The sequence below is a fragment of the Pristiophorus japonicus genome, chromosome 6, assembly GCF_044704955.1.
Source record: "Pristiophorus japonicus isolate sPriJap1 chromosome 6, sPriJap1.hap1, whole genome shotgun sequence".
Lineage (NCBI taxonomy): Eukaryota > Metazoa > Chordata > Chondrichthyes > Pristiophoridae > Pristiophorus > Pristiophorus japonicus.
In genome coordinates, this window is record NC_091982.1 from 863,242 (window position 1) to 1,439,957 (window position 576,716).

General features: G+C 45.3%; 1 protein-coding gene, 1 long non-coding RNA gene and 1 pseudogene across 10 annotated transcripts; 1 reads left to right on the forward strand and 2 right to left on the reverse strand.

The window, feature by feature from the left end:
- Positions 1-90,132: 90,132 nt before the first annotated feature.
- On the reverse strand, positions 90,133-433,068 carry LOC139265520 (BCL-6 corepressor-like protein 1). 9 transcript variants are annotated; one of them, XM_070882537.1, is made up of 17 exons: positions 432,872-433,068; positions 432,464-432,653; positions 424,489-424,731; positions 395,489-395,561; positions 224,939-225,072; positions 186,452-186,539; positions 177,980-180,664; positions 173,117-173,279; positions 158,316-158,396; positions 136,906-137,322; positions 134,538-134,821; positions 132,819-133,094; positions 125,915-126,081; positions 122,417-122,562; positions 111,131-111,208; positions 96,405-96,552; positions 90,133-95,732 (listed from the first exon to the last, which is right to left on the reverse strand). In XM_070882537.1, the coding sequence occupies exons 5-17, from the start codon at positions 225,022-225,024 to the stop codon at positions 95,438-95,440; spliced, it is 4,914 nt and encodes a 1,637-aa protein (XP_070738638.1). In that variant the 5' UTR covers positions 225,025-225,072; positions 395,489-395,561; positions 424,489-424,731; positions 432,464-432,653; positions 432,872-433,068; the 3' UTR covers positions 90,133-95,437. The 9 variants fall into 9 exon arrangements, with proteins under 9 accessions (XP_070738638.1, XP_070738639.1, XP_070738643.1 ...); XM_070882538.1 differs by lacking the exons at positions 424,489-424,731; positions 432,464-432,653; positions 432,872-433,068 and adding an exon at positions 417,905-418,149; XM_070882542.1 differs by lacking the exons at positions 395,489-395,561; positions 424,489-424,731; positions 432,464-432,653; positions 432,872-433,068 and adding an exon at positions 320,277-320,311.
- On the forward strand, positions 246,728-256,241 carry LOC139265522 (uncharacterized). Its single transcript, XR_011593564.1, has 2 exons — positions 246,728-248,102; positions 255,981-256,241. It is a non-coding gene; the product is annotated as an uncharacterized lncRNA (long non-coding RNA).
- A 67,016-nt stretch (positions 433,069-500,084) lies between the features above and the next one.
- LOC139266515 (U2 spliceosomal RNA) lies at positions 500,085-500,263 on the reverse strand (annotated as a pseudogene).
- Between the last annotated feature and the right edge of the window lie 76,453 nt (positions 500,264-576,716).

Here is a 576,716-nt window from a genome sequence, read left to right on the forward strand (position 1 = left end):
TTATTTGGTACTTTATCAAATGCCTTTGGAAAGTCCATATACACAACATCAACCGCACTACCTTCATCAACTCTCTCATTACTTCATCAAAGAACTCAATCAAGTTAGTCAAACACAATTTGCCTTTAAAAAATCTGAGCTGGCTTTCATTTATTAACCCACATTTTTCCAAAGTGACAATTGATTTTGTCTCAGATTATTGTCTCTGAAAGTTTCCCCATCACCGACGTTAGGCTGACTGGTCAGGTTTATCCCTCTCCCCTTTTTTGAACAGGGGTGTAACATTTGCAATCCTCCAGTCCGCTGGCATCAATTCCAGATTATGGCCAGAGTCTCTCCTGTCTCCATCCTTACTTCCCTCAGCAACCTAGGATGTATCCTATCCGGACCAGGTGACTTTTCCACTTTGGGCGCTCCCAACCTGTTAAATACCTCTTCTTTATCTATTTTTATCCTATCCAATTTCTCTACTAGCTTCTCCTTTAATGTGACATTGGCAGCAGCCTTTCCTCTCATGAAGACAGATGCAAAGTATTAATTTAGTACCTTAGCCATTCCCTCTACCGCTACAAGATAATCTCCTTTTTGGTCCCTAATTGACCCCATGCTTTCTATGTCTATCCTTTTACTATTTTATGTTTATAACAAACTTTTGGATTCAGTTTTATGTTACCCACTAATCTATTCTCATATACCCTCTTTGCCCCTCTCCCCTGTACTTTCTGTATTGGCTCTTTCACTTTAGTTTATAATAAGTTTGTTGCATGTCTTAGAATTTTTTTTATTATGACCACTTAAGCATCATCCATGCCTAAGTGGCAGCAAGGCACGACAGCAAGCCAGAGAGGAAGACTGCACAACTTCACTCATTCAGACACCAAACCCTTGAAAGAAAGTCAAACAGACACCTAGGTGTGGGTGCCACCAAGTGACCCAGAATAATCAGTCATGCCATGTGGCAGAAGGTGGCACTGCCCAGTGCCAACCCCCTCACTACTAGGACTACAGAACAATGCTGCAAAAAGTTTCACATCCTCAGCAGGGCAGGCAAGGTGATGCACTGCACCCCTCTCCCTTTTATTGTTTGCCCACCCTGGGTAGCAGCACACTTCCCAGCTTCTTAAAGCAATACAACAACAACAACAAGTATTTATATAGCATCTTTAATGCAGTAAAATGTCCCAAGGTGCTTCACAGGAGTGTTATAAGACAGAAATGTTACATCGAGCCACATAAGAAGAAATTACGGCAGATGACCAAAAGCTTGGTCAATGAGGTAGGTTTTAAGGAGTGGCTTAAAGGAGGAATGAGAGGTAGAGAGGTTTAGAGAGGGGGTTCCACAGCTTCGGGCCTAAACAGCTGAGCTGGAGGTACGGCCACCGATGGTTGAGCAATTATAATCAGGGATGCTCAAGAGGGCAGAATTTGAGGAGCACAGATATCTCGGGGGGGTGGGACTGAAGGAGATTACAGAGATAGGGAGGGGCGAGGCCATGGAGGGATTTGTAAACAAGGATGAGAATTTTGAAATCAAGGCGTTGCTTAACCAGGAGCCAATGTAGGTCAGCGAGCAAAGGGGGTGATGGGTGAACGGGACTTGGTGTGAGTTAGGACACGGACTGCAGAGTTTTGGATGACCTCAAGTACTTCCACAACTAACCCTTCACAATGATTTCCAGTTAAATAGGACTCCTCCTCTCACGGTAATAGCTTGCATGCACCACCCTAAAACCCCTTTCTCCACTTTGATATCTCTTACTTCACCTGTCCCGTACCAATTGGCACACATTCCTCAGCTGCTAGCCTTACCCTTATTCATTCTATTGACTTGCAGGACATAGTGGCACACAGTGCCTCCTCAACTCCAACTTTAAGTAGCTCACCCTCATCAAGGTAAAGGCCATACAGCTTGTGGAGAGGCACCTCAATTCTTGCCATGGGAGAGGCCGAGGTCAGCAACAAGTCACCATCTCAGAATCGGTTTCCCTAGCATCCCCATGAAGCACCACACAGCCACAACCTTCCACTTCCTTCTCTGACTCTTTAATCCCAAAGAGATGATGGTCTCCTATTTTTAACTTCTGCCCTCCTTCCCTGCAATGGTTCGCACAGGAAGAGGAAAATGATGGTGAAGAAAATGACAAGGACCAAGCTGTAGGATACTGTCATCTCTTCGGACAGCAGCACACGCCAGGCCTCCAGCCGTCCCCCTCATAGCATTATGCCAGTGGAAAGTGGGAGGTGACATCAAGTTGCCAGGGAACAAGCTTCCATCAGGCTGCAAAGATTTTTGTCTCCTTATTCTGTAATTTACTTTTAATTTGCATCCCTTTAAATTTCACTGCACCATGATTTGCATCAGTTCATGAACATTTAAACTGACTTACCCATAAAAAAATATTGTCTCAATGCTCCCAGAGTTATTTCAAGAGAAACTATTTAAACCTTAGAAATACTGTAAAAAAAATATGCTTTGGACAATATATTAAGTTATTGTCACAGTCTTCACTTTCAGTAGAGGAGAGGAGATAAATGGGTGGTCTATCTTAGAGATAGCAGAAGGATAACAGGTGTGGGAAATGGTTTCACAATTTATTTGACCCATACAGCAATTTATTTATGATAAAACATTACTGCTTGCAGTATATTTTATTTACATTTGTGAATATTTATACATATATGTGTATTTCCAAATGTACAGTGTGTGCATACAAATTATTTCACCTATAATTTCATGTGTAGGTACAGTATGTTTGTGTGTAAAAGCAAACATGTTCTCCCTCTTTAAAGTGACTGCAATAAGCCAGTACTTTGGCAGTTATTCAAACAGTTCTGGGTTGCTATGCCAGTCCTGGTGCTTGTAAGCATTAATTCCTGTTGGCACAAAGTGATTTATTTTATTATAGGCCAGTTGCTTAGAGTTCACTTACTGATGTTTGAGGCATGTTCCTATGACAATATTTGATTTGCTTGCAATGCAAAAGCTGTGTGCAAAGTGCAGGGCTCGGTACCAATATAAAACACTATTGTACAATTAGGATTGCCACCTGTCTAGCTTTGCTTTGGCCAGCCCAGTTTTTTAGTTTAGAAATTTATACCTTGGTGAACCAAACACCACAGTTCAATAGCAAACTCATGAACTGATTCTGTATAAACATTTTTATGATTTTACTGAAAACAGATGGAATCTTGCCTCATTTCTATTCCACCCGATCACAGACCTTCCCTTTTGTTCTTTCCTCCCCTCCCTCCAAACTTGTTTAAAACCAGTTATATGTCTAATTTTTTCCAGTTCGAACAGAATGTCATCAACCTGAAACTTTGGCCAGAATTTTGCCTACTTAGACATTCCGATGACCGCCCTATTTATCTTTTCCACTAGTATCCTGGTCCCAGACCGGTTCAGGTGGAGCCTGTCCTTACAGTTCATTCCCGTCCCAATATGGTACCAGTGCCCTATGAAATGGAACCCCTCTTTCCCTCACCATTCCTTTAGCCACATGTTCACTTCCACCACGTTGATTTGAGATAGTGACTGTAATCTTGCTGTAATTTGAAAATCAGTCAGGAATATTCCGACAGGATGAAGCAGTTTCAAAAGTAACACCCAGGTAGCCAAGGGAAAAGTCAATTTTTATAGTACATGTACTTCAGTTCTGAGAATCCTATAGCTGTACTTGTTCTGAGAATGCTATGGCTGTACTTGTTCTGAGAATCCTATGGCTGTACTTGTTCTGAGAATGCTATGGCTGCAATTCTGCACTGTATATTTCTGTATTCTTGTCTAACAATCAGCCTTTAGAAATTTAAAGAAAATTGGCTATCCAGATATCTATGAAGAAAAATAATTAACATTTAGAAAGAATGAAAAGTATAAAATATGTGCCACTGTTAATGATTACGAGGTTCAAAGTGCTCAATCCTGTATATTAAATTTGTGATAAGTAGAATGATATAAAAAGTCATAAAAGATTGCAACTGTCAGATAAAATGTAGAATTGGGGCTATTCACAGGTGCAAATATTCTAATATCAAAACTTGTGTTATGTAATAAAAACAGACTGGTAATCAAAACTTTGTTATTTACATGAATCAATTTGGAATAAGGCTGTGTTTTTACCCACTGAGAGATCGGAGGGGAGTAAGATGAGATTTTTTTTATTATGTTCATAATGAATTGGACCATCACAGACAGACAGACTTGCATTTATATAGCGTCTTTCACAACCTCAGGACATCCCAAAGTGCTTTACAATCTTTTGAAGTGTAATCACTGTTGGAATATAGGTGTGGTCCTCCATGGCTGGGTCTCTACATTTTATACAGAGTCTATTTTTTCTACAAGATCCATGAATCTCACCAAAGTTGAGGGTATCCGACATATTTCATATACATTTCCTACATTTTTGTTGAATCCTCTATAAAATAATCTGGTCCCCCAACTTTATGGAACTCCATGGTAAAGTGCACTTTTCTAAATGTACCGTCTTAATCAAAGCAATAGGGAAGGGTTCTTTCAGTTTCAATCAGATTTTAATCTCAGCTGGGCTGCAATGAAAAGTTCCAAAACTTGGCACTTACTGAGAGGTGAAAAGTTTTGAGTCAGTTGTTTTTGGGCCAATTTTGCATTCCTCCAAGAGGCCAGCTCACTGCACCATGAGTGGAGTTCTGGGATCAGGTTACCGACATTCTTTTCTGTAAGTGGTACGTGCTGCCCTATGATCAAATTGTTGATATTGTGATCATTATAAATGTATTTCCATCTCCTGAGTTCAGGTGTGACAAGGGTTATTCACTATTCTTAGAAACATAAAAAACAAGAGTAGGTCATTAGGTCCTTGAGCCTGATCTGTATCTTAACTCAATTTTTCTGCCTTGGTTCCATAACCCTTAATACACTTGCCCAACAAAAAATGATCAATCTCAGTTTTGACATTTTAAGTTGACTTGGCCTCAGCAGCTTTTTGGGGACAGAGTTCCAGATTTCCATTATTCTTTATGTAATGAACTGCTTTTTGACATAAGGCTAGATTTTACACTTTTGTGCAGATCACCCAAAAATGGGCATTATTTCCAGCATGGGCAGTAAAAATGGGTTTTCAGATCGCCGGCTTGTCGCCCATTTTCCAAGCCCCTAGTCTCCATTTTAAAAATTGAGCATTATCGCGAGCGTTATGAAATAGGCGTTAGCGTTAAATCTCTCTGACCTTCCGCCGTAAAGTGTCGCCTTCCTTAGCAACGACATAGCATCGCACGATTCCCGCGATTCACGAGGTCAAGGATCATAATGTCATGCGCAGAAGAGGAGACAGTGAGAGAGGGAGCTGAGAGGGAGTGAAGGCATGTTTGGGTGTGGTGTGGCTGCTTTGGGAGGAAGGAATGTTTCAAGCTTTATAGCAAATTGGGAAAAAACAATTAGCTGTTACCAGCCAGATATTTTCGCGAATTTGGTGCCTATAATGGAGGAAGGGGAGGTGGTGACACAGCACGCTGTGGAGACTGACACTGGTGAGAGCAGTGAGCTGGGAGAGGAGCACATTGGAGGGCGCAAAATAGCGAGGAGGATCTCGGACGATGCAAATGCCTCCCTCCTGCAGGAGGTCGAGTCACACTGGGGTGATTTGACACAGGGAAGGTGTGGGAAACCCACCCCAAAGGCCTACCAGAAGATATGGGCTGAGATAGCAGAGGTGGTGTAGAATTTACCAATATTTTGCAAAGATTCCTTGTACCTTTCCCCTGCAGAGGAGAAGAATCCATTTTTGGACTTTTAAAATGGAAGGATAAACTTCGGGACACAAATGAGTTTAAAGGGCAGACGAGGCCTGCAGGGGATAAAAGGGGGTGCATTCATGGAGACCACCCCCAATGTTTGGACTCATAGGAAATGGAATTTAATTTGGAACTCGATGAACATTTTGGTATCCTAGGAAAAACTCTGAGGAAGATACCTAAGAGCTTTACAAGTTTAAGATCTCTAAAGGAACAGGTTGGAACAGACTGCCAGAACAGAGGGTGGGACTTCACTCAGGAATTGGGTATTGGAGCTAATTCAATTTGTCTGGGAGAATGAGTCAATCGATAACTAACAAGAACTGTGAGACATAAAAATGCGCTCCCTAGGACATAAACGCATCAAGAGCGATCAGGCTAATCACCGGAGACCATTATTGGCATGCATGTGCAAATAGACCGATTGAAATCATGGGCCCAGCCAAACGGCCCAAGAGTTTAAACACTGCTTCAACAATGCCAACCGGTGATTTTCCACATTACCACATCATAATCAAATTACTGCTGAACGAGCCCGCCAAATTCTGTCAAAGAAGAGAGCTCAAAACAAATGAGCAGCTCCCTTGAAACAAAGAGCTGGGCCAGATTTGGCAGGATATAAGGGTATATCTATTCCCAGTTTTAAAGGGGGAAAAAAAGCAGCAGAAGGTGGGGAGTGAAGAAATGGAGTAGTGGAGAAAACTACAAGAAACCATCAAGGACTGACCGAGCACGCCAACAGCAAGAGGCCCACGAAACAGAAGGTTGTCAGCAACCAAATTGACAACCCGGGCCACTACAACCAGCGAAACGACCAACCGAAAACATCTCAGCAAAACCCGAAGAATCGACATTTATTTCCACTCTACAATCTACTTCTGAACGACCAACGGGTGAGACATTACCTAAAAGGACTAACTAAAACTATTCCTAACCAAAGAAAGTGGGTACTTAGCTCATACATCCAAAACGCGACTTACTGCATCAGCGGACTCACCCCAACTGAAGACTACGAGTCCGAAGTCCTCTCCTCCGTCCGGGATACAGCTCGCCTAGAAGGCAAAGTGCAGCGAACCCCGAAACCGTGATTCACCGGCAACTGTCAAAATGGATTGGTGAGCATAGCTCCTGAACCCCCAGAGCTATAACTTAGTTAGTTAGGGGAATTTGGAGCGGGAGGCTGGGATAACTTGTGTAAATGTTTCTGCATTCTCCTCTTTACCCCATTTAGAGTTTAAGCTGTATTCTTTTCCCCACAGACTGTATTTTGACAATTTATTCAATGTGTTGTACCCCTCAGTGTGTATTGGTCTGTGTGTGTTATTAAAGATGTGCCTTTTACTTCTTTTTAAACACAATAAAGCCATACCTGCTTCCTACCTTGAAACCGATTGTCTGTCCAAGTCTGTCACAGTTCCTTCATAATTCCAGAGTCTAGAACCAAGGGTGTGGGAGCGATTCGGAACCGCTCATATAAGGTCAGAAGGGAAAGCTGACCCCCTGAAAACCACCCCTTACAGATAATGGCGACCACGAAGGGACTCTGGGGCAAGGAACGTGATAAGAGAGAGACTGGTTTCAGGAAAAGAAGCAAAATGGAAGAGGGGATTTCCTCGTATGTGTTTAAGAGGGTAAATGTGGCTAAGGAGTGGGTACTCGATCTATTGTATGCTGAGTGTCCAGAAGATGCTGCAGCTCAATGGACCGAGAGCAAGGACCATAAAACATTGATAAAGAAGGCCATTTGGCTAATTTGCCTTCAGCAACAGATGAGGAGAATGAGAAATTAAAGGGAGTATTGAGGCAGGCAGAAGAGAGGTCCAGCGCAAGGGCCACAGTCGGGGAAAGGCTGTGGACAGAGGTGGGACAGTTAAAGGAAAGTAGAGAGCTCACTAAAGAAAGGCACAAAACCCAACTGGACCTTTTACAGTGTCAGATTATTGAAGCTAAGAATAGCGAACGGGCATTGCGGGAAGAGAATTCCTGCCTCGTCAAGCAAGTTAAAGAGTACGGGGAGAGGGTGAGAGACATTCAGGTAGCCTATAAGGTAGCCAGTACCAGGGAATTTGAGGCAGGAGACCACGGCCCCTGTCAGCATCATATCCAAAGCTTGAACCTTGCTCTATCCCAGGCTAAAGGCATGGGGTGCCTGTTAAACCCGGGTTTAGCCCAGGAACACCTGGTTGGGCAAGGAGAAACCCCTCAGTCACCGCCTGCAGCTCCCAGGAATGGCCCGGGGCAGCAGGGGTGTCAGCCAGAGTGCGGGGCAGGCAAGGATTGCGAACTACCAACACCGGCAGCCCCGAGTTTTAACTCGGCTTGGCAGCAGGGGGAAGCGGGCGAACCAATACAAGAAGGGCCGGAACCAGGGCCAATGCACCTGGTCCGGCAGCAGAAGTTTGGCCCGCCTGGCGCTGATGGGGCAGCAGGACCCCTAGAAAGCAACTTCGTTGTCCCCCACGACCCCCAAAAACTGAGGGCTATGATAGGACACCTAAGTAAGCTCACCCAACAGGGGGATCCCTCGGTACACTTCCTGGAAGTGGAACACACAGGGGATACATAAGAACATAAGAATTAGGAACAGGAGTAGGCCATCTAGCCCCTCGAGCCTGCTCCGCCATTCAATAAGATCATGGCTGATCTGGCCGTGGACTCAGCTCCACTTACCCGCCCGCTCCCCATAACCCTTAATTCCCTTATTGGTTAAAAATCTATCTATCTGTGATTTGAATACATTCACTGAGCTAGCCTCAACTGCTTCCTTGGGCAGAGAATTCCACAGATTCACAACCCTCTGGGAGAAGAAATTCCTTCTCAACTCGGTTTTAAATTGGCTCCCCCATATTTTGAGGCTGTGCCCCCTAGTTCTAGTCTCCCCGACCAGTGGAAACAACCTCTCTGCCTCTATCTTGTCTATCCCTTTCATTATTTTAAATGTTTCTATAAGATCTCCCCTCATCCTTCTGAACTCCAACGAGTAAAGACCCAGTCTACTCAATCTAGCATCGTGAGGTAACCCCCTTATCTCCGGAATCAGCCGAGTGAATCGTCTCTGTACCCCCTCCAAAGCTAGTATATCCTTCCTTAAGTAAGGTGACCAAAACTGCACGCATTACTCCAGGTGCGGCCTCACCAATAGTCTGTACAGCTGCAGCAAGACCTCCCTGCTTTTATACTCCATCCCTCTCGCAATGAAGGCCAACATTCCATTCGCCTTCCTGATTACCTGCTGCACCTGCAAACTAACTTTTTGGGATTCATGCACAAGGACCCCCAGGTCCCTCTGCACCGCAGCATGTTGTAATTTCTCCCCATTCAAATAATATTCCCTTTTACTGTTTTTTTCCCCAAGGTGGATGACCTCACATTTTCCGACATTGTATTCCATCTGCCAAACCTTAGCCCATTCGCTTAACCTATCTAAATCTCTTTGCAGACTCTCTGTATCCTCTACACAACCCGCTTTCCCACTAATCTTTGTGTCATCTGCAAATTTTGTTACACGACACTCTGTCCCCTCTTCCAGGTCATCTATGTATATTGTAAACAGTTGTGGTCCCAGCACCGATCCCTGTGGCACACCAGTAACCACCGATTTCCAACCCGAAAAGGACCCATTTATCCCGACTCTCTGCTTTCTGTTAGCCAGCCAATTCTCTAGCCATGCTAATACATTTCCTCTGACTCCGCGTACCTTTATCTTCTGCAATAACCTTTTGTGTGGCACCTTATCGAATGCCTTTTGGAAATCTAAATACACCATATCCATCGGTACACCTCTATCCACCATGCTTGTTATATCCTCAAAGAATTCCAGTAAATTAGTTAAACATGATTTCTCCTTCATGAATCCATGTTGCGTCTGCTTGATTGCACTATTTCTATCTAGATGTCCCGCTATTTCTTCCTTAATGATAGCTTCAAGCATTTTCCCCACTACAGATGTTAAACTAACCGGCCTATAATTACCTGCCTTTTGTCTGCCCCCTTTTTTAAACAGAGGCGTTACATTAGCTGCTTTCCAATCCGCTGGTACCTCCCCAGAGTCCAGAGAATTTTGGTAGATTATAACGAATGCATCTGCTATAACTTCTGCCATCTCTTTTAATACCCTGGGATGCATTTCATCAGGACCAGGGGACTTGTCTACCTTGAATCCCATTAGCCTGTTCAGCACTACCCCCCTATTGACGGGTGCGATGATTCGGAGCAGGCTACGCTGTTGCTCTTCTCACTAGACACCAAGCTATGCCATTCCCTCTCTGCAGACAGCAGAAAGGGGCGAAACACGTACGCTACGGTTAAGGAGGAGGTTCTAGAGGCCATGGGTATGAACGACGGGAGTCCTTTCTCCCGAGTGGAGAAGACAGTGCAGCTCGATGGGGAGACTCCACAGGCTTTCGCCGACAGGTTGTGGCCGGTCTAGAAAGGGCCTGTAGTGGGGTTCTTGACCGGGCCCACCTGACCCCTAACGAGCTGGCTCACTGGCTCCGCAGCCTGGTGACAAACAGCTTACCTGGAGTAAAGGCAAAAGCCCAGGTCTGGTTCGATCCAAGAGATCCCAGAACCACCGAGGAGACAGTGGTCAGACAGTTGACACTGGCTTACCGGAACAGTAGAGGGACAGAGGAGCCCTCCTCTAAAGGGAGGGTCCATGAGATTAAACCCAGCCAAGGCAAGAGAGAGTGGCATCAGGAAGGTGGAAACCCTCCCCACAAAGGGGGCAAGTGTTTTGGGTGTGAGGGAAGTGGGCACTGGAGGAAGGACTGTAGGAACCCCTGGGAAGAGACTAAGGGAAAGGCCACTCCAGCCCCAGCCCGTAAGGCCGGGGCAGGAACACCCGACTCATATGAGACACTCGTAGTCGCCCTACAGACATTCATAAACGGACAGGGAGCAGTAGCTATCACAACCGGTGCAGTAGCCGGTACGGTAAAACCCTCTGCTCCAACCCACCCAGATGCATGACTAGAGCCAGTGCAGCCTGTGTACCTGTGTTCCCTAGAGTACGATGTCTGGAAGAGACCGTGCATTACGATGGAGGTGGAGAAAGTGAAAGGGACCTACATGCTAGATACTGGTGCTTCCAGCACCCTTGTATATGCAGATAACCCGGCTACCTCACCTCTATCGAACGGGGTCCCGTACAGTCTAGTGGGGTTCACAGGCAATGAGCAAACTGGTTCATTTTCCATCCCGCTCACCATTCAGTTAGGGACACTCAAAACCAAATGGAAGTGTGTCCTGATGAAATGGGAGCAGAAGGGAAAAGGGATCCTGGGGGCTGATTTTATCATTGGCCACCAGATCCTAGTGGATCTCAGGAACCACTGTGTATGGGGAGCCATAGTGACTGACAGGGAAGGTGAGGTGGCGGTGATCCCAGAAAAAGGGGCCAAGGGAACATTGTGTACCGTGAAGCCAAAGGAGGGTTACGACTTGGAATTACTGGTCAGTAACACCCCAGTGGAGTACCAGACATATGTACGGGCACACCTTGCAGCATTCGCCATCCACAAACATGACTGTGGCAGGGTAACGGGGGTGGAAGTTAGTATAGTAGGGGACCCCATGACCCGACCACAAAAGCAATATAACTTCCCCAGGGAGGCAGAGGCAGACCTGACAACGGCGCTGGGATCACTGATAGAGCAAGGGGTGTTAAGGCAGATAGCTACCCATGTGAACTCTCCACTGTGGCCGGTGGGCCACCGTGGACTATCGAGTACTAAATAAGAATATCCCTGCCTGTGCACCCACTGTAGCAGCCGTAGCGGATCTCATCGGGAATATTCCAGCATCTGCGACCACTTTCACGGTGCTGGATATTTCAAATGGGTTCTGGTCCATTCCTTTAAAACGGGAGAACCAGTACAAGTTCGCCTTTACCTTTAAGGGCCAACTATACACGTGGAACTGTCTTCCCCAAGGCTTCCACAATCGTCCCAGCATTTTTCACCAATGCATGGCGAACTGTTTAAAGGCCTTTAGCAGACCCCAGCAGTTGGTGCAGTATGTGGATGACCTGCTCCTGTTCACCGATCAGGGGGAGGAACATGGCCCACTGCTGGCTGAGCTGCTGGAGCTGCTGAAAGAAGAAGAGTTTAAAGTAAACCCCAAGAAGGCACAGATCGGCCAGAAGGAAGTCAAATTCCTGGGGCTGACTGTGCGCGCTGGGGAAAGGGCCATAGACAAGGCTAGAAGGGAGGCAGTACAGGAGTTACCAGCTCTCAACACAGTGACAGGGGTAAGGTCCTTTCTAGGGGTCACCGGGTACTGCAGAGGCTTCATTGAGGATTATGCAGCCACCGCAGCCCCTCTGCTCAGGCTCCTACACAAGGGGGTAGAGTGGGACTGGGATGAGGGTTGCGAGGCAGCATTTAATCAGCTCAAGAAAGATTTGCAGACCGCGCCAGCCTTAGGAGTGATAGATGCAGGAAAGGAGTTTTTCCTGGAGGTGGCAGCCAGCGGGGACAGTTTGAGCTCAGTGCTGCTTCAAGAGCGGCACGGTCAGCTGAGACCGGTGGTTTACTCCTCCAGGATCCTCACAGATGTGGAGAAGGGGTACTCCAACTGTGAGAGACACCTCCTAGCCACACATTGGGCAGTGAAAAGATCCTTTATCTTCACGGGAGGGTCTCCTCTAACACTCCTAACCCACCACACACCTACTCAGATGCTCCTAGATGGGAGGATTAGGGATGGGACGGTGAGCAGTGCCCGCATTGCTTGCTGGACCCTGCTCCTCTCCCAGATGGACCTCAGAGTAGAAGGTCCCCGCGAGCCAAGGCTCGCAGCCAACCTAATCTAACCAGGGAAAGCCCACAGGTGCTCCATAGAAGGGGTATGGGAGGTAAACATTGGCCTTCGGGCGGGGTTACACCCTACAGGCCGGGACATCTACGTGGACGGGTCCAGCACGGTATCTGCTGGCGAGCGACTCACTGGGTGCGGAGTCTATGACCCAAGGGCAGGTATTGCCCTGGCAATCAAGCTCCCCAGCACCATGAGGGCCCAGCATGCTGAACTGTCCGCTGGAATGTACGTGGTGACCCACCCCGAGGAATTCCCTACCCCGTACACGATTTGCTCGGACAGTATGTTCACCTGGCTATCTGGTCCCGTCGCGGATACACGTCCGCTGACGGGAGACCCCTGGCAATCAAGCCCCTGCTGGAGAAAATCATGACAGCAGTGGGGGAAGAAGGAAAGGTCCACATACATAAGGTGAAGGCCCATTCAAAAACCGAGCCCAGTGCAGAGGGAAACCAACAGGCTGACAAACTGGCCAAAGAAGGTGCCCGCACGGGAAAGTTCTGGGACCCCTATGACACCGGCCGCATAGTAGCGGTCAAGAATAAGAACAGGGCAGCAGAGAGTACAGGGATAGCTTTGGCCCCGGACTTAAAAACAGTTCAGGCACAGGACCCGGTCCTGAAAGCTGTCCTGAACGCGCTAGCTAGAGGAGAGAGTGTAGAAGGTCCGTACGGCACAGCAGCCATTACCGTTAAGGAAGGCCTGCTGTTTAAAGAGGGACAATGGGTCGTGCCACAGCAGCACCAGAGGGAATTCCTAAAACTGGCCCATGAGGGTCCAGGAGCGGGACACCCCGGGCCTGAGGCCACCTGGCAACGGGTGGAACAGGCAGGATGGTGGCCGGGACTCAGGGAGGACGTCCGCGAGATCTGTGCGAACTGCCTGGTGTGTGCGGCAAACAACCCTGACCCCCAGAAAAGGAAGGTGTCCCTAGGACACGTCAGGAGGGTAGAGGGACCATGGCAGTCAATCCAAATTGACTACATCGGGCCCCTACCCACCACCCAGGGAGGCTACAAATACTGCCTAGTCCTGGTGGACGTGTTCTCAAAATGGGTTGAAGCCTTCCCCTGCCGAACAGCCACCACACTAGGGACAGCTAAGATTCTAGTGAGGGAAGTGTTCTCCCGGTGGGGACTCCCACAGTATGTGGAGTCGGACCAGGGGAGCCATTTCACCGGGCAGGTAATGCAGGCAACCCTTAAGGTGCTCGGCATTGAGGGGAAATGGCACGTTGCCCACAACCCACAGTCATCGGGTAATGTGGAGCGTTTAAACTACACCATTAAAGAAAGGCTGCGGAAGGAAACGGGAGACTCACCCCAAAAGTGGGTGGTGGTCTTACCGTTGGTCCTAATGGGGATCCGAGCCAGCCAGTCAAAGAGCACGGGGTATTCCCCATATGAGCTCATGACTGGCCGGATCATGCGGACCCCCATCCATGTCCTAGCCCCGGTGCTCACAGAAGGTCAGCTCAGAGAGGTGAACCAGGACCGGTTTGTCAGGAACCTGTTTGAACACCTAAAACAGATTCACTGGCAGGCTGCTCGTAACATGGGCAGACAGCATCAGGGGAACCGATTGCTGCTGGAACACCAGCAAACACCACGAATGGGAGATAGGGGACCAGGTCATGGTGAGGAACTATGCTCGGGTCGGGGTTTGTGAAGCATTATATATGGGGCCATACAGCATTGTCGACAAGGCAAGCCCGATGGTCTATGCCATAAAGCTGCCCCGCCGTACTTAGTGGTTCCACATCAACCAGTGCAAGCTGCACAACCCAGGGTCAGCCAAGCACAGAGGGCAGCCGGGAGGGGTGAACCGTCCTCAGGACAGGGACCCTCCGTTGGCCGCCCCCGACGGTGGAGGGCCCACAGGGAATGTGGCAGGCTCAGAAACCGTGCCTATAGGGGCAGTGAATTGCAGTACTGGAGGGGCTATCTCACCCATCGTTTGGGATTCGGACGCACCCCCAGTAACCCAAGCCCTGAGAAGGACCCTCCGTACACCACGGCCAAAGATACCGTGGTCACCGGCATCTGAGCCTCAGCGATTCTACCCTAGGGGAAGGGCAGCCTGACAGGAAAGGCCGAAGGTCAGAAGTACAGAGGCCGCTCAGAGTAGGGACCACCAGCCAGCCGCCTCCAGCGGTGAGGGACTCTCTGGGACAGCTCGTTGCTACTGCTCCTGGGACAAGGGTCTCCAGCTCACCGGCTGTGGGGAAACCCGAGCATCCAGGCGGCTATCGGGCCGCACAAGTCATGGGCCTGACAGGGATTAACCAGGCCACCCGGAGATAGGTGGCAGTTGTACCTAGCTCTAATTTTTAGTTTAAGGCAGCTGACTGCACTGTTTTACATTTTAAGTTTAGTTTAGAATGAAGGTTAATGTTGCAGTCATGTTTAGGTGATTGTTTTGAGTTTGTCTTGTGTGTCAGCCAGCCTGAGAGCAGTTCTCAAGGGCAGGGCGGTGTGTTCTGTGTGTTTTACAGGAGTGGAAAGGAGGGAAGGAACCAAGATGAGAAGGATCCTGTGTCTGCTTGCCCTGGCAGGGGTAAGCATCGGGGACCGAGGTGACGTGGAGGAATCCCGCATTTATGGGTGCTCAGGGGGGAGAGCACCAATGGTGATTACCGGAGGTGGCACACGGCGGGTAGAGGAGATTTCTGTTTATTCCCACGAGGGACGGTGGCCAGGGTCTAACTCCACTCGATACTCCAGCCAGGACGGGTTCACCCACAGGGAGGCTTCCATCCCATGCCCCAGGGTACAGGTCGTTGCGGCGTAGGTTAGTGTGACCGAGGGAAGGGTATGCCTTACCTGTAAAGGGCAGATTCCTCTGGATAGGTGGTGGTGGCTCAGAAAACTGCGCAGTGACATGGGAGTCTTCACAGCCGATTGGGAACGGCTGGGGAACGATACCTACCGGACTATCACGGGGACACAGCGGAGGGTGAGCGTGTGTTGGAATAAGTGGTGGGAATCGGAACAAGGGATCTATGTCTGCATGTGGGGGTCAGGGAGGGTCTGTCCCACAGGCATGTCGGTCGCCTTTGCCAGAAGATGGCAAGATAATGGGGAAGGAATGGAATGGGACGCAAGTCTGCTTGGATGTGAGGTCCTATATGCCCCGGTCCCAGTTAATGCCACTGAACTGCTAGCACGCCCCAAAAAGCCCCTGCCTACAATCCCGACTGGACGTACAGTAACTGATAGGTGTCCTACCACCACCGAGGGACCAGGGAATGGGCTGGTCCTCATACCAACCGACAAGGTTCTCTACCAGGGGGTACACTACGCCATAGCTCCAGTCATCCTAAACCTAACTGAGGTGCACTTACCTGGATGGTGCCCCAAGGAAACAGAACTATTATACCAAGCATTGCTACGAGACATGTTTAAAAAATTTACGAGTTAGACTTTGGTAACGTAGACAAAGCAGACTTTTATACATTCTACGCCAAAACCGACAAGGGTACCGGGAGACACAGGAGGGGAACCTGGAATGACATTTTCACAGCATATAACAGGGGTCCTCTGTGGTGGAACTACAACTACAAATAAAGAACCAGCTACGTAAAATCCTAAAAGTGGAAAACACAGTGGTGGGCTCGGAACTACATGAGGATCAGGCCATGACAGTTCATTTAAAAGAAATCATAGAAGAATTAGAAAGACATGCTAAAACGGTAAATGCACTGATACGGGAGGACAGGAATGCTTCAGATCAGGCTGCACAGAACGAGGTGTGCGTGCTGTACGGGGCATGGTTGCTGGGCGAGAGTCGCAGCAACCTGGAGGATTTAAAACAAGGTTCAGTCCCCTCCTGGATCAGCAGCAAGCACCTCGCAGCCCTCCACCCGTTTAGTAATTCGCTAAGTCCGTTTCAACTCCGTCTAGTTTCGGAAGCCCAGTGGACTGTGGGCGTTCCAATCACACCATTATGGGGATAGTAGTGAGGATGCTGGTCATGGGTGGGACAGCCCGACCCGCACCGGTATACAGGGTGGAGAATATTGGGGTGATTCAAGGGGGTGCACACGTCCGTTACACAGCGGGCCCACCTTATGTCATAAAGTGGGAGCACGCTATGACAGTACTGACCTTTCTGGATGCCGGAGCCGGTCACACACATAGTGCCGTGTCCCCAGCACTTGAACGCCTACCTGAGACCACAGTGTGGGTTTAAAGCTGCTGGCGCACAGCCTATTAACTGTACCATGGAGGTGACACAAGACCATGTTCCCCCACAGGTAACATACATAGGGGGTGGGACATATTGTGTCACCACCAGTGCGCCCCACTACCAATATGGACAACACATATGGTGTCCGGTGAGTGACAGCAGTTTTTGCTTTAAACCCGAGGCAGAAGCTCGAGGGGCCCAAGAACAGATTGTCCCCATTCCTGAACCCTCCACTATTCACCTCACTGTAACAGAAAACTTTACCAACTTACAAAACTATGTCACACATTTCGGTTATGCAATTCCTCCTCTACCCGAACATCTTACCTCTTTGTTGAAATCTGTGGAAGTATCGCAAAAACATTTCTACACACTAGAGCAAAAGGCAACCGTAATAGAGAGCGAGATTTCAGACATCACAGTTCCACCCTGGTGGGACATTCTCAACAATACAGAAGTCCCTCCTTGGATTAGGATAGTCTCCCATCTTTTAGTGGTTTGCCAGCTTGGAATGATTCTGTATTTATGGTGTTCTAAGTGTAAGGGGAGAAAACAAAAGCGCCGATCCAGACATTACCGGGTGATGGACAAACCTCAGGAGACCAATTGATGTTGTTTAATTTTAATCTATGTTCTTCCTTCTGCAATATGGTTGTACGTTGCCTACATGCTGGTGAATATAATGTAATTGAAATGAAATGTAACTGTGCTGAAATGCAATTGTAGTGATTGAACCCCCTCCAAGCTGGGAGGGTATAAATGTAAAAGGTTTGTACCTGTAAAGAGAAAAGTGTGTATCTATGGTGATGTTGCATAAGTGTAATGCAATTTGGGTATTAGTTTAGTTAATTTACGGGGAAGGTTATCTCTTGGGAGTCAGGAATTTTGCTCGCCTGGAAGATGATACCATAATGGTATAGTACCACAGGGGGACTGTAGAATTTACCAATATTTTGCAAAGATTCCTTGTACCTTTCCCCTGCAGAGGAGAAGAATCCTTTTTTGGACTTTTAAAATGGAAGGATAAACTTTGGGACACAAATGAGTTAAAAGGGCAGACGAGGCCTGCAGGGGATAAAAGGGGATGCATTCATGGAGACCCCCCCCAATGTTTGGACTCATAGGAAAGGGAATTTAATTTGGAACTCGATGACCATTTTGGTATTCTAGGAAAAACTCTGAGGAAGATACCTAAGAGCTTTACAAGTTTAAGATCTCTGAAGGAACATGTTAGAACAGACTGCCAGAACAGAGGGTGGGACTTCACTCAGGAATTGGGTATTGGAGCTAATTCAATTTGTCTGGGAGAATGAGTCAATCGATAACTAACAAGAACTGTGAGGCATAAAAATTATCTCCCGAGGACATAAACGCATCAAGAGCTTTCAGGCTAATCACCGGAGACCATTATTGGCATGCATGTGCAAATAGGCCTATAGAAATCACGGGCCCAGCCAAACGGCCCAAGAGTTTAAACACTGCTTCAACAATGCCAACCGGTGATTTTCCACATTACCACATCATAATCAAATTACTGCTGAACGAGCCTGCCAAATTCTGACAAAGAGAGCTCAAAACTAATGAGCAGCTCCCTTGAAACAAAGAGCTGGGCCAGATTTGGCAGGATATAAGGAAGCCTTTTTGGGGTATATCTATTCCCAGTTTTACAAGGGGAAAAAAAAGCAGCAGTAGGTGGGAAGTGAAGAAATGGAGTAGTGGAGAAAACTGCAAGAAACCATCAAGGATCGACCGAGCACGCCAACAGCAAGAGGCCCACAAAACGGAAGGTTGTCAGCAACCAAATTGACAACCCGGGCCACCACAACCAGCGAAACGATCAATCGAAACCAACTCAGCAAAAACTGAAGAATCGACATTTATTTCCACTCTACAATCTACTTCTGAATGATCAACGGGTGAGACATTACCTAAAAAGACTAACTATAACTATTCCTAACCAAAGAAAGTGGGTACTTACCTCATACATCCAAAACGCAACTTACCGCATCAGCGGACTCACCCCAACTGAAGACTACGCTGTCCGAAGTCCTCTCCTCCGTCTGGGGTATGACTCGCCTAGAAGGCAAAGTGCAGCGAACCCCGAAACCGTGATTCACCGGCAACTGTCGAAAGGGATTGGAGAGCATAGACCCTGAACCCCCAGAGCTATAACTTAGTTAGTTAGGGGAATTGGGAGGGGGAGGCTGGGATAACTTGTGTAAATGTATCTGCATTCTCCTCTTTACCCCATTTAGAGTTTAAGCTGTATTCTTTTCCCCACAGGCTGTAATTTGACAATTTATTCAATGTGTTGTACCCCTCAGTGTGTATTGGTATCAATATTCTGTGTGTGTTATTAAAGGTGTGCCTTTTACTTCTTTTTAAACACAATAAAGCCATACCTGCTTCCTACCTTGAAACCAATTGTCTGTCCAAGTCTGTCACAGTCCCTTCATAATTTCAGAGTCTAGAACCAAGAGTGTGGGAGCGATTCGGAACCGCTCATATAAGGTCAGAAGGGAAAGCTGACCCCCTGAAAACCACCCCTTACAGTGGTCTCATCGGCAACCAACGAGGTGCATGAGGGCAACCAATGCTGCAAGCGATGGAACGACCTTGTCAGATCCGCAAGAGTAAATATTACATTTAGTTACATGTACTTTTATATTTATATAATTTGATTTGTAAGAGTCATGAGTGACTATCATCAGATGTGAGGTCTTTCACTTTTACCGGGAATGTTGTACTCAAAGCCTGCGGTCACGATGTACGTCTTTAGATAAAGAATGATCATTCTCATAATAATCATGATTACATCTGTCGGTTATGCATTGTATCAGTCTCTGTGACAGTACCTAGCAATGATATCATGCCATGTCATCCTGTTACCTATTACAGAAGAAGCTATCGAAGATTAGGTCTGAGCGGAGGCGAACAAGTGGGGGGCCACCAGTCACCAGTGATATCATTGAGATGGAGGAGCGGGTGCTCACACTCATGGGGAGGCAACCTCGGACAGCCACGGACACATCTGCAGACCCTGAAGTGATGCCACGTGAGTAAAGTGTACACCATTGCATGATCTAAAGTCAATTGTTGCCACACCCACTCATAATCCAAACAATAATATATGATAGATGGTTTCTAAAATTCTCATAGAAATAATGCTGGTCCAATGAAAATAACTGCAATGCACAATGTGTTGATGGTCATTAAATGTGTTGTCTGTGATGATTTTGATAGCGGTGGTGCTTTTGTCGTGCATATGCTGTGTGTAGCGCTGGACTCACCTTGTGATCCTAGCACCCTCTTCTCCTCTAATAACCTCATTTGTGTTTTGCAGCTCAGCCAGCAGCGCGTCCCAAGGCAAGGCCACAGAGACCAGAAGGTGGGGGCGCGGGGCCGGACTCTGCGAACGATCCTACAGCTGCTGCTGAGGAGGTACTGGCCCCAAGCACCTCGCCACAGAGCACCCCATTTGTACCCAGGACGGCGCTGACCCCGCGGAGGTTTCGTGGACACGACAGGTCTGGTCCACGAGCGCCAGATGAGAGCGGAGAGATGGTAAAATTGTCCAGGAGAACTGTAGACATAGGTGACCAGATCCAAAATGCATTGGGGGGCATATCCCGATAGCTGGCCAGCATCTCCGGCATCATGACGGAGTACGTTCCGCGGATGACGGAGGCCCTGGAGGCGATAGCCAGGAACACTGCTGGCACAGGCCTCCCAGTGGTCCCGGAGCGCAGCACTCCACCCCTAGGTTCCGCACCACCACTGCGATTGACAGATGAGAGGCAGGACCAAGATCCTGTTTCTGGATCCGAGAATGTTCCCACCTCGGTACCCCCCGCTCCCATACCCGTGCAACCACCGCCTCTGCCTTCATCCCCCCCAGTGAGACACCACCTGAGGAACTCCTCGACCAGGCTGTGTGGAGCAAGGAGGGGAAGGGGTAAAGGGGGGAAGGAAGGTGAGGTGCATGTCTACAGGTGATGGCTGTGTTATATCTCCATCTGGGTGAATGCAATTTGTTGCAATGTATGGGGGAGGGGTCACCCTACTGATTTGCATTTGTGTTTTGTGTTGCTGGACATGTTGACCATTTGGTTGATGGCAATGGTCGAAAAAGTGGTGTGGGGTTGGGGTGTTTCTGTCCGTGATACTTATAATTTCAGACCAATGGTCGTATTAACGGTTTTTTTTATTCAACATAACCTTGTTGCCTATTGTCTCAGATACCTGGACCGTTATACACTGGTGATTCCTTAACATGAAAGGGTATAATTAAACTTAACTTGAATCAACTTAAACTTTAACTGGCACCAAGGTGATTCCCACCATTGATGTTTGAGCTGCACACACACAGCAGTGTGTCAGCTTTGTCAATTACAGTAACGTTCTTTCAGGCAAATCGCTCATTTATGAGCTCCTGACATAAGAGTCTTGCAGCTGTGTAGCCACCACGGGCCCTTTCCTGTGGTCTGGAGGGGACGTGGGTATGGTTGCATAGCCAGCCTGATTGTCTGGCCCTAGGTCAGCATCCAGCCCCTAGTCCTCCTTTTCCTCTCTCTCCCGAGGTGGACCATCTGGCAATTTTTGTCCCCTCCTGATAGCCAGGTTGTACAGCATGGAGCACATGACCATGAATTTAGCGACTTGCTCAGGGTTGTATTGTAGCTCCCCTCCTGAGTGGTCCAGGCATCTGAAGCGCTGCTTAAGCACAGTTATTGTTTTCTGGACCACATTGCGTGTGTCTCTGTGGCTCTGGTTGTATCGCTTCTCAGTCTCAGTGTGGGTGTCACACAGGGGGGGTCATCAGTCAGGTGGCGAGGCCATATCGGTTGTCACCAAACATCCAGCATTGTCCTTGTGGCTGACTCTTATTAAACATATCAGAGACAGCGCTTTCACGCAGGATGTGCGCTTCATCGAAGCTGCCCGGACATTTGGCATTCACTGCCATTATTACCTGGTTGTGGTCGATAACTAGTTGGACCTTCAGGGATGAAGTCCTTTTCTGTTACGAAAAAGCTCCGGATCCTGGGAAGGTGCCCGCATGCAATGTGGGTGCACTGTATAGCTCCCTGCAGCCTGGAGAACTTAGCAATGTGGTAGAATGCTCCAGCCCTGTCAGTCTGAGCCTCCGTGGTCATGGGGAAGCTGAGAAAATCCATCCTATACGTGTACAGGGCCTCCGTGACCTGTCTAATGCTACGATGTGTGGCATGGTGAGACAGAGGGGAAATGTCGACCGTGGAGACCCGAAAGGAACCGGACGCGTAGAACAACAGTGCCGCGGTGATCTTAACCTCGACAGATAGTGATGTCCTGAAGGTGATGGCAGGCTGCAGATCTGCCCAGATGAGCTGGCATATTTCAGTGATCGCCACTTTGTGGAAGCGCAGTCTCTGAAGGCAGGTGTTCTCGGATACGTCGAGGTAAGACCTCTTCTCCCTGTAAGTGTGGGGTGTGTATGGTCTGGACCTCCTCCTCAGTCTGGCATGTCTTAGATTGGGCACATGATGCTGTGCATTGGACGTTGTGTCATTTGCACTCTGCAGCATCTGCATAGTAACCGATGCAGGCTGAGAGATGACTGGCCCCATTGCAATAAAAGTATAATGCCGATTATTCAGTAGCAATAATTTCCACACTAAAATACACCTACAGTAAAATCCAATCATCCACAGTCTGAAAATATGTCTGTTGAGATGGTCACTTCACCCGAGTAGAACTCCAGAGTCAATACAAACTCTCCCGAAGTTGACGCAGCCTTTTCAATGAAGCGACCTGCGATTTGAAAAATGGCTTCCACACCGCTGTGATTAGTGCAGAACAGCTCCACTTTTTCAGAGCGTTATTTTGGGCAAGCAATATTGTGGGCGATATGTGTGCGAGGTGGTGAAAGTGACGCTGGGCGATATACTCGCCGTTAGTTTCGGCAAATGTGATCTTTACAATAAAAAAAAGTGGACAGTCGGTATTATTGAATCTCGGCATTAAGTACGTACCGAAAGTAACGCTGGCTGATATTATGGGCATTGGTTTCACCCATTCTAATGATTCCGCCCAAAAAAAGTGGGCAGGCGGTATTATTTTTTTCCGGCGTTATATACATGCCGAAAGTAACGCTCGGCAATAAGTGTCCGAAAAATGGGCGTCAATTTCCATTTAGTGGCTAAATGGGCAATATATGGGCGTTGTACCTCATTTCAGCATTGAAATGAATATTAAGTGGGCGTTATGCATGCCAAAATAATGGAAAAGCAAGCCCATGGGCTAGAAATTCCCCAGCCTGTCATTATTTGCTAAATAACGACAAAATAGTGAATAAATAAGAATAAAAGTTTTACCATTTTATAAGGGGGTACATTTGGCCACAAAATACACCTGTTGGTAAAAAACGGCATTCCAGGATGATTTGTGTTAAAAACCGTGATGTCGCCAACTTTAGCCCGAGGCCTATCAACGTGAAAAATACAGTCTGGGAGGGGAGAAAACACAAAAAAAAATTTCAAAATACAAAAAATCAACGATCACAAAACATTTACAAGACCCTTAACTAAGTAATTGCTGCAAAAGAATTAAAAAAATAAAAACTTCAACTCAGCTTTTTTGCAGCTCTTGCTACTTACAGACGTTTCTGAGGCTGCAACACCTGCTTTTCTTGTGTGTTTTTTTCTTCTATAAACGGGTTCGCCGAATGGCCAAACTTAAGTGGTGCAGTTTTTTTTTGCATTGCACAAGGGTGATTCGCTTTTTGGTGATATTTTGAAAACGCCGTTCTTAAGGTTTGGGGAATTTTTAGTACTTTATTTTTTGAATAAAAAAGCACTTTTAATGCAAATAAATCGCATTAAAACATGTGTTAGGCTGGGGAAAATCTAACCCTACAAGTCTAGTCTATGCAACCTGGCCTCATAATTTTAACCCTATATGCCCCGGTATCATTCTGGTAAATCTACACTGCACCACCTCCAAGGCCAACATATCTTTCCTGGGCCCAGAACTGAAAGCAATATTCTAAATGAGTTCTAACCAGAGCTTTATATAACATAACTTCCACCCCTTTATATTCCAGCACCCTTGAGATAAAGGCCAACATTTTATTAATCTTTTAAATTATTTTTTGTATCTGTCCACTAGCTTTTGTGATTTCTGTACTTCAACCCATAAATCTCTCTGCTCATCCACAGTTCCTAGCTTCTCACCATTTAGAAAATACTCTATCTTTCGTAGGTCCAAAGTGGACTCCATCTGCCAACTCACTTAACCTATCAATGTACCTTTGCAACTTTCTTCTCCCATCCACATTAGTTACTGTGCAACCTAACTTGGTTGTTGTCAGCAAATTTGGATATATGGCTCTCTATTCGTTCAGCCAAGTGATTTATAAACATAACAAAAAGCTGAATGCCCAGTACAGATCCTTGGGGGTCACCAGCAGTCACATACCTAATATTACTACACTCTGTCTCCTACCTCCGAACCAATTTGCTACCCATGTCAATACATTACTTCCAATTCCGTGTGCTTTCATTTTTGTTAGAAATCTCTTATGTGGAATCTTATCGAATACCTTCTGGAAGTCCATATAAATAACATACATAGAACCTCCAATTATCACCTAAAAATGGGCATTATTTCCAGCGTGGGCAGTAAAAAAGGGTTTTCAGATCGCCGGCTTCTCGCCCATTCTCAAAATATCTAGTTTACAGTTTTCAAAATGGACGTTACCACGAGCGATATCAAATGGATGTAACGTTAAATTTTTTTGACCATTGACTCCATCCCTCTCCCTATCAGCAATCTGAGGGTGAACAAGACTGTTTGCAACCTAGGTGTCATGTTTGACCCTGGAATGAGTTTCCAGCCACATATCCGCGGCATAACTAAAACCGTCTTATTCCACCTCCGTAACATTGCCCGCCTCCGCCCCTGCCTCAGCTCTTCTGCTGCTGAAACCCTCATTCATGCCTTTGTTACCTCTAGACTTGACGACTCCAACTCACTCCTGGCCGGCCTCCCATATTCTACCCTACGTAAACTTGAGGTCATCCAAAACTCAGCAGCCCGGGTACTAACTCGCACCAAGTCAAGATCACCCATCAGCCCTGTGCTTTCTGACCTACACTGGCTCCCGGTTAAACAATGCCTTGATTTCAAAATTCTCATCCTTGTTTACAAATCACTTCATGGCCTTGCCCCTCCCTATCTCTGTAATCTTTTTCAGTCTCACAACCCCACAAGATGTTTGCGCTCCTCAAATTCTGGCCTCTTGAACATCCCTCATTATAACTGCTCAACCATCAGTGGCCGAGCCTTCAGTTGTTTGGGCCCTAAGCTCTGGAACTCCCTCCCTAAACCTTTCTGCCTCTCTTTCCTCCTTTAAGATGCTCCATAAAACCTCTCTCTTTAAACAAGCTTTTGATCTTCTGCCTTAATTTCTTCTTTCATGGCTCGATGTCAAATTTATCTGTTTTGTCTTGTAACAGTGTTGTGAAATGCCTTGGAACATTTGACTACATTAAAGACGCTTTATAAATAAAAGTTATTATTATTTATTATTAGTAACTAAATCTGGCTCATTACTCATTACTAAATCTAGTTGGGCCTGTCCTGTTGTTGGTTCTGGAACATATTGCTCCAGAAAACTATCTTGAATGCACTCAAGAAATTCACTGCTGTAATATAAAACTCCACCGAGTGGACTAGTGCTCCACCTAATGGACTACTGTGGTAATACAACTGCTGATGAATAATAGTAAAAGGGTCATGTGACCAGGTCACCTGACAAGTTTTCGGTGGAGCCATCTTGTAGTCTGTATGTTTATGATGTCGTAAAGAATATCTCACATTGATGATGTAGGATAGGATAATCGGATTCCCTAGCTGAAATCTTTGTTGGTAGATGATCCAGCCAAGCAACAGAGCGACTTGGAGAGGCTCTTTGTTTTGCAGAACAGCTAAAAATCCAAGGTAAATTTCAAGCACACTGCTGACATTGCCAGAGTCCAGATGGTCGTGCCTATGGGAATAATAGGGCGCTTGGGTGAGTTCCATTGTGACCGAGAGACTTTCGGATCATATGTGGAGTGTCTAGAAATGTTTTTCACCACAAATAGTATCGTCAAAGACCCCAATGATGAAAACCATAACTGGGTGGTTTTGGAAAGAAAACCGGGCTATTTTCTTGACTGAAGCAGGCCCTGAGGTGTATGAAACCTGGAAAAATGTGCTTGTTCCCGTCAAGCCGAAGGACAGGCCACTGACGGAGAACAGCACTACAGTCCTGAGCCCCTGGAAATTGCTGAAAGTTATCGTTTTGGAAAATGAGATTAATTAACTGACGAGGGTATCAGTGAGTACATTGTAGCCTTAAAAAAGCTATCCATTCACTGTCATTTTGGAAACTTTCACGACCGAGCATTGCGTGATCGCTTTGTTTGTGGGATGAAAAATGAACACATCAGAAGAAAATTGTTGACAACACCTAACTTGACTTTTGATTTAGCTTGTCAGACTGCTATGTTGATGGATATGGCCGACCAATACTCCCTTGAATTTCACGCTATTTCTAGTCATCAGACAACCGAGGTGAATCTCCTTCAGGTTAAAAGTAGAAGGCAGTTGGGCCCCAAGGCCTCAGCATCTGGCCACGGTAACAGTAAATTGAAATCGTGCCATCGGTGTCTGGGACAACACATTGCTCAAAGCTGTCCATATGTGAAGGCAGAGTGTTTCTTCTGCAAGAAAACTGGGCATCTTGCGAAGACATGCCGATGGAAGACCAAACCGACTTTCGAGGCTATAAGTAGAAATCACCAGAGACTACATAGCATTGAAGAGAAGCAATAGGACAAAGAGGTTCTGGAGATGCCGTCAGCAGGAGCACGAAGGTATCTCACAGCGATACATCATCCAAGTAGATGTTGCAGGAACCAAGATACCCATCGACATTGGTGCATCCACGAGCGTATTACCAGAATGGCTATATCTCGACAGGTTGAGTGATTTTCCACTGGAAAAGTCGAAGATAGAGCTGCGATGCTACTCAGGAGAGCAAATCCCTGTTGTAGGACATATTACCATACCAGTGAAATACAAGGATCAGTTTCAGAGCTTGCCTCTCTTGGTAGTGGCAGGGGACAAGCCGGCCTTAATAGGTAGAAACTGGTTGGAATCACTGAAGCTGGATTGCAAAGAGATTTTTTGTGTTGAATCGAAATTTGCATTGAGGGATGATGTCATCAAGCAATATCCAAAGGTGATCCGCAAAATAGGAAGTCCGATTCAAGGTTTCAAGGCGAGTATCAGAGTGCAGAAGGACGCTAGACCAGTTTACTGCAAGCCATGTCCCATACCATACGCACTCAAGGAAAAACTCGAGCAAAAACTCAAAAGACTAGAAACTGAGAACATTATCTGTCAGGTAGATCTAAGTAATTGGGCTACACCAATTGCTGTTTTACCTAAGTCAGATGGTAAAGCTGGTGTTATGTCCAGGTTGCCATCCCTATCACAAGTTACACCCAATAGGGAAGAAGTGTTCTATTTTTGATACATTGATGAGCTGCCAGTCACAGCTGAAGAGTTTGGTAGAGCAACTAAACGTGACCCAGTTATGTCAAAGATGTATGATTACATAGCAAATGCCTGGGCAACCCAAGTATCAGAGAAAGATATTCATCCATACTTCATTCATAGGAATGAATTATCAGTGGATAAAGATGTATCACGTGTCGTGCAAGAGTGGTTGTTCCAAACAAATTAAGGTCTCAATTGTTAGGATATCTTCATGACCAGCACCTGGGAATGTGCTTGACCAAGAGTATTGCACGCAGTTACTTATGTTGGCCAGGTCTAGATAAAGATATGGGGCTAGAAGCTCCACTTTTGTGCTTATCGTCCAAAAATGGGCGATATTTCCGGCATGGGCGGTAAAAAAGTTTTCACATCGCCGGCTTCGCGCCCATTCTCAAAGCACCTAGTCTCCATTTTTGAAAATGAGCATTACCTTGAGCGATATGAAATGGGCGGTAGCGTTACATTTTTTTTACCTTAAATTTTTTTGACCATAAAGTGTGGCCGTCCTTAACAGCGGCATGGCAATGCTCAATTCCCGCGATTCAGGAGGTCAAGGGTCATCATGATATGTGCAGAAGAGGAGACAGAGAGAAAGGGAGCTCAGAGGCACTGAAAGCGTGTGTGGCTGTGGGGTATGCTTGTCTGGGTGTTGTGGGAGGCACGACGGAGATTCACCAGCAGCAAAAAGCCCACTAAGCACCAAGAACATAGTTGGCACCGAGTTTTTGTCCAACAAATAAGATATAATATGGAAGGGATGGAGGAGGCCCTGGAGCTGGTAGCCAGGAACACTGGTGGCAGAGGGATCCCAGTGGTCCCCGAGCGCGGCACTGGTTCCGCACCATCACTGCGAATGACAGATGAGAGCAAGGTCCAAGATCCTGCTTCTGCATCAGAGAATGTTGCCCCATCGGCACCCTCTGCTCCCGTACCCGTGCAACCACCGCATCTGCCTTCATCCCACACAATGAGGCACCGCCTGAGGAGCTCCTCGGCCAGGTGCCGTGGAGCGAGGAGGGGAAGGGGTAGAGGTGGGGAGAAGGAGAGGGGGGAAGGAAAGTGAGGTGCATGTGCACAGGTGATGGCTGTGTTATATCTCCATCTGGGTGTATGCAATTTGTTGCAATATATGGGCGCTGGGGACCATGCTCCTGTTTTGCCTTTGTATTCTGTGTTGGCAGACATGTCACCATGTCAATGGTGGAAAAAGTGGGGTGTGGGCGGGGGTTAGGTGTTATTGCCTGATACTTATGATTTCAAACCAATGTTGGTATTAAACTTTTGTTATTGAACATAACCTTGTTGCGTATTGTCTCAGATAGCTAGACCGTTTCCAACATTCCATTGACTCTGGATCAGTTCCTATGGAGTGGAGGGTAGCCAATGTAACCCCACTTTTTAAAAAAGGAGGGAGAGAGAAAACAGGGAATTATAGACCGGTCAGCCTGACCTCAGTAGTGGGTAAAATGATGGAATCAATTATTAAGGATGTCATAGCAGTGCATCTGGAAAATGGTGACATGATAGGTCCAAGTCAGCATGGATTTGTGAAAGGGAAATCATGCTTGACAAATCTTCTGGAATTTTTTGAGGATGTTTCCAGTAAAGTGGACAAAGGAGAACCAGTTGATGTGGTATATTTGGACTTTCAGAAGGCTTTCGACAAGGTCCCACACAAGAGATTAATGTGCAAAGTTAAAGCACATGGGATTGGGGGTAGTGTGCTGACGTGGATTGAGAACTGGTTGTCAGACAGGAAGCAAAGAGTAGGAGTAAACGGGTACTTTTCAGAATGGCAGGCAGTGACTAGTGGAGTGCCGCAAGGTTCTGTGCTGGGGCCCCAGCTGTTTACATTGTACATTAATGATTTAGACGAGGGGATTAAATGCAGTATCTCCAAATTTGCGGATGATACTAAGTTGGGTGGCAGTGTGAGCTGCGAGGAGGATGCTATTAGGCTGCAGAGTGACTTGGATAGGTTAGGTGAGTGGGCAAATGCATGGCAGATGAAGTATAATGTGGATAAATGTGAGGTTATCCACTTTGGTGGTAAAAACAGAGAGACAGACTATTATCTGAATGGTGACAGATTAGGAAAAGGGAAGGTGCAACGAGACCTGGGTGTCATGGTACATCAGTCATTGAAGGTTGGCATGCAGGTACAGCAGGCGGTTAAGAAAGCAAATGGCATGTTGGCCTTCATAGCGAGGGGATTTGAATACAGGGGCAGGGAGGTGTTGCTACAGTTGTACAGGGCCTTGGTGAGGCCACACCTGGAGTATTGTGTACAGTTTTGGTCTCCTAACTTGAGGAAGGACATTCTTGCTATTGAGGGAGTGCAGCGAAGGTTCACCAGACTGATTCCCGGGATGGCGGGACTGACCTATCAAGAAAGATTGGATCAATTGGGCTTGTATTCACTGGAGTTCAGAAGAATGAGAGGGGACCTCATAGAAACGTTTAAAATTCTGACGGGTTTAGACAGGTTAGATGCAGAAAGAATGTTCCCAATGTTGGGGAAGTCCAGAACCAGGGGTCACAGTCTGAGGATAAGGGGTAAGCCATTTAGGACCGAGATGAGGAGAAACTTCTTCACCCAGAGAGTGGTGAACCTGTGGAATTCTCTACCACAGAAAGTAGTTGAGGCCAATTCACTAAATATATTCAAAAGGGAGTTAGATGAAGTCCTTACTACTCGGGGGATCAAGGGTTATGGCGAGAAAGCAGGAAGGGGGTACTGAAGTTTCATGTTCAGCCATGAACTCATTGAATGGCGGTGCAGGCTAGAAGGGCTGAATGGCCTGCTCCTGCACCTATTTTCTATGTTTCTATGTTTCTATGTTACACACTGGTGATTCCTTACCATGAAAGAGTTAAATACAACTTAACATCAATCAACGTAAACTTTAACTGGCACCAAGATGATGGGCACCATTGATGTCTGAGCTGCACACACACAGCAGTGTGTCAGCGGTGTCACTCATATCAACGCTCTTTCAGGCAAATCTTTTCGATATCAGCTCCTCACGTAAGAGTGAGATTTAACAAATGCCAGCCACACCACTGGTGTTCATTCTGGTTAGTTCCACTTTTTGTGGGCAGTTTTTTGAGCGAGCGATATTGTGGGCGACATGCGTGCAAGGTGGTGAAATTAATGATGGGCGATCTCCATGGCCGCTAGTTTGGAGAAATATGCCCTTTATGACAAAAACCAGTGGCCGAGCATTCATATTGAATCTCAGCGTTAATTCCGTGCGGAAAGTAACGCTGGCCGATATTATGGCCGTTGATTTCACTCATTCTGCTGATTCCGCCCCCAGAAAATGGGCAGGCGTTAATATTTTTTCCCAGCGTTAAGCCCATTGGGAAAATAACACTCAGCAATAATTCTCCTAAAAAATCCGTCAGTTTCCTTTTTGTGCCAACATGGGCGATATATGGAGTTATACGTCATTTCAGTAGGTAAAATGGGTGTTAAGTGGGAATTAAGCATGCAAAAAAAGTGGAGGTTCTAGCCGATAGACATTCTCTGTGATCTACCATAGAAATATAGAAAATAGGTGCAGGAGTCGGCCATTCGAGCCTGCACCACCATTCAATATGATCATGGTTGATCATGCAACTTCAGTACCCCATTCCTGCCTTCTTTCCATACCCCCTGATCCCTTTATCCATAAGGGCCACATCTAACTCCCTTTTGAATATATCCAACGAACTGGACTCAAGAACTTCCTGTGGTAGAGAATTCCACAGGTTCACAATTCTCTGGGTGAAAATGTTTCTCCTTATCTCGGTCCTATATGGCTTACCCCTTATCCTTAGACAATGACCCCTGGTTCTGGATTTCCCCAACGTCGGGAACATTCTTCCTGCATCTAACCTGTCCAATCCTGTCAGAATTTTACCATGTTAGTTACCTCCTCAAAAAATTCAACTAGGTTTCTTAGACATGGCTTACCTTTTACAAATCCTTATTGTATTACTAGCAGAGACTGGCAAAACATTTGTGGTCAAAAAAGATTACTGTAAAACTGATAGAATAAAATGTTTCTTCATTACAAGTAAAAAAGATTAAGAGGTACATAATTCAGATCTTCAAAGTATTAAAATGATTCAATATTTTGGATGAAGCATATTATTTAGTTTAAGCTGTGAGTGCAGAGCAAAAGATAGATTCATATGAAGAAGATCCTTCAGCCTATTTGATTTCAACCTTTCACAATAAATAATCCTCCAACATCTAATTGTTTCTTAAATTAGACCAATGTCCTGGTCTTGTCATTAGTATCAAATAGGTAAGCCTAAAGGAAAAACAAAAACTAGAGCCCAAACTTGAACTCAAGATTGGGAATCGGGGCTGCGGGGTCCGAAGTGGACAGCAATCAGTCCAGTCCCCCAGAGTGAGAAATAACAAGAATGCATTTATTTGTACTGTAAAAATGGCCGCCCTTGTCTCTGATTGGTGCCCTTGGAGGGTAAGCCACACCCTGAAGTTTCTCTGGAATGTGTAACTGGAACCGGCCAGCCCAAGTTCTCACTGACTTCGCAAATTGTAACTCCATCCACTTTGACTTAAAAAACCTACAGATGATAGATCTCCCCAGATGTCACCAAGTGCCAGAAGTCCCTTAACCCAGCGCAAGAGTCTGTCCACTCTCCCCCCGCCAGAGATGGGGCACTGTGTGGGAATTTTAACAGGTTTATTGGGTATGAAGTGAATAGTGACAGTGTCGTGACTTCTGGATTGGAAGAATCTCTCCCCCTCCGATCCCCCCATGTCTCTCACTTACCCCCACCCCATCTCTCTCTATCCTCACCCCCGCTGAGTCTCTCTCTAACCCTCCCCCCCAGGCTCTCTCTCCCCTGCAGTCTCCCTCGCTCCCCTCCGCCCCAAACTCTCTCTCTCTTCGCCCCCCCACCCCCAGGCTCTCTCTGATGCCCCCAAGTTCTCTCTCTCCCCCCCAGTCTCTCCTCTCCCCCCAGGCTCTCTCTCCCCCCCCCCCAAGGCTCTCTCTTTCCCTTCCCCCCCCCAGGCTCTCTCTCCCCCCCACCCCCCCCAGGCTCTCTCTCTCCCCCCCCCCCCCCAGGCTCTCTCTTTCCCCCCCCAGGCTCTCTCCCCCCCCAGGCTTTCTCTTCCCCCCCCCCAGTCTCTCTCTCTCTCCCAGTCTCTCTCTCTCTCTCTCTCTCCCCCAGTCTCTCTCTCTCTCTCTCCCCCAGTCTCTCTCTCTCTCTCTCTCTCCCCCAGTCTCTCTCTCTCTCCCCCAGTCTCTCTCTCTCTCTCTCCCCCAGTCTCTCTCTCTCTCTCTCCCCCAGTCTCTCTCTCTCTCTCTCTCTCTCTCCCCCAGTCTCTCTCTCTCTCTCTCCCCAGTCTCTCTCTCTCTCTCTCCCCAGTCTCTCTCTCTCTCTCTCTCCCCCAGTCTCTCTCTCTCTCTCTCTCCCCCAGTCTCTCTCTCCCCCAGTCTCTCTCTCTCTCTCTCTCTCCCCCAGTCTCTCTCTCTCTCTCCCCCAGTCTCTCTCTCTCTCTCTCTCTCTCCCCCAGTCTCTCTCTCTCTCTCCCCCCCCAGTCTCTCTCTCTCCCCCCCCCCCCAGGCTCTCTCTCCCCCAGACTCTCCCCCAGCCCCTCTCTCCCCTTACCACTCAGAAGGTAAGAAGGTCTGGTCAGTGGAACGTGGTCAGAATGATTGCATGGTCCTATTTTCGGTTCCGGCAGCACTTCCCGGGGGCGGAGCCTGGACAGGGCGCATGTGCAGAAGGACAGGACCAGTGCGGTGCAAATAGACAATCACTATTGTTAACATTTTCTGTAATTTGGAAGAAGACAAGCGATAAATAGCAGGGAGCCTGGGAACCCCAATATCAACAACAGGATCCTGAACTTATTGCTCAGTGTTGTCGGGCACCTTTCAGCCTTCATAAATGTAATGCAAAAATTATGAAATAAATTGGATTATTTCGCTATTTAGCAGCAGCTCCATTTTATAAATACCGAAAATATCAAACCAGACAGGTGCACACTCGTGTCCTCATCATCCATGTGGTTCATGCCCCCAGCCGAACACTTGTGGCTTTTCCTCACCTGCTGCATAAACTCAATGTTATTAATCACTTAAATTAAAGTCTGGTCAGTAAGATAATGCTGAAGACACACTCAGTCAGCGGTGTAATCATTTGCAATTTTTACATGAATTTTGGATGCTATAATTTTATTTTTGTGCAAATGTTTTCTATTTTTCCCCTTCCCTCCCAAAAGGCATATTCCTTGCTATGTAGGAATCCAAAACCTCATCCAAATGGCAATTCCTCACACATGAGCCTGGCCAGCGATAGTCTGACAGCGGGGCTCAATCCCCTTCACACATACATGTATTTTCAGCAGGTGTCGCCAGAAAACAACTCGAGGCAGGGCTGATTTGTGCCTCTCTAATGCCAGGCTAAATACTTGCCCCACTGTCCTGGCTGGATCAGGACTGAACTCGAGACCTTCGTAGTCTGTGTGGCTCAACTATTCAATCCATAAACTCACTGAACCACCGAAGTTCCATTTCACAGACATCTATTCCAACCACAGGTGGGAAAACGGGAATTAATCTGCTGAAAGAAAAGGAATTCAAAGGAAATATTCATCGGAATGGAATGAACTGTTTTGCGCAAACGCGGATGATTTCGCTAACAGAAAGCGATGTGCTGCATTATTTCTGTATAAGGTTGCATGCTCGGTAGATTGAAGGCTGTAAAATCATCAGAGCTCCAGTTCTCTAATCTTTATACGATTGATTTCACAGATGCTGGCTGGATTCCCGGGCCTCCAAAGGGAATAAAAATGAAACGTGGCTACCGACACTCAGATTACGTGACAAGGTTTTATTTTCAGCCTCCCTCATATTGCAGAAAGGTGGTTTATAGTATCCTCACAAAACCCCAAACACTTCCTTATCGGGTTAGTGAAATGTCCTCGTTTGACACTTCGCTTTCACAAGCCTCGATTTTAATCTAACTCGCCCGGCAGGCACATGGATGAGGCATTACATCGGGCAGGGTGTAAACCAGGCATCCGACCTGAACCTGCCCCATTCCCACAAAATCGGGGCTAGTTTTAATTCTCAAATTGAATAATCTCACGAAAAATGTGTATTTTTTAAGCTCTGTGATCTGTGCAAAGGATCACTCCTGGAACTTTAACAGAAGGCAAAGTTTCAGCCGGTAGTTCAGTGTATTTTACACTGCCACCTTTGAACTGATTTTTAATATTTTTTAAAGAAATGATTATAATTAACTCATCAGTGCTCTTTTTTATCTTAAATCCCCGTCTAATTTTCTCCCCTCGTTACCCAAAGCCGCTGTTGTATGCTGGAGTACAGCTTCATGGCAGCTCTCCCGTAGATCACTCAAGTGTCCAAACCTCAAGTGTGAAACTCGTCACAGGCAGCAAGCTATTCCACACATGGTGCATCACAGCCCAACCGATCCTGTCCACACAAACACATATCCACTATACAGTAATCACTGGGCAATTATCACCAGCCGCAAAGCTCGTGATTTGTTGTCCTTTCTTGGCTCTAATGGAACACAGAGAAAGTTTGGAGGCCAATGTACCAAATCAAATTAGATTTACTGATACCCAGGCGGTGTAAATGGGCCCCACTGCCCATCCAGACCAGAGAAGTGGCTTTAACCCCAATGATGAAGACAGTTAATAAAAATAATTAGTATTGGTCCCTTTGGAGCAGCGCAAAAATTAAGTTAAACAAACACTTTGGTTCTGTCTTCACGAAGGAAGACACAAATAACCTTCCAGAAATACTAGGGGACAGAGGGTCTAGTGAGAAGGAGGAACTGAAGGAAATCCTTATTAGATGGAAAATTCTGTTAGGGAAATTGATGGGATTGAAGGCCGATAAATCCATGGGGCCTGATAGTCTGAATCCCAAAGTATTTAAGGAAGTAGCCCTAGAAATAGTGGATGCATTGGTGATCATTTTCCAAAGGTCTATCGACTTTGGATCAGTTCCTATGGACTGGAGGGTAGCTAATGTAACATCACTTTTTAATAAAGAAGGGCGAGGGTTAGCCTGACATCAGTGGTGGGGAAAATGTTGGAATCAATTATTGAAAATGAAATAGCAGCGCATTTGGAAAGCAGTGACGGGATTGGTCCAAGTCAGCATGGATTTATGAAAGGGAAATCCTGCTTGACAAATCTTCTAGAATTTTTTGAGGATGTAACTGGTAGAGTGGACAAGGGAGAACCAGTGGATGTGGTGTATTTGAACTTTCAAAAGGCTTTTGACAAGGTCCCACACAAGAGATTGGTGTACAAAATTAAAGCACATTTTATTGGGGGTAATGTATTGACGTGGATAGAGAACTAATTGGCAGACAGGAAGCAGAGAGTCGGGATAAATGAGTCCTTTTCAGAATGGCAGGCAATGACTGGTGGAGTGCCGCAGGGCTCAGTGCTGGGACCCAGCTATTTACAATATACATTAATGATTTAGATAAAGGAAATTGAGTGTAATATCTCTAAGTTTGCAGATGACACTAAGCTGGGTGGCGGTGTGAGCTGTGAGGAGGATGCTAAGAGGCTGCAGGGTGACTTGGACAGGTTAGGTGAGTGGGCAAACGCATGGCAGATGCAGTATAATGTGGATAAATGTGAGGTTATCCACTTTGGTGGCAAAAAAACGAAGGCAGAATATTATCTTAATGGCGGCAGATTAGGAAAAGGGAAGGTGCAACGAGATCTGGGTGTCATGGTACGTCAGTCATTGAAAGTTGGCATGCAGGTTCAGCAGGCGATGAAGAAGGCAAATGGCATGTTGGCTTTCATAGCTAGGGGATTTGAGTATAGGAGTAGGAAGGTCTTACTGCAGTTGTACAGGGCCTTAGTGAGGCCTCACCTGGAATAGTGTGTTCAGTTTTGGTCTCTTAAACTGAGGAAGGGCCTTCTTGCTATTGAAGGAGTGCAGCGAAGGTTCACCAGACTGATTCCCGGGATGGCAGGACTGACATATGAGGAGAGACTGGATCGAATAGGCCTGTATTCACTGGAGTTTAGAAGGATGAGAGGGGATCTCATAGAAACATATAAAATTCTGACGGGACTGGACAGGTTAGATGCAGGAAGAATGTTCCCGATGTTGGGGAAGTCCAGAACCAGGGGACATAGGCTAAGGATAAGGGGTAAGCCATTTAGGACTGAGATGAGGAGAAACTTCTTCACTCAGAGAGTTGTTAACCTGTGGAATTCCCTACCGCAGAGAGTTGTTGATGCCAGTTCATTGGATATATTCAAGAGGGAGTTAGATATGGCCCTTATGGCTAAAGGGATCAAGGGGTATGGAGAGAAAGCAGGAAAGGGGTACTGAGGTGAATGATCAGCCATGATCTTATTGAATGGTGGTTAAGGCTCGAAGGGCCGAATGGCCTACTCCTGAACCTATTTTTATGTTTCTAAGTTTCTATGTTTCTCCAGAGGAGAGATTAGACATCCTCCTCCTGATGGCAGCCAGGTATAGAGTTTCCAGCAGCATAGGGCTGTTGGGTACCCATAGTCGCACAGGCACCTACTAACTCCAAGCCTTTCACCGACCTACAAAATCTGGTGAAGCCAGTTCTGGAAGGCACTGGAAGATGTGATCACACCATAACTGCTGGATGGGCGGCCTCCGGGAGGAGCTATGGGACGCAAAATAGATTTTGCCCGGGCGCAGCGCAGAAATCGCCCCCGCGGAATTGGTTGGGGGTTTTGCGGATGCGCTACAACCCGCTCCTGCCATGAGTGCCCCGTTTGGCTGCGTGCGGAGATGATGATGTCATCACCGTGTGCATTGCCCACTTACCACACCAGAAGTTAAATTGCCCCACGCAACCTACCTTAGCGCCTGGTGATGACAATGACAGCTTGAGCTGTCGAGTTGCAGTCGGGAACCAGATGGAGCAGCACTATTTAAAGGTGCCATCTTGGAAAGTATTTTCTGTCAGCCATTATTTTTTTCTGCTGTCCAACAGTTAGGCAGAGTGGCTGGTGGGCCGATAACAGTGATTTCTAGCTCAAACTTTTCCCCAGTATAACTCACAGAACTTTCAACTATTTCTGTCACTTCATGGGGGCTGTGCTGGCACTCGACCCCTACTCCGACATCACCGTCAGAGGATGCTTCGACAAAGACAAAGGTGGCGCCAATTACAGAGGGAAAGGCATCGAGAGGGAGAGAGAAAGGCTACGACAAAGAGAAGGAACACCACAGGGAGAGGCACAGGGACAAACACAGGCAGCACAGGGACAAACACAGGCAGCACAGGGACAAACACAGGCAGCAGCACAGGGACAAACACAGGCAGCACAGGGACAAACACAGGCAGCAGCACAGGGACAAACACAGGCAGCACAGGGACAAACACAGGCAGCAGCACAGGGACAAACACAGGCAGCACAGGGACAAACACAGGCAGCAGCACAGGGACAAACACGCAGCACAGGGACAAACACAGGCAGCACAGGGACAAACACAGGCAGCAGCACAGGGACAAACACAGGCAGCAGCACAGGGACAAACACACGCAGCACAGGGACAAACACAGGCAGCACAGGGACAAACACAGGCAGCAGCACAGGGACAAACACAGGCAACATAGGGACACACACAGGCAGCAGCACAGGGACAAACACAGGCAGCACAGGGACAAACACAGGCAGCACAGGGACAAACACAGGCAGCAGCACAGGGACAAACACAGGCAGCAGCACAGGGACAAACACAGGCAGCACAGGGACAAACACAGGCAGCAGCACAGGGACAAACACAGGCAGCACAGGGACAAACACAGGCAGCACAGGGACAAACACAGGCAGCAGCACAGGGACAAACACAGGCAGCACAGGGACAAACACAGGCAGCAGCACAGGGACAAACACAGGCAGCACAGGGACAAACACAGGCAGCACAGGGACAAACACAGACAGCACAGGGACAAACACAGGCAGCACAGGGACAAACACAGGCAGCAGCACAGGGACAAACACATCAACATGTTGCCAAAGGAAGAAGGTGTCACAGGGCTGGCAGCAAAATCCGGCAGCAGCTCTCTTACATCAATCTCACTGAGGAGCAGTGTGTGTGAAAGCTGCTTTCAGGAAGGACGTGGTTACAGAGCTTTTCCATCTGTTGCAACCAGACTTTGAGCCTCAGACCAGGGTGAGGACGGCTCTCTCAGTCGCAGTCAAGGTCACCATCGCTCCCAATTTCTACACCAATGGTTCTTTTCAGGGAGCAACAGGAGACATCGCCAACATTTCCCAATTTGTCGTCTATTTCTCCATCCGCGAGATCACAGATGCTCTGTAAAGAAGGAGGAGGGACTACATCTCCTTCCCCATGAGCAGAGAGACGCAGCATGAGTGTGTATGTGGCTTTGCCAGGATAGCAGGCTTTCCCATGGTGCAGGGTGCCATTGATTGCACCTATGTCGCTTTGAGGGCACCGCATCACAATCCAGAAATCTTCCGTAACCGCAAAGGCTACCACTTACTGAATGTCCAGTTGGTGTGTGACACACAGAATAATGTCCGAGAATGCCCACTATCCTGGCAACTGTAACGATGCCTTCATCCTGTGTCTGACCAGTGTGCCAGCACTGTTCCAGCCCCCAAATTAAACTCGCAGCTAGCTGCTCGGAGACAAGGTCTAGCCGCTATCCACCTGGTCCATGACTCTCCTCCGCAACCCCACCGCTCCTGCCCAGCACTCGTACAATGAGAGCCATGCTGTCACCAGGAACATCATTGAGCAGACCATCAGAGTGCTCAAGGAATGGTTCTGCTGCCTTGAACACTCAGTAAGAGTCTTCCAGTACTCGGTTGAGCGGGTGTCCCTATTCATTGTCATCTGCTACATGCTGCACAACCTGGCCATCATGAGGGCTCAGCCATTTCCACCAGGCAAAGCCACACCACCTCAGGAGGAGGAGGAGGAAGACTAGGAGGAGGAGCAACAGCAGCAGGATGAGGAGGAGCAGGAGCAGCAACAACCGCGATGGAAGAGGCAACGACTCCATCACGGTCCGCAAGGGAGGTCCGTGATCGTCTTTTCAGAGCTCGTTTCCACTGATTTCCATCCCACTTCCCAGTTCCTGTGGACTTCACCATCACCACATCAATTTGCCCTTCTATACCAAAGCCCCAATGCTGAAATGATAAACAACAGCAAACATTAAACATTCCAATCACCATTTATAAAACAACAATAACATCTATAACTGTGTATTTATTCATCACTATTGTGCATTTCCTTATAACTCCTTTTTCATTCACCCATTCTAATACTCCTCTGCAGTGTGTCCCCTGCACCTGTAGCATGGTTAGTGGAAGGCTGCTGTGTGTCAGGGACAGATGGATGGATAGAGGATTGGCTAACAGAAAACAGTTGGGATAAATGGGTCATTTTCTGGTTGGCAAACAATAACTAGTGGGGTGCCACTGGGATCGGTGCTGGGACCTCAACTATTTACAATCTATATTAATGACTTTGATGAAGGGACCGAGTGTAATGTAGCCAAGTTTGCTGATGATACAAAGATGGGCGGGAAAGCAAATTGTGAGGAGGACACAAAAAATCTGCAATGGGATATAGACAGGCTAAGTGAGTGGGCAAAAATTTGGCAGATGGAGTATAATGTGGGAAAATGTGAGGCTATCCACTTTGGCAGAAAAAGTAGAAAAGCAAATTATTATTTAAAGGGAGAAAAATTATAACGTGCTGCAGTACAGAGGGACCTGGGGGTCCTTGTGCATGAAACACAAAAAGTGAGTATGCAGGTACAGCAAGTAATCAGGAATGCATTTATTGCAAGGGGGATAAAGTACAAAAATTGGGAAGTCCTGCAACAACAGGGTATTGGTGAGGCCACACCTGGAGTATTGTGTACAGTTATGGTCTCCATATTTAAGGAAGGATATACTTGCATTGGAGGCAGCTCAGAGAAGGTTCACTAGGTTGATTCCAGAGATGACTTATGGATAGGTTGAGTAGGTTGGGCCTGTATTCATTGGAGTTCAGAAGGATGAGAGGTAATCCTATCGAAACAAGTTAGATAAGTCTCGACAAGGAAGATGCAGAGAGGATATTTCCACTCATAGGGGAAACTAGAACTAGGGGACATAGTCTCAGAATAAGGGGCTGCCCATTTAAAACTGAGTTGAAGAGGAATTTCTTCTCTCAGAGGGTTGTAAATCTGTGGAATTCTCTGCCCCAGAGAGCTGTGGAGGCTGGGTCATTGAATATATTTAAGGCGTAGATAGACAGATTTTTGACCAATAAGGGAATAAAGGGTTATGGGGAGCGGGCAGGGAAGTGGAGCTGAGTCCATGATCAGATCAGCCATGATCTTATTAAATGGTGGAGCAGGCTCGAGGGGCAAATGGCCTAATCCTGCTCCTATTTCTTATGTTCTTCTGAGCCCAATGATGTTGAGGCTTATGAAAGAAGGGTGGAGGCCAAGCACTCCCAGATGTTGGGGGCAACGGCAATGGTGCCCGAGAGCCTGTCGCGAGTGGTCAGGAGCGTGGAGGAGTCCACCTCCCGCATTGTGGACAGCTCTGTGCACCATGGGGCCCATCATTGCCAGTGTGCAGACGATGGTGGACTCCCAGAGAGACCGTGCGGATCCAGCTGTGATGCTGCATCTCGTGGGCGATGTGGCAGCTGCCATTACAGCACAGGTGTAAGGGAACGAAAGTCTGAGTGCTGCTTTGGAGAGGATGGCCGCTGCCCTGGAAGCTCAGAATGCTCTTATGCACTCTGGGCAACAGGCCACGGAGCATCTTACTGCTATCGTCTCTGGTGGCTTTGAGACTGTGTCTGCTCTCATGCAGTCTCAGCTGGATGCCATGCGAGAACTGACTGTTGCAATCGCGGCTGGATCCACCACGGTCCACGGGGGACCTTCTGGTGTTGCCCCACACCACTGACCTGTGCTCCCTCAGATTGGTGGCAATGGTGATGTGCTGCCCCCGGGGAGTGGCACAGGCTCCTCTGATCAGGATGATTATGTGCTCCCTCAGCAATCCTGATCTCAAACCTCTCACTCCGCCATTGCCGACAAACATGGATTCGCCCGAGCCAAGGCTGACTGAACGCACCGAGGAGGTTGCGGCCCAGTCTGCAGCGGGCCCTTCCAGGGCCAGAGCTGGTCGAGGATATCTAGAAGGACATTTGTAGTTTCAACACCTGAAACACAGCAGCCTTCCCAGACCCATGATGCAACCACAGAGGAGACACTGCAGCATAGTTCAAGAATAGGCTTACATCAGATGGGTGATAAATGATTGTGTATGTGTTTTGCCCCTTTCGTTCTTGTGTAAAAAGTCTTTGTTTTGCATTCCCATATCTGTGTAGGTCTCTCATTTCATTGTGGGCAATGTGTGAAAGGGCTCATTGGGATGGCCATTGAGATGCAAAGGTGAAAGGTGAAGTGGGCATGAACTCATCGGAAACGAGCAGCAATGAGACGGGTCTGCACTTCCCTTGCAGGGTTTGGTTGGCGACGCCTCCTGCTTGGTCGGCGACCCTGGTCCTCCTCTGGCTCCTCCTCCTGGTCCTCCTCAGGTGGTACTGGCTCATTTTCCAATGGCTGTGCCTCATGATTGGCAGGTTGTGAAGCATGTAGCAGATGACCACGAATGGGGCGACCCACTTTGGCGAGTACTGCAACACCCCACCAGAGCGATCCAGGCAATGGAACCTTTGTTTAAGGGTCCCGATGCACTGCTCACTTAAGCACCTGGTAGCTGAATGAGAGTCATTGTAAGTTTTCTGCGCAGCAGTCCAGGGTTTGCAAAGGGGAGTCAGCAACCAAGTGCACAATGGGTAGCCCTTGTCTCCAAGGAGCCAGCTGCAATCTTGGTTTGGGCCAGCAAACACAGCTGGCATTTGTTGATAGGATGAAAGCATCGTGGCTGCTGCCAGGATACCAGGCATCAACAGCCATGATTTTGCGGTGATGGTCGCACATCAGCTGCACGTTGAGGGAGTGGAATCCCTTGCAGTTTCTGAACATCTCAGGATTGTTTTGTGGCACCCTCAATGCGACGTGGGTGCAGTTTATGGTGCCCTGATCTCTGGGGAAGCCCGCAATTCACACGAATCCGGTCTGCCGCTCCAACTGCTTTTCCCTGCTTATCGGGAAGATAATGTAGTCGGTCCTTCTCTTATAGAGAGCATCTGTCACTTGATGGATGGAGCAATGCATGGCAAACTGAGAAATGTTTGATATGTGTGCTGTAGCAGCTTGGAAAGAGTCAGTGGCATAGAAATTGAGTGCTATGGTCACTTTGGTTGCGACGGTCAGAGTTGTCCTCAGCCTAGTCTGAGGCTGGAAGTCTGGCTGCAGTAGATTGCACAGCTCCCTGATGATGTCCTTCCGGAATCAAAGACTATGGAGACATTGGTCATCCGCCAAGTCCATGGGCAGGGCTGTAGTAATACCTGCCCTCCTGTATGGCTCAGAGACGTAGACCATATACAGTAGACACCTCAAATCGTTGTGGAGAAATACCACCGATGCCTGCGGAAGATCCTGCAAATCCCCTGGGAGGACAGACGCACCAACGTCAGCGTCCTCGATCAGGCCAACATCCCCAGCATTGAAGCACTGACCACACTCGACCAGCTCCGTTGGGCGGGCCACATTGTCTGCATGCTGGACACAAGACTCCCAAAGCAAGCGCTCTACTCGGAACTCCTACATGGCAAGCGAGTCCCAGATGGGCAGAGGAAACATTTCAAGGACACCCTCAAAGCCTCCTTGATAAAGTGCAGCATCCCCACCGCCATCTGGGAGTCCCTGGCCAAAGACCGCCCTAAATGGAGGAAGAGCATCCGGGAGGGCGCTGAGCACCTCGAGTCTCGTCGCCGAGAGCATGCAGAACACAAACACAGGCAGCGGAAAGAGTGTGTAGCAAACCACACTCCCCACCCACTCTTTCCTTCAATGACTGTCTGTCCCACCTACGACAGACACTGTCATTCCCGTATTGGACTGTTCAGTCACCTGAGAACTCATCTTTGGAGTGGAAGCAAGTCTTCCTCGATTTCAAAGGAGTGCCTATGATGATGATGAATGAAAACTGCTGCCTGTAGACCCTTGCACAATAGGGCCTTCTCCCCCCACATCTATGCTCGCGTCTTCTTATGGCAGCTGCCTCATTGCTTCTCCCTCATTCTCTTGCTGCTCCTCACTCTCTGTAGCCTGCTGCTGGCAAACATCTGCCTCCTGTGCATTCTGCCTTCTTTCGATTTTGCCCACTATCTGGTGCGGGTGGTGGGGGTAGCGTACCTGACCTTCCTCCTGATGGCAGGTCTTTCCTGGTCCACCTCGCTGGGTTGAGGATGTCGCCATTTCCATGGCCTTCTGCATGTTCGGCAGCCAAGTGAGCTGCATCCCTTGCCCGCTGTCTCTGGAGCCATTGGAGCTGGCTCTGCCTTCTCCTGCGTGCCTCCCTGCCACGCACAATGGGCAGGAGGCGTTCTGCTGCCAGCCCTGAGCCCATTGCCTCCACAAGCACAACCTCCATGTTGTGGCCTCTGTGTTGTCGAGGTTGAGGACCTTAGCCCACTAGAACTCAATGCCGCTCTGAACAAGGCAACTGACAAACTTGTGAGAAGTCCGAAAAATTCTCAGCAAAAAAAATGGAGATACTCCAACATGCCTTTAAAGTCCGCTGGCGGTCTTGAGCCAGCAGTGTGTACCGATCCAAAACATTGTGAGGGGCACCGACAGGCGCCAGAAGACTTTTTCACCTGAATTTACCTTCTGGGGCAGAGCCGCTGTGGTGCGCCATCATTGAGGATACATCTCCAGGAGCGGGGCAGAAGTGGGGGAGCAGGGCGGATCTGCGAACGTCAGACAGTCCACCGCAAGTTGACGGCCATTCCGCGCCACCCCATGGCCGCCGCTTATCGGGAGGGGCAATTTCGGCCCCACATGTCTGTGCAAGCAGAATGGTAAATAAGAAATGTTGCAAATAAATGGGCCTGAAATTCGGGTCGGAGACTTCCTTCTGACGAACGCCTCCAACCCAAGAATTTTTAAGGAAATGACCTTTGGTCACAGAGGCCTGCGATCCCCGTGCTCCAGGTTCGGTGACTGCACAACCGATCAGGTCCAGTATTCTCAGTAATGGCAATGGGAACTCCGTCTCTACCAGTTTATTGCTATTAATGAGAAAAAAACACACTAAACATAAAAAATAAAAAACACACCTCACATAATTAAAATGAATTGAAATTAAAATTTATTAAATGCTTTAGAAAAAATATTTTTTGGATTTTAAATTTTTTAATAGGGTTTAAAATTAACTTACTTTAGTGAACAGGGTTTTTAACATAAAAATGTGTTTAATTTTTATTTTTGTGTTTTAAAACTCTTACGCTGGCAATAGTAGGCTTTGTGCCTGCTTTTACCAGGCACAAGAGTTTTCAGGACATTTGCTGGGCTAAAGTTGGGCAAATAGCTGACTCTCTCCCGCGCACATGTCCTGCCTGCGGCGATGCGGAGGATCTCGACAGATCGGAATAGCTGGTTTTTAAGCGTATGCTCACTGCGCACCGAAAACCGGCTTTTGCAGGGCCTCGCCGGGTTCGTGCGTATTCTGTCCGGACCCGGCAAGGCCGGAATTTTAGCCCCAATATTTCCCAGCTGCAGAAATCACTAGCGAGACACTCATCAGGCCCAGAAACGTTTCACTTGTGCTCAGCGATGCCGGACAGTCCTCAGTCTCCGTCTACTTTGCCCCGAGTGTAAAAGCAGGAAACTGTGAGCTGTAACGCCAATGGCCCTTATTATAATGGCCAAGAAATTGCTGTCAGCGGCGTAGCTATGGAGTACGCCGCCGATCTCAGAAAGGAATTCCTTGGTGCGAGACCCCACACGTAAACTTGCTGTCAGATGCTGCAGAGTTGTGCGCAGTGTGTGTGGGGCGGTATCAGCAAACAAATCTCCCACCAGCATTCATAAAATGTTTAGTCACACTCGCTAATTATAGTTACATTAATAAAGAAATCACCCCAGTAAATTAATAAATAAATTCATTACTAAATCTGTCTCTCATTCTTGGTAGAGCTGTGTAGGGATCAGGAGATAGGTGGATATAAATGTATTTTGGAGAGTTTTTTAAGATAGCCAGCAATAAGGATTTCACAGGCGGAGCAGATGATCGCAACTTGACAGATCGCAAATTGGGGATTTAGCGCATGCACAAGAACAAGCGAAAATCCCGAACTTGCTGCCCATTTCAAAGCCGTCATACCGACCGCAAATTTTGCCCCAATATATGTAAGTAAGGACACTAAGGACTCGGCAGGCGGATCACAGGAATGGCAAAAAAGCATGGTGAATTTGAGGGAAGCGATTGGGTGGCAGAGAACTCGCGGGAACAGCTTTGCCCGATTTCCCTCCACAAAAGGTGGAGTAATTTGCAGCTCAAATACACTGCAGTGTGCAATTGTAGGCCATCATCAGTAAGCTGTGGTTGGCTAGTCACCGAAGGACATTTTGATGCATTTCTTACCATCCAATTATGCAAAAACCTTGATTGAAACCTCGAGCATACACCAATCTTTGACTGAGCTTTGGAGGGGTATGGTTTAATTGTTGAAATAGTTGCATCTTCCCCCATTTTAAATGCCGATTCTCGTTTATTTAACAAATGATCAATGATCAATTTCCAATGACGCCACTATAAATCAACTCAGTACTTCCAAAGTGCCAGCAATATTAGTATTGAAAGGATTGGTGCGGTTACATTTGTAATCTTTATTTTAGAGATAGAAACAGCAGAAGTATTCATCAAATGCATGGAGCTTCCTCGCGTAGGAGATTGGGAGAGCCCTTGGAGAAAACAGTGTAAATGGCTCACAATGGTCGTTAATGCCCTATCTCCAGGAGTGATAGAATCACAGAATCATAGAAATTTACAGCACCGGCCAACAAAGAGCTATCCAGCCTAATCCCACTTTTCAGCTCTTGGTCCGTAGCATACGGCAATTCAAGTGCACATCCAAGTACTTTTTAAATGTGCTACAGTAATAGTTATATGTAAGGAATAGAAATTGGGCTTGCTAACAGATGTAACACTCACCAAATTCACGTGCTCTGTGGAGATATCAGGGTCAAATTGGATAAGCCCCGAAAATGGTTGAGAAAGCGCAGTCTGCGATTAACCCGTTCATTAGGCTGCAGTCAGGATGTTAAATTTATTCTGCCTGCAGATTTCCATCATTGTTACATGAAGCCAGCACTACCCGCTTTTCATTGGCTGCATGCAGCAACAAGGGGCCCGAAATCGCAAGCGGCTAGCGCTATTTCAAGGCAGCCTGCATCTCTTGAAGGGAGGTGCCGGCTGGATGTGGTGAATTGATTTTCAAGAATTTAGTCGAATTGCCTCAACCAAGGTTTTCTGGTATTGCACTTGAGGATAGAGAGAAGGAGAGCCATCTTGTACCACAGAAGGGCAGCAGGCCCTGAGTGACATGACCAGGAACCAGTGGGGAGTGGGGAGTTGGGGGGGGGGGGGGGGGGGAATAGTGGCGCAGGTTAACGCCAGGAGTTGGCTCCAAAACATGGATGCAGTGAAAGAAGAAGTTTAACGATCTGACACGAAATGTCAAGTTGAGCGAGTTCAATCTTCAAAAGGCATATCCTACCAACTACATAAGAGCTTAAGAACATCAGAAATAGGAGTGGGAGTAGGCCATTTGGCCCCTCGAGCCTGCTCCGCCATTCAATAAGATCATGGCTGATCTGATCATGGACTCAGCTCCAGTTCCCTGCCCGCTCCCCATAACCCTTTACTCCCTTATCGCTCAAAAATCTGTCAATCTCCACCTTAAATATATTCAATGACCCAGCCTCCACAACTCTCTGGGGCGGAGAATTCCACAGATTTACAACCCTTTGAGAGAAGAAATTTCTCCTCATTTCAGTTTTAAATGGGCGGCACCTTATTCTAAGATTATGTCCCCTAGTTTTAGTTTCCCCTATGAGTGGAAATATCCTCTCTGCATACATCTTGTTGAGGCCCCTCATTATCTTATGTTTCAATAAGATCACCTCTCATTCTTCTGAACTCCAAAGTGTATAGGTCCAACCTACTCAACCCATCCTCATAAGTCAACCCCCTCATCTCTGGAATCAACCTAGTGAACCTTCTCTGAACAGCCTCCAATGCAAGTATATCCGTCCTTAAATAGAGACCAAAACTGTTATTTATGCAACCTTATGTAACCAGTATTATACTGCCACCAGAGGGCATACCTGTTGGAGTCCCAAGGGATCCCAGCATCCCTTGAGAGTACTGTATATAAGCAGGCCCCCCCATGCTCTACCAACACTCTGGAGTTGGAATAAAGGAACTAAGGTCATACTTACTCATGTCTACAGTACTCAGTTACATTACTTTATTTGAGACATAACAACTGGCGATGAGATAACGAACCACCATGCAAAAATGCAGAGAACTGTCGGCATCCAGGAGAAATTCTCAGAAGGGGATGATTAGGAGGCCTTCGAGGAGCGACTCGACCAATACTTCGTGGCCAACGAGCTGGAAGGGTGCGTGAACGCTGCCAAATGAAGGGCGATCCTCCTCACCATCTGCGGAGCAACAACCTATGGCCTCATGAAGAATCTTCTTGCTCTGGTGAAACCAACAACCAAATAGTGTGAAGAACTGTGTACGCTGGTCCGGGAGCACCTAAATTGGAAGCAGAGCGTTCTGATGGCAAGGTATCGATTTTACACATGTCAATGGTCTGAAGGCCAGGAAGTGGCGAGCTACGTCGCTGAACTAAGGCACCTTGCAGGACATTGCGAATTCGATGGATTCCTGGAGCAAATGCTAAGAAACTTTTTCATGCATGGCACTGGCCATGAGGTTATCCTTTGCAAACTATTGACTGTTGAAACACCGAACCTGAGCAAAGCCATAACGATAGCCCAGGCATTTATGTCCACCAGCGATAACACCAAACAAATTTCGCAGCATAAAGAGGTTTCACCTGGTACTGTACACAAAATAACGTTGTTTTCAGGCAGGAATGCATATGGCAGAACATACACGCCTGCAGCTGCACGACCTCAGATGACTCAGAGTCTGCCATCAAGTGTTAATGCGAGGCAGTTAACACCTTGTTGGCGCTGCGGAGGTGATCATCGAGCCCATCAATGTCGCTTCAAACACTATGTGTGCAAAGGCTGTGGAACAATGGGACACCTCCAGCGAATGTGCAGACGAGCTGCAAACCCTGCAAACCACCACGTTGCAGAGAAAGACCGATCCATGGTGGATCAAACTGAACTAGAGACTCAAACCAAGGAGGCAGAAGTGTACGGGGTACACACCTTCCCATGAAATGTCCATCGATCATGTTAAAAGTCGAACTGAACTGAATTCCAGTATCCATGGAACTGGAACCAGGTGCGAGTCAGTCTATTATGAGCAAAAAGGCCTTCGACAGGCTGTGGTACAACAAGGCACACAGGCCCAAGTAGAGCCCCATTCATACCAAGCTGAGAACTTACACTAAAGAGCTGTAGTTGGCAGCGCAGCAGTAAAAGTCTCCTATGATGGAGCAGTGCATGAACTACCACTATGGATTGTACCAGGAGTTGGCCCCACACTGTTCGGCAGAAGCTGGCTGGGAAAAATCCGCTGGAACTGGGACGACATCCGAGTGCTTTTGTCCGTCGACGACGCCTCATGTGCCCAGGTTCTGAGCAAGTTTCCGTCGTTATTTGAGCCAGGCATCGGAAGTTTCTCGGGGGCGAAGGTGCAGATCCACTTGGTTCCCGGTACACGGCCCATCCACCACAAGGCACGGACAGTGCCATATATGATGTGAGAGAAAGTGGAGATGAAACTGGACAGGCTGCGATGAGAGGGCATCATTGCGCTGGTGGAGTTCAACGAGTGGGCCAGTCCGATTGTTCCGGTTCTCAAGGGCGATGGCACGATCAGAATTTGTGGGGACTATAAAGTAACGATTAACCGTTTTTCGCTACAGGACCAGTACCCACTACCCAAGGCTTTCGACCTATTTGTGACCCTGGCTGGAGGAAAGACGTTCACCAAGTTGGACCTGACCTCGGCCTACATGATGCAGGAGCTGGTGGAACCTTAGAAAGGCCTCACCTGTATCAACACGCACAAAGTTCTGTTTATCTACAATAGATGCCCGTTTGGGATTCGATCGGCTACGGCTATTTTTCAAAGGAGCATGGAGAGCCTGCTAAAGTCGGTTCCGCGCACTGTGGTTTTCCAGGACGACATATTGATCACAGGTCGGGACACCATCGAACACTTTAAGAACCTGGAAGAGGTTCTAAATCGGCCAGATCATGTGGGACTCAGGTTGAAACGCTCAAAGTGTGTTTTCCTGGCACCAGAGGTCGAGTTCTTAGGGAGAAGAATCGGGGCAGACGGCATCACCACCGACGCCAAGACAGAGGCCATCAAGAACCCGCCGAGACCACAGAACGTGACGGAGCTGCAGTCGTTCCTGGGACTCCTCAATTATTTTGGTAATTTCCTACCCGGATTAAGCACCTTGCTAGAACCTCTACACGTGTTGCTACGCAAGGGAGATGACTGGGTATGGGGGAAATCACAAAAGGCTGCTTTTGAGAAAGCCAAAAATCTGTTATGTTCCAACAAACTGCTTGTTCAGTATAACCCAAGTAAACGTTTAGTGCTAGCTTGCGATGTGTCTTTGTACAGGGTCGCGTGTGTTACAACAAGCAAACGAATCGGGAACATTGCAACCGGTCCCCTGTGCGTCCAGGAGCTTGTCCAAGGCCGAAAGGACCTACAGCATGATTGGAAAAGGTCTGGCATGCATTTACAGGTAAAAAACAATGCACCAGTATCTGTTTGGTCTTAAGTTTGATTTAGAAACTGACCATAAGCCACTCATATCGCTATTGTCAGAGAGCAAAGGGATTAATATCAATGCCTCTGCTCGCATCCAAAGATGGGCGCTCACGCTGTCTGCATATAACTATGTAATCCGCCACAGACCAGGCACAGAGAACTGCGCTGATGCTCTCAGTCGCTACCATTGTCCACCACCGGGGTGGAAATGGCACAGCCTGCAGACTTGCTCTTGGTGATGAATGCATTTGAAAATGAAAAGTCACCCGTTACAGCCCACCAGATCAGGACCTGGACCAGCCAGGATCCTTTACTGACCCTTGCAAAAAAAACTGTGTCCTCCATGGGAGCTGGTCCAGCATACCAGCGGCGATGCATGAAGAGATCAAGCCGTTCCAGTGGCGCAAAGACGAAATGTCCATACAGGTGGGCTGTCTTTTGTGGGATAATCGCGTGGTTTGCCTAAGAAAGGCCAGGGAAATGTTCATACACATAGAAAACATAGAAACATAGAAAATAGGTGCAGGAGCAGGCCATTCAGCCCTTCTAGCCTGCACCGCCATTCAATGAGTTCATGGCTGAACATGAAACTTCAGTACCCCCTTCCTGCTTTCTCGCCATAACCCTTGATCCCCCGAGTAGTAAGGACTTCATCTAACTCCCTTTTGAATATATTTAGTGAATTGGCCTCAACTACTTTCTGTGGTAGAGAATTCCACAGGTTCACCACTCTCTGGGTGAAGAAGTTTCTCCTCATCTCGGTCCTAAATGGCTTACCCCTTATCCTCAGACTGTGACCCCTGGTTCTGGACTTCCCCAACATTGGGAACATTCTTTCTGCATCTAACCTGTCTAAACCCGTCAGAATTTTAAACGTTTCTATGAGGTCCCCTCTCATTCTTCTGAACTCCAGTGAATACAAGCCCAGTTGATCCAATCTTTCTTGATAGGTCAGTCCCGCCATCCCGGGAATCAGTCTGGTGAACCTTCGCTGCACTCCCTCAATAGCAAGAATGTCCTTCCTCAAGTTAGGAGACCAAAACTGTACACAATACTCCAGGTGTGGCCTCACCAAGGCCCTGTACAACTGTAGCAACACCTCCCTGCCCCTGTATTCAAATCCCCTCGCTATGAAGGCCAACATGCCATTTGCTTTCTTAACCGCCTGCTGTACCTGCATGCTAACCTTCAATGACTGATGTACCATGACACCCAGGTCTCGTTGCACCTTCCCTTTTCCTAATCTGTCACCATTCAGATAATAGTCTGTCTCTCTGTTTTTACCACCAAAGTGGATAACCTCACATTTATCCACATTATACTTCATTTGCCATGCATTTGCCCACTCACCTAACCTATCCAAGTCACTCTGCAGCCTAATAGCATCCTCCTCGCAGCTCACACTGCCACCCAACTTAGTATCATCCGCAAATTTGGAGATACTGCATTTAATCCCCTCGTCTAAATCATTAATGTACAATGTAAACAGCTGGGGCCCCAGCACAGAACCTTGCGGCACTCCACTAGTCACTGCCTGCCATTCTGAAAAGTACCCGTTTACTCCTACTCTTTGCTTCCTGTCTGACAACCAGTTCTCAATCCACGTCAGCACACTACCCCCAATCCCATGTGCTTTAACTTTGCACATTAATCTCTTGTGTGGGACCTTATCGAAAGCCTTCTGAAAGTCCAAATATACCACATCAACTGGTTCTCCTTTGTCCACTTTACTGGAAACATCCTCAAAAAATTCCAGAAGATTTGTCAAGCATGATCTCCCTTTCACAAATCCATGCTGACTTGGACCTATCATGTCACCATTTTCCAGATGCACTGCTATGAAATCCTTAATAATTGATTCCATCATTTTACCCACTACTGAGGTCAGGCTGACCGGTCTATAATTCCCTGTTTTCTCTCTCCCTCCTTTTGTAAAAAGTGGGGTTACATTGGCTACCCTCCACTCCATAGGAACTGATCCAGAGTCAATGGAATGTTGGAAAATGACTGTCAATGCATCCGCTATTTCCAAGGCCACCTCCTTAAGTACTCTAGGATGCAGTCCATCAGGCCCTGGGGATTTATCGGCCTTCAATCCCATCAATTTCCCCAACACAATTTCCCGACTAATAAAGATTTCCCTCAGTTCCCCCTCCTTACTAGACCCTCTGACCCCTTTTATATCCGGAAGGTTGTTTGTATCCTCCTTAGTGAATACCGAACCAAAGTACTTGTTCAATTGGTCTGCCATTTCTTTGTTCCCCGTTATGACTTCCCCTGATTCTGACTGCAGGGGACCTACGTTTGTCTTCACCAACCTTTTTCTCTTTACATACCTATAGAAACTTTTGCAATCCGCCTTAATGTTCCCTGCAAGCTTCTTCTCGTACTCCATTTTCCCTGTCCTAATCAAACCCTTTGTCCTCCTCTGCTGAGTTCTAAATTTCTCCCAGTCCCCAGGTTCGCTGCTATTTCTGACCAATTTGTATGCCACTTCCTTGGCTTTAATACTATCCCTGATTTCCCTAGATAGCCACGGTTGAGCCACCTTCCCCTTTTTATTTTTACGCCAGACAGGAATGTACAATTGTTGTAATTCATCCATGCGGTCTCTAAATGTCTGCCATTGCCCATCCACAGTCAACCCCCTAAGTATCCTTCGCCAATCTATCCTAGCCAATTCACGCCTCATACCTTCAAAGTTACCCTTCTTTAAGCTCTGGACCATGGTCTCTGAAATTACTGTTTCATTCTCCATCCTAATGCAGAATTCCACCATATTATGGTCACTCTTCCCCAAGGGGCCTCGCACAATGAGATTGCTAATTAATCCTCTCTCATTACACAACACCCAGTATAAGATGGCCTCCCCCCTAGTTGGTTCCTCAACATATTGGTCTAGAAAACCATCCCTTATGCACTCCAGGAAATCCTCCTCCACCGTATTGCTTCCAGTTTGGCTAGCCCAATCTATGTGCATATTAAAGTCACCCATTATAACTGCTACACCTTTATTGCATGCACCCCTAATTTCCTGTTTGATGCCCTCCCCAACATCCCTATTACTGTTTGGAGGTTTGTACACAACTCCTACTAACGTTTTTTGCCCTTTGGTGTTCTGCAGCTCAACCCATATAGATTCCACATCATCCAAGCTAATGTCTTTCCTAACTATTGCATTAATCTCCTCTTTAACCAGCAATGCTACCCCACCTCCTTTTCCTTTTATTCTATCCTTCCTGAATGTTGAATACCCCTGAATGTTGAGTTCCCAGCCCTGATCATCCTGGAGCCACGTCTCCGTAATCCCAATCACATCATATTTGTTAACATCTATTTGCACAATTAATTCATCCACCTTATTGCGGATACTCCTTGCATTAAGACACAAAGCCTTCAGGCTTGTTTTATTAACACCCTTTGTCCTTTTAGAATTTTGCTGTACAGTGGCCCTTTTTGTTCTTTGCCTTGGGTTTCTCTGCCCTCCACTTTTCCTCATCTCCTTTCTGTCTTTTGCTTTTGTCTCCTTTTTGTTTCCCTCTGTCTCCCTGCATTGGTTCCCATTCCCCTGCCATATTAGTTTAAATCCTCCCCAACAGCACTAGCAAACACTCCCCCTAGGACATTGGTTCCAGTCCTGCCCAGGTGCAGACCGTCCGGTTTGTACTGGTCCCACCTCCCCCACGACCTACATAGTACCCACACAGGCATTGTAATGATGAAAGCTATAGCCAGATCCCATGTGTGGTGGCCTGGCATCAACTCAGATTTAGAGCCATGCATGCGCCAATGCAACACTTGCTCTCAACTGAGCAATGCACCCAGGGAGGCACCGCTAAGTTTGTGGTCATGGCCCTCCAAACCGTGGTCTAGAATCCACGTTGACTTCGCTGGCCCATTTCTAGGCAAAATGTTTTTGGTTGTTGTGAATGCTGATTCAAAATGGATTGAGTGTGTAATAATGTCCGTAAGCATGTCCACTGCCACCATCGAAGCCTACGATCCATGTTTGCCACACACGGCCTGCCTGATGTCCTTGTCAGCAACAATGGGCCGTGCTTCACCAGTGCTGAATTCAAGGAATTCATGACCCGCAATGGGATCAAGCACGTCACATCTGCCCCGTTCAAGCCTGCATCCAACGGCCAGGCAGAACGGACTGTTCAGACCATCAAGCAAAGCTTGAAACGCATGTCGGAAGGCTCCCTGCAGACCCGTCTGTCCCGGGTCCTGCTCAGCTACCGCACCAGACCCCACTCATTCACCAGGGTTCCCCCTGCTGAGCTGCTCATGAAAAGGGTGCTCAAAACAAGGCTCTCTCATGTCCATCCTGATCTCCATGATCATATCGAGGACAGGCGGCATCAACAAAGCATGTACCATGATCACGTAAATTTGTCACACGATATTGAAGTCAATGACCCTGTATTTATACTCAACTATGGACATGGTCGCAAATGGCTTGCTGGCACTGTGATAGCCAAAGAAGGGAGTAGGGTGTTTCAGGTCAAACTCGCAAATGGACTAACTTGCAGAAAACATTTGGACCAAACCAAACTGCAATTCAGACAGCCACGAACAACCCGAAGAGGGCGCCACCAACTTCAACCCCCCGACACACACACACGTGGCAACCGATATCACCGTTGACCATGAAGCTGAACTCACCATCCCCAGCAGCCCAGCAAGGCCAGCAGCCCAGCAGCCCAGCGAAGAACCAACCAACTCACCTACACCTGCTTTTGAACTGAGATGATTGAGTAGGGAACAAAAGGCCCCAGATCATCTCACCATGTAAATAAGTGACTTTGGGAGGGAGTGATGTTATGTATGCAACTCTATGTAACCAGTATTATACCGCCACCAGAGGGCGTACCTGTTGGAGTCCCAAGGGATCCCAGCATACTTGGGAGCACTGTATATAAGCAGGCCTACCATGCTGTACCAGCACTCTGGAGTTGGAATAAAGAAACTAAGGTTACTCACTTCTATAGTACTCAGTTACATTACTTTATTTGAGACATAATAAAAAACTGCACGCAGTACTCCAGGTGTGGCCTCACCAATACCCTGTACAGTTGTAGCAGGATTTCTCTGCTTTTATACTCTATCCCCCTTGCAATAAAGGTCAACTACACCTCTAGCCTCATTCACTGCTCAATTCATTACACCTCATATGGTTTACCTCACCCTCACACACTTAGCATTGTTAAAAGCCTCACACCCACAACTCACACACACTGGCAGATATTCCACCGAGACAGCCTCATCACCCAAACATATTGCAGAACACTCACCAACACACTTCCCTCTTCCAGGAGAAGGCGGCGCATAACTGGAGGCAATAACAAAAAACTGGAGAAGGACAAGCACGCTGCACAGTTTAACCCTCATGGGGGAGACTGTGTTCACCATCATAGGAAGGGACATTACTGACGCTGTGGCCACTAGCAGCACTGAGGGTTCGATGATGAGGGTCTCTGCATGTTTAATTCTCCTTCTCTCTTCCTACTTCTCCCTCATCCCACAATCTCTTCTGTCTCACAAACTGCAGATGGTCTAATCACGCACTTCTTCTCTCTCCTCACCACAATCCGACAGTTTCAGTTCAAATACCCAGAACTGGAACCTTCCCAGTCAGGGGAGGAAGAGGGATGATGAACAGACACTGTCACTCGATCTTACACTCAGAGCCACCAGCTCAGAGACTGACACTGTGCCTGGTTTGGAGGCAAGGATAGAGGAGGGATCTGTACATGGTGAGACACTGGGGACAAGTGTAAAGGAGCCAGAAATAAAAACAGTAATGCTGGAAATCTCAGCAAGTCAGGCAGCATCTGTGGAAAGAAACAGTTAATGTTTCAGGTCGATGACCCTTCATCAGAACTCAGTGCCTCTTCTGACAGCACATATTTGTTATCCCTCAGTTCAGCGCAGAAATAAAAAGCAACAAATGCAAATTCAAATCCAAATTTAGCATTTCACTCCTTAAATAATGCATATAAGCTGAAACTAATCACCCTTGTGCATTCCCTTGGTGCCTGTATTCCATGTGTCTTTACCTCTCTTAGTCCTCCTACGAAGTGTACCCCTATGGCTGCCGTATGGGAGGTGGAAGGCTGCTGACTTTCAATTGAAGAGACTGCAGATGACCATGGAGGATGACCTTGAACAGCTCTGGGTCATAGTGCCCGGCTTCAAACTGTACGGCAGCAGTCTGGGCTGGCTGACTGACAAACAACAGCAAGGGCACTGTCGGGGTGGGAGTAGGAATACTGTCCTGCTGAGCGAGAACAGCAGGTTCATGCTCCAAAGAGCTACAGCCATTCTCCCCAGGGCAGGGCCTCAGCAATCCGAGTAAACTGTCATAAGACATTAATGAAATGTTGATAGTCCTCAAACCTTCATAAGTCACTGACACTTGCTGGTTTGAAAATTAAACTGAAAATAAGCTTGTTTAAGTGATGTGGCTGGAATTTATCCTACCTGGCTGGGTTCGGTAAGGATAGTGGCCACGGCAGGTCACAACACTGTTGCTGGCTCCATTCCACTCCTCAGAACAGCTTTACGTTAATAGGGCCTATTAAGCCTGCTCTGTGCAATACTGTGCCCAATGAAATGGTGCAGGTCTGGTGATGTCATTCATGACACATTTTCAGCTGGGATCATTAAAGAGGCCATGGCTACATTACATTTGAAGGTTAAGGTAACATAATGCTGTCAATGCACTACAGCACTGGAGTGCTTCAAACACTTTGACAATGACTGCTCAGAGGCAGACAACTGCACCCAGATTCTCCGGTGACTCCCTCCATATACATATGGAGGAGTCAGAGCACGTAGGGAGGTCCTCTTCCCTTCCAATGGGCAGAACAGACCTCCGCAGGAGACCAAAAGAGCCTGGCTGGAGATTGCAGAGGAGGTCACCAGCAGGGATGTGAGGAGGACTTGGGTACCGCAAACATTTCAATGTTCTCATTATATCAGGAAATCTGAGCGCAAAACCACACTCAACTTTATCTTGTTGTGCCACTCATCACATCCCCATCACTCTGCCTTCCCTACCCTACTCCTGCACATCTTTACTCACATCAACTTACCTTGCACATCCACCCATCCCTCTCTATCTGCATTATCACATCCCCATCTCACTAGCCATCCCAACACTCACCCTCATCCGAGTGCAATCATACCAACTAACAACACACAAGGAGGCCTCTTGGCTTTGGCACCCCACTTCCTCACAGTCTCACTCTACAGATATACCCATCCATTCCTTATACTCATTCCATCACTCTCACTCAACGTTTTCTTCTTTCCCTCCTTGCAGGAAATATCCCAAAATAAGAGGGGGAGGGAGAATTGGCAGTGGCTCTCCATCATTTGCAAACCTTATAACAGCAGCAGAGGCTGCTTTAGAAATATCTGGAGTCGCCGAGCAGTTGGAGGTGTCCAGGAGGAAGAGGAAGACGACTCCTCAGAGGAGCCTCCAGCCTCTGAGAGCACACCGTCACCAGATATAAGCCCACCCAGCACGAGCGCAGATACACACACCTGGGTGGGTCCCACATGAGATAGAATAGTGTTATCACTTAGTGTCTCACAATTCACAAGTGAGCAAGAGCAAATGTTGGAGACAGAGACAGCAGTAGAGAGTCTTCACCAGAGGGGGCAGAATGCTCATAGCTCTGCTCAGATGCATGCAAACACTGAGCCTTGGAGACCATCCAGAAAGAGGGCGATCCTGGAGGTGCAGGATGAAGTGCAGGAGGCTCTGACAGATTTTGCGAGCGGGATGTCTGCAAATGATCAGAGAATGGAGGATCCATCTCCAAAATTAAAACCACCGTGTTGCAGCCGATGGTGACTGTAGGCTCCTCCATGGATAGGATGGCCACCTATATGGAGCAGCTAATGCGTCACTTACAGGAGCAAATGGTCTTCATGGAGAATATATAGGATTACATAGGATATACGGCACAGAAACAGGCCATTTGGCCCAAGCAGTCAATGCCATTTATGCTCAACTCGAACCTCCTCCCATCTTTCCTCTTATAAAAATATCAGCATAACCCTCTATTACCTTCTCCCTCATATGCTTGTCCAACCTCCCCTTAAATATATCTATACTATTCGCTTCAACCACTCCCTGTGGTAGCGAAATCCACATTCTCACCATTCTTTGGGTAAAGAAGTTTTTTCTGAATTCCCTACTGAATTTCATGGTGACGATCTTATATTGATGGCCTCTAGTTATGCTCTTCCCAATAAGTGGAAACATTCTCTCTGTATCCACTATCAAAACCTTTCCTAATTTCTCTATTGAGCACCAGTGGTGCCTCTGGGAGTGCAGCCGGAGCCAAGTCCAAGGCACCACGCGTGGCTCAGCTGCACAGGGGGGAGGGACAAAGAATAAAAGAGCTATAGTAGTAGCGGATTCAATAGTTGAGGGAATAGAGAGGCGTTTCTGCGGCCGTAGACGTGACTCCAGGATGGTATGGTGCCTCCCTGGTGCCAGGGTCAAGGATGTCACAGAGCGGACGCAGGGCATTCTGCGGGGAGAGAGTGAATAGCTAGAGGTCGTGGTCTATATCGGGACCAATGACATAGGTAGAAAGAGGGATGAGGTCCTGCAGGCAGAATTTAGGGAGCTAGGAGAATAATTAAAGGGTTGGACGTCAGAGGTAGTAATCTCCGGGTTACTACCGGTGCCACGTGCTAATGAGTATAAGAATAGAAGGATAGAGAGGATGAACACATGGCTGGAAAGTTGGTGTAGGAGGGAGGGCTTTAAATTCCTGAGACATTGGAACCATTTCTGGGGGAGATGGGACCTGTACAAACCGGGCGGGTTGCACCTCAACAGCACCGGGACCAATATCCTCGTGGGGAGTTTTGCTAGTGCTGTTGGGGAGAGTTTAAACTAGCTTGGCAGGGGGATGGGAAGCTGAGAACAAATTCAATAGGAAAGGAAGTAAAGCTAAAATTGCAAAGCAAGAATGTAGAAAGTGAATTTGTAAAACAGAGGAAACAAGGGTTAGTAAGTAGTAAGCAAGGAGGTCTTCTTGTGCTAAATAGTATATACTTTAATGCAAGGAGTATAGCGAATAAGGTGGATGAGCTGAGAGCACAGGTAGACACTTGGGAGTATGACATTATACCTATTACAGAGACATAGCTGAAAGAGGGGCAGGTGTGGCAGCTAAATATTCCTGGTTACAGGATTTTTAGACAGGACAGAGAGGGGGCTTCGCAGTATTGATTAAAGAAACTATTACAGCGGTGAGGGGGGGATGATATGTTGGAGGGATCATCAAATGAGGCCATATGGGTCGAATTGAAAAATAAAAAAGGGGCGATCACACTGCTGGCCGTGTATTATAGACCCCCAAACAGTGGGAGGGAGATAGAGGAGCAAATACGTCGGCGAATTTCTGTGAAGTCCAAAAACCATAGGGTAGTAATAGTAGGGGATTTCAACTATCCTAATATTGATTGGGACAAATATAGTGTAAAGGGTATAGAGGGTGTAGAATTCCTAAAATGCATTCAAGAGAACTTTTTTAGTCCGTATATAACAAGTCCAACACGGGAGGGGGCGGTTCTGGATTTAGTTTTGGGGAATGAAGCTGGGCAGGTGGAAGGGGTATCAGTGGGAGAACACTTGGGTGCCAGTTACCATAATTCAGTCAGATTCAAGGTAGTTAAGGATAAGGACAAGGATAGACCAGGCATAAAAGTCCTAAATTGGGGAAAAGCTAACTTTGCTAAGTTGAGAAGTGATTTGGCCACAGTGGACTTGAAACAGCTACTTGAAGGTAAATCAGTGTCGGAACAGTGGGAGGCATTCAAGGAGGACATCCGGAGGGCTCAGGCTAAACATGTGCCCTTAAATAAAAAGGGTGGGAATAACAATTCTAGAACCCCCTGAGGTCTAGGGACTTACAGGAGAGGATAAAGATAAAAAAGGAAGCTTATGTCATATCATCATCATCATAGGCAGTCCCTCAGAATCGAGGAGGACTTGCTTCCAATCCCAAAGTAAGTTCTTTGATGGCTGAACAGTCCGATACTAGAGCTACAGGCCCTGTTACAGGTGGGACAGACATTCTTCGAGGGAAGGGGTCGGTGGGGCTGGTTTGCCGTGTGCTCCTTCCGCTGCCTGCGCCTGGCCTCTTCATGCTTTTTGCGTTGAGACTCGAAGAGCTTAACGTCCTCCCGGATGAACTTTCTCCACCTTGGGCGGTCTTCGGCCAGGGTCTCCCAGGTGTCAGTGGTGATGTACCAGGGAGGCTTTGAGGGTGTCCTTATAATGTTACCATGCAGGAGCTCCGCATAAAGCATTTGCTTAGGGAGTCTCGAATCTGGATGTGAACTATGTGGCCTGCCCAGCGAAGCTGATCGAGTGTGGTCAGTGCTTCAATACTGGGGATGTTGGCCTGGTCGAGGACACTGATGTTGGTGCGCCTGTCCTCCCAGGGGATTTGCAGGATCTTGTTGAGACATCGTTGGTGATATATCTCCAGCGACTTGAGGTGCCTTCTATACATCGTCCATGCCTCAGATTCATACAGGAGGGCGGGCATTACTACAGCCCTGTAGACCATGAGCTTGGTGGTAGATTTGAGGCCTGGTCTTCAAACACTCTTTTCCTCAGACGGCCGAAGGCTGCACTGGCGCACTGGAGGCGATGCTGAATCTCCGCATCAATGTCTGCCTTTGTTGATAAGAGGCTCCCGAGATATGGGAAATGGTCCACGTTGTCCAGGGCTGCGCCGTGGATCTTGATGATTGGAGGGCAGTGCTGTGCGGTGAGGACAGGCTGGTGGAGGACCTATGTCTTACGGATGTTAAGCGTACGGCCCATGCTTTCATATGCCTCAGTGAATACATTGACTATATCCTGGAGTTCAGCCTCTGAATGTGCGCAGATGCAGGAGTCGTCCACATACTGCAGATCAACTGTCATATACCGACAGCTAAATAGTGTAGAATCTCTGGAGGAATATAGGAAGTTTAGAGGTGAAATTAAAAAGGATATTAGGAATGCTAAGAGAGAGCACGAAACATTCATGGCAAGTAAAATCAAGGAAAACCCAAAGATGTTCTATAAATATATTAAGAGCAAGAGGATAACTAAAGAAAGGGTAGGGCCTATTAGAGACCATGAGGGTAATCTCTTTGTGGAGGTGGAAGATGTGGGTATGGTTCTTAATGAATACTTTGCGTCTGTTTTCACAAAAGAAAGGGGCAATGTAGATACTGCAATCGAGGAGGAGTGTGAAATTCTGGACAAAATAAACATAGTGCGAGAGGAGGTATTGGAGGATTTGGCAGCTTTGAAAGTGGATAAGTCCTTAGGCCCAGATGAAATGCATCCCAGGCTGTTCAACAAAGCAAGAGAGGAAATAGAGGCTTTGACCATGATTTTCCAGTCTTCTTTGGATCCAGGCATGGTCCCGGAGGACTGCTAATATTTAAGAAGGAAGAAAGGGATAAGCTGAGTAATTACAGGCCTGTCAGCCTAACCTCAGTGGTGGGAAAATTATTGGAAAAAATCCTGAAAGACAGGATAAATCTACATTTAGAAAGGCAAGGATTAATCAGGGACAGTCAACACAGATTTGTTAAGGGAAGTTCGTGTTTGATTAACTTGATTGAATTTTTTGAGGTGGCAACCAGGAGGGTCGATGAGGGTAGTGCGTACAATGCAGTGTATATGGACTTCAGCAAAGCTTTTGATAAGGTCCCACATGGCAGTCTGGTCACGAAGATAAAAGCCCATGGGATCCAGGGCAAAGTGGCAAGTTGGATCCAAAATTGGCTTAGAGGTAGGAAGCAAAGGGTAATGGTTAATGGATGTTTTTGTGACTGGCAGGATGTTTCCAGTGGGGTTCCGCAGGGCTCAGTACTGGATCCCTTGCTTTTTGTGGTATACATCAATGATCTAGATTTGAATATAGAGAGTATGATTAAAAAGTTTGCAGATGACACTAAAATTGGCTGTGTGGTTGATAATGAAGAGGAAAGTCATGGACTGCAGGAGGATATCAATCTACTGGTCAGGTGGGCAGAGCAATGGCAAATTGAATTTAATTTGGAGAAGTGTGAGGTAATAAAGAACGGGTACACACATTAAATGGTCGGCCACTTAAAAGTGTAGATGAACAAAGAGACCTTGGAGTGCTTGTCCACAGATCCCTGAAAGTAGCAAGCCAGGTGGATAAGGTGGCTAAGAAGGCATACGGAATGCTTGCCTTTATTGGCCGAGGCATAGAATACAAGAGCAAGAAGGTTATGCTTAAATTGTATAATACACTGGTTAGGCCACAGCTGGAATACTGCATGCAGTTCTGGTCGCCGTATTATAGGAAGGACATGATTGCACTGGAGAGAGTACAGAGGAGATTTACTAGGATGCTGCCTGGAATGGAGAATCTTAGCTATGAGGATAGGCTGGGTTTGTTCTTCTTGGAACAGAGAAGGTTGAGGGGAGACCTCATTGAGCTGTATAAAATTTTTGAGGGGCCAGTATATAGTGGATAGAAAGGGCCTATTTCCCTTGGTGGAGGGGTCTATTACGAGGGAGCATAGTTTTAAGGTGGTTGGTGGAAGGTTCAGAGGGGATTTGAGGGGAAGCTTCTTAACGCAGAGGGTAGTGGGGATCTGGAACTCGCTGCCTGGTAGGGTGGTGGAGGCAGAAACCCTCACCACATTTAAAAGGTGCTTGGATGTGCACTTGAAGTGGCATAACCTGCAGGGATACGGACCTAGAGCTGGTAAGTGGGATTAGACTGGATCACCTCTTGTTGGCTGGCGCAGACACGATGGTAAGTACATCATGGAATCTAATACGGCCAGAGTGATCTCCTGGACTAGTTTCGATTGCCTGGATGGAGTGTAGAATTTACCAATATTTCGCAAAGATTCCTGGTACCTTTCGCCTGCAGAGCAGAAGAATCCCTTTCTGGACTTTTAAAATGAGTTTAAAGGGCAGACAACGCCTGCAGGGGATAAAAGGGGATGCATTCATGGAGATAATGAAGCCTTTTTTTGGGAATATATCTATCTCCCAGTTTTACAAGGAGAAACTAACAGAACATAGACTGGAACTCGCACAGACTCGAACAGAACACAGACTGGAACTCGCACAGATTCGAACAAGGACACAGATGGGAACACAGACACAGACACAAGCAGCCTGCTTCCTCTACAGTGAAGAAATGGAATAGTGAAGAAACTACCAGAACTCATCAAGAACTGACCGATCACGAGGCCCACGAAACGGAAGGCTGTCAGCAACCAAATTGACAACCACTCTACAATCTACTTCTGAATGACCCAACGGGGGAGAAATTACCAAAAAGAACTAACTAAAACTATTCCTTACCAAAGAAAGTGGGTACTTACCCCATACATCCAAAACGCAACTTACTGCATCAACGGATGAACCCCAACCGAAGACTACGCAGTCCGAAGTCCTCTCCTCCGTCCGGGGTACGGCTTACCTAGAAGGCCAAGTGCAGCGAACCCCGAAACCGTGATTCACCGGCAACTGTCTAAAGGGATTGGTGAGCATAGCCCCTGAACCCTCAGAGCTATAACTTAGTTAGTTAGGGAATTGGAGGAGGGAGGCTGGGATAACTTGTGTAAATGTATCTGCATTCTCCTCTTTACCCCATTTAGAGTTTAAGCTGTATTTTTTTCCCCACAGGCTGTAATTTGACAATTTATTCAATGTGTTGCACCCCTCTGTGTATTGGTATCAATATTGTGTGTGCCTTTTACTTCTTTTTAAACACAATAAAGCCATACCTGCTTCCTACCTTGAAACCGATTGTCTGTCCAAGTCTGTCACAGTCCCTTCATAATTCCAGAGTCTAGAACCAAGAGTGTGGGATCGATTCAAAACCGCTCATATAAGGTCAGAAGGGAAAGCTGACCCCTTGCAAACCATCCCTTACAGATGGGTCGGAGAGGAATTTTCCCAGATTTTTTCCCCCAATTGGCCTGGGTTTTAACAGTTTTTTTGCCTCTCCCAGGAGATCGCACGGCTCTGGGTGGACTGGAGTGTGAAATGTTGTGATGCAGGGGGTATCGCAGTTGTGTGAGGCGGACTGGTTGGGCCGGATGCTCTTTACCTGCCCGCCATTGTTCATTGTTCACAGGTTTATATGTAACCTTCAGGGCTGCTGACTGAGGGCCGTGTGGCTCTTTTTCGGCCGGCGCAGACATGATGGGACAAAATGGCCTCCTTGCTGTAAATTTCTCTGTTTCTAATTTTAAAACCTCAGGTCTTCCCTCAGCCTTCATTTTTCAAGAGTAAAGAGACCCAGCCTGTTCATCCTTTCCTGATATCTATACTCTGGTATCATCTTTGTAAATCCTCTCTGCACCCTCTCCAGTGCCTCTATATCATTTTAGAAACATAGAAACATAGAAAATAGGTGCAGGAGTAGGCCATTCAGCCCTTCTAGCCTGCACCGCCATTCAATTAATTCATGGTTGAACATGCAACTTCAGTACCCCATTCCTGCTTTCTCGCCATACCCCTTGATCCCCCTAGTAGTAAGGACTTCATCTAACTCCTTTTTGAATATATTTAGTGAATTGGCCTCAACAACTTTCTGTGGTAGAGAATTCCACAGGTTCACCACTCTCTGGGTGAAGAAGTTTCTCCTCATCTCAGTCCTAAATGGCTTACCCCTTATCCTTAGACTGTGACCCTGATTCTGGACTTCCCCAACATTGGGAACATTCTTCCTGCATCGAACCTGTCTGAACCCATCAGAATTTTAAACGTTTCTATGAGGTCCCCTCTCATTCTTCTGAACTCCAGTGAATACAAGCCCAGTTGATCCAGTCTTTCTTGATAGGTCAGTCCTGCCATCCCGGGAATCAGTCTGGTGAACCTTCGCTGCACTCCCTCAATAGCAAGAATGTCCTTCCTCAAGTTAGGAGACCAAAACTGTACACAATACTCCAGGTGTGGCCTCACCAAGACCCTGTACAACTGTAGCAACACCTCCCTGCCCCTGTACTCAAATTCCCTCGCTATGAAGGCCAACATGCCATTTGCTTTCTTAACCGCCTGCTGTACCTGCATGCCAACCTTCAATGACTGATGTACTATGACACCCAGGTCTCGTTGCACCTCCCCTTTTCCTAATCTGTCACTATTCAGATAATAGTCTGTCTTTCTGTTTTTACCACCAAAGTGGATAACCTTACATTTATCCACATTATACTTCATCTGCCATGCATTTGCCCACTCACCTAACCTATCCAAGTCGCTCTGCAGCCTCATAGCATCCTCCTCGCAGCTCACACTGCCACCCAACTGAGTGTCATCCGCAAATTTGGAGATATTACATTTAATCCCCTCGTCTAAATCATTAATGTACAGTGTAAACAGCTGGGGCCCCAGCACAGAACCTTGCGGTACCCCACTAGTCACTGTCTGCCATTCTGAAAAGTACCCATTTACTCCTACTCTTTGCTTCCTGTCTGACAACCAGTTCTCAATCCATGTCAGCACACTACCCCCAATCCCATGTGCTTTAACTTTGTACATTAATCTCTTGTGTGGGACCTTGTCGAAAGCCTTCTGAAAGTCCAAATATACCACATCAACTGGTTCTCCCTTGTCCACTCTACTGGAAACATCCTCAAAAAATTCCAGAAGATTTGTCAAGCATGATTTCCTTTTCACAAATCCATGCTGACTTGGACCTATCATGTCACCTCTTTCCAAATGCGCTGCTATGACATCCTTAATAATTGATTCCATCATTTTACCCACTACCGATGTCAGGCTGACCGGTCTATAATTCCCTGATTTCTCTCTCCCTCCTTTTTTAAAAAGTCGGGTTACATTGGCTACCCTCCTAGGAACTGATAGGAACTGATCCAGAGTTAATGGAATGTTGGAAAATGACTGTCAATGCATCCGCTATTTCCAAGGCCACCTCCTTAAGTACTCTGGGATGCAGTCCATCAGGCCCTGCGGATTTATCGGCCTTCAATCCCATCAATTTCCCCAACACAATTTCCCGACTAATAAGGATTTCCCTCAGTTCCTCCTCCTTACTAGACCCTCTGATCCCTTTATATCCGGAAGGTTGTTTGTGTCCTCCTCAGTGAATACCGAACCAAAGTACTTGTTCAATTGGTCTGCCATTTCTTTGTTCCCCGTTATGACTTCCCCTGATTCTGACTGCAGGGGACCTACGTTTGTCTTTACTAACCTTTTTCTCTTTACATATCTATAGAAACTTTTGCAATCCGTCTTAATGTTCCCTGTAAGCTTCTTCCCGTACTCCATTTTCCCTGCCCTAATCAAACCCTTTGTCCTCCTCTGCTGAGTTCTAAATTTCTCCCAGTCCCCAGGTTTGCTGCTATTTCTGGCCAATTTCTATGCCACTTCCTTGGCTTTAATACTATCCCTGATTTCCCTTGATAGCCTCAGTTGAGCCACCTTCCCTTTTTTATTTTTACGCCAGACAGGAATGTACAATTGTTGTAGTTCATCCATGCGGTCTCTAAATGTCTGCCATTGCCCATCCACAGTCAACCCCTTAAGTATCATTCGCCAATCTATCCTAGCCAATTCACGCCTCATACCTTCAAAGTTACCCTTCTTTAAGTTCTGGACCATGGTCTCTGAATTAACCATTTCATTCTCCATCCTAATGCAGAATTCCACCATATTATGGTCACTCTTCCCCAAGGGGCCTCGCACAATGAGATTGCTAATTAATCCTCTCTCATTACACAACACCCAGTATAAGATGGCCTCCCCCCTAGTTGGTTCCTCAACATATTGGTCTAGAAAACCATCCCTTATGCACTCCAGGAAATCCTCCTCCACCGTATTGCTTCCAGTTTAGCTAGCCCAATCTATGTGCATATTAAAGTCACCCATTATAACTGCTGCACCTTTATTGCATGCACTCCTAATTTCCTGTTTGATGCCGTCCCCAACATCACTACTACTGTTTGGAGGTCTGTACACAACTCCCACTAACGTTTTTGCCCTTTGGTGTTCTGCAGCTCTACCCATATAGATTCCACATCATCCAAAGTAATGTCCTTCCTAACTATTGCATTAATCTCCTCTTTAACCAGCAATGCTACCCCACCTCCTTTTCGTTTTATTCTATCCTTCCTGAATGTTGAATACCCCTGGATGTTGAGTTCCCAGCCCTGATCATCCTGGAGCCACGTCTCTGTAATCCCAATCACATCATCTTTGTTAACATCTATTTGCACAGTTAATTCATCCACCTTATTATGGATACTCCTTGCATTAAGACACAAAGCCTTCAGGCTTGTTTTTTTAACACCCTTTGTCCTTTTAGAATTTTGCTGTACAGTGGCCCTTTTTGTTCTTTGCCTTGGGTTTCTCTGCCCTCCACTTTTCCTCATCTCCTTTCTGTCTTTTGCTTTTGTCTCCTTTTTGTTTCCCTCTGTCTCCCTGCATTGGTTCCTATCCCCCTGCCATATTAGTTTAACTCCTCCCCAACAGCACTAGCAAACACTCCCCCTAGGACATTGGTTCTGGTCCTGCCCAGGTGCAGATCGTCCGGTTTGTACTGGTCCCACCTCCCCCAGAACCGGTTCCAATGCCCCAGGAATTTGAATCCCTCCCTGCTGCACCACTGCTCAAGCCACGTATTAATCTGTGCTACCCTGCGATTCCTACTCTGACTAGCACGTGGCACTGGTAGCAATCCCGAGATTACTACTTTTGAGGTCCTACTTTTAAATTTAGCTTCTAGCTCCTTAAAGTCGTTTCGTAGGACCTCATCTCTTTTTTTACCTATGTCGTTGGTACCAATGCGCACCACGACAACTGGCTGTTCTCCCTCCCTTTTTAGAATGTCCTGCACCCGCTCCGAGACATCCTTGACCCTTGCACCAGGAAGGCAACATACCATCCTGGAGTCTCAGTTGCGGCCGCAGAAACGCCTATCTATTCCCCTTACAATTGAATCCCCTATCACTATCGCTCTCCCACTCTTTTTCCTGCCCTCCTGTGCAATTTTTATAATAAGGCGACGAATACTCTTAACCTTATGCTACAGGTTTAGCATAACTTCCCTACTTTTCAATTCTATACTCTAGAAATAAACCCCAGTGCATGATTTGCTTTTTTTAATGGCCTTGCTAACCTGTGTCGCAACTTTTAGCGATGTGTGTATTTGTATCCGAGATCCCTTTGTTCCTCTACCCCACCTAGATTCGCACCCTCCCAGTAATAAGTGACCTCCCTATTCTTGCTACCAAAATGTAACACCTCACATTTATCTGTGTTGAATTTCACCTGACAATTATATGCCCATTCTGCAAGTTTATTAATGACCTCCTGTACATTGTTGCAGTCCTTCTCATCATTGACTATCCCCTGAATTTGGTGTCATCCGCAAATTTCGAAATTGTGTTTTTGATTCCAAAGTCTAAATTGTTAATGTAAATTGTGAACAGCAGTAGACCCAGCACTGATCCTTGTGCGACACTCCTACCCACCTTCAGCCATTGTGAATAGCTGCCCTTTACTCCTACTCTCTGCTTTCTGTCTTGAAGCCAGCTTGCAACCCATCAGTTCTGATGATCATTGATCTGAAATATTAACTCTGTTTCTCTCTCCACAGATGCTGCCTGACCTATTGAGTATTTCCAGCATTTTCTGTTTTTAATCCAGTCTGCTACTTGTCCTCTGACTCCACATTCTCTGACCTTGTTCATCAGTCTATCATGGGGTACCTTTTCGAATGCCTTTTGAAAATCAAGATAAATTACATCTATTGCATTACATTTTTCTACTCTCTCTGTTACCTCTTCAAAAAATTCAGTAAGGTTAGTCAAGCAAGACTTTCCCTTTAGATGTTCTATTTTACCCTTTAGTAGGGATTACATTATTTTTCTACCACCGATGTTAAGCTGACTGGTCTATAATTCCCTGGACATGTTCTATCTCCCTTCTTAAATATAGGTATTAAGTTAGCTATCTACCAGTTCTCCGGCACTATACCTTTTTCTAACAAATTATTAAAATATGTGGATGCAATCCATCCAGTCCAGGGGTTTTATCCTCTTTGAGTTTGATTAGTTTATTTAATATATCCTCTTTCTTAACTTTAAATGCACTTTTCTCATCATCCAGTGTCATGTCCATCTGTTCTATCTCCCTGATAAATACTGAAACAAAATAATTATTTAATATTTCTGCAATTTCTCTCTCGTTACCTGTGGTACTATCCTGTCCATCCCTTAATGACCCTATTCCCATCCCAACCTTTTTTTTATTGCTGTGGACGTAAAATATTTAACTATTTTGTTTTATGTTCCTTGATAATTTAATTTCATAGTTCCTCTTTGCCTTCCTAATTGTTTTTTTGACTTCTCTCCTAATCTCTTTGTATTCTCCATTATCATGCATTCCCCTGCTGTCTATGTATTTAATGTGTGCCTCTTTCCTTACCCTCAATTGTTCCCTTATGGCTTTATTCATCCATGAAGTCTCATTAGTATTTAGTTTGTTCTTTCCTGTTAGCAGAATATATTCTTCCTGCACTCTGTTGAACACCGTTTTAAATGTTTCCCATTGCTGTTCTCCATCGTTGTTTGCCAATATTGTTGCCCATTTCATTTTCCCAAGTTCTAGTCTCAGCCCCTCAAGATCACTTTTTCTCCAATCTATTAACCTGGCTTATGCCATACTTATGTCCTTCTCAATTATCATCTTAAAGCCTATTATTTTATGATCACTATTGCCTAGATGTTCCCCTACTTTTACTTCTCTTATCTGCTCTGGTTCATTTTCCATTACTAGATCCAAAAGTGAATCCTCCCTTGTTGGGCTTTTTGGGTTAGAAAGGAATCCTGTACACATTCCCTTATTACCTGTACCTACCTCTTCAGTCCAATTAATATCGGGGTAGTTGAAAACCCCTATGATTATTATTCTATATTTTTTTTACTAATTTCATTATTTGTCTGCATATTTCTTCCTCCACCTCCCTTCCACTATTAGGTGGTCTGTAGACTACACCTATTAGTGATTGATCCTTTATCTTTTATCTCTATCCACATGGATCCTATTTTTGTCTTGCTGATAGCTGCATCACTTTTCTCTACTGCCATTACATCATCCCTAATAAGTACAACTACTCCACCTCCCCCTTTTCCCTCTCTATCTTTTCTAAATATGCAATACCCTGCAATGTTTAATGCCCAGTCCATAGATGGATATGAATGGAAAATAGATGGCAGAGACTCCCACACCTCTCTGGGAGGGATGTTTGCATAGACATGTGTCCTCATGGCCCCACTGATACATAGCAAGGTGCTCTCCAGTTCCTTGACAGCAGGGAAGTGAGCAGGCTGGCTCTATCTCTGCTGAAGCCAAAGGGTAGCACCTGGTAGAAGCACACAGAAGAGAAAGATGACACACAAGTAGATTCACAAGCTTAGCTGTGTGGGTGTTTTATTCAATGTGAATGGCATGTTTACGTTAATGTTCTGTCAAACATTAAAAAATATTATCTTCACCACTTTCCAGTCTTGGACAGATTTGTATGCACCTTTGGACGTGGTTTAGTGAGTTGCAGTGAATGGTGAGATGTAATGGTACCTCCAACAAAGGTGATGAATGTGAAAGGAATGGCTTAGTCATTGCAGGGATGCTTTATGGTGTTTGTATGGGGTGGTGTCAACATGGCACATCATGTGGCAGCCATATGGGTGAGCAGCATCAAATTAAGTAAATCTGGCCATGATGAGGCCATCCCTGGCCTCCCGGCCAGCAATGTGCTCAGCTGCTGATGTCCTCTGTCCTGTGCAGCATCAGGTGATTGCGGAGAAGATTGGTGGTGTTGTTGTTGGTGTTGCTGGTGTTGGGGCACATCGTGGTCAAATTCGGAGTACGAAGGAGAAACAGTATACATGCCACCCATGCTGATGGCAGGTGAAGTTGAGATGATAGAAACAATTTGTCAATGGTGAGAAGTTATTCAAACTAGGGGGCACTGGATGGAGACTTTGCTCACTGCATTCCCAGAATCTGTGCTGGGAATGCAGTGAGTAACAGCTTCTGCCTTTGGAAAGTGATCAGCTGACAGGTGGGAAATTTTATAGTACATTTCATGCTGTCAACTCATCAGCTGGAGCAACGGCCACTGAACTCCCGCCTCAGGTTGACAAACAAGGTTCCTGAGCAGCATGGTTCCCATAGTCATCCACATAAATTTAACATGTAGGGGGAAAGGGCTCTTAAAATGTCTGTTGCCTGCCTCTGCCAGTCGGGTCATTGCCCAACCGGCAAACGTGCCTGAGGGAACGACATGTGGGGCGGGATGATGGCGGCTTTCCGACACGCTTCCACTTTTTTCAAATTTCCTACTGACCGTGCCTGCACGGGCCATTGTGTGGAACAGACTCACAGCTACTTCTGTCCTCAAGGAATGTATAAAAATTTCAAATAGAGGCAAAATTGGCTTATTGGCTACAATGCAACTAACTGAAGATATGATTTTAAGAAGGTAAATCTTATTTTACTTTTTTTCTGTTATACGAGTACATATCATTCTGTGGATAGAGTGTGACAACCATGAGTATAACTATTTAAAATATCCAAAGCTGTTTCCAAAGCAATTTAATTGCCTTGATTAACATAAAAGATGATGTCAGCAATCTACGACAGCAATATTAATCAAGAAAGACTTGAATTTATATAGCGCCTTTCACGACTGCCGAACGTCTTGAAGCGCTTTACAGCCAATGAAGTACTTTTGGAGTGTAATCACTGTTGTAATGTAGAAAACTTGACAGCCAATTTGCGCACAGCAAGCTCCCACAAACAGCAATGTGAAAATGAGATCATCTGTTTTTTGTGATGTTGATTGAGGGATAAATATTGGCCAGGACAATATATTGTAAACTCATAAGGTGTCAAAGAACCTTTGTAGAAGCAAAATTGATCAGAATTATGTTAAGAAATAAAATAAAAGAGGATAAAAGGACAATCTTAAAGGGTCAGTATTCATATAAATCTTAAAGATTACATTTTTAAAACATTCCACAAGAATATTAATTGAGATAGTCACAGATAGGTGCACATTTCCCATACTATTTTTGATCTTCAATCGACCTGTGTTGGTAATCTGGAATTTCCACCACACAAATTTAAATACCTGGCCTTTAGTTATAAGCTGTATAATCCCTTTTGGGAATTCAATGTTCATTATTTTATAGAGCAAGCCAACATGGGTTTGTAAAGGGTAGGTCATGCCTAACAAACCTATTGGATTTTTTGAGAAAGTAACTAAGGTAGTAGACAGGGAAATGTCTATAGATGTAGTTTATATGGACTTACATTTGATAAGGTTCCACATGAGAGACTGTTAGCTAAAATTAAAGGAATTGTAGGCAAATTATTGACCTGATTAGGAGATTGGTTAGCCAATAGAAGGCAGAGAGTATGGGATAATGTGTAAGTGCTCGAATTGGAAGGAGATGACTAGTGGTGTCCCACAAGGATCTGTGCTGGGGCCTTAACTATTCATTATATTTATTAATGACTTAGATAAAAGAAGAGAGACCCATATATCCAAGTTTGCCAATGACACAATGATTGGTGGTATCATAAATAGTAAGGAACATAAAAGTACAAAAAGACATTAGGTTAGGTGAGTGGGCAAAACTATAGCCGATGGATTTCAATGCCGCTTAGTGTGAGGTCATCCATTTTGGACCAAAAAGGATAGATCTGAATATTACTTAAATGATGAAAAGCTAGGAACAGTGTATGTTTAAAGAGATTTAGGGGTCTATGTACACAGATCACTAAATTGTAGGAGTCAAGTACAAAAAAATAATCAAAGGCTTTGTAACTAGAGGGCTAGAATATAAAGGGGAAGTTTTGCACAGCTATACAAAGCCTTGGTTGGACCACATCTGGAGATGTGTACAATCCTGGGTACTGCACCTTCGAAAGAATATATTGGCCTTAGAAAGAGGGCAGTGCAGATTCACCAAAATATTACCAGGGCTCCAAGGATTATGAGGAGAGATTACATAAACTAGACTTGTATTTCCTGGAATACGGAAGGTTAAGGGGTGATTTAATTGTGATTTTTAGGATTTTGAAAGCAATTGATAAGGTAGAGAAAGAAATGTTTTCCATTGGTGGGGAGTCTAGGGCAAGTTGGCATAACCTTAAAATCAGAGCCAGGCCATTCAGGAGTGAAGTTAGGAAACACTTCTTCATGCAAAGGGTGGTAGAAGTGTGAAACACTCTCCCACAAAAAGCAGTAGACACTAGTTCAGTTAATAATTTGAAGTCTGAGATTGGTAGATTTTTACTAGACAAGGGTATAAAAGGATATGGAGCAAAGACAGGTGGATGCAGTTAAGATCTGCCATGATCTCATTGAATGATGGAACAGGCTTGAGGGTCTGAATGGCCGACTCTTGTTCCTATGTTCTTCTGTTCGTCCCCACCCCCCTTCAAAAAGCAAATAGAGAAGCACTCCTAGTAGGAATCCTAGTGGTCTGTAGAATGATGGGGCAAAAATGGAAGCTCCACAGGCAAAAGTACAAAGGTAGCTGTAAATCTGTAGCCAGTAGCAGAATAAAATACCAAAATTTAGAAAATAGTTTTAAACTAAAGATTTCACAGGACTTTCACAATGATGTGCTGTGGCCCTTTAAAAGCAGTACAGGTAATTCCTTGTCAGTAGTGACTAGCAATGTTTTATACCCGTTTTACACTGTTGTTATTTACATGCATTAGAACTGAGGAAAGGTAGAAAATGAAATGTTTCACAAGCAACATGTCATTATTGCCTCATTAAAATATTCATTTCTACCAGAAAGTACAACTGTTATAAAAATGAGCAGGAATCCACCAAAAGGAATTTTCTGTCCACATCTGCCAGAAAACCATCAGAGAACGAGGGAATTCCTGCCGAAAGAGTTCAACAACAATTGCAGTTAGAATCATGTCCCTAGCTTAACTTGACACAAATGTTGCAAAGATTTGATGGATTTCACCAAAACTGAAGGGAAAGCCAGGCAACATCCAAATCCATAAGGTTGTTTTGCTCGGTTATGTGTTAGTCTCAGTAACTGTTTGGGGATATTGAGTAAGTGGTAGTTAGTTCAAGTCGCGAGAGAGATAGGTTAGGCTGATTTAGCTTCTGCAGTTAAAAAGGCTACAAGAAGTAAAAGTACGACATCTTTTGAAGCTAAAACCAAAATAATTGCCGGAATTTTCCAGTGCGTGCGGGTTTGAAGGCGGGTCAGCTGAAAAAATAGCGGAAACAGACTTGTCGGGAACCCACTGACATTCCACCTCCTCATACCTTTAACTCGGGCGCATTTGCCGATCGGCAGAGGCCGAATTCAACTCAACTCATTAATTGTTTGTTTTCAGACCGTTAGGTGGGTTTTAACGGCATGAAGACGGGAAGTATGCAGCCCAGGAAGCTCCCGTGAAGGGGAAGCGGAAACTCCGTGCCCATTGTGCCAGTGCATTAATTGACAGCTGGGAATACCACATAAATACACACAGCTTACAGCTCCCCACTTGCCGAAGGGAAATGCTGTTGTTGACTCCATTTTGTGTATATATTTAGGTTCCTGGAGTTTGCAGGTCATTTCTGCAACCTCAGAAGCCACGCCAGCACATTGCTAGTCAGTAAAACATTGAGGGATTGGCCCTCTGATCACTACTTGACCTGCCATCTACAACATCATGGGTGCTGCATATACTGTCTCACCTTGGTACTCAGAATCGGACCAAGATAAGAACCACCACCAAAAACACCAGCCACACTCTCATGTATCTTACATTATTATATATAACTGTATCCTAACATGCTATACATGACTGTAATAAAGATATGACCTGTAACCACCAGGGTACCTTACCACCAGGGGTGCACTTGCAAGAGACAGGTATATAAGGACAGGTCTCAGGCAAGTGCAGCATTCCAGAGCTGTGAAATAAAGGTGCAGGTCCAGAGTGACCGTGACTTCACCACATGCCTCGTGTGAATCTGTACTGAGGGGACAGGACTTTACAATGGCGACGAGTTACGGGATTACAGAATCCACAGAATGGCGAACAACGGATCAGATGAAAAGTACAATGCAGGAGACAATTGGGAGGACTTTATAGAAAGGCTCCAGCAAAGCTTTGTAACCAAAGACTGGTTAGGCGACGATAAGGCAGACAAGAGAAGAGCCCATCTCTTGACCAGCTGTGGCTCGAAAACATACGCTTTAATGAAGGATCTGTTGGCACCTGAGAAACCAGCAAGCAAGTTGTTTGAAGAATTGAGCACACTGGTAAGAGACCACCTGAAGCCAGCGAGCAGCCTACACATGGTCAGACACAGGTTCTACAACTACAGACGCTGTGTGGGCCAGAGCATACCCGACTTCGTGGCGGAACTTCGGAGGTTGGCTAGTTTATGTGAGTTCTCCGATGAACTGAGGAGAGAAATGCTGAGAGACTTTTTCATTTAAGGAATAGGCCACGCAGGCATATTCCGAAAGCTCATAGAGACCAAGAACCTGACCTTAGAGGCAGCAGCACTGGTTGCACAGACATTCTTCGTAGGGGAAGAAGAAACGAGGTTGATTTACAATGCAGGTACGACAACTAACGAAATAATGGAAGAAGGAGTTCACAGCATTAGACAAGCTGCTACCCCCACACACAGACAAAACTAGGAGAACAGGCTCTCGACAGCAGGCAGAAGCCATCAAGCTGCTACCCCCACACAGACAAAAGCGGGAGAACAGGCTCTCGACAGCAGACAGAAGCCATCAAGGGCCACAGGAACAGCCGTTCACACCTCATCAACCCACAATGCGAGCAATCAACTACAAACTGAGAGAAGCTCAAGAGAGATCAGCCAGACGCAGCTCATTCTTTGGGAACTCTTTGAACAATAGAACAGGTCTGTACTGGAGGTGTGGGGGTGGGCACTCGGCAAGGGGATGTCAATTTCAGCAGGCTGTTTGCAGAAATTGTGAATATACAGGGCATTTGGCCCGCATGTGCAAAAAAAATGGCAGCTCGGCTGGTATACGAATCGGATGGGTCGGAAAGCGGACCAGAAGATGGTGGGGACACTATCCGGGATACCGGTGTACAGCAGGTCAACACGATCAATGGCCGCTGCTCCTACAACAGGACGCCTCCTATAATGATGAGGGTCCTACTCAACGGGATATCTGTCAACATGGAGCTGGATACGGGAGCGAGTCAATCTCTCATGGGCGCTCAACAATTTGAACAACTGTGGGCGCATAAAAGAGACAGACCAAAACTCACAAGGGTCGACACCACACTAAGGATCTATACCAAAGAAATCGTACCAGTCCTCGGCAGCGCCATGCTCTCTGTCACACACAAAGGGACAGTGAACCGACTTCCCCTGTGGATTGTCCCCGGAGACCCCCCAGCACTGCTGGGGAGAAGCTGGCTGGCAAAACTAAACTGGAAATGGGATGATGTCCATGCCATGTCATTAGAGGAATGGACCTCCTGCTCAAAAGTTATAAAGCGATTTGAACATCTCTTTCAGCCAGGTGTGGGCACTTTCAAAGGGGCCAAAATCAAATTCTACATCACACGGGATGCTAGACTGGTCCATCACAAGGCCAGAGCTGTACCCTATGTGATGAGGGAAAAGATTGAACACGAACTAGACAGGCTTCTGCGGGAAGGCATTATATCACCTGTGGAATTTAGCGACTGGGCAAGTCCCATCGTCCCGGGCATGAAGCCTGATGGATCCGTACGAATCTGTGGGAACTACAAATTTACCATAAATAGAGTCTCCTGACAGGACCAGTACCCGCTGCCCAGAGCGGAGGATTGATTTGCCACACTGGCTGGAGGTAAACTTTTCTCGAAATTAGACCTCACATCTGCGTATATGACGCAAGAATTGACCAAGGAATCCAAGCTACTCACCACCATCAACACACATCGAGGCCTTTTCATGTACAATCGATGCCCATTCGACATCAGGTCGGCAGCTGCCATATTCCAGCGCAACATGGAGAATCTGCTCAAGTCCATCCCGGGGACAGTTGTATTTCAAGATGACATACTTATCACGGGCAGGGACACCGACTCCCATCTCCGTAATTTGGAGGAAGTACTAAAGCGGTTGGATCGGGTAGGCCTACGAGTCAAGAAATCCAAGTGCCTGTTTCTCGCACCCGAGGTTGAATTTTTGGGCAGAAGGATTGCCGCTGATGGAATCCGCCCAACAGAGTCCAAAACAGAAGCAATTCGCCTGGCACCCAGGCCCCGGAATGTCTCAGAACTGCACGCCTTTCTCGGGCTACTCAATTACTTTGGGAACTTTATGCAGAACTTAAGCACGTTGCTGGAGCCTCTCCATGTGCTACTCAGGAAGGGGTGCGATTGGTTTTGGGGGACGCCCAGGAACGCGCCTTCAATAAGGCACGCAACCTTCTGTATTCCAACAGTGTTTTGACTATCTTTGACGCAGGTAAAAAGCTAGTTCTCACATGCGATGCGTCAGCGTATGGGGTCGGGTGCGTTTTGCAACATGCCAATAGTGCGGACAAATTACAACCCATAGCTTATGCCTCCAGGTCACTTTCGCGGGCGGAGCGCGGGTACGGAATGGTAGAGAAGGAGGCGCTCGCGTGCGTGTACGGTGTCAAAAAGATGCACCAATACCTTTTCGGCGCCAAGTTCGCGTTAGAAACCGACCACAAGCCCCTCACGTCCCTCCTATCCGAGAGCAAGGCAATAAACGGCAACGCCTCGGCGCGAATTCAACGGTGGGCACTCATGCTGGCGTCCTACGACTATACCATAAGGCACAGACCAGGCACAGACAACTGTGCCGACGCGCTCAGCAGGCTACCCCTGGCGACCACGGAAGGGTCTGACGAACAGGACTGTGAGATAGTCATGGCAATCAATGCCTTTGAGTCCACAGGTTCGCCCATGACGGCTCGCCAAATCAGAGCCTGGACGGCCAGCGACCCCACATTATCCTTAGTAAAAAGATGTGTCCTAACCGGTGACTGGGCAGAGGCTCGCGATGCCTGCCCCGAGGAATTAAAACCCTTTCACAGGCGCATGCATGAGCTATCACTACAAGCAGACTGCCTGATGTGGGGCAGCCAAGTAGTCATGCCTCTGCGAGGCAGAGAGGCATTTGTCCGGGAGCTCCATCGCAAGCACCCGGGGATCGTTCTCATGAAGGCCATAGCCAGATCCCACGTCTGGTGGCCTGGTATTGACGCGGACTTGAAGCTCTGCGTCCGAAGGTGCACCATTTGTGCCCAACTCAACAATGCCCCCAGGGAGGCTCCACTTAGCCCCTGGCCCTAGCCTACCAAACCGTGGTCGCGGGTGCACGTAGACTATGCGGGCCCATTCATGGGCAAAATGTTCCTCGTAGTTGTAGATGCATTTTCAAAGTGGATCGAAAGCACCATTTTAAACTCGAGCACAACCTCCACCACTGTGGAGAGCCTCGCAACCATGCTTGCAATGCACGGAATCCCTGACATATTGGTCAGTGACAATGGTCCGTGCTTCACCAGCGCAGAGTTCCAAGACTTTATAAGTGACCACGGCATAAATTACGTCAAGACGGCACCGTTCAAGCCGGCCTCCAATGGCCAGGCGGAGGGAGCAGTGCAAATCATTAAACAAGGCATGCTTAAAATCCAAGGTCCCATGCTGCAGGGTCGCCTGTCGCGACTGCTGTTGGCATACAGATCTCGTCCGCACTCACTGACTGGGATCCCCCCGCGCAACTGTTGATGAAAAGGACTTTAAAAACAAGGCTCTCATTAATTCTCACAGACATGCACGAAATCGTTGAGGCAAAGCGCCGTAAGCTGACTGAGTACCATGACAGAAATTCGAGGGGGAGATGGCATGAGATAGGGGACAAAGTGTTTGTACTAAACTATGGCAGGGGTCCCAAATGGCTTGCAGGGACAGTAACAGGCAAGGAAGGAAACAGGCTACTGGTAGTACAAATGGACAATGGCAAAACCTGCCGGAGTTATGTAGACCAAGTCAAAAGCCGATTTACCAACAACACTGCGGAACCAGAGGCAGACTACAATGTGGAACTCGCACCACACCTGGTGGACAGACAGAGGGAACAACCTGAGGAAAGGGCAATCCCAACAGACAGCCCAGGCGAGTCAACAACAATCACACCAATCGAAACAGACAGCCCAGGCGAGATACCAGCAACCACACCCAAAGAAAAACAGACACCAAGGCAAACAACTGAACCACAACTCAGACGCTCCACGCGAGAGCATAGACCACCTGAGAGACTGAACTTATAAAGACAATAAGACCTTGGGGGAAAGTGATGTCATGTATCTTACATTATTATATATAACTGTATCCCAAGATGCTATACATGACTGTAATAAGATATGACCTGTAATCACCAGCATACCTTACCACCAGGGGTGCACTTGCAAGAGACAGGTATATAAGGACAGGTCTCAGGCAAGTGCAGCATTCCAGAGCTGTGAAATAAAGGTGCAGGTCCAGAGTGACCTTGACTTCACTACATGCCTCGTGTGAATCTGTACTGAGGGGACAGGACTTTACACACACCAGCAGCCTTCTCCTCAACGACTTGATGCTCCACAGGAGGGGGCCAGCATAGACTGCACCATGCCAATTCAGGGTATACAGGCAGAGGATGAGCTTCCTCAATATGCCTGAGCAGCAGTGCTTTAGGAGACTCAGGCTATTGCAGACATTCGTAGCTTGCTGGAACAAGACCTGGTGTCCAGAGGTCCTGGTGGACACTTCTTACCAGCGGCTGTCAAAGTCACCGCTCCCCTCAACTTCTTCACCTCAGGTTCCTTCCAGGAATCTAGAAAAAATAAACATCAGCGTCTCCCTGACAACGGAGGCAGAATGAGCCTGGAGCAGCTGGAGGGAGATTTAAACATCAGTGTCTCCCTGACAACGGAGGCAGCACGAGCCTGGAACTATTACAGGTCTTACCAAGAGAACAAAATGAGAAATAAAATGTAATAAAATTATGACACAACAAGGATGGAGGACAGTGATTGGTTCTTCCAGATTAATTGAATCACTGGACAGAGAAAGAATCTTAACGAAAGCTAATAACTGATTTAATTTGATTCAATTGCTGATTTTCTAATTTTAACTTAATTTATAATTATGGTATATATTATTTAATTCTGCTTAAGTATAATTAATCTTTATTATACTGATTTTACTATTGTATACTCCTTATTGTATTATTTACAATGTAATTTGAATGTCTTTGTTTTTTTGTTTTTTTTCACCAGTGTCTGTGTGCACATTTTGGCTGCCACTTCAGGCCCGAGCCTTTAACCTCCTTTTATACTTCCTTCTAATGCTTTTTCTCTTTCCTTCAATGGTCAATATCTAATGTTGTAAAATTGTTGTGAAGCACCTTGGGACATTTTACTATGTTAAAGGCGCTATATAAATAAAAGTTCTTATTATTGCAGCAGAATCGTCAGCATACATGTGGAAACTGACGGCATGTTTTTGGATAATGTCACCAAGGGGCAGCATATAGCTGAGAAATAGGAGGGACAAAGATAGATCCTTGGGGGACACAAGAGGTAACAGTGTGGTAGTGGGAAGAGAAGCGTTTCAGGAGATTCTCTGGCTACGATTAGGTAGATAAGAATGGAACCAGGCGAGTGCAGTCCCATCCAAATAGTGGAGATGCGTTGGAGGAGGATGGAGTGGTGAACAGTGTCAAAGGCTGCAGACAGGTTGAGAAGGACGAAGAGTGAGTTTACCTTTGTCAGTCACAAAGTATGACGTTTGTGACTTTGATGAGAGCCATTTTGGTACTGTGGCAGGGGCGGAAACCAGATTGAAGGGATTCAAACATGGAGTTCCGGGAAAGATGGGCACGGATTTGGGAGGTAGCAAATGGTTCAACAGACTTACCAGCTGGCTACTTGGAGATAAGGGCTATCCACTGAAGACATGGCTCATGACACCCGAGGATGCTTAGTACCGAGGCCGAGGAGCTTTATAATGAGAGCCGCATCTTCACCAGATGTGTCATAGAACAAACAATAGGCATGCTAAAGATGCACTTCAGATGTCTTAACAGATCTGGAGAAGCCCTTCAGCATGCTCCAGAGGCTCCAGAATCATCGTTGTCTGCTACACACTTCGCAACATAGCGCGGCAGTGAAGATTGAAGCAGCAGGAGGAGCATGGCGCTCAACACACAGCCTCTTCAGACCAGGAAGACGAGCAGGTGGATGAGGAGGAGGAGGAACCTGAGATGCAGATGGCACTGCAGCGGCACACATTGCTGCCCGGGATGGCCTCATCGTGGCTAGATTTACTTAACTTGCTCTAATACAGCCACATGCTTTACTAAGTCTCCCCCACCCACTCAACCACCTCCCCCCACCAACAACACCATAAAGCATCCCTACAATGATACAATTCCTCTTATCCAAAGCCCCAATATTCTAGTTTAAATAATGTGTCACCATTCACTCCAAGTGACAAAGCCACTTCCAAGGTTTGAGGCAAAAATGGACAAGACTGGAAAGTGGTGCAAAGAAAAACATTTGTGTGTGCAATCAAAACAACTGAAAGTTATTCCCATTATTTTTTTAATACACCCACGTGCATCTACTTTTGTGTAATTTTTTTTCGCAAGTGTTTCTATGACGTACAACCGCTGTGGCTTCAGCAGAGGTAATTGCAGGCTGCGACTGTGTAGACACTTTTGGCGGACATCCTGTGTGTTTTGGAGCCTGTGATGGCCCTGCCAAAGTCTGTATTTCCTGCAACAGTGCAGGGCCATGCTCGGTCATCGGGATCCGAGGAAGCATGTGGGGTTCTGACTGAGGGGAAGACAATGGGAGAGAGGCAATGGGAGAGAAGTGGGAGTGCTTTGAGAAGATCCCCACTTCCATGTCCCCTCTCACCATCATCCCTCTTATTGGCCATCCGAACTTCTCTGCTAGCTAGGAGCTGGCGAGCACCTTCTTGCACAGCAGTGGGGCCATGAACACCCAAGTCAACATTTACATCCTTCCTTGAAAGGTCTATGAGTGCCTGCCATCTGTTGTTCACAGCTAGCATGTGCTCATGTGAGTGGTGCATTTGTTGCTCCATGCAGGTGGCCATCCTTTTCATGAAAGAGCAAATCGTCACCATCGCCTGTGACATGGTGGTCTCATGTTGGAGATGGACTTCGCAGCTGCAAAGATACCAGAGTCTCATGCAATTGTTGCTGCCCCTCCAAGATCACCCCTACCCTTAAATGGAGACTCCCACCTGGCTATACCTTCCACCACTTGCCCTGTTCACACCGCCATGGTAGCGATGTGGCTGTCATTGGCAAATCACATCTTGGTCTGTCACCGTACTCCTCCGCTGCTTTCTCCTCCTGTGAGCATCTCACCCTATTCCATCCCGCTCACCTCTCATTTAAAATTCTCGTTCTCTACCGCCCACTCAAGTACCATAAAAATACTTTCCTCCCTCTGCAACGAACAAGTTCTCATCCTCGGTGATTTCAACTTCCATCTCAATTCATCATGCCCTCCCTCCTCTGAGGTCACGAGCCTTCTATCCTCCCTTAAACTCTCACTCCATTAAACTCCACAACCCATATTCATGTCCAGCCCCTCCATCTTGCCATCTCGCGTGGCCTTGCTACTCCCATCGTGTCAATCGCAGATAAGGTCATCTCTGCCCACTTCCTCGTATCGCTCCTCCTACATCCCCCTTTCACCCCCAGCCTACCTCCTTTTGTGTCCTCCCCTGGAAAAAACTCTCGACTCTTTTACAACTGCACTTATGAATTTCCAACTGTCCAGCCTTTGATCCTCTCTTCACCAGGATATCCCATCGATCTGCTCAATCACACCCTCACCACCTTTGATGCCCTAGTCCCTGTTAAAAGGGGCCAAAATTGCCCCTTTCCTTCAGGCCTGTTACCACCGCAAATCGGCGGCCATGCTGCAGAGTGGAGTTGCCACCAACTTTTCGTGGAATGGCCGCTTTTAGACCAATTGCCCTCTCGCGGTTTCTCGACCCACCCCACCCCCACCGCTCCGCTGCTGCCAATCCGTGGCAAGCACGCCATCACCATGCGCACCGCCGATGGTGACATTTCCCTTGGAAAATCTTCGGCCTGCCCGGCGCTGCCAAAACAACCTTTGCCCCAGCATTCCAGTGGGGCTGTGGCCTTCTGCAGCAGTGGAGTGGCTTCCCTGAAAGGTGAGGGCACACTGCCGCTGGCCCAGCCGAAACCCTCCCTAGTGGCCCGAAGTTTAAAAATTGTGAAGGCTCTCCCCTTTAAGTGAAGGGGAGAACTGTGGTGAGGCGGCGCTGCGATGACATCATCGCGATGGTGAATACACACCGCCCCCAACTTGCGCCCCTCAGTTGCTGTCACCGGCGTGTTTTTGCCCCTCAGGTGTAGTCATCACCCCCCATTATTGACCGACTTCTGGATCAAAACAAAAAAAACCCAAAGAGCAGAATTTCCTGAGTCAACATGAACTGCAGCTGCAGTAAAAAAAAACATCAAAACAGGGTGCGTGTCCCCCGTTTCGGGCAGGGGGCAATTTCCCCCCTTATACTCTCTCACCCTGGCCATTCCCCGGTACAGCCCTGATCTTCGCTCCCTTAAGTCCAAGAACAGCAGACTTGAATGGATATGGCGACAACTGGTTTAACCATTCACCACCAGCTCTGGCTGGATCACAAATCATTATCGGGTCCTGCCCTCGTCTGCCCAAATCGCTCACTATTCCAGAATCATTCTGGAATGTAAAGATAAACCCCGACTTCTATTCTCCATTGCTAGCCGTCTTTTTAAACCCCTTTCCTCAGTCTCCACCCTCACCTCTGACAATAAGTGTGAGGAACTCATGGACTTCTTCGTCTCCAAGAGTGAGACCATCCGTTCGGCTGCCTCTGCCCTTCCTTCCCCTAGCCCACCGGACCAAACTTCCTCTAAGGGTCCTCCCTACCCTAGCCCTGACCTCACATCTTTCTCCAGTTTCTCTCCGATCTCCCCTCATTACCTTTCCGAGCTCATCCTGTCCATGAGACCGACTTCCTGCTCCCTTGACCTTATTCCCACCACCTGCTGACCAGCCAACTTTCTTTTCTGGCTCCCATGTTAGCTGACATTGTTAATGCTTCTGTCTCCTCAGGTACTGTCCCCCTCTCCCTCAAATCTTCCGTCATCACCTCTCAAAAAACCAACCCTCAACGCATCCGTCCTTGCAACCTACCACAGTATCTCCAACCACCCTGTCCTCTCCAAAGTCCTTGAACGTGTTATCGCCTCCCAAATCCATGCCCATCTTTCCCACAATTCCATGTTTGAATTCCTCCAATCAGGTTTCTGCGCCTGCCACAGTACCGAAACGGCTCTCATCAAAGTCACAACTGACATCCTTTGTGACTGCGACAAAGGCAAACTATCCCTTCTTGACTTGTCTGCAGCCTTTGACACGGTTGACCATTCTATCCTACTCCAATGCCTCTCCACCATCATCCAGCTGGGTAGGACCGCACTTCATTCTTATCTATCTAATCCTAGCCAGAGAATCACCTGCAATAGCTTCTCTTCACGCCCCCGCATCGTTACCTTTAGTGTCCCCCAAGGATCTATCCTTGGCCCCCTCCTATTTCTCATCGGCATGTTGTCTCTTATTGACATCATCCTAAAACACAGTGTCAGTTTCCACATGTATGCTGATGACACCCAGCTCAACCTCACGTCTTCTCTGACCGCTCCACGGTCTCGAAATTGACAATCTGCTTGTCCGACATCCAGTTCTGGATGAGCACAAATTTTCTCCAAATGAATATTGGGAAGACCGAAGCCATTGTTTGCAGTCTCTGCCACAAACTCCATTCCTTAGCAACTGACTTCATCCCTCTCCCCAATATCTGTCTGAGGCTGAACCCCTCCCAACATCGGCCATCTCCACCCTTGCCTCAGCTCAAGTGCTGTTGAAACTGTCATCCATACGTTTGTTTCATCTAGACTTAACTATTCCAATGCACTCCTGGCTGGCCTCCTACATTCTACCCTATGTAAACTAGAGGTGATCCAAAAGTTGGCTGTCTGTGTCCTAACTCCTGCTCACCCATCACCCCCTGTGCTCGCTGACCTACATTGGCTTCCGGTTAAGCAACGCCTCGATTTCAAAATTCTCATGCTTATTTTCAAATCCCTCCATGGCCTCGCCCCTCCCTATCTCTGTAATCTCCTCCAGCATCACAACAACCCCCCCCACCCCCCGAGATGTCTGCACTCCTCTAATTCTGCCCTCTTGGGCATCCCTGATTATAATCGCTCAACCATCGGTGGCCGTGCCTTGTGTTGCCTAGGCCCCAAGCTCTGGAACTCCCTGCCTAAAGCTCTCCACATCTCTTCTCCTTCAAGATGCTCCTTAAAACCTACCTCTTTGACCAAGCTTTTGATCACCTGCGCTAATTTCTACTTATGCGGCTCGGTGTCAAATTTTTTATCTCATAATACTCCTGTGAAGCGCCTTGGGACATTTCACTTATAGCGTTAAAGGCGCTATATAAATACAAGTTGTTGTGCCCCGAGGCTCAGCATCTACATGCAGCTCAGCAGAGCTCCGGCAAGGAGTCTCCCCGTCAACACCATCTGCTCTTACCCACTTTTGAATTGTGTGACACTAGGTGATAATTCTACTCTATGGCGCAAAGGACCCACCAAGGTGTGAGTATCTGCGCTGGTGCTGGCTACTTTTGGGTCTGCTGACCATGCACCCTTAGAGGCTGGAGGTTTCTCGAACAAGTTGTCTTCCTCGTCTGGCTGGACAGTGGGGTGGGGGGGTGGTAATTGATGGACCTGTGGGAGAGTAAAGAGATTAATTAGAACAAGAAGTTGTATTTATATAGCACCTTTAACATAGTGGAATGTCCCAATGCATTTCACAGGAGTATTAGGAGACAAAAAAAATTTCTCACCGAGCCACGTAAGGAGAAATTAGAACAGGTGACCAAAAGCTTTGTCAATGAGGTATATTTTAAGGAGCGTTTTGAAGAAGGAAAAAGTTTGAGAGGCAGAGAGGTTTAGGCAAGGAATTCTACAGCTTAGAGCCCAGGCATATCCACCAATGGTTGCGCAATTATAATCAGGGATGCTCAAGAGGGCAGAATTAGAGGAGCAGACATCTCGCAGGGTTGTGGGGCTGAAGGAGATTACAGAGATAGGGAGGGGCGAGGCCATGGAGGGATTTGAAAATTGTTGACAATTTTGAAATTGAGGCGTTGCTTAACCGGGAGCCAATGTGTTTTCGGATGTCGCCAAGAGGCAACATGTAGATGAGAAATAGGAGAAATAGGACAGATCCTTGGGGGATACCAGAGGTAACGATGTGATGAAGTGTTATAAGAATGGGTCAAGTTACCATAATACAGATGATGTCATTTCATTGGCTGCTGCCATCAGTCACCATATGGGTAACTGTTGTATGCCATGTGGCTTTACGAGATGTGATTCTGTCACCAGGTTGCTGGGATGTCCCCCTTTCTTCGCCTCCCACTGCCAGCGTCTTTCAAGCTCGTGAGGTTTCCAGAAATGCCTCCTCTACTGCTGTGAGGTGTGCAATTACTGGAGGGCCACCTCCGGTTCTCTCCCTCTCCCTGTTGTTGTGGACTCTTCTTCTGCAAGGAGAGAAAGAAGAGAAATTTGAGTGAGTGATGGAATGAGTGGAGGGAATGGATGGGTTACATCTTTAGAGAGTAACTATAAAGGAGTGGGGTGCCAATGCCAAATGGTGTCCTTCTGCGGTGTTACTTGTTATGATTGCATTAGGATGAGGGTGAGTGTGAGGAGTGGTTAGTCAGATGAGGATGTATTTACATCGAGAGAGAGAGGGATGAGTGGACGTGCCAGGTATGCTGGTGTGAGCAGTAATATGCAGGAATACAGTTGGGAAGACAGTGATGGGCAGGTGTTGACAGGCACTTCAGAATGAGGGTGAGTGTGGCATCGCACTCACCTTTCCTGACCTCATGAGAGCATTGAAACACTTCAAGCACTATATCCAGGTCCTCCTCACCACATCCCTACTGCTGACCTCCTCAGCCATATCCACAGCCAGGCTCTTTTTGTTTCTTGTGGACGTCTCCTTCACCTATCAGCAGGGAAATGGACCTCCCCGCGTGCTCGGACAGCCTCCACCAGAGTTTGCAGCGATGAATCAGAGAAATGTGGAGGAGCCCTCTGCGTTTGCCTATCCATCCTTCCAAAGTTCTATCACTACTGTGGCCTTTCTTTGTCACCTTCCACCCTCCTCTGGCAACCTTCAAGTGAGTTGACTGCTTTAAATATGAATGCTGGAAACAAGTCATCGATGACGCCATCAGACCCGCGCCATTTAATAGGGCCAGGAAACGCACATGACTCTTTCAATTGGGGCATTAAGTAAAAGTTTCTCTGAGCAACCCAACTCGACGCAAAGATGAAAGTTCAAGCCAATAGCTTACTACATCGATTCTGACCATTTAATGTTTTTATTCGAGGACTGGTTAGCAGAAAACCTACTATAAATGTTGGTTATATTATTATATATTCACTTGTTCATCTTTTATTCACTAAATTTGCTTGTTTTTTAAGTCTACGATGCGGTCTGCTGTGATGCATTGCTGTTGTTCAAAGATGGCAAAACATTTCTGTGAAACACAGGATCGAGCCAATATCTGAAACAATTCACAAAAAGATGTCCATTTGTTTTCCTAAAATACAGAAGCCGAAGTATCTAGGCTAAGGCAGAAAAAGACAAAAATATTAACATTAATCTTAAAGTCATTTTGGTGAGTAGCAGTGTCCCCAAAGTGCATTGAGCAGTATTGATTTTTTCTGTCCCTGACGGGGCTTCGCACCAGCAAAAGGGGAGGTAAATTTGACGGCTGTTGCATTTCTACTCAGCACCTTCAGGGTGCTACAGCTAATGCTAGAGACAGTACCAGCCAGAAGACCCCAAGACCAGAGAGGTAGCTGGGTAAGAAAAAAATACTTTACTTCTGGGCTTCTCTTCAGCTTGTTGCCAAGTCTCTCTGACTGCAGGGCCTAAGGATTCCTGGCAGAGGCCTAACTGCCTCATCTGCATTGGTCTGATGGGCTCGGGCCTTATGTCGGTGCAGGCCCCAGTCCACAGGAAAGCTCTAGAAATCTTGGGCCACCATAAGATGGGTGGAAACCCAGCATAATGGGCCTCCATCACTCTTTCCCGTGCTATGCATTGGGGAAATGGATACTCCTTGAGGGGGTGGGGGGAAACTCATGAAAATTAGCCCCATGATTGTTGTTTTCATTCATAGGGTAACATCCAATTCAGAATTAGCCCTGTTGTACCATTATTCAAAACATGGCGCAATTATATTTTATTGTTCTAACTGAGATACCAAGGTGAAGGACAAGTGTCATAGTTTAAAATTAAAAATAAAAATGAGGTACCTCAGGTTATAACAATTAAGCGATACCAATCTTGGGGTTTGATAGGCTGAAAACTGTATGTGGAAGGGAAAATTCAAGGTGATAAGAAGATTCAGATTTGAGGGCCTGGGAAAAATAACATTGGATGATAGACTGTGATAAATCTAGATTTCAACAGTAAGGGTGTATGGAAGGGAACGTGTAAGGAGAGCACTAATCAGAATCCTGCTGCTGACTTGAAGTGATTTGATTTTTAACCTTTGTTTGTTAAATATGAGTCTTAAATTGTAACAGCTTAAAATAACTAATTGATTCTGCAATTGTACAGCTACACAGCAATTCTAAGATGGTGACCACTGAACCTTTGAACTGGATTGACCCTTGCAGCATCGGCAGTTTTAATATGCTTGTGTGAAGTAGTCACCTAATAGAGAATGTATCTTTAATGGGATGAGGACGTGCCTGTGCGAACTGATTACCAAGCTTTAGGCAACTGTACTCACTGATGCAGTTGCAAGGACACCAGTTAGGCCTGCAGAAGAAAAACATCTGTTAAAACATTATATTTTTAATTAAAATTTATATAGGATAGGAGGACCAGGTTGGTGCTGAGGAGATACAGAATCAAAGACAAGAACAGATTTACATGGTCAAACAACAATTAAATATAACAGGAAATAAATGTGTGATAACAACAATAAAGAGATATACTCATCTCGTTGGCTCAATGGCAAAGGAGCTTGTTTGTGACAGGTTCAGCGCAGGTAATTTGAACCTAACCTGTCCAACAGTCGGATGCCCGTTTTACACCCACCCGATTTTGTGCTCCACTGAAATCAATCTCTGCAGATTAGGTTAAAATGACCCCATCTTGTTGACTGAACTATTGATGAAGTCTAGGTTTTGTCTTAGTTTCACCTTATATGAAGTTGTTTTTTTAACTTTTGGCATAACCATGTGATGTCGAGACATGCTGATAGTCACCGAGCAGGGATAAGAGAATGATACAAAAAGTAGCTAATTGTAATAAGAATTTGGATTCAACGGTTCAACCTGAACACTGAGCTTCGAACACATGAAAGTCCCCAATCATCAGCACCCGATGTGGTTGTAAGTGTGTGTTTAAGTACTATTGCATCTACTGTAGACTTACTAAATCTATGATCTATGAAGGTGCTTGACCTGAACATTTCAAGAACCTTATTGATTATGAAGAATAAATATAACATGCAATCATAAACAAATGCATCCTCGAACAGAAGAGTGCAGAAGTTAGTGTATTTGCAGTAAATGGAACTCTGAACCAAAAGGTAAGAATCCAAGTAAGTTTAATGGGAGTTGATTTCAGATAACTGTATAAATGTGATGTGTGATTCATTCTAGAATCCAACTTAGTTCTTGTAAACAAAACAGCGAGGTCTTCTCTCTATGTGCTCCTTAGAAATAAATCTGAAAATGTCCAATCTACAGACTTTCACCTATGTTCCTCATTGCTTATATTACCAACACAATACATTTGTTAAATCTTCAAAATGAAATATGCTGGCAACTAAATAATTTACTTTTTCAACAAAAAAAACTCTGGTGTATATAAACAACAAATGTATAAACATGAAGAATTCAAAAAACCCATCAATGGCTGGTTTAGTTTTCCAGCAAAACAATGCAGACATCTTTATATAAACTAAGAGTTAACCAACAGGGTTCCAACTCCTTTTAGCAATATCAAACACTGTACAAAATATACATAGAACAGTCTTATAAACTTCCAAGAAGGATTTGTACATGAAGGTGTAGCCTCATCTGGTTTGTTAGAAGTTTATTTTGGGTAACTGCAGCAGTTTTCAACAGGTAAATACTTTTATCTATACATTGCAACAGATTCATTGCAGAGTTGCAGCACCAAAATTCAGCTACCTCACTGGAGATTTTGCAATATAAACATGCCCAGTTAACTCGCAGAATTTGATCTCTACATGGTTGAGTTACTTGCTTTACTGAACAGAAGTGCCATTTCTTTTAAGGAATGCTGGGATATAAACAGAGATTGCAGCAGACCTTGAGCACCCAGATGGCAACAAACACTTGGTCAAATTACAATAAAACTGAGTAACCATACAGATTTATAATCAACCTATATCAGCACTAGTGGTGAGGAGAGGGCATCTCCTTAATTCAAAATGATCAACTGATTGCCGATAGTAGAAATAAAAAGGAATTTGCCAATGCTGAACACAGAAAATTGCCGGAATTGTGCAGCAACTTGATCAGAAACGGAGAGAGAAAAGGATCTGTTAAAGGTTAATGTTTTAGGTGTGACCTTTCATCCCTGAAACATTAACCCAGTGTTTTCTCTTTCAGGTGCTGATTGGTGGACTGAGCCTTCACAACATTTTCTATTTGCCAAGTGATCTTTATAAACAGTTTGTAATAGATTGAAAAAAGGCATCATCTTGGCTGCTGTATTGTGTTGACCAATGTAATTGTTTTTCAATTTAGATAAGCCTGCTGATTTTGGGTAACTGATTAACTCTGATAATTACCCTCGATATATGAATTTCAAATTTAGGTTTATACCCAATAAAGTCTGGAAATGTCAATTTCTGCACACAGCAGTTCTGGTGTGCTGCACACAATCCTTTTTCTTGTTTGGTGTAATATTAATGCAGGGTGCATTTTCAGTTTCCTGCATCATGTATTGAATTAAGTTCTATGGATAACAGACTGGGGATGGGAAAATAGACACTGAGAGTGCAGCTAATGGTGTATCTCAACTCCATTTAACATTATACTTTGTAACTGCATATGTGTTTATTACTTACTGACAGTATTGTATGTTACTTCCAAAGTTGCTTGGCTGATTAAACTAACATTTACTGATATGAACATTTTGTTAAAATTTTGATCTGAAAAAGCAAGGATTTTTTTGTAGCTGATTTCATTCGATTTTATGATCAGAATTCATTGACCAGAATAAACCTGAACATCAAAGGGCTTAAGTACAGAAGAACAAATATCATCCTTTTAATGTCCCAAAGCATTTCAAAGTCGATCAATTATTTTTTAAATGTAGTCACTGTTGTTATGAAAATATAGCAAGGTCCCACAAACAGCAATTGAGACAAATGACGAGTTAATCTGTTTTAGGGATGTTGATTGAGGAATAAATATTGGCCAGGACACCTGCAAAACTCTCCTACTCTTTGCCAAATAGTGCCGTGGTATCTTCGACATCCACCTCAAAAGGCAGATGGAGCCTCAGTTTAATATCTCATCTGAAAGGCAGCAGTACTCAGTACTTCCCAGTACTGCACTGAAATGTCAGTCTAGATTATGTGGTCATATCTTAGAGTGGGACTTGAACCCACATTTTCTAACTTAAAAGTGAGCCAAGCTGATGTTTAAATTATTTTCACTGTTGGTAGAAACCTAATAAACTGGGCAATATTAAACAAAGGACTGCAATTATTTACTGCTAGCGCAAACCAGGACCATTTTGGCAGCTGCTGAAGCTGACAGCTGAACAGAAGAGCTTAAGTTTTAAGATTATTGCCATTAGATTTTAGGCTTCTGTGTTAATTTAATATCTTTTGATTTTTTTTCCTACTACATAATCCGTGCTTGCTACAACTGCATCTCGACACTAAACGGTAAAAATATTCTCAGCTAAATTAAACCCAGCACAGGCGCCTGCCATTCTTTGAGCATATCGCAATCTAAAATCATCTGATTTACAAGAAAACTGATTTGTAGAATAGATTGTTTTTATTTTTCCAATGACAGGCTTCATTCTTCACTTAGTAATGATAACAGAAAGACCAATGTGTTCTTTTGTGTTTATTCGAAAGCTCATGGATGAATTGGACTCAAAATAAATGCTCAAATAAAAATTAAACTTCCAATTTTTCTCATTCCTATATTTTTTTAATAGAAAAATTGGCCTTAATCCCTCTTAAATAATTATCCTTTGTAACTAGATATTCATATTAAGTCCAGCTTTAATTGAAGATTAGATAAAGCGTTATATGGGTGAATGGCACTACCAAGCTGAGAGTGGAAGAGTTAAGCACTCAACTTACATTTGCCTAGGATTCAGGCACAGGAACTTCACTGCAAATAGTTGTGCTGTTGTGTAACATTAGCTGAGGACTACTGTACATAATGAGTCATATAACAAGTCTCACAGCACCACTTGCAGTATGAATGGCATGTTGCAGCCACTCGCCATTTTTAATATATGACAGATAACATTCAGTTATGCCCAGCTATACCTCACCTAGGATGGAGTTTTCAAACTGCGATGTCAGTAAGCAACCAGTTACATTGCTTGGTCACATACCTATTGAGTGAGTGAGAGAAGGTAGAGTTTGGCGCAACTGTACTTAACACAAAAACTTAACATTTTAAAAAAGTGGTCTGTGGACCAGTTGTATGGTGCCAGCAATGCAAGACCACATATTTTTAGATAAGCCTGCTACCAACAGCAAGCTACAAAATCAGCAGCCTTACAATGCATCCATGGTATTTTTCTGTTGTCAATTAACTGTGCTAAACCACTGCCAAATGCTGCAGAACTACACATTCAACTTCTGAGCGTTTAAAGCTGACAAAATGAATAGCCATTACTTAAGATGTCATTGTACCCACTGAATATGAAGCTCCGTGGCAAAGGAACACTAGCCAGCATGTATGAACAGAGCCATGCTGGCTAAAATTTGCTTTTGGGAACGTACAGGCAGAAGAATCCAGTGGGCAGCCTGATAATTGTTTTATCTGGTTTTGTTCCGAGTTGGAGTTGCACTATATCTGATGTGAAGCCCAAGCAGTGCGAGACTACCTCACTGTTTGGTTGTGCTGGGGAGTCAGATCACCAACCTGACTCCTGAGTTATACTGCTGCTTTTGCAGCATTGCATATCCCAAGTGCTTCACATCAACATGAAAACAGTATAGTGACTCCTTTGGACTTAGATTATTTATTTCTGCTGTACAATAAAATCTAACGTTATTTAAATCTGGGGGGTTCGGCTGATGGGCTTATTTTATAATAAAGGTTTATTGGGTTCTGGTTCAAAATTTTGGTTTAAATGGCAAAAATGGAATGTGGTTTTTGCAGTACTGCTGAATAGTGAATACCGATTTCAGTAGTTTTGGATCCACCTTGGAGTTCATTGGAGATAGCTTGCTTGTCTGTACTATCTTATTAAACATAAGTGCTTTTATGTTCATGCCATTAGGTCCCCTACCTTGGTGTGGCTTTGACTTTAATTCATGTACCTGCAGCAGTACATAAAGCCAGTGATAGGTGCAACTCAACAAGCATTCAAAGTAAAGTGCATTATCACAGAAAGTAGTATAATGTGTAATGTGAGCTCAAATTTATCTGTAACTAACAAACCTCCAGTGGGCTTTTCAATTTTACTTCAATCAACAGCAGGCATCCCGGTATTCAGTTTTCATTTTGATCAATCTAACTTAGATTTAAATTGGTTTTAAATTGGAAAATAAAATTTGCTCATGAAAATATAAACACCCACAAAACTTACAACTGTGGCAAAAAAATGAGAATCCCTGCTTACAGGGTACAAATATCCAATTTCTAGATATTGCTTGAGATAAAGAAACTGTTTACTTTGTGATTGATTCTATTAAAATATCCTTTGTCATATTTAGAAACGATTGCGTGCCCAATTGCTACAAACTGAACTGTTTCAATTTAGGTATTGGACACGTGTCGTTCAGGCACTGGTAATAGTTCTTCAGATTATCTTATGGTGGATTCTTGCTTCCTGATCTAAAAAAAGTTATCCAATTCATATTTAGCAAAAACAAAGATTCTTATTGTGTGCAGCAAGTCAGATACAATTGAATTTTTAAAAAGTTACACATCCACAGCTGTGTTTCTTGAACACAGACTAGCGCATCATGTTACAAGGTTTGGGCACAAGTTTAATCTATACACTCTGCTGAATGTCTGATCTCAGCTTCACTAATGTGCAGAGCTGTCAGTTAGAGTCAAGGCACCTGCTCAACAGTGCATGAGGAAGAATGGGAGAAAATATCAGAAGTACGCATTCTTGCCAGCTCTTTACAGCTGGCTGAGAGAGCAGTTCTCAAAAGTCTGTGAATAGACTATCACCCTGTTCTCTCAACGAAAACTGCTGTGTGATGCAGGACAGTGGGTGAACTGGACAGAAAATAATTATTTGGAGAGAGAATAAAGGGTGAGTGATGAGCAATATGTGGTAAAAGAAATAAATATTGATTATTTTACAAGAATCAATTAATCCATTGGCATTACTGATTATTTTTCATGGTTGATGAATCACAAACTTAGGTGCACTTCAACATAATTAGTTGAGTAGAAAATATTTTTAATGAACCTAGTTAAAATATTTTAACACTTCCTTTAAACATCCCAGCAATCCTTATGCTGTTGCACTACAAGGTCACAACTGACCTGTTTTTCTTCCTTTCTGTTAGGGTGGCTGCTCCATGCCTGATTTGAGAAAACAGAAGTATTGTCTGGCATACTGTACACACCTGCTAGTACCCATTCAACTCATTCCCTATTTATTTGAGATGGGAATAGTTTATCGATCAGTCATGATTTTGGTTCACCTTGTGAATGTAATAACTTTCTCACAGTCTTCAGTTAATAATTCCACTGTAGAACCAATAAGGTCCAACAAATCAGGCACGCACCGTACCAGTTCCAGAGACATCCTGCCATCCATGGAGCAGAACTGGAGGTTCCCGAGCTGAAAATGTACCTGGCTTGTAGACACCTGCTTGTAAAATTCTGCCTCAGTAATGGTAGCTATTTCAAAGTGAGGGAAGCGAGATTGGAAAATCCTGACTGACATTTTCAATCTTCGGAGAACTTCTGATAACACCAGCCAATTGCAAGGGCTGTACAAACAAGAAAACATACAGGGTAGTAAGTATAATTCTAATACTATGCAGGATAACCACATTACATAATCTGAAAATTCACATCTTTAGGGTGTAGAATGATCACAAAATTATACATAAAATAATTTAACATTCATCTGTCTTGAAATTTGCAAATCAACATCAAAATCAGTCTTTTGTAGTCCCTCTTAATTGTCATGTTACATTATATTCAGCAATGTAATGGACTAAAGCAATGGATTGTAATGAATTGAGGCAAATGAAAGCCATCTACCCTAGAGGAGTGAGGTCTAATTTAAATGGCAAAGTCGGGTCCCAATGACATCATTGCGACATGCACACTACTTTAAATGTGGTCCCAATTAAACTCCACAGTATCAAACCCCTAACTAAAACTGGCAGTGGAATGGATCCTGGCCACAGGATGTCAAAGAAAGCTCTATTTTTTAAAAACTTTTTAAAGGTTCCTTGTAGTTCATGAGGAGTACAAGGATATCGTGGCTCTTACCTGTTCCAGGCTGCCCCCCACCACACCCCCTCCCCCAACCCAAGTTCCAGTGATCAAAGACCAACATTTAATCCAAAGCACCATCAAATCTGACATGCCAAATGGGTTTAAATTCTTGCTATTATCTTATGAATTATGTTGACTAAGAATTCAACTCTTACCCATGAGAAAGGGAAGCTTGTATATTGTAACATGTAAGAGGAGGTTTGTCTGAAAACTCAAAAACAAAGTAATTGGTATCTTCATCTTCCTCTTCATCAAGGCCAGGGGGGTTTGCCAAAATGTTACAAACAGTCTCCTTGTCCTGCTCTGAAAAGTTCAGATAGAATCATTATGTCCAATTATATGCAACCGGTTTTACAAATAATGTAATAAAATATAAATATCATGACTATTTAAGTAGCCTAATATTATTTTCACAGTAACAAGAAAAAAACTGAGCAATTCCTATCAGTTCAAAATATGGTGATAGCTAATACATCTCCTGAAGTGCAATCCTTTCCTCATGTCACTGCCCTTATGCAGGACTATTGGTGGTCACTTCTATCCTCACATGTAAATACTGATGTCAAAACTCATCGAAAACTGAAGCAACTGGAAATTTAAGGGGCAAATAAAAGAACAAAAATGGTAATGAAATCTGAATAATGGAAAGTGCAAGAATGACACATCATGATTGTTCTGATGAAGCTTTTAAACCTGAATGTGATTTAAAAGCAAATTCAGGAGATAACACTTTTAGGTCCAGCTCCCATGACATGGTCTATAATGTTTAAATTGGCTCTTCATAATCCTTTTCACAAAATCCTGCTTGAAAGATTTCTAATTAAGTTAAAAGCAACTGGAATCCTATATAGAACAATGGGATTGGATAGGAAGTTTGCTAAAAATGAAGCAGCGAGTAGCTACTGGAAGGATAATGCCAAAATGGAGATTAGTGCTAAGTAGAGTTCCTCAGGGATCAGCACTTACAACCTCTGTTTCTAACTGGATCAACTACCTTGATATAAAAAAATAAAGAGTAGCTGTGAGAGCATTCACGTCAGAGTGGTGCAAGGGGGTGTAGCGTGGAGTTTTGCAGGGATACATTCATTATCTGAATATCACAATCAAATATAAGCTTGGCAAATTTGCAGAAAATACCAAAAGAAGAAAAACAGTAGAGACACAGGATGCAACGAAAGATTTATGGAAGAATTTAGATTGCAATTTAACAAAGCATATTGTTAGTCCTATGGTATGATAACTCTTTTCACTCCAAATATGAGTTTTCTATTTTATTTTTATCATAGAAGCCTGAGCCTTTCTATGGAAACAGTCTTGTTACTACTGTATAACCATGTTAGAGTGTTGGGGAAACCCAAACTGCAACATGGACAACATAAGGGAGATGCAGGATAAGTACATACCCAAGTACAGCAAAGGCAAAGTTAATTTAAAAAATACTCTGAATCAGGAGGAGAATTAAAGAAAAGATTAGGAAAATGTTTCTGCAAAACTTTGAGAGATGGGGAAAAAGTTACCACTGGGCCGAGTAAAAGATCACAACTTCTTGGGAGATTTTTACCCGAGAGAATACTAGTAATATACCACCCAATATCAAAAATGCTGTGCATGCTCTGGGACTTCTGGCATTAGCGAAACAAAGGTTCTTGTTGCATTTGGGGCTTTAAAAAAAAAACTTTTCCCATGTAAACAGTTTAAATACAGATTCCATAATTAGACTGAGTCACCTACACATATAAAACGAATGGTGCACTGCATTAATGTTGCCCAGCCGAACAATTAACTCTAAATATGGTAGTCTGCTTACTACACCTTCTGTCAACTTGGAAGATGGTAAAAACCACAATGTTAGACAATTCTGTAAAGGTTACACAAATTACTGGGCAAATGTATGAGAAATTACATTTTGGTCTGACGAATACGGTATTCACAAGTTTTTTAACCATGCTGCTCCCATTGCAATGTATGCAACCTGTGAGTATCAGGTTTGTCGAGCTGTTGAGTGACCAATGCTATCGAGTCGCTAAAAACAGCACTGGGCCCTGACTCCGTTAGGTGTGTCGAGAATGCTCAAGCACGTGGGGCGATCCCATCCAAACTGACCCCCGTCCGGACGGAATTCCTCATCGGCGCCAAGTCCCGAAACCTCCCTTGGGATCCGGTGCCTCACAACTTGAACCTCCTCCGGGAAATCCCCTCTATGCCTTTCAGTTCTGCGCGGAGGGAATTCCTGTACGGGCTGCTCTTGCGCATTCTTCACTTTGCCATCCTCGTCTGCCGTCCGGACACGCCATGGCGCACCATTTTGCTGTCCAGAGGAGGCGGAGGTCCCCAATGGAGTGCTCTCTACGCGGGAGTCCTCCCTTTATTTATTGGGGAATTGGCCTGGATGGTGTTGTACGGAGCAGTCCCGTGCAATAGGTTTTTAAGTCGGTTCACGGACTCCCAGGCCACCTGCAATTTCTGCGGTCTGGAGGAGTCCGTGTTCCATGTATATATTAAATGTGTGAGGCTGCAGCCCCTCTTCCAATATTTGAAGGGGCTGCTCCTCAAATTCTGGTTGCACTTCAATCCCACGCTCCTGATCTTTGGGCACCCTGTGCAGAAGGGAGCAGGCAGGTCGGAAGGTCTCCTTGTAGGACTGCTCCTGGGCACGGCCAAGGTGGTCATTAACCGGGCCAGGTAGCGGGCGGTCGAGGAGGTCGTTCAGCCCGACTGCCTGCCTCACTTCCGCGGTTACATCCGAGCCAGGGTGTCCCTGCAGATGGAGCACGCGGTGTCCAACGGTACACTCGCGGCCTTCGGCGAAAGGTGGATGCCACAAGCACTGGAGTGCATCATCACTCCTGGCAACCAAATTTTAATTTGAACCATTATTGTTAAAAGTACATTTGTTTAATTTGTCGGTTTTAGTGCCCCTTTAATAAGGGGGCACTTATTCTTTTGTTTTACAAAATAGTTGTAGAACTGTTGCAGTGTGAGTGGCTTAGCCAGTCACGTGACGCTCGCAAGACTCAGTAAAACCCCAGCTAGTTGGGTTCAGGGGATCCACGATAAGGCATGTGGTTGTGAGCCTGGTGGATGAACTGGTAATGTGTATTGCGACAGTCAAACCATTGCTAATAAACCAACTCGTTCTTTATAGCAATGTGTTGCTATGAATTCTTGCAAAGAACCCATGAAGCAAATACATTACAAAATGGCGATGAGGATAGGCGTTTCCTCATGAAGAAATTTCTGGTGGAGTTTCCTTTTATGAGAAGGCAAAGGCAAGTGGAGCACTGCAAGGAGATATACCGGCAGTGTGATTCTGGTAGTACCATTTTGTTTTGAGTACTGAACAGCGTTGAACTGACAAAAAGAGCTTGTGGAAAGCCACTTAGAGTCACTGAAAAGCAATGAAAGATTATTGAGTGATTAACGGCTATTAAGTGAAGAAGGCACTATGGATGTGATGAGTTATATCAGTAATTTGGGAGCCTTTGACAAGAATAAGGAATTGTTTAGATCCTCAGTGAACGATTGCAAATGTTTTTTAGAGCTAATGATATCAATGAAGCAGGTGTGGCAAATTGATAAATAAGGAATCAAGCAGTGCTCGAGAAAATGAAAACGATTCTATCAGTCATGATTGGTGCAGACAATTATGGCATGTTAGTGAATTTGTTAACCCCGAGAAAGATGAAGGATGCTTCATTCTCAGATACACTACAGATATTGGAGAAAAGTGGAGTAATTAGTGACGATTGATAGGCGTGACTGGGCCACCCCGTTAGTTGGTAGTTTCGAAGGCAGACAAAACGGTATAGCTCTGTGGAGATTATAAAATTACCCTGAATCGAGCAGTTGATGATGAACAGTACCCTTTACAGACATCACAGGACCTGTATGCAGAACTGGCAGGAGCCAAAGTCTTCACAAAACTGGATCTATCCCATGCCTATGCTCAACTCAATGCTGACAAGGAAAGTCAGCAGTATCTGACAGTCAACACACAAAGGTTTATATTCATACACTAAGTTGGCCTATGGTATTAAATCCTCACCAAAAATATTTCAGGTTACCATGGATCATATCTTGCAGGGAATGAATCACTGTTTGTGCAATCAAGATGATGCATTAATAGCCACTGGCACAGAGAAGGAAAACCCGGAAATCTTAGAATCTTCAGAAGGTTCAATTACCATAATCTGAAGCTGAAAAGGAGTAAATGTGCATTCATAAAGCATTAGGTGGTTTATCTAGGATTGCGGGTTGATGAAAATGGTCTCCAACCACTTACGGAGAAAATTTAAGCCATCATAATGGCTCCAGAACTGAAACAAATATTACTGAATTACGATCCTTTTTAGACACATGCAAGCAACACTTGAGCAGTAGCGCTCCTCTTGTCCATTATAATCCGACTCGTGAACTAAAACAAGCATGTGATGCCTCTGGGTATGGTGTGGGAGCAGTGATCAGCAATGTTATGTACGCTCAACAAAAGCGAACAAAATGATGCTCAGACTGAGAACGAGGCTTTGGCAATTCTATTTGGTATTTTAACGGTTTCACCAGTTTCTTTTGGGATGTAAATTCAGGCTAGTAACCGATCACAAACCGTTACTAGCTATCCTACACCCAAAGGCGGCAATTCCATCTATGGTGGCTTCCAGGATGCAAAGATGGGCTATTTTATTGTCTCCGTACGATTACAAAATTGAGTATCGTATGTCGAAGCAGAATGCAGTGGTGGATGCCCTTTCAAGGTTGCCTCATGAAGATTCTGAAATTGGCCACAGACAGTCAATCTTCACTTGATGTCGTTGATGAGGACTTTCCGGTCACTGCCTCTGTTATTACAAAGCGCAAACAGAAAAATTCCACGTAACAGCGGGCTCATGAGCGCACCCTGCAAGGATGGTCCGAAGATCAGACACATTTAGATGAGGGGATAAAGCCTTTTTTTCATCATGAGCATGAATTATCATGTGAGCAGTGATGTCTAAAATGGGGCCCCGAGTGTAATCATTCCCAGTGCACTACGGGCCAAAGTCTTGACGGAACTTCACAGTGAGCATACTGGCATCGTAGGCATGAAAGCGGTGGCCCGGTTTTGTTTATTTGCCTGGGTTGGATAAAGACTTAGAAGTATTAGTAAGTGTACTATCTGTCAAGACCGCCAGCTAAAACGCTGCTGCAAACATGAACTTGGCCAACGAGACCGTTCCAAAGAATACATATTGATTTTTGCAAGAGGGGCAGCGATAATTTTCTGGTTCTAATCAACGGCTATTCAAAATGGATGGAGGTACGGCATATGGGGTCTCTATGACTACAAAGCGTACATTGGATGAATTCTGGGACATTTTTGCATGCCATGGTCTGCCCGAAGAAATGGTGTCAGATAATGGGCCACAATTTCAGTTGGTGCAATTTGCAAATTTTGCCAGACAACGGTATCAAACAAGGGTATTCAGCATTTAGGAAGGATAGACAGAAAGGAAAAGGAGGCAGGGTGGCGTTGCTGGTTAAAGAGGAAATTAATGCAATTGTAACGAAGGACATTAGCCTGGATGATGTGGAATCGGTATGGGTGGAGCTGCGGAATTCCAAAGGGCAGAAAACGCTAGTGGGAGTTGTGTCTAGACCACCAAATAGTAGTAGTGAGGTTGGTGACAGCATCAAACAAGAAATAAGGGATGTGTGCAATAAAGGTACAGCAGTAATCATGGGCAACTTTAATCTACATATAGATTGGGCTAACCTAACTGGTAGCAATGCGGTGGAGGAGGATTTCCTGGAGTGTATTAGGGATGGTTTTCTCGACCAATATGTCGAGGAACCAACCAGGGAGCTGGCCATCCTAGACTGGGTGATGTACAATGAGAAGGGACTAATTAGCAATCTTGTTGTGTGAGGCCCTTTGGGGAAAAGTGACCATAATATGGTAGAATTCCTTATTAAGATGGAGAGTGACAAAGTTAATTCGGAAACTAGGGTCCTGAACTTAAGGAAAGGTAACTTCGACGGTATGAGGTGTGAATTGGCTAGAATAGACTGGCAGAGGATACTTAAGGGGTTCACGGTGGATAAGCAATGGCAAACATTTAAAGATCACATGGATGAACTTCAGCAATTGTACATCCCTGTCTGGAGTAAAAATAAAACTGGGAAGGTGGCTCAACCATGGCTAACAAGGGAAATTAAGGATAGTGTTAAAACATAAGAACATAAGAATTAGGAACAGGAGTAGGCCACCTAGCCCCTCGAGCATGCTCCGCCATTCAACAAGATCATGGCTGATCTGGCCGTGGACTCAGCTCCACTTACCCACCCGCTCCCCATAACCCTTAATTCCCTTATTGGTTAAAAATCTATCTATCTGTGACTTGAATACATTCAATGAGCTAGCTTCAACTGCTTCCTTGGGCAGAGAATTCCACAGATTCACAACCCTCTGGGAGAAGAAATTCCTTCTCAACTCGGTTTTAAATTGGCTCCCCCGTATTTTGAGGCTGTGCCCCCTAGTTCTAGTCTCCCCTACCAGTGGAAACAACCTCTCTGCCTCTATCTTGTCTATCCCTTTCATTATTTTAAATGTTTCTATAAGATCCCCCCTCATCCTTCTGAACTCTGAGTAAAGACCCAGCCTACTCAATCTATCATCATAAGGTAACCCCCTCATCTCCGGAATCAGCCGAGTGAATCATCTCTGTACCCCCTCCAAAGCCAGTATATCCTTCCTTTAGGCACGCAGTACTCCAGGTGCGGCCTTACCAATACCCTATACAGTTCCAGCAGGACCTCCTTGCTTTTGTACTCCATCCCTCTCACAATGAAGGCCAACATTCCATTCGCCTTCCTGATTACCTGCTGCACCTGCAAACTAGACTTTCCCGGCCTCGGGTGGCCTCCACCCGGCCTCAGCCATCAGCCCTGCCTGCCTCCAGCCCCCTTCTGCTCAAATCTAAAAGAGTTTCATGCACAAGGACCCCCAGGTCCCTTTGCACCTCAGCATGTTGTAATTTCTCCCCATTCAAATAATATTCTCTTTTACTGTTTTTTTTCCCCAAGGTGGATGACCTCACACTTTCCGACATTGTATTCCATCTGCCAAACCTTAGCCCATTCGCTTAACCTATCCAAATCTCTTTGCAGCCTTTCTGTGTCCTCTACACAACCCACTTTCCCACTAATCTTTGTCATCTGCAAATTTTGTTACACTACACTCTGTCCCCTCTTCCAGGTCATCTATGTATATTGTAAACAGTTGTGGTCCCAGCACCGATCCCTGTGGTACACCACTAACCACCGATTTCCAACCCGAAAAGGACCCATTTATCCCGACTCTCTGCTTTCTGTTCGCCAGCCAATTCTCTATCCATGCTAATACATTTCCTCTGACTCCGCGTACCTCTATCTTCTGCAGTAACCTTTTGTGTGGCACCTTATCGAATGCCTTTTGGAAATCTAAATACACCACATCCATCGGTACACCCCTATCCACCATGCTCGTTATATCCTTAAAGAATTCCAGTAAATTAGTTAAACATGATTTCTCCTTCATGAATCCATGTTGCGTCTGCTTGATTGCACTATTCCTATCTAGATGTCCCGCTATTTCTTCCTTAATGATAGCTTCAAGCATTTTCCCCACGACAGATGTTAAACTAACCGGCCTATAGTTACCTGCTTTTTGTCTGCCCCCTTTTTTAAACAGAGGCATTACACTAGCTGCTTTCCAATCCGTTGGTACCTCCCCAGAGTCCAGAGAATTTTGGTAGATTATAACGAATGCATCTGCTATAACTTCCGCCATCTCTTTTAATACCCTGGGATGCATTTCATCAGGACCAGGGGACTTGTCTACCTTGAGTCCCATTAGCCTGTCCAGCACTACTCCCCTAGTGATAGTGATTGTCTCAAGGTCCTCCCTTCCCACATTCCCGTGACCAACAATTTCTGGCATGGTTTTTGTGTCTTCCTCTGTGAAGACCGAAGCAAAATAATTGTTTACGGTCTCAGCCATTTCCACATTTCCCATTATTAAATCCCCCTTCTCATCTTCTAAGGGACCAACATTTACTTTCGTCACTCTTTTCCATTTTATATATCTGTAAAAGCTTTTACTATCTGTTTTTATGTTTTGCGCAAGTTTACCCTCGTAATCTATCTTTCCTTTCTTTATTGCTTTTTTAGTCATTCTTTGCTGTTGTTTAAAATTTTCCCAATCTTCTAGTTTCCCACTAACCTTGGCCACCTTATACGCATTGGTCTTTAATTTGATACTCTCCTTTATTTCCTTGGTTACCCACGGCTGGTTATCCCTTCTCTTACCGCCCTTCTTTTTCACTGGAATATATTTTTGTTGCACTCTTTGAAAGAGCTCCTTAAAAGTCCTCCACTGTGCCACCGTTTAGTCTGTGTTTCCAGTCTACTTTAGCCAACTCTGCCCTCATTCCACTGTAGTCCCCTTTGTTTAAGCATAGTACGCTCGTTTCTGACACAACTTCCTCACCCTCAATCTGTATTACAAATTCAACCATACTGTGATCACTCATTCCGAGAGGATCTTTTACTAGGAGATCGTTTATTTTTCCTGTCTCATTACACAGGACCAGATCTAAGATAGCTTGCTCCCTTGTAGGTTCTGTAACATACTGTTCTAAGAAACAATCCCATATGCATTCTATGAATTCCTCCTCCAGGCTACCCCGTGCGATTTGATTTGACCAATCGATATGTAGGTTAAAATCCCCCATGATTACTGCCGTTCCTTTTTCACATGCCTCCATTATTCCCTTGATTATTGCCCGCCCCACCGTGAAGTTATTATTTGGGGGCCTATAAACTACGCCCACCAGTGACTTTTTCCCCTTACTATCTCTAATCTCCACCCACAATGATTCAACATTTTGTTCATTAGAGCCAATATCGTCTCTCACAACTGCCCTGATATCATCCTTTATTAACAGAGCTACCCCATCTCCTTTCCCTTCTTGTCTATCTTTCCGAATCGTCAGATACCCCTGTATGTTTAATTCCCAGTCTTGGCCACCCTGCAACCATGTTTCTGTAATGGCCACCAAATCATACCCATTTGTAATGATTTGTGCCAAGGAGGAGGCATATAAATTGGCTAGAAAAAGCAACAAACCTGAGGACTGGGAGAAATTTAGAATTCAACAGAGGAGGACTAAGGGTTTAATTAAGAAGGGGAAAATAGAGTACGAGAGGAAGCTTGCAGGGAACATAAAAACTGACTGCAAAAGCTTCAATAAATATGTGAAGAGAAAAAGATTAGTAAAGACAAATGTCGGTCCCTTGCAGTTGGATTCAGGTGAATGGGGAACAAAGAAATGGCAGACCAATTGAACCAATACTTCGGTTCTGTCTTCACAAAGGAAGATACAAATAACATTCCAAATGTACTAAAGAACAGTGGGTCTCGTGAGAATGAGGAACTGAAAGATGTTCTTATTTGGCGGGAAATTGTGTTAGGGAAATTGATGGGATTAAAGGTCGATAAATCCCAGGGTCCTGATAGTCTGCATCCCAGAGTACTTAAGGAAGTAGCCCTAGAAATAGTGGATGCATTGGTGATGATTTTCCAACAATCTATCGACTCTGAATCAGTTCCTACCGACTGGAGGGTAGCTAATGTAACGCCACTTTTTAAAAATGGAGGGAGAGAGAAAACATGTAATTATAGACCGGTTAGCCTGACATCAGTAGTGGGGAAAATGTTGGAATCTATCATTAAGGATGAAATAGCAGCCCATTTGGAAAGCAGTGACAGGATCGGACCGAGTCAGCATGGATTTATGAAAGGGAAATCATGCTTGACGAATCTTCTGGAATTTTTTGAGGATGTAACTAGTAGAATGGACAAGGGAGAACCAGTGGATGTGGTGCATTTGGACTTTCAGCAGGCTTTTGACAAGGTCCCGCACAAGAGATTGGTGTACAAAATCAAAGCGCGTGGTATTGGGGGTAATGTACTGACGTGGATAGAGAACTGGTTAGCAGACAGGAAGCAGAGAGTCAGGATAAACGGGTCCTTTTCAGAATGGCAGGCAGTGACTAGTGGAGTGCCGCAGGGCTCAGTGCTGGGACCCCAGCTCTTTACAATATACATTAACGATTTGGATGAAGGAATAGAGTGTAGTATCTCCAAGTTTGCGGATGACACTAAACTGGGTGGCAGTGTGAGCTGTGAGGAGGATGCTAAGAGGCTGCAGGGTGATTTGGACAGATTAGGTGAGTGGGCAAATACATGGCAGATGCAGTATAATGTGGATAAATGTGAGGTTATCCATTTTGGGGGCAAAAACACGAAGGCAGAATATTATCTGAATGGCGGCAGACTCGAAAAAGGGGAGGTGCAACGAGACCTGGGTGTCATGGTTCATCAGTCACTGAAAGTGGGCACGCAGGTACAGCAGGCGGTAAAGAAGGCAAATGGTATGTTGGCTTTCATAGCTAGGGGGTTTGAATATAGGAGCAAGGCCCTGCAGTTGTACAGGGCCTTAGTGAGGCCTCACGTGGAATATCGTGTTGAGTTTTGGTCTCCTCGTCTGAGGAAGGACGTTCTTGCTATTGAGGGAGTGCAGCGAAGGTTCACCAGACTGATTCCCGGGATGGTTGAGCTGTCATATGAGGAGAGACTGGATCAACTTGGCCTTTATTCACTGGCGTTAAGAAGGATGAGAAGGGATTTCATAGAAACATATAAGATTCTGACGGGACTGGACAGGTTAGATGTGGGAAGAATGTTCTCGATGTTGGAGAAGTCCAGAACCAGGGGACATTGTCTTAGGATAAGGGGTAGGCCATTTAGGACTGAGATGAGGAGAAACTTCTTCACTCTGAGTCGTTGACCTGTGGAATTCCCTGCCACAGAGGATTGTTGATGCCAGTTCATTGCATATATTCAAGAGGGAGTTAGATATGGCCCTTACAGTTAAGGGGATCAAGGGGTATGGAGAGAAAGCAGGAAAGGGGTACTGAAGGAATGATCAGCCAAGATCTTATTGAATGGCGGTGCAGGCTCGAAGGGCCGAATGGCCTACTCCTGCACCATTTTCTATGTTTCTAAACACACGTTGGTATCATCCTACTTCAAATGGTGCAGCTGAAAGATCGGTCAGGATTGTCAAGGAGGCTTTGCGGAAACAAGTTCTACAGACTGGATCCTCAGTGAGCATGAAGCACAAGTTAGCAAATTTTCTTTTCAAATGCAGAACTACGTTTCATTTAACAACAGGGTACACACCCGCTGAATTATTGATGAAGCGTAGGCTGAGCACGCGTCTCAGTTTCTTGCAACCGATCTTGCCGGATAAGGTAGAGAAGGCACAATTGGTGCAGAAACATCATTATCATTCCGGTCCTAAAGAGCGGTGCTTTCAGAAGGGTGATCAGGTCTTCGTCTGTCAAAGGGCAAGTCCACGCAAATGGGACATTGGTACAATTATTCGGGTATGTCGCACCAAGCAGTACTGAGTCAAAATTGGCGAAAACAGCAGGAAGATTCAGGTGGATCAAATGTTTCTAGCGAGTGATGCACACGAGTAGATAATTATGAGCCTGACTTGGACGATCAGTGTGAGTTGGCAGATCCATGTACTTCAACGGACACAACGTCCGTATCCCCACCAACTCAGATGCAGCCGATTGAAGGCGGTTCTGTGGGTATGGGACAGTCTCGCGGCAACTCTATTGCTGGGGGTGGGGGAAGAGAAAGAGGTGGAGTTGGGGTTCAGCTGAGAAGATCAACGAGGAAACGCAAACCAACTAGACAGGATATTGATAACTGGGAATATCAAGATCTTCTAACACTATGTAAGGGTTCCAAGGTCGAGGTCAGGAATCCTGGGCTACCCGCCCTGAAAACAGAAATTCCCTAAAACAGTCTCCGGAGTCAAATAAGACTATAGAAAATGGGCATGGTCAGCCAACTGCAAAGAAATGGAGGTCGGAGCAGGAGGAAGCTAAAAGCTTACAACAAAATACTCCGGCTCAGCAGTCGAATTTGTAAAATTGTAATCATGATAAGTAATCTTTTGAAATATTGTATAAATACCTTGTATCTAAAAAGGGAGAACAGGTTTGTTGAGTTGTGAGTGGCTTAGCCAGTCCGTGATGTTCACAAGACTCCATAAAACCCCAGCCAGCTAGGCTCTGGGGATCTACGTTGAGGCTGGTGAGCCTGGTGGATGAACTGGTAATGTGTAGTGTGATTGTTAAACCTTTGCTAATAAACCAACTAGTTCTGAACAGCAATGTGTTGCTGTGAATTCTTAAGCGAAGAATCCATGAAGCAAATACATTACATCCATGAAAGGAAACATTTTATTAGCTAATAATTCATCAACACATTGCCAGAGAGGGTGATCAAGTCTTGGGGACTGACAGCTTTAAGAAATAGCTAGACACTGTAATGGGAACGTATTCGGTTTGGTATTTTGAATAGAATGAGGAAATGGAATGAAGGCCTTTCTACCGTATGATTTTGAGGCTATGATATGGCTTTACATTTCACTAGCCGTATCACATTGAAAATATTGTGTTCAATTCTACTTACTATACCACAAATAATATAGACATTTGCAAGGACTCTGAGCAGAGTAATCTAACAGGAGAACTGAAGATGGGCAGCAATGGTCAAACGTTATTTTCTTGTCCTTCATTTTCTTATGTTTCATATGAAACACAGATCTGATCCAGTATGATACTCTACAGAATGCATTAGTCCTAGCCATTCCTTTACTAAGTGAGTTTTTGCATGAATCAGACTTTTGTTGGTGCATTGAAGTTGATCTGTGATTATTATTCCTATCCTCTGCTTCTGCCTTAAAGTGAAGTTCTTCTGGAAAATAAAAAAAATTCTAAAAAAGGTACAAGTACCATGCAAACTCAAACGTTATTTCCTTGCAATGTTTGAGTCTCATCCACAAATGGACTAGTATAAATTACACTTTTTTAATAATTGCCAAATGAGTTATTGTTTGACACAGGAAGTCCCAGATCCCTTCAGGTACAGGTGGAGTGATCGAAATCCGGAGTTTCAGAATGTTCCGGAATCTGGACAGCGGGTCGATCCGTGGCAGGGGTCGACCGGAATCCGGAAAATGTTCTGAAATCCGGACCCGCTGCCGCAGGACCTCGGCCGCCTGACCACCCCCCACGCCCCCCAACCTCCCCCAGCCTCCTGACCTCTCTCTTTCCTCCGCGCCCCCTCCCCTCCCCTCCCTACCTCAGCCCTGGCATTTCCAGATTCAGGACGTCGGAACAACAATCCAGAGATACCCAAACCTCGACCCAGGGGTTTCCGGATTCGGGACATCAGGAAGATGTTCCGAAATCTGGAATGGCTTCGGTCCCGAGGTTTCTGGATTTCGGACGCTCTACCTGTACAATTCCTCAAGTTCATACACTCCTAGGTAATAAATTCCACATACTTGTAAGGAGTAAACTACAATATGAACCTCCCTAACATTCAAGCTTGGGCCACTTGAAAGCAAACAGGTTACCATAAGATTTCAATATTGGTTCAGGACATTAAAAAATTTGATCAAAGCAGTTTTTATTTTTCCCCAGAACATTTTGTTGAAAGTATTTTCCAAATCAGAAAAAAGATATACAAAACTAGTCCTGCCAGTGGAAAAACAGGATCTTGGCAGTGCAAAGCAGAGGTTAATGCTAGTTATAAACAAAATGCATTGTTCAGTCGATCTCTACTACATTCAAAAATCTCCGAATCAGATCATACTTCAAATATGATTTTGAATGAGTTAAGTACTTTAAAAACATATTGCGTAGCTGTTAGTTTTGACTTCACAAAATCATCATTAAGTAGTAACACAATGATTTCTACTTTACATGTTATAAATAAATCTGTAAAACAGATATAAGCTGGGTGCTTATTGTGGAATTATGCATCCAGACCAAATTAGTCCAGTATATCCAACTTGTTCTGTGATCAAGTCTGCTCCTCAGCGCTAATCATTGTGGCAGCTTTTCCCTGTGCTGAAATGCTCTCCTTGACTCAGCATTAATAACTGAATACTGTACATTGGAGAAATAATATCGGTGTTCATGTACCAATTGTTAATATTGATATATCAATTGGGGAAAATACAAAAAAGAGACGATTTAATGTACAAAACTATCAAAGTAGAGGGGATCTCCAATGCCATTGCTCATGGTGAATAAGAAGTTATGATGTTTTAAGGAGTGAATTGCCTGAATAGGGGAGAGGTGTACAGCAGCTGGAAAGAAATTAATGAGAGATGTATTCAGCGACAGTGATGTTGATGTTTTTTGATTGGTTCTTGAGATTTTTTGTGTGATGCTGTCCAGTCAAACAATGAGATATGTATTACTTTTAATGTATATTGGTTTGGGTGGACACAGTTTGTCCAGTTTACTCGACTGCTCAAATAAACTGCATCAACTGTAAGTATATTTAATTTTTTTGAATATTATCTCGAATATGCAGTAATAGATTTTCAATATTTTTGTAATAACCATAATTCACCAGGAGTTAGTTTTAGATGCAACCAAGTTGAATAAAATGACAGACATCAGCCTAGATTTTCCAATCAGGGTCATTTTAATTCCCATGTTATACATTTATTTTAAACGGGTCAACACCAAATGGAAAATATAGTTCATAGTTATGTTAGACTACAACAAATGTGTATCTACTGTGCATTCAACTGGATTTTAACAAGCTAACTTTGTTGACGACAAAAATACTCAATTATTTGGAATGAGTAGGATCCACAACAGGACACATGATTAATAGAGGATAGGCTTGATGAGCTAATTCGACTTCTCGTGTTAATTACTTATAAAGAAAACGTAAGGATCAAAATATTTCAGTACTCACCACATGCAGAGCTGCCATAAAATTCCCAGCGAAGGGCTGGATCATCCTCACTACGGCCCCTCAGATCAGTAAAGTATTCTACAAAAACACAATTGAAAATAAATAATTTATGCATTTTTATTAAGAAGGCACTCCTGTGCCTAATAAATGACCAAGATCAGGAATTCACCATGTCAACAACATTAGGTCCCATGGGGGTGAAATTCTACGGTAACATATCAGCTGCCCATTATACATTCCCCCCCCCCCCGCCCCCACACCAGTTTTCCTTTCCACTTCTCCAATGCCAACGCTTGAAATAAAGAACTTGCATTTATATAGCACCATTCACAGCCTTCTAATGTGCTTCACTTTAAGTACTTTTGAAGTGTAACCACTGTTATGTAGGCAAACATGGCTGCCAATTTTCACACAGCAATGTCCCACAAACAGCACTGACATAAATGACCAGATAATCTGTTTACATGATGTTGGTTGAGGAATAAATGATGACCGAGAGAACGGAAAAACTCTCCCCCTCTTTTACAATTAGTGCTATAACATCATTTACTGCCACCCGAGGGCCTCAGTTTACTGTCTCCTCTGTTAGACAGCACCTCTGACAGTGCAGCACTTACTCATTATTGCAGTGAAGTGTCAGCCTAGATTAGGCATTCAAATCCCTGAAATGGGGCTTGAACCCACAATTTTCATCTTGGAAGCGAGAGTGCTACCAGTGTGCCGGACTAATATCTTGCATTAAAGTGACCCGTGAAACACGATTCTTTTACTTCTGACATGACTACACACTTCCAGAGGCTCGGATTAGGCCTGTATCTCTGCTGGCTTCAAATGAACTGTGGTCTTCATGCAATACTGTGCAAGGCACAGTTCCAATTTATTTCAAGATATCCCATAACTACATTTCTCTTAACTGCATAGGATTTACAACTGTTTGACCACACAAATGTAGCTGCCGAATAAACAATGAAACAATTCCACTGAATGCTTACAGTTGAACATATTAGTTCCAAACACCTGTAATCAACTGAGACAGGACTCCACCCAAGGACAACGGCAGCAAATGATCCACGCAAGTTACTGGTTTGGCGTACCAAACTGCAACGTATATTCTCTGGAAACTGCAGAAATAGTAAGCAGTAACCAATTTTAATTTTGTGAATGGCATGAATGAGAGAAACAATCCAATAAATAATCTGTCATACAGAAAAATAGTTAATATTTGCCACACAGCCCTACAGCTGACTGAGACCAGCTAACTCAGCACAGACGAGGATTCAAATCTGAGAACTTGTCTGTATGGCTCAGTACCTTTATTGGAATAGTGTTGGGAAATCTATGAAGGTTTTATGTTTACATTTTTTAGAATCAAAGTATGAGCTAAATTCTAGAGTCTCATAATTTCTTCTTTGCGCTGCTATTGTCAGCAACTCAAGCATGACACCTGTTAGGCTGAAATAACACTAGTCATTGAACTAGACAAGTAAACTCATGGCCAAAGGGAATTCTGCCACCTACTCAAGCTAAAAAGAAAAAAAACTATAAATGCTAGAAATTGGAAATAAAACAGTAAATAAACAGCAAATCCATTAGTAACTGAAAAGAGAAAAGATGGGTTAACATTTAGGTTGGAGACTCTTGTGTACAAATTGGACCTCCCTTTACGGGTATAAAACAGGCACATCGAGGCCCAATTTCGGGTACCATCGCCCTGCGCCACAGGACACCTGAAAAACATCTGACCCAAAATTCCTGGCGGGGATATGCAAAGGAGAGGCCCTCAGATATTAGGATATCTCGCAAAACTTTGATTGCTATGAGTGAGACATTTGTCTGGCCTGCCCCACTCAGGTGCCTTATGCAGCCGCTGCAGTGGCCATCAACTAAAAGATAAGGTTAAGAGAAATTATTATTTTTCTTAAAACCTTCCTGTGGTGCCAGGAGCAGGAGACCTCCCCTAACAACACAGTAATTGCAATCACCCTCTCTCACCTCCCTCCCCCAGTATTAGCTACAGTCGGACATTCATACTCAAATGCACAAACTGCCTGTGGAGGCGCAACAGGCATCAGCAGCTCGCACATAACATTTCAGGCTGGCCTCAGGCCTTTTAGTTGGGGTGCAGTCTGGGCTCACAGGTCCAGATGAATTTCTATCCCCCTTTGTCTGAAGCAGTTGACCTATCCTCTTGATAGATGCTGATAAACCTACTGTATATTTCCAATATTTTCCGTCCTTCATCTCTAAGATTGAAGATGAACATAAACTTACTCAGTCATGTGAAGGAGAGAAGAGGGAAAGATGGAAAAAAATGTATTGCATGATTCTAGCTACTGTGACATTAACATAGAAACATAGAAAATAGGTGCAGGAGTAGGCCATTTGGCCCTTCGAGCCTGCACCGCCATTCAATCAGATCATGGCTGATCATTCACCTCAGTACCCCTTTCCTGCTTTCTCTCCATACCCCTTGATCCCCTTAGCCATAAGGGCCATATCTAACTCCCTCTTGAATATATCCAATGAACTGACATCAACAACTCTCTGCGGCAGGGAATTCCACAGGTTAACAACTCTCTGAGTAAAGAAGTTTCTCATCTCAGTCCTAAATGGCCTACCCCTTACCCTAAGACTATATCCCCTGGTTCTGGACTTCCCCCAACATCAGGAACATTCTTCCCGCATCTAACTTGTCCAGTCCCGTCAGAATCTTATACGTTTCTATGAGATCCCCTCTCATCCTTCTAAACTCCAATGAATAAAGGCCCAGTTGATCCAGTCTCTCCTCATATGTCAGTCCAGCCATCCCTGGAATCAGTCTGGTGAATCTTTGCTGCACTCCCTCAATAGCAAGAACGTGCTTCCTCAGATTAGGAGATCAAAACTGAACACAATATTCCAGGTGAGGCCTCACCAAGGCCCTGTACAACTGCAGTAAGACCTCCCTGCTCCTATACTCAAATCTCCTAGCTTTGAAGGTCAACATACCATTTGCCTTCTTCACCGCCTGCCGTACCTGCATGCCAACTTTCAATGACTGATGAACCATGACACCCAGGTCTCGTTGCACCTCCCTTTTCCTAATCTGCCGCCATTCAGATAATATTCTGCCTTCGTGTTTTTGCCCCCAAAATGGATAACCTCACAATTATCCACATTATACTGCATCTGCCATGCATTTGCCCACTCACCTAACCTGTCCAAGTCACCCTACAGCCTCTTAGCGTCCCCCTCACATCTCACACCGCCACCCAGTTTAGTGTCATCTGCAAACTTGGAGATATTACACTCAATTCCTTCATCTAAATCATGAATGTATATTGTGAAGAGCTGGGGTCCCAGCACCGAGCTCTGCGGCATTCCACTAGTCACTGCCTACTATTGTGAAAAGGACCCGTTTATTCCGACTCTCTGTTTCCTGTCTGCCAACCAGCTCTCTATCCACGTCAGTACATTACCCCCAATACCATGCACTTTGATTTTGCACAGCAATCTCTTGTGCGGGACCTTGTCAAAAGCCTTTTGAAAGTCCAAATACACCACATCCACTGGTTCTCCTTTGTCCATTCTGCTAGTTACATCCTCAAAAAATTCCAGAAGATTCGTCAAGCATGATTTCCCTTTCATAAATCCATGCTGACTTGGTCCGATCCTGTCACTGCTTTCCAAATGCGCTGCTATTTCATCCTTAATGATTGATTCCAACATTTTCCCCATTACTGATGTCAGGCTAACCGGTCTATAATTACCCGTTTTCTCTCTCCCTCCTTTTTAAAAAAGTGGTGTTATATTAGCTACCCCCCAGTCCATAGGAACTGATCCAGAGTCGATAGACTGTTGGAAAATGATCACCAGTGCATCCTTTATTTCTAGGGCCACTTCCTTAAGTACTCTGGGATGCAGACTATCAGGCCTCAGGGATTTATCGGCCTTCAATCCCATCAATTTCCCGAACACAATTTCCCGCCCAATAAGGATATCGTTCAGTTCCTCCTTCTAACTAGACCCACTGTCCCCTAGTACATTCGGAAGGTTATTTGTATCTTCCTTCATGAAGACAGAACCGAAGTATTTGTTCAATTGGTCTGCTATTTCTTTGTTCCGCATTATAAATTCACCTGAATCCGACTGCAAGGAACCTACATTTGTCTTCACATATTTATAGAAGCTTTTGCAGTCAGTTTTTATGTTCCCTGCAAGCTTCCTCTCGTACTCTATTTTCCTCCTCTTAATTAAACCGTTAGTCCTCCTCTGTTGAATTCTAAATTTCTCCCAGTCCTCAGATTTGTTACTTTTTCTAGCCAATTTATATGCCTCTTCCTTGATTTTAACACTATCCTTAATTTCCCTTGTTAGCCACGGTTGAGCCACCTTCCCTGTTTTATTTTTACTCCAGACAGGGATGTACAATTGCTGAAGTTCATCCATGTGATCTTTAAATGTTTGCCATTGCTTATCCATCATCAACCGTTTAAGTATCCTTTGCCAGTCTATTCTAGCCAATTCATGCCTCATACTGTCGAAGTTACCTTTCCTTAAGTTCAGGACCCTAGTTTCCAAATTAACTGTCATTCTCCACTTTTTAAAGAATTCTACCATATTATGGTCACTCTTCCCCAAGGGGCCTCGCACAACAAGATTGTTAATTAGTCCCTTCTCATTACACATCACCCAGTCTAGGACGGCCAGCTCTCTAGTTGGTTCCTCAACATATTGGTCTAGAAAACCATCTCTAATACACTCCAGGAAATCCTCCTCAACCGCATTGCTACCAGTTTGGCTAGCCAAAGCAATATGTAGATTAAAGTCGCCCATGATAACAGCTGTACCGTTATTGCATGCATCCCTTATCTCTTGTTTGATGCTGTCCCCAACCTCACTACTACTGTTTGGTGATCTGTACACAACTCCCACTAGTGTTTTCTGCCCTTTGGTATTCCGCAGCTCCACCCATACCGATACCACATCATCCAGGCTAATGTCTTTCCTTATAATTGCATTAATTTCCTGTTTAACCAGCAACGCCACTCGCCTCCTTTTCCTCTCTGTCTATCCTTCCTAAATGTTGAATACCCCTGGATGTTGAGTTCCCAGCCTTGGTCACCCTGGAGCCATGTCTCCGTGATGCCAATTACATCATATCCGTTAACTGCTGTTTGCGCAGTTAATTCGTCCACCTTATTCCGGATAATCCTCGCATTGAGGCACAGAGCCTTCAGACCTGTCTTTTTAACACACTTTGCCCCTTTAGAATTTTGCTGTAATGTGGCCCTTTTTGTTTTTTGCCTTGGGTTTCTCTGCCCTCCACTTTTACTATTCTCCTTTCTATCTTTTGCTTCTGCCTCCATTTTATTTCCCTCTGTCTCCCTGCATAGGTTCCCATCCCCCTGCCATGTTAGTTTAACTCCTCCCCAACAGCACGAGCAAACACCCCCCCTAGGACACTAAAGCCTGGGTCAGTGCATTGCTCATGTTTCTACTGCAGACATTTACACCAAATATACCAATAAACAGTGAATTGTTGCCAATATCCAGGTGATATATTTTGAATTGGGGAAGTTGTGTAACTTCCACAAAATGGTTAGCATATACTAAATATTCAAGTGTATACAGATGAAAGAAAAAAAAACACATCTATCTTCTGCTACAGCATCTATGAAACTATTTTCATATCATAAATGATCTGAGATACTCTTCTATTGTTCATTTAGCATAAAGTCCTAAAAGCCCTTGCAAAACTAAAACCAATGGAGTTATATCTAACACAAAGGACAATGGCTGTTGGAGACCAATCATCATAGCCCCAAGATATTAATGCAAGGGAGTTCCTTGGAACCAACCACCTTTAACACCTTCACCAATAACCTTCCCTATGTTGTAAGGGCAAGAGTAGGGCTGGTCACTGATGATTCCTCAGTGTTCAGCTCCATTCACAACTCCTCCAATAATGAAGCACCCCATGCCAGCCTGTAGCAGGAGCTAGATAACACTCAGGCTTGGGTTTTTCCTGCTTGAAGCAGACACATGCAGGATGTTTCTTCCAATCAACATGGCATACAAGCCACCTTTTGCTTTTCTGTTTGTAGTTTTATATTTGATTGACAGTTCTATAGTCCGAAACTGATAGAATCTGGAGAGAAACCTGGAAAGTAAGCTTTCCTTAATTCTAAAGATCAGTTCAGTTCCTGTAGTTCTATCAAATGTACAGGTCACTGCAAGCTCTTAAGTAAAAGCACGTCGACAAATCTTTATTTTGCTTTGGAAAAAAAAACTTTTAAAGTAATGAGGACAGTTAAAGACTGTGCTATTATTTTTTAAATTAGCTTTTGTATGATTTGTAACCAGATTTGTAGTTTTTAGCCTGAGCTAAATGGTCTAGCTGAATTATTTTTTCCATCAGTTTAGAGACGTTCGGAGCACATAGTGAGTAGGTCATATTATTTGCAGGGCATACCTTTACCTGCTAGTGCCGCAAAAGTGCCACAGTTACGTTAATTGCATTTTCTTTGAATTAATCTCAATTATTAACTATTACAGTATATAAAAAGATCATTGTTGATTTTACATGAAGAAAAGAAAAAGAATAAACTTGCATTTTCATTACACCCTACACATCCTCAGGACATCAAAATGCTTCAATCAAGTACTTTTAAAGTGTAGTCACTGTTAAGTTGCAGCAGCTAATTTGTGCACAGCAAAGTCCCATAAACAACAATGAAATAAATGGTTAGTTAACCTATTTTGATGGTGTTATTTGAGGGATAAATGCTAGCCAGGATACCATGGAGAAGTTCCCTGTTCTTCCTTGAATACTGCCATGGGATCTTTTACATTATTGGGACAAGATAAATCTTCATTTAGAAAGACAGATTAATCAAGGAGAGTCAGCATTGATATGTTAAAGGAAGGTCGTGTCTCATTAACTTGATCGAATTTTTAAGATGAGGTAACAAGGAGGGTCGATGAGGGCAAAGCTTCGATGTAGAGTTTATGGATTTTAGCAAGGCTTTTGATAAGGTCCCACATGGCAGACTGGTCATGAAAATAAAATTTGATTGGCATCCAAGGCAAAGCATCAAGTTGGATCCAAAATTGGCTTAGAGGCAGGAAGCAAAGGTTAGCGGTTGATGGGTGCTTTTGTGACTGGATGGCTGTGGGGTTCCGCAGGGCTCAGTGATGGGTCCCTTACTTTTGTGGTATATATTAATGACTTGGACTTAAATGTTGGGGCTATGATTAAGAAGTTTGCAGATGAAACTAAAATAGGCTGTGTAGTTGATAATGAAGAAGAAAGCTGAAGACTGCAGGAAGATATCAAGGTACTGGTCAGGTGGGCAGAACAGTGGCAAATGGAATTCAATCCAACTAAGTGTGAGGTAATGCATCTGGGGAGGTCTAACAAGGCAAGGGAATACACATTAAATGGTACGACACTGAAAAGTGTAGAGGAACAAAGGTACCTTGGAGTGCATGTCTACAGATCCCTGAAGATAGCAGGCCAGGTAGATAAGGTGGTTAAGAAGGCATATGGAATACTTGCCTTTATTAGTCGAGGCATGGAATACAAGAGCAAGGAAGTTATGCTTGAACTGTATAAAACACAGGTTAAGCCACAGCTGGAGTACTGCGTGCAGTTCTGGTCATCACATTACAGGAAAGATGTGATTGCACTGGAAAGGATGCAAAGAAGATTTACAAGAATGTTGCCTGGACTGGAGAATTTTGGCTATGTGGAAAGACTGGAGATGCTGGGTCTGTTTTCTTTGGAACAGAGGAGGCTAAAAGGAGACCTGATTGAGGTGTATAAAATTATGAGGAAGTCTGGATAGAGTGGAAAGGAAGAACCTTGGCAGAGGGGTCAACAACCAGCGGGCATAGACTTAAAGTAATTGGGGGGAGGTTTACAGGGGATATGAGGGGAAATTTCTTCACCCAGAGGATGGTGGAGGTCTGGAAGGATGGTAGAGGCAGAAACCCTCACCATATTTAAAAAATACTTGGATGTTCACTTGAAATGCCGTAACTTACAGGGCTACGGACCAAGAGCTGGAAAGTGGGATTAGGCTGGGTAGCTCTTTGTCGGTCGGCGCAGACACAATGGGCCAAAATGGCCTCCTTCCGTGCTGTAAATTTCTTTGATTCTATGATCCACTTGAACAAGCAGATGGGACCTCAGTTTAATGTCTCATCTGAAAGACAGCATCTCTGACAATGTAGCACTTTCTCCATACTGTACTGAAGGCAGGAATTTTGCCAACTTGGGTGGGTCCGGTGCAGGTGGTCGGCATGGGGTGACAAGACTCCGCTGCTGAAAATTACTTTCCCTTAATAGGGCCTATTACACCCACCCTGCACGTTTCCTGGCCCAATTAAATGATACGGGTCTGGTGATGTTCTCCACGACGGGTATTTAGCTGGGATCTTTAAAGGGGCCATGGCCACATTGGATTTAAATGTCAATGTAACATAGCATTGGAGTGCTGCAAACACTGACAATGACCGCACAGAGGCAGAGGGCTGCACCCAGGTTCTCCCAAGACTCCCTCTTTATACTTATGGAGGGAGTCAGAGCACGCAGAGAGGTCCTCTTCACTTCCAATGGGCAGAGGAGATCTCCTCAGGATACCAAACAGCCTGGTTGGAGATTGAAGAGGTAACTAGCAGAGATGTGGTCAGGAGAACCTGGGTGCAGTGCCACAAACATTTCAATGATCTCATTAGATCAGGAAACGGGAGTACAAAGCCACACTCAACCTCATCCTGCTGTGCCCCTCATCATATCCCCAACACTCTGCCTTCACGACACTACCACATCCTTACTCACACCAACATATCTTGCACGTCCACCCATCCCCCCCTCTCTCTAAATTATCACATCCCTATCTCACTAGCCACCCCTCACACTCACCCTCATCCTAGTGCAATTATACCAACTAACAACACACAAGGCCACTTGGGTGTTTAATCCAATGTTAAGTAAAGTTTCCGTTAATGTGTTGTCAAATATAAAACCTTTATTTTCAACACTTTCCAGTCTGATTTTTGGTGCACCTTTGGAAGTGGCTTAGTGAGTTGCAGTGAATGGTGAGACATAATGGTACCTCCAGCAATGGTGGTGAGTGTGAAAGGAATGGCTTGGTCATTGTAGGGATGCTTTATGGTATTGCTGTGGGGTGGTGCCAACCTGGTGCATCATGTGGCAGACATATAGGTGTACAGTGTCAAGTGAAGTAAATGATGAGGCCATCCCTAACCTCCCGGGCGGCAAGGTGCTCAGGTGCTGATGCCCTCTGTCCTGTGCAGCATCAAGTGGTTGCAGAGAAGGTTGGTGGTGTTCTTGTCAGGGAAAGTCATGTTTAACAAATTTGCTGGAATTCTTTAAGGATGTAATAAACAAGGTGAATAAAGGAGAACCAGTGGATGTGGTATATTTGGATTTCCAGAAAGTATTTGGCAAGGTGCCACATAAAAGGTTACTGCACAAGATAAAGATTCACAGAGTTGGGGGTAATATATTCGCATGGATAGAGGATTGGCTAACTGAAAACAGAGTCGGAATAAATGGTTCATTCTCGGGTTGGCAATCAGTAACTAGTGGAGTGCCACAGGGATCAGTGCTGGGACCCCAACTATTTACAATCTATAATAACAACTTGGATGAAGGGACTGAGTGTAACGTAGCCAAGTTTGCTGACGATACAAAGATGGGAGGAAAAGCAATGTGTGAGGAGGACACAAAAAACCTGCAAAAGGACATAGACAGGCAAAAATTTGGCAGATAGAGTATAATGTTGGAAAGTGTGAGATTATGCACTTTGGCAGAAAAAGAAATTGAAGAGCAAGTTATTATTTAAATGGAGAAAAATTGCAAAGTGCCGCAGTACAGGGGGACCTGGTGCATGAAACACACAAGGTTAGTACGCAGGTACAGCAAGTGATCAGGAAGGCCAATGGTATCTTGGCCTTTATTGCAAAGGGGATGGAGTATAAAAGCAGTTATATAGGATACTGGTGAGGCCATACCTGGAACACTGCGTGCAGTTTTGGTTTCCATATTTAAGAAAGGATATACTTGCTTTGGAGGCAGTTCAGAGAAGGTTCACTCGGTTGATTCCGGAGATGAGGGGGTTGACTTATGAGGAAAGGTTGAGGAGGATGGGCCTCTACTCATTGGAATTCAGAAGAATGAGAGCTGATCTTATCGAAACGTATTAAGCTTATGAGGGGGCTTGACAAGGTGGATGCAGAGAGGATGTTTCCACTGATAGGGGAGACTAGAACTAGGGGGCATAATAAGGGGCTGCCCATTTAAAACTGAGGAGGAGAAATTTCTTCTGAGGGTTGTAAATCTATGGAATTCGCTGCCTCAGAGAGCTGTGGAAGCTGGGTCATTGAATAAATTTAAGACCGAGATAGAGACAGTTTCTTAATCGTATTAAATGGCGGAGCAGGCTCGAGGGGCCGTATGGCCTACTCCTGCTCCTATTTCATATGTTCTTGCTGGTGCACCTTTTGCTGCTGGTGATGGGGCTCATTGTGGTCAGATTTTGAGGACCAAGGTGAGACAGTATAAACAGCCTCCATGCTGATGGAATCGATGGCAGGTGAAGTAGAGATGACAGAAGCAATCTGTCAATGGTGAGGGAGGTTCTTCCAATGAGGTGACACCGGATGGAGACTTTGCTGGAAAGGCCTGCAGAATCTGTGCTGGGAATGCAGTGAGCAACAGCTTCTGATGAGGGAAGTGATCATCTGTCAGGTGGAAGCTTTTCTAGTACATTTGATGCTTTCAACTAATCAGCTGGAGCAGTAGCCACTGAACTTCCGCCTCAGGTTGACAGATACAGTTCCTGAGCAGTGTGGCCATGCAGTTAAATTTAAAAGGTGAGGTTAAAACCACTCTTAAGGGTCTGATTACTAGCTACTAATTTAAAGTGAGTCGCCCGCCTTTGCTGGTCGGGTCAGGCCCGCGCTGACCGACCCGCCTGGGAGAAAGGTGCGTGGGAGTGGATGACAGCGGGATCCCGACCCGCTCCCAAAAATAACAAATTTCCCACTCGACCTGCCTCCAATTGCACTCACTACCACCCCAGAAAATTCCAGCCGAATTGTCAGACTAGATATGAGCTTAAGTGATCTTTTATCAATAAAAATAAATGTAATTTGTTCTTTTGCTAAATGTTGCAAATTACATAAGAATATAGAAAACTCCAAAATATTTTTTAGCTCTGAATAAAGTGAAGAATTACAAACGTAAGTATTAAATGATTAGCAGAGAACACATACCTAACAGAAACTGTTCCATTGGCTCACTATGAGTCATCTTTAGAACGGTCTGACCCGAGTAGGTAGCAAGGGTGGGATCTGCACCATATGACAGTAGAACATGGACAACATCCAGGTTATCGTTCACAACAGCATCATGAATAGGTCTAAAGCAGTAACATAAAAAAATGTGATAAGTTGCATTTAAAACCAAGTTATCATGCCCACTTTAGCTAGAATATTTAACAACTGGATAAAATTCAATAATTACTACTATTCCAATTAATGCCGAATTAGAGAAAGCTTTCTGTTGTGCAAATATACATTCACTGGGAAGTGAGCTAAACATATCCAAACTGATTTTGCAAAAGATCCTTACAGCCAAGAGATTTATCACCACATTGGTCTGGGCTAGATTTAAATCTAGGCCCAGTTTAAACCAACTTTGGGTTCCATGCTGACTGCCCATCTCCAAAAATTATGTTAGAAGCTTGGAAATTGCACTTCTATCTTGTAACATAGTTTCCAGGGTCGGGCATCTGCGGAGTGACCTTCAGGTTGGTTTAATGTCTCATGCCTGCTGTTCCCAATGGTAGTCACTCCAGGTAATTGACGTTATTGGAGTGAACTAGCAGCGTGGAAAACTCAAGGATCTCCACTTCAGTGATAAATGTAATATCTTTTCCTTAAAAACAAATTTAAGGTGTCTATCATTTTCTCATATAAAAAGGGGCAACATTTTGAAAATAAATAATTCCCCAAGACTTTTCTTCCCCTTTAATACATTATTACCAAATAATAAACCAAAACTAATAATCCAATATTAAGTAGATGATATTGTGAAGTAGAGATTACACTCAAGGTTGCAAGTAAGGAACGGTCACATTTTGGGATTTTTGAGCATTTTTCCATGGGAAGGATTTTGATAAACTTTATATTAAACATAATGATCTAGAAATTCATTCACGCAGCGCCCGTATTTGGGCACTAGATGGCATCCTAAGCCTCCAATATGGTGGGCAGAAATGGCACACTCTTCAGGAGCCGGTAGTGCACATATTGGTATAAGCAAAAAAAGCAACGTCCAGGGGCCTAATGCTTGGTTTGACCAGAGGCAGCCGATCACCGCTGTTACATATCCCCTAATGCCAGCTTCTGCCCTCTTCCCTCCCTGATCCCAGTCTCTGCCTCTCCAATCACCGCTGACCACTATCATCTCTCTACCCCCCCCCCCCCCCCCCCCATTCCCTTCCCGACCCAATCGCCTACACTCCTGGCCAGAGTGCCATCCTTCCCAGTTGTCCCGCCACCTCCCCAAACACCTACCCGATGGCTGACTCTGCCATCACAGTGGCCCAATCTTTCATTTCTCTATGCTGGCGAGCTGCCTGGGAATGCCTATTAGGTGTCCTCAGCTCACCGGCTCGATGATAATGAAGCCCAATGCCCAATATCCGATGCATCCATTCAGGTGCAAGGATCATTCCCTGTGCCACCTCCCCACCCCACATGTGCCCAAAAATAGGCACGTTCCAATTTCCAGGCCATTATCTTTAAATTAACATTAGTTCTCAAGGGATTAATATTACCACAGTAGCTAGAGGATGGGATGAAGAGGGAAGGGATGCGTATTAGAGCTCAACAGACCAGTTTGTGGAATGTTGATGCTACATATCGCTTCGAATTTAGACAGACAGGTCCCAATTTCCCCAACCGTGGCAACTAGCATTGGTAGCATGTGGGGATGGTACTTCTGGATCCAGCCTGCCCTCTCAAAAATCTTCCCTCCCGCCCTGCGAGATTCCCGGCCAATTAATAGGAAGCGGGTTTGATGACATAATTTGATGATGCGTCATCAGCCAGTTTCCTTAAAAGGGACCATGACCAACTTATTTTGACAGTTATATATCAGTGTTTTGCAGCATTGCTGCAAACACTGACAAGCACTGATTGCGGATAAGTTGTTGTTGGTGATGCTGGTGTGTTTAGTGTTGTTGGGGCTGATCATGGTGGGATTCTGAGGACCAAAGTGACATTTTTTCAAGAGCACCGATGCTGCTGGAATAAATGACAGCTGAAGTTGAGATGACAGAAGCGATCTGTCAATGGTGAGAGAGACTGCTGCAAGGAGGTGACAGTGGATAGAGAGTTCACTGCAAATTCTTCCAAGCTGTATACAGCTCAAAAGTGCCTTCCAAATCCTGAAGGCTTGAGCTTCTGAGATTGGAAAGTGAACAGCGGTGAAATGGTAGCTTTTATATCACTTCTGCAGCTGTCAACTAGTCAAAACAATGGAGAGTCACTGAGCATCTAACACACTTACCTAACGTGAAATCCGAGGGACAGCAAACTCGTTAAAAACTTGGTAAAATGGTAAGTGCCTGGTAAAATTCATTTAAGTTACCTTTTAAAGTGCCTCTTAACGATCTTAACTGGCTGGCCCATCACTTGGTGCCGGATCTGCGATACACAGGCAGACTTGACACTTGAGAAACTGGCAAGTAGGTGGGTTCAGAGCGGACTTCCGACCCGCTGTCAATCAGGGCCATTCTGACAGCAGGCCCGCCTCCAAACTCGCACTCACACGTCTGGGAAGATTCTAGCCTAAGTGTCAACTGACTAATCCCAGACTCATTACGTCAAGATAGTCTCATTCATTTTGAAAATAGCAGGAGATGGTTTCTAGGGATCCACTCAAAGGATGGGGGTGTAGCCAGTTTATTTGGCAGCCTTACTGGCCAATCCTTGGATGGGGAGGGTCAGATGTCAGCTGCTAATTTCATGTCCAGAATGAAGGGGGGTGGGCCCACAGACTGCATGATCAGTCGGGTGGGATGGTCTGCTGAGAGAAAAGCAGAAAGGCATAGGCAATTTATTGCACGACTAGTACAGGCCAAGCCCATGTACACCTTGGGCTGTTTCAAAGTTAAATTAACCAAAAGCAAGTATGAGTCAACCTTCTAACCCAGGGTAAGGCAATGCGATTTATTAATTTTCTTATTCACGAGGAAGAGTCTGATGTTAAGCAAGGCATGTTTTGATTAAAACTGTTACTATGTACATTCACTAGCTGGCTGTAAAATAAAGCAGCTCAACAATCTGTATCTAGTCTTGTTTTATTTAAATGTTTTCAGTCCACCTATTGAGAAAGAATGCATGTGAAAGACACAGTATCAGTTCAGATCATACAGGAACACTATTGTTACATACTGCATTATGCTTTTATAGGATTAGATGTTGAGCAGTAAGGGCACCCATCTGAAAGAAAGACATCGGGGCCGTTTACAAGCATGACCAACACTGATGAATCCAAGATTATCTGAGGCAAACCCAAAATGTGTAACTGACAGATTTGCTGGGAAAGAACAGAGTAAGGTTTATTCTGCATCTAAACTTGCTATATCTGAGCTGTAATTGCTTCATGCCAACATTGGGAAACTCTTCCATTCTCTAGCACTAATGTTCCCACTGTAATGAGCACAAAATTCACAACAGCAAAAATTAGTCCATCATTCTTACCTGGTGCCATCCTGTGCACTGCAATTTACATCTGCTCCATGCTCCAGGAGCCGTGTGACGATGTCAAGCCAGCCACGTGCGCAGGCTTCGTGCAACGCTGTGTAGCCTGCATTATCCTGGTGATTGATGTCACACACTTCATTCTCCAAACAGTAGATAACTACATCCTACACAAGAGATCAGATATGCCGCATTTATCATTTTTTTTAGAAAAAAATCCAAATTGATAAGCAGAATAAACCCTGACCATTGCTTTTGCATCATTGGAAGCCAGATATAGATTTGAATCACACTGATCAATTAATTATTTGTTTAAAATTTCTCTCCTCTCCTGAACATGTTCAGTTATTTTGATGGGTTCGGTACACAGATACTGGCTATATTTTAGTACATGACTCAATTGGCTATTCTTTTATACGTAAGCCTAGGCTGAGCCTTGGCTCAGTGGTTACTCCAGAGATTGGAGTATATTACCTAGGCTGATATACTCTCTGAGGGACCAGTGCAGTGCTGAAGGTGCCATTTTTTTGGATGAAATGCTAAACTCAGGCCCAGTTTGTCCTCTCAGATGGAGGTAAAAGATAGTGACATTCTCCTGCTGTCATAGCCAACATTTATCCCTCAACCAATACTACCGCTAAAACTAATTATTCAGTCATTTAATCCCGCTACTTATTGTGGGGTGTTGATGTGTGGAAAATATAAGAGTGACTATATTTCATTAGTACTTCATTGACTGTGATGCACTCTGGGATATCGTGAGGTCCTGAAAGGTGTTATATAAATGCAAGTTATTTGTTTCGAGACAGAGAGAGTACTGACTGTCTCTTTAATTGTGAACAGCATTACAGCTAAATCTAATCCTTTTCTCATCTGATGTCCATAAACACTTTTTCCAGCAGGGATCGCTAGACAGTGATGAGGGAAGGGAATGGGTTTACTTCCCCTGGACCCTAAGGTACTGAGGCAAATTATAGCACCCTGACCACTGCTGGTTAAATCAGCTAGCTTTGCACAGAGAGGTATTGAACCTTGATGTTCTGGTCTGTATGGTGCTGGCTTTATCCACTGCTCCATTGGAAAAATTTGCATATAATAGTTTTTACAGTTCGTCAATCTATTATTTCCTGTGTAATATGAGCTTGTCAATTGGTGGATGACATACAGGGAACTTTGGTAACAACAAACACTCAGAAATTGTACTGCACAAATTCATACAATTCTTCTCTGTACTTCCAGTGACCAAACTTATCATATGACAACAAGTCGACCCTTTTTACTGCTTACCCACCTTCTCGCTATATACCTCTATCCCGTCTCTCTTCAAAACATCTTGTTGTTTCTTGAGCCTATTTATACCTGCCCATTTCCATGTGTCCTTACCTGGTAATTTGATTTCACAACACTAATTGCTTAATTAGAATAATTTTTTTTCGACATAATTTTCATTTTGCTTAAGTTCCACTTCAGAAATGTTTCCATACTTGAATAAAATGACCAAGTAACTAATTCCAGACCATTTCTTATTTATAGCCAAGCTGCTTAATAGCAGCTTCACTGCAGATAGTTTTAATTCTTTCATCCATCTTTTGCCAATTAGTTAGTCATGGGACAGCTTGTTCTACCAGAGGAAAACAACTTCTTTCAAACATTCAGCAGATAGAAAATCTATAAAATCATGGATAATAAATTCCTAAAAGAAACTATGTAAGATATAATTAATTTGGAAGTGCAAAATGCCAGGAATTTAAATTTGTACAGTAGAAATTCCAGATTACAAAACATGGGCCAGTTGAAGATCCAAAATAGTGTTGGAAATGTTTCTGTGTATCACAATTAAAATTCTGGTGGAAAGTTGAAAAATGTGATATTCCCAATAAAGCACAAGAACATTACTTTACAAGCACGGCATATTAGAATCATAGAATAGTACAGCATAGACGGAACCCATTTGGCCCATCGAGTCTGCGCCAGCTCTATCGAAGAGCAATCCAATTAGTCCCATTCCCCCGCTCTTTCCCCATATCACTGACATTTTTTCTCCGTCAAGTATTTACCCAATTCCACCTTTGAAGGCTACTATTGAATTTGCCTCCTCCACCCTATCAAGCAGTGCATTCCAAATCTTAACCACTCGTTTTGTCTAAAGGATATTAGTGAACCAGATGGATCTTTACAATCCGGTAGGTTCCTGGCCATCATTACTGATACTAGCTTTTTTAATTAACAGATTTATTAAATTAATTGAATTTAAATTTCACAACTGCCGTGTTTGGATTAGAACTCATGTCTCAGGATCACTAGTCCAGGCCTCTGGATTATTAGTCCAGTAACATAACCACTATGCTACCGTTTCCAAGAGTGCATTATTATTAATACGGGATGAGGTCCGACAAATCGAATTTAGGAAGCTAGGAGCGAAATTAAAAAGTAAGACCTCAAAAGTAGTAATCTCAGGATTGCTACCAGTGCCACGTGCTAGCCAGAGTAGGAATCGCAGGATAGCTCAGATGAATACGTGGCTTGAGGAATGGTGCAGAAGGGAGGGATTCAAATTCCTGACACATTGGAACCGGTTCTGGGGGAGATGGGACCAGTACAAACCGGACGGTCTGTACCTGGGCAGGACCGGAACCAATGTCCTCGGGGGAGTGTTTGCTAGTGCTGTTGGGGAGGGGTTAAACTAATATGGCAGGGGGGATGGGAACCTATGCAGGGAGCCAGAGGGAAGTAGAATGGGGGCAGAAGCAAAAGATAGAAAGAAGAAAAGTAAAAGTGGAGGGCAGAGAAACCAAAGGCAAAAATCAAAAAGGGCCACATTATAGCAAGGTTCTAAAGGGGCAAAGTGTGTTAAAAAGACAAGCCTGAAGGCTCTGTGCCTCAATGCGAGGAGTATTCGTAATAAGATGAACGAATTAACTGCACAGGCAACAATGAATGAATATGATATAATTGGCATCACGGAGACATGGTTCCAAGGTGACCAAGGCTGGGAACTCAACATCCAGGGTATTCAACATTCAGGAAGGATAGCCAGAAAGGAAAAGGAGATGGGGTAGCGTTGCTAGTTAAAGAGGAAATTAACGCAATAGTAAGGAAGGACATTAGCGTGGATGATGTGGAATCTGTATGGGTGGAACTGCGGAGTACCAAAGGGCAGTAAACGCTAGTGGGAATTGTGTACAGACCAACAAACAGTCGTAGTGAGGTTGGGGACAGCATCAAACAAGAAATTAGGGATGTGTGCAATAAAGGTACAGTAGTTATCATGTACAGACTTTAATCTACATATAGATTGGGCTAATCAAACTGGTACCAATATGATGGAGGAGGATTTCCTGGAGTGTATTAGGGATGGTTTTCTAGACCAATATGTCGAGGAACCAACTAGAGGGCTGGCCATCCTAGACTGGGTGATGTGTAATGAGAAAGGACTAATTAGCAATCTTATTTTGTGAGGCCCCTTGGGGAAGAGTGACCATAATATGGTAGAATTATTTATTAAGATGGAGAGTGACACAGTTAATTCAGAAACTAGGGTCCTGAACTTAAGGAAAGGTAACTTTGATGGTACGAGACGTGAATTGGCTAGAATAGACTGGCAAATGATACTTAAAGGGTTGATGGTGGATAGGCAATGGCAAACATTTAAAGAACACATGGATGAACTTCAACAATTGTACATCCCTGTCTGGAGTAAAAATAAAACGGGGAAGGTGGCTCAACCGTGGCTAACAAGGGAAATTAAGGATAGTGTTAAGTCCAAGGAAGAAGGCATATAAATTGGGCAGAAAAAGTAGCAAACTTGAGGACTGGGAGACATTTAGAATTCAGCAGAGGAAGACAAAGGATTTAATTAGGAGGGGGAAAAGAGAGTATGAGAGGAAGCTTGCCGGGAACATAAAAACAGACTGCAAAAGCTTCTATAGATATGTGAAGAGAAAAAGATTAGTGAAGACAAACGTAGGTCCCTTGCAGTCAGATTCAGGTGAATTTATAATGGGGAACAAAGAAATGGCAGACCAGTTGAACAAATACTTTGTTTCTGTCTTCACGAAGGAAGACACAAATAACCTTCCGGAAATATTAGGGGACCGAGGATCTGGTGAGAAGGAGGAAGTGAAGGAAATCCTTATTGGGCATTAAATTGTGTTAGGGAAATTGATGGGATTGAAGGCCGATAAATCCCCAGGGCCTGATAGTCTGCATCCCAAAGTACTTAAGGATGTGGCCCTAGAAATAGTGGATGCATTGGTGATCATTTTCCAACAGTCTTATCGACTCTAGATCAGTTCCTATGGACTGGAGGGTAGCTAATGTAACACCACTTTTTAAAAAAGGAGGGAGTGAGAAAACGGGTAATTATAGACCGGTTAGCCTGACATCAGTAGTGGGGAAAATGTTGGAATCAATTATTAAGGATGAAATAGCACATTTGGAAAGCAGTGATAGGATCGGTCCAAGTCAGCATGGATTTATGAAAGGAAAATCATGCTTGACAAATCTTCTGGAATTTTTTGGGGGTAATGTACTGACGTGGATAGAGAACTGGTTGGCAGACAGGAAGCAGCGAGTCGGGATAAACGGGTCCTTTTCAGAATGGCAGGCAGTGACTAGTGGGGTGCCCAGGGCTCAGTGCTGGGACTCCAGCTATTTACAATATATATTAATGATTTAGATAAAGGAAATTGAGTGTAATATCTCCAAGATTGCAGATGACACTAAGCTGGGTGGCGGTGTGAGCTGTGAGGAGGACACTAAACGGCTGCAGGGTGACTTGGACAGGCTAGGTGAGTGGGCAAATGCATGGCAGATGCAGAATAATATGGATAAATGTGAGGTTATCCACTTTGGGGGCAAGAAGGCAGAATATTATCTGAATGGCGGCAGATTAGGAAAAAGGGAGGTGCAACGAGACCTGGGTGTCATGGTACGTCAGTCATTGAAAGTTGGCATGCAGGTACAGCAGGCGGTGAAGAAGGCAAATGGTATGTTGGCCTTCATATCTAGGGGATTTGAGTATAGGAGCAGGGAGGTCTTACTGCAGTTGTACAGGGCCTTGGTGAGACCTCACCTGGAATATTGTGTTCAGTTTTGGTCTCCTAATCTGAGGAAGGACGTTCTTGCTATTGAGGGAGTGCAGCAAAGGTTCACCAGACTGATTTCCGGGATGGCAGGACTGACATATGAGGAGAGACTGGATCAACTGGGCCTGTACTCACTGGAGTTCAGAATGATGAGAGGGTATCTCATAGAAACGTATAAAATTCTGACAGGACTGGACAGGTTAGATGCAGGAAGAATGTTCCCAATGTTGGGGAAGTCCAGAACCAGAGGACATAGTCTAAGGATAAGGGGTAGGCCACTTAGGACTGAGATGGAGAAACTTCTTCACTCAGAGAGTTGTTAACCTGTGGAATTCCCTACCGCAGAGAGTTGTTGATGCCAGTTCATTGGATATATTCAAGAGGGAGTTAGATATGGCCCTTACGGCTAAAGGGATCAAGGGGTATGGAAAGAAAGCAGGAAAGGGGTACTGAGGGAATGATCAGTCATGATCTTATTAAATGGTGGTGCAGGCTCGAAGAGCCTAATAGCCTACTCCTGCACCTATTTTCTATGTTTCTGTGTAAATATTGCAGCGAGCATAGAGTCACTGGTCAGTGATTTGAACATGGGACCCACATATCAATCTTTGAAAGGTACCATATAAATGAAAGATTTTTTTCCTCTTCTTCAAGGCATGATGCATTACGTGAGAGATTATCATGAATAAGGCCTTTAAAATAGATTGAGTCCTGTGATTCTCCATCCGCTGACTAATTCAGCTGTTTTAAAAGTAAGTCATGCCTCTCAACCGTTCGTTTTTAATCATGATAACCTGATATTAAACAACATAGCTGAGAAGAGGCAGCAGTGCACAACACTCTCAAGCCAACAAAACTTTTCCAGTTCTACAAAAACCATGTTGCTGCCCAAGAGGTAATTTTGAGTTTTCGGCCTTTTTAACACATTTCACAAGAGTGTTTTGGAATACACAAGGAAAAAGTTAAATTGCAAAGAAGGAAATTCCGAATTAGAATCCACTCCCCATTCTAGATTTTCTGTATATTTTTATGTATTAAAAAATCATAAACTTTGCTGAAGAACACTAACATAATTCTTACTGACTTATAATTGATCTAACCTAAGGTTTAAGCCAAGCATTACTGAAATATTTACAAATGCAATAGTGATCCCCTGTGGTAGTACTTGGGTACTGCAACAACAGTTAAAACAAATTCACCAAGATGCTTCAGTGGAAATGACATTGGCCTGTAATTTGCGGTCAGTGGCGAAGCAAAGGCATTCGCTGCTGGCCCCGAAGTAAGCTTTCCACAAAGATCTCGCGATCTCAGTTGCGAGAAGTTCAGCTTTTCTGACGTGTAAGTTAATGGGGAATCCCTAACGTGTGCTGCGGTGACGTCAACAAGCTAGCTAAGCAGCCAATCACAATGCAGAATTTTCACAGACCGAGAACCAGGAAGTGAGTAAGCTCAAATAAAAATAGAAAATGCTGGAAATATTCAGGTGGTCAGGCAGCATCTGTGGAGAGAGAAACAGAGTTAACGTTTCAGGTCTGTGACACTTCGTCAGAACTAGAAAAAGTTATAGAGATGTAACAGATTTTAACCAGGTGCAGAGACAGGGAACGGGAGGGGGGAGAAAAGAACAAAAGGTACGGTCTGTGATAGAGTGGAATGCGGGAGTGATTAAATGCTGCAAACGGGGGCATGGCAGAATCATCAACAGCTGCCGTCTGAAAACATGGGGGCAGAGATTATGGTCTGAAATTGTTGAACTCGATGTTGAGTCAGATTAATAAATTGAAACAGATCAAGTACTATGTTATTACAGATTTTACCTCATAGCCTAATCGTGCTGCCTTCTGCAGCAGTGTTTCACCAGCATTCTTATTTACTATTAGCTTTCGTGTTTCAGATTGCGACTGTTGCCCTGTGGATGTCTCTGCTTGAGCAGATGGTGACCGTGACACTGTTGCATGTTTAACAGGAGTAACTGAGGATGTCCGCTTTTTCCAGCGGGCTGAATTATCACGTTGCTTCTTTGGTGATGGGCTCCAATCAGAATCCAGCATTAGTGCTGAGCGCTTTCGGGAGCGGTTTTGCCTTACTTTAATCTATTACAAAACAAATATTTAATAGATCAATCAATGGGACAAAGACATACCGTAACATTATCAGACAACTCACTTCAATGAGTTCCTTTTCATAGTATATTTAACATGTGGAACTTGTATACCTCATGCAATAGATGCAGGCAGCTATAACTAGCATCTGATCACATTAAATTGCTTCATTTATTAGAGACTTTATCTAGCTTACAATAAAAAAAATGGTGCAATTAAAATAGGCAAAATGACATATGAACATGCTTAACATTTGTACACTAATATTGCCCAGCATTATTATAGTTTCAAATCTCAAAGTTTGTATTTGTTTATTCATAACACATCAATAACAAAATAGTTAAGATCACAATTCTATTCTTCAGTTCAAATAATTTGAAACGCTCATCCATGCTTTTATCACCCCGGACTAAACAATTTCTAATGCTCTCCTGGCTGGCCTCCCATCCTCGATAAACTTCAGCTCATCTATAACTCTGCTGCCATATCCTATCTCACATCAAGTTCCCTGTGTCCTCACTGTCATGCATTGGCTCCACTTCCCCCAATGTCTCAAAATTAAAATGATCATCCTAGTGTTTAAGGGCCCGAACTTGGTCACAGCCAAGGTCCACCCAAAGGACCACCGAGAGATCTGGCGGTACTTTGGCCGGGAGATTTCTCAAAGATCTGAAAAGACCGCCTGCCGGAAATAGAACGATTTACACCATGAATCTGGACGGCAGCGGGCAGGAGCTCCCAATCTCAGCGGCAAAGGAAATCCTCGGCAAAGTACTGCCGAGGATGGAGTCGGGCCCAGGGCGATGGGGGAGACACACATAAAAACAAAGTTACACAAAAAAAAAACTGGAAAACCTTCAGGGAACCCCATCCACCAGAATCGCTGTAAAAAAAAAATAAAAGTTTACTTACCTTTTTTTGCAGGTCTTCATAATTATTGTAGGGGTTAGACCGGCCTCCACACAGAGATCCTGCCCCCTGCTGCCGCTGACTCCCGCCCGAACCAAACTGGCAGCTCGGCGGGCGGGTGGACACTTACAGTGGCAGTCGGCAGTGAGTGCACCAAGTTCGGGGCCATAATCCCAACATGGCCTTGCCCCATCCCATCTCTGTATCATCATCCAGACCTACAATCCCCCTGAACTCTCCATTCTCTGACTGGCCTCGTGTGCACTGCCCTTCACCCAGCATTGGCAGCGTCTGCTTTCAGTCACCTAGGCACCTCGCTCTGGAATTCCTTTCCTTAGCCCATCCACCACTCTCTTCTCCTTTCAGACACTCCTTAAAACTCACATCTTTGACCAAGCTTTTTAGTATGCCTTCCTAATATCTCATTTCTTGGCTCCATCCTTGGCTCCACCTGTGAAGCACCTCGAAAGGTTTTTCTACTTTACATGCACTGTACAATGTAACTTGTTGTCATAAATTGCTTACCTTGCGTTTTCCTTGGTTGTTTGCATCTTCTTCCGATGACTGGGGCCCACTAATGTGCTTTGTCTTACATTTACGTTTTCCTGATGGTTTTTCTGACTGGTACCGAGTTGGAGATTCTTGTGTGTGGCTCAAATCGAAAGCCCCTGGGTTGCAAGACTCTTTGCGTTTCCGTAAACTTCCTGAAACAGGAGTGTTGTGTCTGACACTCAGATTCCAGTCAGTACTGGGCAATTTGCCTGAAGGAGCTAGTCTCTTTTGTGGTGAAATGGGAGGTGTCCATGTGCCTAAAAAGAAAACTGCAATATAGTTAACTTTGACTATACTCCAGCTCTGCTCCAGATCTGTAAGCTCCTATGCAATTGAATCCTAGCTCGAACCCAAAATGCCTCAGTTACAATCCATGCTTGGCATCAGTGCAGCATGATCTTTTGTAACACCAAATGTGTAGTATGATGGTCTAATAGATCAACTACAACATTCTTACTTGACCCAGGAGAAGCTTGCAGTTGGACCCCAACTGAGAAGCAATGCTGGCAATATACTGATCAAGTGAGCTGTCAGCACACTACACAGACCATCAAGTCATAAACGAATGTTTGAAATTGCCATATCCTCCTCCAGTTGTCTCTCCTCTTCTTCCTCCTCCTTCTCTTGAGAAAACAGGAGCAGTGCATCAGCACTTCAGCAAAGGAACCACTTGTCTAAGGCAACTCAGTCAAAGCCACAGAACCCCAAATTGCCCTCGCATCTACCAGTGCCTCAGCTAGAACCCTATGAAATTATGCTGCATGGAATGGTGTTGTGGCTGATAGGGACAGGTAGATGATTATTCAACAAAGTTATGTGCGAGTCAAGGCAGGTTTTCAATGGCTGAAGATATAATACAAAATATATTATTGAGGAAATCCTTCAAAGAGATTTTTCAAACAATACATTGTTCTTGTATGAGGAATTGTGTCAGTGATTTGATTTTAATTTGCTGCTATTTGGTGCCAAGAATCAACCTATGTAAGTGTTAGTTCTGGAGCTATAGAATTTGCTTTAGGAGGCACCAGACACAGTGGCTGGAATTTTCTCCAGGGATGTGGGTTGAGGCGGGGGGGGGCCTCCTAGGTGGGCGGGAAACCCGGCTTGATTTGCATGTGAGGCCTTGGATTCCTGTCCGCAGCCAGCCTGCTGATGCGGGGGGGGCGGGGGAGGAAGGAGAGGGAGGGAGGGAGGAGAAGATGAGGGCATTTAGCATTGAGGTTCGCTGGGGGGAGGGTCGGCGCCGGGCATTGTGGGAGAGGGGTCAGTGTCGGGAATCGCAGGGGGGATTGGGGAGGGCGGGAATCAAGGATCGGCGGGAGGCTGGGGGAGAAGAAAGGATTGGGGCTGGCCGCCAGAGGATTATGGCGGTCTTCAGCATCATCGGTGGGGTTGGGGGGGCAGGGGGAGGTGTCACGGTGGGGATCATAGCCTGTGATGGCAATTGGAGGCCGCGTGAGAGGGTTGACAATCGCGGGGAGGTGCGTTAGGGTAGGGTCTCTGGATCCAGGAGATAGGTATAAAACCACACTACCTGGATGCAGCAGTGCACACCTTGGTTTAACTGCTGTATTTCATGAATTGTGTGAAACCCATCCACATGCAGTTAAAAACAAAATGGAGGTGAAAAAAGGAGGCTTCAAGCCTCATTAAAAATTTTAATTGAGATTCTGCCCTCTGGGAGCGGGTTGGCTGTCCGCCTCCATCAAAACCGGAAGTGGATGGGTTGGAGGCGGGATCAGGTCAGGAATCCCATTTTTAACAAGTTAACCGCCCTCATGCTCCAAACCCACCCTTTTTTTTTTTAAAAAGGGAAAATTCCGGCCACAGGTTGACTGAATGCTACTTGGCAAATGGACAACGGTCTCTTACTCAATGTCATACTATAGAATTACAGAACCACACAACAAACCCAGAGGTTGGGCCAATGCTGGAAATGGATGCACATAGTTCAGAAGCTCCCAAATTTTCCCCAGTCAGAAAAGCTAATAAGTTATGCAGCTCAACTGCTGCATTTTGCATTAATGCTGCTGACACGCTCCCTGCCACATTCAGTGTTCTGTCTGACTTGGGAGCGGATGAGTGCTTAACTCCGAGGTCTCTCTATACTAAGAGGAAATTGAGCTTCAACATTTTTATTGCCAGGATCATTTCCCAGCAAAGGAACATCACATTAAACTCCGTATGTTGAGCTTTGAGCGGATGTCAGTTTGAAGAGTCGTTCATTAATAGAAGACAGTAAAAATAAAGATTGTGCGAATTGGTGACATTCCATATAGATTTAAAAACATACATTTCTAAAAGTTGTAAGGCATACAATGCTCAAGACACTGAACTTTACCTGTAGTAACTGCTTTCCGTGTTTGTATTCCCGCGCTATCTTGATTTTGCTCCCCTTCGTGAAAAAGTATTTCAGAATCCTCCTCACTCTGAAGCTTCTTCCGACTGCCTCTTGTTTGTGTCTTGATGGTAGAGTTTTGCTTATTACTATTTTTACAATTCCCATCAGTCTCTGCTATACAACTCAAGTCATGTGGTTCCAATCTATCCTGTTCACCCACTTCAGTAATCAAGTTGTCAGTCCTTTCCACCTCACTCTCTTCTTTGGTCTCTTTATCCTCCGTTGTAAACAGCTCCTGGATCCTTGAATTCTTTTCTTTTACATCATCTTCCACTTCCTCATGCATACGCTGACTTTCCTCCAATGTACTGTTCGTTTGATCACAGGTCACATGTACAGATGAGCCACAAAAACTTTCTGCAACACACAAATTTAAAAACTCCTTTATTTATAAAATCATTTTAATCATCCTGTGTTTCAGAGTATTATATGGCTGTAATCTGCAGGTGCTTATGTCCAAATCATTTCCCTGTAACTTTGCACCAATGTAAAATGCCCATTAGGATGCTATTTCATCACATCATTATTCATTGCCAGCTGCCTCTGCATCCTTAAACATCAACTCATCTGGATGAAATAAGAACATAAGAGGACATTTTTTGCCACTTTTCTCCCCTTCTCTTGGAAGGTGCCAGCTCTTCCTTGAGTGTGGTTTCATAGGTGCCAGCAGCCTTCCAACACCTTGACCAAATGTCCATTCTTTGTATGTGAGCCTGGAGAGTGAATGTCGGCAAGTATAGGTAAAAGCAGAGAGAGATTGGTTCTGTAGTTGGCCTGTTACACCACACTGGAAATTCTTCATGAAGGCACTAAGGGCCTCAAATTCCAGAGTCCTTACTTCTCTGTCAGAAGTGTGTTGGGGCAGGACTTAGAACATAAGAATTAGGAACAGGAGTAGGCCATCTAGCCCCTCGAGCCTGCTCCACCATTCAACAAGATCATGGCTGATCTGGCCGTGGACTCAGCTCCACTTACCCGTCCTCTCCCCATAACCCTTAATTCCCTTATTGGTTAAAAATCTATCTATCTGTGATTTGAATACATTCAATGAGCTAGCCTCAACTGCTTCCTTGGGCAGAGAATTCCACAGATTCATAACCCTCTGGGAAAAGAAATTCCTTCTCAACTCGGTTTTAAATTGGCTCCCCCGTATTTTGAGACTGTGCCCCCTAGTTCTAGTCTCCCCGACCAGTGGAAACAACCTCTCGGCCTCTATCTTGTCTATCCCTTTCACTATTTTAAATGTTTCTATAAGATCACCCCTCATCCTTCTGAACTCCAACGAGTAAAGACCCAGTCTACTCAATCTATCATCATAAGGTGACCCACTCATCTCCGGAATCAGCCTAGTGAATTGTCTCTGTACCCCCTCCAAGGCTAGTATATACTTCCTTAAGTAAGGTGACCAAAACTGCATGCAGTACTCCAGGTGTGGCCTCACCAATACCCTGTACAGTTGCAGCAGGACCTCCCTGCTTTTGTACTCCATTCCTCTCGCAATGAAGGCCAACATTCCATTCGCCTTCCTGATTACCTGCTGCACCTGCAAACTACCTTTTTGGGATTCATGCACAAGGACCCCCAGGTCCCTCTGCACCGCAGCATGTTGTAATTTCTCCCTGTTCAAATAATATTCCCTTTTACTGTTTTTTTCCCCCCCAAGGTGGATGACCTCACACTTTCCGACATTGTATTCCATCTGCCAAACCTTAGCCCATTCGCTTAACCTATCTAAATCTCTTTGCAGCCTCTCTGTGTCCTCTACACAACCCGCTTTCCCACTAATCTTTATGTCATCTGCAAATTTTGTTACACTACACTCTGTCCCCTCTTCCAGGTCATCTATGTATATTGTAAACAGTTGTGGTCCCAGCACCGATCCCTGTGGCACACCACTAACCACCGATTTCCAACCTGAAAAGGACCCATTTATCCCGACTCTCTGCTTTCTGTTAGCCAGCTAATTCTCTATCCATGCTAATACATTTCCTCTGACTCCGCGTACCTTTATCTTCTGCAGTAACCTTTTGTGTCTTATCGAATGCCTTTTGGAAATCTAAATACACCACATCCATCAGTATACCTCTATCCACCATGCTCATTAGATCAAAGAATTCCAGTAAATTAGTTAAACATGATTTCCCCTTCATGAATCCATGTTGTGTCTGCTTGATTGCACTATTCCTATCTAGATGTCCCGCTATTTCTTCCTTAATGATAGCTTCAAGCATTTTCCCCACTACAGATGTTAAACTAACCGGCCTATAGTTACCTGCCTTTTGTCTGCCCCCTTTTTTAAACAGAGGCGTTACATTAGCTGCTTTCCAATCCGCTGGTACCTCCCCAGAGTCCAGAGAATTTTGGTAGATTATAACGAATGCATCTGCTATAACTTCCGCCCTCTCTTTTAATACCCTGGGATGCATTTCATCAGGACCAGGGGACTTGTCTACCTTGAGTCCCATTAGCCTGACCAGCACTATCTCCCTAATGATAGTGATTGTCTCAAGGTCCTCCCTTCCCACATTCCCGTGACCAGCAATGTTTGGCATGGTTTTTGTGTCTTCCACTGTGAAGACCGAAACAAAATAATTGTTTAAGGTCTCAGCCATTTCCACATTTCCCATTATTAAATCCCCCTTCTCATCTTCTAAGGGACCAACATTTACTTTAGTCACTCTCTTCCGTTTTATATATCTGTAAAAGCTTTTACTATCTGTTTGTTTTTATGTTTTGCGCAAGTTTACTTTCATAATCTATCTTTCCTTTCTTTGTGCCCTGTGCCCTGCAGTTGGACCCATCCCAAATAGGGAATCAAGACCAAGTATATAGTCTTCAGATGAAGCTGGATTGGCAACCACGGTATAATTTGACAATGGCGTGCAGATGTAATTTAATCCCCAATTTAAAAGTCATACTTTGACCTTTTCCCATTATAGATTCCAACGTCCACATTTATAATGGAAATTACCTATGTAAATTTGTCACAATATAATTACACCTTCGCAGCAGTTTGACTTTCTGAAGGGTCTCTGTAAACACTGAATTTTGCGTTTTGAGATGTGTATCTCTGTGCCTGTCTCTTTCACAAAAACAGACACAAAGCTATATGACAGAGGAAACAATCTAATTACTAGCAACAAAATACAGGTCATAATTATTGTTATCAAAATTCAACACGTTTTTTATTTGAAAAAACAAATTTGGAAGACATACTGGCTGGAATTTTCCCACCCGCACAGAACGGTGGGAGGGGGGATGGTAGGCCTGGTAAGCCACAGGAAACCTGGAAGTTTGATTGACAGGCTGGCTTCCAGTCAGGCAGGGAACCCTGGCTGACCAGGACAATGCAGCAACAGGTAGGTGCTAGGTCCTGGGGGACTCCGAACCCCGACCTGGGGTGGGAGGGTCTGATCCCCGACCTGGGGTGGGAGGGTCTGATCCCCGACTTGGGGTGGGAGGGTCTGATCACCGACCTGGGGTGGGAGGGTCTGATCCCCGACCTGGGGTGGGAGGGTCTGATCACCGGCCTGGGGTGGGAGGGTCTGATCACCGACCTGGGGTGGGAGGGTCTGATCACCGACCTGGGGTGGGAGGGTCTGATCACCGACCTGGGGTGGGAGGGTCTGATCCCCGACCTGGGGTGGGAGGGTCTGATCCCCGACCTGGGGTGGGAGGGTCTGATCACCGACCTGGGGTGGGAGGGTCTGATCACCGACCTGGGGTGGGAGGGTCTGATCACCGACCTGGGGTGGGAGGGTCTGATCACCGACCTGGGGTGGGAGGATCTGATCACCGACCTGGGGTGGGAGGGTCTGATCACCGACCTGGGGTGGGAGGGTCTGATCCCCGACCTGGGGTGGGAGGGTCTGATCCCCGACCTGGGGTGGGAGGATCTGATCACCGACCTGGGGTGGGAGGGTCTGATCACCGACCTGGGGTGGGAGGGTCTGATTCCCGACCTGGGGTGGGAGGGTCTGATCCCTGACCTGGGGCTGAGCCGCAAACCCGGGGGATGGGGATGTGGGGGGGGGGGCGGGGGGGAGTGAAATTGATCCCTGGCTGGGGGTCCAATCCTCGACTTCAGGGAGGGGCGGGCTGATGGTGGTTGAGCTTGAGCACTCCTGCTCCTCCCAGCCCACAAGGATTGCTCTCTGTGGCTGTGCCTGCCTTGCTGTAGCTACCAGGAATCCCGATTCCCGGGATCCTCAGCTGCCTGCAGTTAAACCTGCACGGCAGATTAAAGCAGAGGCTTCAAGCCTCATTATAATATTTAAAATGCCAACCCGCCTCCTGGCAGTGGGTTGGTTGCCCGCCCCCCCCTCCCCCCCCCAAAAGGTGAAAGTGGGCAGGTGGGAGGCATGTTGGGGTCGGATTTTAGATTTTTACAACTTTTGCTTCCCCCTCTGCCTCTAAACCACCCGTTTATTTCATGTGAAAATTCACCACTCTGTCTCTTCATCTGTCATTTCTAACTATGGCCCAAAATGAGCATGACGTCTGCGGCCCAGTCATGCCACCTTTTCAAAGCCAGCGCCGGAAGCCTGAAACATTTTCAGGTTCAGGCCTCATCAGCCTAATTCGGATGAGCTGCTGAGTACTCAATGAACACTGGGGGGAAGCTTGCCACACCAGGAGAGGGGGAAATCCAGCAGGTCCGTAAGTTGAGTTGGAAATCAATACCAAAAGTGAGTAGGGATGAGGCTGCAGTGGGGTAGGGGGCTCTAACCTGCGGTTAGCAGCAAGCCAAAGTATTTTCTAGCGCACCCGTGGCCCCACAAAATGTTCCAAACCATTTTTTGGAGTGGCCTCCAGTGGTTCCTTTAAGAGCTGCTGGTTAGACGGCTCACCATCTGGTACAAATGAACAGAACACGCAAACGGGGAACTACAACCCGTGTTGAAACGCGATTTGTAAATGTAAACAGCCTGCCACAAGTTTTGGGAAGCCATTCTGTGCAGCCATTTGCAGGCTCACCTGAAAACTGCATCAAGCGGGAGTTGGGCATAGAAGAGGTGGCCAAGATGCACCCCTCCACTGCTGATTATTCAGTTGAGAAATGGGCAGGCAGCAGTTGGAAATCTGTTAGCAATTAGAATGTTTAAATTTTCTAACTGTCAACACAACACAAGTAATAATTAGGTGAGATAATTAGAGTTGATGCCTTCAAAACTCAACGCCTCAATTTTACCTCTATCTCTCCTTCTTTAAGTCGCTCCTCTTTGACCAAGCTTCTGGTCATCTGTCCTAATATCTCATGTGGTTAAGTGTCAAATATTGTCTGATAATGCTCCTGTGAAGCGCCTTGGGATGTTTTACTATGTTAATGGCGCTATATAAATGCAAGTTGTTGTCAATTCTTAAAAAAAATAAACTCCGTTACAATGAAGAAAGACAATAAGGGAATTTTAAATTCTCTCCAATCTCCGGGAAAGAAGCAGCGTTGCAGTTAAAATGGAGCATCTGCATTTCTCGCTTTATTCCCCATTTTAACTTTGTTGGTTTTGGTGGTGGGCGAGATGGATAAATGCAAGTTAAGGCCCTGATGGCACTTCAATACAACCCCGAATAGGGGGGTCCACGTCACCGCCCGTCAGGTAAGTATGTCACAAAGCCAGCCAGGCCCTCTAACTTGGTGCATGCTCTTCGTATGACCCCGCTGCCCCCACGCCCCCCTTCACTGGTCAGTTTCCGCTTACCGCTCTAAATGGGTTAGAAGCTGACCCGCAGTATGCAAAATGTTAAAATCTACCCAGCCTTCAATGAAGACATCTCTGCAGGATTGCTGTCAACTCCCACTGACTTTATGCAGAATTAAAATCAGCTTAGTGTTTCCCTCTTAGCTTCATACACTTTCTGAAGTGTATAGAATACAAAAGTAAAGTTATAGCAAGTGTGTAATCAGTAGTCCCTTTTTTTCCCCCTCACACAAACAGCCTGTGAAATCAGAAGATTTCCTGTCACACACAACAGAAACAACTTGTATTTATATAGTGCCTTTAATGTAGAAAAACATCTCAGGGCACTTCACAGAGGAGGAATCAGACAAAAGTAGACATCGAGACAAAGGTGGAGATAGTAAAATGGTTTTAAGGAGACCCTTATAGGAAGAGAGGGATATAGAGAAGTTTAAGGAGGAATTGTAAAGTGAGGGACCTAGAAAGCTGAAGGCCCAAACATCAATGGTGGGGTAAATGGGTAGTGGATAAGAGGGCAGAGTCAGAGGGAGAGTTGAGGGGAGGAGGGGGTGGTTCAACGGAGGTTACAGAGATAGGAGAAACAAGGCCATGATAGGATTTAAATACAAGGATATGCATTTTAAATTTGAAGCATAAGGAGAATGGGAGCCAATGTGAATCACCAAGGACACAATGATGGGTGAGTGTGACTTGTTGCGGGATAGGTTACAGGCAACAGAGTTTTGGATGAACTGAAATTTATTGTGGAAAATGGGAGGTCGGTCAGGAGAATATTGAATTAAGCAAGTTTGGAAATGACAAAGGCATAGCAGCAGATGAGCTGTGGCAGGGGTGGAGGCAAGAGATGCTATAGAGGAAGAAGTAGGTAGAGTTTGTGATGGAATGTATATGGGGTCAAAAGCGCAGCTCAGGGTCAAATAACATGCTAAAATTGTGAACAATCTGCTTTAGTTTGAGACAATGGCCTTGGAGAAGCTGGGAATTAGTAGTGAGGAATATGATATTTCAGGTGGGGGCCAAAGCTGATGGATTCTGTGTTCCCACTATTTAACTGGAAGAAATTGCAGCTCATCCAAAACTGGACATCGGAAAAGCTGCCTGACTAGACAGAGGCAGTGAACGGATTGACAAGAGTTGGGGCAAGAGGTAGAGTTGGAGGTCATCAGTGCACATGTGCAAGCTGACTCCATGATGTTACCAAGGGACAACGATATAGACAATGAAAAAAAGGGGGCCAAGGATAGATCCTTGGGTGACTCCAGAGTTAACGGTGCAGGGGTTTCGAAGAGAAGCCATTGCTGGAGAGACTCTGGCTATGGCTGTATAGGTAAGAGTGGAACCAAGCAAAGGTAATCCCACTGAGCTGGACAACGGAGGACAAGCATTGGAAAAGGATGATGTGGCCGACCATGTCAAAGGCTGCAGAGAGGTTCAAGAGGATGAGGGATAATGCCCCACGATCACAGCGACAGTGTCATTTGTGACTGTGTTTACTGCTGTGCAGGGACAGAAACCTGATTGGAGAAATTCAAACAGCATGTTCAAGAATTTGGGAGAGGAAAGGGAGGTTGAAGATGGGGCGGTAGTTTACAAGGTCAGAGGGATCAAGGGTAGGTTTTTTGAGGAGGGGTTGATAATGCCTGTCTTGAAGAGGAGTCCGTACCTGAACAGAGGAAACTATTCACAATGTCAGCCAGCATGGAGTGGTGAGGGGGGGGGGAGGGGGGAAGGAAGGGAAGTTGGGTTTTCAGCGGTTCAGTGAGAATGAGGTCAAAGGGGCAGGAGGTGGGTCTCACGGACAAAATGAGCTCCAAGAGAGCTTGAGGGAAAATCGGAGAGAAACTGGAGAAAAACACAGGTTCAGGCCTGGTCCCTGCGGAGACATTTGGATGGATGGGCATGGCAAAGAGGCAGCTGAACGATGGTCGTAATCTTGGAAATAAGAGAAGTCCATTAATTTTTCAAACTTTTAATTAAAAATTGAAAAGTAAATTAGGAAAGCAGAGAGCATGAAAAAATGTTGGCAAGTAAAATCAAGGAAAACCCAAAGATGTTTTATAAATACATTAAGATCAAGAGGATAACTAAAGAAAGAGTAGGACCTATTAGAGGCCATAAAGGTAATCGCATGTGTAGAGGCGGAAGACCTGGGTATGGTTCTTAATGAAAACCTTCCGTCTGTTTACACGAGAGGGGCAATGCAGACATTACAATCAAGGAGGAGGACTGCGAAATATTCGATGAAATTATCAGTGAGAGAGGAAGTATTAAGCAGCTTAGCAGTTTTGACGATATTAACGACTTGGAAGAAGGGACCGAGTGTAATGTAGCCAAGTTTGCTGACAATACAAAGATGGGGGAAAAGCAATGTGTGAGGAGGACACAAAAAATCTGCAAAAGGACATAGACAGGCTAAGTGAGTGGGCAAAAATTTGGCAGATGGAGTATAATGTTGGAAAGTGTGAGGTCATGCACTTTGGCAAAAAAAAAATCAAAGAGCAAGTTATTATTTAAATGGAGAAAGATTGCAAAGTGCTGCAGTACAGTGGACCTGGGGGTACTTGTGCATGAAACACAAAAGGTTAGAATGCAGGTACAGCAAGTGATCAGGAAGGCCAATGTAATCTTGGCCTTTATTGCAAAGAGGATGGAGTATAAAAGCAAGGAAGTCTTGCTACAGCTATTGGTGAGGCCACACCTGGAATACTGCGTGCAGTTTTGGTTTCCATATTTACGAAAGGGTATACTTGCTGTGGAGGCAGTTCAGAGAAGATTCACTCGGTTGATTCTGGAGATGAGGGTGTTGACTTATGAGGAAAGGTTAAGTAGGTTGGGCCTCTACTCATTGGAATTTAGAAGAATGAGGTGTGATCTTATCGAAACGTATAAGATTATGAGGGAGCTTGACAAGGTGCATGCAGAGAGGATGTTTCCACTGATAGGGGAGACTAGAACTAGAGGGCATGATCTTAGAATAAGGGGCTGCCCATTTAAAACAGAGAGGAGGAGAAATTTCTTCTCTCAAGAGGAATTCGCTGCCTCAGAGAGCTGTGGAAGCTGGGACATTGAATACATTTAAGACAGAAATAGACAGTTTCTTAAACGATAAGGGGTTATGGGGAGCGGGCAGGGAAGTGGAACTGAGTCCATGATCGGATCAGCCATGATCGTATTAAATGTCGGAGCAGGCTCGAGGGGCCGTATGGCCTACTCCTGCTCCTATTTCTTATGTTCTTATAAATCCACAGGCCTGGATTAAATGTATCCCAGGCTGTTAAGAGAAGCAAAAGAGGAAATAGAAGAGGCTCTGACCATCATTTCCCAATCCTCTCTGGCTACAGGTGTGGTGCCGGAGGACCAAGAGGAATGTAAACGTTACACCTTTGTTTAAAAAGGATGAACGGAATAGACCGAGTAATTACAGGCCAGTCAGCAAAACCTCGGTGGTGGGAAAATTATTGGAAAAAATTCTAAGGGACAGGATAAATCTTCATTTAGAAAGACATGGATTAATTAAGGACAATCACCATGGATTTGTTAAGAGAAGGTCGTGTCCAACTAACTTGATTGAATTTTTTGAGGAGGTAACAAGGAGGGTTGATGAGGGTAGTGCGTTTGATGTAGTGTATATGGATTTTAGCAAGGCTTTTGATAAGGTCTCACACGGAAGACTGGTCACGAAAGTAAAAGCCCATTGGATCCAGGGCAAAGTTGGATCCAAAATTGGCTCAGAGGCAGGAAGCAAATGGCTGATGGGTGTTTTTGTAACAGAAAGGCTGTTTCCAGTGGGGTTCTGCAGGGCTCAGTACTAGGTCCCTTGCTTTTTGTGGTATATATATCAATGATTTAGACTTGAATGAAGGGGGTATGATTTAACAAGTTTGCAGATGATACTAAAATCGGCTGTGTGGTTTATAATGAAGAAGAAAGCTGTAGACTGCAGGAAGATATCAATGAACTGGTCAGGTGGGCAGAACAGTGGCAAATGGAATTCAATCTGGAGAAATGAGATTTAATGCATTTGGGGAGGGCTAACAAGGCAAGGGGGCATAGACATTAAATGGTAGGACACTGAGAAGTGTAGAGGAACAGAGGGACCTTGGAGTGCATGTCCACAGATCCCTGAAGGTAGCAGGCCAGGTAGATAAGGTGGTTAAGAAGGCATACGGAATACTTGTATTCTATGCCTCAACTAATAAAGGCAAGAGCAGGGAGGTTATGCTTGATCTGTATAAAACACTAGTTAGGCCACAGCTAGAGTACTGCGTGCAGTTCTGATCACCACATTATAGGAAAGATGTGATTGCAATAGATAATTGGTGATGGATAGTTGCGTGCCAGATATGCTTAAATCTGCACCCCATGGATTTGAAGGGGGGAAGATGGGGGCCATAATAGGGGATTGACCAGGATAGAAGAGAGTGAAGATTTTTCTGGGCACCAGGGCATCAAAGGTGGACAAGGCAGTTGGAATTTTGAAAGAGCAGTTGTAAGGCAGCTGTGGATGATTTTTTTTCCAGGGACAGATAAAGAAGGAAGTGAGGTTGGAAAGGGATAGGAAAATATGGGTGGTGAGGAATACCAGAGACACAAACAGCCTCTGCATTAAAAAAAAATGATGCATGTTAAAAAAAAAATCCATAAAAATGTTAAATGAAAATTATGAAATTTGACATCTTGCTTTTCTTCAAATAATTTTGAAAAATTTTAGAGCATAAATTTTTCTAATCTAAAGAACACTAATCATTCAGTGCAACTGGCTGAATAATAGCGATATATCCTGGGGAAATTAGGTGAATTGCACTTACTCAAACTGCAGAATCCAAATTTAACTCACAGCATCAGTCCAAACTTTTGGAAGAGCCTGTGGCTTTCAAGTAAAAACTTTCACGAAAGCAATAAAAGACACAAAATACATTTCAATGGATAAATTTAAATGTTATTGTGAAATATGTATATTTAAAATTTTATTTAACCCCTTTCAGAGGGTCTTGTGGGAACCCGATGGCTAGATTGCTAAACTCACTATAAATAGCACCTATCGAGTCACACATGCATTGACAGATAAATTATAATGCCATTTCACAGTTAACAGAGTAATAGGTACTGCAGGCATTTACAAACAAGTATTCAAAGAAGCACATGGTGTCAGCCTTGGTAGTACACTTGCCTCTGAATCATAAGGTTGTGGGTTCAAGCCTCACTCTAAAGACTTGAGAATACAATCTAGGCTGTTGCTTCAGTGCAATACTAAGGAGTGCTGCACTTTCAGAGGTGCAGTCCTTCAAATGAGACATTAACTGAGGCTTCATCTGCGATCTTAGGTGGACGTAAAAGATCCCATGGCACTATTCAAAGAGCTTTGAAGTTATCCCTCAACCAACATCTAAAGCAGTTGATCTCGTTATTTATTTCATTGCTCTTTGTGGGATCTTGCTGAGTGTACATTGTCTACCGCATTTCGCTATCTTGAAACACTTCAAGAGTACTTCCTTGGCTGTAAAGCGCTTTGATCCACCATGAAGTTGTGAAATGTGCTATATAAATACAAGTTATTTTCTTTATATACTGAATTTAATATATATTAGTTAATAATGACCACATTACTAAAATAAATCATATTCTGAATCATATATTACAATGACAAAGCAGCTTTAACTGATGTTATTAGCCTCCAAAAATACCATTTTTAAAATTCCAGCTGAAAACCCAACAGGAGTTATAAAATAACGTGTCACGGCCAATCATGGCAAATGCTACAAAAGGTAACTACAAAATAGCCCATTCAAGCTCCACGTGTCATCTCTCGTATTAGAGTCTGCATCAAAAGTAAAGATTTTTTATCAGCTATTATGCCTAATGTGATAAATTTTCCCTATCTCAAGAGAACTTCTTTGAATTACACACACTGTTAGAATCTGTATTCAATTCCTAAAATGTAGAATTTAAAAATAATTATATTCACGTAAATATGGCTGATCAACTCGATTTATCCACCTTTGCTCCATATTCCTCAATAGCCTTTCCAAGCAAAAGTCTCTCAATCTTGTAAACATATTTTGACCCAGAATCTACTACCCTTTGTGTGAAATAGTGCTTTCTGATTTCACTCCTAAATGGCCAAGCTCTAATTTTAAGATTATGGCCCTTTGTTTTCGATTTCCCCCACCAGAGAAAACAGTTTCTCTGTATCTACCCTTTCAAATCCTTTTATTATTTTAAAGATATCAATTTGATCACCCATCAACCTACTTAACTCAAAGGAATACAAGCCAAGTTTATGCAATCTGTCTTCATAATATAACCTGGTAACATTCTGATGAATCTGTACCATACCTCCTCCCAAGGCCAACATATATTTCCTGAGCTTCGGTGCCCAAAAATAAATGTTGTACTCAGATGGGGTCTGACCAAGGTTCTGTACAACTATAGCATCACTTCCTCACTTTTATATTCCCACCCCATTAGGTAAAACCAACATTTTATTTGCCTTTTTGATTACTTTTTTGTACCTGTGCACTAGCTTTTCGAGATTTGGGTACATGGACACCTAAATCAGTTTGCTCTTCCACAGTTCCTAGTCTCTCACCATTAAGGAAATATTCCAATTTATTTTTTTACAGATTCGAAGCGGATGACTTAGATAAGAACATAAGAAATAGGAGCTGGAGTAGGCCATTTAAAACAATTCCGCAATTCAACAAGATCACGGCTGATCTTCTACCTCAACTCCATCTTCCTGTACTATCCCCATAATCCCTTAATTTTCTTAGTTCCCCAAAATTTATCGACCTCTGTCTTGAATATACTCAATGACTGAACATCCACAACTCTCTGGGGTAGAGAATTCCAAAGATTCACATACCGTTCAGTGAAGACATTTCTCCTCATCTCAACCCTAAATGGCTGACCCCTTATTCTGAGACAGTGACCCCGTGTTCTAGATTCCCCAGCCATGGGAAACATTTTCTCAGCATTAACCTTGTCAAACCCCTTAAGAATTGTATATGTTTCAATTAGATCACTTCCCATTCATCTAAACTCAAGGGAATATAGGCCTACTCTATTTAATCTCTCCTCATAGGGCAATCACCTCATCCTACTCCAGTGAACCTTCATTACACGCCCTCTAAGGCAAATATGTCTTTCCTTAGGTAAGGAGACCAGAACTGTACACAGTACTCCAGGTGTGACCTCACAAATCCCCTGTATAATTGTACTAAGACTTCTTTACTCTTATACCCCAATCCCTTTGTAACAAAAGCTAACATATAATTTGCTACCCTAATTGCTTGCTGTTCCTGCTTTGTGATTCATGTACAAGGACACTCTGGTCCTTCAGAATGCAAACATTTCCCAGTCTTTCAATATTCAAAAAATATACTGGGGCCGAAATTGCCCCTTTCTTGCACCCAATCAGTGCCACCGGACGGCACTAACGGGGTACAAACACCTTTTTGCCCGAGGGTGGGCAGCGGTGGTGCCTCGACTGAAATTTCCCCAGAGATTTTTGGGGCGATTGGCAGTTGGCGGTGCGCCCCGCATTTTGTCCCATGGGTCGGGGCGCACACAGCGATGACGTCATTGCCGTGCACGTTGACCCCTCGCCGACCCCTTTGCACCCTGCGGGGGAAATTGCCCTGCGGGCCGCCGTCAGCACCCACTTTGCGGGGCGCAGACATCCGCCCAGGGCGTCCCTTAGAGGGGAGCGCGTGTGCGCCCCGGGCCGCCATGTTTTACTGTCTGCTGACGTTCTCGTCGGCCTGACAATGGCGGCCCTCGTTTCAACCTGGCCGCCATCATGCAGTCCGGCACTGCCATTTGTGTGCTGGGCCACTGGCCCAGTCAAAAATGTTCCTGGTGGCTCAGTGGTGCCCACCAATGAGGCTGCAGAGTCCACAACGGCCTTCCCCTTTAAATGAAGAGGGGGATGTTATGGCACGTCAGCGCTTCGCGGAGCAGCCGTGTAGCGCTGACCCGGGCCGGGAAGGTTAGCGCCCCCGAATGGGCCATGGGCAATTGCTAGTCGACTATTTTTTTTGTTTTTCCCACTAAATGAATTGGTGTTTTTTGGTAGGAAAAACAAAGAAAATCCAGTAGGCTAGAAATTGCCCCGTGGTCCATTTGGGGGTGCTAACCTTCCCGGCCCGGGTCAGCAGTTCCCCACACTGCATTTCATTTGCCATGTCCTTACCCAATTAGTCAACCTGGCTATACATTTCCTGTGGGATTTTTGTGCCTTAAAGAAATGTAGATTTGTTGTAAATTATGTATTAATTATTTAAATGCTAGTCTTGACTTGCCTACCGTCATACCATTGGCAGGATAGACGCACCAACATCAGTGTTCTGGCTCAGGCCAACATACCCAGCATGGAAGCATTGACCACACTCTATCTGCTGCGTTGGGCAGGCCACGTCGTCCGCATGCCCGACACGAGACTCCCAAATCAAGCGCTCTATGTGGAGCTTCGACACGGCAAGCGAGCCCAGGTGGGCAGAGGAAACGCTTCAAGGACACCCTCAAAGCCTCCTTGATAAAGTGCAACATCTCACCGACACCTGGGAATCCCTGGCCCAAGACTGCTCAAAGTGGAGGAAGAGTATCCGGGAGGGTGCTGAGCACCTCGAGTCCCATCGCTGAGAACAAGATGATGCTAATAATGTAGTTTCCCAATCTACCCTAGTTTCGGATTTAACTAAATCACTTTCAAATTTCTAAGGGGGAAAAAAGTACACTTGAGTAAGAAGCATAAGGGAATTAGGAGGCTCTGAGGAATCAGGAGTTCTTCTGTCTTTTATATGGATTGTAATTGACCGGTTATGTATAACCCACTTATGTATGTAAAGCATACTTATACACTTGCTTACATTGGGCTAGTGAAGGGAATAGTGAAGCCTGATGGGTAATGAACCATCTAAAATAGCCAACACTGCATTGACCCTTAGCACAGAAAATAGAAGATGAAAACTCATTCAGTACAGAGAACAAGACACAAATGAGAAACATTAGACTAGTTCTCTCGGGAAGAGATAAGGAAGCCAGTGTTTTGGGAACAGTTACTTCACACGACATAGGGGCTATGGCAAATTTCACATCACTGAACAGCATGATTGACATGTGATGTGAGATGGACAGGTGGGAAAGAACCAATCAGAGCTAGTCTGATAAGAGTCAACAAATCAATGTAACTTCGCTGATAGTAGACCAATCGATGGTTTTGTAGGAGGGTCACACAAATCGAAAAATCGTATAACTATGCTTGTAGAACTCTTGTACTTTAAAGTGTTCATTGGAACATTTCCCAAGCATGTTAGAATAATAAAACCGGTGAACCAAAGTTTTTGTCTGTGAATCCGTGGTCGCTATACAGAGGGCAGGTGTCGACTCCTTATAGCAGGAAGTCCAACTCGAGGAAGAAAAGTCTTCCTTTTATCCCAACAAATTCTATATAAAATTCTATCATATAATGCTCACTTTTCTCTAAAGACCCTTTCACTAACAAGGTAATTAATTAACCCTTCCTTATTGCACCATAGTGGATGTAAAATAGCCTGTTCCCGAGTTGGTTCGTCGACCTGGATCCAGTGCCAGGAGAAGTTTAATGACCACACTCAAGTGGTCAAGGTGAATGAATGCATCTTCAAATACCATATCCCACCAACTGCACCAGCAGCTGTACACACTACTCAATGCACCACACACCATCATTCGCCTACCAACAATCTCTAGCAATCACAACTCATACCTCATAATCAAAGCTTCACCTCACCCTCACGCACTTACCACTGCTGCAAGCCTCAGACCCAAATCTCATAATTTGCACACAATGCCAGCTATTCCACCATAAGCACATCACCCACACACATTACACCACACTCACTGACACACTTCTCTTGCAGACCAAGGTGGCTCACAACAGGAAAGAGCAGGAACAGAAAGGCGTTGGACAAGCATGGCTGCACAACCTAACCCCCATGGAGGAGACTGTGCTGGAGATCATTGGAGGGGCTGTCACTAGGGTGGTGGCGCAGGGCGAGGCTGAAAGCAGAGATGATGAGGGTATGCTCATCCCTAATCCTTCTCCTCACATCCCACTTCCCCCTCATCATTCCACAATCTCTTCTTACTTACAGGCTGTTGATGATGTCTGTATGGACTTCTTGCTTTCCACCACAACCTGAAGCTTGTGTCTTTTTCCTTTCAAATACCCAAGAACTGCCAGCAGCCCAACCTTTCAGCAAGAAGTAGAGGAGTAGAGTGAAGGAGATGAGGCACCATCACTCGATCTGACACTCCCTGGCACCAGCTCAGGTGTACTTTAGAGGATAGTATAGGGGTGGGATCTGCATGTGGTGAGCCAACGGGCACGATTGGGCTACAGCCAGGCTGGGGGGAGTTCCCAGGAGGGCAAGGTCCCACACGAATTCTGTTGCACAGGACTCAGATGAAGACTTTGATGGGGTAGCCTTCAGAAGGGTGATGGGCATGCACACAGAAATGCTTGGTGCAATGGCAGCCCTGTCAGAGAACCTCTTGTCACTGTCATGGGCTCTAACATTGCACGGGGCTTTGCGCGGAGCTTGGAGCTCATGATTTCCAGGATGGAAGTGATGAACAACTCCATTGGAGAACTTGTGGGCCCAACAATGATGTTGGGTGTGATGGGTGGGTCGCAACTTCCATTGCAGCACAACTGGAAGTGGCCCCGTTTGAGTGCTGCAATGGAAGCTCAGACTTCTGCCATGCAGGCTCAGCTTGCTGCCACTCAAGCTCAGGCGGGTGACATCATGGCTGGGTTTATGAGTGTGGAAAGCAGCTTGCAGGGTCTCACGACCATCTAGCAATCTGTGCTCCAACAGATGGCTAGGAATGCTGAAGCGTCATCCGAGGGAATGGCAGTGGCTCCGTGGAGCAAGATCCTGCTGTCCTTTCTCAGCATTGACAGGATTCATACTCCCACCCCTGCTACTCCACCAATGCCCTTGCTGTTGTCTGTCAGTCCAGACTGCTGCTGCCGTCCATGCAAAGGTGGTGCAGTCTACAGCCTGGCTTTCTAGGCCCAGAGCTGCTCGAGGCTGCCCTGCCATGGAAAGCCAGCAGCCTTCCACCAGCCATGCGGCAGTCACTGAAGTAGCACTACGTAGGAGCAATAGAATAGGCAAAGGAACACGAAAGACAGACACTAAGGCAGTGCACAAGGGTGATAAAAGTTGACTTTATAATGTGTATTGGAATTATTAATTATCTATTGGATCTGGGGGTTCAGTCAGAACATAAGAACATAAGAATTAGGAACAGAAGTAGGCCATCTAGCCCCTCGAGCCTGCTCCGCCATTCAACAAGATCATGGTAATCGGAGTCTGATGATGCACTCACGGACAGCCCATCCGGAAAAGGGATTTGCAGGCTGCCTCCTCCTCTTATTCCTGAACGGTCAATGCAGTGGAACCGTTGCTTCAGAAACCCAGTGGTCTGCTTGATAAGGTTCCTCGTGGCAGCATGGCTGTCATTATATGATTGATGGGCACGAGTGTTGCGGTTGCGGAGGGTGTCATCATCCAGGTCTAGAGCGGATATCCCTAGTCACCGAGCAGCCACTCTTGGGTTCGATGTGGTGGCTGAAAGGATGTTGGCACATTGGACAGGCACAGGATGAAGGCATCATGACTGCTGCCAGGATACCAGGCATTCACCATCATGATGTCCTGGGCTTGGTCACATACCAACCGCACATTAAGAGAGTGGTAGCCTTGTGGTTACGGTACGTCTTAGCATTGATATGCGGCGCCTACAAAGGCGCGTGTGTGCAGTTGGACGGTGAACTGCAATATGTTAACTATGTCGCCTGCTACAGAACAAAATCAGGGTCATGGTCACCTTGAGGGCCACTGGCAGTGCTGTCGTCGCCGTGCTCTGAGGCTACAGGTCTGGTTCCAAGAGATGGCAGAGTTCTGTGGCCACCTCCTTGATGAAGCGGAGCTTCTGAATACACTGCTCCTGCCTTAGGTGCAGGTAGAAGTGCTCCTTTGGTAAGGACTCCTGTTGCGAGCCCTCCTCCTACTCCTCCTCCCTCTGCGAGTAGCTTGTCTTTGCTGCCTCTGCTCCGTCTCCCTATCATGCTGCAGGGCGAGGGAGACTGCAAGCACAACTCCTATGACTGGGAACAAGTGGTGTTCTCAGAGACATTCCTTTAAGAGCCACAGCTTCCCAATGTGCAATAGCACTCCCTGCGCACTTTCCAAACTTTCTAAATATCTTACACCAAGGCACTACTTAAATAAACTGTACAGAAACCAGTACAAAAACAAAAAGCAACTTCTCTCAAAGTTGCATTGTTTTTCTTTCAGTAGCGCTAGTGGGGATCCGTCATGCAGCTGAATGCACAATATGCTTTTGTTGCTTTTTATAGCTCTCAGTCTGCTGAATTTCCACATTTCCTTGCATTTGTATAAACCTTTTAATTTAGCTCGATACTGTCTCTAACTTCATTTGTTGACCATGGTTGCTTAACCACACAAGTGGAGCCATTACCTTTTGTATGTACTGGTTTTGTATCATACCCAATATTTGTTTGAATATTTCCCACTGTTTGTCTGTACAGTTAACAGTTTGTCTTAGTTCAGTCTAGTTTACCGTCGTCAATTCACTTTTCATCCCTTCAAAGTTTGCCTTACTTAAATTTAAAATTTTGGTTTGTGACTCTCCCTTTCAAACCCAATTATCAAATTCAATCATAATATGGTCAACCGTCAGATTGTTAACTAATTCTGGTTCCTTTCTCATCACTTAACCCAGTATGGCCTGTTCTCTTGTCTGTTCTAAAACATACTGAGCCAAAAATTCTGGTCTTGCTGGGTCCATACAAAGTGTGCACAGACCCGGGGAGGCCTTGCAAAAGCCGGTTTTCGGGGCAAGATGCGCATGCGTCGAAAACCGGCTTTTCCGATCTGTCAAGATTTCTCTTGACAGATTCCCCGGGAGAAGGACATTCGCGCGGGAGAGATTGAGCTATTTGCCCAACTCATGCCCAGCGAATGTTCTTCAAACTCTTCCGCCTGGTAAAAGTAGGCGTATAGCTTACTTTTACCAGCTTTAGAGTTTTAAAACATATAAAAATTAAATTTAATAATTCATGATGTTAAAAACCCTGTCCATTAGCAAGTTTATTTTTAACTCTATTAAAACACATTAAAGAAAATTCCAAAAAATATATATTTTTTCTAAAACATTTAATTTCAATTAATTTTAAATATGTGAAGTGTTTTTTTTATTTTTTTATGCTGTGTTTCTTGTTTTAGGAGGGTTTGCTCATTGATAGTAATGGGAACTCATAAAAACGGAGCACCCCATTTTTTATCAATGAGAATATTACTGAGTGATTGGTGGTCCAGGCCCATGTGACTCCAGCATTTCGTACATAGGGGAGCATCGAATGAAGGCCTCTGACCGCAATCGTAGGTTCCTCCACAACCACCAGGTATTTACGGTAAAGATTTTTGGGTCAGAGGCGTTTGCCCAAAGGAAGCCTCCGACCGCAATTTTCCCCCCATTGTTCTATCAAATTGTTCCAAATACGTTCTAGAAATTTACTGCCTTTACTACTTGAGCTATTTTGCTTCTCGCAGTATGTGTGAAAATTAAAATCTCCCATTATAACCAAATTATTTTTGCAACATGCTTCCCTGATCTCATAGAAACATAGAAAATAGGTGCAGGAGTAGGCCATTCGGCCCTTCGAGCTGGCACTGCCATTCAATAAGATCATGGCTGATCATTCCCTCGGTACCCCTTGATTCCCTTAGCCGTAAGGGCCATATACCAGAGGTCTTGCATCCTTCGCTATTCCTTAACACTGCCAATAGTGTTTCCACTGCCTGCTCACCCTTATTGAAATCTTTCTACTTCTGTAATTGTATCTTTTATCAAAATTGCTGCTACCCCTCCTTTCCCATTTTCGCTGTCCTTTCTAAAGATCCTATTGCCTGGAATATTTAGCTCCCAATTAAGCCCCAAAATAGATCTATGAAAATACTACCTGTTGGGCTGGATTTTCGGCTTTTGTGATTTCGGGGCGGTAATGGCGGCAGGGCGGTCCTGATACCGCCTAGAAAAAGTTTGTGCCCTAGTCTGCAAATGTTGCCAAAAAATGAGGTTCCACGATCGGGGGCACAAAATTCAGACATTACAGAAGGATGTTTTTGTGCCCCAGCCGAAAATCACAGAGTTAAATAAGTCAGAATAATGTGCAGAACAAGGTTGTGCAAATGCCCTGATTTTTGTTGTGCGTTGCCCTGCGACGTAATTATATATGGTTTTCTTTTGGTGTGGAGAGTCTCTTTACTTTGTTGCAGTAAAATGTCCGTTTGATCCTTTGCCATTGGTGTCTTGTGTATCATTCCAACAGTCACCGGAGATGTGCCTTTATGGGGGCACATAGCGTGTCCAGTATTAGCTGCATCTCTTAGTTTCCTCCATTTAGGAGCCGGTCCATTATGAGCTGACGACGTGCTCTGGCAGCATCTCCACGTTGCCTCCTCCGTGGATGGTGTGGCTATCCATTGGGGACCTTGGCAGGCTTTTCTTCATCGTCCTCCTCTTCCTGAGGTGGGCCTGCAATCCCCACTGACAATGCTAGGCGCCTCATGATGGCCAAGCTGTGCAACATGCAGCATACCACAACGAATTCGGATACCTGTTGATGGGAATAATAAAGGCTGCCTCCAGAGCGGTCCAGGCATCGGTCTGCCTGTAGGAGATGGCATATCTCTGTCAGCACTTCCTTACAAAAGTGCAGCCTTCTCACACACTGCTCCTCACAGAGCTGGAGGTATGAGCGTTGGTGCCCGTAAACCCGTGAGGGGTAAGCCCTCCTCCCCAGACATCTTTGGCCTCTCCTTATTCATGGGCCGACATGGCCAAGGGTCTTCCTAGTCATGCCCCCATTAAAATCTCTGATGTTGAAAGGACACTGAAATGGCAGATAAAACTGCTGCTTTTAAGTCGGAGCTTCACACAATGTGATGTGTGCAATCGTTGTAATTAATGTAACTTGCGATTTAGGATCCTCATTCCTCCATTTAAATACGTCGCCAATACCGCCTGCTGCACCCTGGGAACACCTGGTTTTTTCAGACGTTTCCTGGGACGGGTGTTTAATTAGGTGTTAGGGATGAATTTTGCATCCAGGGCGCTAGAGGAGCGTTGCATGACGATTGACGTCATGATCTCAGTGAAACTAGAGGGCAGGGCGGTAAGCTTTTGCGCACTGCAAATCATGAGCCGAATTTGCTGGCCGGGCGGTAAAAACTGGATGTCCACAATAATGCCAAACTCTTTACCGCCCCTCCAAGATACTAACTGAGGCGCAAGCGAGCCGAAAATCCAGCCCACTGTGTCTTCACGTGGGCTGAAAGATGCAGCCATTCCTATAATATAAAATAAAACTTACAAACATATTTTGTTACAACTGCATATAATGACCCTTGTGTTGTAATTGTTATTATGAAAAATGAAGCTGACCATCTCATTGGGCCTGTTGAGGTGTCCACAGATTGCCATGAAAATGTTCTCGATAATAAGGATCAAGAGTATTCTGGTGATTATTGCCTGGTCTTCCACAATTTCTTAATTGAAGAAAAGTTTACTCACCAGACTGGCTACGAGTCCTGGTTTTCAACACCACTGGAATGAAGTCCTTGAAACTATTTTTGCCCTTTCTCAGAGAGAGATCTGAAGGAAGAAGGAAACAGAAACCAATACTTAATTAATGAACATCAAAACATTTTCACATTTCAGGTAATAATTAACCTCTTCAAACTCTGCAGCATTTCTGTATTTAAAAGAAAATTTGTGCTCATCAAGGTAAGGAATTTTAGTGCTGGGGAATGGAACATTTCCCATTTCACACCCAAGTATCATTGTTTTGCTGTTCTAGGACATGTACAGCAATTAGGTGCAGAGTAAATTTGCTAATGATCTGCCCCAGAAATGCATCCGAAATCCAAGCACAAAGTTGCACCTTACTGGACCCCAATGTAGTATTTTTTGCATTTTGAATGTTGTGCTGGTGATTAAAATGAGAAAGCAAACAGTCTGACTTAAATTAGAATTGAGACGCAATTCAAAACAAAGAGATCAGACTAAAAGTAAAATTATTCGTAGGATTTAAAGAACACAGCTTTTGGCACAGATGTTGGAAATTGAAGCAGGCATATGAAGTCTCAGCTGTAATTCAAGCACAGTTTATTATTTCTTAATATTTGTCACAGTTTTGTGAGCTGTGTGAGAAATGAAATAACAATTAACGTTATTTTGAAAAACAAAATTTTGAAAAAGAATTCTGAAAGACTGGAACAAAACTGCAAAAAGCAAAAGGCATAATTTTGTCCGTATTTTTTACAAAACTGAAACTAACATATGACTGGAAATTATGATAAAAAAAGACTGAACTAAAACTAGCAGTAAGCCTCTTCTGAAGATTACATAGAAATTACAGCACAGAAACAGGGCATTTGGCCCAATCAGTGTCTATGTTCCACACCTTTCTCCCTCATGTACTCATCTAGCTTCCCCTTAAATGCATCTATGCTCTTCGCTTCAACTACTCCATGTGGTAGCAAGTTCCATATTCTAACCACTCTCTGGGTAAAGAGGTTTCTCCTGATATTTATGACCCCTAGTTTTGGACTCTCCCACAAGTGGAAACATATTCTCCACATCTACCTGTTAAACTCCATGAGGTCACCCCTCAGCCTGCTCTTTTCCAGAGAGAAGAGCCCCAGACTGTTCAGTCTTTCCTGATAGTTATAAGCTCTCTGACCTTGTAACTTTTTATGTACCTTAGCCAGTGCTTTTATATCCTTCTTGTGATATCGAACCATAGAATGATACAGCACAGGAGGAGGCCATTCAGCATATTGTGCCTGTACCGGAGACCAGAATTGCACAGTACGCTATGTGTGGTTTAACCAGGGTTCAATACATGTTTACTATAACCTCTATGCTTTTCAATTTTATTTCTCTAGAAATTAATCCCAGTGCTTTCTTTGACATTTTTATGGCTTTGTTAACCTGTGTTGCTACTTTTAATGATTTGTGACTCTGTCCCTAGATCCCTTTTTTCCTCTATCCCATTCAGACTCTATTTTCCAAAGATTACGTACCAAACTTGAAATCCAGAAGCAAGACTAAAACTAAATTTAAAAAGGATTTCTCAGACAAAAATGATGTCCTACATACAATCCTTGTGGCCTTTCTTTGTGAGATTATCAAATTATTGTCAAATTTGATACCCAAAGGCCTGTCTTGTGTGCTCCAAAGTGTCATCGAGGAACATGGGGGCCCAAAGCTATTTCTCTGCTCGCAAGCAATCCCTCCTGTCTGCAGCCAGAGCGCACTTCCCCTTCAGGAGTTCTGGCTGCCTTTAAGTGGTGTCAGTAACACCCAATTCTCCACCTCCCCCAAACAGGCGTGCAGGCAATAAGCAGCATGAGTAGCGTGACTGCATGCTTGACTGACTATAATCAGCTGCCAGCACCAATGTCATGTGCTCTCCTCGCCCAAGTAAACAGATGTGATCAATGCATGCCCTGCACCCCTGCAAGCCCGCTTTCAGCACCATCAAATTTCTAGGTTACCATGTCACTTTTGGATCAATGCACAGCTGAAACTGCTCACATCTGCAAAACAGTGGCAGTATAACTGCAGTCTAAGTAACACTGAAATTTAAATATACTTTTATGCCCATGAAATGCTTTATTAAACAGCTGAATTTGCTGGTCTATCGTAGCTCCGCACCTGCCCGATTCAAAACTGACCACCACATTTAAAATCTACTGAACAAGCACTTAGTAAGAATAAAATAGGTACTCATATACAGCAGGGAAAGACAGCATAAATCAAACTGTGCCACTTTCATTCATCTCCCAAAACCCAGTTCAAGTGAGCTCTCAGAACAGGTTTTTTAGTAGGGCAATAGTAACATGTGGGTGTGTGTTCTGTACAGGGAGCTACAATATAGGTGCAAAGGCTGTAGGTTCCTAACTTTTTCAAGGACAGATATCAAAATAAATGCTGCCTAGCCTGAATCTGAGAGAAAGGAATTAGGGGCAGAGGGGGAAAGATTTAGCAGATGACAACAACTTGCATTTATATAGCACCTTTAACATTTTAAAACCTCCCAAGGTGCGTCACAGGAGCGCTATCAAACAAAATTTGACACCGAACCACATAAGGAGATATTAGGGCAGTTAATCAAAAGCTTGGTCAAAAAGGTAGGTTTTAAGGAGAATTCTAAAGGATAGGAGAGAGGAAGAGATTTTTTTTTTTTTTTTTTTTTAAAGAGAGGGCATTCCAGAGCTTAGGGCCTTGCCAGCTGAAGGTACGACTAATAGTTGAGCGATTAAAATCAGGGATGCTCAAGAGGGCAGATATTTCAGAGGGTTTTATGGCTGGAGGAGGTTAGAGAGATAGGGGAAGGCCATGGACGAATTTGAAAACAAGGATGAGAATTTTAAAATTGAGGCGTTTCCGGACTGGGAACCAATGTAGGTCAGCGAGCACAGGGGTAATGGGACTTGGTGCGAATTAGGATATGGACAGTAGAGTTTTGGATCAGCTCAAGTTTATGGAGGGTGGAAGATGGGAGGCTTACCAGGAGGCTTACCTGGAATGGTCAAGTTTAGAGGTAACAAAGGATTTGATGAGGGTTTCAGCAGCAGAGAGTGGAAGAGGGAGACAGTGCGACATATTAGGGAGACATATTAGGGAGACAGAGAAAGAGTGGGAGGAGAGAGAAAGAGAGCGATCAAGGGACAGGGAGAGAGAAATTGGAAGAGCGATTGGGGAAATGGAGACATTACGAAGACAGAGATCAGTGATAGAAAAGAGTGAGTTTAGGGTAGAGAGGGAGATGGACAATCAGCGAGGTCATGATAACAGAATAAGGAAGTCACAAAGATCAAACGATAAGAGGAATCACTAAGCAATGCCAAGGGAGATCTACTAGTTTATTAATAACTGCAGTAATTAGACAAATAGCCCAATTGTCTTTAGAAACGTGCATGAGTATTGCCTGCCTTACTTATAAGCAAATACACACGTACATATACACATTCTCTCTCTCTAAACAGTAGCTGAATTGTAAAAGTTTCCAGATGTAATTTGTCCTAATTTGTCCAAGGGAAGGCAAAACTTCCTCTCCCTCACAAGACCATCCAGAAAATCCTGGAATGGCAGGCACTCAACAGAATCTGCTCCCTGCCTTTTTTCAGAGAATTCTTCTGGACTCCTGCCAGAGTTTTGCTGGAGGTTCAGCGGAAAATCCCTAAGGAATTTAGGACCAGATTGTACTGATGGCTCTATCTCATGGTTTGGTTGAGCACTGATAAAACATCACTCAATATAGCAACCTATACACACTGTACCAGTTTATCTTGGTAACATACTCAAAAAATTATAAGAGAAGTACAGAGGAGGAAGACCATTCGGCCCAGCAGAATTCATTTATCCGGAGTGATCCTATCTCGCCGACAATATAATCCAATTTTTTTTTTAAGGATTCCAGGATTAATGCCTCCACTATTCAATCCAAAGGTTCATTCCATATGTTGATCACTCTTTGTGTGAAGAAAAATGTCCTTATATCAGTCTTAAAATTGCCATTTACTAGTTTGAACCCTTGTCTCCTGGTTCTAATTATGTTAACATAGAAACATAGAAAATAGGTGCAGGAGTAGGCCATTCAGTCCTTCGAGCCTGCACCGCCATTCAATAAGATCATGGCTGATCATTCACCTCAGTACCCCTTTCCTGCTTTCTCTCCATACCCCTTGATACCTTTAGCCGTAAGAGCCATATCTAACTCCCTCTTGAATATATCCAATGAACTGGCATCAACAACTCTCTGCGGTAGGGAATTCCACAGGTTAACAACTCTCTGTGTGAAGAAGTTTCTCCTCATCTTAGTCCTAAATGGCTTACCCCTTATCCTTAGACTGTGTCCCCTGGTTCTGGACTTCCCCAACATTGGGAATATTCTTCCTGCATCTAACCTGTCCAGCCCCGTCAGAATTTTATGTTTCTATGAGATCCCCTCTCATCCTTCTAAAGTGAATACAGGCCCAGTCGATCCAGTCTCTCCTCATGTCAGTCCTGCCATCCCGAGAATCAGTCTGGTGAACCTTCACTGCACTCCTCAATAGCAAGAACGTCCTTCTTCAGATTAGGAGACCAAAACTGAACACAATATTCCAGGTGAGGCCTCACTAAGGCCCTGTACAACTGTAGTAAGACCTCCCTGCTCCTATACTCAAATCCCCTAGCTATGAAGGCCAACATATCATTTGCCTTCTTCACCGCCTGCTGAACCTGCATGCCAACTTTCAATGACTGATGCACCATGACACCCAGGTCTCGCTGCACCTCCCCTTTTCCTAATCTGCCGCTATTCAGATAATATTCTCCTTCGTGTTTTTGCCATCAAAATGGATAACCTCACATTTATCCACATTATACTGCATCTGCCACGCGTTTGCCCATTCACCTAACCTGTCAAAGTCACCCTGCAGCCTTTTAGCGTCCTCCTCACAGCTCACACTGCCACCCAGCTTAGTGTCATCTGCAAACTTGGAGATATTACATTAAATTCCCTCATCCAAATCATTAATGTATATTGTAAATAGCTGGGGTCCCAGCACTGAGCCCTGCGGTACCCCACTAGTCACTGCCTGCCATTCTGAAAAGGATCCGTTTATCCCGACTCTCTGCTTCCTGTCTGCCAACCAATTCTCTATCCATGTCAGTACATTACCCCCAATACCATGTGCTTTAATTTTGCACACCAATCTCTTGTGTGGGACTTGTCAAAAGCCTTTTGGAAGTCCAAATACACCACAGCCACTGGTTCTCCCTTGTCCACTCTACCAGTTACATCCTCAAAAAATTCTAGAGTATTTTTTTAACAGGATTTTCCTTTCATAAATCCATGCCGACTTGGACTGATCCCGTCACTGTTTTCCAAATGTGCTGCTATTTCATCTTTAATAATTGATTCCAACATTTTCCCCACTACTGATGTCAGGCTAACCGGTCTTTAATTACCCATTTGCTCTCTCCCTCCTTTCTTAAAAAGTGGTGTCACATTAGCTACCCTCCAGTCCATAGGAACTGATCAAGAGTTGATAGACTGTTGGAAAATGATCACCAATGCATCCACTATTTCTAGGGCTACTTCCTTAAGTACTCTGGGATGCAGACTATCAGGCCCTGGGGATTTATTGGCCTTCAATCCCATCAATTTTCCTAATTTAATTTAAATTTTAATGTTTAATTTAAAGTAATAAGCTGGATTAACTTTTTCTATAACCTTAACAATCTTATGTACCTGTGTATTAAGATCATCTCTCAGATGCCTTCTTTCTAGGCTGAAAAGTCCAAGTTTCTCCAGTCTTTTCTCGTAACTCATATAACACTGAGGGGCAGTCTTGGAACTTTTCTCTGCAATGTCTCCTGCTTGTGACCAAAGCACTATAAAGTTTGAGCATTACCTTCTCTGCCCTATAATCTGCTGTTTTGGCTATGTAGAATATAGGACAGGATTTCTGGGCTGAACCTTACCCCCCCAGAATGGGTGGGTTAGGGTTGGGTGAGAAGTTAAAACTTTAAAAATCTCCAACCCAACCACTTCCGGGTTTTTACAGAGGCGGTATGTGCAGCGGGAAGCCAATCCACTCCCAGAAGGCGGGTTGGGAATTTAAATATTATAATGCGGCAGGCTGCCTCTGACTTAACCTTGGCCAGCTGGGTTTCCCAAGCCTCGAGAAACCCAGCAGCTGAAGGGAGGCAAGGGCAGCTTCGGAGAAGTTAGTCCACCTCCCCCCCTCCCCCCGCACCCCTCTCCATGGGTCAGGGGATCGGACCCCCCAGTACAAATCGGAGCCACCCCATGCTCCCACTAGCAGCAGCAGGTGACTTACCTGTGGCTGCAGCCTGCTCCGGAATGTTCCCTGCCCACCTGGAAGACAAGCCTGTCAATCAGGCTGGCTTCTGGGTGGGGATCATCTCAAGAAAACCTATGCACTTTGTGGTGTCAAACTCCACATATATATCTTCTAAAAGTTAAGTATCCTGGAATATTTAGTTCCCAATCTTGGTCATTTTGCAACCACGTCTCCGTAATGGTTATTAGATCAAACCTATTAATTTCTAGCAGCGCATTAATTCATCTATTTTCTTGCAAATGCTTCATGCATTCAGATAGAGCCTTTAGCTTTGACATTTTTCTATTTTTTCCTGATGTCACCTTAGTCAATGATGCCCGATTACCTTTGTTACTCTCTCTGTCCCTTCCTGACCCACTCTGCTTATTTTTACGTAAAACTCTGCTCTAGAGCCTTGACATTTCTCTTGCTGCTTTTAAATGTATTCTTTCCTGAATCCTCCCACCCCCCCACCTCCTTACGTTAGTTTAAAGCCCTGTCTACTGCCTTAGTTATTCGATTCGCCAGGACACTGGTTGCAGCCCGGTTTAAGTGGAGCCGGTCCCTATGGAACAGCTCCCTCTTTCCCCGGGAAAGTAGTCATTCAGAATATTTGCTATTTTAAGCTGATCTCAGTTTCAAGCACATTTATGTCTTTTTCTAACTTCTGTCCAGTTTAATCTTTTTCTAACTTCTGTCATTACCATTTCAATTTGGCCCATCATCCCTTTTGTCTCTCTAATCTCTCCTGCCTTCCACCCTATCACAGACCTTCCCTTTTATTCTTCCCCTCCCCCCTTCAGTGCTCTTTTCGAATATTCGGCAGTTCTGACGAAGGATCGCCAGCCCGAAACGTTAACTTTGTTTTTCTCTCCACAGATGCTGCCGGACCCGGTGAGATTTACAGCATTCCCTGTTTTTATTTCAGATTCCAGCATCTGCAGTATTTTGCTTTTATATATATCTTTTATGGTTTTCACCTCTTCTCCAACTGTACTCCCGCTGTTGTATGATCTCCTTTTAAAATTTGAAAATATTTAAACAACTGAATTTTTGGTTCTGACTAGAATATTATAATCAAAATAATCAAATTCTCGATCGTGGTTATGATGAGTGATTTGCTGCTGCTCAGATATCACCAGTTTCACTGCCTCTGGGACTTAGTATACAAAATTACAGTACTCGGACAGTAAATTGCACAGGATACAATAGCCTAATGTTATGGTACTGGATTAGCAACCCAGAGTTCATGAGTACAAATCCCAGCACCTCAAGTTAGGAAATTGAATTTAATAAATCTGGTAATTTGTGGGACGGCACCAGAAAAAAAAAATCAAGAAAGCTGCCAGATTATCATTTTCAAAAATCCAACTGGTTCACGGATGTCCTTCAGGAAGGGAACCCACCACCCCTACCTGGCCTGGTCTATATGCGACTTCAGTCTCACACTACTGCCTTTCACATCTCAAGTACAAATATTTTTTTTTTAATTGCGCTATATGTGGCAAATATAAAATTTCATAGTATTTGTCGTGGGATGTCACACTGCCAAATCACTGATCAGGGTTACTTCATGAGAAATGCATTTACAATTTTGCTACATGTAATGTACATCAGAAGTCTTACCTGAAGGTGTATTTTAGACATTGACAATTTAGAGACAGGACCCCGTATCTAGTAATATAGCTAGACTAGAGCGAAAAGAAAATTAAAAAGCAGAAGCATCTATCAATATCACTGAATTTCTAGCATTTGGGGTCTACATATATTTTGGCAGAATATTTGAAACAAAAGCACCACAAGGCAACTGCAGAAAGACAACAAGCACCAAAATCCCTTTATTCCCCAGATAGTAAGTTCCTAGGGCTAGAACCTCCACTTTTGTGTTTATCACCTAAAAATGGGCAATATTTCCGGCATGGGCGGTGAAAAAGGGTTTTCAGATCGCCGGCTTCTTGCCCATTCTCAAAGCACCTAGTCTCCATTTTTGAAAATGGGTGTTACCGCGATCGATATGAAATGGGCGTTAGCGTTAAATTTTTTTGACCTTCTGCCGCATAGTGTCGCCGTCCTTAGCAACGGCATGACAACGCTCGATTCCCGTGATTCAGGAGGTCAAGGGTCATCATGACATGCACAGAAGAGGAGACAGAGAGAGAGGGAGCTCAGAGGCACTGAAAGCGTGTGTGGGTGTGGTGTGTGCTTGTCTGGCTGTTGTGGGAGGCACGAGGGAGATCCACCAGCAGCAAAAAGCCTACTAAGCACCAAGAACATAGTTGGCACCGAGTTTTTGTCCACAAATAAGAAATAACATGGAAGGGATGGAGGAGGCCCTGGGGCTGGTAGCCAGGAACACTGGTGGCAGAAGACTCGCAGTGAGCGCGGCACTGCACCCCAAGGTGCCACACCCCCATCGCCAACCACACGAGAGCCAGCAACAACATCTTGCTTCTGGCTCGGAGCACATTCCCACCTCGGGACCGTCCTCTCCCGTATCCGTCCAAGCAGCGTTTTAGCCGTCCCCCTGCCAATGAAGTATCGCCTGAGGAGCTCCTCGGCCAGGCGGCTTGGAGTCAGGAGGGGAAGGGGTAGAGGTGGGGAGGATAAGCCGGGGAGGGGGGGTGGTTGGTTTGTACAGAAATACTGATGATTTCAGACTAATGTTAGGTTTAAATGTTTTTTATTTAACAAAACCTTGTAACGCATTGGCTCAGATAGTTGCACCATTACACGCTCATGATTCATTAATATAAAAGGGTATAATTACACTTAACTTCAATCAACTTAAACTGTCACCAAGGTGATGCCCACCATTGATGTATGACCTGCACACCTAGCAGTGTGTCAGCCTTGTAAATAACACCAACAGTCTTTCAGTCAAAGCGATCATTGATGAGCTCCTGACGTAAGGCTCTTGCAGCTATCATGTCACCACAGGCCCTTTCATGCGGTCTACAGTGGGGCGAGGGCATAGCTTCAGCATTAGCCTGATTGTCTGAGCCGATGTCAGCATCCACCTTCTCATCCTCCTCTTCCTCGCTCTCGTGAGGTGGACTGTCAGACTCATCAGGCAATTCTTGTCCCCTCCTAATAGCCAAGTTGTGCTGCATGGAGCACACCACGAACTGAGCTACCTGCTCAGGGTGGTATTGCAGCTTGCATCCTGCGTGGTCCAGGCATCTAAAGCGCTGCTTCAGCACGTCAATAGTTTTCTCCAAGATATTGCGAGTTGCTCTGTGGCTCTTGTTGTATCGCACCTCGGCTTTGGTGTGGGTGTCACGCAGGGGGGGTCATCAGCCAGCTGGTGAGGCCATATTCTTTGTCACCAAGCATCCAGCATTGACCTTGTGGCTGATTATCTGACTTGTTTAACACAGTGCTCTCATGGATGCTGCCCGGAAATTGAGCATTCACGGCCAGTAAAATTTGCTGGTGGTCGACAACGAGTTGGACATTCTGGGAGTGGAATCCCTTGCGGTTCCTGAAAACCTCTGCATCCTGAAAAGGTGCCCACATCGCGATGTGCATACAGTCTATTGCTCCCTGCACCTTGGGGAAGTTTGCAATTCTGTAGAATCCTAGAGCCCTCTCACTCTGTGCCTCCCTGGTCATACGGAAGACGACCGAGTCCCCCCTGCATGCGTACAGGGCTTCAGTGACCTGTCTAATGCAGCGATGTGTGGCATGCTGAGAAAGTCCGCAAATATCTCCAGCTGTGGCCTGAAAAGAACCCGAGGTGTAGAACGACAGTGCCGCGGTGACTTTGACCTCGACAGACAGTGCAGTACTGATGGTGCTGGCAGGCTGCAGATTGGCCCTTATCAGCTGGCATACCTCAGTGATAACCTCTTTGTGGAAGCAGTCTCCGAAGGTAGGTGGTGTCGGGCAAGTCGAGGTAAGAATGCTTCTCCTTGTACTTGTGAGGGATGTAACATCTGGTCCTCCTCATCTGTCTGTCACGTCTTACATTGGACATATAATGCAGTGGAGCGTTCCTTCGGCAATCTCGAGTCTGCTGCATGTAATTGGTTACCAAGAGAGGGTGAGAAAGGACAGGCCCCATTGCAGTAGCTCTCTATTTTCCACCGATTGGTCACAAACAAGGAACGGCCCGACGAAGACACCTTTCAATTCCAATCGGTCAGAGTGTGGTCAAGATGTTTGTAAGAGTGTTCACATCAACTCCAACGACCTACAGAGTACATCCGAACTCCGCCAACGTTGAAGCACAGCAGCCTTTTAAAGGATGCGACATGTGATCTAGAACATGGCGTCCATGTGTGCGAGGTGGGCGATCTCCTGGCCGCTAGTTTCAGTAAATATGCTCTTTACGACAAAAAAAAGTGAGCGGGCGGTATTATTGAATCTCGGCGTTAAATCAGTGCGGAAATTAATGCTGGGCGATTTTATGGGCATTGATTTTGCCCATTCTACTGATTCCGCCCAACAAAACTGGGCGGACGGTAATATTTTTTCCTGGCGTTATGCACACGGGGAAAGTAACGCTCGGCGATAAGTTTCCTAAAAATGCCCGTCAATTTCCATTCTGTGCCAAAATGGGCGATATATAGGCGTTATACGTCATTTCAGCGGTAAAATGGGCGTTAAGCATGCAAAAAAAGTGGAGGTTCTAGCCCATGATCTCAATCAAACCAACAGAAAGACTGCAAGAGTTTTTTAAAACTGAAGCTTGGCATTACCCAATACCTCCTGATTTACTTTATCTCTTTGAATCTTTTGAATCTTGTTGCACTATGGGCTTTGGTCATTAAATTTAGCAATAAAAAAAAAGAGAATGGCACATAACACAAAGAGTACCTATAAAAGCAAAAAGAAATAAGCTTTCAAAACAAAATCAAAACTGAAATAAATGTCTGGTTAAATTGCCTCCAAGACGTTTTTGCATTCTTACATAATGTAAACATAGCATCTACCCAGCCAGATGGGTGGCTAAAACGTGAAGAATTGGTCAATTAAATGATCATTCACTCCGGTATAAAATATGCATTACAACACACTTATCATTTTTACACTCTCAAAACAGTACATTATCACACGTTCTAAATATACATCTAATTTCAAGAATACAGGACTCAATTATGGTTGTAATTAAATCTTTTATATTGTATGTTTTATGCAGGAATATAAGACAAAAAGTTGACTGTACTTCATTGTTATAGACCACTTTGGTGTAGGAAAGTACCCACTATTACATGGCTAATTTAACTTATTCTTAGATATAGACAGTGTGTGGGTTGGGTCTTAAGCATAGACCTAGAAAACACAAGAACATTAACAAGTCTCAAAAGAGACTAGGGATCAGAAATAAAACCTCTAGAATTGTGAACATGCAGAAGAAAATCCCAGCAAAAGCAGTTGAAGGTGTGTGGATTAACAAAATAAAACTGTCTAGTTTAGAATAAGAGTTAAGTTAACAGGGATATGTATATGCAGATGTAATCAAATATTCCATGTGAACAACGGTCTCAGTCCTCTTAAAACCAAGAAAGTCATTTTTTTTAAAGCAAGTGGCTAGGTTTGAACAGTGAAGATAGGGGATAGATACTCTGGAATTCCACTTGATTATCAAGACCAAGCAAAGATTATTGGGAACTTCCCCTTAAGGAATTAATTATGCAGGGTACAATATAGGAAAGGGTACATTGCACATAGTCCATGTAAGGAGTGGGCTTGATCATTTGAGTGTCTTTTTCTCATTCCATGCTTTAAGTTCTTATTATGACCACATATATGCACATTTTTTTTTAACCATCAGTTAACTTCCATTCCCACCTTTTTGCCAACTGATTCATTGATTTAATGAGCCTACCTATATTCCATAACAATAACCAAATTTTCATAACTGTTCACCTGATGAATATGGACAACATTCAAACATATATTTTTCTTGTTTCTCACCATTTTTTTCTTTTTCCTTCCTCTCCTGAAGGCACTTGCTCTATGGTGGGCTATACTTCAGAAATCAGGCACCCACGCAAATATATAACCCAAATGATTATTATTGATGTGTAAACTTTGACAGCAAGCATTGGCAGGCTATTTAACAGCGAGGGGCTTCACAATTGAGCTACATGTACTTGCCAGCAGGGTCACAACAGTAAACAGAAGTAGGAACTTTGGCTGATTCTTCCCCACTACTTAGGTGTTGATGCCAACTGCAGTGTCCTAATCACTGCCCTATCTGAGATCAGCTATTAGAACAATTTAAGCATGTGGATCTAAAGGAAATGTATCAGAGCATTTTCTGTTTAGAACATTTTCTCTCCGTGTTGACCATATCCTCCACAAGTAAATCATGGATTTCTTTATTAATGCCTCTTTGAAATTTTGTAGCATTATTGTGGGGGAATTTTAACCTCAGCCGGCTGTCAGAAACCGGGTAGGTTGACAGTTAAAATGCTCTGGTTTACTTCCGCGCCTGGATCCCGTCGAGATTTACTCTTCTGAGTAATTGGCAAAGACACTTTTAAAAAATATGCTAATTGGGGTCCGATGACATCAATTGAACCCCGATGGCATTTTAACTCAGGCCTGAGCAGGAACGCCATTGAGGCTTTCCTGTCAGGCTGAAGCAAATCAGAAGAGGATCAGGAGACTGTCCAGGATGCACAAGAAAAGTTTAGGCCTCCCATATCCCAGGCTCCCTCCCACTACCACCTCCCCCTCATTTCCTCCTGCAAGAACCTCTCAGAACCCCCTTCCCTATCGTCATGCCGGCGGACAGACATGGCCGGCCTATTTTCATCAGGCCGCCAACCGCATTCTGCCTGAATTGGTAGCATGGTTCAAAAGGCAAAGCAGTTAAAATCACCATGGCCTCAAGCTATCACAGGCAGGTGGAAAACTTCATGACACCCACGTTTCCCCACTGGGAGTTAAAATTGACCTTATGCTGTTTGAGTAACCCGAGACAAGGGTCAATTTTTCTCCTTTATCATGTTATCATTGTTACCATCCTTCAGCATTTCATGTAGCAAGCTAATTGCAAATTAACCCAAACTCAAATTACCACCAGGTTAAGTAAGTATGTTATATGACGACAATCAAAGGGCTCAGACTTGTAACATTCTCTTCTCCTGTTTATATAAATGAATGACTCCCAAACATAAAAATCACTATATACATTTATTAGGCCCAAGTTTCCACATGATTCACGCCTGATTTTTTAGGAGCAACTGGTGGAGAACGGACTATTTTAGAAATCGCAATTCTCCACATTTTTTTTTCTGCAGTTCTAGTCAGGTAGAACAGTTCTAGTTTAGAACAGAATTTTTTCTTCAAAAGGGGGCGTGTACGGCCACTGACGCCTGATTTGAAAGTTTCCACAGTGAAAACGTACTCCAAACTAAAGTAGAATGGAGCCAGTGAAGATTTTTGTAGAACTGAAAAAACCTGTTCTACACATTAAAAAATCATGCGCAGGTTACAAATTAGGCGTCCAGAACGAGGTGGGGGGGAGGGAACTCATTAAATTCGACAATAAATCCTTATTTATACTTCTACAAATATTATACAAATAAATCCAACCTGAATAAACATTTATAAGCCAAGAAAAGATTAAATAAACCATCTTCCTACCTGTGTGAAAGTGCTTCAGCCAGGGAGAATTCTGCAGCCGTTCGTGCCGCTGAACGGGAGGGAGAGAGAGAGAGAGAGAGAGAGAGAGAGAGAGGGAGAAAGAGAGGGAGGGAGAGGGAGAGAGAGAGGGGGGGGATGGAGGGAGAGAGAGAGAGAGAGAGAGAGAGAGAGAGAGAGAGAGAGAGAGAGGGAGGGAGAGAGAGAGAGAGAGGGGGGGATGGAGGGAGAGAGAGAGAGAGAGAGGGAGAGGGGGGGAGGGAGGGAGGGAGAGAGAGAGGGAGGGAGAGCGGGGGGAGGGAGGGAGAGAGAGGGGGAGGGAGGGAGGGAGAGGGGGGGAGAGAGGGGGGGGGGGCGTCGGGTCGGGGAACAGGAGCGGGTCTCGGGTCGGTGCGGGGAGCGGGTGTCGGGTCTGGTCGGCGGGGGGGGGGGGGGGGGGGGGGGGGCGGGTGTCGGGTCTGGTCGGGCGGGGAGCAGGAGCTGGCCGTGGGAGGAGCCTTATTCACGCAGCCCCAGTGAGGCCATTGGGCCAGGGCTAGGGGCTGTGTGCTTCGGGCCCCTCCCACACAGTTCGGCGCCTGGAGCTACTGCACTTGCGTGCCCACTGTAGCGCGCATGTGCAGAGGTCCCGGCACTGTTTTCAGCGCAGGGACCTGGCTCCGCCCCCCCACAGCTCGTGCTGCGCTGCGCCGAGGGCCAGAGGACCTGTAAGTCGGTGGAGAATACCGAGGATTTTTTTAGGCGCCGTTTTAGGCGCGAAAAACGGGCGCCCAGCTCGGAGGGCCGCCCGTTTTTTTTCTTGTGGAAACTTGGGCCCATAAATTCTACATCTCCTCACTGCACAAAAGGGCATGTAATTAGTATGATACTACATACCAGTCGCTCCTTTTTCTTGTATTGCTGTTCTGGAAGGGAATTCAGTCTTTGGTGTCCTCAGCCGTCTGCTTCTTCTTTCCGCATCATGTCCTTTGGATGAACAGACATCTTCTTCACTATCTCTCAGACTCACTTCGAGACTGCTTGACCGTCTTTTGGATCCCTGCAATTTAGATTCCACTACTGTCAAGTTTACTTTATGTACAATTGTTCCTTTCAAGTGTGTATCAGGTATACCTATGAATCTAATTTATTTTATTGTCACTTAAAATTTACTTCTGTATTTTATTACCCCCCCCCCCCCGCACACACAAAAAAAAAAAAACAAAATAATGAGTTAACACGTAAGAACATAAAGAATATGGCTGAGGTGGCTGCTTCCTCTGCTCCATTTACTATCATCATACTGAGGACTGCAGTTCTTAAAGTGGCCCAGCTGTCTACCAAAACATAGAGGGAGTGCAGCACTGTCTCACACTACCGGTGCTGATCAACTATGAATCCTTTCACCTCTTATTCTCCTATTTCTGATTGTTTCTTTTTATTTCCAGTTCCATCATGGCACTGGCGAAAAACATCTCAATCAGGGTTGTGTTTTCTACATGAATAGAAAGAAAAGCTAAGGATGATTAGAAAGAAAGAACTAGTTCTCTATTGTGTACTAAGGATGTCACTAAACACTTCATATCCACTGAATTTTCTGTAAGTTCAGTCACTGTAAGCTAATTTGTTTTGATGTTGTTGGTTGAGAGAGAAAAATTATAGCCAGGAAAACTCCTTGTTCTTCAAATAGTGCAATGGGATATCTTATGTCCATCTGAACAATAAGTTAGGGCTTTGGTTTAATATCTCATCTGAAAAACGGCACCCCCAACAATGCAGTCGTTCAGTACTGTACTGAAGTATCAGCTTAGATTATGCACTTAAGTCCTGGAGTGAGCTTGAACCAATGACTATATGAGTCAGAGGTGAGATTCATACCGTCAGACCCAAGCTGACACTTAGTGGTTGAAATCTGCCAACTCTGCCATCCTCGGAGGAGAGTTACAGTCCACCTCAGACCTACATGGCTATTCACTTAATCACCACTGATTCTCACGAGTGATTCTTGGCAAGGGCGAAAGGCAGGATGGAGATTATAATTGCACCCTTAGCTTGACCTCATCAATAGGGAATATCATGCCTTTAATGTGGGAAAATGTCCCAAGTTGCTTCAACACATAAATAAGACCAACATTGACAATGAGCCAAAGAAGATTAGGATGGGTAACTAAAAGCTTGGTCAAAGAGGTAAGTTTTAAGGAGGGTCTTAAAAGGGAGAAATTCCAGAGCTTAAAGGTCCTAGACGACTGAAATCACGGTTTTGGGATGGGAGAAGGGAGTGGGGGATGCACGAGAGTCCATAGTTGGAAAAACAGAGTTCTTCGATGGAAGGTTTATGGCTGAAGAAGGTTACAGAGATAGGTAGGGGTGAAGCCATGGAAGGATTTTAACAAAAGGATGAGAATTTTAAAATTGAGGTCTTGGTGGATCGAGGGGGCTAATGTAGGTCAGCGAGCACAGGGATGGTGGTTGTGCAGGACTTAGTGTGGGTGGAAATACGGGCAGCAGAGTTTTGGTTGAGCTCAAGTTTATGGAGGGTAGAAGATGGGGGCCGGCCATTGGAATAGTCGAGTCTGGAGGTAATAGAAGCAAGGATGTGTTAAGCAACAGATAAACTGAGGCAGGAGCGGAAATGGACGATATTACGGAGGTGGAAGTAGACGGTGTTTGTGATGGACAGGATATGGGATCAGAAGCTCAGCTGAAGGTCAAATAGAATGCCTCGGTTGCAAGCTGTCTGGTTCAGCCTGGGAACAGAATTTGTGGCGGGGCCAAAGACAATGGTTTTGGTCTTCCCAAAGTTTAATTGAAGAAAATTTCTGCTCATCCGGGATTGGATGTTGAATAAGCAGTCTGAAAACACAGAGACATTAGAGGGGTCGAGAGATGTGGTGATGAGGTAGAACTGGGTGTTGTCAGTGTTCTCTGGCTACGACTGGGTCAACCAAGACAAAGGTTGCAGAGAGATCGACAAGGATAAGGGAGGATAGTGCGCCATGGTCAGAGTTACAGAGGGTGTCATTTGCGACTTTGATTGTGACAGAGTTGCGACAGAACTGTGGCAACATGGAAACCTGATTGGAGAGGTTCTAACATCGGGAGGGGTCAAGATTGTTTTTTTTGAGGAGGGACTTGATGATGAATTTGAAAGGGAGGGGTCAGTACATAAGGAGAGAGAACCGTATCAGCTAGCATCAGGGCCCCATTAGGGCCTTCTTCTCGCTAAATTATGAACTAAGCTCAGCTTCTTTCACAATCTCTAAAGGTGGAAGAGAGCAGAGTCTAGATTTTTTAATTGGCACTATGTTAATGCTAACAGTGATAAATTTAAAATAGATGGGCTACCGATGGCATTAAAATATCACCAGTCAGAAAATCTAAGCTCACATGCCCAAAACTGAGAGGTTTTACCTTTTGAAACAATTATCTTCTGAGATCTCAGTTGTTCAGAGTTAGTCCAGCATTTTTCACAGTCCACTATCTAGTGTCTATGATGGGATGGGATCAGGGCAAGGAAATTTTAATAACTCAGTTTTAAAGGACATGAGGTATTTAGACTTATATTGGTTAATCTTGCGCTTATCAAGGTATAGCATATTAGCGCTGGGAAATAGAACACTTTTCATTTCAGGTACAGTGTCAGTATCGAGGATTCCCACATCTGATACAGCGCAGTAAAGCTCCATAAACTCTGCCCAAGTACTAACATCACACTGCAGTACACCATGCCATTTTTTTCAATTTCCTACACCAGCAATCTTCTGCCCTCTCACAGTGAGATTGCAAATTTAGTGCCACATCTGAGGCAGTTTAGTATTGTAAGCCTGGATTAAGGAATGTGATAAATAATTTTGTATCGAACCCTTAAAACCAGCAAATAATAGAGTTTCTCTGGTCTGGATTTAAATCCAGGCATCTAGGCAATGGCACCACCAAACCTCTTATCCATTAGTTATGTAAACTGGAATCTCACAGGATTTGAAATACTGTGACATATTTGATGAAGGACAGAGAAAACTAATTTTTTTGATACGAAGATGATTAAAGTTCTGCAATCTACAAACAGAATGAAAAACTGAGGGCATGGGCCAAGTGAGTAGATTGTACTGAGTCTATACAGTACCTGTACAATAGTGTGAGTTCACCTAATCATATATGACATGAATTCTTTAAAGGGACAATATAAGGGGGGTGGGGAGTGGGACATAAACATTCACAAAAATCAAAGTAACAACATTTCTTATCCAAACTATAAGAATCATACCATCTTGTCAATGTCAAAATTCCTTTCGGCATAGCAATTGTTATTACAGTGGGGAAGAATGCAGCAGTAAGATACTCACAGATTTGATGATAATATATTTTACACATACAGATGATAGACCTGTACTTTCACCACCTAACTACAATTGGAAAAGTGTTCAACCTCATTTTATAAAGCAAATCTGGCCAATCCTTAATACGGTAATTATATACAGATTTCAACATATTGTGATCAATGCTGTCACTATGCTTATTTAGCCTATTGATACAATAAACTGAAACTAACATTCTTTAACAGTGTCATGTGATATAGTACTCTATTTCATCATCTGAAATTACTGCCACTATCCCCATTAAAGACAGACCTGTAACCTACCAGTACCGCATGCTTCTACTGTACAGTTCAAAATGCTCTCTCTCCACAAACCAAGTTTGGATGCACAAAGTCATCTAATTCAACAGCTTGATGCTTTACACATTACAAGTAGACACAATATGAAAACGCCACACATCCATCATCATGCTTTACTGAAATCCCAATGAAAACATTGGTTATGCATTTATATTTTGTGCCATTGCAACATTTTTTTGTCCAAACTCAACAGTTATTGGATCAAGATTTCGACCACTGTTCAACTTTGGACTTATAGACGAGGAGTACTGTTTAATTTAGTGAACACCAGCACTGTCTGTTTTATTAAATCAGGAAACAACTTAATACCCAACAAATATCCAGTTATACATATTATGAACTTACATCGCATAAAACTATTTTTTCCTTTTGACTAATATAAATTTGTATGAGCCAATTATTTTAAAATGTATTCGTAATAGAGTCACTGATCAGAAAAATTCCTTTGGTTTGATTTTAAAACCTGAAGCTAATACAGAAGTAGAGTGACTGCTGCCAACGGCTGGAAGTTGCACAGTAGCGTACTGCGCATTAATCTGGTACAGGAAACAACTTAGTTTTTCTGCAGAGCATTTTTGAAGCAGCCTGCTCTCTCTTGGCATTTTTCCTCACAGCCCGTTCTCTCCCGGCATTTTTTCTCACAGCCCGCTCTCTCCCGGCATTTTTCCTCACAGCCCGCTCCCTCCTGGCATTTTTCCTCACAGCCCACTCCCTCCTGGCATTTTTCCTCACATCCCGTTCCCTCCCGGCATTTTTGAAACAGCCCACTCTCTTCCTGCATTTTTGAAGCAGCTCCCTCCTGACATTTTTCCAAACAGCCCTCGCTCTCCCGACATTTTTCCTAACAGCCCTTGCTCTGCCTACATTGAATTTTTTTTTAAACGAACTCGCTCCCGTGACGAACCGGCAGTGTGCATGCGCAATCCGCTTCCGGTTCGATGGCAGCAGTCGCGTCCATTATAAAAATGGGCAGAGCTATATCACACAGCTCTGCTTGACATTGCTTAATGAGGATTATGGTAGTTAGAATGAAAGAAAATTGATCCTAATACAAGGAAAAACATAGGTTAAAGTTCACAATTTACCTGAATGGTCTGCTGTTCCCGATTTAACCTGTTGGAACTCACAATATCTTCCTTCTTAGTGCATTTGAACTTCTCTCCCACACAGCTAGATGGGTTTGCACTGCATCTAACTGAATTGGGTCCTTTGCATTTAGAAACTGGATTCTTCACTGAACCATCCTTCTTTTCTTTGGTAACAGTACGTTTGACTGGTCCAGCAGCACAATGTTCTTTCTCATTACACATACCTTTAGTCATTGATTGATCCGCATCTGTAGATAATTTGGAGGATGTTGTACTTTCACTTGCTAACTCCTGTATGGTCGCTACCTCTAAACTCCTGTTACTTTTTGCTTCTACAACAGGGAGATCTTTATGACTATGGTTCTGATTAATTAAGGGCAGGTTGCTCAATGGTAAAGAAGTAATCACTCCTTGTCCTTCTCGTTCCTTATTTTGAACTTTTCCATCTTCACCCACATCACCTGTTGACTGTTTTGAATTTTCACTCGCAACTCCTTTATTGGCTTTACCCATTTTATTCATCTTGATTGTGGAAACCATATTCTGCTGATCTTTCTGACCATTTTTGTTTTTGTTTTCAGAAGGTAAATGACTTAAGTCAACTACATTTGTATTATTGGAGGCTGGTTGGTTCAAATCTTTGGAAGGAATACCTTCCTTACTTATTGCATTTGGGGTGAATGATTTCAGACTGTCCTTTTTATTTTCAATTGCAAACTGCTCCAAAGCTCTGTTATGAACGATAGACTCCAAGTTGGACAATGGTGACCCCATTATCTGTAGCTGGTCTTCCCTTGTCTTTTCTCCATGAGATGTCCACACAGCCCCTAAATGCTGTGGGCTTTGAAACAAAGTATATTCTCCTCTGGAAGATGGCAAACTGAAAGGAATTCCTTGAGTGAGTGGGAGCTGCGATGCTGAACAGCTGCCGTTAGTTAACAATGGTGAATGAGGAAATGGAGTTTTATCCCTTGGCAGAGAAAGGTGGTTAATGGGAATGCTACTTCGAATGAGGAATGGAGGATATGCATTTGAATGAAATGATGCCACTTCATTGGGGGTAGATACAAAACAGCTGTGCGAGTGATTATTAGTTTCCTTTACAACATGACCCCCATATGCATCTTTTTGGGGCTCCCCACTTTTGTTGCCATTAAGAAGTGCCAATTGATGGTCTCCTTGGTAAACAATGGAAATTGGTTCTTGTTTGGCAGCACTCTTGGGATCTCCATTACCAATCTGTAACATAGACGCAGGTATAGCATTGGCTACGCCGACAAAAGTGCGTGGATTACGGTTCACCAGGTTACTGGAACCTTTCACCCAGGACCAAGTTGGATTCAACGGCTGAAAAGTTGAAGGATCAATTGGGTTCTTTTGCAGAATAGCCCCATTTCTTAAAGTATCTGGAAAAACCATGACTGGAGGTGTTAAACCAAAGCTTCCTTTAATACTGCTGGTACTGTAGCTACTTTGAGGTATTCGTGGGGTGAGGCTATCACTTTTAGAGTGCAATAGAGAGAATGACCTATCCCCTTTAACAGGTGTTAACACCGGCATAGGAGGTGTTTTCCGCAGCTCAGGTAAAGAATTCGGTTTAATCCCTATGCCATGACAGCTTGATTTTGCTGACAAATCTAGAGGCAGGTCATGGGATCCCTCTGAATATATCTGCTTCTCAAGTTGAGGTGGTGATCTAAATACCATGAATGGAGGGTGTGAGTTTTCTGAGAGTCCAAGTGAAGATTGATGAGTAGGACTGCGCTCAGGAAGTTTGGATAACCGGCTGTTTGGGTTCTTCCGTGCCAAAGATAATTCACTGCCCAGGTTGAAATAAATGTGGGAAGGTGGTACTGAAGTGTGAGAAGAGAGGGTTAAAAACTGTTGCTTCTGAGATGATTCGGATTGTGTTTTTGTTTTCACAAAAGGGGAATTAGAATAATCTGCAGTATGTTTGGCCTTGGGTTCTGAAGTGAGGATCAGTGGATGAGAATATGAATGTAGATCAGGTGCTAAATTAGTGCTGCTACCTTTATTTTGTAAAAATGATGGTATGGTCTGCACTCCAGTAACTCCTAAAGTTGTCGGAAGGGAAGGTGCAACATGAGGATGGCCTAAGTTTGGCGGTGGTAAGTACATCAAATGCGGACCCTGGTTAAACACTGGTGGAAAATAAGGTTGAGCAACTTTCTGTAAATTCTGGGATGGTGATGAACAAGGTTTGTACAAGTTTAATGAATTCAGTGCATTAAAAGGGTGGTGACTTCCTGATATAGCACTGTCTAATTGTGAATCAATCCAGGGGAGTCCTCGATACTGAGCCTCAGTCCCAGGAGTCAATTTTTGTTTTATAGTCTTTCCCAATTCCCCAGTGTTATCCTGAGTGCAAGTGGTTTTTGACAGAGTTTGTTGTGCTTTCCGATGCATTCCCACAGTCTCCAAATTTTTTATTTTGTTATCTCCATTTTCCGGCATTTCCCCATGCAGCAATTTACTTTCCACATTGGTAATTCTGTCAGTCTTTAACTGTGCGTCTGAAGTGGTCATGAGGGCGACCTCCTCTTCTTTTGGAACAGATCTTTCAGACACATTATCCTTGCAATTTTGAAGTCCCTCCTGCAATAAGTTACTTTCATCCCCCTCGACTTGTTGGACACCATTGCTCATTCGTTCAGTCGCCACCTAAAAAGATACGGCAATCAACAGAGATTTCAATAAGACTAGTTTTTCCTAAAAAACACTATTTTGTATCACTACTAATAACTACGGATTTCTAAATTAGCCATGAGATAAAGTAAGGATTTTAAGAATAGTCTTGAAGTGTCAGAGGTAAAACTGGGAATCACTTATACTTTAGTGCTTTTTAAGGAAAGAGTTTGTTTTTATCTTCCTCTCCTGAAGGTATTGACGCTTTCGAAATTATGGGTCCACAGCTGTCAGCAGCCCTCAAGCACCACACCCAAGTGTCTATTTCTTATCTGTGAGCTTAGACAGTGAGTTTTTAAAACATTTGTTCTTAAGACGCAAGGGATGCCAACAAGCCCACATTTATTGCCCTTTCCTAACTGCCATCAGAAGGTGGGCTTAAGCAGCAATTCCTTTTACAATTATGAGGTTTTCCAGCTAGTTCAGAGGATAGTAAAGCCCTGATTTTAACTCCCAGTGGGAATCCTGCCAGCAAGGGCTAAGGTGGACAGGGAATTGTCCGGCCCTCCGTAGCAGAAGGCCCAGGAGATTTTAACTCCAGGGCCTCACCTGCATGAACCCAGTCAGTTTCCCACTCGTACCGGACAGGAAGCACTAATTGGCCAGTGGATGGGAGCAAGATTTTGGGTGGTAGGAGATAGCCGAAGGAACAGTCCCCAGTAGTTGGGTAAATGGAGTGGAGTCAGGAAAGCCTCACGGTCAGGAGAGGGGGAGGGAAGGCTGTGGAAGAGGAGGCCCAAGGTTTCACTTTGTGGCCGAGATGAATACTCCTGCTTCTCCTGCCCAACAAGAAAACAAGCAGAATTTTAAAATAATTTACCTCTCCGGGCCTCTTCTGGCTCCGGATCCATTTGCCGCCAGGTTGGACTGGCAGAAAAGCCACAAAGACTTCCCCATGCAGCCCAATCTGCATATTTAAAGAAGGGCCCTGCCCCACTTGCCTGCTCAAAAGAGCAAGTTCAATTGCAACCCACTTGAAGGGAAGATAAATCGCAGCGGCCATTTTAACGGTCCACGTACCCAGTCCCCAGATGGCCAGGGTTAAAATTGTTCAAGAGTCAACAACACAGCGGGGAACTAGATTCTCGTGCAGGCCAGTCCAGGTATGGGTGGCAGGTTCACTTCCTTGTAGGACACGAATCAACTTTTTCGGTTTCTAGTAACTCTCATGGGTTTTTTTCCTGGTGTCAGCTCACAGATTATCAGATTTATGGAATCCAATTTAACAACTTGCCATGTTGGGATTTGAACCCAGAACCTCTGGGTTGTGAGTTCAGTGCCTTAACTACTAAAATACTCTAATTCGTGTCCACCGGCTGGCTAACTATGGAGGGCATCACAGTCAAGTCAAATCCTATCCTCATTAGATGTCCACACATCTGTGGTTTCCAGTGGGAGCAAGACCTCCTAATCTGTATGATTTAGTGCTACAATGCCCATGCCAATGCCCACTAAGCTATTAAGGAGGCTCAGGAAAAAGATTTTCAACAATGTATCTTTCAGACAGAAAATAGTAGGTTTCTGTCATCCACATAATTTTTTGAAATGGAATATTAAAATAAATCTGAGAAACTCTTGAGTGTGGGTGTCTGGAAAGGGTTGAGATATAAGGAGGTCTTCTATAATTTTATTCATGTAAATCACATTTTGCAGATCACAGTTGTGATCTAAACCTAAAAATGACATTAAAATGCACATACTTTTCAGAACAAAAACAAAACAGCTTCTTCGATTGCTGAAGGACTTTATTTATGCAAATTTTTTATTGAGGGTAGGTGCGACTTGAGCACAGAAGCCCAATTTTAAAAAGGATTTGCTTTTTATATAGCACATTTCACAACCTCAGGACATCCCAAAACATTTTATAACAACAACTTGCATTTATATAGCGCCTTTAACATAGTAAGACTTCCCAAGGCACTTCACATGGGCGTTATCAACACATTTGACACTGAGACACAAAGAGATATTGGGGCAGGTGACCAAAAGCTTGATTAAAGAAGTACACTTTAGAGGGCGCCTTATAGGAGGAGAGGCAGAGAGGCGGAGAGGTTGAGGGAGGGAATTTCATAACTTAGGGTCTAGGCAGCAGAAGATACATCCGCCAACGGTGGGGCGATGGAAATTGGGGATGCATAAGAGGCCAGAATTGAAAAAGCAGAGATATCTGAGGGTTGTAGGGCTGGAGGAGGTTACTGGGATAGAAGGGATGAGGTCATGGAGAAATTTGAACATCAGGAAGAGAATTTTAAATTCGAGATGTTGCTAGAACCGGGAGCCAATGTAGGTCAATGATGGATGAACGGTACTTTGAGAGATTTGGGTTATGGGCAGCAGAGTTTTGGATGAGCTCAAGTTTATGGAAACTGACAACGCTGCAGTCTCACCTTACGACTCGTTCAAGCTTAGCACCCTTTTGTTTCCTGCCCCTTGGAAAACTGCCTTGTGGGCTGGTGCTGATGTTGATGCTGTCGAAATTCTTATTTATTCTTCATCCTTAACATAGCTCTTATATGCCTTAAAGGTACATGTCTCCATATCCCTCACCAACTTAATGACCTGGATTTTCTGGGGTCTATGACCGCTTACGCGGCCTCGCATGTTCCGGATTTAGGAGCAGGGGCAGGGAGGTGTTGCTACAGTTGTACAGGGCCTTGATGAGGCCACACCTGGAGTTTTGGTCTCCTAACTTGAGGAAGGACATTCTTGCTATTGAGGGAGTGCAGCGAAGGTTCACCAGACTGATTCCTGGGATGGTGGGACTGACATATCAAGAAAGACTGGATCAACTGGGCTTGTATTCACTGGAGTTCAGAAGAATGAGAGGGGACCTCATAGAAACGCTTAAAATTCTGACGGGTTTAGACAGGTTAGATGCAGGAAGAATGTTCCCAATGTTGGGGAAGTCCAGAACCAGGGGTCACAGTCTAAGGATAAGGGGTAAGCCATTTAGGACCGAGATGAGGAGAAACTTCTTCACCCAGAGAGTGGTGAACCTGTGGAATTCTCTACCACAGGAAGTTGTTGAGGCCAATTCACTAAATATATTCAAAAAGGAGTTAGATGTAGTTCTTACTACTAGGGGGATCAAGGGGTATGGCGAGAAAGCAGGAATGGGGTACTGAAGTTGCATGTTCAGCCATGAACTCATTGAATGGCGGTGCAGGCTCGAAGGGCCGAATGGCCTACTCCTGCATCTATTTTCTATGTTTCTATGTTACACATGGGCTGCACACGCGCGAAAGCCCAGAACAGGCGATCTGACAAGAATCTTCTTGACAGATCCTCCGCACGTGCAGGAAATGGACATTTGCTGGCGGAGAGTTGGGCTATTGCCCAGCAAATGCCCATGAAACCGTTACGGTTGGTAAAAGCAGGCCTTACCAATGTGATGGTGAAAATAAATAATAATTAAAAAAAAAATAATTTTAAAGATTCAAAAACCTGTAAAATAAGTTTTAGTTTTGGCCCCTTGAACAGTGTTTCAATTTATTTTACAAATACTAAAATTTTTGTTTTAAATGTAATTGAATAGTATTTTCATTCATTCATTTTAATCATGTAATTTTTTAATTTTAGTGCTGTAAAAATGTGTTTTTTGGTTGATTCCTATTATGCTTATGGGGATTCCATATTTAACTAGAATCTTCGTAAGTATAATGGGAATCCCTTTTCTGAATGGTTGGGCTGGCTCACATGATCCCACGGCCACTTGCGAACCACATGTGCCCCTGGATCCAGGACCATCAGGCAGGTGCGTAGATTTATTGTGGTTCGGAGACATCGCTTGCGGGAAGTCTCCGACCACAAATTCATGTCCACTATTTTAGACTGCTTTTTCCTTTTAGTACACTTACTCTAACCGCCCACCCCCGCAACCCCTCCCCCCACCTTACTAATTTAAATCCTCCAATTCTTCTATTTAGCGTCTCTGTGGGAATATTGTAACCACTTTTAGTTTAGGTTAAGCCCATTCTGTCTATAGAGCTTTCTTCTGCCTTAGAACTTCAGTATCCTAGGAATCTGAAACTCTCCCTACCTTTCTAGCCACACATTGATGTATCTAATCTGTTTCTCCCAACTTGTTCTGCTACTGGAAGTAATTCTGCAATTAATACTCTCGAAATCTTGCACTTTAATCTAAACCTAACTCCTCAAAATATCACCAGAAGACCTCCAAGCTTTCCATTATTGGTGGTTTCTATATGACAGAGGAATTAGAGAGGAGCGAATGAGGAGAGGAGGGGGAAGAGAGGGGATGTGAGGAAAGAGGAGGGGGAATGAGGGGAGGGGAGAGAGACAGATTTCTTTTGGAGAGAGGAAAATAGTCACTTAATGTTATATTTATATATGGTTTTTCAATCTGTCACAATGTTACATTTACAGTGCCACCCACTCATACAACACCTTTGGAATGTTGATACCACTCAATGTTTCAATAGATAATATATCATTGACTGAGTGCATAGGGAAAGACAATGTTCCCTATTTGGAGAGTCTGTTACAAGGGATTATCAATTTAATATTGTGTCTGAGAGTTGGAGAGATTAGAAAACATTATGCAGAGGGTTGCTGGAGCATGGGATGCTTTGCCACAAAGAGTGATTGAGACAGAAAAACACACTTTTAACAGAATACTTGATAAGTATTTGAAGCAGAAGAATATACTGAGCTTTGGGAAGACAGTGGGAAAATGGGATTCGTTTTTGGCTGCTCTAACAAAAGGCTGGCACAGACACAGCGAGTCGAATACTGTTAACTTGTATGGTTCTGTGCATGCATCACTGGCCTAATGTCTGATCCTAAATTACTATATTCCTAATTTCTATAGATTTCATTAATTCGAACAAATTGTCACTTACCTATTTGGTCTAGCAGATTCAGGAACACTTTGTTTCAGCGTTAAATTGCTATTCAGCGCAAATTCACTTTCTTACTTATTATCTGCAAAGACTCACTTTGTCAGCCTGTCACAGCTACGTCATTCATTATAAAATATACTGAGGGAGGTCAGTTAAATGTGAATTGATACAAAATTAGAATCATCTAGTTGGGCCTATCAATCAACATCGCAAAAACAAATTATCTGGTCATTGTCACATTGCTGTTTGGATCCTGAAGGAATGATCAGCCATGATCTTATTGAATGGCGGTGCAGGCTCAAAGGGCCGGATGACCTGCTCCTGCACTTATTTTCTATGTTTTTATGTTTGTGGGAGCTTGCTGTCTACAAATTGGCTGCCGCAGTGACTACATTTCAAAAGTACTTAATTGGTTGTAAAGCGCTTTGGGACATCCTGAAGTTGTGAAAGGCGCTATATAAATGCAAGTCTTTCTTTTCTTTCCTAGCATACTACTTACTACTGATCTAGCATTGCTGCTGCAAACCTAGCAGAATATAATGCTGCAAAACTGGGAAAACGTGTTAATAGACGCAACATTCAATATTTACTATTAAGAAGCACAAAGATTACTAGCTGGTTTAAAAGGAGAGGACTAGTACTAAGAATTGCCAAGAATTTAGCAACACAAGGGGATGATCTTGAATATAAAAAGTATTATATAGTTTGAATCAAAATGAAGAAAAAATGTAGCGATATCAAATTCAGATCAAAGAATAACGTTCACTCCCATAGGCAATTCTGTCACACAATGTGTAATAAAAGTATGCTCCCACCTCTCAGATTTAGAATCAAATCAAGGCCAAACAAACAGAATAAAAGCCTTCCACTGTGTTTGGATGAGCTGATCAATCTCGCTTACTTCAGTGTGGTTGTTAATACAAGTATCTTCCGTCCCTACTGGCTGTGGAGCACTTTTCCTGGATTCTGCATCTGTGAGTGAAGATCTCCTATTAAAAAAAATGATTAATTATTACTAGTAGATCTCCTGTGACTTTGCTCATGGGTAGTCCAAGGATAGGAGTACAGTTTCTGATGCTTATTATAATTCCACTCGAGGTCTCAGGTGGCGACTCGATCTCTGTTACTGCTACTAACGTAGATGCAGTTTGTATGCAAAATATTATCCACTCTTAAGTCAGCATTATTGTGCCCCCATGCTCTACATCACTTTCTAACAAAAACAAAATATACTGTGTGCTTCACTGACAGCACTGGTCCATACAAGAGTAGGAATATTCAAATAACTGAGGTAAGACACAGACCAGTTTTCTTCATAGACATCATTGACTCTCACTCATTCTTTATGGATGGAATAAATCAGTCAATTCCCATCAATCTCATTCTCAAACACAAACTGAGGCCTTACCCTCCAAATCCCTGCCCCTGTCTTGCCTGCTTTACTGGAACCGATGCCCTATCAATCAATTATAATTGGTCAATGAATTTGCTAGGAAATACTCTGAGCATAGGTCAACTGAAAATTGCTAGAAAACAATAATCCTGTCTGTAAAGACATTTGTTCTAACTCTCTTAGTGACAATTTTAAACTAATGATCCTCATTCCAACCAAAGGAAATAGTCTTTACCTATTCACTCTATCAAAACCCCTTCATCATTTTAAAATCTCCATTAAAATCTCCTCTTAGCATTCTCTGTTCCAATGGAGATAGTTATATTGGGGCCAAGTTTCGGCCTGAGTTGCTCCTGTTTTTTTGGAGCAACTGGTTTAGAATGGAGTATCTTAGAAATTGCAATTCTCGGCATTTAGTTTGCTCCAGTTCTAGTCAGTTAGAACAGTTTCAGTTTGGAACAAAAACATCAATAAATCAATCAAAAAAAAATTAGTAAGAAATAATTTTTTTATAAAAATCAATAAATAAAACATTTTCTACTTACCGACTGTAGCACCGGGAGCCCTCCAACAGCGTGCTGGGATGCCCCCCCAGTGTGTCTCTGTCAGTGTCTCTATCTCTCTGTCTGTCTGTGTGTCTCTCATTCTCTGTCTGTCAGTGTCTGTGTTTCTGACAGCGAGGGGAGGGGGGAGGAGGGGGGTAGAGGGAGGGGGGGGCAGGGGGAGGGGAGGGAGGAGAAGGGGGGGGAGAAAAGAAAGAGAAGGGGGGGCAGAGAAGGAGAAGGGGGGGCAGAGAAGGAGAAGGGGGGGGAAAGAAGGAGAAGGGGGGGGAAAGAAGGAGAAGGGGGGGGAAAGAAGGAGAAGGGGGGGGAAAGAAGGAGAAGGGGGGAAAGAAGGAGAAGGGGGGGGAAAGAAGAAGAAGGAGAAGGGGGGGGAAAGAAGAAGAAGGAGAAGGGGGGGGAAAGAAGAAGAAGGAGAAGGGGGGGGGAAGAAGGAGAAGGGGGGGGAAAGAAGGAGAAGGGGGGGGAAAGAAGGAGAAGGGGGGGGAAAGAAGGAGAAGGGGGGGGAAAGAAGGAGAAGGGGGGGGGAAAGAAGGAGAAGGGGGGGGGAAAGAAGGAGAAGGGGGGGGGAAAGAAGGAGAAGGGGGGGGAAAGAAGGAGAAGGGGGGGGAAAGAAGGAGAAGGGGGGGGAAAGAAGGAGAAGGGGGGGGAAAGAAGGAGAAGGGGGGGGAAAGAAGGAGAAGGGGGGGGAAAGAAGGAGAAGGGGGGGAAAGAAGGAGAAGGGGGGGAAAGAAGGAGAAGGGGGGGGAAAGAAGGAGAAGGGGGGGAAAGAAGGAGAAGGGGGGGGAAAGAAGGAGAAGGGGGGGAAAGAAGGAGAAGGGGGGAAAGAAGGAGAAGGGGGGGAAAGAAGGAGAAGGGGGGTGAAAGAAGGAGAAGGGGGGTGAAAGAAGGAGAAGGGGGGTGAAAGAAGGAGAAGGGGGGTGAAAGAAGGAGAAGGGGGGTGAAAGAAGGAGAAGGGGGGGGAAGAAGGAGAAGGGGGGGGAAGAAGGAGAAGGGGGGGAAGAAGGAGAAGGGGGGAAGAAGGAGAAGGGGGGAAGAAGGAGAAGGGGGGAAGAAGGAGAAGGGGGGGGAAGAAGGAGAAGGGGGGGGAAGAAGGAGAAGGGGGGGAAGAAGGAGAAGGGGGGAAGAAGGAGAAGGGGGGGAAGAAGGAGAAGGGGGGGAAGAAGGAGAAGGGGGGGAAGAAGGAGAAGGGGGGGGGAAGAAGGAGAAGGGGGGGGGAAGAAGGAGAAGGGGGGGGAGAAGGAGAAGGGGGGGGAAGAAGGAGAAGGGGGGGGGGAAGAAGGAGAAGGGGGGGGGAAGAAGGAGAAGGGGGGGGAAGAAGAAGAGGAGGGGAAGAAGGAGAAGAGGAGGGGAAGAAGGAGAAGAGGGGGGAAGAAGGAGAAGAGGGGGGAAGAAGGAGAAGGGGGGAAGAAGGAGAAGGGGGGGGGGAGAAGGAGAAGGAGAAGGGGGGGGAAGAAGGAGAAGGGGGGGGAAGAAGGAGAAGGGGGGGGAAGAAGGAGAAGGAGAAGGGGGGGAAGAAGGAGAAGGAGAAGGGGAGGGGGAAAGAAGGAGAAGGAGAAGGGGGGCGGGAAGAAGGAGAAGAGGGGGGAAGAAGGAGAAGGAGAAGGGGGGGAAGAAGGAGAAGGAGAAGGGGGGGGGAAGAAGGAGAAGGAGAAGGGGGGGGGAGAAGAAGGAGAAGGAGAAGGGGGGGGGGGAGGGAAGGAGAAGGGAGAGGAAGGCTGAACGGGCCGGGCCCAGCACTTCGGGCAGGGCCCGTCCCCAGCACCAGATTTACAGTTAGGTGGCGTTGGGTCGGGTCGGGTTCGGGATCCGGGGTCGTGAGGTCGGGTCGGGGGGGGAGCACGGGTCGGGAGTGGGGGGAGGAGGGCGGTCGGGTTGGTTCGGGTCGGGGGCGGGCAGGGAGGGAGGGAACGCGGGTCGGGTCGGCATCGGGTCCGGTCCGGGGGCGGGGGGAAGCGGGAGTCGTGTCGGATCGGATCGGGAGGAAGCAGGAGCTGGGCATGGGAGGCAGCCTTATCCACGCAGCCCCAGTGAGGCCGTTCGGCCAGGGCTAGGGGATGCGTGCTTTGGGCCCCTCCCACAGTTTTGGGCGCCTGGAGCTACTGCACATGCGCGCCCACTGTAGCGCGCATGTGCAGAGTTCCCGGCACTGTTTTCAGCGCAGGGACCTAGCTCCGCCCCCCCACAGTTCGTGCTGCGCCGCGCCCAGCTCCAGAGGACTTGCAGGGAGCCGGAGAATAGGTAAGTTTTGTTTAGGCGCACTTTATGGCGCGAAAAACGGGCGTCCAGGTCATGGCTGCGCCGTTCTAGGCGCGGCCCGAAACTTGGGCCCATTATCTCAAGTCTTTCCTCACAACTATGGTTTCCTATTCTTAAGTGTATTTAGATTTCCAGAAGGCATTCGATAAGGTGCCACATAAAAAGTTACTGCACAAGATAAGAGCTCAAGGAATTGGCGGTAATATATTAGCATGGATAGAGGATTGGCTAACTAACAGAAAACAGAGTCGGGTTAAATGGGTAATTTTCAGGTTGGCAAACTGTAACTAGTGGGGTGCAACAGGGATCAGTGCTGGAGCCTCAACTATTTACAATCTACATTGATGACTTGAATGAAGGGACCAAGTGTAATGTAGCCAAATTTGATATAAAGATAGATGGGAAAGCAAGTTGTGAAGAGGACACAAAAAATCTGCAGAGATAGGTTAAGTGAGTGGGCAAAAATTTGGCAGATGAAGTATAATGTGGGAAAATGTGAGGTAGGAAAAATAAAAAAGCAAATTATTATTTAAATGGAGAGAGACTACAAAGTGGTGTAGTACAGAGGGATCTGGGGATCCATGTACATGAATTCAAAAAGTTAGCATGTAGGTACAGCAAGTAATTAGGAAGGCAAATTGAACGTTGACCTTTATGACAAGAGGGCTGGAGTCTTAAAGTAGGGAAGTCCTGCCACAACTGTACAGGGCATTGATGAGACCACACCTAGAGTACTGCATACAGTTTTGGTCCCTTTATTTAAGAAGGGATATACTTGCATTGGAAGCAGTTCAGACAAGGTTCACTAGGTTGATTCCTGAGATGAAGGGGTTGTCTTATGAAGAAAGGTTGAGCCTATACTCATTGGAGTTTAGAAGAATGAGAGGTGATCTTATTGAAACGTATAAGATTCTGAGGGGGCTTGACATTGTAGATGCAGAGAGAATGATTCCCCTTGTGGTGGAATCTAGAACTAGGGGGCATAGTTTCAGAATAAGGGGTCGCCCATTTAAAACGGAGATAAGGAGGAATTTCCTCTCTGAAGGTCGTGAACCTTTGGAATTCTCTCGCCCAGAGAGCTGTGGAGGCTGGGTCATTGAATATATTTAAGGTGGTGATAGACAGATTTTTGAGTGATAAGGGAGTCAAGGGTTATGGGGAATGGGCAGGAAAGTGGAGTTGAGGCCAAGATCAGATCGGCCATGATCTTATCGAATGGCGGAGCAGGCTCGAGGGACCAAATGGCCTACTCCTGCTCCTATTTCTTATGTTCTTACCATCCTGTTGAATCTACACTGTATGCTATCTATTTATTTAATGTCCCTTCAATAACGGAATTCCCAAAACTCAAACTGCTCGAACTGTGGCCTAACCAATGTTTTATATAAATTTATTATTATTTGCTTTTCTACTCTATACTTCTATGTATAAACCAAAAATGCTGTTGGCCTTTATTATGGCTTTATCAACCTGTACTCGCACTTTCAGTGAACTATGTATTGAGCCCATAGGGCTCTCTGTTTATTCACATCCTTCAGCATCTTTCCATTGAGTGTATACACCCATTCCTTATTTTTCTCCCCAAATCTATCACCTCACACATACCCTATTAAATTGCATCTTCCACCTGTTTGTCCAATCTGCTAACCTGTCTATGTCTTCCTGAAGGCTTTTACAGCCATCTTTGCTATTTGTCAAGCCTCCTACTTTTTTTGTCAACAACAAATTTTGAGATTGTGTTCCTCAAATCATTGATATTATACATCAAGAACAAAGGTGGGCCTACAGTGACTCCTAGTACACATGCTTCTAACCTTCTCTAATCAGAGAAACTCCCATTAACCATAACTCTATTTCCTGACTGTCAATGAGCTTTCTGTTAATACTAATATAAACAAAAAACAAAAAACTGCAGATGCTGGAAATCTGAAACAAAATCACGTAATGCTAGAAATACTCAACAGTCAGCGTCTGTATTCAGAACAGTTGAATTAATTGTGGTTTCCATCGCCTGGGTGGCTAGATGAGTAGATCACCCACCCATTGCAAAACCTAGCCGATATTCATCCCATTGAAATGGGAGCACCTAGGCAGTGAAGTTGAAAATTATCCGCAATATTTCAGGTGTAGACCCTTCATCAGAAATTACAGATGAACCACATTAAAAAGACACAGAACAAATGGAAGAGGCAAACACACAAATAAAGACTAATACATGAGAAGAAATAGAATGACCTGTAAAATGCTTCAATGGAAAACAAAAGATGGTGAAATGGCTGAAGTATTATTAATGTGAGATAATATAAAGCATAATGAGAGAAATTTACGAGTCACAGAGAACGTGTGAATAGCTGAAGCAGTTTGGGGATGGTGGGGGAGATAGTTAAGGCAGGTAGAAATAACAGCAGTGAAAAGCGGCAAAGCAGACATGCTCCAGCGGCCCAGGAATCTGGGAGAAGAAAAGAAATCAGGTCAAACGAAGGGCACAGAGCGCCCTGCCAGCACAGGCAGTGTGTTTTATCCCTCTCCTTTCCCTTTTTTAATGCTGTTCATCCAGAATTTCTACTGTGGTGAAGATCTACACTTGAAATGCTAATGTATCGCTTCTCTCTACAGATGCTGATTGACATGCTGAGTCTTTCCAGCATTTCCTATTATTGTTTCTATCAATGCTACTACTACATTTCTTCTTATGTTGCAAATTGGGTTTTCCCCCAACTCTTTGTGATCACAGCAAATTGCAGTTTTTATAGACAGACCCACATCCCCTATAATCTGAAACTTAAACCATTATGGTGCCATGAATAGGAGTTAACATCCCAGAAGATTAACAATTATTTATACTGGAGCTTGCAAGGACTGTGCGTTTTAAAAGATGTCACGATTGACGGTATCATTCAAGCTAAAAACTTCATTGTATAGAAGCAAAAGAAATACAACAGATAATTTGCAATTTTACTTTAAACGGTTTTCAAAACCAAAACAATAAAATATTTAAAATCTTAAGCGTCCTTTTCAGAATCTTTAACTGTGTCTGAAGAATGAGCGCATTTCAACTCCTGTCTCAGTGCTGTAAACTACTAAATTGGGAAAGCCAGCGATATATACTATCCAAGCAGGCTTTTGACATCCTAAATCAAAGCAGCCCCTACACATTAGATAGATTTCTGAGAAGAACCAGTTTCATTTTCAACAGGCAGATAATTAGAATCTTAGTTATTTCTATCACTCTAGTCTGTTGAATCTGAACTGGATTGTGGCAATGAAAGACAAGTTGCATCTACTTCCACAATAGAAACTTGCATACATTTCAGCAACCTAAGGTACTAGCAAACAAACATGATCTGACTAGATTCTTATTAGAACCAGTCTCATTAACAGTTAGGCCACTTCCCCTAAAATGAACACCCATCCCCTGACAGTATTTGTGTATTTGTCTCACATCCCTCAAAGATAATGGAATGATTTTTCAGAATGTAGCTAATAGGGTTTCATCTCAAATTCATAATATATTGGCCTTTCTAAAATTTCATATGAAAAAATATATTTTACGGTTTAAAATGAGACAGAACTCTGTATTCGTCACAGGATGGTACCAACATAATGCTCATTCCCGATCTATGGAACGTCTGGTCACCCCCAAAATTCTACCTCAGGTCACCAAATAAATCATAATCATCAGATAGGGAAGATTAGTTGCAATCTTTTTGCGAACAAACACTGCAGGGATCCTGGAAACAAGGATCAGCAGCCACTAAACTTATATGGAAAAACAGTAGGGTGAATGTTGAAGAAAGACAAGAAAAAGAACTGAAATAAAAACAGAAAATGCTGGAAATACTCAGCACGTCAGGCAGCACCAGTAGAGAGAGAAACAGTTAATCATCGACCTGAAACATTAACTCGGTTTCCCTTTCCACCAGTGCTGCCTGATCCACTGAGTATTTTCAACATTTTCTGTTTTATTTCAGATTTCCAACACTCGCAGTATTTTACTTTTGCAAGAAACAGATCACCTATCTTCCTCAGAAACAACGAGCCCAACTTCTGTATTTTTAATGATGAAGTTAAACTATTTAACAAATATTTCTGCTATTCAAGAGTTCATCACACCTCTTCGAAAAGGTCATCAACAATGCATGTATGGCAAGTGCAGGGGCTAAGCCCAATTTGTCTGTGGAGGATTTTCCTTCAATATAAAGAATTCTAATGGTAAATTTTTATCCTGATCACCATCATCATAGGCAGACCCTCGGAATCGAGAAAGACTTGCTTCCACTCTTAAAATGAGTCCTTAGGTGGCTGAACAGTCCAATACGAGAGCCTCAGACTCTGTCACAGGTGGGACAGATAATCGTTGAGGGAAGGGTTGGGTGGGACTGGTTTGCTGTACGCTCTTTCCGCTGCCTGTGCTTGATTTCTGAATGCTCTGGTCGATGAGACTCAAGGTGCTCAGCGCCCTCCCTGATGCACTTCCTCCATTTAGGGTGGTCTTTGGCCAGGGACTCCCAGGTGTCAGTGGGGATGTTGCACTTTATCAGGGAAGCTTTGAGTGTGTCCTTGTAACGTTTCCTCTGCTCACCTTTGGCTCGTTTGCCATGATCCACAGCACGGCCCTGGACAACGTGGACCATTTCCCATACCTTGGGAGCCTCTTATCAACAAGAGCAGGCACTGACGACGAGATCCAACACCACCTCCAGTGTGCCAGTGCAACCTTCGGCCGCCTGAGGAAAAGAGTGTTTGAAGACCAGGCCCTCAAAACTGCCACCAAGCTCATGGTCTACAGGGCTGTAATAATACCCACCCTCCTGTATGGCTCAGAGACAAGGACCATGTACAGTAGACACCTCAAGTCGCTGGAGAAATACCACCAACGATGTTTCCGCAAGATCCTACAAATCCCCTGGAAGGACAGAAGCACCAACATTAGTGTCCTCGTCCAGGCCAACATCCCCAGCATTGAAGCACTGACCACACTTGATCAGCTCCGCTGGGCAGGCCACATTGTTCACATGCCTGACACAAGACTCCCAAAGCAAGCGCTTTATCCTTAATGCAACTGGTACATCACAATGACAAAAATATTCAAAACAACAAAATGATTTTTCATGATTATAGAAGAAAACTATTTATATATTTTTTCTTCAAGTGTATGTTTTATACATAGAATCTGTCATGGTCAACCACTCATCGTCACGAGTTATCTGATCAGCTCATGGCAGCCAAATATCACATACCTTCTACAACCCTAAAAATACCAGAAGATAAGATGATTCCAAATCTCTTCTGACACAATTTACATTGTGACACAGATTGAACATTGGAGACAATGAATAGATTCTGAAAAATGGCAGTTACAGAATACAGAAGATGCTCTAAACTTTCCTCATCTCTGAAAATTCCAGTTTTAAACTTTTGAAATGAGAGTAACGTAATTTCATTAAAATATTCCAGGGTTTCACAAAATTAAAGCTGTAGGATAGAAAAAGTAGCATCTCCATCAACAAATTTGACATATCAATTCAGCAGTAAATATGTATTTCAAATAATTATGAAAGCAACTGGAGAATTTGGAAAAGCATGAAGTTTAGAAACTTTTTTATTCATTCATGTGATGTGGGCGCTGCTGGCTAGGCCAGCATTTATTGCCCATCCCTAATTGCCAGTGAGAAGGTGTTGGTGAACCGCATTCTTGAACCGCTTTCACAGATAATATTTGCTAAACTTTCAAGTTATGTAATCCAGGAAAACGATCTGTGAAAAATGTTAGCTTCATGACTTGGTGGGGAAAAGCAGTTATAATTTACACCGTATGTGAAAATGGCCCAGTTTTATTTGCCTCAATTTTCTCTTTTCCTCTAGTGAAGGCTTCAGCTAAACAATCAGGGGTCAAAATTTGGTTGTGGACGCCGCTTGTTACAGCGCGGGAGATGACTAATGGGCAGCAAATGCCTACCGTTGTCAGTAAGCGGCGTCAACGCCATGACCTAAATTCAGTCTGCTCTTTGGCAGAGGCGCCAAGAGGCAACGCTCTGCCGGCTAATGCCACCCCCGTGGTGACGTCATCCAGAGTACAATGCCTCTTTGACGCCTCAGTCGTGACATTTGCTTTGTACGACTGCCGTACAAACAGGCAGCCATACAGCCAGGAAAAAGTTGTCGTAAAAGAGCGGATCGCGGACGCAATCGCCCAGAAAGGAAGGTAAGTCTTTATTTATTTCTGCATGTTTTCATTAGTTTTAAGAGTAGGGAAGTGTGTGTGTGGATCGGAGAAGTTTTCGGGTTTTTTTCTTCCCGTTTTTTTTTCTAGCATGGCAGCAATCTCCCGACGGGAAATTCAGTAGGCCTCCTGAGCTCCCGCCCGAGGATGAGTGTGCAATGCTACCTTTTAGCACTGCTCTCTCATCTTTGGGTGTAAAAACTGAATTTAGGATTTTGATGCTGCGCCTAATGACCGGCGCTAAAATCAGCACTCGGGCGGTGACACTGCCTCAAACACGGCGCGACCCAATTTTGACCCCTCAATGTCAGCAGATTATTCGAACATAGAAGGCATTCAATTCTGTCCACACTTAAGGTCCATAAATGCATATTTTCTAGCAGGATGCGCTGGATAGTAATCAAAAGCTGGAAACCTAGGTGATTTTTCTCCTGTCAGCCAATGGGCACACATTCTGGGTTTCAAACCTGAATCCTTCTGATCTGTTTGACTTAGTGCTACACTACCCACTAGACCGACTAGGGAACTAAACTTTCCCTTTTAAAATTAAGTGCTCCTGTAACCTGAAGCCATCTGAATTTAAAATCATATACACATGCACACACACACACATCCATCCCCAGGAGTACTAAAATTGTACATCGTCAGAGAAACTATATCACACTCTATACTATATTTAGCTGATTATTCATAAAGAAAATTATGTTTCACCTTATGCTATGGGAAGTAACTATTAAGGTGTTATCCATGCAAAATAGTTCCCCTATGGAAAGAAAGAATATAGGGCTAAAAATTGATCAGCGTACTGCCGGGTTTTCTGGCGGTATTTCGTCGTTTTAGGCTGAAAATGAATCGGTGGGAAATTCATTGCAGTCTTCCGCCGGCAGTTTTGAAATACTGCTGGGGAGCGGACCGCCGACGTGCAACACTGGGAAAACCGCTTCCGGCAGAGTTTGGTGGGAGCGGTGATCTGTACTTCAAAAAAAAACACCCAGTCTGACCAGCCTTTCGATGGACGGTAGGTATGAAACCCTGCAAAAAGAGGTAAGTGAATTTTAAAAAAAAATTATTTTGCAGCGATTCAGTGGAAAAGGGTCCTCTGAATGTTTTCCGTTGTTTTATTTTTTGAAAAAATATTTTTTGTGTTTTCCCCCTTCCCTAGGCAGACTCTAGCCTCGGACTTAATTTGACCAGGACCGCCGAGAATCCATGTGCAATGCCCATTTTTCTCGTCCGGGCGGTTTTTTTCCCCCCCAATTTTCCGCTGGCGTTAATTGCAGAATCTTAGCGGCTTTTTGGGCAGTAAACGGGCGGTGGCAGCCTTTGATCAATTTCTAGCCCATTGACTTGACAGCTTTAAATAGCATCAAAACCTCAAACAGAAAACAGCTATTACATCTAGGGCTGTCTTAATAACCTAATATATACAGCAATACATAATCCCCATGATAATTACAGTACACTACAAAAATAGTCCAATTAACGCTCATTTTCATGATTTGTTGCTTTTTACAGAAACCAGGATTAACTTCAAATGCCTGTTCTTCTACAGAAAGCAGGCTATTCTGACTCCATTCCCTAATGCCATCAAGTACCACTCCACATCCCTCCAACCAATTTGCATCACAATTTATTTTTTGTACTTTAACTATTAAAGCCAAACATAAAATACCAGGATTTTCAATAACTCAGACTAAAACTAAAAATTTCAACTTGGTAAATGTTCAACCAGCACTTAATCATCACAGCTCATGAGCAATGGCCAGTTGAGAGGAAATGGTTTGGAACAAAATCCAAATTTTACTACTAAATCACAGCTAAAGAGAAAATACTTCAGGAAAGTGACGGTACAAATGTAATCAGATGCAACTTACTGCCCATAATGAAAAACAATATGCCATTAAGATGTAGCTGTTTTACCTTGAATAAGACGGTATGGTGACCAAGCCAAATTCCATTTTCATTTCATGGGATTCTGTCATTCAGGCAATGTTTTGAAGATAGTATTCTGTGATTCCATCTGTTTTTCCATGAAAATGTAGTCTTGACCAGAATGCATAAATTAATATAGAACTTTAAAAGTTTACAGCGCAGGAGGTCGCCATCTGTCCATTACTTCTCTGATAGCTCTTTGCTAGAGCAATCCAAATCTAATTACACTGCCCTGTTCACTCCCGATAGTTCTTCATCTTCCTCCACTTCCTATATTTATCCAATTTTTCCTCAATTAGATGCAATGGTGTCTGCCTCAACCACTCCCCGTTGCAACAAAATTAATCCTTTCCACTGCCCTCCTCCCAGTCCCAAATTCCAATTTTCAGGCCTCCAAGACATAGAAACATAGAAAATAGGTGCAGGATTGGCCATTCGGCCCTTCGAGCCTGCACCACCATTCAATGAGTTCATGGCTGAACATGCAACTTCAGTACCCCATTCCTGCTTTCTCACCATACCCCTTGATCCCCCTAGTAGTAAGGACGACATCTAACTCCTTTTTGAATATATTTAGTGAATTGGCCTCAACAACTTTCTGTGGGAGAGAATTCCACAGGTTCACCACTCTCTGGGTGAAGAGGTTTCTTCTCATCTCGGTCCTAAATGGCTTGCCCCTTAATCCTTAGACTGTGACCCCTGGTTCTGGACTTCCCCAACATTGGGAACATTCTTCCTGCATCTACCCTGTCTAAACCTGTCAGAATTTTAAACGTTTCTATGAGATACCCTCTCATTCATCTGAACTCCAGTGAATACAAGCCCAGTTGATCCAGTCTTTCTTGATATGTCAGTGCCGCCATCCCGGGAATCAGTCTGGTGAACCTTCGCTGCACTCCCTCAATAGCAAGAACGTCCTTCCTCAAGTTAGGAGACCAAAACTGTACACAATACTCCAGGTGTGGCCTCACCAAGGCCCTGTACAACTGTAGTAACACCTCCCTGCCCCTGTACTCAAATCCCCTCACTATGAGGCAGACATCATTGCATGGTTTCTCTCCCTCCCTCCTCAATTCTAACCTCTCCCCCCATCCTCCCCACCCATCCTCCCCACCCTCTCTTTTCACCACCTCTGTCCTAGTATTACATCCCTCACTGCCACTCCATAATATCTCAAGACCCCAATTCCCACACCCACTCTTCGGCCCATCATGCCTGTGTCAGCTCATTGAAAGAGCTATCCAATTAGTCCCAGTCCCCTGCAAATGTTTCCCCTTCAAGTAATTATCCAGTTCCCTTTTGAAAATTATTGAATCTGTTTTCAGGCAGTGCATTTCAGTTTATAACAACTCACTGCATAGACTTCTTTTTCCTCATGTGGCCTGATTGTTTTGCCAATGACCTTAAATCTGTGTCCTCTGGTTACTGACTCTTCTGCCACTGGAGTTCGTTTCCACCTTATTGACTCCATCAAATCCCTTCATCTATTCTAGTACATGTTCTCTGCACCGTTTATAAAGCCTTGATGTCCTTCCTGAATTGTGGTGCCTAGAATGGCCACAATACGCCAGCTGTGGCTTAACCAGTCTTTTATAAAGGTTTAGCATAACTTCCTTGCTTTTGTACACCATACCTCTATTTATAAAGCTAAGGATCCTGTCTGTATTTTTAAACAGATTCTTAACTTGACATGCCACCATCAAAGATTTGTGTACGTATACCCTCAGGTCTCTGTTCCTGCACCCCTATAAAATTGTACCATTTAGTTTATATTGCCTCTCCACGTTCTTCCTACCAAAATGCATCACTTCACACTTCTCAGCGTTAAATTTCGTCTGCTATGTGTCTGCTCATTTCACCAGTCTATGTCCTCCTGAACTACGTTAGTATCTTTCTCACTGTTACTACATTTCAGAGTTTCCAGTCATCTGCAAACTTTGAAAGCTCTGTATACCCAAGTCCAAGTAATTAATATTTATCAAAAAGAGCAGTGGTCCCAACACTGACACATGGGGAACACCACTGTACACTGCCCTCCAGTCTGAAAAACATCCATTCACCACTACTCTCTGCTTCCAGTCCCTTAGATAATTTTATATCCATGCAGTCACTGCCCTTTTAATCCCATGGGCTTCAATTTTGCTATCAAGTCTATCATATGGTACTTTATTAAACACCTTTTAAAAGTCGATATACAAAATATCAACTGCGCTATCCTCATCAACCCTCTCCGTTACTTCAAAAAAAGAACCCAATCAAGTTAGTCAAACATGATTTGCCATTAACAAATTAATTTTGTCCCAGGTTATTGGCTCGAAATTTGCAGTTAGCAGAAATGCAAAGGCGTTTACCGCGGGTCCCAAAGAAAGCTGCCCGGAGATCGCGAGATCTCTGTGGCGAGAAGTTTGCCTTTTTCTACGCACAAGTGATTTCAGTATAGTGAGGATTCCCTAATGCGATCTGCTGTGAAGTCAACAAGCTGTCCAAGCAGCCAATAACATTGCAGAATTCTCAGACATGAAAGCAGGAAATAAGAACCTGCTTTTATCCCGACTTTTAAAAAATGCTACTGAGAGTAAAACAACAATTAGGGCTCTAACATAGGACACAGTAGAACCTGAAATATCATGAACAAACTTTTAAAAAGTTTCTTAAATATTGTAATTTTTATCATGAGAAATTTGACATCCACACAATTAAAATGAGTTTTTCAGGGCTATAACGTTTGCTTAGCACTCAATACGCTGTTAAAATCCCAGTTACAACAAAGCCGAACATTTAATGGAGTATTTAACAGTGATATTACCACAGAAAAACCCAAGTTTTTGTCAGTTTCACAGATTGCTGGTTGGGGGGGGGGGGGGGGGGGGGAGTGGGGGGAAAAAGAGGAGAGAGTGAACCCACAGCGCGGCCAGTGTCGCAGCAGTGAATGACTAACCGCAACTTCAGGATTTCCACGTTTAGACACGCATGTGCTACATCCTGAAGTTGTGGTCAGTTTCATAGGGGTAATAACGGAGAACACTGTTAGTTTGCAGTTATTACCACTGCAAATTCTGGCCCATTGTCTCAAAGTTTCCCCATCAATGATGTTAGGCTTACTGACCTGTAGTTGCCGGGTTTATCCCTCTCCCCTTTTTTTGAACAGAGGTGTAGCATTTGCAATCCTCCAGTCCTCTGGCACCACTCCCATACCTGAGGATTTGAAGATAGTGGCCAGAGCTCCCACAATTTACACCTTACTTCTCAGTAACCTTGAATGCATTCCATCTGGACCAGATGACTTTTCTACTGTGATGACTGCCAAGCTTTTAAGTTCCTCTTCTTTATCTATTTATAGAATGGGCTTGATTTTCTGCTCCTGGTTGCCTCTGTCTTCGCCCTGAAGGGACGGCAATCAGCTCTTCTGGGCGGGCAGCCAGCTTCCAGCGCCCCGCCGGGGTTTTCAGGGCCACTTTTGGAAAAGTGTGGTGCATTACCGCCCGGAAGAGGCTAGCCGGTGTGCAACGCCCCTGGTTGTAACACCGGTTCAATTTTTGACTCCCGCCCAACTCATACGCCCCGCAGCGCGCCCTGCTGGGACCGCCTGTGAAAAAGGTCGGTCCGACCTATACTGGCTGCAATGAGGTAAGTAATGTCCACCTCAGGTAAGTGTGATTATTTTTTCTTTTACGATTTATATTGTGGTGGCGTGGGCTACGTATTGGGAATGTTTGTGGTGGGGTTTTTTTCAGTTTTTTTTTTCTCCTCAGGCCTTTCTTACAGCACTCCCAGGCTGGCTGGGATTTTAGCTTGGAATTTTTGCATGCTCAGCCAGCCTAGCATCCAAAGAGAGGTGTGTAACGCCTCCCTTAGTGCTCTGCCCCACACTCAGGGCCCAGCTGCCCAATTTTGCTGACTGAGGCGCAAACCTTTTCCAGATGGTATCAGGACCCCACCACCACCCCATGCTGTCGTCATTAACACCCCGAAATACTAAAGGCCAAAAATCCAGCGCAAAGACATTCTTTTATCTAGTGCCTTTCATAACCTCAGGACATCCCAATGCACTTTACAGCCAATTAAGTACTTTTGGAGTGCAGTCACTGTTGTAATGTAGGATATGCAGCAGCCAATTTGCATACAGCAAGCTCCCACAAACAGCAATGTTTATAATGACCAGATAATCAGTTTTTAGTGACATTGATTGAGGGATAAATATTGGCCAGGGCACTGGGGAGAACTCCCTTGCTCTTCTTCAAAATAGTGCTATGGGATCTTTTAAGTTCACGGCGCCTTGGTTTAACATCTCATCCGAAAAACAGCACCTCCAACAATGCTGTACTGCCACAGTACGGCACTGGCGTGTCAGCCTAGTTTCTCATGCTTAAGTATCTGGAGTTTACTCTATCCAATTTCTCTACTACCTCTTCCTTTACTGTGACATTGGCAGCATGCTCTTCTTTAGTGAAGACAGATGTAAAGTACTCATTTAATAACTCAGCCACACCTTGTGCTTCCACAATAAGATCTCTTTTTTGGTTCCTATTTGGCCGCACCCTTCCAATGACTACCCTTTCATAGGTTAATAAAGGACTTATGGATTGCTTCTATTCATAGAAACATAGAAACATAGAAAATAGGTGCAGGTGCAGGAGCAGGCCATTCAGCCCTTCTAGCCTGCACCGCCATTCAATGAGTTCATGGCTGAACATGCAACTTCAGTACCCCATTCCAGCTTTCTCGCCATACCCCTTGATCCCCCGAGTAGTAAGGACGACATCTAACTCCCTTTTTGAATATATTTAGTGAATTGGCCTCAACTACTTTCTGTGGTAGAGAATTCCACAGGTTCACCACTCTCTGGGTGAAGAAGTTTCTCCTCATCTTGGTCCCAAATGGCTTACCCCTTATCCTTAGACTGTGACCCCTGGTTCTGGACTTCCCCAACATTGGGAACATTCTTCCTGCATCTAACCTGTCTAAACCCGTCAGAATTTTAAACGTTTCTATGAGGTCCCCTCTCATTCTTCTGAACTCCAGTGAATACAAGCCCAGTTGATCCAGTCTTTCTTGATAGGTCAGTCCCACCATCCCGAGAATCAGTCTGGTGAATCTTCGCTGCACTCCCTCAATAGCAAGAATGTCCTTCCTCAAGTTAGGAGACCAAAACTGTACACAATACTCCAGGTGTGGCCTCACCAAGGCCCTGTACAACTGTAGCAACACCTCCCTGCCCCTGTACTCAAATCCCCTCGCTATGAAGGCCAACATGCCATTTGCTTTCTTAACCGCCTGCTGTACCTGCATGCCAACCTTCAATGACTGATGTACCATGACACCCAGGTCTCGTTGCACCTCCCCTTTTCCTAATCTGTTACCATTCAGATAATAGTCTGTCTCTCTGTTTTTACCACATTTATCCACATTATACTTCATCTGCCATTCATTTGCCCACTCACCTAACCTATCCAAGTCACTCTGCAGCCTCATAGCATCCTCCTCGCAGCTCACACTGCCACCCAACTTGTCATCCGCAAATTTGGAGATACTACATTTAATCCCCTCGTCTAAATCATTAATGTACAATGTAAACAGCTGGGGTCCCAGCACAGAACCTTGCGGTACCCCACTAGTCACTGCAACCCTCTTACTTCCCTTTTCAATTCTCCTGTTATTTTTGTATTCAACTTGGATCTCTAGTGAGTTATGAACTAGATATTTATCATAAGCCTCCTTTTTCTGTTCATTTTAATCTCTATATAGGGCTAGAAATTCGGTATTGCCCACTTTGAGGCGATGACACCGCCAGGGTGCTACATTTAGCAGCGGGCAATGTCTAACACCTTAAAGTGCGATATTCAGTATCGCCCCAAGAGGAGAGTGGAGCGCTAAGAGAAGTGTTGCACAATCCTCTTAAGGTGCTAAAGACCCATCGCGGGGTGGGAATGCTTCTCAAATTGAGGTGCTAAGCTACCGGCATCCTTGTGCCTTAAGAGATGATATCGACCATGTGAAGCCTGCAAAAAAATGGAAGGGAGGCTACCAACAGCCTTCCACAGGTAAAAGAGGAAAGTAATTATTAAAAATGTAACTCTCATTCTGTGTGATATCACCCCGGGATCCTCTCTACATCGTCTGCTTCCCCCTGTCGGGAGCAGCGCCAGGCAGGCAGGTAGCAAGCGAAAGCAGTCAATTTCACAACCACATCGCTAAGGGGGCGTTGCACACTCTTGTAGGTGGTGCTAGAGTGCACAGCGCTAAATGACAGCGCCGCCGCTAAACCACCAGTTAAATTAGCGGCAGGCTGCTACAGTGCGCCACTCGAGCAGTAGGTCTTTAGTCACCCCTTAGCGCCCCTCTCTGGTGCTAAACCAGATTTCTCCCTGTATCTTTAGTCATCCAGGGAGCACTAGCTTTGGATGCTCTTCCCTTCCCCCTCGTGGGAATGTGTCTAGTCTGTAGCCGAGCTATTATCTCTGAGAGCCTCCCATTGCTCATTTACTGTTTCTTTGATTCCAATCCACCTGGCCACGGCCTTTCCAACTCACTGAAATCAGCTCTTCTCCAGTTGAATATTTTCACATTGGATTTTTCCTTGTGTTTTTCCATAACTATTCGAAACCTAATTATATTGTGATCACAGTTTCACAAATGCTCCCCCATTGAAACATGCTCCACTTGCCCTACTTCATTTCCCAGAACGAGATCCAGCCCTGCTTCCTTTACAGATCAAGAAAGTTCTCTTGTACACATTACAGGAATTCCTCCCCCCTCTTTGCCCTTTACACCGTTACTATCCCAGTCTACATTAGGATAATTGAAGTCCCCCATTATCACTACTCTATAGTTCTTGCATCTTTCTGCAATTTTCTCCTCTATCTCATTCCCACTATTTGGTGGCCTATAGTATACACCCAGCAACATAATAGCTCCTCTATTGTTCTTTCATTCTAACCAAATAGATTCTGTCTTTGAACCCTCAAGTGCATCATCCCTTTCCTGTGCTGTAACACTATCTTTGATCAATACTGCCACCCGTCCCCCTCCTTTTTTTTCTTCCCTAAATACATTATAGCCAGAAATATTAAGTGCCCATTCCTCTCCTTGTTTGAGCCAATTTTCCTTTATTACCACCTGATCATAATCCCATGTGGAGACTTGTGCCTGCAGCTCACCAACATTATTTACCACGCTCTGTGCATTTACACACATGCACTCCAAACCCATCTTAATGCCTTGCATTTTTCCTGTCTGACCTCTATTTCTGAACTATTCTTTATTCTATGGCAGTTTGTCTCTCCAAGTTCTTTGTGCATCTTGTATCTCCTCTCTTAATGCTTCACCCTGGTGCATGCTCCCCACCCCCACCCAACCAAATTAGTTTAAACCCTCCCTTCAAGGATATTGGGCCTGGCCCTATTGAGGTGCAAGCAGACCATCTTATTCAGGTGCCTCCTGCCCTAGAACTGCTCGTAATGCCCCAGGAATCTGAAACCCTCCCTCTTACACCATTTCTCTAGACACACAATTAACCTGTCTAATCTTACTGCTCCTATACTCACTCGTATGTGGTGGCATGGGGAGTACTATCTTTAAGGTCCTGCTCTTTAACTTCCTCCTTAGCTCCTGAAACTCCTGCCTGTAGGACTTCAATCATTTTCCTACCTATGTCATTGGTTCAAACATGGACTACAACTTCTGGCTGTTCCCCTTCTCTCATCACTTAGTAAGTGATCACCGATCACTTAATCTCAACCTTTCCCCATCATGCCTCAGTAACTGGCACTAATATTCCCTTTAAGCTGTGCATAGTGCTTGAGGTACCACACAGATGGTGAGCCGGTTTTTAAATAGAAAAGCCATGCAGGCACGTAATTTTGAATGGCCCGCACAGCCCGTTAAAGGGACCATGCAAGCCAAAAGAAAATTAGAAGGAACACTGACTAGCATCTGTAATGTATTTGCTTCATGGGTTCTTTGCTTAAAAATTCATAGCAACACATTGCTATTAATAACTAGTTGGTTTATTAACAAAGGTTTAACAATCACAATACACATTACCAGTTCATCCACTGCATGCCTCATCTTGGATCCCCCGAACCCAACTGGCTGGGGTTTTATTGAGTCTTGGTGAACATCACGTGACTGGCTAACCCACTCACAATGCAACAGCTCTACAACTATTTTAAGTTTCACCTGTAAATCAAGTGCCCCCTGATTAAAGGGGTGCACTAAAACCGACACATTGAACAAATTAAACTTTTGATGGTAATCTTAAATCAAATTAAAATTTGCTGCCGGGGATGATGATGCATTCCAGTCCCTCCGGTGCCCACCTCTAAGGCCGCATCTCCAGGGACACCGTGGCTCGGATGTGACTGCGGAAGAGAGGCAGGAGGTCGGGTGAATGACCCTCTCGACCGCCCATTGCCTGGACCGGTTGATGGACCCCTTGGCCATGCCCTGGAGCAGTCCTTCCGACCTGCCCACTCCCCTCAGCACAGGGTGCCCAAAGATCAGGAGTGTGGGACTGAAGTGCAACCAGAATTTGAGGAGCAAATAATGGAATAGGGGCTGCAACCTCGCACATTCAACATATTATGGAACACGGACTCCTCCAGACCACAGAAATTGCAGGCGGCCTGGGAGCCCGTGAACAGACTTAAAAATTTATTGCACAGGACTGCTCAGTGCCAAGTCCCCGATAAATAATGGGAGGACTCCCGCATAGAGTGCACTCCATCGGGGACCCCCGCCTCCTCCGGATGGCAAGATAGTGCTCCATGGCATGTCCGGACGGCAGACGAGGATGGCAAGGTTGAGAGTGTGCAGGAGCAGCCCGTACAGGAAACCCCTCCGCGTAGAACTGAAAGGCACGGAGGGGATTTCCCCGAGGTGGCTCAAGTTGTGAGGTGCCAGCTCCCGCCGGAGGTTTCGGGGCTTGGCGCCAATGAGGAATTCCGTCCGGACGGGGGTCAGTTCGGACAGGATCTCCCCACGTGCTCGAGCCTCCTCGACACACCTAACGGAGTCAGGGTCCAGAGCTGTTTTTAGCGACTTGATGGCATCGGCCGCACGGCGGACGTTGGCCCAGTTTAGGCGCCGTGCCAGCGTGTCTGGCGCCAACCAGCCCGCTCCTCCGCCATCGAGCAGGTCCCTGACCCTGGTCACCTCACCAGCCACAGCCCTCTCGTCCGCCTGCCACCTAAAACCGCGGTCGTGGAGGTACGGATTTCTGAGCAGCGGCTCCTGCAGGACAGCCGCCACTCCAGACGGTGGAGAGCTGCGCTTGGTGGAGACTCTGTTCCAGACCCTGATGAGTTCCTGGTAAAAGACAGGCAGCCCCTGGACGGCGGTCCTGACACCCCCCAGGCTTACAAACAGGAGCTGCGTGTCATAATTGAGGCTGTACTGCTGGCGGAAGAAATACATCACCAGCGCGCACCATCTAGGAGGGGGCTCGACGTAAAGGTATCTCTGCAGGGTATGAAGATGGAAAGTCGCTAGCTGGGTGCTGACGCACACCAACATTTGACCGCCCTCCCCAAGCGGGAGACTCAAGACCGCAGCAGAGACCCAGTGCTTCCTGTTGTTCCAGAAGAAGTCGATCAGCTTCTTCTGTATCTTGGTGACAAACGCAGGGGGAGAGGGCAATAGCTCTACAAACCTGTGAGCATACTCACAAGTGCATACATTACAGCACTCCATCATCTTTCTATCACCAAAGCTACCCTTCTCACTCATGCCTCACTGCCAGATACCCTTTCTCATTCCTCACTCCTGAGTACTCCTTCGTTCTCAAGCTTGCCACATCTAGGCATGCATCCTTCAGTCCATCGTTTTATTCCTCACTTCCAGTTCTACTACCCCTTCAATTCCAGTTCTCCCCCTCTTTCATGACTGAATCCAGATCCGTCAAACCCCACCACACTCTAATTTCTTGGTTCCCTTAGTCTTGGTTTCTTCCCCGCACTCCCCCTTTATCGGAGTTCCTACTCAATCCCTTGGTCTGGTACTCACACATGACTACCCCTCATCACTTAGTCCCCTTCAGTCCCCACTGTCTCTTCCTTCAGTCCTTGTCCTTGCTATCTTCTCTCCCCTCCCCACAACCACCGTTACATTTTGGGGGTTCTCTCTAGATACTTATCTAGTCTACAACATCTCATAGGCAAGCCCTCATGCTCGGTGAATCAATGTCTCTAACTGTCCAATGTCTTGGTAATTTGTAGCAAACCCAGGAATCAAACAGAAAGCCCATATTACTAAATTCCAGCTATTGGTTATATCAGATGCTCTCATGACTTTCCACAACTTTGGAAGATGGTAGAATAAATACTTAACCAGAGTGTTTTAGGCTATAAAATGTAACAGATTTATTAATTAGTAGATGGGTAAATGAACAGAAACATTGTAGATTTCCAGAAGTTAGAGGCTTAACAATATGCTCTCCAAAGATAGAAGATAACACAAAATTGCTGTTAAATGCCAATGTAAACCAGGGATCCCTAAATATTAACCTTTATACATTAGTTTGTTGCTAACCAAGCATGAAGTTTTTCTGGATTATCTCTCTCTCTCTCTGATGGCTTCACACAGACTTTCCAGTTTAAATAGGACAGGCTGCAGCGGCTACTTATCAAAAAGTGACCAGGACAAACTAAATTTAAATATGTGTTCCTCAAAAGAAGATGCCAATCAAACATATATACAAATAAAAGACAGGATAGAAATTCACTATTACCCCGTTTGGGGCGCTAATGTTTGAAAGTTTGAAAAGTTATCGCCAGGCACCAACGATTTCAAACTTTTAAAAAAATTGCCATTTGCGCTCCAAGAAGGAGGTGGAGTGCTAAAATCAAGTCCTCCACTTTCTTCTTAGAGCTCAATCGGCAGCAGACGGAGCGGTGAGTTCAGCAGTGATGCACACTGGGCCGTGCAGCGCTGCCACGTTGAAAGGCTCCTTCCATCCCTTAAAAGGGAAGGGCCATCGCTGCAGGCTCTTCAAAATAAAAACTTCATATATCATAGGCAGTTCCTCGGAGTCGAGGATGACTTGCTTCCACACTAAAAGTGTGTTCTCAGATGACCAAAGAGTCCAATGCGGGACCGACAGTCTCTGTCACAGGTGGGGCAGACGGTGGTTGAAGGAACGGGCAGGTGGGGTGCCTCGCTTGCTGCGCGCTCCTTCTGCTGTTTACGCTTAGCTTCAGCTTGTTCGCGACGAAGAGACTCGAGGTGTTCAGCGCCTTCCCGGATGCTTTTCCACCACTTTGGGCAGTCTTGGGCCAGGGATTCCCAGGTGTCGGTGAAAATATTACATGTTTTCAAGCAGGCTTTGAGGGTGTCCTTGAAGCGTTTCCTTTGCCCACCTGGGACTCGCTTGCCGTGTCGGAGCTCCGAGTAGAGCGCTTAGTTTGGAAGTCTCGTGTCAGGCCTGCGGACGATGTGGCCCGTCCAGTGGAGCAGATTGAGTGCAGTCAGTGCTTCGATGCTGGGGATGTTGGCCTGAGTGAGGACACTGATGTTGGTGCGGCTATCCTGTCAGTGGATTTGCAGGATCTTGCAGAAGCAGCATTGGTGGTACTTCTCCAGTGTTTTGAGGTGCCTGCTGTATATAGTCCATGTCTGAGCATATAGGAGGACAGGTATCACCACTGCTCTATAGACCATGAGCTTGGTGCCGGGTTTGAGGTCCTGGTCTTCAAACAAGCTCTTCATCAGGCCATCGAAGGCTGCACTGGCACACTGAAAGCGGTGTTAAACCTCGTCTTTGATGTCTGCCCTTGGTGACAATAGACTCCGAGGTATGGAAAATGGTCCACGTTGTCCAAGGCCTCATCGTGGATTTTGATAACTGGGGGGCAGTGCTATGTGGTGGGGTCAGGTTGGTAGAGGACCTTTGCCTTACAGATGTTTAGTGTACGGCCCATGCTCTCGTATGCCTTGGTGAAGGTGTTGACGATAGCTTGGGAATTCGGCCTCCAAGTGCGTTCAGATGCAAGCGTCTGGGGCATCCTAGCTACCTGGTGACAGAATTGAATATCAGACAGCCACATGGCATACAAAACTCATTATGTTGACTTGATGTCAACAGCAAATGAAATATGATCATGTGCATAATGGTAACTTCAAACATTCTTACTGTGACAATACATTCTTACCGTGACAATACTCATTCATGTCTTTTATCCCCCACAGGGCCATCACGCATCCAGCAGGAGGTAGTCGAGGTCGCCGCCGCTGCCAACTCCTCAGAGGAGCTCAATCCCTCTGAGGGTGCATCACAGGACTTATGCAGACCTTGCACCAATGCAGAGATAGTTGGGTTTTCACATGGTGACTCACATGTCACAAGTGAGCAAGAGCAAATGCTGGAGTCAGGGACAACAGAGGAAAGTCCGAGTTGGAGAGCCCAGGACTCTCCAAGCTCTGCTCAGCTGATCGCAGATGCTATAAGCAGGGGGCCGTCAATGAAGAAGAGGATAATTATTGAGCAGCAGCAGAGAATGTGTGATGTACTGACAGGTATTCCAAGCGCACTGTGCACAATTGCAGAGATTGAAGGAGTCCATCTCAAGCACGAGTGGCTTGCTGTTGCAGGGCATTGCAATGATGTCTTCTTTTATGCGGCAATCGAACGAGTGCATGCAGGGCTTGCACACGCTTGGTGGCACCTCAAATAAGATGAATGATAATCTAGCCATAACCTTTCAGCGCCCCACTGATCTGCAACAAAGTGTTCTACAGTGGTAGCAGGGAAATGCAGCCGGGGCACAAGAGGGATGATGGTGAAAGGGGACATGGAAATAGGGACTCCGCTGAAAGCGCTTCCACAACCGTTGCCAACCCCCCAGTCAGTACCCGACATATTGCCTTGTGTCCCGATGGCCAGGTCTGCTCCTGCACAGGTGCAAGAGGAGCAGTCTTTGGCTGGGCCTTCATGGGCTCCAAAACCTAGAGGACATTGGCCAAGAGCAACACAACAGTCAGAGCAGAGATCAGAGTAGTCTGCCTCTAACTCTGCAGATGCCACGAGGGTTGCACCATATAGAAGCAATAGAAAAAGAAGTAAATATTTGTAGTTGCGCAAGAGTGTCTTACACATTTTGCACTGTTAAGTCTTGTTTGTTCATTTGATGCATATAAATAATATTATTTTGCGCCACTTTCCAACGTTGCCCATTCTTGGATGCTGTCGGCAAGAGGCCTTTTTAGTTGTTTGATGAATGGAAATACCTGAATTGACGGTGATCAATGGGGAATGTGAAAGGGATGCATGGTTGTTTGCAGGTGTACTTTATGTTAGTGGCATTAGCAAAGAGAAGTGGAGAGTGGGGGGGGTGGCGGGGAAGAAGTGGCTTTTGCATGAGTACTTATCGGCATTTTACCCCGACTTAGAAACATAGAAATCTAAAGCACAGAAGGAGGCCATTTCGGCCCATCATGTCCGCACCGGCTGACAAAGAGCCACACGGCCTTCGGTCAACAGCCCTGAAGGTTACATATAAACCTATGAACAATGGTGAAAGGTAAAGAGCACTCGACCCAACCAGTCTGCCCCACACATCTGCAACACTCCTTGCACCGAAACATTCTACACTCCACCCCAACCGGAGCCATGTGATCTCCTGGGAGAGGTCAGATACAAACCCAGGCCAATTGGGGAAAACAAATCTGGAAAAATTCCTGACCTATCCAGGCGATCGAAACTAGCCCAGGAGATCACCCTGGCCATATTCGATTCCCTGCAGTACTTACCATTGTATCTGTGCCAGCCAACAAGAGGTAATCCAGTCTAATCCCACTTACCAGCTCTAGGTCCGTAACCTGAGTGCCCATTCCAAGTACCTTTTAAATGTGGTGAGGGTTTCTGCATCCACCATCCTTCCTGGTAGTGAGTTCCAGACCCCCACAACCCTCTGCGTGAAGAAACCTCACCTTAAATCCCCTCTGAACTTTCCACCAACCACCTTAAAACTATGCCCGCTCGTAATTAATCCCTCTGCCAAAGGAAATAGGCCCTTGCTATCCACTATATCCAGGCCCCTCAAAATTTTGTGCACCTCAATGAGGTCTCCTCTCAGCCTCCCAATGAGAACAAACCCCACATACCTAGACTTATGAGGAAAGGTTGAGTAGGTTGGGCCTCTACTCATTGGAATTCAGAAGAATGAGAGATGATCTTATTGAAACGCATAAGATTATGAGGGGGCTTGACAAGGTGGATGCAGAGAGGATGTTTCCACTGATGGGGGAGACTAGAACTAGAGGGCATGATCTTAGAATAAGGGGCCGCCCATCTAAAATGAGAAGAAATTTCTTCTCTCAAGAGGGTTGCAAATCTGTGGAATTTGCTGCCTCAGAGAGCTGTGGAAGCTGGGACATTGAATAAATTTAAGACAGAAATAGACAGTTTCTTAAACGATAAGGGGATAAGGGGTTATGGGGAGCGGGCAATGAAGTGGAGCTGAGTCCATGATCAGATCAGCCATGATCTTATTGAATGGTGGAGCAGGCTCGATGGGCTGTATGGCCGACTCCTGTTCCTATTTCTTATTATTTTTATATCCAATCTGTCCTTATAGCAAAGATTCTCTATTCCAGGCAGCATCCTACTAAATCTCCTCTGCACCCTCTCTAGTGCAATCATGTTCTTCCTATAATACGGTGACCAGAACTGCACGCAGTACTCCAGCTGTGGCCCAACCAAAGTATTATACAATTTAAGCATAACCTCCCTGCTCTTGTATTCTATGCTTCGGCCAATAAAGGCAAGCATTCCGTATGTCGTCTTAACCACCTTATCCACCCGGCCTGCTACTTTCAGGGATCTGTGGACAAGCACTCGTTGGTCCCTGTGTTCATCTACACTTTTAAGTGGCCTATCGCTTAATGTGCATACCCTTTCCTTATTAGCCCTCCCAAAGTGCAATAGCTCACATTTCTCCGCATTAAATAGCTTCAGTCCCCTCAATTGCCAGTGTGTACATACCTTGCTTTCACTGGCAAATTCCAGGAAGCCTGGGAAACCCGTGGACCCAAAGATCAAATTATAAAGCCTCTTGACACTGTCAATTTCGCCGGTTTTAACCCCCCACCCGCTTCCAAACCTCTTGCTCATTAAAATACAGGCAAAAGGGCCTGAAATTCCTCCATCTCAATTCATCATGCTCTCTTTCCTCTGAGTTCACGACCCTCCTCTACTCCTTTAATCTCTCCCTCCATGTAAATTCCTCAACCCATATTTACGGCCACCCCCTCGACCTTGTCATCTTTCGTGGCCTTGCTATTTCAACCGTGTCAATTAATGATGAGGCCATCGCTGACCATTTCCTTGTATCGCTCTTGACCCACATCCCCCTTCCCCAATCCAAACCTACTCCCTTCTGATTCTGCCCCTGGAAAAAACACTCTCCAAACTCTCTTACAACCGCACATATCAACTCCAAACTGTCCAACCTTTGGTCCGTCCTATCACAATGACATTTCTGCAGCCACCAATCTGCTCAACCACACCCTCGCCACCACCTTTGATGCCCTAGTCCCTATTAAAACCATTACTCTCTCCCACCCTGGCCATTCCCCCTGGTACAGCCCTCAGCTTCGCTCCTTAAAGTCCAAAGGGCACAGACTTGAACAGATGTGACAGACAACTGGTTTTGCCATTCACTGCCAGATCTGGCTCGAAAACAGAAAGCATTATTGGGTCCTACTCTTGTCTACAAAAACTGCTCACTATTTCAGAATCATTCTGGAATGCAAAGATAACCCCCGGCTACTATTCTCTACTGCTGACCATCTTCTTAAACCCCTCTCCTCTGTCTCCACCACACTCACTTCCAACAAGTGTGAGGAGCTCATGGACTTCTTTGTCCCAAAGATTGAGACCACCCGATCAGATGCCTCTGAGTTCCCTTCATTCCCCTAGCCCACCGGGCCAAACTTCATCTAAGGCTCCCACCTGCCCTAGCCCTAAACTCACATCTTTCTCCAGTTTCTCTTTGATCTCCCCTCTTGATCTTTCCAAACTCATCTTGTCCATGAGACCCACTTCCTGCTCCCTTGACCCTATTCCCACTAAACTGCTCACCACCAAACTTCCTTTTTTAGCTCCCATGTTAGCCGACATTGTTACTGTTCCCCTCTTCTTCAAATCTGCGGTCATCACCCCTTTCCTCAAAAAAAACACTTGAGCCCACTGTGCTTGCTAGCTATAGCCCCACCTCCAACCTCCCAAATTAAAAAGTAGGACCTCAAAAGTAGTAATCTCGGGATTGCAACCATTGCCACGTGCTAGTCAGAGTAGGAATCGCAGGATAGCGCAGATGAATACGTGGCTTGAGCAGTGGTGCAGCAGGGAGGGATTCAAATTCCTGGGGCATTGGAAACGGTTCTGGGGGAAGTGGGACCAGTACAAACCGGACGGTCTGCACCTAGGCAGGACCGGAACCAATGTCCTAGGGGGAGTGTTTGCTAGTGCTGTTGGGGAGGAGTTAAACTAATATGGCAGGGGGATGGGAACCAATGCAGGGAGACAGAGGGAAACAAAATGGAGACAGAAGCAAAACACAGAAAGGAGATGAGTAAAAGTGGAGGGCAGAGAAACCCAAGGCAAAAATCAAAAAGGGCAAATGTACAGCAAAATTCTAAAGGGTCAAATTGTAATAAAAAGGCAAGCCTGAAAGCTCGGTGCCTCAATGAGAGGAGTATTCGGAACCCAGGAGAGGGCTCTGAGATAGTCAGAGTGGGTTAGAGCGCAGATGAACAGGACCATAAGAACATAAGAACGTAAGAACATAAAAATTAGGAACAGGAGTAGGCCATCTAGCCCCTCGAGCCTGCTCCGCCATTCAAAAAGATCATGGCTGATCTGGCCGTGGACTCAGCTCCACTTACCCGCCCGCTCCCCGTAACCTTGAATTCCCTTATTGGTTAAAAATCTATCTATCTGTGACTTGAATACATTCAATGAGCTAGCCTCAACTGCTTCCTTGGGCAGAGAATTCCACAGATTCACAACCCTCTGGGAGAAGAAATTCCTTCTCAACTCGGTTTTAAATTGGCTCCCCCGTATTTTGAGGCTGTACCCCCTAGTTCTAGTCTCCCCGACCAGTGGAAATAACCTCTTTGTCTCTATCTTGTCTATCCCTTTCATTATTTTAAATGTTTCTATAAAATCACCCCTCATCCTTCTGAACTCCAACAAGTAAAGACCCAGTCTACTCAATCTATCATAAGGTAACCCCCTCATCTCCGGAATCAGCCTAGTGAATAGTCTCTGTACCCCCTCCAAAGCTAGTATATCCTTCCTTAAGTAAGGTGACCAAAACTGCATGCAGTACTCCAGGTACGGCCTCACCAAGACCCTATACAGTTGCAGCAGGACATCCCTGCTTTTGTACTCCATCCCTCTCGCAATGAAGGCCAACATTCCATTTGCCTTCCTGATTACCTGCTGCACCTGCAAACTAACTTTTTTTGTGATTCATGCACAAGGACCCCCAGATCCCTCTGCACCGCAGCATGTTGAAATTTCTCCCCATTCAAATAATATTCCCTTTTACTGTTTTTTTTTCCAAGGTGGATGACCTCACACTTTCCGACATTGTATTCCATCTGCCAAACCTTAGCCCATTCGCTTAACCTATCCAAATCTCTTTGCAGCCTCTCTGTATCCTCTACACAACCCGCTTTCCCACTAATCTTTGTGTCATCTGCAAATTTTGTTACACGACAGTCTGTCCCCTCTTCCAGGTCATCTATGTATATTGTAAACAGTTGTGGTCCCAGCACCGATCCCTGTGGCACACCACTAACCACCAATTTCCAACCCGAAAAGGACCCATTTATCCCGACTCTCTGCTTTCTGTTAGCCAGCCAATTCTCTATCCATGCTAATACATTTCCTCTGACTCCGCTTACCTTTATCTTCTGCAGTAACCTTTTGTGTGGCACCTTATCGAATGCCTTTTGGAAATCTAAATACACCACATCCATCGGTACACCTCTATCCACCATGCTCGTTATATCCTCAAAGAATTCCAGTAAATTAGTTAAACATGATTTCCCCTTCATGAATCCATGTTGCGTCTGCTTGATTGCACTATTCCTATCTAGATGTCCCGCTATTTCTTCCTTAATGATAGTTTCAAGCATTTTCCCCACTACAGATGTTAAAACTAACCGGCCTATAGTTACCTGCCTTTTGTCTGCCCCCTTTTTTAAACAGAGGCGTTATATTAGCTGCTTTCCAATCTGCTGGTACATCCCCAGAGTCCAGAGAATTTTGGTAGATTAGAACGAATGCATCTGCTATAACTTCCGCCATCTCTTTTAATACCCTGGGATGCATTTCATCAGGACCAGGGGACTTGTCTACCTTGAGTCCCATTAGCCTGTCCAGCACTACCCCTCTAGTGATAGTGATTGTCTCAAGGTCCTCCCTTCCCACATTCCTGTGACCAGCAATTTTTGGCATAGTTTTTGTGTCTTCCACTGTGAAGACCAAAGCAAAATAATTATTTAAGGTCTCAAGCCATTTCCACATTTCCCATTATTAAATCCCCCTTCCCATCTTCTACGGGAACAACATTTACTTTAGTCACTCTTTTCAGTTTTATTTTTCTGTAAAAGCTTTTACTATCTGTTTTTATGTTTTGCGCAAGTTAACCCTTGTAATCTATCTTTCCTTTCTTTATTGCTTTCTTAGTCATTCTTTGCTGTTGTTTAAAATTTTCCCAATCTTCTAGTTTCCCACTAACCTTGGCCACCTTATACGCATTGGTTTTTAATTTGATACTCTCCTTTATTTCCTTGGTTATCCACGGCTGGTTATCCCTTCTCTTACTGCCCTTCTTTTTCACTGGAATATATTTTTGTTGAGCACTATGAAAGAGCTCCTTAAAAGTCCTCCACTGTTCCTCAATTGTGCCACCGTTTAGTCTGTGTTTCCAGTCTACTTTAGCCAACTCTGCCCTCATCCCACTGTCGTCCCCTTTGTTTAATCATAGTACGCTCGTTTGAGACACTACTTCCTCACCCTCAACGTGTATTACAAATTCAACCATACTGTGATCACTCATTCCAAGAGGATCTTTTACGAGGAGATCGTTTATTATTCCTGTCTCATTACACAGGACCAGATCTAAGATAGCTTGCTCCCTTGTAGGTTCTGTAACATACTGTTCTAAGACACAATCCCGTATGCATTCTATGAATTCCTCCTCCAGGCTACCCCGTGCGATTTGATTTGACCAATCGATATGTAGGTTAAAATCCCCCATGATTACTGCCGTTCCTTTTTCACATGCCTCCATTATTCCCTTGATTATTGCGCGCCCCACCGTGAAGTTATTATTTGGGGGCCTATAAACTACGCCCACCAGTGACATTTTCCCCTTACTATCTCTAATCTCCACCCACAATGATTCAACATTTTATTCATTGGAGCCAATATCGTCTCTCACAACTGCCCTGATATCATCCTTTATTAACAGAGCTACCCCACCTCCTTTCCCTTCTTGTCTATCTTTCCGAATCGTCAGATACCCCTGTATGTTTAATTCCCAGTCTTGGCCACCCTGCAACCACGTTTCTGTAATGGCCACCAAATCATACCCATTTGTAATGATTTATGCCATCAACTCATTTACTTTATTTCAAATGCTGCGTGCGTTTAGGTAGAGTGTTTTAATACTAGTTTTTAAACCATGATTTTTAATTTTGACCCCTCCTGCAGCCCCTATATATTTAGTGGCCCTTTTTGTTTTTTGCCTTGGGTTTCTCTGCCCTCCACTTTTACTCATCTCCTTTCGGTCTTTTGCTTTTGTCTCCTTTTTGTTTCCCTCTGTCTCCCTGTATTGGTTCCCATCCTCCTGCCATATTAGTTTAACTCCTCCTCAACAGCACTAGCAAACACTCCCCCTAGTACATTGGTTCCGGTCCTGCCCAGGTGCAGACCGTCCGGTTTGCAATGGTCCCACCTCCCCCAGAACCGGTTCCAATGTCCCAGAAATTTGAATCCCTCCCTGCTGCACCACTGCTCAAGCCACATATTCATCTGTGCTATCCTGCGATTCCTACTCTGACTAGCACGTGGCACAGGTAGAAATCCCGAGATTACTACTTTTGAGGTCCTACTTTTTAATTTAGCTCCTCGCTCCTTAAATTCGTCTCGTAGGTCCTCATCCCTTTTTTTTTACCTATATCGTTGGTACCAATGTGCACCACGACAACTGGCTGTTCACCCTCCTTTTCAGAATGTCCTGCATCCGCTCCGAGACATCCTTGATCCTTGCACCAGGGAGGCAACATACCATCCTGAAGTCTCGGTTGCGGCCGCAGAAACGCCTATCTATTCCCCTTACAATTGAATCCCCTATCACTATCGCTCTCCCACTCTTTTTCCTGCCCTACTGTGCAGCAGAGCCAGCCACGGTGCCATGAACTTGGCTGCTGCTGCCCTCCCCTGATGAGTCATCCCCCTCAACAGTACTCAAAACGGTATATCTGTTTTGCAGGGGGATGACCGCAGGGGACCCCTGCACTACCTTCCTTGCACTGCTCTTCCTGCTGGTCTTCCATTCCCTAGCTGGCTGTAGACCCTTCACCTGCGGTAAGACCAACTCACTACATGTGCTACTCACGTCATTCTCAGCATCGTGGATGCTCCAGAGTGAATCCACCCTCAGCTCCAATTCCGCAACGCGGTCCGTCAGGAGCTGGAGGCGGATACACTTCCCGCACATGTAGTCGTCAGGGACACCGGAAGTGTCCCTGAGTTCCCACATGACCTTTTTGAATGGCGGAGCAGGCTCGAGGGGCTAGATGGCCTACTCCTGTTCCTAATTCTTATGTTCTTATGTTTCCTGTGCAAAGTACTTGAATGTGTTGTCACTCCTGGCTGGCCTCCCACATTCTACACTACGTAAACTTGAGGTCATCCAAAACTTGGCAGCCTGTGTCCTAACTCGCACCAAGTCACGATCACCCATGACCCCTGTGCTTGCTGACCTACACTGGCTCCCGGTTAATGCCTCGATTTCCATGTTCTCATCATTGTTTACAAATTTCTCCATGTCCTTGCCCCTCTCTGGCTCTAATCTTTTTCAGCCTCACAACCCCACAAGATGTCTGCGTTCCTCAAATTCTGCCCTCTTGAGCATCCCTCATTATAACTACTCAACCATCGATGGCCGAGCCTTCAGCTGTTTGGGCCCTCAGCTTTGGAACTCCCGCCCTAAACCTCACTACCCTCCTTAAAATCTACCTCTTTAACCAATCTTTTGGTCATTGCCGTCATTTCTTTTATGTGGCTCGGTGTCAAATTTATTGGTTTTGTCTTGTAACACTGTTGTAAAGCGCCTAGGGATGTTTTACTACGTTAAAGATGCTGTATAAATAAAAAGTTGTTGTTGCTGTTGAAATTCCTGGGGGATCTGCCAGAGACCCAGTTATGCCATGTCTTTGTCATTTCTATAATACCGTGGAGTTTCTGTAGTGAAGTTCCATCTGCCCCATACAAGGCAAATGACAGGCCAGAGGTAGGGAGTCCCTAAGCTGGGTGTTCCCACTCCTGGATTTGGAAGGGGACCTGGCATTGCAACTGTATGCCCAATGACATGAGATGTACCAGTGTCCAGAAGAGCACGCGTAGGCCCGACCGGCTTGGGCCTCTGATGAGGAAGCATTTTTATAAACAAATGTCATTGTTTGGCGGGGGCTGATCAGAGTCGTGCTTGGGGGGCGGAGGGGGGTGCGGCTGCTGGCAACACCCCACCCCCCAAGGGTGAGCAAGTTTTAATTGATATGGGCAGGCGGGCACCATAGGCACATCGGAAGTGGTGTTTGTGCCTCCCTGCCCCATACAAATGAGGTGACCCAGTGACCTCTCAAACTGCCAGCACGGTCAGCATTGTCAGGCCCAACCTTGGTGCAACCTCCGAGATCACGATCAGAGCAAATTTAGGGCTAACATTTATATTTTGGAGCTAGTGTCAAAACAAGCTGGGAATTTGTTTGTGAATGTTTTTTTCTAAACCCCATATGCATTGTGACAGAAAGAAAGAAGCCAATACCATCATACATTAAAGACAAAGATGCTTAATTTTTGTCACATCCCCTTTCAGCCCCCTCTGTGGAGTCTATTCCTAAACTCTGGTAGACCAGTGTTTAAGTGGGGAATAGGGTTTGCTTTGATTTGAAATACTTTTACAGTTTATGGTAACTAATTGTACCTCAGAGTTTTTTTTGATCTCTAATAAAGTAGATCAGTTAATGAGGAATTGAGGAATACTTGCTTCCACTCTAAAAGTGAGTTCTTAGGTGACTGAACAGTCCAATATGGGAATTACAGTCTCTGTCACAGGTGGGACAGACAGTCGTTGAGGGAAAGGGTGGGTGGGACAGGGTTTGCCGCACGCTCTTTCCACTGCCTGCGCTTGCTTTCTGTGTGCTCTCGACGACGAGACTCGAGGTGCTCAGTGCCCTCCCGGATGCTCTTCCTCCACTTAGGGTGGTCTTTGGCCAGGATCTCCCAGGTGTCAGTGGGGATGTTGCATTTTATCAAGGAGGCCATAGGATGGCATTCAGTGCTATTAGATTAAAAATACTCCTTCCCATTCTGTTTTATTTAGCCAATGTTACAGCTGATTGTTGCCGAATGACACATTTTTGATCTTGCAGTACCCTGTGAATTTATTTTTACTGCTACTACAAAAAATGTTTTTTAAATTTCCAAGATTAGAACCACCCACAATTTAAATGAAAATCAGTTAGCCAGATTTGATTTGAGAGTGTGTTTATGCTCATCACCTATCTCAATTGCACAGATAATGATAGGATGACAGCAATTCCTCTAATCAGACAGCCACTGAATGCAGGAGAATGAATTGGTATTGATCAGCCTACAAACAGCTAAATGAACAACTTTTCAATTATTCATTAATGGTATTATTCATTTTAGTAAGTTAAAATCCTTGTTGCAATCAAGCAATTTATAATACGGTGCTCCTGTTAAAGAACTGGAGTAGTATAACTATTTTGTAGACACAATAATCAAGTGTCCCCTGATTAAAGGGGGGGGGGGGTCCACACGCCAAAAACTTTTCAAGTGCCCCATTGTTTTGTTTTTTTTGTTTCTTTGAGGGCACCAAAAACACAAATTTACAAGTGCCCTCTGGCTAAAGGGCAGGGGGGGGGGGGGGGCACTAAAACCGACTTATTTCGACAAATTAAACTTTAGACATGTAGTTCAAATTAAAATTTGGTTGCCGGGGGTGATGATGCACTCCAGTCTCTCCGACGCCCACCTCTCGCCGAAGGCCGTGAGCATACCGGTGGATACCGCGTGCTCTATCTCCAGGGACACCCTGGCCCGGATGTAACCGCGGAAGAGAGGCCCTTGACCGCCCGCTGCCTGGACCAGGTGATGGCCCCCTTGGCCACGCCCAGGAGCAGTCCTACGAGGAGGCCTTCCGACCTGCCCGCTCCCCTCCACACAGGATGGCTGGAGTAGTACAAGGTAGAATACTATTCTTTCACCGGACATCAAAGAGAAGTTCAACCCATTGGGCTAGAGTTGAAATTCAACCCCGATATATGAAATTAAAGTTTTCTCACTCTGCCAGCCAGTAAGGATCCAAGTAAAATTAATTTAACCTCATTTTAAGAGATGCAAAGATAGACAGTGATGAAAATAAACTTGAGGTAAATTTCTGAGGCTACTATTGAACCAAGTCAGAGCAATGAAAGTCAATGTAAGGAACCCTGCATTATATGCAGGTGACCCCAGAGTTGGGATAGTTTGATCACTAAATGCAAAGAAACTTGTGCAATTTATAAATATTATTTTCTAGCATCTTACTTGGTACATACAAAGCTCTCAGACAAAATTGTCAATCCCACTTCTGACACATAATTCAGATCAGCCATGATCTTGTTGAATGGCAGAGCAGGCTCGAGGGGCTAGATGGCCTACTCCTGTTCCGAATTCTTATGTTCTTATGTGTAACTAAATGACAGTCACACCCCTCTTTTGGTCAATGAATACTTACATCATTGGTACTTTGAAATATTCTAATACTTGGAGACCAAAAGGCAAAGCAGCCGAATTTTTTCTAGTAAAACTTCCACTATCTCAAAGTCCTGTCCCATTCCCCCTGGTCAGGCCCTCATTTTCACTCCCTCAAGTCAAAGGGTCACAAACCGAAGTGCACCTGGAGTATAACTGGCTTAGCCTCTCCTGTCAGAATTGTTCACTACTCTATGATCATCCTTGAGAGCAAAAATAACTCGAGACTCCGATTCTCGACTACCAATTGTCTCCTTAAACCTCTCTCGCCACCCCTCTAACCTCACCTCTATCAAGCGTGAGGAGCTCATAGATTTCTTAGTCACCAAGAGAGACTATCTGCTCAGGTGCTTCCCCTCCCCTTTCCCTTTATTCAGCCAAACCTCCTTCCTATCCCCTTCGACCCTAGCGCTGAACCAGTATCTCTCTTTAGTTTTGCTTCTATGTTCTCCCAAAGTTCTAATCTAAGAGACCTACCTCCTGCTCTATCGACCACCAAAATTCCCTTCCTGGCCTCTATGCAAGTTGCTTTAAATGATAACTTCTCAAGCACGATGACTCTCTCGTTCAAAACCACAGTCATCACCCTCTGCTCAAAAATTTCCCTTCCACCCCTCTGTCCAACTTCAACCTCCCTTTCTTTTCCAAAATCATTCCGATCCATGCCCATTTTCCCAACAACTCTGTTTGCATCTCTCCAATCAGGTTTCTGCCCCTTCCACAGCACCAAAACAGTTCCAACCAACAACATTCTCTCTGACTGTGGTTCCTTATCCCGCATCCTCATTGGCTTCTCTGCAGCCTTCGACATTGTTGGCCACACCATCCTCCGCCATTGTCCAGCTCGACAGGACTGCCCTCAATTGGTTCCATTCTTACCAATTAAAGTTTAGCCAGAGCATCTCTACCAATGGCCCCATATCATCACCTCGAGTTCCTTAGGGATCCATGCTTGGCCCACTCCTCTTCCTCACCTACATGCTGTTCCTTGGTGATATCATCTACAGACATGGGATCAGTTTTCACATGACTGCTTATGACATCCAGCTCTACTTTACTACTTCTCAACTTCTCCATTACCTCTGCTGTCAGATTGCTCGTCAATATCAGACATGGATGGGTCAAAATTTCATCCAGCTAAACTGTAGGAAAACCAAAGCCACTTTCTTCAGACACTCAGTACGAACTGCTGACTGCACCCTAATGCCTTGGCCACTGTCTCAGACTGTACACAACCTTGATATCCTGGTTAACCCTGAAATGAGCTTCCAACTCCATACTCTTGCTATTACAAAGACCACCAACTTCCACCACTGTTAACATTGTCAGCCTCTGTCCCTACCTCAGTCTACCCGCTTCTGAAACCTTCATACATGTCTTTATCATCTCCAGACTTGATTATTCATCCCATCCTCCACCCTCCATAAGCATCAGCTCATTCAAAACTCTGCTGCCCATATCCTACACCACACCAAGTCCCACTCCCCATCACCCGCGTTCTTGGAGACCTACTTTGGCTCCCAAATTTTAAATCTGCATCCTCATATTTAAGTCTTTTCACAGCCTCACTGCTCCCTATCTCTGTAACCTCTTCCAGGACTACAATCCACCTCCCCACCCCTGTCCAGTCCATGGAAATTTCCATTCCTCTGAATCTGGTATCTTGTGCACCCATCGCCCTTCACCACACCATCAGCAGACTTGCCTTCAGCTGTGTGTGAGGAGCACACAAAAAATCTGTAAAAGGACAGACAGGCTAAGTGAGTGGGCAAAAATTTGGCAGATGGAGTATAATGTTGGAAAGTGTGAGGTCATGCACTTTGGCAGAAAAAAAATCAAAGAGCAAGTTATTATTTAAATGGAGAAAGATTGCAAAGTGCCGCAGTACAGCAGGACCTGCGGGTACTTGTGCATGAAACTCAAAAGGATAGTATGCAGGTACAGCAAGTGATCAGGAAGGCCAATGGTATCTTGGCCTTTATTGCAAAGGGGATGGAGTATAAAAGCAGGGAAGTCTTGCTACAGCTATACAAGGTATTGGTGAGGCCACACCTGGAATACTGCGTGTAGTTTTGGTTTCCATATTTACGAAAGGATATACTTGCTTTGGAGGCAGTTCAGAGAAGGTTCACTAGGTTGATTGCGGGTTGACTTATGGAGGAAAGGTTGAGTAGGTTGGGCCTCTACTCATTGGAATTCAGAAAAATGAGAGCTGATCTTATCGAAACGTATAAGATTATGAGGGGGCTTGACAAGGTGGATGCAGAGAGGATGTTTCCACTGATGGGGGAGACTAGAACTAGAGGGCATAATCTTAGAATAAGGGGCCGCCCATTTAAAACATAGATTAGGAGAAATTTCTTCTCTGAGGGTTGTTAATCTGTGGAATTCACTGCCTCAGAGCTGTGGAAGCCGGGACATTGAATATATTTAAGACAGAAATAGACAGTTTCTTAAAAGATAAGGGGATAAGGGGTTATGGGGTGCGGGCAGGGAAGTGGAGCTGAGTCCATGATCAAATCAGCCATGATCGTATTAAATGGTGGAGCAGGCTCGAGGGGCCGTATGGCCTACTCCTGTTCCTATTCTGGGCCCTATGGTCTGGAATTCCCTCCTTGAAACCCTCAACCTCTCCATCTTCTTGAAGTCCCTCCTTAAAATCCATTTCTTTGACCACAATCTAGGTCACTTCTCCTGATCTCTCCACCTTTGCCTCATCAACACCTCTGGAGATATTTCACTACGTTAAAGGTGCTATATATTGTTTCTGGAGAAAGGAAAGAGTGAGGGATATGACGAAAAGGTTGGACTGAGATCAGGCAAAAAGTGTTGGATCCTATAGCCTTTTCCTGTTCCTATACATTATGTTTTTCTGCTGCAGTTCAGTAAATTTGCACATGTAATGTGGATAGGTGGATTTGACTAGACAATACTGTTTTCATTCATTTATTCGCAGTATCACTCACCTATCTTCCTTAATGCCACACATCCGGATTCGGTCAGTTTGTGTCCAGTCGTGAACGCCGTTGTACAGCGAGGCTGTGGCAAGCATGACAGGTGTAGACCAATGCCAGTAGTTGCACTCCTTCACTGCTCCAACCTGAATGACAAAGGATAGCCATTAGTAACTAGAGATGTATTTGGCATACATTCTTGCTCCAAAGCCTGATGTACAACATTATGATAGTACTATTCTGAAGTGAAGTTTTTTTTTTGGCAGATCTAGAAAGCAGGATCCGACTGTCAAAATTCCCTACAACCCAAAACTAGTGTACAGGTCTGAGGAAGGCTATTTGAATATTCAATTCCTGACACTTAACATATAGGAACAGGAGGAACAGAGTATTAGAGTTTGTAATACATTATTTCCATTGATCCATCAGACTTCAGAAGAACATTTACTGCTAGTCTGAATCTGAAAATAGAATGTACCAGACCAGCAAAATTGCAGTCTGTGATTGATAAACAAACACGAACAATTTTCACTAACAATGCATAGTGTGCTAGGTATATTCAAATAAAGTGTGAAAACGGAGTCACTATTGAAATTTGAGGGCACTCTGGAAGTCAACAGATGAAAACATGTAATTGGAACTCAAGCTGTAGACTGGAAATATTTTACATAGGTGTTCTCCATTACAATAGAAATGAGAGTTAAAACAAATCCAGTATATTTTCCTCAAAACTAGCAGATCTCCCTGATGTTGCTCATGATGAGCCGGAAGATGTGAAGTTTTAGAAATAGTCATATTCCATTTTTGTTAAATGGTATTCTGGGATTGTTTTAATCTTTTTTTTAAAATCTCTTACCATTTTTTAAATTAAGAGTACAGGGTAAGATTGTATGCAAAATGCACCAATTGGACAGATATTTGGGGTATAATTTTTGTAAGGGCTCCCCAATCACCCACTATTATATGAGACAGTGAGCACAAGTATCGAACAAGTCTTCCAGTTACTACTCAGCGGCAAGCAGCCATCTCTCCGTTCTGTACATGTCATCTATCCACATCTATCATGAACATTTAGCATTCACACCTGGCCTCTGTGTTGGCAGGCAAAAATAAGCAGTGATTTAAACTTTCCACACCTAACTGAGATTACCCATAAGCCTCAACAGTTATAATGGTTCTGCTCTATTCCTAGTACCAAGCTTGATTCCTAACTAATGTTTCACAAAGGGATTGAACTGTATTGCATGGTGACCAGAAATAATGTTGAATGAAAGCAGCCTGACTACCTGTATTAATTTATAAGCAACTCATAATAGGGATCCTTTGACTTCACCATCCACCCCACGAGCTTCCACATTCAACGGATCTCCTCCGCCATTTCCAGCTTAATCATTTATCCATTCCTCAATCACCCCCAACACCTACTCCCCTTCCCACGGCACGGTCCCATGCAAGCACAGGAGATGCAACACCTGCCCTTTCAACTCCTCCCTTCCCACCATAGAAACTAGTTGCAGGAGCAGGCCATTCGGCTCTTCGAGCCTGCACCGCCATTCAATAAGATCATGGCTGATCAGTCAACTTCAGTACCCCTTTCCTGCTTGCTCTCCATACCCCTTGATCCCTTTGGCCGTAAGGGCCATATCTAACTCCCTTTGAATATATCTAACAAACTGGCCTCAACAACTCTCTGCGGTAGAGAATTCCACAGGTTAACCACTCTCTGAGTGAAGAAGTTTCTCCTCATCTCGGTTCTAATTGGCTTACCCCTTATTCTTAGACCGTGACCCCTAGTTCTGGAACTCCCCAGCAACGGGAACATTCTTCCTGCCTCTAACAGGTCCAATCCCGTCAGATTTTTATATGTTTCTATGACATGCCCTCTCATTCTTCTAAACTCCAGTGGATACAAACCCAGTTGATCCAGTCTCTCCTCATTAGGTCAGCCCTGCCATCCCAGGAATCAATCTGGTGAACCTTTGCTATACTCTCTCAATAGCAAGAACGTCCTTCCTCAGATTAGCGGACCAAAACGGAACACAATATTCCAGGTGTGTTCTTATGTTCTCATCAAGGCCCTGTACAACTGCAGTAGGACCTCCCTGCTCCTATACTCAAATCCCCTCGTTATGAAGGCCAACATGCCATTTGCCTTCTTCACCGCCTGCTGTACCTGCATGCCAACCTTCAATGACTGATGTACCTTGACACCCAGGTCTCGTTGCACCTCCCCTTTTCCTAATCTGTTACCATTCAGATAATATTCTGTCTTCCTGTTTTTGCCACCAAAGTGGATAACCTCACATTTATCCACATTATACTACATCTGCCATGCATTTGCCCACTCGCCTAACCAAGTCACCCTGCAGCCTCTTAGCATCCTCCTCACAGCTCACACCGCCACCCAGCTTAGTGTCATCTGCAAACTTGGAGATATTACATTCAATTCCTTCATCCAAATCATTGATGTATATTGTAAAGAGCTGGGGTCCCAGCACTGAACTCTGCGGCACCCCACTAGTCACTGCCTGCCATTCTGAAAAGGACCCGTTTATCCCGACTCTCTGCTTCCTATCTGCCAACCAGTTCTCTATCCATGTCAGCACATTACCCCCAATACCATGTGCTTTAATTTTGCACACCAATCTCTTGTGTGGGATCTTGTCAAAAGCCTTTTGAAAGTCCAAATGCACCACATCCACTGGTTCTCCCTTGTCCACTCTACTAGTTACATCCTCAAAAAATTCCAGAAGATTCGTCAAGCATGATTTCCCTTTCATAAATCCATGCTGACTTGGACCGATCCTGTCACCGCTTTCCAAATGTGCTGTTATTTTATCTTTAATAATTGATTCCAACATTTTCCCCACCACCGATGTCAGGCTAACCGGTCTATAATTCCCTGTTATCTCTCCCTCCTTTTTTAAAAAAAGTGGTGTTACATTAGCTACCCTCCAGTCCATAGGAACTGAACCAAAGTCAGTAGAATGTTGGAAAATGATCACCAATGCATCCACTATTTCTCGGACCACTTCCTTAAGTACTCTGGGATGCAGCCCATCAGGCCCTGGGGATTTATCGGTCTTCAATCCCATAAATTTCCCTAACACAATTTCCTGACTAATAAGGATTTCCTTCAGTTTCTTCTTTTCGCTAGACCCTCGAACTCCTAGTATTTCCGGAAGGTTATTTGTGTCTTCCTTCGTGAAGACAGAACCAAAGTATTTGTTCAATTGGTCTGCCATTTCTTTGTTCCCCATTATAAATTCACCTGATTCTGTCTGCAAAGGACCTACGTTGGTCTTCACTAATCTTTTTCTCTTCACATATCTATAGAAGCTTTTGTAGTCAGTTTTTATGTTCCCTGCAAGCTTCCTCTCATACTTTATTTTCCCCCTTCGAATTAGACCCTTTGTCCTCCTCGGCTGAATTCTAAATTTCTCCCAGTCCTCAGGTTTGCTGCTTTTTCTCGCCAATTTATTAGCCACGGTTGAGCCACCTTCCCCTTTTTATTTTTACTCCAGACAGGGATGCACAATTGTTGTAGTTCATCCATGTAATCTATAAATGTCCGCCATTGCCTATCCACTGTCAACCCTTTAAGTATCAATTGCCACTCTATCCTAGCCAATTCACATCTCATACCATCGAAGTTACCTTTCCTTAAGTTCAGGACCCTAGTCTCTGAATTAACACTGTCACTCTCCATCTTAATAAAGAATTCTACTATATTATGGTCACTCTTCCCCAGGGGGCCTCGCACAACAAGATTGCTAATTTGTCCTCTCTCATTACACAACACCCAGTCTAGGATGGCCAGCTTTCTAGTTGGTTCCTCGACATATTGATCGAGAAAACCATCCCGAATACACTCCAGGCAATCCTCCTCCACCGCATTGCTACCAACTTGGTTAACCCAATCTATATGTAGATTAAAGTCGCCCATAATAACTGCTGTACCCTTATTGCATGCATCCCTAATTTCTTGTTTGATGCCATCCCCAACCTCACTAATACTGTTTGGTGGTCTGTACACAACTCCCACTAGCGTTTTCTGCCCTTTGGTATTCCGCAGCTCTAGCCATACAAATGCCACGTCATGTAAGCTAATGCCCTTTCTTACTATTGCGTTAATTTCCTCTTTAACCAGCAACGCTACCCCACCTCCTTTTCCTTTCTGTCTATCCTTCCTGAATGTTGAATACCCCTGGATGTTGAGTTACCAGCCTTGGTCACCCTGGAGCCATGTCTCCATAATCCTAATTATATCATAATCGTTAATAGCTGCCTGCGCAGTTAATTCATCCACCTTATTACGAATGCTCCTCGCATTGAGGCACAGAGCCTTCAGGCTTGTCTTTTTAACACTCTTTGTCCCTTTAGAATTTTGCTGTAATGTGGCCCTTTTTGATTTTTGCCTTGGGTTTCTCTGCCCTCCACCTTTACTATTCTCCTTTCTATCTTTTGCTTCTGCTCCCATTTTATTTCCCTCTGTCTCCCTGCACAGGTTCCTATCCCCCTGCCATATTAGTTTAACCCCTCCGCAACAGCACTAGCAAACACCCCCCCCCAGGACATTGGTTCCGGTCCTGCCCAGGTGCAGAGCGTCCGGTTTGTACTGGTCCCACCTCCCCCAGAACCGGTTCCAATGTCCCAGGAATTTGAATCCTTCTCTCTTGCACCACTCTTCAAGCCACGTATTCATCTGAGCTATCCTGCGTTTCCTACTCTGACTAGCACTGAGATTACTACCTTGGAGTTCCTACTTTTTAATTTAACTCCTAGCTCCCTAAATTCAGCTTGTAGGACCTCATCCCGCTTTTTACCTATATTGTTGGTACCTATATGCACCACGACAACTGGCTGTTCACCCTTCCCCTTCAGAATGCCCTGCAGCCGGTCCGAGACATCCTTGACCCTTGCACCAGTGAGGCAACATACCATCCTGGAGTCTCAGTTGCGGCCGCAGAAACGTCTATCTATCCCCCTTACAATAGAATTCCCTATCACTATAGCTCTTCCACTCTTTTTCAAGCCCTCCTGTGTAGCAGAGCCACCCACGGTGCCATGAACGTGGCTGCTGCTGCCTTCTCCTGGTGAGCCATCTCCCCCAATAATATCCAAAGCGGTGTATCTGTTTTGGAGGGAGATGATTGCAGGGGACTCCTGCACTACCTTCGTACTCCTGCTCTGCCTGATGGTCACCCATCCCCTATCTGCCTGTGTAACCTTTACCTGCGGTGTGACCAACTCACTGAACGTGCTATCCACGACATCCATTCAGGTCCCCAAATACTCCTTGCAAGTGAAACAGCGATTTACTTGTACTTCTTTCAATTTAGTATACTGTATTCGCTGTTCACAATGCAGTCTCCTCTGCACTAGGGAAACCAAACCCAGATTAGGTGAACACTTTGCGGAACACCTCCATTCAGTCCACAGGCATAACTGTGAGCTTCTGTCGCCTGTCATTTTAATTCTCCGCCCTACTCTCACTCTGTCCTCGGCCTCCTGCACTGTTCCAATGAAGCTCAACGCAAGCTCAAGGAACATCCCTTATCTTTCTATTCGGTAGGTTACAGCCTTCCAGACTCAACACTTAGTTTAACAATTTCGCATTGGACCACAGTTATTGCTGACGATTCTGATATTCCCATTTATACCTCCTCGGAGCCCATCCTTTGTTTCTTTACTTGCCCCATTACCACTTCCTTTCACCATGCACCATCATCCCGGTTGTCATTTAATCTCTTCTGCTTTCCACTCTAGCACAGACCTTTTGTTCTCCCCTCCCCTCCCCCCCATCTTTCCCTGCCTCTACTTGTCTGGCAGTACGGGCCAGCCCACATTGCGATGTGTGTGCGCACTAGATCCGTGCAGCAGAGCTGGTCTCCAGTCGTCTTGGGTAACCCTTGCCACTGGACCTAGCTCTGTCAAGCCCATGTGGTGGCAGGTGTGCAACGGCTACCACACGTTAAAAAAAATCCATGCACAGGCATCTTCCACCCTTGAGGATGTAGTTCGGGTCCTTCACTGAAACACCTGTGAACTCATCCTTTTTTGGCGTGGAAGCGAGTCATCCTTGTTTCGGGGTACCGCTATGATGATGACTTGCTTAAAATCTGTTACATCTCTAATTTTTTCCAGTTCTGACGAAAGGTCATCCACCTGAAAAGTTAACTCTGTTTTTCTCTCCACAAATGCTGCCTGGCCTGCTGAATCTATTCACTGGCTTTCCATTGTTTATTAATAAATCCTTGTATCCAAATTTGCTGATGACACAGAGATAGGTGGCACTGTAGATTAAAGCATAGAATTACAAAGGGATATTGATAGATTAAGTGAATGGGCAAAACTGTGGTGAATGGATTTCAATGTACGCAAATGTGAGGTCATCCACTTTGGACCTAAAAAGGAGAGAACAGGGTACTTTCTAAATGGTGAAAAGCTAAAAACAGTGGATGGCCAAAGAGACTTGGGGGCAAGAACATAAGAAATAGGAGCAGGAGTAGGCCATTGGGCCCCTCGGACCTGTTCTACTATTCAATACGATCATGGCTGATCTTCCACCTCAACTCCACTTTCCGTCACTATCCCCATATCCCTTGAATCCATAAATATCCAACAATCTATTGATCAAGGGTCCAGGTACGTAGATCATTAAAATGTCATAAACAGGTATAGAAAATAATCAAAAAGACTAATGGAATACTAGCCTTTGTATCTAGAGGACGAGAATACAAGGAGTTAGATGTTATGCTGCAGCTATATAAAGCCCTGGTTAGACCATAACTGGAGTACTGTGACAAACTGAGCCTCCTAGGTGACTTCAACGCCAGGGTCGGCAAAGACACAGCCCTCTGGGGAGGCGTGATTGGCAGAGAGGGGGTAGGGAGAGCCAACTCCAGCGGTACCCTACTCCTGACAAAATGTCTAGAACACGAACTTTTCATCGCCAACAACTTGATCCGCCAAAGGGACAAATACAAGGCATCATGGCAACACCCTCGCTCCAAACACTGGCACCTGCTTGACTATGTCATCGTCAGAGCCAGGAATTGCAAGGATGAGCGCATCACCTGCGCCATGACAGGAGCTGACTGCTGGATGGACCATCGCCAAATCCGATCCATCATTGACATCAACATAGCCCCAAAGCGGAGAGGGCAGCAGAAGTAGTGCCGCAAAAAAGTCAATGCCGGGGCACTTAAAGACCCAACTAATAGAGCCCTATACAGCCAGTGCCTCACAGCTAACCTGGCGTGCCATGATGACCCTTAGACGCAGAATGCTCACAGCGCTTGGTCTGTCCTCCAGGCCTCCATAACCAGTACCTGCGAAGAGTCGCTCGGTCACTCACCCAGGAAACACCAGGACTAGTTCGTTGAGAATAATCAGGAGATCGCAAGCACAGAGCATTTCTGAGCCTTAAGCGACAACCTAACTCAGGAGCAGCAAAGCAGCATTACAGACGGCGCAAGGCTGAGATCCAACAAAAAACCCGGGACCTAAAGAAGTGATGGATGGAGAAAGCACAGGAGATACACCAGCTGGCCGACAGCCATGATGTGCGAGGATTCTTCATCGCAGTCAAGGCTACCTAGGGTCCAAACTCCCAAGGCCCCACCCCACTGCTAGCCAAGAATGGGGAAACTCTCCTCAAGGACACCAAGGCAGTCAGGGCCCACTGGAAGGAGCACTTCGAAGATCTCCTCAATCGAGACTCTGTCATTGTCTCGAGTGTTCTCAACTCCATCCCGCAGCATGATACCCGCCAACACCTCAATAAAACCTTAATACTGCACGAGGTAGAAAAAGCCGTAAGACAGCTTAAGAACAACAATGCTACGGGAGCGGATGGGATCCCTGCTGAGGCACTAAAGTATGGCGGAGAGGCACTGTTGGCGTGGATATATGACCTCATCTCTCAGCTGGAGGGAGGAGAGCATGCCGGGAGCTCTCAGATATTCAGTGATCGTCACCATCTTTAAAAAAGGGGACAAGTCCGACTGCAGCAACTACAGAGGAATCTTCCTGCTATCAGCCACTGGGAAAGTTGGCTGATAGAGTTCTCCTCAACCGTCTTCACCCTGTGGCCGAGGAGCTTCTCCCGGAGTCACAGTGCGGATTTCGTCCCCTACGGGGCACAACAGACATGATTTTTACAGCGCGATAGCTGCAGGAAAAATTCAGGGAACAGTGCCTTATACATGGCCTTCTTTGACCTTACAAAGGCCTTTGACGCCGTCAACCGCGTGAGTGTATGGAGCATCCTCCTCCGTTTCGGATGCCCCCAAAGGTATGTCACCATCCTTCGCCTGCTCCACGACGAAATGCAGGCTGTGATCCTTGCCAACGGATTCATCACAGACCCAATCCATGTCCGGATCGGGGTCAAACAGGGCTGCGTCATCGTCCCAACCTTTTTCTCAATCTTCCTCGCTGCCATGCTCCACCTCACAGTCAACAAGCTCTCCGCTGGAGTGGAACTAAACTACAGAACCAGTGAGAAGCTGTTCAACCTTCGCCATCTCCAGGTTAGATCCAAGACCACCCCAACCTCTGTCGTCGAGCTACTGTACGTGGACGACGCCTGTGTCTGCGCACATACAGAGGCTGAACTCCAGGACATAGTCGATGTATTTACTGAGGAGTACGAAAGCATGGGCCTTATGCTAAACATCCGTAAGACAAAGGTCCTCCACCAGCCTGTCTTCGCCGCACAGCACTGCCCCCCCAGTCATCAAGATCCATGGCCCTGGACAACGTGGACCCTTTCCCATACCGCGGGAGCCTCTTATCAACAAGAGCAGATATTGATGACAAGATTCAACACCGCCTCCAGTGCGCCAGTGCAGCCTTCGGCCGCCTGACAAAAGAGTGTTCGAAGACCAGGCCCTCAAAACTACTACCAAGCTCATGGTCTACAGGGCTGTAGTAATACCCGCCCTCCTGTATGGCTCAGAGACAAGGACCATGTACAGTAGACACCTCAAGTCACTGGAGAAATACAAACGATGTCTCCGCAAGATCCTACAAATCCCCTGGGAGGACACACACACCAACATTAGTGTCCTCGACCAGGCCAACATCCCCAGCATTAAAGCACTGGCCACGCTTGATCAACTCCGCTGGGCAGGCCACATTGTCCGCATGCCAGACAAAAGACTCGCAAAGCGAGCGCTCTACTCAGAACTCCTTCATGGCAAACGAGCCAAAGATGGGCACAGGAAACGTTTCAAGGACACCCTCAAAGCCTCCCTGATAAAGTGCAACATCCCCACCGACACTTGAGTGTCCCTGGCCAAACACCACCCCAAGTGAGGGAAGTGCATCCGGGAGGGCGCTGAGCACCTCGAGTCTCATCGCCAAGAGCATGCAGAAATCAAGCGCAGGCAGCGGAAAGAGCATGCAGCAAATCTGCCCCACCCTCCCTTACCCTCAATGAGTATCTGTCTCACCTGTGACAGGGACTGTGGCTCTCATATTGGACTGTTCAGCCACCTAAGGACTCATTTCTAGAGTTGACTGCCTTTGATGATGATGACTGTGAGCAGTTCTGGGCACCACATCTTAGGAAGGATGTATAGGCTTTGGAGGGAGTGCAGCGTAGGCGTAGAAACATAGAAAATAGGTGCAGGAGTAGGCCACTCGGCCCTTCTAGCATGCACCGCCATTCAATGAGTTCATGGTTGAACATGCAGCTTCAGTACCCCATTCCTGCTTTCTCGCCATACCCCTTGATCCCCCTAGTAGTAAGGACTTCATCTAACTCCTTTTTGAATATATTTAGTGAATTGGCCTCAACAACTTTCTGTGGTAGAGAATTCCACAGGTTCACCACTCTCTGGGTGAAGAGGTTTCTCCTCATCTCGGTCCTAAATGGCTTACCCCTTATCCTTAGACTGTGTCCCCTTGTTCTGGACTTCCCCAACATTGGGAACATTCTTCCTGCATCTAACCTGTCTAACCCTGTCAGAATTTTAAACGTTTCTATGAGGTCCCCTCTCATTCTTCTGAACTCCAGTGAATACAAGCCCAGTTGATCCAGTCTTTCTTGATAGGTCAATCCCGCCATCCCGGGAATCAGTCTGGTGAATCTTCGCTGCACTCCCTCAATAGCAAGAATGTCCTTCCTCAGGTTAGGACACCAAAACTGAACAAAATACTCCAGGTGTGGCCTCACCAAGTCCCTGTACAACTGTAGCAACACCTCCCTGCCCCTGTACTCAAATCCCCTCGCTATGAAGGCCAACATGCCATTTGCTTTCTTAACCGCCTGCTGTATCTGCATGCCAACCTTCAATGACTGATGTACCATGACACCCAGGTCTCGTTGCACCTCCCCTTTTCCTAATCTGTCACCATTCAGATAATAGTCTGTCTCTCTGTTTTTACCACCAAAGTGGATAACCTCACATTTATCCACATTATACTTCATCTGCCATGCATTTGCCCACTCACCTAACCTATCCAAGTCGCTCTGCAGCCTCATAGCATCCTCCTCGCAGCTCACACTGCCACCCAACTTAGTGTCATCCGCAAATTTGGAGATACTAACATTTAATCCCCTCGTCTAAATCATTAATGTACAGTGTAAACAGCTGGGGCCCCAGCACAGAACCTTGCGGTACCCCACTAGTCACTGCCTGCCATTCTGAAAAGTACCCATTTACTCCTACTCTTTGCTTCCTGTCGGACAACCAGTTCTCAATCCATGTCAGCACACTACCCCCAATCCCATGTGCTTTAACTTTGCACATTAATCTCTTGTGTGGGACCTTGTCGAAAGCCTTCTGAATATACCACATCAACTGGTTCTCCCTTGTCCACTCTACTGGAAACATCCTCAAAAAATTCCAGAAGATTTGTCAAGCATGATTTCCCTTTCACAAATCCATGCTGACTTGGACCTATCATGTCACCTCTTTCCAAATGCACTGCTATGACATGCTTAATAATTGATTCCATCATTTTACCCACTACCTATGTCAGGCTGACCGGTCTATAATTCCCTGCTATCTCTCTCCCTCCTTTTTTAAAAAGTGAGGTTACATTGGCTACCCTCCACTCCATAGGAACTGATCCAGTCAATGGAATGTTGGAAAATGACTGTCAATGCATCCGCTATTTCCAAGGCCACCTCCTTAAGTACTCTGGGATGCAGTCCATCAGGCCCTGGGGATTTATCGGCCTTCAATCCCATCAATTTCCCCAACACAATTTCCCAACTAATAAGGATTTCCCTCAGTTCCTCCTCCTTACTAGACCCTCCGACCCCTTTTATATCCGGACGGTTGTTTGTGTCCTCCTCAGTGAATATCGAACCAAAGTACTTGTTCAATTCGTCCGCCATTTCTTTGTTCCCCGTTATGACTTCTCCTGATTCTGACTGCAGGGGGCTTACGTTTGTCTTTACTAACCTTTTTCTCGTTACATATCTATAGAAACTTTTGCAATCCGTCTTAATGTTCCCTGCAAGCTTCTTCTCGTACTCCATTTTCCCTGCCCTAATCAAACCCTTTGTCCTCCTCTTCTGAGTTCTAAATTTCTCCCAGTCCCCGGGTTCGCTGCTATTTCTGGCCAATTTGTATGCCACTTCCTTGGTTTTAATACTATCCCTGATTTCCCTTGATAGCCACGGTTGAGCCACCTTCCCTTTTTTATTTTTACGCCAGACAGGAATGTACAATTGTTGTAGTTCATCCATGCGGTCTCTAAATGTCTGCCATTGTCCATCCACAGTCAACCCCTTAAGTATCATTCGCCAATCTATCCTAGCCAATTCACGCCTCATACCTTCAAAGTTACCCTTCTTTAAGTTCTGGACCATGGTCTCTGAATTAACGGTTTCATTCTCCATCCTAATGCAGAATTCCACCATATTATGGTCACTCTTCCCCAAGGGGCCTCGCACAACGAGATTGCTAATTAATTCTCTTTCATTACACAACACCCAGTCTAAGATGGCCTCCCCCCAAGTTAGTTCCTCGACATATTGGTCTAGAAAACCATCCCTTATGCACTCCAGGAAATCCTCCTCCACCATATTGCTTCCAGTTTGGTTAGCCCAATCTATGTGCATATTAAAGTCACCCATTATAACTGCTGCACCTTTATTGCATGCACCCCTAATTTCCTGTTTGATGCTCTCCCCAACATCACTACTACTGTTTGGAGGTCTGTACACAACTCCCACGAACGTTTTTTGCCATTTGGTGTTCTGCAGCTCTACCAATATAGATTGCATATCATCCAAGCTAATGTCCTTCCTAACTATTGCATTAATCTCCTCCTTAACCAGCAATGCTACCCCACCTCCTTTTCCTTTTATTCTATCCTTCCTGAATATTGAATACCCCTGGATGTTGAGTTCCCAGCCCTGATCATCCTGGAGCCACGTCTCTGTAATCCCAATCACATCATATTTGTTAACATCTATTTGCACAGTTAATTCATCCACCTTATTACGGATACTTCTTGCATTAAGACACAACGCCTTCAGGCTTGTTTTTTTAACACCCTTTGTCCTTTTAGAATTTTGCTGTACAGTGGCCCTTTTTGTTCTTTGCCTTGGGTTTCTCTGCCCTCCACTTTTCTTCATCGCCTTTCTGTCTTTTGCTTTTGTCTCCTTTTTGTTTCCCTCTGTCTCCCTGGATTGGTTCCCATCCCCCTGCCATATTAGTTTAACTCCTCCCCAACAGCACTAGCAAACGCTCCCCCTAGGACATTAGTTCCGGTCCTGCCCAGGTGCAGACCGTCCGGCTTGTACTGGCCCCACCTCCCCCAGGAATTTGAATCCCTCCCTGCTGCACCACTGCTCAAGCCACGTATTCATCTGCGCTATCCTGCGATTCCTACTCTGACTATCACGTGGCACTGGTAGCAATCCCGAGATTACTACTTTTGAGGTCCTACTTTTTAATTTAGCTCCTAGCTCCTTAAATTCGTTTCGTAGGACCTCATCCCTTTTTTTTTTACCTATATCGTTGGTACCAATGTGCACCACGACAACTGGCTGATCTCCCTCCCTTTTAAGAATGTCCTGCACCCGCTCAGAGACATCCTTGACCCTTGCACCAGGGAGGCAACATACCATCCTGGAGTCTCGGTTGCGGCCGCAGAAACGCCTATCTATTCCCCTTACAATTGAGTCCCCTATCACTATCGCTCTCCCACTCTTTTTCCTGCCCTCCTGTGCAACAGAGCCAGCCACGGTGCCATGAACTTGGCTGCTGCTGCCCTCCCCTGATGAGTCATCCCCCTCAACAGTACCCAAAGCAGTGTATCTGTTTTGCAGGGGGATGACCACAAGGGACCCCTGCACTACCTTCCTTGCACTGCTCTTCCTGTTGGTCTTCCATTCCCTATCTGGCTGTGGACCCTTTCCCTGCGGTACGACCAACTCACTACACGTGCTACTCACGTCATTCTCAGCATCGTGGATGCTCCAGAGTGAATCCACCCTCAGCTCCAACTCCGCAACGCGGTCCTAAATGGCTTACCCCTTATCCTTAGACTGTGACCCCTGGTTCTGGACTTCCAACATTGGGAACATTCTTCCTGCATCTAACCCATCAGAATTTTAAACGTTTCTATGAGATCCCCTCTCATTCTTCTGAACTCCAGTGAATACAAGCCCAGTTGATCCAGTCTTTCTTGATAGGTCAGTCCCGCCATCCCGGGAATCAGTATGGTGAACCTTCGCTGCACTCCCTCAAGAGCAAGAATGTCCTTCCTCAAGTTAGGAGACCAAAACTGTACACAATACTCCAGGTATGGCCTCACCAAGGCCCTGTACAACTGTAGTAACACCTCCCTGCCCCTGTACTTAAATCCCCTCGCCTTGAAGGCCAACATACCATTTGCTTTTTTAACTGCCTGCTGTACTTGCATGCCAACCTTCAATGACTGATGTACCATGACACCTTGGTCTCGTTGCACCTCCCCTTTTCCTAATCTGTCACCATTCAGATAATAGTCTGTCTCTCTGTTTTTACCACCAAAATGGATAACCTCACATTTATCCACATTATACTTCATCTGCCATGCATTTGCTTACTCACCTAACCTATCCAAGTCACTCTGCAGCCTCATAGCATCCTCCTCGCAGCTCACACTGCCACCCAACTTAGTGTCATCCGCAAATTTGGAGATACTACATTTAATCCCCTCGTCTAAATCATTAATGTACAATGTAAACAGCTGGGGCCCCAGCACAGAACCTTGCGGTACCCCACTAGTCACTGCCTGCCATTCTGAAAAGTACCCATTTACTCCTACTCTTTGCTTCCTGTCGGACAACCAGTTCTCAATCCATGTCACCACACTACCCCCAATCCCATGTGCTTTAACTTTGCACATTAATCTCTTGTGTGGGACCTTGTCGAAAGCCTTCTGAAAGTCCAAATATACCACATCAACTGGTTCTCCCTTGTCCACTCTACTGGAAACATCCTCAAAAAATTCCAGAAGATTTGTCAAGCATGATTTCCCTTTCACAAATCCATGCTGACTTGGACCTATCATGTCACCTCTTTCCAAATGCGCTGCTATGACATCCTTAATAATTGATTCCATCATTTTACCCACTACTGATGTCAGGCTGACCGGTCTATAATTCCCTGTTTTCTCTCTCCCTCCTTTTTTTTTAAAAAGTGGGGTTACATTGGCTACCCTCCACTCCATAGGAACTGATCCAGAGTCTATGGAATGTTGGAAAATGACTGTCAATGCATCCGCTATTTCCAAGGCCACCTCCTTAAGTACCAGAATGATACCCAGACTCCAAGGGTTAAATTACGACAATGACACAATTTAGGGAAATATTCCCAAGCATAGAAACATAGAAAATAGCAGTAGTAGACCATTCAGCTCTTCGCGTCTGCATGCCATTCAACATGATCATGGCTGATCCTCTATCTCAACACCATATTCCCGCTTTTTCCCCATACCCCTTGATGCCTTTTGTTTCTAGAAATGTATTTATCTCCTTCTTAAATATATTCAGTGACTTGGCCTCCACAACCTTCTGTGGTAGAGAATGTCACAGGTTCACCACCCTCTGAGTGAAAACATTTCTCCTCGTTTCGGTCCTAAATTTCCTACCCCGTATCCTGAGACTGTGACCCCTTGTTCTCAACTTCCCAGCCAGGGGAAACATCCTCCCACATCCAGTCTATCCAACCCAGTCAGAATTTTATACGTTTCAATGAGATCCCCTCTCATTCTTCTAAACTCTAGTGAATACAGGCCTATTCGACCCAATCTCTCCTCATATGGCAGTCCTGCCATCCCAGGAATCAGTCTGGTGAACCTTCGCTGCACTCCCTCTATGGCAAGTATATCCTTTCTTAGGTAAGGAGACCAAAACTGCATACAATACTCCACCAAGGCCCTGTATAACTGTAGTAAGACATCCTTGCTCCTGTACTCAAATCCTCTTGCAATGAAGGCCAATATACCATTTGCCTTTCTAAATGCCTGCTATACCTGTATGTTTGCTTTCAATGACTGGTGTACAAGGACACCCAGGTCCCTCTGTACATCGACACTTCCCAAGCCATCACCATTTAAATAATACTTTGTCCTTATGTTTTTCCTACCAAAGTGGATAACTTCACATTTATCCATGTTATACTGCATCTGCCATGTGTTTGCCCACTCACTCAATCTAAATCGCCTTGCAGCGTCTTTGCATCGCCTCACAACCCCACCCAGTTTTGTGTCGTCAGTAAACTTGGAAATATTACATTTGGTTCCTTCATCCAAATCATTTATATATATTGTGAATAGCTGGTACCCGAGCACTGATCCCTGTTGTACCACACTAGTCACTGCCCGTCACCCCAAAAGAGACCCGTTTATTCCTGCCAGTTAACCAATTTTCAATCCATGCCAATACATTACTCCCAATCCCATGTGCTTTAATTTTGCACACTAACCTCTTATGTGGGACTACACTACATCCATTACCTATTCTATCAGTTACATCCTCGAAAAACTTCAGGTTTGTCAAACATGATTTTCCTTTCATAAATCCATGCTGACTTTGTTTAATCCCATTGATAGTATCTAAGTGTGCCGTTATCACATCCTTTATATACTATGATGTTCGACTAACTGGTCTGTAGTTCCCCGTTTTCTCTCTCCCTCCTTTTTTTAAATAGTGGGGTTACATTTGCCCCCCTCCAATCTGCAGGAACTGTTCCATAATCTATAGAATTTTGGAAGATGACAAGCAATGCATCTACTATTTCCATGGTTATCTATTTTAGTACTCTGGGATGCAGATCATCAGGCCCTGGGGATTTATCAGCCTTCAGTCCCATTAGTTTCTCCAACACTATGTTCTTATTAATAATCATTTCCTTTAATTCCTCTTGCTCACTAGACCTTGGTTCCCTGGGACGTTATTTGTGTCCTCCTCTGTGAAGATGGTTAAGAGGTGATCTGATCAAAGTGTTCAAGATAGTAAAGGGGAATAGAGTAGATAGAGAGAAACTATTTCCACTGGTTGGGAAGTCTAGGTCGAGGGGGTTTGATCTAAACATTAGAACCAAACCTTTCAGGAGCAAAATTAGGAAACACCTCTACCCACAAAGGGGTGGTAGAAGTTTGGAACTCTCTTCCGCAATGCCAATTGATGCTAGATCAATTGTTAATTTGAAATCTGAGATTGATAGATTTTTGTTAACAAAAAGGTATTAAGGAATATGGCCAAAAGCGGGTATATGGAGTTAGGTCGCAGATCAGCCATGATCTCATTGAATGGCAGAACAGGCTCAAGAGGCTAAATGGCCTACACCTGTCCCTATGACCTCACCGACTGCAGCACCAGGAGCCCTCCAACAGCGTGCTGGGACGGAGGGGCCCCCCAGTGTGTGTGTGTGTCTCTCTCTCTCTCTGTCTGTCAGTGTCTATGTGTTTCTGACAGCGAGGAGAGGGGGAGGGGTAGAGGAGAGGGAGGGAGGGGGGGGTAGAGGAGAGGGAGGGAGGGGGGGTAGAGGAGAGGGAGGGAGGGAGGGGTAGAGGAGAGGGAGGGAGGGAGGGGGGTAGAGGAGAGGGAGGGAGGGAGGGTAGAGGAGAGGGAGGGAGGGGGGTAGAAGAGAGGGAGGGAGGGAGGGAGGGGGGTAGAGGAGAGGGAGGGAGGGAGGGGGTAGAGGAGAGGGAGGGAGGGGGTAGAGGAGAGGGAGGGAGGGAGGGTAGAGGAGAGGGAGGGAGGTGGGGGGGGGGGAAAGAGGAGAGGGAGGTAGGTGGGGGGGGGAGGGGAGAGGAGAGGGAGGGAGATGGGGGAAAGGAGAGGGAGGGAACGGGAGAGGGAGAGGGAGAGGGAGGAGAGGGGAGAGGCTAAACGGGCCCAGCCGATGAGACGAAGCTGGGCCGAAGACTTCGGGCAGGCTCCGCCGAAGGAAGAGAGCGCGGACCGGACCTGAAGGGGGGGAGAAAGAGCCGGAGCGGAGCGGGAGCTGGGGCGGCGGGAGCGGCTGGCAGCGGAGCAGGAGCTGCGGGGGCGAGGGAGGGGAAAAAGAGAGCCAGAGGGAGCGTGAGCTGAATGGGGGGGAGCCGGAGCCACAGCCAGAGCAGGAGTTGGAGGTGGGAGGTGCAGTCCAATCTTCGCCACCCCAGTGAGCCCATTCGGCCAGGGGCGGCGTGCTTCGCGCCCCTCCCACACAATTTTGGGCACCTGGAGCTACTGCACATGCGCGCCCACTGTAGCGCGCATGTGCAGAGGTCCTGGCACTGTTTTCAGCGCAGGGACCTGGCTCCGCCCCCCACAGCTCGAGATGCGCCGAGGGCCTGGATCGACCTGAGGGAATGGAGAATATCGAGTTAAGTTTTCGGCGCGGTTTTGAGAGCGGAAATCAGGCATGGGTCGCAGGGCTGCGCCCCGAAACTTGACCCCAAAATTACTATCGGTCACAATTAGCAAATGTGCCAGCTCTAAGACAGAGGAAACCAACCCTGAATAATTTTCTCTTAATGATCTTTAGAAATTAAAGAGAAACAATTGATGCTTATGCATCTCCCTCAGCAGATTAAGCAAATTCTACAGCATCCATTAGTGCAAATTGTACATTCTTAAGTAGCAGCTTGATGAGGCAAGTGATTTTATTTGATCTATATTTTTCATCTTATAAATCTGAAATTTCAAATTCACTGTGATTAGGATTGAGCACATAAAAAAATATTTCTCTAACTTGTATTTAAAAGACTGTTTTAAAAGCAGGGTATTTCCCCTCTCAGAATGTTCATTAGCAACTCAGTATATTAATTGGAGCTTCTAGCTAACTGCATTTCAGCTATCACTCGAGTACTCTTGTTCTCAAATACAACAGTGAGATGTTAGTAGCCCATGAAGCAGGACATTTAAATTTTTTACACTATATCCATCTGCACCATGAATAACCATCACTAGAGATGTTTCCTTTCAAGACTTGAGCCAAGTCCGAAGAGAATTTTGAGCTATTTAAGGCTAATGTGTAACACTAATAGTTATAGGTCCAAAACTGTTGATGGCTGTGGGAGAGCAATTATTGATAATAAATCAGTATTTAAAAGTTATATAAAAAAGTTTACTTGATTTTTCCATAGCACATTAATATCAATAATTAAACATATCTCGTGACAACACAGTACATTACACCCAGAGAAAACTTTTCCAAATCTATCACATTGTAGACCTCGTCTACCTGCAGTTAATATTTCCTCCCCTTCTGTTAAAAATGCTGGCTTAGGTTCATATATGTAGTATCAACTGTGGCTCATTGGGTAGCACTCTCACCTCTGAGTCAGAAGGTTGTAGGTTCAAGACCCACATCAGGGACTTGAACACAAAAAAATCTAGGCTGATATTCCAGTGTAGTGCTGAGGGAGTGCAGCACTGTCAGAGATGCTGTCTTTCGGATGAGATGTTAAACCAAGGTCCTGTTAGCTCTCTCAAGTGGATGGAAAAGACTCCATGGCATTATTTTGAACAGCATGGGAATTATTCCTGGTGTCCAGGTCAATGTTTATCCCTCAATCAACATAACAAAAACAAATGATCTGGTCATTAGCACATTGCTGTTTATGGGAACTTGCATGTGCACAAATTTGCTGCCACGTTTCCTACATTGCAACAGTGCCTACAATCCAAAAGTATTTCATTGGCTATAAAGCGCTTTGAGACGTCCTGTGGTTGTGAAAGACACTATATAAGTCCAAGTCTTTCTTTCATGTGCAGTTCCACAGGTACATTACTCAAGTTTTTCATAAGTAAGACTTAACAATGAGTGTTGGTCGGCTATTCAATTGCGGGAACTATCATAGTCAAGCCTGATCTTGTTTTTACCCATGACCACTTTCCAGGAAGGGGGGGGAAGTCACTGAATAGTGTTCAAGACTGGGAAGCCTCCCCTTAATTCTGGATTGATACTGGGACCATCTTGACTGCATGAGTCGATGCCATAGTTTATTCTTTTAAAAATTAGAATCATTTGGTCACAGCCTGATTGTGTTTTGGTTGAGTCCATACGATCAAGCCTGTGCTGATGTTTTTCTCCACTAAAGTCACCTAGTTTAATCCTAATATCACACTCATTCACCACATCCTTTAATATTGCTCTTTTTCAATAAATTATTTCTCTTAAAATAATTTATAGATTCTGCTTCAGTTTATGGCAGAGAATTCCACATTTTAACCACCCTATGTAAATCATTTATTTTTAACCCTACCTTTATTTAATTTTGTGACTCTCTTAATTTGTGCCCTCTCCTTACTGTCTCACTGATCAATGGAAACTATTTACCTTATAACCCTTCATAATCTATTAGATCACCAATTAATCTTTCCCAATTTAAATGAAAAAAGCCAACTTCTCAAGTTTATCTTTATAACTGTAACCCCTCATGCCTGTTAACATCCCAGTGAACCTACTTTGTACCAGTCATTGCTTTTATATCCTTCGCATATGGTGCTATTTCTTCCCTGACTATTCTCAGGATCCTTCGATGTAAACTATCAGTGATGGCCTGTTACGTCACTCTCAAAATTATTCAAATCATTACATTTTTATGTTCATTTATTTACATTGTGATTTCTCCTGAACTGATGTGTATAGTTTTCCCTGAACTAAAGTTAAACAAAGCTTTAAATATCGGCCTTAACTCAGTCGTAGCTAGACAATGACTACACTTCAAAAGTGAATTGACTGTAAAGCACTTGGAACATCCCGAGATCATAAAATACATATATAAATGTAAGTTATTTTTGTCTTTATTAGCAACTTTAATGTAGAAGAAGTGGCAAAGCAGAGGGATTTAGGCCTAGACAGCTCCAAGTCAGTAGGTCATGAGTTCAAGCCCCACTCTAAGACTTTAGCCTATAATCTGGACAAGACACTTCAATGCAGTACTGAGGGTGTGCTGCCTTTCGGGTGAGACATTAAACTGCTCTCTCAGGTAGACATAAAAATCCCATAGCACTATTTGAAGAGATAGGGAATTTGTCCTGGTCAATATTTATCCCTCAACCAAATTCACTAAAATTGATTATTTGGTCATTTATCTCATTGCTGTTTGTGGGACCTTGTGTGCAAATTGGTTGCCCCATTTTTTTTACATTACAACAGTGACTATATTTCAAAAGTACCTCATTAGTTGTGAAGTGCTTTGGGGCAACCTGAGGTTCTGAAATATGTTATATAAATGCAAGTTATTTCTATCTTACCATCAGAAATTGCATGGAAATATTCTCTTTAACCACTTGTCCCCATCTTTATTATTTTCAAACTCATTTGCATTGAACCAATATATTAGAAATAGGAAAAATGTAAATAGTAGCAATCTGAAATAAAACTGAAAATGCTGGAAACACACAGGTATGTCAGCATTTGAAAAGGAAGCAAAGTTCTGACAAAAATGTGAAGCATGCAAATGTTCCCCCCACCCCTCGCCAACACTATTATTTTTAAAAGTCAACCTGTGTCCTGTTATGAGCCATTAAGCATATGGGGCAGAACACATCACAAATAAATACTGTGCAATTCCAATTTGCTCATGTTTACCTCCTGTGTGAACTGCACATATTTAAGTTGGACCCAGAACTTTTTATGCCTCCAGTCTTTTTTTTTTAAGTATCTTTTACTTTCTCAATAGCAACTTTGCAGCAATCTTCAAAAATTGTACCTTGTGTTAAGACTACAAATACAGTTACGATACTTCAAAGGTAATTCATTGGCTGTGAAGCTCTTTGGGACTTCCTAATGATGTGAAAGGTGCTATATAAAAGGAAAGTTCTTTTTTGTTCCTTTTGGTTTTATAAAATTATAGTTAATATTAATAGCTTGAGGTAACAATTTAATTTAGCTATTTAAAAAAATGTTTATTTTGTTAAGATTCTTTGCATTATGTTGCCCTTTTGACTTGAGGTATGTCAACTGATTCCATTGTCAAGTATGGCAGGCCACGTAAGGTTTGACCACAGCCACTGCACATGCTTCGCTATTTCTGGTCAAAACGTCTTCCCTTGTATTTACTAAAACTACCCAGAGAAGCAGCATGTGTTTCGTTGCTGAATGGACCCACACAGTGTACCACCCAGAATCACTGGGCTATTAAGTGGGTGGGTGACACACTGCAGAGCCCTTCCGCCTCTGACACCCCTCCAGGAAGATACATCAACACTGGGCGCCCCCTGTGATGTAAACAAGGGGAAATTGAAGTTACTTCAAACCTTCCATTCTCGGCGTTCAACTGGGCCAGTCTCCGGGGTTTATACAGATCAACAGCTAGTACCTGCTCACCCCTCGATCGCCGCCATTTAGCGCCACCGCCTCAGCAGCGAGCGACGAGCGGGCGTCCCGGCTGTTTAAATGGTCGTGTGCGCGGGACAAAGTCAGCGCCTCAGCCAATCAGCGTCGCTCCGCGCAGGCTCCTCCTCCAGCAGCGCGCGGGAGCCGCACGCGGCACAGCGCGAGAGCTGACAGGTGCCAACCGACCCAGGGGCACACGACGGCCCGGCCCGGCCCTGACCCGGCCCGCGGGGAGCGAGGGCCCGACCCTGACCCGGCCCGGCCCGCGGGGAGCGAGGGCCCGACCCGGCCCCAAGGGGAGCGTGGGCCCGACCCGGCCCCAAGGGGAGCGAGGGCCCGGCCCTGACCCGGCCCGCGGGGAGCGAGGGCCCGGCCCTGACCCGGCCCGCGGGGAGCGAGGGCCCGACCCGGCCCCAAGGGGAGCGTGGGCCCGACCCCGGCCCCAAGGGGAGCGTGGGCCCGACCCTTGACCCGGCCCGCGGGGAGCGAGGGCCCGACCCCGGCCCCAAGGGGAGCGAGGGCCCGATCCCGGCCCGGCCCGCGGGGAGCGAGGGCCCGACCCCGGCCCCAAGGGGAGCGAGGGCCCGGCCCTGACCCGGCCCGCGGGGAGCGAGGGCCCGACCCTGACCCGGCCCGGCCCGCGGGGAGCGAGGGCCCGACCCTGACCCGGCCCGGCCCGCGGGGAGCGAGGGCTCGACCCGGCCCGCGGGGAGCGAGGACCCCGACCCCGGCCCGCGGGGAGCGAGGACCCCGGCCCGCGGGGAGTGAGGACCCTGACCCGGCCCGCGGGGAGCGAGGACCCCGGCCCGCGGGGAGTGAGGACCCTGACCCGGCCCGCGGGGAGCGAGGGCCCGACCCTGACCCGGCCCGGCCCGCGGGGAGCGAGGGCCCGACCCTGACCCGGCCCGGCCCGCGGGGAGCGAGGGCCCGACCCGGCCCCAAGGGGAGCGTGGGCCCGACCCCTGACCCGGCCCGCGGGGAGCGAGGGCCCGACCCCGGCCCCAAGGGGAGCGAGGGCCCGATCCCGGCCCGCGGAGAGCGAGGGCCCGACCCCTGACCCGGCCCGCGGGGAGCGAGGACCCCGGCCCGCGGAGAGCGAGGGCCCGACCCTGACCCCGGCCCGCGGGGAGCGAGGACCCCGGCCCGCGGGGAGCGAGGACCCCGGCCCGCGGGGAGCGAGGACCCCGACCCGCGGGGAGTGAGGACCCTGACCCGGCCCGCGGGGAGCGAGGGCCCGACCCCTGACCCGGCCCGCGGGGAGCGAGGACCCCTGACCCGGCCCGCGGGGAGCGAGGACCCCGGCCCGCGGGGAGCGAGGACCCGGCCCTGTCCTCGGTCGCTGCGGGTACGGCATCGCAGCTGAGACGTGAACTACACCCAAGGTTGGCTGCTGCCACTGTGGCTGTCAATACTGAACGCCGCGGCCGAGGAGCGCCCCACACACAGCGGGAAAGCAAGGCGCAAGTCCCGCGGGAGAAAAGCATTGTGGGTGTTGCAGCCGCTTGCTCCAGTGACAGGGCCCACAATCCTCATTCTCCAGCTGGTCTTCACACATTATCTCAACTGCTTACATTTTGTTTCAGTTTCAGTTGTGTCAGGGCATAAAGCAGCTTTAATACAACTTTGTTTTATTATTCCTTTCTAATTAAAACGTTACACAGGTTAATTTAAAAAAAAAACTTTACAATCACCATTTCCCCCAAATTATTGTAAGACGATCTACAACAAGCCTTGTACCTAGGTACAGGATTAGGTCATTTTACCCCTGAAGCCTGTTCCATCATTCAATGAGATCATGGCTGATCTGAGATCTAACTCCATATACCTGCCTATGGACTATATAACACCTTTGGTTAACAAAAATCTATCAATCTCAGATTTCAAATTAACAATTGATCTATCATCAATTGCTGTTTGCGAAGAGAATTCCAAACTTCTACCATCCTTTGTGCACAGAGGTGTTGCCTAATTTCACTCCTGAAAGGTCTGGCTCTAATTTTAGACTATGCCCCCTAGTCCTAGAATCTCCAACAGGCAGAAATAGTTTCTATCGCATCTGTTCCCCTTAATAGCTTGAAAATTTTGATCAAATCATCTGTTAACCTTCTAAATGCTATGGAATAAATCCCTAATTTCTGCAGTCTCTCCTCATAATTTAATTCTTGAAGTCCAGGTATCATTCTGGTAAATCTACACTGAACTCCTTCCAAGGCCAATATATCCTTCCTAAGGTGTGGTGACCAGAACTGCTCACAATACTCCAGATGTAATCTAACTAGGGCTTTGTATAGCTACAGCATAACTTCTACCCCCTTGTATTCTAGTTATCTAGATATAAAGACCAGCATTCCATTAGCCTTTTTGATTATTTTCTGTTCCTGTTCATGACATTTTAATGATCTATGTACCTGGACCCCAAGTCTCTTTGCGCCTTCACTGTTTTTAGCTTTTCATCATTAGGAAAGTACCCTGTTCTATCTTATTTAGGTCCAAAGTGGATGACCTCACAATTACTTACATTGAAATCTATTTGCCACAGTTTTGCCCATTCACTTAATCTATCGATATCCCTTTGTAATTTTATGCTTTCATCTACAATGCCGCCTATCTTTGTGTCATCGGCAAATATGAATATCTGGTTTTCTATACCATCACCTGAGTCGTTAATAAATATTGTGAATAGTTGAGGCCCCAATACAGATCACTGTGGGTTACCACTAGCCACATCCTGCCAATTAGAGTACCTACCAATTATCCCTACATTTTGTCACCAGCCAATTTCCTAACCAGGTCAATAATTTGCCTCAGTTCTGTGGGCTTCTACCTTAGTTACAGTTTCTTATGTGGCACTTTATCAAATGCCTCCTGGAAGTCCCTGTAAATGACATCCATAGACATTCCCCTGTCCATTAATTTAGTCACCTCCTCAAAAAATTCAATCATGTTTGTCAGGCATGACCTACCTTTCACAAATCCATTCTGGCTCTCTCTGATCAGCTGAAAATTTGCGAGGTGCTATCATCCTATCCTTAATTATAATTTCCCGACAATAGATGTTTGGCTAACTGTTCTATAATTCCCTGGTTTCCCTCTCGCCATTCTTAAATAGCAGAGTGACATGCAATCTAAAAGTACGGTTCCTGAATAGAGAAAACTTCCTTTAAAACCCTGGGATGGAAACCATCTGCTCCTGGGAATATGTCACTCTTTAGTGCCATTATTTTCTTCAATACTGTTATTTTACTTATGTTAATTTTATTGAGTCCCTGTCCCTGATTCAATATTAAGTTTCCTTGGGATTTCCAGCATGCTATCCTTTTCCTCTACTGTAAATACTGACCCGAAGTAATTATTCAACATGTCCACCATTTCCTTCTTATCATTGACAATATCACCTCCCCAGTTCCTACAAGCTGGCAAAAAGTCAATTGCGATTGGTGTATAACTCAACAATTCAATCACCTTTGTGAAATAATTTTTTTAGTTAGCCAATAATTTGAATTAAGCAACATAAATGGCATGTCAAATGCGAATTTAATGGAAAAACTAAATTACTGGATCATTTCTATTAAGCAACTTGAATTCAAAGTAGACTTTATATGAGATTTTCCCAGTCTGCTCCAGCAGATTTCATTTTAAAATCCAATATATTTTCATTTTTAAACTGATTAGCAAACAGTTCCATCATGCTGAAACTAACCATATAACATTGATCAAGTTATTCTGCATTTCTCTTTCTACAGTTTTCTAAGCTATCAATATCTCCTAAGTTGTAAATATATATAACAAATTCCTGTAACAGTATTTCAAAATTCACCTGGTTTCAGAGGAAGCAAACCAACTAATCAAACTCACCCAACACAAAGGCACAAATTGTGTACCTTTAAGATAAACACAATTTTAAAACAAACCCTAAACTTAACATATATTTTAAGTATTGATAACAATAGGTTAAGCTTATTAAATCCTTTGCTGAAAATGTCAATATTCTGAATCTATTATTCAATTATTATTGCAAAATTATGATATTCTGCTTACACACATTAAATTATGTCAGTATTTGAACAGATAAAGATAATGCAAGGCATGTGGCTGAAATTTAGTTTGTACCACTAAATGAAGGCTATGAGTAGATACTGTTTAGATGGGATATGGTAGGACACAGTGAGGATGAATTTGCCAATAAATTGCATAATCTAAAACCTTTTCATTTTCAAAAGTTTACAACAGTTTGCTTTGGTTTACAACAGTTTATCCTATGGGATTTAATTTCAGTCAAAGCTGGAGGGAATGCTTTACTTAGGTCTAGTTTTGACCAACTCCCCTGAAAGCATTTACAAAATCACCAGTTAGCTACCATTTGGTCTACATCCAAGTAGTCCTTTGTTGGTACCTTGAAAAAAATATCAGTCCAACATTTGTTTGTTTGATCAAGTCAGTTTAATTGGTGTAAACGGCTGAACGCACTGGATACAGCAAAGCCTATGGGCCCCGACAACATCCTGGCTGTCGTGCTCAAGACTTGTACTCCAGAACTAGCCGCGCCTCAAGCCAAGCTGCTCCAGTACAGCTATAACACTGGGAGCCTAGTGTCAACGACTAAGTGCAACACTGCCTTCAGTGTGCCAGTGCAGCCTTCGGTCGCCTGAGAAAGAGATTGTTTGACGACCAGGACCTCAAACCCGGCACCAAGCTCATGGTCTACAGAGCAGTAGTGGTACCCGCCTTCCTATATGGTTCCGAGACATGGACTATGTACAGCACGCACCTCGTACAGCACGCACCTCAAAGCACTGGAGAGGTACCACCAATGCTGCCTCCGCAAGATCCTGCAAATTTATTGGCAAGATAGGTGCACCAACGTTAGTGTTCTCGCTCTCAGGCCAACATCCACAGCATCGAAGCACTGATCATGCTCGACCAGCTCCACTGGACGGGCCACATCGTCCGCATGCCCGATATGAGACTCCCAAAACAAGCATTTGATCAAGTGTGACATCAAGGAGCCCTAGAAAAACTGAAGTCAATGGGAATCAGGGGGAAAACTCTCCACCAGCTGTAGTCTTACCTAGCACAATGGAAGAGGGTTGTGGTGGTTGGAGGTCAATCATCACAGCCTCAGGATATCGCTGCAGGAGTTCCTCAGAGCAGTGACCTAGGCCCAACCATCTTCAACTGCTTCATCAATGACCTTCCCTCCATCATAAGGTCAGAAGTGGGGATGTTCGCCGATGACTGCACAGTGTTCAGTGCCATTCGCAACTCCTTAGATAATGGAGCAGTCCGTGTCCGCACGCAGCAAGACCTGGACGACATTCAGGCTTGGGCTGATAAGTGGCAAGTAACATTCGCGCCACTCAAGTGCCAGGCAATGACTATCTCCAATATGCAAGAGTCTAACCACCATCCCTTCACATTCAATGGCATTACGATAGCCGAATCCCCCACCATCAACATCCTGAGGGTCACCAATGACTAGAAACTTAACTAGACCAGCCACACACATACTGTGTCAACAAGAGCAGGTCAGAGGCTGGATATTCTGTGACGAGTGTCTCACCTCCCTATTCCCCAAAGCCTTTCCACCATCTACAAGGAACAAGTCAGGAGTGTGATGGAATACTCTCCACTTGCCTGGATGAGTGCAGCTCCAAAACTCAAGAAGCTCAACACCATCCAGGACAAAGCAACCCACTTGATTGGCATCCCATCCACCACCTTCAACATTCACTCCCTTCATTACCGGCGCACCGTGGCTGCAGTGTGTACCATCTACAAGATGCGCTGCAGCAACTCGCCAAGGCTTTTTCGGAAGCACCTCCCAAACCCACGATCTTTAACACCTCGAAGGACAAGGGCAGCAGGCACATGGGAATACCAGCACCTCCAAGTTCTCCTGCAAGTCACACACTATCCTGACTTAGAAGTATATCACCGTTCCTTCATCGTCGCTGGATCAAAATCCTGGAACTCCCTCCCTAACAGCCCTGTTCGAGTACCTTCACCACAAGGATTGCAGCGGTTCAAGAAGGCGGCTCACCACCATCTTCTCAAGGGCAATTAGGGATGGGCAATAAATGCCAGCGACACCCATGAACTAATTTTAAAAAACTTAGCACCATCTACCAGACAAAAGATCCAAGTATTATATGAGCTCAGACTAAGCAGATCTGTATTTACTGTTGTAGAGAACCATATCCCATCCAAACAGCATCTGCTCACAGCCAAAGTTTAGTGAAAGATGAGCATTGGCCAAAATACAAATGCTTCAGTAGATGTGAAGCAAAGCAGCCAAAAGAAGAGGGAAGCCTATGTCTATTGCAAATTGAAATAAGTGAAAACCTTGTCATCAAGCTGTCTAGAGGTAGATCACAAGATAGGCTCAGACAAGGAAAGTTGTTCAATTCATTTTCATCTCATTATTCTGAAATACCAACTCTACTGTCTGTTTCTTAACTGAGGTCAAGATACTGATTTTTTTTGCTGACAATCTGTTCCAGCTGTTAGTTACCTCCTGTGTAAAGAAATGCATCCTAAAGTCTGTCCTAAATTTTTCCTTCATAGTCCTGAACCTGTACCATCATAGAATCAAAGAATGATGCAGCACAGGTAGCCATTCGGCCCATCATGCCTGTGCCAGCTCTTTAGTAGAGCTGTTCAACTAGCCCCACACCCCTGCTCTTTCCCCATAGCCCTGCAAATTTTTCCACTTCAAGTATTTATCCAATTCCCTTCTGAAAGTTATTGAATCTGCATCCACTACCCTTTCAGGCAGTGCATTCCAGATCACATCAACTTGCTGTGTAAAATAATGTTTCCTCATTTTGCCTCTGGTCTTTTGCCAATCACCTTAAATCTGGGTCCTCTGGTTACCGACCCTTCTGCTACCGGAAACAGTTGCTCCTTATTTACTCATCAAAATCGTTCATAATTTTGAACATCTCAAACAAATCTCCTCTTAACATTCACCGCTGTAAGGATAACAAGCCCAGTTTCTCTAGTCTGTCCACATAACTGAAGTACTGCATCCCTGGTACCATTCTAGTAAATAATTTTTGCACCCTCTCTAAAGCTTTGACATCCTTTCTAAAGTGTAGTGCCCAGAATGGAACACAATACTCCAATTGAGACCTAATCAATGTTTTATAAAGTGTTAGCACAACTTTCTTGCTTTTGTACTCTATTAATAACGCCAAGGATCCCATATGCTTTTTTTTTTAAAATAGGCCTTCTCAACATGTCCTGCCACCTTCAAAGATTTGTGATTATACCCCCAGATTTCTCTCTTCCTAAACTCCTTTATTGCTCCTACATTACAACAGTGACTACACTCCAAAATTACTACACATTGGCTGTAACGTACTTTGAGACATCCGGTGGTCGTGAAAGGCGCTATATAAATCCAAGTCTTTCTTTCTTTAAGATTGCCTACTAAAATATATCACTTCCCACTTCTCTGTTAAATTTCATATATCTGCCCATTTCACCACTCTATGTTCTGAAGTTTATTACTATTCTCCTTATTGTTTGCTACATTTCCGAGTTTCGTGTCATCTGCAAACTTTGAAATTATGCCCTAAATACCAAGCTCCAGGTCATTTATATCAAAAAGAGCAGTGTTCCCAATACCCCTGGGGAACACCACTGCACACTTCCCTCCAGTCTGAAAAACTTTCACCACTACTCTCTGCTTTCTGATCCTTAGCCATTTTTGTATCCATGTTGCCAAAGTCCTTTTAATCCTAATTTTGCTAACAAGTCTATTATGTGGCATTTTGTCAAATGACTTTTGAAAGTCCATATACACAACATCAACTCCACTACCCTCATCAACCCTCTCATTACTTCATCAAAGAACTCAATCAAGTTCGCCAAACATAATTTTCCTTTAACAAATCTGTACTGACTTTCATTTATTAGCCAATACTTTTTCAAATGCCAATTAATTTTGCTTGGATTACTGTCTCTAAAAGTTCCCCCACCACCGACATTAAGTTGACTGGCTTGTAGTTGCCACGTTTATCCCTTTCCCCTTTTTAAAACTCCCCCTTTTAACATTTGCAATTCTCTAGTCCTCTGGCACCATCCCATAATCCTGCTGCTTAGTGTGTCTAAAAGTAATATTTAGTGTTTACTTTTTTTCTATCCCATTAATTATCACCCATGCCTCTATGTGGTCCCCTCTGAACAATCTCTTTTTAAGTCCTAACAATAAGCTGTTCCTTATAGATGATCTCTAAAACATTAGGCTAGCAATTGCCCTGTGGCCCATCCGGGGCGCTAACCTTCCTGGCCCGGGTCAGTTAATGCCCGGGGCGTAAGTCCCGCCCGGGGCATGAAATTGCCCCTTTGTGACCCAGAAACGAGACGGAGCGCTGTCTCGGGCACTACGACACGTTTCGGGGGCGCTCCTGGGGTGGTAGTGCGGCACTGTGGTCAGTGCTACATGGCTGCTGATGCTCCACAACGCCCCTCCCCTTCATTTAAAGGGAAGGGTCGCAGAGTACTCTGCAGCCCCTTTGATGGGTATCACTGGGCCAACAGGGGCATTTTCGACTGGGTCAGCGGACCGGCGCACAAAATTGCTGCCCGGTCGAAACGAGGGCCAACATTGTCGGGCCAACGAGAGCATCGTCCTCCCCAGGCGGATGTTAGCACTCCGCAAAACCGGCCGATGTCCCACGGGGAGAAAAGGGGTCGGGCCGGTGAGGGGTCCACGCGCATGGTGATAACGTCATCTTCGTTGGGGCGCAAAATACGGGATGCAGCGCTAACTGCCAATCGCCCCCAAAATCTCACAGGCAATTTCAGTCGAGGCGCCACTGTTGCCCATCCCCGAGCGAAAAGGGATTTGCACCCCGTTAGCACCTACTGGCGGCGCTAAGAGGGCGCAATAAATGGGAAGTTTCGGCCCCTAGGAATCAGCCCCATTGTTCTGTCACCAGCACCTGGATTAGTCTCCTTATGTCTCAACGATCAAAACTGTATTTATTACTCCAAATGTGACCTGACCAGGGTATTGTATGGTATGACATCTGGGAATCATAATTGGCAATATGACCCAGCAGGGTTTGTTTATTGACATCTCAGGATGCCCATACTGGTATTGGATGTTATATCTAACTGTTCATTGTAGATGAAAAGTCACTCCTGTGATGTAAAGTGACTGAAAGGAGTGTGCAGACATTTATTATCTCTAATAAACAGGTATTCCTTGATCAATAGGAAATAACCAGAATCATTTTTGTCCCATCCAACAGAACTTTCTGCCAGGCCCATGTAATTAGAGGAATTGACAAGAAGGCATAAAGGAAGCAGATGCTCCACTTGAGACATGGACAGTCTAGAAAGTGCATCAGATAATTCCAGTCAAAAGTGTTGATAGCCACAAAGGTGATCCACAATCTCGGAGTGGTCAATCCGTTTGTGAGGATGAGTAGAGATTCGGACTTTGCTGCTGAGCAATGAAAGACACATTGTATTTGCAACAATAAAGACAGCTAGCTTGCAAATCAAAAAAACTTACACTCTTACATGTAAACTCTACTAATTATTGTGTTTCACGATTGTGTAGGCAAAAGCATGCACTTTCCAATATAAAGCCAACTTACATGAATGAGAACCCAAATAGATAAACTGGACTCAGCCCAGAGATCTTCATGCCAACCAGAAAGTGCTAAATTTTTAAAAATTAAGAAAAAGGATTCACATTCCAGTGTTAAATTAAACATTAATAAGAGATATTAGAACAGGTGACCAAAAATTAAGGAGCGTCTTAAAAGAGGACAGAGAGGCGGAGAGGCTTAGGGAGGGAATTCCAGAACTTTGAACATACTAGATGTCTGTTAAGTAATGACCAGTGGTATCTCAAACTCAAGATGTTCCCTGTTCATTTCGCCTAGAAACTGGACCAAAAACATAGGATCTACCCTAACCATCTATGCTAAGAGTATGCTAAACTTACATAAACTACTAGTAATGTTTCTAAAACCAGCAAATCTCAAGTACTTATCTAAGAAGGAAAGTTAGAGAAATATTTAATAATACAATTCTATCTGGTCACTATTGCAATACTAAAAGCAGACCACTAATGCAAATTCTGCAGTTACTGCATTGTGCACAAAAAAATATTTAGTGGAATTGCACCGAGTGCATGTGATGAGGACATTTTATGAGAACTCATCTCAAGGATTGAAGAAGACTTTAAAAAATGAAAAAAATTATAAATCTGAGAATGATCCTTACTCCAACGAGTAACTCGTAACTCTACACTAATCTGATGATTTAATTAGTGGTCTTCAGAATAACTATACATTTTATGAAGCCCCCTAACTATGTGATCCTTATGGTTGAATAAAATATAACATTCTCCTTGGCTAAACAACACTGCCCATTTTGTGGAAGTGATGAGAAACTGCAGTCAACCTAAAAATGCAGAATTAAGCTGGATTTTCGGGTCGTTTGCGACCGGGTTTTCACCGCGTTTTGATTCTCCGAAAAATGGGGCGGTCAGCTGTTTTGCGTCCGGGAGCGATCCTCAGGTCAGTTTTTGCGGCTCGCATCGTCAGTCACCAACCCGTACGCCACGAAACGCGCCCTGCGATGACAGCCAGGGAAAACAGAGCGGTGCAGTCCTTCCGGCAGCGGTGAGTTGGATAAACTGCAAAAAGGGTAAGTTAAAGTTTTTATCTTTTTATATTTTTGCAGTGATTTGTGTGGTAAGGGTGTTGGCAATGTTTTTGAAAGTTTTTGTGAATTTTTTTTCCCCTCCCAAGGCCTCTCTCAGAGCGCTCCCGGCCCCACACTAAAGTTGGCGAGGATCCCATTTTTGCGCTGCAAATCTAGTACAATGCCTCCCTTTGCGCTGCAGGGCCCAAATAATGAAAGTTGCTCCACAAAGCGCAAATATTAATCGGTCGGTAAATTTCCTGCCCGGTCTCCATTTTCACAGTGAAAACGGCAAAGCCGAAAATCCAGCCCAATAGTTCTACCAAGTATTAAAGCAGAACACACTTTCCCCAAGATAAGTTAAACATGGGTGTACCTCCTTATATTCTTCAGATCCCTGTACTAGTAGAGAGCTTATTTAATATTTTTGGAAATTGCCACCGGGTCTCTGTGGACTGGAGCAGATCTCAAAAATTGAAGAAATATTACGTGTGTGCTGTTCACAGGGTTGCCACAATAACATGCCTTCAAGTATGCACAAGGACAATACCTAATCCACACTGTAAAATCTTTAATTTTTGTACTATTAAAAAATGACTACATATGAATGTTTCCATACCATGATTAAATTTAAACTGCACATTTAGGTTGACCTTGTTTATATCTTGCATTTATAACTTACTTTGATATTCTCACTCACTGGATCTCTTTTGTTTTGGATTTCCATTTCGTCACCACTTAGTTTCTCAGTGACCACTTTTTTTTTCATTGCTTTTTGCGAGATTCCCCTTTCTGCTGTTTGTCTTTGGCTGCCTCTTTTTCTTGGTATTTTCATTGGCCCTTTCCTGATTCAGGCTCACACACATACAAAACTATTTTAAAATATCCTCCAAGACAATAACAATCCTACTATGACATCACAACGTTCAGCTCCAGTGACATCATGAATGAAGATTGCTGCCTATAATCCATTGAAGAATGAGATTAAGCCCTCTGTGACCAAAATAGAATGTTTATCCTGTTACATGTGTACACTGTGTATACATGTGTTTAAAAACGTGATGGTAATCCAATTCTAAAAATGTTTTCCAAGTGCTGTATTGAAAACTGAAAACAATGTTTAGAGACAGTTTATTTGCATCAGAGCCCAAGAGTTTGCCCAAATTAACTATTAGGTCTGTTTAAATAGTCAACTCAGTTTGTATGTAGCATTACATTGCTTATTGTGCTCAATAGAACATTGTCTCTGTTTATCCATCTAGGAATGATCTTATTTCTTCTGGACAGTAGTTTCACCTGTACAAACTGAAGAGACTTGGTCCACTTAAAGAAACTGTTGACATGGCTTGCAGGGGAAGAGTCAATATTTAACAGTTTCACACAGATTTTATGGCTTGAATTATAGATTTTTCAGACATCCCTCATGAGTCACAGCACCAATGGATGTTCGATAATTTTGCTATCTACAAGGGATGGTATGACAAAATAGCCAACAAATTAACTTTAATGGAGCTTAACTTGACAATGGCTAAGTGATGATCGCAAATAACATAAAATTGTAAGGATATTACAATTTGAAATGTCAAACTGATAAAGCTGGTATCATAAGAACATAAGTACATAAGAAATAAGAGCAGGAGTAGGCCATACGGCCCCTCGAGCCTGCTCCGCCATTTAATACGATCATGGCTGATCTGATCATGGACTCAGGTCCACTTCCCTGCCCGCTCCCCATAACCCCTTATTCCCTTATCGTTTAAGAAACTGTCTATTTCTGTCTTAAATTTATTAAATATCTCACCTTCTACAGCTCTCTGAGGCAGCGAATTCCATAGATTTACAACCCTCTGAGAAGAAATTTCTCCTCATCTCAGTTTTAAATGGGCAGTCCCTTATGCTAAGTTTATGCCCTCTAGTTCTAGTTTCCCCCATCAGTGGAAACATCCTCTCTGCATCCACCTTGTCAAGCCCCCTCATAATCTTATACGTTTCGATAAGATCAGCTCTCATTCTTCTGAATTCCGATGAGTAGAGGCCCAACCTACTCAACCTTTCCTCATAAGTCAACCCCCTCATCTCCGGAATCAACCTAGTGAACCTTCTCTGAACTGCCTCCAAAGCAAGTATATCCTTTCGTAAATATGGAAACCAAAACTGCACGCAGTGTTCCAGGTGTGGCCTCACCAATACCCTGTATAACTGTAGCAAGACTTCCCTGCTTTTATAGTCCATCCCATTTGCACTAAAGGCCAAGATTCCATTGGCCTTCCTGATCCTGTACCAATCTCTTCCACATTGTGTCTTTCAAATGGAAGATATTTTAAGATACATATACCTCTCAATAGCTCTGCAGTTAGAAGGAGGCTTTGACAGATAATGTCCATTAATTTGAGAAAACGCAAGAGATTGTGCAACAAGGCTAAGAGATGATATTAATATCAAGCTTGCTACCTGAAACATCGGTTAAATTCTTAGGATCAAAAGCAATAAAGTGATGCATAAAGGAGAAAAAGAGGCCATTTCTGCAGCCGTAGATGTGACTTCCAAATGGTTTCGTGCCTGCTTGGTGCCAGGGTCAAGGGTGTCACAGAGCGGACACAGGGCATCCTGTGGCGGGGGGGGGGGGTGGGGAAAGAGAGGAGGGTAAACAGCTAGAGGTCGTGGTCCATATCGGGACCAACGACATAGGTAAAATGAGGTCCTACAGGAAGAATTCAGGTGGTTGGAAGGAAATTAAAGGGTAGGACCTCAAAGGTAGTAATCTCCGGGTTACTACCGGTGCCACGCACTAATGAGTACAAGAATAGAAGGATAGAGAGGATGAACACATGGCTGGAAAGTTGGTGTAGGAGGGAGGGCTTTAAATTCTTGAGGCATTGGGACCACTTCTGGGGGAGATGAGACCTGTACAAACCGGACGGGTTGCACCTCAACAGCGCCGGGACCAATATCCTCGCGGGGAGTTTTGGTAGTGCTGTTGGGGAGAGTTTAAACTAGCTTGGCAGGGGGATGGGAAGCTGAGAACAAATTCAAAAGGGAAGGAAGTAAAGCAGAAATTGGATATCAAGAATCTAGAAAGCGAATCTGTAAGACAGAGGAAACAGAGTATGTTGTAAGCAAGGAGATCTTCCTGTGCTAAATGGTATATACTTTAATGCAAGGAGTACAGCGAATAAGGCGGATGAGCTAAGAGCACAGGTAGACATTTGGGAGTATGACATTATAGCCATTACAGAAACATGGCTGAAAGAGGGACAGGTTTGGCAGATCAATATTCCTAGCTACAGGATTTTTAGACAAGATAGAGAGGGGGATAAAAAGGCGGGGGGGGGGGGAGGAGGGCGGGGGGTTGTGGTACTGATTAAAGGAACTATTACAGCAGTGAGGAGGGATGATATGTTAGAGGGATCATCAAATGAGGTCATATGCGTCGAATTGAAAAATAACAAAGGGCGATCACACTGCTGGCCGTGTATTATAGACCCCCATAAAGTGGGAGGGAGATAGAGGAGCAAATATGTCGGCAAATTGCTGTGAGTCCAAAAACCATAGGGTAGTAATAGTAGGGGATTTTAACTATCCAAATATTGATTGGGACAAATTTAGTGTGAAGGGTATAGAAGGTGTGGAATTCTTAAAATGCATTCAAGAGAACTTTTTTAGTCAGTATGTAGCAAGCCCAACACGAGAGGGGGCGGTCTTGGATTTAGTTTTGGGGAATGAAGCTGGGCAGGTTGAAGGGGTATTAGTGGGAGAGCACTTGGGTGCCAGTGACCATAATTCAGTCAGATTCAGTTGGTTATGGATAAGGACAAGAATAGGCCTGGAATAAAAGTTCCGAATTGGGGAAAAGCTAATTTTGCTAACTTAAGGAGTGATTTGGCCATAGTGGACTGGAAACAGCTACTTGTGGGTACATCAGTGTCGGAACAGTGGGAGGCATTCAAGGAGGAGATCTGGAAGGCTCAGGCCAAACATTAAAGAAAAAGGCTGGGAAAGTAATTCTAGAGCCCCCTAGATATCTAAGGACTTACAGTAGAGGATTTTAAAAAAAGGGATGCTTATGTCATATACCAACAGCTAAATACTTTAGAATCTTTAGAGGAATATAGAAAGTTAAGAGGCAAAATTAAAATGGGTATTAGGAATGCTAAGAGAGAGCACGATAAATACTTGGCCAGTAAAATTAAGGAAAACCCCAAGATGTTCTATAAATATATTAAGAGTAAGAGGGTAATTAAAGAAAGGTTAGGGTCTATTAGAGACCATGAGGGTAATCTTTGTGTGGAGGAAGATGTTGGTAGGGTTCTTAATGAATACTTTGCATCTGTTTTCACAAAGGAAAGGGATAATGCAGATACTGCTATCAAGGAGGAGTGTGATATTCTGGATGAAATAAATATCGTGAGAGAGGAAGTATTAAGGGGTTTAGCAGCTTTGAAAGTAATTAAGTCCCCAGGCCCGGATGAAATGCATCCCAGGCTGTTGGGCGAAGTAAAAAAGGAAATAGCAGAGGCCTTGAGCATCATTTTTCAGTCCTCTTTGGATCAGGGCATGGTGCCGGAGGATTGGAGGACTGCTAATGTAGTAGTCTTCTTTAAGAAGGGTGAAAGGGATAGGCAGAGTAATTACAGGCCTGTCAGCCTAACCTCAGTGGTGGGAAAATTATTGGAAAAAATCCTGAAAGACAGGATAAATTTGCATTTGGAAAGACAAGGATTAATTAGGGACAGTCAGCACGGAATTGTTTAGAGAAGATCGTGTTTGACTAACCTGATTGAATTTTTTGAGGAGGTAACCAAGAGGGTCGATGAGGGTAGTGCGTACGATGTAGTATATATGGACTTTAGCAAGGCTTTTGCTAAGGTCCCACATGGTAGACTGTTCATGAAGGTTAAAGCCCAAGGGATACAGGTCAAAGTGGCAAGTTGGATCCAAAATTGGCTCGGAGGTAGGAAGCAAAGGGTAATGATTGATGGATGTTTTTGTGACTGGAAGGATGTTTCCAGTGGGGTTCCGCAGGGCTCAGTACTGGGTCCCTTGCTTTTTGTGGTATATATCAATGATCTAAATTTGAATATAGAGAGTATGATTAAGAAGTTTGCAGACGACACTAAAATTGGCTGTGTGGTTGATAATGAAGAGGAAAGTCATGGGCTGCAGGAGGATATCAATCTACTGGTCAGGTGGGCAGAGCAATGGCAAATGGAATTTAATTCAGAGAACTGTGAGGTGATGCACTTTGGGAGAGCTAATAAGGAAAGGGTATACACATTAAGTGGTAGGCCACTTAATAGTGTAGATGAACAAAGGGACCTTGGAGTGCTTGTCCACAGATCCCTGAAAGTAGCAGGCCAGGTGGATAAGGTGGTTAAGAAGGCATACGGAATGCTTGCCTTTACTGGCCAAGGCATAGAATATAAGAGCAGGGAGGATATGCTTAAATTGTATCATACTTTGGTACATCAGTCATTGAAGGTTGGCATGCAGGTACAGCAGGCGGTTAAGAAAGCAAATGGCATATTGGCCTTCATAGCGAGGGGATTTGAGTACAGGGGCAGGGAGGTGTTGCTACAGTTGTACAGGGCCTTGGTGAGGCCACACCTGGAGTATTGTGTACAGTTTTGGTCTCCTAACTTGAGGAAGGACATTCTTGCTATTGAGGGAGTGCAGCGAAGGTTCACCAGACTGATTCCTGGGATGGCGGGACTGACATATCAAGAAAGACTGGATCAACTGGGCTTGTATTCACTGGAGTTCAGAAGAATGAGAGGGGGCCTCATAGAAACGCTTAAAATTCTGACGGGTTTAGACAGGTTAGATGCAGGAAGAATGTTCCCAATGTTGGGGAAGTCCAGAACCAGGGGTCACAGTCTAAGGATAAGGGGTAAGCCATTTAGGACCGAGATGAGGAGAAACTTCTTCACCCAGAGAGTGGTGAACCTGTGGAATTCTCTACCACAGAAAGTTGTTGAGGCCAATTCACTAAATATATTCAAAAAGGAGTTAGATGTAGTCCTTACTACTAGGGGGATCAAGGTGTATGGTGAGAAAGCAGGAATGGGGTACTGAAGTTGAATGTTCAGCCATGAACTCATTGAATGGCGGTGCAGGCTCGAAGGGCCGAATGGCCTACTCCTGCATCTATTTTCTATGTTTCTATGTTACACATGGGCTGCACACGCGCGAAAGCCCAGAACAGGCGATCTGACAAGAATCTTCTTGACAGATCCTCCGCACGTGCAAGAAATGGACATTTGCTGGCGGAGAGTTGGGCTATTACCCAGCAAATGCCCATGAAACCGTTACGGTTGGTAAAAGCAGGCCTTACCAATGTGATGGTGAAAATAAATAATAATTTAAAAAAAAATCAATTTAAAGATTCAAAAACCTGTAAAATAAGTTTTAGTTTTGGCCCCTTGAACAGTGTTTCAATTTATTTTACAAATACTAAAAATTTTGTTTTAAATGTAATTGAATAGTATTTTCATTCATTCATTTTAATCATGTAATTTTTTAATTTTAGTGCTGTAAAAATGTGTTTTTTGGTTGATTCCTATTATGCTTATGGGGATTCCATATTTAACTAGAATCTTCGTAAGTATAATGGGAATCCCTTTTCTGAATGGTTGGGCTGGCTCACATGATCCCACGGCCACTTGCGAACCACATGTGCCCCTGGATCCAGGACCATCAGGCAGGTGCGTAGATTTATTGTGGTTCGGAGACATCGCTTGCGGGAAGTCTCCGACCACAAATTCATGTCCACTATTTTAGACTGCTTTTTCCTTTTAGTACACTTACTCTAACCGCCCACCCCCGCAACCCCTCCCCCCACCTTACTAATTTAAATCCTCCAATTCTTCTATTTAGCGTCTCTGTGGGAATATTGTAATCACTTTTAGTTTAGGTTAAGCCCATTCTGTCTATAGAGCTTTCTTCTGCCTTAGAACTTCAGTATCCTAGGAATCTGAAACTCTCCCTATCTTTCTAGCCACACATTGATGTATCTAATCTGTTTCTCCCAACTTGTTCTGCTACTGGAAGTAATTCTGCAATTAATACTCTCGAAATCTTGCACTTTAATCTAAACCTAACTCCTCAAAATATCACCAGAAGACCTCCAAGCTTTCCATTATCGGTGGTTTCTATATGACAGAGGAATTAGAGAGGAGCGAATGAGGAGAGGAGGGGGAAGAGAGGGGATGTGAGGAAAGAGGAGGGGGAATGAGGGGAGGGGAGAGAGACAGATTTCTTTTGGGGAGAGGAAAATAGTCACTTAATGTTATATTTATATATGGTTTTTCAATCTGTCACAATGTTACATTTACAGTGCCACCCACTCATACAACACCTTTGGAATGTTGATACCACTCAATGTTTCAATAGATAATATATCATTGACTGAGTGCATAGGGAAAGACAATGTTCCCTATTTGGAGAGTCTGTTACAAGGGATTATCAATTTAATATTGTGTCAGAGTTGGAGAGATTAGAAAACATTATGCAGAGGGTTGCTGGAGCATGAGATGCTTTGCCACAAAGAGTGATTGAGACAGAAAAACACACTTTTAACAGAATACTTGATAAGTATTTGAAGCAGAAGAATATACTGAGCTTTGGGAAGACAGTGGGAAAACTTCTTCACCCAGAGAGTGGTGAACCTGTGGAATTCTCTACCACAGAAAGTTGTTGAGGCCAATTCACTAAATATATTCAAAAAGGAGTTAGATGTAGTCCTTACTACTAGGGGGATCAAGGGGTATGGCGAGAAAGCAGAAATGGGGTACTGAAGTTGCATGTTCAGCCATGAACTCATTGAATGGCGGTGCAGGCTCGAAGGGCCGAATGGCCTACTCCTGCACCTATTTTCTATGTTTATATGTTTCTATGTTAGGCCACAGCTGGAGTATTGCGTGCAGTTTTGATCGCCATATTATAGGAAGAACGTGATTGCACTAGAGAGGGTGCAGAAGAAATTTAGTAGGATGCTGCCTGTAATGGAGAATCTTAGTTATGAGGACAGATTGGATAGGCTGGGTTTGTTCTCATTGGAACAGAGGAGGTTGAGAAGAGACCTCATTGAGGTGTGCAAAATATTGAGGGTCTGGACATAGTGGATTATAAAGGTCGATTTCCATTGGTGGAAGGGGGCATAGTTTTAAGGTGGTTGGTGGTAGGTTTAGAGGAGTTTTGAGCAGGGCGGGGGGTTCTTTACAGAGGGTTATGGGGATCTGGAACTCGCTGCCTGGAAGAGTGGTGGATGCAGAAACCCTCACCACTTTTAAGAGATGGTTGGATGGGCACTTAAAGTGCAGTAACCTGCAGGGTTACGGACCTAGAGCTGGTAATTGGGATTAGACTGGATGACCTTTTGTTGGACGGCAGAGATATAATGGTAAGTACTGCAGGGAATAGAATACGGCCAGCATGATCTCCTGGACTAGTTTCGATCGCCTGGATGGGTCGGAGAGGTATTTTCCCAAATTCTTTCTCCCTAAATTGGCCTGGATTTTTATCTGGTTTTTGCCTCTCCCAGGAGATCACATGGCTCCGGTTGGGGTGGAGTGTAGAATGTTTCAGTATAAGAGGTGTCACAGTTGTGTGAGGCGGACTGGTTGAGCCGGCTGCTTTTGCCTTTCCGTCATAGTTCATAGGTTTATATGTAACCTTCAGGGCTGCTGACCAAGGGCCGTGCAGCTCTTTGTCGTTCTGCGCTGTAGATTTCTATGTTTCTATGTAGTCTTATACCCTACAACTTCTGTCCAGCCTCATGTTCTGAAAGATGACCAATAGTAGGTAACCCAATATATATTTAGATCTATGGAGTTTCTCACATGGGGATGTACTCTGTCCCTGTACAAAGAATCTGCTGTGACTCTGCACTCCTGCTCGATGTTGGACATAAAGCATAACCTGAGCATCCGCGGTGGAATCTGCCTAAACAATACTGAATCGAGTCCAAACCAGTTTGTTTCCATACATCACCACAGATATCCAAATACACACTGCCCATTCATAGCTCTGTTTCTGAATAAACAAGAGCGATAACCATACAACTTGACTCTCCAGTTGATTTGCATTATAAGTATAATAAAGCTGTTTAAAGCTAAGCAAACTTTGACCTAAGAAAATTGTTCTTTAGTACCAAACAATATTTCCAGTGTAATGGAGAAAACCTTTCCAAGAATTTCCATTTTTCAAGTATGAGGACCCTGATCACCAGAAGTTTTTGCACTCTCCTTCCTAATGGTGGTATATAGAATAGAGGAGAGATAGCAACTGGCCAGCATTACTGGGTACTATTTGGGTCAGGGGGAAAGGAGGGTAACTAGAAGACGGATGTGGCTCACTTTCAAAGTATTTTATTGGCTGTGAAGTGCATTTGCAAGTCCTGAGGTGAAAAGTGCTATATGAACGCAAGTTCTTTGTTTCTTTCTTAAAACTTTTCCCTACTTCCTTTGTTGGTTCCTCCACCTAAGTTACTTGAACACGGTTATATGTGAGCATTTCAGCTCCAAAAGGTATTCAATTTTGCCTTACAGTACTGATGGCAAAATCTCTTTGAAACTAGCTGTTGATCAAGGGGTCGCAGCCAACCTTGTTGATCACCCCATGACATCTTTGAGGTTCTACAGCTACCTCTTTTAGAAGTGGTCATTATCATATTGCTGTTTCAGGCAGCTTGCTGTGTGCAAATTGGCTGCCACTTTTCCTATATTATAACAGTGACTACACTTAAAAGGCGGTTTGGGACTTCCTGAGGTCATGAAAGGCGTTATATAAATGCAAGTCTTTCTTTTTAAAATAGGTGCAGCACATCCTCAACTTGTTTTCCTAAGTTTTCTTTATATGGAGCTCTAATAGCTTCTGGCAAACTACAAAATCATAGCAACGTGTCCACAAAAACACAACGCACACCCCACAATATTATGTCAAAATCATTAACAGCGGATTCTTGAAGCTTGTGGCTAGTACAATATAATCCACCAGGGATAATGAATTGTCACTCACAAGAACCTGAGCAATTTAGCCAAAGTATAAATTCATTAAGACTGAGTCATAGAATCATCAAAAAATTACGACACAGAAGGAGGCCATTCGGCCCATCATGTCTGTGCAGTCCTCTCATTTGAAAATTACCTTGACGTATACATTCTACTCTCTATACATCTATTTGGATGTTTGTCAGGAGCACTAGATTCTTTCACTGTATAAGAATTTCCCATACTTCATCTGGAGAAGGAAAATCACAGAAGAATCTGCAATAATGGTAAAATAGGACCTTGTGTGAGAAAATGGAGCCTCTGTAGTGACCAAAGGAAATTGACTCAGGCCTATCCAAATGAACTTTGTAAAACATTTGAAAAGGAATCCTGGAAGAGAGAAAGCATGGAATGATCCACTTATCCAGAATCGAATCACAGCCTGCAACAGGAACAAATAAATAAGTGATAATCTCCAGTTTTGAATCTTATAATAGATAATCTAAATAAGAATGCACCTGAGAAATTCCTCAATGTGTGGCCAAAGCTGACCAAAATGAAGAATCTGTAGCATGCTTGAGGAAGACTGAAGGCCCCACCAATGCAAAAAGTGCAAAGCTTCTCTCTGTTTCGACAAAGCAACTATAAAAGGAGCAAAGTCTTTCAGAGTTCCAGACATTATGGCAATCCCTTTCATAACCAGGTTTGAAGGGAAGAACAGATCCTTCATCTAGGATTTTCCAGATCGTCAGGCTGCAGACTTTGTAGTTAGTGTAGTCTCAAGACCTAAACACTGCCCAACATCTCGGGGTCTCGACAGAAATAATTACGTCAATGAACAGTCAAGCTAATGCACCACCTGGTGTCCCACCAAACAGAAGTGGGTCAGATCGTCTGCTGTTCTCTTGAGGAGTGACTGAAGAACTCACACACCACCTGGTGTCTTACCAAGCATAAGTATGCAAGGTGACTGTCTGTTCCCTTAGGGAGTAATGAGAGAGAGGAGAGAGGAATATAAATGAAAGAAAAATAAGTAATTGAGTAGAGAGAAGGTTCATACTTGTCCTTGAGTAGTTGGACCTTGGTAGATATTTGAAGAAAAATAGTCAATTTCAAGTCCCAGATGAAATCATGATCCACCAAGCGACTGGCCCACCTGGGACTGGCAGTGGGGAGGGCCCAGTCAATTTTAAAAGCCGGGCATCATTAGCATGCTGCTGACCAATTTCTCGAGCAAAAGGACCTGGGAGTTGGCAGGAAATGGCTGCCCAGCCATTAAAATCAGGCGGCGAGTGGCCGTCACCAGAGACTAGTCCCCAGCACTATAGTAATTTTTCAGGAGTGGGGTCTGATGGGGATCACAATCAAGGGAGCGAGATTCTGACAGGGGAGGCCCAAGGTTTCCTTGTGGGGCCCGGAAGTGCAACCTATCGTAGGTTCTGGACCTTTTCTGGTCCTGGATCCACTTCCTGACAGCTTTGGTCTTGTGGTGAAGCCACCATTGCTCCCCCACTCAGGCCTCAGCTTAATATTATAGTCGGACCCCTATGACATAATCAAAGCCCAATCTGCCTATTTAAAGACGGACGCCACTGCGGATGTCTTGATGGGGTGGAAGCCAGTATGTACCCATTCTATTTTAACTGCTTCCCACCTGTTTTCCGCCAAGTGGGCAGGGGTTAAAATTCCCCCTTAAAGTCTATAATTCAAATTACCATTCGGGAGATGTTTCTTCCATTGAGGCAGAAATGAGCATTAAAACTGGCAGAAAGAGATAAAATGTAATTGCCAGTCAGTTCCCTTTTTGCACAGCTCTTTGTTTTCCATCTCAAGAAAGGTTTGGTTTCAAAAAATTTACTGCTGTTTGTTAAGGACTTGCTAATGAGCTTTCAAAGAAAGATATTGCAACTAATGACCAGGTATGGAATGGTTCACCCACTGCTGAAGGCTGCTGAGGGGGGCAGGTTCCACCTGGCACTAGGTGCCCATTCCATCAACTACGAACAATTTGACACAATTTACTAATTAGTTCTCTGGTTATTATTTCAACAGCATATCAATGACAGATGGCTCATGGTACTTTCGTCAGTTGCGCAGCACTTGCCTAAAGGGCAATTTAAACAGATGATAAGTAAACTATTGAAAAGCCCCAATGCGCTGCTTAGCTGTATACAGGTTGAAGCTCCCTTATCCAGAACTCCCTTATCCAGAACCACCGCTCGTCCAGAACCATTCCAGGCCACCAGGTGGAACATGCGCAGAACTCCGACTTGAACAAATTGAAGTCCTTCCTTACTGCTGACTCCCGCAATCGCTGGCCTGACCCCACGATCTACTCCCCCGCCGCCCCCCCCCCCACCATGATCTCTTTGCCGCACTCCCAGCCGCAAGCCAGCCAGGCCAATATTCCCTTGCTCAATACCTGTACCATCCAATTTAATATGACCAACCCTCATCCAGAAAAATCCCTTATCCGGAACAGGCCAGGACCTGAAGGTTCTGGATAAGGGAGGTTCAACCTGTATTTTGTTCTCCTTTATTGTTGTTTAACTAAATCAATACATAGAAACATAGAAAATAGGTGCAGGAGTAGGCCATTCGGCCCTTCGAGCCTGCACCGCCATTCAATAAGATCATGGCTGATCATTCACCTCAGTACCCCTTTCCTGCTTGCTCTCCATACCCCTTGATACCTTTAGCAGTCAGGGCCATATATAACTCCCTCTTGAATATATCTAACGAACTGGCATCAACAACTTTCTGTGGTAGAGAATTCCACAGGTTAACAACTCTGAGTGAAGAAGTTTCTCCTCATCTCGGTCTTAAATGGCTTACCCCTCATCCTTAGACTGTGACCCCCTGGTTCTGGACATGTACAAAAAAATGACAAAACAATATAAGAAATTAATTTAAATATATAATCTTCACAATAAATTCCACAAGCAGATGATGCCCTGCTGGAGGCACATTTGTGGAAACGCCAGGCAAGGTTACAGTAGGATGGCTGTAATACTTCTTCCTCCATCCTGTGATTAAATAGCTTTCCAACACTTGCTGTCAAAGCCCACACATGATTAGTGGCTATCTGTATGAGGAAATGACCATTGGCAAGGAAACACAACAGAAAAACCCACATAAAATAGCTGCACTACCAATGGATCTTTCCAATGACTAGGCCCGAGCAAAGCAGCTTACCACTGGGAAAAAGTTTGGAATTTAATTAATTTTGAAATAATGGCCAGAATTTTCCAGGGTGGTAGCAGGCATGATTGGTGACCGGTCGGGTGGGAAATTTGTTATTTTTGTCAGCGGGTCAGGACCGTTGTCATCCCGCCCCCATGCGCCTTTCCCCCAGGCACGTCTGGCAAGCGGACCAATTGAGATGATTAACAGCTAGTTGTCAGATCCATAACAGGCTTTTTTAAACTTACTTTTTAAATTTAACTGCATGGCCACAGCAGCCACACTGCTTGGGGACCACATCTGTCAACCTGAGGCGGGAGTTCAGTGGCCATTGCTCCAACTGATTACCTGACAACATCGAATGTACAGTAAAAGCTCCCACCTGACAGGTGATCACTTTCCTCGGGCAGAAGCTGTTACTCAGTCCATTTCCAGCACAGATTCTGCAGGCTGCAAGTCTTTCCAGCAAAGTCTCCATCCAGTCTCACCCCATTGGAAGAACTTCCTCACCATTAATAGAATGCTTCTGTCATCTGTACTTCACCTGCCATCTATTCCATCAACATGGATGCCGTTTATACTAGCTCACCTTGGTTCTCAGAATCAGACCACGATCAGCCCAAATATAAGAGCACCAGGCACAACAACCTTCTCCGCAATCACCTGATGCTGCACAGGACACAGGGCATCAGCACCCGATCACATTGCTGCCCGGGAGGCCAGGGATGGCCTAATGATGGCCAGATTTAGTTAACTTTACGCTGTACACCCTGGCTGCCACATGATGCACCAAGTTGGCGCCACCCCACACCATAAAGCATTCCTACAATGCCCAAGCCATTCCTTTCATACTCATCACCAATGAGGTGGGTACTATTATGTCTCACTATTCACTGCAACTCACTAAGCCACTTCCAAAGGTGCACACAAATCTGTTCAACAGACCGGAAAGCGTTGAAAATAAAGATTTGTTATGCATGACACCACATTAACAGAAACTTTACATAAACATTGGATCAAACACCCAAGTGGCTACTCTTATGTGTTGTTAGTTGGTATGATTACACTAGGATGAGGAGTGGCTACTGAGATGGGGATGTGATAATGTAGATAGAGAGAAGTGGGATAGGTGGTGTTGCAAGATATGTCGATGTGAGTAAGGATCTGTAGAAGTAGGGTAGGGTAGGGAAGGCAGAGCACAGCAGGATGAAGTTGAGTGTGGCTTTGTACGAACGTTTCCTGCTCTAATGAATCATGGAAACATTTACGACACTGCACCCAGGTCCTCCTGAACACTTATGCCTGCTAGTTATCTCCTCTGCAATCTGCAACCAGGCTGTTTTGGTCTCCTGGGGAGGTTTCTTCCGCCCATCGGAAGGGAAGAGAACCTCCCTGCGTGCTCTGCCTCCCTCCATAAGCATATGGTGGGAGTCATGGGAGAACCTGGGTGCACCCTCTGCCTTGTGCAGTCATTGTCAGTGTTTGCAGCACTCCCATGCTGTAGTACACCGACAGCACTATGTTAGATTAAACATCAAATCTAATGTGACCATGGTCCTTTAAAGGTCCCAGCTGAAAACGCGTCATGAATGACGTCACCAGACCCGCTCCGTTTAATTGGGCCGGGTGATGTGCTGAGTGGGCTTAATAGTTCGTATTCAGCAGCAGAAAGGACCTACCAGAGAGGTCGAGATCTGCCATGGTCACCACCCGCACCAAGGTAGACAAAATTCCGGCCAATGAGTTTCTTTATTATCAGCAGAGATCTTAGAAGCAATGGTTTCAAATATGTATTGTTGGAGCTCACGGAATCAGGAACGAGGCAAGGAATCCAAGATGGCTTTGTGCATAATTACACCACCTAATGTACTGGACTATATAGACCAAGAAAACCCCAGTTTCAATTCCTGGTTTGTGCAGTATTAAACAATCCAGGCCAGGGCAGTAGTAAAGCAATAGAACTAGCTTCCATATGCCAGGCTCAGGGAAGGGAGATCAGCCATAGTTCTTGCTCCTGTTTATAATCCAGTGACTCTTTGCGCCTGATTGTTATCCATGGTATAAAAATGGACATGTTTGCACAGGATCAAGCTCAGTTGTGAATTCTCACAAAACTGAATAGATTGTCTAAGCTCACATTTAAAGAATGGCCACATATGCAATATACCAAAAGGCTGTCAGATCCACGGAGTTAATGTCCTCAGGACAGGCTGGAAGAAAATTAAGTGGGAACAGAGTGTGGAAAGCAAAGCAACAGGTCTTTAAAACTCAGATCTGGTACTGGGTCCCTCTCAGAAAAAAATGAATTCAAAACTAGATAGGTTTCAGATTGTGACAATTTTAAAAAGATAGTGAAGTTCTCTTTTGATGGTAATTGCTTATAGTCATCAGTCAAATAGGATGAAATCCTGTTGTCCAAAACCCATTCATATTGTTCAGTAAAAGTGAGATATATTGATCAGTTTCTATTTAAAAGAAGGAAGAATCTTTTGTTAGAGGAAAGAAGATAGAATGTCTCAAAGTTAAATAATGAGATTGCCTGCTCTCTGGGACTATTCACTGGCACTTTAAACATCTGAACAGCGCCTGAGAGAATGTGATCCAGTTACTCTTTAATATTCTTTCAGTAAGCCTTAATTAAATGAAGTTGACTTTTTTCATGGGAAAACATTCAGCGGATTGAACAGGGTAACAGCTATTTACCAATCAATTGTTTACAGCCCCCATGCATCTACTCAAACTGCTCAGCTGCTCCCTTCCGGCATGATAGATCATTTGGTTATAGTGATCACTGGAGTATCTTCCCAAATCGATTGTAAGAACTGAATTCCATTGCAACTGGATTTAAATCCTGAAAGATGCACAGAAATGTTTTTCAATTAAGGGGCACTACCTTATTAACACTGCAGCATTGCCATAGGCATAGTTAGCATATTGGCAACAATAAACTATAGCAAAAAAAACACATTTAAGCTACTGATGTAAATACTGTACAATACATTTCTTAATGTGATACCCTTCACTCATCACCTCAGATTGCTCTCATCACTAATACCAGTAACAGAACTCTGATCATCATTACTTCATCATGTTGTTGTATAGCTCAAAATACTTTTTTTTTTACAGACGCAACCCTGTTATTGAAGGACAACGGCCACAAGTACAGCCTTTTTTTACTTAATGTAATATAAACACATACACACACACACCCATATAGATATTTAAAATGTCTGTCTCTAAGGATGATGATGTATATGCTAAAGCAGTTCAGTTACTTTACCATGCTGCAATAACGGGAGTAGCTGAAAAGACCAATTCTTGAGTGGCAGTTGTTGCCACAGATCATAGAATCTTGGAATCATATAGCACAAGAGGACATTCGGTCCATCATGCCTTTGCCAGCTCTTTGAAAGAGCTATCCAATTAGTTCCACTCCCCTGCTTCTTCCCCATAGCCCTACAGATGGTGCCAATGTAAATCGTGGGGCTAGATGATGAAGCCTGTGAAGTATTAACTCTTAAGGCTTAATGCGATTTAAGAACATAAGAACATAAGAATTGGGAACAGGAGTAGGCCATCTAGCCCCTCGAGCCTGCTCCACCATTCAATAAGATCATGGCTGATCTGGTCGTGGACTCAGCTCCACTTACCCCCCCATAACCCTTAATTCCCTTATTGCTTAAAAATCTATCTATTTTTGACTTGAAAACATTCAATGAGCCAGCCTCAACTGCTTCCTTGGGCAGAGAATTCCACAGATTCACAACCCTTTGGGAGAAGAAATTCCTTCTCAACTCGGTTTTAAATTGGCTCCTCCGTATTTTGAGGCTGTGCCCCCTAGTTCTAGTCTCCCCCACCAATGAAAACAACCTCTCTGCCTCTATCTTGTCTATCCCTTTCATTATTTTAAATGTTTCTATAAGATCACCCCTCATCCTTCTGAACTCCAACGAGTAAAGACCCAGTCTACTCAATCTATCATCATAAGTTAACCCCATCATTTCTCGAATCAGCCTAGTGAATCGTCTCTGTACCCCTTCCAAAGCTAGTATATCCTTCCTTAAGATGACCAAAACTGCACGCAGTACTCCAGGTGCGGCCTCACCAATACCCTGTACAGTTGCAGCAACACCTCCCTGCTTTTGTACTCCATCCCTTTCGCAATGAAGGCCAACATTCCATTCACCTTCCTGATTACCTGCTGCACCTGCAAACTAACCTTTTGGGATTCATGCACAATGAGTCACGCCCGGCAACCAAATTTTAATTTGATTTTATGTTTTAAAGTTTAATTTGTTTTAATTGCCGGTGCTTTTAGTGTCCCCCTCCCCTTTTATAGGGGGCACTGGAGAAAAAAAAGTGATTTTAGTGCCCAAATAAAAACAAACAAAAAAAAGAAAAACACACAAAAAAAAACACAAAAAATAAAAAAAAGGGCCTTGTAAATGTCTGGTGTGTCATCCAGGGCGGGTGGCACGGTTTAATGTTTATGTTTTTTCAGGTAAACTCCAAAAGAGTTTCATGCACAATGACCCCCAGGTCCCTCTGCACCACAGCATGTTGTAATTTCTCCCCATTCAAATAATATTCCCTTTTACTGTTTTTTTTCCCAAGGTGGATGACCTCACACTTTCCGACATTGTATTCCATCTGCCAAACCTTAGCCCATTCGCTTAACCTATCCAAATCTCCTTGTAGCCTCTCTGAGTCCTCTACACAACCCGCTTTCCCATTAATCTTAGTGTCATCTGCAAATTTTGTTGCACTACACTCTGTCCCCTCCTCTAGGTCATCTATGTATATTGTAAACAGTTGTGGTCCCAGCACTGATCCCTGTGGCACACCACTAACCACTGATTTCCAACCGGAAAAGGACCCATTTATCCCGACTCTCTGCTTTCTGTTCGCCAGCCAATTCTCTATCCATGCTAATACATTTCCTCTGACTCCGCGTACCTTTATCTTCTGCTTTCCTCTTTGCTCTCTTCTCTTTCATCTTCCTTAGCCACCTCTCCATCTTCTTTGGCTCCACAATGTAGCATAGTCCTCCAGTGTAGCCTGATGTTAGCCACATGTTCCCAAATTATGGTATCAATGTCAAAAGGTTTCAAGTCCATCTTACAAACATCTTTAAACCCAAGTTCTTCATACAAAAGATCCTTTAGAATACGCTCATCTTTGACCAAATATAAATGGCCAAGTCACCAGTGGCATCTGTGCTTGAGAAAAGTTATTAGACTTGGCAATTCAGATTCCTCGAGCGAAGGCTGGGTCATTGAATATATTTAAGGCGGAGATGGATTTTTGAGTGATAAGGGAATAAAGGTCTATGGGGAGCGGGCAGGGAAGTAGAGCTGAGTCCATGATCAGTTCAGCCATGATCTTATTGAATGGCGGAGCAGGTTTGAGGGGCCAAATGGCCTACTCTTGCTCCTAGTTATTATGTTCTTATGTTTGGTAACAGGAACATTGCCTTCCCATTTGATATTTAGTATACGACAGAGACAGTGGATGCATGAAGAGTTTAGGTGTCTGCTGAAGATGATCCATATCTTGCTGCTATATAGAAGCATGCTCAGAACGCTTGTTTGGTAGACCCGTGTCTTGGTATTCAATGTTAATTTCCTATTATTGCACGGTTGCTTCGTCAATTGGATGAATGCGGTTGCTGCCCTTCCGATGCGAACGTTTAACTCATCATTGTCGTTCATGAATGTATTATATACTAGCAGATCTCCCATCATGTTACTGATGGTAAGTCAGACAAAATGTTATTGTATAAGAAAGTGAGCATGTTGGTGAAGGTAACATTTGGGAGATGTTGGCTTTGTGATGGTTTGGCAAGTGGTATGAGAAGAATTTCTGAGACTGGCATGTGAGGTGTATGGAAAGGTAGTGAGACGTTGGGTGAGAAGGTATTGAGAATTTGGAGGGGAAGGGTACCGAGGTAGAGAGCAGTCGGGAAAGGTCATGCGTTCATAAATTAAATAAACAAAGTGGCAGCTCAGCTGGATGGCAGACACCCCAAAATGAATGAATTAAATAAATATAAATACAGCAGTTTTCTTGTTTTGTAGCCTGTGCTTCCTTTCCTGATTTCTGTTCCTGAACTGTTTGCGGTGTTAAGATTTTCAGTCTTCAGTTCTGTGGCTATCAGAGGTACTGCATTTGGGAGATGTCACCAAGTAGGAGAAGGTTAGTTTGCAGCATGACACACAAGCGTCATCATCGTTAACATTGGAATTCCCATTATAAATGTTCACATAGCAATTTTATATTAGAAAATGCTGACATAAAAGTATTGCTCAAAATTTGTGACACAATGAAGCACTAGCAATGTGGACAGAAATGTGTGAAGTCATTAGATTTATATATATTATGTTGAGACCCACGTACTCAAAAAGAGAAAGGACTGTAGAACATAAGAACATAAGAATTAGGAACAGGAGTAGGCCATCTAGCCCCTCGAGCCTGCTCCACCATTCAAAAAGATCATGGCTGATCTGGTCGTGGACTCAGCTCCACTTACCCTAATGATGAGACAGAACACCTCTTTCTTTGTACCAGTGACAATTCCAAACACTCGCTGCTCAGATAACGCATGAGCCAGATATAATACAGAACTCCCCTACAAGAGCTTGAACAATATCTTTCAAATGTACCCATTAAGCACCCTGTACATCATCAGTATGGTATTCCTCACATTCTGTATCTTTGTGGCTTCTCAGATATAGATTGCCATGTTAGTAACAGTTTGTGCTGTTTATGGACAAGATCTTTAACATGGTAACAGTCTTTATCCATCAACTAGCCCACATACAAGAACACGTTTCAGATATAAAAACAAACCTGAAATTTCTTTCTTTCCCTCTTTCAATTAATGTAAGTTTTTGAGCTTGTGTCAATAGCAAATGTGTTTTTCCATCAGAAAAAGTAATTCTCACCAAAAACAAGACCAATGACCAGGCCAGCCTCCCGAAACTGCAACTTATAAAGAATGTTGCAGCCCACGTGCTCTCCCTCACGAAGTTATTTTCCCCATAACCCCTCTCCTTGCCAAGCTCTATTGGTTTTCTGTACCCAACAATTCTATTATAAAATCCTCAATCTGGTGTTCATATTCTTCCATTGTTCATCTAACCCCATCTCTGCAATGTCATCCAGCTGAGCATTCCTATACCAATCCTCTGCTCTTCCAACATCACATTACTTTGTGTTCTCCACTCAATGACAGTTGATTCCTGCAGATACTATTGACCTACCCTCTTCAATGCAGTCCTAAAACCGTTTTCCCTCACCATCTCCAGCCCTACGCTGAAAACCCTCCCTAGCCCTTCTCTTTAATGGTACTTTCTTCCCCAGAACCTGTTTTTTCTGCTTTTTTCTCCTGTTTGGCTTGCATCTTTTTGTAAACCATTCAAAAACACTGTTCTCTACAAAGAACCCTATAAAAAGAGTGGTTATTAATGTATTTATAGACCATTGTAATTCAGTGTTGACACTGGTCTATTTAACATACTTGTACCAATACACTAGAGGAAAAATTGTACTTTTGGCAATGTGCTTTGATGGTATGCCAACACACGCCTTGTGTGATACTTTTAACTCATCATCTCAAACTGTGTCCACCACTACTTCCACAAATGATAGGCCTGTAACCATCATACATCACTCTCATGTGATAGCTCATAATGTACTCGGCATGCAGAACCCAATTTTGAATGGAAATAAAGTATCTATAATTGTACTACTTGGTGTTAATCCAGAGTATGGAAACGTCACATGCCCACCTTTATTTTTTACTCAAGTCCTGGTGCAAACACTGGTGGCACCTCACACAAACTTGCACTGTACTCAGAACATCTCATGGCTATCATAGACATACTTCAAAACTGTCAAGAATAGAGAATCCTGATAATATACATTGCACAGAATTTCAAAAACATGGGAGTTCACTGGTCACAAACACAATCCTTACACAACAGCACAATACCCGCTAACATATGCTTAGGGGTTGAAATTGGTTATGGCCGTTTTTGAGGCGGTGACACTGCCTGAGTGCTGATTTTAGCGGCAGGCGTTAGATGCAGCCTCAAAATGCCAAATTCAGTTTTCATGCCCAAAGATGAGAGAGCAGCGCTAATAACATAAGAAATAGAAGCAGGAGTAGGCCATTTGGCCCCTCGAGCATTGCACACTCATCCTCGAGCACCAACGGGGCAGGAGGCCTCTCATGACGGAAGGCTGCCAGCATGCGAGCTGGAAAAATGGGAAGAAACCTCTGCGACACCCACACTTTCCCAATGGTACAACTAGTAAATAAATGTTGAAATAAAGAAAAAAAAAACTTACCTTGATCACTGGGCAATTCCGCCCAAGGTCCGCTATGTTCACACTACTTTTTGCAGGCTGTACAAACGCCTGCCGGTAAGGCCACCTTAGAAACGCAATATCGTGACAGCACGCTGGATGACATCACCATGTGGGTGGCATTAAAGGGCACAGCATTACCTCTTGGCGCCTACACCAAAGACCAACTCAATTTTGACGGAGGTGTAAATGCCGCTTACCGACGACAGTAGGCCTTTGCCGCCCATTGCCGGCGTTACCAAGGGAATTTCAGCTCCTACACAAATTTGTCTACCGTACAAGGTGTTTTACATTACACTAAATTAGCACGCTATTAAATAAGCACAAGGAAAAGTTTCAAAGCAATAACCATCTAGTGTAGTTATACCATCTTGATGAGGTCAGGGCACTTAAGAGTATATTCAAGAAATGAGCAAAAATTGAAAATAATTTGTTTAATGAATATAGTCAATTCCACTTCAATATTCTGCTAGAACTCAGCAAGTGCCATGTTTAATATCCCATCTGAACTGGGTTGGCAGATTTTTTTTAAATTCATTTATGGGATGTGGGCATCGTTAGCAAGGCCAGCATTTATTGCCCATCACTAATTGCTCCAGAGAAGATGGTGGTGAGCTATCTCCTTGAACTGCTGCAGTCCCTGTGCTGAAGGTACTCCCAAAGTGCTGTTAGGAAGAGATTTCCAGGATTTTGACCCAGAAATGATGAAGGAACAGTGATATATTTCCAAGTTAGGATAGTGTGTGACTTCGAGGAAAACTTGGAAGTCATGGTGTTCCCATGCACCTGCTGCACTTGTCCTTCTAGGTGGGAGAGGTTGCGGGTTTGGGAGGTGCTGATCTTAGTTAGGGGTACAGATTGCCTCAGTGTTCCTAGGCTATGAAAGGGAAAATCTGTGAGGATTCCCACTCTTCACTATTTTATAGTGATCTCTGTTGTAAACTGTGCAGGCAGGAAATAGTTTACCAAAGATCACCATTTTGTCTCACACTTAAAAAATGGCTACTTGGCAAAGTACCAGATGGTGACCAGCACCCAGCAAGTGTCAATGCCTTCCGGTGAGGAGGGTGAAAATTGGATAGGACATTTGGTTTTTTTTAAAAAGCATTCTGTAAAAAGTTTTATTTTAAAATCCATTTAAAAATCAGTATTTTCAACACCTTGCATTGATCACCGTATTCATGATTCTGTTTTTTTTTATGGTTTTAAAAATAAATGTGAACACTAAAATCTAGTATTGTGATGTAGCCCATTATTACTGCTCTGTACATTAGAACTGCACAATCACCAATGATGATCAGGACTACAGAGACAGCATGTCAGCTTGGTATTCACTCTGTAAACACAGTGAGAACATATATATGCATATTGAACAAATGTAACTTGGGCTGTTGTCTGTAACTCCAGTTACAATAGTCTTGCTTATATGCAAATAGTCTAAATTATAAATTCTTGTTCCAACAAAATCTCTTTGGGCACTGAGCTACTTAAGAAAACTGTAGTGTTTAAATTTGCTAGCTGGTGATCTACACACAGAACCTATGACAATAGATCTTGCCTTCTTGTATGCAGATAGGTTAGCTTTTAAAAAAAGATGTATTCCATATTTTGAAGGTCACATACATACTGAAGAGATGGTAGCAAGTAGAAAATATCAAATAGTTATGAATTTGCAGGGATCTGTACTTTCCAAGTGAAACCATCAGAACAGAACAGCTCCCCTTATGGCCGAGTGGGTTCAAGGTATCGACACTCTTGTAAAAATACTACAGACCAGAAGGCTCAGGTTAGATTTCTTGTGCTGTAACATTTGTTATTACATGCCAATCAGTAACAAACGACAAAGTATTCAGCACTAAATAAATGTGCTCTTTACTACATCATTTTAATTCTATACTGCAGCTGTCAATCATACAAAGAACTGCCAGATCAGAGTGGATAGACTGGGAACACCGTGTCAATATTTTTCAATTCAATTATCATTCCACCTTCCTCCTCAAACAAAAAAAAACTTAATGCTCAAGAACACTCCATCAACTACAAAATTTTAAATAATAGCCTCTAATACATGAAATCCTTGTGAATTGTGCTGCGCCATGTTGTTAGGTTAGCAGACTTGCTGTGGTGTTAATGGCAGGCGCTTCTATAGAAACATAGAAAATAGGTGCAGGAGTAGGCCATTCAGCCCTTCGAGCCTGCACCACCATTCAATAAGATCATGGCTGATCATTCCCTCAGTATCCCTTTCCTGCTTTCTCTCCATACCCCATGATACCCTTAGCTGTAAGGACCATATCTAACTCCCTCTTGAATATATCCAATGACCGGGCATCAACAACTCTCTGCGGCAGGGAATTCCGCAGGTTAACAACTTTCGGAGTGAAGAAGTTTCTCCTCATCTCAGTCCTAAATGGCCTACCCCTTATCCTAAGACTAGCCCCTAGTTCTGGACTTCCCCAGAATCAGGAACATTCTTCCCGCATCTAACCTGTCCAGTCCCGTCAGAATCTTATACGTTTCTATGAGATCCCCTCTCATCCTTCTAAACTCCAGTGAATAAAGACCCAGTTGATCCCGTTTCTCCTCATAGGACAGTCCAGCCATCCCTGGAATTGGTCTGGTGAACCTTCGCTGCACTCCCTCAAAAGCAAGAACGTCCTTCCTCAGATTAGGAGACCAAAACTGAACACAATATTCCAGGTGAGGCCTCACCAAGGCACTGTACAACTGCAGTAAGACCTCCCTGCTCCTATACTCAAATCCCCTAGCTATGAAGGCCAACATACCATTTGCCTTCTTCACCCCGTGCTGTACCTGCATGCCAACTTTCAATGACTGATGTACCATGACACCCAGGTCTCGTTGCACCTCCCCTTTTCCTAATCTGCTGCCATTCAGATAATATTCAGCCTTCATGTTTTTGCCCCCAAAATGGATAACCTCACATTTATCCACATTATACTGCTTCTGCCATACATTTGCCCACTCACCTAACCTGTCCAAATCACCCTGCAGTCTCTTAGCGTCCCCCTCAGAGCTCACACTGCCACCCAGTTTAGTGTCATCTGCAAACTTGGAGATATTACACTCAATTCCTTCATCCAAATCATTGATGTATATTGTAAATAGCTGGGGTCCCAGCACTAAGCCCTGCGGCACTCCACTAGTCACTGCCTGCCATTCTGAAAAGGACCCGTTTATCCCGACTCTCTGCTTCCTGTCTGCCAACCAGTTCTCTATCCACGTCAGTACATTACCCCCAATACCATGCGCTTTGAATTTGCACACCAATCTCTTGTGCGGGACCTTGTCAAAAGCCTTTTCAAAGTCCAAATACACCACATCCCTTGTCCACTCTGCTAGTAACATCCTCAAAAAATTCCAGAAGATTCGTCAAGCATGATTTCTCTTTCATAAATCCATGCTGACTTGGACCGATTCTGTCACTGCTTTCCAAATGTGCTGCTATTTCATCCTTAATGATTGATTCCAACATTTTCCCCACGACTGATGTCAGGCTAACCGGTCTATAATTACCCGTTTTCTCTCTCCCTCCTTTTTTAAAAAGTGGTGTTACTTTAGCTACCCTCCAATCCATAGGAACTGATCCAGAGTCGATAGACTGTTGGAAAATGATCACCAATGCATCCACTATTTCTAGGGCCACTTCCTTAAGTACTCTGGGATGCAGACTATCAGGCCCCAGGGATTTATTGGCCTTCAATCCCATCAATTTCCCTCACACAATTTCCCGCCTAATAAGGATATCCTTCAGTTCCTCCTTCTCACTAGACCCACTGTCCCCTAGTACATTCGGAAGGTTATTTGTGTCTTCCTTCGTGAAGACAGAACCAAAGTATTTGTTCAACTGGTCTGCCATTTCTATGTTCCCCATTATAAATTCACCTGAATCTGACTGCAAAGGAGCTACATTTGTCTTCACTAATCTTTTTCTCTTCACATATTTATAGAAGCTTTTCCAGTCAGTTTTTATGTTCCCTGCAAGCTTCCTCTCGTACTCTATTTTCCCCCTCTTAATTAAACCCTTAGTCCTCCTCTGCTGAATTCTAAATTTCTCCCAGTCCTCAGGTTTGTTGCTCTTTCTGGCCAATTTATATGCCTCTTCCTTGGCTTTAACACTATCCTTAATTTCCCTTGTTAGCCACGGTTGAGCCACCTTCCTCGTTTTATTTTTACTCCAGACAGGGATGTACATGGATGAAGTTCATCCATGTGATCTTTAAATGTTTGCCATTGCTTATCCACCGTCAATCCTTTAATTATCCCTTGCCAGTCTATTCTAGCCAATTCACGCCTCATACCGTCAAAGTTACCTTTTCTTAAGTTCAGGACCCTAGTTTCCGAATTAACTGTGTCACTCTCCATCTTAATAAAGAATTCTACCATATTATGGTCACTCTTCCCCAAGGGGCCTCGCACAAGATTGCTCATTAGTCCCTTCTCATTACACATCACCCAGTCTAGGATGGCCAATAGACATATTGGTCTAGAAAACCATCCCTAATACACTCCAGGAAATCCTCCTCCACCATATTGCTACCAGTTTGGTTAGCCCAATCAATATGTAGATTAAAGTCACCCATGATAACTGCTGTACCTTTATTGCACACATCCCTTATTTCTTGTTTGATGCTGTCCCCAATCTTACTGCTACTGTTTGGTGGTCTGTACACAACTCCCACTAGCGTTTTCTGCCCTTTGGTATTCCGCAGCTCCACCCATACCGATTCCACATCATCCAAGCTAATGTCCCTCCTTACTATTGCATTAATTTCCTCTTTAACCAGCAACGCCACCCCGCCTCCTTTTCCCTCTGCCTATCCTTCCTAAATGTTGAATACCCCTGGGTGTTGAGTTCCCAGCCTTGGTCACCCTGGAGCCATGTCTCCGTGATGCCAATTACTTCATATCTGTTAACTGCTGTCTGCATAGTTAATTCGTCGACCTTATTCCGAATACTCCTCGCATTGAGGCACAGAGCCTTCAGACTTGTCTTTTTAACACCCTTTGTCCCTTTAGAATTTTGCTGTAATGTGACTCTTTTTGATTTTTGCCTTGGGTTTCTCTGCCCTCCGCTTTTCCTCATCTCCTTTCTATCTTTTGCTTCTGACTCCATTTTATTTCCCTCGGTTCCCATCCCCCTGCCATATTAGTTTAACTCCTCCCCAACAGCACTAGCAAACACCCCCCCCAGGACATTGGTTCCGATCCTGCCCAGATGCAGACCGTCCGGTTTGTACTGGTCCCACCTCCCCCAGAACCGGTTCCAATGTCCCAGGAATTTGAATCCCTCCCTTTTGCACCACTCCTCAAGCCACGTATTCATCTGAGCTATCCTGCGATTCCTACTCTGACTAGCACGTGGCACTGGTAGCAATCCTGAGATTACTACTTTTGAGGTCCTACTTTCTAATTTAGCTCCTCGCTCCCTAATTTCGTCTCGTAGGACCTCATCCCGTTTTTTACCTATATCGTTGGTACCAATGTGCACCACGACCAATGGCTGTTCACCCTCCCTTTTCAGAATGTCCTGCACCCGCTCCGAAACATCCTTGACCCTTGCACCAGGGAGGCAACATACCATCCTGGAGTCTCGGTTGCGGCCACAGAAATGCCCATCTATTCCCCTTACAATTGAATCCCCAATCACTATTGCTCTCCCACTCTTTTTCCTGCCCTCCTGTGCAGCAGAGCCACCCACGGTGCCATGAACCTGGCTGCTGCTGCCCTCCCCTGATGAGTCATCCCCCTCAACAGTATCCAAAGCGGTGTATCTGTTTTGCAGGGGGATGACCGCAGGGGACCCCTGCACTACCTTCCTTGCACTGCTCTTCCTGTTGGTCATCCATTTACTATCTGGCTGTGGACCCTTTACCTCCGGTGAGACCAACTCGCTAAACGTGCTACTCACGTCATTCTCAGCATCGTGGCTGCTCCAGAGTGAATCCACCCGCAGCTCCAGTTCCGCAATGCGGTCCGTCAGGAGCTGGAGGCGGATGCACTTCCCGCACACGTAGTCGTCAGGGACACCAAAGGCGTCCCTGACTTCCCACATAGTACAGGAGGAGCATAACACGTGTCTGAGCTCTCCTGCCATGACTTAACTCCTAGATTAAGTTAATTTGGCAACAACAATGCTAAATGTTACTTACTAATATAGAAAAGAAAAAGTAAAACTATTTACCAATCACCAGCCAATCACTTTCCCTCTTGGCTGTGATGTCACCCTTCGATTTCTTTCTTTTTTTTGCCTACTCTCCCCGCTGCAGCTGCACTGGCTGGCCTTTATCGGCCTCACCAACGCCTCGAACTCCCGCCTCTCCGACTGCCGCCGCATCTCGACGAACTCCTGCCTCACACGAACTCCCTGGACTGCCCGACTGCTGAGCCTTTATAGGCCGCTGCCTCTCGACGAACTCGCGCCTCACACGAGGCTCGTACTGTTGTTCTGGATTAAGTCTGGCTCACTATTTTACTGACGACTGGCAACAGTCTTTTCCTCTGCTCTGCGTTACGCCATTGCTGCCAAAAATCAAATCCATGCCTTTATTATCTCGAGACTTGACATCTCGAATGCCTGCCTAGTCAGCCTCCCTGCTTGCACCCTAAACAACTTCAGAATACTGCTGCCCATTTCCTTACCTGTTCATAGCCTCACACTTCCATTACCTTGATCATCACTAGGCTCCACTGGCTCCCTGTGCCCATACAAAAGATTTTCAAGAAACTTATCCTCGTCTTTAAATGCTTTCAGATTCACCCCACCTTAATGACCTCCTTCAAGCTTATTTCCACACTTTTGCTTCTTTGACACCATGTCCTTGTAACTCCCTCCCAAATCTCATTTGCCATACCTCCTCCCTCTGTCCATTCAAAGGCCTACTAAAGAATTTTCTATTGAACCATTCATCCCCATCCCTCATCTTCATTCTACCTATGTTTGTTCTTCCTGCTCAGTGTCCACTTCATTCATTGATCTGTGGAGCACTGGGATGCCTTGCCAACACGAGAAGTACTATATAAATGCAAATTATTGTTATTATGGCTATTATCATTCTTGATTGTGGACTAGCTGGATAGCTCCACTTGTATTATGGAGGTGTGGAACAGATTTGCAGGTCGCTCCACAAATGATTGTTCTACTTTTTTTCCGCAAGTGTCTCCAGTTTTTCCTAAAGTTCTTTCCATCCTCATTTCTTACGTTATAGGATCCGACACCCACTAGCCTTGATTTCCTTTCACTGTGGCTGAAGTCTGACAATAACTCCTTCTTCAAGTTTATCAAGTTCTTTGCAACCTGTATCACAGAGCCAAGCCTCTTTAGCCCCCTTGACAAATAGTTTCTATTTTACATCATTTACTAGCCTTGGTTTCAGAAGTTGGCTTCCTGTAGGGGAGAGTATCATGGTTTGTCTGTCAAATAGTTTTTGAGTTGGTGAGCTGTCCAGTATTTCACCACATGTATTGGACCAGTCAATAAAAGTAAATCAAGGGTCTGTGCCAGACTGTATTTTTGATAGGACTGCCTTTGAAATTTTAACAAAATTCTCTGCAATGCCATTTGACTGTAGATGCCTTGGTCAACTGGGGATGTAACTAAACTCGTTATTGTACAGTCGCTTTGAATTCCATTCTCTGATACAACCTAATTTGGAATGCCATGGCATTCAAAATGAGCTTTCATCTTTTCTTTTTCTCAATATTATTCAGTCCGTCAATTTCAAGGAAATCAGAATAATAGTCAGAACATAGGAGATAATCTCTTCTACTTGCTTCAAAAAAGATCACACCCTATTTTCTTATTTGATATTTGGTGATTTTCTTTCTGATTAGCTTCAAACTATTTGCATATATCACACATAGTTATCCATGTCCTTGTTCATCAAAGGCCAATTAGATAAATTCTGCACGTAATTTCTTCCCTCATTCTCATTGATATAGCTACCTTGCTTTCTAACTATCAATCCATCATGTATGCTTAGTTGACCTCTGATATTGAGTAGCTTGTTGAATCATGGTCCTTCGATCCTCAAATAGGAATAAGTATTGTAGCACAGCAATGTCTTTTTATCTCTTTTTCTGCTACCCTATATAAATGAATTGACACAACTTTCTTATTGTCAATCCTTCTGGCCAGGTGAGTTAGAGATACATTATTTAATACATCAACAAGATGCATCTTCTCATGCCTCTTGTAGGCACTATCAAAATCATATTTTTGAAGAAGTTATAAAGTTGATGAATGATGACAGTCAGTAGATAATGTATATCTTGATTTTCACAAACATTTGATAAAGTGCCACACAGAAGGCTGATAAGGTTGTGGCTTGTGGGATTTTTGATGTTATTTTGTCAATGATAGGAAGTATCTTCAGCACTGTTTCAACTTCAGTAGGATCTAGTTGGTCCACATTTTTCATTTCTCGTTCTTCGAACTTCCTATATCGTTCTTCAGTTTGATATCTTTTTGTTGGCATCATTTCATTTGGGTTTCTACTGTTCGATTAGAATTCTGTTCATGTTCACCACAAAGCTTATTCTGAAATTCTTCAGGACCATGCACAAACATTTGTATCTTCAAAATGGTGTTGAAACAGTAATTGAATTGTCATCTAATACAACATGTCAGGGGCAGGACTCTAGAACATGTCTGCACCTGCTCTCACCCCTTCACCCTCCTCTCACAATACCATGCAAATCTCTGCATTCACCATATCATTTTCTGCCACCTACAACATGATCCCCTCCCCACCAGGCACAGCTTCCCAACCCCCTCTCTTCTCCACCATCCAGAGGATCCATTCCCTTGTTCATTTATCTTTCAACCGGACTTCCAGCTCCCTTCATCTTGGGCTTTCCCTTGGAAGCATAGCAGATGCAAAGCATGTTCATTCATCTCTGTTAACTCCATTGTCTGGAGCTCCAAACAAGATGTTTGAGACAAGATGTGGACTTTTTGTAGTCTACCATGCTGTATTCACTATTCACAGTGCAAACTGGAAGATCACAGTGGTCACTTGAGGAAGCGTCTATTCTACCCGTAGGTATCAATTTGATCTTCCTCTTTTTCACCAGTCCAACAGCCCCTTTATTCCCACTTTGAACTCTCAGTATTTAGACTTCTATACTAGAGGTTGAACCTCTCTGGTCCGGCACCCTCAGGACTGGACCGGTGCCGAAACAGAGAATTTTCCGAACCACGGGAGATCAGTGCTAATGATCACTGAGTGAGGGAGGAGAGGCGGGGAATGTTGGTGATTGGCCATTTCTCGGTCTGTCTCAGGTCTGACACCCCTTCACTGTGCCGTCAAGTCCCACAATGAGGAAGCAGAGTGAGATGCTGAGCGTCACGGGAGCACTTAACAGTGAGCTCCAAGCCCAGGCCTGGGAAAGCGGCAGTTCTGCCATGGATGCCGAACCACGGATGTTTCCAGACCAGAGAGTCACAGACTTGAGGTGTTCAATCTGTATTCCAATCAAGCTCCATGCAAGCTTCAGGAACAGTATCAAGCTCCTAGGCACTCTACCGCCCTGTGGTCTGAATACTTAGTATAACAACTTCAAACCTAAGCCATCCCCCACATTTCCTTGGAAGCAGGGTGTGCTGGAGCTACATAGAGGGTCCATCAGCAACTGGGAGAATGGGGAAATAGTTTGACTTTCTGTCTGGCAGGGGTGGAGGGGTGCTTCACCCAGAATGTTGGCCTTGCTTTCCTCTTTTGGCTGCTGCTGGATCTGCTGTGCGACTCCAGTATTTTTTGTTTTATTTCGGGTTTCCCGCATTTACAGCTGTCTCCTTTTTATTTCTTCCAATTTTTTTGCTTTTATATACGTATCTTTCCGAAGCCTTTTCACCACCATACTTCATTATTTTCAAACTTTTTGCTCTTTTAATACCTTTTTATTGACTCACCAAAATAATCTTCATCCATCATCCACCAATTTTCACCTCTTGCCAGCTTTTCAAAATACCTTTTTACTGACCATCTAATTCATTAACTTCTCTCTGTGGTGGATTATTGACATCTACCTATTGTTCTCTTCCCCCCTGCCACTCAACAGGCTCAGTAATATGAAGAGCCTACATCCAAAGATATTAACCCATCTTTTTTTCTTTACAGATGCTGACAGACCTGCTATTTGCAGCGTTGGCAGTTTTTCTTTTTAATTCCACACAGCAGCCGGCAATTGTACAAACAACTACCCCGGTCAGAAGCAACAATCAGGGTATTTCCTGTGCTTCACTAATGATACAAAGTTTTAATTCAAAATCACTACATGTGCTGAGTTAGCTGATATCACCTCGGCCAGTAATTGCCACGTTACAATTGGTCCCCGCATCCTGAATTAACAGATTTTGAATCAAATACAAATGTTATTTCGAAAGATCCCATGGCCAAATGGTCTCCTGCCATAACACTGGAAAGGAAGAACACACCCAAAGTGCACTGCATCTATCAAGACCCAGAGGCACCTAAATTTCCTTTCCCCAGCCATTAACATGGCCAGCGGGAAACCTTGACACAGGCCAGTCCTCTGGCTGGGCCTAGGACTAGTAACAGAAACCAATATAGAGAACAGGAGCTGCATTCCTGGTCACTGGAAAGCAGTAACTAAAAGCGCCAAGATCAACTGGTGAAGTTAAAAAAATAACTTTACACTGGGACTGCTCTTCATCCTGCCTTCAAATCACTCAGTGAGGTTTGACCGAGTCTGGCACCAAGGAGCCCTAGTAAAACTGAAGTCAATGGAAATCAGGGGGGAAACTCTCCACTGGCTGGAGTCGCTGGAGTCATACCTAACACAAAGGAAGATGGTTGTGGTGGTTGGAGATCAATCTTCATAGCCCCAGAACATCGCTGCAGGAGTTCCTCAGGGCAGTGTCCTAGGCCCAACCATCTTCAGCTGCTTCATCAATGACCTTCCCTCCATCATAAGGTCAGAAGTGGAGGTGTTCGCTGATGACTGCACAATGTTCAGTGCCATTCGCAACTCCTAAGATAATGGAGCAGTCCATGCCTGATGCAGCAAGAGCTGTACGACATTCAGGCTTGGACTGAAAAGTAGCAGGTTACATTCACGCCATGTAAGTGCCAGGCAATGACTATCTCCAACAAGCGAGAGTTTAACCACTGCCCCTTGACATTCAACGGCATTACCATCACTGAATCCCCCACCATCAACATCCTGGGGTCATCATTGACCAGAAGCTTAACTGAACCAGCTACATAAATACTGTGGCAACAACAGCAGGTCAGAGGCTGGGTATTCTGCGGTGAGTGTCTCATCTCCTGACTCCCCAAAGCCTTTCCACCATCTACAAGGCACAAGTCAGGAGTGTGATGGAATACTCTCCACTTGCCTGGATGAGCGCAGCTCCAACAACCCTCAAGAAGCTCGACACCATCCAGGACAAAGCAGCCGCTTGATTGGCTCCCTACCACCACCTTAAACATTCACTCCCTCCACCACCGGCGCACCGTGGCTGCAGTGTGCACCATCTACAAGATGCACTGCAGCAACTCGCCAAGGCTACTTCGGCAGCACCTCCCAAACCCGCGACCTCTACCACCTAGAAGGACAAGGGCAGCAGGCACATAGGAACACCACCACCTCCACGTTCCCCTCCCAGTCACACACCATTCTAACTTGGAAGTATATCGCCGTTCTGTGTCAAAATCCTGGGATTCCCTCCCTAACAGCACTGTGGGTGTACCTTCACCACACGGACTGCAGCGGTTCAAGAAGGCGGCTCACCACCACCTTCTGAAGGGCAATTAGGGATGGGCAATAAATGCCGGACTTGTCAGCGACACCCACATCCCATGAACAATTTTTTTTTAAGTCCCTCTGGTCTAAGCCCCGAAAACCAGCTCCCAAGGCAATGTAAAGTGAGTAGAGGTCTGACATATAGATATCTACCCAATGTTTGCTGACTTTTGTTCCAGGGGATTAATCATTCCCTAGGGCAAGGGTTGGGAAAATCAGGTGATCACAAAGAAACAGTTTGCATTTATATGTTTCCCATTTTATGACTTTTGGACGTCCCAAACTGCTTTATAAGAACATAAGAAATAAGAGCTGGAGTATGCCATTTTGGCCCTTTGAGGCTGCTCTACCATTCAACAATATCACGGCTGATCTTCTACCTCAACGCCACCTTCCCGCACTATCCCCATATCCCTTCATTCCCTTAGTTCCCAAAAATGTATCAACCTCTGTCTTGAATATACTCAACGACTGAGCATCCACAACTCTCTGGGGTAGAGAATAACAAAGATTCACAACCCTTTGAGTGAAGAAATTTCTCCTCAACTCAGTCTTAAATGGCCGATGCCTTATTCTGAGACAATGACCACGTGTTCTAGATTCCCCAGCGAGGGGAAACATTTTCTCAGCATTAATCCTGTCAAGCCCCTTAAGAACTTTATTATGTTTCAATTAGATGACCTCTCATTCTTCTAAACTCTAGGGAATATAGGCCTAGTCTACTCAATCTCTCCTCGTAGGGCAATCCCCTCATCCCAGGAACCAGTCCAGTGAACCTTCATTGCAGTCCTCAATCAGACACGTATGTCTTTCCTTAGGTAATAGAACCAGAACTGTACACAGTACTCCAGGTGTGGCCTCGCCAATGCCCTGCATAACTGGAGTAAGACCTATTTACTCTTGTACTCTAATCCCTTCGTAACAAAAGCTAACATACCATTTGCTTTCCTAATTGCTTGCTGTACCTGCATGTTAACTTTCTGTGATTCATGAACAGGGACAGCCAGGTCCCTCTGAATGCAAACATTCTCTCACCGTTTAAAAAATATTCAGCTTTTTTGTTTTTCCTACCAAAGTGAATAACTTCACACTTCCCCACATTGTATTCCATTTGCCATGTACATAGCCAATGAAGTACTTTTGAAGTGTAGTCACTGTTGGTCTTCATAGCAAGGGGATTTGAGTACAGGGGCAGGGAGGTGTTGCTACAGTTGTACAGGGCCTTGGTGAGGCCACACCTGGAGTATTGTGTACAGTTTTGGTCTCCTAACCTGAGGAAGGACATTCTTGCTATTGAGGGAGTGCAGCGAAGGTTCACCAGACTGATTCCCGGGATGGCGGGACTGACCTATCAAGAAAGACTGGATCAACTGGGCTTGTATTCACTGGAGTTCAGAAGAATGAGAGGGGACCTCATAGAAACATTTAAAATTCTGACGGGGTTAGACAGGTTAGATGCAGGAAGAATGTTCCCAATGTTGGGGAAGTCCAGAACCAGAGGTCACAGTCTAAGGATAAGGGGTAAGCCATTTAGGACCGAGATGCGGAGGAACTTCTTCACCCAGAGAGTGGTGAACCTGTGGAATTCTCTACCACAGAAAGTAGTTGAGGCCAATTCACTAAATATATTCAAAAAGGAGTTAGATGAGGTCCTTACTACTAGGGGGATCAAGGGGTATGGCGAGAAAGCAGGAATGGGGTACTGAAGTTGAATGTTCAGCCATGAACTCATTGAATGGCGGTGCAGGCTAGAAGGGCTGAATGGCCTACTCCTGCACCTATTTTCTATGTTTCTATGTTTCTATAGGGAAATACAACACCCAAGGTATGCACAGTGAGGTCCCACAAACAGCAATGAAATAGATGACCAGATAATCTGTTTTAGTCTTCTGGTGCCCTGATAGCTACGCGGCCAGGCATTATGCCCCGGGCATGAAGGAAGCCAGCCACTTCTACAAATCCCACAGCTCTCTCATTCTCACTGCTGGCGTCCATCACTAACATAATGTACTGTTTTTCTCTGGCAAGCCTGGCATTGGTCAGCTATGCACTGCAGGCTGGGAGATGTATGTATTGTCCCCTGTAGCAGCCTGGAAGAGCCTGTGGTGACTTTGAGGACCACATACCACAGTACAGAAAGCTGCAGCTTCTGCTGCAAAAAGCTGAACAGGTCAGTGCCAGCCTACCCGATGAAGCACAGCCTCCTCCTGCACTGTTCATCAGTAATATCCAAGGAAGTATGTTTTGGCCTGTAGACTCTCTGGGCTGGGTAGACCTTCGACAAGCAGTGCCCCTCACCTGCTGTCTTCCAGCCTGCTGCTGCAGCTCCTCTTCCTCCAACTGTTCATCCATCCAAAGGAGTGAGGCAAAATCAGCACCCATGATAAATGCCCTATTCATAGTGCCACGCAGATTCTAATGACCCCAGTGCCTCCAAATGAGTGCCCCTTTAATCGCAACTTGCAGTCATGTCAGTCAGTTTGTGATGCCACTAAGGTTTACGCAGCGGCTTCTGACCCGCGCAGTTAAAATTGCATTGGGGTCGATATGACATCACCGGACCCCTATCTGAATGTAATTGGTGTGGATGCGTTTCTGACCGTAGTCAGCTACAGAGTAGAAATGGCAGACAGCGAATTTCCGGCGGGAGCAAGACAATAAGTCCATTACTCGATTTTAATGGCTCACCCACTCCGTTCCTGCCGAGCGGGTTCAGTTAAAACCAGGGCCTTGTTTCTGAGTACAATATTTCAAAGCAAACTTTCTGTGCATTTTTATATTAAGATGAAGTAGTTATAAAATTCTTCAACATCACAGCATATTTCTTCTCTTTACAGTATTCTAAATTAAAAAAGAGAAAAATACCTTCAGTACATACATACATCTCTTCACCAAAACACGAATCACGATCACAATCCCAAAGAATCAATTCATTGTCTAATACAGTAAAGCCCTTTAGCACTACCTTTAAAATTGCGACATACTGAGAAGGGTATAATCGTGAAGGTTGTATGAATTTGCAACCGTCACTAGAGGGACCCATGCACCAACTACACCATAAAAGATAACACAGTATATTAAAGCAAGTATCTACTGTCAGTTATCACAAGCAAAGATATTTTTGGCAAAATAGATTCACTGATAGTAATACAGGGGAAGGACATATGTAGGTTTACGTTTATGTTTCTCATCATTATCTCAAAACCAGCAGGAAGCTTTAATAGCATGGCAACCGCATCATTCCGATATCACTGACAAAAATAAACCCAACTGATCAATTAGGAAATCACCACCTGAATTGAGAATACCCTGATTATGCCATGAATCTGGATTGGGTTAAACACACAATCATTTTTTCTATGCCTCATCCCCATCTTGATAGCAAATTGTTGATAAACGTAGTCTCAAACAACAGTGCCATCTATAGACAGAGGGATTGTATCCCACAGAATGTCAATGTTCCTTCTACACTTCGTGTTAAGAGTCACACCTCTTGAATCTTTTGTCCTGTCTCTCACTTAGACTTCCCAATGTGACATTAGGGACTGGATTTATCTCCGGAAAAACACAAGAAATGTTCTTAAACTAACACATTATATTGCTGAGAAACCACCCAACTTTCCTTCGTGCACCTTCGTTATATATTTATTAACGCCCCAAGCACCGTTAGCACCCTAAGAGGCAGTCTGCTTCTGATGCACTGAGGCAGGTTGTGTCTCTCCCCATGTGACTCTCTCCAATTTCTGATGCTGCTGCTTCATAATGCAAACGAGCTCACAATTTAAAAGTCTCTTCAATTGAGGTATAGAGGGAGCAGAATTCTTAAAATGCATTCAGGAAAACTTTTTTTAGCCAGTATGTAGCAAGCCCAACAAGAGAGGGCGCCATTCTGGACTTAGTGTTAGGGACTGAAGCTGGGCAAGTGAAAGGGCCAACAGTGGCAAGGGAATTTTGGTGGTAGTGATCATAAATCAGTTAGATTTCGGGTAGTTATGGAAAAGGACAAAGATAAACCAGGAATAAAAGTTCTCAATTGGGGAAAAGCCAATTTTACTAAGCTGAGATCTGATTTAGCCAAAGTAGACTGGAAACAGCTACTTAAAGGTAAATCAGTGTCAGGGCAGTGGGGGGCATTCAAGGAGGAGATAGTGAGGGTTCAGAGCAAGTATGTTCCCTTAAAGGAAAAGGGTGGGACTAACAAATCTAGAGTTCCCTGGATGTCAAGGGGCATACAGGGTATGATAAAGAAAACGTGGGAAGCTTAAAATGACAGATACCGAGGGCTCAATACTGCAGAAACCCTAGAGTGGTATAAAAAGTGGAGGGGTGAAAATTTAAAAAAAAGGACATGAAAAAATATTGACAAGTAAAATAAAGGAAACCCAAAGATGTTTATAAGTCCATTAAGAGCAAGAGGATAACTAAAGAAAGAGTAGGACCTATTAGAGACCATAAAGATAACCGGTGTGTGGAGGAGGAAGACATGGGTATGGTTCTTAATGAATACTTTACGTCTGTTTTCACAAAAGAGAGGGGCGATGCAGACATTGCTATTAGGGGGGAGGAGTGTGAAATATTAGATGAAATAAACATAGTGAAGGAGAAACTATGAAGCGGTTTAGCAGCTTTGAAACTGGATAATTCCTCAGGCCTGGATGAAATGTATCCCAGGCTGTTAAGAGAAGCAAGAGAGGAAATAGCACAGGCTCTGACCATCATTTTCCAATCCTCTCTGGCTACAAGTGTGGTGCCGGAGGACTGGAGGACTGCTAACATTGTACCGTTGTTTAAAAAGGGAGAAAGAGATAGATCAAGTCATTACAGACCAGTCCGCCTAACTTTGGTAGTGGGAAAATTGTTGGAAAAAAATCTGAGGGACAGGATAAATCTTCATTTAGAAAGACATGGATTAATCAAGGGCAATCAACATGGATTTGTTAAGGGGAGGTCATGTCTGATTAACTTGATTGAATTTTTTGAGGAGGTAACAAGAGGGTCGATGAGGGTAGGGCGTTTGACGTGGATTTTAGCAAGGCTTTTGATAAGGTCCCACATAATAGACTGGTCACGAAAGTAAAAGCCCATGGGATCCAAGGGAAAGTGGCAGGTGGATCCAAATTGGCTCAGATGCAGGAAACAAACGTTAATGGTCAATGGATGTTTTTGTGACAGGAAGGCTGTTTCCAGTGAGGTTCCACAGGGCTCAGTACTAAGTCCCTTGCTTTTTGTAGTATATATCAATGATTTAGACTTGAATGTAGGGGGTATGATTATGAAGTTTGCAGATGATACAAAAATAGGCCGTGTGGTTGATAATGAAGAAGAAAGCTGCGGACTGCAGGAAGATATCAATGTACTGGTCAGGTGGGCAGAACAGTGGCAAATGGAATTCAATCCAGACAAGTGTGAGGTAATGCATTTGGGGAGATCTAACAAGACAAGGGACTATACAATAAATAGTAGGTCACTGAGAAGTGTAGAGGAACATAGGGACCTTGGAGTGTATTGTCCACAGATCCCTGAAGGTAGCAGGACAGATAGATAAAGTAGTTAAGAAGGCATACGGGATACTTGCCTTTATTAGCTGAGGCATGGAATACAATAGCAGGGAGGTTATGCTTGAATTGCATAAAACATTAGTTAGGCCACTGCTAGAGTACTGCGTGCAGTTCTGGTCACCACATTACAGTAAAGATGTGATTACACTAGAGAGGGTACAGTGGAGATTTACGAGGATGTTGCCTGGACTGGAGAATTTTAGCTATGAGGAGGCTGAGGGGAGACTTAATTGAGGTGTATAACATTATATGGGGTCTAGGTAGTGTGGATAGGAAGGAACTGTTTCCTTTAGCAGAGGGGTCAATAACCTGGGGAATAGATATAAAGTAATTTGTAGGAAGGTTTGGAGGGGATTTGAGGAGAATCTTTTTCACCCAGAGGGTGGTAGGGGTCTGAAACTCACTGTCTGAAAGTCTGGTAGAGGCAGAAATCCTCATAACATTTAAAAAGTACTTGGATATGCACCTGAAGTGCCGTAACCTACAAGGCTACGGACCAAGAGCTGGAAAGTGAGATTCGGCTGGATAGCTCTTTGTCGGCCGGCACAGACACAATGGGACAAAGGGATTCCTTCTGTGCTGTAAATTTCTATGAGTCGTTACTGTCTGTAATCGTGCAAAGGAAGGCCCAACTTTAGCTCCTGAGGGAAGGAGGCCCACAAAGGGCAGTATCCAAACCCATGGAAGGAGTTAGCCATGGCATTGAGTACCACCTCACCCTCGTTAAAGAATGCCTTCAATAGCAGCTCAGACAAATTTCTGATATTCCCTGAACCAGAAATCCCACCTCAACAGCAAGTGATTTTCCGTCCCACCTCCTCCTGCCTAAATGCAAACAAGTTAAATTGGTCTGTTTATACCGCCGATTATTCTACATTGTCAATGTTACCCCTCACTCTGCTGAGGACGTTCTACAAGCAGAACAAACAGTAAATTGTGCAATTTTAAAGGGGGTACAAGTGCAGAAAGACCTGGGGGTGTATGAACACAAGTCTTTGAAGGTGGCAGGACAGGTTGAGAAGCCTGTTAAAAAGACATATGCAATTAGGCAAGTAAGATATGCTAAACCTTTATAAAATGCTGGTTAGGCCCTGGCTGGCGTATTGTGTCCAATTCTGGGCAGCATACTTTAGGACGGATGTCAAGGCCTTAAGAGGGTGCAAAGGAGATTGACGAGAATTTACGACCAGGGTTGAAAGACTTGTTACATGGAGAGATTCGAGAAACTGGGGTTGTTCTCCTTAGAGCAGAGAATGTCAAGGGGAGATTTGATAGAGGTCTTCAAAATCATGAGGGGTTTCAATAGAGTAAATAAGGTGGAAATGGATTCCAATGGCAGAAGGGTTGACAACCAGAGGACATGGATTTAAGGTAATTGACAAAAGAACCAGAGGCGACATGAGGAAAAAAACATTATGCAGAGGGTGGTTATGATCTGGAATACACTGCCTGAAAGGGTGCTGGAAGCAGATTCAATAATAACTTTCAAAAGGGAATTGGATAAATACTTGAAGAGGGAAAATTTGCAGGGTCAGGGGGAAAAGAGCGGGGGAGTGGGACTAATTGGACAGCTCTTTCAAAGAACCGGCACAGGCATGATGGGTCGAATAACTTCCTTCTGTGTTGTATCATTCTATGATTCTAAGATAATCTCTAGCAGCTTACTTTGACTTAATAGCATCCTCTGACTTGCATTCTACTGACTTGGCTGTGTAGTTGAGCATTCTGCTTGTTGATTATTGCTCTATAGTAACTGGACGTAGCAAAGACCAAAGTCTATTAGAACTCTTAGATCTCTTTCAACTTTACCATTACCCATTCCAAAACCTGTCACAGAGTTTGCATTATCATCCACTTTTTTCTTCAAATGTGCAACATTTACACTTATCTGGACTGAATTCCATGTGTTGGTCTGGATGTCATAAGTGAGTTGGAACACTGCGGTATGTTTTCCTCTTTTTATAAAGTTAAATTCAAATGATTTTACTAAATAGATTATAAACCAAAACCAGTTTAGTACAAATATTTCTCTTTAACTTAATGCAAAAATTAAAATACAACTTGCTTTCATTTCAGCTCCAACCCTGGATTTTAATGCAGCCCAGACTGATGGCTTAAAAGTCTCTTCTCTCCCGCTTATAAAGAAACATTCTCAACGCAGTTGCTAATGGGCTCAAGACCAGACGCAAAACTGTTGACAGCCTTACTCAGAGCAAGTATAGATGGTTTGGGAAATGAAAAATATCACACTAGTCCCTCAACCACTGTCTGTCCCACCTGTGACAGGGACTGTGGTTCTCGTATTGGACTGTTCAGTCACCTAACAACTCATTTTTAGAGTGGAAGCAAGTCTTCCTCGATTCCGAGGGACTGCCGATGATGATGGGATTTCCTGTTCTAATAGGGGTTACCTTAGAGTAACAATTAATTGGATGGAATTGCTCTATATGTTGAAGAATCTGCTTAAGAGAAAGGTGCAGTGTAAAAGTAAGTTGGTGCTGCTATGATTGTGTGCTATGTGAGAGTAATTTTGTGAATTTGTTTTCACTAACAAGGTGCTTAGATTCACCTGAAGACCCAAACCTTTTGCTGAATCTACATCTTGCTCAAACTATACCTGACCTGCAAGTATGCTGGATGCGGATATTATTTACAAAAGTGGCAGCAAATGTGTTGGAATAACCACCCTCAAAAAAAGTCAAAACAATTTATTTTTATAGCAAAAAAAAAAATCAAGGATATACCCCAACATGTATTCTGTAGCAGTGCAGCAGCAGTTGCAGGAGTCTCACTAAGACTACGTAGAAGAGGCTTCAAATGTAGCATTGTGACATGTACTGTACACCAGCCGCCATTCATCAAACACAGATAAAGGTCATGGGTGCTATGATCCATCACATTTGACTTTTGAAATATTGAGCTGTTAAATGTTTAAGCATTTTACTCATTCCAAATAAAAAAAATGGAAGGATAGTGTGAGCCATAATCAAAACGTTTATTTCCGTGATTTAAAGGTTTAATACTAGAAGCTGTAAGCAAATACTAATCAACAGAGCCCTCTACTGTCTCATTTAAATCTGCAGAAGAGCCATATTAACACAGATTGTACAATGTTTGTGCCAACTGTTTGTATGTTTAACTCTGAAGCCCAGTCTTACCAGTCAGCTCCAATCAACTTGACTTAGTCGGGTGAATGGTGATAATATTTAGCAATGCTGATTGTATTATGCAGAAGCAAATCCCACTTTCAAAAGCCTCTTCAAAACTTACTTCTTTGCGTTAATACTTTGACGGTGGCTTTGATCGCCTCACCCAACTTCTTCCCGACTTTCTGCTTGGTGTCTACTGTTTCCCTCATAATCCACTTTGTGAAATTTTGATATGCAAAATTAAGTTGAAGCTGTTAATGATCCCATTTCCACGTCTTATTCCATGTGACTCATACCTCCGATCAGCCAATCACAGAATGGGTGTGGAAAGGTGTGTGGTCAGGCTGATTCCACTGTTCCAAAAATACCTGGTAATAAGATGGGCCATGAAGGGAGGACAATGAATAATTAAGCAGTTTGCCCGAGGTGAGAGAGGGAGAAAAGGGCCAACGACTTATATTTTGTACCTCCTCCTTCGGCATCAGTCTCTAACCACTCACCAACATTCAGAGTAAATTAATTGAGATAATCACCGAGCAAAAGTCACACACACATACCACTGTTTCATACAGTTCAGGATAAAAACCACCATAAAAAAACTTGTCTCTATTCGGATAACTGTAAAGAGCAGTCACAAGAGATCTCTGTAGCCCACCCTTCAAGAGGAACGTGAAATTGTGACAGTAGGAAGCAGCAACTGGGCTTCAAAAAGAAAGGTAGGGGGAAAGAAGAACTTCAGTTTCTATTTAAAGCGAGTATCTGCTGCAGTTGATTCTGAATTACTTATATACAAGAAAAGATCTGCAAACACAGTCCAATTCTCGTAAACAAGGTAATTATGCTATTAGAAACATAGAAAATAGGTGCAGGAGTAGGCCATTCGGCCCTTCTAGCCTGCACCGCCATTCAATGAGTTCATGGCTGAACATGCAACTTCAGTACCCCATTCCTGCTTTCTCGCCATACCCCTTGATCCCCCGAGTAGTAAGGACTTCATCTAACTCCCTTTTGAATATATTTAGTGAATTGGCCTCAACTACTTTCTGTGGTAGAGAATTCCACAGGTTCACCACTCTCTGGGTGAAGAAGTTTCTCCTCATCTCGGTCCTAAATGGCTTACCCCTTATCCTTAGACTGTGACCCCTGGTTCTGGACTTCCCCAACATTGGGAACATTCTTCCTGCATCTAACCTGTCTAAACCCGTCAGAATTTTAAACGTTTCTATGAGGTCCCCTCTCATTCTTCTGAACTCCAGTGAATACAAGCCCAGTTGATCCAGTCTTTCTTGATATGTCAGTTCCGCCATCCCGGGAATCAGTCTGGTGAACCTTCGCTGCACTCCCTCAATAGCAAGAATGTCCTTCCTCAATTTAAGAGTCCAAAACTGTGCACAATACTCCAGGTGTGGCCTCACCAAGGCCCTGTACACAAATCCCCTCGCTATGAAGGCCAACATGCCATTTGCTTTCTTAATCGCCTGCTGTACCTGCATGCCAACCTTCAATGACTGATGTACCATGACACCCAAGTCTCGTTGCACCTCCCCTTTTCCTAATCTGTCACCATTCAGATAATAGTCTGACTTTCTGTTTTTATCACCAAAGTGGATAACCTCACATTTATCCACATTATACTTCATCTGCCATGCATTTGCCCACTCACCTAACCTATCCAAGTCACTCTGCAGCCTCATAGCATCCTCCTCGCAGCTCACACTGCCACTCAACTTAGTGTCATCCGCAAATTTGGAGATACTACATTTAATCCCCTCGTCTAAATCATTAATGTACAGTGTAAACAGCTGGGGTCCCAGCACAGAACCTTGCGGTACCCCACTAGTCACTGCCTGCCATTCTGAAAAGTACCCATTTACTCCTACTCTTTGCTTCCTGTCTGATAACCAGTTCTCAATCCATGTCAGCACACTACCCCCAATCCCATGTGCTTTAACTTTGCACATTAATCTCTTGTGTGGGACCTTGTCGAAAGCCTTCTGAAAGTCCAAATATACCACATCAACTGGTTCTCCCTTGTCCACTCTACTGGAAACATCCTCAAAAAATTCCAGAAGATTTGTCAAGCATGATTTCCCTTTCACAAATCCATGCTGACTTGGACCTATCATGTCACCTCTTTCCAAATGCGCTTAATAATTGATTCCATCATTTTACCCACTACCGATGTCAGGCTGACCGGTCTATAATTCCCTGTTTTCTCTCTCCCTCCTTTTTTAAAAAGTGGGGTTACATTGGCTACCCTCCACTCGATAGGAACTGATCCAGAGTCAATGGAATGTTGGAAAATGACTGTCAATGCATCCGCTATTTCCAAGGCCACCTCCTTTACTCTGGGATGCAGTCCATCAGGCCCTGGGGATTTATCGGCCTTCAATCCCATCAATTTCCCCAACACAATTTCCCGACTAATAAGGATTTCCCTCATGTGCTCCTCTGACCCCTTTTATATCCGGAAGGTTGTTTGTGTCCTCCTTAGTGAATACTGAACCAAAGTACTTGTTCAATTGGTCTGCCATTTCTTTGTTCCCCGTTATGACTTCCCCTGATTCTGACTGCAGGGGACCTACGTTTGTCTTTACTAACCTTTTTCTCTTTACATACCTATAGAAACTTTTGCAATCCGCCTTAATGTTCCCTGCAAGCTTCTTCTCGTACTCCATTTTCCCTGCCCTAATCAAACCCTTTGTCCTCCTCTGCTGAGTTCTAAATTTCTCCCAGTCCCCAGGTTCGCTGCTATTTCTGGCCAATTTGTATGCCACTTCCTTGGCTTTAATACTATCTCTGATGTCCCTTGATAGCCACGGTTGAGCCACCTTCCCTTTTTTATTTTTACGCCAGACAGGAATGTACAATTGTTGTAATTCATCCATGCGGTCTCTCAATGTCTGCCATAACCCTTCCACAGTCAACCCCTTAAGTATCATTCGCCAATCTATCCTAGCCAATTCACGCCTCATACCTTCAAAGTTACCCTTTTTTAAGTTCTGGACCATGGTCTCTGAATTAACTGTTTCATTCTTCATCCTAATGCATAATTCCACCATATTATGGTCACTCTTCCCCAAGGGGCCTCGCACAATGAGATTGCTAATTAATCCTCTCTCATTACACAACACCCAGTCTAAGATGGCCTCCCCCCTAGTTGGTTCCTCGACATATTGGTCTAGAAAACCATCCCTTATGCACTCCAGGAAATCCTCCTCCACCGTATTGCTTCCAGTTTTGCTAGCCCAATCTATGTGCATATTAAAGTCACCCATTATAACTGCTGTACCTTTATTGCATGCACCCCTAATTTCCTGTTTGATGCCCTCCCCAACATCACTACTACTGTTTGGAGGTCTGTACACAACTCCCACTAACGTTTTTTGTCAGGTCAGGCACCAAAGAGTGCTGTATGTTCCTTGGCCGAACTTGGGAATCGCGCAGGGAGGGGTGACACCATACTACCATGTTTAATTTGTGTTGATTTTACCTGCTGTAAACCGCAACAACATAAGAACATAAGAATTAGGAACAGGAGTAGGCCATCTAGCCCCTCGAGCCTGCTCCACCATTCAACAAGATCATGGCTGATCTGGCCATGGACTCAGCTCCACTTACCCGCCCGCTCCCCGTAACCCTTAATTCCCTTATTGGTTAAAAATCTATCTATCTGTGACTTGAATACATTCAATGAGCTAACCTCAACTGCTTCCTTGGGCAGAGAATTCCACAGATTCACAACCCTCTGGGAGAAGAAATTCCTTCTCAACTCGGTTTTAAATTGGCTCCCCCGTATTTTGAGGCTGTGCCCCCTAGTTCTAGTCTCCCCGACCAGTGGAAACAACCTCTCTGCCTCTATCTTGTCTATCCCTTTCATTATTTTAAATGTTTCTATAAGATCACCCCTCATCCTTCTGAACTCCAACGAGTAAAGACCCAGTCCACTCAATCTACCCCTCATCTCCGGAATCAGCCTAGTGAATCGTCTCTGTACCCCCTCCAAAGCTAGTATATCCTTCCTTAAGTAAGGTGACCAAAACTGCACGCAGTACTCCAGGTGCGGCCTCACCAATACTCTATACAGTTGCAGCAGGACCTCCCTGCTTTTGTACTCCATCCCTTTCGCGAGTGTTGTAAGAGTGTTACTTAAAATGTTTTGACTCTGTACCTTTATTTTACTGAACTTAAAATGTGTTTAACTATGGACCTTTATGTCACTGAGAATGTGTTTTAACTACGTGCTTTTATTTTACTTTACTTAAACTGTGTTTGACTGTGTACCGTTATTTTACTGTGAAAACTGTGCTGTAACCGAATTGTAACGACTGTATCCGCCTGTAAATTGCATTGCATTTCAACGGGGGATGCAGGTTAATATTTAGACTAGTATAAATGCAGGGAAGGTTGACTCTCGGGAGCAGGAATTTTGCTTACCTTGATTGACACTCAAGAGTGTGGAGTATCAACAGGGGGGGGACTGAAGGGGGGCTGCAAAATTCACAAGAACACCCCCTGTGTTTGGGCTCATTTGAAAAGAAATTTAATTTGGGACTATCTACCGAAAAGTTTGGAACCCTAAAGTGCTTATGGAAGAAACTACGAACTTTAATAAAATTTTGGATTTTAAAAGACAAATTCAAGGCTGTGGGCGGGCCTAAAGGACTAACAGGAGACAACCTGTTTAAGTGAGATTACCTGGGTGTGAGGACTAACGTAACCTGTCTGGAGAAATGGGTGTTCGAGAATTCTTCTCTACAAGAGACATTAACATTACAAAATCACCCAGAGATAGCTACCCATCAACATGAGTCTGGAAAACCATTCCAGCATATACATCACAAAAAGGCCCAATCCAGCCTGTATGTGAAAACCTAAGCACAAAAGGACATTGCAATTACCAAACTAATATTTCCATCAGGAAACAGTTTTCGAACATCAACCCACCCAAGACATATTAACTTTTAACGAGCCCGCCAAAATATTACAAAGAAGAGTCAAGCCCGCCAAATTTAAATAAAGAATTCTGAACTGATTTGGCGCCAAGTTTAGAACCACTCAAAGCGTATAACTGGCCCCTGTCTCAACAGAGGGTATGACACACTTGGCTATACAACTGAGACCACGCTTGTGTCATCAAGATAAGGAGAGAACCAACGCAACAGTTGTAAACTAACTTCTCCAGCCTCGAAGTCCTGAAGTCCTGAAGGAAGGAAGAACATCACCATCGCGGCAGCAACCGACCACAATCAACGTGGTATCAACGAAAAACCACCGCGACCGACCAAACTCGGATCAAAACTCCAACGGGGAAAAACCGAAGAGTCGAGAAGTTTCCACTCTACAATCTAATCCTGACCGACCAACGGGTAAAACATCACCTAACGGACTGTAGAAACCTATTTCTAACGAAGAAAACCAGGTACTTACCCCATTGATCCAAAACGTGCCTTACCGCATCAGTGGACTCAACCCAACTGAAGATTGCGCAGCAAGACGTCTTCTCCGACGTTCGGGGTACGGCAAGCAGACCTTACCGCATCGAGCGAACCCCGAAACCGCGATCTAACGCTAACTGTTGAAAGGATTGGTAAGCATAGTCCCTGCCTGCCCTGGAGTCTAACCTAGCTAGAATTAGGTATTGGGAGGAGGGAGGTGTAATTCTACTGTAACCCCCTTTGAATATGTGATGTATTGTACTCTATTAGAGTCATTTTAAGCTATTGTAACCCCCTCTGAGTGTAAGGTACTGTTCTTTAATAAGTTTGAATAAGTTTTGACATTGTACTTTCTTATTAGAGTAATTCTAAGTTTGTAATTTCTTGACTGTAATAAAATCAAAGTTCTTTGTCACACCCCCCAAATAAATCCAGAGTCTAGAACCCAAGGGAGTGGGAGCGATTCGAACCGCTCAAGTTGGTCAGAAGGGAACCTGACCCCCTCAGAGAGACCCCCCCCTTACACATGTGGGTCAGGAGGAAGCTCTTGCTTCTGACTCCAGGGACGTTTCTTTGGAAACATCCTCTCTATCTCCAGCCCCATCGTTGAATCTGCCATCACCCCCCACACAGCAGCAGCGCTCGAGGTGCCCTGTTACAAGGCGGCTTGGAGTTGGTACAAGGGGAAAGGGAAGAGGTGGGGTTCAGACAAGGGGGGGGGTAAAGGAAAGGAGAGGCGTGACCCGCAGGTAGGGAGGGTGGGGTTTATTATTATCGTTATTTAAAAATGTGTTGACTGTTGGGTGGGTGTATGTTATATTTATAATTGTTTTTGAAAGTTTGTTGTTTTTATTGTTATTATCATTTCTTGTTATTTTAAAAATGTTCACTGTTGGGGTGGGAGTGGGGGGTACATGGATGTTTGTTGTTAAAAAAAAATTGTTTAAAACGTTTTATGCATTACATTTTTTAAATTTAACTTAACATTGTTGTGCAGTGTCTTCCAATAGCAGAAACATTAAGCATATACCAAGTTTGCAAACATTGGCAAGGCCAGCCCAGGAAAGGCAAAGATGAAACGTAATGTAACACAACTGTAACTATAAAGGTCACCAACGTAACGCAAAGCGTTCATTTACGAACTGCGGACACAACAGTCTTGCAGCTGTGTAACTACCACGGGGCTTTTCCTGCGGTCTAGGGTGGGGTGGGGGCATGGTTTCAATGCCAGCCTGATTGTCCACCCCGAGGTCCTCGTCCAACTCCTCGTCCTCCTCTTCCGCCTCTCCTGAGGTGGACCAGCAGTCCCATCTGACAATTCTTTTCCCCTCCTGATAGCTAAGTTATGCAACATGCGGCACACCACAATGAACAGAGCGACCTGCTCAGGGTGGTATTGTAAGTCGCGTCCTGAGTGGTCCAGGCATCAGTTTGGTTAGCCCAATCTATGTGCATATTAAAGTCACCCATTATAACTACTGCACCCTTGCATGCACCCCTAATTTCCTGTTTGATGCCCTCCCCAACATCACTAATACTGTTTGGAGGTCTGTACACAACTCCCACTAACGTTTTTGCCCTTTGGTGTTCTGCAGCTCTACCCATATAGGCCCCAAGTTTCCACATGATTTGCTCCTGATTTTTAGGAGCAACTGGTGTAGAACGGAGTATATTAGAAATCGGAATTCTCGTCATTTAGTTTGCTCCAGTTCTAGTCAGTTAGAACAGTTTCACTTTGGAACAGAATTTTTTTTTCCAAAAGGGGGCGTGTCCGGCCACTTTCGCCTGATTTCAAAGTTTCGTGAGTGAAAACTTACTCCAAACTAACTTAGAATGGAGTAAGTGAAGATTTTTGTACGCTCGAAAAAACCTTGTCTACACTTGAGAAAATCAGGCATAGGTTACAAATCAGGCGTAGGGAATGGTTGAGGGGGGGTGTTTAAAGGGAAATTTACAAACATTAAACACTTCAGTTTTACAAATAAAGAGCCATCATCAATAATAATTGATAAATACATCAATAAATCAACCAATAAATCAATCAAAAAAAATCAATAAGAAATAATTTATTTTAAAAAAAATCAATAAATAAAACATTTTCTACTTACTGACTGCAGCACCGGGAGCCCTCCAACAGCATGCTGGGATGCCCCCCCGACAGTGTGTCTCTGTCAGTGTCTCTATCTCTCTGTCTGTGTGTCTCTCATTCTCTGTCTGTCAGTGTCTGTGTTTCTGACAGCGAGGGGAGGGGGAGGAGGGGGGTAGAGGGAGCAGAGGGAGGGATGGGGGGAGAAGGGGGAGGGATTGGGGGAGAAGGGGGAGGGATGGGGGGAGAAGGGGGAGGGATGGGGGGGAGAAGGGGGAGGGATGGGGGGGAGAAGGGGGAGGGATGGGGGGAGAAGGGGGAGGGATGGGGGGAGAAGGGGGAGGGATGGGGGGAGAAGGGGGATTATGGGGGGAGAAGGGGGAGGGATGGGGGGAGAAGGGGGAGGGATGGGGGGAGAAGGGGGAGGGATGGGGGGAGAAGGGGGAGGGATGGGGGGAGAAGGGGGAGGGATGGGGGGAGAAGGGGGAGGGATGGGGGTAGAAGGGGGAGGGATGGGGGGAGAAGGGGGAGGGATGGGGGGAGAAGGGGGAGGGATGGGGGGAGAAGAGGGAGGGATGGGGGAGAAGGGGGAGGGATGGGGGAGAAGGGGGAGGGATGGGGGAGAAGGGGGAGGGATGGGGGGAGAAGGGGGAGGGATGGGGGGAGAAGGGGGAGGGATGGGGGGAGAAGGGGGAGGGATGGGGGGAGAAGGGGGAGGGATGGGGGGAGAAGGGGGAGAGATGGGGGAGAAGGGGGAGAAGGGGAGGGGGAGAAGGGGGGGAAAGGAGATGGGGGGAAAGGAGATGGGGGGAAAGGAGATGGGGGGAAAGGAGATGGGGGGAAAGGAGATGGGGGGAAAGGAGATGGGGGGAAAGGAGATGGGGGGAAAGGAGATGGGGGGAAAGGAGATGGGGGGAAAGGAGATGGGGGGAAAGGAGATGGGGGGAAAGGAGATGGGGGGAAAGGAGATGGGGGGAAAGGAGATGGGGGGAGAGGAGATGGGGGGAGAGGAGATGGGGGGAAAGGAGATGGGGGGGAAAGGAGATGGGGGGGAAAGGAGATGGGGGGGAAAGGAGATGGGGGGGAAAGGAGATGGGGGGGAAAGGAGATGGGGGGGAAAGGAGATGGGGGGGAAAGGAGATGGGGGGGAAAGGAGATGGGGGGGAAAGGAGATGGGGGGAAAGGAGATGGGGGGAAAGGAGATGGGGGGGAAAGGAGATGGGGGGGAAAGGAGATGGGGGGGAAAGGAGATGGGGGGGAAAGGAGATGGGGGGGAAAGGAGATGGGGGGGAAAGGAGATGGGGGGGAAAGGAGATGGGGGGGAAAGGAGATGGGGGGGAAAGGAGATGGGGGGGAAAGGAGATGGGGGGGAAAGGAGATGGGGGGGAAAGGAGATGGGGGGGAAAGGAGATGGGGGGGAAAGGAGATGGGGGGGAAAGGAGATGGGGGGGAAAGGAGATGGGGGGGAAAGGAGATGGGGGGAAAGGAGATGGGGGGGAAAGGAGATGGGGGAGAAAGGAGATGGGGGGGAAAGGAGATGGGGGGGGAAAGGAGATGGGGGGGAAAGGAGATTGGGGGGAAAGGAGATGGGGGGGAAAGGAGATGGGGGGGGAAAGGAGATGGGGGGGGAAGGAGATGGGGGGGGAAGGAGATGGGGGGGAAGGAGATGGCGGGGGGAAGGAGATGGCGGGGGGAAGGAGATGGGGGGGAAAGGAGATGGGGGGGAAAGGAGATGGGGGGGAAAGGAGATGGGGGGGAAAGGAGATGGGGGGGGAAAGGAGATGGGGGGGGAAAGGAGATGGGGGGGGGAAAGGAGATGGGGGGGGGAAAGGAGATGGGGGGAAAGGAGATGGGGGGAGGAGAAGGAGATGGGGGGAAAGGAGATGGGGGGAAAGGAGATGGGGGGAAAGGAGATGGGGGGAAAGGAGATGGGGGGAAAGGAGATGGGGGGGAAGGAGATGGGGGGAAGGAGATGGGGGGAAAGGAAATGGGGGGAAAGGAGATGGGGGGGAAAGGAGATGGGGGGAAAGGAGATGGGGGGAAAGGAGATGGGGGGGAAAGGAGATGGGGGGGGAAAGGAGATGGGGGGGGAGGAGAAGGAGATGGGGGGGGAGGAGAAGGAGATGGGGGGGGAGGAGAAGGAGATGGGGGGGAGGAGAAGGAGATGGGGGGGGAGGAGAAGGAGATGGGGGGGGAGGAGAAGGAGATGGGGGGGGAGGAGAAGGAGATGGGGAAGGAGATTTGGGGGGGGGGGGAAGGAGATTGAGGGGGGAGGGAGGGGGAAGGAGAAGGGGGAGGGAAGCTGAACGGGCCGGGCCCGAGACTTCGGGCAGGGCCCGTCCCCAGCACCAGATTTACAGGTAGGTGGCGTTGGGTCGGGTCGGGGGGTGGTGGGAGGTCGGTTCGGGTCGGGGGGTGGTGGGAGGTCGGTTCGGGTCGGGGGGAGGGAGGGAGAGGGAGGTCAGGTCAACGGGAGGGAGGTCAGGTCGGATCCAGTCCGGGGGTGGGGAGGGAGCAGGTGTCGGGTCCGGTCCAGGGGCGGGGGGGGGGCGCGCAGGTGTCGGGTCCCGGGGGTGGTGGGGGGGGGAGCAGGTGTCGGGTCTGGTCCGGGGGAGGGAGCGGGGGGCGGGAAGCGGGAGTCGGGTCGGGAGGAAGCAGGAGCAGGCCGTGGGAGGAGCCTTATTCACGCAGCCCCAGTGAGGCCATTGGGCCAGGGCTAGGGGGCTGCGTGCTTCGGGCCCCTCCCACACAGTTCCGGGCGCCTGGAGCTACTGCACATGCGTGCCCACTGTAGCGCGCATGTGCAGAGGTCCCGGCACTGTTTTCAGCGCCGGGACCTGGCTCCGCCCCCTACAGCTCGTGCTGCGCTGCGCCGAGGGCCAGAGGACCTGCAGGGAGGTGGAGAATACGGAGGTTTTTTTTAGGCGCACTTTGTGGCGCGAAAAACGGGCGTCCAGGTCGGGACTGCGCCGTTCTAGGTACGGCTCGAAACTTGGGCCCATATAGATTCCACATCATCCAAGCTAATGTCCTTCCTAACTATTGCATTAATCTCCTCTTTAACCAGCAATGCTACCCCACCTCCTTTTCCTTTTATTCTATCCTTCCTTGATTAATTGATTTTGTTGCCCAGCTGGAAAAATAGTAAATCAGGGCATACAGGGAAATGTCATGAAAGACTTAGTCCTACTTCAAAAAAAAGTGACATTAATGCCGCAACAAACTTCCCCAGTAAGTACTCACACCCTTCAACTGGCAACTAACTTAAGCAAGTTACTGATCAAACGTTAATAGAAAACTTAAGCCTGGGGAGGAGGAAAAATAAGCCAGGGTCCCTGTATTTGATCATTATCCAGTGACTTCTGCTGGAAAAGTGTATGGGGGAGAAATTACCCATCGCCCCAAGTGGGGGCGGTAACCGGCTCGGGTAGGAAGTCCTGCCTCGGCCGCGATAGTGCGGTTACTGCCCCTCAGAGGTAGTGGAGAGCAATCTCCCGCGCTCCACTTCTTCTTGGAACGGGTTCCAGGGCGATGCTGGGCTCTACATGGATGTTCTGCGTAGCGCTGACAGTGTTAGACTCCCCTCCCCTTCAAGGCCTGGGGGGGGGGAGGGGGTGGGGGGTGGTGTGTGTCCGCTGTTCACTTTGCCAGGCCTTTGATGGCCTCCACTAGGCCAACAGGGCAGCGAGCCGGGCTACACAATAAGAACATAAGAAATAGGAGCAGGAGTAGGCCATTTGGCCCCTCAATCCTGCTCCTCCATTTAATAAGATCATAGCTGACCTGATCATGGACTCAGCTCCACTTCCCTCCCCGCTCCCCATAACCCACAATGGCAGCCCGGACCATGCAAGGGGAGAAGAAGTCGGGCCGACCTACAAGTCGGCAAAACCGCCAAGGTGCTCCCGACCTCCCCTTTAATTTCTGCCCTGTGAGTGGACGTTGGCCCAGTTCGCGACCTGCGAGGCTGACACTGCTCGCAGCAGCCTCACGGGACACAGGGCAATATTCACCACCGAGTGCAATATTTGCTGGTTGCGTGGCAGTGCGGTCCGCTACTGGTGGTGCGCAGCGCGCCCGTGGGCAGCGCCTCTACTGACTCCCGCGGGAGCCGGTAGTCACCCCCCCCACCGCGTGAAAAGTGTTTCGCACCCCATTAGCACCTCCCGGAGGTACTAACAGGCATTGCAAAAAGGGGCAATTTCAACCCCTTTGTCTCTGCACGTTGGCAAGATCAGAATCCAGCTCAGCTAGAACCCCAGTAAAGGTTGATGCTCTAACCTACCAACAAATATGTAGCTTGATGTTAGTCCATTTTTAGCTGACTTCCTATTTTTCTTTTAAAACTTCTTAAAGATCAAACTGCAGATTTTGATATTGCAGTTTAATGAAACAATATCACAGTGAATCAGACTGTTCACCACCAAAAGAATTGCTGACTGCCCAAGCTCACAGATGGAGAATGATGGCTTGAGAGAGGGATCAGAGGACAAGTGCCACTTGTAGAACAATACCCCATCATAAATCAGCAGCTTCAGGAGAGGATGGGAGGAAATTGAAAACACCAACAAGAAAATCACCCAATAATCAATTAAATTAGGATTCTCAGCCTACAAACAACATAAAAACATAATTTCCATCCAAATGCAAAATAATTAAGAGTTTTCATTTTGAATGAGGCAACAGATTATCGAAGTATTCAGCTAAAACATACTGACACATTGTTCCTCCCAGTGCTTACGAAGCTGTTGTCATTCGAACAATTGGGCAGGAAAAATGAGTTTGGGAAGTTCCAGACAGATATGTGCGGGATGGAGGGGAAATAAAATGTTGTTCACTTGATGTTGCTAATATATTTCATGTTGCTAAAAAGTCTAAAAATTACATAGAGCAGATATTGTTTCATTAAACTGCATTGTTAAACCCTATACTTTGGTTGCGATATTGGTGGCATTACCGCCCACTGCCGTCGAGCTTTGCTGCTGTTTTCTCTCCTCGCCATTTTCCACTTGGGCTGGAGCGGGTGGGAGGGGAGCACTGCCGGGAACCGCTCGCTGACGTCCTCTGGTGGCCGAGTCGCGTAAGTGGCCTCCCGCCCGCTGAGATGCCAGCTTGGTGCAAGCGGGGGAGGGAGCACTGCGTGGAGGCTGTTCTAACCCCGACGGTAGGTATGAAGAATGGGAAAAAAAGGTTAGTGAACGTATTTTTTTGTTAAAAATTTAACAGCAACTTATCTGGGTGAGGTCCCCTGTAGGTGTTCCGGTGGTTTTTTTTGTTTCCTATGATTTTTGTTTGCAGGTCTTCCACCCTCCCTGGGCCCAACTATATCCTCGGCAGCACTTGGGCGGCAAGAGCCTTTGCCGCCCAGATTGAGAGCACCTACCCACTGCCGCCCAGATTGACGGCGTAAGCTGTTGCTTGGCCGCCGGGCGATACTGCCACTTCTTTTGGAGAAATCTTCCCGGCAAAGTACCGCCCGGTCTCTCGGCGGCCATCGGCGGCCCTTTGGGCGGTCCTTGAGTGGGCCTTGGCTTCGACCGAGTTTGGGCCCTTTGTTCTTGAAGACGTTTTAAGAGGAAAAATAGCGAATGAGCTCAAAAGAGCCTCAATCAAACCACATATCTGCTGGTAGGTTAGTGCATCAACCTCAACTGGGGTTCGAATCCAGCGCTGGAACTCCAAGCACCTTAAACATAAAAATAATGCTCACTTACACATGGTAGTAAATTTTAACCCAACCCGCTCCCAGGTGGCTATTTAAATATTGCCATCTTCTTCTTAGGCAGTCCCCCAGAGTCGAGGATGACTTGCTTCCACACTAAAATGAGTTCTAAGGAGAGTGATGAGACCAATGAGGGATCTAGTCTCTGTCACAGGTGGGGCAGATGGTGGTTGGGGGGATGGGTGGGGTGCTTGATTTGTCATACGTATTAAAATATTACAAAGAGGCTGACTTCCTCAGATTCAATCTACTTCGCAAGTTTAACCCTGGTCAGACGGATTTCCCAGACCACAGGAAACCCGGCAGCTGAAGGGAGGCGAGGCAGCTCTGGAGAGAAGGCAAGTGTCTTTACAGCACTGCTTTTGGGCCATGATGTGCAGGAGTGCTTCCCGTCTTTCCGAGGAGGCGTTAAACCGAGGTCGTGTCTGCTCTCTTAGATGGACGTAAAAGGTCCCATGCCACTATTTCGAAGAAGAGCAGGGGACTTATCCCCGGTGACCTGGGCCAATATTTATCCCTTAATCAACATCACCAAAACAAATTATCTGCTCATTATCACATCGCTGTTTGTGGGAGCTTGCTGTATGAAAATTGGCTGCTGAGTTTCCCACATTACAACAGTGATTACACTCCAAAAGTACTTCATTGGCTATAAAGCGCTTCGAGACAACATGGTCGAAAAAGGCACTATGTAAATGTGAGTCTTTCTTTCTATGACTATCCAAGATTACATTCTTGCCTTGGATCGGACCCCATCCCCCATATAAAGAGCCCCCGATCGGGAATCATACCCCCCCACCCCACCATGCTCCCAGCAGCAGCTGCAGGCTCCCTATCTGGGGCTGTGGCCTGGTCCAGAGTGTTCCCTGCCCAACTGGATGCTCAGCCTGTCAATCAGGCTGACTACCAGGTGGGGATCCAGGTGAAGAAAAATCCGCATAAAACTCTACCGCATGCGAGGATTCCAAAACTCTGTCCCCCAAGCCCCGCCCCCGCCCCTGCCCCCGCAACCCGCCCCTGTCCCGATCAGGGTCTTGGTTTCCATCGCGGAACATCTGGGATCATGATTTCCACAGCAGTATCAATGTGAATTATAAAAGTTGGAACTGAACAATTTCTGAAACCTCAGTGCACGTGCCAATTCATATTGCAGTTCAAGAAATGTTTTTAAAGTATCAAAATCCTTAATCAACTGAAGGTACCAAAGTTGATAATGCAGCCGGCAAATGAAGAGTGAAAAAAAAAGGTGTATTTGTCTTGTTGAACAGATTAAGAGCACAGTCAAAATATAGGAGCTTGACAGGTTAAAGCCAAGGCTTCCAGCCTCATTAACACATTTAAAATGCTAACCCTTCTCCTGGGTTGTGGCATGGCTGCCCATCCCTTGTCCCTTGTCTCAGTAAAACCCAGAAGTTGGCAGATTGGAGTCCGCTGCCCATCATACTTTGATTTTTTTTGTTCATTTAACCCTCCACCTGCACCTACTCCCACTCACTCACTCATGTTAAAATCTCCTCCCCTCTCCCCGTGTAAATCAAAACCTAAACTAAATACTCTTTCCATATTCTCTTCCTTCCCTCAGATTCTCAGCGTACAACACAGGCTAATTTAGTACAACTTTATAAAGCAACACAAGTACCAAGTTTAGCTTGATTAATGTGTATTTTTTTGTTAAAGAGTAGGAAAATGAGTTTTCTAAATAACCTTTGGGATAAGTGCATCACCTGGTGTAATGCAGACCAGAGAGTCTCCAGTTTGATCCCCAGTCTTGCTGAGGTAGCTGGTTTCAGCCAGGGTAGCAGTTGGGGGACGCCAGTTGGCTTTAATGACATTATCAGACTTGGCTCAATGGTAGTGCTCTCACCCGAGTGGGTCCAAGCGACACTCCAGGGACATAAGCCCATAATCTAGGCCGACACTTCAGTGCAGTAGTGAGGGAGTACTGCATTGTCAAAGAAATATTAAACTGAGATCCTGTCTGCCCTCTCAGGTGAAAGATCCCATGGAACTTCATAAAGAGCAGGGGAGTTCCCCCTGTGTCCTGCTCAATAGTTATCTCGCAAACTACACCACCAAATACAGATGATCTGGTCATTTATCTTGTTGCTTTTTGTGGGATCTTGCTGTGTGCAAAGTGGCTGCCTATTTCCTACATTACAGCAATGACTTCACTTCAAAATCACTTCATTATCTGAGAGGCCATGATTGTGACGTCATGAAAGACGCTCTATTAATGCAAATCCATTCTTTCTTTTCCATTTTTCCTTTTTAAACTTATCCTATGCTCCTTTTATACTCATCTTATTCCATGTCAGTCAGAATCTATATTAAACACTACACTCTATTGCAGTTCTCCAAATGGCCAACAATGTCACTGTTGAGCACAACATTATTCTGTATTGCACATTACCGGCCACAAACTCATTTTTATAGTTGAGGATCAAAATAGGTTTCACATTTTACACAAAATTGCAAATTGGGATATTTGAATATTACTGTATAAAAACCAGACTTTCCTGAAACTGATCTGCCTTTTTCCAGCTCTGAAATGATTGATCCATAACTTTACATAAAAATTACACCGTTTACAAAATTCCAACTGTGTTCACTTTGAAGGCTTTCCATACAAACACGTGGGCACATTCTATTAACCCATTAGATTCTGAAGTTCCCATCTCTTTTCAGATCAAGAATTGAGACGAGTGCACAAGAAATGTATATGTTATTCCAGCAGAATAACACTATCATTATTCCTGCTCTAAATTTCCTTCACTTGTTCTTTCTAAATTGCAATTATGCTGGTCTACAAACTCTTCCTCCTACCTGCATGTTCACATTGTTGAAAATTAGTCTCACTGCAAAATCTCCTATCCTAACACATTCTTTCCCGTGAGCTAAAAACTGGAATCCTTTACTTCCTCTGCCTTCCCTTACACCTATAATGTACAGGCTTTAAAAATCAACATGGTGTCATCTAATTATTTCTTGATTTACCTTATCTTCTCTCTGCAGTTTTCGCCCTTGGTGATGTCCTGCACTATCTGCCTTGGTCTTCACCATGTCTCAATTAAAAAAATGATTGGAACTCTGAAGCCTAAAAATATTATGTTTATTTCAGTCCTGAAAGAAAGAGTTAACTACTTAAAGTCTTTAGATGGACTTTTCGATTATGGATGGACGTTTTAAGCATTAGAGAATAGGTGAAAAACTGCTGTAAAATAATTAAGATGTGAAATTCCTACCTTCATTAATTTTAGCAAAAAGATCAACACAAATATTACATTAACATCGCTTTATATTCATGTCAACTTTTTGCAAGATAGAAATTTCACCCATAAGTTTTGACCTCAAACCTCACTGACTCTCCAGCCTGTTAATCATGTGAATAAGAAGCAGCATGAGAATGAAACTATATGTATGGTTTCCAGGTATTGCCCCACATCTAGTGAAAGGCTTTAACATCTCATCCCACTTTCATTGTTTGAACGCACAGATTTAAATTTCCAGCTACCACCAGGAAAATAATGTCTCCTCTCATGCTAACTTTTTCTGCTGCACAGACAGCAGCAACCAGAAATTGAGAACATAATGCAAAGGTACTCACTATTTCTAGTCAAGGATCATAACCTGAGCAATATCTTGCTTACAGATCTACCATAAAACAAGCATGTTTGTTAAATTTCTTAACTATTGTTTTTCTCTCTCTCACACTACTTCTCCATTGATAGCCTGTGTTAAACAGCAAGAACATGATATTCTTTTCATCGACAAACAAATAAAGAATCCGATCTCTTTGCGTTTCCGAAGGCTTCAGGAACCCAACTTTAAATGAGCTCCCTGAACAGAGATGGCAGACAAGAAAAGCAAGAAACAATTCAATGGGATGAAGGCACAAAGATGCATTAAAACTGGAAAGCAGCGCTATGAAGAAGCACATCTTTGTTTGGGTGTCACTGTCCCACACTCCCAGCATCGCCAGCATCAACGCAAAGTGCATTCTTTCTCTTATCCTGGTTCCAACAACTGTTAAATTCACAGACGACTAGACATGCTCACAGATGAGGGCCACAGGTAAAGGGGAAAATGCCACAAGTGGCCCCAGGCCAGATGAGAAATATCACTAGCATGTAACATGTGAAGGAAACTTAATCGGGTCAGCTTCGGTCAGTGGCAGCACTCACACCTCCAAGTTAGAAAGTTTGGGGTTTAATGCTGACTCCAGGGACATCAGCACATAATCTAAGCAGATATTACTGAGGGAGTGCTGCATTGATGGAGGTGCCATCTTTTCAATGAGAACTTAAACCAAAATCCTATCTGTATATTCAGAGGGCCGTAAAAGATGCCACAGCAATAATCAAAGAAGAGCAGATGTCCTGGCAACATTTATCTCTCAACCAATACCACAAAAGCAAATTAACTGGTCATTTGTCTGATAGTTATGCACAAATTGGCTGCTTGTTTTTGCCTATATAAAAGTGACTGCACTTCAAAATAATTCATCAGTTGTGAAGCTCTTTGGAATTTCTCGAGGATGTGAAAGGTGCTATATGAATGCAAGCTCTTTCTGCCTATTGAGCTGCAGCCATTGCACCATCAGACATCTTCCTTCAGTTGGAAGGCCAGGGTCATCGGGCTGTGAGCACCTATGTCACAAATGCCAATCTTTGATAAGACAGCTGATGGCAGAGAATTGATGAAATACTACCAGCCTTATCACAATTAATTTAGTGCACTTTAAAAAAGTGTTAAAATAGTAGGGACAGGCAAAATTCTTTTTTTTAAATTGTCAGATAACTAACTGGATTGCTCTTTGAAAGAGCCAGCGCAGACTCGATGGGCCGAATGGCCTCCTCCTGTGCTATACTATTCTATGATTCCGTAAGTCTGTATTATGGACAAGATGTTGTACTTACTTTCTAGAATATTTTTTCTGAACTTGGCAGTATATGCCAGAACACCCAGGTTGTACAAATTTGGGTAATGTATAACTTTGTGTTAATGGTCAAATCAGAACATTATATCTTTATTTTAAGATATACTAAAAACTCCTGTCTTCTCTCCCTCAAAGAGAGCATTTCTCATGCTTGAACATCAGAAAAGAGAGGTGCTATATTCTACCTGTAATTCTGTTGTATGACAGTTGGCATCAGTCACTATTTACTGCATATTGTGATGCCAGCCATCGTTTTAAGAATCAAGAAAATTAAAATGGCTACAATAAAAAGAATGACGAGACTGGTTTACTAAAGTTTACATGGTTTTGCTTTGTGGGCTGATCAATCTTGCAAATTTCAGCCCAAAAACCAGCTGAGACTCACATGTATACTGAATGGAGTTAAGAGAGATTAAAAAAAGTACTGAAATGGCTGGAAAAGTACGGCAGGTCTGACAGCATCTGAAGGAGGACAAACAGGTTCAAGTTTCAGGTGTTAGATTCTTTGGCAGAACTTTTCTAACACAGGCTCCCCGCCCAAAATGTTAAACAAACTTTCTCCTTCAGATGCTGATGGAACTGCAACATTTCACGTGTTTATATACTTTAAATAGTTTCTTTACTGACAATGTGCTGAAAGGACTCCTGAAATAGTAAAGAACCTGCCCAATATGAGGCGGTGTATATTCAGGTCAAATATTGCTATCAGCCTTGTCACCCTTTCACTTACACTCTCTCTACAGAGCTGTAGGAAAGGTCCAGAGTAAAAGTTTGATTTTAGATTAAAACTACTGAATATTACTAATAAGAAACAGCCAGTGATGAGTTTATGGATCTAATTCAATTCTTGGTGCTGGTTAATATTTATTAATTGGCTCTCCCAGTTTATGATGTCACCAGGGCCAAAGGAATTAATACAATCTAGTAATTTACTGCCAACTATCTGATATTCGGCATACAGTGTAAATCCCTCATCATCTAATACTCAATGCACACTTCGCCATCCTGCCATTGAGCTGCTCACTCACACGCTTCAACCTGTGACCTTGGTGAGCCAGTACAGTAAAACAAAAATGGAAGGTTCCTCTTTAGGGTATGGCGATGTGGGCTCAACAGTCCTGCCCTTTGTACAGTACACTCCCTGCCAGAAAGATAACATCGTCCCTGCCCAGCGAATCTCATTTGTCCCCGATCCATTCATTCCACTCTCCCACTTACGCGATTCGGGCCCTCTTAGCACCAACTTTTTTTTTTAAAGATTGACTGTATTGATTCGGAGTTTATCTGATCGATGCCCGGGGATCGCAGTATGTTATTCGCCTTCACTAACGCTGAAGCCATATATTAAATTTGGGGGAGGGGGGGGGGGGGTAAACCAAAGGACATTCTCACAACTTTGTACAATCTGAATGAGGGATTTCTCCAACACTACCTAACATTATTCTGAACTATGAAGTTACCCTATGTTGTGGCTTTAAAAAATCAGCAATGTTTTTTTAAACGAGGCCGAAGTTGGTCCAATTGGGATTAAAATAAAATTGGTGCCGGGTGCTGGGTTGGGAGTGAGCAGTCAAACTTGGGAGAGTTGCTCCTTTGGCTGGTGCTGCGAGCAGGGGCACGGATTGCGCTCGGGTGTTAGTGGCAGAGACAGGCGGAGTTCGCGATGTGTGTGTGTGTGTGAGCCGAGGCTGCCTGGGGATCGCACCCCTGCGCTGCGCTGCGCTGCGCTCCCGGCCAACTGCGCTACATCTATTGCCCAGTCTCTCGCTCTCTCTCTCCGTGCAATCCCCAAACCATCATCACCATTAGAAACAAAGCAACCCCGACCTCTCTCTCCCCCCACAAGCACCAAACCCCCGGTACAGTCTTACCTTCGGGGCCTGTGACTTACTGAAGCTCTCACCGGCCCCCCCACCACCCGCTCCCCACTCCTGACCGGGCTGGCTTGGCGATCTCGGGCGGCCAGATAGATTTGTCGGGGGGGATTGGTGAAGAAATTGAGATTTCCCCGGCGTGTCTTTGCGCAGCCACGCCGCCGCCCTGTAACACAATTTCCGTCATCTGTATCAACAACCTCCTCCACCCTTAAAAGGGCAATGTCCCTTGTCGCCCAGACCCCGGGCCACTCTCAGATCGGCGTCTTGTCATCACTTTTTCTTGAAAAGAAACGCTGCCCTCTCAACGAGGTGCAGTCCTGGCGGTTTGCATTTGTTTTGTTGCAAAATCCCACCTCGTGGGTTCATCATTTTTAACTGGAGTGGTCTGACCGAGTGGGGCCCATAAACTGTTTAAAAAAAATAATTGAGGTTGTTATTTTAAGTAGCATTCATTAAAATCAGTAATGCTGTAAGTTTTTTAAAAAGGCAAAACATCTTACATTTCCTGGCCGGTCACCATATTTTCGTAAACGGGGGAGAGAGGGGGGTGGGGGAGGTTTGTGGGGCAGAGGATCCCAGGCACTCGAGTGTCTTCCATTCCTTTCCCGGAGATCGCGAATAGCTCAGGATGGTCAATCTTTTTTTTAAACAATAAAATCACACCTTAATCACCAACTTCTGCAGAGCTGCAGACAAGTTTTACAGAACCCCGCGCATGGAAGGCAGTGCTCCATTTTTAAGTCCCGAGATATCTATCCTCCCCGCGTTCGGAACTTCACTCTTGCTAACTCACATGCTCGCATTCACCATCTTGTGTCGCACTATACTTAGTTCTGCAGATAATTTACAGGCACTGAGCCGCCAGGTGTTCTGCACAGTACGTTCAGCATCCGTGTAACATGAACATTTTCGGATCATGGGCAGCCAGTCACTAAATAAACTACTGGTTCATAACTCATCAAAGTTTGCAATCCAATGCCGGCCAGTATGACATCCTAGTCATTCATTCTGCAAAATAAATGAGAAAGCTGGTCGAAGTGCCAAGGTAAGACCGAGAAAGGTAAAGGGGTTTCCACAGCGTGAAGGTCCTGGGAAAGAATAATTTAAGAGTAGAATACTGGTAGATCCTGCCAAAATAATTGCATGCAATTTAAAATCTATCTACGTTTAACTGCTGAATATTAAAAAATGACCAGCACATTCGTTCATTAGCAGGTCACCTCCGATGGCCCACAACCTGTGTGTGATGTAACACATATCGGTAGTTATGGTTTTCTTTCTCTCACACTTGATACAAAAATGTATAAAAACCATCACTGAAACACACTTCTTACAGATTTCCATGTATAACAGAGCAGCAGTCTAAAAGTTGAAAGATGTTTCCAGATGAACGAGTTTTATAATAATTTATTTTATTTTCAGAGTTTCATAGGTGTGATTGTCATGTAAAACTTTACCCATGAGAATCACCGTTTTAAAACTGAACATCTTTATTGTAACAATTGTGTTAGAATTGCCATTCTGCTGTCATTTTACATTCATCCAGTAGTTACCATTTCAATGGTTCTCACAAATAAAATTACAGACCCACCTCTATGATTTTACGTCCATTAATTTTAATGGCATAAAAATGATGAAGAACAGCCCACAATGTCCTGATATAAGCTGCCAGCCGGTGAGACTCCCTGACATGAAGGACAGTTCTGTAATATTGTCCCTATAATGTGTCTCAGGAACCAGCTGTGGACCACTTCCCCACAGCAGTGGCTCTTAGCACATGTGACTCTGTTGTGACTCTGGGCCTTCATCCACAGCCTGCATTGGGAAATTGCTGGAAGTGGATATTTAAAATAAGACAGGAAGAGAAATAGTGGGATTGCGGACCTTGCCAAAAAGTTACTGATTAACTGGATCCCATTTCTAGGTAGCTTGCAAATTGAATTCTTAACTCTTTTCCTAAAGTAGTCAGAGCTCACATCCAGCTCTGCACCTAGTGTCTTTGGGAGCTTGGAGAAGAGCTTCCAAATTAAAATGTTTCAAGACAACAGTGGCAGTTAGTTCATTGATCAGTTAAAGTTAGATATAATTGATTAAGTCTATCCTGAGAAAAATGGATCCTAGAAAGAAGTTTTCCTCTTCAAAAGGAACTTCAAAAGCCCATCTTATCCTCATCTGATGCTCTAACATACACTTCCGCAAGGGTTGCTAGATTTTAATCAGGAGTTCATTGGTTGATTTTTCTTTTTCCTTAACCCAGGGACACTGGGGCATATTATAATACCCCTACCAACATCATGGAGATCAGGTAACTAAGTACAGAGAGGGGATTAAACCTGAGACTTTCTTGGTCTATATACTGCAGTTACCTATTGAATACATTTGCTTAGGCATTGGCAAGAGATTCCTGCTTTCTTTTTAATCTGTTAGTGCTCTTCATTTAATTAACTATCTTCTATATTGATAAAATGAATATCAAAAAGGGACAAGAAAAAGAGGGAGAGAATCACAGACTGAGAGATGAAAAATTAGAAGTGCAGAGAAATGGAGTGAAAATGAAAGAGGCTGATAGAAAATCACGAACAGCCAAACAGAAAGATTTTCCGTGCAAAAAAGATGGGGGAAAGAGGATTAGAAACAGACAGAAGGTGAGAGTCACAGAGAGAAAAGGAGATAGGAAGGTAAGTGACAATGGCAAAGAATGAGAGAAAATCACAAATAGTTCAACAAAGTGAGTCAGAGAGAGTGAGGGACAGAGAGAGATACAGAAACATTGATTAGATCCACAGAAAGTTGGAGTCACAGAGAGAGAGAAATAATCACGCAGACAAACACAACGTTAAAATGAGATTGAGAGAAACAAAAAACATTACAATCAAATAGAAATAATGAGAAAACAAAATAATTGGGAGAGTAAATTCAGAGGCAGTCAGAGAGAAAGAAAGAAGAGGAAAGTGAGAGAAAAACTCAAATAGAAGGAATCAAAGGAAAGAACAACAGGGATGAGAATCAAAGACAAAAAAAGTTAAAAGAGAAGAGAGTGAGAGAAAGCAACATAGAGAGGGAGGAAGAAAAAGGAACACAGACAGAGGGAGGGAGAGGAAGGAACACACATTGCGAGAAGGATCACAAAAGGCAAAAGACAGTTAGAATTCAAGAGAGAAATGGGAGGAGTGTGACAGAGAGAAGAGAGGCGCACACACAGTAAAAGGATCATAGACAGTCAAACATAAAGTTAGACCCAGACTCAGAGAGAACCAACAGGCGGACAGATTGACAGACAGAAACTTGTATCCCTGTTGGCCCCCCAAGTGTCATCACTGTTCCGCTGCTATGTTTCTAACACACTCAGACTTGTCACACTGTTGCTTCTAACATGTAGCGCAGGCATGTCTAATTGGGGTCAGAGTACTAAACTGGGACGTCAGGGGCAGAGCCGAGCTGAATAATTTATAGTGTTGGAGAAATGCACAATATATTCATTCTAGCTTAAAACATATCGGCTGAATTGTAACTTAAAATACTCCAAAATGAACATTTCCCATTACTTCAATTGAGTAGTGTAGTTAAAAACCTTACTGGAGGGTAAAATCTACGTAGAATCAAATTTAACACGATTACTGAAGAAGATTGGCATTGCCCTTTTAAATCCAGGATCTGACCCCTTTAAACTTCGTTTAAAATGGCCATATCCCTTTTCAAAAGGGAACTTGTCAACTTCACATCATGTCAAACAGCTCTGTTGTTGTTGTTGCTGCTGTGGTGATGGCTTTTTTTTGCAACAAAGCCACTAAAGTACTAAAAATTGAGTAGGTTGGTTTTCAGTTTACAAAATTATTGTAAAATGTATATTTATTTCCATATATTAGAAGCTTCAGGTCATCACCCTTCATGGAAGAAGAGCATCTAATTTGGTGGGACCTTAATTACCATTCAAATCAGTTTTGACATCACAACAAGACACAAATTTTATACATGCTTGACTGTTAGAATACGTACCTGTGAATACAAGCGTGATCCATGTTTAATCTGCAAACCATACTTCACCACATATATATGTATATAGGCAAAGTGACCAACCAACTTAAAATAATAAAATAAGCTGCATTTATTCCACCCTTGCCCCACAACACTTTAAAAAGGAGATCTTTCAGATCTAAACTATATACACTTTAGAGGGAGATGAATGTTTCAATTGTTTCACTTTTTGGTCAACAAGATCCTATTTACGTCGAAAATGAATCTCATCCACTGGCTCTGATAGAAATTTGGAAATGTTAATAGTGCTGGAGGAAGAGGGCTCCATTTTGTGCAAACTGCACTAAATAATTATGGCTAAAGCCAAAATGAGCCAATAGATATAAGTTGTAATTTTGCTTGGCTTATTAATATTACACTGTGCAAACTAGATCAAAATCTGAAATGCACTCAGTGGGAGACCTAACGGCCTGTTCATGCTGCCAAATGTAGACACACACATTCAGTGGGAGGGAGCGTAGGGAACACAGCTATGTTCCATATCTCCCCAGAGGAGGGACAGTGGCAACTGGGTTGAAAATTCAAATTGTTACATAAGCATTTTTTAATTACCCATTTTTAGGCTTTTAAACTTTAAAATATTTTGGGGGCTAAATTCGATACCCAAAATGGGCACGGGAAGCGCAATGTGCAACCTGTCCGTGCCCGCTCAGTCCGATGCAGGCAGCACGCAAACTTCGTCTGCCCAATGTTTCACGCACCTCTGCTGGTCCAGCACAGCCCGGGACCGGCCTTATCAATGTAAAGTTTCATGCTGTGAATGTGCCATACAACCCCTTAAAGGGGTCACACACCCCAAAAAAAGAGGGAACATTGGTGCTGTCTGCTAATTTAAATAATTTTAGCATGCAACCCAGTGCTAAACTCGCTGTTGAGTGGCTGCATGCCTGAACAGGGGGATAATTTTGTGACAGGCGAGTACCAGTTAAAGCTAGCCTGCACTACTTAAAGCCAGCCTGCATCTCTTAAAAGGGGCATACATTCTGGCTGGAGCAGCTGCTGGAAGTGACTAGGGAAGAGAGTCTGACCTGGAAGAACACGGAATTATAGCACAACAAGGGTGAGAGCGTACTCCAAGGTTCTCAGATGCTGCTCTGGAGGCCTTGGTGGAGGAGATGAACAGGAGGAGACAGGTTCTCTATCCTCAGGGGGCCAGGAAGCCCTCCAAACAAATTCTGCAAAGGCAGTGGGAGTAGGTAGCCATGGCGGTCAATGCCAGAAGTCAAGCACCGAGGACCTGGATGCAATGCTGCAAAAAGTTCAGTGATCTCACATGAATGGTCAATGTTAGTGAATTCATCTTCAAACGCCTCATCTCACCAACTGCACCATTAGCATCACATACTGCCCAATGCACTACACCCCCATCACTCACCTACCAACACTTATGATCAAACAGAACTCATACATAATATGCATATGCTTCATCTCACCGTCACACACTTAGCAGTGTTGCAAGCCTCACACCCACAGCTCACAGTTTGCACACACAGTAAGCTATTCAACCATGACAGGCATATCATGCAAAGACACTGACACACTTACCTCTCTCCTGCAGGACAAGTTGGCGCACAAGGAATCAGCAGGTGCTAACCAATGGGGGATAGGCATGCCTGTGTGACCTTACCCCGATGGGGTGGGGGACGGTGGTCGCCATCATTGGAGCGGCCATCGCTGAGCCGATGACCAGTGGCGGGGCTGCAACAATCAAAGATAAAGGTATCCTCATACCTAATCCTCCTTCTCACATCCCACTTCCCCCTCACCCACAATCTCTTCTGATTTAAAGCTGCAGATGGTGCAATCATGCAGCTCTTGCTTTCCCCGCCTCTCTCACCACAAGGACATAGATAGACCAGGAATAAAGGTTCTCAATTGGGGGGAAAGCCAATTTTACTACGCTGAGAGCTGATTTAGCCAAGGTTGACAGAAAACAGCTACTGGAAGGTAAATCCAGGGCAGTGGGAGGCATTCAAGGAGGAGATAGTGAGGGTTCAGAGCAAGTATGTTCCCTTAATGAAAAAGGGTGGGACTAACAAATCTAGAGCCCCTTGGAGGTCAAGGGGCATACAGGGTAGGATAAAGAAAAAAAGGGAGGCTTATGACAGATACCGAGGGCTCAATACTGGAGAAACCCAAGAGGGGTACAAAAAGTGTAGAGGTGAAATTAAAAAGGAAATTAGGAAAGCAAAGAGCATGAAAAAATGTTGGCAAGTAAAATCAGGGAAAACCAAAAGATGTTTTACAAATACATTAGGAGCAAAGAAAGAGTAGGGCCTATTAGAGGTCATCTTTGTGTGGAGGCGGAAGAAATGGGTATGGTTCTCAATGAATACTCTGCGTCTGTTTTCATAAAGGTGAAGGGCGATGCAGATATTTCAATCAGGGAGGAGGAGTGTGAAATATTAGATGATATAAACATAGTGAAAGAGGAAGTATAAAGAGGTTTAGCAGCTTTGAAAGTGGATAAATCCCCAGGTCCGGATGAAATGTGTCATGTATCTTACATTATTATATATAACTGTATCCTGACATGCTATACATGACTGTAATAAGATATGACCTGTAACCACCAGCATACCTTACCACCAGGGGTGCACTTGCAAGAGACAGGTATATAAGCACAGGTCTCAGGCAAGTGCAGCATTCCAGAGCTGTGAAATAAAGGTGCAGGTCCAGAGTGACCTTGACTTCACTACATGCCTCGTGTGAATCTGTACTGAGGGGACAGGACTTTACAGTGGCGACGGGTTACGGGATTACAGAATCCACAGAATGGCGAACAACGGATCAGATGAGAAATACAATGCAGGAGACAATTGGGAGGACTTTATAGAAAGGCTCCAGCAAAGCTTTGTAACCAAAGACTGGTTAGGCGACGATAAGGCAGACAAGAGAAGAGCCCATCTCTTGACCAGCTGTGGCTCGAAAACATACGCTTTAATGAAGGATCTGTTGGCACCCGAGAAACCAGCAAGCAAGTCGTTTGAAGAATTGAGCACACTGGTAAGAGACCACCTGAAGCCAGCGAGCAGCCTACACATGGCCAGACACAGGTTCTACAACTACAGACGCTGTGTGGGCCAGAGCATACCCGACTTCGTGGTGGAACTTCAGAGGTTGGCTAGTTTATGTGAGTTCTCCGATGAACTGAGGAGAGAAATGCTGAGAGACTTTTTCATTGAAGGAATAGGCCACACAGGCATATTCCGAAAGCTCATAGAGACCAAGAACCTGACCTGAGAGGCAGCAGCACTGGTTGCACAGACATTCTTGGTAGGGGAAGAAGAAACGAGGTTGATTTACAATGCAGGTACGACAACTAACAAAATATTGGAACAAGAAGTTCACAGCACTAAACAAGCTGCTACCCCCACACACAACCAGGAGAACAGGCTCTCGACAGGAGGCAGAAGCCATTAAGGGCCACAGGAATGGCCGTTCACACCTCATCAACCCACAATGCGAGCAATCAACTATATACTGAGAGAAGCTCAAGAGAGATCAGCCAGACGCAGCTCATTCTTTGGGAACACTTTGAACAATGGAACAGGTCTGTGCTGGAGGTGTGGGGGTGGGCACTCATCAAGGGGATGTCAATTTCAGCAGGCTGTTTGCAGAAATTGTGAATATACAGGGCATTTGGCCTGCATGTGCAAAAGAACGGCAGCTCGGCTGGTATACGAATCAGATGGGTCAGAAAGCGGACCAGACGACGGTGGGGACAGTACCCAGGACACCGATGTACAGCGGGTCAACACGATCAATGGCCGCTGCTCCTACAACAGGACGCCTCCTATAATGATGAGGGTCCTACTCAACAGGATATCTGTCAACATGGAACTGGATACGGGAGCGAGTCAATCTCTCATGGGCGCTCAACAATTTGAACAACTGTGGTCGCATAAAAGAGACAGACCAAAACTCACAAGGGTCGACACCACACTAAGGACCTATACCAAAGAAATCGTACCAGTCCTCGGCAGCGCCATGCTCTCTGTCACACACAAAGGGACAGTGAACCGACTTCCCCTGTGGATTGTCCCCGGAGACCCCCCAGCACTGCTGGGGAGAAGCTGGCTGGCAAAACTAAACTGGAAATGGGATGATGTCCATATAATGTCATCAGAGGAACGGACCTCTTGCTCAACAGTTATAAAGCGATTTGAACATCTCTTTCAGCCAGGTGTGGGCACTTTCAAAGGGGCCAAAGTCAAATTCTACATCACACGGGATGCTAGACTGGTCCATCACAAGGCCAGAGCTGTACCCTATGTGATGAGGGAAAAGATTGAATACGAACTAGACAGGCTTCTGCGGGAAGGCATTATATCACCTGTGGAATTTAGCGACTGGGCAAGTCCCATCGTCCCAGTCATGAAGCCTGATGGATCCGTACGAATCTGTGGGGACTACAAATCTACCATAAACAGAGTCTCCCTACAGGACCAGTACCCGCTGCCCAGAGCGGAGGACTTATTTGCCACACTGGCTGGAGGTAAACTTTTCTCAAAATTAGACCTCACATCTGCGTATATGATGCAAGAATTGACCGAGGAATCCAAGCTACTCACCACCATCAACACACATCGAGGCCTTTTCATGTACAATCGATGCCCATTCGGCATCAGGTCGGCAGCTGCCATATTCCAGCGCAACATGGAGAGTCTGCTCAAGTCCATCCCGGGGACGGTTGTATTTCAAGACGACATACTTATCACGGGCAGGGACACCGACTCCCATCTCCGTAATTTGGAGGAAGTACTAAAGCGGTTGGATCGGGTAGGCCTACGAGTCAAGAAATCCAAGTGCCTGTTTCTCGCACCCGAGGTTGAATTTTTGAGCAGAAGGATTGCCGCTGATGGAATCCGCCCAACAGAATCCAAAACAGAAGCAATTCGCCTGGCACCCAGGCCCCGGAATGTCTCAGAACTGCGCGCCTTTCTCGGGCTACTCAATTACTTTGGGAACTTTATGCAGAACTTAAGCACGCTGCTGGAGCCTCTCCACGTGCTACTCAGAAAGGGGTGCGATTGGTTTTGGAGGGACGCCCAGGAACGCGCCTTCAACAAGGCACGCAACCTTCAGTGTTCCAACAGTGTTTTGACTTTCTTTGACCCAGGTAAAAAGCTAGTTCTCACATGCGATGCGTCAGCGTATGGGGTCGGGTGCGTTTTGCAACATGTCAATAGTGCGGGGAAATTACAACCCATAGTTTATGCCTCCAGGTCACTTTCACGGGCGGAGCACGGGTACGGAATGGTAGAGAAGGAGGCGCTCGCGTGCGTGTACGGTGTCAAAAAGATGCACCAATACCTTTTCGGGGCCAAGTTCGCATTAGAAACCGACCACAAGCCCCTCACGTCCCTCCTATCCGAGAGCAAGGCAATAAACGGCAATGCCTCGGCGCGAATTCAACGGTGAGCACTCATGCTGGCGTCCTACGACTATACCATAAGGCACAGACCAGGCACAGACAACTGTGCCGATGCGCTCAGCAAGCTACCCCTGGCGACCACGGAAGGATCTGACGAACAGGACTGTGGGATAGTCATGGCAATCAATGCCTTTGAGTCCACAGGTTCGCCCATGACGGCTCGCCAAATCAGAGCCTGGACGGCCAGCGACCCCACGTTATCCTTAGTAAAAAGATGTGTCCTAACCGGTGACTGGGCAGAGGCTCGCGATGCCTGCCCCGAGTAATTAAAACCCTTTCACAGGCGCATGCATGAGCTATCACTACAAGCAGACTGCCTGATGTGGGGCAGCCGAGTAGTCATGTCTCTGCGAGGCAGAGAGGCATTTGTCCGGGAGCTCCACCGCGAGCACCCGGGGATCGTTCTCATGAAGGCCATAGCCAGATCCCACGTCTGGTGGCCTGGTATTGACGTGGACTTGGAGCTCTGCGTCCGAAGATGCACCATTTGTGCCCAACTCAGCAATGCCCCCAGGGAGGCTCCACTGAGCCCCTGGCTCTGGCCTACCAAACCGTGGTCGCGGGTGCCCGTAGACTATGCAGACCCATTCATGGGCAAAATGTTCCTCGTAGTTGTAGATGCATTTTCAAAGTGGATCGAATGCACCATTTTAAACTCGAGCACAACCTCCACCATTGTGGATAGCCTCGTAACCATGTTTGCAACGCACGGAATCCCTGACATATTGGTCAGTGACAATGGTCCGTGCTTCACCAGCGCAGAATTCCAAGACTTTATAATTGACCACGACATAAATCACGTCAAGATGGCACCGTTCAAGCCGGCCTTCAACGACCAGGCGGAGAGAGCAGTGCAAATCATTAAACAAGGCATGCTTAAAATCCAAGGTCCCACGCTGCAGGGTCGCCTGTCGCGACTGCTGCTGGCATACAGATCTCGTCCGCACTCACTGACTGGGATCCCCCCCCGCGCAACTGTTGATGAAAAGGACTTTAAAAACAAGGCTCTCATTAATCCTCCCAGACATGCACGAAATCGTTGAGGCAAAGCGCCGTAAGCTGACCGAGTACCATGACAGAAATTCGAGCGGGAGATGGAATGAGATAGGGGACAAAGTGTTTGTACTAAACTATGGCAGGGGTCCCAAATGGCTTGCAGGGACAGTAATGGGCAAGGAAGGAAACAGGCTACTGGTAGTACAAATGGACAATGGCAAAAGCAGATTTACCAACAACACTGCGGAACCAGAGGCAGATTACAATGTGGAACTCGCACCACACCTGGTGGACAGACAGAGGGAACAACCTGAGGAAAGGGCAATCCCAACAGACAGCCCAGGCGAGTCAACAACAATCACACCAATCGAAACAGACAGCCCAGGCGAGACACCAGCAACCACACCCAAAGAAAAACAGACATCAAGGCAAACAACTGAACTATAACTCAGACGCTCCACGCGAGAGCGTAGACCACCTGAGAGACTGAACCTATAAAGACAATAAGACCTTGGGGGAGGGTGATGTCATGTATCTTACATTATTATATATAACCGTATCCTAACATGCTATACATGACTGTAATAAGATATGACCTGTAACCACCAGCATACCTTACCACCAGGGGTGCACTTGCAAGAGACAGGTATATAAGGACAGGTCTCAGGCAAGTGCAGCATTCCAGAGCTGTGAAATAAAAGGTGCAGGTCCAGAGTGACCTTGACTTCACGACATGCCTCGTGTGAGTCTGTACTGAGGGGACAGGACTTTACAAAATGTATCCCAGGCTGTTAAGAGAAACAAAAGAGGAAATAGCAGAGGCTCTGACCATCATTTTCCAATCCTCTTTGGCTACTGGAGGACTGCTAACATTGTACCTTTGTTTAAAAAGGGAGAAAGGGATAGATCACGTAATTATAGGCCAGTCAGCCTCACCTCGGTAATGGGAAAATTATTGGAGAGAATTCTGAGGGACAAGATAAATCTTCATTTAGAAAGACATGGGTTAATCGGGGACAGTCAGCATGGATTTGTTAAGGGAAGGTCATGTCTAACTTGATTGAATTTTTTGAGGGGCGATGAGGACAGTGCGTATGATGCAGTGTATATGGATTTTAGCAAGGCTTTTAATAAGGTCCCACATGGCAGGCTGGTCATGAAAGTAAAAGCCCATGGGATCCAAGGCAAAATGGCAAGTTGGATCCAAAATTGGCTCAGAGGCAGGAAGCAAAGGGTAATGGTCGATGGGTGTTTTTGTGACTAGAAGGCTGTTTCCAGAGGGGTTCCACCGGGACTTGCTTTTTGTGGTATATATCAATGATTGAGACTTGAATGTAGGGAGTATGAATTAGAAGTTTGCAGATGATACAAAAATAGGCTGCATGGTTGATAATGAAGAAAGCTGTCGACAGTAGGAAGATATCAATGAACTGGTCAGGTGGGCAGAACAGTGGCAAATGGAATTCAATCCAGAGATGTGTGAGGTAATGTATTTGGGGAGGGCTAACAAGGCAAGGGGGCATAGACATTAAATGGTAGGGCACGGAGAAGTGTAGAGGAACAGAGGGACCTTGGAGTGCAGGTCCACAGATCCCTGAAGGTAGTTGGCCAGGTAGATAAGGTGGTTAAGAAGGCATACGGAATACTTGCCTTCATTAGCCGAGGCATAGAATACAAGAGCAGGGAGATTATGCTTGAACTGTATGAAACACTAGTTAGGCCACAGCTAGAGTACTGCGTGCAGTTCTGGTCACCACATTACAGGAAAGATGTGATTGCACTGGAGAGGGTACAGAGGAGATTTACGAGGATGTTGCCTGGACTGGAGAATTTTAGCTATCAGGAAAGATTGGATAGGCTGGTTTTGTTTTCTTGGAAACAGAGGAGGCTGAGGGGAAACGTTATTGAGGTGTATAAAATTATGCGGGGCCTAGCAGAGTGGACAGGAAGGACCTATTTCCCTTAGCAGAGGGTCAACAACCAGTGGACATAGAGTTAAAGTAATTTGTAGGAGGTTTAGAGGGGATTTGAGGGGAAATCTTTTTACCCAGAAAGCAATGAGGGTCTGGAAGGGTGATAGAGGCAAAAACCCTCATCACTTTTAAAAAGTACTTGGATATACACTTGAAGTGTCATAACCTACAAGGCTACGGACCAAGAGCTGGAAAGTGGGATTAGGCTGGTTAGCGATTTGTCGGCCGGCACGGACACAATGGGCCGAAATGGCCTCCTTCCGTGCTGTAAATTTCTATGATGCTATGAACCCTACCCTTGTGCCTTTCTCCTTTCAGATACCCATGAACTGCAACCTGGCCAGGCAGTGGTGGAGGAGCAAGAACTGGAAGCGAAGGCAGAGATGCTGAAGACACAGCACCGTCACTCAATTTTGACACTCTGCGTACTTTAGAGGATAGCTTAGACATGAGATCTGCATGTGCCGAGAGACTGGGCACAAGTGGCCTGCAGCCAGGGCAGGGGGCAAGTCGCCCACAAATTCTGTTGCAGTGGACTCTGATGAACACTTCGATGGGGCAGGCTACAGAAGAAGGCTGATGAGTATGCACAATGAAAGGCTTGGCACATTGGCAGAAAACCTGTGTGCAATGTCAAGATGCATGAAAGAGTCCAGCACCAACTTGGCACAGGGCTTTGCGCAGAGCTTGGAGCCCAGCCTTTCCAGCATGGAAGTAATGACCAACTCGACTGGCAAACTTGCCGACCCAACCATGATGCAGTATGGCCGATATCTCAGCTTCCATTACATCACAAGCAGAAGCCACCCAATGTCTGGGTGCTGCAGTGGATTCTGTCATGCAGGCTCAGACTGCTGCCATCATGTCTGCGCCTTGCAGCATGTCACAGCAGTCCAGCAATCTGTCCTCCAACAGATTACTAGAATTGCCAAGGCACTGCCCCAGGGAAAGCAATGGCTCCATGGAGCACGAACCTGCTATCATCTCTCAGGATAACATGATTCATCCTCCGACTCCTGCCACTCCACCAGTGCCCTTGCTGTTGCCTGTCAGCCCAGACTGCTGCCACCCATGCCGAGGTGGTGCTGTCCGAAGCCTGGCCTTCCAAGCCCAAAGTTGCTCGAAGTCATCCTCCAAGGCCATCTGCAGTCTCCTCCAGCCATGCTCCAGTCATTGGGATAGCACTGCGTAGGAGCATTAGGAAAGGCAAAGGCACACGGAAGACAGGGACTAAGAGAATGCATAAGGGTAATTAATTAACATTTGTATACAAATGGCATGATTTAATTTATAAATTTGGTTTGGATTGTTTATTTTGTGTTGGCTTTTATTTTTGTATTGTGGCCCAGAGGACAATGTGATGTGATGAGTACAATAGTAAAGACGTCTTGCTGCAATTATATAGGGCCCTGGTGAGACCGCACCTGGAGTATTGTGCACAGTTTTGGTCTCCTTACCTAAGGAAGCATATAGTTGCCATCGAGGGAGTGCAATGAAGGTTCACCAGACTGATTCCTGGGATGAGTGGATTGACCTATGAGGAGAGATTGAGTAGACTAGGCCTATATTCTCTAGAGTTTAGAAGAATGAGATGTGATCTCATTGAAACATACAAAATTCTTACAGGGCTTGACAGGGTAGATGCAGGGAGGATGTTTCTCTGGCTGAGGAGACTAGAACCAGGGGTCACAGTTTCAGATTAAGGGGTCAGCCATTTAGGACTGAGATGAGGAGAAACTTCTTCACTCAGAGGGTGGTGAATCTTTGGAATACTCTACCCCAGAGGGTTGTGGAGGCTCAGTCTTTGAGTATATTCAAGACAGAGATCAACAGATATGCAGACAGTGCAGGAAAGTGGAGTTGAAGTAGAGGATCAGCCATGATCTTTTTGAATGGTGGAGCAGGCTCGAGGGGCCAAATGGCCGACTCCTGCTCCTATTTCTTAGGTTCTTCTGTAATGTTCTCCTCTGGTCGCCATATCGCTGGTGGCAAGGGCTGTACCTTGATGATGGCGAGGATATGCAGCATGCAGCAGATCCCCACGAGTCTTGACACCTGCAGGGCTCCTCCAGAGCATTGCTTCAGCATGCCAATGGTGATATTTTGTGTGGCAGCATGACTTTTGTTGTATGAATGCTGTCCACGTGTGCATGGATTGTGTACCAGAGTCATGAGCCATGTAGTTAATGGAGAGCCCTTGTCTCCCAGTAGCCACCCTCTGGTTTGTCATGGTGGCTCAAATGCAGCTGGCAGGATACCGGACATTCAATCTGCATAATGCGCTGATTATGGTCACACACCAGCTGGACATTGAGGGGCTGCAATCCCTTTTGGTTGCGGTACATCTCAGAGTTGACATGCGGTGCCCGCAAAGCGACGTGTATGCAGTGAATGGCACCTTGCACTAGGGAGAAGCCTGCAATCATTGCCAAGCCGCATGTTTGCTCCACTTACTGCTCTCTGGCCAGAGAAAATGAAATGTATTCAACTCTCTTCAAATACAGAGCCTCAGTTACCTCCCATATGCAACACTGGACAGCAAACTGGGAGATGTTGCAAATATCTCCTGCTCCAGCCTGGAAAGAGCCCGACGCATAAAAGTTCATGGCTACCGTGATCTACACTGGCAATTCAGTCCTCGCCCTGCTCGGAGGTTGCAGTTGTGGCTGCGACAGGTGGCAGATTTCAGTGAGGACATCCTTGGTGAATCGCAGACGTCTGACAAACTGTTCCTCGGTGAGGTTGAGATCGGAGTATTGCTCCCTGAACACCCTGGGCGGATATGGACTCCTACTGAGAGCAGTTCTCCGCCTCCTCCTCTTCCCTCTGCCAGCAGCTTATCCTGCTCTGTGTCACCTCTGCTCATTCTCCCGGTCAGGTGGTATTCCTACTACTGCACCTATATCTGGGAACAAGTAGTCTGTGCAGAATCCTTGAAGTCAGGACAAAGTCCTTCAGCTCCTGCCACACCACTCCTTGTAGACTTTAGCAACTTGAAATAACTGTACAAAGCAACAATTACTTCAACAAATGCAGCAACAGCCAGCAGAAATCAATCAGCAACTAACCATCATCATCATAGGCAGTCCCTCTGAATCGAGGAAGACTTGCTTCCACTCCAAAAATGAGTTCTCAGCTGACTGAACAGTCCAATATGGAAATTACAGTCTCTGTTACAGGTGGGACAGATAGTCGTTGAAGGAAAGGGTGGGTGGGGGAGCCTGGTGTGCTGCATGCTCCTTCGCTGATTGCGCTTGTTTTCTGCATGCTCTCGGTGACAAGACTCGAGGTGCCCTCCTGGATGTTTTTCCTTCAATTTGGGCGGTCTTGGGCCAGGGAGTCCCAGGTGTCGGTAGGGATGTTGCACTTTATCAAGGAGGCTTTGTGGGTGTCCTCAAAATGTTTTATCTGCGCACCTGGGGCTCGATTGCCATGTAGGAGTTCCGAAAAAGCGTTTGCTTAGGGAGTCTCATGTCAGGCATGCAGATGATGTGGCCCACCCAACTGAGCTGGTCAGTGCTTCGATACTGGGGATGATGGCCTGAAGCCATCGTCCAAGTCATCGGCAACACCTTCATCGAGGAGTACGAAAGCATGGGCCTTTATGCTAAACATCCGTAAGACAAAGGTCCTCCACCAGCCTGACTCCGCCACACAGCACTGACCTCCAGTTATCAATGGCTACCATGGCATCGTTTTGGACAATGTGGACCATTTTCCATTTCTCAGGAGCCTACTATCAGCAAGGGCAGTCATTGACGATGAGGTCCAACACCGCCTCCAGTGTGCCAGTGCAGCCTTCGGTCACCAGAGGAAGAGAGTGTTTGAAGACCAGGACCTCAAATCTGGCACCAAGCTTATGGTCTACAGGGCAGTAGTGATACCCGCCCTCCTGTATGGTTCAGAGACGTGGACCACATACAGCAGACATCTCAAAGCGCTGGAGAAGTACCACCAACGCTGCCTCCGCAAGATCCTGCAAATCCACCGGGAGGATAGATGCACCAACATCAGAAACTAACATGTAAGTAGGTGACAATCCCTTTAATTAGCACTGGTGGTGGGTCCTTCCTGCTGCTGAACACATGTTCAGCTGTGCGAGCTTAAGAGTGGGCGTTGATTGGAGTATTGAGCTCCAAAATGGCAGCTCTGGCGTCAAATAACATCACGATCTGCCTAATCTGCATATTTCTGGCTCACGCTCCCTGCACCACGCCAACGACCTGCCCAAGATGGCGTCTGGCACAGTCCGCACCAGGAGTGTGTGCATGCACTGCGGACACCATTTTGAACATAAACGGTACTCCAAGCGGCCCAAACAACGGGCACGACTGACCTGAATTTTGTGGCCTTTATTTTCTATCAGTTTGTGCCTTTAATAATGCCTCTGGACCCCAAGAAGTCCCGTGGCTTCAGGTCAAGCATGGACAAGGAAAACTCCTGCAGATTACCACTTACCGCCCTCCCTCAGCTGATGAAGCAGTACTCCTTCATGTTGCACACCACTTGGAAAAGCATGGAGTGTAGCAAAAGCACATAATGTGCTCTGTGTGGGGGACTTCAATGTCCATCACCAAAAGTGGCTCGGTAGCACCACTACTGACCGAGCTGGCCGAGTCCTGAAGGACATAGCTGCCAGACTGGGCTGGCAGCACATGGTTAGAGAACCAACACGAGGGAAAAACCTACTTGAACTCATCCACACCAATCTACCTGTCGCAGATGCATCTGTCCATGACAGCATTGATAGCAGTGATCACCGCACAATCCCTGTGCAGATGAAGTCCCGTCTTCACATTGAAGACACACTGCATCGAGTTGTATGGCACTACCACCATGCCAAATGGGATAGATTCAGAACAGATCGAGCAGCTCAAAACTGGGCATCCATGAGGTGCTGTGGGCCATTGGCAGCAGCAGAATTGTATTCCACCACAATCTGTAACCACATGGCCCGGCATATCCCTCACTCTACCATTCCTCACTCTTCTATAACAGTGAGTAAACTTTAGCATTGTTATTGCCTATCTAAGGGTTAAGTCATGGCAGGAGAGCTCGGTCACGTGTTATGCTCCTCCTGTACCATGTGGGAACTCAGGGACGACTCCAGTGTCCCTGACGACTACGTGTGCGGGAAGTGTATCCGCCTCCAGCTCCTGACGGACCGCGTTGCGGAATTGGAGCTGAGGGTGGATTCACTCTGGAGCATCCACGATGCTGAGAATGACCTGAGTAGCACGTGTAGCGAGTTGGTCTTACTGCAGGTGAAGGGTCCACAGCCAGCTAGGGAATGGAAGACCAGCAGGAAGAGCAGTGCAAGGAAGGTAGTGCAGGGGTCCCCTGTGGTCATCTCCCTGCAAAACAGATACACTGCTTTGAATACTGTTGAGTGGGATGACTCATCAGGGGAGGGCAGCAGCAGCCAAGTTCATGGCACCGTGGCTGGCTCTGTTGCACAGGAGGGCAGGAAAAAGAGTGGGAGAGCGATAGTGATTCAATTGTAAGGGGAATAGATAGGCGTTTCTGCGGCCACAACCGAGACTCCAGGATGGTATGTTGCCTCCCTGGTGCAAGGGTCAAGGATGTCTCGGAGCAGGTGCAGGACATTCTAGAAAGGGAGGGAGAACAGCCAGTTGTCGTGGTGCACATTGGTACCAACGAAACGAAACGAATTTAAGGAGCTAGGAGCTAAATTAAAAAGTAGGACCTCAAAAGTATAATCTCGGGATTGCTACCAGTGCCACATGCTAGTCAGAGTAGGAATCGCAGGATAGCACAGATGAATACGTGGTTTGAGCAGTGGTGCAGCAGGGAGGGATTCAAATTCCTGGGGCATTGGAACCGGTTCTGGGGGAGGTGGGACCAGTACAAACCGGACGGTCTGCACCTGGGCAGGATCGGAACCAATGTCCTAGGGGGAGTGTTTGCTAGTGCTGTTGGGGAGGAGTTAAACTAATATGGCAGGGGGATGGGAATCAATGCAGGGAGACAAAGGGAAGCAAAATGGAGACAGAAGCAAAAGACAGAAAGGAGATGAGGAAAAGTGGAGGGCAGAGAAACCCAAGGCAAAGAACAAAAAGGGCCACTGTACAGCAAAATTCTAAAAGGACAAAGGGTGTTAAAAAAACAAGCCTGAAGACTTTGTGTCTTAATGCAAGGAGTATCCGTAATGAGGTGGATGAATTAGCTGTGCAAATAGATGTTAACAAATATGATGTGATTGGGATTACAGAGACGTGGCTCCAGGATGATCAGGGCTGGGAACTCAACATCCAGGGGTATTCAACATTCAGGAAGGATAGAATAAAAGGAAAAGGAGGTGGGGTCGCATTGCTGGTTAAAGAGGAGATTAATGCAATAGTTAGGAAGGACATTAGCTTGGATGATGTGGCATCTATATGGGTAGAGCTGCAGAACACCAAAGGGCAAAAAACGTTAATGGGAGTTGTGTACAGACCTCCAAACAGTAGTAGTGATGTTGGGGACGGCATCAAACAGGAAATTAGGGGTGCATGCAATAAAGGTGCAGCAGTTATAATGGGTGACTTTAATATGCACATAGATTGGGCTAACCAAACTGGAAGCAATACGGTGGAGGAGGATTTCTTGGAGTGCATAAGGGATGGTTTTCTAGACCAATATGTCGAGGAACCAACTAGCGGGGAGGCCATCTTTGACTGGGTGTTGTATAATGAGAGGGGGTTAATTAGCAATCTTGTTGTACGAGGCCCCTTGGGGAAGAGTGACCATAATATGGTGGAATTCTGCATTAGGATGGAGAATGAAACAGTTAATTCAGAGACCATGGTGCAGAACTTAAAGAAGGGTAACTTTGAAGGTATGAGGCGTGAATTGGCTAGGATAGATTGGCGAATGATACTTAAGGGGTTGACTGTGGATGGACAATGGCAGACATTTAGAGACCGCATGGATGAACTACAACAATTGTACATTCCTGTCTGGCGTAAAAATAAAAAAAGAGACGGTGGCTCAACCATGGCTATCAAGGGAAATCAGGGATAGTATTAAAGACAAGAAACTAGCATACAAATTGGCCAGAAATAGCAGCGAACCCGGGGACTGGGAGAAATTTAGAACTCAGCAGAGGAGGACAAAGGGTTTGATTAGGGCAGGCAAAATAGAGTACGAGAAGAAGCTTGCAGGGAACATTAAGACGGATTGCAAAAGTTTCTATAGATATGTAACGAGAAAAAGGTTAGTAAAGACAAACGTAGGTCCCCTGCAGTCAGAATCAGGGGAAGTCATAACGGGGAACAAAGAAATGGCAGACCAATTGAACAAGTACTTTGGTTCGGTATTCACTAAGGAGGACACAAACAACCTTCCGGATATAAAAGGGGTCAGAGGGTCTAGTAAGGAGGAGGAACTGAGGGAAATCCTTATTAGTCGGGAAATTGTGTTGGGGAAATTGATGGGATTGAAGGCCAATAAATCCCCAGGGCCTGATGGACTGCATCCCAGAGTACTTAAGGAGGTGGCCTTGGAAATAGCGGATGCATTGACAGTCATTTTCCAACATTCCATTGACTCTGGATCAGTTCCTATCAAGTGGAGGGTAGCCAATGTAACCCCACTTTTCAAAAAAGGAGGGAGAGAGAAAACGGAATTATAGACCGGTCAGCCTGACATCGGTAGTGGGTAAAATGATGGAATCAATTATTAAGGATGTCATAGCAGCGCATTTGGAAAGAGGTGACATGATAGGTCCAAGTCAGCATGGATTTGTGAAAGGGAAATCATGCTTGACAAATCTTCTGGAATTTTTTGAGGATGTTTCCAGTAGAGTGGACAAGGGAGAACTAGTTGATGTGGTATATTTGGACTTTCAGAAGGCTTTCGACAAGGTCCCACACAAGAGATTAATGTGCAAAGTTAAAGCACATGGGATTGGGGGTAGTGTGCTGACATGGATTGAGAACTGGTTGTCAGACAGGAAGCAAAGAGTAGGAGTAAATGGGGACTTTTCAGAATGGCAGGCAGTGACAAGTGGGGTACTGCAAGGTTCTGTGCTGGGACCCCAGCTGTTTACACCGTACATTAATGATTTAGACGAGGGGATTAAATGTAGTATCTCCAAATTTGCGGATGACACTAAGTTGGGTGGCAGTGTGAGCTGCGAGGAGGATGCTATGAGACTGCAGAGCAACTTGGATAGGTTAGGTGAGTGGGCAAATGCATGGCAGATGAAGTATAATGTGGATAAATGTGAGGTTATCCACTTTGGTGGTAAAAACAGAGAGACAGACTATTATCTGAATGGTGACAGATTAGGAAAAGGGGAGGTGCAATGAGACCTGGGTGTCATGGTACATCAGTCATTGAAGGTTGGCATGCAGGTGCAGCAGGCGGTTAAGAAAGCAAATGGCATGTTGGCCTTCATAGCGAGGGGATTTGAGTACAGGGGCAGGGAGGTGTTGCTACAGTTGTACAGGGCCTTGGTGAGGCCACACCTGGAGTATTGTGTACAGTTTTGGTCTCCTAACCTGAGGAAGGACATTCTTGCTCTTGAGGGAGTGCAGCGAAGGTTCACCAGGCTGATTCCCGGGATGGCGGGACTGACCTATCAAGAAAGACTGGATCAACTGGGCTTGTAGTCACTGGAGTTGAGAAGAATGAGAGGGGACCTCATAGAAATGTTTAAAATTCTGATGGGTTTAGACAGGTTAGATGCAGGAAGAATGTTCCCAATGTTGGGGAAGTCCAGAACCAGGGGTCACAGTCTAAGGATAAGGGGTAAGCCATTTAGGACCGAGATGAGGAGAAACTTCTTCACCCAGAGAGTGGTGAACCTGTGGAATTCTCTACCACAGAAAGTTATTGAGGCCAATTCACTAAATATATTCAAAAAGGAGTTAGATGAAGTCCTTACTACTAGGGGGATCAAGGGGTATGGTGAGAAAGCAGGAATGGGGTACTGAAGTTGCATGTTCAGCCATGAACTCATTGAATGGTGGTGCAGGCTCGAAGGGCCGAATGGCCTACTCCTGCACCTATTTTCTATGTTTCTATGTTTCTATTATCATCAAGCCAGGGGACCAACCCTGGTTCAATGAGGAGTACAGAAGAGCATGGCAGGAGCAGCACCAGGCGTACCTAAATACGAGGTACCAACCTGGGAAAGCTGCAAAAAAAGGAGGCAGACAAAAAGCAGGAAACTATAGACCAGTTAGCCTAACATCTGTCATTGGGAAAATGCTGGAGTCCATTATTAAGGAGACAGTAGCGGGACATTTGGAAAAGCATAATTCAATTAAGCAGCATCAACATGGTTTTATGAAGGGGAAATCATGTTTGACAAATTTGCCGGAGTTCTTTGAGGATGTAACGAGCAGGGTGGATAAGGGGGAACCAGTGGATGTGGTGTATTTGGATTTCCAGAAGGCATTCAATAAGGTGTCACATGAAAGATTACTGTACAAGATAAAAGTTCACAGGGTTGGGGATAATATATTAGCATGGATAGAGGATTGGCTAACTAACAGAAAACAGAGATTCGAGATAAATGGGTAATTTTCCGGTTGGCAAACAGTAACTAGTGGGGTGCCACAGGGATCGGTGCTGGGGCCTCAACTATTTACAATCTATATTAATGACTTGGGTGAAGGGACCGAGTGTAATGTAGCCAAGTTTGCTGATGATACAAAGATAGGTGGGAAAGCAAATTGTGAGGAGGACACAAAAAATCTGCAAAGGGATATAGACAGGCTAAGTGAGTGGGCAAAAAATTGGCAGATGGGAAAATGTGAGGTTATCTACATTGGCAGAAAAAATAGAAAAGCAAATTATAATTTAAATGGAGAAAAATTGCAAAGTGCTGCAGTACAGAGAGACCTGGGAGTCCTTGTGCATGAAACACAAAAAGTGAGTATGCAGGTACAGCAAGTAATCAGGAAGGCAAATGGAATGTTGACCTTTATTGCAAGGGGTATAGAGTATCGAAGCAGAGAAGTCCTGCTACAACTGTACAAGGTACTGGTGAGGCTATACCGGAGTACTGCGTACAGTTTGGGTCTCCGTATTTAAGGATGGATATTGGAGGCTGTTCAGAGAAGGTTCACTAGGTTGATTCTGGAGATGAGGGGGTTGACTTATGATGATAGGTTGAGTAGGTTGGACTTCTACTCATTGGAGAGGTGATCTTATCGAAACATAGAAGATAATGAGGGGGCTCGACAAGGTGGATGCAGAGAGGATATTTACACTCATAGGGGAAACTAAAACTAGGGGACATAGTCTCAGAATAAGGGGCCGCCCATTTAAAACTGAGATGAGGAGAAATTTCTTCTCTCTCAGGATTGTAAATCTATGGAATTCTCTGTCCCAGAGAGCTGTGGAGGCTCGATCACTGAATATATTTAAGACGGAGATAGATAGATTTTTGAGCAATAAGGGAATAAAGGGTTATGGGGAGCAGGCAGGGAAATGGAGCTGAGTCCATGATCAGATCAGCCATGATCTTATTAAATGGTAGAGCAGGCTCGAGGGGCCAGGTGGCCGAGTCCTGCTCCTTTTTCTTATGTTCTTTTGCTCTTATGCATGCTAAGCAGTGGAAGCAGCATGCTATAAGCAGGGCTAAACAATCCCACAAACAACAGATCAGATCAAAGCTCTGCAGTCCTGCCACATCCAGTTGTGAATGGTGGTGGACCATTAAACAACTAATGGGAGGAGGAGGCTCCATGAATATCCCAATCCTCAATGATGGCGGAGCCCAACACACAAGTGCAAAAGACAAGGCTGAAGCTTTTGCAACCATCTTCAGCCAGAAATGCCGAATGGATGATCCATATCGGCCTCCTCCTGAGGTCCTCACCATCACAGAAACCAGTCTTCATCCAATTCGATTCATTCCACGTGATATCAGGAAACGGCTGAGTACACTGGATGCAGCAAAGACTATGGGCCCCAACAACATCCTGGCTTTCATGCTGAAGACTTGCTCTCCAGAACTAGCCGTACCTCTAGCCAAGCTGTTCCAGTACAGCTACAACACTGACAATGTGGAAAACTGCCCAGGAAAAAGCAGGACAAATCCAATCCGGCCAATTATCAACTCATCAGTCCACTCTCAATAATCAGCAAAGTGATGAAAGGTCTCGTCAACGGTGTTATCAAGTGGACTTACCAATAATCTACTCACCGATGCCCAGTTTGGCATCTGCCAGGATCACTCGGCTTCAGACCTCATTACAGCCTTGGTCCAAACATCGACACGAGCTGAATTCCAGAGGTGAGCTGAGAGTGACTGCCCTCGACATCAAGGCAGCATTTCAAGGTAGCATCAAGGAGCCCTAGTAAAATTGAAGTCAATGGGAATCTGGGGGAAAACTCTCCACTGGCTGGAGTCATACCTACCACGAAGGAAGATGGTTGTGGTTGGTGGAGGTCAATCATCACAGCCCCAGGGCATCGCTGCAGGAGTTCCTCAGGGCAGTGTCCTAGGCCCAACCATCTTCAGCTGCTTCATCAATGACCTTCCTCCATCATAAGTTCAGAAGTGGGGATGTTGGCTGATGATTGCACAGTGTTCAGTTCCATTCGCAACTCCTTAGATAATGGAGCAGTCCGTGCCCACATGCAGCAAGAGCTGGATGAACTTCAGGATTAGGCTGATAAGTGGCAAGTAACATTCAAGCCACATAAGTGTCAGGCAATGACCATCTCCAACAAACGAGAGTCTAACCACCTCCCCTTGATATTCAACAGCATTTCCATCGCTGAATCCGCCACCATCAACATCCTGGGGGTCACCATTGACCAGAAACTTAACTGGACCAGCCACATAAATACTGTGGCAACAAGAGTGGGTTAAAGGCCTGGGGAGCCGAAATTCAGCTCCCGACAAGGCCTGTTACTGCCGGAAAGCGGAGGCCACGCAGCGGTGTCGAATGGCTGCCGATTTTCTGTTGAATGGCCGCTGCTCGCAAAATTGTCCTCAGTTTTTTTTCTGGCAGTCCCCACTTCTGCCCGTTGCTGCCGAAACCTCCTAAGTGCATCATCAAAGCACACACTGCCGATCTCCCGCCCGTACGGAATATTCATGTAAAAAAATCATTTGGCCGCTGCACGGGTGCCCCGGCAGTTTTTTCAGTCAGTGCATTGTGTTTGCAATGTGTGCAAAATAGCCGTGCAGCCGCCATTAAAGGGGAGGGTGCACTGCTGCGGCCGCCATCTTTTTTTTTGTCGCCCGACTGCCTGGCCCGACCGAAACTCTCCCTGGTGACCCAGAATCTTGGCAGAACTCGCAGCGGCTCTCCCCTTTAAGTGAAGGGGAGCGACGTGGTGACATGCTAGCGTGATGATGTCATCAGCGCTATGCTGATGACTAACACCAACAGAACCTCTGTCCAGCCTCCACCTCACTTCCGCTCCCATTATGACCGACTTCCGCTCCGCTCGAGAAAAAAAGATAAAGAGCTGAATTTCACGCAAGAGGACACCTCGTCCACCGCAACGGGGAAAACACAGGAAAAACCGTCGGTGCGACTCATTTTCAGCAGATGTGAATTTCTACCCGAGGTATTCTGCAGCGAGAAACTCACCTCCTGACTCCCCAAAACCTTTCCACCATCTACAAGGCACAAGTCAGGAGTGTGAGGGAATACTCCCCACTTGCCTGGATGAGTGCAGCTCCAACAACACTCAAGAAGCTCGACACCATCCAGGATAAAGCAGCCCAATTGATTGGCTCCCCATCCACCACCTTCAACACTCACTCCCTCCACCACCGGCGCACCCTGGCTGCAGTGTGTACCATCTACAAGATGCACTGTAGCAACTCGCCAAGGCTTCTTCAGCAGCACCTCCCAAACCCACGACCTCTACCACCGAGAAGGACAAGGACAGCAGGCCCATGGGAACACCATCATCTGCAAATTCCCCTCCGAGTCACACACCATCCTGACTTGGAAATATATCGGCCGTTCCTTCATCGTCGCTGGGTCACAATCCTGGAACTCCCTCCCTAACAGCACTGTGGGAGCACCTTCACCACACGGACTGCAGCGGTTCAAGGCGGCGGCTCACCACCACCTTCTCAAGGACAATTAGGGATGGGCAATAAATGTTGGCTTTGCCAGCAGCGCCCACATCCAAGAATTCATTAAAAAAATAATGTCAGTTTATGTACTGGTTTGCTTCACTAGATGGCACAGTAATGATTATAAAACAATGGAAATACTACTATCATTTAAAAACCAGCATTTTTTAGAGCATCAAAACAAATGGAAAACAAAAAACCCATAAAAACATAGAAATATGCTGGAAATATGCAGCGTTAATTAGCATCTGAAAGAGAAAGACACGTTTATATTTTGGACTAATGCAAAACATCAACCCTTTCTCGTCAGATGTTGACGAACTTGTGCATTTCCTGTATTTTATTTTGCAACAACAACAACTGATATTGATGCAGCACCTTAAACTTTGCTCGATAATGCTCCTGTAAAGCATCTCGTAAAAGGCGCTTCACAGGAGCGTTATCAAGCAAAATTGGACACCAAGCCACAATGGAGATGTTAGGGAAGATAACGAAAAGCTATATCAAAAAGGTAGGTGTGAAGGAACATCTTAAAACGAGGAAAGAGAGGGAGAGAGGCATAGAGGTTTAGGGAGGGAATTCCAGAACTTAAGGCCTTGGCAGCTGAAGGCACAGCCACCATTGGTGGAGCAATTCAAATCAGGGATGTGCAAGAGGCCAGAATTGGAGGATCGCAGATATCTCGGAGGATTGTAGGGCTGGAGGAGGTTGCAGAGATGGGAGGGGCGAGGCCATGGAGGAATTTGAAAAAAACATGAGAATTTTAAAATCGAGGTGCTGCTTAACCAGGAGCCAAAGTAGGTCAGTGAGCATGGGATGAACGGGACTGGGTGCGAGTTAGGACATGGGCAGCAGAGTTTTGGATGAGCTTGAGTTTATGATGGGTGAAAGATGGGAGGGCAGCCAGGAGTGCGTTGGAATAGTCAAGTTTAGAAGTAACAAAGGCCTGGACAAAGGTTTCAGCAGCAGATGAGCTGAGGCGGGGCGGAGTCAGGCAATGGTACAGAGGTGGAATTAAGCAGTCTTAGTGATGACACCAAGGTAGCGAACAGTCTGGTTCAGCCTCAGACTGATGCCAGGGAGAAGGATGGAGTCGGTGGCTAGGGAATGGAGTTTGAGGCGGGGACCGAAGACAATGGCTTCAATCTTCCCAATATTTAGTAGGAGTAAATTTCTGCTCATCCACAACTGGATGTCAGACAAGCACTCTGCCAATTTAGAGACTGTGTAGGGGTCGAGAGAAGTAGTGTGAGGTAGTCATCAGCGTACATGTGGAAACCGATGCTGTGTTTTCAGATGATGTCGCCATGGGGCAACATGTAGATGAGAAATAGGAAGGGGCCAAGGATAGATCCTTGGGGGACACCAGAGGTAACGATGCGGGAACAGGAAGTGAAGGCATTGTAGGTGATTATCTGGCTATGATTAAATAGATAAGAATGGAACCAGGCGAGTGCAGTCCCACCTAGCTGAACGATGATGGAGAGGCGTTAGAGAAGGATAAAATGGTCAACTGTGTCAAAGGCTGCAGTCAAGTCAAGAAAGACGATGAAGGATAGTTTGCCTTTGTCACAGTCACAAAGGATGGCAGGTGCAGAAACCGGATTGGAGGGATTCAAACATGGAGTTCCGGGAAAGGTGGGCACGGATTTGGGAGGCGACAACACATTCAAGGAGATCAGAGAGGAAAGGGAGGTTGGAGATGGGGCGGTAGTTTGCAAGGACGGAAGCGTCCAGGGTTGTTTATTTGAGAGGGATGATGACGGCAGAATTGTGGGAGAGGGGGACAGTACCTGACGAGAGAGAACCGTTAACATTATCATTTACAATGTCAGCTAACATGGGAGCCAGAAAAGGAAGTTTGGTGATCAGCAGTTTGTTGGGAACAGGGTTAAGGGAGCAGGAAGTGGGTCTCATGGACAAGATGAGCTAGGAGAGGTCATGAGGGAAGATCGGCGAGAAACTGGAGAACGATGTGAGGTCAGGGCTAGGGCAGGGGCAATTCTTCGAGGAAGTTTGGTCCGGTGGGCTCAAGGAAGGAAGAGAAGAGGCAGAGGCGGCCGAACAAATGGACACAAAGAAGTCAATAAGCTCCTCACACTTATTGTTAGAGGTGAGGGTGGAGACTGGGGAAAGGGGTTTAAAAAGATGGTTAGCAATGTAGAATAAAAGCCAGGGTTTATCTTTGCATTCCAGAATGATTCTAGACTAGTGAGCGATTTTGGCAGCCGATACGCTTTATGTGGTCCAGCCAGACCTGGCGGTGAATGGTTAAACCAGTGTCCACCACATCCGTTCAAGTCTGCGTCCCTTGGACTTCAGGGAGTGAAGATCAGGTCTGTAACAAAGGGAATGGGCTTGCGAGAGAGAGTAATTGTTTTAATAGGGACTAGGGCATCAAAGGTGATGGTGAGGGTGTGATTGAGCAGATTGGTAGCTGCAGAAATATCCTGGTGAATGGAGGGCCAAAGGCTGGACAGTTGGCTGTTCATAAGTGCAGTTGTAAGAGAGTCAGGAGATTTTTTTTTTCCAGGGGTGGACACAAAAGGAGGTAGGATTTGGGGCTGGTGGAAGGGGGATGTGGGTGGAGAGCGATATGAGGAAATGGTCAGAGATGGCCTTATCTGTGATTGACATAATGGGAATAGCGAGGCCACGAGGGATGGCAAGGTCGAGGGGGTGGCTGTGAATATGGGTTGGGGAGTTTACATGGAGGGAGAGATTAAGAGAAGATGGATAGGAGGCTAGTGAACTCAGAGGAGAGAGAGCATGATGAATTGAGTTGGAGGATGAGATGCCCTTCGGTGCAGAGGCTGAGGGAGGAAATCAGTGAAGAAATATCGGTAATAACATTTTTATGTACTTAGCTGGGCGGTAGAGAACGAGAATTTTAAATGAGAGGTGAGGGGGTGGAGTAAGATGAGATGCTCAAAGGGGGAGAAAGTGCTGGAGGATTAGGGGGCCAGACCAAGCTGTGATTTGCTGAGGAGAGCCACACCTCCACCACCACGGTCTGAGTGACGTCGGTAAGTGGTGGGAAGTATAGCCAGGCAGGGAGGCTTCATTTAAGGGTAAGGTGTCATCGCCCCTCAGCCAAGTTTCCGTCAGGGCCATGATGTCGATGCGATCATCCACGATAAGCCCATGGCTGGCAAGGGCCTTGTTCGCAAGTGAACAGATATTCTGGAGGGAGATGCGGAGTGGGTCGGTGGTGTCCCACAGCCAGTGTCCACTGGGTCAGCGCTGGGGGAGTGAGTTGGACGGGGAGGAGATTGGCACGATTAGCCCCCAGTGGGCATACTGGGCGGGAAGGTCGGCGAGAGAGTAGGATGGGACAGTTGGGGTTGCTGCACATAAGGAGGTAGCAATGAATGCCTTGGTGGGCCCTTCGTAGGATGCCAGAAGAGGCACAGAGGGAAGCTGTAGGGTTATCTAAGAGGGAGTCAAGCCTGGGACAGCTGCGGGACAGTAGGAAAGTTGATGAAGGATTAGGTTCGGGATTTGGGAGGGCAGAGTATCTGAGAGAGGAAAGATGAAAGGAGGCATGACGACAAGAGAGAGCGGGCAGGGAGGGATAGAGCAGAAAGTAAAGTTAGAGAAAAAGTGGAAAAGTATTAAATGGCTTGGGTCCGGAGTGGCAGCTAAAGTTCACATACAAATGCACACAGGGAGTAAGCCCAGGTTACATAGGCCTGTTAAATGTAATCGTTAATAGGATACAATAGTGGGGAAACCAGGGTCAACGTCACAGATCCCATGGAACGACAAAGCTGACATAAGCAGGATGGGACTGGCATGGGGCATCAACGGACCACTGTCCAAAGCTGCCGAGTGAAGTCCAGAAGCTATTTGAAGTGTAGAGAGCCTCTCATAAATAAGCTTGGACAACTTCTCAAGGAAAGCACACTTTTGTGTTAACTCTTCTCTGCAATGTAGCTTCACTGGTCCGAGAACACACAGTGAGTTCAGTGCAATCCCACATTACATCAACCATGGGTAGTGGAAGTAATCTGGTGTGGTGCAGTATCACACAAAAAATCCCACAAAATTCTATGCTCACCTTGTGCATTGCAATTTGATGTCCAAGTATAGCAAAATGTCATTTTCTGAACAGGTCTGAGCAATAACAATTCACTTTCCTTAACAATGAGAGATTGATCCATTTCCTGGCACAAACTTGATTTAGTTTTATCTTAAAAGACTATTCAGAATTGGATTAGCCCACATTTCACTCATTAAAGAATTTCTCACATAGTTTGTGAAATAACAGTTATACTAGTGTTACAGGTTTTAGACTAGTAACACTGGTATTTACTTTTAGAGCAATCTGAACATAATTATAGTTATACCGTCCACTTGCACTGCTCTCTATGGAAGAACTCTGCTCAGGTACTTACAGATGCACAGAGTTCCAATCACCAGGCTCGGGATGCTGATCAGCTGTCTTTAAACTTTAAATTTAAAGATTAAAAAGTTGTATTTGTGCTAGTTGCACTGCAACTGGAGTGAAGCTCAACAATGGAAAGCTACTCCCTCCAGATAGTCTCACACCAGATGTAGAATGCTGATAATTCCTAGAGATAGTTATACAATGTACAACAAATCTTGTATTGTTGTGATGCGGAAATAATTTTTCAGTCAAAATGTGCCATTAGTGGCCTTATTTGAACAACATTCACGTAAATCAGATCTTCCTAACTTCCCAAAAGGCTTTTAGTGTGTAATTGTACTGCCTGGTGTCACAGAGATCAGGAAGCCTCAGGTTGAATCCTTGTTTTGTTGTGACTTAACCGATCTCAACCACAAGGGCAACAGTGATGCTCCGATTGCCCTCAGTGCTCCTGAACTAACAAAGGGAAAAGATCAGCCAGGATTCATGCTCCTGATTGCTAAACAGTGAAGACAGGATCGGACTCAGCTACAATGCCCTTTGTGGTACAATAGTCCGCCAACAATCATTCTGTAGACTCACACATAAACGATAGTCACTTGCACAGGGTAATGGCGGCCTGCCAACACCTGTGAAATGATACCTCCATATGAACTTTCAAAAAGACTTGCATTTATATAGTGCCTTTCATGATCACCAGACATCTCAAAGTGCTTTACAGCCAATGAAGTAGTTTGGAGTGTAATCACTGTTATATTGTGGGAAACATGGCAGCCAGCTTGCACACAGCAAACTCCCACAAACAGTAATGACTAGATAATCTGTTGTTTTTGTTATGTTGATTGAGGGATAAATATTGGCCAGGACATCGAGGATAACACCAATGCTGTTCTTTGAAATAGTGCCATGGGATCTTTTACATCCACCTGAGAGGGCAGACAGGGTCTCGGTTTAACATCTCATCTGAAAGACAGTACCTCTGACAGTGCAGCACTCACTCTCACAGCACTGCACTGGCAGCCTAGATTTTTTTTATGTGCTCAAACCCCTGGAGTGGGACTTCAACCCACAATCTTCTGACTCAGAGGCGAGTGTGCTCCCAACTGAGCCACAGCTGATACGAGGGGAGGAAAGGAAAAAAAGGGAGATATTTGAAGCAAAGAAACAGTGTACTATCATGGCAAATTTAGGAATGACCAACAATTGTTTTTTTAACATTAGCAAAGAAGAATATTCAAAGGGAATAGAAGAGTAACCAGAATTTACTCTCATAATGAGAGACACTGAAGTAGCACAGCTGGCTGGTGAGAGGGTTAACAGTCACCTGACTTGGCTGCTCTTTATAATGAGGGACACTCTATCTCTATTGTTAAATAACCAACAAGTCTACTACAAATTTTGACCACTTATCTGCAGTTTGCTGTGAAATATTTTAAATTTTCATTGTGTAATTTGTTGCATATCCTGATGAATGGAATGAATGGTATTTTTTGTGAAATACATGTGGTTTTATGCAGCAGATGTAACTTTAATGTTGCTTATGTTTGGTGAAACATTGAAATAAACTACAGTTGCACAGAAGCTGGCTGTTTGTAATTTGAGCTAATTTCCTGGAAAAACTTGAAATTCATTCACAAGGTAGCATCGAACCTTAGAAAGATTCAGCTAACAGGAGTTTACAGCTAAAACTAATTCCATACAATTGATTTTGTTTTGGAGTAAAATGTAACTACAGAAGCCTACTCGCTAAAACAATTTGTTCTAAATACAATTTACTTTTTATATTTTCAGATGCAATTTGCTTTGAAGACATTTTAATTTTTTTTATAATTGGATGGAGATCTACACTTCATCCCCAGCTTCTGCAAATCACATGGCTGGTAACTGGGAGTGGAGATCGGCTCCCAGTGCCTGGAAGAGATTTCAATCTCAATTCCACCCACAAAATCAAAAATCCTCAAATTCACATCAATCTAGGTCAGTGAGCATTGGAATAGTTGAATCTGGGGGAAATGAAAGTATGGTTGAGGCTCTTAGCGTCAGATGTCTGAGGCAGAGACGGTGATAGACGACATTGTGGAGATGGAAGTAGGTGATCTTTGTGATGGACAGGATATGAGGTCAGCTCAGGGTCAAATAGGATGCCTGGGTTGTGAACAGTCTGGTTCAGCCTGAGACAGTGACCAGGGAGGGGAATGGAATCAGTGGCTAGGGAATGGAGTTTGTGGTGAGAACCAAAGACAATGGCTTTGGTCTTCCCAATGTTTAATTGGTGGAAATTCCGGCTCATCTAGCACTCGATGTCAGATAATAACACAATGGCAGTGGAGGGGAAGATAGTTGGTGATGTGGAATCCATTATTAAGGAAGTGGTAACAGGGTACTTAGAAATCATAATATGATTAGGCAGAGTCAATATGGTTTTGTGAAAGGGAAATCATGTTTGACAAATTTATTAGAGCTTTTTGAAGATGTAACTAGCAGGGTAGATAAAGGGGAACCAGTGGATGTGGTATATTTGGATTTCCAAAAGGCATTCGATAAGGTGCCACATAAAAGGTTGCTGTGCAAGATAAGGGCTCATGGGGTTGGGGGTAATATATTAGCATAGATAGAGGATTGGTTAAAGCACAGAAAACAGAGAGTAGAGATAAAAGGGTCATTTTCAGGTTGGCAGGCTGTAACTCACGGAGTGCCCCAAGGATCAGTGCTAGGGCCTCAGCCATTTACAATCTATATTAATAACTTAGATGAAGGGACAGAGTGCAATGTATCCAAGTATGCTGAGGTACAACGCTAGGTGGTAAAGTAAACTGTGAGGAGGACACAAACAGCCTGCAAAGGGATATAGACAGATTAAGTGAATGGGCAATAATGTGGCAGATGGAGTATAATGTGTGAAAATGGAAGATTATTTACTTTGGCTGGAAAAATAGAAAAACAGAATGGTTCTTAGAAAGATACGAGTTCAGGGCTGGGCAAGCCGAAGTAACATTGGGGATTGTTTGGCTTAATGGAAAGGGGAAGGGAGGGATAGGCAGCTGAAAGGATGGTATCATAGTGACAAAGTAGTCCATGAGCTCCTCGCGCTTGTTGGAGGTTAGAGTGGAGGGGGTGGGGGGAGGGTTTAAGGAGACAGTTGGTAGTGTGCAAAAGATACCCAAGGTTATCTCTGCAATCCAGAATGGTCCTGGAAGACTGAGCAGTTAAGCAGAACACGAAAGAACCAAAGTACAGAACACTGCTAAAATTGAAAAGAGTAGAGATCTGACAAGTCAGGAAATAGCGAATAGTGATACCTAGCTTGAGTTTTAAGATCCTGAAAATTATAGGAAGAAGAAAAAACTGAAGGAGGTAAAGTGTACCAGTTTTGAGGACTGAGGAAAAAACAAGTTAGAGTAGGAGACTTTGGGATGAATCATAACTTTGACAGTGAGGCTGTGGGGTCAAGAATAGGTTTGTGTATCTCCACTTAGGTAGAACAAAAGGGGAAGGTGTAGAAGAGCATTGACAGTAGTCAAATTGAGAAAATAGAGAGTTGAGAATGAATATGAGGGAGAGGTTGAAACTAGCAGAGAAAGATTGTTTGTCAGATGACAAAGTTCTTCTGGTGTGTTATCTGGGACTGCAAGAGCAGCACTAAAATGCCTCCTTCGATATGGAAGCAGCATTCAAATCTTGGACAGAGTACATTTGCTGCAGGGAGGGAAATTGGATCAAATGTTGTATATGCCGGTTTAAATACAATGGGTATAGAAAAGAAGTGAGCAGTAATTTTCAGTTCCCTTTATGGTTTAAAAGTAAACACACAATGAAGGTTTTCTGGTGCTAGCCTGGCAGAATCAAAGTGCTGCAGGTTTCATTCTCAGCATGTTGGCTGAATGCCAACTACACAGAATTTCCTGTGATCAACATATATAATATATACTATTTTATTCAGGTGAGCTCCCAACCTATATTGGACCTTATTTAAAGTCAAATGGTCACATAGGTGGGCAGAATTTTTTTAAACATTTAATATTTTACATTGCATATTTTAAACTGAGTCTATGGACTGGATTTTCGTTTCATTTGCGCCTCGGTCAACGCCCTGGCGAGGCATTAAATGCTGTTTTTGGGTGGAAGATTCGCCAATTGGTTTGCGCCAACGCAAAAACTTATCGTCCTGTCCTCCGGTTTTAGCGTGATGATGATGTCAATCGTCGTGCAATGTTGTGCTCGCACCCGGTTGGAACCTTTGGCCCTAACACCTCATTTAACGGCCATTCCAGGAGATACCAGAAAAAAACAGGCAGTCCCAGGGTGCAGCAGGCGGTATTGGCAGTATTTTTAAATGGAGGGATGAGGATCCTACATTGCAAGTCATATTGAGTACAACAGTTGCACACAATGCTGTGTGCAACTCCAACTTGCAAACTTCACCATTATCTGCCATTACAGTGCCCTTACAACTTCAATGAGAAAATTTAATGGGGGCATTATTAGTTTGCCAGAGTATCATGCTCCATGCTATTGCCAGGTGGTGTCAAGCTAGAAGGGCGGCTCTGGGCCATGTCGGCCCACGGATGAGGAGAGGCCAAAGACGTCCGGGGAGGAGGGCTTACCCCCCACTGGTTTACAGGCACCAACGCTCAGACCTTCAGCTCTCTGAGGAGCAGTGTGTGAGAAGGCTGCACTTCTGAAAGGAAGTGTTGACAGAGATATGACATCTCCTACAGACAGACCGATGGTTGGACCCCTCTGGAGACAGCCTTCAACACTCCCCTCATCAGGTATACGAATTCATTGTGGTGTGCTGCATGTTACACAGCTTGGCCATCATAAGGAGCACAGCATTGCCAGTGGGCATTGCAGGCCCACCTCAGAAGGAGGAGGACGATAAACAGCAGCCTGGCGAGGCCCCCACTGGATAGCCATCCCATTCACCAGGGAGGCAGCGTGGAGATGCTGCCAGACCAAGATTCGCATGTCGCCAGCTCATAATGGACCGGCTCTCCTAAATGGAGGAAACTGAGGGATGGAGCTAATACTGGAATCGCTATGTGACCCCATAAAGGCACATCTCTGTGAACATTGGAATGATGCACAAGACACCAATGGTAAATGATGCGTCATAAATTTTACTGCAACAAAGTCACAAAAACTCTCCCCACCAAAATAAAACCATTCAATGTACACCGTTATGTTGCAGGGCAGTAGACAGCAATGAGACTTCTTTATCACCGCACGTTTCGGCTCAGGCACAGAGTCCTTTGTGTACACCTGACTTAATGCCAACACTCCTAACTTACACTTTTGCCGAAACTTGCAGTCGAAGGCGCAAACTATTTTCAGTCGCTAACTTTAATGCCCTGCCGCGATTAACACCCTGAAATCCAAAAATCCTAAAATCCAGCCCTACGAACCAGTGGTTGAACCCACTATTTTATGGCTGGCACATTGGAGTGTTGCTGCCTGAAGCGGATCTGAGGAGGGTTGTCCTGTTTGCCACTCTAACATACATTGCCGAGAGGATAGCAGGGCAGCATACTGAGTAGGAGGTGGCAGTCAAGCCCAATTCGACAAGACCCAGGAACAGATATGCAACAAGATGTCACATCTTAAGGAAGCTGCCAAGATAAGTCTATCCAATGGCACCACTCAAAGAAATACAGATAGCACCTTCTACATTCTCAGGACATACCAAAGTGCTTCATAGCGAATTAATTACTTTTAAAATATAGGGACAGTAACTAGTATGCTTTGCGCCAGTTTTTAGGGGCGTAAACCAAATGCAAAACATACTAATTTAGAAGTGGATCTGTCTGCACCCAATCTACAAAGGCATTGTACCACCTCTAAATTAGTGAGGCCCTTCTTTTAGATGACCTGAGCGGATGCTTAAAATGGGTGTTAGTCCCCTTAAACATGGAAATTAGGGGCCTAATACTTGTTGAAGGACCCCAGTAAGAAATTTGACAATGAGCTGGTCAAGTGTTGGGCTTGGCTCAGGATTTTTCAGCTGCCTCAATGCCACCAACAATAGGTAAATTGAAATATTTTTCTCTTAGAAGAAACATTTCTGTGGAGTCAGGAGGTGCAGGAGTCCTCCTCCGACTCCAGAGGAGTCACGATCTCCCCACCACCCCTCCATAGCCTGTTCTAATGCCCCTTTCCGGTACAGACTGAGGGCTGCTGCCGGCATGGCTGGTGACCTGACATTGATCTCTTCGCTCAGTCGAGCTGCCTGTCGAGACGTGACCAGCGGCAACAGCTCGCGCTGAGTATGCTGATGAAGCCAGAGGACCAATTTCCATTGATCCTCGGGCCGCCTGGTTCAGACGTGTCCCGGTCATGGGTGTGACCAAGGTCTATCCCATAATCACTGTTGTTATGTAAACAAACATGATAGGCAATTAGCACACAAGGTCCCACAAACAACAAAGAGATAAATGACTAGTTAATCTCTTTTAGTGGAATTGGTTAAGGTACAGATGTTGGCCAGGTGACCAGGAGGCCTCTCTGTTGTCATGGGATCTTTTAAGTCCATTTGAACAAGCAGACAAGACCTTGGTTGAATAACTCCTCTGATAGACAGCACCTCTGACAATACAGCACACCATCAGTGCTGCATTGAAGCGACAGCCCAACAAAGATTCACTAGACCGGTTCCTGGAATGAGAGGATTGTCCCATGAGGAGAGATTGAGTAGACTAGGCCTATATTCCCTAGAGTTTAGAAGAATGAGAGGTGATCTAATTTAAACATGTAAAATTCTTAAGGGGTTTGATAGGGTTAATGGTGTGAAAATGTTTCCCCAGGCTGAGGAATCTAAAACACGGGGCCATGGTTCAGAATAAGGGGTCGGCCATTTAGGACTGAGATGAGGGGAAATTTCTTCACTCAAAGGGTTGTGACTCTTTGGAATTCTCTACTCCAGAGAGCTGTGGATGCTCAGTTGTTGAATATATTTAAGACAGTGGCCAATACATTTTTGGGAACGAAGGGAATGTGGATAGTGTGGGAAGGTGGAGTCGAAATAAAATATCAGCAATGATCTTGTTGTATAGCAGTGCAGGCTCAAAAGGCCAAATGGCTTATTCCAGCACTTATTTCTTATGATCTTATGTTCCAGATAACATGCTCAAGTCCTGCAGTGGGGGTTTGAACGGAGGACCCTTTGACCTCTGAGTAGGCTGACAATATATAATTCCCATACTGGGAGTCAAACAAAGGGGCTAGAAATTCCACATTTAAGAATAGCAATGTTTATGGCAATATTTATGAATAACAGCCGATTTTTTAATGCTGAAATAACGGCAAAAACAAGGCCTAAGTTTCGGCAAAAGTTTTTAAAATTTTGGGGTAGCCTTAAAATACCACCGTTTTTAAGGAAGGAGCTAAACTTTTTCATCTTAAAAATACCAGCGGTTCTGCTCACGCCCAACACTCGAAGCAATTAGTTTTTCAGGGCAACGTTGCTCAATGAAACGCAAGGCACAATTGCAACTCGGCGAGTTTGTTCACAAAAAGACGGGGCTCTCGGCAATCTTCACATATCCTTAAATTGCATTTTCTGTTTGCATTTTGTCCCAGCTCCTTAAACTAATAACAGCTAGAGTAGCCTAAACTAAACAGGCAGGATTTGTTCCCAAAACCCCCAGTTGGAAGGACCCGATTATGGATGGCAAAGATATCAGCCACCACCGAACTGTTCATATCCCATCTCCAAAACTTTCAATTGTCTCAAGCATATCCAGCATTCATAAACACACTAACAGCATTTAAATACTAGAATCTACAAGCATGTCTCTCTTTAGCTCAGTGTTGTACCATTTGCTCCCTCTCAATAAAGAGCAGCAACTATCTCTAGAATGCTGGATATACATTTGTAGGAAATGCTGTAAACATTTTTAAGTAGTTTTTATATAAAATATAGTTCTTGTTCCCTCCGAAAGCTTTAACTTTAAGCTCGGTTTCTCAAGATGGCGCCATTAATGCCAATTTCAATCAGGAAAGGCAAGCTTTTTCAAATCGGTATTTACCACTGTCCTTAAAAATATCCTTATTGGGGAAACTTGCAAAAATGGTGTTATTGTTGGTTTTGACCCCGAATGACATCACAAAAACGGTTCTCAAAAAAATCGGCCCTTATTTTGTAAGGATGGCGTTACACCTCTGGCAAAACTAGCAAAACGGCCTTAAATTTATTTTGCTCCAAAATAAAACTTTTAGCAATGGAGCTAAATCGATCCTTACGGTGGCGAATTTCAGGCCCCTAGCTGCCTTGGTGAAAATTAGGAATCCTAATCACTAGTGCAGATTGGATATTTATCAGGTATTCATATGTACCAGGTACATGGTACACAGTAAAAGGGTTGTCAGGGGAGCAGTGGGGCCGGATAAGGATCAAAATGGAGATATATTGGTGGAGGCAGAGGGCATGGCTGAGGTACTGAATGAATTCTTTGCATCCATGTGATAACTATGTTCCTATGTTGCCTGTAAGAAAACAGAGACAGAAAAGTTGAGTCACTGGCTATGTTCCCTCTCATTTTTGTTTGACTCGCGTGGCCCTTTAACAGGCTGCGTGAGCCATTCAAAATTCCACACGTGTGGGTTTTCTACTTAAAAGCCGGCTCACTGGCTGCGCGGGACCTCTAGAGTGCTGCGCACTCACATGGCCACACAGCCGCGCAGCTTAAAGGAAACGTTGGTCATTGGTGACCTTGACTGCTACTGGTAATGTCAATCCTATGGTGTAGGTTGCTGCATGTGTCCTTGCAGTGGCTGGCACTGTTCTGCAATTGGTTTCCTTCTGAGCATTAGCCTGTGCAGCTCACCGTGCTCATTGCTAAATAGGCGTGCCAGAGTCTGATTGGTTGGCGACACCAGGTAGACTTGAGCTTCCTGTAATGCCTTCTTTTGTCTTGTAACACTTTAAGTATGAACTGCTGTGTTTGGGATGCTTTCAAAGGCCCCTCCAGCAGTAAAATAACAGCAACTCATCGAAGGGCGCTGCACTTAGGATGTACACAACAGCACACTGAGGCAGTATGAGAATTGGTATTGTGCAAGTCACTTTACAGATACTATCTTCTTTAAGGATCTTACAGTCCTTCAAGACTCTTGGAACGAGTTTTAGTATGTGTTTTCTGTAATAGCAGCAGCAAATGATTCTGCTGCTTCATTCCGCCATAGTCTGATCCAGAAAACACAGGGGGAAAACCAAAACTATCAGCTGAAAAGACAAGTTGGAAAAATAAAAACAGAACATTAGCTGAAATATATATATTTATATATATTGTTTTAAAATTACACTAAAATGGTTTTCTTTTGTTCCTTGGACCTTAACCAGCTTCCCTTTAATTGGCCAAAATACTACTAAGGAGCCCTTCTGTCCAAACATTAGAAAAAGTAGCAGGATCTTTATTAGAATGCTAGATGTATGTTTAATTAGGCTTCTGCTCAAAATCAACATGAATGAATTATGCACATACAGCCCAAGAGAAAATTGTGGTAGGATGCATTTTCAGTGGGGGATTGAATGAAGGTGTGAGCTGCCAACTTTTCTAGTCCCCAGTTGCCCAAATTCTGTCAGGAGTAAAGTAATAAAACCTGGGATATCCCTGGTCTTTGTTGATTGAGTTGATTCCACCCAAAGGGGTGCTCCAACTGGCTATAGTGGCACTGGGTTCATCATCGGCAGTCCCTCGGAATCGAGGAAGACTTGCTTCCACTCCTAAAGTGAGTTCTTTGGTGGCTGAACAGTCCAGTACGAGAGCCACAGACCCTGTCACAGATGGGGACAGATATTCGCCGGTGGAAGTGAGGGGCACCGATTTATCACACGCTCCTTCCGCTGCCTGCGCCTGATCTTTTCGCGCTCGCAGCGTTGAGTTTCGAAGAGCTCAACGCCCTCCTGGATGCACTTTCTCCACCTAGGGTGGTCTTCGGCCAGGGTCTCCCAGGTGTCAGTGGTGATGTCGCACTTCACCAGGGAGGCTTTGAGGATGTCCTTGTAACGTTTCCGCTGTCCTCCTTTAGTTCGTTCGCCGTGAAGGAGCTCCACATATAGCAGTTGCTTAGGGAGTCCCGTGCCTGGCATGCAAATTAAGTGGCCTGTTCAGCGAAGCTGATCTAGTGTGATTAGTGCTTCAATACTGGGTATGTTGGCCTGGGCGAGGACATTGATGTTGGTGCGTCTGTCCTCCCAGGGGATTTGCAGGATCTTGCGGAGACATCATTGGTGATATATCTCCAGCAACTTGATGTGTCTTCTGTAAGTCGTCCATGCCTCTGACCCATATAGTAGGGCGGGAATTACTACAGCCCTGTAGACCATGAGCTTGGTGGTAGATTTGAGGCCAGGTCTTCAAACACTCTTTTCCTCAGACGGCCGAAGGCTGCACTGGCGCACTGGAGGCGATGCAGAATCTCCGCATCAATGTCTGCCTTTGTTGACAAGAGGCTCCCGAGATATGGGAAGTGGTCCACGTTGTCGAGAGCCACGCCGTGAATCTTGGTGACTGGGGGGGCAGTGCTGTGAGGTGAGGACAGGCTGGTGGAGGACCTTTGTCTTACGGATGTTAAGCGTAAGGCCCATGCTTTCATATGCCTCAGTGAATACATTGACTATATCCTGGAGTTCAGTCTCCGAATGTGCGCAGACGCAGGCGTCATCCGCATACTGCAGTTCAACGACAGAGGTTTGGGTGGTCTTGGACCCGGTCTGGAGCCAGCATAGATTAAACAGCTTCCCACTGGTTCTGTAGTTTAGTTCCACTCCAGCGGGGAGCTTGTTGACTGTGAGGTGGAGCATGGCAGCGAGGAAGATTGAGAAGAGAGTTGGAGCGATGACGCAGCCCTGTTTGACTCCGGTTCAGATGTGGAATGGGTCTGTACCAGATCCGCTAGTAAGGATCACGGCCTGCATGTCGTTGTGGAGCAGGTGAAGGATGTTGACAAACTTTTGGGGGCACCCAAAACAGAGGAGGACGCTCCATAAGCCCTCACGGTTGACAGTGTCAAAGGCCTTTGTAAGATCGAAAAAGGCCTGCTCCCTGCATTTTTCCTGCAGTTGTTGTGCAGTTGTTGTGCTGCAAAGATCATGTCTGTTGTTCCCTGTAGGAAATGGAATCCGCATTGTGATTCCGGGAGGAGCTCCTCGGCCACAGGGAGAAGACGGTTGAGGAGAACTCTAGCAACAACCTTCCCAGTGGCTGAAAGCTGGGAGAATCCCCTGTAGTTGCCACAATCGGATTGTCCCCTTTTTAAAAATGGTCACAATCACTGCATCTCTCAGATCTCCCGGCATGCTCTCCTCACTTCAAATGAGAGAGATGAGGTCATGTATCTGCTCCAGCAACGCCTCTCCACCATATTTTAGCACCTCAGCAGGGATTCCATCCGCTCCCGTAGCCTTGTTATTCTTGAGCTGTTTTATGGTTTTGCCGACCTCGTGCAACGTTGGAGTTTCACTGAGCAGTTTCATGCTGCAGGATGGAATTGAGAACACTCGAGTCAAAGGCAGAGTCTCGATTGAGGAGATCTTCAAAGTGCTTCTTCCAGTGGGCCCTGACAGCTTCGGTGACCTTGATGAGTGTTGCCCCTTTATTTGCCAGGAGTGGGGTGGGGCCTTGGGAGTTTGGACCGTAGGTGGCCTTGACTGCAGTGAAGAATCCTTGTATGTCGTGGCTGTTGGCCAGTTGTTGTATCACCAGCACTTTCTCCATCCACCGCCTGTTCTTTAGGTCCCGGGTTTTTTGTTGGACCTCAGCTTTGAACCGTGTGTAACGTTGCTTTGTAGCTCCCGAGTTTGGTTGTTGCTTGAGGCTCAAAAATGCTCTGCGCTTACGGTCTATTAGTTCTTGGATCTCCTGATCATTTTCATCAAACCAGTCCTGGTGTTTTCTGGTTGAATAACCAAGTGTCTTTTCACAGGCACTGGTTATGGAGGCCTAGAGAGCAGACTAAGCACTGTGAGCATTGAGATCTCAAGGTCATTAAGGCACACCAGTTTGGCTGTGAGGCGCTGGCTGTATAGGGCTCTCTTAGCTGGATCTTTAAGTGCCCCGTCATTAATTTTTTTGCGACGCTGCTTCTGCTATCCCCTCTGCTTTGGGGCTATGTTAATGTTGATGATGGATCTGATTAGGCGGTGGTCCGTCCAGCAGTCGTTGGCTCCTGTCATGGCACGGGTGATGCGCACATCCTTGCTATCCTTGGCTAGGACGATGACATAGTCAAGCAGGTATCAGTGTTTGGAGCGAGGGTGTTGCCACGATGCCTTGTATTTGTCCCTTTGGCAGAACAAGGTGTTGGTGATGAGGAGTTCATGTTCTGGACATTTTGTCAGGAGTAGGGTACCGCTGGAGTTGGATTTCCCTACCCCCTCTCTGCCAATAACGCCTCCCCTGAGGGCTGTGTCTTTGCTGACCCTGGCATTAAAATCTCCTCAGAGGATTAATTTGTCGTCCTTGGGGACACAAGACAAGGATGTCTCGAGGTTGGAATAAAAACCCTCTTTAGCCTCATCCATTGCATCGAGTGTTGGGGTGTATGCACTATGTCGTGGTGCACATTGGTACCAACGACATAGGTAAAAAAAGGGATGAGGTCCTACGAAACGAATTTAAGGAGCTAGGAGCTAAATGAAAAAGTAGGACCTCAAAAGTAGTAATCTCGGGATTGCTACCAGTGCCACGTGATAGTCAGAGTAGGAATCGCAGGATAGCGCAGATGAATACGTGGTTTGAGCAGTGGTGCAGCAGGGAGGGATTCAAATTCCTGGGGCATTGGGACCGGTTCTGGGGGAGGTGGGACCAGTACAAACCGGACGGTCTGCACCTGGGCAGGACTGGAACCAATGTCCTAGGGGGAGTGTTTGCTAGTGCTGTTGGGGAGGATTTAAACTAATATGGCAGGGGGATGGGAACCAATGCAGGGAGACAGAGGGAAACAAAAAGGAGGCAAAAGCAAAAGACAGAAAGGAGATGAGGAAAAGTGGAGGGCGGAGAACCCCAAGGCAAAGAACAAAAAGGGCCACTGTACAGCAAAATTCTAAAAGGACAAAGGGTGTTAAAAAAACAAGCCTGAAGGCTTTGTGTCTTAATGCAAGGAGTATCGGCAATAAGGTGGATGAATTAATTGTGCAAATAGATGTTAATAAATATGATGTGATTGGGATTACGGAGACGTGGCTCCAGGATGATCAGGGCTGGGAACTCAACATTCAGGGGTATTCAACATTCAGGAAGGATAGAATAAAAGGAAAAGGAGGTGGGGTAGCATTGTTGGTTAAAGAGGAGATTAATGCAATAGTTAGGAAAGACATTAGCTTGGATGATGTGGAATCTATATGGGTAGAGCTGCAGAACACCAAAGGGCAAAAAACGTTAGTAGGAGTTGTGTACAGACCTCCAAACAGTAATAGGGATGTTGGGGAGGGCATCAAACAGGAAATTAGGGGTGCATGCAATAAAGGTGTAGCAGTTATAATGGGTGACTTTAATATGCACATAGATTGGGCTAGCCAAACTGGAAGCAATACGGTGGAGGAGGATTTCCTGGAGTGCATAAGGGATGGTTTTCTAGACCAATATGTTGAGGAACCAACTGGGGGGAGGCCATCTTATACTGGGTGTTGTGTAATGAGAGAGGATTAATTAGCAATCTCATTGTGCGAGGCCCCTTGGGGAAGAGTGACCATAATATGGTGGAATTCTGCATTAGGATGGAGAATGAAACAGTAAGTTCAGAGACCATGGTCCAGAACTTAAAGAAGGGTAACTTTGAAGGTATGAGACGTGAATTGGCTAGGATAGATTGGCGAATGATACTGAAGGGGTTGACTGTGGATGGGCAATGGCAGACATTTAGAGACCGCATGGATGAATTACAACAATTGTACATTCCTGTCTGGCGTAAAAATAAAAAAGGGAAGGTGGCTCAACCGTGGCTATCTAGGGAAATCAGGGATAGTAGTAAAGCCAAGGAAGTGGCATACAAATTGGCCAGAAATAGCAGCGAACCTGGGGACTGGGAGAAATTTAGAACTCAGCAAAGGAGGACAAAGGGTTTGATTAGGGCAGGGAAAATGGAGTACGAGAAGAAGCTTGCAGGGAACATTAAGGTGGATTGCAAAAGTTTCTATAGGTATGTAAAGAGAAAAAGGTTAGTAAAGACAAACGTAGGTCCCCTGCAGTCAGAATCAGGGGAAGTCATAACGGGGAACAAAGAAATGGCAGACCAATTGAACAAGTACTTTGGTTCGGTATTCACTAAGGAGGATACAAACAACCTTCCGGATATAAAAGGGGTCAGAGGGTCTAGTAAGGAGGAGGAACTGAGGGAAATCTTTATTAGTCGGGAAATTGTGTTGGGGAAATTGATGGGATTGAAGGCCGATAAATCCCCAGGGCCTGATGGACTGCATCCCAGAGTACTTAAGGAGGTGGCCTTGGAAATAGCGGATGCATTGACAGTCATTTTCCAACATTCCATTGACTCTGGATCAGTTCCTATGGAGTGGAGGGTAGCCAATGTAACCCCACTTTTTAAAAAAGGAGGGAGAGAGAAAACAGGGAATTATAGACCGGTCAGCCTGACCTCAGTAGTGGGTAAAATGATGGAATCAATTATTAAGGATGTCATAGCAGTGCATCTGGAAAATGGTGACATGATAGGTCCAAGTCAGCATGGATTTGTGAAAGGGAAATCATGCTTGACAAATCTTCTGGAATTTTTTGAGGATGTTTCCAGTAAAGTGGACAAAGGAGAACCAGTTGATGTGGTATATTTGGACTTTCAGAAGGCTTTCGACAAGGTCCCACACAATGTGCAATGTGCAAAGTTAAAGCACATGGGATTGGGGGTAGTGTGCTGACATGGATTGAGAACTGGTTGTCAGACAGGAAGCAAAGAGTAGGAGTAAACGGGTACTTTTCAGAATGGCAGGCAGGGACTAGTGGGGTGCCGCAAGGTTCTGTGCTGGGGCCCCAGCTGTTTACATTGTACATTAATGATTTAGACGAGGGGATTAAATGCAGTATCTCCAAATTTGCGGATGACACTAAGTTGGGTGGCAGTGTGAGCTGCGAGGAGGATGCTATTAGGCTGCAGAGTGACTTGGATAGGTTAGGTGAGTGGGCAAATGCATGGCAGATGAAGTATAATGTGGATAAATGTGAGGTTATCCACTTTGGTGGTAAAAACAGAGAGACAGACTATTATCTGAATGGTGACAGATTAGGAAAAGGGAAGGTGCAACGAGACCTGGGTGTCATGGTACATCAGTCATTGAAGGTTAGCATGCAGGTACAGCAGGCGGTTAAGAAAGCAAATGGCATGTTGGCCTTCATAGCGAGGGGATTTGAATACAGGGGCAGGGAGGTGTTGCTACAGTTGTACAGGGCTTTGGTGAGGCCACACCTGGAGTATTGTGTACAGTTTTGGTCTCCTAACTTGAGGAAGGACATTCTTGCTATTGAGGGAGTGCAGCGAAGATTCACCAGACTGATTCCCGGGATGGCGGGACTGACCTATCAAGAAAGACTGGATCAACTGGGCTTGTATTCACTGGAGTTCAGAAGAATGAGAGGGGACCTTATAGAAACGTTTAAAATTCTGACGGGTTTAGACAGGTTAGATGGAGGAAGAATGTTCCCAATGTTGGGGAAGTCCAGAACCAGGGGTCACAGTCTGAGGATAAGGGGTAAGCCATTTAGGACCGAGATGAGGAGAAACATCTTCACCCAGAGAGTGGTGAACCTGTGGAATTCTCTACCACAGAAAGTAGTTGAGGCCAATTCACTAAATATATTCAAAAGGGAGTTAGATGAAGTCCTTACTACTCGGGGGATCAAGGGTTATGGCGAGAAAGCAGGAAGTGGGTACTGAAGTTTCATGTTCAGCCATGAACTCATTGAATGGCGGTGCAGGCTAGAAGGGCTGAATGGCCTGCTCCTGCACCTATTTTCTATGTTTCTATGTTTCTATGATGACTATGGTGCATTGGTTCCGGGATAGGATAAGGCGAAGGGTCATCAGGCGTTCGTTAACCCCGCAGGGGGAGTCTTTGAGGCGGCCGACCAGTTCATTTTTGACGGTGAAGCCGACTCCATGAAGGCGGCGTTCATCCTCTGGTTTTCATTTCCAGAAAAAGGCATAACCTCCACCATGTTCCTTAAGCTGGCCTTCCCCTGCCCGCCGGGTCTCACTTAGGGCGGCAATGTCGATATCAAAGAGTCTAAGCTCCCAGACAACTATGGCAGTGCGGCGTTCCGGCCTGTCACTGTTGGAGTTGAACATTAGGATCCTGATATTCCAGGCCCTGAACTTCATATTAAATGAGTGGAAGATGCCTGTGCATGGCCACAGTGGCACTGGGTAAAGGAGAGGATAGTTGGCTAAGTTCCCATACCTGATTGCTATCCAGCAACTCCTCTCAAAGTGCACACATGCATGAACAAGAAAGCAAAGAAGTCCTGTTACAACTGTACAGGATATTGGTGAGGCCACACCCGGAATACTGCGTACAGTTTTGGTCTCCATATTTAAGGAAAGATTTACTTGTATTGGAGCCTGTTCAGTGAAGGTTCACTAGGTTGATTCTGGAGATGAGGGGGTTGACTTATGGAGATAGGTTTAGTAGGTTGGGCCTATACACGTTGGAGTTCAGAAGAATGAGAAGTGATTTTATCGAAACTTATAAGATAATGAAGGGGCTCGACAAGGTGGATGTAGAGAGAATATTTCTACTCATAGGGGAAACTAAAACTAGGGGACATAGTCTTAGAATAAGGGGCTACCCATTTAAAACTGAGATGAGGAAAAATTTCTTCTCTCAGAGGGTTGTAAATCTATGGAATTCTCTGCCCCTGAGAGCTGTGGAGACTGGGTCATTGAATATATTTAAGGCAGAGATAGACAGATTTTTAAGCGATAAGGGAATAAAGGGTTATGGGGAGCGAGCAGAGAAGTGGAGCCAAGTCCATGGTCAGATCAGCTATGATCTTATTGAATGGCAGAACAGGCTCAAGGGGCCAAATAGCCTACTCCTGCTCCTATTTCTTATGTTCTTATGTTCTAAAGACTTGCATTTATATAGCGTCTTTCACAATCACCGGACATCTCAAAGTGCTTTACGGCCAACGAAATACCTTTTATACCTGCTTGCCCCAGGGTGTGCAGGTAACCCTTAGGTCTCCCACAGGTGTGCCCCCTGGTGGCAAGTCTTACATATTGGTGAGGTTTACATACATACATAACAGTAACAGAAGCAGAAAAAATACACTTTTATAAATCAGAAAATGCTGGAAATACTCATCAGGTCAGGTAGCATCTGTGGAGAGAGAAACAAAGTTAACGTTTCAGGTTTTTCGTCGGGAGTTCTGACCTGCTGAGTATTTCCAGCATTTCCTGGGTTTTTTTCATATTTCCAGCATTGCAGTATTTTGCTTGTGTCTTTTATAAATCAGATTGTCCGTTTTACATTTCAGAATTTTCAAGCAGTTCAGTCAAAAACCAGACTGTCCTATCTGAAACTGAATGGGTGACATCTCTTCCTATATATCTCCCACTATTTGCGCAGCTGGATATCCACCTGTTTAGGGACTGGTTGGGTCCCAGGTAATCGGTCTTGTGATCCTAGCATTAGGCTGAAACTATGGCTCAGAGGTCTTGGAACGCTGCCCACTTTTACCGATTTACCTAAAAAAGAATCATAATCACCAGATTGAGTAATTTTCCAAGTGTCTCAGTTCCAGAGAGTTCTCTAAGTTTAACATAACCATTTTGCCTACTTCAAAAAAAATTGTACAGGAACCCATTCCTTGTTGTTTTCATTTTTTCATCAGGTAGGAAGATTTATAACGGCAGATACAAACAGCGGTTCAATGGGTTAATATTAACCAATCACATCAGAGAGGCCTACATAAATAGTGTAAGATGCTTTTAATATCACAATCAGTTTTCCCTCTGGTTAATTTTCCTTTTATTTTTTTCCAAATTAATTTCCTGTTTAATTGTTTAATCAGACTTTGTATGTATATATTGGGGCAGTCTGTAGTTCTCTTGCTATCAGAATTGATTATTTGAGGTTAATTTCTCATCATTTCAATCTGATCACAAAGCACACGACACAGGCAAGAAACAAAGGGTTATTACATGAGAAATATCAAGCTGCAGCATTGCACTGTGGAGCTCCAGGCTGCTATGCCACAGAAAGATATTGGTTCATCCTCTACAATTCACGCAGGAGGGAATTCCTGATCTCAGCCTCACCAGCAGGGAAGAGACAGTGAGTGGAAGCCATGCACTCCCCATAAGAAAGAAGGAAATGATGAAAAAATAAATCTCCAACAATAAAGACTGTCAGTAGTGTGTGTAATAGGAACTTAAAGATGGAACAATTATAAAAAACAAATCAAACCACCATTACAAGTACCACCTGTAGATATTTGCAAACCTGCAAGCTCAGGCTTAAGTATTCTGTCTGTGTGTTTAGCCAATTTCTTTAACAAAAACATTATTCCTCTGAGAAAATATTTGACTATAGCCCCCCCGCTCCACCAGCCCCCTGCCCTCCGCCCCCCCCCGCCTTCGAGATATCTGCTGTCATCATCCCTCTCCTCAAAAAAACAAACCTTGGCTCCTCCGTCCTTGCAAACTACCTCCCCATCTCCAACCTCCCTTTCCTCTCCAAAGTACTTGAACGTGTTGTCGACTCCCAAATCCATGTCCAACTTTCCCGCAACTCCAGGTTTGAAACACTCCAAACAGATTTCCGCCCCTGCCACAGTACCGGAATGGCTCCCTTCAAAGTGACTGTGACAAAGGCAAACTATCTCTCCTCATCCTTCTTCACTTGTCTGCAGTCTTTGACATGGTTGACCACTCTATCCTTCTCCAACACATCTCCACCGTCATCTAGCTGGGTGGGTGGGACTGCAGTCCATCTATCTAATCATAGCCAGAGAATCACCTGCAACAACTTCTCTTCCCGTTCCGCATCATTACCTCAGGGATCCCCCGAGGATCTATTCTTTGCCCCCTATTTCTCATCTACATGCTGCTCCTTGGCGACATCATCCAAAAACACAGCGTTAGTTTCCACATGTACGCTGATGACACCCAGCTCTACCTCACTACCACTTCTCTCGACCCCACCATGATCTCTAAATTGGCAGACTGCTTGTCCGACATCTAGTTCTGGATGAGCAAAAATTTTCTCCAATTAAATATTGGGAAGACCGAAGCCATTGTTTCTGGTTGTCTCCACAAACTCTATTCCCTAGGCATTATCTCCATCCCTCGCCACAACTTCTGTCTGAGGTTGAACCACACTGTTTGTAACCTTGGTCATATCTGACCCTGAAATGAGCTTCCGACCACCTATCTGCAGCATAACTAACACCACCTATTTCCACCTCCGTAACATCGCCCATCTCCACCCCGGCCTCAGCTCTTCCACTGCTGAAACCCTCATCCATGCCTTTGTTACCTCTAGACTTGATTATTCCAACGCATTCCTGGCAGGCCTCCCACATTCTATCCTATGTAAATTTGAGATGATCCAAAACTCAGTTGCCCATGTCCTAACACACGCCAAGTCCCACTCACCCATCACCCCTGTGCTCACTGACCGACATTGGCTCCTGGTTAAGCAATGCCTCAATTTCAAAATTCTCATCCTTGTTTTCAAATCCCTCCACGGTCTTGCCCCTCCCTATCTCTGTAATCTCCTCCAGGCCCTCCCCCCGCCCGAGATGTCTGTGCTGTGCTCCTCTAATTCTGCCCTCTTGAGCCCCCCTGATTATAATTGTTCAACCATTGGTGGCCGTGCCTTCTGTTGCCTAGGCCCTAAACTCTGGAATTCCCTGCCTAAACTTCTCTCTTTACTCCTTTAAGATGCTTCTTAAAACTTACCTCTTTGACCAAGCTTTTGGTCACCTGCCCTAATTTCTCCTTATATGGCTCAATGTCAAATTTTTAGTCTCATAATACTCCTGTAAGCGCCTTGGGACATTTTACTACGTTAAAGTTGCTATATAAATACAAGTTGTTGTTCTTGAAAACAGCCGTGTATCATTTGTTGTCATAATGGCAAAAAGAGGTGATCCGTAGTGAAGTTATGTAATTGTATCAAGTGTTTCCAATAAAAAGTTAACATTTTATCATAAGAACAACACTACATTCATTTCTTATTCTTCTGTACATCTATCCTTACACAGTAAGCTATTTGCGAGTTAGCAGCCTTTACACCTGTGCTTGATTCCTCCTTCTCCCGACATTTGCTGTTCACCGGCGAGCAACTCCAGACGTACACAAAAAAGGTTAATCACACACACAGGTCACAGAAACAAAACCCAACGGTCTAGTTTAATAATGGGCCACTGTCAATGCAATAATGTCAGGCTCTCTTTGAATCTAACAAAGCAACCAGCTGATGCCAACAGATCTCAGAAGGTTCCCCTTCATTCCCAAAAGGAAATGGGGCGGTCACTGACTTTAGAAAAAAATAAATAACTTGCAAATATATAGCGCTTCACAACCTCAGAATTTCCCAAAGTGTAGTAATAAATGCAGCATCCAGATTACACACAGAAGGGTCCCACAAACAGCAGTGAGATAAATGACCAGATAATCTGCTTTAGTGACATTGGTTGAGGGATGAATACTGGCCAAAACACTGGTGAGAACTTCCCTGCTCTTCTCTGAAATAGTGCCATGGGGTCTTTTACATCCCCCTGAAAGGCCAAACAGTTTAACACCTCATCCGCAGCACTCCCTCAGTACAGCACTGGAGTGTCAGCCTGGATTTTACGGTATTACTGTCCACTTAGGAGCAGATATTTGTATTTCTGGGTGAGCTGAGTATATGAAGCCGGGGCCCAGAAGAGCCGAGGGCCCAGGGGCAGCACAGACCAGCCCACACTGCGATATGTGAGCGCACTGGGTCCATGCTGCAGAGCAGGTCTCCAGTTGCCTTGGGTAATCCTTGCCACTGGACCAAGACCTCGCTCTGTCGAGCCCGTGTGGTGGCTGGTGTGCAACAGCCACCACACGTTAAAAAAGTCCACCCACAGACATCTTCCACCCCCTCAATTGGAGTTCAGGACTGGAACATCGGGTCCTTCATCGAAACACCTGTGAACTCGCGGAAGCAAGTCACCTCGCTCCAGGGATTACCTATGAAAATGAATGAGTATATGAAGCAAAATTTTGTAGTGATCGAGATCACAAATCATGAAACTGGTGAAGAAATTCTACTCGCGGTGGAAACCGCAGCAAAATGAGCACGCAATTGTAAAACGTACCCGATGATGTCAACGAGAGACATGCACAGAATTGGAGTGCATTCCTCATTTGATTAGGATTGGTGAGCTGCCAGCAATACTCGTGCTGTTTATTGGCAGCTCGCTGATTTGGGAGGGACACCACTTAAGGGTAGCCTGCACCTCTTAAAGGGGAGGTGCACTTTAGCAGCTGTCATTGGAATGACACTAGAAATGACTGCTATGGAGGTGGTCACGAGGAGGGGAAGCTGCCCTTTCCAGCGGACGGGAGAAGGGTTCCAAGGCAAGTTGCCCATCACCAGCGAGCAGAGGTGGCTGAGCAAGCAAATGAGATTAGCATTGCGGCTAGGCCCTGGCGGCAAGTCCAAAAAATTAATAATCTGACAAGAGCTGCTAAGGCAAAGCTCCTACTCATATCTCTCTTACTCTCGGCTTAGCTCCAGCACTCACAAGCCTTCCCAGCCCCATTTCCCATCACCTTTCTCCAATCACAGCAGCACTCTTTGCCCAACCTCCTCCTCCTGTTACTACCACACTCTGCACCTGTCCTCACAATTACTGCCCTCACTTCCCCATACCTCTGCCATCTTTCACGCACAAGCGACACTATTCTACTCTAACAGGCATCTCTTCACAATCTTTATCCAGGCTTCCCGTTGACATAATTTATTTTTTCTTGCAGGAGAAGTTGGGACACAACGGTAGGGAACAGACAGGAGGGAGGGCCACCAAGCATCCTGTCCCCATTAGAAGAGTAGTCTGCTGTATCGAAGGATGCCTCCAAATCTAGCCAGGCAGTGGAACCTCTGTTTCAAGATGGCAATTATTTGCTCAATCAGAGCTCTGAATGAGATATGGCTTTCATTGTAGCGTCTGCGCTCAGGTTCCTGACAGGAATCCCAGGTGGTCAGGGGATCCCTTTTGTCCACAAGCAGCCAGCCTGACATCCAGTGCACAGGGTAGAAGAGAAAGGGACAAGATTGAGGACTGGTGCAGGATAAAGGAATCATGACTGTTGTTGGTATACTAGAAATAGGCCTGCATGATGCGCTGCCTGTGACCACATATCAATTGAATATTCAAGAAGAGGAAGCCCTTTCTATTAACCAAGGTGATGTGTGCTCCATATGAAGACTAAGATTATGTGGGTACAATCAATGATTCCCTGCAACTGTGGAGAGTTTGCAATTCTGACGAAGCCCAGATCTCTTTCCTCTTGATTTGCTGCCTCCATTGGAAAGGTAATAAATTGGTTGTGCTTAGCAAAGAGAGCACCCGTGACCTGCCTGATGCAGCAATGGGCTACAAATTGTCTTATGTTGCCGATGACATTTGTTTCTACCTGAAATGACCCTGAGGCATAGAACTTCACGGTCACGTCATGGTCACCTTTACAGCCAGAGGCAGTGATATGCTTGCCCTGGTGCTGGGCCATGGTTGGTACTACAACAGGTGTCATAGTTCAGCGACTGCCTCTCTGGTTACATTGAGGTAGGTAGTTTGATTCTGTAAGATGCAGGTGGTCCTCCATAGAGAGTAATGGAACTTTTAAAAACTCCAAACTGTTAACAGTCAACAAGAATTCAGAGTTTGAATACCTAAGACACAAGTCCACTGTTATTATTATTATTCAGATATTTTAAGTAGTTCAAAAAGCAGAAAGCTCTTAAATTTAAACCTAACATTCAACACCGGTCCAAAAGCAAATAATAAGTATTGTAGTAGACTCACAAGTCTTCCACCATCACTCTTGCTGCTCTATACATCCATATGTTTCTGACCATCGAGCTAGACCTTCCAGGTGACAATGCCACTCATTCCCACTGCGGGAAATGGAAAACAGCCGATAATGCATCTATAAACAGGACTATTCCTCAACTCTATTTGCACCAAGCAGATGTGTTACGAGGCAGCCTCTGTACCCCAACACCATTAGAACAAAACTATTCTTTCAAGAGCAATTAGAAAAAGCTTTAAGCCTCCATTCAGGCAAATAAATAATCTAGCAATAGGGATGTCAACCATGAGGTGAGCAGCACTATCCTAATTGAGCCCCATGGACCAAGATTCAACCCTGAAACAAGCTAACAAGCCAGATGTACCAATATAAACTCCCAGCAAGCATTGATATATCAAAATATACAATGGGTTACCAAAATATGTATCTGCATTTAACGATTGAAAATTCAATTACTGAAAATGAAGAAAAGCCAATTGGCTGGATTTTGGTCTTTTTGGATTTCGGGGCGTTAATATTGGCGGGGTGGTAAAGTTAGTGCGTGAAAATAGTTTGCACCTCCGGCTGCAAGTTTTGTCAAAAATGTAAGTTGGAGGAGCGTTGGCATTAAGTCAGGCGTTACACAACGGATTCTGTGTGCCCAAGCCGAAACTTGCGGAGATAAAGAAGTTTAATTGTTGTTTAGTGACCTGCAACATAACATTTTATATTGTATGGTTTTATTTTGGTGGGGGTTGTTTTTGTGACTTTGTTGCAGTAAAATTTTGGGCTTATTTGCCATTGGTGTCTTATGCATCATTCCAACGTTCACCGGAGATGTGCATTTATGGGGGCACAAAGCGTGTCCAGTATTAGCTCCATCCCTCAGTTTTCTCCATTTAGGAGAGTCAGTCCATTACGAGCTGGCGACGTGCGAATGTTGGTCCGGCATCTTCATGCTTCCTCCCCGTGAATGGGGTGGCTATCCAATGGGGACCTCGCCAGGCTCCTCTTTGTCGTCCATCTCCTCCTGAGATGGGTCTACAATCCCCACTGGCAATGCCTGACTCCTCATGACGACCAAGCTGTGCAATATGCAGCCCACCACAATGAATTTGGATACCTGTTGAAGGAAGTATTGAAGGCTGCCTCCAGAGCGGTACAGGTATCGGTCTGCCTGTAGGAGCTGGCATATCTCTGTCGGTACTTCCTTTCAGAAGCGCAGCCTTCTCACACTCTGCTCCTCAGAGAGCTGGAGGTCTGAGCGTGGTGCCTGTAAACCCATGGGGTGTAAGTCCTCCTCCCTGGATGTCTTCGGCCTCTCATCATCCGTGGGCTGACATGGCCCAGAGCCCTTCTTCTAGCTTGACACCACGTGGCAATATTATGGAGCATGATACACTGGTGAACTAGTAATGCCCCCATTAAATTTTTTCACTGAAGTTGTAAGGGTACTGTAATGACAGATAAAAGTGAAGTTTTGAAGTTGGAGCTGCACACAGCATTATTGCACAACCTTTTAGTCAATATGACCTGCGATGTAGGATCCTCATCCCTCCATTTAAAAATGCTGCCAATACCGCCTGCCACACCCTGGGACCGCCTGTTTTTTTCAGGCGTTTCCTGGAGCGGGCGTTAAATGAGGCTGAAAGTTCCATCTGGGACGCTAGGACAGCATTGCACAACAACTGACTTCATCATCATGCTGAAAACGCAGGGCGGGGCAGTGTTTTTGCGCGGGGCAAACCAATATCCAAATCCTGGACGCCCGGTACAATGCCCAAAAACACATTTAACGGCCCGCACGGCGCTAACCGAGGGGCAAATGAGCCCAAAATCCAGCCCAACAACTCCAATTATTACCACAATGACAGATTATTTTTTAAAGACAAATTTCCAGCCAATTACCAAGGGATGTACTTACAGTTTTTAGTAGTTATTCCTACATTATAATTTCCTTTAAATAACTGAAAAGCAACTGTCACTCCTAGTCAGATCAGGCTGTGTGTTCCTCGACATCCCATCATTCCCCCACTGGCCCACCTCTGTTTCTCTTAACTGAGAGCCTGTGTCTAGGGCAGGTGATTTGTAAATGCTGAGATTCACTTAAAAGCTGTTATTTTCATGGTCTCCAGGAACTTTAACCAAATTTACAATGCTCACACTACACGTGGTAAGTGTAGACATTCACGCGATTTGCCATGGGAAGTCACATCACACCAAATCAGTCGTCCTACTCTTGTGACTTTTTTTTAAAACCTAAAGGGACAACATCACTTCTGTAAAGGCGTCAGTGAAAGCTTTACAATTCAGTTTTAAAATATTCAACGCAATGACATCCTTGCAAGCATGTAATTCATCTCACGTAACAATATTGCATCACTTGCACTTGACATTGTCATGTCAATGAAAAAGATGCTCTGCTATTTCAAAGCTGAGTAATTTAATTTCCCTTCTCAAAACAACAATGGTGTCCCTTTATGTTGTTCACCAAACTACTGCAAAAAATGGGCCAATGGATATCAGAAAAATGCAGCTACTCCCTACGTGATACATTTTTGTTTTATTCATTCATGGGATGTGGGCATCGCTGGCAAGGCCAGCATTTATTGCCCATCCCTAATTGCCCTGGAGAAGGTATACTGTACATATCAAACAATGTACCTACAAGTACATTTCAATCAATATCTTAGTGTTTTTTATTAAGTGTATTCCAATTCTTCTTCTAGCAGCAGGCTATTTGACTGATGTAGGGAAGACAAGCCTACCTGCACCTCATGTTCTATACACAAACATACTTTTCCACTAGGGATCATTGGAATGAGAACCCTGTTTGATTTCCTCCCCCTCCTTAGCCCAAGGACACTAAAGCCAATTGTGGTGCCCCATTGGTGTGCTGACTGAGATTTACTAACTGATTAAACGAGGGTCGTCCTATGTCTCCTACTAGGGAGTGAAGTTAAACAGAGTCATGGAATCTTAGAATGATATAGCACAGCGAGGGGCCATTCGACCCATTGTGCCTGTGCCAGCTCTTTGGAAAAGCTATCTAATTAATTCCATTCCCTGCTCTTTCCCCATTGCCCAGCAAACTTTTACTTTACAGGTATTCATAGAAACATAGAAACATAGAAAATAGGTGCAGGAGTAAGCCATTCGGCCCTTCTAGCCTGCACCACCATTCAATGAGTTCATGGCTGAACATGCAACTTCAGTACCCCATTCCTGCTTTCTCGCCATACCCCTTGATCCCCCTAGCAGTAAGGACTTCATCTAACTCCTTTTTGAATATATTTAGTGAATTGGCCTCAACAACATTCTTTGGTAGAGAATTTCACAGGTTCACCACTCTCTGGGTGAAGAAGTTTCTCCTCATCTCGGTCCTAAATGGCTTACCCCTTATCCTTAGACTGTGTCCCCTGGTTCTGGACTTCCCCAACATTGGGAACATTCTTCCTGCATCTAACCTGTCTAAACCCATCAGAATTTTAAGCGTTTCTATGAGGTCCCCTCTCATTCTTCTGAACTCCAGTGAATACAAGCCCAGTTGATCCAGTCTTTCTTGATAGGTCAGTCCCGCCATCCCGGGAATCAGTCTGGTGAACCTTCGCTGCACTCCCTCAATAGCAAGAATGTCCTTCCTCAGGTTAGGAGACCAAAACTGTACACAATACTCCAGGTGTGGCCTCACCAAGGCCCTGTACAACTGTAGCAACACCTCCCTGCCCCTGTACTCAAATCCCCTCGCTATGAAGGCCAACATGCCATTTGCTTTCTTAACCGCCTGCTGTACCTGCATGCCAACCTTCAATGACTGATGTACCATGACACCCAGGTCTCGTTGTACCTCCCCCTTTTCCTAATTCACCATTCAGATAATAGTCTGTCTCTCTGTTTTTACCACCAAAGTGGATAACCTCACATTTATCCACATTATACTTCATCTGCCATGCATTTGCCCACTCACCTAACCTATCCAAGTCGCTCTGCAGCCTCATAGCATCCTCCTCGCAGCTCACACTGCCACCCAACTTAGTGTCATCCGCAAATTTGGAGATACTACATTTAATCCCCTCGTCTAAATCATTAATATACAGTGTAAACAGCTGGGGCCCCAGCACAGAACCTTGCAGTACCCCACTAGTCACTGCCTGCCATTCTGAAAAGTCCCCATTTACTCCTACTCTTTGCTTCCTGTCTGACAACCAGTTCTCAATCCATGTCAGCACACTACCCCCAATCCCATGTGCTTTAACTTTGCACATTAATTTCTTGTGTGGGACCTTGTCGAAAGTCTTCTGAAAGTCCAAATATACCACATTAACTGGTTCTCCTTGTCCACTCTACTGGAAACATCCTCAAAAAATTCCAGAAGATTTGTCAAGCATGATTTCCCTTTCACAAATCCATGCTGACTTGGACCTATCATGTCACCTCTTTCCAAATGCGCTGCTATGACATCCTTAATAATTGATTCCATCATTTTACCCACGACCGATGTCAGGCTGACCGGTTTATAATTCCCTGTTTTCTCTCTCCCTCCTTTTTTAAAAAGTGAGGTTACATTGGCTACCCTCCACTCGATAGGAACTGATCCAGAGTCAATGGAATGTTCATTCAATTCCCTTTTGAAAGTTATTATTGAATTTTCTTCCAACATACTTTCAGGCAGTGCATTGCAGATCATAACAACTCGCTGCGTAAAAAAAAATTCTCATCTTACGAAGTATTGCGGAAATATTAAATGAGTACTTTGCATCAGTCTTCACCCTTGAAGAATATAATAATACTACTTTTGTTAGTAACATTAGCATAGATAAGCATATTGTTTTAGAAAGAATTAAGAACTTGAAAATAGATAGAGCGGTCGGATGATATCCACTTGAGTGTGCTCCGGGAGATGGGACATGTGCTGTGTGAGGGTTCTCCGGGAGATGGGACATGTGCTGTGTGAGGGTTCTCCGGGAGATGGGACATGTGCTGTGTGAGGGTCCTCCGGGAGATGGGACATGTGCTGTGTGAGGGTTCTCCGGGAGATGGGACATGTGCTGTGTGAGGGTTCTCCGGGAGATGGGACATGTGCTGTGTGAGGGTCCTCCGGGAGATGGGACATGTGCTGTGTGAGGCTTCTCCGGGAGATGGGACATGTGCTGCGTGAGGGTTCTCCGGGAGATGGGACATGTGCTGTGTGAGGGTCCTCCAGGAGATGGGACTTGTGCTGTGTGAGGGTTCTCCGGGAGATGGGACATGTGCTGTGTGAGGGTTCTCCGGGAGATGGGACATGTGCTGTGTGAGGGTTCTCCGGGAGATGGGACATGTGCTGTGTGAGGGTTCTCCGGGAGATGGGACATGTGCTGTTTGAGGGTTCTCCGGGAGATGGGACATGTGCTGTGTGAGGGTTCTCCGGGAGATGGGACATGTGCTGTGTGAGGGTTCTCCGGGAGATGGGACATGTGCTGTGTGAGGGTCCTCCGGGAGATGGGACATGTGCTGTGTGAGGGTCCTCCGGAAGATGGGACATGTGCTGTGTGAGGGTTCTCCGGGAGATGGGACATGTGCTGTGTGAGGGTTCTCCGGGAGATGGGACATGTGCTGTGTGAGGGTCCTCCGGGAGATGGGACATGTGTAGTGTGAGGGTTCTCCGGGAGATGGGACATGTGCTGTGTGAGGATTCTCCGGGAGATGGGACATGTGCTGTGTGAGGGTTCTCCGGGAGATGGGACATGTGCTGTGTGAGGGTTCTCCGGGAGATGGGACATGTGCTGTGTGAGCCCCTGGCCTGTATAATAACTCACTGCACTCTGGAATGGTTCCTACAGATTGGAAGGAGGCTAATGTAGTCCCCATTTTTAAAAAAGGTGACAAGGCAGACCCAGGTAACTATAGGCCCATCAGTTTAACATCAGTAATAGGTAAGATGGTTGAAGGAATCATAAGGCATGCAATATATGAACACTTGGATAGGGAGGGGCATATCAGGCACATCCAACATGGCTTCATAAAAAAAAGAGATCATGTCTCACAAATCTAATTGTATTTTTTGAAAAAGTTATAAAGTTGGTGGAATAGGGAAGCCTAGTAGACACTTGTCTACTTAGATTTCCAAAAAGCTTTTGACAAGGAACCACATAAGATCGGAGCTTCTGGTATTAGTGGAAATCTAGTGAGTTGGATTCAGAACTGGCTGGCAGGAAGCGGACAAAGAGTAGTTATAGATAGATTTGGATCTGTTTGGAGACCAGTCACCAGTGGTGTCCCACAGGGATCAGTGTTGGGGCAGATGCTTTTTATTATTTTTATTAATGATCTGGATTTTGGGGTTGTTGGCACAATTTGCAAATTTGCAGATGATACCAAGATCTGTGCGAGTGTTAGAGCTATAGGAGATACTCATCTGCTTCAGGTAGATTTTAATGTGTTAGGAGACTGGGCTCAAGACTGGGAAATTATGTATAACTTAGATAAGTTCAGTGTTATGCATGTGGGCAGGGCAAATGCTCAACATTCATACACCCTCCAGGGAAAGGCATTAAAGATGGTGAGATAGAAAGAGATTTGGGCATTCTAGTGCATACTTCCTTAAAGGTACACAAGCAATGCCGTGCAGCGATAGCTGGAGCAAATAGGGTGTTGGGGTGTATCCATAGGACAATTGAGTATAAGACGAGGAGTACTGTTTTGTCCTTGTACAAGACCTTCGTCAGGTCGCATTTGGAACACTGCGTCCAGTTTTGGTCTCCTCACATGGTGGGTGATATTGAGGCTCTGGAAAGGGCTACTAGACTAATTCCAAGTCTAATGCATCTTAGTTATTGAGATAGATTAAAAGAGTTGAGACTCTATGCCTTAGAGCAGTGTAGACTTAGAGAGGATCTGATTGAGGTTTATAAGATAATGAAGGGAATCGACGGTGTTCTAGCTAACAGTTTATTTCTATTACCGTATATACTTGCGTATCCTACGATCTCGCGTATCCTACGATCTCACGTATCATGCGACCCCTAAATTTTCATCCCCAAAACATGATTTTATCATATATTTCATGTATCATGCGAGTCACTTTTTTGAGATACCAGATGCCACTAGGCTAGGCTTTCAAACAAGTTTAACAAGTACCCAACACGTAACAAGTACCCTAACACATAACAACGATCGAATACAGACCTCAACAACCGAATCATGAAACATCGAGTGGATTCTGTTGTGAAAGCTGTTCGCGAATCGAACACCGATATAGCAATCATTCCAGCTGGCTTGACTAGCATCGTTCAGCCACTTGACGTATCCATTAATAAGCCATTTAAAGACAATATAAGAAAGAAATGGAATGACTGGATGATGGAAGGAGGGAAATCATTGACGAAGGGAGGGAATAGGAAGGCTCCGGATTTGCCTCTACTGTGTTTGCGGGTAAAAGAAGCATGGGCTGAGATAGATGGAGATTTGATTGTTAAAGCCTCTAATAATGCAGCAAACTTCAGAGGGGGTTGTGGGTGGCGATCTCTAGACCACAGCAAAGATACAATACAAGTGACAATAGAGGCTGCAATCCAGCCCAGGAGATACCTGCCGAGATTCAGCGTGGATACGGTCTGCTTAACAGCCTAACAGCCGAATCTTGACCAGCACTTCACACCCGCAAATTTTGTATCTCGCGTATCATGCGACCCCCCAAATTTAGGTTACAATTTAGGTCTTCAAAAGTCGCATGATACGCGAGTATATACGGTAAATAAGTTAGGCAGAACCAGTGGCCACAAATTTAAGCTGTATAGGGTTAGATCTAGGTTAGATATCAGGAGGTGGTTCTTTTCCCAGAGAATAGTAGCCCTCTGGAACAAGCTGTCCTCTCATGTGGTGGATGCAGACTCGTGAATTCCTTCAAGTAAAAGCTGGATTTGTTTCTGGCTGCGGTGGAGATCACCTCTTACAGAAGGTAGGGACTGCAGGGAATTTAATGGCCAAAGTGATCTCCTGGGCTAGTTTTGATCACCTAGATTCGTTGGAGAGGAATTTCTCAGATTTTTTTCCCTCAAATTGGCCTGAGTTTTTTGCCTCTCCCAGGAGCTCACATGGTTTTGGGTGGGTGGAGTGTACATGTTGTGATACACAAAGTATCGTAATTGTGTGGAAGAGGCTCGGTGAACCAGATGGTCTTTATCTGTCCATCATTGTTCATATGTTCGTATCTGATTCTTTTCCCGACGACCTTAAATCTGCTTAATGACCCTTCTACCTCTAGAATCAGTTTCTTCTTATTTACTCTATCAAAACACTTCATGATTTTGAACACCTCCACTAAATCTTCCCTTAACCTTCTCTGCTCTAAGGAGAACAACCACAGTTTCTCTAGTCTCTCCACGTAACTGAAGAATTTAATCCCTGGTACTGTTCCAGTAAATCTCCTGCACACCCTTTGTAAGGCCTTGGCATTCTTCCAAAAGTGTGTTGCCCAGATTTGGCCACAATATTTCAGTTGAAGCCCCTAACCAGAGTTTTATAAAGGTTTAGCATAATGTCCTTGCTTTTGTGCTCTATGCCTCTATTTATAAAACCAAGGATCCTGTCTGCCTTTTTAAGAGCCTTCTCAACAAGTCTTGCCACCTTCAAAGATTTGAGTACATATTCCCCCGGGTCTCTCTATTCCTGCACTCCCTTTAAAACTGTACCTTTTAGTTTATACTGCCTCTCCTCATTCTTCCCACCAGATTAATTTGTTTCACACTTCTTTATATTCATCTGCCATGTGCCCATTTTACCAGTCTGTCTATGTCCTCCTGAAGTCTTTTACTATCCTCTTCATTGTTTACTACATTTCCGTGTTTCGTGTCATCTGCAAACTTTGAAATTATGCCCTGTACACCCAAGTCCAGGTCACGAATAAATATCAAAAAAGTGGTCCCAACACTGACTCCTGGAGTACAGCAGTTCACACTTCCCTCCGGTCCGAAAAACAACCGTTCACCACTACTCTCTGCTTTCTGTCTCTTAGCCAATTTTGTTTCCACACGGCTACTGCCCCTTTAATTCCATGGGCATCAATTTTCCTAACAAGTCTATTATGTGGTACTTTATCAAACGCTTTTTGAAAGTCTATGTACACATCAACCGCATTACTCTGATCATCAAAAAATTCAATCAAGTTTGATCAAACATGATTTGTCTTTAGCAAATCCATGCTGGCTTTCATTTATTAATCCATAAGTGCCAAATAATTTTTTCCCAGATTAATGTCTCTAAAACTTTCCCCACCAGCTGATTGCTGGGTTTATCCCTCTCCCCTTTTTTGAACAGGGGTGCAACATTTGCAATCCTCCTGTCCTCTGGCACCACTCCAATATGTGAGGAGGATTGGAAGATATTGGAAGGTTGTGGCCAGAGCCTCGGCAATTTCCACCCTTACTAGCCTCAGCAACCGAGGATGCACCCATCAGGACTGGGTGATTTTTTACTTTGAGTGCTACCAATCTTTTAAGTGCCTCCTTTTTAATCTATTTTATCCTATCCAATTTCTCTACCGCCTTGTCTTTTACTGACCTTGGCAGCATCCTCTTCTTTAGTGAAGACAGAGCCAAAGTAGTCATTTAGTACCTCAGCCCTGCCCTCCCTCTACCTCCAAAGGATCTCCTTCTTGATCCCTATTCAACGCCACCCTTCCCTTGACTACCCTTTTACTGTTTATATGTTTATAGAAGACTTTCGGGTTCTCTTTAATGTTACCTGCTAATCTATTCTCATACATTATCTTTGCACTTATTTCCTTTTCCAGCCTCCCCTGTATTTTTTGTATTCAATTTGGTTCGCTAATGAATTACGAACCCAACATTTATCATAAGCCTCCTTTTACAGTATCATTTCAATCTCCAGATCTTTAGTCATCCTTGGAGCTCTAGCTTTAGATGCCTTCCTTTCCCCCTCATGGGAATGTGTCTAATCTCCTCTGTGAAGGCCTCCCAAAGCTCACTTACTGTTTTACCTGCCAATATTTGATGCCAGTCCACCTGGGCCAGATCTCGTTTTCAACTAATTATTTAAATTAACCCTCCTCTTGTTGAATATTTTCACATTTGATTTTTTTTCTTGTCTTTTTCCATAACTACTCTAAACGTAATGTTATTGTGATCGATGTTTTCCAAATGCTCTCCCACTGAAACATGCTCCACTTTATTCCCCAGAACTAGATCCAGCACTGCTTCCTTCTTCATTGGGTTGGAAACATACAGATCAAGAAAGTTTTCTTGCACAAATTTCAGGTAGTCCTCCTCTTCTTAGTACTTTACACTGTTATTTTCCCAGTCTATATTAGGATAATTAAGTCCCCCATTATCGCTACTCTAAAATTCTTCAATTGCCTGCAAAGTTGCTCCTCTATCTCCTTCCCACTATTTGGTGGTCGATATAATACACCCAGCAGCATAATCGCTCCTCTATTGTTCCTTAATTCTAACCAAATAGTTTCTGTCTTTAAATCCTCAAGTACATCACCCCTTTTTAGTCATTATCTTATTTTTATGAAATAGTCTCAAGCCATCCTTATTGCAAGAATTATGATGACTTCACACTTTATTTTGCCTTATGTTATAGGGCCGAAATTGATGAACTTACTCCCCACTGCCGCCCTCTGCTCGAACCGCCCAGTGTCACTGATGTTCCTCTGCTCGAACCGCCCAGTGTCACTGCCGCTCTCTGCTCGAACCGCCCAGTGTCACTGCCGCTCTCTGCTCGAACCGCCCAGTGTCACTGCCGCTCTCTGCTCGAAACGCCCAGTGTCACTGCCGCTCTCTGCTCGAACCGCCCAGTGTCACTGCCGCTCTCTGCTCGAACCGCCCAGTGTCACTGCCGCTCTCTGCTCGAACCGCCCAGTGTCACTGATGTTCCTCTGCTCGAACCGTCCAGTGTCACTGATGTTCCTCTGCTCGAACCGCCCAGTGTCACTGATGTTCCTCTGCTCGAACCGCCCAGTGTCACTGATGTTCCTCTGCTCGAACCGTCCAGTGTCACTGATGTTCCTCTGCTCGAACCGCCCAGTGTCACTGATGTTCCTCTGCTCGAACCGCCCAGTGTCACTGATGTTCCTCTGCTCGAACCACCCAGTGTCACTGCCGCTCTCTGCTCGAACCGCCCAGTGTCACTGATGTTCCTCTGCTCGAACCGCCCAGTGTCACTGACGTTCCTCTGCTCGAACCGCCCAGTGTCACTGATGTTCCTCTGCTCGAACCACCCAGTGTCACTGCCGCTCTCTGCTCGAACCGCCCAGTGTCACTGATGTTCCTCTGCTCGAACCACCCAGTGTCACTGCCGCTCTCTGCTCGAACCGCCCAGTGTCACTGCCGCTCTCTGCTCGAACCGCCCAGTGTCACTGATGTTCCTCTGCTCGAACCACCCAGTGTCACTGCCGCTCTCTGCTCGAACCGCCCAGTGTCACTGCCGCTCTCTGCTCGAACCACCCAGTGTCACTGCCGCTCTCTGCTCGAACCGCCCAGTGTCACTGCCGCTCTCTGCTCAAACCGCCCAGTGTCACTGATGTTCCTCTGCTCGAACCGCCCAGTGTCACTGATGTTCCTCTGCTCGAACCGCCCAGTGTCACTGACGTTCCTCTGCTCGAACCGCCCAGTGTCACTGACGCCCCTCTGCTCGAACCACCCAGTGTCACTGCCGCCCTCTGCTCGAACCACCCAGTGTCACTGACGCCCCTCTGCTCGAACCGCCCAGTGTCACTGCCGCCCTCTGCTCGAACCACCCAGTGTCACTGATGTTCCTCTGCTCGAACCGCCCAGTGTCACTGATGTTCCTCTGCTCGAACCGCCCAGTGTCACTGATGTTCCTCTGCTCGAACCGCCCAGTGTCACTGACGTCCCTCTGCTCGAACCGCCCAGTGTCACTGATGTTCCTCTGCTCGAACAGCCCAGTGTCACTGACGTCGCGGCTTGGTGCGGGCAGGAGGGGAGAGCCGCAGGGAAGCACCCGCCGACATCAGCGGACGGCCGATGTGCGTACGTAGACTCCCGCCCACCGAGATGCCAGATTGGTGCAGGCAGGTGTCGGCTGGAGTCAGCGGCAGGACAGCAGTGGACGGCTGCATGGAGGTAGTTCTGTACTAAATGGCGTATGTCAAGATCCTGCAAAAAAGATAAGTGGAATGTTTTTAAATTATTTCTTTGCAGGTACTTACCTGGATGGGGTCCCTGAAGGTCAGCAGATGGTTTTGGTTGTTGGTGATGATTTTTATTTTTACCTCCTCGACCCTCCATGGGCCTGACTCCATCCTCGGCGGCACTTGGGCGACAAGTGTCTCTGCCGCCGAGAGTGAGACCTCCTATCCATTGCCGCCCAGATTGAAGGCGTACGTCGTTGATTTGCCGCCTGCCGACTTTTGAGGGACTTCGGCGATGAAAACCTCACCGAAAGTACCGTCGGATACCTTGCCGGCCATCGGCGGCATTTTGGGCGGCATTGGCAGGCGGAGGCCTTGACCAAGTTCAGCCCTATATTAGTGAACCAGTGTTGGCACTGTTGAATATATCGTGCAGATTCTATTCTTAAGGCAACACATGCCATTAATTCTGTTCTTTGGCTGCTGCACTTTTTCAGTCACACTGTCCCAGATTAAGAAAACCTTTTTCTTCTTGCTTCAAGGAGGCAGCAGAATAAACAAACCACTGAGGCTGAAAATTCTCCCAACTCTGGTTTTAGTGAAAAGTCAGTGCAAGTAGAAATAGGATTTCCCACTTCATATTTCTGCCAACTTTTTGCTGAAATTATCATTGACGGGTAATTTCATTTCTTTTGAGGTAGTGAATATTCAAGGTAAGTGAAGTGAATCACCGAATGAATTTTCTACCTGTAGAGTGTGTTTTATTCTTTTTGATTGACATATTCATGTGTTTTATTTTATTATTTTTATTCCTCCTCTTCAATTTCCTTCCCTCTTCTGAAGGTATTAACTTTCGCTTTGGTGCAGTTTCAGGTGATGGCAGCCCCCGAAGTGGTCATTCTTTGTGTTTGGATCTAGTTAGTGAATATAGACAGCATATTTCACTATGGAGGCCATCACAGTTGAACTCCAATTCTGTTCTGACCCAATATTGACACACAACACTTTCCATCAGGAGTCACAAAATAGTGATCAGAAGTGGGAACCTTGGCATTTTCCCCTCAAAATCCAAGAGCGCAGAGCTCAATTAATAACTTACTTTCACCCTAAGATCAGGTACCTCAGCATGGACCAGGATTTGATAGCAAATGTTTAAAGTCCCACTACCTTACACTTACACAAACTCACGCACATTATGAAATAGTCAAATGTTCTTTATCAAAGATGACCATGGGATTGTCGGATTGTTATAAAACCCAATTGGTTCACTAAAGACCTGTAGGGAAGGAAAGCCATCGTCCTCATCTGGTCTGGTCTATATGTGACTCCAGTCCCATAATGTCATATCATAGGCAGTCCCTCGGAGTCGAGGATGACTTGCTTCCACACTAGAAATGAGTCCTCAGGTGACTGAAGAGTCCAATGAGGGACCTCCAGTCTCTGTCACAGGTGGGGCAGACGGTGATTGAAGGAACGGGCAGGTGGAGAGCCTCGCTTGCTGCGCGCTCTTTCCGCTGTCGACACTTGGCTTCAGCTTGCTCTCGACGAAGAGACTCAAGGTGTTCAGTGCCTTCCCAGATGCTTTTCCTCCACTTTGGGCAGTCTTGGGCCAGGGATTTCCAGGTGTCGGTGGGGATGTTAAATTTTTTCACGGCGGCTTTGAGTGTGTCCTTGAAGCGTTTCTTTGCCCACCTAGGGTTCACTTGCCGTGTCGGAGCTCCGAATACAGCGCTTGGTTTGGTTATCTCATGTCAAGCATGCGGAAGATGGGGCCCATCCAGTGGAGCAGATCGAGTGTGGTCAGTGCTTCGATGCTGGAGATATTGGCCTGAACGAGGACGCTGATGTTGGTGTGCCTATCCTGCCAGTGGATTTACAGGATCTTGCGGAGGCAGTGTTGGTGGTACTTCTCCAGTGTTTTGAGGTGCCTGCTGTACATAGTCCATGTCTGAGCATATAGGAGGGTGGGTATCATCACTGCCCTGTCGACCATGAGCTTGGTACCGGGTTTGAGGTCCTGGTCTTCAAACACTCTCTTCCTCAGGCCACCGAAGTCTGCATTGGCACACTGAAGGCAGTGTTGGACCTCATCGTCGATGTCTGCCCTTGTTGACAATAGACTCTCGAGGTATGGAAAATGGTCCACCTTGTCCAAGGCCTCGTCGTGGATTTTGATAATTGGGGGGGCAATGCTATGTGGTGGGAGCAGGTTGATAGAGGATGTTTAGTGTAAGGCCCATGCTCTCATATGCCTCAGTGATGGTGTTGACGATGGCTTGGAGTTCGGCCTCCGAGTGTGTGCACATAAAAGCGTCGTCTGCGTACTGTAGTTCCGATGACAGAGGATGGGATGACCTTGGATCTGGCCTGGAGGTGGCGGAGGTTGAACAGATTCCCGTTTGTCCCGTAATTTAGCTCCACTCCAGCGGGGAGCTTGCTGAGGGTGAGATGGAGCATTACAGCAAGGAAGATCGAAAAGAGCATTGGTGTGATGACACAGCCCTATTTGACCCCGGTCGGAACGTGGAATGGGTCTGTGGTGGATCCATTGGTCAGGATCATGGCTTGCATGTCATCGTGGAGCAGGCGGAGGATGGTGACAAACTTTTGAGGGCAGCCGAATCTGAGGAGGATGCCCCATAATCCCTCACGGTTGACAGTGTCGAAGGCTTTGTAAGGTCAAAGAAGGCCATGTACAAGGGTTGGTGCTGTTCCCTGGATTTCTCTTGCATCTGCCGCGCAGTAAAGATCATGTCCATTGTGCCCCTTATTGGGCGGAAAATATTGCGACTCTGGGAGGAGCTCTTCGGCCACAGAAAGAAGGCGATTCAAGCAGATTCTTGAGATGACTTTCCCAGTGGTCGACAGCAGGGAGATTCCTCTGTAGTTACCGCAGTCAGACTTATCGTCTTTCTTGAAGATGGTCACGATTACAGGGTCTCTGAGATCTCCCGGCATGATCTCCTCCTTCCGGTCATGGATCTGCGTCAGTAGTGCCTCTCCGCCATGTTTTAGTGCTTCAGCGGGGTTTCTATCTGCTCCTGACGACTTGTTGTTTTTCAATTGTTGAATGGCCTTTTCAACCTCGTGCCGGGCTGGGGTTGTGCTGAGATGGTGGTGGGTGGCATGCTGTGGGATGGAGTTGAGGACATTCACATCGACGACAGAGTCTCGGTTGAGGAGATCCTTTCAGCGGGCACTGACTGCCTCTCTGTCCTTGATGAGCACCTCTCCATTCTTGGCCAGTAATGGGGTAGGGCCTTGGGTGCTTGGGCCATTGCGCTGAAGAATCCTCGCACGTCGTAGTTGCCAGCTAGCTGCTGGATTTCTTGAGCTTTCTCCACCAACATTTGTTCTTTAGGTTGCGGGTTTTCTGTTGAACCTTGGCCTTCAGACGTCTGTAGAGCTGCTTTCTTGTCCTCGAGTTGTGTTGCTGCTTCCAGTCCAAGAATGCCTTGCGCTTGCGGTAGATTAGCTCCTGGATCTCCTGGTCATTCTTGTCGAACCAGTCTTGGTGTTTCCTGGTCGAGTGATCGAGCGTCTCTTCGCAGGTGCTGATTATGGAAGCCTTGAGAGTTGACCAGGTGCTGTGGACACTCTGAGTCTCTGGGTCACTGGGAGTCAGGCTGGTAGTGAGGCACTGGCTGAATAGAGCTTTCTTAGCAGGATCTTTGAGTGCTCCAACGTTGATTTTCCTGCGGCATTGTTTCTGTTTCTGTCGCTGTTTTGGGGCAATGGTGATGGTGATGACGGACTGGATTAGGTGGTGGTCTGTCCAGCAGTCGTCAGCTCCTGTTATGGCGCGGGTGAGGCGCACATCCTTGCGGTCCCTCGCTCGGACGATGACGTAGTGCAGCAGATGCCAGTGCTTGGAGCGAGGGTTTTGCCATAAAACTTTATATTTGTCCTTCTGACGAAACAGGGTATTGATTATGATGAGGCATTTCGTCAGGAGGAGGGTGCCATTGGAGTTGGCTTTCCTTACCTCTCTGCCGATCACACCTCCCCAGAGGTCAGTGTCCTTTCCAACTCTGGTGTTGAAGTCGCCGAGGAGGAGCAGTTTGTCGCTCGTTGGGACTTGGGACAGGGATTGTTCGAGGCTGGAGTAGAATTCCTCTTTGGTCTCATCTGTAGCTTTCAGTGTTGGGGCATATGCGCTGAAGACCGTAGCACACTGGATCTGGGCTAGGGTGAGCCGAAGAGTCATGAGGCGTTCATTTATCTTGTAGGGGGAATCTCTGAGATGGCCCACTAGCTCGTTTTTTACGGCGAAGCCAACCCCATGGAGGTGGCATTCTTCTTCTGGTTTGCCTTTCCAGAAGAAGGTGTAGCCACCACCTTGTTCTTTGAGATGGTCTTCTCTTGCCTGCTGGGTCTTGCTTAGGGCGGCAACGTCAATGTCGAAGCACCCGAGTTCCCGGGCAACGATAGTGGTGCGGCATCCGGTCTGTTGTCCATGAGGGTCCTGACGTTCCAGGTCCCGAACTACATGTTGAAGGGTGGAAGATGCCTGTGCCTGAATTCTTTTAACGTGGGGTGGCCATTGCACACCAGCTACCACACGGACTTGACAGAGCGAGGTCTTGGTTCAGTGGCAAGGGGATCCAAGATGACTGGAGTCTAGGCTCTGCTGTATGGGCCTAGTACATACACATACTGTCCTCCCTCCTCCTTCCCGCATGGCCTCTATCCCTGGGTTTCGTAGACCACAGTGGCAGTTTCACGCTGAACCATCAGCGTGGCCAGGGAGCAGTGCAGTGTGGATCAACAGCGGGGTTGTGACCCAGGAGCAGCGCAGCACAGGCTAACAGCATCAGTCCCATCATGTAATTGACTCTTAACTGCCCTCTGAAGTAGCCTAGCAAGTCACTCAGTTGCATTAAACCATTACTGGTGGTTCAAGAGGAAGGCCCACCACCATCTTCCTGGGGCAACTAGGATGGGCAATAAATGCCGGCCTTACCACAAATGCCTACATCCCAACAATTCTTTTTTTAAACCAGGCCTGATTTCCAGAATAAATTTGGCTTCAACAATTAAAAATGATGCAACCTCTTGTTTTAAATGTGTTATTCACAAGTCCCCGTTATATATACAGATTATATTGGGGTAGAAACTCAGCTCCACCCGAAACAGGTTGCTCCTACGGCTGTTGATGTGTTTTCTCTGCCGCTGTGGATAAGGTAGCCTCTTGCACGAAATTGAGCTGTTTGTCATTTTTTTTTGAGCGGACCGGAAGTCGGTCATAATGGGGGCGCGGTAGTGTAGCAGTGAGCACTCGAGAGGGTCAGAGGTGGAGGCAGGACGGAGTGTGGCGCTGATAACATCATGATGTGTGTGTGTCACCTTCACTTAAAGGGGCGAGCTGTCGTGAGCTCTGCGATTATTTTAGTTAGGTCCACTGGGCCACCAGGGAGGGTTTCGGCCGAGCCAGCGGCCTGGCACCCAAGAGTGGGTGGCAGGCTGCCTATTGACGGCCTGGCCGACCCGGGGACATAATTGTCGGGCCGACCTGGCAGTCGGCTGAAAAAAAATAAAATGGTGGCCACAGCAATGCACCCTCCCCTTGAATGGCGGCTGCAAACACAGTGCACCAACAGAAAAAACTGTCGGGGGCACTGCCCGAAGATTTTTTGCCCTGAATTTCGATGGAGATGCAGGAGATCAGCGATGCGTACTTTGATGATGCACTTAGGACGGGTTGGCAGCAGCGGGGCAGAAGTGGGGACCGCTGGAAAAAGCAGCCAGGAGAATTTCGCGAGCGGTGACCATTTGACTCCATCATGTGGCCACTGCTTTCCGAACGGAAGAGCCATTTTCGGCCCCATTCTGTATTTGATGAACAAATCCAGTCTTTCATCCTATTATTTTTATTGTTTTGTTATTCTAGCTCCTGAAGCTGCTAATTCTTGCTGGGGTACTTTCACATACAGAAGCAGCCTTCTGCCATCTTTTGACATTAACAGGCTTATTGCCTTCCCTGCAATAGGGCTTATTTTGTGTAATCACTGCTTTTTTACTCAAGTATCCATGTTTTAGATATGAGCCTACAGAGTGAGTGTTGGCGGCCTATTCTACCACATGGAGCTTCAAAACTAATCTCAGGGCTGTACCCAACGTCCATGCACAGAATGGGTACCCTTTAACTCGGGAATTCTAAGGTCAATTAAAGCATCTTCACTGTCTCCTTGGCTAAGATTCGCAAGCTCAGTATTTGGCAATTTAATCAAATATCCTTGTACTCTGAATGGCTTAGTACCATACCATTGGGTGAAATTAACAATCCACTGACAAAATCACATCTCTCAGAAATCAGACTTTACAATGCCACATAATATGATACTTCCATCAGCGCATCACTGGTTACGAGAAAATCATCCTCCCGTCTTTAATTAAAAGTGGGATTTCATCCCACATGTGCTGTGTTTATCTACTGAGTCACTGAGGGAACCAACTTTTTTTAAATTGTCCTCTTCCAGCACACATTGGTTTTAATTTTGTCCTATCTTTTGGGTTTATCCCCTTCACCATGCAGAAACGTAGGCTGCTAACGTCAGTCTTGACCACTAAGCTCTATAGCAGCAGCCCGTGGTGATTTATACTCCAGTATTCTTTCCTATCCATTTTCTCTCTCTCTCTCTGCCAGAAACTTGCTGTCATTCATTAGTAGCAAATGGAGAACATACCATCGCTAAATAATTTGTTTTAAAATAATGTTCGAGAAGTGAGTCTCCTATTTTGTCACTGTGCCAAAACTAATTATCAATTCTACTTTTTGACATGTGCTTAACAGAATTTTGGAAATAATTACTGTGAAAAGCAGCAGTTACCAAAAGGGATTCCTCATGCCGCTAGGCATTTTCCACAGTCATGACTGAAACTGTGGACCCCAGGTGACACTGCAACTGTTTTTTTTCACAGCCAAAACAATAGTTCCACGTGCAAGTCAAAGAGAAAATATTCTGATCACTACCCTCTGTGGGGTAGATATACATACGACTGGAATCCGGAGATCCTTGGATCTACTGAAAAAGGGAACCATATTGGTTTACAGATTGGTTATAAACACCGAAATAGACTGAATTAAGATTGCATTCCAAGTGCTTCATTGTTTTTTAAAGCGGAGTTGTATTTTACATATAAAATTATGGTGGTGGCGGGGGAAGAGAGAGGGGGAGAATACGGCTTTAAATGTCTCAGGCAAAAGCAACACATAGTGCTCTCTAACTCTAGGCCTATTTTATTAGAAGATGCAATACTTTTACGACAACAACTTAAAGCAGCCTTAAATGTTTGTTAATCAGTAAAATTATTTTTTTTTTTTTTAAAAAGGACCATGAACGCTGGAAACCTAAAACTAAAAAAGCAGAAGGTGGACTGGGTGGTGCAGTTAGTTAGGCATTGCTGACCTTTTACCTCTGGGATGTAGATTCAAACCCAGCCCAGACTGATGGGATGATGGGTTCTACATCAATGAGTTTGTCCAACATTTATCCCTCAACCAGCAACACTAAAAAAAAGTTATCTGCTCATTATTTCATTGCTGTTTGATGTGCACAAATTGGCTGCTATTTCCAACATTACAACAATCACTTCATTTCAAAAGTACTTCATTGGTTCTGGGACCATTTTAGGACGTCCTGAGCTCATGAAAGACATTATATAAAAGCAAGTTCTTTATTAATCAACTTCCTTGTGGGCATGGGTCCATTGTACAAAAACCCCCATCAGTAGCAGAAAAGAAAAATATAATTCATTTATCTTTTCAGGTGTTGACAGATTCTTGTGCATTTCTATCATTTTCTGTTAAGGCACAATAAAGAACGTTTTACTCTGTATCTAACTGTGCCATCATCATCATAGGCAGTCCCTCGGAATCGAGGAAGACTTGCTTTCACTCTTAAAATGAGTCCTCAGGTGACTGAACAGTCCAATACAAGAACCACAGTCCCTGTCACAGGTGGGACAGATAGTTGTTGAGGGAAAGGGAGGGTGGGACTGGTTTGCCACATGCTCTTTCCGCTGCCTGCGCTTGATTTCTGCATGCTCTCGGCGATGAGACTCGAGGTGCTCAGCGCCCTCCCGGATGCACCACCGCCATTTAGAGCAATCTTTGGCCAGGGACTCCCAGGCGTCATACCTGAGCCATACCTGAGCTGGAATGCTTGATGTTGATATTGGGTGCCTGAAGCACAAACACCGACATCTCTAACTTTGATAAGCACTAAATTAACAAAAAAATGGAATTTAAACAGACAATGCTGGAAATGCAGTCATTCAGTACCTGAAGATAAAAGGTGGCTTACGATTTTTGTTCAGAACCTTTGTCAAAACTCCTGAAGTGACCGATGAGGATTCCCACCTGCAACGTTAACCCGTCCTTTCTCTTTCAGATGCTGACTGGTCAGCTGTGGACTTCCGACATTTTCTGTTTTTATTTCAGTCCCATGTGAGATGCAGCTGAGAGGTGAGCCTTGGAATAACCAATTCCTCTTAATAGGAAAGAATTTTCAATTTACTTTTTAAGCTCTGCCATAACTTTAATGAAAAGATCAAGTTACCCTTGTGTTTCAATACCATCGTTGATACTACTGATTTTGTTTTCCAAGTAAAAGGGAGTGGCACATGACGGCACAGCTCAAGGTGGATCAGCGTTGTGTTATACTGAATTCAAGTTCATGCTCAGCAGGCCACTCAGGAAAAGGTGGACTTTCAATTTATATTAATATTTTTGTGGAGCCAGGAGGAGTGCCCTCTCACCCCCCCAACCCGTGCCAACCTCCCCTCTACCCCCCAACACCAACCCCAACAGCCCCTACCTGCCAGACAGCTCCGTGCAGAAACCGACCGATTTTCAGCCTTCCAAAGCCGACAGGCTGCAGCTGGTTAAATTCAGATGAGGCCCCAACCTCAAAATGGTGGGGCTTCCCGACTGTGGCCTTGAGCGAGCGCTGGGGACACACAGCATCAACTTTGTGCCCATTTTGAAAAAAAGGAGGAGTAATTTATCATGTGAAGAGTTAAAGCATTTTGTACAATTGGACTAAGCGCGAATAAAAAAAAGTTTGTTTGAACATGCAACATTTTTTTTAAACATATATCCCACACTGTACCAACAGAATGGGGAATGGAATAACCGCAAGATCACAATATAGAAAGTGATAAGGAATCTCATCTATCCAGTCGAGCTTCATCATCGAATGTACAATTTCCCCCACCCAGGTATGCACCCCACAACCCCACTACACTGCCCACAAGTCCAGTCCCTGCACTGATTATTCTTTAAGAACAAGTTCCTGATATTAGTCCTAAGATTTCCTTTCACTATCTTGAATCTGTACCAGTTAGTTCTACAATTACAGTTTAATTTGAGATTGCAATCCAGATTTATGTTTTCTATGTAATTTACGCTATAACGTTACCTCTTAGTTGCATTCTTTCAAGGCTGAAATGCCCAAGTTTATCCAATCTTTCCTCAGTGCCTTGACTCCAGGGATTACTCCTGGTATAAATTGCACTATCACGAGTCAGATATTTGTCTTCCTCACTTGTGGAATAAACTGGGCACTGCATTATTCCCATTGTGTGTCCTCAAGTTATAGTATGTGATCAAAATCAAAACCATAGTTGACAATAAAGTAATTATGATTGCTGTTTGCAATCCAGAGTAAGCCACAAGCAAAGGTAAGCTAAATGGATTGGTACTACGGAGACTGGGTTAGAGTAGGGTCCTTTCACTAGGGTCGCTTTGATCTAGGTTGCAATCCAACATGGACAAATGGGTTAAGAAGTATTCACTCACTGATCACTAAGTGAAAGGAGTGACGGTACATTTAATCAAACTCTGAAAAAGGTTCCCTCCACAATCATAATTTGCCACTTGCTTCAAAAAGGCTTTACTAAATGCAACACTTCTTCACTGCAACAATTAGTGTGGACTGTTCCACCTTTCCACATAACCTGGTATGCATGGAAAACTACTATAAATACTTCAGAAACGTCTTCCATTCTATAAATGACTCTCTGACTATACTTCGCAAAAATGTGAGACAAACAGGTGCTCAATGTAAACCAGTCAAGATATACCAGAAATTATGGTCCCAGAGCAGTCTCTCAGGGGGTAATTTTAACCTAATCCACCAAGTGAGAAACCCACAGGATCAGGTGCGATACTGGTTTTACACCCCACCCAATAGTACTCTTCAATGGAGAATAAAATCGGGCGGGGTGTGAAATCAGCATGGCACCTGATCCTGTCAGTTTCCACCGAGCAGGTTAGGTTAAAATTGTCAACTCATCAATATATGGATGCCACTAAATTTCAATTGAAGCCATCAAAACCTCTCAATATTGTTTTTAATTTGAGCATTGTCCATTAAAATAATTGGCTGCTGAACAATTAGGTAGATTATCAGTTTACTACTAGGAGGTATATTAATTCAAAACAATACATATATTCTTTTAAATGGATCAATTTATCATGCCAAACACAGTCAACACAACTGTATATTGGGAATGTGGAAAAGCGTGCTTCTGATGGATTCAAAAACCATTAGAACAATTCTACTTTTTTTTAAATGAAACAATGACATTTTTCTATTATACCTTCTTTTCTTCACATGCCAATCTTGCCAAACCATGTGCCTCCTATAAGCAGAGCGCCCACAACCAGACATGCACTAACAGTGCTGTTGAACCCTTTTATAACTTTTTGTTCCCAAAACGGCACAATGAAATATACCAATGCAAGGCAGCAAGGGGTACTAAACTCTAGTTCCAATATTCCACAGCATCACACTTTGATTACAATGCATTAGCCACTTTTGTGCAGAGTTGTGGTAATAAGCCACAATGCTGCAAAGGCAAAAAGTAGTTCCTATTCCTTAATTAGCGTTTGTGGAATCATAACTGATAATTGCAATTCTATTGGCAACTAGAACATGAAAAAAATCCTGATTTCCAACAAAGGACTCTTAATTACTGGCCAGGGCTGATTTTAATGTGGGTAGATGGATTTTCGCTTACCTGCAGTCTGACCCCATTCGCAGGCGGTCTATGGGCCAATGTCAAAAACAACCACACTAATGCTCCGGCTGATCTGAAAGGAGGTAGGACCAGTTACATTAGAGATCCACCACAACAACTCTAACAATGATAAATCTTCAAGTTCTCTCCAGAGAGACGAAGGTAAAATATAACCGCATTTAAAAATAAACAAAAATAATGAATGCTGCTCCTTTAAGGAACCTACTCTGAGCCTCTAAATTGCACAAAGCACACTTAAAAATAAGTGTAAAATTGTTCTTTGTGCTTTGGGCCAAGGCATGTGACATGCTACAAAAATGTTAAAATACTGCTGATGTTTTTGCTCAACCTGCCTTCCCAGCTCTGCTGATGTCTCTGTAATGAAAATCAGGAGCGATGCAAAACGGGTGGCTGATGTGATAATTGTCTTTCTTACACTATCGCCCGAAGTCAAAATTACCAACACCTCCCCACCACCCACTATCTCACCCTACCCCTCTACCCCCTGCCCCCCAACTCTTCCCCCCCGCCCCTGCACTCTCCTCTCCCCCCCACCTCCCCCGTCCTACGTATCCACATCGGGTGAAGTAATGATTGAGTTCACCTATGAGGTTTTCCCCATGGTGAATACCCTGCTGATACTCAGGTCTAGGCTTTCCAAGAAGAAGTTGAACAGAGTACAAATCACACTCACCCAATGTGAAGCAGCCATGGTTTCCAGGGTCACCATAATACAAATACTTATGGTGAATTAAGGCATGTGCAATAGCACATACTGCTGGCTTCCCCATTGGCGGGGGGAGGGGGGAGGGGCATATAATAGCATATCACGACAGTATTTAAAGCCCTACAGCAGCTTAAAGGTGTACTTAGCCACCAAGCTGTTTTGGGAGCAAAGGATCAAGTTTTCTTCAATAAAAGTGGCTGTGAGATGCGCAGGGAGTGAAGTGAACCCTTAAAATCTCCATAGCAGCAGTGAAGATGCTTAAGCTCATGGAAGCAGGAGCCAGGACAGTTAGTGCCAATGTGAAAATCCCAAACAAGGTAAAATAGTGAAGGAAAAAGATTAGCTAAAGTATGAGGAGCAGTCCATATCTTTCAAGAATTGCAGTAACTTCACTTCATATTGTTTCAAGGTGCTTACATTTCTTTTCATCAGTGTCCACGAGGCAGTGTGGTGCCCTTTACACTCCCAGCCTTCACCTGCTCATGTCTTTTCACTCACAACTTTCATGCAATCATCCTACGAGCAGCCTCCAATTCTTGGTGCATGCATTCTGATCTACACGCTGGCAGCTGGATTTACTCTATTTCTTGGTAACTAAAGTTAATAGTCATTTCTTGCATTTAAAAAAAGAAGCAAACGGAGAGAGAGTGACCTGTCAGTCCCCAAAATCTCCACTCGCTCACCCCGTATGAAGAAGATCGCCAAATCCTGAGGGGGAGGACATTGAACATAAGAACATTATAAGAACATAAGAATTAGGAACAGGAGTAGGCCATCTAGCCCCTCGAACCTGCTCCGCCATTCAATAAGATCATGGCTGATCTGGCCGTGGACACAGCTCCACTTACCCGCCAACTCCCCGTAACCCTTAATTCCCTTAGTGGTTAAAAATCTATGTATCTGTGATTTGAATACATTCAATGAGCTAGTCTCAACTGCTTCCTTGGGCAGAGAATTCCACAGATTCACAATCCTCTGGGAGAAGAAATTCCTTCTCAACTCGGTTTTAAATTGGCTCCCCCGTATTTTGAGGCTGTGCCCCCTAGTTCTCCCCGACCAGTGGAAACAACCTCTCTGCCTCTATCTTGTCTATCCCTTTCATGATTTTAAATGTTTCTATAAGATCACCCCTCATCCTTCTGAACTCTCCAACGAGTAAAGACCCAGTCTACTCAATCTATCATCATAAGGTAACCCCTTCATCTCCGGAATCAGCCCAGTGAATCATCTCTGTACCCCCTCCAAGGCTAGTATACCCTTCCTTAAGTAAGGTGACCAAAAGTGCACGCAGTACTCCAGGTGCGGCCTCACCAATACCCTATACAGTTGCAGCAGGACCTCCCTGCTTTTGTAATCCATCCCTCTCGCAATGAAGGCCAACATTCCATTCGCCTTCCTGATTACCTGCTGCACCTGCAAACTAACTTTTTGGGATTCATGCACAAGGACCCCCAGGTCCATCTGCACCGCAGCATGTTGCAATTTCTCCCCATTCAAATAATATTCCCTTTTACTGGGTTTTTTTCCAAGGTGGATGACCTCACACTTTCCGACATTGTATTCCATCTGCCAAACCTTAGCCCATTCGATTAACCTATCTAAATCTCTTTGCAGCCTCTCTGTGTCCTTTACACAACCCGCTTTCCCACTAATCTTTGTGTCATCTGCAAATTTTGTTACACTACACTCTGTCCCCTCTTCCAGGTCATCTATGTATATTGTAAACAGTTGTGGTCCCAGCACCGATCCCTGTGGCACACAACTAACCACCGATTTCCAACCGGAAAAGGACCCATTTATCCCGACTCTCTGCTTTCTGTTCGCCAGCCAATTCTCTATCCATGCTAATAAATTTCCTCTGACACCGCGTACCTTTATCTTCTGCAGTAACCTTTTGTGTGGCACCTTATCGAATGCCTTTTGGAAATCTAAATACACCACATCCATCAGTACACCTCTATCCACCATGCTCATTATATCCTCAAAGAATTCCAGTAAATTAGTTAAACATGATTTCCCCTTCATGAATCCATGCTGCGTCTGCTTGATTGCACTATTCCTATCTAGATGTCCCGCTATTTCTTTCTTAATGATAGCTTCAAGCATTTTCCCCACGACAGATGTTAAACTAACCGGCCTATAGTCTGCCCCCTTTTTTAAACAGAGGCGTTACATTAGCTGCTTTCCAATCCACTGGTACCTCCCCAGAGTCCAGAGAATTTTGGTAGATTATAACGGATGCATCTGCTATAACTTCCGCCATCTCTTTTAATACCCTGGGATGCATTTCATCCGGACCAGCGGACTTGTCTACCTTGAGTCCCATTAGCCTGTCCAGCACTACCCCTCTAGTGATAGTGGTTATCTCAAGGTCCTCCCTTCCCACATTCCTGTGACCAGCAATTTTTGGCATGATTTTTGTGTCTTCCACTGTGAAGACCGAAGCAAAATAATTGTTTAAGGTCTCAGCCATTTCCACATTTCCCATTATTAAATCTCCCTTCTCATCTTCTAAGGGACCAACATTTACTTTAGTCACTCTTTTCCGTTTATATATCTGTGCTTTTACTATCTGTTTTTATGTTTTGCGCAAGTTTACTTTCGTAATCTATCTTTCCTTTCTTTATTGCTTTCTTAATCATTCTTTGCTGTCGTTTAAAATTTTCCCAATCTTCTAGTTTCCCACTAACCTTGGCCACCTTATACGCATTGGTTTTTAATTTGATACTCTCCTTTATTTCCTTGGTTATCCCTTCTCTTACCGCCCTTCTTTTTCACTGGAATATATTTTTGTTGCACTCTTATGAAAGAGCTCCTTAAAAGTGCTCTACTGTTCTTCAATTGTGCCACCGTTTAGTCTGTGTTTCCAGTCTACTTTAGCCAACTCTGCCCTCATCCCACTGTAGTCCCCTTTGTTTAAGCATAGTACGCTCGTTTGAAACACTACTTCCTCACCCTCAATCTGTATTACAAATTCAACCATACTGTGATCACTCATTCCGAGAGGATCTTTTACTAGGTGATCATTTATTATTCCTGTCTCATTGCACAGGACCAGATCTAAGATCGCTTGCTCCCTTGTAGGTTCTGTAACATACTGTTCTAAGAAACAATCCCGTATGCATTCTATGAATTCCTCCTCAAGGCTACCCCGTGTGATTTGATTTGACCAATCGATATGTCGGTTAAAATCCCCCATGATTACTGCCGTTCCTTTTTCACATGCCTCCATTATTCCCTTGAATATTGCCCGCCCCACCGTGAAGTTATTATTTGGGGGGCTATAAACCATGCCCACCAGTGACTTTTTCCCCTTACTATCTCTAATCTCCACCCACAATGATTCAACATTTTGTTCATTGGAGCCAATATCGTCTCTCACAACTGCCCTGATATCTTCCTTTATTAACAGAGCTACCCCACCTCCTTTCCCTTCTTGTCTATCTTTCCGAATTGTCAGATACCCCTGTATGTTTAATTCCCAGTCTTGGCCACCCTGCAACCACGTTTCTGTAATGGCCACCAAATCATACCCATTTGTAATGATTTGTGCCATCAACTCATTTACTTTATTTCGAATGCTGCGTGCGTTTAGGTAGAGTGTTTTAATACTAGTTTTTAAACCATTATTTTTAGTTTTGACTCCTCCTGCAGCCCCTTTATATTCATACATATTGTCCCTTCCTATCACCTTGTGGTTTACACTTACCCCAGTGCTACTCTGCTCTGTTGCCTCCTGCCTTTTGCATTCTTTCTTGGGGTCCTGTTCATCTGAGCTCTCACCCACTCTAACTAGTTCAGAGCCCTCTCCTGGGTTCCGAATACACCTCGCATTGAGGCACCGAGCTGTCATGCTTGCCTTTTTATTACACTTTGACCCTTTAGAATTTTGCTGTTCAGTGGCCCTTTTTGTTTTTTGCCTTGGGTTTCTCTGCCCTCCACTTTTACTCTTCTCCTTTCTGTCTTTCACTTTTGTCTCCTTTTTGTTTCCCTCTATCTCCCTTCATTGGTTCCCATCCCCCTGCCATATTAGTTTAACTCCTCCCCAACAGCACGAGCAAACACTCCCCCTCGGACATTGGTTCCGGTCCTGCCCAGGTGCAGACCGTCCGGTTTGTACTGGTCCCACCTCCCCCAGAATTGGTTCCAATGCCCCAGGAATTTGAATCCCTCCCTGCTGCACCACTGCAAAAGCCACGTATTCATCTGTGCTATCCTGCGATTCCTACTCTGACTAGCACGTGGCACTGGTAGCAATCCCGAGATTACTACTTTTAAGGTCCTACGTTTTAATTTAGCTCCTAGCTCCTTAAATTCGTCTCGTAGGACCTCATCCCTTTTTTTACCTATATCGTTGGTACCAATGTGCACCATGACAACTGGCTGTTCACCCTCCCTTTTCAGAATGTCCTGCACCCGCTCTGAGACATCCTTGACCCTTGCACCAGGGAGGCAACATACCATCCTGGAGTCTCGGTTGCGGCCGCAGAAACGCCTATCTATTCCCCTTACAATTGAATCCCCTATCACTATTGCTCTCCCACTCTTTTTCCTGCCCTCCTGTGCAGCCGAGCCAGCCACAGTGCCATGAACTTGGCTGCTGCTGCCCTCCCCTGATGAGTCATCCCCCTCAACAGTACTCAAAACGGTGTATCTATTTTGCAGGGGGATGACCGCAGGGGACCCCTGCACTACCTTCCTTGCACAGCTCTTCCTGCTGGTCTTCCATTCCCTATCTGGCTGTGGACCCTTCACCTGCGGTAAGACCAACTCGCTACACGTGCTACTCACATCATTCTCAGCATCGTGGATGCTCCAGAGTGAATCCACCCTCAGCTCCAATTCCGCAACGCGGTCCGTCAGGAGCTGGGGGTGGATACACTTCCCGCACACGTAGTCGTCAGGGAAGCTGGCAGAGATGGGGTAGTAGAAGGTGCAAGTCATGATGACCTTCTGCATCTCTTCCTCCTCATCCTAGTACCCACATTACTTGGCAGGAAACATTATCCTGAAACCCTCAATTCACTCCTTCTACTGAAAGTGAGGTGAACTCTGCTCCTCAGCAACCCATTCTAATTTCTCTTCCTCTTTTCCTTCGCTAGGTGTGCCAGAAAAAAACAGAAGCAGGCACCAGTGGATCCATTATTATTCACTTTGTCCCCGCAAACTCCAGCCAAGGAACATGCACACTGGGGCAATGAGACTGAGGCAGAGGGCAGTGCAGTGAGTGAAGTACGGAGCATGATTGTACAGGAACAACTAATGATGAGACATGAGGAGCAAAATGCTGCTGAAAGGAGGGTCAAGCTATGTCACCCTTTAGCTGAAGAGTCTGGGGATTCTCATGGGCCCTTCTTTTAAGGATGCTTAAAGAATATCTGCAGGACCTGGGGGCTGTGTGTGCAGATGGTGGCTTCAATGAAAAAGTCCACAAGCTGCAAGTGTATCTCCATGCTGGATGGTTCATTCCCCACATCAGAAATCCAAGCCTGCAACCCCCCCTTTCTAACAATCCCAATCCTCACCCTACCCCACCTCACACTCGAGATCCCATTGTCCCCCTCTCCCCCCGCAACAAACACACTAACAGCAATGTAATGATGACCATCATTTGTTTTTGTGATGTTGCTTGAGGGATAAATATTGGCCAGAACACCGGGGAGAACTCCCCCGCTCTTCTTTGAAATATTGCCATGGGATCTGTTACGTACACCTGAGGGGAAAGACGATTTAACGTCTCCTCCAAAAGATGGCACCTCTGACAGTGCAGAACTCCCCCAGTACTGCACTGGGGTATCAGCCTAGATCTTGTTCTCAAGTGTCTGGAGTTGAAACCACAATCTTCTGACTTAGAGGTGAGAGTGCAAGACTGAGCCATGGCTGACACTTCACATTAGTGTGGTCTCTCTCCCTTGTTCCTTCTCTCCCAACAAACAAGGAAAAAGGGGAATTCTCAATGGGAATGCCATTGTACACTTTCTGAAATTGGCAAGAATGCCAATCCTTCAGAAAATGGTACAAAAGTAGATGGCAAATTTTGGCCAGAGCAAAAAAAACAAAAATTCCACAGTGAAGTGGCATAGTAATAGGGTTTTAGTAACACCTATATCAGTAGAATCTGGAACCTACAAATTCTATTCCACCTTCAACATAGCACTAACAAACATGGATGCCAAATTTATACTGGCATAATTATAAATGAGTGCAAATAAGGTAGAAATAATCAAAAATGGGGCAAATAGAATTGCTGTGTCATTACAGCCTCATTTGCATGCAGCTGCTGATAGTGGTTAGGTGTTTTCACCAGGCACCAGGAATGATCGTGGAAAATGGGACAGCTGGAAATGTGGGCGGAGATGTGCCGTTACAAATGTCCACTTTCTGCTGTTGCCCACCTAATTAGTGCTACAAAATCAAGGGGACAGGGCAGACACGGGAGGCTTCACTTTCTAGACTCACACATAAAAAGGCATTTGGCTAAGGAGACAACGAGCAAACAGTGGAAGGGTATCCCAGTGCAAGCCACTGCCTTCAGGAGGTAAGAGAGTTGGGGGATGGAAGCAGATTTTTCTGTCAGTGCCACCCAACATTTCCACTTAGTGTCACCTCCATAGCAACACAAAATCCTGTGCCACTGCTGATGGGAAAGGGAGTAAAAGTTGATTATTTTTGCATAGTTAGCAATGATGAAATAGGAATAAAAATATATATTAAATAGTGACCTGACAACTCAAACATTTGCCTCATTAACTTCTACCGTATATGAAATTATACTTTCTTATATTTGATTGGGATATAAATGATTCTACAATGCAGATAAAAAGTTTAAATTGAATTTATATCTTGAAAAGGTATTTTTCGCCCTTTCAACACCTCATTATTTCAATTAATACACTTGAATGTTTCTTTTAAATATGTGTGACCCAGTTTAAGTGCAAACATACTTAAAACATTGTTTCTATTTTCACCAACATTGCTGTTTCAAGATCAAAGTATCTTTGTACCCTTTTATCCAGTACCTCACATTATTTACCAATTAATGACTAGACGCTCAAACCACAAAACCTTCAGAATGTGCCATAAAGGTCAGAAATGATTGAGCTATCTTGCTTCAACAGCTCAAATGGAGATGGTTACTATAAGATTTTTAGCGCTGTTAAAACATTTCCTTTAAAAATATATTGGAGACTGGTTACCAAAAGTAACAAATCTTAAATTTACCAGTGATGGAAGAAAAATAAAATGAATGCTTGTATTTGAAGAACTTGCATTTATAAAGAATCTTTCACGACCTCAGGGCATCCCAAAGCGCTTAACAGTCAATGAAGTATTCTTAAAGTGTAATTACTGTTGTAATCGTCATCATCATAGGCAGTCCCTCGGAGTCGAGGAAGACTTGCTTCCACTTTAAAAGTGAGTTCTCAGGTGACTGAATAGTCCAATACGGAATCTACAGTCTCTGTCACAGTGGGACAGACAGTGGTTCAAAGAAAGGGTAGGTCGGGGAACCTGGGTTGATGCACACTCCTTCCGCTGTCTACGCTTGGTTTCTGCTTGTTCTTGGCGATGGAACTCGAGGTGCTCAGCGCCCTCCCGGATGCTCTTCCTCCACTTTGGGCAGTCTTTGGCCAGGGATTCCCAGGAGTCGGTGGGGATGTTGCACTTTCTCAAGGAGGCTTTGAGGGTGTCCTTGAAGCGTTTTCTCTGCCCACCTGGAGCTCACTTGCCGTGTTGAAGCTCCGCGTCGAGTGTTTGCTTTGGGAGTCTCGTGTCGGGCATGCGGACGATGTGGCCCGCCCAACGGAGCTGATCGAGCGTGGTCAATGCTGGGGATGTTGGCCTGAGCGAGAACACTGACATTGGTGCGTCTGTCCTCCCAGTGGATTTGCAGGATCTTGTGCAGGCAGCAATGGTGGTACATCTCCAGCGCTTTGAGGTGTCTGCTGTATATAGTCCACGTCTCTGAGCCATGTAGGAGGGCGGGTATCACTACTGCCCTGTAGACCATGAGCTTGGTGCCAGGTTTGAGGTCTTCAAACACTCTCTTCCTCAGGTGACCGAAGGCTGCGCTGGCGCACTGGAGGCGGTGTTGGACCACATTGTCAATGTCTGCTCTTGCTGACAGTCGGCTCCTAAGGTATGGAAAATGGTCCACGTTGTCCAAGGCCTCGTCATGGATTTTGATCATCGGGGGGGGGGGGGGGGGCAGTGCTGTGTGGTGGGTTCAGGTTGGTAGAGGATCTCTGTCTTATGGGCAAGTAGCCGACATCCATGACATGCATGGATTCTTCAGTGCAGTCAAGACCACCTACGGTCCAAGCACCCAAGGCCCTACCCCACTGCTGGCCAAGAACGGTGAGGTACTCATCAAGGACAGAGAAGCAGTCAGTGCCCATTGGAAGGAACATTTCGAAGATCTCATTAACCAAGACTCTGTCTTCGATGAGAGTGTCCTCGACTCCATCCCGCAGCATGCTACCCACCACCATCTCAGCACAACCCCAGTCCGGCACAAGGTAGAAAAGACCATCCGTCAGCTGAAGAATAACAAGGCAACAGGAGCAGATGGAATTCCCACTGAAGCATGGAGGAGAAGCACTTTTGGCATGAATACATGGCCTCATTTCTCTTAACTGGAAGGTGGAGAGCACGCCAGGAGATCTCAAGGATGCCGTAATCATGACCATCTTCAAAAAAGGGGACAAGTCTGACTGTGGTAACTACAGAGGAATCGCCCTGCTGTCGGGCACAGGGAAAATCATTGCAAGAATCCTCCTCAATCGCCTTCTCCCAGTGGCTGAAGAACTCCTCCCAGAGTTGCAATGCGGATTCCGTCCACTGAGGGGTACAACGGGCATGATCTTCACCACGCGACAACTACAAGAGAAATGCAGGTAACAGCACCAACCCTTGTACATGGCCTTCTTTGACCTCACAAAGGCCTTTGACACTGTCAACCATGAGGGATTATGGAGCGTCCTCCTCAGTACTCTTGTAATGTAGGAATTGGCGCACAGTAAGGTAATGACCAAATAATCTGTTTCAGTGAGCTATAAATATTGGCCAGGACACCAAGAGAACTCACCTGTTCTTTAAAATAGTGCCATGGGATCTTTTATGTCCACCTCAGAGGGAAGATGGAGCCTCAGTTTAACATCTCATCCGAAAGACGGCACCTCCGACAACACAGCACTCCCTCAGTACTGCACTGCAATGTCAGCCTAGATTTTGTGCTCTTGTCTCTGTAATGAGACTTGAACCAACAACCTTCTGACTAAGAGACGAGAGTGTTACCAGTGAGCCAAGGCTGGCACCTCAATTTAGCACTTTATCACGTTATCAAAAGTTCCCAGAACTTTTAACATAATAAATTACTTTTGAAATGTACTGACTATTGTTAAAAAGGCAAATGCAACAACAAATAACGAAACTGTTTTTTGGTGGTGCTGGGCGAGGGAGCATGTACCATGAATAGTACCATGGGATCTTTAATCACCAGAACTACTGGAACCAGTAGCCAAGACCTCAGGTTAACATCTCATTTAAAGGGTGACACTGCCAACAATGCAGCACTCACTTCATCATCATAGGCAGTCCCTCAAAATCGAGGAAGACTTGCTTCCACTCTAAAAGTGAGTTCTCAGGTGGCTGTACAGTCCAATACGGGAATTACAGTCTCTGTCACAGGTGGGACAGACAGTGGTTCAAGGAAAGGGTGGGTGAGGAGTCTGGTTTGCCGCACGCTCCTTCCGCTGTCTGCGTTTGATTTCTGCATGCTCTCGGCAGAGACTTGAGGTGCTCAGCTCCCTCCCGGATGCTCTTCCTCCACTTTGGGTGGTCTTGGGCCAGGGATTTCCAGGAGTCGGTGGGGATGTTGCACTTTATCAATGAGACTTTGAGGGTGTCCTTGAAACATTTCCTCTGCCCACCTGAGGCTCGCTTGCCGTGTCAGAGTTCCGAGTAGGGCGCTTGCTTTGGGAGTCTCGTGTCGGGCATGTGGACGATGTGGCCCGCCCAATGGAGCTGGTCGAGTGTGGTCAGTGCTTCAATGCTGGGGATGTTGGTCTGAGTGAGAACACCAACGCTGGTGCGTCTGTCCTCCCAGTGGATTTGCAGGATCTTGCGGCGTTCACGGTGAATTGCAAAATCCACGGCATGGCCTTGGACAACGTGGACCATTTTCCATACGTCGGGAGCCTACTATCAGCAAAGGCAGACATCGATGACAAGGTCCAACACCACCTCCAGTGTGCGAGCGCAGCCTTCGATCACCTGAGGAAGACAGTATTTGGAGACCAGGACCTCAAATCTACCACCAAGCTTATGGTCCACAGGGCAGTAGTGATACCCACCCTCCTGTATGGCTCAGAGACATGGACTATACACAGCAGACATCTCAAAGCGCTGGAGAAGTTCCACCAGCGCAGCACTCACTTAGTACTGTACTGGAGTGTCAACTAAGATTAGCAACTCAAGGTCTGATAAGAGACATAAACCCACAAACTTCTGACCCAGAAGTGAAATGCTACCAGTTGACAACCTAAGCTCCCATTAACATCAATTTCTGCTGATAGTAAGATGTCTTTCCTGTTATAAATATCTTACCTGCTTTTCAAGTAATTGACCACTCCTTTATAGCCTGCTTGTCATGCAAGAAACTATGCAAACCTTCCTCACTTATTAGTCATACCCTGTTGGGTATACCACAGAGTTCCCTAATCACCAACTTCAAGTTGCTAAAGGAAATAAAAACTATCTGAGCTGTGTTAACCGATCTCTGGGAGAGAGGTGGTTGGGGAACTACAGTTGGCCTTTGTGCCTTGGGCTTGGGAGGTAAAACACAAACAAGGTTTCCTTCTTTGATCACCGTCCAATGGCTCCTGCTGCAAAGTATGGATGTGTAGACATGAAGGGATATATTTTCCTCTTTTTGCTCATTTTAGGTTAGATTAATCTGAGATCATATATCAGCAAAGGCCCTGAATCAAATCTGGGACCTTTCTGGCTCATTTTCATTGCTTTTACAAACTGAGCCAGTTTGAACATAAACATTTATTGTAAAAACACACATGGGTGGAAATTCAGCCGCAGCTCATTTGGGATAACCCAGGCTGAGGGGTACTTTTTGCGCCTTGAAAAAGTTTGCACCTCCCGCCCAGAAATTCGTCAGAATCAGTCGAAGAGCTGATAGAGGCAATAAATCAGCCATTGCACACCAGAGCTGGGGGGTGGGGGGGGTGGGGCCCATAATGAAAGTTTGGCCGGTAAATTTGGGGGATCCATTGTGCATGCACGGAACTCCGAATCAGATCCCGGGAAAAGCCGAGTCTTAAAGGCGCCGCATAGTATTGCACCTATTAAAGTTTCCAAAATTACTTGTTTTCAACCTGCACTGTTATGTCTGTCTGCCGCTGCTCACGCACCATGCTGTGTACTGACTGTGACCGCCGAGGGAAGTGTTTCCTCATCCCTTTAAGTAGCCACCAGTTAACTTCTCTGCAAGCCTGTAGCGACTGTTTTTCCAGACGTTGTTCTTGGCGGCTGCACCAGATTTACTGACCAGGGCGCGAGTGTGGGCCTGGCACCAGGACTGACATCAGGGTCACACTGACCATCAGCAGCCAGGCACAACTGGTTTACGCCCCGTGAATCTCAAATGAATTTTCAGTCGAAAAGCTGTGCCCCCAGTCGGTAACCTCTTACGCTCCCATTAACTCTGGCCGCTAACTGAGGCATCAGGCAACCAAAAATCCAGCCCACACCTGGCTGACTCTCACAATTACATTGTTTTTACTCAGGTATGCAGAAAGTAAAATTCATCTCAGGACTGATATTGCAGGTAGTCCTAAAATATGGGAATAACTTGAATTTTAACTAATAGATAAAGATCTTCAATCATTTCCTTAATAATTAGCAGTCTAAAATAAGTGCTGAGGAGCTAGAATTCAGCATCATAATTGATTATATATTGCTAAAATTGTGTTGATTACGATTAATTTATTTTAGTTTTACCATTATACTTTACCCTGCACAAAGTATGTACAATAGATAGAGAGTTAGAGAGCTGTTCCTAATGATGATGTGGTTTGTGTTTCATGTTGCTATGGAGATAGGATAGGCAATTTTATTTTCCTCCTCCTTATTTTCCCACATTCTCTCCTCATTCTTGTGAAGGTGCTGACTCCCTGCTGGGATACAATTTACTGTCTGAACCTAGATAGTGAGTGGCAGCATGCAATTCGTTCAGAGGGAGCATCCCAATCTATGTGCTGTTTTCACTCAACATTTGCTCATGTGAAATTCCAGCAGATATCATTTAAGTGAGCGACAGCTGAGGTGTACAAAAAGCACGTCCAGGCAAAATATGAATTGTGGAACCCTCAAGTCAAATACCCAGAGTTGCCACTAGGCCTATTTAGGAAACTGATACGAATATGCTATGGATGAATTTAAAAACTACACTTTAACGAGTATGCTTTAATGTGCCCATATGCTACTTGTGTGATTTTGTTAATTCATCATCTTAAGTTGCTCCCATCACAGGCCGACAATCTCCGGGACTTCACCTTAATGTTGTATAGCTCTAATTACTCTCTCGACACAACCCAAGCTTGGAAGGATAAAATCTGTAATTGTACTGCTGGTTGTTTTTCACAGTTCAAGTGGACACACCACAAACATTTCATATGCCCAACATTACGCTTTACTGGAACTCGGTTGACAAATAAAAGTGGCAGAACAATTGCATTAAAAAATGCCTATCATTTCACTCTACTGAAATCTCAGTGATGACATTGGTCTCGGATTTTGACACTACCAAGTTAATATTCAGTTGTACATGATCCCATTTTGGGGATTGCACTAGTGATATGTAACACAATTGATCTATCCTAAATATGAAATGGGGAAATTCTACACTGGTGGAAACATATCACTTATTTAATGAACACAAACTATTGATAATTAATATGCAATTAAACCCCATAATGTAGCACTACCAAAACAATATATTGTGTATATTATATATCTATTCATGTGTCCATGTGCAAAAGATGATTGGGAACCATTTAAGTTTTAAATTGTAATATTATATTGAAGTATTTAAATTGTTCCTGTGATGGCACAATGTGTTACAGAGTCATACAGGCTAGAAGATCCCAAGTTCATTCCTCAGTCTGTGCTGAGATAGCTGCTCTCAACTAAGACATTAATTGGATTCTACAATTGGCTTGGACAAACCTGGGCTGGGGAAAGTAACTATCCAGGGTGCCACATCTGATTGCTATCCAGTAACCACCCCTGGAATGGGTGCTTCTGTGGGTGGTCGGTGAGCACTGGTTTGGGCTCACTTGTTATGTTCTCCATAGTCAAATAACATGCCAATACTCACTATGAAGGCTCACACATAAAGAATGACTACTTATGCAAAGTGCGAGAGGGTGTCTGGCATCATGGAGCTGCAACCCAACAAGAGTCCTTAGACTGGGACTGGGGAGGGGTGGGAGGGAATAATGTTATCCTTGGATGTGCTGTGAGAGAACTTAGTAGGGCAGAAAGCTTGAGAGACCACAAGGAGATCTGGAGTGTATCACCAGCCATGTGGTGCCTGTAACACCTGCAATCTAGTTCATGCTGGAAACTAGGAATTATATTTTCATATATAAATAATATTGTTTTAATTTTGCACTGCTATGAAATGGACATTGCCGAATTAACAGTAACAGATGTATTGCATTAGATCCATGTCTGAAAATTGAACTGTGCCCCTTAACACTGCGTGAAATTAATTCAGACACAAATCAGTTAGGTCCACAACCTCAATTTCATGAAAAATTCAAGATGCAAGTACATTGAGCAAGATATGAAGGGCTATTTGAAAAGTAAAGGGATGGCAGGAACACAATTACACCAGTGTTTGCTAGTGCTGTTGGGGAGGAGTTAAACTAATGTGGCAGGGGGATGGCATCCTATGCAGGGAGACAGAGGGAAATAAAATGGAATCAGAAGCAAAAGATAGAAAGGAGAATAGTAAAAGTGGAGGGCAGAGAAACCCAAGGCAAAAAACAAAAAGGGCCACATTACAGCAAAATTCTAAAGGGGCAAAGTGTGTTAAAAAGACAAGCCTGAAGGCTCGGTGCCTCAATGCGAGGAGTATTCGGAATAAGTTGGACGAATTAACTGCGCAGATACCAGTTAACGGGTATAATGTAATTGGCATCACAAAGACATGGCTCCAGGGTGACCAAGGCTGGGAACTCAACATCCAAGAGTATTCAGCATTTAGGAAGGATAGGCAGAGGGAAAAGGAGGCAGGGTGGCGTTGCTTGTTAAAGAGGAAATTAATGCAATAGTAAGGAGGGACATTAGCCTGGATGATGTGGAATCGGTATGGATGGAGCTGCGGAATTCCAAATGGCAGAAAACGCTAGTGGGAGTTGTGTACAGACCACCAAACAGTAGTAGTAAGGTTGCGGACAGCATCAAACAAGAAATAAGGGATGTGTGCAATAAAGGTACAGCAGTTATCATGGGCGACTTTAATCTACATATTGATTGGGCTAACCAAACTGGTAGCAATGCGGTGGAGGAGGATTTCCTGGAGTGTATTAGGGATGGTTTTCGAGGAACCAATTAGAGAGCTGGCCATCCGAGACTGGGTGATGTGTAATGAGAATGGACTAATTAGCAATCTCGTTGTGCGAGGCCCCTTGGGGAAGAGTGACCATAATATGGTAGAATTCTTTATTAAGATGGAGAGTGACACAGTTAATTCAGAAACTAGGGTCCTGAACTTAAGGAAAGGTAACTTCGACGGTATGAGGCGTGAATTGGCTAGAATAGACTGGCAAAGGATACTTAAAGGGTTCACGGTGGTTAAGCAATGGCAAACATTTAAAGATCACATGGATGAACTTCAGCAATTGTACATCCCTGTCTGGAGTAAAAATAAAACAGGGAAGGTGGCTCAACAGAGGAAGACTAAGGGTTTAATTAAGAGGGGGAAAATAGAGTACGGAAAGAAGCTTGCAGGGAACATAAAAACTGACTGTAAAAGCTTCTATAGATATGTGAAGAGAAAAAGATTAGTGAAGACAAACGTAGGTCCCTTGCAGTCGGACTCAGCTGAATTTATAATGGGGAACAAAGAAATGGCAAACCAATTGAACAAATACTTTGGTTCTGTCTTCACGAAGGAAGACACAAATAACCTTCCGAATGTACTCGGGGACAGTAGGTCTAGTGAGAAGGAGGAACTGAAGGATATCCTTATCAGGCGGGAAATTGTGTTAGGGAAATTGATGGGATTGAAGGCCGATAAATCCCTGGGGCCTGATGGTCTGCATCCCAGAGTACTCAAGGAAGTAGCCCTAGAAATAGTGGATGCATTGGTGATCATTTTCCAACAGTCTATTGACTCTGGATCAGTTCCTATGGACTGGAGGGTAGCTAATGTAACACCACTTTTTAAAAAAGGAGGGAGAGAGAAAACGGGTAATTATAGACTGGTTAGCCTGACATCAGTACTGGGGAAAATGTTGGAATCAATCATTAAGGATGAAATAGCAGCGCATTTGGAAAGCAGTGACAGGATTAGTCCAAGTCAGCATGGATTTATGAAAGGGAAATCATGCTTGAAGAATCTTCTGGAATTTTTTGAGGATGTAACTAGCAGAGTAGAAAAGGGAGAACCAGTGGATGTGGTGTATTTGGACTTTCAAAAGGCTTTTGACAAGGTCCCGCACAAGAGATTGGTGTGCAAAATCAAAGTGCATGGTATTGGGGGTAATGTACTGACGTGGATAGAGAGCTAGTTGGCAGACAGGAAGCAGAGAGTCGGGATAAACAGGTCCTTTTCAGAATGGCAGGCAGTGACTAGTGGAGTGCCGCAGGGCTCAGTGCTGGGACCCCAGCTCTTTACAATATACATTAACGATTTAGATGAAGGAATTGAGTGTAACATCTCCAAGTTTGCAGATGACACTAAGCTGGGTGGTGGTGTGAGCTGTGAGGAGGATGCTAAGAGGCTGCAGGGTGACTTGGACAGGTTAGGTGAGTGGGCAAATGCATGGCAGATGCAGTATAATGTGAATAAATGTGAGGTTATCCATTTTGGGGGCAAAAAAACGAAGGCAGAATATTATCTGAATGGCGGCAGATTAGGAAAAGGGGAGGTGCAACGAGACCTGGGTGTCATGGTTCATCAGTCATTGAAAGTTGGCATGCAGGTACAGCAGGTGGTGAAGAAGGCAAATGGTATGTTGGCCTTCATAGCTAGGGGATTTGAGTCTCGGAGCAAGGAGGTCTTACTGCAGTTGTACAGGGCCTTGGTGAGGCCTCACCTGGAATATTGTGTTCAGTTTTGGTCTCCTAATCTGAGGAATGACGTTCTTGCTATTGAGGGAGTGCAGCAAAGGTTCACCAGACTGATTCCAGGGATGGCTGGGCTGTCATATGAGGAGAGACTGGATCAACTGGGCCTTTATTCACTGGAGTTTAGAAGGATGCGAGGGGATCTCATAGAAACGTATAAGATTCTGACGGGACTGCACAGGTTAGATGCAGGAAGAATGTTCCCGATGTTGGGGAAGTCCAGAACCAGGGGATATAGTCTTAGGATAAGGGGTAGGCCATTTAGGACTGAGATGAGGAGAAACTTCTTCACTCAGAGTTGTTAACCTGTGGAATTCCCTGCCGCAGAGAGTTGTTGAGGCCAGTTCACTGGATATATTCAAGAGGGAGTTAGATATGGCCCTTACGGCTAAAGGGATTAAGGGGTATGGAGAGAAGGCAGGAATGAGGTATTGAGTGAATGATCAGCCATGATCTTATTGAATGGCAGTGCAGGCTCGAAGGGCCGAATGGCTTACTCCTGCACCTATTTTCTATATTTCTTTGTTTCTATTTTAATTATTCTGTACTGAACGCCATTTGACGTCATCAGCGCGCTCTGATGACTCGAAGTGATGGCCATTCCAACCCGCCCGCACTTCCACCCTGCAGACGACCCCACATCCGCCCGCTCCAAAAAAAACAAAGAGCTGAATTTCCCCGGATTGTCCACCCCATGCATTGGGGCGGACAGAACACTTAATAAACAGAAGGAGTGCCCCGTTTGGGGAGGAAGGCAATTTCGGCCCCAGCTAATCTAAAGATGGGACATACCTTGAATTTCCATTACCAGTTTACTGAGTTGAAACATTCTTTATTCCCTCTAATTTTCACCCTGCTCTACTGAAAATCTTTGGCCGATAATGCGATACCTGGCATCTCGTATTATCATCATCAGGTGTGATGGTTTAAGGCTTACCATGTTGTGGAGGCACTCTGCATCCTGCAATGCATGCCCAGAGTCTGTGCAAAGCCTGTGCACAAACTGTGTAAAGATTCATTAGCAGCCTGGAATATATTTTATTAAACCCCAAGACTCATAAGGCTGGGCACTGAAGCAGAGATCCAAAATATCTTTCTTTTTAATTCTTGGGTGACCTTGATCTTGTATTTAGGCTACTGTACTATTTTCTCTGGATAGGCTGATTGTGATCAGCTACTGACCTCCTTCCCACTTCCCAAAAAGATCCTTCCAAACTGTAGGTGTCAGTAGCTACTTGTCTGCAAAATCTCTGGCCTCTTTACACAACCAGCATACCATATATAGGGTATGGTAGCATAGTGGTTGTTACTGGACTACTAATCCAGAGGTCAAGACTAATAATCTGGAGAAATTAGTTCAAATCCCAACACGGTAGCTGGGGAATTTAACTTCAGTTAATTAAATAAATCTGGAATTTGTTTTAAAAGCTAGTATCAGTAATGGTGACCATGTTGGATTCAAGTGTTTAAACTGCCATGGTGGGATTTGAATTCACAGTCTCTGGATTAGTTGTCCAATAACATAAAACGACTCCACATGCAGCATGCACCACATGAGCTGACCTTACCACATCTGGTTCAGTAATATCCTTGGGAGGAAACATGCCTCCCTTACCTGGTCTGCCCGATATGTGACCCCAAACTCACAGCTATGTGGTTGATTCTTAACTGCCCTCTAAAATGGCCTAGCATGCCACTCACTTGTACCAAACCGCTATGACAAAGTCAGCACTGGGGAATACCTTCACCACAGGCACTGCAGCCATTCAAGAAGGTGTCCCACCACCATTTTCTCGAGGGCAATTAGGGATGAGTAATAAATGCCGGCCTCGCCAGCGACACACAGATCCTGTGAATGAATAAATTAAAAAATATACTATGTGCTCGGACCACCATCAAATGATGTGGTAAGGTCAGCTCATGTGGGGCATGATGCATGTGGAGTAGTTTTATGTTATTGGACAACTAATCCAGAGACTGTGAATTCAAATCCCACCATGGCAGTTTAAACACTTGAATTCAGTTTTAACAATCTAGAAATAAAAATTTGGTATCAATTAAAGTGACTGTGCAGCTGTCGAATTGTTGTAAATGCGTAACTGGCTCATTAATCTCCTTGACAACAATGACAACAACAAATTGCATTTATATAGCACCTTTAACGTAGTAAAACGTCCCAAGGCGCTTCACAGGAGCATTATCAAATAAAATTTGACACCAAGGCAAATGACAGGTAGGTTTTAAGAAGTGTCTTAAAAGGAGAACGAGGTGGAGAGGTTTAGGCAGGGAGTTCCAGAGCTTCGGGCCTTGGCAGCTGAAGGCAAGGCTGCCAATGGAGGAACAATTAAAATTGGAGATCACAAGAAGTCAGAATAGGTGGAGCACAGATATTAGAGGGTTCTGGGCTGGAGGAGGTTACATTACTAGGGAGGGGCAAGGTCATGAGGGATTTGAAAACAAGGACGAGAATTTTAACATTGAGGCATTGCTTAACCAGGAGCCAATGTAAGTCAGGGAGCACAGGAGTGATTGGTGAACAGGACTTGGTGCTAGTTAGGACATGGGCAGCAGAGTTTCAGATGAGCTTAGTTTATGGAGGGTGGAAAATGGGAGGCTGGCCAGGAGTGCATTGGAATAGTCAAGTCTAGAGGTATCAAAGGCATGGATGAGGGATTCAGCAGCAGATGAGCTGAGGTGAGGTGGAGTCGGGCAATGTTACACAGGTAGAAGTAAGTGGCTTTAGTGATGGCACGGATATGTGGTCAGTAGCTCAGCTCGTGATCAAATACGACACCAAGGTTACAAACAATCTGGTTCAGCCTTAGACTGTTGTCAGGGAGAGGGCTGGAGCCGGTGGCTAGGGAACAGAGTTTGTGGGGGGGAACTGAAGACAGTGGTTGCAGTCTTCCCAGTATTTGGTTGGAGGAAATTTCTGCCCATCCAGTACAGGATGTCAGACAAGCAGTTAGACAATTTAAAGATAGTGCAGGGGTAGAGATGTGATCGTGAGGTGGAGCTCGGTGTCATCCGCGTATATGTGGAATCTGACGCTGTGTTTTCAGATGATGTCGCCAAGCGGAGCTTGTAGATGGAAAATAGGAGGGGTGCTGGAGCAGGAAGAGAAGCCATTATAGGTGATTATCTGGCAACAACTGGATAGATAAGAATGGAAACAGGCAAGTGCAGTTCCACCCGGCTGGACGACAGAGGAGAGGCCTTGGAGGAGAGGCCTTGGAGGAGGATGGAGTGGTTAACCATGTCAAAGGCTGCAGACAGGCGAGAAGGATGAGGAAGAATGGTTTTGCCACTGTCACAGTCACATAGGGTGTAATTTGTGATTTTGGTAAGAGCCGTTTTGGTATTGTGGCAGGGACAGAATCCTGATGGAGGAATTCAAACATGGAGTTCTGGAAAAGCCAGGCATGGATTTGGGAGGTGACAACATGTTCAAGGACTTTGGAGAGGAAAGGCAGTAGTTTGCAAGGACAGAGGGGTCAAGGTTTGTATGTCAGCTAACACTGGGGTCAGGAAGGGAAGTATGGTGGTCAGCAGATTAGTGAAAGGGTTTCCATTACCTGATCTGGCCTCTATGTGACTCCTGTCCCATACCAAAGTGACTGACTCTTAACTGCCCTTTGAATTAGCCTAGCAAGCCACTCAATTGTATCCAAGGCAATAAATACTGGCCTTGCCAGCAATGCTCACATTCTAAAAATGAATTTTTAAACACTACCTGGATATCATTGGCCTGACAAATTGCACAGAGGAACAGCTCCAGGTGCACTCTAATAGCTGTCCCAAGTGGTCATTTTTTTTATATCTGGGCCTAGACAGTGAATGTGGGCACAGTATTTTAACTTGGAGAGGGTGGATCATTGCAGCTGTTCTCATGTAACAAGCACACCTTCCAGGAGGAATCACTGGATCGTTTTCAGGAGCTGGAGCCCGGCCTGGCTTTGCACCCCTCCTCTCTCCCCTCTCTCTCTACCTCTTCCCCAGTGTCTTTAAGGCGAATTGTAGCACTCCCACGCCCCAAACTGTCAGCTCCAATGGGATCATCCAAGTCAGCACAGAGCAGGGAACTAATCCAACTTGAAAACTTTCTCAAAATTCAACACAAGGTGTTTGTGCAACAAGGCCTCGACACACAAAACACACAATAATATCAAAAGACTTGCTGCCTGGATGGGATGGGTTCCGGGGGCGAGGGATGGGGGTGCTAATTTAAAGAACAAATCCCCATGCTCAGTGTTCAGAAACATCGTGGATCGCTGGTGAGTTTAAAGGAAGGCCACCCCTTGGAGATTTTGTGTTTGTTTCGTGTATCCCTTCGAAGCGGAATAACAAGCGTGGAATGGATCTAGAAATAGTCCGTCACATCCTTCTTCCACCCACCGAGGTCGGGGAGGGTCACGGAGGCTGGAGGCTGTGCAAACCTCACTCCGGGAACCCGAGACCCACAACTCTTTGGAAAGATTAAGACATTACTGGTTCCTTTCAGTGTTCATATTTAAAATATAAAAACAAACGGGAATGCCTGGTGGGGTGTTCTTTTTTTTTTTGCATTGCAAAAATTAGGCACAAGTGAATATCGGTTTATGCTTTTTAACTCCTCCGCTGGTGAAACATTTATGATCGCTTCGGGATCTGTGAAATATCCTCAAGGACGAGTGAGAGACTTGTGACTTAAAAGAGGTTCTCCAATTTCTCAGTTCCAGCCTGGCAGCAGCTCCCTGGACCTGAGAATATTGATATAATTACAGAGTCCGGTATATCTGATCACTCAGTCCGGTGGGGCCCGGCTCCTCCACAAGTGCAAACGCCAATTCAACCGAAATTGGGCACCTCGATCGCCTAAACTATCAACCAACTCTATACGGAGCCGTTGCAAAATAACTCTTGTGACTAAAGCCTTTAATGTTTGTAAAATAAATAAACTAGCCGCGCAGTATGGGAATAAGTTACCTCCCGGAAGTTGAGCATTTACCCTTTTAAATGTCTTGCTCGGAGCCTTTAAACTTGTGTTTTTAAAATAACCTGGCCCGATCCCTCCTATTGATCAAATCCTTTGCATGATTTGTAAACACATGTCTGGGGTTTGCAATTATCCTCTCCGTCAAACGTTTGAAATTAAAAAAAAAATTAAAAAGCAAGCTGCCAGTGGAGCTGACACGAAATTGGCGAGATCGCCCCCAGAGCAGAAGCGAAGCGTCTCCTTTTGTTAATGTTGAGAGGGCGAGGGCACCTCGGCTTCTCGCCACAGGCACAGCTCCGCTCAGCTCCACCGAGCTCAGCCTCTTCATTTTTTTTAAACATACCTGGATTTAATTCCGAGCTGCTGCCTTGTCGTTCAAGGAAGGTCCGGGTCCGGGTCCGGTCCGGGTCCGATCCGATCCGATCCGATCCGAAGCCGGGGCCCCGGGGGTTGTGAAAGTGCGGGTCCCGACGGTGCAGAAGCGCCGTGCTGGGGCTGATAAAAATCGATGTTTTAAAAAAAAATGTAAATAATAATATGTGAAACGAGGAATGAGTTTACTTTCGCTCCATATCGCAGTCTGCTGCGCACATTTCCACCACTCCTCGCTGCAGTCGCGTCCCCAGGGTCCTAGCGCCGCCGCAGCTACTTTATTTGCAGGGTCATATCTCGAAAACTCGCTGGCCCAGTGCAAACCGTCTTTTTTCTTTCGATGTTCAAGGCTACATACCCCACGGAGTTTTTTTTAAGTGATTTCGTCCTGTTACATCCGCTGTTGTATTTATGTGTAGGGAACAATCTTTCCTCTTTTGTTTTAACCATTGCATTCTCCACTGACCCATACCTGAGTTCTCTAATGCAACTTCAAACTATCGGATTAAAACAACGCTTGTGCAGTCAATCACTGTGTGTTCGGCGCTGAGACTAGTGTTGGGCAGAGGGGGGGAAAGGACACAGCAGCTGATCGTAATCAAAGCACACTGTATGTAACATCTAACAGTACACTTCCATTCTGTTTCCCAGGTTACTACTCACCGAGCCAATCTTGTCCACCCTCTCGTGCAAATGCAATTCATGGCAAGTTCACTATGAAGGGAGTGGACTTGCATAATTAGCAAATAGGGGACATAGATCTGCATCTGCTAAAGATAATTACCTAGCAATTGTGTCTGGATCAAGTGCTACCAGTTAAGAAGCTGAGGTTTTTAAAATTCGCCCTCTCAATGTCAAAACGACACCTATCCTACCTTTATAACCAGAAAATGTTGTCAGGAAACTCCTGCACTGAACTCTTAATATTACTCACTTGTATGTGTGTCACGTGCTCTTACAGGTCAGTCAGGAGTCTGTGAATCCTCCTCTGTATCCCTAATCCTATCTTCATCATTATCTCCATCCCCCTTCAACCTCATGCCCCCTTAATGTTACCGCCTTTTGCTCAGTCCAAAAGTCCACAACAGAGACAAGGTGGGATCCTGATTTGAGTTATGACGTTTGGATTGTTGATAAAAGTTTATTGTAAACTTAAATGTGTTTGCATCATAAACATGCAGAAGTAAATGTAAAAAATGCATTTGTTTCTGGTGTATAATCATAGAAATTTGCAGAAGAACCAATCAAAAGCTAGACTGTCCAATCCAACCCTCCCCTAGCAGTTACCAGTAATACAATAGTGGCTGTAACCCATTTTCAAATTTAGGAATTTTCTGCTTAATGATATATTTCTTAATTATAACTCCCTTCCCCATAAAATAATCTTAGGTCTCTCCTGTGCTCTGGAATGTGGAAAAAAAATATCTTATAGCTGATGTGTCAAAAGATTCTCCCTTTGTGGTTTCTTAAGTTTATAAAATATGGTGACTGAACATTGGAATTTACAAACACACTATGAAGAAAGAAAATATGCAATTAAATGAGTAGGAGCTAGACACAAATCCTTGTATGTATACATGGGTGGTGACATGCAAGTCTGCTACTGACTTCACAATAGTCATGTTTTTGAACAGTTCATCAGGTGTGGCCGGTGATTGCCTGCTTTAATCTCTCTTCTTCTGAAATCACAGATTTTGGCTAAAATACAGTTCCAACAGCACCAGCCATCTGACAGTATCTCTTCCAAGTCAATATTCTTTATGTGTGACCCTGGACAGTGAGTATTGAGTCTATTTGACCATAGAGGACTGTCCACGCCTGATCCTATCCTCGCCTGATGCACTTTTCCGATGAATAGCAATCAGAAGCAGAATCCTGCCTGATTTTATTGCTCCCTACCCTAGGGTGCGGAAGTCAATTGTAGATCACAATAGACATACTGACTGATATCAGTCAACTGAACGGACAGAAATCAAATCACAGATCTTCTGATTTGGACAGCTCAATTGTATTCTGTTTCTTCTAAATGAGCCATCAAAGGAGCACTTTAAACACATGGTCACTGTTAAAATTGCAGCAAACTCTCATGACCGCTAAGAGTTGTGTTATTCCTCAATTTGTCCCTTTGTATATTTAGACATTTCGGTTGACAATCCCCTTTTAAATGTTAATGTTGATCTGCTCATATAACCAAAGCCACTGCACTATTTGAGAAATGTTCAGAAAAACTATACAACTATTGTTATATCAATGTTCTGCAATAGATTCGTTGGATCATATTAGATGGTCTTCATTTCCAGTGTCATGTCTTTCCAGAATCAAGGCCTAGAAATTTGAATGGTTTGCGCCACCCATTAGCGCCATGAAATGGTGAAAAAAACGGCCAGCGCTCTTCCGCCTGCTGGTGATGGGCACCGCAGTGGCCGCCATTTTCAGCAGGTCATCAGCGCTGCCGTTAACTGCTATCGGCGAGAATATTTTAATGAGGTAGAGCGTGACATCAATTGCCGTGCAAAAGCGAACTGATGCTTATTCACCCATTTTAGATTTCTCTGCTCACGTTGCCTCCTACACTAAATCATGCTGCTGCTAAACGGTCTTTCAGCAGCGTTAACAGCCATGAGCAATCTGGCAGGACTTAGGAAGATGGACGCTGGAACTTCCTTTTAACTTTCATTTTTTGCCCATCAGTGGTGTGGATGGGGGAGGGGGGGGGAGGGGTGGGGGGGATGTTGTTGGGATGTGGAGGGTTACATTTTCTGGCAGCTTTCTGGGGGCCCTGCAGTGTTCGTGGGTCAGTAAATCAATGGGTGAACTCCATTGCAATGATTGAAAACGATCTATGATAAAATCTCGATCTACATTCATGTCATAAACAAACAGAAAATTGACAAACATCAGGTGACAGCTAATATTTTTGAGCACATACAGCAACTGCTCAGGTCGTTCCTTTCTTTCCCCCTCCCCTACACTGCGAACGGGAGACAGAGGCGACCTTTGGCCTCCTGAGATTAGCGCTGTAAGGAGCGCGTTGCACTAGCTGCTCCTCTGCCACAAAACATTGGCGGCACCTATGCTGGTGGTCATGATGGGTGCTATATAAAGGATGAGCAGCAAGAGATCGTGGCGATGGTGCGAATGTTTGTGGCAGAGGAGCGGCAAGAGATCGTGGCGGAGGTGCGGCAAATGAGTATAAGGGGGCCAGAAGAGCCGAGGGCCCAGGGGCAGCACGGACCTGCCCACACTGCGATATGTGAGCGCACTAGGTCTGTGCAGCAGAGCAGGTCTCCAGTTGTCCTGGTTAACCCTTGCCACTGGATAAAGGCCTAGCTCTGTCGAGCCCGTGTAGTGGCTGGTGTGCAATGGTCACCACACGTTAAAAATTCCATGCACAGACATCTTCCACTCCTTCAATTGGAGTTCAGGACTGGAATATCGGTCCTTCATTAAAACATCTGTGAACTCATTCCTTTTGATATGGAAGCAAGTCATCCTCATTCAAGGGACTGCCTATAATGATGATGCACTAGCAAATCACCGCCACGCTGATGATAATGAGCAGGTAGTACAAAAATGCTGATACTGCCTGTGTTCTCATGGCCCGCAGCCGTTATTCTTGGCCACCAATGTTTCCATCAGGTTTCTTGCCTTCCCCAATTTCTAGGCCCAAGAGCTTACTTCACTGAACCTTAAACTATATCAACATGTGTGGGCTATCTTTCTGTAACTTTGGAACTTAGACATCAGACCTCCAGGAAAGCATTGTCTTTCTGGCATCACACATTGCTCTTTTCTACAAATGGATTAAATAGGAGGTGCCTTTGTACCCTTTGCAGTCAACACATTTGGTACTTTTTAGGAATTGAGATAACTTAATAAAAGCACCTTGTGGGATCCCCTGAGAATGCAATTAATAAAAGCATTGCCCAATGTGAAACTGAACCAGGAACATCCCAAATTTGATTCCTAATTTGAGCAGCGATAGCTGATCTCAGCCAAGGTTTCAGCACAAAATCATAAATAAGAGCCTGAATATATTACATTTACACTTGTAATTCACTGGTGACAGTTGATTACTTACAAGAGACAAATAAAAAGATGGGACATATCTTTTATATTACATAACTGAAGTTGATTTGGTAACTCATAAGTGACTCATTGAGTTAAATCATATTACTCATCTGCCCTGACATTTTTGTTATTTGTTCTTGGGATGTTTGTAATGCTGCCAAGGAAAAATGTATTGCCCATTCCTGGTTGCCCTGAGGGCATTAAGAGTGAACCACATAGTTTGGGTCTCGAGTCACGTGTAGGCCAGACTGGGTATAGGTGGCGGTTTCCTTTCCCTGAAGGATATTAGTAAACCAGTCGGGATTTTAAGACAATCCAGCAGGTTTCATGGTCATTTTTTCAAGATGACGAATATTAGTACTAAAGAATGGAGTATTTCCTACTTCAGGGATCAAGCACCTCCAGGCGAGGTATAGCATAGCTGGATATAGAGTTAAAAAACTCCCTCAAATCTGCCCTAAAAGTTACAACATGGAAATGCCATCATTGCATGTGATATTATATCTATAATAAACCCAGATACTTGACAATAGTTTATAAAATTGCTGACTACGTAAAGTGACATTACTAAATACTCAACTGTTGAAAACAAAAGTACATTCTACAGGCAAGATGGGGTTAACTTAGCACAGCTAAGTGACTTTTATAAAAACACAGGATGGAAGTGTATAGAGGTCAGTCAGTCTATGAAAGAGAAAAGATTAAGTTAATGTTTTGGGTGAAACTTTGAATGAGAATCTCTGCAATAAATATTATACCTAATATCTTTCAGAAACTTCAATGATAAAGTGCTAAACTTGGTCTTTAGTAATGAATGATTTTAATTAATTTCTCCCCTCCTCTCCTTAACACATGGACTTTTGCTGGGGTCTAGTTCCACAGGCACGGCTCTGGTACTTCACCAAATGGCCACTGTTCATGTGCGAGCCTAGAGTACTTGGCAGGCTAATCAATCACTAAGTACATCTCAGCTAAGCCTGTTCCAGTCTTCAGCATTTAAATTCAAACACTTACTAGCAAGAGTCACAGGACAGCTGTCAAAAGCAGGAACCCTGGCTGAATTTTACCCCTCTGTAGTCCTTGAGTACTGAGGCCAATTGTGGCACCCCAACTGTTGCCCCAATGAGCTCAGCTAACTCAGCACACACTAGGGATCAAACCTGGGACCCTGCTTACTGGGCCTTTTTAAATGAGTCTGCTGCCTCATCTGCCCATATCACAGATCAAGATTCTGCCATGAACTTGATTCTAATTCTTAGTCCACTTAAACCACCTTGACAAAAATATGAACAGATCAATGCCAGGGTTATAGGAATTCCAGCCGCTGGCGCAGCACAGATTCCTGTATTTAAACCAATCATGGTACAAACACAATAATAAAAAAGGAACACTTTATTTGGGCCTGAGGTTTCTTTCAATTTATGAAACGTGTAAATACAAGATGAGCCAGTGAGGGTAGTTAACTGTTAAACTAACATTTTATTTTCACTCAAGGGTGAAGTCAGAGGAGTGCATGACTTGGTATCCAGTGCTTTCATCATACATCATTCTCAGGTACTACAGGCTGTGAAAAAGATCAAAGATATGAGACAATGCCCACGATCATTTTGATGCATGGAATGGCGTTAAGGTAGAATATTCAGTAACATTTTGTCAAGGCCCACAATCTGGCACAGTGACTTACTTGAGGGCCAATTTCACAAAAAAGTATCATAAAGCAACTAGATACGTTTAGTTTTTAAATTCATGATTTCCAGCCTCAGCAACATACCAGAAAATTGAAAGTTAGTGACACAGCTAGATCAGCAGGTCTACCAAGGATTGCAGGTGAGGAGAACTGGCTCACAAGTGACCTCAGGGTCACATTCTGATCACCGCTGCTCTAAGGGGATTAAAAAGTAAAATGGAGACCACAATGTACAACTATTATGACAAATTATCGGTGTATTTCTTTAATAAGCAGGATTATTAATATGTGGCTTTACAATTACACTTATTGGACAGAAAGAGTTTTACCCTAAATATTTCACAAAATATCTGAGAAAATTATAAAAATAAAAATAAAACTAATGTGAAAAAAATGTCCAAAAAAATTACACTCGCTCTTAATAATAGCAATGAAGCATATTGTAAATTTAGAACAACTATTGAGAAACCCTCTTTGCTCAGACAGAATCTAAATAAGAGGCAAAAACAACTGAGTTCTTCAAAATGGGAGAATTAGTATATCAGAGGGAGGAGATGTGATAGGCTGAATGACCGTTTCAATCCATGACCTTTCTTATGTTATTCCTTTTCTGCATTTTGTGTATCAGCATATAACACTTTGTACTTTTTGAAATTGTTAAGAAGTGAGTTCAGACTCCATAATGGTTCATTTGATACACTGCCAGTGCAGCTGGGCCTTCAGCACCACATCCTGACACTTTATAACTCTCTTACTAAACTCCTTTCCCTACCTTAAAAAATCTCCTATAACCGTACCTTTTCAACCACACTGTCCATCACCTGCAGTAACTCCTCTCCCACTTTCTCCATGGTGTCCTCCTGTCTCCAGTGGAGGATGCTGGGAATATTTGTTATGTGAACAACACTATATAAGTGCTAGTTGTTGCTTCTGTTGCTGCAGCAGTACGGAAGTGAGTCAGGTTCAATCCATAGTCTGTATAGAGTTATCACAACTGGGGCAAAAGTGGATCTGCTACAATTGACCTTGCTCTTCCTGGCCTGGGGAGAGTAAAACCATCCCGGATTACCAATCCTGATTTATTTCCAGTGAAACCTGATGAAAAGTATTTGTGTGGACTATTGATGAAGACATGACTGGGTTCAGTTGTGATGCCTCTCATAATTAAATAATCTGCCAATACTGACTGTTTAGACTCACATGTGGAGAATGACAACTTGGGTATGGCACCTAAAATGGCAATCATGGTCCTATTTAAGTCTAATTTCCATCTCGACCCCTTCCAAAATTGAGCTGGTTGCATCGCTGGTGTTAATGAGTGGTAATGCTACCGACCCCATTTTTAGGCCGTTACTACCCTGTTAAACCCAGGTGAAGGGATTGAAAATTGACCCCAATGAATTCCTCAAAATAGAGTTTCCAGACAATTGCTACTGGACCAAGATCCCAACCCTCTATAAAATGACCAGGGACTTCCCTGATTGGGAGCCTAAGTATTCTGCCCATTCAGATAATCCATTTAAGTATTGTCTCGACAGCACTGGAGAAACCGATTGGGGAGGTTTGGAGTGTTGTTCATTTGTGGCCATTTTCACGTTTTGTTTTACGCTGATTCTGAAGATAGGAAGCAGTACATATTGTAATATCTACAGGTTTGGTATCTATGCTTGAGACCGAGGGACGAAAGACTGGGGGTGGGGGGAAAGGAATCGATATGTTAGCTCGTGTACAAACGTTAAGTTCTGGCTACACTCCCGGTTGCACAGGGGTAGAGGACCTGGAGTGCAGGAAGAAATGACATGAAAGTGGCATGATAGAAGAATGAGAAAAGCCATTCAGCACATTAGGTGGCTCCATTGTACTGCTTCAGCACTTAATTCAACCATTGTGGAGGATGGGTGAGAGTAAAAATATTTTTAAGTTAAATATGGGAAGTAATCTTTCTCTGGAAATACCAGTTTATGAACTTTAATAAATCATCTAAGAAATTACTGTGTGTGATATTAGGGTATGAATGCTCACTGTTTGTATGCTAATACTTCACATGGCAATTCCTGGGCTATGATTACCACAGAACTATTTCACACATGCTATGCTGTACAAAAAAGTCTCACACACTTGTACGGCATTAAAATGTTTTACAGCAGTATGTATAGTATTGCCTGATGTTAGGTTGGAGGACGCACACTAAGGACCTGTGGTTTATGTACAGTAGGCCACCAAGGGGCATCAGCCATATAATTACCTTAAATCTAGTTGTGTTAGGATTTCTTTAGCCTAAATTACTGAATCCAATTTGTACCTATGACTTGATTTTAATGCTCTTTTTTGGAGAGAGTTTAAATTATTTTTTGAGTCTTTTTTCATCAATGTTATTTGGTGTTAACAGTGTGGATTTAGTGAGAATCCGTGGAGTGGCATGCATGTTGACATCAAAATCAGCAAAAAAGTTCAAAGAAGACTTCCATTTATATAACAGTCTCTCGAAAATGTCCCAAAGTGCGACACGTACAATGAATAGTTATGAAGTGCAACAACTATTATTATATAAGCAAAGGTGGTGACCATTTTGAGCACACAAACAGTAATGATATTTGTTGTGTATCTGTAAAGCATGCACTCCCATGTTCCACCACCAGGGAGCGTATCCCCTGAAGTCCCAAGGGATCCCAGCATCCCTTGGGAGCACTGTATATAAGCCAGCCCCTAAGGCCTGTTCCTCACTCTGGAGTGTCTTAATAAAGACTGAGGTCACTGTTACTTTAACCTCCCTGTGTGCAGTCTCATCTGTGTTAGGAACACAACAACTGGCGACGAGAATACGAATCCAACGCAAAGATGCAGCAAACTGTGGGCATTCTGGAGAAGTTATCGGAGGGTGAGGACTGGGAAGACTATGTCGAACGGCTAGACCAGTACTTTGTAGCCAACGAGCTGGACGGAGAAGGAAGCCCTGCAAAAAGGAGAGTGGTCCTCCTCACAGTCTGCGGGGCACCGACCTACAGCCTCATGAAGAATCTTCTGGCTCCGGTGAAACCCACAGATAAGTTGTATGAGGAGCTGTGTACACTGGTTCGGGAGCATCTTAACCCGAGGGAGAGCGTGCTGATGGTGAGGTATTGGTTCTATACGTGCCAGCGATCTGAAGGTCAGGAAGTGGCGAGCTACGTCGCCGAGCAAAGGCGACTTGCAGGACAATGTGAGTTTGAGGGCTACCTGGAGCAGATGCTCAAAGACTTTTTTGTACTGGGCATTGGCCACGAGACCATCCTATGAAAACTTTTGGCTGTAGAGACACCGACCCTCAGTAAGGCCATTGCGATAGCACAGGCGTTTATGTCCACCAGTGATAACACCAAACAAATCTCTCAGCACACAAGTGCTCGTAATGTTCATAAATTAACTGGAACTGTGTTTGCGAACAGAAATGTACAGGGCAGAAACCATGAGTCTGCAACTGCCAGCAGGCCTCAGGTGACCCAGATGACTCAGAGTCCGCAGCAAAGGATGAATGCAAGGCAATTCACACCTTGTTGGCGTTGTGGAGGCTTCCATTCAGCCTATTCATGCCGCTTCAAAGAGTATGTTTGCAAGAGCTGTGAAACAATGGGGCATCTCCAACAAGCTTACAGACGAGCTGCAAGCTCTGCAAAACCTGCTAACCACCACATGGCAGAGGAAGATCGGTCCATGGTGGATCAAAGCAATTTCGAGCCTCAGAGAGAGGAGGCAGATGCTGAAGTACAATGGGGTGCACACATTTTCAATGAAATGTCCACCTATAATGCTAAATGTAAAATTGAATGGCTTACCCGTAGCCATGGAACTGGACACTGGCGCTAGCCAATCCATCATGAGTAAAAAGATGTTTGAGAGAATGTGGTGCAACAAAGCACTCAGACCAGCCCTGAGCCCCATCCACGTGAAACTGAGAACGTACACCAAGACCTCATCACTGTCCTGGGCAGCGCCATGGTCAAGACCTACGAGGGCATAGTGCACGAACTGCCACTCTGAATTGTCCCGGGCGTTGGCCCCACACTGCTTGGAAGGAGCTGGCTGGGCAAAATCCGCTGGAACTGGGATGACATCCGAGCGCTATCACATGTCGATGATACCTCATGTATCCAGGTTCTTAACAAATTTCCTTCCCTTTTTGAGCCAGGCATTGGAAACTTTTCCAGGGCGAAGGTGTGGATCCACTTGGTCCCAGAGGCACGACCCATTCACCACAAGGCGCGAGCTGTACCTCACTTGATGAGGGAGAGAGTGGAAATCGAGCTGGACAGGCTGCAAAGCGAGGGCATCATCTCCCCAGTGGAATTAAGCAACTGGGCCAGCCCGATTGTTCCAGTACTCAAAAGTGATGGCACGGTCAGGATTTGCGGCGATTATAAAGTAACTATTAATCGTTTCTCGCTACAGGACCAATACCCGCTACCTAAGGCAGACAACCTATTTGTGACGCTGGCAGGAGGCAAGACGTTCACCAAGCTCGACCTGACTTCGGCCTACATGACGCAGGAGCTGGAGGAGTCTTTGAAGGGCCTCCCCTGCATCAATACGCACAAGGGATTGTTCATCTACAACAGATGCCTGTTTGGAATTCGGTCGGCTGCAGCGATCTTCCAGAGCAACATGGAGAGCCGACTCAAGTCGGTACCACACATGGTGGTTTTTCAGGACGACATATTGGTCACGCGTCGGGACACCGTCGAGCACCTACAAAACCTGGAGGAGGTTCTCCAGCGACTGGATCGCGTAGGGCTGCGGCTGAAGAGGTCGAAATGCGCCTTCATGGCAACAGAAGTGGAGTTTTTGGGGAGAAAGATCGCGGCGGACGGCATTCGGCCCACAGACGCCAAGACAGAGACAATCAGGATTGCATCCAGGCCACAGAACGTCATGGAGTTGCGGTCATTCCTGGGACTCCTCAACTATTTTGGGAACTTCCTACCGGAGTTAAGCACCCTCTTAGAGCCCCTACATGTGTTATTGCATAAAGGTGAGAACTGGGTATGAGGAAAAAAACAAGTAATTGCTTTTGAGAAAGCTAGAAACATTTTATGCTCCAACAAGCTGCTTGTATTGTATAACACGTGTAAAAGACTTGTGCTAGCATGTGATGCGTCGTCGTACGGAGTCGGGTGTGTATTACAACAAGCTAATGTTGCTGGGAAGTTGCAACCTGTCGCCTATGTCTCTAGGAGCTTGTCTAAGACCGAGAGGGCCGACAGCATGATTGAGAAAGAGGCATTAGTGTGTGTGTGTTCGGGGTAAAGAAAATGCATCAGTACCTGTTTGGTCTCAAATTTGAGCTGGAAACCGATCACAAGCCCCTCATATCCCTGTTCGCTGAAAACAAGGGGATAAATACTAATACCTCAGCCCGCATACAAAGGTGGGCACTCGTGCTATCAGCGTATAACTATATCATCCGCCACAGGCCAGGCACCAAGAACTGTGCGGATGCTCTCAGTCGGCTACCATTACCCACCTTGGGGATGGAAATGGCGCAGCCCGCAGACTTGGTGATGGTCATGGAAGCGTTTGAAAATGATAAATCACCTGTCACGGCCCGCCAGATGAGGACTTGGACCAGCCAAGATCCTCTGCTGTCCCTCGTAAAAAACTGTGTACTGCATGGGAGCTGGGCCAGCATCCCCGTTGAAATGCAAGAGCTAATCAAGCCGTTCCAGCGGCGAAAGGATGAGCTGTCCATTCAGGCAGACTGCCTGTTTGGGGTAACCGTGTAGTGCTACCCAAAAAGGGCAGGGAGACATTCATCTCGGATCTCCACAGCACACACCCGGGTATAATAATGATGAAAGCGATAGCCAGATCCCACGTGTGGTGGCCTGGTATCGACTCTGACTTAGAGTCCTGTGTACGGCAATGCAGCGTGTGTGCTCAGTTGAGCAACGTGCCCAGAGAGGCACCACTAAGTTTGTGGTCCTGGCCCTCCAGACCATGGTCGAGGATCCATGTCGACTATGCGGGCCCGTTTCTCGGTAAAATGTTCCTGGTGGTGATGGATGCTTTTTCAAAATGGATTGAATGTGAAATAATGTCAGGAAGCACCGCCACCGCCACCATTGAAAGCCTGAGGGCCATGTTTGCCACCCACGGCCTGCCTGACATACTGGTCAGTGACAACGGGCCATGTTTCACCAGTGCCAAATTTAAAGAATTCATGACCCGCAATGGGATCAAACATGTCACCTCGGCCCCATTTAAACCAGCCTCCAATGGGCAGGCAGAGCGGGCAGTACAAACCATCAAACAGAGCCTTAAACGAGTCACAGAAGGCTCACTCCAAACCCGCCTGTCCTGAGTACTGCTCAGCTACCATATGAGACCCCACTCGCTCACAGGGGTGCCCCTGGCTGAGCTACTCATGAAAAGGACACTTAAAACCAGACTCCCGCTGGTCCACCCCAACCTGCATGATCAGGTAGAGAGCAGGCGGCAGCAACAAAATTTAAATGATGGTCGCGCCACTGTGTCACGGGAAATTGATCTGAATGACCCTGTGTATGTGCTAAACTCTGGACATGGTCCCAAGTGGATCGCGGGCACAGTGATAGCTAAAGAAGGGAATAGGGTGTTTGTAGTCAAACTAGACAATGGACAAATTTGCAGAAAGCACCTGGACCAAACGAGACTGTGGTTCACAGACTGCCCTGAACAACCCACAGCAGACACCACCTTTTTCGAGCCCACAACACACACCCAAAGGATCAATGACACCCCCCCCCGGACCAGGTAATCGAACCCATCACGCCCAACAGCCCAGCAAGGCCAGGCTCACCCAGCAGCCCTGCAGGGCCAACAACACTCCAGCCCAGCGAGGGCACAGCTAACACACCAGAACAGACATTTGTACCGAGGCGGTCCACCAGGGAAAGAAAGGCTCCCGACTGCCTCACCTTGTAAATAGTTTTCACTTTAACTTTGGGGGGAGTGATGTTGTGGGAAGCAAAGAGTAGGAGTAAATGGGTACTTTTCAGAATGGCAGGCAGTGACTAGTGGGGTACCGCAAGGTTCTGTGCTGGGGCCCCAGCTGTTTACATTGTACATTAATGATTTAGACAAGGGGATTAAATGTAGTATCTCCAAATTTGCGGATGACACTAAGTTGGGTGGCAGTGTGAGCTGCGAGGAGGATGCTATGAGGCTGCAGAGTGACTTGGATAGGTTAGGTGAGTGGGCAAATGCATGGCAGATGAAGTATAATGTGGATAAATGTGAGGTTATCCACTTTGGTGGTAAAAACAGAGAGACAGACTATTATCTGAATGGTGACAGATTAGGAAAAGGGGAGGTGCAACGAGACCTGGGTGTCATGGTACATCAGTCATTGAAGGTTGGCATGCAGGTACAGCAGGCGGTTAAGAAAGCAAATGGCATGTTGGCCTTCATAGCGAGGGGATTTGAGTACAGGGGCAGGGAGGTGTTGCTACAGTTGTACAGGGCCTTGATGAGGCCACACCTGGAGTATTGTGTACAGTTTTGGTCTCCTAACTTGAGGAAGGACATTCTTGCTATTGAGGGAGTGCAGCGAAGATTCACCAGACTGATTCCCGGGATGGTGGGACTGACCTATCAAGAAAGACTGGATCAACTGGGCTTGTATTTACTGGAGTTCAGAAGAATGAGAGGGGACCTCATAGAGATGTTTAAAATTCTGACGGGTTTAGACAGGTTAGATGCAGAAAGAATGTTCCCAATGTTGGGGAAGTCCTGAACCAGGGGTCACAGTCTAAGGATAAGGGGTAAGCCATTTAGGACCGAGATGAGGAGAAACTTCTTCACCCAGAGAGTGGTGAACCTGTGGAATTCTCTACCACAGAAAGTAGTTGAGGCCAATTCACTAAATATATTCAAAAGGGAGTTAGATGAAGTCCTTACTACTCGGGGGATCAAGGGGTATGGCGAGAAAGCAGGAAGGGGGTACTGAAGTTGCATGTTCAGCCATGAACTCATTGAATGGCGGTGCAGGCTAGAAGGGCTGAATGGCCTGCTCCTGCACCTATTTTCTATGTTTCTATCTGTAAAGCATGTACTCCTATGTTCCGCCACCAGGGAGCGCATGCTCTGAAGTCCCAAGAGATGCTGGGATCCCTTGGGAGCACTGTATATAAGCCGGTCCCTAAGGCCTGTTCCTCACTCTGGAGTGTCTTAATAAAGACTGAGGTCACTGTTACGTTAACCTCCTTGTGTGCAGTCTCATCTGTGTTAGGAACACAACAATATTACACTGCTGTACCCATATTAAAATAAAAGAACAAACCTGAGCGTGCAAAATTAAACTGGCCCTGTATGAAGGTCTGGGTAATGCAATGTGTTAGACACAGGCCTTTCACTTCTTGAACTGGGTTGAAATTCAGAGCAGACTGCTGGATTTCATTATTTCTATGTCTGGTGGCTATAAGGGTTTTACCTAAAATGACTTTTGGCTATCTTGATCCAGTTTCCAGTGAGCATATGCCTTCAAATTAAAGCTGGCACTAAATTGCTAAACTCACATGGACAGGACACATGATGGCTGGTGTTGGAAATGAAAAATGTCATACTGGTGCAGTATGCAGTGTTCCTCTGAGGTCAGGACTGAGGTCCATTTCTGGGGCAAAGTAGAAAGAGCTTATCTGTTCATCTAATCAATTTGTAGCTGATTTAAAAATCAGCTCAATGCCCTAAATGCAAGGGTTCCATTCACTTGAATTTTCCAGTGTTTGCCACTCTGAAAAATATCAGTCAACTACTACTTACTGTTTGCTGTCCTTTAGCCAACTTCCGCTCCGCGATGATTACTTATGTTTCTTTTTTTTTAAACTTAAAAAAAAAAATTTCTCCAACTTTCTCCACTTCTCTCCTGAAGCGGCTGATTCTTGTTGCGGTATAATTCCACGAGGCAAATTGCATGTAGAGAGTTGAGGGGTGCGTCGGACAATTCCAGAATCTGGAGCGGGAAGAAAAGAGCGAGACATAACACATGCCAAAATAAATCTGGAGGGGCCTCCCTGATGTCCAATCAGTGTTTATGCCTATGGCACCACAGGTAATGGATTCTTGCCCCAAAAACTCACCTGACAGCTCGCTCTTCAAGTATAAACTAGACAACAAATGTCAGCAGACTAATCAATCACTGTGGGTATCACAACCTGTTCCTGTTCTCACCTGGTGTTCACCTGTATACTTTCCAGCAGGACAGTGATTGAGAGCAGGAACCTTGGATAATTTTAACAAAAATGTTTCATTTCTTTTCTCTTCTCCTCCCATCTGTGATTCTCGTAGTTTTATAGCACAGGCTCTTTATATTTTCATTCCCCTTTCCTCCATCCTATCCCAAAGGGGCTGGCACATGCTGGGGAATGGTTGTGCGGACACCAACAGCCCTCCAATACTTCACTCAAGTGGGCATTCTTTATGCTTGAACTTAGACAATAAGCATCAATAGGCTATTGGACTGTGGAGCGCATCAAAGCCAAGGCCAACCTTGTTCTCCCTAAAGTCCATGCAGAAACTTATCATCAGGAGTTACTGGAAAGCAATCTGGAGTGGGCACCCTGGATAAACATTCCCCTCCTTAGCCCAGACATGCTGTAATGTCCTTACGGTCTCAGCACAAACCAGGGATCTTCTGGTCTTTAAGGCTTTGTACCATGTGAGTAGATGGTGGATCAGAGTAAGATCAGACTTGGCTGCGATGCTCTCCCTGGTAAAATAGCCTGCTGAGACTCATTCTCCAAGCTCATGCATGAAGGATGACTGCTTTAGCGAGGTTCCAGAGGGCTGCCAGACTTCCAGTCCCTGTGGAATTGTATCCCAACCAGAGTAAACACCTTCACAAGCACCTTTGGGGAAAGATTTGTGTATTCCACGTTGGAGAGATAACACCTTTACAAAAAATATTTTCACATGTCTTCCCATGCCAGTTTAGAACATAGCATACAACACATTATAAAAAAATTATAGGCTCCTTTATACTTAGTTACATTTATTTTTAAAAAGTCTTTCCTGAGATAAGTCAATCTTGATTTCCAGTTGTCACTCAATTCAGGAACCAGTTCTAAGTGTGCTGATATACTTCCTCTGATCATTACCTATCTGCAGTGCCAAAACACCGTGTTGGGTGATTGCAAGATCCCTCTTCTCGTGCGGTGAAATGCTGGAATATAGTCGTTTCACAACCATTGTACTTACAGTGGTAAGCCCACTGCATGCAATTGGTACAGTAATCATGCATTTTAATTCTATGCAGCAGCCCAAACTTGAATTAATGAAAGATAAAATATATATATTAATATTGAACTATGGAGTGAAATTCTCTTTCTGGCTCAGTAGCTTATTGATCCACGTTTTCTAGTCGATGTTTCTTCTTTGATATGGCAGCTTGAAATGCAACATTAAAGGTCGACGTCTAAGTTCGTCACCCACATTATGGCCTCTGGTGATATGGAGTGAATAGAAGATATTCTACCAAGGAAGAGTCTTAGCGAGCAATGATTCCAAAATGCTCCATCGTTTGGATCACCTCTCCACAGGTGCACATCGGGCAATCCTTCAACTTCCATTTATACAGCAGGTGGTTGCAGCACCCATATGATGTTCTGATGCGATTCACCCAATAACCCATATTTTACATGGCTTGGTGAAGCCTGTTGGTAAGAACATAAGAACATAAGAATTAGGAGCAGGAGCAGGAGTAAGCCATACGGCCCTTCAAGCCTGCTCCACCATTCAATAAGACCAAGGCTGATCTTCACTTTCCCCCCCCCAATCCCCATATCCCTTGATTCCCCTACAGTCCAAAAATCTCTCTACCTCAGCCTTGATCCACAGGGTCCATATTCAGGTCCTGATTTTTGAACCCCGCCAGTCGATGTTGATGAGGTAAGAAACAGCTCAGACCTAATGCTAATGAGGAATAAAACCATGTTGTTATAGCACTATTTTAGCACTGATGCAAAATAATTTTGGATGCACATTGAAAAATGACCAACTTGCAAGTCATACATCTCAGTAAACTGAGTACGAATTATTAAAAAAATTTAATCATTGCAAATATATTATAAAGAGTGGTTTTAACAAGTAGATGTGTTAATGCACAACAGATTGTTTACTAGAAGCTGACAGTACTCAAATAATACTTGGGGACATTTGCAGCCTGTGGATTTTGGCAGATTTGCTGTTCCATGTGCTTCCTGGTCTCCATTTAGGACCTGCCCAGTAATGGGTGTTGGCTGAGCTGGGATTCAGTACTGTTCCCTCTCCTTTTCTTGTTCTCTAGGTTTGCCTTCAGCTGTCTAGGCCCTAAGTTCAGCAATTCTCTCCCTAATCCCCTCCACCTCTTCACCTCCCTCTCCTGCTTTAAGACCTTCCTTAAAACCCACCTCTTTGTCCAAGCTTTTAGTCACCCCACCTATCTCCTTCTTTGGCTTGGTGTCGATTTTTGACTGATTTTACCTCTATGAAACGTCTTGGTACATTTTTTATGTTGAAGACTTTATATAAATGCAAGTTGTTGTTGATTAGATACTATATAAATGCACAACGTTCCAGGGCCCGCCACACCAGCTCCACAGGTCGGGTACAAAAGAGCTGGAGCAGCATACCACTACAGCATCCAGCGCGAGCTGCTCCACGTATGCGACGGTTTCGAGGTGGACAACTGGGTGATGTCATCAGGAACCCGGTCACTGTTTGGAGCGTGGGCAGGAGCATCAGCAGAGCCCTGGTAAAGCAAAGGAGCAGGAAGGTCGTAGCGGAGGTGCAGCCCACACTGCGGTATGTGTGCACACTAGGTCCTTGCAGCAGGCAGATCTTCAGTCGTCCTGGTTAATCCTTGCCACTGGATAAAGGCCTAGCTCTATCAAGCCTGTGTGGTGGCTGATGTGCAATGGTCACCACATGTTAAAAAAATCCATGCACAGGCATCTTCCACCCTTTCAACTGGAGTTCAGGACTGGAATATCGGGTCCTTCATTGAAACAGCTGTGAACTCATGTGGAAACAAGTCATCCTCGTTCGAGGAACGGCCTATGATGATATAAATGCAGTACTTTCTTTCTTGACATACCTCTGGATCTTGTCTTTGAGTACAAAATTGTATGCAGAAGGAAAGATGGTGGAGTGTGCATTTATACTGTAGAGTAAGGACATATCACTGGCGACGAGAAACTGGGATGTAAACCACGCGAGCATGGCCACTAGCAGCACAGAAGAGAGGTACTGTTTTGGTGATGATTGGGACAACTTTATTGAGAGACTACAGCAAAGTTTTGTCACTAAGGAATGGTTGGGACAGGATTCGGCCGACAAACACAGGGCTCATCTCCTGGCGGTTTGTGGATCCAGAACGTACTCCCTGATGAAGGACCTTCTAGCGCCAGAGAAGCCGGCGAGCAAGACGTTCGAAGAGCTCAGTAAGTTGATCGGGGAACACCTTAAACCGGCGAGCAGCATGCACATGGCGAGACACCAGTTTTACACGCACCGGCAGCGAGAAGGGCAAAGTGTTCCAGACTTCGTGGCAGATCTCCGGCGACTGGTGAGCCTATGTAAGTTCCCAGATGCATGCAGAGCGGAGATGCTGCGAGACCTTTTTATTGAGGGCATCGGGCACGCTGGGGTTTTCAGGAAACTGATTGAAACCAAAGACTTGACCTTGGAAGCAGCGGTTCTGATAGCCCAGACATTTATCTCAGGGGAGGAAGAGACCAGAATGATGGGGAGGAGGGTAGCAGCAGACGGGATCAGATCTACTGCGTCCAAAACGGAAGCGATCCAGAGAGCACCCAGACCCAGTAACACGACAGAGCTGCGGTCGTTCCTGGGGCTCCTGAACTATTTTGGTAACTTTCTTCCCAAATTGAGCACGCTGTTAGAGCTGCTACACGTGCTCCTACGCAAAGGTCACGATTGGGTCTGGGGGGACAGCCAGGAAAGGGCTTTTGATAGAGCACACAATTTGTTATGCTCCAACTAACTGTTAACGTTGCACGACCCGTGTAAGAAACTTATTTTAACGTGCGATGCGTCGTCCTATGGGATCCTATGGTGTCGTCCTATGGGGTCCCGGGTGTGTTGCAGTATGTGAATGCCAATGGTCAGTTACAGCCGGTAGCTTATGCCTCCAGAAATCTGTCCCAGGCAGAAAGGGGCTACGGGATGGTAGAAAAGGAAACGCTAGCATGTATATATGCAGTAAAAAAAATGCACCAGTAACTGTTTGGCAGGAAGTTTGAGCTGAAGACAGATCACAAACCCTTAACGTCCCTTTTGGCCGACAACAAGGCCATAAATGCGAATGCATCGGCCTGCATACAGAGGTGGGTACTCACGTTAGCTGCCTATGACTACACAATTCGGCACAGACCGGGCACTGAAAACTGCGCCGATGCACTCAGCAGGCTCCCACTAGCCACCACTGAGGGGGCAACTGAGCATGATGCTGAGATGGTCCTGGCTGTTAAAGCTTTCAAAAGCGAAGGCTCACCTGTGACAGCCCGTCAGATTAAAGTCTGGACAAATAAAGACCCGCTACTGTCTTTAGTTAAGAAATGTGTCCTGAATGGGGACTGGGCAGCCACATACGGGGCATGCCCTGAGAAATTTAAGTCGTTTCATAGGCGCAAGGATGAACTCTCGATTCAGGCTGATTGCCTACTGTGGGGAAACCGAGTAGTCATGCCCCAGATGGGCAGAGAGGTGTTCATTAGAGAATTTCACAATGAGCACCCGGGTATTGTCATGATGAAGGCAATTGCCAGGTCACACGTTTGGTGGCGAGGGATAGATGCAGACCTGGAACTTTGTGTTCGCAGGTGCAACACGTGTGCTCAGCTGGGCAACGCACCCAGGAAAGCCCCCCTTAGCCCCTGGTCCTGGCCCACCAAGCCTTGGTCACGCATCCATGTGGACTACGCAGGTCCTTTCACGGGAAAAATGATTTTGGTTGTAGTAGACGCCTACTCCAAATGGATTGAGTGTGCCATTTTAAATTCAAGCACATCCTCTGCCACGGTAGAAAGTCTACGGGCAATGTTCGCCGCCCACGGTCTACCGGACATCTTGGTCAGTGACAATGGCTCGTGCTTCACAAGCATTGAATTCCAGGACTTCATGGCAGGCAATGGAATTAACCATGTCAGAACGGCACCGTTCAAGCCGGCCTCAAACGGCCAGGCGGAATGGGCAGTGCAGATAATCGAACAGGGGATGCTCAGAATTCAATGGGGTTCCCTACAAAGCCGTTTATCACGCCTTCTGTTGGCCAAGAGATCCCGACCACACTCGCTCACAGGGGTTCCACCCGCAGAGCTGCTAATGAAAAAGATGCTCAAAAACAGGTTATCCCTTATACACCCCACCATGAAAGAAATTGTTGAGAGCAGGCGTCAGTCACAATGTGATTACCATGACAGGAATGCGAGGGCGCGATGTATTGATGTCAATGACCCTGTTCTTGTCCTTAATTACGCTGCAGGGCCCAAATGGCTTGCAGGCACTGTGATTGCCAAAGAGGGAAATAGGGTTTTGGCAGTTAAACTTACCAATGGACAAATCTGCCGCAAACACGTGGATCAAACTAAAAGGAGGTTCAGCAACCCCATGGAAGAAGCAGAGGAAGAACACGACGTAGAATTTACTCCACCACAGGTGACCGAACACCGGAACCAAGTGGAGGAAAGCCCAGTCACTGTGGGCAGTCCGGACAGGCCTGAGGCACCGCAAATAGCAGACACTCAGGCCAGCGCCCAACAACCGGAGCCCCAACTCAGGCGCTCTACAAGGGAGCGTAAACCACCAGAGAGACTTAACCTGTGATCCCAATAAAACTTTGGGGGGAGGTGATGTCATGTATTCAACTATCATTGTAACCCATTGTATAAGCTGACCTAAGTTGTACACCTTGAGAACACTGACCACAAGGGGTGAACTTGTGGGAGACATAGAAACATAGAAACATAGAAAATAGGTGCAGGAGTAGGCCATTCAGCCCTTCTAGCCTGCACCGCCATTCAATGAGTTCATGGCTGAACATGCAACTTCAGTACCCCATTCCTGCTTTCTCACCATACCCCTTGATTCCCCTAGTAGTAAGGACTTCATCTAACTCCTTTTTGAATATATTTAGTGAATTGGCCTCAACAACTTTCTGTGGTAGAGAATTCCACAGGTTCACCACTCTCTGGGTGAAGAAATTCCTCCTCATCTCGGTCCTAAATGGCTTCCCCCTTATCCTTAGACTGTGTCCCCTGGTTCTGGACTTCCCCAACATTGGGAACATTCTTCCTGCATCTAACCTGTCTAAACCCATCAGAATTTTAAACGTTTCTATGAGGTCCCCTCTCATTCTTCTGAACTCCAGTGAATACAAGCCCAGTTGATCCAGTCTTTCTTGATAGGTCAGTCCCGCCATCCCGGGAATCAGTCTGGTGAACCTTCGCTGCACTCCCTCAATAGCAAGAATGTCCTTCCTCAGGTTAGGAGACCAAAACTGTACACAATACTCCAGGTGTGGCCTCACCAAGGCCCTGTACAATTGTAGCAACACCTCCCTGCCCTTGTACACAAATTCCCTCGCTATGAAGGCCAACATGCCATTTGCTTTCTTAACCGCCTGCTGTACCTGCATGCCAACCTCCTAACCTGGACTTTCAGGTATAAAAGGGGAAGCTCCACCCACCTTCATCACTTGAGGTCTTGGCAATAAAGGTAACTGGTCACAGAGTGACCTTCTCTCAAGTATGGGCCTCATGTGCATTTATACTGTATAGTAAGGACATATCAGAACTATTGCGAAGAAGAGCAGGGGAGCTCTCCCAGGTGTCCTGGCCAAAATTTATCCCTCAATCAACATAATAAAAACACATTATCTGGTCATTTATTTCACTGGTGTTGTATTATGTGTGCAATGTGTACGAGAGGGCGCTGAGCACCTCGAGTCTCATCGCCGAGAGCATGCAGAAATCAAATGCAGGCAGCGGAAGGAGCGTGCAGCAAATCATTCCCACCCACCCCTTCCCTCAACGACTGTCTGTCCCACCTGTGACAGGGACTGTGGTTCTTGTATTGGACTGTTCAGCCACCCGAGGACTCATTTTTAGAGTGGAATCAAGTCTTCCTCGATTCCGAGGGACTGCCTATGATGATGATGTATTATGGGACCTTAATGTGCGCAAATTGGCTGCTGCATTTCCCACATTACAACAGTGACTACACTTCAAAAATATGTCATTGGCTGTAAAGTGCTTTGAGACGTCCTGCGATCATGAAAGGTGCTATATAAATGCAAGTTCTTTCTAGTATCAGCTTAAATTTATTTTACGAGTTAACGGCAAGTGTAGATTGGTGTTACCTTGCTTGTTTTCTGTTAAATGCCGTCCTCTTGTCAACACAGAATTTGACAACGTAAAGGAGCCGGATTCTGTGCCTCTGACCACGCCCAGGAGCTGAATCATTGTGGGTCCGATAACTGCTGTTGGAAATACTTCCGCTTTTCCAGAACCCCAACAAATAACATCAGAACAGCCTCAGTTGCAGTGAGACAGGGCTATCTTCAATCACACTGTTTCGTCACAGGTAAGGTAGCTCCGAGCGACGGGAAAACTGAAGAAAAGGATGTCATTTGAAAGGACGAATAGGGTGGTGGCATGGTGTCTCAGCACATGGGTGCACGACAGAGTGCAGAACACATGCGTGTGTCTGTAATTTCCCGCATGGGGTGTTACCATTCCTGACTGCCACTTTTCGAAGTGCCAAGCAGTGATCAGATGCTTCCCCAGGGAAGGAGCAATTTATTATGAGGAGCCAATATATAGGTCAAGGTTTCGCACCTTTAAGCGTCCAACTAAACGATGCCATTATCAGAGGTCTCCAGCTCATCCCCTCAGCCTGGCAAAGCACATGGTCTGGGAAAGCACTGGAGAATTGGGCCGGATGAAAATGGACAAAATAGAAAATGTACAGCCAAAAAAAGCAGGGGCACATCCAGGTACAGAGTTGGGTGGAGGACACGGGAGGCAATTTGCAGTGGAGACAGGAAGACATGGCCATGGGGGTAAAAATAACAAAATCAGGAGTTCGTCCCCACCCCCCTCTCCCTATGGTTGCGCCTAAATAAAATCAGAAACTGCAGCTCTCGGGCAGGTTCGCGTTTCGCGTGGGCAGCCTTCGCTAGTCGATGTGGTGCTGGTCAGTGTGTTTAAAATCGCACTCAAAGATCATTCAACTTCGTGTTTTTACAAGAGGATAAGTTCTAAGATTCTTCCTGATTTGTAATTTGGAAAATGAATTGAAGTGACAGTAACCCTAGTATTAAATAGCAGGGCACTTGTATTCTCAGCGCTGGCCGTATCACTGCTCTTTTCAACAGCACACGGAATCCTTCCTCTATTTGGCGGAAGTACAGCGACACACGAAACCTCGCACACAGGCAGAGCGAAAAAGAAAAGTTTGCAATAATGACAGACTTGAAACATTGGTTGCAGACTGTCCCAACCCACGGAAGCAGAGTGGGCATTGTGCGGGCGGAAGGGGAGGAGGGGCGGCGGGACCTTGAGCCGGATTCCCTTTGCCTGTTGTGAGCTGACGATCCCCGACTGAGATCTGACACCGATTGCAGATCTCGGTCTGGGATTAGTTCAGGAAGAATTCACTCCATTCCTCATTTTTATGCATTCCCCAATATGTTGCATTTTCTAACCCCTTTTGCGCGGTTCTTTTTGTTAAACAGATGTATTTATTGGAACATTTCACAGTCGGACGATCATCAATCCTGCGAACCCAGACACAGACGATATTGACACCTGACCATCTCAATCTGATCTGCTCCAAGCCGCGGCTCCGTCTCCGGCTTCAGGGTCCTAGCGCCGATCCAACACCACGTCGAGAAAGCGGCTTTAAAGCAATACACTGAGCGATCATTCCACAAACCCCGGCTCATCCTGTGATTTTCTAATATTTGATTCACAATATTGGTCAATTTCGAAGTCAAACTAAAGAATTTTCTGTTCTTCCAGTACGTATCTCAACACAGAAACTTAACCCGTAACTGAGGAAAGGGCGCAGACCTGATACGTTTCTGACCTGCTGAGTATTTCAAGCATTTTCTGTTTATAATTTCAGATTTCCAGCATCCACAGTATTTTACCTTCTGTATTGGTAACAATCCGTGATATGTTGGTTTTAAAACGCAATAAAATTTGAATTTATGCAACACCTTATTAACTAAAAACATTGCCCAAATAAATGTTAACCTCTGTGTACAGCAGCATCCCACAAACAGCAGTGAGATGAATTACTACTTTGTTTGTTTTGGTGGTGTTGGTTAAGAGAAGAATATATCCCAAGATCTTTCCTCTAGAAAAGCAAAGACCGAGGGGTGACCTCACAAATGACCCGGACGTGGGTACTCAAGGCATAATTTCAAAGTTTGCAGAAGATACAAAACTCACAAATGTAGTAAATAATGAGGAGGATAGTAACAGACTTCAGGAGGACATAGACAGGTAAAATGGGCAGACACATGGCAGATGAAAGTTTACGTAGAGAAGTGTGAAGTGATACATTTTGGTAGGAAGAATGAGGAGAGGCAATATGAATTAAATGGTACAATTTTAAAGGGGCGCAGGATCAGAGAGACCTGTGTTGTATGTACACAGGTCTTTAAAGGTGACAGGATACGTTGAGAAGGCTGTTAAAAAAGTGTACGGGATCCTGGGCTACTAGAGTACAAAAGCAAGGAGGTTATGCTAAAACTGTATAAAACATTGGCTGGGCCTCAGCTGGAGTATTGTGTTCAATTTAGGCAGGATGTCAAAACTTTGGTGAGGATGCAGAGGAGATTTACTAGAATGGTACCAGGACTGAGGGACTTCAATTACGTGGAGGGATTGGAGAAGCTGGGGTTGGTTTCCTTAGAGCAGAGAAAGTTAATAGGAGATTTGATAGAGTTGTTCAAAATTGTGAATGGTTTTGATAGTGTAAACAAGGAGAAACTTTCCAGTGGCAGCAGGATCGGTAACCAGAGGACACAGATACACAAATCACTAAAAGTAGTGATGCAGGTTAATAAGGCCATAAAAAATAAACAAAGTACTGGAGGAATAGAGTTGAAAAGCAGAGACATTATGTATAGAACCTTGGTAAGACCACACTTGGAGTACCGTGAACAGTTCTGGTCTCCATATTATCAAAAGGATATAGAGACACTGGAGAAGTTGCAAAAGGATTTGCTAGAATTATACCAAAACTGAGAGGTTATACCTGTCAGGACACATTGAACAGGGTGGGATCTTCTCTCTAGAAAAGTGAAGACTGTGGGGTGACCTCATGGAGGTCTTTAAGATTATGAAAAGGTTTGTTAGGGTAGATGTAGAGAAGATGTTTCCACTTGTGGGGGACACCAGAACTAGGGAACAAGAATATAAGATAGTCATTAAATCCAATAGGGAATTCAGGAGAAATGTCTTTACCAGAGAGTGGTTAGAATGTGGAACTTGCTACCACAAGGATTGGTTAAGGTGACTAGCATAGATGCATTTAAGGAGAAGTTAGATAAACGCATGAGGAATAAAGGAACAGAAGGATATGTTGATGGGGTTAGATGAAGATGGGTGGGAGGAGGCTCGTGTGGCGCATAAACACCGGCATGGACCTGTTGGGCCGAATGGCCTGTTTCTGTGCTGTAAATACTATGCAGGGTTCGCAAGGATGTGCGCATCACCCGTGCCATGACAGGAGCTGACTACTGCTGGATGGACCACCGCCTAATCCGATCCATCATTGGCATCAACATAGCCCCAAAGTGAAGGGGGCAGCAGAAGCAGTGTCGCAAAAAAGTCAATGCTGGGGCACTTAAAGACCCAACTAATAGAGCCCTATACAGTCAGTGCCTCACAGCTAACCTGGTGTGCCTTGCTGACCCCGAGACGCAGAATGCCCACAGCACTTGGTCTGCCCTCCAGGCCTCCATAACCAGTGCCTGTGAAGAGACACTTGGTCACTCAACCAGGAAACACCAGGACTGGTTTGATGGGAATGGTCAGGAACTTCAAGAGCTAATAAATTGCAAGTGCAGGGCATTTCTGAGCCTTAAACAACAACCCAACACGGGAGCAGCAAGGCAGCATTACAGACAGCTCAAGGCTGAGGTCCAACAAAAAACCCGGGACCTAAAGAAGTGGTGGATAGAGAAAGCACAGGAGATACACCAGCTGGCCGACGGCCATGATGTGCGAGGATTCTTCATCGCAGTCAAGACCACCTAGGGTCCAAACTCCCAAGGCCCCACCCCACTGCTGGCCAAGAACGGGGAAACACTCATCAAGGACACCAAGGCAGTCAGGGCCCGCTGGAAGGAGCACTTCGAAAATCTCCTCAATCGAGACTCTGCATTTGACTCGAGTGTTCTTGACTCCATTCCGCAGCATGCGACCCATCACCACCTCAGTGAGACCCCAACACTGCACGAGGTAGAAAAAGCCATAAGACAGTGAAAAAACAAGACTACTGGAGCGGATGGAATCGTTGCTGAGGCACTAAAGTATGGCGGAGAGGCACTGTTGGCGTGGATACATGACCTCAACTTTCTCATCTGGAGGGAGGAGAGCATGTCGGGAGATCTCAGAGATGCAGTGATCGTGACCATCTTTAAAAAAGGGGACAAGTCCGACTGCAGCAACTACAGAGGAATCTCCCTGCTATCAACCACTGGGAAAGTCGTCGCGAGAGTCCTCCTCAACCGTCTTCTCCCCGTGGCTGAGGAGCGCCTCCCGGAGTCGCAGTGCAGATTTCATCCCCTCCGGGGCACAACGGACATGATTTTTGTAGCGCGATAGCTGCAGGAAAAATTCAGGGAACAGTGACAACCCTTATACATGGCCTTCTTTGAACTTACAAAGACCTTTGACACTGTCAACCGCGAGGGTCTATGGAGCGTCCTCAAAAGTATCCATGTCCGGACCGGGGTCAAACAGGGCTGAGTCATCACCCCAACCCTCTTCTCAATCTTCCTCGCTGCAGTGCTCCACCTCACAGTCGACAAGCTCCCCGCTGGAGTGGAACTAAACTACAGAACCAGTGAACATAAGAACATAACATAAGAATTAGGAATAGGAGAAGGCCATCTAGCCCCTCGAGCCCGCTCCGCCATTCAACAAGATCATGGCTGATCTGGCCGTGGACTCAGCTCCACTTACCCGCCCGCTCCCCGTAACCCTTAATTCCCTTTTTGGTTAAAAATCTATCTATCTGTGACTTGAATACATTCAATGAGCTAGCCTCAACTGCTTCCTTGGGCAGAGAATTCCACAGATTCACAACACTCTGGGAGAAGAAATTCCTTCTCAACTCGGTTTTAAATTGGCTCCCCCGTATTTTGAGGCTGTGCCCCCTAGTTCTAGTCTCCCCGACCAGTGGAAACAACCTCTCTGCCTCTATCTTGTCTATCCCTTTCATTATTTTAAATGTTTCTATAAGATCACCCCTCATCTTTCTGAACTCCAACGAGTAAAGACCCAGTCTACTCAATCTATCATCATAAGGTAACCCCCTCATCTCCGGAATCAGCCTAGTGAATCGTCTCTGTACCCCCTCCAAAGCTAGTATATCCTTCCTTAAGTAAGGTGACCAAAACTGCACGCAGTGCTCCAGGTGCGGCCTCATCAATACTCTATACAGTTGCAGAAGGACCTCCCTGCTTTTGTACTCCATCCCTCTCGCAATGAAGGCCAACATTCCATTCACCTTCCTGATTACCTGCTGCACCTGCAAACTAACTTTTTGGGATTCATGCACAAGGACCCCCAGGTCCCTCTGCACTGCAGCATGTTGTAATTTCTCCCCATTCAAATAATATTCCCTTTTACTGTTTTTTTTCCCAAGGTGGATGACCTCACACTTTCCGACATTGTATTCCATCTACCAAACCTTAGCCCATTCGCTTAACCTATCTAAATCTCTTTGCAGCCTCTCTGTATCCTCTGCACAATCCGCTTTCCCACTAATCTTTGTGTCTTCTGCAAATTTTGTTAGACTACACTCTGTCCCCTCTTCCAGGTCATCTATGTATATTGTAAACAGTTGTGGTCCCAGCACCGATCCCTGTGGCACACCACTAATCACAGATTTCCAACCCGAAAGGACCCATTTATCCCGACTCTCTGCTTTCTGTTAGCCAGCCAATTCTCGATCCATGCTAATACATTTCCTCTGATTCCGCGTACCTTTATCTTCTGCAGTAACCTTTTGTGTGGCACCTTATCGAATGCCTTTTGGAAACCTAAATACGCCACATCCATCAGTACACCTCTATCCACCATGCTTGTTATATCCTCAAAGAATTCCAGTAAATTAGTTAAACATGATTTCCCCTTCATGAATTCATGTTGCATCTGCTTGATTGCACTATTCCTATCTAGATGTCCCGCTATTTCTTCCTTAATGATAGTTTCAAGCATTTTCCCCACTACAGATGTTAAACTAACCGGCCTATAGTTACCTGCCTTTTGTCTGCCCCCTTTTTTAAACAGAGGCGTTACATTAGCTGCTTTCCAATCCGCTGGTACCTCCCCAGAGTCCAGAGAATTTTGGTAGATTATAACGAATGCATCTGCTATAACTTCCGCCATCTCTTTTAATACCCTGGGATGCATTTCATCAGGACCAGGGGACTTGTCTAACTTGAGTCCCATTAGCCTGTCCAGCACTACCCCCCTAGTGATAGTGATTGTCTCAAGGTCCTCCCTTCCCACATTCCTGTGACCAGCAATTTTTGGCATGGTTTTTGTGTCTTCCACTGTGAAGACCGAAGCAAAATAATTGTTTAAGGTCTCAGCCATCTCCACATTTCCCATTATTAAATCCCCCTTCTCATCTTCTAAGGGACCAACATTTACTTTAATCACTCTTTTCCGTTTTATATATCTGTAAACGCTTTTACTATCTGTTTTTATGTTTTGCGCAAGTTTACCTTCGTAATCTATCTTTCCTTTCTGGGAAGCTGTTCAACCTTCGCGTCTCCAGGCCAGATCCAAGACCACCCCAACCTCTGTCGTTGAGCTACAGTACGTGGACAATGTCTGCGCACACACAGAGGCTGAACTCCAGGACATAGTCGACGTATTTACTGAGGCGTACGAAAGTATGGGCCTTATGCTAAACATCAGTAAGACAAAGGTCCTCCACCAGCCTGTCCTCACCACACAGTACTGCCCCCCAGTCATCAAGATCCACGGCGCGGCCCTGGACAACGTGGACCACTTCCCTTATCTCGGGAGCCTCCTATCAACAGGAGCAGGCATTGACGACGAGATCCAACACCGCCTCCAGTGCGCCAGTGCAGCCTTCGGCCGCCTGAGGAAAAGAGTATTTGAAGACCAGGGCCTCAAATCTGCCACCAAGCTCATGGTGTACAGGACTGTAGTAATACCCCACCCCCCCCCTCCTGTATGGCTCAGAGATGTGGACCATGTACAGTAGACACCTCAAGTCGCTGAAGAAATACCACCAACGATGTCTCCGCAACATCCTACAAATCCCCTGGGAGGACAGACGAACAAACATTAGCGTCCTCGTCCAGGCCAACATCCCCAGCATTGAAGCACTGACCACACTCGATCAGCTCCACTGGGCAGGCCACATAGTTCGCAGGCCAGAGACGAGACTCCCAAAGCAAACGCTCTACTCAGAACTTGTCCACGACAAACAAGCCAAAGGTGGGCAGTGGAAACATTACAAGGACACCCTCAAAGCCTCCCTGATAAAGTGTGACATCCTCACTGACACCTGGGAGTCCCTGGCCAAAGACCATCCTAAGTGGAGGGCGCTGAGCTCATCGATTCTTGTCGCCGAGAGCATGCAGAAACCAAGCACAGGCAGCGGAAGGAGCGTGCGGCAAACCTGTCCCACCCACCCCTTCCCTCAACGACTATCTGTCCCACCTGTGACAGAGACTGTGGTTCTCGTATTGAACTGTACAGCCACCTAAGAACTCATGCTAAGAGTGGAAGCAAGTCTTCCTCGATTCTGAGGGACTGCCTATGATGATGATGTAATAGATTGCAAACTCAAAACAGACAGCTTGAACGTATGACTTTCTAAGCCACAGGTGCTACCAACTTAACCAAGCTGATACTGATTCAATTATGCTGATTTAATGGTAAATACTAAAAGCTTATACAATCTATATTTTCGATGTAAGAAATGTAATATTGAAAACCATTTTGTATAAACCTGGTCTTGTATTTGTGCTTTAGATGCAGAGTGTTGCAATGCTACCACACTATACTGCATCCTTTACCTCTTATTGTGTTGCAAGCAAAACAATGAAAATGAGATAATACCACCAGAATTGTTAAAATGGGCAAATCTTGGACATGAGATTTTTAGTCAGAGATCAACCATTGTGGCTGAAGCATCACTTCAGGACAAAAACATAAACAATAAGAATCAGCAAGCTGTATCCATCATGCATGTCACAGGGAATGACCTGTCCATGCTTTAATCCGAATTAACTGCCCTATTACCGCTGCTACAGCTGCTTTAAGTCACTGATTTCCGTCAGTTATTATTGGACCAACCCTGTCACGTATCTGGATAACTGTTGCAGCCTATTACTCATTAGAAACCACCTGAAGAGGCTGGTCTGACCTCAGGAATGCTGGGTACTGGTGTTAATGTAAAAAGAGCTGTTGCAAATCTGCCACTGCCCCCACCCACCCCCACAAAAAGAAAAGCTTTAAAATTTAAAACAAAGTCTTGTGATGCACAACATTTTGATGATTCAAAAGTACCGACGACCTCACCAGCTATCTTCAATCGCTAAAGTTGGAAGGTGGCCAATGAAAAAGTCTCCCTGCGTATAGTACTATGGAGTACTTACTATGTGTGATGCCAGTGATGGATTCTCCATGCACACACTAGAATGCTAGTTGTGGAACCCTGCCTTCTCCAGTGATGGGAGCTGACAGTGAAAACATAGCTACTGATTGCACCATGAAGCATTCTAAGTGCAATATAAAAATGGCATTAATAGCTTTTCTCTCTTCTCTCACTCACCTTTCTTATTTATTTATCCTTTTTATTAATAAATATGGATATGGAATAATGGAGAAGTGAAAGGATTTTTTAAATTTGTGCTCAGGATGTGGGTATTACTAGCAAGGCTACATTTATTGCCCATCCCTACTTGTCCTGACAACTGTGTGGTTTTCTACAGCTCTTCAGAGGGCATTATGCGTCAATCACATAGTGTGGGACTGGAGTCGTGTGTAGGCCTTTCATCTGGAAGCTTTCATCGCTGTTTTTCCTTATGATAGCAGAAAAATTAACAGATTTATTAAATGAAATTCACAACTTGCTATGGTAGGATTTGAATTTATAATCTCTGGGTTGCTAGTCTAGTAAAAGAAAGAAAGAATTTATAGACATACATTTTCATGACCTCAGGACATCCCAAAGCACTTTATAGCCAAAGTACTTTTGAAGTGTTGTTATATAATGACAGCTAGTTTGCACACAGCAAGGTCCCATATATAGCAGTGTGATAATGATCAGTTAATCTGTTTTCATGATGTTGGTTAAAGGATAAATACTGGCCAGGACACCAGGGAGAACTCCCATGCTCTTTGAAATAATGCTATGGGATCTTTTACATCTACCTGAGAGAGACGATAGCGCCTCGGTTTAATGTCTTATCCAAAAGACGGCACTGCGACAGTGCAGCACTGGCTCGGCACAGCACTGCAGTGTCAGTGTATATTTTGTGCTCAAGTCTCTGGAGTCGGACTTGAACCCACAACCTTGACTCAGAGGCGAAAGTGCTACAATTGAGCCACAGCTGATACATAACATAACCAGTAACGTAATTCTTATGTTCTTATGTACTAATGTAACCACTACTCTCACTATGATATGCAGATGAGGGTTCAGTGCTGGAGGGTACCAGTGGGTGCAATCCCAACACTTACACCAGAATCACACCCTGTAGATTTCTGTGGCCATTATATTGAGCCACTAAGCTGTCAAAAGAGCCGGTGAATTATTCTTTGTGAAACAGGTAGTGAATGAGGCTGAATCATTGAAACATAGAAATTTACAGCGCAGAAAGAGGTAATTTCAGCCCATCGTGTCCGCGCCGGCCGACAAAGAGCCGCACGGCCCTCGGTCAGCAGCCCTAAAGGTTACATATAAACCTATGAACAATGACGGAAAGGCAAAGAGCACCCAGCCCAACCAGTCCGCCTCACACAACTGTGACACCCCTTATACTGAAACATTCTACACTCCACCCCAACTGGAGCTCCTGGGAGAGGCAAAAACAAGATAAAAACCCAGGCCAATTTAGGGAGAAAAAATCTGGGAAAATACCTCTCTGACCCAACCAGGCGATCGACACTAGTCCAGGAGATCACCCTGGCCGTATTCGATTCCCTGCAGTACTTACCATTATATCTGCGCGTCCAACAAAAGGTCATCCAGTCTAATCCCAATTACCAGCTCTAGGTCTGTAACCCTGCAGGTTACTGCACTTTAAGTGCCCATCCAACCATCTCTTAAAAGTGGTGAGGGTTTCTGCATCCACCACTCTTCCAGGCAGCGAGTTCCAGTTCCCCACAACCCTCTGCGTTAAGAAGCCCCTGGCATTCTTGGCTATGATCTCTTCACTATGACCAAATGCAGATGGTGATGGAAATGGTCTATATTCAAAGTATGGATTGGCATTACCACCGTGCTAAATGGGATAGATTCAGAACAGATCTAGCAGCTTAAAACTGGGCATCCATGAGGCCCTGTGGGCCATCAGCAGCAGCAGAATTGTATTCCGCCACAATCTGTAACCTCATGGCCCGGTATATCCCTCACTCTACTATCACCATCAAGCCTGGGGACCAACCCTGGTTCAATGAGGAGTGCAGAAGAACATGCCAGGAGCAGCACCAGGCGTACCAAAAATGAGGTACCAACCTTGGCAAACTGCAACACAGGACTACATGCATGTTAAACAGAGGAAGCAGCATGCTATAAACAAAGCTAAGCGATCACACAATCAACAGATCAGATCAAAGCTCGGCAGTCGTGTCACATACAGTCATGAGTGGTGGTGGACAATTAAACAACTAACGGGAGGAGGAAACTCCATGAATATCCTCATCCTCAAAGATGGCGGAGCCCAGCACACATGCAAATGTCAAGGCTGAAGCATTTGCAACAATCTTCAGCCAGTAGTGCCGAATGGATGATCCATATCGGCCACCTCCTGAGGTCCCCACCATCACAGAAGCCAGCCTTTAGCCAATTCGATTCACTCCATATGATATCAAGAAGCAGCTGAGCGTACTGGATACAGTAAAGGCTATGGGGCCTAACAACATCCCAGCTGTTGTGCTGAAGACTTGTGCACCAGAATTAGCCACGCCTCTAGCCAAGCTGTTCGAGTATAGCTACAACACTGGCCTCTACCCAACAATGTGTAAGACTGCCCAGGTATGTCCTGTCCACAAAAAGCAGGGCAAATTCAATCCGACCAATTACCGCCCCATCAGTCCACTCTCAATCATCAGCAAAACAAAGGAAGGGGTCGTTGACAGTGCTATCAAGTGACACTTACTCAACAATAACCTGCTCACCGATTAGCCAAGTTTGGGTTCCACCGGGACCACCTGGCTCCAGACCTTATTACAGCCTTGATCCAAACATGGACAAAAGAGATGAATTCCAGAGGTGAGGTAAGAGTGACTGTCCTTGACATCAAGGCAACATTTGACCGAGTGTGGCATCAAGGAGCCCTAGTAAAATTGAAGTCAATGGGAATCAGGGGAAAACTCTCCATTGCCAGGAGTCATAACTGCCACAAAGGAAGATGGTTGTGGTGGTTGGAGGTCAATCATTCCAGCCCCAGGACATCGCTGCAGGAGTTCCTCAGGGCAGTGTCCTAGGCACAACCATCTTCAGCTACTTCATTAATGACCGTCCCTCCATCATAAGGTCAGAAGTGGGGATGTTCACTGATTGCACAGTGTTCAGTTGCATTCACAACTCCTCAGAAAATGGAACTGTCCATGCCCCCATGCAGCAAGACCTGGACGGCATTCAGCCTTGGGCTGATAAATGGTAAGTAACATTCATAAGAACATAAGAAATAGGAGCAGGAGTAGGCCATTTGGCCCCTCGAGTCTGCTCCACCATTCAATAAGATCATGGCTGATCTGACCATGGGCTCAGCTCCACTTCCCTGCCTGCTCCCCATAAGCCTTTACTCCCTTATCGCTCAAAAATCTTGTCTATCTCCGCCTTAAATATATTCAATGATCCAGCCTCCACAGCTCTCTAAACGGGCGACCCCTTAATCTAAAACTATGCCCTCTAGTTCTAGATTCCCCTATGAGTGGAAACATCCTCCCTGCATCTACCTTGTCGAGCCCCGTCATTATCTTATATATTTCAATAAGATCACCTCTCATTCTTCTAAACTCCAATTACAGGCCCAACCTGCTCAACCTTTCTTCATAAGTCAACCCTTTCATCTCAGGAATCAACCTTCTCTGAACTGCCTCTAATACAAGTATATCCTTCCTTAAATAAGGAGACCAAAACTGTAGGCAGTAATCTAGGTGTGGCCTCACCAATACCCTGTAGCAGGACTTCTCTGCTTTTATACTCTATCCCCCTTGCAATAAAGGCCAACATTCCATTTGCCTTCCTGATGATGCTGTACCTGCATACTAACTTTTTGTGTTTCATGCACAAGGATCCCCAGGTCCCTCTGTACTGCAGCATTTTGTAATTTTTCTCCATTTAAATTATAATTTGCTTTTTTATTTTTTCTGCCAAAGTGGATAACCTCACACTTTCCAACATTATACTCCATCTGCCAAATTTTTGCCCATTCACTTAGCCTGTCTCTATCCCTTTGCAGATTTGTTGTGTCCTCCTCACAACTTGTTTTCCCACCCATCTTTGTATCATCAGCAAACTTGGCTACATTTCACTCGGTCCCTTCATCCAAATCATTAATATAGATTGTAAATAATTGAGGCCCCAGCACCGATCCCTGTGGCACTCCACTAGTTACTGTTTGCCAACCAGAAAATGACCCATTTATCCCAACTGTTTTCTGTTAGCCAATCCTCTATCCATGCTAATACATTACCCCCAACCCCGTGAACTTTCATCTTGTGCAGTAACCTTTTATGTGGCACCTTATCGAAAAGCCTTCTGGAAATCCAAATACACCACATCCACTGGTTCACCTGTATCTACCCTGTGTATTACATCCTCAAAGAATGGCAGCAGATTTGTCAAACATGATTTCACTTTCATAAAACCATGCTGACTCTGCTTGACTAAATTATGCTTTTCCAAATGTACTGCTACTGCTTCCTTAATAATGGACTCCAGCATTTACCGAATGACAGATGTTATTCTAACTGGTCTAAAGTTTCCTGCTTTCTGTCTGCCACCTTTTTTGAATAGGGCCGTTACATTTGTACCACACAAGTGCTAGGCAATGAGCATCTCCAACAAGCGAGAGTCTAACTCCCTCCGTTTGATATTTAAAGGCATTACCATCTCCGAATCCCCCATCATCAACGTCATGGGGGTGACCAGAAACTTAACTGGACAGCCACATAAATACTGTGGCAACAACAGCAGGTCAGAGGCTGGGTATTCTGTAGCGAGTGTCTCAGCTCCTGAATCCCCAAAGCCTTTCCACCATCTACAAGGCACAAGTCAGGAGTGTGAGGGAATACTCTCCACTTGCCTTGATGAGTGCAACTCCAACAACACTCAAGAAGCTCGACACCATCCAGGACAAAGCAGCCGCTTGGTTGGCACCCCATCCACCACCTTCAACATTCACTCCCTCCACCACCGGCGCACCGTGGCTGCAGTGTGTACCATCTACAAGATACACTGCAGCAACTCACCAAGGCTTCTTCGGCAGCACCTCCCAAACGCGCGACCTCTACCACCTAGAAGAACAATGGCAGCAGGCACATGGGAACACCACCACCTCCACGTTCCCCTCCCAGTCACACACCATCCCAACTTGGAAATATATCGCCTTTCCTTCATCGTCGCTGGGTCACAATCCTGGAACTCCCTCTCTAACAGCACTGTGGGAGCACCTTCACCACACGGATGCTGTGGTTCAAGAAGGCGGCTCACCACCACCTTCTCAAGGGTAGTTAGGGATGGACAGTAACAGCTGGCCTTGCCAGCGATGCCCACATCCCAGAACAAATTTTTTTAAAACTCTCTAATAGGCAAAATATAGATGATGCACTTTTGTCAAACACCAGATCCAGATTTGAAGAAGTCACTGATATCATTGCCAATGTTCACACAACTGGTTGTCCCTTTGTATAGGAGTCGACTAAGTTGGAACAATTTATCCAGAATCCTACTCCACCTCTCCACCTTCATTTCCTCCTTTTAGACCCTCCTCAAAACCAACCCTCAAGGTTTTGGTCATCTCTCCTCCTATCTCCTTGTTTGGCTCAGCATGCGTCTTTTTTGATTACACCTCTGGTGCTTTTCCTATCTTAAAGGTGCTAGATAAATGCAAGTTGTTGTTGATAACTCTGAGCAACCATCCATCCAGCCCTCTTGGCCCTTTAAACAATGGTGATGGCATTGATTGCTGTAAAATAAAAGTATAGTCTCTAGCAGGATCGTGAGTATTCATAGAATTCCATGAATATACGGCACAGAAACAGGCCATTCGGCCCAACTTCACTCGAGCCTCCTCCCATCTTTCCTCATCTAAATCTATCTACATGACCCTCTATTCCCTTCTCCCTCATATGTTTGTCCAGCCTCTCTTAAATGAATTTATACTATTTGCTTCAACCCCTCCCTGTGGTAGTGGGTTCCACATTCTCACCACTCTTTGGTAAATAATTTTCTTCTGAATTCCCTATTGGAATACTTCATGACGATCTTATATTGATGGCCTCTAGTTATGCTCTTCCCCACAAGTGGAAACATTCTCTCTGTATCCACTCTTCAAAACCTTTCATAATTTTAAAGACCTCTAATAGGTCACACTTCAGGTTTCTTTTTTCCAGATCCTTTTCTGATAGGTATACCCTCGTATTTCCGGTATCATCCTTGTGAATCTTCTGTGCACCCTCTCCCGTGCCTCTATTATTTTAATAATATGGCGACCAGACCTGTATGCAGTACTCTAAGTGTGGTCTAACCAAAGTTCGATACATGTTTACCATAACTTCCTTACTTTTCAATTCTATACTCTAGAAATAAACCCTGGTGCTTAGTTTGCTGTTTTTATGGCCTTGCTAACCTGTGTCGCAACTTTTAGCGATTTGTGTATTTATACTCCGAGATCCCTTTGTTCCTCTACCCCACCTAGTGTACATATAGTCACAGACCAGCTGCACATTAATGGAGTGGAACTTCTTTCTGCTGATGAAAGTGGTGAGATATGAGCCAGGGCTTGTATGGCCACAGATGCACGATGAATAATGCCCTACACTTTGGGGAAATCTGCCACATGGCAAATGTTAGGGTTCCCATGCTGCTTGCGGGTTTGTATGGGGAAATTTGTGAAGGGTTTGGACTGGTAAACAAGGCATTGGTCACCTGCTTATTGCATTGGTGCACTGCTGGTTGTAAGATTTAGCAGATATCCCCTGCTTTGGTTGGCGTACATGTTCAAAGCATTGGTCACTTTTACATCCACTGGCAGAGCCGCATCAAAAACAAGGCCAAAACTAACTATAAGGACTAGTATAGGCAGAAAAAAAATCACCTGGAAATCATATTCTCCTTTAAGAGCAAGCTTCACAGTAGTTGAAGGGACCTTCCCAGCAGTACCCACTTTATATGGATGGTCAAGAACATTCCCAGCACTGATCAAGTGTTACGGGACAAGTAGCTCATTGATGGTTTTTTTAACCTCCTAACTGAGGAAGTGCTTGCCAGGTGTCCTCACCCACTGTTTCCATAACACTGCTTGGCCACATTTTGATGTGCTCTCATCGCTTCAGGTGACCTGTAGGCCTAAGGCCTGTGCACTCAAACCTCACTCATCTGATCGGCGCTGACACTACACATAACCCCAATTCTATCATGTCCAACGGTGGTGTGTCCACAGCACAGCATACTGTCGTTGAATGTCTACTTCCCCTCGAGCTCTCACAATACCTTCCTTTTAAGGTAACCCTCTGTGTAACCTTAACTTGAAGGGAAAGAGCGAGTGGAAGGATGGCTGCTGGGAGACTTAGGCTGCCCTCTGCAGGCCTGCCTCATGACAGCTTTGTGCCAGACATTAACAAAAGCAGTGCAGAGGTATAATGCAGCTCAAGCTACAACCAGAATGTGTATTGGACATGCATTTGGAATCTTAAAGCAGAACTTCAGGTGTCTAAAATAATTATGGAGCATATTACATTACAATCCTCCAAACAGTCACAAATAATTCTTCTCTTATACATGCTCCATAGGTCCATTATGCAAAGAAGATTTATTATGGAGGTTGAAAAATAGGATGACAAAGTTATGAAAGAGTAAGGTGAAAATGGCAATAAGGCATTAGCTGCCAAATCAGCAATGCAGTAAGGAAGATGAATGCACCAAGAATGAATTCAAAATGGCTTCGTTACCTCCAGACTCGACTATTCCAATGCCTTTCTGGCTGGTCTCCCACATTACACCCTTCATAAACTTGAGCTCATCCAAAATTCTGCTACCCATATCCTAAATCGCACCACGTCCTGTTCACCTATTACTCCAGTGCTCACTGACCTACATTGGCTCCCGGTCCGGAAATGCCTCAATTTTAAAATTCTCATCCTTGTTTTCAAATCCATCCATGGCCACGCCCTTCCCTATCTCTGTAACCTCCTCCAACCTCCAACCCTCCAAGATCTCTGCGCTCATCCAATCTGGCCTCTTGCACATCCCCCATTTTAATCACTCCACAATTGGCAGCAGTGCCTTTAGCTGCCTAGGCCACAAGCTCTGGAATTCACTCCCTAAATTTCTCCACCTCTCTCTCCTCCTTTAAGATTACTCCTTAAAACCTATCTCTTTCACCAAGCTTTTGGCCACCTGTCCTAATATCTTATGTGGCTTGGTGTCAAATTTTCTTTGATAATGCTCCTGTGAAGCATCTTGAGACATTTTACGATGTAGAAGGTGCTATATAAATGCAAGTTGTTGCTGTTGTTGTTGTAAGGAAGACTGAATTAATTCAAAATGCCTTCCAATGAATGCCAGAGTGCAAAGTAACCTTTCCAAAATACCTCCTGACCTGTTCCTCAAATACCCCTGTTCTCATCCATTGTTGTGCTCCTGCATTATTCTAACCAATGACACATAATTACTCAGCATATGTTTAAATTAAGTGCAGTGCATTTAGTTGATTAATTGTATGTTGTGTGACTGTGGTTATTGTATTTTGTGAAGGTGCTTCCTCTTTGTCATATTGGATTGTCTAACACCAAACCTATTACTTCTTTGAAGTGATTCTCCAGTGGAAGAAGTAACTTTGCTGACTGACTGCAACGTTTCACTGACAACCAGCTGGGATTCTGGAAGTCCTTGACCTCATTTTGGTATGTATTATGATGGGCTTTCACCTGTTGCATCCACTTTTAGTGCTATTGTGGCAGCCTGGTCCTGCCTGCTTTCAGATACTTCTAATGTTATGTGTGCATGAAAGCTTGATGGTCCAGATAAGCTGTTGGTTTGAGAGCCTGATCCCTGACCATTATAGGCATACTGCTGCTAAGTACTTCTTCAACACCAATCTGTCTGAGTGTAGAATAGTTATTGATACGTCCTTACTATACAGTACAAATGCACACGAGGCCCATGCTTGAGAGAAGGTCAGTCTGTGACCTATCCTTTATTCCATACACTCAAGTGATGGAAGTGGGTGGAGCTTCCCCTTTTATACCTGAAGGTCCAGGTTAGGAGTGTCTCCCACCTAGTGGTCAGTGTTCTCACGGTGTACAACTTAGGTCAGTTTATACATGGGTTACAATGCTGGTTGAATACATGACATCACCTCCCCTCCCAAAGTCTTATTGGGATCATAGGTTAAGTCTCTCTGGTGGTTTACGCTCCCTTGTAGAGTGCCTGAGTTGAGGCTCCGATTGTTGGGCGCTGGCCTGAGTGTCTGCTGTTTGCAGTACCTCAGGCCTGTCCGGACTGCCCACAGTGACTGGGCTCTCCTCCCTTTGGTTCCGGTGTTCGGTCACCTGTGGAGGAGTGAACTCTATATCGTGTTCTTCCTCTGCTTCTTCTATGGAGTTGCTGAACCTCTTTTTTGTTTGATCCACATGTTTGCGGCAGATTTGTCCATTGGTAAGTTTAACTACCAGAATCCTATTTCCCTCTTTGGCAATCACAGTGCCTGCGAGCCATTTGGGCCCTGCAGCGTAGTTGAGGATAAAAACAGGATCATTTACATCAATACATCGCGCCCTCGCATTCCTGTCATGGTAGTGATATTGTGACTGGCGCCTGCTCTCGACAATTTCTTTCATGGTGGGGTGTATAAGGGATAACCTTATTTTGAGCGTCCTTTTCATTAGCAGCTCTGCGGGTGGAACCCCTGTGAGCGAGTGTGGTCGGGATCTGTAGGCCAACAGGAGGCGTGATAAGCGGGTTTGTAGGGAACCCCCTTGGATTCTGAGCATCCCCTGTTTGATTATCTGCACTGTTCGTTCTGCCTGGCCGTTTGAGGCCGGCTTGAACGGTGCCGTTCTAACATGGTTAATTCCATTGCCTGCCATGAAGTCCTGGAATTCAGTGCTTGTGAAGCACGGGCCATTGTCGCTGACCAAGATGTCCGGTAGACCGTGGGCGGCGAACATTGCCCGTAGACTTTCTACCGTGGCAGAGGATGTGCTTGAATTTAAAATGTCACACTCGATCCATTTGGAGTAGGCGTCTACTACAACCAAAAACATTTTTCCCATGAAAGGACCTGCGTAGTCCACATGGATGCGTGACCAAGGCTTGTCGGGCCATGGCCAGGGGCTAAGGGGGGGCTTCCCTGGACGCATTGCCCAGCTGGGCACATGTGTTGCACCTGCGAACACAAAGTTCCAGATCTGCGTCTACCAAACGTGTGACCTGGCAATTGCCTTCATCGTAACAATGCCCGGGTGCTCCTTGTGGAGTTCTCTGATGAACACCTCTCTGCCCATCTGGGGCATGACTACGCGGTTTCCCCACAGTAGGCAATCAGCCTGAATCGAGAGTTCATCCCTGCGCCTGTGAAATGGTTTAAATTTCTCAGGGCATGCCCTGTACGTGGCTGCCCAGTCCCCATTCAGGACACATTTCTTGACTAGAGACAATAGCGGGTCTCTATTTGTCCAGACTTTAATCTGACGGGCTGTCACGGGTGAGCCTTCACTTCCGAAAGCTTCAACAGCCATGACCATCTCAGCAGCATGCTCGGTAGCCCCCTCAGTGGTGGCTAGTGGGAGCCTGCTGAGTGCATCGGCACAGTTTTCGGTGCCCGGTTTGTGCCGAATTGTGTAGTCATAGGCGGCTAACGTGAGTGCCCACCTCTGTATGCGGGCTGATGCGTTTGCATTTATGGCCTTGTTGTCGGCCAAAAGGGACGTTAGGGGTTTGTGATCTGTCTCCAGCTCAAATTTCCTGCCAAACAGGTACTGGTGCATTTTCTTTACCGCATATACACATGCGAGTGCCTCCTTTTCTACAATCCCGTAGCCCCTTTCTGCCTGGGACAGACTTCTGGAGGCATAAGCTACCGGCTGTAACTGACCCTTGGCATTAACATGCAGCAACACACACCCGACCCCATAGGACGACGCATCGCACGTTAACACAAGTTTCTTACATGGGTCATATAGCGTTAACAGATTGTTGGAACAGAACAAATTGCGTGCTCTATCAAAAGCCCTTTCCTGGCTGTCCCCCCAGACCCATTCGCGACCTTTGCGTAGGAGCATGTGTAGCGGCTCTAGCAGCGTGCTCAATTTTGGAAGAAAGTTACCAAAATAGTTCAGGAGCCCCAGGAATGAACACAGCTCCGTCGTGCTACGGGGTCTGGGTGCTCTCTGGATCGCTTCCGTCTTGGACGCAGTAGGGCTGATCCCGTCTGCTGCTACCCTCATTCCCAGGAATTCTACCTCTGGAGCTAGGAAGACGCACTTCGCCTTTTTCAGTCGCAACACTACCCGGTCCAGTCTGCGTAGCACCTCCTCCTGGTTGTGGAGGTGTTCTTCAGTATCGTAACCCGTGATGAGGATGTCGTCCTGAAAAACCACCATCCTGGAATCGACTTGAGGAGGCTTTCCATATTTCGTTGGAAGATCGCGGCGGCCGAGCGAATCCCGAACGGACATCTGTTGTACTCAAACAACCCCTTGTGTGTCGTGATGGTGGTCAGCTTCTTTGACTCACTCGCCAGCTCCTGGGTCATGTAAGCTGAGGTCAGGTGCAATTTTGAAAAAAGTTTGCCACCGGATAGCGTCGCAAAGAGGTCCTCCGCTCTCGGTAGCGGGTACTGGTCTTGGAGTGACACCCGATTGATGGTGGCCTTGTAATCGCCACATATCCTGACCGATCCATCCGCCTTGAGCACCGGCACAATCGGGCTCGCCCAGTCACTGAATGCGACTGGCGAGATGATGCCTTCCCTCAGTAGGCGGTCCAATTGGCCTTCTATCTTTTCCTGCATCACGTACGGCATCACTCTGGCCTTGTGGTGTACTGGCCTGGCGTCCTGGTTTATGTGAATCACTACCTTGGCCCCCATGAAAGTGCCAATGCCGGGTTGAAATAATGAGTCAAATTTGTCCAGGATCTGTGAGCATGATACTCGCTCCACAGAGGAAATTGCATTGACATCGCCCCATTTCCAGTTCATGACAGCAAGCCAACTCCTCCCCAGTAGTGCGGGACCGTCCCCTGGGACAATCCAGAGTGGCAACCTGTTCTCCGAATCTTTCTGGGTCACGACTACCGTGGCGCTGCCTAGCACCGGAATGATCTGCTTTGTGTATGTCCGTAGCTGTGCGTCAATCGCCGATAATTTTGGCCTCCTGGCCTTGGACGCCCACAACTTTTTGAACTATTTGATACCCATCAGGGACTGGCTGGCCCCCGTGTTTAGCTCCATTGATACTGGGATGCCTTTCAGGAGCACTTTCATCGGTGGCGTCCTGGTTATGAACTGTATACGTGCTCCACATGAACTCGCTGAACTTCAGCTTCCAGCGATTTCCCCCAGCGTTCATTTCTGCAATTTCTGCAGGTATTTTGCTCATCTCTGCAAACTCCGGCTGAGTTTGTGCCTCCACGCCTCCAACATGAGCTGCTGTTTGAAACAAAAGGTCCTTTGTCAGTCGATCGTCCCTGACTGCCCCTGTTATTGTCCTTGAGTGCGCCATTAACAGGTGTTGATGGCCCCATTACTGGCCGCATTGTCCCTTGCAATGGCATGAATCGCTGTTCAGCTTGCCATTGTCTCTGTTGAACTCCCCCTCTGGGTTCGACTACATGTTGGGGCATGCCTGACTGCCCTTGTCTGCCTGGAGAACTGTGTGCTGCTTTAACAATGTTGACTCTCTGTCCCAACCATTCCTTAACACAGTACCTCTCGTCTGTTCTGCTAGTGGCCATGCTCGCATGGTTTAAATCCCAGTTTTTCGTCGCCATTGATACGTCCTTCAGACCAGCATTCATTCAGAATTGCACAGATCTGGATAATGCTCTCCTTCAGATCTTTTTTATAAATTTGGTTTCAGGATGTGGGTGATGGTGGAAAAAAGCACATTTATTGCCCTGCCCTAGCTACTCCAAGGTGGCGGTGAATCACGACACACATTATACTGATTAGGGGCCCAGCAGAGCTGAGGGCCCAGGGGCAGCACGGACCAGCCCACACTGTGCGATATTTGTGCGCACTAGGTTCGTGCAGCAGAGCAGGTCTCCAGTCGATCTGGTTAATCCTTGCCACTGGATAAAGGCCTAGCTCTATCGAGCCCGTGTGGTGGCTGATGTGCAACGGTCACCACACGTTAAAAAAGACCACGCACAGGCATCGTCCGCTCTCTCAATTGGAATTCAGGACTGGAACATCGGGTCCTTCATCTGTGAACTCATGTGGAAGCAAGTCATCCTCATTCGAGGGGCCGCCTATGATGATGATGATATACTGATGGTGCTCCAACAACGGTCTCAGGCAAGGATTCCCAGGATTATAACCCAGCGGCGATGTTGGTATTTTTTTAAGTCAGCGTGATATGTGACTTTAAAGGGTCTTAGAGGTGATGGTGATTCCATGACCTTGTTGCTCTTGTCATTGTTGATGGTAGAGATTGTGGAGCTTGGAGTTGCTGTCAAAATAAGCTTCGTGAATTGCTACAGTGCATCCTGTACTTAGTATATACTGCAACCACAGTCCACCAGATGTAGAAGGGGTGGATTTTGAATCTAATGGCATGGGGTACTATTCAAGCTGGTTGCTCTTGCAGTGTATTTTGCAAGGACACATGTAGATGATCCTGTCCAAACAGCAATCTTTGTTTTTAAAGATGCCTTGTGAGGTTTTATTCCCCAAGGCAGAAATCATCTGCACCTCCGCATACAGGTGTCTAGTCTTTAGTAGCCAACACCACTTGTTCCTTCTCACCCATACATTGTGACTCACCCTGTGTTTCCTCCTCAACCTCACTGTCTGTTTGCCCTTCTGGTGTGTTTAGCTATCCTGATATTTGGCAGAGATAGTGATTGTGATGGATGGAGCTGTGAAGTACAGATTTCTTGGCGCCCTGGCTGTGGCTTAACTCATTTTTCCATTGCTGAGAATATAGATGAGAACAAAATGCTGACTTACATGACCATCTCCATGTACCCTTTCCATTGCATTATATTCTCTGTGCTGGCACTCAAGCTCAGTGTGTGCCTGTGTGACAGTAACTCAGTAGGACAAGATTACATGATATGACATTGTGGTACAAGCCAGGAGCTCAGGAGAAGCTGCCAGCTTTACCACCCCCATTCCTGCGATGCTCTCCAAGCAAATTCTGCCAAGGGTGTCTCTTTGAGACAGGTTAATGGTTTGATTGGTTTTGGGATAGTACGTGCAATGATTTCTTTTTTTTGCCGAATAAATGCTATCTTGTCCTGTAAGTAGAATAATACAGAACTGTCATATACGTATGCTTGGGTTTACTAGCCACCAGGTGGCGCCACTGTCGGAGGTCATTGGGCTGTGCGCACATATGTGCGGCCCAGGTATAAAAGGTCAGCCATCTTGTAATGTAATCACTTTGGGCCCTAATAAAGTAGAGACAGATTTGTACCTGTTCAGAGTTTACAGTATTCAGTCTATTGAGTTATTGCATACACAACATTTGGCGACGAGTTAACAAGAACTTTTGCATGCAAAAATGAGCACAATTGGAATTCTGGAGCGATTCATGGAGGGAGAAGATTGGGCAGACTTTGTAGCCCGCTTGAACCAGTACTTCGTGGCCAACAAAATGGAGGAAGAGGCAAACGCAGTACGACTCTGGGCGGTCCTCCTCACGGTTTGCCGTCCGAAAATCTATGATAAAGAATCTTTTCTCGCCCTTAAGTCCAATGGACAAGGACTATAAAACATTATGTGCTCTGGTACGTGACCATCTCAAACCAGATGAAGGCATCATCATCTCAAGATATCGATTCTATACGCACGTTTGTACTGAGGGTCAGGATGTATTGGAATTCGTTGCTGACCTAAGATGTCTAGCTGGACCGTGTAAGTTCAAAACTATGTTGGCAGACATGTAATCGACATCAACCATGAGGTGATCCTGCATAAGCTACTGGCGGCGGAGATGCTGGATTTGAGCAAGGCCATCACGATTGCCCAATCATGCATGACGACGGACAAAAGCTTAAAGCAGATATCATTGAAAAATCGGAACTCGGCAAGTACTGTAAACAAGATAGTATCGTCGTTTGATAGAGCTGCATAGGGCAGGGCCTACCCGACTGCGTACGCAAAACCTGTGGCTGCTCAAAGTTCACCAACGGGAATGACTCCAATATCACCGTGTTGGCGTTGTGGGGGAAATCATCGGCATCATTAGTGTCGGTTCATACAGTATATTTGTAAAGGCTGTTCGAGAGTGTGGCATCTCCAGCGCATGTGTCCGCAACTGAGCAAGCGTGCTGCGACACACCACATGGAGGATGATGACCAGTCTAGCGTGGATCCAGATATGTAATCCGAGATACTAGAGGAGGAAGTGTATGGACTGTATTCATTCCTAACAAAGAGCCAACCGATAATGATTAATGTAAAACTTAATGGTGTGCCGGTATCGATGGAATTGAACACGGGTGCGAGTCAATCAATAATGAGCCAGAGGACGTTCGACAAGCTGTGAGATACTAAGGTTGTGAGGCCTAAGCTGAGTCCAGTCAATGCCAAGTTGTATACGTACACTAAAGAACTCATAATGGTGATTGGCAGTGCAGTAATCAAGATGTCGTATGATGGTGCGTTTAACGATTTACCATTATGGATTGTTCCAGACAATGGTCCAACGCTGTTCAGCAGGAACTGGTTAGAAAAAAATCAAATGGAACTGGAACGATATCAAAGTGTTGTCGTCGAAGGATGATACTCCATGTGCTCAAGTGCTGAACAAGCTCCCCTTGCTGTTTGAACCAGGCATCAGCAATTTTACGGGAGCCAAGGTGCAGATCCACATGGACTCAGATGCAGGACCCGTCCATCATAAAGCTCGGGCAGTTCCGTACATGATGAGGGAGAAGGTCGAAATCGAACTGGACAGACTCCAGCGTGAAGGGATCATATCACCAGTCAAATTTAACGAATGGACCAGCCCCATTGTTCCCGTGTTAAAAAGTGATGGCACTGTCAGGATTTGTGGAGACTACAAGGTTACGATCAACCGGCATGCAGGTACAGCAGGCGGTGAAGAAGGCAAATGGCATGTTGCCCATCATAGCGAGAGGATTTGAGTATAGAAGCAGGGAGGTCGTACTACAGTTGTACAGGGCCTTGGTGAGGCCACACCTTGAATATTGTGTCCAGTTTTGGTCTCCTAATCTGAGGAAGGACATTCTTGCTATTGAGGGAATGCAGCAAAGATTTACCAGACTAATTCCCGGGACGGCAGGACTGACATATGAAGAAAGACTGGATCGACTAGGCTTATATTCACTGGAATTTAGAAGAATGAGAGAGAATCTCATAGAAACATATAAAATTCTGATGGGATTGGACAGGTTAGATGCTGGAAGAATGTTCCCGATGTTGGGGAAGTCCAGAACCAGGGGTCACAGTCTAAGGATAAGGGGTAAGCCATTTAGGACCGAGATGAGGAGAAACTTCTTCATGGAGAATTGTGAACCTGTGGAATTCTCTACCACAGAATGTCGTTGAGGCCAGTTCGTTAGATATATCCAAAAGGGAGTTAAATGTGGCCCTTACGGCTAAAGGGATCAAGGGGTATGGAGAGAAAGCAGGGATGGGGTGCTGAAGTTGAATGATCAGCCATGATCATATTGAATGGTGGTGCAGGCTCGAAGGGCCGAATGGCCGACTCCTGCACCTATTTTCTATGTTTCTATGTTTCTACGTTTCGAAACAGGATCAATACCTGTTACCGAAGGCTGATGATCTGTTTGCAACGCTAGCCGGGGGGAAGTCGTTCACAAAACTGGATCTGATGTTGGCCTACATGACACAGGAACTGGGCGACATGTCGAAGAAACTTACGTGCATCAACACTCATAAAGGACTGTTTATCTACAACAGGTGCCCTTTTGGAATTCGCTCGGCTGCAGCCATATTTCAGAGGAACATGGAGAGTCTACTGAAGTCAGAATATATTCCAGTGAAAAAGAAGGGCGGTAAGAGAAGGGATAACCAGCCGTAGATAACCAAGGAAATAAAGGAAAGTATCAAATTAAAAACCAATGCGTATAAGGTGGCCAAGGTTAGTGGGAAACTAGAAGATTGGGAAAATTTTAAGCGACAGCAAAGAATGACTAAGAAAGCATTAAGAAAGGAAAGATAGAATACGAAAGTAAACTTGTGCAAAACATAAAAACAGAGAGTAAAAGCTTTTACCGATATATAAAACGGAAAAGAGTGACTAAAGTAAATGTTGGTCCCTTAGAAGATGAGAAGGGGGATTTAATAATTGGAAATGTGGAAATGGCTGAGACCTTAAACAATTATTTTGCTTCGGTCTTCACAGTGGAAGACACAAAAACCATGCCAAAAATTGCTGGTCACAGGAATGTGGGAAGGGAGGACCTTGAGACAATCACTATCACTAGGGGGGTAGTGCTGGACAGGCTAATGGGACTCAAGGTAGACAAGTCCCCTGGTCCTGATGAAATGCATCCCAGGGTATTAAAAGAGATGGCGGAAGTTATAGCAGATGCATTCGTTATAATCTACCAAAATTCTCTGGACTCTGGGGAGGTACCAGCGGATTGGAAAGCAGCTAATGTAACGCCTCTGTTTAAATAAGGGGGCAGACAAAAGGCAGATAACTATAGGCCGGTTAGTTTAACATCTGTAGTGGGGAAAATGCTTGAAGCTATCATTAAGGAAGAAATAGCGGGACATCGAGATAGGAATATTGCAATCAAGCAGACGCAACATGGATTCATGAAGGGGAAATCATGTTTAACTAATTTACTGGAATTCTTTGAGGATATAACGAGCATGGTGGATAGAAGTGTACCGATGGATGTGGTGTATTTAGATTTCCAAAAGGCATTCGATAAGGTGCCACACAAAAGGTTACTGCAGAAGATAAAGGTACGCGGAGTCAGAGGAAATGTATTAGCATGGATAGAGAATTGGCTAGCTAACAGAAAGCAGAGAGTCGGGATAAATGGGTCCTTTTCGGGTTGGAAATCGGTGGTTAGTGGTGTGCCACAGGGATCGGCGCTGGGACCACAACTGTTTACAATATACATAGATGACCTGGAAGAGGGGACAGAGTGTAGTGTAACAAAATTTGCAGATGACACAAAGATTAGTGGGAAAGCGGTTTGTATAGAGGACACAGAGAGGCTGCAAAGAGATTTAGATAGGTTAAGCGAATGGGCTAAGGTTTGGCAGATGGAATACAATGTCGGAAAGTGTGAGGTCATCCACCTTGGGGAAAAAAACAGTAAAAGGGAATATTATTTGAATGGGGAGAAATTACAACATGCTGCGGTGCAGAGGGACCTGGGGGTCCTTGTGCATGAATTCCAAAAAGTTAGTTTGCAGGTGCAGCAGGTAATCAGGAAGGCGAATGGAATGTTGGCCTTCATTGCGAGAGGGATGGAGTACAAAAGCATGGAGGTCCTGCTGCAACTGTATTGGGTATTGGTGAGGTCGCACCTGGAGTACTGCGTGCAGTTTTGGTCACATTACTTAAGGAAGGATATACTGGCTTTGGAGGAGGTACAGAGACGATTCACTAGGCTGATTCCGGAGATGAGGGGGTTACCTTATGATGATAGATTGAGTAGACTGGGTCTTTACTCGTTGGAGTTCAGAAGGATGAGGGGTGATCTTATAGAAACATTTAAGATAATGAAAGGGATAGACAAGATAGAGGCAGAGAGGTTGTTTCCACTGGTTGGGGAGACTAAAACTAGGGGGCACAGCCTCAAAATACGGGGGAGCCAATTTAAAACCGAGTTGAGAAGGAATTTCTTCTCCTGGAGGATTGTGAATCTGTGGAATTCTCTGCCTAAGGAAGCAGTTGAGGCTAGCTCATTGAATGTATTCAAGTCACAGATAGATAGATTTTTAACCAATAAGGGAATTAAGGGTTACGGGGAGCGGGCGGGTAAGTGGAGCTGAGTCCACGGCCAGATCAGCCATGATCTTGTTGAATGGTGGAGCAGGCTCGAGGGGCTAGATGGCCTACTCCTGTTCCTAATTCTTATGTTCTTATGTTCTTATGTTCTTATAAGTCTGTCCCCAGAACTGTCGTGTTTCAAGATGACATACTGGTCGCAGGTCGTGACTCCGCCGAACATCTGAACAACCTGGAAGAGGTTCTACATCGTCTGGACAAAGTGGGACTCAGACTGAAATGCTCGAAGTGTGTCTTCATGACACCGGAAGTCGAATTCCTCGGGAGGAATATAGCTGCTGACGGTATCAGGCCTACAGACTCGAAAACCAAGGCCATCAAAAATGCACCCAATCCTCAGAATGTGACGGAGCTGCGTTCGTTCCTGGGTCTACTCAACTACTTCAGTAATTTCTTACCTAGATTGAGCACCTTATTCGAGCCACTGCACATGGTGCTAATAAAAGGCGACAACTGGGTTTGGGGTGCGTCCCAAGAAAGAGCTTTTGAGAAAGCTACTAATCTGTTGTGCTCTAACAAGCTGCCGGTACATTATGATCTGTGTAAGTGTCTAGTATTGGCCTGTGATGCTTCGTCATATGGAGTTGGTTGCATGCTCCAACAAGCTAATGAGTTGGGCAAATTACAACCTGTTGCATATGCTTCAAAAAGTTTGTCAAAGGCGGAAAGAGCCTACAGCATGGTAGAGAAAGAAGCACTAGCCTGTGTGTATGGGGTTAAAAAGATGCATCAGTACCTGTTTGGTCTTCGGTTTGAACTGGAAACAGATCACAAGCCACTCATTTCATTGTTTTCAGAAAACAAAGGTATCAATACCAATGCATCGTCCCGCATCCAGAGGTGGGCGCTGACATTATTTGCCTATGATTATGTCATTCACCATAGGCCTGGCACTGAGAATTGTGCCGATGCACTGAGCCGTCTGCCGTTGCCCACACCGGAGGTGGAAACGCCACAACCAGCAGACCTACTGTTAGTCATGGATGCTTTTGAAAGTTAAGGAACCCCTGTCACGGCCCAACAAGTTAAGACCTGGACCAGCCAGGACCCGATATTATCAGTTGTGAAATGTTGTGTCCTTAGTGGTGATTGGTCTGCCATACCCAAGCAAATGTGTGAGGAGACCAAACCTTACAACCGTCGCAAAGACAAACTATCCATTCAATCAGATTGTATACTGTGGGGTAATCGTGTTGTTATGCCCAAGAAAGGCAGAGAGAAATTTGTGCATGATCTACATAGCACGCATCCTGGTATTGTCATGATGAAAGCCATTGCCAGGTCTCATGTATGGTGGCCTGGAATTGACTCTGATCTGGAATCATGTGTGCATCATAGAAACATAGAAACATAGAAACATAGAAACATAGAAAATAGGTGCAGGAGCAGGCCATTCAGCCCTTCTAGCCTGCACCGCCATTCAATGAGTTCATGGCTGAACATGAAACTTCAGTACCCCCTTCCTGCTTTCTCGCCATAACCCTTGATCCCCCGAGTAGTAAGGACTTCATCTAACTCCCTTTTGAATATATTTAGTGAATTGGCCTCAACTACTTTCTGTGGTAGAGAATTCCACAGGTTCACCACTCTCTGGGTGAAGAAGTTTCTCCTCATCTCGGTCCTAAATGGCTTACCCCTTATCCTCAGACTGTGACCCCTGGTTCTGGACCTCCCCAACATTGGGAACATTCTTTCTGCATCTAACCTGTCTAAACCCGTCAGAATTTTAAACGTTTCTATGAGGTCCCCTCTCATTCTTCTGAACTCCAGTGAATACAAGCCCAATTGATCCAATCTTTCTTGATAGGTCAGTCCCGCCATCCCGGGAATCAGTCTGGTGAACCTTCGCTGCACTCCCTCAATAGCAAGAATGTCCTTCCTCAAGTTAGGAGACCAAAACTGTACACAATACTCCAGGTGTGGCCTCACCAAGGCCCTGTACAACTGTAGCAACACCTCCCTGCCCCTGTATTCAAATCCCCTCGCTATGAAGGCCAACATGCCATTTGCTTTCTTAACCGCCTGCTGTACCTGCATGCCAACCTTCAATGACTGATGTACCATGACACCCAGGTCTCGTTGCACCTTCCCTTTTCCTAATCTGTCACCATTCAGATAATAGTCTGTCTCTCTGTTTTTACCACCAAAGTGGATAACCTCACATTTATCCACATTATACTTCATCTGCCATGCATTTGCCCACTCACCTAACCTATCCAAGTCACTCTGCAGCCTAATAGCATCCTCCTCGCAGCTCACACTGCCACCCAACTTAGTATCATCCGCAAATTTGGAGATACTGCATTTAATCCCCTCGTCTAAATCATTAATGTACAATGTAAACAGCTGGGGCCCCAGCACAGAACCTTGCGGCACTCCACTAGTCACTGCCTGCCATTCTGAAAAGTACCCGTTTACTCCTACTCTTTGCTTCCTGTCTGACAACCAGTTCTCAATCCACGTCAGCACACTACCCCCAATCCCATGTGCTTTAACTTTGCACATTAATCTCTTGTGTGGGACCTTGTCGAAAGCCTTCTGAAAGTCCAAATATACCACATCAACTGGTTCTCCTTTGTCCACTTTACTGGAAACATCCTCAAAAAATTCCAGAAGATTTGTCAAGCATGATTTCCCTTTCACAAATCCATGCTGACTTCGACCTATCATGTCACCATTTTCCAGATGCACTGCTATGACATCCTTAATAATTGATTCCATCATTTTACCCACTACTGAGGTCAGGCTGACCGGTCTATAATTCCCTGTTTTCTCTCTCCCTCCTTTTTTAAAAAGTGGGGTTACATTGGCTACCCTCCACTCCATAGGAACTGATCCAGAGTCAATGGAATGTTGGAAAATGACTGTCAATGCATCCGCTATTTCCAAGGCCACCTCCTTAAGTACTCTAGGATGCAGGCCATCAGGCCCTGGGGATTTATCGGCCTTCAATCCCATCAATTTCCCCAACACAATTTCCCGACTAATAAAGATTTCCCTCAGTTCCTCTTCCTTACTAGACCCTCTGACCCCTTTTATATCCGGAAGGTTGTTTGTATCCTCCTTAGTGAATACCGAACCAAAGTACTTGTTCAATTGATCCGCCATTTCTTTGTTCCCCGTTATGACTTCCCCTGATTCTGACTGCAGGGGACCTACGTTTGTCTTCACCAACCTTTTTCTCTTTACATACCTATAGAAACTTTTGCAATCCGCCTTAATGTTCCCTGCAAGCTTCTTCTCGTACTCCATTTTCCCTGTCCTAATCAAACCCTTTGTCCTCCTCTGCTGAGTTCTAAATTTCTCCCAGTCCCCAGGTTCGCTGCTATTTCTGGCCAATTTGTATGCCACTTCCTTGGCTTTAATACTATCCCTGATTTCCCTAGATAGCCACGGTTGAGCCACACTTGCATGCAGCTAAGTAAAGCAGCAGCAGAATCGCCGCTGAGTCTGTGGTCGTGGCCATCTAAACCATGGTCCAGGATCCACATCGACTTTGCAGGTCCCTTCCTGGGAAAGATGTTCTTAGTTGTGGTGGATGCTTATTCCAAGTGGATAGAGTGTACAATCATGTCATCCAGTACATCCACAACTACCACTGAGAGCCTTCATGTCATGTTTGTTACGCATGGTCTGCCTGACATCGTTGTAAGCGACAACGGATCGTGCTTCACCAGTATGGAGTTTCAAGAGTTCCTGAAACTCAATGGTATCAAACATGTGAGGTCAGCACCATTCAAACCCACATCTGATGGACAAGCAGAGCATGCTGTCCAAACCATCAAGCAGAGTATGAAACGTGTAACTCAAGGTTCACTGCAAACTCGCTTGTCACGCATATTGCTTAGTTACAGGACAAGATATGCATACCGGGGTCTCCCCCACTGAACTATTGATGAAGAGAGGTCTCAAGACCAGGCTCTCTCTTGTCTACCCTGACTTGAATAATCGTGTCAAATACAGACGTCAAAGTCAGCAAGGGTATCATGATCGTGCTGCTGTGTCACGCGACATTTCTATCAATGATCTTGTGTATGTACTGAATTATGGTCAAGGTCCCAGATGGATCGCCGGTACTGTTACAGCCAAGGAGGGTAATAGAGTGTTCATCCTTAAGATCAAGAATGAGCAGACATGCAGGAAACATGTTGATCAGATAAAACTGCGGCACACGGATGAACCGGAACAGTCTGAGGAAGACACAATCAGTGACCAACCAACCCACCCTCAGTCATCAGAGGACTCCGCTGTCAGCAATGAATCTGGACTTTCAATCCCTGACATGGTCATTGCCACTCCCATCAGATCGGCCCCAGCCCCCAGTCATAACAGACTCAGAACACTTGCCCAGGGCTGGAGGTGAACTGAGATGTTCAACTCGGGAGTGGAAAGCCCTGGACTATCTCAATTTGTAAAAAGACCGTAACTAATATCTTAAAGAGGGGTATTGTCATGTATGTATGGTTGGGTTTACTGGCCACCAGATGGCGCCACTGTCGGAGGTCATTGGGCTGTGCGCACGTGTGTGTGGCCCAGGTCTAAAAGGTCAGCCATCTTGTAATGTAATCACTTTGGGCCCTAATAAAGTAGAGCCAGGTTTGTACCTGTTCGGCGTTTACAGTATTCAGTCTATTGAGTTATTGCATACACAACAAGAACATTGAAAGTAGAGAAGTGGCAATGCACAGTCTCAGGGGTGTACTGCAAGCTACAAATCGGAGATACATATTCCTTGTGTGAAGCTCTTTTGAGAATTGTTGGTGGGCACTCAGGTTGCCTCATGCAGCACCTAATTATAACTATACCATACATCCTAAGTCTCCTCATTCTTGGCAAAGCATTTCTTCAAAGTCCCATAAAGCCTGTGCCTCCTCTCTTCACTTCTAGCAAGGCATCCAGTCAAGGAATCACTCTTTCCTCCATTGTTCTGGGAAATTGCTATTTTAACAGCTGCTCTTCACTTCCCGGCGCTATCTCAGGGTTTAAAGTCCTGCTTATTGCACTCAATGGGGTCGATTTTCACTGCCTTCGCCTGGTGTTAACAGGGTGGACAAGCCTCAAAATTGGGTCAGTAGTCTTACCGCCCCGCTAACACCGGCACTGTGGCCAGCCCAATTTTGAAAGGGGCCTAATGCTGGGTGTCCAAAATGCTCGTCTGTTCCAGGCAATAGGCTTTTTTTAAAATATGGAAATCAGCATCCTATGATGTAAATAGGACCCCAATTGCCATTTTTGGTCAGAAAAGTCAGAGACTGCATGCTGCTGGCTTTGAGCAGTTCTACCAGCAATGGAACCAAAGAAACCTCCCAAAGGTAAGTGTTGAATTATTGTCGGGGATCCCGGAGGAGCATGAGTGCTGTTCCAGGGTCCACAAAAATAATCTGGGCCGCTGCTGCCCCGGGACTCTCACCCTCCACAATGCTCCCCACCCACTCTCCCACCACCACAACTTACCTTGCTGGCAGCCACCTCGGCCTGATCGTAAGGTCTCAATCCGATGAGCTGCTTCGGGATTCCGGTTTGACGTCCCACAGCATGCCTTCCAAATTCAACGAGGTCTCGGCTTCAAAATCGCGACGGCCTCTGTACTGCTGGACGGTCGGTCGGTGTTCCATTGGTTAGTTGTCCAAAAGTCAAAATTGACCCCAACAGGTGTTTGTCAATATAAATGATTCTGCTGCATAATTGGATGGTGCACTGTGCATGCTTTACTGCATCTCCATAAACCGCTTAACAAAAGTGTTTTGTAACACTCAAAAAGGATTAACAATGCTCAATTAACCCTTGGTTAAGTGCACCAGCATTCATTTTTAAACACAGATCTATAAGCCATACTTCATGCTTAAGCCTAATATCCATATTTGTATCAAGAATACAAGAATGACCTCAACAGACTGAACAGATGCTGGCTGTGAAGCTGTACACTGGGGTGATACTGCCAACCTGAGCTCTCAGCAAGGAAGCCACAGAATGGCTCCAATTCTCTGACCTGCACTCACTGAGTGCTGGGAGCACTGGATTGTGGAACCACTCTACTACTGCTTCCTTCTGTGGAACTTTTTCCCAGGCCATGTCATCATCTGATGCTAGTCTACTGTATGCAGGAGTGCAAATGTAGGATTAAGCATTGTTTGTTGAAATAAGAATAAAAGGATAAAACACAGCTGTTGGTGCCTCCAATGGTTCAGTTATAAGTGCATTGCACAATATGGAATTGAGCCAAACATACCAGGAAGCTGATGGGTTTAATCCCCAATCTATGTGAATCAGCTGGTGTCAGCCAGGGTGATGGTAGGAGTCACATTGCTGCTGGAAATTGTGTCTGGACAGGATGAGATTTGGTTGTGATGCACTCCATAGATGCTCACTGTTTAGGCTCACATATTAAACGTGGCCTCTTGGGGTGAGGTACCAGAGAATGATTGGTGCTCACAGAACTGTAACCCAACAAAAGTCAGTGCCTTCAGGAGACATGGGGAGAAAATTTGGGGCAGAGGGGAGAATGAAATTTCTAAAATCTGAAGTTAAGGTAGAAAATGGTGTAAATACATAAATCAGTCAGCATCTGAAAAAACAGGTTCAAACTATGGCTGCTGCAGCGTGAATGATGCTTTGTGAAAACCTGTGCCTTGCTCATGGGTACTCCAAACTATATTGCTTAATATGCAAAACAAAACAATGATTACTAGGTATTTATGTTCAATGTATTAAGAATAATGAAGACCGAGTGAACCAGGAGTGATTACAAAGCCTCATAATGAGTGAAGCATGATGACTTTTTTGCCCATCATATGAATCCCAAGATGAGATTGCTACCTTGAAGTCACTCCCATCGATCGATTTTATAATAAAATGATTAACAGTTGTCAATAAATTAACAAAGATTGAGTTATCCTTCAAAATTATTCTGATTTGCATCTCTCAGATCAATTGATGAGTGACTAACATGACCATAGCCCATAGACAGGACTTGCTGTGTACACTTATCGGTCTGCCTTATGTTGTGTTCTTTCCGCGTTTTCTCTTTTCCTCACCTAGCCAGGTGTATGTTGCTTCAATATTCGATGTGCCTTGCTATATTTTCCTGTGCCACTGACGTATGTTTTGGAACACTTGCCCAGGATCCGGTGAGGATATTGTACATCATTAGATGCTATTTTAAAATATTTATGTATTTCATATGTGATGATCAAACTCCCAACTGCCTAGCATTTGGTCCTCCATCCGCCATGAAAACTCTGCAGCTGTTGATTTGCTTAACCCCTCCATCACCTCCACCTTCAATGCCTTTGTCCCCAGTCAAACCTTTGTTGACTCCTATCCCTGCCATTCCCCCTTGGACAACTCCATCTTTGTTCCTTCAATTCCAAGGGGTGGATACTTGAGAGTACTACCACTACTCTAGGATCATCCTGGAGGGAAAATATCTCGCCTGGTTCCTTTTTTGTGCTACTAACCACCTCCTTAAACCCATCCCCTGTTCTCTGCACCCTCACCTCTAACAAGGTGGGAGGGGCTCGTAAATATCTACGTCCATTTAGCTGCATCTGCTGCTTCCATCTTTCCTTGTCCTACCAAGCCAACCTCTTCCCAGTCACTACTCTATCTAGCTCTGAACCCCCTCCAAGTTTATCTCATCCAGGAGACCCTCCACCTGCTCCTTCAATCCCATTCCCACTAAACTGCTGACTGCCTAACTTCCTTTCCTGGCCCTCATGCTAACAAATATTTGAAATGATTCCCTATCTTCAAGAACTGCCCCCCTCACTTTCAAAACCACGATAATCACCCCGGTCTCAAAAAATCTACCTTCAACCCCTCTGTCCTTGCAAACTGCTGGCTCACCTCTAACCTCCCTTTCCTCTCCAAAGTCATTGAACATGTTGATGCTTCCCAAATTTGTTGCAATCTTTCAATCCATTCTGTTTGAATCCTTCCAATTAGGTTTCCATCTCCGAGTAGCACCAAAATAGCACCAACCAAATTCATGAACGGCATTCTCAGTGACGCATTATCCCTCATTGTTCTCCTTGGCTACTCTGCGCCTCTCAGCGCATTTCCCTGCCATTCTCCCTGGCTGAGTCAAACTGTTCACAACCTCAGTGATATATTCAACCCTAACCTCATACCCTCCCCATTACAAAGATTGTTGACGTCCACGTCTAACATTGCCCACCTCTGCAGCTGTAATGTATCTGCATCATGGGTTCTTTGCTAAAGAATTCATAGCAACACATTGCTATTAAGAACTAGTTGGTTTACTAATAAAGGTTTAACAATAGGCTCACAACTGGACATGGATGACCTCATCATCATCAGAGGCAGTCCCTCGAAATGAGGATGACTTGCTTTCACGCCAAAAAGGGATGAGTTCACAGGTGTTTCAATGAAGGACCTAATATTCCAGGTTCTGAACTACATCCTGAAGGGTGGAAGATACCTGTGGGTGGATTTTTTTATCGTGGGGTGGCCGTTGCACACCAGCCACCAACGGGCTTGACAGAGCTAGGTCTTAGTCCAGTGGCAAGGGTTATCCAAGGCGACTGGAGACCTGCTCTATGACACGGACCTAGTGCGCACACATATTGCAGTGTGGGCTGGCCCGTGCTGCCCCTGGGCCCTCACCTCTTCTGGATCCGAACTCACGCCTCTCCTAGGCCGCGTTCTCGCCACTTGGACTGTACCTGCCCACGCTCCAATCACCGACCTGGACCTTGATGATGTCCCTCTTCGCTGCCGTCGCCCTCCTGCACCAGCTCACGCTGTACCTTGCAGAGGTATGCCGGCATGCTGCCCATGGCTGCCACTTGTCGCTCCTTTTATGGCCCCGACCTGCCACTGAGGAACAAAGGGACCTTGGAGTACATGTCCACAGATCCCTGAAGGTAGCAGGCCAAGAGGATTAGGTGGCTAGAAGGCATATGGAATACTTGTCTTCAACAGTCGAGGCATAGAATACAAGAGCAGGGAGGTTATGCTTGAACTGTATAAAACACTGTTAGGTCGCAGCTGGAGTACTGTGTGCAGTTCTAGTCACTACATTACAGGAAAGATGTGATTGCACGAGAGAGGGTACAGAGGAGATTTACAAGGATGTTGCCTGGACGGAAGAATTTTAGCTTGGATAGATTGGATAGGCTGGGTTTGTTTTCTTTGGAACAGAGGAGGCTCAGGGGTGAGCTTATTGAGGTGTATGACCTAGCCTCAACTGACTGGGGTGAGAAACATAGAAACATAGAAACATAGAAAATAGGTGCAGGAGTAGGCCATTTGGCCCTTCGAGCCTGCACCACCATTCAATGAGTTCATGGCTGAACATGCAACTTCAGTACCCCATTCCTGCTTTCTCGCCATACCCCTTGATCCCCCGAGTAGTAAGGACTTCATCTAACTCCTTTTTGAATATATTTAGTGAATTGGCCTCAACAACTTTCTGTGGTAGAGAATTCCACAGGTTCACCACTCTCTGGATGAAGAAGTTTCTCCTCATCTCGGTCCTAAATAGCTTACACCTTATCCTTAGACTGTGACCCCTGGTTCTGGACTTCCCCAACATTGGGAACATTCTTCCTGCATCTACCCTGTCTAAACCCGTCAGAATTTTAAACGTTTCTATGAGATCCCTTCTCATTCGTCTGAACTCCAGTGAATACAAGCCCAATTGATCTAGTCTTTCTTGATATGTCAGTCCCGCCATCCCGGGAATCAGTCTGGTGAACCTTCGCTGCACTCCGTCTATAGCAAGAACGTCCTTCCTCAAGTTAGGAGACCAAAACTGTACACAATACTCCAGGTGTGGCCTCACCAAGGTGCTGTACAACTCCGTGCCCTTGTACTCAAATCCCCTCGCTATGAAGGCCAACTTGCCATTTGCTCTCTTAACCGCCTGCTGTACTTGCATGCCAACCTTCAATGACTGATGTACCATGACACCCAGGTCTCGTTGCACCTTCCCTTTTCCTAATCTGTCACCATTCAGATAACAGTCTGTCTCTCTGTTTTTACCACCAAAGTGGATAACCTCACATTTATCCACATTATACTTCATCTGCCATGCATTTGCCCACTCACCTAACCTATCCAAGTCACTCTGCAGCCTCATAGCATCCTCCTCGCAGCTCACACGGCCACCCAACTTAGTGTCATCTGCAAATTTGGAGATACTACATTTAATCCCCTCGTCTAAATCATTAATGTACAGTGTAAACAGCTGGGGCCCCAGCACAGAACCTTGCGGTACCCCACTAGTCACTGCCTGCCATTCTGAAAAGTACCCATTTACTCCTACTCTTTGCTTCCTGTCTGATAACCAGTTCTCAATCCATGTCAGCACACTACCCCCAATCCCATGTGCTTTAACTTTGCACATTAATCTCTTGTGTGGGACCTTGTCGAAAGCCTTCTGAAAGTCCAAATATACCACATCAACTGGTTCTCCCTTGTCCACTCTACTGGAAACATCCTCAAAAAATTCCAGAAGATTTGTCAAGCATGATTTCCCTTTCACAAATCCATGCTGACTTGGACCTATCATGTCACCTCTTTCCAAATGCGCTTAATAATTGATTCCATCATTTTACCCACTACTGAGGTCAGGCTGACCGGTCTATAATTCCCTGCTTTCTCTCTCCCTCCTTTTTTAAAAAGTGGGGTTACATTGGCTACCCTCCACTCGATAGGAACTGATCCAGAGTCAATGGAATGTTGGAAAATGACTGTCAATGCATCCGCTATTTCCAAGGCCACCTCCTTAAGTACTCTGGGATGCAGTCCATCAGGCCCTGGGGATCTATCGGCCTTCAATCCCATCAATTTCCCCAACACAATTTCCCGACTAATAAGGATTTCCCTCATGTGCTCCTCTGACCCCTTTTATATCCGGAAGGTTGTTTGTGTCCTCCTTAGTGAATACTGAACCAAAGTACTTGTTCAATTGGTCTGCCATTTCTTTGTTCCCCGTTATGACTTCCCCTGATTCTGACTGCAGGGGACCTACGTTTGTCTTTACTAACCTTTTTCTCTTTACATACCTATAGAAACTTTTGCAATCCGCCTTAATGTTCCCTGCAAGCTTCTTCTCGTACTCCATTTTCCCTGCCCTAATTAAACCCTTTGTCCTCCTCTGTTGAGTTCTAAATTTCTCCCAGTCCCCGGGTTCACTGCTATTTCTGGCCAATTTGTATGCCACTTCCTTGGCTTTAATACTATCCCTGATTTCCCTTGATAGCCACGGTTGAGCCACCTTCTCTTTTTTATTTTTACGCCAGACAGGAATGTACAATTGTTGTAGTTCATCCATGCGGTCTCTAAATGTCTGCCATTGCCCATCCACAGTCAACCCCTTAAGCATCATTCGCCAATCTATCCTAGCCAATTCACGCCTCATACCTTCAAAATTACCCTTCTTTAAGTTCTTGACCATGGTCTCTGAATTGACTGTTTCATTCTCCATCCTAATGTAGAATTCCACCATATTACGGTCACTCTTCCAAGGGGCCTCGCACTACGAGATTGCTAATTAATCCTCTCTCATTACACAACACCCAGTCTAAGATGGCCTCCCCCCTAGTTGGTTCCTCGACATATTGGTCTAGAAAACCATCCCTTATGCACCCCAGGAAATCCTCCTCCACCGTATTGTTTCCAGTTTGGTTAGCCCAATCTATATACATATTAAAGTCACCCATGATAACTGCTGCACCTTTATTGCATGCACCCCTAACTTCCTGTTTGATGCCCTCCCCAACATCACTACTACTGTTTGGACGTCTGTACACAACTCCCACTAGTTTTCTGCCCCTTGGTATTCCGTAGCCCCACCCATACCGATTCCACACCATCCAAGCTAATGTCTTTCCTTATAATTGCATTAATTTCCTTTTTAACCAGCAACACCACCCCGCCTCCTTTTCCTTTCTGTCTATCCTTCCTAAATGTTGAATACCCTTGGATGTTGAGTTCCCAGCCTTGGTCACCCTGGAGCCATGTCTCCGTGATGCCAACCACATCGTATTCGTTAACTGCTATCTGCACAGTTAATTCGTCCACCTTATTCCGAATACTCCTCGCATTGAGGCACAGAGCCTTCGGGCTTGCCTTTTTAACACAGTTAGACTCTTTAGAATTTTGCTGCAAAGTGGCCCTTTTTGTTTTTTGCCTTGGGTTTCTCTGCCCTCCACTTTTACTCATCTCCTTTCTGTCTTTTGCTTCTGGCTCCATTTCGTTTCCCTTTGTCTCACTGCATTGGTTCCCATCCCCCTGCCATATTAGTTTAACTCCTCCCCAACAGCACTAGCAAACACTCCCCCAAGGACATTGGTTCCGGTCCTGCCCAGGTGCAGACCGTCCAGTTTGTACTGGTCCCACCTCCCCCAGAACCGGTTCCAATGCCCCAGGAATTTGAATCCCTCCCTGCTGCACCACTGCTCAAGCCATGCATTCATCTGAGCTATCCTGCGATTCCTACTCTGACTAGCACGTGGCACTGGTAGCAATCCCGAGATTACTACTTTTGAGGTCCTACTTTTTAATTTAGCTCCTAGCTCCTTAAATTCGTCTCGTAGGACCTCATCGCTTTTTTTACCTATATCGTTGGTACCAATGTGCACCACGACAACTGGCTGTTCACCCTCCCTTTTCAGAATGTCCTGCACCCGCTCCAAGACATCCATGACCCTTGCACCAGGGAGGCAACATACCATCCTGGAGTCTCGGTTGCGGCCGCAGAAATGCCTATCTATTCCCCTTACAATCGAATCCCCTATCACTATCGCTCTCCCACTCTTATTCCTGCCCTCCTGTGCAACAGAGCCAGCCACGGTGCCATGAACTTGGCTGCTGCTGCCCTCCCCTGATGAGTCATCCCTCTCAACAGTACCCAAAGCGGTGTATCTGTTTTGCAGCGGGATGACCGCAGGGGACTCCTGCACTACCTTCCTTGCACTGCTCTTCCTGCTGATCTTCCATTCCCTAGCTGGCTGTGGACCCTTCACCTGTGGTAAGACCAACTCGCTACACGTGCTACTCACGTCATTCTCAGCATCGTGGATGCTCCAGAGTAAATCCACCCTCAGCTCCAATTCCGCAACGCGGTCCGTCAAGAGCTGGAGGCGGATACACTTCCCGCACACGTAGTCTTCAGGGACACCGGAAATGTCCCTGATTTCCCACATAGTACAGGAGGAGAATAACACGTGTCCGAGCTCTCCTGCCATGACTTAAACCTTAGGTTAACTTAAATTGGCAACAACAGTGTTAAAAGTTACTCACTGATATAGAAGAGAAAAAAGAAAAAACTACTCACCAATCACCAGCCAATCACTTACCCCCTTGGCTGTGAAATCACTTTTCTATTTCTTTCTACTTCTTTTTTGCCTTCTCCCTGTAGCTGCACAAGCCCCGCCTCTCCGACCACAAACTCACGCTGCTCCTGACTCAGCGACGCACCGCCCGACCTCGCGGCCTTTTATTGGCCTCTCCGACCACAAACTCACCCTCGAGGCCGAGTCCCCAATAAATAAAGGGAGCACTCCCGCGTAGAGAGCACTCCATTAGGGATCCCCGGACGGCAAGCAACAGCTCTACAAACCTGTGAGTATAGTCGCAGGTGCATACATTACAGCAGCTACCTCAGCTCATCTGCTGCTGAAACGCTCATCCATATCTTTGTCACCTGAAGACTTAATGACGTCAATGTTCTCCTGGCTGGACTCCTAAACTTCACCCGCTGTAAACATCAGCTCATTCAAAACACTGCTGGCAGTATCCTATCCCACACCAAGTCCCACTTGCTTCTCACCACTGTTCTCGCTGACTTACATTGGCTCCTCAAATTTAAAATTCTCATCTTTGTGTTTAAATTCCTCCATGGATTCACCCCTCCTGATCTCTATAACTGTTAGTGGACTATAGTTCCCCCCAACCACATTTCCTCTGACCCTGGCTTCTTGGATGCCACCTCCTTCCTTTGCCCGCTGTTGGCAGCCATGCCTTCAGCTGCCTAGGCCCCACACTTGGCAATTCCCTCCCTAAACCCCTCCACCCTCCTCCTTGCCTTGAAGACCCTCCTAAAAACCCTCACCTCCTTCTAATGTTTCCTTTTTTTGTTTAAGAGTCCATTTTTTCCTCACTCCTCTGTGAAGCACACTGGGACATTCATGTTGAAAATGCTATATAAATGGCAGTCATAATTATAGATTAATAAGTGTTTCTGCACATACTGGGGAGTTGATAGGGTGAGTCTTACTTTGTTTTTGCTGATGGCAGCTGTCACAGCAAAAACTGAGCACTAGAACACTTTATGAAGTTTGATGTTGGGTGACAGCCTCGTGCAAATTTATTGAATGACGATCGCCACAAAACAACAGGGTCACTTTACCTTAAATAGAGAATAATGAGACACTTGTGAGTGATTGCAAGATTGTGATTTGATGAAGGAGTTCAGATGGTATGTCAAAATCGTCAGTGCCTTGAAATTACACAGTGCGATGGTGGCATACGAATATTTAAGACATTCATCTGAAATCTTCTGTATGCTATTTTAACCGAGGTATTAGTCCATTATTATTTGTGGGTTAACACTTCTGATAAGATAGCAAAGGAAGGAATTTCAGATCAACATATTAAGGTTTGCACATTAGTATCCATAGAATAATTTGGGGCCATCAGATTATCATCTGACTGACCTCCAATAAAGTGTGAGCCCTGGGCAAAGGCATTATTCCATGAATTTTTAGGACGCAATTTATATTTCAAAGCTGTACAATGAACATTGAGGATGAACCATTAATGCCTAGAGCAAATGATTTGTCAGGTCTATCGTTGAATACAGGAGCTTGAGTTGACTGATAGGACTGTGTCATTTTTACGGAGAGGAATAAGATGAGCGATTATGGTGACATCTTAGAACAGTGTACATTGTTGTTAATCACCCATCACCCCTGTGCTCGCTGACTTACATTGGCTTCCGGTTAAGCAACACCTCGATTTCAAAATTCTCATTCTTATTTTCAAATCCCTCCATGGCCTCGCCCCTCCCTATCTCTGTAATCCCCTCCAGACCCACAACCCCTGCCCCCGCCACCCGCCCCTCCGCCAAGATGTCTGTGCTCCTATAATTCTGCACTCTTGAGCATCCCTGATTATAATCGCTCAACCATTGGTGGCCTTGCCCTCTGTTGCCAAGGCCCCAAGCTCTAGAACTCCCTGCCTAAGTCAAGGGAACTTCTCCAACTGTCCATGAATTCAATCAGCTTCTTGAAGAATGCAATAACAGTAAGCACTGCAATCTAAGCAAGGGCAGCTACTCCTCTCTATTCTACATACCATGCTCCAAACCACCTCTTTGACCCCTTCGTCACCTGCTACTTCCCCACCAACATGCTATGCAATATCCAGTGCTTCCTCCTGCCTCTACACGTCCATAAATTCCAAGCAGCTACTAGGAGTGAACACATCTTCCACTGTCACTCTATTGATGTAGGTCTATGTTCACTGTGTTGCTAGCCCTAACACTGCTACTGCGAAAGTGGCTTGATTAGACATTATTAACTAGGCCCATTCTGCAGGACCCATGTGATGCTGCATTAGCTTTGCTGAATTGTTGTGGCATGCACAATTCAAATATTGCGAGCACCCCTTTAAAAAAACTCATTGTGACATCTTTGGAGTTTTACTGCATCAATACAATGCTATATATGGCTTCTGATGCCATCATCTCAGCTATCAGATTAAAATTTGTGAATACAGTGCATAGTAAAAGGTGTAGGGGGAGAAATTCGGTCACGCCTCACTTGGGGCGGTAACTCAGACGGAGCGGTAATTTTAGCGCCTTGAAAAAGTTTGGGCCCTCTGCCCGGAAATTCATCAGAATTGGTCAAGAGCTGATAGGGGCACTAAATCAGCCGTTGCATACTACAGCTGGGGGGGCCATAACGAAAGTTTGGTTGGTAAATTTGGCAGACACATTGCACATGCGCTGAACTCCGATTCAGATCCAGGCAAAAGCTGAGTCTTAAATGCATGGCATTGTAATGCAACCATTAAAGTTTTCAAAATCACTTGTTTTCAAGCTGCACTGTCAAGTCTGTGTGCCGCTGCAAACTGTGAGACTCACGCACCATGTTCTGTGTAAACATTGCACTGACTGTGACCGCCGAGGGAAGTGTTTCCTCATCCCTTTAAGTAGCCACCAGTTAACGACTCTGTTTTTCCAGAAGTTGTTGTTGGCGGTTGCTAAATGAGGCGGCTGCACCTAATTTATTGATCGGGGCACAAACGTGGGCGTTGGACCAGGACAGACGTCAGGATCGCACTGATTGTCAGCAGCCAGGCGCTACTGGTTTGCGCCCCGGTGAGCCTCTAATGAATTTTCGATTGGTGCGCTAAAAGCTGCGGTCTCGTTGGTAACCTCTTACGCTCCCATTAACGCTCCTTCTGGCCGCTAACTGAGACTTTAGAGAACCAAAAATCCAGCCCCAAGTATGTGCAATTCATTTCCATATTACCTCCATGGCTATCCTCAAGTCCTGGTATAATTTCCACATATTCCAAACATGGCCTTGGGGTTTCTCAGATGCATTGATTTGCTCAGCCTGGACCTGAATTTGGTTAGTGAACTGCCCTCTGGTTTAAAAAAGTTCATCTCATTTCTCAAACTAAAGTTCCTCCTTTAGAACTTCACGCATTTCTTTTTATGACTGCCACCTGTCAATCAAACTGGTTGCTGCACCTGGATTTCCTCCTGTTGGACTTGTGCTAAAGCTTTGAAGAAGGATGGTAAGCTCAGTCAGAAAACTGAGGTTTTTGAATGTTCCAAAGAACCATTGACTGTGCATTCTGATTTCCTCACCATACAGCTGTATTTACAGTCTGTTCAGAAATACTGGTAAATAAGCAGCTTGAGAAAAGTGAAAATAGGCATCACTGCAGATACCCAGTGAGATTATTGAATTTGTGTGGCATGTGCCCAACAGAAGGAAATCCAGGTGCAGCAATTAGTTTGATTGACAGGTGGCAGTCATAAAAAGAAATGCATGAAGTTCTAAAGAAGAAAAATGCGACAGATTGTGTGGTAGTGTTTAGTTGACTAATGGGGTCATCTTTATATCTGTTGTGGGATATTAAGTTACAAGTTCAGTCAGTGCTTAAAGTAGGTTTGTTACCTAATTATTCAAGAATTGTTGGAGTGGCTAAAATGTGTTCAGATACAACAGTTTTGGCCTGATTACTGGAGAGCATTATCACTGGCACGTTTTCCATATTGATACCAATAGACTACCGAAAAAGTTCCAGTTACGGCAATACACTTTAATATTGTGCAAAGGCCTTAACGCATCACCTCAAACTGCTTCCATTACAACCAGTACCAGTGGCAGACCTGTACTTCACCCTAGTATTATTTTGCTCAAATTCGTCTCTCCAAATACAACACAAGTTTGGAAAAGCAAAATCTGTAATTATACTGCTGGGTGTACAATGCAAGTGGGCACAGTATGAGAAGTTTACACGCCCACTAGTACACGTGTCTGAAATCTCAGTGACAACTCTGTGTAATCAACAGGGTGCTACAGTTGGCTACTGTGGCTACCAATGTTCATGCTTTTGAATAGCCCCAGTTCAGCACTCTGGATAACGTTATGCAGTTGCCATCACTATGGTAACTGCTCATGCTGTTATAATCTGGTATGAACAGTATGCTGCCTCTTCCTATAAGTTCTGTGTATTACCTATTCATTACATTGTCTTTAACTGGAGAGTGATAAACATGACAGAAGCTGAGGCAACCTTTTAATTTGGAGTTTATTTTTATGCCCTTTAACTGGATGGGGGCAGCCTACATCCACTATGATTCATCCAACACATAAAATGGGGGTGTAGTTTACAGAGTTGTGACTTACACATATGATTTCATGCATGTTTTTATCTTTTGGAAGATTGTTTTAGCATTTCTGAAACAATGTAAAAGATATTCGCCAAACTTTCTTTCATTGGAAAACACAATACCCATTTTTCAATTTAATCTACAACTGCCAGCGAAATTGCACCAAACATTTGAATATGTCACTCAAAGGGGTAAGTTTCCTTTGTGTGTGTTACAGGTAGCGCACACAATATACAGTAGACACCTCAAGTCGCTGGAGAAATACCACCAACGATGTCGCCGCAAGATCCTGCAAATCTCCTGGGAGGACAGACGCACCAACGTTAGCGTCCTCGACCAGGCCAACATCCCCAGCATCGAAGCACTGACTACACTTGATCAGCTCTGCTGGGCAGGTCACATTGTTCACATGCCAGACACGAGACTCCCAAAGCAAGTGCTCTACTCGAAACTCCTTCACGGCAAACGAGCCAAAGGTGGGCAGAGAAAACGTTACAAGGACACCCTCAAAGCCTCCCTGATAAAGTGCAACATCCCCACTGACACCTGGGAGCCCCTGGCCAAAGACCGTCCTAAGTGGAGGAAGTGCATCCGGGAGGGCGCTGAGCACCTCGAGTCTCGTCGCGGAGAGCATGCAGAAACCAAGCACAGGCAGCGGAAGGAGCATGCAGCAAACCAGTCCCACCCACCTTCTCTCAACGATTATCTGTCCCACCTGTGACAGGGACTGTGGCTCTCGTATTGGACTGTTTAGCCACCTAAGGACTCACTTTTAGAGTGGAAGCAAGTCTTCCTCAATTCCGAGGGACTACCTATGATGATGATGACACAATAAATGAGCATTATTAGTTGTGATAATAATTAGTTGAGGGACTGGAGTGCATCATCACTCCATGGCAACCAAATTTTTAATTCACCGTAGTTTCAAAAAGTTTTATTTGTTAATTTGTCAGTTCTAGTGCCCCTTTAATAAGGGGGCACTCGGCTTTATAGTTGTACAAAAAAAAAATTTTTTTAAACAAAAAAAAATACAAAAATAAAATAAAGCAAGGCTGGTCAATTGGTCATTATAAGAAAAGTGTTGGCTGTGCTGGGACAAGTAGGAATGGAACTGAGCTCGAGCAATATCACAGAGAGAAAGAAAGAACTGTCATTTATAAAGCACCTTTCACAGTTTCAGGATGTCCCAAATTGTTTCACAGCCAATATAGCACTTTTTGAAATGCAGTCACTGCTGTAATGTAGGAAATGCAACAGGCAATTTTGTGCACAGCAAGTTCCCACAAACAATGAAATGAATAACCAGATCATCTGCTTTAGGTGTTGGTTGGGGGATAACTGTTGGCCAGCACACCAGCAGAACGCCACTGTTCTTCTTTGAATATTGTCATGGGATCTTTTACATGTACCCGAGAGGGCAGACAGGGATCTCAGTTTAATGTTTCATCTCAAAGCCAGTACCTCTGAAGTGTAGCATTACCTCCGTACTGCACTGAAATGTCAGCCCAGATTATATGCTTAAATCTCTGGAATGTGGCTTGAACCCACAACCTTTAACTCAGAAGCAAGAGTGTTATAACTGAGCCAAGGGCATTTTCTGTGCTGTGAGCAAAGCAGAAACCATATTGAGGGATTCAGAGAGACTGATACGAGAGGTCTGTATAGAGCTGAGTGGCAACAACATGTTGGAGATCTTTAGACTAAGGAGGCTCGAGGGAGGTGGTAGTTAAAGTGGATAAAGGGATGAAAGAAATAGAGATTAGAATAATGCTGAGAAAGATGCTAAGATTGAGTAAACAAACACTCGATGAAGAGGCCTGAGGCTGCAATGAGGAGGTCCAGCATGCTGAGCGCCCCTCCTGAGTTGTATAGGTGTGCAGACCTTAACAAGTATAACTTGGCTTTTTTTTCTCACTTTTCACCAATGTTTGCTTTGCCATTTTTGGAAGGGTAGCAACTCTCAGAGCATCGACAAATAATCCAAATAATTTCACTGATTACATCGCCACTTTTTCTTATTCACTACAATTAATGAAGACAGAAATGCCTCCCGTTATGTTAGTTCAGAGCTAACTCTAGCTTGAGTTGAAAGGGGAAACAAAAATGAGAAAGAGGCAAACATCTTAGTTTTCTCCTAATTTTTTCTTGGTATTTTATATCTCTCCAATATTAACTCCTCCAGTTTTCACCCTCTTGTTCTGAAGATGTTGACTCTTGCAGAGGTGATGTTACTGGGTACTGAGTACTCTTGAGTGTCAGCAGATTAGTCAACTGTGGAGGGCATCACAGCCCAGCTGACATTGGCCTGAGCCAACTTCCATACACATGCACTTTTTAGCAGAGATCACTGGACAGCAATCAGAAGCGGAAACCTTGGCTAGATTTCTCCCCTTCCTAGGCCACAAATACTTAGGCAAATTATCACAACCCTAATTGCCACCCTGGGTGAGATCAACTAACTCAACAAACTGGGTTACTTTTAACACATCTGGGACTTAAAATGTTACCTAATGAGGAGGAGGCAGCAAGAGCTGGCAAGACCTCCTCTATCCTCTGCCCTTGCCACACAAACACACTCATGTGCATGCACACACACTCAGGCACATGCACACACACTCAGGCACATGCACACACACTCAGGCACATGCACACACACTCAGGCACATGCATGTGTACTTGCACATCCACATATAAACACGCACACATTTAGCAGTGCCACTGTTGTACATTGTTAAGACATAATTGTCCCCGAGAAAAGCTGATTGTCCGATTGTTTTCCTGCAAAATTCCTACTTTATAGCACTGCATTGGGCATTGAAAGTTTACGGAAAAGCATTTAATGCAGCACCAGACTTTGCAAGCTGAGTGGTCTTTTGTTCTGGACTGCTCAAGGCTTAGGAACAATGTGCTATTCTATGGAACGAGTGAGTACATGGAAGGATCTCCAGTGACAAGCTGAGGTCATACATTCCATTTCAACGCACTTGCAGCATGCTCCGCATTTAAATATTGGGGTCTGCACCAGGCAGATTATCCACCAGTTCCTGCCTTGGCAATTCCTTTGATTTAGCCAGCAGAAAATGTGGCTTTATGCCAGCATTAACAGATGGAAATAGTTGTTTAGAAAAAAATACTATGCTAAAAGTAAAAGTAAACACAAATAGAGGGCAATATAAATACAGTGTCTCACAGAACTGCCAGGGTTGGCAAGTTACTTTATGAATAACCCTATTTGGAAATGAAAGGAACATTCTACAACCTGTATTATTTCACCATGAGATGCAAGTAGTGAATAAGCAGAAATTTCACATACAGAGCCCCCTATCCTGTATATCCTTCCCAGATCAAAGGTTCAAAATAGAACCGAGTCTTCTCATGATATTGTTCCATTTAATGAATACATTTGCTCATTACTTAACCCTTTCCACAACTCGCCAAACATTAAGCCTTTTTAATTATTCAAAAGTCAAAATACAAGGAGCAGCAACCACAGGTTCAGTTGGACCTATCAGAAGGCAGACTGGGTAGAATTTTCTGGGGAAGACTAGGAGCTCGCCCAGCCCTGTTGCCTGTGCACAGTTCCTTACACGTGATTCAAGACAAGCACTGAAGAAGCTCTGGGAATAGTTGCCTTCTTGGCCCTGATTGATGCATGGCCTGGAGATTTCTCTGAACAAAAATCAGAGAGATTTTGCCCTCTCAAAACTGGGGAAATAAAGAGAAATTAACACTTTCAAAAATGAGTTGTTGATAATTTGTAATTTCTTTACACCAGTAAAATAGTAGAACAATAACCACTTGTCAAAAAGTACTGAAATAAAAACAAAGTAATGAGGCCAGTTTTATTTTAGCTATGCACTGTGAAGATGCACATTTGTAGGCAAATTATGCAATTGTGCACTAAAGCCCCAAAATATGAAAGTCTTCAAAAATATTCTCACTGCTCCCCTGATGCCTTAGTGGAGAAATACACTGCGTATTGTTAGTGAGCTTTGAGCAATGTTTGATTCTCAGTCTGTGCTGTGTTAACTGATCATGACCAGTTCAGCAATGACCATGATAGAACCCATTGGGCTATAAAGATGAAAAATCAGTCATGTTTTCCAATCCTGACTGCTACCTAGTCACCCTTGCTGGAAGTTGTGTGTGACATTGGGTGAAAATAGGATTGGCTCCGATGCAATGCACTACACAGTCCAATAGCCTATTTTAGCTCACATATTAAGAATGGATATTTAGGCATGCGACCAGGGGGTGCCCAATACCTGTGAAATCATACCACTGCAAAACTCAGTCCCTTCAGGAGAAGAAAGGAGAAAAGGAAAACTGGAAAAAAAATCCTGCTGAATGAGCACTTTACAAAGCCATTATTCAAACAGGCATATTTTCAGGGATGGCTCATTTAAATCACAAACAGTGGCTGAACCTTCACATGAAAAACCCATCGGCTTGTAAGAGGAGGTGGAAAATTAATCCCGAGGTTTGGCAGGAATTGAGGGGATTAAAAAAAAAATTAGTTCTGGGATGTGGGCGTCGCTGGCAAGGCCAGCATTTATTGCCCATCCCTGTTTGCCCTCAAGAAGATGCTGGTGAGCTGCCTTCTTAAACCGCTGCAGTCCTTGTGGTGAAGGTGCTCCCACAGTGTTGTTAAGGAGGGAGTTCCAGGATTTTGACCCAGCGACGATGAAAGAACGGCGATATATTTCCAAGTCAAGATGGTGTGTAACTTGGAGGGGAACTTGCAGGTGATGGTGTTCCCATGCGCCTGCCGCCTTTGTCCTTCTAGGTGGTGGAGGTCACAGGTTTCGGCGGTATTGTGTATGTAGGCATCTTGTTAATGACTCCACGAGGCAGGGGTATGGTACTTAAACTGTGTAGACTGTAGTCCTTTATTTGCAGCTTCTCAAGTGAGGATACCTAGAGCTAAGCTCCCTTTTATACTGGGTTACCTGCAGTGTGTAGGTAACCCTTAGGTTTCAGCAGCAGCACCTTCTGGTGTACAGGTAAGGTGTGTACAGTGTAAAGGTACATTCAGTGTTACGGACATCATAAAACAATGCAAGCATGCATACATAACAACACTCCCCCTAAACATTTTTCAAGTCCTTATTGTCATGACCTGGGGAGGTGATCAGTAGGGCTGTGGGAGGTTGTGGTGAGAGTTGTGTGGGTGCCAGGTGTGATTCCTGTACTTGAGGCTGGCCCTCATACATTCCCCACCCTCACACACAGACCATGTGGGTGTCACTGTTGTAGGATCCCTCCGTGGGGGGGGCAGTGCAGCAGTGGGTAGGGTGCATACTCTGTGATGTGGGTAAGTGTGTGGTGGTGGGCAGGGCCACAGGACTGTGTGGGATCCTTGTCCTCCATTTGGGATGAGAGTCTGGTCATCCCAGGGTTTGCCAGGAAAGCTGGAGGGTACTGGCCTCTCACTCCTGGTGTTGGCTCTGGTGGTCAGGGGGTGTAGGGCCGATCTGGGGCAGGTTGCCAGTGATGGTGGCTGTGCTGCCCATTGACCACTGTCCCTGCAGTGGGTCTGCTCCCACTGGGTGTGTGTGAGCCCTTCCTAGGGCATCACATTTCTTCCAAAGGTCCAGGCTACATGGTCTGGTAGCCCGCTGGACCTGGGGGTCTCCCACGGGGGGATTCCTCTAGCATTTACATTGTCCCTGTTGCAACCGGTGTCCTTTAACAGTGTCCTACCTGTATATGACACATTGACTCCGATCATACATAGTCGAGTTTACATTATTAACTAACTTTACATTGTTAATTACAGCATTTGCATCACTTTTTTGTCTCATGGTCTCACCATACATAGTTACATTAGTCATTTTGAACTTTCTATCATAATCATCAGACTTTACAAGCTTGTTCTTAACCTTACTTACACAAGCATTCATTTCATTTTTCTCATCAGTTACTCCGGCATCACAATTCTCATTACATTATCTACCTGCAACCGTTAACTGCATTTTTAACTTTAAAGTCCTTGTCATCTTTCAGTTGAAACTGTCCTTTTAAATTTTTATGGTTACCGGTCTCCTTTAAGGGAGCCTTCCAATCCGATTTGCCGCTCGATGCCACGTGTCGCTCCTCCAACGTTGCCCCTCGTGGTCTGGTCGCGGCCATTTTGATTTTAAGTTCTTCTCCTCGTGGTGCGGCCGCCATCTTTTGGATCTCATCCAGGTAGGCTGTGGTGAACTTTTCTTCCTCAGGTTCGGCCATGGACGTCGGGAATCCACTTTTCTCGACGATATTCTTCTCTTGGCATCCTGCCCCGGCCCGGAAGGTGAAGTTTGGACGTTCGGTACTGGAGCTCTCGCCACAGTGTTGTGGAGTTGTCACCGTGCAGTCGAGCTGGGCGGTGGGATCTCTAGGTGCAGCGATGGATCCATGTTCGGGACTGCGTGGGATGTCGATCGCTGGAGCCCGGAGGCAGTCGTCACTTCGACAGACTTGGACCTGCTTCATCCAACTTCTTCCCAGCCGCGTGGGATCATCGCCGACAACAATCCACAGCGGGAGTTTGTTCATCACGCCGTTCTGGGAGACCTGGACGTCCACGCTGCCAACGACCGGGATTTTACCTTTGGTGTAGGTGAGCAGCTTCGCTTGGACAGGAGGCAGTTTTGGTCGATTGGCAGGATTTATCCAAATTTTTTCAAAGGTCATTTGGCTCATCAAAGACTGGCTCGCCCCTGTGTCGATCTCCATTGAAACTGGGACTCCGACGATGTCTATTTCCATCTTCCACGGAGAACTTTCGGTGGAGTAGGTATAATTTCCATACTCATCTTCCAGGAGTTGAGCAGTTTCATCTTCATCTGTGTCGGAGCCCCGGTGATCAGCCAACTCTTCAGTGACGCGGTGAGTAAAGCTTTTTCTGCACATTTTCTGAAGGTGCCCTTTCTCTTTGCAGCCTTTGCATGTATAATCTTTGTAGCGGCATTGGTGGGCCCTATGGTTTCCTCCACAACACCAGCATGGGGCCAGCCGGTTTGCCCCATGTGGCGGACTCAGGGTTGCAGGACTCGGGCAGCATTTTGTCTTTAGAAGTATCCATGCAGTGCACTGCACTCGCAGGTTTAGAGTCCTGGGTCAGTATTCGCCTGGAGTCGCCGACCGAAATCATGTATGCCTGGCTCACTTAAGGTGACTGTGATGCCACAGAGAGCAATTTGTGAAGGAGACCCTCGTGGCCGATTCCGATAACAAATATGTCCATTAGTGCTTCGTTAAGGTGGTCGCCAAAATCACACGGTGCAGCCAATCTTCTTAACTGTGCAGCATACTTAGCAATTTTTTGGCCTTCGGGTCGCCAGTAAGTGTGGAACCGGTGCCTGGCTGTGAGGATGCTTTCTTTTGGTTTTAGTTGTGTCTGTATTAGTGTTACAAGTTCCTCATAGTTCTTGGTTGTTGTCTTCTCCGGGGCTAGCAAGTCCCTGACTAGACAATGGATGGTGGGCCCACAACTGCTAAGCAGGATGGCCCTGCATTTGTTCGGTCGTGTAGCCGGTGTGTCCTCATCCAGGTCATTGGCTATGAAGAAATATTCCAATCTTTCTACAAAAGCGTCCCAATCTTCCCCTCCGGTGAATTGTTGAAAGTTACTGAGATTCGACATGCTGTGCGTGTAGTTCGTGACCTCATCACCAGTTATTGTGTATGTAGGCACCTTGTTAATGACTCCACGAGGCAGGGGTATGGTACTTAAACTGTGTAGACTGTAGTCCTTTATTTGCAGCTCCTTGAGTGAGGATACCTAGAGCTAAACTCCCTTTTATACTGGGTTACCTGCAGTGTGCAGATAACCCTTAGGTCTCCAGCAGCAGCACCCTCTGGTGTACAGGTAAGGTGTGTACAGTGTAAAGGTACATTCAGTGTTACGGTGCAAGCATGCATACATAACAGGAGGTGCTGCCGAAGAGTTGCCGTGGCGAGTTGCTGCAGTGCATTTTATACAGGGTTCACACTGCAGCCACGGTGGAGGGGGGAGTGAATGTTGAAGGTGGTGGATGGGGGGCCAGTCAAGTGGGCTGCTTTGTCCTGGATGGTGTCGAGCTTCTTGAGTGTTGTTGGAGCTACACTCATCCAGGCAAGTGGAGAGTGTTCCATCACACTCCTGACTTGTACGTTGTAGATCATGGAAAGGCTTTGGGGAGTCAAGAGGTGAGGCACTTGCCACAAAATACTTTGTAGCCACAGTATTTATGTGGCTGGTCCAGTTAAGTTTCTGGTCAATGGTGACCCCCAGGATGTTGATGTTAGGGGGTTCAGCGATGATAATGCCATTATCAAGGGGAGGTGGTTGGAGATTGCCTGGCACTTGTGTGGCGCGAATGTTACTTGCCACTTATCAGCCCAAGCCTGAATGTCATCCAGGCCTTGCTGCATGCAAGCACAGACTGCTTCATTATCTGAGGAGTTCCGAATGGCACTGAATACTGTGTAATCATCAGCGAACATCCCCACTTCTGACTTTATGATGGTGGGAAGGTCATTGATGAAGCAGCTGAAAATGGTTGCACCTAGGACATTGTCCTGATGAACCATCCTCCTTTGTGCTAGGTATGACTCCAGCCAGTGGAGAGTTTTCCCCCTAATTCTCATTGGCTTCAATTTTCTCAGGTTCCTTAATGCCACTTGGTCAAATGCTGCCTTAATATCAAGGGCAGTCACTCTCATCTCACCTCTGGAATTTAGCTCTTCTGTCCATTTTTGGACCAAGGCTGTAGTGAGATCTGGAGCCGAGTGGTCCAGGTGAAACCCAAACTGAGCATCGGTAAGCAGGTTATTGGTGAGTAAATGCCGCTTGATTGCACTGTTGACAACACCTTCCATCACATTCAATTGGCTGACGTTAGAGGAAAAATGGCAAGTGGCATAGCAGTCAGGAGAAAATGCAAACAGAATCCAATCTCAATTGCAGGAATCAAAGCTGTACCATAAAAAGTTAGGAATCACTTCAAATATGTGAAGAGATACTTTAATGACAGGCATCGGTTGTTTTCCTGAGCTATATTGCATATTTAGAGCCAATAGAAGATACATGCATCCCGAAGTCTCAGGGCACGGAATAAGCATTGTAATAGCTCTTCAGTGGCACAACATCCTTGCATCAGGAAAGATAGTCAATTGGCACTATGGTCCATTTGCTGATTGCATTGCTTCATAATCAGTCATGTTCCTCTGCACAGTTGAGGAATGCTTCCAGTCTTAGCTCCTTAGTCTAATGGGTATTCTTACAAGATTGAGTGGTTGAAACACGTTGCTCTGAAGTATGCCTGGTAGAGGTTGCTAATACAATGTCAAGCTTGCAAATACTTTGGGCTGCTGATAGGTTATTTCATCAGGTGCACGGAGCCCACCATGTTGGATTGAAAAAAGTCGTAACTTTGACCTAATCTTGGACGGGAATGAATCAAACCTCATTTTTTTTAATTCTCTGTGGACAACCAATCCAGCTTTTAGACTTTTTCACAAGATAGAAACGGCTGAGGAAGGTTGTTTGGCCGTAAAAGCTCATCCAATTAGAAGAACCTCCAGCCCTTCACCACAGAATCCAGCAGTGCTTTAAATGATTCCTGAATTTTTGCCCCCCCCCCCCCCACACCTTACCTGGAAATCTACTCTGGGTGAAAATCCTGATATTAGTTCTCATTCTGCCTTTCACTGATTGATTTTGAGATATTCAAAATGCAAATGTTAATTAATACATAAACCCACAGATTGACAGTTAGCTAACGTCCCAGCTCCAGTCTGGAATGGACGGAGTAACGCCGAAGATGCTAAAGAACACGAATGTTTTTTTCTTAAAGTAATAAAAATGTAAAATTAAAGTTAAAATAGAGCATGTAGGAGTCAGCAATAAAGCATAGGGAAGAACAAGGAAATATAGATAGAACTATAGTATAGAAGTAACGTTTGAAAACGTGTGTTTACATTTGATTTGTTCGCCGTTCAGCGGACTTGTACACCAGGAAACTCCCGGCCTGGAATTCCCCACCCCGGCTGTGCTGCCTTGTTCGGGGCGGGTGGATAATCCGCATTCAATAAGGCCCATTGAATATTGCCAGGTAAGGCCGAGGCAGAAGTATCTGGGCCGTGGCATTTTGCGGTATTGTGCCAGAATTATAGTAGCAGCACACCAGAAGATCTGTGGATTTTTAGCCCAATTAAGCTATTAAAATTAAACACAATCCTTACCTTCTATTTTTTAAATGTAACTTTAGTTTTGCTTTTTTAAGAAACTAATATTATCAATTCTTCCTATTCCAATCTATATTTATATTTTAAAACTTTCGATGGCCTTTATTATTTTACCTCTCTGCTGCAACCATCTATTTTGGAGACGGATTTTAAAAAGCCTTTCATTGGCTGAAAAGTACTTTAATGGCCAATTTCTGAGCCCATTAAAAGCCAAGATTCAGAAGACTAAGATGCGACCAGGTCAATCTTCGATGGGGCTTTGAATACTAAGCATACGTTTCTTCTTAGGCGGTCCCTTGAATCAAATGACTTGCTTCCACCCAAAAAAGGCCGAGTTCACAGGTGTTTCAATGAAGGACCTAATACTGTAGACTGTTTTGGTGACCTGCTCTGACCAGTGGTAAACATACAGTAACATTACTCAATACAGTCATTTTAACCAACCTGTGCTACAGCACAGCGGGCGGGTGTTAGAAAATCTCCCGGGTTGCTCATAGCAATGTCCGGGAGAATAATCTTCAATTGCTGAAGGCACCAGGACAGCCCCGAAGGGGTTGGCAACCTTCGCAAGTTGCAATGTTATCGTGACACGTGAGTCATCAGCAAGGCTGCAGATTTTCTTTTAACATTGCTTTTCCTTCATTTCCACTCAGCAAGTTAGTTGTACTTGTTGGTCTGGCAAGCCAAGGATTGAATGAATACGGAGTTCACGCTGATCATTGGCCTGACAGGTCTTTATTGCACACCCCCAGGACAAGCAGGATTCTGCATGTGTGCACTAAAATAGTTGTGTGCACAAAGCAGAGTTTAGACGCTGCTCGGAGCTGCTTTATCGACACCGCTCTGCCCTCTGAAACTCTGCACCGTCCACAGCCGTGAGATGGCACAGCGCCCAATCTCTCCAGCCCAGCAGTTTATAAAGTGTCTCTCTAGGTTGATAATTGCCCATGAAGAAAGGAATGCACAATTGTACAATCAAATCGCTCCTTTTTACGAGCGGTACCAAAGCAGCAAGTCCCCGTGAATAACTCTCGCCGGCTGCTGGAAGTCACGATGCAACCTCCCGGAATACGGCCATCCAGAGTTGGTAACCCCAGTTGTTGTGCTGCCAATCCAGAAATCTATTGTTCAATTCCGATTTATCTCTGTTCCAGTCTCTGTTGGAATTGAGCCTAACTCCCAGAGGTGGAAGACTAGTATCTCGCATATTGCACCACCCGATCCTGTCTTCACAAAGCTATCTTTTATTAAATATATGGACAATGCAAAATAGTAAATACCATTAGAGGTAATGTTCTGTATTAGGATTAAATGTACAGTAACATTCCAACAGTTAAAAGTATAGCAGTCAGGTGTATACTTCTTCCATGAAGTGTTTTACAAACATGTTCCAAACCTTGGTTTCAAAATCTCTAATAAATAAGTTATTTGTAACAGCCATGTCTGCACCAATGTTACTCACGGGAGCTTTACATTAATATTGTGTCATTGATGGTATGTGTGCAGTCCTCCCTCCCTCAATAGCACCCTCTAGTGTAAAGGAGCCAAAGTCTGCAGCTCAGCTGGTGTGCAGGACGTGACTTGTAAAATCTAAAGTTAGAGGCAGTGCAAAGCATTGGTGTCCGTCCTTTTGGCTGTACACTGATCCCGTGGAGATCAGCGGTACACGACCAACAAAAACCGGAAGGGGTAGCACGCATAGGCCATGGGTCTTCACTCCTGCACTTTTGTCTTGACGTCCTATTATTAATTTTAAAAAGTACTTTTAGGATGCCATGATTATTTTGGTTTTAAGTCTATGCAATTATTGCAAATCTGCCTTTTGTAATTTAATTACTTAATCAATTCTCTACCCTATTTCCCTAAAGGTACTGATTCTGTTCCAATGGAATATGTCAGCCACCCGAGACCGATGCGAGCTTTAAGAAAGAAAGACTTGCATTTATATAGTGCCTTTCACAACCACCGGACTCTCAAAGCGTTTTACAGCCAATGAAGTACATTTGGAGTGTAGTTACTGTTGTAATGTGGGGAATGCAGCAGCCAATTTGCACACAGCAAGCTCCCACAAACAGCAATGTGATAACAACCAGATAATCTGTTTTTGTTTTGTTGATTGAGAGGTAAATATTGTCCAGGACACCAGGGATAGCTCCCCTGCTCTTCTTCGAAATAGTGCCATGGGATCTTTTACGCCCATCTGAGAGGACAGTCAGGGCCTCGGTTTAACATCTCATTCGAAAGATGGCATCTCCGACAGTGCAGCGCTCCCTCAGCACTGCACTGGAGTGTCAGCCTAGAATTATGTGTTCAAATCCCTAGAGTGGGATTATGAACCCACAACCTTCTGATTCAGGCGAGTGTGCTGCCCACTGAGACACAGCTGACACTCTGTAACCCTTGGTACTGTCACATTTCAATATGGGAGTTTTTATATCAATAAGGAGAATGTCATTATGCTTATTTTAAAGACAAAAGGAGAACTTGAATGAATTTTCTCATTGTTGACAAAACAGGCTTACCAACTTCGCCAAATTTAGTGCAGAGAATTTACAATACAATTTGTTAAGTAAAAATTTTAATTGCAACTTTTCTTAGCTGCTCAACACGATTGTTCTCTTCGTTTCTTTCTGTTTTACTTTGCTTCCATTTTAACCCAGTCATACTATATTTCACAATTTTAAGATTATGAGTTTTAGGTAAATTACAACAATGAAGTTATTGCTGGAAGTCAAAATTTGAACTTATATTGAAGGACTCACTTTGTAGTACACAGATGTAGAATTTATTTTATTTTTAATATTTTCCTTGGATTTGTCTTCCTCCACCGTGCAGGTGTAGTCTGACTCTGGAATAGTATAACAGGCACAAGCTATGCCCTAGTTGGTATTGTTCCTTGTCTTTGTCTTACTTATGTCTTTAAAGAAAACGTACCCGCTTTGCTCAAGACTGAATGAAGCCAGCAATGATAACAGGAAAGAGTTGGGACTTGGGAGCAGTATCAGGCTGAAGCAGGAGCTTGGCACGCAAATGCTAAACTGCAGATAGCATTAAGGGAAACACGACAAGACCCATGCTCAGATCACATACTTGTGTCTTCCTTCCGCGACCGGTGGACACTGCAGAGGCTGGAGTACATAGTCGACACGGGTGGCAACATTATTATTTTAAAATAAGTAGAATAGGTCATGTTGGTCAGAAATATAAAATTAAAGTTAAAATAGAAACGGGCAGAGTCAGAATATAGAGATGTAGAGAGAATCGGAGGGAAAGGAATGGCTGGGTAAAAACAGATTTTCAACTTGAGTTTAACTGTGTTTTTAGTATTTAATATTTACTTTAGTAATTTAAGGTTACTAATACAATACATCTGTTGTTTAGAGTAACTTTATTGAACTTTTTTTTCATGTCACAGTGCAGAGATGAAAAGTTTCAAGAATACTTGGTCTATGGAGTTAGACATGGAGTTAAAGCACCCTCTTGGAGTACTACTTAGTAACTAAATTCCCACATGTAGAGTTACAAATGGAATTCTAAATACATTTTTGGATTTTACAGTATGTATAATATTTAGAAACTGCCTATAGTACTTCTATCCATAATATATTACAAATGGGCTTAGAATGCTGAAGGAATTGCACTTGTACATAGTGCTATCAACTTATAGTTAGGTGGGAACAAAATGTACCAGCATCTAACCTAGCATGGCAACCAAAATGATACACCCCTAATGAACAAATTTTTGACTCCCAACTGAACACGTTTTTGGTCTCTGTTTGCTGTTTATGGCCTCCACTACCCCCCTATCCCCATCCCACTGAGGACCACCACCAGGAAATCTCAGGCTTCCATTTCTCCTTTGCTGGTGAGTAAGTATCAGTCCATCGCAAGCAGCTAAATAAGGAAAAAGTGCCATCAAAGATTTGTGGTGGCCGATGGTTGGAAGACAGCAAGTCCAAGTAGGCAGAGATTATATTAGACACTGAAACCCTGAAAAAGCACCAGAATTTCCAGTATTGAAACTAGCAGCAAATAAAACCCTCCCACCTAATCCTCATACCTCTCTCTCTGAGCTGGAGTTCCACCCCCCACCCCTCAGCAGAACAGGAATCCCAAAACCCCATCCAATTAGCAGTAAGTCATGGATTGCACACAATACTTCCGTCCCCTCCCTCCAGCTCATTCACTGCTGTCTTCATTTCCCCGAGTCCCCACTGGCTGAATTCCCATTCTCATTCCAACTCCCAGTGGCTGCAGTTTCACCTCAGAAGCTACCCCTACCACTTCATTACTCCCCTGATTGTATTTTACACCATTTAACATTTTTTTTTTTTTTTATCCAATTTCGTTCCAGATCAACTCTAACGCCAAAGATCACTTTGCGCCAATGTGTTTGATCTTAGGCCAAAAGGCCGAGAGGCGAAGTTGCACCGTTCCTGGAAATATTGCAATACCAAGTCGGTGCATAGAGTGGACGGGGCAAGCCCCTGATCCAGCTCCCTGTCCAAAAATCAATTCAATATCATGTCCCCATAGGGGATATTAAACTGATAAGAACAGATACTACACTTGATCTTAGCCAACAGGCTGAGAAGCGATACACCATTTGCTCTTCCTCTTCCTCACCCTCACCCTCACCCTCACCCTCACCCTCACCCTCACCCTCACCCTCACCCCTGATGGCTGTCTGTCCAATACCTCATGGCCCCTTCCCCTGCTGATCTACATTTACCATCCCCAGCACACCCGCACTGGCTAAATTTTATGGTCATTGGAACCCCCTCCCCTCTTGTATTGAGAGGATTTTCAAAACACAGAGACAGTCCAGTGAACAGCACCCTCTCCTGTGACCCCTCACCCCCTTTTCCATTAGCCCTCTCCTCTCCAATTCCCCCTCCCCTTCCCTCCGGTCCCTTCCACCACTTTCCATCACCTCCCTACTCCTCCTCCATTTCCTTCTCTATTTCTCCTGTCTCTCCTCACCCTGCCTCCCTCTCCCACTACCTCATGCTTTCCCTTCTCCCTCTTCCTCCTCTTCCATCTCTCCCTCCCCTCTTCCACCTGCCTTCCATCCTGTCACAGAACTTCTCAGAAGAACATAAGAACATTATAAGAACATAAGAATTAGGAACAGGAGTAGGCCATCTAGCCCCTCGAGCCTGCTCCGCCATTCAACAAGATCATGGCTGATCTGGCCATGGACTCAGCTCCACTTACCCGCCCTCTCCCTGTAACCCTTAATTCCCTTATTGGTTAAAAATCTATCTATCTGTGACTTGAATACATTCAATGAGCTAGCCTCAACTGCTTCCTAGGGCAGAGAATTCCACAGATTCACAACCCTCTGGGAGAAGAAATTCCTTCTCAACTCGGTTTTAAATTGGCTCCCCCGTATTTTGAGGCTGTGCCCCCTAGTTCTAGTCTCCCCTACCAGTGGAAACAACCTCTCTGCCTCTATCTTGTCTATCCCTTTCATTATTTTAAATGTTTCTATAAGATCACCCCTCATCCTTCTGAACTCCAACGAGTAAAGACCCAGTCTACTCAATCTATCATCATAAGATAACCCCCTCATCTCCGGAATCAGCCTAGTGAATCGTCTCTGTACCCCCTTCAAAGCCAGTATATCCTTCCTTAAGTAAGGTGACCAAAACTGCATGTAGTACTCCAGGTGCGGCCTCACCAATACCCTATACAGTTGCAGAAGGACCTCCCTGCTTTTGTACTCCATCCCTCTCGCAATGAAGGCCAACATTCCATTCACCTTCCTGATTACCTGCTGCACCTGCAAACTAACTTTTTGGAATTCATGTACAAGGACCCCCAGGTCCCTCTGCACCGCAGCATGTTGTAATTTCTCCCCATTCAAATAATATTCCCTTTTACTGTTTTTTTCCCCAAGGTGGATCACCTCACACTTTCCGACATTGTATTCCATCTGCCAAACCTTAGCCCATTCGCTTAACCTATCTAAATCTCTTTGCAGCCTTTCTGTGTCCTCTACACAACCCGCTTTCCCACTAATCTTTATGTCATCTGCAAATTTTGTTACACTACACTCCGTCCCCTCTTCCAGGTCATCTATGTATATTGTAAACAGTTGTGGTCCCAGCACCGATCCCTGTGGCACACCACTAACCACCGATTTCCAATCCGAAAAGGACCCATTTATCCCGACTCTCTGCTTTCTGTTAGCCAGCCAATTCTCTATCCATGCTCATACATATCCACTGACTCCGCGTACCTTTATCTTCTGCAGTAACCTTTTGTGTGGCACCTTATCGAATGCCTTTTGAAAATCTAAATACACCACATCCATTGGTATACCTCTATCCACCATGCTCGTTATATCCTCAAAGAATTCCAGTAAATTAGTTAAACATGATTTCCCCTTCATGAATCCATGCTGCGTCTGCTTGATTGCACTATTCCTATCTAGATGTCCCGCTATTTCTTCCTTAATGATAGTTTCAAGCATTTTCCCCACTACAGATGTTAAACTAACTGGCCTATAGTTACCTGCCTTTTGTCTGCCCCCTTTTTTAAACAGAGGCGTTACATTAGCTGCTTTCCAATCCGCTGGTACTTCCCCAGAGTCCAGAGAATTTTGGTAGATTATAACGAATGCATCTGCTATAACTTCCGCCATCTCTTTTAATACCCTGGGATGCATTTCATCAGGACCAGGGGACTTGTCTACCTTGAGTCCCATTAGCCTGTCCAGCACTACCCCCCGAGTGATAGTGATTGTCTCAAGGTCCTCCCTTCCCACATTCCTGTGACCAGCAATTTTTGGCGTGGTTTTTGTGTCTTCCACTGTGAAGACCGAAGCAAAATAATTATTTAAGGTCTCAGCCATTTCCACATTTCCCATTATTAAATCCCCCTTCTCATCTTCTAAGGGACCAACATTTACTTTAGTCACTCTTTTCCGTTTTATATATCTGTAAAAGCTTTTACTATCCGTTTTTATGTTTTGCGCAAGTTTACCTTCGTAATCTATCTTTCCTTTTTTATTGTTTTCTTAGTCATTCTTTGCTGTCGTTTAAAATTTTCCCAATCTTCTATTTTCCCACTAACATTGGCCACCTTATACGCATTGGTTTTTAATTTGATACTCTCCTTTATTTCCTTGGTTATCCATGGCTGGTTATCCCTTCTCTTACCGCCCTTCTTTTTCACTGGAATATATTTTTGTTGAGCACTATGAAAGAGCTCATTAAAAGTCCTCCACTGTTCCTCAATTGTGCCACCGTTTAGTCTGTGTTTCCAGTCTACTTTAGCCAACTCTGCCCTCATCCCACTGTAGTCCCCTTTGTTTAAGCATAGTATGCTCGTTTGAGACACTACTTCCTCACCCTCAATCTGTATTACAAATTCAACCATACTGTGATCACTCATTCCTAGAGGATCTTTTACTAGGAGATCGTTTATTATTCCTGTCTCATTACACAGGACCAAAGCTAAGATCGCTTGCTCCCTTGTAGGTTCTGTAACATACTGGTTTAAGAAACAATCCCGTATGCATTCTATGAATTCCTCCTCAAAGCTACCCCGTGCGATTTGATTTGACCAATCGATATTTAGGTTAAAATCCCCCATGATTACTGCCGTTCCTTTTTCACATGCCTCCTTTATTTCCTTGATTATTGCCCACCCCACCGTGAAGTTATTATTTGGGGGCCTATAAACTACGCCCACCAGTGACTTTTTCCCCTGACTATCTCTAATCTCCACCGACAATGATTCAACATTTTGTTCATTAGAGCCAATATCGTCTCTCACAACTGCCCTGATATCATCGTTTATTAACAGAGCTACCCCACCTCCTTTCCCTTCTTGTCTATCTTTCCGAATTGTCAGATACCCCTGTATGTTTAATTCCCAGTCTTGGCCACCCTGCAACCACGTTTCTGTAATGGCCACCAAATCATACCCATTGGTTCCTTTCCCCGTGCCATATTAGTTTAACTCCTCCCCAACAGCACTAGCAAACACTCCCCCTAGGACATTGGTTCCAGTCCTGCCCAGGTGCAAACCGTCCGGTTTGTACTGGTCCCACCTCCCCCAGAACCGGTTCCAATGCCCCAGGAATTTGAATCCCTCCCTGCTGCACCATTGCTCAAGCCACGTATTCATCTGAGCTATCCTACAATTCCTACTCTGACTAGCACGTGGCACTGGTAGCAATCCTGAGATTACTACTTTTGAGGTCCTACGTTTTAATTTAGCTCCTAGCTCCTTAAATTCGTCTCGTAGGTCCTCATCCCTTTTTTTACCTATATCGTTGGTACCAATGTGCACCACGACAACTGGCTGTTCACCCTCCCTTTTCAGAATGTCCTGCACCCACTCCTTTGTTCTTTCCTCCCATCGCCCCTTTCTCAGCCTCTGTACTTGCTTAAAACCAGTTACATCTGTAACATTTTCCAGTTCTGATGAAAAGTGATCGACCTGAAACGTTAACTGTGTTTCTCTCTCCACAGATGCAGCCTGACCTGCTGAATATTTCCAGCATTTTCTGTCTTTATTATACATACTTTGTAAATTTTTATTATTAACTGATTCTCACCTTGGTGTTGTGTCACTGAAGCATTCACAACCTTTCAGTATTTACATACCCATGTTGCTGCGGTCACATTTTATTACTGGCATGGAAATATTCTTCTAATGTTGCAAGTTCAGATGGACAAACATGCTGTATGTTTGTGGACACACGTGTTGTGTGTGGGGGTGGGGGATGGGGGTGGGGGGAAGCGGCAGACACTGTCTGCATTCTTTAAATTCTAACATCGGTACATTTTGTAACTGCTGTCGGGATAAGGCTACATGTAACTAGTGGGACCAAAAGAAGCCCAGAGGGGCAGTCTGTTGCTATTGCCTGTTGGTACCCAGTGAGATGCAAACCTTCCAATTTCTCTGGAATGGAACTTGAACTCACAACCTTCTGACCCAGTGGCAGGAATGCTACCACTTAGCCAAGGCTGGCTCCTGATAAGAATTTTAAGGAACAGGACAAGGCCAATAAGCCTAACATTCTTGCCCCTTTTTCAATGATTAACCCAAACTGGTTCTCATCATTTTCCTCAGTCCCAGAAATGTACCTGTTTGCCTCTTGAACCCATTCATATTTACTAATTCAGTAATCTACCCAGATAACTTATTTTACAACTCTATCATCTTTCAGGTGACAAAGTTCTACCTGGTTTCTCTTCTCATTCAAAAATGAGCTTGACAGATCGAATGCATATCAGGAACGAGGACATTTGCTTGAGCAAGATTGCAGGATTTACCCATATCTTGCCCAGCAAATGTCCTCAAAACTCTTGCGCCTGATAAAAGCAGGCGCATTGCCTACTTTTACAAGCGTAAGAGTTTGAAAATATCCAAAAATATAATTAAATTAAATTTTAAAAACACATTTTGTTTTTAAAATCCCTGCCCACTATGTTAAATTTATTTTAAACCATAATTTAATTTTTTTTTAAACTCGGAAAAATATTTTTTCTCTGATATTTATTAACTTTAATTTCAATTAATTTTAATATTGTGAGGTGTGTTTTTTATTTTTTATTTGATGTTATTATGTTCAGTTTTTTTTCTTAATTAATAGCAATGAGAACTTGTAGATACGGAGTTCCCATTGCGATTAATTGAGAATACTTTACCCGATTGGTTGAGCAGTCACACATGAACCTGGAGGATGGGGGCGCACTTTGCAGCGTGGGGGGAGAAAGCCTCCCCAACGGAATCTCAGGCTCCTCCGGGGCCACCAGGTACTTGCGTAGAAATTTTTCAGGTTGGAGGCATCAGCCCGCGGGAAGCCTCCGACCGCAATTTCTGGGCCAATACCTGACGATACAAGCATAAGTTTTCAATTTCCAACTCCAGCCTTCTTTATACGCTCTCTGAGTGACTACCAATTTAGTGTAATTACTGTCAAATGTTTGTGTTGTAGACATTTACCCATTCAGAACAGGATTGAGACTGCTCAAATTGATTTCACCGAGAACACATCATTTGAAACATAGAAACATAGAAAATAGGTGCAGGAGTCAGCCATTCGGCCCTTCGAGCCTGCACCACCATTCAATAAGATCATGGCTGATCATTCTTTCAGTACCCCATTCCTGCTTTCTCTCCATACCCCTTGATCCCCTTAGCCGTAAGGGCCACATCTAACTCCCTCTTAAATATATCCAATGAACTGGCATCAACAACTCTCTACGGCAGGGAATTCCACAGGTTAACAACTCTCTGAGTGAAGAAGTATCTCCTCATCTCAGTCCTAAGTGGCCTATCCCTTATCCTAAGACTATGTTCCCTGGTTCTGGACTTCGCCAACATCGGGAACATTCTTCCGCATCTAGCCTGTCCAGTCCCGTCAGAATCTTATACGTTTCTATGAGATCCCCTCTCATTCTTCTAAACTCCAATGAATAAAGGCTCAGTTGATCCAGTCTCTCCTCATATGACAGTCCAAGAATCCTGGGAATCAGTCTGGTGAACCTTCGTTGCACTCCCTCAATAGCAAGAACGTCCTTCCTCAGATTAGGAGACCAAAACTGAACACAATATTCCAGATGAGGCCTCACTAAGGCCCTGTACAACTGCAGTAAAACCTCCCTGCTCCTATACTCAAATCCCCTAGCTATGAAGGCCAACATACAATTTGCCTTCTTTACCACCTGCTGTACCTGTATGTCCACTTCCAGTGACTGATGAACCATGACACCCAGGCCTCGTTGCACCTCCCCTTTTCCTAATCTGCCGCCATTCAGATAATATTCTGCCTTCGTGTTTTTGCCCCCAAAGTGGATAACCTCACATTTATCCACATTATACTGCATCTGCCATGCATTTGCCCACTCACCTAACCTATCCAAGTCACCCTGCAGCCTCTTAGTGTCCTCCTCACAGCTCACGATGCCACCCAGTTTAGTGTCATCTGCAAACTTGGAGATATTACACTCAATTCCTTCATCTAAATCGTTAATGTATATTGTAAAGAGCTGGGGTCCCAGCACTGAGCCCTGCAGCACTTCACTAGTCACTGTCTGCCATTCTGAAAAGGACCGTTTATCCCAACTCTCTGCTTCCTGTCGGCCAACCAGTTCTCTATCCACATCAGTACATTACCCCCAATACCATGTGCTTTGATTTTGCACACCAATCTCTTGTGCAGGACCTTGTCAAAAGCCTTTTGAAAGTCCAAATACACCAAATCCACTGGTTCTCCCTTGTCCACTCTGCTAGTTGCTTCCTCAAAAAATTCCAGAAGATTCGTCAAGCATAATTTCCCTTTCATAAATCCATGCTGACTTGGACCGATCCTGTCACTGCTTTCCAAATGTGCTGCTATTTCATCCTTAATGATTGATTCCAACATTTTCCCCACTACTGATGTCAGGCTAACCGGTCTATAATTACCCGTTTTCTCTCTCCCTCCTTTTTTAAAAAGTGGTGTTACATTAGCTACCCTCCAGTCCATAGGAACTGATCAAGAGTTGATAGACTGTTGGAAAATGATCACCAATGCATCCACTATTTCTAGGGCCACTTCCTTAAGTACTCTTGGATGCAGACTATCAGGCCCTGGGGATTTATCGGCCTTCAAACCCATCAATTTCCCTCACACAATTTCACGCCTAATAAGGATATCCTTCAGTTCCTCCTTCTCACTAGACCCACTGTCCCCTAGTACATTTGGAAGGTTATTTGTGTCTTCCTTTGTGAAGACAGAACCAATGTATTGGTTCACTTGGTCTGCCATTTCTTTGTTCCCCATTATAAATTCACCTGAATCTGACTGCAAGGGACCTACATTTGTCTTCACTAATCTTTTTCTCTTCACATATTTATAGAAACTTTTGCAGTCAGTTTTTATGTTCCCTCGTATGAGCTTCCTCTCGTACTCTATTTTCCCCCTCTTAATTAAACCCTTAATCCTCCTCTGTTGAATTCTAAATTTCTCCCAGTCCTCAGGTTTGTTGCTTTTTTTTAGCCAATTTATATGCCTCTTCCTTGGCTTTAACACTATTCTTAATTTCCCTTGTTAGCCATGGTTGAGCCACCTTCCCCATTTTATTTTTACTCCAGACAGGGATGTACAATTGCTGAAGTTCATCCATTTGATCTTTAAATGTTTGCCATTGCCTATCCACTGTCAACCCTTTACGTATCCTTTGCCAGTCTATTCTAGCCAATTCACACCTCATACCGTCGAAGTTACCTTTCCTTAAGTTCAGGACCCTAGTTTCCGAATTAACTTTGTCACTCTCCATCTTAATAAGGAATTCTAGCATATTATGGTCACTCTTCATCAAGGGTCCTCGCACAACAATTAATCCCTTCTCATTACACATCACCCAGTCTAGGATGGCCAGCTCTCTGGTTGGTTCCTTGACATATTGCATTGGTCTAGAAAACCATCCCTAATACACTCCAGGAAATCCTCCTCCACTGCATTGCTACCAGTTTGGTTAATCCAATCAATATGTAGATTAAAGTCGCCCATGATAACTGCTGTACCTTTATTCACACCTCCCTTATTTCTTGTTTGATGCTGTCCCCAACCTCACTACTACTATTTGGTAGCCTGTACATAACTCCCACTAGTGTTTTCTGCCCTTTGGTATTCCATAGCTCCACCCATACCGATTCCACATCATCTAAGCTAATGTCCTTCCTTACAATTGCATTGATTTCATCTTTAACCAGCAACGCCACCCTGCCTCCTTTTCCTTTCTGTCTATCCTTCCTAAATGCTGAATATCCTTGGATGTTGAGTTCCCAGCCTTGGTCACCCTGGAACCATGTCTGATTGATGCCAATCACATCGTATCCGTTAACTGCTATCTGTGCAGTTAATTCATCCACCTTATTCCGAATACTCCTCGCATTGAGGCACAAAGCCTTCAGTCTTCTCTTTTTAACACACTTTGCCCCTTTAGAATTTTGCTGTAATGTGGCCCTTTTTGTTTTTTGCCTTGGGTTTCTCTGCCCTCCGCTTTTACTATTCTCCTTTCTATTTTTTGCTTCTGACTCCATTTTATTTTCCTCTGTCTCCCTGCATAGTTCCCATCCCCCTACCATATTAGTTTAACTCCTCCCCAACAGCACTAGCAAATACTCCCCCGGGGACATTGGTTCCGATCCTGCCCAGGTTCAGACCGTCCGGTTTGTACTGGTCCCACCTCCCCCAGAACCAGTTCCAATGTCCCAGGAATTTGAATCCCTCCCTGCTGCACCACTGCTCAAGCCACGTATTCATCTGAGCTATCCTGCGATTCCTACTCTGACTAGCACGTGGCACTGGTAGCAATCCTGAGATTACAACTTTTGAGGTCCTACTTTTTAATTTAACTCCTAGCTCCTTAAATTCGTCTCGTAGGACCTCATCCCGTTTTTTTACCTATATCGTTGGTACCAATGTGCACCACGACAACTGGCTGTTCACCTTCCCTTTTCAGAATGTCCTGCACCCGCTCCGAGACATCCTTAACCCTTGCACCAAGGAGGCAACATACCATCCTGGAGTCTCAGTTGCGGCCGCAGAAACGCCTATCTATTCCCCTTACAATTGAATCCCCTATCACTATCGCTCTCCCACTCTTTTTCCTGCCCTCCTGTGCAGCACAGCCAGCCACGGTGCCATGAACTTGGCTGCTGCTGCCCTCCCCTGATGAGTCATCCCCCTCAACAGTACCCAAAGCGGTGTATCTGTTTTGCAGGGGGATGACCGCAGGGGACCCCTGCACTACCTTCCTTGCACTGCTCTTCCTGTTGGTCTTCCATTCACTATCTGGCTGTGTACCCTGTACCTGCGGTAAGACCAACTCGCTACACGTGCTATTCACGTCATTCTCAGCATCATGGATGCTCCAGAGTGAATCCACCTGCAGCTCCAGTGCCGCAATGCGGTCTGTCAGGCGCTGGAGGCGGATACACTTCCCGCACACGTAGTCGTCAGGGACACCGGAAGTGTCCCCGAGTTCCCACATGGTACAGGAGGAGCATAACACGTGTCCGAGCTGTCCTGCCATGAATTAACCCTTAGAATAACCTAATTGGGTAACAACAATGTTAAAAGGTTACTTACTGATAAAGAAAAGAAAAAGAAAAACTACTCACCAATCACCAGCCAATCACTTACCCCCTTGGCTGTGATGTCACCTTTCGATTTCTTTCCACTTCTTTTTTGCCTCCCTGCTGCAGCTGCACCGGCTGGGCTCACCTCCGACCTCCGACCTCACCGAACTCCCCGAGCTGCCGCCGTGTTGGGCCTTTTATAGGCCTGCCTCCGACACACTCCCGCCTCACCGAACCCCCCGAACTGCCGCCAGTGGTATACAGTCGGGAGGGAGTGGTCCTGGGAGTCCGCAACATTGACTGCATTGAGAAGATTTTTCAGTTCATTAGTTTTGACTAGATTTAAATCTTGCTTTCAGAGGTTAAAGATAAATGTTGTAATCTACACTTACAGCCAGTCACTGGTCTCTATTTCTCAAAATAGGACAAATGTGTTCAACACAGTTGGAGAAAGATTGTGCTGGAACATTCCCATTAATTGGGAACGGGAGCATAGTGGTAATGTTCCTGGACCGTAATCTCGAGGCCTGTACTAATGAACAAGAGACATGAGTTCAAATCCCAGCACGGCAGCTGCTGAATTTAAATTCAGTTAATTAAATAAATCTGGAATTTTAAAAAAAGCAAGTATCCTGTATCAGTAACGGTGACCATGAAACTATCGGATTGTCGTAAAAACCCATCTGGTTCACTAATGCCCTTTTGGCTCTGCCGTTCTTACCTGGTCTATTCCTATATGAGACTCCAGAGCCACAGCAAATGTTGTTGAATCTTAACTGCCCTCTGAAATAGCCACTCAGTTGTACACAACCGCTGCGAAAAACAAGAAGAAGAATAAAAGCGGATGGACCAACCGGCATCGACCTCAGCACCAGCTACGGACACAACAACACCATACCCAGCCCAGTCAACCCTGCAAAGTCCTCCTTACCAACATCTGGGGACGTGCCAAAATTGGGAGAGCTGTCCCATAGACTATGCAAGCAATAGTCTGACATAGTCATACTCACAGAATCATACCTTTCCGCCAATGTCCCGCACTCCTCCATCACTATCCCTGGTATGTCCTATCTCACTGGCAGGACAGGCCCACCAGGGATGGTGACACAGTGGTGTACAGTCGGGAGGGAGTGGCCCTGGGAGTCCTCAACATTGACTGCGGACCCCATGAAGTCTAATGGATTCAGGTCAAGCACGGGCAAGGAAATCTCCTACTGATTACCATATACCGCCCTTCCTCAGCTGATGAATCAATATTCCTCCATGTTGAACACCACTTGGAAGAAGCACTGAGGATAGCAAGGGCACAGAATGTACTCTGGGTGTGGGGGACTTCAATGTCCATCACCAAGAGTGACTTGGTAGCACCACGGCTGACCGAGCTGGCCGAGTCCTGAAGGACACACCTGCCAGACTGGGCCTGCGACAGGTGGTGAGAGAACCAACATGAGGGAAAAACCTACTTAACCTCGTTCTCACCAAACTACCTGTTACAGATGCATTGGTCCATGACAGCATTGGTAGCAGTGACCACCGCACATTCATTGTAGAGACAAAGTTCCATCTTCACACTGAGGATACCCTCCACCATGGTGTGTGGCACTACCACCGTGCTAAATGGAATAGATTCAAAACAGATCTAGCAGCTCAAAACTGGGCATCCATGAGGCGCTGTGGGCCATCAGCAGTAGCAGAATTGTATTCCACCACAATCTGTAACCTCATGGCCCGGTATATCCCTCACTCTACCATTACCATCAAACCAGGGGACTACCTCTGGTTCAATAAGGAGTGTAGAAGAGCATGCCAGGAGCAGCACCAGGCATACCTAAAAATGAGGTGCCACCCTGGGGAAGCTGCAACACAGGACTACATGTATGCAAAACAGTGGAAGCAGCATGCTATAGACAGGGTTAAAGTGATCCCACAATCAACGGATCAGATCAAAGCTCTGCAGTCCTGCCACATCCAGTCGTGAATGGTGGTGGACCATTAAATCACTAACGGGAAAGAAAAAAAGACTTGCATTTATATAGCACCTTTCACGACCACTGGACGTCTCAAAGTGCTTTGCAGCCAATGAATTTTTGGAGTGTAGTCACTGTTGTAATGTGGGAAACACGGCAGCCAACTTGCGCACAGCAAACTCCCACAAACAGCAATGTGATAATGACCAGATCATCTGTTTTTGTTATGTTGATTGAGGAATCAATATTGGCCAGGACATCAGGGATAACTCCCCTGCTCCTCTATGAAATTGTGCCATGGGATCTTTTACATCCACCTGAGAAGGCAAATGGGGCCTCGGTTTAACGTCTCATCTGAAAGACGTGAACTCTGACAGTGCAGTACTCCCTCAGCACTGCACCGGAGTATCAGCCTAGATTTATGTGCTCAAGTTCCTGGAGTGGGACTTGAACCCACAACCTTCTGATTCTAAGACGAGTGTGCTACCCACCGAGGCACAGCAGGAGGAGGCTCCGTGAATATCCCCATCCTCAATGATAGCAGAGACCAGCACAAGGACAAGGCTGAAGCGTTTGCAACTATCCTCAGCCAGAAATGCCGAGTGGATGATCCATATCGACCTCCTCCTGAGGTCCCAACCATCACAGAAGCCAGTCTTCAGCCAATTAGATTCACTCCATGTGATTTCAAGAAACGGCTGAGCGAACTGGATACAACAAAGGCTAAGGGCCCCGACAACTTCCCAGTTATCGTGCTGAAGACTAGTTCTCCAGAACTAGCCGCGCCTCTAGCCAAGCAGTTCCTGCACAGCAACAACACTGGCATCTACCTGACAATGTGAAAAACTGCCCAGATATGTCCTGTCCACAAAAAGCAGGACAAATCCAATCCAGCCACTTACCGCCCCATCAGTCTACTCTCAATCATCAGCAAAGTGATGGAAGGTGTCATCGACAGTGCTATCAAGTGGCACTTACTCACCAATAACCAGCTCACCGATGCTCAGTTTGGGTCCCGCCAGCACCACTCGGCTCCAGACCTCATTACACCCTTGGACCAAACATGGACAAAAGAGCTGAATTCCAGAGGTGAGGTGAGAGTGACTGCCCTTAACATCAAGGCAGCATTTGACCGAGTGTGGAATCAAGGAGCCCTAGTAAAACTGAAGTCATTAAGAATCTGGGAGAAAACTCTCCACTGGCTGGAGTCATACCTAGTACAAAGGAAGATGGCTTTCGTGGTTGGAGATCAATCATCACAGCCCCAGGACATTACTGCAGGAGTTCCTCAGGGTAGTGTCCTAGGCCCAACCATCTTCAGCTGCTTCATCAATGACCTTACCATTATCATAATGTCAGAAGTGGGAAGGTTCACTGATGATTACACTGTTCAGTTCCATTCGCAACTCGTCAGAAAATAAAGTAGTCATAGCAGCAAGGCCTGGATGACATTCAGGCTTGGGCTGATAAGTGGCAAGTAACATTCGCGCCACACCTGTGCCAGGCAATGACTATCTCCAACAAGCGAGAGTCTAATCACTGCCCCTTGAAATTTAATGACATTACCATCGCAGAATTCCCCACATCCTGGGGGTCACCATTGACCAGAAACACAACTGGACCAGCCACAGAATTATTGTGGCAACAAGGACAGGTCAGAGGCTGGGTATTCTGTGGTGTGTCTCACTCCTGACTCCCCAAAGCCTTTCCACCATCTACAATGCACAAGTCAGGAGTGTGATGGAATAATCTCCACTTGCCTGGATGGGTTAGCTCCAACAACACTCAAGAAACTCGACACGATCCAGGAAAAAGCAGCCCGCTTGATTGGCATCCCATCCATCACCTTAAACATTCACTTCTCCACCATGGCTGCAGTGTATACCATCTACAAGATGCACTGCAGCAACTCGCTTCCCAAACCCGTGACCTCTAATTCCTGGAAGGACAAGGGCAGCAGGTGCATGGGAACACCATCAGCTGCAAGATCCCCTCCAAGTTACACACCATCCTCACTTAGAAGTATATCGCCGTTCCTTCATTGTCGCTGGGTCAAAATCCTGGAACTCCCTCCCTAACAGCACTGTGGAAGTACCTTCATCACACGGACTGCAACGGTTCAAGAAGGCGGCTCACCACCACCTTCTCAAGGGCAATTAGGGATGGGCAATAAATGCCGGCCTTGTCAGCAACGCCCACATCCCATGAATGAATAAAGAAATAAAAACCCTCCTTAGTCTTAAAGAAGATGCTGATAAAATGTTTCTGGAAGAATTAGTCTGGTTTTTAGTTCTCCCAGGGGAGAGAGCATGGTGACACACACACGCTGTGACATCACCACCGCTCCATCGCTGATTGACAGCGGCGGAGTCCCAGTCCCGACCCAAATTCAGCCCCTCAACTTGCCTTCCTGTCGATCTCCCGCCCCTACTATGACCACTTTGAAAAAGTTTCAAAGTCCTGAAAATCAAACATCCAGCCGCCTCATGGATCCCAGCGGTAAAATCAGGTAAAAACTCATAGGTGTGCCAGCTTTCTGGCGTACCTGAATTTTGGCCCCCTAAAATCAGCTAATTCAGCACAGACTGGGAATTAAACCTGAAACTTGTGTAAGGGTTAGTTCCATTCTGGGTATTGGCTTTAGAACTTGAGCTGCTTGAGGAGTTCTGCAGCTTACAGCTTTTACAGTGGGATTCATATTTTGTGCGTTGACTATGCTCAATAATACCACATTTTTGATACATTTCTACCTACCTAGCTCACTAACACTTACATATGCAGGACTAAGTGTGGTGTGCCAAGATGGAGGACAGAAAATCAGTAGCATGAACAGCTGTGGCTATAGATGGCATGGTCAAAGGTCTGCCATGTGGAGTTATTGCAGGTTACTTTATTTTTCTTTCACTCTTGCCTCAGCATATTTTCCACATTGCAGCCTTTGAAAAATTCTAAACTTACTTTTTAAAATGGGCAGTTGTAATCATTATTTATTTTTTGAAATGCTGACTTGCACTGCATGGTTTGCAAAACTGCCAGCTTCCCCACATCAACGTCCATACGTACGGGGTATGGGGGTATGGAATGATATCTGCAATTTGTCTTAATTTGGTACTTGTATGCTACAAGGGGAAGAAAAAAATTGGGATAGAAATTGCGCTGCATGATATTACTAACAAACACAGCCAGCAGCAACACAAAAGTAACACAAACATGTTTGTCTGATATTCCTACTTATTATTTTAATACAAGGGCTTAATTTCTGTGTTAAAATGTCACGCAGTGGAATTTGCTTTTGTTGTTAATATCAAGATTGCAATTTTATTATACAAATGTCTATCATTTGCAATATATTTGATGCGTCATTTCAGAGAAGGGATTTTATATTGTCATCTTTTTGAGTGTGTAACATTGCATTTATACAATAAAGTACTGTGCTAATACCATTAGCTCCCAACCCATAGGACCTACGCAGCCAGCAGCAACACAAAAATAAAATTGCCAGAATTACTAAAACTTGTGGCTGTGAAAACCTATTCATGTAGCCACTGTCCCTTCCTAGCAACGTACCTTAGTGATTTTGGTAAGTTTACTTTGGGGATGCTGCCAGGTGCAGAAGACCCACACAATACAAAAGCAAAATACTGCGGATGCTGGAATCTGAAATAAAAACAGAAAATGCTGGAAATCTCAGCAGGTCAGGCAGCATCTGTGGAAAGAAAAACAGAGTTAACGTTTCGGGTCAACGACCCTTCGTCAGGTCCTCTCACTGTTGGGAGCCAGCAACACTATCACTGATCTCATGCAACATAAAAGTAGCTTGTGACAATCTTGGCTCCTAGTACTCTGGAATCCATGTCCACAATTGTTGGCTGCATGGAGCAGGTTAATGGAAGCCAACAAATGGGAAACAACATTGCTGGCGCATACAGATAGACAGTGTTAAAAGCAGCCAAATATATGCTGTTCTGGAAATACCAGGGATAAGGCACCTCTTTCGGTAGATCATTCATCTCCAGAGACAGCAGCATTGCCTCATTTATCTTACAATAGTGCAACCAAAGCTGGGTCACCAACAAAACCATTGCAAAGCAATTGCACCATCCACTAAGAATTCTCGAATCATAGACTCACACAACACAGAAGAAGACCATTCGGTCTATTGGCCCTGTGCCGGCTCTTTGAAAGAGCTGTCCAATTAGTTCCACTCCTCTGCTCTTTCCCCATAGCCCTGAAATCTTTTCCATTTCAAATATTTATCCAATTCCCTTTTGAAAGTTATTATTGAATGTTCAGGCAGTACATTCCAGATCATAACAACTTGCTGCTTAAAAAAATGTTTCCTCATGTCGCCTCTGGCTCTTTTGCCAATTACCTTAAATCTGTGTCCTCTGGTTACTAACCCTTCAGCCACTAGAAACTGTTTTTCCTTATTTACTCTATTAAAACCATTCATGATTTTGAACAGCTCTATAAAATGTGTCGCTCTAAGGGAACAACCCCGTTTCTCTAGTCTATCCATGTAACTCAAGTCCTGCATCCCTGGTATCATTCTAGTAAATCTCCTCTGTACCCTCCCTAAAACCTTGACACCCTTCTTAATGTGTGGTGTACATAATTAGACACAATACTCAATCTGGGCCTAACCTGTGTTAAATAAAGGTTTAGCATAACTTCTTTGCTTTTGTACTTTATGCCTTTATTTATAAAAACAAGGATCCTGTATGCCTTTTTTAACAACCTTCTCAACTTGTTTTGCCACTTTCAAAGACTTTTGTACGTACACCCCAGGCCTCTCTGGTCCAGTACCCTCTTCAAAATTATACAGTTTAGTTTATACTGCCTCTCCTCATTCTTCCTACCAAAATGAATTACTTCACACTTCTCTGCATTAAACTTAATCTGCTGTGTATCTGTGGATTTTAGCAGTCTGTCTCTGTCCATCTGAATTATGTTACTATCCTCCTCGCTGTTTACTATATTTCTAAGTTTCGTGTCATTTTTGTCAAACTTTAAAATGATGTCCTATATACCCAAGTCCAGGTCATTAATATATATCAAAAATAGCAACTGTCCCAACACCAACCCCTGGAGGAACAACACTTCTCTCCAGTTTGAATAACAACTTTCACCAATACTCTCGGCTATCTGTCCCTTAGCCAATTTCATATTCATGTAGCCACTGTCCCTTTAATCCCATGGGATTCAAGTTTCCTAACAAGTCTATTATGTGGTACTTTATCAAACAGCTTTTGAAAGTTCATATACACAACATCAACTGCACTACCCCCATCAACCCCATTTCGTCCCTTTGTTATTTCATGCAAGAACTCAATCAAGTTAGTCTCACACGATTGGCCTTGAACAAATCAGTGCTGGCTTTCATTTATTCACCCATATTTTTCTAAGTGCAAATTAATTTTGTCCCAGATTAATGTCTCTAATAGTTTCCCCAACACCGATGTTAGGCTGACTCATCATAGGCAATCCCTCGAAATCGAGAAAATCGAGGATGTTAGTTTGACTGACCTGTTGTTGGCAGGTTTATTCCTTTCCCGTTTTTTGAATAGTGATGTAACATTTGCATTGCTCCGGTCCTCTGGATCCATTCCTATATCTATGGAGGATTGGAAGATTGTGGCCTGACCCTCCACAATGTCCAGCCTGCTTCCCTCAGCAACCTTGGATGCATCCCATCCAGTCCGGGTGACTTTTCCATTTTGAGCACTGTCAACCTTTTTAGGACCATTTCTTTATCTGTTTTTATCCTATCCGATTTCTCTACTACCTGCTCCTTTACTGTGACATTTGGCAACATCCTTTTTAGTGAAGACAGATGCAAAGTATTCATTTAATACCTCAACCATGCCCTCTGCCTCCACAAGATAATCATCTTTTTGGTCCCTAATCGGCCCTACCTTCCCTTTGACTCCCCTTCCCTTTGACTCCCCTTTTACTGTTTATATGTTTATAAAATACTTTTGGGTTCCCTTTTAATCAATTCTCATACATGCTCTTTACCCTTCTTATTTCTTTTTCAGTTCTCCCCTGTACTCTCTGTGTTCAGCTTGGATCGCTATTGAATTATGAACCCAACATTTAACATGAGCCTCCTTTTTCTGTTACATTTTAATCTCTATCTTTAGTCATCCAGGGAGCTCTAGCTTTGGATGCACTTCTTTTCCCCCTCATGGGAATGTGTCTAGTCTGCACCCAAACTACCTCATTTACTGTTTTATCTGCCAATCTTTGATTCCAATCCACCTGAGCCAGATCCCTTTTCAACTCATTGAAAAATTGAGTATTTTCATGTTGGATTTTTCCTTGTTCTTTTCCGTAACAATTCTAAACCTAATGATATTGTTGTTGTGTCTTTAGATGCTCTGATAATGACTCCACAAGGCAAAGTATTGCACTTGAACTGTAGTGACCTTTGTCCATTTAATATAACTCCAGAGTGAGGGTACCACATGGCGGCCTGCCTTTTATACCTGGGTGCCTGTGGTATACAGGTGATCTCTCGGCCTCCACCAGTTGCACCCTCTGGTGATGCCAGCACAGTATATACAGTGTGAACCTTGTTGATGGTACCTCTGGTAAACAAGTCTCCATCTTATGCAACTATACAGTGACTACACAGAGAGTATATCTATAGTCTGCATATGTAACATCACTCTCCCCCAAGTCTTTTGTGCCAATACCTTTGCACTATGTGCTCTGGCTTGGCTCTCCCCAGACATAAGTGCCAATAGCCCTTGCACCTTGGCTGTGCTTTGGCTTGGCTCTCTCCATGTTAAGCACCAAGTCCTTATTGCCGCAACGTTGGGTAGTGGTTACCAGTTGGGATGGTTCGATGATGCAGTGGGACTTCAGTGGGTTCTGGGTGTGATCCATGTGTGTATCCATGGCTACATATATTCATTTTCCCCCTCACATGTAGATCATGCTGGTGGTTCATCACATTCATATACATTCAAGTCCAAAAAAGGACATTTGCATTTACATCATTGCATTTGTGGTACTGTTGTGAGGCAAGTACATTTGACTGGTGAGATACATTGATGGTACGTCTTTGGGATCAATGCTGGGGTCAGCACCGGTGCGTGAGGACAAGCGAGTTCCAGAGCTGCTGGATGGTGTCCGGGCAGCCTGGTGGTGGCGCGTTGCCCGGTGTTGGTAGTGGGAACCCGGTTGGCTCGAGTTGCCCGCTCTTGGGGCCTTTGTCATTGCTCCCAGCGTCGGGCAGGTTCACAGATACCTGTGACCTCGCTGTCCTCTCCTTGCGCCCCGGGTCGCTGCTGCTCCCTGAAGGGCTGTCGTCTAGCAGTGCACAGGGAACTGCTGACTCGCTTGCCTGGGCGTTGTTTGGTTTGGGATCCTGGCTGGTCCCGGTCCCAATTGGGAGAACTGCCACAGGTGACCCCTCGCTCCCAGGCTTAACCTTGGCGGCGATGGGGTCTGGGGGCTGCGCCTTAGCGCAGTTTGCTCTTTCAGGCTCGTGGCGGTTGGTGCCATCGGGTGCCTACGTAAGAACATAAGAATTAGGAACAGGAGTAGGCCATCTAGACCCTCGAGCCTGCTCCGCCATTCAATAAGATCATGGCTGATCTGGCCGTGGACTCAGCTCCACTTACCCGCCCGCTCCCCGTAACCCTTAATTCCCTTATTGGTTAAAAATCTATCTATCTGTGATTTGAATACATTCAATGAGCTAGCCTCAACTGCTTCCTTGGGCAGAGAATTCCACAGATTCACAACCCTCTGGGAGAAGAAATTTCTTCTCAACTCGGTTTTAAATTGGCTCCCCCGTATTTTGAGGCTGTGCCCCCTAGTTCTAGTCTCCCCGACCAGTGAAAACAACCTCTCTGCCTCTATCTTGTCTATCCCTTTCATTATTTTAAATGTTTCTATAAGATCACCCCTCATCCTTCTGAACTCCAACGAGTAAAGACCCAGTCTACTCAATCTATCATCATAAGGTAACCTCCTCATCTCCGGAATCAGCCTAGTGAATCGTCTCTGTACCCCCTCTAAAGCCAGTATATCCTTCCTTAAGTAAGGTGACCAAAACTGCACGCAGTACTCCAGGTGCGGCCTCACCAATACCCTATACAGTTGCAGCAGGACCTCCCTGCTTTTGTACTCCATCCCTCTCTCAATGAAGTGCCTGAGAGGTGGAGCCGATCAGGGGCAGGGTATCGATACCGATGCCGTTACCCTCCTGAGATCGCTTGCTCTGCAGCTCGTGTGTATTGGCTGCTTGTGGCCACACCCCATGGTGCATCACCCTGTTCCCAGGGACACAGGCTACAGCATCGGGTAGCTCGCTGGACCTGTGTGCTTCCGATGGGTGTTTGCCCGCTACATAATCAGAATACAGTTGAAATCCAGCATCGCACAACGTTTCATTGCTTATTATAGATAAACTGTAGCTCCGATCGCAATCGCCCGACTTTTCTTTGCTTATTACATGTATAAAACTCTGATCATCAATTACAAGCTTTACATTTAGCTCACAGTTGCTCTGACATTGATTGAGAATGTGGGACTGTCCCTTTAAGTGTGGTGGGTTGCAGGCCTCCTTTAAGAGAGCTTGCTATCTTTACCCCAATCCTCTTCTCCGTTCGGTGCCACGTGTTGCTCCATCAGCGCTGCCCCTCGTGGTCTGGCCGCCGCCATCTTTTTCTTCAGCGCATCACCTCGTGGTTTGGGCGCCATCTTTCTTCCATCCATGATGTCGACTGCTGTGATCCTCTTCTCCCCGGGTTCTGCCACCGAAGCTGGGCAGTCGCCTTTGGATCCAATTTTCTTTCTCCGGAGTCCTGCCACTGGAGCCTGGAAAGTGGTTCGTCTCAGCTGGATCATCTCCACCAGTCGTGCTGAGTGGTCTGTGCCTCGGGTGCTGTGCTGGTCTGCTCTCTGGTGCCGGATCCAACCTCAGGTGGAGGCTTGCTTTGCCTCTGAGCGTGGGGGACGTCGATCGCTGGAGGGATGAAATCTTCCCAGCTCCAATGGATCTTCTCCATCCACCTTCCTCCCAGTAGCGTTGGTCCATCACCTGCAACAATCCACAGAGGTAACTGTGCACTGCGCCATCATGGAGTACCTTTACATCCGCACTACCAACGACTGGAATATGTTCATCGGTGTAGGTGGACAGTTTTGCCTGAGCCGGGACCAACTTGGGTCGTTCAGCTTGATGGTCCCATCGCCTCTCAAAGGCTTCTTGATTCATTTCTGACTGGCTCGCTCCCAATGTCCACTTCCATGAAGACTGGAACGCCGTTTATCTCGACTTCCATTCTCAACGGGGAATATTCTGTGGTGCAGGTAAACATGCTATATACCTCATCGTGGGGCTAAGCTGCCTCTCTGACTATCGCTTCATAACCCGCGCTGGATTCATGGCCATCTGCAGACTCTTCATCAACACGGTGAGTCCTATTTCTTTTACACATTCGCTGGAGGTGGCCTTTGTGCTGCAGCCTTTACACACATTGCTTAAAACGGCACTGGTGAGCCCTGTGATTCCCTCTGCAACGCCAGCATGGTGCTACTCAATTAGCCCCCCTCGGCAGACTCAGAGTTAAGGGACTCGGGGGCCTGTTCTCTTTCCCCTGAGGAGATTCACGTTCTACAGTCCTGCCTCTAAAAGGCACCACTCTGTGCACAGTACTTGCCGGGTTTGAGTCCTGAGGGTGAGTCATCCGCCTAGAGCCGCAGGTCGAGGTCCTTGAATGCCTGGCTCACGGAGATGGCCTCCTGCAGTGTGTCTGTGATATCCGCAGATTGTAGCCTGTGAAGAAGACCCTCGTGGCCGATTCCGATGACAAAGATATCCCGCAGCGCTTTGGTGAGGTGTTCACCAAAATCACACAGTGCCGCCAGCCTCCTGAGGTCTGCGGCATATTTCACGATTTCCTGGCCTTCGGGCCGTCGGTGGGTATAAAACCGATCTATGGCTGTGAGGATGCTCTCTTTGGGCTTGAGTTGTTCTTGAATCAGCATTACAAGCTCCTCGTATGTCTTGGTCATTGTCTGCGCTGGTGCCAGCAAGTCCCTGACAAGGCCATAGACAGTGGGCCCACAACTGGTGAGCAGGATAGCTCTGCGATTATCAGCCAGTGTGGCCAGATTGTCGCCTGCCAGGTCGTTTGCTGTGATGAAATGATCGAGACTTTCCACAAAGGCATCCCAATCATCCCCATCGGTGAACTGCTGCAAATTGCCAAAGTTAGCCATTTTCGCGTTAAAGTCCATAATCTCGTCGCCAATTGTTATGTCTTTAGATGCTCTGATCATGACTCCATGAGGCAAAGTATTGCACTTGAACTGTAGTGACCTTAGTCCATTTAATATAACTCCAGAGTGAGGATGCCACATGGTAGCCTCCCTTTTATACCTGGGTACCTGTGCTGTACAGGTGACCCCTGGGCCTCCACCAGTTGGTGGCAGCATAGTGTATACAATGTGAACCTTGATACCTCCGGTAAACAAGTCTCTATCTTATGCAACTATACAGTGACTACACAGAGAGTATATCTATAGTGTACATATATAACAATTGTGATCACTCTTTACCAAATGCTCTGCCACTGAAACATGCTCCACCTCATTCCCTGGAACGAATTCCAGCACTGCTTCCTTCCTCGTTGGGCTGGAAACATAATGATCAAGAAAGTTCTCTTGTGCACATTTCAAGAATTCCTCCCTTTCTTTGCCCTTTACAGTATTATTTTCCCAGCCTATCTTAGGATAATTGAAGTAGCCCATTATCACTATTCTAAATATGTTTAATTTGCCTGAAAATATCTCCTTCCCACTATTTGATGGCATATACTGTTACAGCACTAGAAAGGGATGATGCACTTGAGGATTCAAAGACAGAATCTATTCAGTTAGAATTAAGGAACAGTAGACAAGCTATTATGCTGCTGGGCATATACTATTTGGTGGCATATAGTATATTCCCAGCAGCATAATAGCTTGTCTATTGTTCCTTAATTCTAACTGAATAGATTCTGTCTTTGAACCCTCAAGTGCATCATCCCTTTCTAGTGCTGTAATGGTACATTTGATCAATACCGACACCCCCTTTCCATTTTCCCTCTCCTATCTTTACTGAAGAAATTGTAGCCAGGAATATTAAATCCCCATTTTCTCCCTTTGTTTGAGCCAAGTCTCTGTTATTTCCACTATATCGTAATCCCATGTGGCTCGTTGTGCCTGCAGTTCACCAACCTTATTTACCAACTCCGTCCACTTACGTACATACACCCATAACCCACCTTGGTCTGCCTTCCATTTTCTCCCTGTCTGATCGCTCCTATTTCTGAACTATTACATAAGAACATAAGAAATAGGAGCAGGAGTAGGCCATCTGTCCCTCGTGCCTGTTCCACCATTCAAGAAGATCATGGCTGCTCTTCTTCCTCACCTCCAGCTTCCCACACTATCCCCGTATCCCATGGTTACCTTAGTGTCCAAAAATCTATCGATCTCTGTCTTGAATATACTCAATGACTGAGCATCCACAACCCTCTAGGGTAGAGAATTCCAAAGATTCACAAGCCTTTGGGAGTGAAGAAATTTCTCCTAATCTCTGTTCTAAATGACCAACCACTTATTCTGGGACTGTGACCCCTAGTTCTAGATTCCCCAATCAGGGAAGACATCCTCCCAGCATCTACCATGTCAAGCCCCTTAAGAATTTTATACATTTTAATGAGATTATCTCTCACTCTTCTAAATTCTAGGGAACATAGGCTTAATCGCTCTTCATCGGACAATCCCCCAACTCAGGAATCAATCTAGTGAACCTTCATTGCACTCCCTCTAAGGCAAGTACATCCTTCCTTAAGTAAGGGGAGCAAAACTGTACACAATACTCCAAATGCGGTCTCAACAAAGCCCTATATAATTGCAGTAAGACTTCTTGGGTTAGAAATTTGTTATAGCCAAGAAATGGGCAGTATGTAGACTAAAAAAGGTTACTATGCACCTGAAAATCCTCTCGGATACACGGAAAATTTGCACTCACTCCTCATTAAAATAATTATAGTCATTATTCTAATCTAAAAACTCAAGCTCATTGACATTACACTGAAAAGCTGGACCAATATCGGGGGCAGCCTAATTGCAAGTAATGATTGCCACGGGTTGTTTCACTACTTAAATAGGAGGTCCATTGATGTTGCAGCACCTCATTTTCACCATTGCTGGGTATGCAGCTGCCCCAACAACCACAAGAAGTACAAGGAGAAGGAAGAGTTCTTTACAAATCCTGATGGCAGATCGTCACCCAGGGAAAGAGCCCAGAGGTCCTTCGATGAAGCTCTGGAGGCATTGGCTTTAGCGATGGAGAGAAGGCGGGCAGTTCCGTACCCACCAACTGGCAGGAGGCCATCGCCATAAGTCTGCCACTCTATGTGGAGGGAGGTGGCACACCACGTCACGGGCAGCACTGTGATCCCCAGGACCCACACACAGTGCAGGAAGAAGTTTAACGAGCTCACACGGGTTGTCAGGGTGAGTGAAGGCTTCAACAAATGCCACATACCACCATCTGTACCACAAGCTGCACACACTGCTCAATGCACCACACCCCCAGCAACACTCAGCCACCAACAATCTCTACCTTTCAACACTCACACCCACATCTCACACCTAGCACACAATGACAGCTATTTAACTATGGCAGGCACATCACCCAAACACATTGCACAACACTCACTCACACACATCCTTTTCTCTTGCACGCCAAGGTGCCGCATAATCACTGGGAGCAGGAGTGGGTGGGGGTGGGGGGGAGGTGGGGGTTAGGGGGGGTGGGGGGAGGGCGGGGTTAGGGGGGGTGGGGGGGAGGGCGGGGGTTAGGGGGGGTGGGGAGAGAGCGGGGGTTAGGGGGGGTGGGGGGGAGGGCGGGGGTTGGGGGGTTGGGGGCAGGGGTTGGGGGGGTTGAGGGAGAGGGCGGGGGTTGGGGGGGTGGGGGGGAGGGCGGGGGTTGGGGGGTTGGGGGAGAGGGCGGGGGTTAGGGGGGGTGGGGGGGGACGGCGGGGGTTGGGGGGGGTGGGGGGGAGGGCGGGGGTTGGGGGGTTGGGGGAGAGGGTGGGGGTTAGGGGGGGTGGGGAGAGAGCGGGGGTTAGGGGGGGTGGGGGGGAGGGCGGGGGTTGGGGGGTTGGGGGCAGGGGTTGGGGGGGTTGAGGGAGAGGGCGGGGGTTGGGGGGGTGGGGGGGACGGCGGGGGTTGGGGGGGTGGGGGGGAGGGCGGGGGTTAGGGGGAGGACAAGTTCACAGTGAAGAGCTAAGTCTGCTGGAGATGAGAGTGCTGCAGATCATTGGATGCCAGGTTGTCACCCTCTTGGGGACAACAAAGTATGTACATTCCTAATCCTTCTTCTCACATCCCACTTCCCCCTCAGCCCACAATCATTTCTCACTTTCAAGCTATTCACGCTGAATGCATGCAATTCTGCCTTCCCACCCCCCTCCGCTCAAAACCCGACTTGTGCCTTTATGCTTTCAGATAATTAGCAAGCACCTGAGTAGCCTGTCCCCAAGGAGAGTGCAGCAAGAGTGGGGGAGGACACTGCGTTACTGCATCTGTCACTCTCAGATACCAGCTCAGAAACTGGCACTACGCGTTCTTTAGGGGCTAGTGTAGTAGTGGGAACTGCACAGGGTGAGGCACTGGGCACAAATGGGGCTGGAGCAAGGCCAAGGGAAAAGTGTAGCTTGGGACCAGCTGCACAGGACTCCGATGAGGATCTCAATGGAAGGCCTTCAGGAGGAGGGTGCTGGGCATCCACACGGACATGCTAGGTGCAATGGCAAGGCTGCCAGAGGGCCTCTCAACAATGGCAAGGAACGTGGAGCAGTACACTGCACGGGGCTCTGCGCAGAGCATGGAGTCCAGGAATTCCAGTCCCTCTCCCAGAGAGATGGTGGCGACCCAGATGTGATGGAGTGCATGATGAGTGATGTCGCAGCTTCCATTGCAGCACAGGTGGAAGTGACCCAATGTCTTAGTGTTGCAGGGAAGCTCAGACTGCTCTCATGCAGTCTCAGCATGATGCTTCCCAAGCTCAGACTGCTGCCATCGTGACTGGGTCGACCACTGTCGACCGGGGCTTTCACGGTGTCGCAGCAGGTCAGCAATCTGTGTTCCAACAGGTTGCTGGGAATGCTGAGGTGTTGCTCCGGGGGAGTGGCAGTAGGCCTGTGGAGCAGGAATGACAGCATTCCTACTCCCACCACTGCCACTCCACTATTGCCCTTGCAGCTGCCTGTCAACCAGCCAGCCCAGACTGCTGCCGCACATGCCAAGGTGGTGCAGTCTGCAGGCAAGCTTCACAGGTCAATAGCTGGTCAAGGTCATCTTGCAAGGCCATTTGAAGTCTCTCCCACGGATACTCAGCAGCCTTCCACCAGTCATGCTGCAGTCACTGGGGAGCACTGCGTAGGAGCACAAGAGCAGGCAAAGTCACTTGAACAAAGGCACCAAGGGATTGCACAAGGGTGATAAATTAATAGTATTCATGTAATATGTGGGGTATGTGCATAGATAAATTTATGAATTGTGTTTGGAATCTTTTGTGGTATCTCTCATTTCAGCTTTGCGCCCAGGAGGACGCTGCAACATTATTCACAATCTATATCAATGACTTGAGTGAGGGGACCAAATGTAATGTATCCACATTTGCTGATGATACAAAGCTCGGTGGGAATGTAAGTTGTGAGGAGGAAGCAAAGAGGCTTCAAGGGGATAGAGACAGGCTCAGTGAGTGGGCAAGAACATGGCAAATGGAATATAATGTGGAGAAATGTGAAGTTATCGGCTTTGGGAGGAAAAATAGAAAAGCAGAATATTTTTTAAATGGTGAGAGATTGGGAAATGTTGGTGTTCAGAGGGACCTGGGTGTCCTTGTACACCAATCACTGAAAGTTAACATGCCGGTACAGCAAGCAATTAGGAAAGCAAATGGTATATTGGCCTTTATTACAAGAGGATTTGAGTATAAGAGTAAAGACGTCTTACTGCAATTATATAGGGCCCTGGTGAGACCGCACCTGACGTATTACATACAGTTTTGGTCTCCTTACCTAAGGAAAGATATACTTGCCACAGAGAGAGTGCAACAAAAGTCTACCAGATTGATTTCTGGGATGAGGGAATTGTCCTATCAGGAGAGATTGAGTAGACTAGGCCTATATTCTCTAGAGTTTAGAAGATTGAGAGGTGATCTCATTGAAAGATACAAAATTCTTACAGGGCTTGACAGGGTGGATGCAGGGAGGATGTTTCTCTTGGCTGGGGAGTCTAGAACCAGGGGTCACATTCTCAGAATAAGGGGTTGGCCATTTAGAACTGAGATGAGGAGAAATTTCTTCACTCGGAGGGTGGTGAATTTTTGGAATTCTCTTACCCCGAGGGCTGTGGAGGCTCAGTCGTTGAGTATATTCAAGAGAGAGATTGATAGATTTTTGGATATTAAGGGAATCAAGGGATATGGGGAAAGTGGGGTTGAGGTAGAACATCAACCATGATCTTATTGAATGGCGGAGCAGGCTCGAGGGGTCTGATGCTGGAGATCTGGTTGCAGGCGGTGGCAGAGTTCCGTAACTATCCCTTAGTAAAGCGAAGCCTCCTAATACACTGCTCCTTGAAGGAAGGACAAGTGATGTTGGAAGATATAATGACTGTAAGGCCTCCTTGTGAGAGCCCTGATGGCCCGCCTCCTCCCTCTGTGCATATATTCCTGTCTTTCTTGCTGCCTCCGCTCCCTTCGCTGTAGATCCTCGAGGACGAGGTCGACTGCCAGTCGAGCCCATATGACTTTTAGCAAGTGTTGTAGTTTGAAGCATCTCAAAAATAATGAGGGAGTTTTGTACTTGCCAGAACACTACCTGATTCCAAATGACCTTGAAATAACTAAAGATAACTCTTGCAGTTGCAAGAGGTAGCACAAAGCTACTCAACCTGCAAAACCCTTTCAGGTGCAAGTGATTGGTGATGATCCTTGTAAATAGCGTCGCTGGAGCTGGCTTCCTGCTGCTGCATGCCACCTCAACCTGTCATTGCTTTCTCCAGCTGATAACTTCAATGGTCAAAACAAAATTGGGAGATCGGGTGTCAAGTGAGCCTCGGTAATCGAGTTTAGCGGCAGCGCTACTGGCAAGACTGATATGGCATGCGCTGCTGGAACCACCATCAGCTGGCATTAGAGCGCTAAATGGCGTTTTAGCACCATCTTGCGGCCCTAACATGGGGCGTTAAACACACAAATTTCTCCCTCCCTTTACTCTTACATTCTCCCCCTTTACTCTTATACTCCAATCCTTTCCTAATAAAGGCTAACATACTATTGCCTTTCCTAATTTCTTGCTGTACATGCATGTTAACTTTCAGTGATTTGTGTACAAGGTCACCCAGGTCCCTCTGATTGTCAACATTTGCCAATCTCTCACCATTTAAAAATATTCTGCTTTTCTCTTTATTCTAATACTGTTTGTCTCTCCCAGGCCTTCATCACTCTTTATCTCCTCTAAAATGCTTTATACTGGTGCCACTCCCTCCATTGAAATTAATTTAAACCCTTCCCTACAGTGCTTGTTAATGAGGACATTGGTCCCAGGTAACAAGTAATTTAGGGAAATCTGTTGGTATATGTTGGATGCCACATAAGTTTTTCATTGGTCTGTTTCTTATGTTTGTCTGGGGAAAATGCTAAATATACTAAGGGATTACATAGAATTACATAGAAATTAGAACATGGAAGCAGGCTGTATAGAAACATAGAAACATAGAAAATAGGTGCAGGAGTAGGCCATTCGGCCCTTCTAGCCTGCACCGCCATTCAATGAGTTCATGGCTGAACATGCAGTTGGTATGGACCAACCAGTGCATGTTGGTGTTTATCTCTACATGAGCAATAATTCTAAAGCCCTGCTCCTATAACTCTTTATCCTACTTTCCTTCAACCACCTACCTAACCTATTCTAAAATGTTGACATGGTCTCTGTTTCCTTCACTAATATCGATAGGACATTCCACAGCCTCACAACCCTCTGTTTAGAAATCATTCTGCTCCTTGCTGTTCTATACCTTATATCTATGTCCCCTTTTCTAGACCCCTCAATCACTGGAAATAGTATGTTCCCATCTACTCTGTCCCATCCCTTCATAATTTTAAACACCTCTATTAAATCACCCCAAAATCTTCTCTATTCTAATGAAAACAGCTCCAGTTTTTCCAAGTCTATGGTATTTGTATTTTCTACCATCATGCAGCATACTAGTGAATTTGCATTGTACATTTTTTATTGCTTTAACATCCTTATAATATTATGTAGCCCAGAACGACACTCCAACTGTTGCCTCACAAAAGTTTTATATAGATTTATCATTACGTCTTAAAATTTATATTCTATACCTCTTGCCATAACACTTAGGGGGAGAAACTTGGCTGTTTGACGCCTCCCGTTAGCACCTGGAAGGGGCGGTAACGGGGCACTAAGGGATAACCCGGGCACGACGAATTCAGCGACGCTCGCGAATTTCCCTGTTGGTTTAGCACTGGTGCTAACACTTACTGCCTCGGTCTCTAGCGTCTCATAGATCATGACATCGTCAAGTGTGCAGCACCCCGTTACCATCCCAGATGTGAAATTGGCTCCCGCCCCCTGCTGTATCGACGGGCGTCAACAACGGCAGGAAGTGGAGGCGTTGTCACCTCAGCTGGCCGCTTGGGGAGTGATAATTGAAGGCAATGGTGTTCAGGTGTGCCAAACTTCATTCTTTGCACCAGGCTGGTGCCTGCTGAAAGGATTTGATGCCTCATTGCTGTGCGATGTCCAAGCCCTCCGCTCTCTGAGAGTGATTGGGGCTGTAATGGCTGGTCACACAGAACTGCATAGAAGAATGTTGTAAATCATCATTGACCCTTCCCTTTAAGTTGGGAAGCAACCTCTGATACCGGTAGCATTGTACTGCACATTCTTCATCGCTCTGCTGCTACCACCCCTCTCACACATTTTAGCGTCCTAAGAGAAGTGGTTAGCGCTTGATTTAATGCTCCACTTCCCTCTTGGAGTGCTAAAGCTGAATTTTCCAGGAGCAAAAAATGATTAGCACCTGGCGATACTTTTCGGTGATTTCAAAAATGATCGCCCCAAACAGGGCGCAATGGAATTTCTACCCTTAGCTTTTTTATGGTCGAGTGACGACTTGAAGTGGTGCTTTTAATATCTTGTGAACATGAACACCAAAATCCCTCTGCTCTGTCACATCATTCAATCTTCCCCATTCAATGTATAATTATTACAGGTGGAACCTCCCCTATCCGGCAACCTCGGGACCTGGCTTGTGCCGAATGAGGGATTTTTCCGGATGAGGGGAGATCAGCAGCCCAAGGGGGGTGGAGGAGGAAGGGGGGGTGATGTGTCGGCGGGCCCGCAAGTAGATATGGAATCTTCTGCAACCTCCAAGCAGCAGTCTCTTACTCCTTCCCAGGTAAATGCTCGGCTAAATTAGATTCTACATTCTAAAATACACACCTAATGCTTTTATGCAAGCCCAAAGTAAGCAAAGTTCCTGCACAATGTGTACCCATCTTTTGGACAATTGTATGGTATGTAGACTAAGGAAATATGCTATTTCTTTCACATGCAAAGTGTTGGCAGGCCGCGAAGATGTGTCTGCGGGGCCCTTGGCGGCCCAGTGTCGGCACAGCCCCAGCAGCCCCAAAGTCAGGGCGGAGGACGGCCTCATTCTGCGCATGCACTGCCGGCCGCTGGAATCATGCCGGACGAGAGGTGGTGCCGGATAAGGGAGTTCCGGATAAGCGAGGTCCAACCTATACTTTTATTTTTTTCATGCAAATATTCCATCTCACATTGAATTCCATTTGCCATTTTTTTCCCCCATTCCCCTTGCAATTTCCTCTGGTCCTCAGAGTGGAAGCACTCTCACCTCTGAGTCAGAAGGTTGTGGGTTCAAGCCCCACTGCAGAGACTTGAAGGCTGACACTCCAGTGCAGTACTGAGGGAGTGCTGCACTGTCAGAGGTGCCGTTTTTCAGATTAAATCGAGACTCCATTTGCCCTCTCTGGTGGATCCCACGGTACTATTCGAGGAAGAGCAGGGGAACTCCCCCCAGTGTCCTGGCCAACATTTATCCCTCAACCAACACCTAAAACAGATTATCTGTTATCTTATTGCTGTCTATGGGATCTTGCTATGTGCGAATTGGATGCCACATTTCCTACATTACAACAGTGACTAAACTTCAAAAAGTACTTTATTGGCTGTAAAGTGCTTTGGGGCATACTAAAGTTGTGAAAGGTATAATAACATAAGAACATAAGACATAGGAGCAGGAGTAGGCCATTCGGCCCCTCGAGCCTGCTCCGCCATTTAATAAGATCATGGCTGATCTGATCCTCGCCTCAACTTCACTTCTCCGCCCGCTCCCCATAACCCTTGACTCCCTTATCTTTCAAATAACTGTCCATCTCCACCTTAAATACATTCAATGACCCAGCCTCATCAGCTCTCTGAGGTAGATAATTTCAAAGATTTACAATCCTCTGAGAGAAGAAATTCCTCCTCATTTCCATTTTAAATGGGCGATCCCTTATTCGAAAACTATACCCCTAGTTCTAAATTCCACCACAAGGGGAAATATCCTCTTTGCAACTCAAGCACCCTCAGAATCTTATATGTTTCAATAAGATCACCTCTAAATCTTCTAAACTCCAATTAGTATAGGCCCAACCTACTCAACCGTTCTTCATATGACAACCCCTTCATCTTAGGAATCAACCTAGTGAACCTTCTTTGAACTGCCTCCAATACAAGTATATCATTCCTTAAATAAGGAGACCAAAACTGTACGCAGTACTCCAGGTGTGGTCTCACCAACACCCGGTATAGTTGTAGCAGGACTTCCCTACTTTTATACTCCATCCCCCTGACAGTAAAGGCCAACATTCCATTTGCCTTCCTAATTACTTGCTGTACCTGATGCTAACTTTTTAATGTTAACAGTCTGTCTGTCTAACTTATTTTAATACAAACTGCAAAGTTGGAAACAAAGTAAACAATATTCCTGATGCTGTTACAGAACGCTCTACTTTCACTGTATAAACGACGACATCCCTGACATAGCCCAGCAAAAGAAACAGGTGTCAAACTACCTGCTTCTGGTAATTCACAAATCTACAGCAACACAGCCACAAAAGTTTCAACAGACATTGGCATTGCTGCCACAGCCAGCTACAAAAGTAAAAATAATATAGGTAGAGCGTCCGAAATCCAGAAACCTCGGGACCGAGACCATTCCGGATTTCGAGTATTTCCAGATTTCGGAACGTTTTTGCAACGTCCCAAATCTGGAAACACCTGGGCCCAGGTAAGGGTGCAGCGGCGGCGGAGGGTCCGGGGCTGCGACAGAGGGTCGGGGGAGGAGGGGGCGGAAGGTGGGGGGAGGGTCCGGGGCTGCGACAGAGGGTCGGGGGAGGGGGAGGGCGGAAGGTGGGGGGAGAGTCCGGGGTGGCGACAGAGGGTCGGGGGAGGGGGGGGCGGAAGGTGGGGGGAGGGTCCGGGGTGGCGACAGAGGGTCGGGGGAGGGGGGGCCGGAAGGTGGGGGGAGGGTCCGGGGCTGCGACAGAGGGTCGGGGGAGGGGGGGGCGGAAGGTGGGGGGAGGGTCCGGGGCTGCGACAGAGGGTCGGGGGAGGGGGGGGGCGGAAGGTGGGGGGAGGGTCCGGGGCTGCGACAGAGGGTCGGGGGAGGGGGGGGGCGGAAGGTGGGGGGAGGGTCCGGGGCTGCGACAGAGGGTCGGGGGAGGGGGGGCCGGAAGGTGGGGGGAGGGTCCGGGGCTGCGACAGAGGGTCGGGGGAGGGGGGGGGCGGAAGGTGGGGGGAGAGTCCGGGGTGGCGACAGAGGGTCGGGGGAGGGGGGGGCGGAAGGTGGGGGGAGGGTCCGGGGTGGCGACAGAGGGTCGGGGGAGGGGGGGCCGGAAGGTGGGGGGAGGGTCCGGGGCTGCGACAGAGGGTCGGGGGAGGGGGGGGCGGAAGGTGGGGGGAGGGTCCGGGGCTGCGACAGAGGGTCGGGGGAGGGGGGGGGCAGAAGGTGGGGGGAGGGTCCGGGGCTGCGACAGAGGGTCGGGGGAGGGGGGGGGCGGAAGGTGGGGGGAGGGTCCGGGGCTGCGACAGAGGGTCGGGGGAGGGGGGGCCGGAAGGTGGGGGGAGGGTCCGGGGCTGCGACAGAGGGTCAGGGGAGGGGGGGGGCGGAAGGTGGGGGGAGAGTCCGGGGTGGCGACAGAGGGGCGGGGGAGGGGGGGGGGCGGAAGGTGGGGGGAGGGTCCGGGGCTGCGACAGAGGGTCGGGGAGGGGGGGGCGTAAGGTGGGGGGAGGGTCCGGGGCTGCGACAGAGGGTCGGGGGAGGGGGGGGGCAGAAGGTGGGGGGAGGGTCCGGGGCTGCGACAGAGGGTCGGGGGAGGGGGGGGGCAGAAGGTGGGGGGAGGATCCGGGGCTGCGACAGAGGGTCGGGGGAGGGGGGGCGGAAGGTGGGGGGAGGGTCCGGGGTGGCGACAGAGGGTCGGGGGATGGGGGGGGCGGAAGGTGGGGGGAGGGTCCGGGGCTGCGACAGAGGGTCGGGGGAGGGGGGGGCGGAAGGTGGGGGGAGGGTCCGGGGTGGCGACAGAGGGTCGGGGGAGGGGGGGGCGGAAGGTGGGGGGAGGGTCCGGGGTGGCGACAGAGGGTCGGGGGATGGGGGGGGCGGAAGGTGGGGGGAGGGTCCGGGGCTGCGACAGAGGGTCGGGGGATGGGGGGTGGCGGAGGATCGGCAGAGGTGGAGGGGGGTTCACAGCGACGGAGAGTCGGGGTTGGCGGAGGGAGGGGGGGGGAGGTGCGCGGCAGTTCCGGGCTCACCAATGTCAGCGGGCGAGAAAAACCTGTGTTGAAGACTAGCAAAAAATGTAAATGAAAGTTTTTATTTTTTAATTCTATTTCAGCAATCAAGAGTTTGTGGATGTTTTGTGAATTTTTATTTTTTGGATTTTTTGGGGGTGTTTTCCCCTCTCCCTAGGCCCAACTCGTAGCGGTAATCGGTTTTAAAAAATGTCCGTATTTCGGAACATTTTCAGGATTCTGGATGACCCCTCCAGGATCAGCGCAATGTCCGGATTTCGGAATATTCCGAATTTTGGAATTCCGAATTTTGGACGCTCAACCTGTACCACTCACCAGAACCAGCCTTCTGTCCGCCCATAAGTCACTATGTAAGGCTCATTCTCTATCACTGGATATCTCTGTTTTATGTACATTAAAGCACATCTATGATTTCTCTAATTAGTATTTCTAGCTAAATTGTAAACACTATCTTTAGAAGTGCATTAGGATTTTGCTGCAAATACTGAACAGAGGAGATATTCTCCATTCTATATTGTGATAACAAAATATAAACAAACAGTAAGAAAAGGTTATGGGTAAAGAGCAAGACAATGGGACTAATTGGATAGCGCTTTCAAAGAGCTTCCACAGGCACGGTGGGCGGAATGGCCTCCTTCTGTGCTGTATGATTTTATGATCCCATACTCATTACATTTAATTTTGTATCTAAATGAACTTTAAACTCAAATAAATCATGTTCTCTGGACCTAGTTACGCAACTGCAGTTTAGAAATATTTAAATGTACCAAATATTCACACCTGAGCATTCACACATGCACAATGTAGATTGATCCCAGGGACTTGTTAAATATTTTGGGTCAGGAGCAACAGGATTGCACTAACAACAGTTCTAGGTCCATTCTTTGTGGCCACAACCATTTAAAAAACCCGATACTGTATTTCAAAGCATTCAAAGTATAATCGGTTTTATTGAAATCTTTTGGCCCCAAACCTAACTTAACCTACTCCTGGAACTCTTGCTGGCTAGAACCATATTGGTTGCAACAGTTCACAGATTCAGACTCAAGTCAGATTCACCCAAATTGTGTTGGCTTCTTAGGTAGAATTATGAGCAGATAGTCCTTAAATTTAATCCTAAAGTCTTGGTGACCAAAACAGAAAGAAAATTTCAACATTAGAATGAACTAGCAGGTAAATGTTGCTTTCCCGGGTTGCTATCCTCAGTCAACATCTCTGTCTTTTCTTTGTTCTCCTTCCAAATGGGCTCCGGGACCATTCCTAATCCAATCCCCATTTTTTATTTTGTCCCATAGAGTAGAACTCATTGATTTGAGCGCTGGCTCAATTTTCTGATTCCTGTTCCTGGATATTATCCCCAAGTTCGATGGTTTCCCACATTATTTCTGAAAACCAGTTGTTTCCTGATTCCAGTCATGGCCATGATTTGTCTGGCATTTTCCATTTTATTTGTGGGACTCTAATGTTCTTCCTGGATCTTGGGTTTTGTGGCCAGGTATTCACTTTCTGTGATGGAGAGGGATCCATGGCCCAACCTTCAGAATGTAGACTCTAATGCAGTAACATGCCTTAGCTATCCACCCTCTGCTTGTTCCTATGATGGATCATGTCCCATCTTGATGTAATGCCATGAGGAGATGGAAAATAGTCTTGGCAGAAAAACCTGACCGAGGAATGTTGGCTGAGATCAGCAGGGCGGAACTCCTGCCCCACCACATTTCCATGGTGGTAAGCAGAGAATCTAGGCCAGTGCTTTGAGAAGAACACAGAAAACTGAGGGGATGTGGAGAAGGCTACCCAGACCTTCATTGAATTTGGCCTAGGGCAGTGTTTGCTGCAGATATATACAGCCCTGTTTGGGTAGCTTGTTGGGTGTCCCTTTGTAGCCTGATGGTGTATTCTGGAGGAGATACTCCAGATAAACAAAAGTTTCAAAATAAAATAGATTGATGTATCCTTTTTAATAGCTGTCACTTTTCATGTATCTTGATTGTGTTCTGTACAAATAATCTTGTTATACTTTTCAGATTTTATTGATATTTTAATATTATGCATGTTTTTTTAAGCAGCACGTGTAATGGTATCATCGGGAGATTTGACTATAGGCAGTTCCTAATTTATTTAACATTTCATTTCCATGACTTCATATGTATTTCATGCTGACAGTCAGCAGGATAGGATCGGGCTTAGCTTTGATGCCTTCAAAGTCAAATAGCCTGAGACCGTTGAATTACACATGTACCATGTGGGAACTCAGGGACGCTTCCGGTGTCCCTGACGACTACATCTGCGGGAAGTGTATCCGCCTCCAGCTCCTGATGGACCGCGTTGCGGAATTGGAGCTGAGGGTGGATTCACTCTGGAGCACCCTCGATGCTGAGAACGACGTGAGTATCACCTGTAGCGAGTTGGTCTTACCGCAGGAGAAGGGTCCACAGCCAGCTAAGGAATGAAAGACCAGCAGGAAGAGTAGTGCAAGGAAGGTAGTGCAGGGGTCCCCTGTGGTCATCCCCCTGCAAAACAGATACACTGCTTTGAGTGCTGTTGAGGGGGATGACTCATCAGGGGAGGGCAGCAGCAGCCAAGTTCATGGCACCGTGGCTGGCTCTGTTGCACAGGAGGGCAGGAAAAAGAGTGGGAGAGCGATAGTGATAGGGGATTCAATTATGAGGGGAATAGATAGGCGTTTCTGCGGCCGCAACCGAGACTCCAGGATGGTATGTTGCCTCCCTGGTGCAAGGGTCATGGATGTCTCGGAGCAGGTGCAGGACATTCTAAAAAGGGAGGGAGAACAGCCAGTTGTTGTGGTGCACATTGGTACCAACGACATAGGTAAAAAAAGGGATGAGGTCCTACGAAACAAATTTAAGGAGCTAGGAGCTAAATTAAAAAGTAGGACCTCAAAAGTAGTAATCTCGGGATTGCTACCAGTGCCACATGCTAGTCAGAGTAGGAATCGCAGGATAGCACAGATGAATACGTGGCTTGAGCAGTGGTGCAGCAGGGAGGGATTCAAATTCCTGGGGCATTGGAACCGGTTCTGGGGGAGGTGGGACTAGTACAAACCGGATGGTCTGTACCTGGGCAGGACCGGAACCAATGTCCTAGGGGGAGTGTTTGCTAGTGCTGTTGGGGAGGAGTTAAACTAATATGGCAGGGGGATGGGAACCAATGCAGGGAGACAGAGGGAAACAAAAAGGAGACAAAAGTAAAAGACAGAAAGGAGATGAGGAAAAGTGGAGGACAGAGAAACCCAAGAAAAAGAACAAAAAGGGCCACTGTACAGCAAAATTCTAAAAAGACAAAGGGTGTTAAAAAAAACAAGCCTGAAGGCTTTGTGTCTTAATGCAAGGAGTATCCGTAATAAGGTGGATGAATTAACTGTGCAAATAGATGTTAACAAATATGATGTGATTGGGATTACGGAGACGTGGCTCCAGGATGATCAGGGCTGGGAACTCAACATCCAGGGGTATTCAACATTCAGGAAGGATAGAATAAAAGGAAAAAGAGGTGGGGTAGCATTGCTGGTTAAAGAGGAGATTAATGCAATAGTTAGGAAGGACATTAGCTTGGATGATGTGGAATCTATATGGGTAGAGCTGCAGAACACCAAATGGCAAAAAACGTTAGTGGGAGTTGTGTACAGACCTCCAAACAGTAGTAGTGATGTTGGGGACGGCATCAAACAGGAAATTAGGAGTGCATGCAATAAAGGTGCAGCAGTTATAATGGGTGACTTTAATATGCACATAGATTGGGCTAGCCAAACTGGAAGCAATACGGTGGAGGAGGATTTTCTGGAGTGCATAAGGGATGGTTTTCTAGACCAATATGTTGAGGAACCAACTAGGGGGGAGGCCATCTTAGACTGGGTGTTGTGTAATGAGAGAGGATTAATTAGCAATCTCGTTGTGGCGAGGCCCCTTGGGGAAGAGTGACCATAATATGGTGGAATTCTGCATTAGGATGGAGAATGAAACAGTTAATTCAGAGACCATGGTCCAGAACTTAAAGAAGGGTAACTTTGAAGGTATGAGGCGTGAATTGGCTGGGATAGATTGGCGAATGATACTTAAGGGGTTGACTGTGGATGGGCAATGGCAGACATTTAGAGACCGCATGGATGAACTACAACAATTGTACATTCCTGTCTGGCGTAAAAATAAAAAAGGGAAGGTGGCTCAACCGTGGCTATCAAGGGAAATCAGGGATAGTATTAAAGCCAAGGAAGTGGCATACAAATTGCCCAGAAACAGCAGTGAACCCGGGGACTGGGAGAAATTTAGAACTCAACAGAGGAGGACAAAGGGTTTGATTAGGGCAGGGAAAATGGAGTACGAGAAGAAGCTTGCAGGGAAAATTAAGATGGATTGCAAAAGTTTCTATAGATATGTAAAGAGAAAAAGGTTAGTAAAGACAAACGTAGATCCCCTGCAGTCAGAATCAGGGGAAGTCATAACGGGAACAAAGAAATGGCAGACCAATTGAACAAGTACTTTGGTTCGGTATTCACTAAGGAGGACACAAACAACCTTCCGGATATAAAAGGGGTAGTGAGGGTCTAGCAAGGAGGAGGAACTGAGGGAAATCTTTATTAGTTGGGAAATTGTGTTGGGGAAATTGATGGGATTGAAGGCCGATAAATCCCCAGGGCCTGATGGACTGCATCCCAGAGTACTTAAGGAGGTGGCCTTGGAAATAGCGGATGCATTGGCAGTCATTTTTCAACATTCCATAGACTCTGGATCAGTTCCTATGGAGTGGAGGGTAGCCATTGTAACCCCACTTTTTAAAAAAGGAGGGAGAGAGAAAACAGGGAATTATGGACAGGTCAGTCTGACCTCAGTAGTGGGTAAAATGATGGAATCACTTATTAAGGATGTCATAGCAGCGCATTTGGAAAGAGGTGACATGATAGGTCCAAGTCAGCATGGATTTGTGAAAGGGAAATCATGCTTGACAAATCTTCTGGAATTTTTTGAGGATGTTTCCAGTAGCGTGGACAAGGGAGAACCAGTTGATGTGGTATATTTGGACTTTCAGAAGGCTTTCGACAAGGTCCCACACAAGAGATTAATGTGCAAAGTTAAAGCACATGGGATTGGGATTGGGACATGGATTGAGAACTGGTTGTCAGACAGGAAGCAAAGAGTAGGAGTAAATGGGTACTTTTTAGAATGGCAGGCAGTGACTAGTGGGGTACCGCAAGGTTCTGTGCTGGGGCCCCAGCTGTTTACACTGTACATTAATGATTTAGACGTGGGGATTAAATGTAGTATCTCCAAATTTGTGGATGACACTAAGTTGGGTGGCAGTGTGAGCTGCGAGGAGGATGCTATGAGGCTGCAGAGTGACTTGGATAGGTTAGGTGAGTGGGCAAATGCATGGCAGATGAAGTATAATGTGGATAAATGTGAGGTTATCCACTTTGGTGGTAAAAATAGAGAGACAGACTATTATCTGAATGGTGACAGATTAGGAAAAGGGGAGGTGCAACGAGACCTGGGTGTCATGGTACATCAGTCATTGAAGGTTGGCATGCAGGTACAGCAGGCGGTTAAGAAAGCAAATGGCATGTTGGCCTTCATAGCGAGAGGATTTGAGTACAGGGGCAGGGAGATGTTGCTACAGTTGTACAGGGCTTTGGTGAGGCCACACCTGGAGTATTGTGTACAGTTTTGGTCTCCTAACTTGAGGAAGGACATTCTTGCTGTTGAGGGAGTGCAGCGAAGGTTCACCAGACTGATTCCCGGGATGGCGGGACTGACCTATCAAGAAAGACTAAATCAACTGGGCTTGTATTCACTGGAGTTCAGAAGAATGAGAGGGGACCTCATAGAAAAGTTTAAAATTCTGATGGGTTTAGACAGGTTAGATGCAGGAAGAATGTTCCCAATGTTGGGGAAGTCCAGAACCAGGGGTCACAGTCTAAGGATAAGGGGTAAGCCATTTAGGACCGAGATGAGGAGAAACTTCTTCACCCAGAGAGTGGTGAACCTGTGGAATTCTCTACCACAGAAAGTTGTTGAGGCCAATTCACTAAATATATTCAAAAGGGAGTTAGATGAAGTCCTTACTACTAGGGGGATCAAGGGGTATGGCGAGAAAGCAGGAATGGGGTACTGAAGTTGCATGTTCAGCCATGAACTCATTGAATGGCGGTGCAGGCTAGAAGGGCCGAAGGCCTACTCCTGCACCTATTTTCTATGTTTCTATGTTTCTATGTTTCTATGTTACACATGTATAATCTTCGAGGGATTGTGGTGAAGGAGGTATGCCTGTCCATTCAGGCACATTTGAAATCAGTAGACGCTACAAACAAAAAACACAGACTAGCAAGGCCACAGGATTGGTCACAATGAGTATTCAAAACTTTGTGGGAGTTTCCCTATCAAGTTCTTTTATGGCAAAGTCAAGAGTGGCTCTTTGCGATCTGATCCTCAATATGGCAGAGATATCAATAACCAGTAGCACCTTGAGCTCTTGGATCCCCAATAGCAGATCCTTCATATTAGACATTAAGTAATAAGAGCAGACTCCGATTTCCTGATACTTGGAGAGGGTTGAGCATAAGTTCGAAGACCGGGCCCTTGAAGCGACCACCAGCATAGTGCAGCAGCATAGAGTAGCTGTCGTGAGTTTGGTAAGTGAGTGAGTTTTAAGGGTTATTTTCTTTAAACCATTGGGAGGCTGGAGTAAATTGTTAGTGGCAATTGCCAGTTGCTTCTAAGTAAGTAGCAGTTTAATTTACAGGGGAAAAGTTAAATAGTTGGGAATCTTTCAGGTTTAGGCAGAGAAAAACAAGGTAACTCTCCAATAGAATGCAATTAGCAGCGAGCTAAAACCAGTTCTGTAAATGACTGACCAGTAGTGAGTCATCTGACCTAGATACAGTTTAAAAAGAAGCAGCTTGTGCAGAACACAGAGTGCAGCAGCATAGAGTGGCATTCGTGAGTTTGGTAAGTGGGTGATTTCGGACAAGTGGGGGTGGCAGGTGCTGTTTTGTCTTGTTTTTCCTACCAGTGCTGACACTAGAGCAGCTGATAAGGAGTGCGAGAGTAGGAGACGGAGTCCCAGAGAACAGCCCAACCAGCTGCAGACAAAGATAGAGGGGTGCGAAATTGAGAGGTGACGTCACAGCCAAGCTGGTAAGTGGTTGGCTGTTCGACTGGTAAGCATAACTCTCTTTTAGACTGACTTTTAGATTGGTTTAATTGGCAGCGAACTACTAAGTAGCTGTTTGGTGTTTAAGTCAATTTTAGTAAGTAAATTAATTTAAGGGTCAAGTCATGGCAGGAGAGCTCGGACTCGGGTCATGCTCCTCCTGTGCTATGTGGGAAATCAGGGACACTTTATGTGTGCGGGAAGTGTGTCCAGCTGCAGCTCCTGTCAGACCGCATGACAGCACTGGAGTTGCGGATGGACTCACTCTGGAGCATGCTCGATGCTGAGAATGTTGTGGATAGCAATTTAGTGAGTTGGTCACACCGCAGGTAAGGGTTAGGACAGATCGTGAATGGGTGACCAAGAGACAAGGCAAGAGCAGGAAGGTAGTGCAGGAGTCCCCTGCAGTCATCTCCCTCCAAAACAGATATACCGTTTTGGATACTGTTGGGGGAGATGACTTACCAGGGGAAGGCACCAGCAGCCAGGTTCATGGCACCATGGGTGGCTTTGCTGCACAGGAGGGCGGGAAAAAGAGTGGGAGAGCGATAGTGATATGGGACTCTATTGTAAGGGGAATAGATAGGAGTTTCTGCGGCCGCAACCGAGACTCCAGGATGGTATGTTGCCTCCCTGGTGCAAGGGTCAAGGATGTCTCAGAACGGCAGCAGAGCATTCTGGAGAGGAAGGGTGAACAGCCAGTTGTCGTGGTACATGTAGGTACCAACGATATAGGTAAGAAGCGGGAAGAGGTCCTACAAGCCGAATTTAGGGAGCTAAGAGTTAAATTAAAAAGTAGGACCTCAAAGGTAGTAATCTCTGGATTGCTACCAGTGCCACGTGTTAATCAGAGTAGAGGGAGCAGGATAGTTAGAATAGATACGTGGCTTGAGCAGTGGTGCAAGAGAGAGGGATTCAAATTCCTGGGACATTGGAACCAGTTCTGGGGGAAGTGGGACCTGTACAAAAGGGACGGTCTGCACTTGGGCAGGACTGGAACTGATGTCCTGGGGGTAACATTTGCTAATGCAGTTCGGGAGTGTTTAAACTAATATGGCAGGGGGATGGGAACCTATGCAGCGAGACAGGGCGAAGTAATATGGAGTCAGAAACAGATGGTAGAAAGGTAAAAAGCAATGGTGGAAGGCCGAGTAAACAAAGGCAAGAAAGAAAAAGTGCCACACTACATCATAATTCTAAAAGGACAAAGGGTGTTAAAAAAACAAGCCTGAAGGCTTTGTGTCTTAATGCAAGGAGTATCTGTAATAAGGTGGATGAATTAACTGTTCAAATAGATGTTAACAGGTATGATGTGATTGGGATTACAGAGACGTGGCTCCAGGATGATCAGGGCTGGGAACTCAACATCCAAGGGTATTCAACATTCAGGAAGGATAGAATAAAAAGAAAAGGAGGTGGGGTAGCATAGCTGGTTAAAGAGGAGATTAATGCAATAGTTAGGAAGGACATTAGCTTGGATGATGTGGAATCTGTATGGGTAGAGCTGCAGAACACCAAAGGGCAAAAAACGTTAGTGGGAGTTGTGTACAGACCTCCAAACAGTAGTAGTGATGTTGGGGACGGCATCAAACAGGAAATTAGGAGTGCATGCAATAAAGGTGCAGCAGTAATCATGGGTGATTTTAATATGCATATAGATTGGACTAACCAAACTGGAAGCAATACGGTGGAGGAGGATTTCCTGGAGTGCATAAGGAATGGTTTTCTAGACCAATATGTCGAGGAACCAACTAGTGGGGAGGCCATCTTAGACTGGGTGTTGTGTAATGAGAGAGGATTAATTAGCAATCTCGTTGTGCGAGACCCCTTGGGGAAGAGTGACCATAATATGGTGTAATTCTACATTAGGATGGAGAATGAAACAGTTAATTCAGAGAGCATGGTCCAGAACTTAAAGAAGGGTAACTTTGAAGATATGAAGCGTGAATTGGCTAGAATAGATTGGCGAATGATACTTAAGGGGTTGACAGTGGATGGGCAATGGCAGACATTTAGAGACCGCATGGATGAACTACAACAATTGTACATCTCTGTCTGGCATAAAAATTAAAAAGGGAAGGTGGCTCAACCGTGGCTATCAAGGGAAATCAGGGATAGTATTAAAGCCAAGGAAGTGGCATATAAATTGGCCAGAAATAGTAGCGAACCCGGGGACTGGGAAAAATTTAGAACTCAACAGAGGAGGACAAAGGGTTTGATTAGGGCAGGGAAAATAGAGTACGAGAAAAAGCTTGCAGGGAACATTAAGACAGACCGCAAAAGCTTCTATAGATATGTAAAGAGAAAAAGGTTAGTAAAGACAAACGTAGGTCCCCTGCAGTCAGAATCAGGGGAAGTCATAACGGGGAACAAAGAAATGGCAGACCAATTGAACAAGTACTTTGGTTCGGTATTCACTGAGGAGGACACAAACAACCTTCCGGATATAAAAGGGGTCAGAGGGTCTGGTAAAAAGGAGGAACTGAGGGAAATCTTTATTAGTCGGGAAATTGTGTTGGGGAAATTGATGGGATTGAAAGCCGATAAATCCCCAGGGCCTGATGGACTGCATCCCAGAGTACTTAAGGAGGTGGCCTTGGAAATATCGGATGCATTGACAGTCATTTTCCAACATTCCATAGACTCTGGATCAGTTTCTATGGAGTGGAGGGTAGCCAATGTAACCCCACTTTTTTAAAAAGGAGGGAGAGAGAAAACAGGGAATTATAGACCGGTCAGCCTGACATCGGTAGTGGGTAAAATGATGGAATCAATTATTAAGGATGTCATAGCAGCGCATTTGGAAAGAGGTGACATGATTGGTCCAAGTCAGCATGGATTTGTGAAAGGGAAATCATGCTTGACAAATCTTCTGGAATTTTTTGAGGATGTTTCCAGGAGAGTGGACAAGGGAGAACCAGTTGTTGTGGTGTATTTGGACTTTCAGAAGGCTTTCGACAAGATCCCACACAAGAGATTAATGTGCAAAGTTAAAGCACATGGGATTGGGGGTAGTGTGCTGACGTGGATTGAGAACTGGTTGGCAGACAGGAAGCAAAGAGTAGAAGTAAATGGATACTTTTCAGAATGGCAGGCAGTGACTAGTGGGGTATCGCAAGGTTCTGTGCTGGGGCCCCAGCTGTTTACACTGTACATTAATGATTTAGACGTGGGGATTAAATGTAGTATCTCCAAATTTGCGGATGACACTAAGTTGGGTGGCAATGTGAGCTGCGAGGAGGATGCTATGAGGCTGCAGAGTGACTTGGATAGGTTAGGTGAGTGGGCAAATGCATGGCAGATGAAGTATAATGTGGATAAATGTGAGGTTATCCACTTTGGTGATAAAAACAGAGAGTCAGACTATTATCTGAATGGTGACAGATTAGGAAAAGGGGAGGTGCAACGAGACCTGGGTGTCATGGTACATCAGTCATTGAAGGTTGGCATGAAGGTACAGCAGGTGGTTAAGAAAGCAAATGGCATGTTGGCCTTCATAGCGAGGGGATTTGAGTTCAGGGGCAGGGAGGTGTTACTACAGTTGTACAGGGCCTTGGTGAGGCCACACCTGGAGTATTGTGTACAGTTTTGGTCTCTTAAATTGAGGAAGGACATTCTTGCTATTGAGGGAGTGCAGCGAAGGTTCACCAGACTGATTCCCGGGATGGCGGGACTGACCTATCAAGAAAGACTGGATCAACTGGGCTTGTATTCACTGGAGTTCAGAAGAATGAGAGGGGATCTCATAGAAACGTTTAAAATTCTGATGGGTTTAGACAGGTTAGATGCAGGAAGAATGTTCCCAATGTTGGGGAAGTCCAGAATCAGGGGTCACAGTCTAAGGATAAGGGGCAAGCCATTTAGGACCGAGATGAGGAGAAACTTCTTCACCCAGAGAGTGGTGAACCTGTGGAATTCTCTACCACAGAAAGTTGTTGAGGCCAATTCACTAAATATATTCAAAAGGAGTTAGATGTAGTCCTTACTACTAGGGGGATCAAGGGGTATGGCGAGAAAGCAGGAATGGGATACTGAAGTTGCATGTTCAGCATGAACTCATTGAATGGTGGTGCAGGCTCGAAGGGCCAAATGGCCTACTCCTGCATCTATTTTCTATGTTTCACCCTCCTGTATGGATCAAAGGCATGGACGATGTACAGAAGACACCTTAGGTCATATCCAGTTACAGTCATGTATAGCATGGTAAGATACAGTTATATACAGTAATGTGAGATACATGACATCACCCTCCCCCAAGGTCTTATTGCCTTTATAGATTCAGTCTCTCAGGTGGTCTGCGCTCTCGCGTGGAGCGTCTTAGTTGTGGTTCAGCTGTTTGCCTTGGTGCCTGTTTTTCGTTCGGTGTGATTGCTGGTATCTCGCCTGGGCTGTCTGTTGAGACTGCCCTTTCCTCAGGTTGTTCCACCTGTCTGTCCACCAGGTGTGGTGTGAGTTCCACATTGTAGTCTGCCTCTGGTTCTTCAGTGTTATCATTGAATCTACTTTTTACTTGGTCTACATGCCTCCGGCAGGTTTGGCCATTGTCCATTGGTACAACCAGTAGCCTGTTTCCCTCTTTGTCTGTTACTGTCCCTGCAAACCATTTGCGACCCCGGCCATAGTTTAACACAGACACTTTGTCCCCTATCTCATTCCACCTCCCCCTCCCCCTCGAATTTCGGTCATGGTACTCAGTTAGCTTTTGACACTTAGCCTCAACAATTTCATGCATGTCTGGGAGGATTAACGAGAGCCTGGTCTTTAAGGTTCATTTCATCAATAGTTGCCCGGGGGGAACCCCAGTCAACGAATGCGGAGGAGATCTGTATGTCAGCAGCAGTCACAACAGGCGGCTCTGCAGTGTGGGACCTTGGATTCTGAGCATGCCTTGTTTAATGATCTGCACTGCTCGCTCCGCCTGGCCATTGGAGGCCGGCTTGAAAGGTGCCGTCTTAACGTGATTTATACCGTGGTCAGCTATAAAATTGTGAAATTCTGCGCTGGTGAAGCACGGACCATTATCACTGTCAGGAATGCCGTGCGTTGCAAACATGGCTCTAAGGCTCTCCACAGTGGTGGAGGTGGTGCTCGAGTTTAAAATGGTGTACTCGATCCATTTTGAAAATGCATCAACGACTACGAGGAACATTTTGCCCATGAATGGACCCACATAGTCTACATGCACCCGCGACCACGGTTTGGTGGGCCAGGGCCAGGGACTTAGGGGGGCCTCCCTGGGGGCATTACTGAGTTGGGCACAAATGGTGCACCGACGGACGCAGAGCTCCAAGTCCGCGTCAATGCCAGGCCACCAGACGTGGGATCTGGCTATGGCCTTCATAAGGACGATCCCCGGGTGCTCGCGATGGAGCCCCCGGACAAACGCCTCCCTGCCTTGTAAGGGCATAACTACTCGGCTGCCCCACATCAGGCAGTCTGCCTGTAGTGAGAGTTCATGCATGCGCCTATGGAAGGGTTTGACCTCCTCGGGGCAGGCATCGCGAGCCTCTGCCCAGTCACTAGTTAAAGTGCATCTTTTAACTAGAGATAACATAGAAACATAGAAAATAGGTGCAGGAGCAGGCCATTCAGCCCTTCTAGCCTGCACCGCCATTCAATGAGTTCATGGCTGAACATGAAACTTCAGTACCCACTTCCTGCTTTCTCGCCATAACCCTTGATCCCCCGAGTAATAAGGACTTCATCTAACTCCCTTTTGAATATATTTAGTGAATTGGCCTCAACTACTTTCTGTGGTAGAGAATTCCACAGGTTCACCACTCTCTGGGTGAAGAAGTTTCTCCTCATCTCGGTCCTAAATGGCTTACCCCTTATCCTCAGACTGTGACCCCTGGTTCTGGACTTCCCCAACATTGGGAACATTCTTCCTGCATCTAACCTGTCTAAACCCGTCAGAATTTTAAACGTTTCTATGAGGTCCCCTCTCATTCTTCTGAACTCCAGTGAATACAAGCCCAGTTGATCCAGTCTTTCTTGATAGGTCAGTCCCGCCATCCCGGGAATCAGTCTGGTGAATCTTCGCTGCACTCCCTCAATAGCAAGAATGTCCTTCCTCAAGTTAGGAGACCAAAACTGTACACAATACTCCAGGTGTGGCCTCACCAAGGCCCTGTACAACTGTAGCAACACCTCCCTGCCCCTGTATTCAAATCCCCTCGCTATGAAGGCCAACATGCCATTTGCTTTCTTAATCGCCTGCTGTACCTGCATGCTAACCTTCAATGACTGATGTACCATGACACCCAGGTCTCGTTGCACCTTCCCTTTTCCTAATCTGTCACCATTCAGATAATAGTCTGTCTCTCTGTTTTTACCACCAAAGTGGATAACCTCACATTTATCCACATTATACTTCATCTGCCATGCATTTGCTCACTCACCTAACCTATCCAAGTCACTCAGCAGCCTAATAGCATCCTCCTCGCAGCTCACACTGCCACCCAACTTAGTGTCATCCGCAAATTTGGAGATACTGCATTTAATCCCCTCGTCTAAATCATTAATGTACAATGTAAACGTGAGGTCGCTGGTCGTCCAGGCTCTGATTTGGCGAGCCGTCATGGGCGAACCTGTGGATTCAAAGGCCTTGATTGCCATGACCATCTCACAGTCCTGTTCGTCGGACCCTTCTGTGGTCGCCAGGGGTAGCCTGCTAAGCGCGTCGGCACTGTTGTCTGTGCCTGGTCTGTGCCATATTGTGTAGCCGTAAGCCGCCAGCATGAGTGCCCACCACTGAATGCGCGCCGAGGCGTTGGCATTGATTGCCTTGCACTCGGATAGCAGGGACGTGAGGGGTTTGTGGTCGGTTTCTAACACAAACTTGGCCCCGAAAAGATATTGGTGCATCTTCTTGACACCGTACACGCACGCGAGCGCCTCCTTCTCAACCATACCGTACCCGCGCTCCACCCGCGAAAGTGACCTGGAGGCATAAGCAACGGGCTGCAATTTACCCGCATCATTGACATGCTGTAAAACGCACCCGACCCCGTATGCTGACGCATCACATGTAAGGACTAACTTTTTACCTGGGTCAAAAAAGGCTAAAACACTTTTGGAACATAGAAGGTTGCGTGCCTTATTGAAGGCGCGTTCTTGGGCGTCCCCTCAAAACGTGGCAAATAGGTCCTCCGCTCTGGACACCGGTTATTGGTCCTGTAGAGAGACTCTGTTTATGGTAGACTTGTAATCCCCACAGATTCACACGGATCCATCAGGCTTCATGATGGGGTTGATGGGCTTGCACAGTCGTTGAATTCCACGGGAGAAATTATGCCTTCCTGCAGAAACCGGTCCAGTTCGTTTTCAATCTTTTCCCTCATCACATATGGCACAGCTTTAGCCTTGTGATGGACCGGTCTGGCATTCTGTGTGATGTAGATTCTAACTTTAGCCCCTTTGAAGGTGCCCACACCTGGCTGAAAGAGATGTTCAAAACGGTTTAGAACTGTTGAGCAGGAGGTCCATTTCTCTGATGACATGGCGTGAACATCATCCCATTTCCAATTAAGTTCTGCTAGCCAGCTTCTCCCCAACAGGGCTGGGAGATCCCCGGGGACAATCCACAGGGAAAGTCGGTTCACCATCCCTTTGTGTGTGACTGAGAGCATGGCGCTGCCAAGGACTGGGACGATTTCTTTAGTATAGATTCTTAGTTTGGTGTCGATCTTTGTGAGTTTTGGTCTGTTACCTTTGTGCGGCCACAGCTGTTCAAATTGTTGAACGCTCATGAGGGATTGACTGGCCCCCGTATCCAGTTCCATGTTGACGGGTATCCCGTTGAGTAGAACCCTCATCATAATTGGAGGCGTCTTGGTGTAAGAACAGTGGACATTGATCGTGTTAACCCACTGTACCTCGGCGTCCCGTGCACTGTTCCAACCGTCTTCTGGTCCGCTTTCCGACCCTTCCGATTCGTATACCAGCCGAGCTGCTGTTTTTCTGCACATGCGAGCCAGATGCCCTGTGTAGTTGCAGTTTCTGCAAACGGCATGCTGAAATCGACACATCCTGGTTGAGTGCCTTCACCCACATCTCCAACAAAGACCGTTTCCATTGTTTCCGAAGGATGAGTTGCGTCTGGCTGATCTCCCTTGAGCTTCTCTCAATCTGTTGTTGATTTCTCGCATTGTGGGTTGATGAGGTGTGATCGGCCGTTCATGTGGCCCTTGATTTTGATGGCTTCTGGCGCCACTGTCTGATGTTGAAGGCCTGCTCTCCTGCCTTTATCTGTGTATGGGGGTAGCGGTTTGTTTCACAATGTGAACCCCTTGTTCCGATGCCTCGTTGGTTGTCGTACCCAAAGTATAGATCAGCCTCGTTTCTTCTTCGCCTGCGAAGAACGTCTGTGCGACCAGTGCTGCTGCCTCTAGAGTCAAGTTCTTAGTCTCTATAAGCTTTTGGAATATGCCTGCGTGGCCTATTCCTTCAATAAAAAAGTCTCTCAGTACTTCCCTCCTTAGTTCATCGGGGAACTCACATGAACTAGCCAGCCTCCAGAGTTCCGCCACGAAGTCGGGTATGCTCTGGCCCACACAGCGTCTGTAGTTGTAGAACCTGTGTCTGGCCATGTGTAGGCTGCTCGCTGGCTTCAGGTGGTCTCTCACTAATATGCTCAACTCCTCAAATGACTTGTTTGCTGGTTTCTCGGGAGCCAGCAGGTCTTTCATTAAAGCGTATGTTTTCGAGCCACAACTGGTCAAGAGATGGGCTCTTCTCTTGTCTGCCTTATCATCGCCTAACCAGTCTTTGGTTACAAAGCTTTGCTGGAGCCTTTCTATAAAGTCATCCCAATTGTCTCCAGCATTGTATTTCTCATCTGAGCCGTTGGTAGCCATTCTGTGAATTCTGTGATCCCGTAACTCGTCGCCACTGTTATGTCCTGACTCTAATGTACTGACTTACACGAGACACATGCTGAAGTCAAGGTCACTCAGGACCTGCACCTTTAATTCCAGTGCTGCACTTGCCTGAGACCTCCCTTTCTATACCTCAGTGGGACAGGTATGGAGTGTCTCCTGCAAGTGCACCCCTGGTGGTAAGGTATGCTTATTGTTACAGGTCATATCAAGTTACAGTCATGTATAGCATGGTAAGATACAGTTATATACAGTAATGTGAGATACTTGACAGTTTTGATGCCTTCAAAGTCAAATAGCCTGAGACCGTTCAATTACACATGTATAATCTTCGAGGGATTGTGGTGAAGGAGGTATGCCTGTCCATTCAGGCACATTTGAAATCAGTAGACGCTACAAACAAAAAACACAGTCTAGCAAGGCCACAGGATTGGTCACAATGAGTATTCAAAACTTTGTGGGAGTTTCCCTATCAAGTACTTTTATGGCAAAGTCAAGAGTGGCTCTTTGCGATCTGATCCTCAATATGGCAGAGATATCAATAACCAGTAGCACCTTGAGCTCTTGGATCCCCAATAGCAGATCCTTCATATTAGACATTAAGTAATAAGAGCAGACTCCGATTTCCTGATACTTGGAGAGGGTTGAGCATAAGTTCAAAGAACAGGCCCTCAAAGGTACCCTGCATGGATCAGAGGCATGGATGATGTACAGAAGACACCTCAAGTCTTTGGAGATATATCACCAACGATATCTCCGCAAGATCCTGCAAATCCCCTGGGAGGACAGACGCACCAACATCAGTGTCCTCGCCCAGGCCGACATCCCCAGCATTGAAGCACTGACCACATTCGATCAGCTTCGCTGGGCAGGCCACATAGTTTACATGCCAGAAACGAGACTCCCTAAGCAAATGCTATATACATTAATGATTTGGACGAAGGAATTGAATGTAATATCTCCAAGTTTGCTGATGACACTAAGCTGGGTGGCAGTGTGAGCTGTGAGGAGGATGCTAAGAGGCTGTAGGGTGACTTGGACAGGTTAGGTGAGTGGGCAAATGAATGGCAGATACAGTATAATGTAGATAAATGTGAGGTTATCCACTTTGGTGGCAAAAACAGGGAGGCAGAATATTATCTGAACGGTGATAGATTAGGAAAAGGGGAGGTGCAACGGGACCTGGGTGTCATGGTATATCAGTAATTGAAAGTTGGAATGCAGGTACAGCAGGCGGTGAAGAAGGCAAATGATATGTTGGCCTTCATAGCAAGAGGATTTGAGTACAGGGGCAGGGAGGTCTTACTGCAGTTGTACAGGGCCTTGGTGAGGCCACACCTGGAATATTGTGTACAGTTTTGGTCCTCTAATCTGAGGAAGGACATTCTTGCTATTGAGGGAGAGCAGCAAAGGTTCACCAGACTGATTCCCGGGATGGCAGGACTGACATATGAAGAAAGACTGGATCGACTAGGTTTATATTCACTGGAATTTAGAAGAATGAGAGGGGATCTCATAGAAACATATACAATTCTGACGGGATTGGACAGGTTAGATGCTGGAAGAACGTTCCCGTTGTTGGGGAAATCCAGAACCAGGGGTCACAATCTAAGGATAAGGGGTAAGCCATTTAGGACCGAGATGAGGAGAAACTTCTTCACGCAGAGAATTGTGAACCTGTGGAATTCTCTACCACAGAAAGTTATTGAGGCCAGTTTGTTTTGATATATTCAAAAGGGAGTTAGTTGTGACCCTTATGGCTAAAGGGATCATAGGGTATGGAGAGAAAACAGGGATGGGGTACTGAAGTTGCATGATCAGCCATGATCATATGGAATGGTGATGCAGGTTCGAAGGGCCGAATGGCCTACTCCTGCATGTATTTTCTATGTTTCTATGTTTCTCTGTGGAGTTCCTTCACGGCAAATGAGCCAAAGGTGGGCAGCGGACACATTACAAGGACACCCTCAAAGCCTCCCTGATAAAGTGCGACATCACCACTGACACCTGGGAGACCTTGGCCAAAGACCGCCCTAGATGGAAAAAGTGCATCCGTGAGGGCGTTGAGCTCTTCGAATCTCAATGCCGAGAGCGTGAAGAGGTCAAGCGCAGGCAGCGGAAGGAGCGTGCGGCAAACCAGTCCCACCCATCCCTTCCCTCAACAAATATCTGTCCCACCTGTGACAGAGATGTGGCTCTCGTATTGGACTGTTCAGCCACCAAAGAACTCACTTGAGAAGTGGAAGCAAGTCTTCCTCGATTCCGACGGACTGTCTTTGATGATGATGATGATGATTGATATGTCCTTACTATACAGTATAAATGCACACGAGGCCCATACTTGAGAGAAGGTCACTCTGTGACCAGTTACCTTTATTGCCAAGACCTCAAGTGATGAAGGTGGGTGGAGCTTCCCCTTTTATACCTGAAAGTCCAGGTTAGGAGTGTCTCCCACAAGTTCACCACCTAGTGGTCAGTGTTCTCAAGGTGTACAACTTAGATCAGCTTCTACATGGGTTACAATGATAGCTGAATATATGACAATGATGATGATGAGCGTAACAGTATGGGGAAGAAAGTTCTCAACCAGGGCAGCTACAATTGACCGGAGAGCTCCTGGACTAGACAAGAGAAAATCAGCTTGCCTTTCCTCTTGTTTGCTGTGTTATGATCCCTCTGTTGGATCAGAGCAGGAGAAAGTTCAGCTGTAATGTCCTCTATGGTAGAGGAGCTTGTTACACTTGGGCCTGACGTTCCTCTTTTATACCACCCAAAATTGGGTAGTATTGCGGTGGAAAATGTGAGAAAAATCTAATGGTCAGTCTACCACTGCACCCCTGACCCAGCCTAGTTTTTCCTCCACCCAGCTCCAGCAGAAAAGACCTCTGGCTGCCCCTTCATCACCCTACTCCTTGTAAATGATGATGAAAAGATGTACCCGGCAACTCACCTGATTTCTCTGTCTTCTACTGCTGATTTAACCAACCCCAGGGTCTACCAGAACTGGGGTGGCAATAGTCCCTGGAACAGGAGCAGAAGCTTCACTGAACTTCCTTTTGGAGAGAGAGGATCTAGTAGCAGACACTTCTCCCTCTCCTCTGGTGCCAATAACTTACCTTGTTAGGCTTCAGCCCAGTCTGAGGGCTAAAACAAAAATTACTCAGCATCTTCAGAGTTGTTCTGTCCCCTTTAAAAAGCCCCGCCTCTTCTGATGCTGCATTGGCCGCATTCCCTCTTCAGCACCAGTGGACAAACTCTGTGTGGCGATGATCCTGCCGGGAACTTGCTCTGCATCAGTAATGTAGCCGCGACGGAGGAAACGGCAGTGGAATCAGAGAATTCCCACCCCAACCCTCCCCCAGCAGGAGAACAATCCAGGCTACAATGTCTAAATACAACCACGAAAAATGGTCTCTTGAACAAGGTACTGAAGAATGGGCGATCCCTGTGGAATTGTACTACAACAGACAAGCAGCACCTTCAGAAGAGGAGACAAGAAAATTGTAAAACAAATTGTATCTGCTTTAATAGTCTCTGTACAAATAGTCCTTTCATAGCCTCGTCCCTCCCTATCTCTGTAACCTCCTCCAGCCCTACAACCCTTTAAGATCTCTGCGTTCCTTCAATTCTGGCCTCTTGCACATCCCATATTTGCTTTGATCCTCCATTGGCAGCTGTGCCTTCAGCTGCCTAGGCCTAAGTTCTGGAATGTTCTCCCTAAATCTCACCGCCACTCTACCTCTCTTTTCTCCTTTAAGACGCTCCTTAAAACCTACCTGTTTGATCAAGTTTTTGCTCACCTGTCCTAACATCTCCTTATGTGGCTCCGTGTCATATTTTTTCTGATAATACTCCTGTGAAGTTTTACTACATTAAAGGTGCTATATAAATGCAAGTTGTTGTTGGTAACACATTGCAGTCAATTTTTCATATTTTACATATCTGTTTAAGCAATGTGTATTTGTGATAATTTCTCCGGAAGAGTTCACGTGGAAGATAGAGTGAGGGAGCCAAATTAGTCAGCAGCAGATATCATTAACTCAAGATCTTTCATTCAGCTTCTTACTTCAACTGTGTTTGTGTGTGGTGTGTTCGTTCAGCTGCCTCTCACTATAGGCACAGTATAAAACCTTCAATCCAGTATTCCTCAATGACATTATTCAATATTTGAATAAGCAAGAGCAATTTGTTTTGCCCTGGTTGGATTTCCCCCAGCTTTCTTTTCCTTAAGGAATTTACTCTTATGCAGTACACTTTCACTGTGCTAGGTAGCATTCCTCGCCCAAGTATCCATTCTGAATGTGTCCGTAAGTTCGTGAGATGGAACCCGAAGGAAGTCAGTCCAAAGTACCGCACCTTTATTTTCATTTCCTCTCCTTCAGATCATAGAAACATAGAAACATAGAAAATAGGTGCAGGAGTAGGATCAGCAATTAAGAAAAGACGCCGCTCTTGAAAGTACTGGTAGTTGAACAGGTAGGTAGCTAGGACCCTGCAGGCACTCACTGACAATTAAACAGTTGCCGTGTCAGAAGCAGGCTGAGCCTCAGTTCACTGAAGTTCTTTTTTCCTGTACTCAAGACGATGTTGACAGTTAAACTGTATGAAAACGACAGTCTTTTCAGAAGGGGATGTGAAACTGAAACCTTCGATCATTTTTTTCATAGACTCCTTAAAAGACTAAATGCCTGCACAAATAAACCAAGCCTGCTTAAAGGGGTCCCTGCGATGACCATGTCGTTACAGAGCCAGGTCCAAGGGATTCCCAACGTGCAGGCATCGAGTTCAAATCCCCAGCCTCGCAAATGTGTTTAATGTGTGAGGCGAGGTCGATCTGCACAGCAATCGCAGTGCCGGCTCAGTGATCCAGTCGCCCGCTGTTGCTGAAGTCTTCACAGCAAATGTCAAAAAAATTCTAAAAATAAAACCATTTTGCGTAAACGGGCTTTTTCGTCCTGCCCTAAGCGACTGGAATAAAGCAGCCTAATTAACCCTTCGGACACCGATGCACATTTCAATTATTCACAAACAAAATGCTGATCTCTGCAGAGACACCAGTTAGGTAACACAACTCAGTGTCCTATGTGGAGGGAATGAAAAGATTAGCCAGGGCTCCCATTCCTGATTGCTATCCAGTGACCCTGCTGGAAAGTGCGTCTTTATGGACAGTGGGGCAGGACAGGATCAGGCTCAGCTGCCATGCCTCCTGTGGTCAAATAGCCTACTGACACCTACTTTCCAGGCTTATACCAAAAGAATATCCATTTAGGTGAATTACTGACGGGGTAAATGTTAGAAGATGAGAAGGGGGATTTAATAATGGTAAATGTGGAAATGGCTGAGACCTTAAACAATTATTTTGCTTCGGTCTTCACAGTGGAAGACACAAAAACCATGCCAAAAATTGCTGCTCACGGGAATGTGGGAAGGGAGGACCTTGAGACAATCACTATCACTAGGTGGGTAGTGCTGGACAGGCTAATGGGACTCAAGGTAGACAAGTCCCCTGGTCCTGATGAAATGCATCCCAGGGTATTAAAAGAGATGGCGGAAGTTATAGCAGATGCATTCGTTATAATCTACCAAAATTCTCTGGACTCTGGGGAGGTACCAGCGGATTGGAAAGCAGCTAATGTAACGCCTCTGTTTAAAAAAGGGGACAGACAAAAGGCAGGTAACTATAGGCCAGTTAGTTTAACATCTGTCGTGGGGAAAATGCTTGAAACTATCATTAAGGAAGAAATAGCGGGACATCTAGATAGGAATAGTGCAATCAAGCAGACACAACATGGATTCATGAAGGGGAAATCATGTTTAACTAATTTACTGGAATTCTTTGAGGATATAACGAGCATGGTGGATAGAGGTGTACTGATGGATGTGGTGTATTTAGATTTCCAAAAGGCATTCGATAAGGTGCCACACAAAAGGTTACTGCAGAAGATAAAGGTACGCAGAGTCAGAGGAAATGTATTAGCATGGATAGAGAATTGGCTGGCTAACAGAAAGCAGAGAGTCGGGATAAATGGGTCCTTTTCGGGTTGGAAATCGGTGGTTAGTGGTGTACCACAGGGATCGGCGCTGGGACCACAACTGTTTACAATATACATAGATGACCTGGAAGAGGGGACAGAGTGTAGTGTAACAAAATTTGCAGATGACACAAAGATTAATGGGAAAGCGGGTTGTGTAGAGGACACAGAGAGGCTGCAAAGAGATTTAGATAGGTTAAGCGAATGGGCTAAGGTTTGGCAGATGGAATACAATGTCGGAAAATGTGAGGTCATCCACCTTGGGATAAAAAACAGTAAGAGGGAATATTATTTGAATGGGGAGAAATTACAACATGCTGCGGTGCAGAGGGACCTGGGGGTCCTTGTGCATGAATCCCCAAAAGATAGTTTGCAGGTGCAGCAGGTAATCAGGAAGGTGAATTGAATGTTGGCCTTCATTGCGAGAGGGATGGAGTACAAAAACAGGGAGTTCCTGCTGCAACTGTATAGAGTATTGGTGAGGCCGCACCTGGAATACTGTGTGCAGTTTTGGTCACCTTACTTAAGGAAGGATATACTAGCCTTGGAGGGGGTACAGAGACGATTCACTAGGCTGATTCCGGAGATCAGGGGGTTACCTTACGATGACAAATTGAGTAGACTGGGCCTTTACTCTTTGGAGTTCAGAAGGATGAGGGGTGATCTTAAAGAAACATTTAAAATAATGAAAGGGATAGACAAGATAGAGGCAGAGAGGTTGTTTCCACTGGCCGGGGAGACTAGAACTAGGGGGCACAGCCTCAAAATACGAGGGAGCCAATTTAAAACCGAGTTGAGAAGGAATTTCTTCTCCCAGAGGGTTGTGAATCTGTGGAATTCTCTGCCAAGGAAGCAGTTGAGGCTAGCTCATTGAATGTATTCAAATCACAGATAGATAGATTTTTAACCAATAAGGGAATTAAGGGTTACGGGGAGCGGGCGGGTAAGTGGAGCTGAGTCCACGGCCAGATCAGCCATGATCTTGTTGAATGGTGGAGCAGGCTCGAGGGACTAGATGGCCTACTCCTGTTCCTAATTCTTATGTTCTTATGTGCTCATAGAGGAAGGAGTAAATTAGCGAAAGAAAACTCAAGCTGCTGAATATCTTAGAACTACAATATGGAAACAGATATTCTCTACCAGAGTCTCCAGCACATAACCTCGGTTGACATTTCAGTTAGTACTGAGAATGTTGCACCGTTGGAGATGCCGTCTTTCGGATGAGAACGGGACGCTACCTGTTTTTTCAGATGGAGGTAAAAGATTCCATGGCACTATTCAAAAAGGAGCAGGGGAGCTCTCCTGAGCCGACAATCTCCTCAGAGTCACTCCCACTTTGTCACCGTTACCCTGCTTACTTCTGTAAACAGCGTTGCCGGCAAAGTTACAGCAGGAGCAGGAACAGCTCGGAGGAAATGCCCAGCCGTGGCGACCTGGCCAACAGTTATCCCCCAACCAACATCACTGTGATTACATTGCTGTTTGTGAGACCTTATTGTGTGCAAATTGGCTGCTGTATGTTCCTACATTACAACACTTCATTGCTGTGAAGCATTTTGGGACATCCTGAGATAATGAAAGGTCCTGTATAAATGCGAGTTTGTTCTTATATGTGAAGAAATATTTCCTTGATTCACGTTTAACTGGGTTAGTTTCAAATTTAAGTTAATGTCACCTTGTCCTGAATTCTCATACTGAAGAAGAGTAATTCTTGATTTATTTGTCAAATCCATGGGCACAACCGAACAACAGTAACAACTGGTATTTCTATAGCACCTTTAACGTAGTAAAACGTTTCAAGGTGCTTCATAGGAGTATTATAAGACAAAACATTTTGACACCAAGTCACATAAGGAGAAATTAGGACAGATGACCAAAAGCTTGGTCAAAGAGGTGGGTTTTAAGGAGCATCTTAAAGTAGGAAAGAGGCAGAGAGGTTTAGATCGGGAATTCCAGAGCTTAGGGCCCAGGCAACAGAAGGCACGGCCACTGATGAGCGATGATAATCAGGGATGCTCAGGAGGGCAGAATTAGAGAAGTGCAGACATCTCAGGGGGGGGGGGGTTGTGGGGCTGGAGGAGATTACAGAGATAGGAAGGGGTGAGGTCATGGAAGGAATTGAAAAGAAATATGAGAATTTTGAAATCGAGACGCTGCTTAACTGAAAGGGCACTATAGGGCTTGAAACTTATAAGGTGGTAAGTAGAAGGGGGGTGATTTTCTGCAGGTTTTTTCCTGCTCATCCACCATAACTTCAATGGAGAGCTAGAGAATCTCCACAAGCATAAATGGCTTTCGGGATTTCTGCAGGCTCTTCGACCAAAGTTACAGCAAATAAGCAGGAAATTCACTCCTGGGCTATTTATATTTTAAAATGTAGCCAATGTTGGAAGAACCAGGCACTGACTTCACTTTATTAAAGGAACAGCTCCTTGACTCAAATTAGCAGGGAGTTAGTATCTCCCCCTGTCTAACACTGACAATGATCTGATACTACATTATTATTTTGCCTAAATGGGAATCTGAGAGTTACTCCACAATACCATTGTTGTAGCCTTAGCTCTAACCAGCGCTAACCATTGGGAGTTCTGGATTGTGGAACTATCCCTCTGATTTAAGTTGTTCACTGCAAGATTTCACTATCCCTCTCTATGATGCATTTGAGTTACTTTTTCCATTTTTCATCCTGCTTTTCTTGAAAACAATGATTCATATGGCAGTATGATCCCACGGGCACTGCCAGCCAGCCAGTATCTTACCCAAGTCACGACTCTCTAACCATGACCGAGACATGGAGTGCTAGCTGATGATTACATCATGGTGAGACATCATAGTCAATTCCAATTCTGTTCTTATTCAGTGTTGGCACACAAACTTCACAGTGGGAAATGCTGGATAATGATCAGGAAAGGGAACCCTGGCTGACTTTTGTCTTCTTAACCTTCAGGTGCAGAGCTTAATGGCAACACTACCCTAACATGAATTGGCTAACTCAACACAAACCAGGGGTCAAACTTAGCGAGGGGGAAAAGTAATCAGCCAGAGTTCCTGATCACTAGTAAGTGACCATGTGACCATCTGCAGAGAAGTGAGTATATTTGTGTATATCAGGTAAGGACACAACTGGGCTGAGGTGAAATGCTACTTGGCCAAATAGGAGGCAAGAAAATTGGAAGTAATAAGAACAATTGAAAGACATATCTCTCTTACCTTTTGGAGACTCTTCCCAAGTGCTTACTGTGAATAGCCAGCAGAGATGCGTTTGTATGCCATGTCCTTATGAAAGAATAATTCATGAATAAACAGCGTGGGGAGGGATTAGTGTTTAGCCATGATGGTCAAACCATCGTGGTGTGGGGTAGGCTTGATGGATCAACTGGTCTTTTTCTGCCTGTCATTTTCATATGTTTGTATGTTCAGGTATTGATGTTTTGCATCCAATAAGAAAATGCTGTTTTTGCACAAGGATAAAAGTTAGATGTCACGGTGCCTGCCTTTGTGCCCATGGGGCTTCAATCCCCACAGAGCGGAAAACTAGGGATTTCATGGCATCAACTAAGTGCATTTAATTATATACCAGCTGCTCACCTCTGCAGTCTACTCAGCTACATTTAAGAAACAAGATAATGAAGGGAGTACACTGTATTATATGAAGGAACAGATGGGCAGGGAAGCATGTTAAGGTGTACGTGGTCCCTTTTTAGCTGACAACCAGCTCAGGACCACGTCCCAACTCTAATGCATCCCCTGCCATCTGCTAAATATCTGAGATTAAAAATCGAGCGAACTAACACCCAAACCCCAGAAAATATAATGTAATTTATATATAATATAACATGCAACATGATCAGAAAATTTTACTCATATGCAGTGAAGGTTATGTTTGGGAACAGGTTAGGTCATCAGGTTTTATAGATTAACGATCAGTTCCTGTTTCCTGTTTCCTACATTAACAGGTTAATGCCTGCAAGAGTACAGGGGCTACAAAAAGAGCTGGAGTGCCGAGCCCAGGAACATCTTGGGCCACCCCAACCTGTGTGAGAACACCTGCGCAGATCGGGAGGATAAAAGAGCATACCACTATACCTGCCAGTGGGAGCTGCTCCAAGTGTGCGACGGCTTCGAGGTGGGCGACTGGGTGGTGTCATCAGGACCCAGGTCGCTGTTTGGAGCGTGGGCGGGAGCACCGGCAGGGCCCTGGTAAAGCAGAGGAGCGGGAAGGTCGTGGCGGAGGTGCGGTGAGTGATCGAGGTGGAGGAGCGATGAGGGATCGTGGCTGAGATTCGGTGGGTGATCGTGGCGGAGGTCCGGCGAATGTTTGGTGCGGAGGTGCGGGGGGTGATCGTGGCGGAGGTGCGGCAAATATGGGTACGGGGCCCAGAAGAGCCGAGGGCCCAGGGGCAGCACGGGCCAGCCCACACTGCATATGTGCGCGCACTAAGTTCATGGCAGCAGAGCAGGTCTCCAGTTGTCCTGGTTAATCCTTGCCACTGGATAAAGGCCTAGCTCTGTCGAGCCCGTGTGGTGGCTGATGTGCAACGGTCACCACATGTTAAAATAAATCCACGCACAGGCATCTTCCACCCTTTCAATTGGAGTTCAGGACTGGAATATCGGGTCCTTCATTGAAACCTCTGTGAACTCATGTGGAAGTCATCTCGTTCAAGGGACTGTCTATGATGACAACAGATGGCAGAAATTGTATCTACTACACATTTATGAATAGGTACTCGAGTCCATCTACAAAGTCTGGTGGATGTATTTATCACAGGCCACAAGCAGCTATAAGGTTCCCCTTTTGGGATTTGTTGCACGTCCATTACATGTCCTTACCAATGATATTTCACCATTGTAACATATATTACACAAAAGCAGCAATTCATTGTAACAAGAATGCAAGAAATCATGGGACAAGAAAAGACCATTTGACCAATAATCCCACTACTTCCAGAGACCATGATCCGCTTTATCATGAACTGTCCAATTCATTTAATTTCCTGATTAAATGCTGATTAAATCTCCCTACTTCTCCGAGAGGAAAATTAAGCAAGACTTTCAGAGTACCTAATCATCTCACATTGTTCATGCTTGACTGGTTACCGTCCTTGAACTGTCGAAATCCCTTCTGATCTTGCACCAATTCTGATTGCACCACAAATCGATGAAACCCCATACTTATAAAATTAAATTTTCATGACCAGAGATGTTGTTCGGTAAGACTTAGTACGCCATTAAAAGTCCCAACTTAAAATTTTGCTGGCATAGTTATTGGGTAATTAGTGGTAAGTACCCAAACTTCCCGCCCTTCATGTATTTTAATGCTGACTCTATCGGTGAGGTACCAGTGCAGCAATGCTTGTCGGGCAGCAGGGCAAATTGGACAGCAACTTCTGGATTTCCGAGTTTAACTGCGCTTGTATGGATGCTGGAAGTTGCTGTTTGATTTACTCCATAATAATGGTGAACACTGATAGCCTCACCAATATTTCTATCGCAAAATCCGGGCCTGTAATGGGCTGCCCAATCACTATCAGCCCATTTTGCACTATTGGCGTTTAGCAATTCCACCCTGTAAATCTTTTATGATACAGTACCAGTGACTATATTCTCTACTTTATCATCAATAGATAGAGGATTCTCAGTGGCTAGCCACAGAACCACAATTTGACATTTATTATTGCGGACTATCACATAAATTATGTTAAGATAAAAGTGGATTTTGGTGATGGCCCAACTAGCAGGTTGAAATACTAGCTTAAGGAACAGTTATCAATTTTTGAATTTTTGACCAGGTGATTACAAAAATAAGACCTCCCTCATCTTTAAATAAAATACAACAGACCCAGAAGCTCTGCTAACCAATCCCTTCACCATTAACCAACTCACGACAAGTTGCATGTCTCTGCATTCAACAATCTTGGGACATGACGGAATAACTATGCTCGCTCCATACCTAATAGGTCCTTACTATACAGTATAAATGCACACGAGGCCCATACTTAAGAGAAGGTCACTCTGTGACCAGTTACCTTTATTACCAAGACCTCAAGTGATGAAGGTGGATGGAACTTTCCCTTTTATACCGACAAGTCCAGGTTAGGAGTGTCTCCCACAAGTTCATCCCTTGTGATCAATGTTCTCAAGGAGTACAACTTAGGTCAGTTTATACATGGATTACAATGATAGTTGAATACATGACATCACCTCCCTCCCAAAGTCTTTTTGGGATCACAGGTTAAGTCTCTCTGGTGGTTTACGCTCCCTTGTAGAGCGCCTGAGTTGGGGCTCCGGTTGTTGGACGCTGGCCTGAGTGTCTGCTGTTTGCGGTGCCTCAGGCCTGTCCGGACTGCCCACAGTGACTGGGCTCTCCTCCACTTGGTTCCGGTGTTCGGTCACCTGTGGTGGAGTAAACTCTACGTCGTGTTCTTCCTCTGCTTCTTCTATGGGGTTGCTGAACCTCCTTTTAGTTTGATCCACGTGTTTGCGGCAGATTTTTCCATTGGTAAGTTTAACTACCAAAACCCTATTCCCCTCTTTGGCAATCACAGTGCCTGCAAGCCATTTGGGCCCTGCAGCATAGTTGACGACAAAGACAAGGTCATTGATATCATTACATCACGCCCTCGCATTCCTGTCATGGTAGTCATATTGTGACTGACGCCTACTCTCAACAATTTCTTTCATAGTAGGGTGTATAAGGGATAACCGGGTTTTGAGCGTCCTTTTCATTAGCAACTCTGCGGGTGGAACCCCTGTGAGCGAGTGTGGTCGGGATCTATTGGCCAACAGGAGGGAAACCCCTTGGATTCTGAGCATCCCCTGTTTGATTATCTGCACTGCTCGTTCCGCCTGGCCGTTTGAGGCCGGCTTGAACGGTGCCGTTCTGACATGGTTGATTCCATTGCCTGCCATGAAGTCCTGGAATTCAGTGCTTGTGAAGCACGGGCCATTGTCGCTGACCACGCCATCCGGTAGACCATGGGCGGTGAACATTGCCCGTAGACTTTCTACCGTGGCAGAGGATGTGCTTGAATTTAAAATGGCACACTCAATCCATTTGGAGTAGGCGTCTACTACAACCAAAAACATTTTTCCCATGAAAGGACCTGCGTAGTCCACATAGATGCGTGACCATGGCTTGGCGGGCCAGGACCAGGGGCTAAGGGAGGCTTCCCTGGATGCGTTGCCCAGCTGAGCACACATGTTGCACCTGTGAACACAAAGTTCTAGGTCTGCATCTATCCCTGGCCACCAAACGTGTGACCTGGCAATTGCCTTCATCATGACAATGCCCGGGTGCTCATTGTGAAGTTCTCTGATAAACACCTCTCTGCCCATCTGGGGCATGACTGCTCGGTTTCCCCACAGTAGGCAATCGGCCTGAATCGAGAGTTCATCCTTGCGCCTATGAAACGGTTTAAATTCCTCAGGGCATGCCCCATACGTGGCTGCCCAGTCCCCATTCAGGACACATTTCTTAACTAAAGACAATAGCGGATCTTTATTTGTCCAGATTTTAATCTGACGGGCTTTCGAAAGCTTAAACAGCCATGACCATCACAGCATCATGCTCAGTTGCCCCCTCAGTGGTGGCTAGTGGGAGCCTGCTGAGTGCATCGGCACAGTTTTCAGTGCCCAGTCTGTGCCGAATTGTGTAGTAACGTAAATGCCCACCTCTGTATGCGGGCCGATGCATTCGCATTTATGGCCTTGTTGTCGGCCAAAAGGGACGTTAGGGGTTTGTGATCTGTCTCCAGCTCAAATTTCTTGCCAAACAGGTACTGGTGCATTTTTTTTACTGCATATACACATGCTAGCGCTTCCTTTTCTACCATCCCATAGCCCCTTTCTGCCTGGGACAGACTTCTGGAGGCATAAGCTACCAGCTGTAACTGACCATTAGCATTCACATGCTACAACACAAACTCGACCCCATAGGACGACGCATCGCAAATTAAAACAAGTTTCTTACATGGGTCATATAGCGTTAACAGATTGTTGGAGCATAACAAATTTCGTGCTCTATCAAAAGCCCTTCCCTGGCTGTCCCCCCAGACCCAATCACGACCTTTGCATGGGAGCACATGTAGCGGCTCTAACACCGTGCTCAATTTGGGAAAAAAGTTATCAAAATAGTTCAGGAGCCCCAGGAACGAACACAGCTCTGTCTTGTTACGAGGTCTGGGTGCTCTCTGGATCGCTTCCGTTTTGGACGCAGTAGGTCTGATCCCGTCTGCTGCTACCCTCCTCCCCAGGAATTCTACCTCTGGAGCTAAGAAGACTCACTTCGCCTTTTTCAGTCGCAGCCCTACCCGGTCCAGTCTGCGTAGCGCCTCCTCCTGGTTGTGGAGGTGTTCTTCAATATCACGACCCGTGATGAGGATGTCGTCTTGAAAAACCACCATCCTTGGAATCGACTTGAGGAGGCTTTCCATATTTCGCTGAAAGATCGCGGCGGCCGAACGAATCCCAAACGGACATCTGTTATACTCAAACAACCCCTTGTGTGTCATGATGGTGGTCAGCTTCTTCGACTCACTTGCCAGCTCCTGGGTCATGTAAGCTGAGGTCAGGTCCAATTTTGAAAAAGGTTTGCCACCGGATAGCGTCGCAAAGAAGTCCTCCGCTCTCGGTAGCGGGTACTGGTCTTGGAGTGACACCCGATTGATGGTGGCCTTGTAATCGCCACATATCCTGACCGACCCATCCGCCTTGAGCACCGGCACGATCGGGCTCGCCCAGTCACTGAATTCGACTGGCGAGATGATGCCTTTCCTCAGCAGGCGGTCCAATTCGCATTCTATCTTTTCCCGCATCACGTACGGCACCGCTCTGGCCTTGTGGTGTACTGGCCTGGCGTCCGGGTTTATGTGAATCACTACCTTGGCCCCCATGAAAGTGCCGATGCCGGGTTGAAATAATGAGTCAAATTTGTCCAGGACCTGTGAGCATGATACTTGCTCCACAGAAGAAATTGCATTGACATCGCCCCATTTCCAGTTCATGATAGCAAGCCAACTCCTCCCCAGTAGTGCGGGACCGTCCCCCGGGACAATCCAGAGTGGCAACCTGTTCTCTGAATCTTTGTGGGTTATGACTACAGTGACACTGCCTAGCACAGGAATGATCTCCTTTGTATATGTTCGTAGCTGTGCGTCAATCGGCAAAACTTTTGGCATCCTGGCCTTGGACACCCACAACCTTTCAAACTGTTTGATACTCATCAGGGACTGGCTGGCCCCCTGTCTAGCTCCATTAATATTGGGATGCCATTGAGGAGTACTTTCATCATTATCGGTGGCGTCCTGGTATATGAACTGTATATGTGCTCCACATGAACTCGCTGAACTTCAGCTTCCAGCGATTTCCCCCAGTATTCATTTAGAAACATAGAAACATAGAAAATAGGTGCAGGAGTAGGCCATTCGGCCCTTCTAGCCTGCACCGCCATTCAATGAGTTCATGGCTGAACATGCAACTTCAGTACCCCATTCCTGCTTTCTCACCATACCCCTTGATCCCCCTAATAGCCTCGTAGGGCTTACATCGGGCCCGTCCTCCTCGTACATCAACCTGGCTGCAGGCTTCCTGCACATACACGCCAAGTGACCGCTGACATTGCAGTTTCTGCAGGTATATTGCCGATACCTGCAAGCTCTGGCTGGGTGTTTGCCTCCACACCTCCAGCAGGAGCTGGAGGCCCCGTTGTTGGAAACAAAAGGTCCATTACCAGTCGATCGTTTCTGACTCTCTCTGTAACTGTCCTTAAGCAGGTGTTGATGGCCCCATTACTGGCCGCATTGTCCATTGCGATGGCAGAATCGCCGTTCAGCTAGCCATAGTCTCTGTTGAATTCCCCCTTTGGGTTTGACTACATGTCCGATTGCCCTTGTCTACCTAGAGAACTGTGTGCTGCGTTAACACGTTAACAATGTTAACTCCCTGGTCGTTTGCTGTATTTGAGCCAAGATTTTTGTCATACATCATTCTGGTCTCTTCCTCCCCTGAGATAAATATCTGGGCTATCAGAGCCGCCGCTTCCAAGGACAAGTCTTTGGTCTCAATCGGTTTCCTGAAAACCCCAGCACGCCCGATGCCCTCAATAAAAAGGTCTCGCAGCATCTCCGCTCTGCATGCATCTGGGAACTTACATAGGCTCGCCAGTCGACGGAGATCTGCCACGAAGTCTGGAACGCTTTGCCCTTTTCGCCGCCGGTGCGTGTAAAACCGGTGTCTCACCATGTGCAGGCTGCTCGCCGGTTTAAGGTGTTCCCCGATCAACTTACTGAGCTCTTCGAACGTCTTGTCCGTCGGCTTCTCTGGCGCTAGAAGGTCCTTCATCAGGGAGTACGTCCTGGATCCACAAACTGTCAGGAGATGAGCCCTGTGTTTGTCGGCCGAATCCTGTCCCAACCATTCCTTAGTGACAAAACTTTGCTGTCGTCTCTCAATAAAGTCGTCCCAATCATCACCAACACAGTACCTCTCTTCTGTGCTGCTAGTGGCCATGCTCGCATGGTTTAAATCCCAGTTTCTCATCGCCAATGATATGTCCTTACTATACAGTATAAATGCACACGAGGCCCATACTTGAGAGAAGGTCACTCTGTGACCAGTTACCTTTATTACCAAGACCTCAAGTCATGAAGGTGGGTGGAGCTTCCCCTTTTATACCTGAAAGTCCAGGTTAGGAATGTCTCCCACAAGTTCACCCCCTTGTGGCCAATGTTCTCAAGGTGTACAACTCAGGCCAGCTTATACATGGATTACAATGATAGTTGAATACATGACAATACCCAGTTCTACCAGAAGCAGGGGAAGAGTGACTGACCATTGCTGGCAAAAGACCAGGCATTGTGCCTGTAGCTAACCTGCAAGTTCCCCAGCTGTTCGCCATACTTCTCTGCCATAGCCCACCAAAACCAGACAAGAACGATGCCTTCCACTTGTGGTATGAACTCCCCATCGACTACTTTAAATATCCCACCGACATCAAAGCAAACATTAAAGCAAATAACTGATTTGCTGGTTGGGGAAGAAGAGGAGGCACTAAACTTTAAATTAGAGCTGCGTCCTAATACTGATCCAGTAGCAGGTAGGTACTGTGAAAAAGCAGTGTTCAAATGTCAATTTATAGCTGGCAAATTCAACATTGAAGAAAAGAGCTGATTTGTTATTGAGGGATGGTGGAGAGGATTGCAGAGGACACTAGTGGCTGCAGTGGGGCTACACATGGTGAACCTGAAGCCTGAAGTCTGTCTACTTCCCCAAGTTGCAACAAGTGGACAAGTTACAGAACATGCATAGCCCACTCAATAGCAACTTTTCCTCCTAGATCAGCTTCCTAGATTTCAGAAACTTCTGACTGCAGCTCCCTTCTGAAGACCATGGTGTAACAGCAGCAAGGGCCAGGACAGTCTGACTCCCAATCGGTTACCAGAGCCCAACAGAGTACCAGAAACCCTCAGAAGGAAACAGGATGCATGACCACCTAATAAAATTACATCAGAGTGATTAGACCAACTGCACAGTTAGTAAGAAACAAATTTGACTGAAATGCTGATCTCCAGAATCTTCGATCCTTATATTGGGAAATTCTTCACAGGACCCCATAATATCTAAAAGTTCCCCATCATCTGGCACTACTCTATCTGCAAACAAACCATATAGCCATACAGGAAACAACAAGGATGGGCCCACACAACTACTGAAGAAGTTTCAAAAGCTGAATTAGAGCTTCAAAACTGCAATCAGAAATGTGCAAATAGAAATCCATGAACACCCAGGTAGAGCATCACAGAAATGAGCATGAGACCCTTGTCCATGAAAGGAAAGCCATAAGAAAACTAACTGCTGAGATAACCTATCTGCATAAACGGGATCGAGACACTTTGATCAAAAACATGACCTTGACAACAGGGGTGACATAACAACATATGCATTTTCAGAATTCTCAAAGATATTAAAATATGTAGGTCAATTGTCTTCATCCAGAATATCTTGGATGTCTCCTGGAACTGTACATTAAGGTAGAACTGACACTGGACAAGATTCATAGAACAATGCCCTTAGACCCATAACATTTAGATTCTGATTGTGAGAGAGTCAGCAGATGGAATCTGCACCACATTGGTTGCCACAGTACTCTTTGTGAAGCAGGCTCACTTGTCTAGATTCCGTAGTTGAAAAATAGGCCTGAGAGCCATTCAGACCGTGCCCCAATGACTTTGACATTTACTCTGGTCTGCCTCCTTCTCCAAACACATTGCTGGCTCTTTCATTCTGCCTCCCTTGGTACCCCAGCATTTCTAACTTTGCTCTGGGCAGAACATGCTTGGTGCATGTTAGAGAACAATGAACCTAGTCTATTCTCAATGCTTCTGTGGGAAAACATGAAGGCAGTTTTCAAGGGATTAAATAAGTAGCTATGCAAGAGCCAAAGAAATCTTGGGGGTAATTTTAACTTTTATTGCCGGGCGATAGCGAACCATTTTACACCCTTTCCATTAACTTCAGATTCAGATTGGGCGGGGGTAAAATGGATGGCTGATTCACTATCGCCTGTTCTTTGCTCGATGATAAAAAATAGAATTACCCACTTTGAGTGCAAAATGATAGATCTAGAGACCCAACACAAAAAGAAAAGATAATTTAGAAAAGAAAGACTTGCATTTATATAGCGCCTTTTACGACCACCAGATGTCTCAAAGCACTTTTCAGCCAATTAAGTACTTTTGAAGTGGAGTCACTGTTGTAATGTGGGAAACACAGTCAATTTGTGCACAGTAATGTGATGATGACCAGATATGTATTTTTATGTTGCTTGAGGGATAAATTAATATAACATCAATATGATTAGAAAATTGTACTCCTATGTAGTGAGGGTTATGTTTGGGAACAGGTTAGGTCATCAGTTTTTATAGATTAACGATCAGTTCCTGTTTCCTGTTTCTTACATTAACAGGTTAATGCCTGCAAGAGTACAGGGGCTACAAAAAGAGCTGGAGTGCCGAGCCCAGGAACATCTTGGGCCACCCCAACCTGCGTGAGAACACCTGCGCAGGTCGGGAGGATAAAAGAGCATACCACTATACCTGCCAGTGGGAGCTGCTCCAAGTGTGCGACGGCTTCGAGGTGGGCGACTGGGTGATGTCATCAGGATCCAGGTCGCTGTTTGGCGCGTGGGCGGGAGCACCGGCAGGGCCCTGGTAAAGCAGAGGAGCGGCGAGAGATCGTGGCGGAGGTGTGGCGAATGAGGGTACGGGGCCCAGAAGAGGCGAGGACCCAGGGGCAGCACGGGCCAGCCCACACTGCGATATGTGTGCACACTGGGTCCGTGCAGCAGAGCAGGTCTCCAGTCATCCTGGTTAACCCTTGCCACTAGATAAAGACCTAACTCCTAACTCTGTCAAGCCCGTGTGGTGGCTGATGTGCAACGGTCACCACATGTTAAAAAAATCCACACACAGGCATCTTCCACCCCTGGAGTTCAGGACTGGAATATTGGGTCCTTCATTGAAACATCTGCAAACTTGTGGAAGCAAGTCATCCTCGTTCGAGGGACTGCCTATGATGGTGAAGGATAAATATTGGCCAGGATACCGGGGATAACTTCCCTGCTCTTCTTCGAAATAGTGCCATGAGATCTTTTACATCCACCTGAGAGAGGAGACAGGGCCTCGGTTTAATGTCTCATCTGAAAGATGGCACCTCAGACAGTTCTCAGACACCCTCAGCACTGCGCTGAAGTGTCAGCCTAGATTTATGTACTCCTATCCCACAACATTCTGACTCAGAGGTGAATGTGCTACCTACTCAGCCACAGCTGAAACTTTAGTACAGAATGGCCTTGAATTCAAACTAGAGAGGAGTTAAATAAACTGATGTCCATAGGTGCAGAGATGCTACTCCAGTTCATCACAGCAATGTATTATCAAGAAGGTGATAAACCCAGAAAGCTTTTTGCATGCATTCTGTAGAATAGGACTGTGAAAGCCTTTAGAAAAACAAAGAGCAACCTCTCGTCCGACCTCAATACAATTAACAGGGAGTTTGCAGAATTTTATACTTCACAGTATACCTCGAAATCTCAAAGCATCAGCAGGAAGCCAAAGATTATTTGGCAAACACCCGCTTCCCAAAAGATGCCTAGTCATTAGACTCTCAAATTCAGGCAATGGAGATTCATCCAGCAATAAATGAGCTTCAATCTGGCAAAGTTGACAGACCCTCAGAGGTTCCATGATGAATTCTACAAAGTCTTACTCCCCAAGCTAACTACAAAGTTGTGAAAGCTATTGCATCACATGCAAGACATAAGCACCCTGCTAGGCCCACTCAGATAAGTGGCAATGTTCAAGAAAGATAAAGATCCCATCTCATCTGTATTCTACAGGCAGGTCTCTGTTCAATACCTACAATTAAAATACAATTCAAAATCCTGCCTGCAAGACTAGGAGTGATAGCTCTTGAATTCGTCTACACAGACCAAACTGGCTTCATCTTGGGGTTTATACAGGCACCAATTTAATATTCTCCTCCATTGCAATAGCCTACCCTCTTGCTCTCACTAGATGTAGGGAAGGCATTGAAGTAAATGGAGTGGGACTGTCTTCTCTCTCTATGAGAATGGCACTTTGCAAGACATTCATAGATTGGATTAGAACCTTCTCGTCACATGCCACTTTTATAGTATACTAATGGCTACACCTTTTGTGCATTCTCCCTCCAGTATGTGATCAATAAAGAAGACAATGCTTCCTTCTTTTTTTGCCTTGGTCATAGAACCATTGGCAACAGCCATAAAGGCAAATTCCGATATTCATAGGGTGTAGGCTGTGGGATTCAACAAAATAATACTGCTCACTGATAACCTACTACTATAAATAAGACCAGGCCCTCAAATCTGGCACCAAGCTTATGGTCTACAGGGCAGTAGTGATAACCGCCCTCCTGTATGGCTCAGAGACATGGACCATATACAGTAGACACCTCAAATCGCTGGAGAAATACCACCAACGATGTCTCTGCAAGATCCTGAAAATCCCCTAGGAGAATAGACACACCAACATCAGTGTTCTCGATCAGGCCAACATCCCCAGCATTGAAGCACTGACCACACTCGACCAGCTCCATTGGGTGGGCCACATTGTCTGCATGCCCGACACAAGACTCCCAAAGCAAGCTTTCTACTAGAAACTCCTACACGGCACGCGATCCCCAGGTGGGCAGAGGAAACGTTTCAAGGACACCCTCGAAGCCTCCTTGATAAAGTGCAACATCCCCACTGACACCTGGGAATTCCTGGCCAAAGACCACCCTAAGTAGAGGAAGAGCATCCGGGAGGGCACTGAGCACCTCGAGTCTCGTCGCCGAGAGCATGCAGAAACCAAGCAGCAGAAGGAGCGTGCGGCAAACCAGACTCCCCACCCACCCTTTCCTCCAACCACTGTCTGTCCCACCTGTGACAGAGACTGTAATTCCCGTATTGGACTGTACAGTCACCTGAGAACTCACTTTGAGAGTGGAAGCAAGTCTTCCTCAATTTCGAGGGACTGCCTATGATGATGACTACTATATGTGACTAATCCTATTAACTCGTCATCTTCCAAGTCATCAGGGACTTTGACCAACCTTCACAAACTTAATTAGATTAAAACAGAGGGTATGTCCCTCAGACAAGGCATTTCGACACAAATACAGGAATCCTACCTCTTTGCATGGGGTTCAAGCACAGGGTTCAGATACCTGGGTATAACAGTTGATCCTGTTCATGAGCAATTATCCCAGGCTCATAACAAGTATATACACTGGCAGGGACAGACAGGAAATCGACCAATGTCATTCCTGGGTTGAGAAAATACAATCAAGGTAGAAAGTGCTGTCCAATGTCTTGCTCTGAGTTTTACCGATTGAAGACGCCAACAATTTCATGATTTTGAGAGGTCCAAAGTAGGATTTGTCTGGGCAGGTAAAAGGCCTCATATATGACTAGAACACTTACAACAAGCTCAAGGGAGGACTGGGCCTCCAAAACCTTAAATGCCATTACTCGGTCACCCAGCTCAGAGGCATTACAGCTTGGAATATAGTTTTGTCACAGAACCCATGGCTGGGTATAGAGACTGAAACCTCACAACTATCCGCTGTCTAATCTGTTCTTCATGCAACCTCACAAGAGACCAGAGAGGTTAAGAAAACACCATATAGTTGCAATAACATTACAGGTCTGGAAGAAGGAATGTGAAGCCCTGTATAATCTGGCACTGCATAGAACTCCCAGGTCCACATGATTCAGAGTCTGACATGAGAATGGCATCATCAGGCTTGACCAATGTCTTGATAAAAGTAAGGTCTTGTCCATTCAATAATTAATGGAAAAATTCCAACTGAACTGGATGTGTTCGGGTACTTTAGTCCAGGAGCCAGGAACATTCTTCAAACTTCTAGGTGTACTCAACCTACAAGATAAGCACAAATAAATCCATGACTTTCAGAATGCACTCGCCTCAACATTGACAGAGCCCACAGAAAATCTAAAAGAGGCGTAGAACCAAGATCTATGGACACCAAATAACAGAAAAAGGAAGAAAGGGGTCTGGAAACAAATCATCACAACCACCACTTGCAGTAAAATATGTGAGGGCCAACTCACACTCATACACCAAACACATTGCACTTAGCCTAAGCTTCATAGGTTCTACCCCACTATCAGGTGTGGGCTGGAGACCACGGGGTAAAAATGAGTTTGTTCCCAAAAATGGGCAGCAGGGGACATTCCCTGCATCTGAATGCATAGGCCCAAGGTGTACCCAATATTGGGCTAAGGGCCTCATGATCATTGAAACTGTCAGCTGCGGTACCTAATGGGCCTTCCCAAGCAACTCGCTGGAGAAGAGGCCTCAAAGATCAAGCTGCTGCATGACTGGCAGTGGCCCTCAGGTAAGTCCTTGAAGAGACACATTATCAGGACTGATATTCTGTTGTGCATTACCATGACCAAACCTGATTACCCACAGGGGAAGCAATATAACCACAAAGGTAGGCATATGCAATGACCTTGCACTTTGACTAATGTTCTGAAGCAAAACTGATCACAAATGTTGAATTCTGTTTGCAATATATTTGGCTGCATGCAAATGCAATTGCAATTATCTTCAAGTGAGGATGGACCTGACTCCAACAACAACCACGTTACCATGGTGAAAAACCATTCACTGTTCTATTTGTTAGCTTTTGGTACAGCACAAATTGTTAATGTTAAATTTATACATACAACAGTTAATGTTGAATTTCCAAAAGGGTTCTCATGATCGTCTGTCACAACTTCGATGGAAGGTCCACAGAAATCCAGGAGAATGGTGTAAACATTTCTCTGGGGTTACGGTGGAAGATCAGGGGAACTCCTAACTGCTAACAGGCTACTTGATTCATGGGGACATTACAGCCAAGCCCAATCCTGTCTTCATCTGACATGATGCATGGGTACTTTCCAGCAGAAGTCACCAGATACCAGTTAGGAGCAAAAAACCCTGGTTTAATTTTCCCTTTCCTGACCCTGAGGACATTATGGCCAATTGTAACATCTCCATCACTGTCCCAACAGAGGTTAATGAATTCAGCACCGATCAAGGATCAAACCTGTGATACTCGTGCTCTGTGTGACTCAGTACCAAACTAGGCGCTGTACCTAGCACTTGAACCACCAGGGGAATACTTTAATAACTTCTGTATAACTATCCTGGAAATCTAAGAAAAAATTGAAAAATATGCTGAATGTCCTGTTTCAGCAAGTGTTGAAGAAAATTTGTGTTGTAAGATTTCTATTGGCCGTTGTTGATACTTATAAAGAATTCACTGCTGGTGGTGAGATGTCTTAAGCTGACAGTTACTCTTTTGAAATTACAGTAAACTTTGGTCCCTGATTACCCCTCTCACCTCGCCACCCCCACCCCATGGCACAGTTCATATCTGGCACTATCAGATATGGAAGTGAATATATAGATCAGGAAGATCCCAGGTTCAGTCTCTGGTCTGTGCTGAGTTACTTGGGGCCTGAAAATCTGTCAGACTATGCATGGTCAAGGGGAGGTTACCTCACTCGGACTCTCCTGGTGGGATGTTAAAAAAGGTGTGATACATCTTGTACTTCTTGACATACCAGCCTCTGAAGATTTGATAGGGCTATAAGAGGCTGAGAACTTGAGAACTCTGATGATCAGAGGCCCCACTCCCGGTCCCCATGCAATGTCACAGGAAGCTTCGAGGTAAGGCTCAGGCCCAATATATCTGGATCGCAGCCTAACTTTAGGCCTTTTTGCCTCACTCCTGCCACAGTTGCAGCAGGAGTGCACAATAAGAGCCAAGGAATTTCCACTCCTTGATCTCAGCTGGAGTGGCCAAGGGACACTACAATTGATCGATCTGTTTTCTGTATTGAAAAGGAAAAATCACCCATGGTTCCTGTTCTTGATCACCATGCAGTAACTTCTGCTGAAAGGCGCACATATGGGAATGTCAAAGGAGGACAAGATTGGGCTCGGTTACGATGCTCCCAATTGTTACAGATCCTGCTGACAAGCTGTCTAGCCTTAAGATTGGCTGCTTAGGCAAGGAAAGCTGCCAGCATCCATGGAACTCAGCAGGAGTCAGTGTGTACAGGAAAATTGGAATGAAAAAAAAAAGAAAAAAAATTAGTCTTCACTGAAAACCAAATTAAGACAAGCAGCAGTTTCCTTAAGCATCATATTGAGTTGTACAGATGGTACCAATCATGACCTCTCTTGAGGGCAAATCTGGTGGAACAAAGCATCAGTCTCACTATATTACACATGGACATACAGTCAAATAATACTAACTTTATGTTATGACACTATCTATAGGGGTCAGATGGAAGACACTATAGTAAAAGGCACATTCTGGAGCGGGTTTTTTATGTAGACTTTATTAATAAGTAAAGAATTCCCTTTTTGTTGAAATCAAAGCTCACTGCATGGTCTCGTGCTCTATCTCATTCTTTTCTTGGACATCAAAACTATGTAGCCCTATCTCTCTCTCGAGCAGGATTTTAACGCCTGGATAGCTAGCCGAGAGGAACAATTGAGCTTCCTGCCTGGCCATCTCCATGGAAGGCAGACCAATTTTAACAGCTAGACTTCATTAATATTCCGTCCGCCAGCTGCCCGCCTGGAACAGGTGTAAAAAAGTAGCTGGCCGGTTGTTGGTAGGCAAGGCACGGACAGCTCAGAGGCTACCTACTGGCATTCAGGTAAGTTACAAGGGGGGTGGGGGGAAGGAAGGGAGGTCAGCAGGGTTCCATGGGTAGGAAGAGGGAGAGTTGCCCAGACTTTCCTGCTTCTGGCCCCACAAAGAAAAGTTTTCTACTTACCTATCAGTGCCTCCACTGGGTGTCCAGCAGCTTTCCCTGGTCGGAGTGACCACGGCCGTGACTGTAGACGATTAAAATTTCCTGGAGTGATAGGACCCCAATTCAAAAGTGCTAATAAGACGCCATGGGGCAGTATCGGAGTGTGGAAAAGAGATGCTCAATTTTAGCTCCTGTTCCGTCTGGTTTCCGCCAGGTGGAGGTCGTTAAAATTCCCCCTACAGTTTTCTCTTCCTCCTATAATCTACAGACTTCTAAATCCTGCACTATGGGTCTTGGTTCTTCACCTAGATTAATAATATTCATATTCTTTAGTCTAATTTCTATTTATAATTAATAATAACGGGCCGAAAATTGTGGCCTTGCCGGATGTGTACGAAGTGCACACACATCCACGAGGCCGCACAAAAGCCGGTTCTCGGTGCACGGTGAGCATGTGCTGAGAACTGGCTTTCCCAATCTGTCAGGAAGGACATCCTTGTGGGCACAATTGAGCTATTTGCCCAACTTTTGCCTTTAAACTCTTACGTCTGGTAAAAGCAGGCTTCGAGTTTTAAAACACAGAAAAATTATATTTAATCACTCATTTTTATATTAAAAACCCAGTCCATTAAGGTAAGTTTATTTTTAACCCTATTAAAACACATTAAAAAAATTCAAAAAAAAATATTTTTTCCTAAAACATTCAATTTCAATTAATTTTAAATATGTGAGGTGTTTTACTTTATTTATTGTGCTGTGTTTCTTGTTTAGGGGGTATTTCTCATTGATAGTAATGGGAGCTCATAAAAACAGAGCTTCCATTATAATCAATGAGAGTACTAGATAGTGATTGATGGTCCAGGCACACGTGATTCCAGCATATGTGTCCATACGTGGAAGACTTGTTCCGTGCGCTGTACAGCAAATGAAGGCCTCCGACCGGAATCCTACGTTCCTCCGGGACCACCAGGTACTTTCGAAGGTTTTTTGGGGGTCAGAGGCATTCGTCCGAAGTAAGCCTCTGATCACAATTTTCGGCACAATATATTTTGTATTATATCCTGTCAAAACATATCAAAGACCTTCAGGCAATAAATTTTTTACATGAATTCATTAACCACTCAAATAAATTTAATAGGAATTGCTTCACTGGTACTTTTGAAAGGAAAAAGCAAAAAAAAGTCCCTAAAATCTATTGCAAAAGTCATTAGAAGAACATGCTGGCTTATATTATAAGAACATCAGAAACAGGAGCAGGAGTCGGCCATTTGGCCCCTCGAGCCTGCTCCACCATTCAACAAGATCACGGCTGATCTGATCCTGGGCTCAGCTCCACTTCCCTGCCCGCTCCCCATAACCTTTGACTCCCTTAGCATTCAAAAATCTGTCTATCCCCACCTTAAATACATTTAATGACCCAGCCTCCACAGCTCTCCGAGGTAGCGAATTCCAAAGATTTACGATCCTCTGAGAGAAATTCCAACTCATTTTGATTTTAAATGGGCGGCCCCTTATTTTGAAACTTTACCCCCTTGTTCTAGATTCCCTCACTAGGGGAAACATCCTCTCTGCATCTACCCTGTCAAGCCCCTTCAGAATCTTATATGTTTCAATAAGATCACCT

Excerpts from the sequence above, each read along its gene's own strand:
- LOC139265520 (XM_070882537.1), bottom strand. The coding sequence starts at position 225,024 with ATGCTTGCCACAGCCTCGCTGTACAACGGCGTTCACGACTGGACACAA. Across the intron at positions 186,540-224,938 it reads TGTGGCATTAAGGAAGATAG|GAGATCTTCACTCACAGATG; the intron begins GTGAGTGATACT and ends TTTTTTTAATAG. Across the intron at positions 134,822-136,905 it reads ACGGAAAGCAGTTACTACAG|GCACATGGACACCTCCCATT; the intron begins GTAAAGTTCAGT and ends TTTTCTTTTTAG.